Genomic DNA, 573753 nt, shown 5'->3' with positions numbered 1-573753 from the left:
GAGATGTCCTGATCTGTGCCTTCTGCTCACCCTGTTGCTTGTTCAATGTCATGTTTTTTTTTATGCTGTTGAGTAGCACAGCTGATGTATTCATACAGGCTCCCAGAGCCTAGAAAGGGGTCTCTGTGCTCTGGTGTGGGGAGGGAGAGAGAGGCCATTCTTGCCTCCCATCACTGCCCAGCTTGCAGTATGGAGGAGTGGGGTGGTGGGAGATGGGAGTGTAGAAACTCTGAGTAAGTTCTCCAGCCATTTCGCCTTCTCCTAGGACACCCCTGCACGTGTGTGCCCACTGGTTCGGAAATGTTTCTGTAGCAAGGTGAAAAGGAGCAAGACACAACCGGGAGGAGAACAAAGGTCTTTTGTGGACTGCTCTTGAGGAGTTGCTTTTCAGTATCCAGTGCTCCTTGCTTGGGGAGGGGATGCAGTGGATACAGTCAGGAGGGGGATGGTGGTTTCTCAAGTGGGTGCTGTTCCTGTCCCACTCCAGTTCTCCTCTTCTTCCCCCTCCCCCCCGCCCGCTTTTGCCCATGCAAAAGCAGTAATGCAGTTTGCTCCCTTGCTAGCTGGCTCCGCAGGAGGTAGCTGTCTAGCACTGAGCTTCTTTCACTGAACTTTTCTTTTAGTGGGAGAAGGAAAGAATGTCTAGAGTGTATAGAAGAAATGTCTTCCTGCCTGTCCCTCCACTTCATCCCCTTTGCTATGAGTTGGACCTGTAGAATGTGTCTTTGTCTACACTTCCTGTAGAATGTGTCTGTGTGTGCTATGGGGAGGGTCCTGGGCAGAGAGGCTCCCTTCAGCCTAGGTCAGTTCATTCAATCAGTAGGTTGGAGAATACCATGGCGAGAATATGTTCTGAGAGAGAGGGGCCTCTCATTTCCCCCCATACTTGGAAAAACACTGTTCTGTATAGCTCACTGCAGGTGCACGCCAAGAGAAATTTAAACTCCAGTGAGTGAGATTGAGGAGAACAGGATCTGTCACTAGCAGCATCGCTCTATCAGAGAGACTGGGAATAACCACCCTGCTCGTGGGTGTCCAGGAGCTCGTTGTCTGCATGGTCAAGGATTCAGGAATAATACAGTTTCCTCTGACTTATGATCCGTTTTCACGGCAAGTGTGGAGAGAGGTGGTAGAGATCCATGTAGACATAGCCAGCTACAAGAGAATCTGATCTGGGAAGTCTTGATCCCCCAATGTTCCTCCTTTCTGTTCCTTTTCTTCAGTGCAGGAGACCTGCTTCTCAATCCCAATACCGAGGTCCCCCTACCTGGGAATGGCTCTTCATTTCTGATAGCGGGTTCCCTCCCCCCACCCAGTAGTCCCCTCCTGAAGCTCTGTTAACATTTAACAAATTTCCCTCCACGTTTCTTTTGGCTGTGGATCAACGCAAACACCCTAGATCCAAAACCAATTTAGGGCTCTGAGCAACAGTAGCTTTTAAGTGTTGGCTTCATGCCAGCAGGCCAGACAGCCTCTTCACTGAGAAGAAATATAATTCCAGTGTTTATTAGATCAACAATGGCTTCAGGTCTGGGCTTGCTTTAATGCTAGCCTCTTAATAATTATAAGGCTAGTATAGGAACTTGGGACCCCCAGGAGTGTGTCAAGAGCCTAACTCTGGCCTTCCTTTGGGGTGGCAGGATGTAGATCCCATTTCATTTGGATCAGAGGGCATAAGGGGAGGGGACTGGTTGCACTTCAATCGCTGAAGCAGAGCAGGAGGCTTCATTTTGATTTCTCAGATGGACTGTGTAAATCCTGTCACATCTGTATGACAGTGATTTGTTTTCTAGAGAGTTTGTGTTTTAATCATCAGTTTAGGGGCACGGACCTACATGTGGGGGATGGATGGTCTTGTGGTTAAGGCATTGGACTGGAAATCAGGAGGATCTGGGATAGTTTCCTAGTTCTGGCACAGATTCCTTGTGCATCATTGAACAAGTTGCCTAGGACTTGAGTTTCAGAGGCTTTGAGCATCTCCAGTGCTGCTCGAAGTCAATGAGAGATGTGGGTGCTCAGCAATACTAAAAATCAGGTCCTAAATCTCTTTGTCTCCATTTCCTGTCTGTAAAGTGGTGATAATACTTCCCTAACTCCCAAAGGTGTTGAGGATAGATTCATTAACATACGTGATATTACAAAGACAGGGGCCATAGAAGTATCTAGGATATAGACCCCTGGTCAAATCTGGATCTGTAACTGGGCAGCCTTTTTTCTTCCGTGGTCTCTGTTGCTGTTCTTTCCCTTCAAGTTGATGTGAAATCCAATTTCCAGGCACAGATGTGAGGTGGCCTTTTAAGAGTACCATGGTGCTCCTCAGTTAGCATTGGAAGAATCTCTGAGGTGTGAATGAGAATGAATTGGAGAGTTTTCAGGTGCGTAGACACAGAGACCCTGATCTGGGACGAGGCTGGAGAGATTTGCTTTGTGCAACCGAAGTTGAAGAATTTAATAACCCCTTTCTAAAGATTGCAAAGGAGACTGAAGCCCAGGCGCAGTGGGAGTCTCAAGATGGTAGTTTGTGAGCTGCCTAGAAAGCAGGCAAGCACTTGTGGATGGGATGAATAGGGGCTGGTATCTCTTGCTAGGAGCAGGATGTAGGGCATGGACACCCTGCTGTAGCCCCACTGCTGAGGTTCTTGTTTTTTTCTGCTGGCAGTTCTGTTGGAAAGAGCTGGTCCTATCTGAGCCCATAAAACAAATTTGTGTTTGAATATTTTTTTTAACTGGTCATGGTTTCTTTTTACTTTTAAGTTAATTTCTTCCAGTTTTCTGGTAGGCAGTAGGGTTGCTGTGATGTCTTTGTGGCTGTGAGGTACTGTTTCTGCCAGGCCAAACCCAGCTCTGCCATAGCCAACTCAGTGTGGGCAGTTAATAATTGCCCCCTTGCTGCTCACCCTCTGAGGGTCACATCATACCAAGTGTTTGCTTTTATTTATTTTTTTAAAAGCTTTATAGAGCAGCTTCTCTCCCAAGATAGCTCCGTTTATCTTGTGGTTCTTGCTTTTGAAGTCCCTCTGTCTGTGGGATTGCAAAAATGAGTTTCTGCCTCCTTTTCACCACAAAACCACACTGTGTATCCTATCCCTTCCCTAGAGAACTCTTCTGCTAAGCTGAGCCATTGTGGTTTGTGTCCAGTCTCTAGTGTGGTAGGGAGCTGGGGAGCTACACAGCTCAGATGCTCCACCACCAACATGATGGCCTCTTCAGAGAACACCAAAATAACCCCCTTGAACCAACCCTCTAAGAGAACAGTCTCTGTCCTGTCCCAGGAGCCTAGCCTAGCCTCTCTGTATCATACCATAATGATGGGAAGAGTCTGACTACAACCCACAAAAGCCAAAATAGGCTGTTTTGGAGAGAGCCCCTGTCCCCTCCTCACCCGGTGGGGCTTGGGTATTGCAGTCCTACTGGTGTATCCCCCACTACTGAGGGGCCTGTAACACTGATCAGCTTTATTCCTGAAAAGGAGGTGTGACTCCTGTGATGTTGATTTTTTGGGGGGTATTTGTGAGGGCAGTAGAACTAGATTTAGGGCATGAATGGGGTACAACAAGCAATGAATGTTGCATATTCTGGCTGTGGGGAAAGGAGAGTCACATGTCCTGAAAGAGAAGACAGAGCCCTTTTAACAGCAAGCCCAATGCCTGGGAACACCCTCCCAAAAGAGATCAGAGAGAGACCTACCTTAACTACTGTCAGCTCACTGTAAGATCCATCTATTTCTTTTTCTTTTTTTCTTTCTCTGACTTAGCATTCACCAAGGAGCCAGTTTTCACAGATCCACGGGATCGGTGCTACACCCTCAGCTTTGGAACAGTCTCTTGGAGGAACCCCTTCAGTGTCCCAAACCCGCAAAGGGTCTCACTCTTCTTTCAGGGTAGGCCTTATCAGGGCCAACCCTAGCCATTTTGGTACCCTACGCAGCCCCTCCACGGAGGGCGTGTGTGTGTGTGTGTGTGACCCCAGGCCCCTATGGGGGAGCTGGCCTCAGGCCTCTGTGGGAGGGGGGGCAGGAGCAGGCTTGGGGGCCAGGGAGGAAACCGCCCCTCAGCATGAGCCGGCGGAGCGGGTTGGGGCCGGGTTGCTCCACTTCCTGCTGCCCGGTGATGGCAGCAGGGGGCCTGACGCTGCACTCACAGGGCGGCGGGAAGTGGAGTGACCTGGCCCCAACCTGCTCTGCTCTGCTCCCCTGGCTCCCAGCCTTGGGGCTTGGGAGGGGGCAGGTGGAACTGCCCCCCAGCACTCACTGGCGGTGTGGCTGGGAGCTGGCAGCGCAGTGCAGAGTGGGCTGGGGCCGGGTCACTCCACTTACCGCCGCCCTCAGGGGAAGGGGTGGAGTGGGAGTGTGGCTGGGGTGGAGCAGGGGTGGGGGCTTTGGGGAAGTGGGGGTGGGGCTAGGGCAGAGCAGGGGCGGGGGTCATGGGGAAGAGGCGGGGGTGGGGCTGGGGCAGCATGCAGCTGCGTAGGGCACCAGGAAATTTGGTGCACCATGCAGCTGTGTACTTTGCATATGGGTAGGGACGGCCCTGGGCCTTACTGAACACCGGGAGGCAGTTGGGCTGCATCAGGGTAAGCCACTTGGCCTCACTGCCTCCTCAGACTGAACCTCTGGAGCTTCAGCACTCCTGCCTCACACCTTAACTCTGTTTGGCAAGTCCAGCTAAGATGGACTCCTGGTAGAGACTTGTACGCTCTCCAGGGATTAATGCACCTCAGCAAGCATTTGCAGTGACACTCAAACAGCATTGTCAAAACGTGGGGTTATTAGTCAACTGAAACAAAGCACAGGAAGTCCTTTGGTTAGCCCAGAGAAATGAAGGTTAATGCACAGCCTAGCTATAGTGAACGCCCATATTCAAGCTCAGTCTCTCTCTCAGGGCTTGTCTACGTGTGGACAACTACGGCAGGACCACTGCAGCTGTGACACTGTAGCACTTCAGTGCAGGCACTACCTATGCCAAATGGAAGGGGTCTCTCATTAGCATAGGTAATCCACCTCCCCAAGAGGCAGTAGCTAGATTAATGGAAGAATTCTCCCGTCAATCTAGCACCGTCTATACCAGACATTAGGTCAATTTAACTGCGTCACTCGGTTGTGGATTTTTCACAGGTGAGTGTCTAGGTACCTTCAGCAGTCAACTCTTATTCCCCACCTCAGACCTTCCCAGTCCTTGGTTCTCAAACTGGGATCTTTGCTCAGCTTCCCTGCTGAGACATGGGGAAATCCATCTCCCTCTGGGTCATTAGCTGCTAAGTGTCAATGTCCTGGTAACTGGATTGTCCATTGTTGTCTTGACTTTTTCATAGATGTGGGGTTGGCCTCAGGCAGTCCTTTGTTAGTGACCCATTCAGGCTCAGCCATCTAGGCAACATTCATACCTATAGGTTTCAGAGTAGCAGCCGTGTTAGTCTGTATCCGCAAAAAGAAAAGGAGTACTTGTGGCACTTCAGAGACTAACACATTTATTCGCAAAAAGAAAAGGAGTACTTGTGGCACCTTAGAGACTAACCAATTTATTTGAGCATGAGCTTTCGTGAGCTCATGCTCAAATAAATTGGTTAGTCTCTAAGGTGCCACAAGTACTCCTTTTCTTTTTGCGAATAAATGTGTTAAACACGGCTGTTACTCTGAAACATTTATTTGAGCATAAGCTTTCATGAGCTACAGATCACTTCATCAGATGCATACGTCTCCCAGCCTGCCCTGAGAGCAAACAGCCCTTAATCTCCCACTGAGTAGCCATATGAAATTTAGGGAAAGCCAAGGCATACATAGGATTCATAAAAATATTGCATAAAATTCCCACTTGGTTACACCAGTGCATCAGGAAGCTTGATAGAAAAATAACACCCCCTGCCCATATAACTTACAGATACTTTTTAAATGCAAATAGAGAAGTGTGAGGGCCTGAATACCTTAAATACAAAATGCTCTCCTCTGTTGAGGAGACCCTCAGAAATGTACCAACAAGCACTGATGGACCGGATAATGGGATGACCAGAAGAGAGTGGAGATTTGGGCAGGGGGAGAGGAAGCTGAAAGTGAGAGAAGCCTGTGAGCCTGAAGAAAATGGAACCCAAATCCTTCAGAGAATGTGTAATAAGGAACTGTCGGCAAGTGGAATGAAGGACTGAGAGGGTTGAGAATCAGCTGTGTGCTAGAAATATTAGGGTGTTCACACACCAGCAAGGAAGTCCTTTGTTACCCAAAAGGTGAATGAGCTGGTGGGATGTGACACAGAAAAAGAGCCAATTCAACCTGATAAAAGTTAAGGTAAAGAACAACTAGTCTGGCAGCACCTACATTCTCATAATAGTAGGAGATAGGCTACAAAAATATCTTCTCCAAGAACCAAATTATGTTAACAGACTTAATCCTGGCAACCCCAGTCAGAGGAGATTCCTCCAAAGGCTCAAGAGAGCTAAGAGAAACTGCAACTTTGAGCCCTGCCAGACTGAGAGAGGTGTAGAACTATTCATTCTGGGATGACAGGAACGCCTCCCAACTGCTGAACAAGGTGACTTGTGAATTCCAGAGACTGGCAGCTTGGAAAAGACATGATAGAGATTTTGGGGAAAGATTGCATTTTGGAATGTTTGTCCTCTTCTATGCCGTTAATAAGGCAAGTAGGATAAACCAGGATGGTGATAATATTGCCATTACAGGAGGAAGTTCTAGAACTGTTCTGAAAGTTAATGCCTGAGTGATTGAAACAGAGAGAGGTTGAGGCAGAAGGGGGGAGGAATTCATGCATGTAATTCAAACTGCCAGTCTCCTATGCTACTGGCATGGGTGACATCCGATGAAGTGAGCTGTAGCACATGAAAGCTTATGCTCAAATAAATTGGTTAGTCTCTAAGGTGCTACAAGTACTCCTTTTCTTTTTGCGAATACAAACTAACATGGCTGTTACTCTGAAACACATCAAAGGGTTCTAAACCTCATGCGAAACAGTGGTAGGGCAGAGCTGTAAAGTTTCCTGACTTGTGAAATAACTCTGGTTCTGAAAAGATCCAAGAAATGACTCAGTAATGGATGGAGTTGGGGAGTGACTGCTGGATATCTGTTTGGTCACGAGAAAATAGCTGCTGGTGGGAGTGGGTTTAGTCCCTAGATGGATAATGGAAAAATCAGTGAAATCCAAAAGCCAGAACCCTTTTTGGCAGTGCTATAATAAGCAAATAATTCTCCAACTGTTTGGTCTATAGTCTGTTTGACCTCCAGGGTTCTGCAGAGCCCTTTGTGAATGAAATGTTGAGACCCAAGTAGTGGGGTTTTGAGGTCTGGAAGTAGAGAGTAGTTGGGTCTGTCATAGGACTTGCCATAATTGATTAGACTAGTGGCCCATCTCATTCAATATTGAGAGTGGCCAGTGTCAAATGCTACAGAGGAAGTTTCTTCTTAACCCTGGGCAGTTAGTGGTTGGCTTATGCCCTGACTCATGAGGGTTCTCAAACTCTTCATTATGTGAACCTCTACAGAGAGATTCTTTGAGATACCTCTGGTGTCCTCTCCTCCTATAGGTGATTTCATAACCCTCCCTCCGGCAACTATAGCAATTGTTTACAGGGGGAAATAAATATTGCAATCTTTAATGTATTTTTAGCTACTAATATAGTTTGGCAGCTGGGATCTAGAAGGAGACCACACCATGTGTCTAACCAGTGGTCCACCCAACACAATAGGAGTACCATCTCACTGAAGCTGGACAGCCTATGTCCTTCATGAAGTGGTATGCACAGTTGTAAGGTTGGAGGAGTTCCTCTGCCTATGAATTGGGGAAATGTCTCTCTGAAAGGTAGATAATTGGAAAGGTCCTGGGAGTGAAACCTTGGCATCAGGAGTCCTGTAACTGGGGAAGTTGGGAAGAGAAGCATATGTGATGGAGCAAAGTGCTGCCCTTGTTCTGTTGGGATGGAATAGGAGTTGTAAAGCAGGAAGGGGGCTCCCTGTTTGAATGGTCAACAAATTTCATTCCCTAAGGAGGGTGATTAATGAAATTCATTAGGACACTCCCCACTGCAGGGAGTGAAATACATCTGAAACACCTCCTAGCTCTGGTCTTCTGTCACAGCAGCATGTTGCTCCCTTACCCAGTCATCCAGCTTGGATTTAGCAGTTGTCCAATGTCTGATAAGGTCTCCTAATAGTGTAAGTTGGAAGAATGGTTAATTATTAATTTAACTTGACTGTCTTTTCATGAGTGGGAATGAGCAGTGGGTGACTTCACTGTTTGCTGTCCCATGCTGGTTGGGAGGCTTGGGGTAAACAACATCTGAGTGGAAGAGATAGATGGTCACTGTATCACGTTGCTGAGGTGACTGGCTAACTTGCAAGGTAGTTAGTACTGGGTTAGAGTTAGGAGACATTCAGTTGTGTTTGAATTTTTAGGGATTGAATCACTTACATTCTGTCTTGCAGGTGATGTCCTGACTATGAGTTCTCTGGCTGATGTTTCCAGAGGCTGGTGGTGACAGCTCTGGACCACATTGTACAGAAGTAATCTTTTCATGTTTACCTCTTTTCAATTGGTGGCTCATGACCACTCCACTGAGACACATTAAATGGTACTGTGTGAAAGTCATTTATCATTTTGGGTGGCCATGTAAGATCTGTCCCTGAGATGTTTAGTTGCAATGCTGTGTTTGTGTGGTAGGAAATAGTTACTGGTTGCATTTCACAGGAGCTTGTAACGAAGCAAGAAAAAGCCGCTCATGGCTTAAAGTAAAAGGCATTTCTCTGCAGTATCCTTCAAGAGTCGCTGAGTGCTTTGTATGAGCTATATGTTATAAAATGGTTTATGCTTAAGAGAAGGCAAAAGCTGCAGCAAACCTAATGTCAAGACAGCAGTATGTCTATTAGCAATAGGAAGTACATTCTACATGCAGGAAACATAATTCTCTTACTCTCTGGAACTCAAAGGTTCTATGTAGGACGAAGCAAGTAGCCAACTGAGTCTGGCCTCAGTGAATGAGTGTAAATACGTGGTGATAAAAGATTGAAGAAGCTGGACCTCAGCCAGTGAGTACCTTGGAGGTACGAAACTAAATATTAAACCTGATACAGAAATTAATGGGCCCCAGTGTAAGTTTTTGAGTGATGCATTCTACGGAGAAACTGTGAGGATGTAAACTGTCTTATTCAGGATCTAATGCTATCAGAAACTCTTGAGAAGAGAGTGATGATAGTTCAGCCTTGAAGACTAGGGTATTTCAGGCATGCCAAATTCTTCTCTGAAGGATAGAGGTTCTGGTTCTAGAAAAAAGATTTGCTCATTGATATTGGGGTGGAGGGATAGCTCAGTGGTGGCGGGGGTGGGGGAGGGATAGCTCAGTGGTTTGAGCATTGGTCTGCTAAACCCAGGGTTGTGAGTTCAATCCTTGAGGGGGCCATTTAGGGATCTGGGGCAAAAATTGGGGATTGGTCCTGCTTTGAGCAGGGGGTTAGACTAGATGACCTCCTGAGGTCCCTTCCAACCCTGATATTCTATGATTGTCATTGGATTTATAACTCTCCAAACTCATGATGCTTGAAGACTGGTTTGAGAGGCTGGTATTGTGTTGGACTGCTTGGATGGAGAGTATCCCTTGGCAAGCATTTGGAGCCAGCTAACAAGACCTGGGTTAAAAGAAAAAAAAGGACTTGTGGCACCTTAGAGACTAACAAATTTATCTGAGCATAAGCTTTTGTGAGCTACAGCTCACTTCATCGGATCATCTGATGAAGTGAGCTGTAGCTCACAAAAGCTTATGCTCAAATAAATGTGTTAGTCTCTAAGGTGCCACAACAAATTTATTTGAGCATAAGCTTTTGTGAGCTACAGCTCATTTCATCAGATGATCCGATGAAGTGAGCTGTAGCTCACGGAAGCTTATGCTCAAATAAATTTGTTAGTCTCTAAGGTGCCATAAGTCCTTTTTTTTTTCTTTTTGTGGATACAGACTAACATGGCTGCTACTCTAAGACCTGGGTTGTGAGTCATGTGACATTTAGTTGTATTTGGCACAGTTAGAGTGACAGTGGAGGCCTTTTTAACTGGACCGAAGTGAGATACCTTGTTAAAACCCATATAACAATGCAAATTTTCTATCATTCAGTGGCAACTAAATGTAGAGAAAAGATCCATGAATTGTGCACTCCTATGTCAAGAGAAGTAGGGAACTAAAGAACGAAGGAGTTTCTTTTGGTTCTTTTAGACTCGTCCAGACTCTTGGATTTAGCTCTTTCCAGGCAATGTGTGGAGATGGAACTGTCTGAACTTTTGAGTGACTGACTTTATTTTCCTCTAAATAAATGGGCCTTGCCACACCAGTTATTTGGAGCAGCAGGTTCAGCTGTTGCCTAGTTGATACGGAAAACTTCTTATATTGTTTTTATATAGTCCATCCCTCTTTCACACTCCACACTTCCCTTCGAGCCGTTGCAAGGCAAGATTGTTTTCTACAGTCTCTTCTCCAGGTGCTTTGTCCAGTTTAGTCTTAAGTAGCTCAAGTAATGGGACTTCCATCCTTTCCCTAGGGAGACAATACCACAACCTAATGCATCTCACAGTCAGGAATAGGGAATGTTGCTGTTCAGCCTAAATGTTCCCTTGCTTTATTGCACTTCCTTACTCATAATTTTATCCCTGTGATCACCCTGAATAATCCCTCTCCTTTATTGGTATTAACCTCTTCAGATATTTGTAGATGGTTATTGCTATGTCTTCCCTTAGTTGTCACTTAACCCAAGCTATATACTATGTTTTTTCTCTGAAACCCCTTCAGCACTCTGATTAATTTTGTTCTAAGAATTCCCTCCACTTTCTCTACATTTTTCTGGTGCTGAGGTATCTAGAATTGAATATTTTATTTCAGATCTATTTAGGGAGGGACCTCTCAGGTCCCTGATGCCAGGCCTCTGCATATGTAGCTCATATCTATTTTCTGGCTTCAGTATTGTACTGTAAACCCATGTCTAACTTGTCCATTGTCTCGCCTTAGTTTCTCTAAGCATTGCTGCTTTCCAGATTTTTACTTCCCTCAGAGTATTTGAGAGTCTGTTTCAAATTATTTTCTACCAGATGCATTAGCTGCATTTTTTTTCTAGGTTGAATCTTAATTTCCTGCCCATATTTCTAATCTTTTCAGGTCCCTTTTGTATTACTTTTCAGTCTTCAGTGGTGTTTGCAGCAAGTCCTATTTTGGTATCAACTGCAGACTTCTTTAACGTGCCATTTATTCTCCTCCAGATCACTAATGAAGATATTAAATAAGACTTGATCTAACACTGTTCCCGATGGCATCTACTAGCACTTCCACCCCCCCCACCCCCCCAGCTTGACATGTTGCCACTTCTCATTTCCCTTTGTTTGTGGTCCTTTAGCCAGAGTTTGATCATGTGGGTTCATAACCAAGACAAGTTGAATTAGTTTTGTGAATAGGAGGACTTTATAGTGATGATGATCTACCCTTCTATAGTACCTTTCATTCAGGGATACCAAAGTACTTTACAAGCATTAAGCCTTAAGGCAGGCGTCCTGCTGAAGTAGTATATTTTACAGATGAAAAGAAATAATTTGCCCAAGATATTGCGCTGAGTCAGTGGAAGAAGTGGGACTAGAATTTAGGAGTCTTGAGTTCCAGTGTTCTCTCTCACAGGGTGTGAGTATATAACGTAAAGGGAGAAGAAAGCAACTCTAAGTCATCCCCACCTCTTGAGCATTTAGTTCTTGAGGCTTATGTTCACATTTTCCAAATATTCCCCTATCTGCTCTTTACCAATAGCTCTTTCTATAAGCTCTTCATTATTCGCTAACTGCTGGCTCTGTCTTCCACTGAAGTTGGTGGCAATTCAGTGAGAGCAGGATTGGGCCCTAAGTGTCTAGACTTATTTATTTTTAAGATCTATTTTTAAAAAGCCTCCTGTCTCTTTTCCCCTTTAGTCATTAATTCTACTCCCTCCAGTTTTTCTTATATTTGTTTACTCTTAAAAGTACTCGTAAGAATCTGTCTCCACTTCCTCTGAATCCCTTTTGTTAGCATTAACTCCTATGTTCTTTTGCTGCTCTCAAATCTTAATTGACTGCAATCTTGTTGCACCTGTCTTCCTTATATTATAACCCAGACCTGCTGAACTTGGCCCTGGATGACAGTTGTACTAAGAGTAATAGGCTGAAGATAAAAGTCGAAAAAATTAGGCAATATTTTTGATTAAATAAATAAAACAGAGTTCTGATAGTAAAGTGTGAGAGCCAGGGAAGGTGTGGAAGCCTCACTGCTGGCAGTATATAAAATTACACTTGACAAGACACCAGAAAAGTTCAGTTGAAGGTCTAAAAGGCCTTTTTCATTTCTCTGTTACAAGATCCCACAATTGCTTGACAGCTTATTTGAAGCATGGCTAGAATTCATGTTTTCAGTAAGGCTCTGGGGCAAATTCTGTAGCATGCCCCTCTACCAGTGTTTGTAGCACCTATAGGTAACTGCAGGCCTATACCAGAATAGTTTTGTAGTCGTCCCCTGTTAAGAGCTGGGCTTGGTTTTGCATCATGCAATTTGTCTCTTGAGGTTAGGGCAGTTCTCTGATCTTTGAATTGCCCTGAGCATAGTTAGGCTGGAATGAAATTCCCTTCCTGGTCTGTAGGAAGTTGTTTCCCTGAATCAGTTTCTATAGCAAATGGCTATACTTTCTTTGCTTGCCTATCTTGAGGGAGACTGAACATTTTGGATTTTTCCTCTCTTCCCCAAATAGCAGTTTTCCACTGAAGGAGAGTACAGTTAATCCAGCTTTAGAAGAGAGATTTGTTGACCATTGTTTAAACAGAGAGCTCTACTGGCAGCCAGTGGAGAAGGAACATTAAACCAACACATTCTGATGTCAGAAGGGGCATTGCTCACTGATAAAGGCCACCAAGATGTTTTAGTAGTGGGAGAAGCTGAACTAACTTTGCCTGCATGTACCCTGGCCTCCAGAGATTTGATATCTGATTAAGAAGTTTGTATAACTTTCATTCTAATGTACCACTTGTAGGGACAGGCCAATAGTTTCAAAGGCTTCAAGCACCACTGCCTCAATTTTGTGTTCTGAGGGGAGTGTCAGAGACACTCCTGCTAAAAGGATAGCTTCTCTTGTAAGGCAGGTTTTGCAGTGTCTACTTTGGGGTTTCCCAATAAGGGGTTCAGATGCTTCAAATATTTTAGCATGTTATCTCACTGTCACAGCAGTGTGACTCCTCATAGTGAGCAAAGCACTGCAGCTGCTGTGCCTCAGTTTCCCGTACTGTGTTACCAGCCCTCTCTGGTGGCTCACCCTCCAGTCAGGTCATTACAAGCGTTCAACTCCCATCCAGAGTAACAGAGTCCAAAGTCAGTCCAAAACAAATAATGAAATAAAGGACTCTTGTTCTCAGCTGGGCCTAATAATTGAACAAGGTCTTTTGATCTCTAGCCTATCAGGATCAGTGGGGTGGGGGATCTCAGCCATCACAAGTGAGGCTGGGCCTGACTCTCCTTAATGGGTCAGCTAGCCTGTAACACCCTCTCCTCCCCTCTCCTCCCCCCATTCTCCAGAGACTTTATACATATTTAGTTTTTTTCCCCTCTCCCCATAATATTTTCTTTCAGCTTCTCTCCAATTTGTTTGTGTGTTTCTAGTGATGAGATGTGTCAGACAAAAGTCAGTATGCCATTAACATTTTGCTCTAGTGCACCAAGTGAAGGTAAATGTTTTGTCCATTGTGGAGGTTGTGTGTGACACTCTGTCTTGGACCTAAAGAATGATTGTTCTTCCTAGATCCATGTGGTTCAAAACTGAATAGTTTATACAGGCAATAAACCCAGGCAGATACTGTCTTCTCTGGATTTTCAGAGCATCATATCAGTACTCTCATCCCATCTCACCAAAAATCTCTCAGATTAGCAATACTATGAAAGGTATAGATGTATGTGTACCCAGAACATAGCGATTAGCTAATTATGGGTAAATGCATCACTCCTACCCAACAAGCAAAATTGTTGTCTGCCAGTTTCTGTAGAGTCATGTTAGGTTGAAATAGATAACTAAAAAGGTGTTGTTTTTGGGAGGGTGGGAGGGAAGCAGTACCCTGCTTACTCACTTGGTCATGTGTGTCTGGGAGTAAGGAATGTGGGTACTCCTGAGGACCCACCTAGGATCCATAGCAGCATCATTACATGTGCTACCCTCAGCCCATGTCCACATGAGGCAACTTCAACCTTATTCAGGGCTTACTAGAAAATGCTACCGTTCCAGAGTGAGCTTCCACATCTTGACAAAGAGTTGATCAGCCAACTAGCTATTAACTTCAGAGGCCAGCCTCCGCAGATGGGGAACTTTTTTAAGCAACAGTCTATGGAAGATGAACCAGCAACAGATTGGAAATGAGAGTAGCCACATAATCTCTGTTGTTCTGTTCATTCCCTCTGGGGCACCTGGCATTGGCCACTGTCGGAAGACAGGATACTGGGCTAGATGGACCTTTTTTCTGACCCAGTATGGCTGTTCTTATGTTCTTGCTGAAATTGGAATTAATATCCCTACCCTTGGAAGGAAAAGGGCCATGGGAAGTTAAATGAAGCAAGACTTTTAATCTCATCTGAAAAAGGGCACCTCTAATAAAACGGGGGGCTGCAAAATCCAGTCTGGGTGATTACATTCTGAGTCCCTAAATTCCCCTGCAATGGATGTATTTTTTGTGATGGATGTGGAGCTGCTATGTAATAATCCCAGACTACTGAAATGTAATAACTTTATGAACGCTGTATGTGACCTGGTCAGTAAGGGAAAGTTATTGTATGTTGGGTTATAAGACTTTCCTCTATGAATGTATTGATCTAGCTTAATAGGGAACTGGGATGGGGAGGAGGGAAACAACCAGGAAAGCAACACAGGAGCTAGAGAAAAGCAAACCTACCAACACACATTGAGGTGTAATTACAGGACAATGGCATGCTTCCAGGCTTCAGCCTGATGTTGCACAGCTGTTTTGCCAGGCTGCGAAACTAAAGATCAACAGGACACTAAACAAGTTAAAAAGCTCTCTCAGGAGAGGAAGAGGGGATCAGTTGTCAGGGACTGTTCAAGGGGACGGGTTGACACTGAGAAGCTCTGAAGAAGTTGGTCCTGCTAGACTAACATGAGAGGAATAGAATCATAAAACTGTAGGGCTGGCAGGGACATTGAAAAGTCAAGTCCAGCCCCCTGCTCTGAGGCAGGACCAAGTAAACCTAGACCATCCTTGACCGGCGTTTCTCCAACCTGTTTTGAAAAACCTCCAGTGATGGGGAATCCATGAGCTCTTGGAAGCCTAGTCCAGAGCTTAACTACCACTATAGTTAGATTTTCCTAATATCTAAACTAAATTTCCCTTTCTGCAGATTAAGCCAATTACTATTTGTCCTACCTTCGGTGGAATCATAGAATATCAGGGTTGGAAGGGACCTCAGGAGGTCATCTAGTCCAACCCCCTGCTCAAAGCAGGACCAATCCCCAATTAAATCATCCCAGCCAGGGTTTTGTCAAGCCTGACCTTAAAAACTTCTAAGGAAGGAGATTCTACCACCTCCCTAGGTAATGCATGGAGAACAGTTGATCACCGTCCTCTTTATAACAGCCCTTAACATATTGGAAGACTGGAGTCAGGTCCCCAGTCGGTCGTCTTTTCTCAAGGCTAAACGTGTCCAGTTTTTTGTAACCTTCCTTCATAGGTCAGGTTTTCTAAACCTTTTATCGTTGTTGCTCTCCTCTTGACTCTCTCTCCATTTTGTCCATATATTTGCTATATGTGCCCAGAATTGGACTCAATACTTCAGCTGAGGCCTCACCAGAGCTGAGTAGAGCCTAACAATTACATTCAGTGTCTTACATATGACACTCTTGCTAATTCACCCCAGAACATTAGTCTTTTTGTAGTGCATCACGTTGTTCACTGATATTCAATTTGTAATCCTCTATAACCTCCAGATCCTTTTCAACAGTACTACCACATGGCCAGCTATTCCCCACTTTAGAATCATACAGAGGTTATCTAGTCCAGTCCCCTGGACTCATAGCAGGACTAAGTATTTAGATCGATCCCTGACAGGTGTTTGCCTAACCTGCTCTTAAAAATCTCCAATATCTGAGATTCCACCACCTCCCTAGGCAGTTTATTCCAATGCTTGACCACTCTGACAGCTAGGAAGTTTTTCTTAACGTCCAACCTAGACTGCCCTTGCTGCAATTTAAGCCTATTGCTTCTTGTCCTATCCTCAGAGGTTAACAAAAACAATTTTTCTTCCTTTTTTTTTTTTTAACAGTCTTTTACATACTTGAAAAATTATCATGTCCTTTCTCAGTCTTCTCTTTTCCAGACTAAACAAAAAATTTGAAATTTTTTCAATTTCCCTCATAGGTCAGGTTTTCTAGACCTGTAATCATTTTTGTTGCTCTTCTCTGGACTTTCTCAGAATTGTCCACATCTTCCCTAAAATGTGGCACCCAGAACTGGACACAATACTCCAACTGAGGCCTAATCAGCGTGGAGTAGAGTTGAAGAATTACTTCTTGTGTCTTGCTTACAACACTAATAATCCCAGAATGATGTTTCCTTTTTTTGCAACAGTGTTACACTGTTGACTCATATTTATCTTGATTTGTAGTTGTGCATTTGATTTTTCTTTCTCAAATGAAGTAAAGATAGGCACTATGTTTGCCCAGTCTTTTGGGGCCTCACCCATCTGCCAGGAGTTTTCAAAGATGATTACTAATGGTTCCAAGGTTGCTTTAGCTTGTTGCTTAAGGACCCTAGGATGAATTTCATCAAGCTCTGCCATCCTGAATACATCTAACTTATCTCAATAGTCTTTAACCTGTTCTTTCCCAATTTTGGCCTGTGTTCCTTCTTCCTTGTCATTCGTATTAATTGTGTTGAGTATCCAGTTGCTATTAACCGTTTTAGTGCAGACTGAAGCAAAATAGGCATGAAACACCTCAGCTTTATTGATATAATCAGTTATTAGCTCTCCTTCCCTGCTACATTTTCCTTCATCTTTTTCTTGCTCCTAATGTATTTAAAGAATCTCTTGTCACTGCCTTATTATGAGTTACACCTAGCAAGGGTCATGTTGTGCCTTAGGCTTTTTGATTTTGTCCCTACATGCTTGTGCTATTGTTCTGTAGTCCTTAGCAATTCATCCATGTTTCCACTTTTTGTAGAATTCCTTTTTGATTTCAGGTCATTAAAGATCTCCTGATGGAGTGCTGATGGCCTCTGTTCTTCCCAGCATTTCCTTTGCATTGGGATACTTTGCAGTGGTACCTTTTAATATTGTCTCCTTGAGAAACTGCCAGTTCTCCTGAACTCCTTTTTCCCTTAAATTTTCTTCCTATGCCACCTTATCTACCAATTCTCTGAGTTTGTTTAGTCTGCTTTTTGGATGGTAAACTCTAGGTAGATAGGTCTGCATATAGGATGGTTGATTGTTTTTTATATCTGTTTTCTCTATATAATGCTTTCATTCTAAATAAATAAAATTTTGCTTGAAGAAGGTTGCTTGATTACTGGGCACCACTATCGTTGCTCTTGGAGGGAAGAGAACTTTAGGCACTGAAAATAAGTCTGTCCTGCTGAGGACTGCAGCCCAGGTCTAAGAATGGGAAAATTGTGTGACTCTACCCCTAGAGAGGTGACCGCTTGAGGCCCAAAACCCGAGGTGGTGCTCTTAAAGAGAGCAGGAGGGGTCAAAGGTGCAGTTAGCCCACCAACTGAGTCAATATTCTTACCATCTTCCTGTAGCTAGGGGGTTTCTATGTGCTGTTAAACAGTTTCCATTTTGCTTCAGAGACAGGTGAAGTGACTCTTATGTATAGAGAGTCAATAGTGTCTGGGTCTCCTTGACAATGAAAAGTTCTAGATAAATGTTTAGCAAAGTCAAGATTGGGGATGCCAGTGTGTGTTCCTGTTGTTGTAGAGGAGTCTGCAGTAGCCCAAGTGAGTGACATTCTAATGTGGTTATAAGGGGATGTTTCTGCCTTGTTGCTTATTTAGTTGCCCGGAGGGGAGACACCCTGACTTCCGGCCCATTTCCAGATTCCTCTAGCTGATTGGGATTGAAACGTGAGACGGGTCATGTTCCACACTGATGTGCACTTGGTTAGTTTCCTATCACATATGCCCTATTTTTAGAGAGAGCACTCATCAGCAAGGAATGACGCTTCATTGAATCTCCTCACACCCACTGCACTCTTTCTACTTTTCCTCAAGGTAATTTGGTACTCTAGGGATTAGGAGACTGTTCCTCCCAGTCTTCTTGGTGTCTCCTGTTACGGGGGGAGCAGCAATAAAGTTCCGGATATGCTGTATGTGAGAGGCTAGAGCAGAGTGTTGGACATGGAGGCTGAAATCCTGCCTCATTGAAATCAAGGACAAAACTCTCATTGACTTCGGAGGGGAAGGGGGGATTTTACCTTTTGTGTTTGTAGAAGAGAGATATTGTCCATCTATCTGTGGTTAGTTCTTTTACACAAATTAATTGTGATTAGTTATGTACAAAAATTTAAGCCTATTTCTCAGTCTTGGGGGCAGGTGGTTGTTGTATCTGTACAAGGGTGCAGTGTCCTCAGCTTGCAGTGTTGTCAGGGTAAAGTGGGGTTTATAAAAGGCACTTAGCAATAACCACAAGGCCAGTAAAACAAAAGATCGCAAGCCACAAAATATTAGGCCGCTGAAGATCATAAAAGGCACATGGCTCAACTATTTTTCAGTTTAGGCCAAGCAAAGCACATTTACTTGGACAATCTCTTGTCAGGGATGGTCTAGCTGTATGTTGTCCTGCCTCAGCACAGGGGGCTGGACTTGATGACTTCTCGAGGTCCCTCCCAGCCCTACATTTCTATGATTAATAGAAGAGTTTAACTTTAAAGATAATAATAAAATTGGGAATACAGCAGACTAAGTTGCAGCACACACAGTGAATTCTTAATGTTACTAGACAGTTATTCCCCTTCAGCTCTCTAAGCTCCATCACCATCTTGATATTTGGCAGCAAAACTAATGCCCCATAAAAATAAACCTCTGATTGGCCATTCATCTAAAAATAATTTGTAAAAGTTTCCCCCCAAGTTTGGGAGTTGCCTGTCTTGACGCTTTACTTGTTGTGGTTGGCAGATGCCACCTCAAATTGGCTGGCTCAAACTTGCTCTAGGCTTAGCCCTCTGTTCAATTTGTTTTTATTCTGTTTTTTTGTGGAGAAGGGGACAACACTGAAACTATAAAATCTCATCCACTTTCCTTTACCTCCCAGATTGTTGCTGTATGGGAGCAGGAAGCTGGAGGTGCTGCTGTGTCTTCCCTTAGAGCACAGTCAGAGTTCAGACTAGCTCAGATAAGTTGCCAGGTAATGTTGGGCAAAATGGTAGAATAATTGGTGCTCTGTGAAGTTGACCATAGAAAGGGGTTAGGTAAGGTCAACTTGAGAGCACAGAGACAAAATGCAATAGGTTTCTGCCTTTCTAAGTAGTGGTAGGCTGCCAGCAGAAGACGGTTTGCCCTGAATTTTCATAAGTTTCCAGTTTGAGTGTTTTTCTATCACAGTGTGGGTTGGTGAAGAGCTTTGAAGGGGGTGCTTGTTCTTGTAAACTTAATTTTGAATTGGCAAGCTGATTATTTACCCCAAATGATTATCTTCCAATAGTCAGGCAAGTTCCATGGATGACATCTTGCTTTCCTGTTTGAACACCGTCCCTGGCTTTCCCCACCTTCTGAATCATGCTCAAGTTTCTTAGCTTGGCCTCATTTTCAGGGCTCTGTAATACTCGGCTAATGCCTACATTTCTGTGTTCTTCCCCCACCCCTTTGCTCTGCTATCAATTCCCACCTCATCATTCCCTTGGTCTCCTTTTCCCACTCTCTCATCTTTGTCCCAGCGCTTTACTCTTGAAGCATTTTTTTCTTTCCTTTTTGCACCAAATGTTGACTATTTCTCTATTCTTTAAAATTCCTTCTCAGAACATGTTTCCATGAAGCCTTTTAAAAATGATGTGCAAAGGAAGCAGGGGAGGGAGGAAAAGCTTGTATGTCTTCTCTCCTCCCCACAACTCTCCTTATGGTCTATTAAAGAAGGTCTAGGAGTCTTTAATTTAAAACAGATACACTAAAAGTTCAGATCTTATCAACCCTCTTTTTTTCCTTTAAGGATTCTGTAGAGGACTAGTAGGTGTTTGACTTTAGATAGCATGGAACCCCCATTGCTGGTGTTGCTGATCAGCTCAGCGTAGGGCTGGCAACTTTTTAATCAAACAAAACTGAGCACATTTGCCCCACCCCCGCTCACTCCATCTCCCCTCCCTCTGTCACTCATGCTTCCCCACCCTCACTCACTTTCACTGGGCTGGGGCAGGGGGTTGGGGTGCAGGAGGGGGTGAGGGCTCCAGCTGGGGGTGCGGGCTTTGGAGTGAGGCCGGGGATGTGGGGTTGGGGTGCAGGAGGGCTGGGGCAGGGGGTGAGAGGTGCAGGCTCTGGGTGGCACCCACCTTAGGTGGCTCCCAGAAGCAACCGGTAGCTCCCTCTGGCTCCTAGGCACAGGGGTGGCCAGGTGGCTCCATGCGCTGCGCCTCTCTGCCAATGGGAGCTACGGAGCTGGCGCTTGGGGCGGGAGCAGTGCGTGGAGCCCCTGTGGCCACCACTGTGCCTAGGGACTGGACATGCCGGCCGCTTCCAGGAGTAGCGCGGAGCCAGGGCAGGCAGGGAGCCTGCCTAAGCCCTGCGGTGCCGCTGACTGGATTTTTAGAGGTCCACCTGGCAACCCTAGCTCCGCACTGTCTGGGTCTGATGGCCTCCTTTGTTTTCCTTCCTACTAAGTCATTCTGGAGTGCTCTGTATGTGTGAGGGGGGGCTGGGACGTCTGCTGCAAGTGTTCAGTATTGCCAGCTCATATGTTCAAAAATCATGCATCAGACCCTCAAAATTCATGAGATTAGTTTAAAAATTGAGATATTTAAAAATTAATAATCATGTTGGTTTTTGCCTCCCTTCTGATTTTTCACCTGGAAGAGAAGACCAGCCCCTTCCCCAATTTGTGCGCCATCATCTTAGGTTCAAAACTGAGCTTTAAATATACCCCCATACACAAATGCAATCCTCCCTGTTCACTGCTCAAAGGGGGCTCTGTTTATCCCCTCCTGTTGCTGAGGGGGTGGGGAACTGCCACTCTGTACCCCTCCCTAGCTTGGCTGCCCCACTTGATCTCTCTTGCCCCTCCTATACTTCCCTTCCTTTCCCCTCACAGCTTCCTACCATTCACATTCTCCTTTTCTGCCATGTTATGTTCCCTAAGCACAACCCTCTGTTGCTCGGGCTCCCCACATTCCCCTGACTCCATATAGTTTCCTGTCCCATTTCCAGTATTGCAAACCCAAATGTTCAATATCATGAGCTAGGCCCGTAGAGATCATGAGACTTTTATTTTAAAGTTTTATTTATATTTCTCTCCTGGTTTGTAAGCTCTTAGGATGCACTTGAGTCTCATGTCAACGCGTTTCTCCCCAATAGGTTAGAAACTGAGATGCTCATGTAATTGAGATGCCAGGAGGGCTTTAAGTAAAATATCAAATATTACAAGTGTAGGCAACACTCTGTTATGTAACAGATTCACCCTCCTTGCTGTCACTATAGTTTCATTCCTGCCTCCTCTGCATTCTCCTGGGAGATGGTGACCATCTTTCCTGGGGACAGTGTCACTTTCACAGGCAAAGATTAAAGGGACATGATGGCCAACTTGCTGAGGGCAGTCTGTGGTTTCATTTCCCATTATCATCAGTGAGACTGGTGGCCATTTTGGATAAGGATAAAACTTCATAAGATTGAAGGCAGAAATCAGAAAATCATGTGATTGTTTAGCACCCCGCACAATATCGCAAGACTTGGGATAAAATTGGAAGAGTTCTTAATTCACAAATCATAGAAATTAAAGATGCAAATGCCTATTAAGCCATCTTGTCCACCCATTCCTTCGGGTCTAGTCATGGAATATTCCCTATAGTCTGTTCTCTATGGCTTTTGTCTTCCCATCTCTGGTCCTAGGTTGCAGGGCTTCCACCTTATCTCTTGGAAGTTGATGCCAGAGCCTCACCCATCTCACTGTTACAGATCTTGTGGAAGATTCCACCCATGTTTACTTCTGTTCCGTTTTCTCTTAAATGGGTCCCGTGTTCTTCTCTTGTTTCCATGAGCACCACAATGAGGTGCGACAGCAAACGTCAGCAGATGAATTACAGTGCACTGTTTTAAATCCATAGAGGTCTGCTCTTAGATGAACTAGACTCAAGTAAATAACAAAGATGCACTGGTGACAAAGTGGCAATTACAATTAAATTTAAGGAAGCCCAAATATCTGCCTGCTATGCTGATCCCTAGGCCTCTTTCTGGCTGCTTGCTTTGTGGTGTTACCTCCAGATAGTGTCACTCCGGGAATCTATGCACATCATTGAGACCAAGGATAGAAGGTGTTTTTCTTTTTGCAATGGGTTGTATATGTGTTTGCACACGTGTGCATGTGTATTGTGTATGTGGAGAATAATTGTGACGTTGTTTGGAAGCTGGTGCGCTTACGTTAAAACAATGGGGTCCTTTCTCCCTCTCTCTGATCATCTGGTTATTTTCTTTCTCTCCCCGTGCAGGTGTAATAAGCAGCACTGACTGTTCCTGTGGACGCAATCACTTTACTTGTGCAGTCAGTGCCTTCGGCGAGTGCACATGCATCCCAGCTCAGTGGCAGTGTGATGGTGACAATGACTGTGGGGACCACAGTGATGAAGATGGCTGCAGTAAGGAAATAACTCCATTTGTGTGTATATGCGTGCGCGCATACTAGCAGGTATCTGCAGGCAGGAGGGGGTGTGTATGAGTGAGTGAGAGAGAGAGAGAAGGCTGAATATGAAGGCTTTAACTTTCCTCTACGGACCTGAGAACTCTGTGTCTGATTTACAATGAGTTCGTTATGGTTTGTTTCCCACCTGCTAACTGTCCTTTTTGACTGAGGCCTATTTCTGGAATAACAGAGAGCTATTGGTCAGGACTACGTGTATAGATAGCGCAGGATGGGACTAGTGGAGGCAGCTGTAGTCAGAGTGGAAGTCAAGGAGGAGGCTTGCTCTGAACTATACCCATGTTTAGTCCCCAGCATGCTTTTTTTTTTTTTTTTTTTTTTTTAACTTTGATTTAATTCTGTTTGAGCTGGTGAAAATAGTTTTGAACTAAAATGTAAAACTTGTGAACAGACAGACACGCCAAACGAGCCTACTTCTCTGCTCCACCGTCCCTTCAAATCAATTGCCCTTGGGCAGTGTGTCTCCTTCACCACCTGGCTCCTTTTTAGGAGCCCCAGTGGCCCTGACTATATGAGATGCTTTTCCATTTACCATCACAACAGTTGAGGTTTACTAAGGTGCTTGAGCTGATGGTCCCCAGATTTCAGAGCTCAGGAGCTAGTAGCTGGGGGGCTCCGGACTCCGAGGCTCCCATATTCCCTGGTCTCACAGAGCCAGAATCCATTAACCTGGGGCATTGGGCAAGGCCATTCTTGCTTTTGGGACTGGTTGGGGGTCATGTGGGAGGAACTGTGTTTGTGTGAGGGGACGGGAGTGTCCTCTTCCTCATGTGAAAGGGACAGCTGCCCAGTAAATAACTGAGCTATATAGGTGGAGAAAATAAACGTGCTGTGTGAGTATGTTCTGAACTAGTGTGCACTCCCTCCATCTTGCAGGCTGCAATGTTACCCACCCTGGGTGCTCCGTGAGGGGAGGGGAAAGCAGCCCTTCTAAGCTACACTCCTGTCATTCATTCACCTGTTGCTATGGGATCCTGTGAGCAAGATCATCTGACAGCTGATGTCAGTGTCCGTTTAGCTGAGTGCACAGATGGGAACCGATGAAAAGCTGGGTTCCCAGTGGGCCTAGCAGGAAGGAAAAGAATTAGAATGCAGAAATGCTCTCCCTAAGACCACAAGGAAATGTAGCTGCTTCCTTTACTCACCTCCTGGGATTTCAGATTCCAGTGGAGGATAAAGCTCAACTTGAAAGAATTACTTTTCTTCAAATGACCTAGTATCCAAAGGGAATCCAGGCCCCTCTGTCTCTAGTGGAGGTGGGGAAATCTTTCTCCACTGAATTGTGTGTCCCTACCCAACCTCTCCTTGATTCCTGCTGTTCTGACATCTGTGCAGGAGAAAATTTCATTCCCCTTGTGCAATGGAGTATTGGAGAATCCCACTGATGTTTCTCTGCCCCCTTTTGCTTCTCTGCGTAGATGTGGGAGAATCCTGCACTGCTGGTAGGGAAGTTCCCTTCCTCCCCAACCTTGGTTCCTGCATCTCTGGACAGAATATTTAGAAACATGGGAAACTCACCGGGGGAAAATAGACCCTCAGGAAAATAAAGGGAGCAGGTCTCTGATATAAAGGTGACCAGTGGGAAGAGAACCCGAGAACCCTGTGCAGGAAGCAGGGAAATAATCTGAGACAATATTTGGAGAGTCCAAGAACAAAGGAGGAAGTGGAGCAATGGGGATGGAATCTGTCCAGACCTGCAGGACTGGGCCAAGGGAGAAAAAGCACAAAACCTCTGAGAAGAACCTTCGTGCTGTGGGGGTGGGTGACTGGGAGCCAGGGAAAGTCTCGATCCCTGAAAAAGGTGGGAGGAGAGAAACAGGAACCCACCAGTTGTCTGTCTCAGGTTGAGAATAGGGGAGTTGAGGCAGGAATATCTGATAACCAAGCACCCTGGGCTGACTTTGAAAATTGGTCTTGGTGGCCTCCAGTGCGCTTACTGAGGCAGGATGGAGATAAAAGGGAGACAGGGTCTACTTGGGCTTCACACAAGGAGTGAGGCTTCACACAAACTGGGGAGGGGTGGAAAACTGATTTGTGATCAGATTGGCTGAACTCCCTATGATTGGGAGGGAGAAGAAATAAACATGGCAGTTGCAGACAACCATGTGAGCTAGAAATCCTGGGAATATCAAGCCATCAACATGAATCAATCTGAGTGACTGACCCTTTGCACTCAGGGACAGGAGATAACACAGCTGCAAAGTGTGTGTGTGGGGGGGGAGCTCTCTGGAAAACAGCAAGTCTGAGACAGGAGTGATTAGACCCCCTCCTGCCACACTATTGTGTGTAGTTCTGGTCTCCACAATTTAGAAGAAGAGAGACAAACTGCTAGAGCATACAAAGAAGGGTAACAAAACTGGTAAAATGGGAGAAGAGCTGGAAGGAGATACTTCTACCCTATATAAATGTAACTTGAGGGGAGGGGTTGGAAAACGATCTGCCTCTGTAAATACCTACAAATAAACAGGGTAGATAAAGGGAAAGAATTCTTCAGCTCACAGCTAGGGTAGGAAGGAGGGCAAAAGCAGAAGCTAGATGCTGGAGCTGAGGAGCTGGTGACTCTCACAAAGGACTTAAAAAGAACCCACCAATCCCAGGACTATGTGAGCATTCCCAGTTGCCAGGCTTAGTGAGGCACTCACAACACTTCTGCTCCATTGAGGCTGCTGAGTCATCTGAGTGGCTGTCTAGCATGCACCATGCTGTGTGATATTACCAGCCTGTTAGGGACAGGACAGCTTTGTGATGTGGGGTGCTGGTGACTGCTTTCTTTATTAATCTCCCATTCTGCCTGGCAATTATGGTGAAAGCTCCTTGTTGAAGCCAACAGTGCTGAATCCCTTTCCTAGCCTGGCTGTTAAAGTCTTCCCAGAGACTTCTGAAGGTGTTGGATCCTCACAAGCTCCTTGCAAAGCACCTTTAAGAGCACTCCCATCATGGCCTAACCCTTTCCGTCCTTCCACTTTCCCACTGTTCATCCAGCTTCTTCAAAATCCATATGTTGTCCCATTTAGAGTTGCTGCTACTGCCTCCTCCTGTTGGAACTTGTCTGCTTCCAGCTCCCCTCTCTCATTGTCTCCTATTCGGAACTTGCCCTGTTTCCTGTCTGCTCATTTTCACCATGTCTAAAACTCCTGAATTCCCAGGTAGCTTTTATAGGCATAAGTACCAGGCAGTGGAATAGGATTGCATGCTTCCCTTGCAGAAGTTAAAGGCCCAATTAAGACATCATTGAGATTCCTTGAAAACCATGGAGCTAGGAGTCAGACTGGAATGAGCCATGTGATGTGTTTTGGCCCATGAATCTAGTTCTGTGGAGCCACATGTGTGCTCCTATCTGAGACGGAGAAGAAGGTACAGGGACCAGCCTTCAGCAAGGTATGGTACTCTAGCTCCTCCTCTGGCCAATCAGTGAAGTAATGTTGATGAGCTCCTGAGAGTGCCATGCCCAACTCCCGAGAGGGAGGGGACTGTGGGGACTCTAGAACTCATAACCCCAAAGGCAAACAGTGACCCAGGCCCAAAGGTCTCCGCTCTTGAGGTGGGATCTCTGACCATAAAGCGAGGTGTATGCTGGAGTAATTGAGCTAGTTAATTGCAATTAAATAATTTTACATTAGTTCCATTTGTAACTTTGAAGTGATAAGGTGCTAATTGTTGTTAAAGATCATGTGGGGAGGGCTTGAAATGGAAGGTGAACAAGAGCGCAAGACATGCAGCAATGAAAGGAGATGCGCCAGCCCGAAGGGGATGCACAGAGGAGAACACGTCCTCCTTTAAGAGTGGGCCTTGTCTTAAGTTTTAAGCTCCGTCTAACTATGGTGGCTACCAACCACCTGTCAAATCTTCCCCCCGAGGCGGGAAATCTCACTCCCACCCCAAATCTAGGGCCTTGTCTACACTGGCAAGTTTCTGTGCAGTAAAGCAGCTTTCTGCGATGTAACGCCTGAGGTGTAACTGCCAAGCCATTTAGTGCACAGAAACGGCACAGTTGCAGCACTGTAAAAGCTCTATGCCTTTCGTCAGGGTGTTTTTTTTTTAGTGCTGGGGCTACAGTGTCGTGGTGCCAATGTAGACACCCTGGTTGATTACAGCACTGCAGTTGGCCACCTGGAGGTGTCCCACAATGCCTGTTCTCGCCTCTTTGGTCATTGGTTTGAACTCCTACTGCCCTGCCTCAGGTGACCAACCGTGAGCCCCACCCCTTAAATTCCTTGGTAATTTTGAAAGCCCCCTTCCTGTTTGCTTGGTGATGCGTGCAGTGGTCTCAGCACATCTTTCCAGGTGGCCATGCCTGCTCCACACACCAGGCGATCCCCCACTTGGAGCAATGCCGAGCTGCTGGACCTCATCAGCATTTGGGGAGAGGAGGCTGTCCAGTCCCAGCTGTGCTCCAGCCATAGGAATTATGATACCTATGGACAGATTTCACAATGCATGACTGAAAGAGGCCGTGACTTGGACACACTGAAGTGCAGGGTCAAAGTGAAGGAGCTGCAGAACGCCTACCACAAGGTCTGGGAGGCAAACCACCGCTCCAGTGCTGCGCCCACAAGCTGCTGATTCTACAAAGAGCTGGACATGATACGTGGGGGAGACCCCACCTCCACTGTAAAGGCCACTGTGGCTATTTTGGTGGCTTGCGTGCCAGTCGAGAGTGGATCGAGCAAGGAGGAGGAGATCTCGGATGAGGATGTGGAGGGGGAGGGGCACTCAGAGAATGACTCAGAGGTCAGAGATACATGCAGCCAGGAGCTCTTCCCTACTGCAGAGGAGGCTAGCCAGTCACAGCGGTCAGAGCTTGGTGAAGCGCAAACAGGAGAGGAGGCCCCTGGTAAGTGGCTTTGATTTTGGGAATCGCTGAAGCGAGTTATTGGGGACAAGGGGGTTGCAGGAAGCAGGCTTGTGTCTCTATGATGCTCATACCACCACATGCCTAGTCTGAGCATTGGAACAGGGTGTTGATTAACTCCCTCACTTCGCAGCAATCTGCCTCCGAGATTTCCAGGAAACTCTCATGGAGATACTGGGCAATCCACTGCTGCAGGTTCTGTAGCAGAGCTGCTTTGTTTCATGCCCCATTAAGGGTAACTTTCCTGCGCCACTCTGCCGTCACTGGGGGGGGTGGGAACCGTTGCTGCACACAGGCGAGCTGCATAAGGGCCAGGGCGGAAGCTGCAGTCATGGAGAAGACCCTCCCTTGATTCCGTGCTCACCCTCAGCAGCGAGATAATGAACACAGCCTGTGGAAAATGTGGGGACAGTAGTGATTATAAGGCTCCCCCTACACTGGTGGCTCTCCCCAAAAGCCACGTGCCCAATGTACAGCAGGGACTGGGAACACTGATTTACCCTCCCCCTGTGGCTACTTACCATTTTGGGGGTCTTGTGGCTCATGTGTGCTTGCCTGGGGTCAGCCAGTTAGTGACAGGTATGTGAATAGTGGCTGTGCTTTAAATCACTGAATCAGTGGTCTGTGTGTTGCATTTTGGCTTCACAGATATGACCTTGGGAGCCCAACCTCCCTCTTTGTTATCATCGGCTGAACGGCTGCACAGAATTAGAAAGCGACCATGAAGAACTAAAGAGGACGTTCTGCGTGATGTCATGATGCACTCTGCGGCCGAAAAACAAGAATTGAAGGAGTGGCGGGACAGCGAGAAGAGGGACCGAAAGGAGAATGCGGCGCGCCAGAACAAAGCCGCAGAGCGGCTCTTAGGCGTTATGGAGCGCCAAGTGGACGTGCTCCAGGCACTATTAGCACTGCAAACCGCGCCCGCCCTCCCCTGCAGCCGCTGTCGCAAAACTCTTTCCCGTGCGCCCCCCAGACACTGCCAACGCACTGTCAACCTCCTGGCTCCAGTCTGTACACACTGCATTCCATTCCTGCCCCGTCACAGTTGACTCCCAGTACCCGCTGCACTCAACACCCGTCCCTCTGCAGTTTAGCCCTGCTGAAGAACAGTATCCTCTGCACTGTACTCCAAAGGAGAAGGTTGCATATGATACCTGAACATACACAAATCTTTAACTGTCCCAGGACCCTACCTCCTCCTGGGACCCTCCCTTCCTCCATCCCCGACAGTGCTGATGTGTTTTTTTTGTGTGTGTCTCCTCCTCCTGTTGTTTTTTTTTTTTTTTATATAAGAATTATTTTGGTTTGAAAGCACTCTTTATTCCATTAATTGAAAGCAAACAGAGCCCTGCAAAGCAACAGGCAATTTTCTTAAATCTTCACAGTGCATCGTCTGCACCAATCACAATCACCTCCTAGCACTACAAGCACTGCACTCCCGAGCATAGCAACAAATATTAGTGGATTTCAGCTTTAAATTGCTGCCTCAAGGCATCCCTGATCCTTATGGCCCCACGCTGCGCCCCTCTAATATCCCTGGTCTCTGGCTGTTCAAATTCAGCCTCCAGGCGCTGAGCCTCAGCGGTCCAGCCCTGAGTGAAACTTTCACCCTTCCCTTCACAAATATTATGGAGTGCACAGCACGCGGCTATAAGCATAGGAATATTGTCATCGGCCAGGTCCAGCCTCCCATATAGGCAGTGCCAGCAGGCCTTTAAACAGCCAAAAGCGCACTCAACAGTTATTTTGCACTTGCTCAGCCTGTTGTTGAACTGCTCCTTACTGCTGTCAAGGTTCCCCGTGTATGGCTTCATAAGCCACTGCATTAAGTGGGAGGCAGGGTCTCCCAGGATCAGAATGGGCATTTTCCCATTCTCCCATTTTCCCGTAGTTTCCCCTACGGTGATCTTCTGGTCGGGGAAGAAAGTCCCTACTTGCAGCTTCCTGAACTGGCTAATGTTCCAAAAGATGCATGTGTCATGCACCTTTCCAGACTAGCCTGCGTTAATGTCTGTAAAACACCCACAGTGATCCACAAGCACCTGGAGAACCATAGAGAAATACCCCTTCAGATTAATGTACTCAGTGGCTAGATGGTCTGGTGCCAGAATTGGAATGTGCATTCCATCTATCACCCCTCCACAGTTAGGGAAGCCCATTTGTGCAAAGCCATCCACAATGTCTCACATGTTGCCCAGAGTCACAGTCTTTTGGAACAGGATGCAATTAATGGCCCTGCACACTTCTGTCAACACGAGTGCAATGGTTGACTTTCCCACTCCAAACTGGTTATTGACTCATCGGTAGCAGTCTGGAGTAGCTAGTTTCCACAGTGCAATCGCCATGCACTTCTCCAACGACAGGGCAGCTCTCTTTCTGGTGTCCTTGCACTGCAGGGCAGGGGCAAGCTCATCACATAGTCCCATGAACGTGGCTTTCCTCATCTAAAAGTTCTGCAGCCCAAACGTGCATGACAATGTGATCCCGCCACTGAGCAAAGAGGAAGGGTAACAACTGGGGAACAAAGGAAGAGTGACTGACCCAGAAACCATGCAAACTTGCTTCATAGCTGGAAATGGAAAAAAGGCTACTCCAACGCCTTTACTCACTGGAGCATTTCTTCACCTTAAATTGGAAATATAGGGGAGAAACTCCACACACACACACACACGCTTTCTCTCTCTCTTTGGGTAGGTCTACACTGGCAGTGTTACATCACTGATCAGAGAGCGCTGAAGGGAAACCGCTTCCCTAAGGACTTGCTCAGTTTTATTGCATCAGAGTAACTGGTGTATCTGACTTTGAACAGGGACTTCCCATGGCCCTGAGGATTATCAGTAATGGCCTGGGCAAGGAGAACTTACCCTCTGCCAGCATATGGGTTCTCTGCTTATCTCTCTATGGCAGGGATTGCTTCCCTCCCAAAGCTGAACCCCTGCTATTACAGGAGCCAATTAGTCCATGTCATATTTGCTTCCTGCTTTGGATCATGTTTAGAAGCCAAAGTGCTGTAGTAATCATAGTAATAAGCACCCTTGCAGCTGTCATGCCAGCTTCATAGAGTTTCTTTCGGGTGTCGGCTCTTTGGCTCCATGACAGCATCTGTTTTGGATCCACTTGCTGCTATGTGTGCCAGAGCAGCTCAGCTGCCTACACACCTTCTGCCAGCAGAGGCTGCCTGGGATTGTTGCTAACCAAAGCAGAGTGTAAGCAGAAGACTGGTCTTCATGTCTGCATTCACTTGCGAGTGCAGCCTGGCCCTTTCCCAGTCACTGGGAATATTTCTGTCTTTTTTGTACATGTGGGTCCCGCTTTGAGGCCAGGGTGGGAGGAGAACTGAGTAAATTCAGCCTCAGCCTTGACAAACTGGCTGCTCCCCAAAAGATTTCCCTTGTTTTATCCCAGCTGTCCTCTTTTCCATGGAGTCTTCCTGCTCTGATGAACATACTCCACCTGTGCATGTATTGGTCCCCTTCTGCCTTTGAACTGTCTGCTCTTTGGGACAGAGACTTGCTTGCTTGGTCCAGCATCTTGTTGTGTCACACTTTCTGGACTTAAGGAGAGTGGGGGACTGGTTATTCTTTTTGTCCTAGGTTATTGAAAATGGGATAAAAGTCCACTGCTCTGAACCCAGTAGGAAGTGTAGACAGCTTCTCTTGAGCCACGTGAGTGTGTAACTCATTTTGTTTGAGACATTTTCCTGGGCTCTGTCTCTTTTCACCTATGAGAACTGGGCTGTGTGTGAGATTACTAAACTAATCTGTCCCAGACCAAAACTGTGAGGTGATGCTAAGGGTAAAAATTCTTACAGGAGCCTTTTGCTGTAGTTAGTGTGAATAAAAAAAAACAAACAAACAGTCCACAAACCACATAACCATTGCTCAAAAGTCAGGAATTTAAGAGTTCAGGTTAAACTTAAAAGAATCCCCAATCTTTGAAAGTCTGAAAATTCAAAGTAAAGTCCACAACCTACATTAACTCTACTCCTGAAGTGACACCAGCCCCACATCTGCCCTACTTTGGGTATTTTGACTTTGCAGTAGGCTTAATTCATATCTCCGAAATGATCAGACAAACTACATCACAGAAGATATGGTGTTCCCTGGCATTGGCCCTTGCCACTTAAGGATTGCAAAGTATTTGGTGCTGGTCGCAGATGGTCCCTTTCTATTTCTTTCTCACTTTTGCACAGCTTGTGTGGGAGTCCAGATTTTCTGACAGTACATTTGAACATCGAATTCAATGATACCACTAGAGGGAGTATTTTCTATTTTGGTTTCTGGAGAAATAGCAAAATGCAGTGGCCCCTGCTGAGCATCCTGATTTCTGCTCAAGGCTGGATTAAGAGTCTCCGCCCTCTATCTTGGGCCTGCTGCACACTCTGCTGATTTCCTTTAGCTGGTAAGCGTCAGCAATTAACACAGGCGCAGTGTTCCTGGCCTCTGTGTGTGGAGCAGATCTGTGTGATGTGCTCTCAGCTGGCACCCCAAACTCTGGGGAGGCACCACTGGGAAAGAAGGGGTGGGGAAAGTCAACTCTAATGGCATTCTCCTCCTTAGCAAATGTGTGGAGCATGATTGCTTATCACAAACACCATCTTTAGACAGAGGGACAAATATAAGACCATTTGGAAACACCCACATTCTGGACACTAGCATCTTCTTGACTATATCATCGTTAGAGCCCGTGATTGTACTGAAATCCATATTAAACAAGTCATGAAAGGTATGGATGACTGCTGGACAGATCACTGTTTGGTCAGAACAATCATGAACACGTGGCTTACACCACAACACCATAAACAACCAAAAGGAACGTGGAAGAGATTTAACATCAGGGCACTTCAAAAATCACGCTAGCCATGAGACCCTTCATCAACGCCTCATTCAGAGGCTCTCTGACCTACCATATCCAAACACATTGGGAGGAGTTCAAGACCATTTATTCACAAAGCATGTGCTGAATTGATTGGATACTCCACTCACTGCCATCAGGATTGGTTTGATGAGAACAGCAAGGAAATTCTAGCACTGACTCAGCAGATGAGAAGCGCATTTTGCACTTGGCAATATAAATCCTCGAACCAGCAAAAACAAGAGAGTTATCAGCTTAAAGCTGTAGTTCAAAGGAGGCTGGGTGACATCAAGAATCAGTGGTGGCAAGCAAAGCCCATGAAGATCCAAAACTTCACTGATCAACATGATATGAGCAAGCTTTTTTTCAAGCAACGAAAGCCATCTATGGGGCCAAGCTCAAGCAACACAACCCCTCTGCAATCTCAGAACAGCTCCATCCTTCTTAAGGACAAGGTAGCTCTCAAGCAACATTGGAAGGAGCACTTTGAGACTCTATTAAACCATGGATCTAAAGTCTCAGCTGCCAGCATAGAGTCCATTCCCCAGCAACCAGTAATAGAACCTCTTGCTGACCCCCATCTTCTGAGGAAGTTTGGCGAGCCATCACTCAGACTAGAAACAACAAGGCACCAGGCCCAGATGGCATCCCCATGGAGGTCTTCAAAACTGGTGGAATAGCACTCGTGCACAAACTTCATCAACTTCTTGTTAGAATTTGGGTTAATGAGGAAATTCCATCTGACCTAAAGAATGCGAATACCCGTTTTTCAGAAAGGGGACAAGGCAATGTGTGGGAATTACCAAGGCATTGCCCTCCTCTTCATTGCAGGGAAGATCTTTGCTCACATCCTTTTGAACCATCTCCTCCCTCTTGCCGAAGATATCCTTCCGGAATCCCAATGTGGTTTCATACCATCTCAGGGCACCACTGACATGATTTTTGTTGCACGACAGATCCAAGAGAAGTGTAGAGAACAACACCAGCCATTGTTTATGGCATTTATTAACTTAACTAAGGCTGTTGATTCCATCAATCATGAAGCATTATGGAAGCTGCTATCTAGATTCGGTTGTCCATTTAAGTTCATTCGTGTTCTCGGGCTACTTCATGATGAGATGACTGCCACTGTCCTCTATAATGGGTTGTAGATGGACCTGTTTACCATCTGTACTGGTGTTAAGCAGGGCTGTGTTATTGCCTCAACCCTTTTTTCCATCTACCCTGCCGTGATCTTGATTCTTATTCATGACAACCTTTCTTCTGGAGTTAGGATTGAGTATCGAATGGATGGCCAGCTCTTCAACCTGTGGCGTCCTTATTCTAAAACTAAGGTCAGCAGGACTGTTATTACCAACCTTCAGTATGCTGAAGACTGTGCTATCCTTCCGCACACCAAGGCTGACTTGCAATCCACCCTAGATCTTTTCTCAGGCCTTTCATAGCCTGGGACTTTCCCTCATCTTTGGGAAGACTAAGGTGCTCCACCAGCCTGCCCCAGTGCAAGTTGCCTTCCTTATCCCACAAATTGCTATCGGTGGTGAACTCCTGGAAAACATTGAGCATTTCCCTTACTTTGGTAGCCACCTCTCCCAGACAGACAATCTTGATGTGGAGATCGAACATAGGATCCATTGTGCCAGCGCATCCTTCGGAACGTTGCTGCGTTGTGACTTTATTGACAGAGAGCTGCAGATGGAAACTAAGATCCTGGTCTGCAATGCAGTAGTCATCCCCACTATTCTTTTTTGGTGCGAGACATGGGTGACATACCGAAGCCGTCTTTAGTGGTGCCACCAGTTCTGCCTTAGGAAGCTTCTCCATATCAGATGGAAAGATCATCGCACCAATGCCAGAGTTCTCTCTGCAGCTAACATCACCAGTGTTGATGCTAAGATTATGAACCATCAGTTTTGTTGGGCTGGCCATTATGTGCAGATGGCTGATACTCTTCTTCAGAAGCAAGTCCTCTTTTCTCAGCTTAGTCATGGTAAGAGGACTTGCGGGGGAAAGAAATGCTACAAGGACATCCTGAAAGTATATCTTCAGAAGGGAGGCGTTGACCCCACGAACTGGGACAAGCTGGCCGGCGTTGCATCATACATCAAGCCTCAGCCCATTTTGAGAGAATTGCCTTGCTCGAGAGGCTGAGAAATGGCAGAGGAGGAAGGAAAGGGTACAGCATCCCAGCCAGCAGTTATGCTCTCTCCAAGCAACCACCTGTCAAATATGTGGAAAAACCTGTAGAGCACAGATTGGTCCATCTAATGTCTCAGCAATGACTCCCCCCCCCACCCCCCCCCGCAGATAGCCATCGTCAGCTGTTCCTCGATACGAGGAGGATATCAGCTGGAGAGCAGCATGTTGAGTTGTTTGTGAGGTTCAAACCCAGCCTGGAGATAGTGTTATGAAACGTTAATGTAGATTCTGTGAAGAATATAAAAAGCAACCTCTCTTGTTCTTAGTGTCAAGCGAACAGCCCATCTGGTAAGGACTGTGAGGCACTTGCTTTCCTGGGTGCCAGGTGATTTCTGATGCAGCACTCAGCAGGGCTGGAGCATTCCAAGGACTGTGGCACATGATTCAGCCTGTTCGTCTTTCATGACTTTCCCCCCCGGACCATAAAAACCAGGGGGAAGTAGTGGATACAACAGGCCTATGGTAGACCTAGCTCTGCTGAAATCTTGGATGACTTTTAGTGTGATTGTGCAGTAGGCATAAGTACAGGGAAGTGGTCAGGAGTTCAAAGGCCTTTTTGTGTTGGTCACTGGCAGTAGGCAGAATTAGCCTGTGGAACGCATCACCACAAGGTGCCAACTGAGGCTAAGAGCTCAGGAGGATTCAAAAAAGGATTAGGCATATATCGTTAATGAGAACATCCACAGTAACATTAGAAAGGATTACAAATACAGTACATAAAATTGATGCATAAAATTAGCTGATGAGAGGTAGAAGGGAGTGAGTTTAGGAATAAGTTTACCCTCTGGGGATGCTGTTGCATAATGGCACACATGGGGGTTTCCTACATTTTCCTCTGAAGCATCTGCTACTGGCCACTGTCAGAATAGGTCCACACTGGAAAATAAAAAAGGTGTTCTTAACTGGGGTAGGTAGCTAGCTTGAGTGTTGGCTAATTCAGGTTAAAATAGCAGTGGAGATATGGTAACTCAGTTTTTAGGCTTGAACTCAAGCTGCTAACTTGAGTGAAAAGTTGAGTTGCTATGTTTTTGCTGCTGTTGTAAATCCAAGTTAGTTTATGTGGGTTAGCTAACTTTTTTTTTTTTTCCCCCGCTCCCAGCCCAGGGCACTGGATTAGATGGACACTAGTGGTCTGGTCTGAGCTGGAAATTCCTATGTTCTGTGAAACTTCAGCCTTCATTCATCAGCCTTGGGTTTCTTTACAGGAGGCTCTTGTGGAAGAGGCGACTCTATCTGTGTCCTGGTGTTGTCTGGGCTGGCAGACACACTTGCTGTCTGCTGGGGTGGAAATGGGGCCCTTCTTTGCATGTAGCAGTTTCTGTGTGTCATTTTCTCTTTTTTCTAGCTCCTCAAGCTTATTTTTCATATTTAAGGAGAGTATGAAATTGGCTGAACTGCTCCCTGTAGGGGTGGAATTTCATTTTGCGCAGTTACCTCATGAAGAGAAGCAGGAGTTCAGTGGGATGTTGGTATCCGCTCTGAACCAGTGCTAAAGGCCTAAACCTCTGGGAGCCTGAAAAATTCTTCCCTGGAGAGTCAGTATGCAAATTCCCTTCCAGGCAGCTCCTGCGCAGCCCTTTGGTGATTAGTCATGCTGGGGCTGGGGAGAGCAGACAGTAATGTATGTGCTATGGGGGGGATGGTTTTATCCTTGAAACTGCTGCTGAGGCCAGGAAGGGTCTGGTCTGTGTGCAGTCTACAGAGGCTGCATTGAGGGGAGAGAGGCAGAGCTATGGGCTTGGCTTGTCTCTCAAGATCCAAGAAGCTGCACTTCCTGGTTGTTTTTTCTGGGAGTAAAGTTGGGGGAGGAGAGTGTAACCCCCTCTTCCCGCCACAGGGCAGGAGGGGAATTCCAGTCTCCATGTTCAGTCAGCACTGGGATTCTCTAGGAGGAGGTTGTTGGATGTGTGCACCCACCTTGAAGCATGGTCAAAGGAAACAAACCAGCAGCTAGAAAACGTGCTCCGCTGTTGAGTCTCTGGTTGGTGAATGTAGAGATGTGTATGTGTGTGCCTTCCTCTCCATCCAGGCCTCAGACAGATGGGAGGTTACGTCTACAGAGGGAGTGGCAACCTGTGGCAGCAAGACTCAGAGCCTGGGTCAGTAGACTCAGAATTGTGCTACAGCGCTAAAAATAGCAGTGTAGACACAAGGGCTTTGAAGCCTTGGAGGGTGGTGGACATCAGTGCCCGAGCTCCGGCCTGAGCCACAATGTTTATACAATGATTTTTAATGCCATAGCATGAGCCCTGTGAGCCCGAGTCTGTTGACCAGGCTCTGAGACTTGCTGCTCTGGGCTGTGGAGATGTATCTGAAAAGGCTAGGTGTGATCTGAACACAGGTCTTTGTAGAATCCTAGGCAGTAAAAATGGAAAAGGCCTTTTGGATCCTCGACTCTGTCTCTCTGGGGCCAGTGCAGGATTCTATAGGGGTTTGTTTTAAATGCTCTGTGTGGTGGGGCTTCTGCTCCTTCCCTGGGGAGAATATCCTACACCCTGAGATACCTTATTGTCAGGAAGTTTTCCTTCATATTTGGCCTGCTTGTTCCCTCTTAATTTCAACCCGTTGCACCTACTTATATCCCTATGCATCTCTCTAAATAGGAGTGAATGAAATATCCATTGTGAAAGTTCTTTTCAACAGATGTCTTGTTTTTGAGTCCCCTAAACTTCTGTAAAGTTGTATTGTACCTATAGCCTTTGTTTAGTTACAAAGTATCTCTAAGACCAGTCAGTGGCTGTGGTGGGATTAGAGTTCAGGTCCTCTTGGCTTCCAGCCCTGAGCCTAGTCTGCTATCCCATGTGGCTTTTGCTATGATGGGAGGGGGAACTGTTCTTTTCCGTTTCCTCCATGGAATGGCGTTGTCAGCTGGAGGGGCTAGCATTGCAACAGATGGTGTTTAAGGGTGAAACTGTGTTGTAGTGAGTTAGCTCATTAAGAGAGTAAAAGTGGGACGGGAACTGGGTGTCTCGAGAGGTAGTCAAAAAAGCACACTCAGCTCTTAAATACCCTAGTGCTAGCTGCCTTCCTTAGCTAGAGAAGGGTGACAAACAGGCTGGGATGCAGAGAGGCTGTGCACTGAGGATTGGGTGGGCTGCAGAGGTGCCCTGTGTTAGGAGATGAACCCTGTACCTGGATGCACCAAGCAGAGACAAGACCCAGCGAAAGGACCTGAAGTTGCCCTTAGGAAGGGGGAACCATGTGTCTGTGAGGCAGAGCAGGCCCTACGCCTCTTGCACCTTTGTGCTGTCAGCTTTGGAGCTGTCTGGGACAGGCGCTCGGTTCTTTGCCATTTTCCACCCAGAGTAGAGAGCCATGCGCGCTTCTGGGCTTAGGTCCCTAATATCCCTGCTGAGAAGGGAGACTATTGGGTCCTACAGAGAGGCCATTTAGGAGGGTTAGTGAAGCTGTAGGAGCTGGGGTGCAGGCACTTGCTCTGTGGGTTCTGAGAAGCTGCAGGAGGTGCTTTCCCATGCTGAGTTTAATCCTGTTACAATCCCAGGTGGGTCTGATTAAGTAAAAGAGCCCCTAGGGTTCTTCCTCCGTCTAATCTGCACTGGTGACACAGGATGTTGGCAGCAATTCTGAGCTGTTAGGGACCGGAGGGTCGAAGGGACTGGAAAACGGAAAGTGTGGCCATCCAATATGTTCTCTCTAGCCCACAGGGGATCTGCCCCTTCCCTTGTCTATTGTGTTGCTGCTGTATTCACCCCCCACCAAGAGTGGTTGGCAGGGGAGGGAGGAGTTATGAGCCTAGCAGAGCAGGACTGGCCTGGCTGGTGACAGCTGGGAGATGCTATCAGCAGGCTGGGCTGGGATGAAAGGGTTTCAGAGACCCAGCCTCTCCCTACTCTGCTCCTCTTTGTATCATTAAGGTAACATTGTTCTTTGGAGAACACACCTGTCAGGAGCAGAGCCCTGTGTAACCTCCTTCCCACAGCAGCTGGCAGCACTTGAAAGCATGAACCTCTCAGGGCTTGGAGTGTTCCTCTCATCTGTGAGGGAAGGGCAGAGCTGGGCTTATGCTCTTCCCTCAAATTCCAGCCTTTGTTCACAGGGCCCTTTGAAGCCAGAGTCCAGCAGCCCCACTTTGTTGCCACTCTATTGAATTCCTAAAGGTGTCTCCCATCCTCCTCCTCCTTCCTACAATGCCTGGATTCTGCCATATACTGTGCCTGGGGCAGGGGGTAGCATCTTCATCTGCTGCCTTAAACTCCTTCTTATGAGCCCTAGAAACAACACCTCATTGGGAGAGCCCCCCTCACACACACGGTATGGGAGGCTGGGCATGTGCCTCAGAAACCCAACAGCATCACTTCAGAGACTCTACCTGTGTAACCGACAAGGGAGGACAGGACACACTGGGGGAGCATGCAGGGAGAGAAAGAATTTAGATATATTTTTATGTTGCTAACTCTCTTTTGAATGTCCAGAAGGACGTGAAACTACAGGGAGAGGGCTGGGAGGGGGAGAACCGCCTTGTGTCGGCGATGGGAAAGGAAGAAGAAGCTGAAGGGGGCACTGTGGCTCGGCCCCCTGTATTGGGAAGGTCGGTGCTTCTGTGGTGATGCAGCACTGCTCAGCCACAGGTTCCCAGGGTCTTTTCTCACTGATAACCCGAAACTCATCTTCATTTTCGCTAGGGGGCTAGCCCCTTGCTAGCGGGGGAGAGGGAGAAAACGGTCATTATAGGAACGCTGCTGCAGGCACATAGTGAGTTGTCTCCTTTCTCCTGTGTCCAGTGCTGCCTACTTGCTCGTCCTTGGATTTCCACTGTGACAATGGGAAGTGCATCCGTCGCTCATGGGTCTGTGATGGAGACAATGACTGTGAAGATGATTCTGATGAACAGGACTGCCGTAAGTTAACCCTTCAAGGGGAAGATGACATGCTGCTGAAAGGATGGGTGCCACACTGACTTGCTAGGCCTCTGGGAAGCTGGCACCCAAACGGTTAACCAGTGTTAACTTTGTTGACACAGGAACATGGGAGTTTTTCCACTCAGACCAATGGCCCACATAATTCTATATGCTGCAGTACCTGATGCTTCAGAGGAGGGTGACCCTCCCCCAGTGCACCTGGCCAGACAATTGTGTAGCTCTTTATTCTGGGAGAGGGGATGCTTCCTGGTCCCAGCTGGAGAACAGTTTACGTCCTGCAGCCTGCTAGTTAATGTCCCATGAAGCACTTCCCCAAGCTTCCCAGTGAGCCGTGTTTGTGTGCTCCTTGTTCATGGAAATGCCTAACCCCTGCTAAATCCCACTAAACTGTTTGTCTGGCTGGTTTCCTGTGGCCTCAGGTTCCACTGTCTGACTCCACTGCTATGTGAGGCCATCCTCAGGGTCCTCTCCCTTCAAACAGCTTCACTGAGGAGTGTTGCAGGGATATTGGCCTGGTCAGAGGCCCGGTTACTCTGAGACATGGTAACCTGGCACCACATGAGAGAGCCCAGCCACTTTTACTGTACCACAATAGTTCTGGCAGCATCTAAGGCTGTTGTCATGCCAGTAAAGTTGTCAGAATGTGAATGGAAATGTACCTGATCTCTTGCAACTCCACCCTCTTCCTTCTGTGCTGGAGACAGGGGTTACTTAGGGATGTTTTTTTGTAAGTAAAGTGATTTAAATGCCCCTCCCTGCTCTATGGTTGCCTCATTGCACCCATCTCAGTGACTGTCAGCATGTGCTAGAGAATCCGCTTTTCCTACTGCACACATCAACGACCGCTCTCTGGAGCTGCACCGGACATTAGGGCTGGTGTCAGGCTGCTGTTAGATGCTGAGATGTGTGCTGTCAGGCTGGTGCTCGGAGCAACTCAACACTCCCTTCTCCCCAGGTACGCTGAGCAATGGGGGAGGAGTGTACAGGGTGATACATGTGTATGTGCTCCTGAGCCTGCTCCCAGAGCACCTGACTTGATGCTTTCCCTGATGACCCCCTTCCACCTCCCGGACAACTGCAGAGCTTAACTCACCCCCACCTAGTGCCATTTTGTCAGTCCTCAGAATGCTCCCCATGGGACTGTAGCTATTTAATGTGGACTATCCTGATCTCTGCCTCTTATATAGACTGGGGACGGGGGTGTGTGGAATTAGGGCTCTGTGGGTTCGAGAATTTATATGACAGTTTAGCTGTCCAGCTTTCCGGTATCTTTTCCATGTCTTTCTCAATCCATAGAGCTCATTAATCAGGGCAAGCGCACATGGACATTCCTCTGGACAGAGATTGGGATGCCCATAGATTTGGGGTGCAAGTGTTTGGTCATTTACGGCAATATTCTCTGGTTCCATCCCCTATCCCACCTTGAGAGATCAGTGCAGCAAGGCATGGGGTGGTGATTTTAATGGGAACTCTGAGACCAAATCTGGTGTCACTGAGAGAGACCCTTCCTCATAACTGTTACATGGCAGCAAATCTAGGGGAAACAGGAGACCTGGCAAACCAATATTATGTGTGGGACCCAATGGCAAGCTCCTGCTCCTGTATGGGGCTAACCCACAAGAGGGACATGTTGGTGAGAAGCATCTTTATCCCCTGCAGAGCGCAGTGCTGTGGAATAGGGCAGACTTCTGTGGACCTGAAGCCAAGAGCTTGCTTGAGATTGTCTGCTGTGGGCTTTGGCGCGTACTGTTGCTAACTTGTTTAGGTCTGATCCGTGCTGACCTTTTACCCTCTGCTGAAATGCTGAGTTGGGTGTTGGAGGAGTATGGGCTGTGGATAGGCCCTTTCCAGGGGGTAGGGAAGGGGAAGGAGAGGGATTTGGAACTGTGGGAAGGAGGAGGACAAAGTTGACTACATGCGTGAGCTCCCAGAAAGTGAGGTGAGCTGCCCAGTCTGCAGTACAGGAGATTCTTGTCCCAGTTGAAACTTTCTGTTGGATCCAGTTCCTCTCAATGAAGGAAGGGTCCCCCTGAAAAGATGCTGATACTGCAGCCCTTTCTCATTGTCCTGCAAGGAAATCTCTGGGAAGGGATCTGAAGAGATGACTTGGAATCCTGGGCTGGCTTTGGCTCCCTCTAACCTCCACCCCATGTTTTGCTGTGGTGATGGGGGACGAGTTTTCCCTTCATGGTGGCACCCTCTTGGAGGACATTGTTCCAAAGGTCCCCTTTGTGCTGGGGTGAAGACTTGGCTCTGTAAGGTAAATCAGCTTGTCTTCAGTTCCCTCTCGGCTGTGTCCTTGTAGCGCCACGGGAATGCGAGGAGGACGAGTTCTCGTGCCAGAACGGATATTGCATCCGCAGCCTGTGGCACTGTGACGGTGACAACGACTGTGGTGACAACAGCGATGAGCAGTGTGGTGAGTGGCATGACCATGCGAATGCCATGAACGGGGTGCCTGCGCGGTCGGCCTAGGACAGTTGCTTACAAAAGGGCTTGCGTACAGTCCCATCCACTGGGTGCTAATCTCCTAAAGCATGGTAAGGCCACACAGTTGGATGGCCTGAGATGAGCAGCTGGGGACATGCTTACCCGGATTACTGCTTGGGATCTGTCTGTGGGGCTTCTCTTCCAACCAGCAGCCCAGCCTAGTCTCATTTGTCCATGCTGGGACCTGTTGTTTCTTGACACAGAGCTCTGAATTCTTGAGGATTCCTTTCTAATCCAACACCCAATGCTAAACAGAATGAGCACTGCTGGTGTGCCCAGGCACCAAAGGGCATGGGTGTGTTTGGGTGCCCTGGGGGATTCAGTGGGTGGCACAGGCATATGTGGGTGCTCTGGGAGACCTGGGTACAGTGGGTGGCATGGATACGTTTGGGTACCCCTGGGGGACATGTGCTCTGATTGCATTGTTGTCTCTGGCTTGCAGACATGAGGAAATGTTCGGAGAAGGAATTCCGCTGCAGCGATGGCAGCTGCATAGCCGAGCACTGGTTCTGTGATGGCGATACAGACTGCAAGGATGGCTCGGATGAGGAGAGCTGCCGTGAGTATCCTCCTTCCCTCATAGCCTTGGGAGCTAGCTGCTTGTCCCTGCTACCAACCTGGGGCCTAATGTGCCTTCTGTAATTGATGTTGGAAATGAACTGGCCCTGGTTGTGCTAGCAGTTTTGCTGTGATCCATCGCTGGTGGTGGGGGCCATCATCAGCCCCATGGTGTAGACGAGTACTGTCTGAGTGGTAACCTGGGCTGGCTGCTTCTCCCTTCTGCTCCCAGGCTGGTGTGACCTTGAGCCAGAGCCAGGGATCCTGTGCATATCAGATGGGCCATATAATGAAGTGGGGAAGGAGAGGAAGGATTCGTCTCCCCGCCCCTCCCCCTTTGATTCCTGCAGAGAATTCTAAAGGAGCCCCTCGTGCCTGCACACCCTTTGGAGTCCCTCTGACCCACATCTCTTTACTGGGATAGTTTGTTGAAAATTTTGTCCAGTATTAGCTAAGCGGATAAAAGAGCTGGAAGCAGATCTCTGGAGTGTGGGGGAGCCAGCAGCAGCTGTCCCCATTCTACAGGCCTGTAGCAACAGGGCCAGGATCCTGTTACTCCCTCCACCCCCTTGCTCTTGAGTCTCTGAGCGGCAGTTAGTGTCTGTGGAAGTTGCAGAGCTCCCCTCCCCCACTCTGCTCTCAAGGGCATTTTGCAGAATTTGTTCTAGATAGGAGGAAACTTCAAAAGGCTCTGGGAGGGGGATCAGGGCCGCCAGCTCCTGAAGGGTGGGAGGGGTATGGAGGGGGGGAGGGTGGGGGGGGAGGGTGAATTGTCTTTTATCTCTCCAGATAATGAGAGCTGGCAGGGAGCCAGGGCTGCAAAGATTTCTGAGCTGGGAAAGGACTCTGGGAAGAATCCAGCCTCTCTCCTTCCTTCCAGCTCCCCCTGCCTGTCCCTTCCCTGCTGGCCATGGACAGGCCCTGGGGAAGGGAGAAGGAGACACTCCAACTTCCCGCTGCATGGCAGGATGGGGTAGAAATCGTGTCCCCTCCTCTCAGGCTTGGTTTTTGTTTCCCAAAGCTTGCCTAGTCCCTTTTTCTATTCTCTAACTGTTTTGCAGATAAGCATTATATTTGGATAGCAGGGTTGGTCTCCTACCCTCTCTCCTTTTATCCCCCTCTCCTGGGCTGCCAGCTGCCCTCTTTTCCCTGAACCCCACTGCCTGCCGGTTCAGCTCTCTGGAAGAGCACCTGGAGTCAGTCAGCTGGGCTCCTCTTCAGCATCTGGATATCAGACACTGGCATGAAATAAAGCTCTTACTGGATATCTGTTGCCTTTGCCCCATGCTCCCAGCTGGAGAGGCAGTTCTGTGTGAATTCCCAGCAGTGGCAGCTTTTGGTCCAGTCCCCATCCCAAAGCCTCTCCATGACTCCAGAGATCACCAAGTTATTAGTTGGGTTCTTTAGCCTCCATGTGCTTAAATGTTGCATTTCCTTCTCTGGACAGTGTCCCACGGCTCCCTGCCCAAGGTGAGGGAGGAATTCAGTCTCCATTGCACTGAACTCTCCAAGAATTCCTTGGTGAGGGCACGTTCCTGTGCAGCACCCAGCTGTCCCAGAGCAGGGCAGCGGGCAAACTCTTGACTCTGAATGTGCCAGATCCTGCACAGGGTCAGAGTCTGCTGGGAAGGATTTCAGTGATTTGGAGCAGTTTTTTTGGCAGCATGTCAGGGGAAGCAACACTTCAAAGGCCTGGTGTAAACCTGGGCACCTTGCTGCTCCACTGCTTACCTTCCCATCACATTTCTGAGTCCTTAAAGGAACAGTCCCATACTTCAGACCTGCAGTCTGACCTATCTCAAACCTCAATGCGGTGAGGTTCATCGCACCCCAAAGGCTGACTTTATTCTAAGAGGTATAGGGTTGGGAGAGGCTTGTTGCTTTGAGTCTACCCCTTACGCCACTCCCACCCCTTGAGGTATTATATAAGCCTTTATTATAGGGCAGTATGATCTAGTGCTCTGACCACAGAATGAGGGAGTTAGCGCTCCTGGGTTCTGTCCCTGGCGTTCCCTCTGTTGCTTCACCTCTCCATGCCTCAGTTCCCCATCTGTAACTCAGAGCTAAGGTTATGGTTCTTGTGAGGGTTAATTTCCGCAGGATGGATCCCCGTGTTGTGCTGAGTGGGTTGGTTCCATTGCATGCAGCTGTCAACAGCTTTCCAGTGAAGTGTCTGTGTCCCTGTCAGTGCTGTGGACACGCTGAGGGCTGGAGGGAGGGAGCGAGCCACTTGTGTATATGCACTGCACCTGCTGCATTGCGTGTCTGCCAGGCCCCTCTTGTTCCCACAAATATAAGCATAAACTGGCTTGGTCCCTGCCCTTAGCCTTTCTTTCCCCTTGGTTTCCTTGTTAGCATCAGATGTTCCAGCCACAGCCTGTAGCCTAGAGGAGTTCCAGTGTGCCTATGGGCGCTGCATCCTGGATATCTACCACTGTGATGGGGACGATGACTGCGGGGACTGGTCTGATGAGTCCGACTGCTGTGAGTCAGCAGCAAGGGAGAGTAATCCCCTGGGTCCCCCTGGCAGCTGGCACATTGATCCAAATGGGAGGATTTGGCTGGAGCTGGGGAAGGTGTCCCTCCCCAGTGCCCTGGCTGGAATTGGTTGGGGAGGGACACTGCCTAGAGGGAAAGTTCCTATTGGTGGAGCCCAAACTGCTTTTGTTGGCTTGGGTGGCAGGGTCATTGTCTAGCTAGGAGCTCTAGATACAGGGGCTGAAGCATTCAAGAATGGGTCAATTACATAAGAACGACCATAGTGGGTCAGACCAATGGTCCATCTAGCTAGGTATCCTGTCTTCAACAGATGCCAGTATCAGAGCTTCATGGGGAGTGTACAGAACAGAGCAGCTGGAGTGATCCACCCAAGTTCCCTTCTTTGCTTCTGGCAGTCAGAGATTTAGGGTTGCACTCAGCATGGGGTTCAAGTTCATGCCAGTTCGATGTGAGGATGGCCTGGGGGGAATTGGAATGCCTTGGTACTAATGTGCTGTGCCCTCTCTGCAGCATCTCACCAGCCATGCCGCTCCGGGGAATTCATGTGCAACAGTGGCTTGTGTATCAACGCAGGCTGGCGGTGTGATGGCGACTTCGATTGTGATGACCAGTCAGATGAGAAGAACTGCAGTGAGTGTCTGGGATGCCAGGCAGAGGCTTGATCTGTGGTGATGATCTGGAGTGAAAGGGAATTCGGATATGGGGCTGGTGGGCTACATTATAATTGCTCTGTATAGTAGTTTTTCCTCTGTCTCCCCAGCCACATCCATGTGCACAGCTGACCAGTTCCGCTGTAAATCTGGGCGCTGTGTCCGTCTGTCATGGCGTTGCGATGGAGAGGACGACTGTTCTGACAACAGTGATGAGGAGAGCTGTGAGAACACAGGTAGGTCTTGGCAGGGGGCAGCCGCACTGTTTTGTTACAGCTAATGGCTCTGAATTAGACATCATAGGTGGCTAAGCACTGATTCCTCCACCTCCCCCCTTTCCCCACCCTTCAGCAACAACTTCTGGTATGGAGACTGCACTTATTGCATTAGTCAATAACATCTCTGTAGATATTGACTGAAGTTCAAGTGTCCATGCTGATCGTTTTAGAGCTATCAGCTGTTGTAGGTACCTTTGTGCAGGAGACGCTAATCCTGAAAATGCAATTACACATGTAACCACAACTACAAGGAGTGTGATAACACCACTGGTCCTCACCCCAGTAATGAAAGGTATCTAAACAAAAAGTCAAAGGAATGATGACAGCCAAGAAACCAAACCAAACCTGCAGTACCCCTGAAATAAAATATCAGGGGCAGGATGAATGGATACATCCAACACTATAATAAAGCCAGCTCTCTGGAGAGTCTTCACTGAACAGCCAAGACCTACCATAAATATGGTGAAGGTCAGCTGGTAACAGTTAACTGATGGGATCCAATGCGCACACTCTGTAAAATGTCTAAGGATTTGTCTGGCCAGGAATGTTACCTAATGTTCAGTGACTTATAGTAAAGTTGACCTTTAAGAGTCCAAAGCTGGTGCTGAAATTTGGCTCAGTGGAGAATTAGTCTTACCAGCTATGAAAAAAAACATAGGACACAAGCACCTTCCAGACACGTAATTTCCAGTGAGACAAAGCTGATCAGTTGGTGTTGCTTTAGTCTGTCTAATCAGCTATTTGAAATCACAAATCCAGAAATAATATGGTATCTTTCTGTCAGTTACAATGAACAAGTTTCAGATGTTAAAATGGCTCATTTAAACTGTGGCTCTGCTCTGAAAAGTGACTCTGTAAATATATTGTTGGATTCCAGGTTTGTGTCTCTATCTGGATCTTTTATTGGTGTCCATCACCATAGTCTTTTGATTTTTCTTCTCACACATCACTTGTAATAAAGGTTCTGGAGGTCAAATTATTTCATTAGTACATCTGTAGAGCCCCATTGCCTTTCGTGGGTTTGCCCAGGTGTTACCATAACCAATTCCGCTGACGATTTACAAGAAGGAATCGGTTCCAGCTCCCTCCCTCTGAGCTAGGTTGGTTCTGCAAGACTAATAGGAGTAAACAGCAGTTACAACGTATTTTAGTAATTCGGATCATCAGATCTGACTCTGATGATAAAGATGATCCCATTTTATATAGTGACCTTTTACAGTACAAAATTAATTTCAAAAACAAATAAAAGGAGAAAGGAAGGTCCTGGATAAAACTGCACAGCGTCTGTCATCAGCAGAAACTGAAGAGTGTGGCTCACTTGTGAAATCCTCTTTCCACAGCTGATTTTTCAAGGCTTTGTATAAATCCTAGTCCAAATCCATCAAAGAGCTTTCCATCTAGAACAGGGTAAAACTCTGTTTTCGACAAATGTAAGATTGCATTGGGGTGACATCTCAGATGATGAAAGGAGGAGGAAGCGTACAGGCTAGCTCCTCAGACGCATGTTGAGAAGGGGCCCAGGACGCTTGTGGAATCTGGTATCAACAGGAATTAAACCATGATCTTGCACTCAATCTGAGAGAAATAAAATATCTGGACTTCTTCGTAGAGTAACAACACTTGGTACAGTCTGGAGGGGAATCTGAGGTCCTCTGAAGCAACACAAGGGAGGAGGCAGTAGTGGGGAGTGTAAAGTGAATTGAAGCTGCTTTCCCAGGATCCACAGAAACACAAAACAATAGGTTCAATCTAATCCCAAAAGAGAAGACTGTAATGAATGTGATGGAGATGCAGTAACCTAGCACAGCCAAGGGGTAAGGGTGCTCTTCTCTTCTCTTCTCTTTTCTCTTCTATTCTCTTCTCTTCTCTCTGCCCTGGGACTTGCCATTCTGTGCAGCAAACCTCTGCTGAGCTGTTCTTGTTTGAATCCTAGTTCTGGGTGTGTGACTTCCCTTCTGCCCCCACAGGGAGTCCCCAGTGTGCCCCTGACCAGTTCCTTTGTGGGAACGGGCGCTGTATTGGCCAGAGGAAGCTGTGCAACAGTGTGAACGACTGTGGAGATGGCAGCGATGAGAGTCCCCACCAAAACTGCCGTAAGTCTCCCCATTCCCAGTGCCTCATGGTTGAACTGGGGACGGTGGGAGTCACTGCCCGTGATGTTATTGAGAGCCATGTGCCTAGGGAAAGCGACCATAGTGATCTTAATAGGAGTTATGAGGAAGAGACCCCATCCATAGTCTCTGGGCTGATTGATGTGCAAGCTTGGGCAGGAGCAATAGGAAGATCAATCCTAGTGCTGTCAAACACCTGAATGTTTTTTCAGAGAGCGAATTCCAAAGGTTCCTGTTCTAACCGCAAATGCACAGATCTTGGGAGGAGTTGTTACCCTCTGTCTGAGCGGAGTGTTGCTGCCACCTGAGGAGATGCGGCCTTCTTCAGGACGTGTCTCCTCCCTTCTGGGTCAGCCTCCTCCACAAGGCTGCTGCTGTCTAACAGCTGAGCATAATAGCAGCTGCCTTGTCTCGTCTCTATCCTCTTTACATGTTACTGCCCCTACAGGTCCACGGACAGGTGAGGAGCACTGCAATCTCAGCAATGGGGGCTGTGCCCAGAAGTGCCAGATGGTGCGAGGGACGGTACAGTGCACCTGCCACACAGGTTACAGGCTGCTGGAGGATGCCCGATTGTGTCAAGGTGAGCCGGCAGGGTCACAGTCATTCTATTTCTCCTCACTGCGGCAATAAGGTACTTGCAGCTGGAGGTCTATGACAGGAGTGGAAGTTGGAACACGGACATAGAGATAGAGCAGCAGGGAGATGTGGACAGCTCCTGGTAGGGGTGGGAGCTTTGTGACCTAATTGTAACTTTGTTCCCTTGACCTTTTGTAGATGTGAATGAATGTGCTGAGGAGGGTTACTGCAGCCAGGGCTGCACCAACAGTGAAGGTGGCTTCCAATGCTGGTGTGAGCAAGGCTATGAGCTTCGCCCGGACAAGCGCAGCTGTAAAGCCCTGGGTAAGAAGGAACTATCAGCTCTGGCATGCACACGTGTGTGTGTGCACATGCTGGTAATTCAGTTCAGTAATACTTGGTTAACCTGGCTAGGTGGATAAGTCCTATTAATATGTAAGAGAGGTGGGGCTCTCAAGTCTGTGTCAGAGATTCACCCTCCAGGTTTACTGTCCAATGGTTGGTAGCTGTGTAGTGCCACAACTCTCCCTGCGCTAGGGTCAAGCCCAGCTCCTCTCCTTCTGGCTCCCTTGTGTCCCGGACCCTGCAGCAGAAAGAATTTCCCTGTCATGCTGGTTGCACAGTCGTGCCTCTGTGGGTTTGGACTGTGCTTTGTAACCAGAAATGGAAACAGACTCATGATCACCGATTCTGTATTGGCAAGGCTCTGCTTTATGTTTTGCATATTTCATTCTCTGAGTGTGGACACGATGTGCTTTTAAAGACACACATTGTTTTCACCTTAGCTTGGTTACTTAGCTCCCCTAATGTAGCATAGCTCAGCAAGTGCTGTTGTATACCTACTTACAAGACAAAACCAAAAAAAGAAAGAAAAAAGGCAGCCCCCTCTGCTAAGCTTGCTCTGACTGTCTAGGACTGACTGACTAACTGTTGTCTCACCTGACCTTTCAGACTGTAAGCTGTGTTGCAGAGAGGGAGGGCGGAGTACACCATATGCTTGTGATGTCAGCATACTGTGGGCAGGTGCTTGTGTCTGGTGGAATGGCTGCTGGGGCTGATGTGAGAAGCTCAGGCAGGGGATGGGGTTGATCAACTCTTGGTGCAAAGTGCTTCAAAGCTGCCCAACCCAGTGTCATTAGTGTGAACACTCACCTTGTCTCCTCTTCCCAGTGCTTTACACCCACCAGTTGGCTCTCTGGTACCAACGTAACGAAGTGATAACACTGGGCTCAGAGGCTGACCATGCCAGGTTCCCCTCATGCTCTCTTCTGTATGTCCCTCAGGGCCAGAGCCAGTGCTGCTCTTTGCCAATCGGATTGACATCCGGCAGGTGCTGCCTCACCGCTCGGAGTACACCTTGCTCCTGAACAACCTGGAGAATGCCATTGCCCTTGATTTCCACCACAGCAAGGAGCTGGTGTTCTGGTCTGATGTCACACTGGACCGCATCATGAGGGCCAACCTTAATGGCAGCAACGTAGAAGAGGTGGTGTCCACAGGGCTGGAGAGCCCAGGTGTGTGGCCAGGAATCAGAGCAAAGGCATGGGAAGCTGACCAGACCACACAATGTGGGAGTGGAGGAAGAGAGAGACAGCTGGGATGTATCCCCTGTGTATGGCTCTTGTTAGATGGGGATGGTGGAGGGTACTCTCCTCCTGGAGTTTATCTAGAGGCTGGGTCTCTAGTGGGATTGAGGGAGAAGAGGAATTGTTCCTAGCAGCATAATCTGCCCTCCTTGGTTTTGGTCTGTGATTAATTCTTCCCCTTGGCTAGGTGGACTTGCCATTGACTGGATCCATGACAAGCTGTATTGGACAGACTCTGGTACATCTCGGATTGAAGTGGCAAATCTGGATGGCACGCACAGAAAGGTGCTTCTGTGGGAGAACCTGGAGAAACCACGAGCAATCGCACTTCACCCCATGGAGGGGTGAGTAGGGGCATGGGGCTCCACTAACTCCTCTGTTGGACTCTATTGCGGGAACCCTCTAAATCAGTGCTTAATTTGTGCGAGGGCTTGCCAGGGCTGACCCCGACACCTCTAGGCTTGGAAGTTCATAGCCCCGGCATCTCTGGGCTTGCCATGTCAGTTATGAGAGTAAAAAAATTGCTTGATCCCTAGCACCTAATTGGTTGAGCCCCGGCACCTCTTTCGTTACAAATTAAGTACTGTTCCAAATACATGGGACTCAGCAGTGAGGGCCCTATCCTTGATCTAGACTTCTCCTTGTTTCGTGGCCCAGGGCTGCCTCAGTGTGCGCACAGTATTGCCTTTGATCACAGCGTTAGGGAGCCTTACGAAGCAGGAGGCTCCAGGCCAGGATGCACCCATGGAGTGTTTGCCCTTCCCTTGGGTGACTGCAAATTGAATCCAAAGAGTGGTGCATGGCAGGCTAGGGGGCTGCTCTTGGCTTCCCTGTGATCGAGATCAAGTATCCCATGGCTTGAGGTTACAGAGCCAGCTTATTCTCTCCTTGCTGTGAAGTGATGCCTGGTGCCATACTTAGGGCCTCAATTTCCTAGCCTTCAGGCCTCTCCTTCTCTCCTCTAGCACCATCTACTGGACAGATTGGGGCAACACACCTCGCATAGAATACTCCAGCATGGATGGCTCCAATCGACGTATCATTGCTGATACGCACCTCTTCTGGCCCAATGGGCTGACCATCGACTATGCTGGGCACAGGATGTACTGGGTGGACGCCAAGCACCATGTCATTGAGAGGGCTGACTTGGATGGGCGGAACAGGAAGGCTGTTATCAGCCAAGGTGAGACCGAGGCTTCAGCTGTGGGGAGAGCTATGCTGCACCAGGAAAGATACAGCAGCACAGAGTGAGCTTTGGAGCAACCTGTATGAGGGCTACTACATTTACTTTCCATTCCCTCAAATCCCTGAACACCACCATGGGGTGAGTCTGCCATACTTCTCCCATCCCTTGGGGACAGGCTCTGCCCCTCTCATCCCAGCCCTTGAAGAGAAGCACAGTTATTTTGGTGAATGCTGGATTTGGCTCTGCTGAGTCTGTTAGGGTCAGAGACCCCTGGGTGTGCAGAAGCGCCCCAGAGGGACAGGCTCAGGGGCTTTCCTCTGGTTTTCCTGGGGTCCGGATTAACCTGTATGTCTGTGCTGGACTCTTGCTGCAGGCCTCCCACACCCCTTTGCTATCACAGTGTTTGAGGATAGCCTGTACTGGACGGACTGGCACACCAAGAGCATCAATAGTGCCAACAAATTCACCGGCAAGAACCAGGAGATCATCCGCAACAAGCTCCACTTCCCCATGGACATTCACACACTGCACCCTCAGCGCCAGCCAGCAGGTAACTGCAAAGGGGGCAGGGAGACACATCTGCAGGGGGAAAGCCAACCAGCTGGGGACCTGTCACTGCCCAGCGTCTACGGCAGGGAGCATCCAGGCCTAGGGGCCTCAGGGATACTGTTCTATCCACTACTCACTGTCTCCCTTGTGAGACCCACGCATGACCCCAAGTTTACCTCTGCTACCAGAGTCCAGCACTAATTTCTCCATCCAGCAACTTTTGGTTTGATGTTATTTCAAGGCTCTCATCTCCAGTTATTGGATGGGTGTACCACAGCCTGCCCCCGCCCCCTTGCTGGCACAGGGGGACAGTTGCTTTCTGATAACGAATGTTTAGGGGAGTGATCCCCAAACTGTGGGGCGTGCCCCCCTAGGGGAGTGTGGTGGAAGGTTTGGGGGGGTGCAGTGGGGCCTGGGTCAGCCCCCATAGGGGGCAAGGAGGGAGTGCCTCCCAGCTCCACTCTGGACACGCCTCCCCCAGCCACCGGCTCCTGACTGCAGTTCCACTCCTGGCCATGGTGCCAGCTGCAGCCTGACGGCGGCCCCGACCGTGGCCCCGCTCCCGGCCACAGCTCTGCTCCCAGCCGTGGCCTCTGGCTCCCAGCCCCGAATATAGCCCTGTTCCTGGCCGCAACCTCAGCTGCAGCACTGGCGCTGCTCCCAAGCATGGCTCCCAGCCCCAACTGCAGTTCCTGGTAGGGGGATGTGGACCAGGTAAGGGGGGAACGCAACCAAAAAAGTTTGGGGACCACTAGTTTAAGGCTTGTCTAAACACAAGTTATTGTGAAATAGTTACACCACTTTAAGTTCACTCCCTACCCTATTCCAGAATAATTTCCCTATGTAGACAAGCCCTTTGTGCCCATGTCCCTGTGGGGCTGGTCTTTGTGAATGGGCAGGAGGTTCAAATAGCTACCCCAGAGTAGAACATTTCCCAGCTCTTGTGTGTGTGCCTGCGTGTTCTCTCTCTGCCCTCACCCCTGCTACATCTCTTGCTCTCTTTATTGGTTGCCTTATGCGTGGTTGTTTTTGTTTTTGGCTATTTGAGCAGGGAAAAACCGCTGTGGGGCCAACAATGGGGGCTGCACTCACCTGTGCTTGCCAAACAGCAAGGATTACACCTGTGCCTGCCCCACAGGCTTCCGCAAGACCAGCAGCCACACCTGTGCTCAGAGTAAGTGGGGTGGGATCAGAGCCTGCATGCCACAGTCCCAAATGCTCCCAGTCTCGGATGTGCTCACGCAGCCCCATGTCCCATGTGTAGAAGTGGGTCAGAAATCTGAGTAAGCAGCAGCTGTGTCACTTCCAGACACAGGGTGAGAGGGGTGCAGCAGGAAAAGCCTTTAGAAGAGAGTAGGGTAACATAAAAGGCCTGCTGTATGCTCACGTTCTCCTTTTGCACCCCCCACTCCAGCCCCACCTACTGAGCACCAGCTTGGCACAAGATGTGTGCTTGCTTTGCATGTCCACTCCAGCCTACTTACAGCTGAGGTAGTGCTGATGCCACAGTTGAATGGGTGTGTCACCTGGAAACTCCCACATAAACTACCCCCTTTGGCCTTTGTGAGGAATGAACAGCTTAATTCCAAGGACTGCAAGGGAGTTACTCCTGATTTACAGTGCGCTCAATTACAGGAGAATTAGCCCCCTTGTCTCCTGGAATCAGAGAAGATGGCAAAGCTACCTGCTGTAGGTCAGATCTGTGCCATCCTCTGAGGGCCATAGTGGGCTTGTTCTTTGCAGTGTGATCTCTCCCACCCCCAGGAAACAGCTGCCCATACTATGTTCTCCTTCCTCCCCCCACACTATTCCCAGCAGTGAGGGCCTGGTGTGTGAATCAGCATTGAGTGGTGTGTATGCAGTGGAGCTCCGATGTAACAGGAGAATTGTCTGTGTCTGTCACTATGTTGTTGAACTTAGAGAAATTAAAAGAAGACCTTTCGACCTTTGATCAGGTCTTGACAAGTTCCTGCTTTTTGCCCGAAGGATGGACATCCGTCGGATCAGCTTTGACACAGAAGACCTGTCAGATGATGTCATCCCCCTGGCTGATGTGCGCAGTGCTGTGGCTCTGGACTGGGACTCAAAGGATGACTATGTCTACTGGACAGATGTCAGCACTGACTCCATTAGCAGAGCAAAATGGGATGGCTCAGGCCAGGAGGTACAGTATTCTGTATATGTGGGGTTACTAGGCCAAGCAGCTTCTGGGGATCTCAGCCTTCTGTGTTGTGAATCTGGCTCGAGGTTTCTGTATGAACCATTGGGGCTGTATCAGCCTTCTGCGGGTCTGCTACCCTGGTCCTGTCCATGCCCACATTAGTTTTGGCTCCTGTTAATCGCTGGTGATCCGAGGTGAGCTCTTAAACCTTCGTGTGTGCTGTGTTTGCACCTCCTTGTCTGGGACTCCCTGCAGTTAGGGCAAGAGAAAACATTGATTTGTAAATACCGAGCTCCGGCTTTGATTTTTCACAGGCCGAGTTTCAATAAAACGCAAATGAACAAGGTTCTAAATCCCCTTTTCCCTGGCTCAGCAGGAACTGAGAGTGTGGCAGGGACTGTGCTTTCCCTTGAGTTACTTTCTTGGCATCCCCTTTGACTCATGCTCAGGCTGCCATTGACAGAGCTCAAGAGTTTGGCGGTTGGGGAATGAAATAAAGGTAGAAAATGGGGATGTCCAACAACCATTCTTTAAAAGTCATTTTTGAATTCTAAACTCCTCAACACTTTTTCTCATGTGGATTTTTGCTGCATGGATTTTGCTAGCCTGAGTTGTTTGTATTGCTGGCAGTGGACAGGAGGAGAGCCAGGCTCAAGGACTTTTCTCACTGGAGTTTCTTGTTTGGTGACCTTTGGAGTTTCTTGTTTGGTGACCTTTGTTTTGGTTCTTGCTCAGGTTGTGGTGGATACCAGCTTGGAAAGCCCAGCTGGACTGGCTATCGATTGGGTCACCAACAAGCTGTATTGGACTGACGCAGGTACTGGGGTCTTCTGCTCTCTACAGGCTGTAACCTTCTTCCCTGTTCATAAAAACTCAGTATTAGCTTGGCAGCCCGATCTGTTTCAGTTTTGTCTTTCTCCATTTGGCAAACATGGGTTCTCCTTTCCCATCTTTCTTATGAAGCAGGAACCAACTTGGCTTCCTGTGTTACTTCTAGTGGGACTACAACCCCATTGCTGATGTCTGCAGGAATGTGTATGTCTGAGGACAACAGCTGCTCGTTGCAGAAGGCTTTCACTTATGTTTTCCAGCCATGTACCTCAGGACAGAATGGTTAGAATCTGGAGGATATTTCTGCCAGAGAATTAGAGTTCTGAGGTATGTTAGGAAGGTATCTCCCTAGACATCCTCTGGGGCCTTGCCAGATGCCTGTGATGGTCTGGCAGAGCACTGCCTCCCATCTGCACAAGGTTTCAGCAGTTGCTGGGGTTGGGAAGTTGAACGTGAGAGTTCTCTGCTGAGTAAGTCTGTTCCACACTCACTCTAGTCCTCCCAGGTCAGGTGAGGGGATGGCAGGCAGGGAAACGGAATCACTGTATCAATGTTTGTTTCTTCTGTCTCCTGTGGTTCTAGAGGTCTTTGATCTTTCTCTCCTGATCTCTGTAGGAACAGACCGGATAGAGGTCTCCAACACAGATGGGACCATGAGGACTGTACTGATCTGGGAGAACCTAGACAGACCACGAGATATTGTGGTGGATCCTGTTGGAGGGTGAGAACTTCTTTCCTCTGAGGATTACATGGCAATAACTTCTGTGTCTCTGAACTGTTTGGATTTGATTCATTGTGCCATTGCCCTTATATCGGACACTTTTTGGAGCTTAAGAGAGACGCACGCCTAGAAAGGCCTCCATAACAGGTCTACCAAGGACTGAAAAGAAGGGCCTGACTTATGGATGCTGATGGCATCGACAAGACAACCAGCAGGCACTTCTAGAACAGTCAGCTCAGAGTGATAGCTCTTATTTTGGGCCTCCTCCCACTCACACAGTGTAAATCAGGAGTAACCCACTAGAGTCCATATAGTTACACTAGTGTAAAATAAGTTTGAGAAGAGAATGAGGGGTTTTATTTATTTATTTAGGGTGTTCTTCATTCCACATTGATGCTGAGCTCTTGTGAGGGCCCTGCTATCCGCTTGGCCATTAGGTTAATCTGAAGACAGAGAAGTGAATTACACTGGCATATCACCAGCTAAATTAGTGCAAACATTATAGGTCCCAAGTGAGCTGCAGAATCAGTGGGCCCAGGAATATTAAATCCAGTGAGAGTCTCCAACATTTCCCACAGAAAGAAAATCTCAAAATAGCAGGTTTGTAGGAAATGAATTGTTGTAATAAAAGCTTCTGCCTTTGAGCCACAGGACCTTGCAGAGCCAAGCATCAGACTAGGTTGGGTGGCTGGGCTCAAACCCAGCAGCTCTTGCTTCCCAAGTGCTGGAAGGCTGGAATAAATCTGCACTGTTCTCTTCTTTTGTGTTTACTGGGAGGCTGATGCAGAGCAGCTCTACTTCCATCTCATGATTGCAGGGATTTGAAAACCGTTAAGAAATATCTTCTTAAGGCAATAATAGGCCAACTTGCTTCTGCATCCTATTTCAGTCTTACCATCTCCCTCCTTCTTGCCAGGTTCTTGGCAGAGGAGGGACTATGGATTCTGGACCAGGACAATGTGTATAAAAATGTGGCAGGGCCCTAAGAAAGGAAGCACAGATCATGTTAGCCTGACACTGTTTCCCACTGGCTGCTGAAGGCACCAAGACACTTGACTTCTTTAGCTAATGGTGAGCAGCTGTGGGAGCAGGAGCAGGAGTGCAGGTGCTCACTTCCCTTTGGGCCCCGTGTTCAGGTTCATGTACTGGACTGACTGGGGAGTCAGCCCGAAGATTGAGCGTGCCGGTATGGATGCCTCCAGCCGCTTGGTGATCATCTCCTCCAATCTGACTTGGCCCAATGGGCTGGCCATTGACTACGAGTCTCAGCGCCTGTACTGGGCGGATGCTGGCATGAAGACCATTGAGTATGCTAACCTGGATGGCAGTGAGAGAAAGGTAAGAGAACCATGCCAGAGGGAAGGGGAGGCTGGGATACTGAATGCCTGTCCTACAGGGCAAAGTGCCGGCAGGAAAGAATGTCATGGGCCAAATGGAAGTAAAGTGCCCATATCAAGACATTGTCAGCTACTTGTACAGAGAGAAAAGAGCCCCCTTTTATGAGTGCAAAGTATGTGGGCAGCCACCTATCCCACACCAACCTTTCCCCACCTTGATGCTACCAGGCCATTTACATATCACCTTTGTTGTTCTCCAAGCCCCATCCAGTCTAGGGGATGACTGGAGGTGTGGGTGGAAGCACTACCATCTGATTTCCTGAGGACTTTTGTTTTGGGGGCTGACAGGTGCTGATTGGAAGCAATCTGCCCCATCCATTTGGACTTACTCTTTATGGTGAGCGGATCTACTGGACAGACTGGCAGGCCAAGAGCATCCAGAGTGCAGACAGAAGGACGGGGCAGGCTCGTGAAACGCTGCAGGATAACTTGGAGAACCTCATGGACATTCATGTTTTCCACCGGCACAGACCTACAGGTACAGAGTCAGCCTCACCCCCATGGGGAGCTCTGAACTCACCCAGGCTCTTGCTGCCCTGAATATCTGGAGTGCGTGTGTAATAAATCCCTATTGGCCTCTTAAAGAGAGTGTGCTCCCATACCCCCAGCCTGCATCTCTATAGCTGTTGCCCACTTTGATAGTGACCGTCCCTCCAGGAGCCCAAGGCTGAGCTCACGGGGGTGTGCCTGTGCCTCATGGTTTTCTCCTCTCCCCCTTCCAGTACGCACAGCATGTGGAGTTAATAATGGTGGCTGCAGCCACCTGTGCCTCCTGGCACCTCTCCCTAAAGGTTATAGCTGTACCTGCCCCACTGGTATCAACCTCCAACCTGATGGCAAGACCTGCTCCTCTGGTAAGTTTCCTCTGTAGGGTTCCCACTGTAGTTGGATCTCAGGCCCCACGTTCCACTCCTGGCCCCTTGGCACAAGTTACTGGAACCCACTCCTCATGGGACTTGGTTGTGACTCCACCATCCTCGGCCCCTTGAGAAGCCCATGTAGTGCTTGTGCCCTCAGGACTGGTGGTAAAAGTCGATGGGTTGGCTTGGGGTGCCCTGGGAGGGATGTGGGGAGATTAAATTATCCAAAAGGAAAACTTCACCAATGTGATGCCATATGGTACATCTGTATGTCAGACTCTCCCGTAGATCTGTCTTGAGTTTGAAGTGGGCTCAGTCCCTTCCTGGAAAGGTGTTGTACTCTACAGTACAGCTGAATAGATCCTACCCCTCCCCTCACAGCCACCTTCCCTTTCAGTACCATGAAGAATCTTGGCTTCAGGCCTTTGAAGCAATAACTCTGCATGGGTCCCATCTTGTTCACCTCAGTAGGAAAACTGGTTTCCACTCCCCCACAATTAACACTTCTGTGAAGGCTTTCCCCTTCCCACCCCACAGGTAACTAGAGAACTGTTCTGTGTTACTCAGTGGAGTGGGAGAGTCTTTCCATGTATGGTATTTCAGATCTAGGACCTTCCCTTCTCCCTAAAGGTTGAAGCTGTCTCTTGGGTGGCTCAAGGATATGATTCAGCAGACGGTGCCCAAGGGACAATTGGCTTGACCTTCTCCCTGCCCTTCACTGACACTGTTGGTCTATCCTCAACTTTCTGCAGGGATGACCAGCTTCCTGATCTTTGCCAGAAGGATGGACATCCGCATGGTGTCCTTGGATATCCCGTATTTTGCAGACGTCGTTGTCTCAGTCAATGTCACTATGAAAAACACCATTGCCATTGGGGTGGATCCTCAGGAAGGTCTGAACTGCCTTGTATATCTAACCACATTCACAACTGATTATTTCAGGGCTGCAGCTCTTAATTAACGGTGTCTCTCTGCGGGAAGGCACTGCCAGTGGTTCACTCGGTGTCCATAAACGTGGACAGATGTAGGCTCCTGTTTCTCCAATGCATGCTGCATAGATTCCCTTCCTTCGCCACTGTTGTGATTCTAAGACAGGCTCCAGTTGGCTGACATGCAGGGCTAAAACCCCAACTAGCTGGAAGAAGCGGCCTTGTTCATTGAGACAGGCTCACGTAGTCTGAATTTAAATAATTTGCTCTCCTATCTAAGTCTTGTTAATGTAAAGAGAGCTGAGTTGGTGGCTGTTGGTTACACTGAGGGCTTGTGTACACTTGAAATGCTGCAGCTGCGCTGCTGTAGCATTTCAAGTATAGACACTCACTACAGTGCTGGGAAGGGTTCTCCCATTGGCGTAGGTAACCCACCTCGCTGAGAGGCAGTAGTTCAATTAACAGAAGAATTCTGTCTATGTTGCTCAGGGCTGTGGATTTTTCACACCCCTGAGCAATGTAATTGGTTTGACTTAAATTCTGAGGATTGACTTGGCCTGTGTATCTGGCATTATCTGTCTGGGTTGAACCCCATTTTGTGTGGTGGGTGAGAATGTCTGAGTCTTGTCCTCTGGGACCATCCTGAAATCCAGACATGGGTCTGATTACACTATTGGTCAGTAACATCTTAAATAATAAACTGCATCATTCTGTACAGGGACCCTTTCAAGAGCAGCTGTGAGCTCCCCAGAGGCAGTGTTCCTCACCATTCACTATGGCACCTCCCTCTGGGAGAGGCTGGAACTGGAGGAGCTGTGGCTTTTCTATCCCTTTAACTGAATTACTGTGACTCTGTGTCCTATGGCGCTGGACACTGACAGACCACTGGACTGCATGACCCTGCTGCTCTTCAGAGTAATCCAGGTGCCGATAATCTCAAGGAGGCCTGGGGCTATATAAAGGAGTTTGCTGATTTTTGATTTTTCCAATTTCCCTACCAGGAAAGGTTTACTGGTCAGATAGCACGCTGCGGAAAATCAGCAGGGCTGCCCTGAATGGCTCACAGTATGAAGACATCATCACCACAGGTGAGGGATGCTTTGCCAGAGTGCACCATATCTTTATGTGGCAGCCTGGAGCGGAATTCCTTGGGTTTCCAGCTCTAGGGGAGTCAGGGGTGAAAGTCCTATAGGTACTGTAGGGGGAGCACTCCCAGACTTGAGTGGTGAGCAGGGGCAATCCCCAGGGTTATCTGATCGGTGTTGAAGGATGAGAAGTTACCTTGGTACAATTCTGCTTTCTCAGGTCTGCTGACCACAGATGGGCTGGCAGTGGATGCTATTGGCCGCAAGGTATATTGGACAGACACGGGAACCAATCGGATTGAAGTGGGCAACCTGGATGGATCAATGAGGAAGGTTTTGGTCTGGCAGAACTTGGACAGCCCAAGGGCAATTGCACTGTACCATGAGATGGGGTTAGTGCTGGCAGGGTACTGTCTTGAGGAAGAAGGCCTGGAGGCATTAACCTCTCTGCTATTTCTCTGATGTGTTCTTGGCTTTCCCCTTTTCCCTAGATACATGTACTGGACGGACTGGGGTGAGAATGCCAAGCTGGAACGCTCTGGCATGGATGGCTCAGGACGCCTGGTGCTGATCAGCAACAACCTGGGCTGGCCCAATGGGCTGGCAGTGGATAAGGCTGGATCGCAGCTGCTCTGGGCCGATGCGCACACAGAGGTTGGTGTCTTCTCTGTAATGATTCCTATGGGATTAACATTGCAGCCTTGGTATCCTAGAGGCCGTTTCTGAAGTCCCTGGGTAAGGTGTCAGAAAAGAAAGGAACTGTGTGGAAGCACTCTGAGACTTCGTGTGGGCCTGGGCTGTTGGGGATGGTGGACCAGAGCCATGTTGCTTACTTGGACTCCAGTCCCAGCTTCACACATGCTTGTCTTTGCTCAGGACATTATCTAAGGGAAAGGACTGAACAGGGTGTTCCTTCTTGCCCCCTCTCTAGCGCATTGAGGCTGCAGACCTAAATGGTGCAAACCGCCACACCCTGCTGTCACCAGTGCAGCATCCCTATGGTCTCACCCTACTGGACTCATACATCTACTGGACTGACTGGCAAACCCGCAGCATTCACCGGGCTGACAAGGATACCGGCGCCAACGTCATCCTGGTGAGGGCAAACCTGCCCGGCCTGATGGACATTCAAGCTGTTGACAGGACACGGCCCCTTGGTGAGTTTCCAGACTGCCTTGGAGCCAGGAGTATCATCAGGCCTTGGAGCCAGGAGTATCATCTCCATATGACTAGAGGGGCCTCTGGAAGCTGTCATTGAGAGGGCTCTTCTGGTATTTCATTGGGAGATCATGCAGGGCCGAAAAGAAATTCCTTCTCCAACCCCCGTCCCTACCCCAACCCCCTCCCACAGTAACTGACTGTTTCCATTATCCACCCAGGTGCACAGTCTTGGTGTCATTTTTGGCTCCTGCTTCCCCTTCTCTCCTTGCATTTAGGCTGTCACTCAGTCCAGACCATTCATAGACACAGCAAATACTCAAGCCTACTGCTGCTAAAACCCTTTTCCTCATTTGCTGCTTTCATCACATCCTCCTCCTCCTCCTCCAATGTCTCCTTGGCAGTGTAAAATTCCTTACCCTACCCTTCTGGGGTCTGCACAGCCATTCCCTGTCTCCTATTCATTTCCCATCCTCAGTGTTCCCTTGCTCTGCTGGCTTGGTTCACTGGAATGTGCCTCCTTACCTTCTCCTACAGGCAGCTCTTGGCCTCTTCTCACATGGCTGAAACATCCTCCCTAACACTGTGCACTATGCAACCTCACTCCTTCCTCAACACCTGCTGCTTTTGGTCAGCATCCCAGTCCCACTCCCTCCTGTTTGCTCCAGCCCTGACACCGCCCTTGTCCCATACCTGTTGCCTTCTCCCTTGCTTCTGCTGGACTTTCCTCCCTCACACTAAATATATATAGATTTAATAATAAAAAAAAGCCTGACTATTCCCATGATAAAACTAAATATGCATACCCACTAAGAAGCCATTTGCTTAATGTGGGCCTATGTAGCACCACTGCTACATGTGTCTAACTCAGAATGGAAACTTCTGGGCCAGACTGGCTAGGGGTGGCTTATTATGCCACTCCTGCACTCTTTCCAGCTGGGGTGGTGTTGCTGCTATTGCAAATAGCAGAGCTAAACTGGAATCACATGATCCTCAGACGGCCAGTGGAAACCAGCTGTTTGCTGTTTCTTCCATTGGGAAGTTCTAATATCAAGGAGTACAGGCCAGGGGGCTGCCCCTACTGGCCCCCCACATCCACTGATCCTGCAGAGCACAGTTGAATCTTTGGGTAAGTGTCCCTTCGTGGTGACCTACAATCTAGTCCTAGCAAGGATGCCGTTGGAATGAAATCAGCGGCCAGTGAATTATGTGTTTGTGCCCTGTAAACAGATGGAAGGCTTAGATCTCTGGAAACATGGAGTCAGGCTGACTTTTCCTCTTCCTTTTTACCAAAGGCTTTAACAAGTGCAGCATAAGGAATGGTGGCTGCTCCCACCTCTGCCTGCCCCACCCTGCTGGCTTCTCTTGTGCCTGCCCCACCGGCATCCAGCTGAAGAGTGATGAGCAGACCTGTGATCCCTCTCCGGAGACCTATCTGCTCTTCTCCAGCCGTGGCTCCATCCGACGCATCTCACTGGACACAAATGATCACACTGATGTGCATGTCCCTGTCCCAGAGCTGAACAATGTCATCTCTCTGGACTATGACAGTGTGGACGGCAAGATTTACTACACAGATGTCTTCCTTGATGTCATCAGGTAGGTGCCCAGGGGTAAGTGGCTGCTGGGCGCCCAGCCTCTTAGGCTGAGTTTGTCTTTGCACTGTTGGCTGCTCTTATAGATTAGTGTTTTACAGTAGGCGGAGGTGGTTCCTGCCTGAAGGGCTGGGAATGTAGTGATACTCACCGACAGCATACACAGCATCCGATGAAGTGAGCTGTAACTCACGAAAGCTTATGCTCAGATAAATTTGTTAGTCTCTAAGGTGCCACAAGTACTCCTTTTCTTCTTACAGCAGTTTGTGTTACTGAACTAATTGTTGGAGACACATGTAGCCTTCATGGGAACTGGGGGGGAAGAGCTGGTGGTCCCACTGATAGAGAAGAATGGCACAGGGAGACTTGAAGGATCATGAGGAGCTCTCTTATGCCTTATCCTGTTTGGCACTGATTTCCCCAGGCGGGCAGACCTGAATGGCAGCAGCATGGAGACCGTCATTGGTCATGGGCTGAAGACGACGGATGGCTTGGCAGTGGACTGGGTTGCCAGGAACCTGTACTGGACTGACACAGGTCGCAACACCATTGAAGTGGCCAGACTGGATGGCAGCTGCAGAAAAGTGCTTATTAATAACAGCCTGGATGAACCCCGAGCAATTGCTGCCTTTCCCAAGAAGGGGTAGGTTTAGGGCCAAGTGGAGGGGAAGATGTGGGAGGTCAGGATGTACAAGGCCAGTTCAATGGGAGGGAGATCTGGGAGGAAGGAAGGATGTGTGGTCTGAGTCTGGCAAGTTCCTGGAGACTGGGCTGCCTTTGTTTGGAGTGGGATGATGTTAGCGGCTGGGGAAGAGTTAGGTCCAGCTTGGAGTGATGCGGGCCAAGATTGGGAAAATGGGGTGTGATAAGTGAACAAAACTGGAACTTTTAGTGAAAAATGTACACTCAGCTGTTTTAGTCCACAAGTAAAGTTTTTAGTGGACTTAATAATGCAAAGTCTCATACCTGTCCTTCTGCCTCTTCCCCATCCTCTGGGAGCTTACCTGTCTCTTGCATCTGCCTTGTCTCTGTTCAGGTACCTCTTCTGGACAGACTGGGGTCACATCGCTAAAATTGAGCGGGCAAACTTGGATGGCTCTGAGCGCAAAATTCTAATCAACACTGACCTGGGCTGGCCCAATGGACTGACATTAGACTATGATACTAGAAGGTCAGTTCAAGAGTGGGAGTGATGCTGTCATACCCAGGAGAACTGAGTAAGATATGTAGTGCACCTGAGCCTTTTTAGCTCAATCCTCTGAAGAGTTTTGCCTGATCTGAGGCATCTTGGGCTAGTGAGTGACTCAGAAGTGTGACGTGTGAGTATGGGTAGAAGACTAACAGTGGGGTTTGGTCTCATCTCTTTTCCCTGTCTCTATAGGATTTACTGGGTGGATGCACATCTTGACCGTATAGAGAGTGCTGATCTCAATGGGAAGTTACGCCAGGTCCTGGTCAGCCAGGTTTCACACCCCTTTGCCCTGACACAGGTAAAAAGGAGCCTGCTGGTATTGGTGAATGCAGTGACTGCTGTACAGCCAGGCTCCACAGGGGATAGTACAGACTGCTTGGGTATATATGGGGTAGTGGGGGATCTGGTGTGTTCCTCTTTGGGTTGAGATTTACCTAAGGCTGTTTCTAGAAAAAGAGTTTGGCTGAGGGGATGCGGGAAGCTCCTGATTGACATTGAGAAGAGGGAAGTTAGGCTGGGAAGGGGATTTGTCTGGAGTCCTAAGCCCTATGAATACTCTTGTTGCAGTTCCTGTATATATGTGACCAAATGCTCTAATGCCTTTGATTTTTTCCCTCTGAGCAGCAGGACAGGTGGATCTACTGGACTGACTGGCAAACCAAATCTATCCAGCGAGTGGACAAATACTCAGGCCGAAACAAGGAGACTGTCCTGGCTAATGTTGAGGGGCTAATGGATATCATTGTGGTCTCCCCACAGAGGCAGACAGGTATATGGGGTGATCCTAATTGCTGCATCTGCTAGTTGTTGCCAAGCAGGTTGCAGGTACTCTGGCATGTTTAATGAGTGCAGTCTCTCACCAGAGAGCCCTTGCCCTCCACTCACCCCCCTTTGTGTGGCCTACAAACTGTGACTCTTCCCTCAGTCTTGGTTGGGCACGTTCTCTGCATCTCTAAGATTTCAGCTGTGGAAGCCTATGTTATAACTTCCTTATAACTGCCTGTCTTTCCTCATTCAGGAAGGGCAGGCAGGGAAAAAAGGGAGGAGTTGCATTGTACATCCAGAATATATATTCTTGTTCTGAGGTCCAAAAGGAGGTGAGAGGAAGGCCCGTTGAAAGTCTCTGGGTGAAGATAAGGAGGGGAAAAACCAGGGGCAATGTCATGGTAGGAGACTACTACAGCCTACCAAATCAGGAGGAGGATGAAGCATGTCCAGAACAAATAACAGAAATACCAAAACACAAGATCTGATAGTAATGGGAGACTTGAACTACCCTGACGTCTCTTGAAAAAGTAACACAAAATGGCCAGTAATTTCATGGAACGTGTTGGGGACAACTTCTTGTTTCAGAAGGTGGAGGAAGTAACTGGGGGACGGTCAGTTTAGACTTGTCTTACTAATGGAGAATTGTGTTGCAAATCTGAAGGTGGACAGCAACTGAGGGGAAAGTGATCATAAAATGGTAGATTTCATGAGCCTAAGGAAAGGATGTAGTGAGAGCAGCTGAATAAGGAAGATGGACTTAAAAAAAAAAAATTCTTTAACCAACTCAGAGAACTGGTAGGTAAGGTTCAATGGGAAGAAACTCTAAGGGTATGTCTTCACTACCCGCCGGATCGGCGGGCAGCAATCGATCCAGCAGGTATCGATCTATTTTGTCTAGTCTAGACACGATAAATCGACCCCCAAGCGCTCTCCCGTCGACTCCTGTACTCCACAGGCAGAGTCGACGGGGGAGCGGTAGCAGTCGACTCACCTTGGTGAAGACACCATGGTAAGTCTATCTAAGTATGTCGACTTCAGCTATGTTACTCACGTAGCTGAAGTTGCGTAACTTAGCTCGATTCCCCCCTTCAGTGTAGACCAGGGCTAAGAGAAAAAGGAGTTCTGGAGAGCTGGTTGTTTCTCAAAGAGTTTGCTGTTGCTCCTTTGATATTGTCAATCTTGATGTGAAGGAAAGATAGGAAGAATAGTAAAAGGCCAATATGACTCCATCAGGAGTTCTTTAATTACCTGAAAAAAAAAAAAAAAAGAAACCTACAAAAAGTGGAAATGTGGACAAATTGCTAAGGATGATTACAAAACAATAACACAAGCATGTAGGGACTAAGCCAGACAGGCTAAGGAACAAAAAGAGTTATACCTAACAAGTGACAAAAGGCAATAGGAAGAGGTTCTATAAACACATTAGGAGCAATGGAAAGATGAAGAAAAGTGTAGACCTCTACTTAGCAGGGAAGGAGAGCAAATAAACAATTTGAAGAAGACTGAGGGGTTTCATCCCTATTTTGCTTCAGTCTTCACTAAAAGAATTAATTATGACCAGATGCTTCACATAATTAATATTAACAACAAGGGGAAGGAAGGCAAGCCAAAATAGAGAAAGATCAGGTTAAAGAACATCTAGATAAATTAGATATATTCAAGTTGGCTGGACCGGATGAAATTTATTCTAGTGTCTGTAAGGAACTCGTAGAAGCAATTTGGAAACCATAAGCAATTATCTTTTGAGAACTCATGGAGCGGAGGGTGAATTCCCAGAGGACAGGAGAAGGCAAATATAGTATCTATCTTTAAAAAGGTGAACGAAGGACTCAGAGAATCAAAGCCAGTCAGCTTAACTTTGATACCTGGAAAATATACTGGAACAAATTATTAAACAATCAGTTTAGACTCAGACTTTAATGCCAGAAGGGACTATCATGATCATGTCGTCTGACCTCATGCACATCCCAGTCCACAGGACCTCACTCACCTGCCCTATGCCCAGTTATTGACTGGGTTATTGAAGTCCTCAAATCTTGATTTAAAGACTTCAAGTTACAGAGAATCGACCGTTTACTCTAGGTCAAACCAGCAAGTGGCCCATGCCCCATGTTGCAGAGGAAGGCCACAGGGTCGTTGCCAATCTGACCTGGGCATTCCTTCACAACCTCAAATATGGTGATCAGTTAGATCCTGAGCATGTGGGCAAGAGCCTCCAGACAGAGACCTGGGAAAGAATTCTCTGTAGTAACCACCAAGCGTCTATTCCGAAGATTTATCTGTTTGGATGCAATGGTTGGGCTCCTCTCTGCTGATTTCCAGAATATTTTAGCCCCTTTTTGACACAGTTATTGTAATCTGTTGGTGCCTGGCTCTCTCCATCATTCTCTCAGTACTGTGGGGTAGAGGGGTTGGTTCATGTGGCACAGAAGTTCCTTGGCCTTCTGAGCAGTGTATCTTGATTGAGAGGGAAGTGAGGCTCCTGCTCTTGTGTACTGAACTCCATCAAGGCCTCACCTGATCACTTGCTCCAGGTTTAATGCCTTGGTTGTCTCCTTCAGGTACGAATGCCTGTGGAGTGAATAATGGAGGCTGCACCCATCTCTGCTTTGCCAGGGTTTCTGACTTTGTTTGTGCATGTCCAGATGAACCAGATGGACGACCCTGCTCCACCGGTGAGTTCAGAGAGGTTCTCTGGGGTAATAGCATCCATATGTGAACCACAGCCAGCACTCCCACCCTGGCCTTTAGCATCTCCTGTTGAGAAGCAGGGTATCTGGGAGGTCTCCAAACCTACAAAAGTCCCTACAATGTAAGTCAAGCAGCTGTGAGCTGCAAATACCTTTCCTACATTGCTTCCTGCTGGAGCAGATGGGCATTGGGTATCTGAGCTCTGTACACAAATTCTTGGTCTCACTATTTAGGAAGTGATCTGTGGTCTAGCAGACTTCTTCATCTGTCTCACAAAACCAGGCTCATATTTCTTTTTCTGTCTATATTGTTTAGTTCCTGGAATGGTCCCCCCTGTTCCTGAAACAACCAGTATGAGCGAGAGGAGCCAGACCTCACCTGGCAGATCAGGCTCTGCAACGACCAAACCCCACACATCCCTGGAAGCAACAGAAGGAAAGTGAGTGACTTTGCAGCTTGCAATCTGGACTTGAGAGTTAAATGCAGGATGTGCATGTCCCTTTCAGCTTCCACCACCTTATCACACCTCCCCAAGGTAGAGTGAGACCATACAAACTCTAGACACCCTGTAAATAGCCACAGAAGACCCTGTCTACGAAGGCAGAGGCCCGCACTAGAGCCCTGCAAATCTGTGGATAACTGAGGACCATTTTTGTAGATTGGATGGTAAATACAAATTTTGTATTCGTGCAGGGCTCTAAATATAGGATCTCAAAGGTGGGGAAGCAGCTGTCTGCAGCTCATAGCCTGTGAGGCTGCTTCCTTCCAGATCCTATATTCCCTCCCCCTGCTCCATACAGAGAAAGGGGCGGTGATAGATCAAGACAGGCAGCAAAATCCCCCAGCTCCTATTGATGCAGTTTAAGCAGCCAAGAAATTTAGGAAACTCCCGACTTCAGTATTGCTATATCAGGTCAGTTGGAGAGGGAGGCAGCTGCTTCTGCAAAGTAAGTTAGGAAGCCATATGAGCTACAGACAGCTGCCTCTTGATCTATCTCCTCTCCTTTCCTCTGTATTTGGCGGGAGGGGGGAGAAAGGGGAGAGGAATACAGGATCTAGAAGGCAAGGAAGCAGCCTCATAGGCTAGGAGCTACAGACAGCTGCTTCCCCACTTTTGAGATCCTGTATACAGTACACTTGCACACAGACACTGCTCCTAAGAGGCACTGAGAGATAGCTGGCTGCTGGTGTGGTTTGCGGATAAAAGACAGAGGGCAGATTGCGGGTCAGATACAAGTTGATTCTTTTGGATGCGGATCCACATTTTTATCTGCGCAGGGCTCTAGCCAGCACTCTTTGGAGCTGGCATGGGCTGCATAGGCCTTGCTGCCCACTTTCAAATGTGCCTGCAAGTGTGATTGGTTGTTCAAGGTGCAGGAATCCTCTTGGCCCTGCCTATGGTACCCTGTGCTTCACATGTATGACTGCTGAACTCTTAACATGGAGAATGATTTCCCATGGGATGGGGGGGTGGGAGCTCCATTGCTTTGATCATTTTAAACTATACTGGGCAGAGCCCTGGAAGCAGCCCTGCCTTGGCCCTGAAGAGATAGCTAGGATGGGACCAAACAGCATGTCTGCAGGTCTTACTTTTATGATTAAATGCATAGAAAGTATTTTCTGCCATTGTCCCTTGGCCCACTTCTCTCCCTGCCCAGCAGGGAGAGCTCTTCCATCGCATATTGGGGTATTAACTGCAAGCAAAGACATACCTCTTTCTCTTTGCTGGGAATAAAAATCCCTGCAGAAAATTTTTTCTCTGCAGGGCTGGCTTTTCTTCTGTTCCTTTCCTAAGAGATTAGCACTATGTAGCCTCAATGTAGAGGGAAGGGGAAGAGTGACTGCTCAGCGCTAATGCCCTTTCTTGAATATGTCCCGTGAACAAGCTGTCCAAAGATCCCAGCTTCACTTGCAGTGCGACAGAAGAGTGTGGAGACTCTAAGACCTACATAGTTAGGTCCAGAGAAACCTCTTTCATCTGGGTAGAAGGGTATACTTGAGCAGGCAAAGGAATCTCTTATCATAATGCCCCTTCTCAAACCCCCAGCTTACCCTCCATTCCCAGCTGCAGCCTGCCCTATCCTGCATGGCTCCATCCATACCCAGATGATGACTGGCCGCTCTGTGCAGCGAGATGATAACTCTGTGTCTTTGTGCCCTTCAGCTGCTCTGACAAAGATATTGGCCAAGGCCTGTGCACCCGGAAGAACGAGGCAGTACTGGCAACCACAGGTGAGTTCTTCTTCCTTACTCTCTGCTAGCTGAACCTTTCTTCCAGATTATGCCAGGGCCTTTCGCTCTAAGGTGTTCAGGACTCAAATGTGACTTTCTTCAATCTCATTCTGAGCAGGACAAGGAGTATCCCAAGGATGAAAATCAGTCATGCTCTCTTTCAGCCCCAAACAGGCTCTTCCCTAGGTGGCCAGAGGAGAGGATTTTAGTCTGAAGGACAGCAGAGTTCCCCAACCCCCACATTCATCACTCAGGCGGAACAAGTTTAGCTCCCAAAGGGTGCTTTCCCCCTCTAGTCTGGTTGGTGAGGAAGACTAACCCAGCCAGGGAGTAAGCTGTGAGCAGAAGGGGGTTAACTTGCCCCTATCTTTGAAAAATAATATCACCCCTACTTCAGAGGTCTTCTCCAGATTCCCTGAAGAGGAGAGAATGGGCTCAAGCTGTGCCAAGATCCACCCTAGAGTTGGGCTGCTAAACCCCAATACATAGGTGTGTACATGTATGCACACACAGCTACACTAGTTTTGAACATATTCCAGTGGCACAGAAAGGGCCTCCTCTCACCCTTGCTATTCTTTTTCAGGAGAAGGGCTGCATGTCACCTACATTATTGGAGGCCTCCTGAGTGTCTTGGTCATTCTGCTGCTTATTGCTGCTCTAATTATATACAGGTATCTGACCCCCACTTCCCATCCTGTCCCCTTCTTCCTTGTTGTTGGTGAATTGAGTCTTTTGGTTGAAGGAGACTTTCAACAAAGGTCCTTCATCGCTGGGGCTACAGGCATCTCATTATCTGGAAACAGTAATAATAACGATTTCATTTTATTTACGAAGACCCCTGGCCCACGTAGACCTTGGGGAGCAGACTGAGGTCTGTTGGGGAGCCCTAAAGTTCTCCTCCTCCTTATAAAGAGCATATGGGAAGAGCCACCCCCTGCACTTGCACCCAGCCCTCCTGCTCCCTGCTCTGCAAAACCCTGTTTAGCTTGATGTTATAGAGAGTCTGGAAAATCATATGCAGGAGCGTGATGGAATTTGTATCACCATGGCATTGGATCTCGTCTAGTACAGAAGTTCTCAAATTTCATTGTATCGCGACCCCCTTCTGACAACAAAAATTACTACATGATCCCAGGACAGGGGACTGAAGCCTGAGCCCACCCAAGCATTGCTGCCCCGGGTTTGGGGGCCAAAGCCCAAGCCTGAGCCGTACCACCAAGGGCTAGGGGGCAAAGTTGAAGCCCAGGCAAAGGGCCTGTAACCTGAGCCCCGCTGCCCATGGCTGCAGCGCTCGGGTTTCAGCTTCAGCCTGGGGCAGTGGGGCTCGGGCTTTGGCACCAGGTTCCAGCAAGTCTAACACCAGCCATGGTGACCTCATTAAAATGGGGTCATGACCCACTTTGGGGTCCCGACCCACAGTTTGAGAAACGCTGGTCTAGTAAATCTGTGCGTTCCAAACGCTTTCAGCCAGCTGCTCTCACAAGCTCTTCCAGAGCGTGACCCTCTCCTAAGGGGCACTTGTTTTGTTCTACTGATCTCTGTCTCTGTAAAGTCCATGACCTGATTCTGCTCTTATGGGTTTTACACTAATATGACTCCATTGCCTAATAGTGAAGTCACCTCTGACTTGTACTGGTGTAAGTGAGAGACAACCCGACTGCCTGGCCCTAGTGCATGGTGGCTGTACAGGCAGCTGAAGGGCACACCTGTACCTGATGAAACAGGCTCTCCTCTGGCTTGAGGGAACAAATAGATCATTGGAGCTTTCTGGTCACTAGGTTGGGGCCTTGTCTGTAGAAACAGACCTTTTGGCAGTGGGACCGTAATTCTCTACTGACAGAATCATAGAAATGTAGGGCTGGAAGGGACCTCAAGGTCATGTAGTCCAGTCCTCTGCACTGAGTCAGGACCAAGTAAACCTAGACAGTCTGTGACAGATGGTTTTTAAGAACAGGTTAGACAAACTCCAATTATGGGGATTCCACAACCTCCTTTGAAAACTTATTCCAGCGCTTAAATATTCGTATAGTTAGAAAGTTTTTCTCACATCTAGCCAAAGTCTCCCTTGCTGCAGATTAAGCCTGTTATTTCTTCACCTACCCTCAGTGGTCATCAGTCACAGTCCTCTTTGTAACGGCCCCTAACATATTTAAAGACTGTTATCAGGTGCCCCTCTCAGTCTTGAGCAAAGAAGACTAAACATACCCAGTTTTTTTAAACCTTTCCTCATTGGTCAGGTTTTGTAAATCATTTATCATTTTTGCTGCTGTCCTCTGGACACACTATAATCTATTCACATGTTTCTTAAAGTGTGGCTCTCAGAACTGGACACAGAACTCCAGATGAGGCCTACCAGTGCCAAGTAGAGCAGAATAATTATCCCATGTCTTACATATGAAACTCCTGTTAATATACTCCAGAAAAATTAGTGTTTTTCACAGCATATCACATTATTGGCTCATATTAAATTAGTGATCCACTATAGCCCGCCCCCTCCCCGCTTTTCAGCAGTACTATCCCCATTTTGTAGTTGTGCACTTAATTTTTCCTTCCTAAATGTAGTACTTTATACTGGTCTTTACTGAATTTCATCTTGTTGATTTCAGTCCAATTTGTCAGTCACTTTGAATTTTAATCTTGTCCTGCAAAGTGCTTGCAACCCCTTCCAGCTTGGTGTCATCCTCAAATTTTATAAGTATACTCTCCACTCCATTATGAGAGTCACTAATTAAAATATTGAATAGTACCAGACCCAGGACAATACCACCTATTTGGGACCCCATTAGATATGTCCCAATAGTCCGACAGTGAATCATTGATAACTACGATTTGAGTACGGTCTTTCAACAAGTTGTATGCTTTATAATAATTTTTATCACATTTCCTTATTTTGCTGATGGGACTATAATGTAGGACTGTGTCAAAAGCCTTACGAAAATCAAGATATATCATGAGTATTGCTTCCCCTCTATTCACTAGACAAGTAACCCTGTCAAAAAGGAAGTTAGTTTGGTTTGGCATGATTTGTTCTTGGCAAATCCATTTTAACTATTCCTTATAACCCTGTTCTCTCCTAATCCAAGTTAGGCTGACTGGTCTATAATTCTCCAGGTGCTCTGTGTTTCTCCTTTTAAAATATAGTTGCTATGTTTCCCCTTCGCCAGTCATCAGGGACCTCACCTGTTCTCCATCAGTTCTCAATGATAATTGGTAAAAGTTCCGAGATTGCTTCAGCTAGTTCCTTAAGGACACTAGGATGAATTTCATCAGGTCTAGCCAATTTGAATACATCTCACTTGTTTAAATATTCTCTAATCTGTTCTCTCTCTATTTTGGCTTGCGTTCCTTCCCCCTTGTTGTTAAATTAATTCTATTAACCTTTTTAGTGAAGACTGAAGCAAAGTAAGCAATACCTCAGCTTTCTAGAGTTCTCTGTTAGTTCTCCTTCACCACTAAGTAGAGGACCTACACTTTCATTTGTCTTTCTCTTGCTCTTAGTGTATTGATAGCTCTTCTTATTGCCTTTTATGTCCCTTGCTAGGTGTAACTCATTTTGTGTCTTAGACTTTCTGACTTTGTCTCTGCATGTTTATGCTATTCTTTTGTACTCCTCCTTGGCAGTTTGTCCATGTTTCCACTTTTTGTAGGTTTCCTTTTTGATTTTCAGGTCATTAAAGGCTCCTAATGGAGATATACTGTCCTCTTACTGGTCTTTCTATCTTTCCTTACCGTCGAGATAGTTTGCTGTTGCTGAGAATTTCTTCCCATGAGGCCTTCTCTACCAGTTCTGAGTTAGTTAAAGTCTGATTTTTTGAAGTCCATCTTCCTTATTCTGCTGTTTTCACTTCTTCCTTTCCTTATAATCGTGAAGTCCATCATTTCATGATCACTTTCACCCAAGTTGCCATACACCTTTAGATTAGCAACCAATTCCTTCCTGTTAAGTTAGCTAGTTTATACTTGATTCTATATCCTTAGTTACTGCCTCCACCTTCTGAAACAAGAAGTTGTCCCCTAACACATTCCAAGAACTTACTGGACATTTTGTGTTACCTTGCCAACAGATATCTGGGTAGTTAGTCTCCCATTACTACCAGGTCATGTGTTTTGGATATTTCTGTTGTTTGTTCTTCCACCTCCTCTTCCTGATTTCTCCTCCTACAGACACAAGAAGTCTAAGTTCACAGACCCTGGCTTGGGGAACCTGACTTACAGTAACCCGTCATACCGGACAGCTACCCAGGAGGTGAAGATCGAAACTATTCCCAAGCCGACCTTGTACAACCAGCTGTGCTATAAGAAGGAGGTAAGAGCTGCTCTTAGAGGCCTCCGGGACCAACTTCTAACTGTCCTAACATTACAAATCTATGTAAATAGTGAAAGTGAATTGTGCTTGGTTCTTGGCAGGTACCTGAACCCTGAGAACATCCCCATCCCCAGAGCTCTCCAAAATCTGTCCCAGGAAGATCCCTGGGATGGGTGAGGGCAGCTGCAGTAAGCTACCAAGCAAGACTCACAGGGCTTAACTAGCACATCTCTCAGTTCCTCATTGTTTCCCACTTGCGCAGACCTGCCTTAGGCTCCAACTTACCCCCTATTCCTGTAGTCTCCTGTGTCCCTCTTACAGTGTTGCTGGCCACCAGGCTGTTGGGTTTAAAGGGAAAATTCTACCTTTGGACCCATGTTCCTTGGCTGAGTCCTGTCCTTCCCCACTGACCCTAACACTGCCCTGGGCAGTCACGGATAGAACCAGGAAGAGTCTGGCTTGAAGGGACACAGCTCTTGTCTATGCACCATGTGGAGGGGCAGGGTGGAGAGAAGAACTGAAAATCCTGATGACTAGGACATTGGTATGGGCCCCATATAGAGCTGTATCTATTTTTATCGTGTAGCACTTAGTTTCTCCTCTTTGTTTCCTCAGCAACTTTCTCATCCCCCTGATAGCTTCTCATCTTTCTTCTTCTGATTTCTGCTCACATCCTCACGTCAGGTATCACTGCTCTGTTTGTATATGTGTGAGTGACCCCCATCTCCTTCACTCCTGCAGCACTGAAAGGCTCTAACACTGTCATGTACAAATTGCTGCTCGGCTGGCTTTCCCATGTGTCTGTGTTTGTGCCTTTGAACTAGCTCAACTAAACTCCCTGGGCTGGGGATGCACAGGGCATTTTCTCGCACTGGTCTTTTGGTTGTGCGGCTAAGGGTTTGCAGTTTATGCTACTTAAAGAAAATAACTTATCTGGGGGAGTTTATGATTCTTGTAGACCCTGGAGATGGATAAGGCCTGTTATACCATTGACTTCCTTTCCCAGGGGCCAGGATAGGATTGTTCCATATAGGACAATTTTTAGTGGTTTTGTTTGAAATGCCCCAAGAAATAGATCCCTCAATCTTTCCTCTGTATTTCACAGCCTCCAATACTCCATTGTCAGAATGGTTTCCCTGAGATTCACTCTAAACCTTTCCCATTTTTTTCTTGGTCTCATTACTTAGATATACCCACATGTGTCACACACATAATTCTTCTCTCCTCTGGGGGGGGCGGGTTTACAAACACCTATGAGATGTCTACCCCCATGCCTCTTCAGTCATCACTGAGCCAAGCTAGACAGAATTCACTCTTAATCTCTGCTCATAACTTTGTCCCTCTAGCCCTCTGATAATGTCTGTTGTTCTCTATACTTCCTCTGTTATTTTCACTGCAGTGAGGTGCTCAAACCCAACACAGTAGACCAGGTGGGCTGTCTCAAGATGTGTATAAAGGGCAACTTGCTCCTCCCTGCTCTGGGATATAAAGCCACTGCATATGCAGCTCCCAAACTGATTAACCTTTTTAGCAGCCTTGTCCCATTGCAAACTCCTACCTGATTTCCTGCCTACTTCTGCCCTTTAGTCTCTCTTGGCTGTTCCTGCTTCCCAGGTTTCTCCTTCCTATTCAGGCTCTGGTATTATTCCTGCCCCCAAATGGCATTGACTCCATTTGTCCAAGTGAAGCAGAAGAGCCATCTTCCCTCACCTTTTTCCATGGATTGAAGGAGCCTGGAGATTTGGAATGGGTATTCCTTTGGGGAGGGCTTGGGTGTGCTGGGCTGAGCATTGTGAGGGGGAAGACTAGAATGGTCTCTGCTGCCCTGATGGCAGCAGCCAGTTACTCTTTTCATTGAGGGCCATCCCTTTGCTTGCTTCTTTGCCTGTCTCATTCCAGCCGCTGCTTTGTTCTTTGGCTAGAAGTGACTGATGCTCTGTGGGTATTTTTATTCTGTTGTCTCCCCGCTAGGCTGGTCATGATCATTGCTACACCAAGGAAAAGATCAAGATTGTGGAAGGAATATGCCTCTTGTCCGGTGACGAGTCTGAGTGGGATGACCTCAAGCAGATACGGAGCTCCCGGGGAGGGATACTCCGGGACCACGTCTGCATGAAGACTGACACTGTCTCTATCCAGGCCAGCTCTGGCTCACTGGATGACACCGAAACTGAGCAGCTGCTGCAGGAGGAGCAGTCTGAGTGCAGCAGTGTCAACACGGCAGCAGCCACCCCGGAACGGCGCGGCTCACTCCCAGACACAGGTTGGAAACACCAATGCAAGCCCTCCACGGAGAGTGAGGTCTAAAGCATGCACTACCTTGGAGATGCCCAGCTCCTCCTCAGCCCCTGCTCTATATGAATGAGACAGGACTCATTTTGTCATGCAGGGAGAAGCCCAGAGACAAGCCTTCCTGTTGCAAGGAGCCCAGAGACTGACTGCCTTTCAGCAAGGAGCTGGGGCCAGACTGTTCCCTCATGGCAGGGGGGAATGGACCCCAGAGACCCTTTTGGCTCATTCTCACTGTTTTGTGGTTTATTTATATGTTCCCTTTTCCTGGAAGCTGCCATGGTAACTTCTGCAGTGACTCCTCTGGGCTGAGTCTAATTCAGATTCTGTCCCCTCTGGCAATCTGCGAGTTCTGCACTGTCAAGCTCACAATTCATGCCTCTGGGAGAGCAGAGCTCCTCCACTGCCAGCTTCTCATCAGGCTCAGCACCTCTTGCCCGATTCATTCAGAGGCCAGCTCTGCTCTCTCTACTTTGGGGAATTGGTGGAGGGCTGAAAGAGGGGACAGTGTAGCAGCAGGTCACTTCTAAGGGGATAAAGAGAGCAACCACAGCTGCTATGTTTCTTGTGATTGATGTCATTAGAATGTCACTGCCACTTTCCCCACCTTCTGGCACATCTCTACAGGAGTGGTGAAGCTTGGTGCTGGAGCACTGTGTCTGTTGCTGGCAATGGACACTGCTCCTATTCACCTTGTTGCTATCACCCACTTCAAAAAGCAACTGAATGCAGATAGGACTCTCCTAACTGCTTTCAGTGTACAGTGGAGTTAGAGCTGCCATATCGGGGGACAGAATATATTTTTACTGCTCTTAGCTTCACAGGCCTACTGCGAGGAAACTCAGCTCAGAGGGAGAGAGTCTGGAGTGTATTCCTTCTTTTACATCATCAACAAAGCTGTTTATAAAGTTCCCATCAGAAGGCCAGCCAGTTACACTTGTGCAAACCTATGGAAGACCATGGGCCTGACTAGATGTCACTGAGGATCTGTTGTGGCTGGTAGAACCTTTTTTTTACTAGTGGCGTGTGAAGTGGGATGATTGGGGAAACCATTCTATTAGTAAACTGAGCCCATTTGACATGGAATCGGAGAAATAACCATGGCGCTCTAGGGGCCATTTTTGAATAGTCACTTATCAACTAGAAGTTGTGCTTTAAGCTCCATTTTTTTTACTGGCAAATAATTCTTCTTGCAGAGGTCTCTATTCTTCCCCTTAGCTGTATGGGGACCCAGTTCTATTCTGGCTCTGCAGCCTATGAGGCCTTTCACTTATACCTGGCTCCTATACACAGTGCATGGTGGGTTTCTTGCTGGGCCCTGGTAGCTTTGGGGTGTGCTTGGGCCTGGGTGCTGACTGGTGTCCATGCATGACATTGGCAATAGGCATCCATGTGGAATAGGGCTCATGGGAACCCAAAGACAAACCACATTTGAACTAGTCTCTGCAAATCCTCATTTTTTAGGAGGGAAGGGGAGAGCAGGGAAGGCAGGGGGTGGAAAACCCACACACCTAATTATCTGAGCTTCAAGAGAGACATCCCTGGCAGCCTTTGAAGCTTTAGCTCCTTCTGGGCCCAAAGCTCTTCTTTTAATATTCTCTTGACTTGCCACATCTAAAGGAAAAAAACCTCTTCCCCTTCCAAAAGAGGGTTTAGTCCCCACATTTCCTTCATAGGAATTTTATCTAAGGTAAAGAATAAAATCCCAAGCTAGGTGTTTGGAAACAGAACTGTCCCAAGGAGTGATCCCCTGAGATAATCCCAGCCTTGCCTCCTGCTGTGAAAAGGCCATGTGCATTCCCATCCAGGGTGTAGGGAGGACCTAGCTGGTGCTAGGGGTGCTTCATGGAGTGGTGATTTGGATTCAGTGGGGAGAAAAAGCAGCAGGAGCCAGAGCTTTGCCATTTCACTAACATGGACTTGGGCTAGCCAGGCTGCAACACACAGGGGCAAGAGCAAGGGCTCAAATGTAGGAGGAAGACCCCAGTTGGGAGGGAGCCTGTGTGTAGGGTAGTGGAAGCAGGGTGGGGAACTAGCCTGTGTGGGAAAAGGCTCTAACATCCTGGGAGAACAGCCCTACCTCTCTTCTCTCCTGATGAGTTATGTGAATGCATCACTCTGCACTACACATTAAACATCCAGGTGTGTGGGGAAGAGGGACTGGAAACACCCACCCATTCCCCTCAGTGGGGACGCAGTGGACCTATGGAAATAATAGCTGCGTGAGTTGAGAATGCAGAACAGAAGGAAAAGCTCAATCAGTCTTTCCAACAGCTACTGGTGTTCAAACTCTCTCTGAAACTATGCACATTCCTACTCCTAGGTAGGAAACCTGTACATTCCAGCCCCAAGACCATTCACAGCTACCCTCCAAACTTCCCCAGTCCCTTCCCCTCCAACCCCAACAGAGATCATATGTCTGCTACGCTGGGGAGATGAAGCAGTGAAATCTCCTACAGCCCTAGTTCAACTACTGGTGTGAGCGGACATAAGATCCCCCAATGTGAGCAAACAGCCCTTGTGAGATGCTGCCTCGGGGGTGCATTGCATTTCCCTGTTCTGGGGAGGAAAAGGCCTTACTTGCATGAGGGCTATACAGAATGTAGAAAGGGCAGAACTGGGGGATGATCTCTTGAGCACTGATTTGCTATGTAAAAAGCAAACTTCTCTCTCCTGTTTGTCCTGAGCTAATGGCAGTGATTCCCCTGCATTCTTGTGTAATGATTTTAACGTTACTCACTGGAGAGATTGGACTTTCTGGAGTTATTTAACCACTATGTTCAGTATTTTAGGAGTTGATAATTTAATATAAATTTAGCTTTTCTTAATCACTCTGCTTGGCTTTGAGTTGTGAATCATGCATGTTATACTGGCTCCCTTTGGAGAATGAGGAGCTCCAGGCCTTGTTTGCATAGAACCTCATCTCTGCTCACTGAGCACCGCAGCTGGAGGGATTGAGAAGATGAAAATGGAAGCAGTGTTCTGTGGATAATCCAGCTGACTGTGACACACACATTCTTCAGCAGTGAAGCCTGATCTAAGGCCCACTGCCAAGAAAGAGACAACTGTGGCTCAAATGCAGTGAGCTCACATTCTTCCTTCACTCTGTTTGACATGGCAACAGGGGCTAGTAGCCTAGTCTTTCTGAAGAACATTGTGACCAAATTGTTGTAAGCCATATATGGATAGTGTTGCCTTTTCTATGACTGCTGTAGGAATCCTCTCTTCAGTGGTGCCTTTGCTTAATGCAGTGTGATGCTTTAAAGTCATTCTTGGTGGTAGGGGGTGTGTAGTGGCAGAGTTGTAAACAGAATCCAAGTCTCCAGACATGTCTCCCTGCTCTAACCACGAGACAGGATTGACTCACCCACAGTTCACTGAGAGAAGTGGGATTTGGACCTTTTGATTTTAGTAATATTTTAAAACTGAAAGAGGAGGACAATCAAGCTTCTCTATGCAGAGATCCATCTCTGTATCACCCCCAATATGGTATTCAGGCAACACGAGCAGAGAAAGCTGGTCTTCCACAGCAGACCACACCAAGATAATTCAGTGTGGGCATAGCACCCGGTTGCTCCTGAGCACTCACCTTTTTATTTTTTAAATGCCGCAGTGATACTTGTGTTTGGGTATATGTGCTCCAATTTCTGAAACAAGTTATCTCTACTGCCAAGACAGAGAGCCAGGCCCAATTCAAACTCACTTCCTAATCTGGCAGGGTTTGGGAACTATGCACAGAATGTACAAACTCCTGGGAAGGGTGGGAAGACAAAACCTCCTGTCACAGGTGGAGGAGTTACTGCAGCATAAGGAAGCCTGAAAGGAGATCCACTCCTCTGACAAAAGGAGGGTAGACTGAAGGGCAGTAGAGCTAAAGGGGAGTCAACTATTCTGAAGGTACCTGACAGATGATCCTGAAAGGGGGAATACAGAAGCCACCAACTGCATAACAAAATCAATGGAGTGATGAACGGCCTGAGCTGGGACGGCCATGAAACTCCAAAACACATGCAGGGGACAGTGAGGGAGCCTGGCCCAGGAGGATTGATTTTCTCTTAAGCATAGGGTGGGAAGTAAGATTCATTCTTGGGAAGAAGGCTGAATAATTGCAACACACTGAATTCCCTTTTGTTATAACGTCAGTGAGTAACAAGTCACTTTCTATTCTGATTCAGCATATGTATGCTTTTTCCTCTGCAAAACATTCATAGAGAGTTTCAGCCCCTAGTATCTTGGACTCTGCCCTCAGAGGTTTTATTTTTTCTGTAAGTTCCCATAAGGTGGGCTGTTCAAGAGTTTGGATTTGTCCTGGGGAGACTCCAGAGGTGTATGTGTGTATCACACCTCACACATGTACTCAATTAGATCAATAGGACAAATTGCAGTCTGTTTCCTCATTTTACATTTCTATTTTCTTAGAACAAAACAAATAGGGAAGTTAAATGCAAAAATTGTAAATTAATTTAATCTTAGGGTTATGGCTTTGAACAGTAGGAAGTCATAGAAGATTAGAGTTGGAAGAGACCTCAGGAACATATCTAGTCCAATCCCCCGCTCAAAGCAGGACCAACCCCAACTAAATCGTAAAAACATAAGAATGACCATACTGGGTCAGACCAAAGGTCCACCCAGCCCAGTATCCTGTCTACCGACAGTGGCCAAGCCAGGAGCCCCAGAGGGAGTGAACCTAACAGGTAATGATCAAGTGATCTCTCCTGCCATCTATCTCCACCCTCTGACAAAGAGGCTAGGGACACCATTCCTTACCCATCCTGGTTAATAGCCATTAATGGACTTAACCTCCATTAATTTATCCAGTTCTCTTCTAAACCCTCTTATAGTCCTAGCCTTCACAACCTCCTCAGGCAAGGAGTTCCACAGGTTGACTGTGCGCTGAGTGAAGAACAACTTCCTTTTATTTGTTTCAAACCTGCTGCCCATCAATTTCATTTGGTGGCCCTAGTTCTTGTATTATGGGAACAAGCAGATAACTTTTCCTTATTTACTTTCTCCACACCACTCATGATTTTATCTACGTCTATCATATTCCCCCTTAGTCTCCTCTTTTCCAAGCTGAAAAGTCCTAGCCTCTTTAATCTCTCCTCCTATGGGACCTGTTCCAAACCCCTAATCATTTTAGTTACCCTTTTCTGAACCTTTTCCAATGCCAGTATATCTTTTTTGAGATGAGGGGACCACATCTGTATGCAGTATTCAAGATGTGGGCATACCATGGATTTATATAAGGCAATAAGATATTCTCTGTCTTATTCTCTATCCCTTTTTAAATGATTCCTAACATTCCGTTTGCTTTTTTGACTACTGCTGCACACTGCATGGACATCTTCAGAGAACTATCCACGATGACTCCAAGATCTTTCTCCTAATTAGTTGTAGCTAAACTAGCCCCCATCATATTGTATATATAGTTGGGGTTATTTTTTCCAATGTGTATTACTTTACATTTATTCACACTGGAAAAAATAAAATAAATCATCCCAGCCAAGGTTTTGTCAAGCTGGGCCTTAAAAACTAAGGATGGAGGTTCCACCACCACCTCCCTAGGTAACGCATTCTGGTGCTTCACCACCCTCCTAGTGAAATAGTTTTTCCTAATATCTAACCTACCTCTCTCTCTCCCCCACTGCAACATGAGACCATTGCTCCTTGTTCTGTCATCTGCCACCACTGAGAACAGCCTAGCTCCATCCTCTTTGGAACCCCCTTCAAGTAGTTGAAGGCTGCTATTAAATCCCCCCTCACTGTTCTCTTCTGTAGATTAAAATAAGACCAGTTCCCTCAGTCACGTGCCCCAGCCCCCTAATCATTTTCATTGCCCTGTGCTGGACTCTCTCCAATTTGTCCACATCCTTTCTGTAGTGGGGGGCCCAAAACTGGACACAATACTCCAGATGTGGCCTCATCGGTACCAAATAGAGGGGAATTATCACTTCCCTGGATCTGCTGGCAATGCTCCTACTAATGCAGCCCAATATGCCGTTTGCCTTCTTGGCAACAAGGGCACACTGCTGACTCATATCCAGCTTCTTGTCCACTGTAATCCCCAGGTCCTTTTCTGCAGAACTGCTGCTTACCCAGTTGGTCCACAGCCTGTAGCAGTGTATGGGATTCTTCCATCCTAAGTGCAGGACTCTGCACTTGTCCTTGTTGAACGTTATCAGATTTCTTTTGCCCCAGTCCTCCAATTTATCTAGGTCACTCTGGACCCTATCCTTACCTTCCACCATATCTACATCTCCTCCCATCTTAGCGTCATCCATGAAGTTGATGAGGGTGCAATCCATCCTATCATCCAGATGATAGGCACCAATGACTTCTGGTGCCAGTGGGTCCTCGACCCCCCTTCTACCCCTAGCCCATTCCAACCCCTTCTCCAAAGTCCCTGCCCCAACTCCGTTCCCTCCTTGCCCCTATTGGACTCCTTCCCCCAATCCCCGGCCCCTCCCCTGAGCGCCCCATGTTCCCACTCCTCCCCCCTCCCTCCGAGAGCTTGCTACAGCTGTTTGGCGGTGGCAAGCGCTGGGAGGAGGCGGAGGTGAGGTGAGGCGAGGCGGGAGGCTGGGGAGGAAGCTTGGCTGCCAGTGGGTACAGAGCACCCACTAATTTTTCCCCGTGGGTGCTCCAGCCCTAGAGCACCTACGGAGTCGGCGCCTACGATCCAGCTCATTAATGAAGATGTTGAACAAAATTGACCCCTGGGGCACTCCACTTGATACCGGCTGCCAATATTGAGATAGATATTGAGCCGTTGATCACTACCCATTGGGCCCAATGATCTAGCCAGTTTTTTATCCACCTTCTAGTCCATTCATCCAATCCATACCTTTTTAACTTGCTGGCAAGAATACTGTGGGAGACTGTATCAAAAGCTTTGCTAAAGTCAAGATATATCATGTCCACTGCTTTTCCCCATAGCCACAGTGCCAGTTATCTCATCATAGAAGGCAATCAGGTTGGTCACAGTACAGAAGGCTCATCACAATACTAACTTGTCACATTGCATAGTAGTACGTATATCTTAAGGCCTCATTTAACAGACCTAACTACTACTCAAGTATATGCTGCTCTAATATCCTCGGATAGGTACAGTAGAACCTAGACTGACTAAAAAGAGTTTCAGTCCAAGGATGGCTGCCAGCATGAAATGTGGCCACATAAACATGTGGGGCAGTTTAGTTCCTATGGGAACATTAACTGGTGCATTTCTTGACTTAGGAACATCTAAACTCCTACCATAACCATTTCCATTAACCTAGATGTTTGCATTTAATACTGGAATGCAATTGAAAAGCCACTTCTCCTTTACAACAATATTAGGCTCCCCCATGAGACAAGAGATTGGGCCTTAGATGCCTGAACACCGCACTGTGGAGTACAGTATAAACACCTAGATCTGTTGACTTCTCTGTCTAGGAATTTATACTGTGGTTGACACAGTGATAGCTGAGCACCTCTCCTGAAAAGTAAATGCAAAAAGAAAAATCCTTTTCAACTCTGCCAACAGCAACAAGGTTAAAATTCTGTATATTTTTATATATACAAAATGTAAGGATGCTGATGTTTGAGAGGGTTGTTTTGAGAAAACTAAGTTAAAGTCCACCCTCCTTTTGTCAGAGGAATGGATCTCCTTTCAGGCTTCCTTATGCTGCAGTAACTCCTTCACCTCTGACAAGAGGTTCTATCTTCCCACCCTTCCCAGGAGTTAGGTGCATTCTGTGCATAATTCCCAAAGCCTGCCAGGTTAGGAAATGAGTTTGAATTGGGCCTGGCTCTCTGTTTCGGCAGTAAAAAGAACTTGTTTCAGAAATTGGAGCCAGAGGCAAGTGCTACTGTAACATTAAAAAATAAAAAGGTGAGGACTCAGACACACCCAGCTGCCATGCCGGCACTGAATTACCTGGTTGTGGTCTGCTTTGGAAGACAAGCCTTCTCTACAGTTAGTTCCACCTGCAGCAAGGTTAGTGGTCATTCTTATTTACTCAAGCAGTAAATTCCAGTCTTGATCCATCTTCTGTGAAAGTTCTGTCTCCTGCAGACATAAGTCTTCCTCATTTGTTGACTGGTTCATTTTATAGATTTGTTTGGTTTTTGACTGTTTTCCTCATAAGTAATAGCAAAGTATGTGCATCATCACTGAACATATCACTCTGCTATCCAAGGTCAGAAATTTAAATCCCTGGCCCTTCACTACGATACTCCCTGCCATTTGCATCCCACATCTACCTTCCATGGATTCTTTTCAGTACCAGTCTCCAGGAACTGGTATGTTTAAAGGAGAGAGGAATTAGTTACTTTTTGTATTTTCCTTGCTTATGCTTCAGATGTTGTTTTCCTTATAGGCTTTGTATCTTTATTGTCTAAGCAATAATGTATTGTATGGTAGACAGACAGACCATGAGGGTTAATGAGTGGCTGGAGAAACTAAAAGCCCCAGGTGAAACTATAATTACTTTTTCATCACTTTAGATAGGAATTGCTCTACTAGTTCAGACCAAAAAGAAAAGGAGTACTTGTGGCACCTTAGAGACTAACCAATTTATTTGAGCATGAGCTTTCGTGAGCTACAGCTCACTTCATCAGATGCATGCCGTGGAAACTGCAGCAGACTTTATATACACAGAGAATATGAAAAAATACCTCCTCCCACCCCACTGTCCTGCTGGTAATAGCTTATCTAAAGTGATCATCAGGTGGGCCATTTCCAGCACAAATCCAGGTTTTCTCACCCTCCACCCCACCCCCACCCCCCACAAATTCACTCTCTTGCTGGTGATAGCCCCTCCAAAGTGACAACTCTTTACACAATGTGCATGACAATCAAGTCGGGCCATTTCCTGCACAAATCCAGGTTCTCTCACCCCCTCACTCCCCTCCCAAAAACCACACACACAAACTCACTCTCCTGCTGGTAATAGCTCATCCAAAGTGACCACTCTCCCTACAATGTGCATAATTAAGGTGGGCCATTTCGACCAGTGGTCCAACAAGTCCAGTATCTTGTCTCAGTCAGAGGAAAACTTATGAAAACATGAAGTGGACAATTACAAAATTATTTTTAGTGGAAGCTTTTTCTTCACCAACCAGTTAATTAGCACCTCAGGCCCCTCCTGAAGCAGGCAGTCCATGTGTCCCCTGTGGAGGTTTATCATCTCTAATGTAACTATGGGTGTTCAGTGGTCATCGAACTAGCAAAGATTTCTTCAAGCCTGCCAAACTCCTGACGGGTTTTCGCGGCAGTGAGTTCCGCAGGCCAATCACGTGTCCGATATAAAGTATCATTTCAAATTAGTGTCACGTGTTGCCTTCCCGGCGCAGCGCGCAGCGCCTCCTCCCCCCTCCGTCAAGCCAGCGGCGAGAGGCGCAGCCCGGCTCCTTGTTCCCCACCCTGGCGCCTTCCTCACGTTGCCCGACTCACTCGGCTGGCGCGGGCTCCCTAGCAGGCCGCAGCCGGCAGTCCGGTACCCGCGGGTAGTCAGGCGGGCGGGCGGGGCTTTGCCCGGCACTGGCCAGAGAACGGGCCGTGGGGGCTTCTCATGCCGGATGCAGCGCCGCAGCCACCGCGGCCTGGAGCTGCCCCTTTAAAGAACAGAGACGGTACGTAGCTCTACCGGATTCAAACTACCCAATGAGTTGCCAGGTTGAGGGCATAGGCGGGGCCGGCAGCGACCAATGGGTGCTGAGGACACTGCGAGGTGCGGGGGGCGTTAGTGATTTCAAACCTCGCTGAGGAGCGGCCTGGAGTTCGCCGCACCGGCTCAGGTGAGCGTCACCAGTGTCCTCTCCCCGCCCCCGCCCCGGACTTACATGTCTAGCCGGGGGCTTCCCCGCCCGTGTCACGAGGCTCCCGCTCGCGGGTGACATTTCCCTTCTCCCGCCCAACAGGGTCCCGGGGGGGTGGGGGGGGGGAGAAGTGAGCGGACAGTTTAACGTCCTGCTGTGGGGCGGGGCCGGCGCGGGGTCTCTAGGCCCATCCACCCAGTGAGGTGGGGGCCTGGGAAGAACAAACCCGGTCCCCTTGGGACTCTCCCGCGAGCCAGAGCTCGGGCCTTGCCAGTAGCCGCCGCTGCGGCGATGGGGTGCGGAGCTGCCGTAGGCCGAGAACGTGCTGAGCTCCTAACCGAGCGACCCGGCCGGCAGCGACCTCTTCCCGGAGCGGCCGTGGGGCGAGTCTGCAGGGGCGCCCGTGGGGAACGTAGCGCGCCCGCATTAGGTGTCTGCCAACGCTAGGTGGGGCCAAGCGTGTGGCCTGCAGGGACCAGCGGTTCCAGCTCTGATGGCGCCGTGCTCCCTTGTACTCGCACCTCCGTGTTAGCGCAGCTGCGGGCTGGAATATGCCCTGTTTGAAAGTTGTGTTGGATGCAACGCTTGGACTTTCCGTGAGTTGTCAAGGCGGGACTCGGTTGGCCCTTTGGGCACTCCGAGCTGAGGTGTAGTGTATCGGGCTCTTGTTACCTGGCAGCATTAAAGGTACTTTTTGGGTCACTGTGCAGGTTATCAGAGACCCTCGGCATGCTGAGCTTTATTAGCACCTGACAGACTTCCTAACAACTAGTTCGGAAAATGATCACTTGAGTTTTTGCTATGGAATTTAGATCAGGCCAGACTTTCTAGGTGGAAACCAGTTTGTTTGATACATGACAATTCCTGCATCTAGAAGTGATTTGAAAAAAAACTAATGTCTTGTGAACTGAGCTCTCTCTTGAGGCATAACTCTTGGCACTCAGTTGGTTCTTTGCAGCTCTTGATACTTGGACTTAAGATATGTCTTGAATTCTGGTGATCTAGCTTCGGAATGAGTTTCCGACTGATTTTTTTGGTGGTGTGGGTCACAAGATAGCCCCTGAAAAGAATATTCTCATGTCTGTCAAATCTTTTGGTATTCTTGCTAAGTAGAAAGATGTCTTGTGACCCTTATCACAGCATCAGCAGACAGGCTAGGCTGTCTGTTACCTTTTGCAAGTTTTACTTTGGCTGAATCCGGCCGTCAGTGACAATCAGAAAATGCAGCACAGCTTTAGTACTATGCAGCAGAAGAGGATAGAGAATGTAAATTAGATTGTGCATAACAAGCTAAGACTGGATGCTACCCCTGCAAGCAAATCATTCTGCCATCTATTTCTCATAGAGTATATTTACAGTGCTAGATTGGAGCATATTTTAATCCATGTGTAGGCTGCCTTGTTATGCTGCATTCTCTCCTTTCTCGATTCTAATTTTTATTTTGTATACAGATGTGCACATAGGGTTTGAAATGGGCTGTAACTGAAGATGGTGCTCTGTTTATCTTAGAATGTGTCTTGTTTCCACAATTGCATACTCTATTCTTCAGCATTGCAAATGTTGAGCAAAACATTTTTGTTGTTAGTTATCTAATTTTCAGAAAAAAATGGAACTTTGAATTTTGGATTGTCTTCTATAGGGGAGCTTCTTCATGATAGAAAGAGAGGTCACATGGTATCACCTCTACTAACTTAATGAGGAGACTTGTCTTTGCAGGCCATGGAAATTTACCTGCCAGTGTGTCCTTTTAAATATGCATTTTGCAGTGTAGTGAATATAAGCTCTAACACTGGAGCAGCTGATCTTATAAATTCAAAAGGTGATCTAATTCTCCTATTTCTTTCCCTCCCCCTACATCCTTTCTCTTTCCACATTTGGCCTTGTTTGAGGTTTTTATCCTTTCAGCACAGGTAGTTCTCCTCTTTAAAATTTGCAAATGTTCTTTTAAAAACAAACGGAGTTGCAATGAAATTAAAACACTTGCATTGCATTCAAAGAAAGTTACATGGAGGAAAATGCCAGCAAAAGTAGCAGTCCATTGCGCTAATGTGGCTCTAAACAGAGGACCTTAAACTTGCAATTAGTCGTTTATTTGTGAGAATTATCAGCAAGATGGGAAGTTTAGAACAGTAGATGGGAGTTCCAACATAAACATGGTGTGTGTGTGAGAGATGCATGTGTGCACAAACAATTCAGGTTAAATTTGAAGAGCTGGATTTCTGACTTAGGGAAAACCAGAGAAGGTAGTCAAACTACCTTCTCTCTTCCCTGTAGAGATTCAAGAATCCCATCTTTCTTTTTTGTTGGAACAACAAGTATGCACTCCATAGAGCAACATTTTAAACTTTTTTTCATATGTACATCTCCTATTTCAAATGTTACTTATTTCCATGTTAACTTTTGCAGTCTACGTGCTGTAGCTTCATGGTCTAGGCATGTGATGTGTTTGGGAAGACCGGCTAGTTCTGTGCCTAGTGGTGGAAGAGGGAAAGCTGGCCACTTGGATGGAAGAATAGCATTCAATCCTTTGAGGTGATGAGTAGTTTAGGGTTTGGTCTTATAATGAAGAGTGGAGAATAAATAATTGCAAAAAGAAAAGGAGTACTTGTGGCACCTTAGAGACTAACAAATTTATTTGAGCATAAGCTTTTGTGAGCTACAGCTCACTTCCTTGAAAGCTTATGCTCAAATAAATTTGTTAGTTTCTAAGGTGCCACAAGTACTCATTTACTTTTGCGGATACAGACTAACATGGCTGCTACTCTGAAACCAATAAATAATTGGTTACTGTGATAACCATCTCGCAGGAGTTTTAGATTCATTGATGTATGATTAAAGAGCCATAAAGAAGTGCACCATCATATATGATTATGGAACTCAAAGTTATAGTCACAGTCTAAAATAAAGCTGTATATTACGGATAGATACGGTTGCAGCGTGCTTCTGATTTCCCCCCTCCTTTGGGGCATCATTAACAGTGGAGATTCAGGGTAGTTTTTTTTAAACTCTGAATTTCCTGTGTTCCTAACTTTATAGAATATTAGCTGTTAATTTTCTTAACTTTGAAACAACTGATGTAATATGATTCTGGTTTATGGATTTTTTTTACAGGGTTGGGAGGGAAATGAGTTCCTACTAGAAGTGCTGCTGCATCCTTTAGGATTGAATGGCTGTCCTCCCTCCATAACAGAATGAAACTGATTAGGTTTGCATAATCTTTGCAAGCATTGTACAGTGTAGGAGGAACAGCACTTCTCAGGATATTTTCTCACAAGGGGAGATGGCAGTGGGTCCGGATGTGTGCTGCAGGAAAATCTAGTATGTTTGTGTCTAAATTTAACCTTGTTTGGACCATATATGAAAAGGCAATGTTACTGTGGTTGTCCGTCCAACTTAAGAAGTCTCTTGAAGTGAGTTGTTGCAAAGATTCTTGCCTTTTGAGTTAGGATTGTGAGCTTTGAAGCAAGGTATCATTGAAACAATTACTTTTGCAGCTCGTTTACAGTGAATGATAAACGTTTGACAGAAGAAAATGATGTGTGCTGTTGATGCCTCATGAGAGAGCTGTAACAGTGGAAAGGTATCTTCAGAGATTAGTTCCCTGAGCAGTTTTGATACTCCAAAGGAGACTTATTTCTTCAGGCTAGCAGAGCAGAAGGCTAAAAGGCCAGATCATGACTTGTTTCAGTACTTTTTCTCAGGAGGAAACTCTTCACCCCAGCTTCTACTGTACCAGGCTTTGTCATAAATGGCACTTAGTTATTCTAGAACAGGGGTACATTCTCAACTAGAGGTATATTTACCCCTGGGGGTATGCAGAGGTCTTCTGGGGGTACAACAAATCATCTAGATATTTGCTTAGTTTTACAACAGGCTACATAAAAAGGACTACTGAAGTCAGTACAGACTAAAATTTCATACAATTACTTGTTTATACTGTTCTATATACTGTACATTGAAATGTAAGTACAATATTTATATTCTAATTGATTTATTTTATAATTATATGATAAATGAGAAAGTAAGCATTTTTTTCAGTAATAGTGTGCTCTGACTCTTGTCTCATTTTGCAAGCAAGTAATATTTAAGTGAGGTGAAACTTGGGGGTATGCAAGACAAATTATACTACTGAAAGGGATACAGTAGTTTAGAAGGGTTGAGAGCCACTGTTTTAGAACATGCATCTCAAAATGTCAAGCAACAAATTAGACGTGTTACTGATTGATCTGCCCTACAGGATAGCTGTAATTGCATGTCTTGTTCTAGAGCAGTAGCTGAAATTATGATCTTCTCACAGGTTAGCATCTTTAATGTCCAACAGCTCCAGACCATCACTGCTACCCCTGTTCCTTCTCTATAGCCAAAGGTGAGCTCTAAATAAGGAAAGAAAACTGACTGGGAACCTGATAAGTCTTCAAGTATGTAAAAGTTGATTATAAGAGGAGGATAACAAATTATCTTCTTATCCACTGAGGACAGGGCAAGAAATTCTTAAAATCCTCCAAACACCTGTCAGGGATGTTCTAGGTCAGTGGTGCCCAATCTTATTACATAGGAGGACCATATAAACCTAAACACAACCTTGTGTTTGCCAAACAGATTCTACATACTTCCTTGAGTATATGAAGTGAGGTAAACATGATGACCAAATGCTAATGAATTGGTCATTAGTATATTGTGTTGAAGCATGTCGCGGGCCTTACGAAATACTCTGGTGGACGATGTACAGGCCGTAGATTGGGCACCCCGGTCTAGACAATATTTAGTCGTGCCTCAGGGCAGGGAACTGGACTAGATGACTGAGCAAGGTCCCTTCTAGTCCTACATTTCTTTGATTAAACTCCTCCAGTTAGTACTTGCTACAAAATCATTTTTGAGAGAGATTCTGCCTGCCATGCCTGTTAGCATTGTATGCAAGTGCTAAAAAGCTTAAATATTACAATAACTATTAGTTATTGGGCTAGGGTCCTGCAGATAAAATGCTGTGATTTGGTGTCAGAATTGAGAAGTAATGGACTAGGACCTAGGAGACCTGGCTTCTATTCGCAGCCTTGCCACTGGTCTGTTGTGACCTTGGGCAGGTCACTTCACCTCCCATTTCCATATCTGTAAAATGAGGATGATACTGCCCTCTTTTTGTGAAGTGCTTTGAGATCTACTGAGGAAAAGTACTATATAGGAACTAGGTGGCATTGTTACCCATGAAAATTATGCATCCCAAGGGCCAACCTGGTGGCTCACTGACTGCATGTTGGTGCTTATCTACTTCAGTGACTGGCTTAGAAATGCCTAAAGTGTTGCGGGGTGTCTGGCCTGCCCCGCCCCAAGCTGCTGCCAAAGGAGACAAGTGGCTTGGAGCAGCACATCCTCTCCCGCAGGAGCCAAGCCTTTGCTCTTCAACTTTGGAGCAGAGGAATCCAGGCCCTCCAAGGGGGACACCTCAGCAGGTGCCTCAGGAAGGAAATGAGTCTTGAAGGACCGAAGGAGACCTGGTGCCCCTGGGGACAGGATTGGGAACAGAAACTGGACCCCATGGGGCTGCGGGCGATTCCGCTAACCCCTGAAGACACTGGGAGAAGGGGGCATAGAATTGGCCCCGTAGGGTCCTAACTACTCTGAGCGCCTTTGTCTGACACATGGAAGGGGGAGCCTCCCTCTTAGGGGCGACGGGAGGCGGGGGCTGGTGGCGTCGGCTGCAGCGTTCTGCGCTCCGCCCTTGGAGGAGGAGGTGCCTGTTTCCTGGCCGGGGATGAAGCGCCCCGCCCGCTGTTGCAGCTGAGCCGGGCCGCGGCCGCCCGGGTAAGTGTCTGGCTTGGTCTGCGGTGGACAAGGGAAGCTGGGGGGATAATTGCCTGTCCTGGAGCGATGGCGGGGCTGTCGGGGCCTAGCGTTCGGGAGGTGGGAGGGGGCGGAGGAGACTGCGAGGATAAACAATGCCGGGCGGGCGGCCTGCTCCGCTCTATCTGGCCTCGGAGCCGAGCTTTAGGAGCTGCACGGACCCGTAGCTTTGGGCCCAGAGTCTATCCATCCGTGGAACTTTCTGTTTTGGCTGCAGGGGGACTGCTTGTAAAATGTCTCCGAGCTGCCGCATCTGGAGGAGGTGGGGCCCTGCTGGAGAGTTTGGGAGGGAAGGCATTTGTGGCCCCGGGTGTGTTTAGGCAGGGGGAATCTGGCAGGAAAATGAGTTAGTTGTTGGCTGGGGGACGGTTAGGCCTGAGGATCCGGCAGAGTTTGAGGGGTAGCTTGCTGGAAGGCCTGGGTGAGAGGGGGGTTAAGCAAGAAGTCTAGCTGGGTGACAGTTCTAGCTGTTGGGGAAGGGTGGCTGTGTGTGAACTAGACTAGGGTTGGAGGGTGTTTCTGGCGTGGGAGGCAGCTGGTGATCATTTAGGGGTGATCCTATATGTTTGATGTGCTGGTGAAGGAGAATTCAGTTCCTCTCAGCCTAACATTTTTTAAGGTTTTCATGGCCCATAGATTTGTAAGCCCTCGGGTGGAGGAGGGGACGCAAAGCAGTCTGTAAGTTGTGACCCACCAGCATTTGGAGCTCTCATATCTAGCATTAGAATTTAGCCTACTTGTTCCAAAGTTGACCATATTTTGTCCGTCCATCCTTCCTTCCCTCCCTCTTCCTCTCCCTCCCCCCTGGTTTTATTCTTACAGCACAAGCCACTCTTGCTTTCTAAGCCATGATGAAAAGTCAGTTTGCTTTGGCTCACCTAAGTAACTTGCTGTATTCTTTCCAGAGTGCATCTAAATTGCATTCAAAGAGTACATTTAGGAAAAGTTACATTTTCTGGAATTTCTTTCAACTTTCATTCCTCAGTACATAGCAGTAATGTGATTAAATTTGCATTGCTCTGTTTTTTTTGGTGAGATCTCAGCAAAACCGATATAGAACAAAGTTATTGACTAATACAGGGGAGACTTACTAAGAACACGTTATTGCTGAACGTCTTAGGGCTTGTCTGCACTGGCACTTTACAGCACTGCAACTTTCTTGCTCAGGGGTGTGAAGAAAACCCCTCCGAGCGCTGCAAGTTTCAGCACTGTAAAGTGCTGGTGTAGACGGTGCACCAGTGCTGGGAGCTATTCCCCTCGTGGAGGTGAGATTTTTATAGCACTGAGAGACCTCTGGTGCTGTGACTACACAACCACGTTAAAGTGCTGCTGTGACAGCGTTTTAACATTGCTAGTGAAGACGTGCCCTTAGTGTATAGCTATCTTGTCGTCTTAGCTCAGAGAAACAACCTTATTCAACTGTCTTTGCCATCGTGTTTGGAGTTAATTTCTCCCTATCTGCTTTTCCTGTTTGCTTTCTTCCATTGAGGACTTGTGCTGTGGGTTTCCATAATCTTTGGGCACAGTTTCTTCAAGGTAGTTGTCATCCTGCAGATCACTTAATGAGATTCTCTTTACGCTCCCAAAACAGTACCCAGCCCTCTTCCATTGCTGAGGAATATCCAATCATTGACTTAAAGCCTGCTAGTGTTTCTCTTTAATCATCTTGAGAAATTTTTACTAAGTGACATGGTTAAAGTTCCCCTTATTTCTCATTGCTTCTCTTGCAGGTGTCAAGAGGTCAGGACTGGTAATGGACTCCAGTTTCTCACTTAGTAGTGTAGAACATGCTACACAAGCCCAAAGAGTTCTAACTAGGTATTATTTATTACTCTGGTCTGATTCAACAGACTATAGTACTTGGATTAGGGAAATCTTACAGACTCTAATTTTTCTGTTGCACCTTTGAGAGTTGTAAAATAAAAGCTGGGTATCTGCTGCTCTGATCTCTTGGGTTTTCTGAAGAACTTTTCTATCAAGCTATTTTAGTATGGTCAGATCTTTGCTTAGGTGAAACTCAAGGCTCAGATGCCATGGTGATGAAACTCACAAATATTGTAAATGTGATAAAAATTTTAATCTAGTTCAAGTAAAACTTGGCATTTTCAGAGGTAGAAATTAAACATGACTTAAAACTGCTACAAAACAAGTACATGTGGACAGATAATCCTGCCCTTCCAGAAGGGATGACCGCACACTGCATTGACAAAAGGGAACAACCTGAACTGGCAGGTCTAATCTCAGCTGGTTCATTCAACTAGTATTGTAGCTTTCTTTATAGTGGGCAAAACAGTGCCCCAACTGCAGGAGAAACTTTAGTGGGTTTAATTTTTTTTTTTTTAATACTTCAAAACGAGCCTCCTTGGAAATTGACTTGATTTGACCAATTTCTCAGAATTTAACATTTTTAAATGATCTTCTAGAAAAGTTTGCTTTAACTTGTAAGAGTAAAACCGCGTTGAAACAGTAGGTATCTACTTTTTTGGAACAGTAACTTTTTTATACTGAATTGGTGGGAAGCCATATAAGTACTGAGATAGCAACAGCAGAGGTCAGTTCCAGTAATGTGTCCATTCTGGCTTAGGACAAACTAGTCTTGTTGTTAGTATTTGCACTTGTTATGAAGAGGTCATCTGGAAGCTGAAACGGTACTACATTTGCTAAATAAGTTCTATGTTTCTAAACATTTCAAAACCAAATGTCTTCACTATTTGCATCTTCAATATTTTAAGAGCCAGATTTAGGTAACAGAACTAAGGCTTTGGCTACTCTGCAGACTTCTGCTAGCATAGTTATGTCGCTTGGGGTGTGATCCCTGACCAACATAACTGCACTGGCAAAAGTCCCTGATGTAGATGCAGCCAAACCAATCAAGTGCAGTTTTGCCATTGTAGTTGCATCCACGCTAGGAGCACTTTGGTAGTATAATATACTGGCACTCCTACTGTAGACATGGCCTAAGTTTCTAGTTAAATTTGGCAACCAACTGTTGCTCTTCAGTGTTACTCCAAACTTTTACTTGACAGCGTCTTCCTCATTATCTCACAACAAACTTTGGGCAGTTTGTCCCTAGCTTTATAATGTTCTCTCAGAACTTCCCACTTAACACTTTCTTATCTCTTGGAAGCCTTGTGCTAGTCATAGGGTCTGGTCTGTGCCCCAGCTTGTAAACAGTCTCATGGGAGACGCCCATGTAGTGTGCTGGGCCCCATGGACCCAAGAGAGTTCCACATGGGCAGGCCCGTGGTCTCCAGGACTCTGAGACTAGGCCTTTGGCACTAGCTATCCCTGTCTCTCTCCATGGCTCTCTGCAGTAAATCCAGCCAAGCCAGTCCTGCACCAGGTTTGTACTGTACCCCTTCAGGGCATGACACACTCATTGAGTATTTACAGTGAAACAGGCAGCCTTTTCAAAACAAGGTAACATATATTAGTCATGTGGCGCACACAAGCTGAAAGTCTTTAACTTCTGCCTCTCTGTGCTAATCTAAGCCATAGTCCACCCAGGTCAAACCAGTACCATGATGAGCCAGCCAAGCTGTGATAGTCTATCTCTTGCTCTCCCCCTCCCCCTTATCTGTCTCCCCAGGGTGTTCTGCTGTTTGATGTTAATGGTTCAGTCATTGGACATCTTTGTCTTGCTGGTTGCTCTGATTCAAGGTCCGTTTCAGCCAGTTGTTTTATGACCCTGTTCATTCCATCCAGACAACCAGGTGACACCCTACCGCATGCCTTCTATGCTGTCTGACCAGGAGACTTAAATGTTTTTTACAATGCAAAGTGCAGAGGGAAACTGAGGCACACATAGGTTTCATAAATATTACAGACCGTTTCCCCTTTGTTACACATTTCTTCCCCTCTCTTGCCTATAAGGTCTGTAGACATATCCCTTTCCCTGGCATCCTTTATATGTCAACTGCTCCATATTATAGGAGCTTGTCCAGCCAAGAGTTGCTAGGGAGGGTTTGTCTTTCATCTCTGCAGATGAATCTGGGGATTTGCAGTTATAAATGTCGTCTTGATCAAGCCAAAACCAAACTAGTCTTGCAAAACTTTCTTCAGTTGATTAGTAGGCTTTCATTTTTTGGATAGTGCTGAATTGTAACAATTGACTGTGAAAGAACTAGAATCTGTTCTTTATTTGAACTTCTTTCATCTTATTTACTAGTGAAACTAGTAGGAAAAGTTCCAGAGATAAAATACTTCAGTCTTGCAAATCTATTAGTAATAAAGCAGTCTTAGTATAGCCTGCATTGTCACCTATGGAGCCTAATTGCTATTTAGATGTTAGAAAGTATGAGGTGGCATTCACACGCCTCTTGTGAGAAGCCTTCAGGTAATAAAAGCAGAACCTTGGCTGCAAATGAAGCCGTGGGAGTATCCTACAAGACCTGAAAAATTGGAGAGGCATGTAGAACCCATTAAAGGGTCATAAGGGTTTTTCACTTTCATTTTAAGCTATTTTCACAGAGGAAAAATTCAGACTATATAAGATGTTAAGAAGGAATATGTGGGGCAATAATTAAGCCTAAAGAGAAGTGATCTTTAAGACTGCAATTCTCTAGCTGAATTCTCTAGCTGTGGACCGTTGAGTGTTTGTTGCTGATCCTCAGAGAGCTGGTTGCTTACAGGATGCTGGTTGGTTTTCATTACTTCTGTATGTGATTTGGCATCTGGAAGACAGGTTAAACTAAACTACTTTCCTATTACTTTAGTTGCCACAGATGTTATGTGATTGTGAGTGGGAGGGAAGATAGTCCACACAGGCATGATGTTGAAGAATGGGTAGGAAGGTTTCTGGGGGACTGACTTTCTGCCACATTGTGAAAAAGCTTGAGGACCCCTATTTTAGAGCTGGCATTACTTCTGGTCATGAGATGATCCCTAAAATACAAAAAGCTATGGAGTTAAACTTTGGTGGAAGGTGTAGCACTGAATTAATAACAGGCTCAAAGATAAAATATCTGGATGAAGAGAGAGGTCCACTTTGCCTAGTGTTACATTAACACTTCACTAGACAGCTATTTAACTTTCACTGTTGCTGTGTTGATCCTAATGTGAGAAGCAACTCTGATGGGGCTAGTGTGGTCACTTCTGTCCTATTCCAAACCTTTACTTTGCACTTAGCACTGGAAGATTTTGGAGAGAAGCAAAACACTTCCTTTTACTCCGGGACCAGTGTGTTCATGTTGCTGATCTCTCTTCTTGGACACAGATGGGGGTTTGCCTTGAACAGCCCCAGTGTTAAACTTTTTGTTGCAGTGCTTTTAGGACATTGCTTTCAGGTACCTTCATTTTAATACATGTCCCTGTCTCTTCTAGGCTTTCTCGAGATCTTGTGTCTGCTATTCCTTGTAGACTTCCTCAGGAACATGAAATAAACAAGTGACAGTTTCACTACTGCCCCCAGGATTCTGACTAGGAACCATAAATCTATCCAATGTCTTATAAACTTCACACTCCTGCTGCTTGGCAAAGCTGAGTAGCAGACACTGGAGCTGTCTGCAGATTGGAGAAGACAATGCTGCATCTGTTTACATTTGGTTACCTTCACAATTATAGGTGCTAGAAACAATCCCTCACACACTTGGGAAGCTTCCCACTTGTTACTGGTAAATGTATTTTTCAAACCCTTACTTTAGTGTACACAAGCATTGTGGGAAAGGTGCGTCTTTGGGAGTGATTTGAAGGAGACCGGTGCTTTGAATGTTAATTGGGAAGCTGTTAAAAACAGTGTTTGATGTGTGTCACTCTTTTAGGAGTAGGTGAAAGATAACAAGTAGTTTAGAGAGATTTTGGTGGAAGAGGGGGATCAGTATAAGCTGTAGGAAGAGAAGAGGTCAGATATGTAGATGCAAATTCAGTTACAGAATGCTGGTGATCTGGATTGAAACAGTGGCTCTGACACCAGAAGGTGCATTAGTGAAACTGACCTTATTGTACTACCTCTGTGGAGTGTTGGAGTGTGTGGGTGTTTGGTTTTTGTTTTTTTATGGTGCTTCTCCTGTGGAGTGTGTGGTATTTTTTTTTTTTATGGTACCTCCTTTAACACAAACCTCAAGGGTTGAATTCTACCTTTGATTCAGAGTACCTTTTTGTGTTGAAGTTTATGCCTTGTCCTACCTTATGTACCAAGGGAAGAATTTGGCCAGTAGGCTGAAATTAAGCTCTGGTATATGGGTGAAATGCCCATTTAAATTGTGAGAGTTATATCCACTTACAAAAGGCTCAATTTGGCCCATAATCTAAATTAAATTGGTGAATGGAAATAGTAAACCAAGCCACTGTTGGCCTTCCCACCCTCCTATGCATAGAATCTTAGAATGATCTGGGGATGGCCTCTGTTGTTGTTGTTGTTACTTTAATGTTGTTTTAACTAAATAGGACAAGTCCCCATTTTTGTTGGCACTTGAGTTTAATTTCTGTCTCTGCTGCTGCAAAAACAAACTTGCCCTATTTTCAGTACCACTTAAGTAACTCTGCTGTTGCTGAAAAGAGAGAAAACAACTACATCAGTGTTTGAAAATGGGAATGACAAATTACATAGTTACACTTTAGAATAAGTTTGCTACTTTGATTGTACTTTCTGCAAATAAACCTAATGTTTGACTCTTTCACTGTGGAGGCTGTGTGCAGATTAGCTGGTTGTTCTCACCATGGGTGTATAAATCTTGAGCATAATCCATAGAAGCTGAGAGTATTTGAGTAGATCTTCCTGATTTTAATTAAAAAAATTCTGCCTGAGTTGATAAAGTAACTCTAGAAGATGGCCCACCTCGTATTATCTGTTGTTTTTCCTGTTCTGCACATCCTAGTTGCTATTCCGGATTTTTTGCAACCGATTCAAGTTGATCCTTTTCCAGATTCACTTCATCAGTTTGTATTCAGAGCCCTGGGAACTCTTCCCTTCCTGCTGCTGAATTTTCATTCTACTAATTTCTTCTCCCTTGTAGCACTATTCTTGGTTTATTTGCTGAGCAGTCAGGTTAGTCACATAATACATCCAAGATGGGGATTGGGTCTGGATTGTCTAATGTGACCCATTCCTATTAGATTTAAGAAACTTCTAGAATATTTAAATGGGTGTGAATTTGTAGCCCTAACTACAGTCAAAAAATTGACCTGCTGCTGACAACTGTTAGCTCTGTGTCCCTCTGAACCAGCGATAAAACTAATTTGACTGCTAGCATAAATGGGTCTGTCCCTCTTTCAGCAGTGTTCAAATGAATCATGCTTTTTTTTCAAGGTCCTAGAAATGACTGTCCTCCTTATACTAGCAAGTCAACTATTTTCAGGGTACTTGTTGCTGATAAGTATTGTCAGCAATAAGTCAGCTTTCTAGTGTAGATGGGCACCTAGTCCTTTTTTGGTGTTTTTAAAAACTTCCTACAGAACTCAGTACACTTAGTCTGACTTCTGCATGTCTTATTTCTCATTTGAAACTTTCTCAGACTGAGGCTTCAGTCCCCTGGAATGTAACAGATTACAGCATCAATGTTCTTTAACCTGTAACTGTTCAGTTGTCTGTCTTCTAAGGCTAGAAGTCTACCATGGTCTTAGTGTGGGTACCTAAATGTAATGGCTAGCTTAATTCTCTCTCCTCCACCCTACCCCCCTTGTTCCCCCTCCAGCTACAAGGATTAGAATGTTCTTATGGAATACTGGATTTTCACTTTTATTTCTGTTGGAATAATAAATTATAACTAGATGTAGCACCTTCTGAAACTACCTGGCTTGTTGGAGTTAACTATATTTTTCTCTCCCCAGGAATTACTGTAACTATAGAGAGAACCTGAGGCACAATGGGAGACGATAGCGAGTGGATTAAACTGTCCATTGACCAGAAATGTGAACACAAGGTAGGAGAACTTGTCCTTGCTCCATATACTTAGTGTGGGTGGTTCAATACGGCTCCTGTACCTATTAATTACACCAAAGTGGGTCGAGTCTGGACAATCCCATGTTAAAGCATGCAACCTTATTTGAAACTGCCTCAGTTCTGTTAACAAAAGAGGGAACTGAAATCTGAGTAGGATTTGTAGAGCAGAATTTACTTGATAGCCTCTTCTTAAGAGATCAGTTGAAGTGTAGTGTCCAACGTGTTAATGTTCCACACATGAAATGGATGTCCATGTCAGCTCCTCTGCAGTTGAACTGCTGCCAGGACCCTTGAGGATTGATGGGAAGAATTGATATCAACCTGTAGTGACCATTCTTTATCAAGAAGAAAAATGGATATATTATCTCCATGTCCACCTTCAAGTACAGTAGAATCTCAGTTACGAACACCAGCATTCCTAATTGACCCATCAACCATACACCTCATTTGGAACTGGAAGTACACAATCAGGGAGCAGCAGAAATGGGGGGGGGCAATACAGTACAATACTATGTTAAAGGTAAACTACTAACAAAAAAGGGAAAGCAGCATGTTTCTTTACATAGTAAAGTTTCAAAGCTGTATTAATTCAATCTTCAGTTGTAAACTTTTGAAAGAACCATAATATTTTGTTCAGAGTTACGAACAATCTCCATTCCTGAGGTGTTTGAAACTCTGAGGTTATGCTGTAATGATTGAAGATAAATCTTGAGGTTGCCAACACAGCAAGGATGTCTTGATAAGTAGGAAAAATAAAACTTTCAGAATTTAAATTTTTTGGTTTACCGAATACTTTAGTCTAAGAGTTTGAGATTAGGTATCCATGTAACTTTGTGCATATGTGCATTCTGTGGATTTTATTCCCACTTCAGTCTCTGGACAAGTCTTACATGGAGGAATTGAGTCTTGTTCCAATTGGCTGGAAAGTATAACTGAGCTGGGAGGTCCTTAAGGCCAAATTGAATTGTACTCAACCTGTGAATTTAAGGAGCTTTTGCATCCTTACACTCCATCTTACTGAACAAACTGGAAGAAGGGTAACCAAACACTTATGGGCAAATACTAAAGGTGATCAACTATTTAAAAAAAAAAAAAATTTCCTGAAGATGCATCTTCCATGCTTTCTTAACTCTGAAAACCTTTCCTACCTTCAAGAAAAGCTGCATTGGAATATAAAATACTTTCCAAACTCTCAGTCCAGGTAAAATAGGCATAGAATCATAAATTGAAGTTGGAGAAGACCTATTAGAATCACCTCATCTCTAATTCAGGATTGGTCCCTGCAGATATGACTGTTTGTTTTTTATGTGGTACTCTTTAGAAGTTGGTTTCTCATGAATTAATGAAGTGGGAGGCATCTGTGCTTAGCCTGACATATATCAGTATAAGAATCTTGGAGATTTCCACAGCCACAAGACCTATACAAATCTATAGATCAGCAGTTCTCAAAGTTTAGCAACCCCAGGACCCCCATTTTTATTTAAATATTTTTGGGGACCCCCCCAAGCCTCCCCTGCTCAGCCCTTGCCCTGCCCTCCACTCGCCATATCCCCTCCCATCCCTCCATGGCTTGCTGTCTCCCATCCTCACTCACTTTCACAGGCTGGAACAAGGGGTTGGGTGTGGGCTCTGGGAGGGGGTTTGGGTGTGTGGGGGCGTGCAGGCTCTGGGAGGGAGTTTGTGTGCAGGCTCTGGGCTGGGGCAAAGGGTTGGAGTGCGGGAGTGGGTGATTGGTGCAGGCTCCTGCTGCCACGGAGGGATGGGAGGGGATATAGCGAGTGGGGAGCAGGGTAAGGGCTGAGCAGGGGAGGCTTGGGGGGGTCCCCAAAAATTTTTAAATAAAAATGGGGGTCCTGGGGTTGCTAAACTTTGAGAACTTCTGGTGGCTCCTTAAGTGACCGGCACATCTCCGTGGCAGTGGCTCCTAGGTGCAGGGGCCGGGGGGTCTCAGTGTGCTGCCCCTGCACGCAGGCACCACCCCCAGAGCTCCCATTGGCCGCAGTTCCTGGCCAATGGGATCTGTGGAGTGGGAGCTTAGTCTGGGGGGAGTGCACAGAAGGACCCCTCCCCCCCCCCCCCCCCCCCCCCCCGCACAAGGACCAGGGATGTGCCAGGCAGTTCCTGGAGCAGTGTGGAGCCAGGGCAAGTAGGAAGCCTACCTTAATCCCACTGTTTTGACAGACTTTTAGTGTACAGGAGTTGAGGGGGAGGAGTTGATCAGAGGGGTCCGTGAACCCCAGTTTGAGAAATGCTGCTTTAGATGTTGTATCATCTGACTTCTTATGCTCAGCCAAAAAGGTTGTCCTGTTTTTCCCTCAATGGGAAGTTTCAAACTGCAGCTCAGACATTCTGTCTTGATGTGTCATCAAGTTACATGCATTTTATGTTGAGATCATCCTTTGAAAGAGTGCTTCAGGATTATATAGCTGCCCAGTTCATACAGATGGAGAAGTTTTAAATACTGTTCTAAAATGTTCTTGTTTAGCTTGCATATTCTAAATAATCTTGGCTGTATTCATTTAGGGTAGCAGTGTTCGTTTTTTTTAAAAAGTCATACGTGACCTAATATGTATTCTTCCGGACACACAGGCTCGGGCAGAATAAATAGTGTCTGTAACTGAATAAATGTATTAATCATAACTCTTGCCATGATCAAAATTAAACCAATTATACAATGAGAGTGCATTACATAATATTAGAATACACTTAGGACGTGAGCCTGTACAGAATTCCTATTGAGGGAAATAAGACTTCTGCACACACAGGTTGCAGGATTGAACCCTTTTTCAAACCCTCAGTGCAGTAACAAGCAATAATACCAGTGTGGGTAAAACTAACTATTACATGAACCTTATGTTTCTTTAATGGAGAATAGGCAGACTAGCTGCAGCTGATGAATCTACACAAATTTAATTCACAACTGATCTTCTATGTGCTTGCTATTCTTATCCAGTGCTTCCTTTGATCAGAGACAACCATTCAAGCTATGTACTGAGAAGGACAGATCTATACAAGAAGTTATAATGAAAGTTAAATGGCAAGCTATTTAACTAAACACAATGCCTAACTCGTGACTTCTTTTCCTAGTTGTGGAAAGCCAGAGTGAATGGCTACGAAGAAGCTCTGAAGCTTTTTCAGAAAATAGAAGATGAGAAAAGCCCTGAATGGTCCAAGTATCTGGGACTAATAAAGAAATTTGTGACAGACTCCAATGCAGTGGCTCAGTTGAAAGGATTAGAAGCAGCACTTGCCTATGTTGAAAATGCTCATGTAGCAGGAAAGTAAGTCCTTTCTCCTTCCTAATGATATGTTTTTGTGATAGTTAACGTGACCTTTCTAGGAAGAGCTAATTTGCCATGTGCAGCTGCCACTTTCAGCGTTCCTGCCATGTTGTCCATTTATTCCCTGATCTGAAGAAACTGTTTACTGGACGGCCAGTTGCTAATGTCTCTGCTGTGCTGTGACTGTAACTTCTTGTATTCGTAAGCTCTGTGACAAAACAGTATGATTAGTATTCTAAATCCTAAAAATTCTCTCCTGAACCAGGAAAGACAAGTAAAATGCAATGATGAGTAAGCAGTCTTATAACTTGAGAAGGGTAGAAGTGGAATAAAAAGTTGAAAGTGCGCACAGCAGCAGCATTCCACAGTAATGGTTTGCTTTGTCTCGGAGCAGATAAGCATGCCTGCTGTCTGAAATGGAGCTGTGAACGGGGGTATCCGCATGCCTGCAACTGATTCAAAACAATGACCAGAGTGGTGACTTGACTTCAGGGGATAATGGGACATTTCCGGAGGCCAGTCACAGCGCAGTAATGCAACACCTCGTCCACCCAGGCGTTTCAGTCAGGGCGCAGCAAGTTTTATGCTTCTTGTGGAGGTGGATTACCAGGAGCACTCCAGCTGCAGAGTCCAGGCTCTGTACGTGCCTTGCCAGTGTGAACACCTCAGGAGTTAGAGCACCCAGGGCTGATTTTAATGTGCTCTAACTTGCAAGTGTAGCCAAGCCCTAATACATAATCTTCACAACTCAGAGATAGATGACACCTAAACTAGGTCTATTTTACAGCCTGCTGCCATGATAGGTTTTCCCTTCTAGTGAGAGAATAGTATGGTAGATCTCAAATCAATGAAGGCTACACTCAGAAAGACCTCAAGACTTTTGGAATATGCTGCTCTGATAGTTTCACTTTTGTTTCTACTGCCTGTCCCTCCCTTCTCACATTTTATCTCCAGACTTTGTCTCCTTATCCAGAGCTGTTCCGCCCCCAACAATATTCTATTCATTTAGCTTTTTGAAACTTTGCACTTTTAGAGAGAGGTACGGAACTGACTCTGTGTACACAAATTTGCAGAGAAACAATGGGATTGAGGTCTGTTGTTCCTCACCTCTATATATTAATTTATTTACAAATATTATTGCTGTTAACAAGCATGTGATCTCTGGAGACACCCGTTCTCAGTCTGAGAACTGCAAAACTAACATCTCTGATGGTATCTTCTAGACTGAGCACTGAGCAGGTAGAAAGATTAACCTAAATATCTCTATAGAAGCCCCTGGAACCCCATAAGATTGGGTCCCTAATCCATGAACTATTGGAACTCATTTACAAAACATTACATGAATATATAGTCTCATACTATAGAATTTAGAATCCCTATTCCATGATGATATCTTTGTGCTATAATGTATCTTAATTAAAACTCTTCAGATTTTTTCCTCAAAAAGCATTTTATAAAAAAAATCCGATTTTCCGTTAAAAATCTGATTTTTTTTTTAAAGAAATTTATTTTAAATAACTGATTTTTATCCACCCTGTCCTAGCGGCTACTAAGTTCTTATCCTGATTATTTTCTTTCCATAGAAGAAAAGTAGGCATTCATATTTAATTTATCTATCTGTTTGTTGGTTACACAATTACTTTAATCTGAGTGTATTTCACTCCTTGTGATAAGGAACTTATAGGGAATAATAGTGTGGCACATTTTAAGTTTTTGGTTTTTTTTTTTAATATGTAGTGAATTTTGTTAGTAGTCTAATCATTTCTAAACTTATGCTGTATGTTGCAGATAAAGTAAAACGGGGAGGGGAAGTCTTGCAATTAAATGAGTCAACTTTCAGAATTTAGCTGGAAAATTCTGTATGTTCTAGAAATGTGTAGAAATTAAACAAATGGTCTTTAGTTTTGAATTACAGATAAACAGCAACCCATTTCACCATGTTCGTTGGATGTAGCATTAGAAATCAATTAACCTTGACTCAGAACGTTAAGAAAACACAGCACACCAAGCAATTGTAGGTGATCTTCTCTTGCATACTGGAGAAATTAAAATTGTCATGCTTTTGGGAATTGCTCCATTAGGCCACAGACAGCCAGAACTACTTCTATAGTGAACAGTGATGTTCTAATATTATAGCTGTTTTTAATTAAAAAGCACAGAAGTCTTTAGAATAGACTGTCCTTCCCAACCAAAGTACAGTATTGCCAGCAGCAATGGTATCCTAGATCTTACTGTACCTTTCTCTGCTTCCATAGGCTAACGGTATATCTACATAGCAAAGAAAAACCCAGGGCTGGCCAATGCCAACCAACTCGGGCTCACGGGCCTTTGGCTGCGGGGCTGTTTCATTGCTGTGAAGACTTCCAGGCTTGGACTGGAGCCCGGGCTCTAGGACCCTCCCACCCTGAAGAGTCGTAGAGCCTAAGCTCTAGTCCGAGCCTGGAAGTCTTCACAGCAATGAAACCGCACCGCAGCCTGAGCCTTGGACCAGCTGCAGGTTTTTCTTTGCTATGTAGATGTACCCTCAGCATACAGACTTCAAGTGTTGCCCACTTTCCATTCAGCTCAATGAAGAGAGTATCCATGTTGGAAATTTTTACTCTGTAATTCAAATGATAAAATTAAAGATGCAAACTGTTAGCACCTTAGATGGGAGTTATATGAAAAGTCCTGTCAATAGTTTTCAAAACTATGGCATATGCTATAATTAACTGCTAAATTCCAGCACTGGGAATATCCATCCTGATGGTGCATACCAGCATACTTTCCCTTTATTCTCTTCCAAATCCCTCCTTCAATTAATCTTTTCTTTCTCATCCCTCAAATCCACAGTTCTGTGCAAACCTTCTATATTATCAAAAGATTTAAAAAGAAGCTAAAGGCCAGAACATGTAATTGCATAACTGCTGTATATGAACCTCCCTCTTTTCCTGGTATCTTCTTGTACTATACTTAGATTGCAAGTTTCTTGAGCATGGATTTGCATCTTTATTTTCTATGTGAAGCAGTGTATACCTATGAGGGGACAGGGTGGGTATGTGTATATATAATATATATTTCTCTCGCACACAACTTTTGGTTGGTGCCCTGGAACTGTTAAAACTAGTCTCCTCGGGTGTCCTGCTGTTCTGCATGTATTCAAAAATTAGTGTGCTTATATGTATTAGTGGTCCCCAGTGTAGTGGGTTCCACTGTGCTAGCACTGTACAGTCCCTGCCACAAAAAGCTTTACAATCTTAGACAAGATACAACAGGCACATGAAACAAGCATAGAGGTCGGGAACACTCTTTATCTAGTAAAGTGCATGTGTAGTACCCAGCTGAGTTCAGTAACATAGTGGAGTAAGTCTTTAGGGAATGTTATTGCCATGGTTAACCTAAATAGGATCTAGTTTCCAGAAGGTTAGTTATCTCAGTGTTACTATGTGTGCATATACCTCATGGGTGGTAGAACTAATTACATTCGCTGTTCTGTCTGCTGAAAACTAAATATGTCCTCTGTTTTCAGGACAACAGGAGAAGTGATTTCTGGAGTTGTAAATAAAGTGTTCAATCAACCTAAAGCCAGAGCAAAGGAGTTGGGTATAGACATATGTTTAATGTATATAGAAATTGAGAAAGGGGAGCCTGTACAAGAAGAGCTGTTAAAGGGCCTGGACAACAAGAACCCTAAGATCATAGTAGCATGTATAGAGACATTGAGGAAAGCACTGAGGTAAGTTCTCTTGTTTAAATTCCACATGCTGTTAAGTAACGGAAAATTTATGTAAGGCTGTAAGTGGCTCTGGAATTTGGTATTGCTGAATCTTCGAAATTGTAATGACTTCAGTGAACTGAACCTTTTTTAATGGCAGCATTTTCCCTGACCGGGACAGTGTGGGAATTAGTCAGATATGAGTGTTTTCTCCCTAATTACTGTTCTTGTATCTTGATCAGTTTCAGTCTTGGCAATCTGTTTGCCAGACTTTGTTTAATGAAAACATTTTCTTCAATGGTAGGAGCAGGGTTATTTCCCAGCAGAACTATTGATTCCAGGCTTGGGAACAAAGTTGTTGAATTAACGGGAACAATTGCAAATAAATATCTTTGAGTTTAAAATAAAAATGGTTTTCTGTGTCCTCCCCATAAATGCTGCCCCTACTGATTGCTAATGCTCAAAGTAATATAATCTATTAGTCCTTTCCGTGTCCCGGCCGGATGAGGTTTCCCGTCTGTGGTGTTGATGAAACAAGTCTTCACTTGGGATATTCACAGCTTTCACTAAAGAATGTTTCAGAGTAACAGCCGTGTTAGTCTGTATTCGCAAAAAGCAAAGGAGTACTTGTGCACCTTAGAGACTAACCAATTTATTTGAGCATGAGCTTTCGTGAGCTCTACAGGATGCATCCGATGAAGTGAGCTGTAGCTCACAAAAGCTCATGCTCAAATAAATTGGTTAGTCTCTAAAGGTGCACAAGTACTCCTTTTCTTTTTACTAAAGAATGTGATATTGTTCAGGCCATTCCTAAAGCAAATTTTAAATATCTTCAATTGCACGCACACCAAGCCAAAGAAAAGATGCGTCTTATATTGTGCAATAATTTATTTTAAAGCTAGTATTGGTGGGCAAGGGAATTTGTGTGTCTGAAATTGTCTATAACATACTACTGAAACTTCTCAGGAACCCAATCAATGTAAGTAAAAAGTTGCATTTAATTTTAGACTTACAGCACGTCTTGGGTACAAATGTCACATGAAGTGTCTTACATGTGTCAAATCTGCAAAAAAGGAGTTTTGTTTATAGCAGTTTCTGAATAGTTTTCTATATTTTTGCACTTTCAGATTTTTAATTTAGGAGTTCTGTGTCGTATCCGTTACTTAGCTGTCTCCCTTGATCTGTAGACTAACTTCTAAAAATATTCCCTTGTAAGTGTCTAATTGCACCAGTATGTGGAGTTTGTCAAATCCCTGTAGTATTTGTCTTTGCTAAATGTAGGCTTCTTATCATTGTTTTCCTCTTCTCTCCTCCCCCAAGACACACTCCCCCTCCCCCCTTTTTTTCTCAGTCTAAATATCTCTAAATTTTGCAATATCTGATGATTGTGTTTGATGCATGATCCTGTCAGTATTTGGCATGTGAAATAGAAACTTTAAGCATAGAAATATCTAGAACAGATACAGATGGTCAGTATTGGGTCTTTCTGAAGAGAGCAACCCCCTAATAATCAGCTAGTTCCTGAAGCATGGGGCTAGATAGTCTTCTGTTGTCATTCCATCTACTGTTACTGCAGATATTGTTGTCCTATGTCTAAAGCCTATTTTTAATTCTAAGATATATGCCTCTGAATCCTGTAGTAGTGTCCCAGACTTAAGAGTAATTATCAATTATAAGTTGATTTATTTAATCATACCATATTGTGCTATAAAAACAGTGTAGTTGGGAATCCTGATGAGCCTTCTCTACCACTTATCACTTCTCAACTCTAGCTCCTTCTATGGTTACATTTGATTCTTTAAACTAGTCCATAAAATTATTTTATATCCTTCAGATATGAGATGGTAAAACCAAATTAATTATTCAAGGGGGAACTCACCATTGACCCGTGAGACTAGAATGTTTTTTGCATTTTTGCTGTATTAATACAAGAACAGATCTCTGCCTTTGTGGCCCATCCTGTGTATCAAGCAGGCATCTTTGAACTGTGTGCATCGATTTGTCAAGTGGTAATCAATTAGAACCCATTTGTTTTAATTATAAAATGTTCCTTCAGTGTGCATTACCTCACACTTCTCAGGTTTTAATCTATTGTTGCCCTACTAACTAGCTAAATTCTTCCATAGTTACTCTCAATCATCCGTAGTCTCTTGACATAACCATGTCGTAGGCTAATGTATGGACCAACATTGGCCCTAGTATGCTTCCCTGGGAAACTCTGGTATATATTAACCTTTCCTTCCACAGGATTGGTGACTCATTTGTATTCTATATCTTAATTCATGACTGGGATGTTCCTCCTGCAGCTAATCTGTTTCTTATAAAGCTTCTTGTAAACATCTGATAGCATAAGAGTACAATAGCACCTGAACAGTTCTTAGTAGCTGAGTACTGAAAGGGTACTGATGTGCTCCCATTCAACAGTGATTGAAAGATGAGACTTTGTGCAACAGGCACAAGGGCAACTTGCAGAATCTGGTACCAAAGGCTGGATTATGAGGTTGGGGGAAGTATGTGTCAAAGCGCACACTTTCTGTGAGATGACCGATGGCTCACTAATCTGGTCTAACAAATAGCAAAATGATTAACGCTTTTCTGCAGTGTGCCTCCAAGGGATAGTCAAAGGAGAGTCTAGTGTGATCAGAAAAATAGGTCTCACAAGCTCCAGTCTAAGGAGATTTCTTTTTCTCTGGCAAGGGGAGAGACTTAAGCAGCAGGTTGGATTACGTGCTTTGAAGTGGTTTGAAAAGCCTGGTTTTATTATTCCAAACTATGTGAAGGAGGGAAGGAATTGTGGTAGAGCAACTGTTCTTTAACACAACAAATGAGTAGCTTCAGATTGGTAGGTGATGGCAATGCATGTTAATATGTAGAACCATTGCTGATAGTGTATATTATGATGCAACCTTTTGTACAGGACACAGCCTATGAAAGGCATCAGTTTACACAAGCAGCTCTATCTAGGACCCCAGCTGTGTCAAGATAATAGCTAATTAATGTTTATGATCTGTGGCTGAATTTCTATTGGATTTTGTCCTCTGCCATTGACACCTGTATGTATTCTTTTTAACTTTCAGTGAATTTGGTTCAAAAATAATCTCACTAAAGCCAATTATCAAAGTGTTGCCAAAACTCTTTGAGTCTCGAGAGAAGGCTGTTCGAGATGAAGCCAAACTCCTTGCTGTAGAGATTTACCGCTGGATAAGGGATGCTCTGAGACCACCATTACAGAACATAAACTCGGTTCAGGTAGGCTACAGGAAGTGTCTATCTGAGCAAAGTTTTATGAACGAAGGTTCATAAATATTCCAGTGTTCAAACTAATTCTTATAACCCCCTGCTATATACCAGTATGGGATATTTTTAGCTGAGCATGTATTTTCTTGAGCCTTTCTGTCTTACTGAAAACTGTTGCTGTCTGGTGAAAACACTCTAACTTTCTCTCTAAAACAAAATTCTTTTTTTCACTTTTGTGACTTCAAAATGGTAACTAAGCAACATTCCAGTTAAAGATGCATAGCAAATCTGTTCTCTACTTCTGCAGTGGGTGAGACGTGGGAAAAATACCATATCCAATTGTAACTAGAGGGGGAGTTTAGGTGGGCAGAATGGAATTACCTTGTTAGATTCTCCCCACCTCTTTTGGGCAACTACACTTACCATCTGCTCCCTTTAATAACTAGGTGTCAGGGTCACCATTCTCTCCTGGCAAAGAAGAGAGAACTTGCAATGTATATAACAAAAATAAATACATCTCGTAATGTCAAGGATTTGATAGGCATTGTCTATGCACAGGAAGGTCTTAATGTAATCGCATGGTGTTATGGAAACTAAATATTCAATCTTCAATGCTTTTCAAATGCCCATACATCCATCCACCGTTTAATTGAGTATTGTGGTCACATGGGAAGTTGTTGCTTTTAAACAGTAATGTAGTAACATCTGTGGTATACAGAGATATTAAAGATATTCCTTTCCCTAAAAAACTGAATTACCAGTACTGCTTTCTACAACTAGGTATTCAAAGTTGGCCTGACCCAACCCTGCTTATCTAGTGGCTTTATTAATCTCTCTGCATCTGATGGCATGGGTGTAGCATAAAGACTCATTTACTCAACAAGCCATTTTTCCTCTTTATTTAGATCATAACCTCTTCACAAAAGCCAAAAATAACCTTTTCCCACTGTTCTAACCGGTTTCTGTTTTAGTAAACATTCCCCTCACCCCTCGTAATATTTCTATGCGCTATAAAGATAACTAGTCACAATTCTAAACAGTGAGTTTACCATACCTCTGGAAGGAGGGAGGTTAGCTTTGTTGCCTCTGGCCATCTCCACAATAGGACAAATGTTGTAGGATTATAATATCATTGCAAGTGAACTGAAAGAATAGCCCACCCAGATCATAAGATTAAAACCTAAAGAAGAAAATTCCTGACAACTTGCGGGGGGATACCATTGCTTTTAATAAGGTGGAAGCTTGCCTGGAGTAATCCTGTATCAGTGGGTGGGGGAATGTTATGTTTCATGCTTAAAGCCCCAAGAATTACTCTTGTGATTTTTACAGCTAAAAGAATTGGAAGAAGAATGGGTCAATCTACCGCCAGCAGCTCCCAAACAGACCAGATTCCTGCGTTCCCAGCAAGAGCTGAAAGCCAAGTTTGAGCAGCAGCAAGCAGCTGGAGGGGATGCAGATGGAGGTAACCTATGTGATCTTGGTACTTTATTTGAAAACACATCATTATTAAAAGACCCAGTAAGAAATAGAACAGACCAAAAAGGTGCATTCAATTTAAAGGGATGTAAAGCAAGTGGGGCACACTATCCTATGAACAAGACACAGCTGGGGGGGAAAATAGTATCAAATAACCTAGTATCAAAACCATTACCATTCATAGTCCACTTCCCCTCTTGTCTTTGATGAAGGGAGCATGGGAATGTGTAAAATGAAATTTGACTGACATGACAAGCCTCTATGCTAAGCTTGCATACCTCCACTAATCTTTCCAATCTTGGCCTGCAGGAGGAGATGATGGGGATGAGGTTGTCCCACAGGTGGATGCTTATGAGCTACTGGAAGCTGTGGAGATTCTTTCCAAACTTCCCAAAGACTTCTATGACAAAATAGTAAGTTTAAACCACTAACTCTGCAATATTGAGAGGTGAGGGCTGATCGACTTTAAGACTGACCTACATCCTGCAAATAGGCAGTACTGCTACATGAATAATAGGGAGCTGGTTTGCAAGATATAGGCTGTCTAATCTGCATAAATAGCTGTAAAATCAAAAAGCAAGATGGAAACTGAAATGTGAGAGTGCATTCCAATGGCTAGCTGTAACCACCAAGCTTAGCGTATACGAGGATACTAAGCGTACTTGAATTTCTTGGGACAAACTTAGGCTCTAGAGTCTACAGTCTGTCTAGAGTGAGCCTTCCTAGAGCTGTTAGGTGTCTAGTGTACACAAATGTAGAGTGCTTTGCTTTGCAGGAAGCCAAAAAGTGGCAAGAGAGGAAAGAAGCTCTGGAAGCTGTTGAGATGCTGGTGAAGAATCCCAGACTGGAAGCAGGGGACTATGCAGACTTGGTGAAAGTTCTTAAGAAGGTAAAAATCGCTGTACCAGTCATATGTATTTTGCATTGTTATATTGCAGTAGTTAACTGCTTAATGCCAGAAGATTAGATTTTAATGTCTGAAAGGCCACCACTGGTCATAAGACCAAATACTGGCACTATGTCTGTGTCCAAATTACTCTCAACATTATAACTTTGATGAACACACCCACCCAATAGGGTGGTGCTTAAATTATTTTGGCTTGTTTCTGTCTTGTTGAACATTGGGAACTGTAGTCTGTTGGATTCTCATACTATTTGAGAAGACCTTTCCTCCAATAATACATTTGGGTATGTGTCTCTTCCTGCAGGTACTTAAGAGCAGTTTAGAAAAAATGGGATGGAGAAAAATACTGAAAATATAATTATATAAATCAGTGGTATGCTCTCACCTTGAATACTGTGTTCAGTTCTGGTCACCCTTTCTCAAAAAATATAGGAGAATTAGAGCGATTTGGAGTTGTACAAGGAATGATTAGTCATGGAAAACATACCAATGAAGAATGGAAGATATTTTGGAACGTTTGTTTGCATTTGAGGCAAATAAAAGGGAATAGGATAAAGAGATTCAAAATAGCTTGGTGTAGAGAAGATAGATTGGATGCTGCTGTTGTAATACGAACAAGAGGTGCTCAGTGAAATTGAAAGATATCAAACCTTTTTACGCGGCACACAGGCTGTAGAACACATTGCTATTTAACATCAGAGGCTAAAAGCTTAACTGGATTTGGAAAAGGATTGGATGGTTATACAAATAACAAGAATATTCAGAGTTCTTATAGTAAAGATTTAAAATAAAAATATGGAAGGGCTATAAACCGCATTCTTGAGAGAAAAAGGAGAACCTCTGATGGGGATTAGGAAGATACACTGCAGGTAGGTTATTGCACAACTTCCTACTGCAGGCTTCTTGCACCTTCCTTTGAAGCAGGTGGTGCAGCCTACTGTTGGAGATAGGAATTGCCACACTGGATCAGACCAGTGGTCTAGAACCTATGTTCCTAGCCTTTTCCACAAGTCTCCAGGGATTGGTCATATTCCTTCCACCTTCAGACCAAATGGTCTGCTTATGAAGGTGCAAAAATAGTGTTAATTTAATGCTTTCGCTTGATTGTATTACATTCTAACTTTCAAATCTGATTTTTGGGCGAGCAGCATGCAAAATCCTTTCCCTACTCAACTCTCCCTTGGGGGACTGCAGTTTTCTAGGGCTTTGGCTGCCTGTTTGGGATTTCACAAGTCCAAATAGAGAAGAATGCTACCTCCACAACCTGCAGCTCTTCTAAAAACTGCCATTTTTAGACACACAAATAGCACTACATTGTAAACGTGTAATATGTACATGCATTTAGATGTATGCTTTCAACATACCTGTTTAGCTTGCCATCCGAACACCTAGTCTTAAATTAATTCTAGTCTGTATTGATTAAAGTATAGTTCTGCAAAATGGGGAAGACTTCTCATCCAGCTCTTGACTTATTCTTCCATCAGAAATCCATATGGCTTCCTGACTGAGATTTTCAAGTTTGCCAGTAACAGTGTGCCTGACTAAATAAATCCCTTTAAAGGCTGTTCTGAAATGTACTCATTTGAGATCAATCACTACTAACACCCTGCCCCTCCACCCCCCCAGTACATACTCACAATCTGATGCACACTCAATTGGAGAGAGTAGAATCTGGTTTCTGATTGCCTTTGAGTTTGGGTCTGTCATGCACTGTGTAAAATGTACACACACCTGTGAGTGTGTATGCCCACTTCATTGAGTTTTGGGCCTGTGGTAGAAGCCACCAAATGACCCTTTTGAGTCCAGACACAAGGCATAACTTGCACTAACATCTTAAAACTTTCTGAGCAGAAGATGGCAATCTCAAACTGTGGTACATAGCCATTTAATACTCAGGGAATTCTGCACCAAAAAATTAATTTCTGTGCACAATATTATAAAATTCTGCGTATTTTCTTTGTCAAAATAATACAATATAATCCCACCAGTTTCAATTATTTTGGTAATTTTATTTCAAAATACCTGTCAGCAAGTATGTCTGTAACAGTACAAGAGAACAAAAAAGTTTCTCCCAGGAGAAGTGTTAAACCCCTATAACAACCCAGTTCTTCAAGTGCTGTCCCTGTGGGTGCTCCACTCCAGGTGATGGTGCGTCCCACTGCTGTTGGTTGGAGATCTTTGGTAGCAGTGCCTTGTCATGACACTCGCGCTCAACTGCTGTCTCGTTAGTCTGCCTGAGCGCCCGCGTCCCGCACCCCCCTCAGTTCCTTCTCAACTGTCCTCAGCTGAAGACGGGACTCAGGGCAGTGCTGAACCTCTTCCCTGGTCACTGAAGGAAACAAGTACAAAGACACAGAAATAGTTAGAAACATCCCAGTTATTTCCCTTCCTTTAGAATAGTTACCTAGTTTAAAAAACAAACCAAAAAAACCCACTTCTTTTTCCTCAAGTTTGTCTCCTGTTGAGACACTCTCCCCTGACATTCCTAGTGCAATAATGCCAGGGTCTTCAGGATTTAAGAAATGTGCCTCCTGTCAAGAGTCTATACCACGGTCTGACAGACATTCATGCTGTGTGAAGTGCCGTGACGAGACAAGTCCCTGCCAAGTGTGTCCACTGTACCAGCCTGAAAACCAGGGTTTGTCTTGACAGGGACCTGCGGCTGAGAATGCTCATGATGGAGAAATCCCTACAGCCACCTATGGAGATGGGCAACAGCAAACCCTCTCCCTCACGGTCCCTGGTCAGGTCCGAACGGATTGGGAACATGGATTCACCCTCTCGGGTGAAGAGGCAGGAAGACCAACAGTCTACCCTTTTGAAAGTCTCTGCATGGAAAGGGTCTCCTTCGAGATCCTTACCCTCAGTGCTGACAGCACCGAAGGCAGGCACCTCCTGCTGTCCCAGCACCTCAGCCACGGCTCCCACGGCGCGCAGAGGCAGGGACCCGACTTCCCGTAGTGGGAAGGTTCCCTCGGCACCAAAAATAGACCCGATGCTGACAGTGCATTCTGCCCCGGTGCCAACAAGAACGTCCGCACCGAGCCTGCCTACCACTCCAGCAGCAGGAGCGGACCTCCCGCAGGGTGCCTACAAACGGCCCGCGGCACTGGCGAAAGCAAAACAGAAGTCAGTACAAGCTTCTGAGCTCAGTGGGATATCACGTTCAGCAGGATCACAGCCCAGGGAGCAGTAGCAATTCTTAAATCAGGATGACATCTCAGTGGCTCCTGAGGCTGATTCTCCGCTCCTTGACACACACTGCTTACTCTTTGACCAGCCACTCTCCCCACCTGACTTGGCTACTTTCACTGACAGCGAGCCCGATATGCAGCAGCAGGTTGAGTTTTCCCCACCTGCCTCTCATCCTCCACTGGAACGATTTACACCTCAGGTCACAGCTCACAAGCACCAGCCTCAGTTTCCTTACTTTGCCCTCCCCCCATGGGCAAGAATCTAACTTCTCTTATCCCATGCCTTGGCCTCAGTGGTACCCTTGGCCGGCTTCTGCTGCCACTCACCCTCATGATTCTTCCACCAGACCACAAGCTTTTTCTGTGCCCCTATCTCCAACTCCATCTACTTCTAGAGCACCTGAACCCTCCCCCCCTCCCCCCCCAAAGAGGTGGGCTATGAACCATACCCTGATTCACCAACTCCTAACTCTCCATCAGCTCCAGACGGAGCCCTCATGTCTCTGCCTCCACAGAACCTGGATGACTTTAAGCAATTCTAGGAACTTTTCAAGAGGGTGGCACTCAGCCAGGACATCCCTTTAGAGGAGAAATGAAGCACTCCTAGAACCAGCTGACACCCTTTGGCAGACCCCATCCTCTATCCCACCAACTTGCAAAAAGGCTGAACGTAAATATTATGTTCCTGCTAAGGATGTAGACTTCTTCGTATTTTCCCATCCACAACTGAATTCTCTTGTGGTGGATGCAGTGGCACACAGGACAAAAGAGCTGCACTACCGGGCCACCCCACAAGACAAGGACTTCAAATGCCTTGACCTCTTGGGCTGCAAGGTCTATATCTCCTCTGCTTTGCAATTCTGAATTGCAAACATTCCATCCTACTTGCAAGCTATGATTTTGACAATTACAATAAACTCTTTGATTTTACCGCCCATATCCCAGAGGACAGGAGAGCAGACTTTAAGTCAGTCCTTGTCAAGGGCCAATTGGTCTACAGGGTAGCCCTACAAGCATCTCTGGATATGGCGGACACAGCAGCCCGCACTACTGCAACTGCAGTGTTATGCGCAGATCTTCCTGGCTGTCTGCATCCGGTGTCCCCAAAAACCTGCAGAACACAGTGGAGGACCTCCCCTTTGATAAAGATAAGCTCCCCCCCCAAAAAAAAACAATGAAGTCCTTCATACTATGAAAGACTCCAGAGCAACCCTGGGCATCTACCCGTCCCTTCCCAGGAGACAAGGATATGAACCTGATTAGAGGCCACGCGCTCAACAATATCACCGGCCACAGCCCAGACCATGCTATATAGCCAGGAATCGCGCTAGACCTCCTAAGTGCAGACAAAATCAGGTGCAACTAGCTACCTCCCACCCATCGGGAAACAAACAACAATTTTGAAGTGTTTGAGGGTCAGTGCGATCACCCCTTGACTCCACCGCCTGTTTGGCCACCGCCTCCAGGTTTTCCACCATGCCTGGCAGCAGATCACACAAGACTGTTGGGTCTTGGAAATAGTTCAGTCTGGTTACTCCATCCCTCTTCAGGGACCCCTCACACGAGCACCTACTTCACATAGAAGTGGCTCATCTTCTGCAGCTAGATGCAGTAGAACCTGTGCTGATACAACATTTGGGGAAGTGTTCTTCTCCCACTACTTTCTGAACCAAAAGAAGAGTGGGGGATGGAGGCCTATACTAGACCTACGCCGACTAAACAAATTTGCACGTGTACAGAAATTCAAGATGGTAACATTGGGCACAATAATACCCGCGCTGGAACAAGGGAACTTGTTCACAGCCCTCGACCTACATGACGCCTACCTTTACATGTCCATTCATCCAGCACACAGACACTTCCTGCGATTCACACTCGGACATGACCATTTTCAATACAGGGTACTCCCTTTCAGACTCTCCACAGCACTGGGAGTATTCTCCAAGATCCTAGCCGTAGTCGTTGCCCACCTCTGCAGACATGGAATCATACTTTTCCCCTACCTAGACAATTGCCTCATCAAAGGCACCTCGTACGACGAGACATTACGAGCTACCCATTTCGCCGTCTCGCTCTTCCACAGCTTAGGTCTGCAAATAAACTTCAAAAAATTCACCCTGACATCCACACAGCGGGTCAAGTTCATTGGATCTCACCTGGACTCAATTCAAGCCAGAGCCTCGCTCCCACACAACAGATTCCTCGCTATTACACATCTCATACGCACACTCTCCGTTCGTCCCAGGATACAGGCAAGAATTTGCCTATAGCTCCTTGGTCACATGGCAGCCATCACTTTTGTGGTCAAGTATGCCAGGCTGCACATGAGATGTCTTCAGGGTTGGCTTAACTCCCACTACAAACCCAGCAGACACAGCTTCTGTATGATGTTAACTCCTCCAGCGAACGTACTAGCTTCCCTACAATGGTGGGCAAGACCAGAGAACCTCTACATGGGAGTTCCCTTCCATCAACCCTCTCCGGCATGCATGCTCACCACGGACGCTTCCCTGATTGCTTGGGGAGCGCACCTGGGGGGACATGCAGCACAGGGCCGCTAGTCCCTGTCAGACCACATCTGCATGTAAATCTCCTAGAGCTCAGAACAGTCAGACACGCCTGCCTTCACTTTCTCCCCCTCATAAAGAACAAATCTATCCCGGTCCTAACGGACAATATACCATGTATGTTTTACATCAACAGACCGGGGGAGCATGATCGCACTCCCTATACATGGAGGCCATCCAGTTATGGAATTGGTGCATACAACACCACGTAGAAATTACCACTTCATACCTACCCGGATGTCGCAACACTGCTGTCGACACACTCAGCAGACACTTCTCCAAAGAACATGCATGGGAAATACTTCCCACGATACTACGACAGCTCTTCACCCCATCGATAGACCTCTGCCACAACCCAGAATCGCAAATGCCACCTGTTTTGCTCCACAGTGGGACTTGGGACTGCATCCCTAGGAGAGACGTTCCTCATTCCGTGGAACAACTCCCTCATGTACGCCTTTCCACCAGTCCCTCTGATACACAGGGTTCTACGCAAAATCAGAGACTACAAGGCCCGGGTCATACTTATTTCCCTGGCTTGGCCAAGACAGACATGGTATCCTTATCTGCTATGCATGTCCATCCGTCCTCCACGGACTCTCCCCAACAGACCAGATCTGCTTTCTAAGGACAACGGCCAGCTTCTTCGTCCACAGCCCCAGAAACTCCAGCTGACTGTGTGGTTCCTTCATGGTTCCAAATGCACGAACTAGCCTGTTCTGAGCAAGTCCTCCTGCATAGTAGAAGAGACTCCACTCATAAGACTTTACCTGCAAAAGTGGAAACGCTTCTCTGTGTGGTGCTCCCATAAACGCTTGATGCCACACACAGTGACCCTCCCTAACATCCTAGACTACTTTTTGAAACTAAAACAGGATGGGCTCTCGCTTTTTCCATCAAAGTACACCTCGTGGCCCTCACCACGTTCCATGATTTGCTGGATGGATATTCACTCTTTGCCCACCCCACAATAAAATGCTTTCTCACGGGCCTGCAAAATCTCTATCCTGAGATTCATCTATCGGCAGCCGCCTGGAATCTCAACCTAGCTCTTCGCAGTCTTATGAAACCTCCCTTCAAGCCCTTAGCTCCCTGATCCCTTCTCCACATGTTTATGAAAGTAGCTTTCTTGGTTGCCAAAACATCAGCAAGGAGAGTAGGGGAAATAAGTCCCTTGATGGCCTACCCTCCCTACACAACCTTCTCTAAAGATAGTTACTTTGCGACCCCACCCTAAATTTCTCCCTAAGGTGGTGTCTACCTTCCACCTTAATCAACCAATATACTTACCTGCATTCTATCCCAACCCATTCTGTAAATCCCCTCGGCTATTTGTCTCCGCTACCAAGAGATGGAAGGGTGCGGCTATCTCTAAGCAACGACTTTCCAAGTGGATCTCTGACTGCATCAGATTCTGTTACTGGACTCAGAATGTCCAACCACCCAAGGGTGTCAGTACTCATTCTACTCGGCGATGTCAACATCTGTTGCCTTCCTCCATAATATACCTGTTACTGATATCTGCAAGGTAGCCATGTGGATGTCTGACCACACATTTGCCAGACATTATGCTATCACACAGGATACCATGGCAGACACCATAGTAAGTCACGCAGTACAGTCATCGCTGCTGCAACTCCAAGTCCCACCAGCCATAGTGGGTACTGCTTCATATTCACCTGGAGTGGAGCACCTACAGGGACAGCACTTGAAGAAGAGGAAGAGGTTACTCACCTTGCAGTAACTGAGGTTCTTTGAGATGTGTGTCCCTGTGGGTGCTCCTCTCCCTGCCCTCCTCCCCATTACTTTGGAATACTATTCTCACATTTCCGCGGTAGAGAAGGAACTGAGGGGGGGACTCAAGCAGACTCTAATGAGACCGCGAGAAAGCGGTTGAGTGCATGCGTCCCGATCAGGCACTGCTACCGAAGATCTCCAATCAACAGCACAGGGACACACATCTCGAAGAACCTCATTTACTGCAAGATGAGTAACCTTCTCTTCCTGTTTCTCTGTTACGCTTTTGTTGGGCGCCTCAATCTTGGTGTGCCTCACATGCCAGCTGGGCACATCTTGGGGGAGAACTCTGCCTCTCCCGTCTCAGATAGCTGCATTGAGAAACAGCCTGATGTTGGCTCCAGGGCTTGTATGGTGTTTCCTGCACACCACCTCCTTCCTTCAAGATGTACTGGGAAGTGCAGCTGCCTGGAACCCTCCAGCTCTCTCCTTTCCCTCCTCTTCCCCCCCCCCCCCCCCCAAATCCCCCGCTTAGTGTCTTGTATTTACAAGCTGGAGAGCTGGGCTCTGCTGGGTCCAGCGCTCTGCCGCACCAATTCCATGGGAGAAAATGAAATTCTGTACGGCTTGTTAATTCTGCATACATTCGGCATTGCACAGTGGGGCAGAACTCCCCCAGGAACTTCATTGACTGGTCAGGACTATATTGCAGTTCACTGATTTGAACGATAAATGTTGCTTCAGTGTACCAGGACAGTGATGTAATATCCTTCTGGGATTGAATGAAATTATCTGGCCCAGTTTGAGTTGGTACCCCAAGTAACTGCTTCACTCTTAACTTTGGATAAATTCACTGTTGCTGCTTGTATAACTGCTTTGGCCATCCTTTCAATGCCCGTAGCCCTCTGCCTAGACTACTTCTGATTCTCTGAAATCCGGCCTGTTTACCTGTAATGTTGTCCATCCTTTGCAGGTTGTTGGAAAGGACACAAATGTCATGTTGGTTGCTTTGGCTGCCAAATGCCTTGCTGGATTGGCTACCGGACTCAGGAAGAAATTTGGACAATATGCAGGACAAGTAAGTAGTAAATACTTCACTCTGCATTTCCTCCTTGATACATGGTGACAGTAATAAAACTGCTCTAAAAATAACTACTCCTTTTAATGACTGCCAGGGCTTGGCATTTCTCTCTTTTAAACAAAGTAAACTTGATATGCACATGTTCCTTTTACAGTTTGATTCTTGCTGGACTAAGGGGTGAAAGTTTCCAAGTATGTATGTATCTTTGGTCCTGGTATTAAGTTACAAGGTCCTTGTTTGTTTCCTGTTCTTCACTGCTAAGCATGAGCAGGGTCCAGTGTCATTGCAGGAACAATTCTTAAAATTCCATGGTGGTAATTAATTTATTCTACTGCTCTCAAATACACTTTATTCCTATTCCCTCATTACCAGAGAAACACCCACAGAAACACAGATCTGTAGCTCATAGAAGAAAATATTCACTGACCTAAAATGCTAAATGTTGGGGAAGAAAGGGAGCTTGCAGTAGACTTCAGTGGCTTATCTACCTGATTTCCCAGGCCTCAATTGATATGCTGCTCTGTAGGCCAGAGGTTCTCAGGACAAATTATTTGGTGGCCTCAGAGTGTGGCCACCAACTCTTGCTGGTGGCTGTGCTCACTTTTTTTACTAAAATACTCAAGTAGCGTTCGGAAAAACAAATATGCATATATACATGTCCAAATCATTGTAATTTATTTATTGATAGCTAGGAAATCTACTGTGAAAAGTGATATTGACAAACCTACAAGTATCACTTTTCACAGTAGACTTACTCAGCCCTAGGAAGTCTGGGGACAAAGTAAGCCTTGGATAGGGGAAGATGTCAGGGGCACTGGCCAGGGAGGGTTGCCGAGCCTGAAGCCCTGGGGCTGGAGCCCAAAGCCTCGCAACCAGATCCTGCTTTCCCACCACCACTGGGCTGAAGCCCAAATCCTGAGCCCCACCTCCCCTGGAAAGATGGGGAACTCACGGTCTGCACAACCCTTGGTGTTGGTTGCTTGGGCTTCCAGCAAGGCTGTGCATCCAGGAGCACTATGGAGGGGGTAGGGCTGCTGCTCTCCCCCCAGTTACACCACAGGAGGCTGTGGCCACAAGAAAAGCCCATGGTGGCTGCATTTGAGAAACGCTGCTCTAGGCAGTCCAGCTTGCCAGCCTAAGCTTCTGGCTCCCCTTCTCTCTGGCTGCAAGTTAAACTCCAACTTTGGCTATCTAACCCTCTGTTACTGGATTCCATGGTGCAATGCAGGAAGTATGGACTATAATTCAATTAACTCTCTTGTGGAGAACAAATGGGAGCTGCAGGTAGGGCCTAGTATAGTAGAGAGAACTGAGGTGCCTGGCTGCAGCAGAATGACCCATTCAGTTTTTAAAATGCTGAGTTCTTTACATTGGGGGAAAATGCGAAATCTTCTCTGCTGCAGAATCATTTGTGTCCAGAGGGCCTTGATGAATGGGACATTGTCCGTCTGAGCTTGTTTCAGGCGCAGACAAGCAAGCATTATTGCCTCTGTTTACGCTTGGTTTGTATTTTAAAGGTTAGCCCTTACAGCTGCAGAGATAGTATCATAATTTAAAAGAGGTGAGATTCTGCAGCTAAACTCTGATGCAAAGAATACATTCTATAGTTGTGGGATATGTGAGGTGGTGGAGTTGCTCTGAGTACTGCTCTGTTCAGTATTGTAATGGGTATCTCTGACTTGCACAAACTTAGTACACAGCCATTTGCTAGGGAACTTGGTTTGGCCAGTTTTTCTAAGAAATTGGATCTTTCCTGTGAATTGTTGGCCAATATTTTAGCATAGCATCTATTAATCCTCCAAAGTCCCCCAAAGAATGTACACGGTATGAACTCTTCCAGAGTCAAATGCATTGACATTCTCTTGAAGCTTCGTTTAATCAGCTTGATTGTAAAGAAGTCAGTCTACATAAAAACCTGTTCTTGATCCTAGCTGGATGCATTTGAACCCAGGATTTAGCAATATGATAAACTTATCTCAAGCTAATTTATAGCCCAGCACAAATTGACTTTTCAGTTAAGCAACTCTGACTTCAGTTTGTAACAATCTCATTGCAAATACTATTGTACATTGAGCTCAGCAGGTTCCAGGAAGGTGGGTGAAAAGGAGATTTCACAAGTGAATTTCTTCTTGCTGTCTGACCAACTTCTCTGTTACTTCACCTTTAAATTTTGGGACTTTCTCATTTATGAATTGGATGGCCATACTACAATTAGCCCTTTTCCTGAGGTACCAAGAGTCCAGTAGGACTATGGAACTCCCTCTCTTTATTTCTGCTCTGTCAGTTGTTACACAGCACTCATCATTGGAGTATGAGCATTTTCTAGTAGTGCATTAAAAGTGACATGACAGACTTCTGTTACACATGGGTCATTCTCTCCCTAAGGGGAGAAGTGTGCACAGTGAAGTATCTTGTTTTGGTAGGTTTTAGATGTGTGCATTCATGCAAAATGTGTACACTTGCTTAAAGTACTGCAAAGTGTTCATGAAGGTATATCAAAGAAATACCATCAGGCCCAGGGTACCCCTTCCAGAGTTTCTAGTCTGTGACATCAGGGCATCATCCTGCACGGTCAGACTGATTAGACCTGCCCCTTATGCTACAGAGGTGACCCTATCCAGCCCACCCCCTCATACTACAGAGGGGACAACGGAACCTGCTCCAGACCCACCCATAGCCCAGGTCACATCTGACTGTGCTGAACCACTGGACACCAATGCTACCCAGGAGCAATATGAGCTCACGGTGTGCCATGAGGACCCTGTATCCCCACTGGCTTCCTCCTCATCCTCGCTTGATGAGGTGGTGGCAGGAGCATCACCTTCAGGTCCTCTGCCCATTGACCACAGAGCGCATCAGGACTTGCTCTGCCACATTGCCCGTAACATGGGCCTACAGGTGGAGGAAGTCCATTGAGTTAAAGGACCTGATGGTGGACATTCTCGCCCCAAAAGGCCCTTCCAGAGTGGCATTGCCGGTCATTAAAAATATTTACAACAATTGTAATACCCTGTGGCAGACTCCTGCCTCCATTCCACCCACTGCCAGGGGTGTGGAGAGAAAATACTTTTTCTTCCAAGGGATATGAATTATTATTCTCCCACCCACGTCTTTGCTCCCTGGTGGTCTCGGCAGTAAATGAGGAGTGCCAGGGGCAGCAGGTGCCAGCTCCCAAGGCTAAAGAGGGCAAACAAATGGACCTCTTTGGCAGGAAAGTTTATGCCGCAGGGGGCATACAGCTGAGGATCGCTAACAAACAAGCTATCCTCAGTGGGTATAATTTTTAACTCGTGGGACTCCCTCCAAATTCAAGGAGTTGCTCCTCACTGAGTCGAAATCTGAGTTCCCGGCTCTGGTTGAGGAGGGGAAGGCAGTGGCCAGGACATCCGTACAGGCCTTCCTTGACTTGGCTGACTGCGGCACATACTATCTCTTCTGGGGTGGTCATGAGGAGAACCGCATGGCTCCAAGCTTCTGGGTTTCCCCCGGAAGTTCAGCAGACCCTGCTGGACCTTCCCTTTTAGGCCTCAGGGCTTTTTTTTTGTGGATCAGACAGAGTCAAGGCTTCACAGCCTAAAGGACTCAAGGGCAACTATGAAATCTCTGAGGATGCACACTCCTGTTACCCAGAGAAAATCCAATGGTGGGGGTTTCCCCAGGTAGACCTATACCACCAGGAGCAACAGGAAGTGTCCAATGTTTTGCTCCTTCAAAAAGCACAGTCCAGGATCTATCTCTGATGCATTCATGATACCCTGGGGGAACCATCTACTGTATGCCTTCCCTCTGATACCACTCGTCTACAGGGTTCTCCTTAAGATCCGCAGAGACAAGGCGGAGGTAATTCTGCTGCTTCCTGTGTGGTCACACCAACATTGGTATACCACGCTTCTGGAGCTGTTAGTGGACACCCCAATCGCACTGCCGCTCCTCCCAAATCTGATTACACAGGACCATGGCCGCCTGCTTCATCCAGACCTCCAGTCCCTCCTTCTCATGGCTTGAAAGCTTCATGGTTAAACCCAGTGGAGCTCCTATGCATGGAATTGGTGAGGGAGGTGCTCCTTGGTAGCAGGAAACCTTCCACCAGGGCCACTTACCTGGCCAAATGGAAAAGGTTCTCATGCTGATACGATCAGTCACGTACCCCCACTTGAAGTATCTATGCCATTCATCCTGGACTATCTACTGCATCTGAAGCAGCATGGCCTGGCTGGATCATCCATCAAAGTACACCTCGTTGCCATCACAGTGTTCCACCCGGGAGAGAGATTTGATCTTTGTGGGATTCTACAAGTGAGTGGTCTGGTGGTGGAGATGCAGTTTCCCATCACCACTCTTCAAATGTGTCCCTCCAGGAAGGGTTTAAGGCATTTTAGTGCGTTACCTGGGACTCCTGCCGCTTCTTTCAGGTGAGGCGGAAATAATTTTATAGTCAACAATATTAAATGCTGCTGAGGTCCAGAAAATGGATGTCTGACCTCTAGCTAGTGACAGTAAATTATCCGTCAGTGCAACTGAAGTGGTTTCAGTTCCGTGTCTCGTCTTGTCCTGAATCCATACTCTGCTGGGTCTAGAATATTGGCTTCAATTAGTTGAGTTTGAACTTAGCCTTAGATGAGAGAGCCTAAGAGCTTGCTCAGTAATGGGGGGGCATGATGCTAGCTAGTAGTTGGCTAAAATCGACACATGGGCAAGTTTCTTCAGTGCTGGCCAGACTATTGCTCGTTTGAAGGAGGGGAAGATTCCTTCCCTGAATGACATGTTGGCTATTTCAGCCAGGAGTGAGATCAATTGCTTATGACTTTTTCACAAGTCAGGAAGGGCATGGGTCAAGACTCTTTAGGTTGTCCAGCACTTCTTGCCGAGTTAATGTTTTGAACTCCAGGAATGCAAGCAGGTCTGTAGATTGGTAGGTATAAGTGGGGCAGATCCAGATATTTTGGGAAGCCTTCCTGAATGTGCATAATCTTTTCAGCCAAATAGGATGACCATTCTTCACAGCACTTAGCATCAGAACTGAGCATCATTGGCACTTAAGAATGAAGCAGTTTATTGCCTTTTCTTTGGGTGGTATTTAGTAGCTTTAGTGGAGGCTGATAGGAACGTTCTGTTGGCCTGTAATACAGCTGCCTGATAGGCTTGGAGGAATTCCTTGTTTTATCCTGTTTGTATCAATCAGTGTTCACTGCTGGTGCTTGAGTTTCCACCCCTTCTATTCATTTGATGCAGAGTTTCAGAAAACCAAGTGGGTCAGTATGGGTGATAGGAGGAAGGGGCCTTTAGGATACCAGTGTGTTGATGTTCTAAGCTCATATACAGTGTTTTACCAGATCTTCAATTCCTTGTCTTGAGTGCAGCTATCCTTTCATATACCTTGAAATTTGTTGGAATCAATGAGTCTTTGTGGTCGAATGTGATCATAACTCTTGTTACCTGGAAGCTGAAAGATCCCTGACTGTTATCTTAATGATGTGGTGGTCTGTTCAAGACAGTGGCTGGGTTGTGATGATCTTGATGCTGATGAGGTTCAGGGTCTGTGGGTTGGCCTGCAGATAACCTGTGAGATCGCTAGGAAGGTGAGGGAGGAGATGAGTTTGAGCTTTTACATATGTAGTCTGTCAATAGGCATGTTGAAATCTCCCAATTTTTTGTTTTGCTTTGTGCTGGCTGCTTCCAGCTCATGCTGAGGTAATAGTCTTATGCAGTGTATAGGTGTTAAATGTCTGGACTAGTTTCTTATGTCTGCTCTGCTGATTCTTTGTACAGTTCCTCCACTCTGATAATTCTATGGCCCATTCCACCGATCGGTCCAAAAGGGGAGGAACAAGTTTTATGGGTAGAAAAATGCCATAGGGAAAACAGATCTGTTGGATACCTTTTTAGCAACTGTAACTTGTTTGAATTGAGGGAGTATGTGGTGCTGGAGCAGTATGTTCCTAGAGTAGTTGTAGGTATGCTGTAATCATGGTGGTATAACAGTCGAAATAATGACCATATGAGCCCAGCAAAAATGGGAGGTATTAATGGCATCAGGCATCTATTTCCTTGACATAAACTTTCTGGTATCATGATGTCCCTAATGCTCTTCTCTTCCCCTAAGCAGGTATGGAGTGGAGATAAGAGGGGTGATTAGTACTTATTTGTAGGCTGAAATACAACTGTAAAGTGGCTTTCTGATGAACAGGTGGCAGCAAAGGCTGGAAGAGCAGGACTAGGGCTCAGAGCTCTTGGGCAGCCTTCTTCCTGGTGGTGGCCCTTTTGCTGGAGGGAGGAGTTAAGGGAAGTGTCTCAGCCTCCCTGACGTTTAGAAACCGGAGATTTTTCTAAAATTGTTATAAATGAGTGAAGGCCAGTACCCTGCTGTTTCTGGTGGTGATAATGGTGGCATTTAGGGCCAGCAGGAGCTGGTTCCTTGCCACTGCTATGCCCCTGTGGCAGTGGAGGGAGGCGAGCTGAAGAATCCTTAACTACATGCATACACTCCTGAACCATGAGGGCACGAAGTGTCACATTGGGGAGCATTTTTGTTTTTTCTGCAATTAGGTAATTGAAGTATTGTGTGTCCTTTTTAAAAACAGGTTGTCCCAACTATCCTGGAAAAGTTTAAAGAGAAGAAGCCTCAGGTCGTGCAGGCTCTGCAGGAAGCCATAGATGCAATCTTCCTTACGGTAAGGACAAGTGTTATAAACTCTGTCAGTACTGTGCTACTGAGACTCAATCATGCTGGTTGTTTCAGAGGACTTTTCTCCTATCCCTCTGCTGAAGCTAACCACCTCACATGTCCAACCTTTTAGACTACATTGCAGAACATAAGTGAGGATATTTTGGCTGTGATGGACAACAAAAACCCAACAATCAAGCAACAGACATCCCTATTCATTGCAAGAAGCTTTCGCCACTGTACACCTTCTACCCTGCCAAGGAGCCTGCTAAAACCCTTCTGTGCTGCTCTTCTTAAGGTAAAACAGGATGGATTGATACTTCTCTAGGAAGCAGTGTGTTGTGATGGACGCACTGGATTGGGTGAGGTGAGAAGCCTGTCTGAGAGGATGTAACATGTAGTGAAGTTTTGTGTATTCTGGTGCAGCAAGTAGAATAACTGGGAGGTGACATAGAATAACTTGAAGAATAACTTGTTGGGTGACAAGTAGCCTGCAGCAATGGAGGCTAGTTTCTTTTATTCCAGTGGAATAACATTCTTTGGTCCTGTTTTGTTTCCTGAATGGAAAAGGACTCTTCCCTAGAGAACAGGTGGAGTTTTAGGACAAAACTGACTTAGGAGACACTCCCAGTGACTAGGCCTACTTATGACATTATATAAGTTTGTTTTGTTTTTTTTTTTCCGCTGAACTAAACTTCTACCACTCTGTCATAAAATGAAATCGGAGGGGGCAGCAGCTTTAAGATAACTACTTGCCAGTGGACTAGATTAATATCTCCTCCCTTCATACAATCTACTCTTCACCACAAGTACTTACAGTAAAAATAGGGCATTGCTATTATAATTTATAACAGTACTTAGTACTCACCTTGTTCTTTACAAATGAATCCTCTCAACAGCATATCAATGACTCTGCCCCTGAAGTTAGAGATGCTGCATTTGAAGCACTAGGCACAGCTCTGAAGGTGGCTGGAGAGAAAGCTGTGAACCCTTTCCTAGCAGATGTGGACAAACTCAAACTTGATCGGGTGAGCTTATGGATTTGGACAGAATGCTGTATATGTAGTGGCTAGTGAAGTGCTTTCATACCTCTGCAGTGTCCTAGTATGTTGTGGGTAACAAACTTCTTAAAACCCATGTAGGGAATAATCCATCTCTAACGTGTATTCTCTCAGGCTTAATGTGGACTAGTATTTAAAGGTGTGGTGGTCACTTCTTCCCTCCCTCACCTGCCAGCTGTAACTTGGTCAGTTTAGGATCGTTAAAAGCACTGACTTTTAAAACTTCTTAGTTAGCGTACATTAGCTAACATCGCTCCTTAAATCCTGATCTAGGTCTGAGGCCTCTATTAGTGGTTTGGAGGTTGTGGTGTCTGTAATAGAAGTCTATCTTATCTCCTTTCTGCCAGGTGGGGTTTAGGACTCTACCATCTGGTTTGTGACCCTAGTTAAACTTCAAATCCTGCATAATACTATGTATGGACTTGTCCCTTCACCTATGTACAGATGCTGACAGTCTTGTTAAATAAGCTTTAAACTATATAGTCAGTCATTAATACCTGCTCTAAAGACTGACTTTGTTTTTAACCTCCTTATACAGTCTTCCTCTCTAGATACACATCTTCTACTTGCATTAATGGGAGTTGTATGCACACATTAAGAGACTGTACTGCATGGACTAAAATTTCAAATTGATGCCATTGTCCTGTTAGCATTGCTAAGTGCTGCTTAAATAGCATTAGCTTTTTGGCAGTAAAACAAGTTATATGATTTTCATGTCGCTCCTGGAGCTGTAGTGGCTCAGGGCTGGCTCTGGATTGGTGGCTTTGGCTGGTTAGATGCTGCAGCTGTACTTAAATGGTTTTGGTCTCTTAACATTGTTCCTTAGATTAAAGAGTGTGCTGAAAAGGTGGAGCTGGCTTATGGTAAGAACACAGGTGGAGCAGCTGACAAAAAGGAATGCAGACCTGCTGCTGGAAAGACCCCTGTTCTTTCAGGGGCTGCTGGGGACAAGGATACAAAAGACACTTCAGCAAAATCAGGACCTTTGAAAAAGGCTCCTGCTGCCAAGGTAAGTGGAATATAGCCAGACTGCATCACACATGATGGCCTGAGATAGTTACTGCTTGAAAACCCAAAGTTGGCCTGTTAAATTTCATCCAGTTGCAGCCCTCTGCAAACCTAATCTACAAGTTAATCAGAACAAATCTTTTCTTTTCCTGTTCTACCTCTTGTTCAGGAGTAGGTGGTATGCAGTAACAGGCTTTAAAAGAATGCATCCTGTACTCTTTTAGAAAGCAATCTGGTGTGGAATTGAGAATTCCACCATTTTTATCCTCTAAATGATTTCTTGCTTGTGTTTTAATGCCAAGTCCTGATGTTGTCATACTGCAGACAACCCAATGAATACTTTCAAAGGGTTCTGTAAGCAATAATGCAACTTGGCATGGCAGTGTAATACTAACACATAGGTGAAGAGAGGACACATTCAATGACAACGTGTTGCTCTTGCAATAAACATATTCTGGAATGTTGTATCTTCCTGATTATCAAATGTTGTGTAAACCACCAGTCTGGATTTAAAAAAAAAAAAAAGCCATGTGATCATTAAATGTTAAAAAGCTTTAAGCAACATATTGTTGTCTTAGCACCCTTCCGTTCCCTTTGCTTCCTCAAACAGTTGTTGAGGAATGCAGAAGTGAATATTTAAATTGGTCAAAGGTCTCAAAACACCTGTTAAGTACTGTAGTGAAAAACTTAAGTTTATTTTTCCAGACTGCCAGCCACACTATATATGCCTAACTGCAACCTCAAAGGAAATTGATTTGATTAACTTACTGTTCTCTGACCCTTTTCAAATGAACATTAATCCTTCTATTTTCATTGCCTTTAACTTCTCACTACTATTTGACCCAACTTCTGAAGTTTACTGTCCTGGAAATATGACATCTGATTGAGCTAGCCTGTTCATTGTTACCACCCAGCCTGTTGCACACTACTATGGTTAAAAGTAACAACTTGTTTGTCCAATTACATTGTTACGGAAGACTTTTAAGTCTCCTTAATGCAGGATTAATCAGTAGGCAGACTTCGGGCCAAATGCAGACTGCCAGACGCTTTTGAACCGACCACAAAATCTTTTTGTTTACTTAGTACTATCATGGTTACTGCAGTGTGAAAAATGTTTCTCCAGAGTCTGGGCCTTGACTATACCTTGACCAAGAAATTGGACCTTGACCAAAAAAATAGACTACCCCTGCCTTAATGTATCTTTTGGAAGTAGAGCATGGAATGTTGGAAAGCAAGACTCTTTGATTTTAAGTATTGATTTTGAACTCTGGTGAATTAACAGCTTGATCCTTGCTAACTCTTGTTTCCTCTGTAGTCCGGGGGCCCTCCCAAGAAAAGCAAGCCAGCTGCAGCTGCTGGTGCGGGAGGTGCTGGAACTAAAGGCAAGAAAGGATCTGAGACCAAAGAGATACTTGAACCTGAACTCTCGGTAGGTACTATACTATATTCTGAAATGAAAAGTGCAATACAGTATCATGTAAGCAGTGCTAGTTGGGTTATTCTCTTGATTTTTGTAGAATTAATGGCCCTGAAGTTGGGATTTGAAACACCTGAAGCAGGGGAAACCAATGGGTTTAAACTGTACATAACTGTTAATCTTTAATTGTGAAGCCTCTAATAAACACAATCAGGTTATCTTCTGTACAATCCATTATTCAAATATTAGTGAGGACTTCTATGAATTTGACTGTGGCCTAAGTGTGAGTCCTTTTGCCTCTCAGCTGAACTGTGCTGTTGGGAGGAGAGGGGAGGCTGAGATGTAATTTCTGTGGAAGTACTGGGTGTGTAACTAAATTGTATTCTCTGGAGTTAAAAGCCTCAGAAACCCTAGAGCTTGACTCCGAAACCTAGACTGAAATACACTAGATAGTCCAGTGATTTGCTCAAGCCTACCTATTAAAAAGCTAGTCTGCTCCTGGGCTATTCAGATTAAATTGCAAAACTCTCAAACTCATTCTGAAGTGTTTCAGACTGAGACATGTAGTTTGTAGCAGTAGTTACGTTCTGATGAAGGACAAGGAAAAAGCTAGAAACCCACAAGGAAGCTGTCTGTGTGCTGAGTGGCAATAAAAAGAAAGTCATTGTGTTTGGACTCTTGTGTAGCCTTCATACTTCAGATTTGTATGGAAAGTCCTAAAAATGAGAATTATCCTAGTCATTTGATGCTATTGGTGTAAAAATTGAACATGTCTGACAAGCAGTCAAATATGCAGCCCTTGAGGGAGATCAGGTACAAGGGAAGAACCTAGTGGGAGTGAGTGAATGAATGAGATAAGCTCCCTCCTTGTGGATAATGCACTAAAATAACCTTGCTAAGTGCTACTCATCCTCTCTCCTAGAATGGACCTGTAAAATGGCTTCTCTACTCCCCCCCCACCCACCCACCCATTATCAGTCCTCCTGGTGATTGACTTTGTGCCTACCTGACAAATACTCATAATATTTGCAAAGCTGCACTAAAATTTGCTTAACCCTAAAATTAAGAGAAGACAGCACAAGATTACACTTTGCTCTTCTCCCAGTATGTCTAACTTTTTCTGGTAACTATGCTTAGATTGATCTCCTCTATCACAATGCACTAGTATCCTTTCTCATAACTTAAATGCCTCCTGAGTACCACTTCCACAAGACCTATATCCACATCAGTCATCTCAACTAATGAAAAAATTGTTTCTCCTCTCGATCTCCAGTGTGGATCTCCTACATTGTAAGTTCCTTGGGGCATGGTTATCTCTCTGCCCTCCTGCACTTTAATAATCAGACTACTGACTGGTATACAAGAGAGCATGTGGTACGGTGTTAACCTTGTTGTATTCTGTCTTCAGATAGAGGTGTGTGAAGAGAGAGCTTCAGCTGTCCTCCCAGCCTCTTGCATACAGCAGTTAGATAGTGGTAACTGGAAGGAGAGACTTGCCTGCATGGAGGAGTTTCAGAAGGTAAGTATTGTGCAACGGACAGTAAGAGGATGACTTTTTTAGAAGGAAGCATAAAAAAACTGGAATTAATGACTTTCTGCTGCCAGTTAGTCTCAATCTGTTACTCTGACTACTGCAAGTGTCTGCCACAATCTACCAAAATCCCTGCTGGCTCCACACTAGGCAGCAATTAAAATACAAAATGCTGGCTGTCAAACTTCTAGTTTTGAATGCCAGCTGATTGCATCCTATTACATCAGCCTTTACAGCTGGGAATATGAGGGATCTCCATTGTCTCCTCTGGAAGGACACAAACTAAGCATTATGAGTTACAGACACTGCTCTATTTAGTGTGGAGCTGGCTTTCTTCCCTAAAAGCATCCCTACCATGTGATGCTTTTGGACTAAGTCTTACTTTAAAAGGCAGCTACTGCACATCTGCAAATATTTCATATCCTATTGCAACTGCTATTGAGCTTCAATATTTGGCATAAAAACAGGCTTAAGTGTAGTGGCATAGCCCTTTTACTGCAAAGGCTGGCACTTCATAGTCCAGTGGGGTCTGGAGCAGCATCTAGCCTCTGCCTAATCGTTAAGCATTCAAGTTTTCACTGGGATGCAACTTCCCCTCTTGGAATGAATTAAAGAGCAGCTTTAAAAGCTACAAAGTAGACTCTTAAGTCCAAGATATCTAGACTCCATTCTTATGAGGAGTTGTCTGGTGCAATCTCTGTTTTAAGTTGAAATGGTACTGGGTATGTGATGCAGCTGTCAATAGTTATTGGATTTTTTTTTTTTGGAGTGTGCTGTGTTGTTTGTCCAAGACAATATTGCCATTTACATGTCTGCTCATGTGTTTGGAGTTTTGTATGGGCGCACATTAAATAAAACCAAGGAAATAAATACAAATGCATTAAAAAGGCCTCTTGTCTAAAGGACATAACAGCTCATGTTTCCCCATTGGTGTAAAATGAAATCCAGACTAATCCTCTTAACTTGCAGAGAAGCCTAAATTGCAAATCTCACTGCCAATAGTTTTCTTGGATTTTGTTTTGCATATTTTGGACCTAATGGTTAATTTGATTTTGACCCTTTAGGCTGTAGAACTGATGGAGAGAAGTGAAATGCCTTGCCAAGCTCTGGTGAGGATGCTGGCCAAGAAACCTGGGTGGAAGGAAACCAACTTTCAGGTAAACCTCTATCTTTTGCTATATATAATTGATTGCAGTCTCTTGCTACAGCAATAGTTTGTTACTCCATTGTATACCCTCTTACCTGCTAAAAGAAATACGGATCTTAGACTATAAAAACGCAACTGCTGGTGGTCAGTTACTTCATTGCTTAGTGAATAAATACACTCTGATTTGAACGTGTCAGTTTCTGCTTTAGGATTTTTAGTGGGGCACTTCATTCCAAGTAACTTGTTTTTCTTCATGCCTTTGTAATAGGGGAGCAATCTAAAGGCATTCATATTTAGAGACCACCTTTAAAGAAACACTGTGGGCTTCATTTAGGCCTGAACTTGGGCTTTTGTAGAAAATATTTTTGATACCCAATATAAATAGAATTTATTTTCAGTTGATTTCAGTTAAAATGTTCTGGGGATTTTAACATAGCTATAGCATAATGCTCCTATATCAGATAAAACAGTGTTTGAAGGCCCAAGAGTTTTTGGTGTAAATAGTGATAGAAGGACTTCAGTTTTGATAGTAGTTCTAGAAGTCCTTTTGTCCGTCCATTCTTGGGTAAAATATGAACAGCTGTATTTCTGCAGCTTTGTCAGCAAAAGAAGAAAATTGAGTTCTTCCAGTGCTTGCTCATGCCCATTTCATATTAGGTGTGTGTGCTCGCCACATGCACTGTGCCAGAAGTTTTTCCCTCAGCACTAGGAGACAGGCTCTGATGCCCTCTGGAGTGGCACCCACATGGCGCAGTATAAGGGGTGCTGCTGGCTCCCTGACCCTCAGTTCCTTCTTTCTGCAAGTGATGGTGCTAGAATGTCTGCTGCTTCGGCTAGCATTGATTCCTTCTTTGTTCTTGTGAACTTTGAAATCCTGCAAAATAGTTATACATAGTAGTTCTCTTAGTTAGTCAATAGTTTTCTTAGTCCCGAACGGAACCCAGTTGGGGCATGCCCCAGTCCCTAGGCTTTAAGCCCTGTGATTGCTGACAGGCATAGGCCGTTTGCAGTGATCTACACACCAGCTGCCTAAGGTGCTTAAGCGAGGGGCACATAAATGACAAGTGCTGTATCTGCAAGTCCTTCAAACCTAGGACAAAGAAGGAGTGCGGTATCTGTCTGAGTGCTCCTAATGGAGTCAACGCTCACTCCAACACCAGAGCAGCAGTCCAACTCTGCACCGAGCACCGTGGCCTCCATGCACAGTACTCCTCCAGCGCTGTCCACGAGCAGTACCGGTCGGTCTCCCTCCGCGGCTCCGGTCAAGAAGCTAAAAAAGACTGAGAGGAGAAGATCTCCTACCTCTTACAATGGAAAGGAGAGGGCAGGGGCAAGCCAAGACCCATGTCAGGCAGATCAACATCCCCCTTGGGAAGTCGGGCCCCAGCTCAAGTCAAGTGGTGCAGCCCATCCCATGCCTTGCGTGTGACTCTGGATAGCAGTGCAGGCCCCGGCCAGCTTCAAGTGCCATAGACACCCAAAGCCCTTCAATCAACTCAAGAGAACCTGAATCTCCCGGTGCCGCTGTCACCATCTCCTGTGGTACCCTGGTCTCGGGGAAAACCTGTGTTGGGACCTATGCATGTGTCCCTGCCTCAGCAGTACCGTTCCCCATTGAGAGGGATGTCCCGCCAGTGTTCGCCCACCCGCAGCTGTCCTGCCTCAGGACGGGAGAGGCAGGCCTCAGCGGAGCCTTCTTCGGTCCCCGCACTGGGGGCACTGATTGAGGGACTAGAGGTGTACCTTGCCAGTAGATTGGTGCAGACCCTCTAAGGCGTGCACCACCCAGCAAGAGCTCCAGGACCAGCCCCGACCCTGGGCCAATCCCGGGACCAATCAGGTACAAGAGATCACCAGGTCATCATCACCTGTCTCCAAAAGGAAGGTCGCCCTACTCAGGACGATCCTCCCGGCAACTGGCTCATAGTAGCCCCCGATCCCATTTGACTTCCCAGTACCAGTCGAGTAGTGTGAGGCGTAGATCGCGGGGTAGCCAATGCAGATCCTCCAAAGATCAACAGTCTTGCTTGTACAGGTCAGCTTCAGGATACTGCGACCGGCAAGTTGGACAAGAGCCACTACTCAGCCCAATTCTGGTTGCCCAGGACCAACCGCTCCATTGGTGGCTCCAGCTTGGAATGCGGTTCCCTGACTGCGGGACAAGACCCAGTACTGATGGTGCCGTCTACATTATCAGCACCAAAACCTGTCCTATGGCCCCAAGTGCAGCGGCTGGCGCCGTGGTACCTGTGGAACCCTTGGGGGCTCACCCAGCTGTCCCAGGCTGTTCACTCAGTGTTGGGAGCCTCGGAGAGGCCAGTGGCCTCTGTATCCCATCCCCCCTCTTGTGCTGGAGACTGCGATGGTAAGACCTTGCAGGTTCAGGAGGACCTAGGGGAGCAGCTGCTGGACCACCAATGGACATGGAGGTTCCCGCAGCACCGGCATCAGCCTCATCTGGCGACGACGAGGACATCATGGGACCCCCTCGCCCAGTTCCTCAGGATGATGCCAAGGCATATCAGGAACTTCTGAAGAGGGTCGCTTCTAACCTGGGGCTTCAGGCGGAGGATTTGAAAGAGCACTTGGACTCTGTTTGCCATTCTCTGTTCCTACCAGGGTGGCTCTATCCCTTCATGAAGGGGTTTCTAAGATCACTAATACCCTGTGGCAGACCCCTTTTTCCCTGACTCCTATCTTTAGAAGGGCTGAACGCAAGTACTTGGTGCCAGCCAAAGGGCATAAGAACTTATACTCCCACCCAGCCCCCAATTCCCTTGTGGTCAAGGCAGTTAGTCACAAGGAGAGGCAGGGACAACCCAGGGCCACCCCCAGAAATAAAGACTCAAGGAGGCTGGGTCTTTTCAGATGAAAGGTTTATTCGTCTTCCAGCCTTCAGCTGAAAGTGGCCAACTGCCATGGCCAAGTTCAAAGCGTCGCTCCAAGGCTTCCAAGAAAGAGTTCTGAGCAATCCTCAATGAGGGCACAACCGTGGCCAGGGCAGCCCTCCAGGCGGCGTTGGACGCTACTGCCCACACTATGGTTTCCGCTATCTCGATGTGGCGAGCCTTTTGGCTGCTCCTCTCTGGGTTGCCCAGCAGTCAATGCAGGACTTGCCCTTCAATGGCCAGGCCCTATTTGTGGAACAGACAGACAGCAAATTGCGTGGCCTCAAGGACTCCCACACCACCCTAAAAACCCTGGGTCTCTATGCCCCTGCCCCAGTGCGTAAGTGGTTCAAACCACAGCAGGGCCAGGGGAGTCAGCCTTGGCAGGACCAGCCCCATAAATGAGCCAAGGGCTGAGTTCTGCCCGAGCCACCCGCCTCCACCTTCTGCCCAGTTGGGCTCAACCTGTAAAGCAGGGGGCCAAACGGTCATTTTGAGGGTGCGCCCGAGGGCGACCTACCAGATTATTCATGGGATCCATCCTTTTCCCTGGGTTCTCCATCTGCCTTTTTCTCTTCCTCCCTACCTGGACAGCTATAACCTCTGACCAATGGGCCCTCAGCCTAGGGGAACTGGGTTATACCCTCCAGTTCCTTTCTATACCCCCTTCCCACCTGCCTTCCCTGTCTCTCTTCAGGGACCCCTCTCACGAGAGTCTCCTCACGCAGGAGGTAAAGGGGTTACTACAGCTGGGTGCGGTGGAAGAAGTTCCTCGCGAGTACAGGAGCCAAGGGGGTTCTGTTCCTGGTACTTTTTAATCCCAAAGGCCAAAGGCAGTCTATGGCCCATCCTGAACCTGCAAGACCTCAACAAGTAGCTAAAGAAAAAGTGCCGCCTGGTTTTTCTGGCTTCTGTTATCCCCTCTCTGGATCTGGGAGACTGGTATGCCGCCCTTGACTTGGACTCATACTTCCACATAGCAATCTTTCACAGACGCTTCCTCCGTTTTACAGTGGGGCCCCACCACTACCAGTTTGCAGTCCTCCCGTTTGGCCTAGTGACAGCACCGAGAGTGTTTGCAAGTGCATGTCAGTGGTAGCGGCTTATTACCGGCGCTGGGGTATTCAGATCTACCTATACCTTGATGACTGGCTCTTCAAGGGCAGCTCCAGGTCTCCAGTCCAAAAGGATTGTGCGGTGCTTCAGGCCACGTGCTGCTCTCTGGGCCTGCTGTGAAATGACACAAAGTTGACATTGGTGCTGGTGCAGAGGATAGAATTCATCGGAGCAGTCCTCAATTTAGACCTGCCGAACCTCATTATGGAAGTCTCCATGTTCCCTCTGACTATATCCAGGATCTGTTTGCGCCTCCTGGGTCACATGGTAGCATGCATTTTCGTAGTCCGCCATGCCAGGCTCCAGATGCATCCCCTGCAACAATGGCTATTCCCAGTCCAGAGGACTCCCTGGAAAAGATGGATACCATACTGCAGGACAGTCCTGGAGTATGGTATCCATCCCCCGCGCCACTCCATCAAGTTGGTGTCGGATGCCTTGGACCTCGGCTGAGGTGTGCATCACATAAACGTCAAAGAGCTCTGAGCAGTCCAGCTGGTGTGCGGAGTCGTCTTGCCCCACCTGTCGGGCAAGGTAGTAGGAGTCCTGACTGACAACACAGTTTCTGTGTTCTACATCAACAGGCAAGGGGGAGCGCGCTCACCGACTTTGTCAAGAGGCACTCCATCTATGGGACTTCTGCATCAGCCACGAAATGCACCTGGAAGCTTGTCAAGAATACACTGGTGGACCAGATCAGCAGGGATTTCTCTCATCATAAGTGGCTGCTCCATCCAGGGGTAGACTGCATGATCTTCCAAAGGTGGGGAACTCCCCAAATGGACTGTTCGCTATTAGACAAAATATGAAATGTCCCCGGTTTTGCTCTTGGCAAGTGCTCCCTCTCTGATACCTTCCTCTCATGGTCAGGGAGACTGATGTACACTCCCTCCAATTCTACTCATTGGCAGGGTCCTGGCAAAGATCAAGAGACAAAGCACAGGTTGTCATGATCACCCTGGCATGACCTTGCCAACATTGGTTTGGCACGCTCATGAGCTTCTCAGCAGCCACTCCCTGTCCCCTGCCCAAATGCCTGGACCTGTTGTCACAGGACCACGGCTGGCTCCTACACCCCAACCTCGAGTCCTTCTACCTCTTGGCATGGATGCTGCATGGCTGAACCCGGAGGAACAGACCTGTTCGAAAGAAATCCAACAGGTCCTCCTGGGGAGTAGGAAGCCCTCAACCGACTGACTTACCTGGCCAAGTGGACGAGATTTTCCTGCTGGGTGTCCGAGCGTGGCATCTCTCCCTCGTGTTCTTCCATATAGGCTGTCCTGGACTACCTGCTCCATTTGAGGAACCAGGGCCTGGTGCATACTTCCATTAGAGTGCATCTAGTGGCCATCTCCGCTTTTCATCCACCGATCCAAGGACAGACGGTGTTTTCCCATGACATGACGGTCAGATTCTTGAGAGGGCTCATGAGACTCTTCCTGCAGGTACGGACTCCTGTCCTGCAGTGGGATCTTAACTTGGTCCTCTCTAGGCTCACCGGCCCACCCCTTGAACTGTGGGTTCCTGCTCCCTTTCCCACCAGTCATGGAAGGTTGCGTGTCTCGTGGCGGTGATGTCGGCAAGACAGGTCTCTGAAATTTAAGCCTTTACCTCAGAACCACCGTACAGGGTCTTCTACAAAGATAAGATTCAGTTACAGCCCCACACAGCCTTCCTGCCAAAGGTGGTCTCCACCTTCCATATCAGCCAGGACATCTTCCTTCTAGTATTTTGTCCCAAACCGTACAAGACTGGTGAGGAGAGGCATCTTTATGCGCTGGACATCTGGAGGGCCTTGGCTTTTTCTTAGAATGTACCAAGCCTTTCTGAAAATCGATTCAACTCCATCACTACAGCGGATAGGACAAAGGGTCGCCCAGTGTCCTTGCAGAGGATTTCCAATTGGATTACCTTGTGCATAAGGACCTGTTACAACCTGGCGGGGGTTTCGCTGTTGCTGGTTGTCAGACCCCACTTGATGAGAGCGCAGGTATCTTCAGCCTTCCTGGCATACATCCCTATCCAGGAGATCTGTAGAGCTGCAACGTGGTCCTCTGTTCACACGTTTACCGCTCACTATGCCATCACTCAGCAGGCCAGAGACGACACTGGGTTTGGCAGAGTGGTGTTGCAATCTACACGACCATGAACTCCTACCCACCTCAAGGGGTACTGCTTTGGAGTCACCTAATATGGAATGGATATGAGCAAGTACTTGAAGAAAAGACAGTTACCTTTTCCATAACTGGTGTTCTTCGATGTGTTGCACACGTCCATTCCACAACCCGCCCTCCTTTCACGCTGTCGGAGTTTCCAGCAGGAAGGAACGGGGGGGTGTCACTGGCAACGCCCCTTATACCGTGGCCGGTCCCCTATGGATATTGCTGGGGGAAAAACTTATGGCACCGGTGCATGTGGCAAGCACATATACTTAATATGCAATGGACACACGCAACACCTCTCGAAGAACACCAGTTACGGAAAAGGTAACTGTCTTTTTTTTTGCCTGCATAACAATGAGATGATCCATGTAACTTGAAAATATGGGTCGAAGGATGTATGTGGATTTTAAATAGTTATGTTCCATGAAAAGAATCCTGTACAACACTCTGGAAGATGATCACACTTTTGTTTGAGCTGTATTTTCTCACCTCTAAGATCCGCTTTGGAGTTTGAATATCCGTTTTAATGATGGAGCACCTTTTTTCACAACAGTGGCATGGCTAAATTTTTTTAAAGCCTTTAACAGTGAAACCCCAGGACTTGCAGTAAATTATGCTTTCTAATAAGTTTGAATAAGACGTGGCAGTCCAGTAGGTAGAGCACGAGACAGGAAGTCAGCAGACATGATGCTGCTATTGACTTGCGATATGACTGCTGGTAAGTTAGCCTCCCTGTACGTTTCTGCCTCCATCCTTCTTTGTAAAGCACTTTTAAATATATTGATGAAAATTGTTAAAAACTTGTTCCAGAAAGTGAATCTGACAGTCTTCCTGTCCAAGCTAAGTGATTTACAAAATCTTAATATGGTGGGTTGTAAGATTTTAAAACACTTGCAGTGTTACTGTAAGATGTTGCTCTAGTTACTAGTGTCCTACTAGTTACAAATAACCATAATGTCTGTAAACCTTCTCTTTATTCTATTTGTACTGGGGTCTTCTGAGATGGTTTGACAGTACTTCAGGCTAATTTGAGCTGCATTGTAGTCCAGGCGAGAACATATAGCAGCACACAAGTCTATTTACTTTCCTACTGTTATGGCTATGCTGTTTGTCCCTCTCAGGTAATGCAAATGAAGCTTCATATAGTTGCCCTGATTGCTCAGAAGGGGAACTTTTCCAAAACATCAGCCCAAGTTGTGCTGGATGGTCTCGTGGACAAGATTGGTGATGTGAAATGTGGGAGTAATGCAAAAGAAGCAATGACAGCAATAGCAGAAGCGTGTCTGTTGCCATGGACTGCTGAACAGGTCAGTGAGGAATGAATGGAGATTGCCTCTGGCTGCCTAGTGTAGCTCCTAACTGTCTCCTCTTCAGATATATACCTCATTGCAACCACCCTCTACTTACAGTAGATTATTAATCTGTTGTGCATATATCCCTATTTATCATGGTTTAACAGCACTGCAAAGTCTTAGCAGATGCCAACACTCTTCTGTTATGAGGGTGTTATCTCTGATCCATCAGTGACCATAAAGATTTGAATTTTCCTTTCTATTCCAGGTTATGTCCATGGCCTTCTCGCAAAAGAATCCTAAAAACCAGTCGGAAACCCTGAACTGGCTCTCAAATGCAATTAAAGAGTTTGGCTTTTCTGGGTAAGTCTTAGAATAAGGTATTGAATAGAAAAATTGGGATGCAAGTTTTCATTGTAGGAAAAACTGAGATTCTGCTTCTCCACAGAAGTCAGTGTGGAATCTGTGCTGTTCTTTGAAAGACTGCTGAGACAAGTGCACCTAAGCATTTGTTCGCAGAACTCTCAGATATTAGCATTTAACTACGAGCTTCAAAAAGCATTTACTCATGTAAATGAGTGCATCTGGCACTGACAACCTGCCAAGAAGAATACTGGCCCATTCTCCTCTTAGAACCCCAAAGGGTGTACTAGGCATTTCACAGCAAGAAAGCTGGCAACCTAAATTTAGATGTAAGGTGAGTGAGTACAAGATTAACAGCAATACAATATCCGTTATTCAGTCATATGGATGTCTTCGTAGGTCAGGTTAAGTGTTTAATATATCCTTATAGTAAAAAATAAGGAAGTCATGAGTGAATACTGATTAGTTTCTTTGAGTAGTGTTCCTAAGGATGCTCCACTGTAGGTGTGTCTGCATCCCCGTACTGCTGATTAGAGAACTTCAGTAGCAGTGTCTGTTGGGCCCACATATGAACTCTTTCCTCAGACTGCAAGACTTGTACTTCCATGTAGCCATCCATCAAACGCACAGGAAGTGCCTGTGTTTCCTAGTGGATCATATCACTATCAGTAAAAGGTACTGGCACTTCTACAGAAGGTTTTAATGAAATGCCTAAAAGTGGTAGCAACTGATCGGAGGAGATAAGACATTCATATCTACCCCCGCTTGGATGACTGATTGCTCTAAGGTGAAACACTGGATCAGTAAGAAGGTCCTAGTACCAGATTGTCAGTGCTCAACTGGCTTGGTTGTTGGAACCCACAAACATCCCCTTTCATGACAGACACTAACCACAGATGTGTCAGGAACAGGTTGTGGAGCTCATCTGAACCATCTACAGATGACATGGGGCTACATACAAATGTCCTAGAGCTCCAAGCCATCAGATTGGACTGTATAGGACAGGTATAGCACTTCAAAATTTGGACAGGTACAGCACCATACAGATTTGCAGTATTTACCTGATAGCTTCCAGGTGGGGGAAGCTCCTAGCTTCTTTGTGTAGTGCATGGCTATCAACTTCTGGAATTGGTGACTTTAGAATAAGGTAACACTGATAGTCCTTCAACTCCTGGGAGTGTGCAAAAACTTAGCAGACTTCCTGAGCAGGCAGACAGAATGTTCCTTGCACAGATCTGTCATGGAAGTGATACTCTATATCAGTAGGGATCCTCCATGAGAAACTTGTTTAGCACCAAGAAAAATGCAAACTGTTGATTTCTGTTCTAAAGGAGGCCTGAGTCCAGAGTCTCTACCCAATGTCTTCTGCAGTAGAATAGAGGCTTACTTTATGCCTTTCCACCAATTCCCTGACTCCCAGGGTGACTTCCAAAATCGAGACCAAAACCATGATCACTCTGGTGGCTCCAGGCTTTCTGAGAGAGTTCTGATTTACAGATGTCCAATCGGCTCTCAGACTCTTTATGCCATCACTGCCAGATCAGGTCCAAAGTTCTTCATCCAGACCCAAAGTCACTGTATTCGATGATGTGGTGGTGAAGTGGCTAAGCATCATAGACAGGGATTTCCCCCTGCAGATCCAGGAAATCCTGATACAAGACAGGAAAACTTTTGCCAGAACATATTATTCAGAAAAGAGGTTCTTGATATGGGCAGCCCATAAAGGCCTGAACCCAGTGCAGGTCTCAGTACCACAGAACCTTGATTATATTGTACCTCAGACAGGCCAGTCTTTAGCTCAGCTCTATTAAAGTCCGCTTTGCCATTTCAGCTTGTTGCCTGCTTTACATTCATGTTTGGTCTTCTTTCACCCCACAGTACTGGCTCTTCTTAAAGGGCTGCTACTCACTTACCCACCAGTCAGAGAACCCACTCCTGCATGGGACTTCTGTATACTCCTATTCAGGGTGGATTTGATTTAAATCAAATTGATTTAAATCACTACTCAGGAAGACTCAATTTAATCATGGATTTCTACATAAAAGTGAATTCTTGTTGATTGTTATAACCTTAATACATAGTCTTCGCAACTCAGAGATAGATGAGACCCAAACTGGGTCTCTTTTATGGCTTGCTGCCGTTATAGGTTTTCCCTTCTAGTGAGAGAATGGTATGGTAGATCTCAAATCAATGAAGGCTGCACTCAGAAAGACCTCCAGGCTTTTGGAATATGCTGCTCAAACAGTTTCACTTTTGTTTCTACTGCGTGTTCCTCCCTTTTCACATTTATCTCCAGACTTTGTCTCCTTGTCCAGATCTATTGCGCCCCCAACAATCTTCTATTCATTGAACTTTTTGAGCTAAGACCTCACCTGAACTTCATCCCCAGGAAGGCCTCAGAATATCATCTAAACTAATCCATTAATTTACCTGTCTCTTTCCAAAGATCACATTCAATACCGAGTGGGCTGGGGAATTGCACACATTAGATGTATCCAGGACACTGGTTTTATTCTAATATAAAGCGGACCATTGCCCTGTCTATTTCTGAATAGAGCTGGGCATTCTAAAGGTCAGACTGGATCACATAATGTATCTGTTACCAATTCATGAGTGAACCTGTCTCACAAAACATAAAGGCTTGCTGCACCAGGGTTGAAGTAATGTCTTCTGCCTGCTTCAGATGTGCTCACATCAGATCTGCAAGGTGATGACGTGGAGTAAACCACTGACCTATGTCAAACATATCTTGGACATAGCTGCCAGAGGAGATGCCAAGTTCAGGAGAGTAATACTACAATCACTGCTGGACTAATGTAGCTGAAACTCCTCATTCACATCATCTAATGAGGATAGTGCTTGCCAGTCACCTACAGGGATCCACACTGACACACTAAGTATTAACCGTTCTTCCTTACTTGAGCGTATGTCCCTATAGGCACACCATCATAGAATGTGCGTGCACCCGTGCTGTCTTGATCAGAGACTGCAAAGTAGTGCTTGAGGTCCCGGGCCTTCACAGAACATTTCATGCTCTGAACAAGGGGATATAGGGAGGTGCGAGCCTGCCAACAAGTTCCTTCTCAACCTCCTGCAGCTCAAAATGGAGTCTATTATTGTTAGCTCTTTTAGCTTCCTGCCTTTCTTTCACCTCATGAAAACCTTTATTCATTATTTTTCTTTCTTATTTATTTACTTTTTTTAAAAAAATTGTGTGGTCCTGAAGGGTTTTTTCCCCCCTCCTACTTCTAGATCTTTGTGCTGGAGCACATTCTTATGCCTAAGACCCCAGGGTTTAAACCCTGCCAGACCTGCAAGGTCTTTCCCTTGCAGTGACAGAGATTCAAGTTGCCTGCAGTGTTTAGGGGACTTCCATATGCCGTCAAAGCACAAGGTCTGTGTGGGATTTTAGAGCAAGCCCAAAAAGATAGGCAGGCTAAACTAAAACTCCTAATGCAACACGCCTTCGCTCTGGAGGGTCCACTTCCCCCTGCCTGTACATCAGCCTCAACATTGCAGGCTGATCAACGGGCATGAAGACCTCTTAGAGGAAGAAGCATGCCTCCCCATCCAGAGAAATGAAGAGGTAGGTCACCCCATGAAGACCTCCTCTTGGGATACCTCACATCCCTTAAAGGGTAATTTAGAGGCTTGACTGAGTCCGGTGCTGACACATTGGTACTGTCAGAAGTCTCGTCTACAGACAACTTACCACAATGGCACCACCTGATCCTCTATGGCACCATGATACACATCACTCGGTACTGACTACTTACATAAGCTTTGAAGTAAGACAGGACCTTGCGTCCACCTCAGTACATCAGCAGCCTCCATCTCAGACTTCACCTTTGTTACTGATTCAAGACTCCACTATAGGCTGTCACAACTCTTCAGCTCCTTCCAGGTTTCTGTTACCTGAAGATTTCACTTCAGATGAGCCTGAATCTCCAGTGCTATGGAGATCTGTTAGTCCCCTTACTGATACCACCCAGGCACTTGCAGGCTGAATCCTCATATCCCCACCCCACCCCACCCCCAACCCCCGGAGTCAGTGCTTTTTTGTCACCTCTGCCACGGGTATCAATCAGCCCAGTTCACTGGATTCCGTTTTGGCAATTTTTCTCTCTTTGGAGATTGGATGTTCCACTACATACCTTCCTGGGAAATCCTTACCTCAGACAGGTTAATACTGTAAGCCAGAGAGAGTTACCCTATCCACTTTCACTCTACCCCTCCATGTCCCTCTTCAAGGACCTTCTCATGGAAACCTCTTAGGGCAAGAGGTCCTATCCCTCTTCTCTACTGTCCCCAGAAGGCTGGTTCCAACAGAGTTCATTAGGAAAGGATTCTAGTCAACCTGCTTCCTAGTTCCCAAGAAAGATGGAGGGTGAGGCCTAATTCGCAGCCTTAGGAACTTGAACAACTACGTTCTAGCTCAGTACTTCAGAATGTTGACACCAGCTACTATTCTCCCATCCTTGGATCCAAGAGACTGGTTTGTTGCCCTTTACATACAGGATGTTTACTTTCTAGTAGTTATCCACCCATCACACAAGCGCTTCCTGTGCTTTGTAATAGAAACAGACCACAATCAATATGAGTTCTTCCCTTCAGACTCTCCATAACTCAGTGTGTTTACAAAGGACTTTTCGGTAGTAACAGCTCACCTCAGTCGATGGGCGAATCTCTGTATTCTCATATTTGGAGGACTAGTTGATCAGGAGTCGATCACACTGAGAGGTCTAGTCAGCTATGACCAAGGCGTTAACCTTGTTCCAATCACTAGGACATCTCATCAATCTCACAAAATCTATACCAGCTCCAATACAAAGGATAAACTTTGTAAGCCATTTTGGACTCCATGACAGCAAGAGCCTATTTATACAGGGAAAGATTCTTCCACCACCTACAGCCTAATCTGAGCACTGCAGTTCAGCCCACAATCTGCTGTGAGAGCTTGCCTCTTCAGCTCTTTGGGTCATACATCTGTCTCTATGTTCATGACTCCTTATGCAGAATTACACCTCATATGTTTTCAGACGTGGTTAAGAATCGAATATAACCCAAACCAGACACAACCTCTTCAAATGGGTCACAGTGCCTCAAATGGTGTTGGATTCCCTTATGTGGTGGTAGAACCCACAGAGGGGCTGTGTGGGGAACCCCATTCTTATGTCCCACACTGTCAATCCTCAGCCACTTCTCCATTAGGATGGGGAGCCCAGTTGCAGGAAAATACAGCTCAGGACAAATGGTCTCTATAACAGGGGTGGGCAAATCTTTTGGCCCAAGGGCCACATCTAGGAATAGAAATTGTATGGCAGGCCATGAATGCTCAGAAAATTGGGGTTGGGGTACAGGAGGGGATGAGGGCTCTGGTTGGGGGTGCAAGTTCTGGGATGGGGCCAGAAATGAGGAATTCAGGATGCGGGAGGGGGCAGCGGGCTCTGGGGTGGGGCTGGAGATGAGGAGTCTGGGATGTAGGAAGCTGCTCTGGGTTGGGACTGAGGGGTTTGGAGGGCTGGAGTGGGATCAGGGCTGGGGCAGGGGGTTGGGATGGAGGCTCTGACTGGTGGTGTGGGCTCTGGGGTGGGCCTGGGGATGAAGGATTTGGGGTGCAGGCAGGTGCTCTGGGCTGGGATTGAGGGGTTTGGAGGGTGGGAGGGGGATCAGGGTTGGGCCATGGGGAAAGGCTCAAGGGTGCAGGCTCTGTGCAGCGCTTACCTCAAGCAGCTCCTAGAAGCAGCAGCATGTCCCTTCTCCGGCTCCTGCGCAGAGGCACAGCCAGGTGGTTCTGCACGCTGCCCCACCCGCAGGTGCCGCCTCTGCAGCTCTGGTATGCCGGAGCGGGGCCATGCCATTGTTTCCAGGAGCCGCGTGGAGCTGCCCCCGACCCTGCTCCCCAGCTGGAGCGGTGGAAGGGGCATGTGTGGCTGCTTTGGGGAGTCACGGGGAGCAGCCCCCGACCCTTCTCTCCAGCTGGAGCACTGGAGCGGGGCAAGCCCCAGAGCCCATTCCCCAGCGGGAGCTCGAGGGCTGGCTCAAAACGGCTGGCAGGCCAGATGTGGCCCCCAAGCCATAGTTTGCCCATCCCTGCTCTGCAAGAATTGCTGTTTCACGTCAACGTTCTGGAGCTCAGAGCAGTTTGATAAGCTTTCCAGTACTTCCTCCATCATATACAAGGTCACTTGGTCAGAGTAATGCTAAACAGGACAGTGGTGATGTATATCAACCACCAAGACAAAACAAGATCCCAATCTTTATGTGCAGAGTTGCTAAGACTCTGGAACTGGTGTATTTGCTAATATACCTATTCACTGGGAATATGTCTACCAGGTCTTCAGAATACAACTGCAAATTCCCTGAGCAGATGCTTTTGGCAAGACCATGATTCGGAGCTCAAACTCTTTTTCAGTATCTGCCAGACCTGGGGTCTGCCACAGGTAGATCTCTTCGCCACCCTGAACAACTCCAAATGTCACCTGTTTTTGCTCCAAGGGAGGTTACACCTTCAGGCCCTGCTTTATGCTTATCCACAGATACCATTATTCCTCAAGACTCTCTTCTCAAGTTATGCATGGAAAGAGAGTGCTATTTGCATAGCAGCAGTCTGGCCAAGACAGGTGTAGTACTCAAACTTCATCCACCTCTTGGAGGTGGCACCCCTGTGATTACCACTGAGGAACTATAGACACATGACTTGGGGTCCCTCATCCACCCCAACCGTTCCTTTCTGAACCTCAGGACATGGCTCCTGAATGGCTCTCATCCATGGAATTGACCTATTCAGATGCAGTTAAGTTGGTTCTTTTGTCCAGTAGAAAGCCCGGTACCCAAAAGACTTCCAGAAGTGGAAATGCTTTCATTCTGGTGCTCTCTTCCATCTTCCCAAGCCTCAGAAGTTCCACTTCCCAAGGTACTGAACTACCTATTAGAATTAAAAGTGAGAGGCATCTCAGTGAAGGTACAGTTGGCTGCTATCACAGCTTTCCACCCGCCTATCCAGGGGTTCTTGGTTTTTGCCCACCCTGTCACAGCCAGATTCCTCAAAGGTCTATACAATTTATATCCTCCTGTCTGGCACCGAGCCCCAAAGTGGGACCTCAGCCTGGTTCTTAATGCTCTAAGTAGAGCCCCCTTTAAACCAATGGCTACCTGCTCTCTCTCCTCCATCTCTCCTTTAAAACTTAATTCCTGGTCACCATTACTTTAGCAACAACAGTGGGAGAGCTGGGGGCACTCATGGCTGAACCACCATACATCTTTTATAGGGACACTGTTGTACTGTACCCTCATTCCCGTTTTCTTCCTAAGGTCTCATCAGCATATCCCATTAACCAAGAGATTTGCCTTCCTGTATTCAATCCAAAATCTCATTCCTCTAGAGAGGAATCAAGCCTTCATTCACTGAATGTTAGACCTTGTCTTCTATTTAGACAGAATTAAATCCTTTAGGACCTCTCCAGGATTATTTTTATCATTTTGCAGAAAGAATGAAGGGCCACCTTATTTTAAAGCAGAGGTTATTTAAGTGGGTTTTGGGTTGTATTTTTACCTGTTATGAAAGAACTGAGGTACAGCCTCTCCACAGACTGACAGCACATCCCATTAGAGCTCAGTCCATGTCTGTGGCTCTACTAAAAGACGTTCCTATAGCAGAAATCTTCAGGACTGTGACTTTGGTCTTCTAGTCATACCTTTGCCAAGCATTATACCATCTGACCTGCTTCCAGAGATGGCACTATTTTTGGTGTTGCAGTTGTCCACACAGTTCTTGACCTACCTCCCCAGCACTCACCTTCTCTTTTCAATTACTGCTTGAGAGTCTCCTATGGTGGAGCACCCATGGGGGCATATACTCAAAGGGGAAGTTACTTACTGAAACTAGAGTTTTTAATGTTTTTGTTCCTATGGGTGCTCCACCTCCCACCCTCCTTCCCGTCTTCTGTGAAGTTTCTGGCTTCATGGCCATGAAGGAACTGAGTGGCGACAAGCTTGCTCCTGCCTATATCCCCTCATTTGGAATACGAGGTGCTGTTCTGCACAGGCCTGTGAGCATTATTTACAGTCTCTAAGAGTGCACAAACATATGCACATCCTACAGTGGAGCAGCAGTACGGACAAAAACATGTTGAACTCACATTACTGTAAGGTAAGTAACCTCTCCTTTAACTACACTGCCTGTAGTTCTTCCATATGTTGTCAGTGTGGATCCCATGTCCCCACTTTTCAGAGTTCTTCACTACCAAGAGCTTCAAATTCTGAAGGAACTTAAGGGGGGGTCACAACCACTCTTTATGCCCTCACACAGGATCACATGGAGGTCCATGGTACATTGCTATTCAAAAAAATTTAGTCTTGTGTATGGGGAATGTGTGCACCTACAGTGGGATCCATACTAAAAACATCTAGAATAATTGTTGTTGCAATATATGTAACCATTTTTTCTTCATGGACTAGCTTTTCAGGCAATAAGAGGGCTGCCTTCATATTTATAGTAAACTGGTCTTGGGCAGTATTTCACTGAAAAAGATTATATAACTTTGGAAATAGCTTTCTGTTATCTCACTACTTTTAGGTTTATCTACAAATATAAATGTCTGATGGTTTGGGGAGTTTTGTTGGTAGTTAATTTAAACTTGTTAGATTATAACTTCCATAACTAACTGTAGCTGCCTTGTCTCTTACTGATGCCTCCTGCGTGTTGACCTGTGGGCTATCTTGATTTCATGATATTCATATTCTCTCTCAGGTTGAATGTTAAGGCTTTCATCAGCAACGTAAAGACAGCTCTTGCTGCCACTAACCCAGTGAGTAAATGTAAATTAATTTTGGAACTTCAACACTGTCTAGTTTGAAGTCTAAAGTGCTTTCTGTTCTGTTTTGGCAGGCTGTAAGGACTGCTGCTATTACCTTGTTGGGCGTCATGTATCTCTATGTTGGACCCCCTTTGCGAATGTTCTTTGAGGATGAGAAGCCAGCTCTTCTCTCCCAGATAGATGTAGAATTTGAAAAGGTAAGACCTCTTCACGCCTTAGTTCTCTTAGTAAACAGCTGGAAGTGCTAACTTCAATATAGTGCCATTTGCATGGGGTTTAGAACTCTAAGTAGGCTGGTTCTTCACTGGTATTTCTGGATGACTGATTTAGTAGTGTGCAAGACCACTCTTTGGAGTGATGTAGCCACACAAGTGGGGGTCTTGGATGTTTTGTCTTTGAATAAGGAGTAGTTCTTCTTTGAGCGATGGCATAGACGCCGACTTCCCCTATACCCAATGGGTGCTCGATGTGCGTCCCGTCCCTGGCCCCACCTCTTCCCGCCCCTGCACTGCCTTCCCCCGATCTTCCTTCCCCCAAGTCCCCACCCCTGCTCTGTCGCCTCCTCCCCTGAGCACACCGCGTCCCCGTTCCTCCCCATCCCTCCCGGAAAGTCTTAAGTGCTGCCAAACAGTTGGGTGGGGGAGGAGCAGGGACATGGTGTGGGGGGGAGGGTAGAGGATGTGAGGAGGGAGGAGCGTGGCTGCTGGTGGTTTTGGAGCACCCACTAATTTTTCCCTATGAAAAATAGGGCCTATGAGTGATGGTCCCTACGTGTAACCTGCATGTGCGATACATGTGTGCACCATGTGGCTAAGTCCATAATTTTCCTGCAGGCAGTGTCTGGCCGTAGCTGTCCTCGGGCTCCCACCCAAGGGCAGAAAGGGTGGTGCAGGCCAACTCCTCTCCAGTTCTTTCTTGTCGCGTCGTGGTCTGAGTTGGAATCTTTGGTGTCCTCATCTCCTTTTTTAGTGTCACTCCTATAAGAATTGGTTTTAGTAGTTATTACAGCAGAGTATAGCATAGATAGTTAGATGGAATTTTTTCCCAGCCCTGGGGATTTTCCTCTGAGAAGTCTGGGATTAATGCAAGGATCCCAGGATTCAAAAGCTGTTACTTACCTTTGCTGCTTTTTTGTGACCGAGGAGCATTAATGCTAGCTCTACTGGATGAGGCTCGCATTTCTGCCAAGTGCAGCATCTGCTGCTCTTTTTACTCTTGTGGGGTGGGTACTGAGTCTCAGAAAATACCTTATGGAGAAGGCAATGAAGTCCCAATCAGATCTAGGCTGGGGGACTACCCCTTTACATCAACCTGAACAAGTGGGCAGCACCCCTCTGAGCATGAGCTCAGGAGTGGAGGCTAAGTCTGTTAAGCTTAAGAGAAGGATTCACAAGAGTATGAAGCACTCTCATGGACATAAGGATAAGTCTGTCTCCTTGTCATAAAAAGAAGGGATCCCTCCATGACCTCCCTCAGTCATGAGAGCTAACACACACGAGCTCTGAGTTCTTAAACCAGACTAAATCTTCTTGGAAAGAGGAAGGCATGCAAATGTATGGATCCAACAGTTCTGACACTGGCTCTGGTGGTGGAGACATGGGGTTAGCTCCTTGTGCTTTTATCCACTTTGGCAACTGAGATGGTATCGGTAAATAAACAGCCCCAGAGAGATCAGACAGCCACGGTGACCAGCTCCACCAATGGACTCGCCCTTGTACTCTGGAACAGTTAGGGACATATGTCTCCCCCGATGATGTCTTTGCTCTCCTCTGTCAGCATTCACTGCTCCTATCAGATCTGTCATTCCAGGATGTTACTCTGGAGGAGGAGTCTATCACAAGGAGATAGTCGTTCCACCTGCCAGCTTTGAATTGCAGCCATCAGTTCCACCAGGGATCCGGCCTTCTATTCTGATGAGTCAGAGGCTCCACAGGTGTCTGCAGCACTGAGGAGAGGTGGCCTCTAACAGAAGCCCTAGGAGGTCAGGGTTCCAACCTCCAACCAGACATGATTGGCCATGGGACAGGTGGTAACCCATGCCATCCTCCTCCAGTGAATCCATCTTACTGGCAATATTAGGAGCCCTACGCTGGATACCCAGGATCAGTGCAGGAGTCCTATTTGCCATTATCTGTCTGTATGCAACCAACTCTGTCTGAGTATTTGGAGGAGGAAGGTGAGCTGGATCTTACCATGACTAGATTGCTCCCAGAACAGTAACTGGATCAGGTGGTCACTCCATATTCAGTCTCTACCGGATGACTAAACTATACCAAGAGTTTATGCACAAGGTAGTGGCAGAGCTACAAATTCACCTGGAAGAAGTTCAAGAATCTCAGCACAGCTTGCTAGACATTCTGCAGCTCTCCAGTCCCAATAAAGTGGCCCTCCCCATCAATGAGGGACATCATGGACCCAACAAAGGCAGTTTTGTACACCCCTGCTGCTTGTTCTCCCACCCCTAGAAGGGCCAAGTAGTGCGACTTTGTCCCATCCAAGGTGGGAGTTCTTGGTGGCTAGGCAGCTACAGAGCAATCCAAGCAACAGCACCCAAAGGCTGCTTCCTCTGATAAGGGTACACAAGACTTGACCTTCTGGAAAGAAAGGTCTTCTCTTTCACCTCCCTCCAGTTCAGCGTATCTAATCATCAGGCCCTCTTGGCCAAATATTATATCAATTATGCTAGATCTCTAGAGTTTAAGGACAAGTTCCATGAGGAGGATAGAGCCGGCTTTCAGACCTTACTGAATGAGGGCAAATTGGTGGCCAAAACTTCACACTAAGTCACAGGGGACATGGCAGATACCTCCATAGAGGGGTATGGTTATGGCAGTTGTCATGAGGAGACACTTGTTGCAATCCTCAAGTTTCCCTAAAAAGGTGCAAGTATGATCCAAGATCTGCCCTAATGCACAGGAAAACAGATGAGTGTCTCCATCCCCTCAAAGACTTAAGAACAACACTTTGCTTGCTGGGCATCTATACCTCTGCTCCCAAGAGGAAACAACATAGACCAGGATATGTGGCAAGACCACCTCCTCAGCCCTTTTATTATCAACATCCTCAGGAGCCACCACATAAGAAACAGAGGTATATAGACCCAGGACCCAGCCTCTGCAACATCCACCATTACTTCGTATTGTAACCCCCAGGCGAAGAGGTTCTTCTGATGGGACTGTCGAGACCCGCCTCCCTTTATTGATGCCTTACCCAATTTATCAAAAACTGGAGGGCCCTAACTACAGACGAATCAGTATTAGAGGTTATCCAGGGTGGCTATCTGATAATTTGACGACAACTTCCCGGCTCCTCTTCAGGGACCACTCACAAAGTAGTTTTAAGACAGGAGGTGAACTCCCTGTCCCTCAGAGGAGCCATAGAAAATGTTACACCTCAATACCATGGGAAGGGGGTCTAATCTCTTTACTACTTGATCCCCAGGTAAAATGGAAGATGGAGGCCAATTCTTGATCTGTCATTTAATCAAGTTTATTCAAAAACTAAAATTTTGTATGGTATCGTTGGCATCAATAATTCCCTTATTGGAGGAGAGCACACGGTTTGCGGCTCTTAACGTGAGATGCGTATTTTCTTCTAGATATCCGTCCAGTCCATAAGTAGTTCCTCAGGTTCCTATTTGGCCAAAACCATTTCTCATCCAGAGTCTTCCCTTTTTGATCTGGCCCCAGCACCCAGGGTGTTTACAAAAGTTTTTTTTCAGTAGTAGCTGCTTGGATGAGAAGAGAAGGATTTACAGTCTTCCCATACTTTGACAACTGGCTTTTCACAGGGAACTACTACGACATGGTCAACAGAGCAATCCATATTCTGCTCAGCCTTTTACCTTCCCTAGGTGTCTGTGTCAATCGTGAAAAATCCATGTTGATCTCCACAATGTGCATAGACTTCGTATGGGGACGTTAAACTCTACTACAGGAAGAGCATTATCTACCCCTCGAAAGGTTTCAAGCCATGAGTGTTGCCTCTGACAATGACCTGGTCTATGACAAGTTCTGACTAAAGTCCTGTATTTCTGTCCTTGGCAACATGGCTTCATGCACACAACATTATTTGCCAAGCTATATCTATGATGCCTACAAGCCTGACTTCTTGGTTTACGTCGCAGCATAAATGAAAAGGTCACAATTCTGCCCAAGGTATTAAGCTGTCTTGTGTGGTGGACAAAACTGGAGAAGGTTTGGGTAGGTAGCCCTTTCCACACACCAAACCCCCAAAGCAAACCATTGTTACCAACGCCTGCCTATTGGATTGGGGTGTGCGATCATATGGCACAGGGTAATCTGGAATGTCCAGAAGTGCCAGAATGCACATCAACTTACTAGAACTCAGGGTGGTTTCTTGGGCCTGCAGTGCCTTCCTCCCACTCATCCAATCCAAATATGTTTGGATCATGTCCGACAATAACAGTATTTTATATAAAGAAGTAAAGGAAAACAAGTTCCTCTCTGTGCATAGAGGCAGTCATCCTCTGGATTTGGTGCATCAAATGTCACAACCCTATCGGCAGCATACTTACAAGGGGCACAAAATTCTCTTGTGGATTGCTTGAGCAGACACTGTTCCATGAATCACAAATGGGAGATTCAAGATTTGGTTCTCAGTGACATCTTTGGGGAGTGCCATCTTGGGACCATTTTGCCTCATAGGTGAACAAGAAGCATCCTTAGTACTGCTCTAGGGCAGCCCTGGGCAAATATTTATTGGAAGATGCCCTCCTGCTTGTTGTGGAAGGGTTGCCTGAGGTATCCATTCTCTCTCGTTCCTTTAATACCACAGTTTGTAATGGAAGATCTGTTGAATCACACCCAACTGGCCATGATGGTTCTGATTCACTGATCTGTTGAAGCTGTCCGTGCAACCACCATGAATATCTCCATGTTGCCGGACCTAACGCAGCACAGCGGCAAGGTCGCATGTCCCAATCCGAGACCTCTGCAGCTCAGAGCCTGGCATTTGGATGCAAGTCAGAGATTAGAACACATTCCTAGAAGGTGCAGTCCATCCTTAACCGAAGTAGGAAAAGATTCTACGAGAAGCTGTTCAGCTAAATGGAAGCGTTCCTCTGCTTGAGCTCATCAACGTAGTTTGTCTCCAGACTCCACCAGAGGCACTGTTACATTAGAGTGGCTACTTATGGAGATAAGTTTTCAGATCTTGCATTCATGTCCGTGCGGATGCATTTAGCAGCAATCCATGCTTTCCATCCTCCAGGGATAACCCTATGATCTTCACACATTCTATCACTAGTTTTTGTTTTTGTTGGGTTTTTTTAAGGGGATTTTCAGATCCTCCTCCAGTGGTGAAATTCACACCTCAGTGAGACCTCATTTTTGTTCTATCGTCTCTCACTAAGACTCACTTTGAACTGCTGGGCACATGCTCTGCGAACCATCTGTACTTGAAGGTGGCCTTTTTGAATGGCTATAATGTCAGCCACAAGAGTCAGTGAACTGGGAGCACTTGTGGCAGGTCCACCATATACTACCTTCTATAAAGAAAAGGTTTCTCTACTCCCCAACTCCAGATTCATACCCACTGTAGTCTGGGTTTCATGTGGGTCAGATTATCCACTTATCTCTCTTCTCCCCTCCCTCCCCCCCCCAAAAAAAAACTACATGTCTGGGAAGAGGAGAGAAGACTGTATCCTGTGGCTTTGTCCTTTTATCTTCAAAGGTTAGGTGTCTTTTTAATGTCCTTTGTTCTATTTGTTTGTATAGCAGGTCCAAGAGGTCAACCTACAGTAACTCCTCACTTAAAGTCCTCCCGGTTAACCTTTTGTGATGTTGCTGATCAATTAGGGAATATGCTCATTTAAAGTTGTGCAGTGCTCCACTCTTACGTTGTTTGGCTGTCTGCTTTCTCCACAGCTGGCAGCCTCCGTACCCGCCCCTCCCTATAGCACCTCCCGCCCGCTGGCAGACCCCATGGATCAGCACCTTCCCTCTCCTCCCCCTGCCCATGGCAATCAGCTGGTTTGCGGCATTTTAGAGGGAGGAGCAAGGACTTGGCGTGTAGGCTCCCCCTCCCTCTCTTGCCTCCTGAATGTGGCAAGCCAGCTGATTGCCCCGGGGGGGGGGGAGGGAGGGAAGGAGAGCGAGGACTCAGCGGCACATCTCCCCTGCCTCCTGCCCATGGCAATCAGCTGGTTTGCAGCCTTCAAGGGAGGGGGGAGGAGCAAGTGTGCAAAGTAAAGGGGGGGGAGAAGAGGCAGGTCAAGGATGGGGGTTTGGGGGAAGGGGGGGAGTGGGCAGGCTGAGGGTTGAGCCCTCCTGCCCGTCCCTCGTGCTTGCAGAGTAGGGGAAGCTGCCGCTGCTGCGCAAAGGCCTTCTCGTAGCCTACAATACCTTCAGCCTCCTTGCCTGCCTCATCTCCAGTGCCAGTGTAGGGTGCCCCTGCCTTACCTCCTCTGTTTAAAACTTGTGTTAAATTGCTTGTTTAAAATGTATATACTGCCTTTTGTCTGGCGCAAAAAAAAAAAAATTCCCTGGAACCTAATCCCCCCACCCCCGCCCACACAAACATTAATTCTTATGGGGAAATTGGATTCACTTAACATAGTTTCACTTAAAGTTGCATTTTTCAGGAACATAACTACAACGTTAAGTGAGGAGTTACTGTACATTGGTGCAGAGACTTTTGAAAGGGATCTCTGGTTATATTACCTTTTATTACCATCTAGCTGGCATCTTCTCCCTCCTGCTCCCAGAAAGGGTAAAGGCTCATGCCATCAGGGGGCAACCTACTTCAGCTGTATCTCTGAGAGATATACCCATACTAGAGATATTTAGGGCAGCTACTTGAAGCTCTCTGCATACCTTCACCAGATGTTACGCTCTTGTACAATTGTGAACTGTGGATACAGCAGGACTAAAGTCAGTTACCACTTCAGTATTCCCACATCCACCCCCTGTTTGACTACTGCTTGTTAATCTCCCACCTGTGGAATACACATAGAGATTATCACGCAAAGAAATGGAGGGTACTCACCTGTAACTGGATGTTCTTTGAAATGTGTGGTCCCTATCTATGTTCCACTACCTGCCCTCTGTCCCCCCTCTGCTGTGGATTCGTTACATTGCGGTAAGAATGGAAAACTAGAGAGGCATCAGCCTGCACTGCCCTTCATGCCCTTGGTTTGGAGCCTGAGGAGAGCTGCGGCACACGTGCAGGGCAATGGACACTGCTTGCAAGAAATTCCAGACTCAGGCATACAGTGCACATGCGTATTCCATGTGTGGAATACAGATAGGGACCCCATACCTTGAAGAACCTCCAGTTACAGGTAAGTAACATCCATTTCTGGTTTTATGATGAACTTCAGAAGCTACTGCTTTTTGGAGCAATGCTGTGTTGAAAAGGCATTGTTCTGGGCCACATGACAATTGAGAGATGGAGGTGTGTGAACAGCCCCACATGTAAGATTCTTAAACATCTAACTTCTTCCATATGCATTCATCTGACTTTTATGTGTGCCATGTTTGCAGATGCAAGGGCAGACTGCACCTGCTCCAACTCGAGGCACTTCCAGACACAGTGGTGGCAGTGGGGATGACGGTGAGGAAAGAGATGAGCAAGAGGATATAGGGAATGATGTTGTGGATCTTCTGCCAAGAACAGACATCAGGTGGGTTTAGATTCAACAAACTAAGGATTGACACTCTGCTGCTGCATATGAGCAACTTTGTATCCTAAGTCCTTTTCTCTGTTTTGGTGCACTATGGCCTTTGAAGGGCATTCACAGAGGAGTGTCTGGTTCATATGTTGTGCTCCTATAATACAAAATGATACTGGATGTCAGGGATTGTGGGTTTTTGTTGTTGTTGTTTTTACAGTGATAAGATCACAGCTGAATTGGTGTCTAAGATTGGGGACAAAAACTGGAAGATCCGAAAGGAGGGTCTGGATGAAGTGACAAGCATCATTAATGATGCCAAATTCATACAGCCAAATATAGGAGAACTTCCAGCTGCCTTGAAGTGTCGTCTCAATGACTCCAATAAAATCTTGGTATGCTACTAGAAATCCTAATGTCTGAAGCAAATTCCTGATGTAGTCACTTTAGATTATTAATCAGCCTGTTTCAGTTCCTTCAGTGTGGGGGCTTGAAAAGTAAATTAGTGTTTCATCCATGAAAGAAAGTCTTTTTTTACTAAAGTCTGTATACTAGAGCATTAAAATAGACATCTAGTCAGTTAATGAAGTGGGTGGTTCCAGGGCCTCTGTCTGCCACTTCCCAATTTCTTAGATTTTTTTTCTTCCCACTGGTGTGTAAAAGACCCCATGAACTGGAAGGATGATGCAGCTGTCTGTATAAATAAACGAATATTTTATTTTCAATAATTCATAATAATAAATGTAACACCAGGAGATTAAAAGTCACTTCTTCCTGAAAACGGTTTTTAAATTGGTGTCCCTTTAAATCTACATGAGACACAGCAATAACTTCACCTGTGCATGGCCTAAACTATCTCTTGCTATCAAAGTAAATGCAGGAATAGGCATGTTCTCACAGCCCTTCAAGAGATAAAGTCTAGATATGCCGTAATAGCAACATGATGTTGCTACTCAGTTCGTTTGTAGTGGGGGCCTTGAGCACAGAGCACCTAATAATTAGTTCATTAAAACACTTTCCTTTCTCATCCAGGTTCAACAAACACTGAGCATCCTCCAGCAGTTAGCCATGGCAATGGGCCCAAACATCAGGCAACATGTGAAAAACCTGGGCATTCCGATCATCACAGTTCTGGGGGACAGTAAGGTAGGCTATCATGTCTTGTATTTTCTTTTTGGAATGAAGGGTCATCCTCTGTATACTTCCAGATACACTGGGAGCAATCTTCAGTGTTTGACTTAAATTAGCCTAGATGTTTAGAGGCAGGTGAGTGTTCAGACTAGTTTCAGAAGCTTTCTGAATGCTACTCAGAGCTCTGTCTTCCAAATGACTGCAGATTTACTATCTGCAGATATGAATACGGTCTGTGCTGTGGTTAAGCTGGTGGCTTTCAATGTCCAGGATGTACAATACAGCCCATTTATGCACAGTGTCCAGCTCTTCATCTTAAACTGATTTTTTATAAACTTTGCTTCTCAATGTAGAAGATACAGTCCAGGTTAGCAGTACTAGGGCAGCAAGTTGGTTTGCTGTGCGGGGATCAGTGCCAGGCCTAGCTCTATGGGTAGAGTGAGCACTTACGCTACTTCAGTGACTACCCACAGGTGATGCATAGCTTTCTGTCCAGCCTTTAGCTGTAAAGAATCCTGCTAACATGGGCCCTCTCAGAATGTCTATCTGAACATAAGATATCTTGGCAGTCCTAAACATGATTCTATTGGAGGACTATCACAAAAGAGATTTGATTTTTTTTTTTGTTGGGTTGGAGTTTGTTTAAATTCTATTTTGCTTAGTGTGATAGGTGCATTGAATAGATTGAAGTAAATAAGATCTATGTAGTCAGAACTTAATAGAGATGTTACATTGTCTATAAAACTCTATTCATGTAGCCTGGCATCCTAGAACAGGGGTGTAAATTAGCTGCTTCAGAGCAGGCTGTTGCCTTTCCCTTTTTAGGTGTCACTTGGAAGCATTGGGTCATGCTGTGAGTGTGTAGGAGTAAGAGAGAGCATTCTTCTTGACCTCAGCTGATGATCATTTCATGCCCTGAAGTAGAAGTACCTGGGTTTTGGCAGTTCATAGAAATGTAGGGCTGGAAGGGACCTCCGGAGGTCCTCTAGTCCAGCCTCCTGTGCTGAGGTGGGACCAAGTAAACTTAGACTATTCCTGACAGGTATTTGTATAACCTGTTCTTAAAAACCTCCAATTATTGTGATTTCACTGTCTTCCTTGGAAGCCTAGTCCAGTGCTTAACTATCTTCATAGTTAGGAAAATCTTTCTAAGTAGTCCTTGCTGCAAATTAAGTCCATTACCACTTTCTACCTTCAGTGGACATGGAGAACAATCGATCATTGTCCTCTTTATAACAACCCTTAACATATTTGAAGACAAGTAATTGGGTACCCTCTGAGTCCTCTTTTTCTCAAAACTAAATATACCTAGTGTTTTAACTTTCCTTTATAGGTCAGGTTTTCTAAATTGTTGTTGCTGTCCTCTCTTCAGCTTGTCCATATCTATCTTAAAGTCTGCCACCCAGAACTGGACACAGTGCTCCAGCTGAGGCCTCACCAGTGCTGAGTAGAACAGGACAGTTACCTCCCATGTCACTCGTTTTTAGTACACCCCAGAATACTAGCCTTTTTTTCATAACTGCATCACATTGTTGGCTCATATTCAATTTGTGATCCACAATAAACTGGGTTACTGAAAAGGAGCTGGAGGTATCTCCTGATCCTGCCTGGATTCATAAACATGCTAAACCTGTTTTAACCTTCATTTAAGTAAGTAACCTCAATCTCTAGCCCTCTTGGCGAGTTTTGGATTTGAGATTATCCTTTCATTAGGGAGGGGCAGCAGACAAAATTCTTTCAAAGATGCTCCCATTCCTTTTCTGTGTCAGGCTTTTACCTAAACTTGTCTGACTAGTGTATTATGCCTACTTTTCAGAGACTTCTCCATCTCTGGTAGAATGAGTTGCATTTTGTGATGCTGGGACTTGGGTTTCCCAGCAGTGAACAAAAATGTGAGTCCTTGGTGCGGGATGATTTAATTTGTAATGGAAAGGGTGATCCCAGAACCTCCCCAGTTTTTGTTGTCTTGTTACAGAACAATGTACGTGCTGCTGCCCTGGCTACTGTGAATGCCTGGACAGAACAGACTGGCATGAAAGAATGGTTGGAAGGAGAGGACCTGTCTGAGGAGCTCAAAAAAGAAAACCCTTTCTTAAGACAAGAGGTAAAGATTGGTACTGTGTACATGAGTTTGTTCCTTATACCTTTTGAATTGCAGCTTAGCCATAGTTTGAGCACAACTATAGAAATAAAGGGGTGAGGCTAGTGCAGACTGCAGTAACTGAGCACTGTATCCTGAGGGTAAGAAATGTGTAATGCAGTTTGTGTACTGACTTGTAACAGTAAAAAATAAAATTGTTCAAGAATGGTATTCAGTTGCTCTCACTTGTGGTGCTGAAATTCAAACTTCAGTGTTGCTCATATGAAACCAAACTAAATAAATGGTGCTGCTTCCCTCAAATGAGCCTTCCTTTATGCACAGGTGCTTAAGAGCAGAGCTGAGGTTTTGGGATGTTGCTTGAGCCAGGGATGCCCAAAGTGCAACTTACTGACCAAGAGTAATGCACAACTCTGAAATGCTGCCCTCATCTTTAACTTGGAGTAGTAGCCATAATGGAGCCTGGCCACTTGAATCAAATTACTTGTATACTGGGATCTGTAGTCTCAGAGGGCTGCACTTTATTGTTGAAGGTCAGGATGGTTGCAAATGGTGAATATCTGAGTTGAGTTTGGTCCCCTCAACTAATTCACACAACTAATTCTGCTCCTATTGAGACTGCTGGTGACTCCTTACCACAATGCATATTTCAGACATCAGTTATCATATTCTGAAGGGCAAAGCTAACCTGTGCTATCTCCTTCCAGCTTTTGGGCTGGTTGGCTGACAAGCTGCCTACCCTCCGTTCTGTTCCTTCTGACTTGCTTTTGTGTGTGCCTCACCTGTACTCCTGCCTGGAGGATCGAAATGGAGACGTGCGTAAAAAAGCACAGGATGCCCTGCCATTCTTTATGATGCATCTCGGTTTTGAGAAGATGGCCAAAGCTACTGGCAAGCTGAAGGTATTGTTGTTAGACTCTTACCTGAGGAAGAAGGCAGCGTATGAATGAGCATGGGTGAAAGTGAGTGTAATGTCTATGGCAAATGTCTAACTCTTACTAGAAAGTGAACTTGTGAATGTTGTTCTTGAGCCATGTAAACTCTCAGGAATCACTGCCGACTTCAGGTGTGAAATACTTGACCTTCAATGGGTGTGGTTGAAAGTGGTTACATGTTTTAACCACATTATAACTTCTAATTCTCAAAGCACTGTCCCTTTGGCTAAACTATCTTCCATTTAGCCTCTTGCACACTGCACTTTTAAACTGCAGCCATTTATCCCATGTTCATAGACTATGGCATATCTCTCTGTATGTGCATCTTTCTCTTCAGCCAACTTCCAAAGATCAGGTACTGGCCATGCTCGAAAAAGCCAAAGCCATCATGCCAGCCAAACCAGCTGTTCCTGCTAAGGCATCTTCCAAAGTGGTAGGAGGAGCAGCTCCAGCCAAATTCCAGTCTGCATCAGGTAATCTATCTTGTAATGCTGGGAAATGTATGGGAAAGAATTTCCTCAGAAAAGACTAATTTGAAGGGAAACACTAAATTTTAATGTTCAGTCATGCTAGCATGAAAAGCTGGTGTGTGTCTAAGACACAGACCCTTTGGGGAAGGCCTTGTTTACAGAAGCAGGGTATAGGGAATAAGAACCACTCTGTAATGTCTCCTGTCAAGATAGTACAGTAGGCTGAATGTCTGTGGAAGACCAGTTTCATTTGGGTGTGGAAGGGTTTCATTGGAATAGAGAGGCAAGCCAGTTAATCACAGGGTCTTGGTGTGGTACTGGTAAATCACAGGGAAGTCAAGTCATTAAGATATACTACTGTGGAATTAGTCACTCCATAGTCTGAAAAGCTTTTAAGGATACCTATAGAAACCCCACTCTGTGGGCTGGAGCTGCAGGTTCCCAGGGTTTTGGTGTGTCTAGCTTAATATGCAAATATTCTCATATGTGGAGAATCTCTCTGGTCTGTAGAACGTGACTGTTGGATTAATCAAACCCACAGGAATACAGAGGCAAAGTTCTTTGTGCTTGAAAAGTTGCCGTATGTCAGCCTCGAAAAGGTGCCACCACCCTTCTCTGCTGCCTCTGACGTAGCACTCTGAGCAGCTTTGCTCTGAGTTTTTTGGGGAGGCTGCAGATTGTTGGGTCGTCTTGATGTGTCATCGGTTTGTGTGTTCCATCTCCCCCCAGCCTTTGCTGCTCCTCCTCCTTGGAACTTCCAAACTAAGGTAGAGGAGAAGTTACGTGCAGTCAGTTTTGAGAACTGCTGTGAACCAGCAATGGTAACCTCTGACGGTGCACTGGCTTCATCCTGCCGTCTTGTCCCATTCTTCTAGCACCAACTTGGGCAGTCACGCCGTCTGAGTGATTGGGTTTATGCCTGCCCCTCTCTAGAGCAGTGGTTTTCAAACTTTTTCTTCTGGCGACCCAGCTGAAGAAAATTGTTGATGCCCATGACCCAACAGAGCTGGGAATGAGGGGTTTGGGGGGGCTCAGGGCAGGGGTTTGGGGTGCGAGGTTGGGACATGGGCTTACCTTGGGCGGATCCCAGTCAGCGATGCAGCAGGGGTGCTAAGAGGTGCTAAGACAGGCTTCCTGCCTATCCTGGCACCATGGACCGTACTGCACCCTGGAAGCAGCCACCAACAGGTCCAGCTCCTAGGTGGAGGCATGCAAGTGGCTCTGCATGGCCCCCAGCTCCCATTGGCCAGTTCTCGGCCAGTGGGAGTGCGGAGCCAGTGCTTGGGGTGGGGGCAGTGTGTGGAGCCCCGTGACCACGCCCCCCGCCTAAGACCCGGACCAGTTGCCCACTTCCGGGGTGCAGCACAGTGTCAGACTAGCCTGCCTTAGCTGGGTAGCACTGCCGATGGAACTTTTAATGGCCCGGTTGGTGGTGCTGACCAGAGCTGCAACAACCCCATGCCTTACATTCCGCGACCCAGTACTGGGTCTTGACCTGCAGTTTGAAAACCACTGCTCTAGAGTGCCTGCATGGCAAAGCTGTTGAGGGACCTGAACCTACTTTTCAGCTGCCCCTATGTAAACAGTAAGGAACAATCCCAGTTAAGCTTGCTATCTAAGACCAGAAACATACTAAGATCAAGGAAAGAGGAAGATTAAAATGTGCAAATTTTTATATACATTTAGATACGAGGGTTAGTTTCTTGGTGTTGACATAGTCTGTAAGTACCTGACTGTTAACACAGTGTAAGAGCTGAGCAAGCTTCCTTTGTGCTTCTGAAATCCCTGCCTCTCCTTGTGATTAAGAGTTTTGTTGTCATTATGAGCAGCTCCCTTTCTCTGCAGTCAGACTGAAGAACAGTGGTGAACTGAATGTGCTGTTCGTGAATGGACTCATTTTCACAAAATATGTTTGAAATAATCTCTTGTTTCCAAGCACCCGCTGAAGATTCGGGGTCCAGCACCATGGAGCCTAAGCCTGACCCCAAAAAGGCGAAAGCAGGAGGAGCTGCCTCTAAAGCTAAGGTACAGTGACGCCACCATGCAAGACTAATGAGCTGGGTTCCGGTTGGGGAGTATAGTAACTTGTTAATGCAACCCTTGACGCTTTTACGGAGGTGGTCTGTGCAAGCCTATGGGAGTATCCAGACTCTTAAGTGAAAGATGCCCTTCATACCTGTTGTGCTGCTATCATTGTTTTTGCTCAGTCGTACTTAATAGGCTTGCCACTGTCTAAAATTCAGATCACTGGGTCTTTAACTTCCCTTAACTGTAAACCTCTTTTGCTTTTTAATCTAATATGGTCTGTATTTAAAATGTATCTTGATAAACTCAATCTTGTATTCAGCTCTAATATTATAAAATCTAGTTTTGAACAGTAATTCTGAATCCACATGCCAGAGAAATTCCTGACTTTAGTCCACTGCATCCAAGGGTGTATCTCTCAGCACAGTGCACAAAGAAGATGCTTAAGGATGCAATGGTAGCTACAGCTGGCTGTACGTGAACTGTAGAGTTTGTTGTACTCCCATTAGTGTCTGTTTTTTATATTCTGTTACTTAGCTATTGAAGTTACAGGTAAGTGGGGCAAAAATGTCACAAGTGCTGCTCCACGTGTTGGGTGCCACTGCAACTATAGCAGTCCACCCTGCCACAGATTTGGAACAGGAAAAACATCAGAGGTTAAGGTGTCTTTGTAAACCAGCCTGCAGCCACTGTATTCCTTCATCTAAACTCTTTCAATAAACTAGAATTAACGCTGTTGAGTGCACAGCAGGTTTGGGGGCTCCAGGGTCTAAAGGGAGTGATTTAGAGGTACATATTGAGTTGTCTAACCACCAAGCCTTTTCTGTGGCCTATTGCAGCAGTCTGATGGTAACAACAGTATGTCCAAGGACAATACCAGCCTGTCCAAAGCTAATACAAGCCTTACCAAAGGCAATACCAGTCTGACAAAGAACAAATCCATCAAACAGGTACCAACTTAGGGTTAGACACCCCTAGGTGACTGGTGCACTGGCCAAGTCTGAAGAGTCCTATCTCCAAAAATCTGAAGAGTCCTATCTATTGCACACTTTGCCGTGGGTTTTGCTTCCACACCACCAGAGCATGTACCTGAGGATTCTAACCACTGTTGTCAGCTTCTACCTGGTTCTCATACACTTGGTCAGCATGAGCTCAGGGGTTGGTGTCTGGCATCACTTAGAATGAAGGGTTGTATATAGGTTTTGCAGTGCTTTCTGCTCAGTACCACTTTTGCTTTTTCAGGGTGCACAAGGGAAGAAGATACCAAGTAAGCCAAACCTGAAGGAAGATGATGACAAATCAGGTCCTATTTTTATCATAGTCCCAAATGGGAAAGAGCAGAGAATGAAAGATGAGAAAGGATTGAAGGTGAGAGAGAACTTAAGAGCGTACTCAATTTCAGAGCTTTAGGTACTAAAGGAAGTACATTCTATTACCTGTGAGCTTAGTGTTGCACCTTGTGTCGCATGGGAATCCAGTCTTCATTTGATGTCTTGATACTTCAAAGCAAAGGTCCATCTCTTATAGGCTGTTTACAAGGTCTTCGGTCCCCATAGCATGTGTAAGAAAGCAAAAATTTTCTAAGAAGTGGCAGACGCCTCATTGCTTTAGGACACTCTTGAAACTAGATTGGACCAAACAATAGAAAAAGTATAATACGTAACAAGCCTGGCCAAGCTTCTTCCATCTCTAAGTACTAGGATTCTGAGAGAATCCATAGGTTTTTTATTCTAACAAGCACCTGTTGCCAAACTTGGCTCTCATAACAAATCTGAATTTGCAGGCTCCTCTTACTTTGAAACCTACACTTTTTTGGTCATCTGATAATGTTTGGACCCCCAGGTAGTTAAATGTGCACATATCTGTAGACACGGTTTAAAGATGAGGTGTTTGTCTTAGATATGACCTGTGTTAACACTAGCATACTAGCAAATATACTGAAGTATTGCTGCTTGCATTCTTAAGGATGCAGACCTCTAAACCTGTGCATTTTTTGGTGGCAGGAGGGAGTTTGCTATTCTCTGAGCTCCTTCTGTTGTGCACTGTGGCTCTTGGGTATCAGCTCAGTAACAAGTAGTATGTTGCTGTCCTTGAGTTATGAGAGTTCTGTTTTTGTTTCTTGTTTTGAAGGTGCTGAAATGGAACTTTACTACTCCCCGTGATGAATATATCGAGCAGCTAAAGACTCAGATGTCCAGCTGTGTTGCCAGATGGGTACAAGATGAGATGTTTCATACAGACTTTCAGCACCACAACAAGGCACTGGCTGTGATGGTAGAGGTGAGTTAGGAACCTTATGGCAAACAACAATGGAATGTGGGATGTCCAAATACTGCAGCAGTGAAATATCAAGTTAGGAGTTCTTCCTAAGTGGGCAGTAGGTTAGGAGGCTTCACAATACTAGCTTGGGCACACAGTTCTTAAGTTATAGGCCTAAGTGAGCACTTTCAGAGGAACAATACAATTAGTATTAATCTCTTTTGCTGAGGGAGGGGAATGCTTTGTTTACTCAAGTTTGGATACTGCTCTGAATTTTATTAGTGAAATTTAGTAGTAGGTGCCAGCTGCTACCATGCAATGTGGGACAGTGTGTAATAGTTGAGGGGTCTCACTAAGGCTTAAAACCCAAGAATCTGTTTTATGAATCTACAACAGGAAGCCACCACCTATAATAAATGCATTTTACGGGAACAGACATGGCTTTTGATTTATACTTTGCCCTTCATCACTTTTGTTTCCGTGGACCATACCATTTATATATTTGATCCTGCACAACCTGATGCTTTTCCTCCCCTTCATCTCAAGCACTTGGAGAGCGAAAAAGATGGAGTCATCAGCTGTCTGGATCTGATCTTGAAGTGGCTCACCCTACGGTTCTTTGATACCAACACAAGTGTTCTGATGAAGGCCCTTGAATACCTTAAATTGCTTTTCACCTTGCTGAGCCAGGAGGAGTATCACCTTACTGAGAATGAGGCATCCTCTTTCATCCCATATCTTATCCTGAAGGTACCACATACTGAGGGAAATTAGTATAATGACATGCTCCTGGACACTATCAGGACACCAGCTAATGCTGTTCTGTTCTGTTCCGTACTTTTTTGCTGCAGTTGCCTTTGAATAGTGTGGGTGGGTGGTGTAGTTGGATTTTTTGAATGGAAGCCTGGCATCATGCAGACTGGCAAAGTACACTGATGGTGTAGAGTATTTAAAAGTATCTGTCCTGCTTTCTTTTCTCCCTCTGATCATCATCTCCTCCACCCCCCAGGTTGGGGAATCGAAAGATGTTATCCGCAAGGATGTGCGTGCCATTCTGAATAGGATGTGCTTAATCTATCCAGCCAGCAAGATGTTCACTTTCATCATGGAGGGGACAAAGTCCAAAAATTCCAAACAGCGGGCAGGTAGGAAATAGTACTATTGGCTGGAGAACTTTGATGTACCATTGTACACACCCCAAAGTCATTTCAGAATGCACTGTGGATCAGGATATGCTGGCCATAGCATTTTCTGAAAACTGAGTTTTGCCTATCATTATGCATTTGGGGAAAATGTCACCCAAGTTGGTGATAAGGAGAAGATTGTAAAGAAGAAATATCAAGCCTCCTTGTCATCTCTCACATGCACACATGCTCTCTGCCTGAGCCACAAACATTATGTCTCAAGCAGCTTCCCAGTCGTCTGGGAAGGGCCTGCTCTGGAATAAGAGTGATTAGGCAGAAAGTGTTAGAAGTCAGTTTTGTCTAACCCAACATCTCACATGCACAAATGGTTAACCATTCAGCTCTCATTGATTTACCCACCTCCCATCCGCCAGTTGCACTATTCCTGTCCTGATGTATAGAAGGCTCAGTTGTTTTCCATACTACTGCAGAACTGCCTCAGTTCAACCCCTCCCCCACCACAGAACCATGCATTGGATTTGAAGCTTCACTTAAAGATTTTTAGCTCTATGGTACTGAAGAGAAGTTTCAGAATATAATTAATGCAAGGTTGTGTTTCAGAGTCTGTCAATAGCCTGAAACAGCTGTGTGAACTGTTCGTATTTATCTGTGGGGATTAACTAATTATATTCTAGTTAAATGTTGGCATGAATTATTTCACTGCCGCTTGTTTTAGCAGAAACACTAAGCTAATGTGCTTATGGATGGCAATATTTGGGTTGGGGACTGTGGGGCAACTAGCTACTGTCAAGGGTTGCTGGATGGCAAATTTAAAAATTCAAGCCTCCTTCAAAACTAAGTCACCTCTAACCCTGCCCACCAGGTGAAGGGAATTTCCTGTTTATCACCAAATTGAGCACTAGAATGCCACAGACACCAGAGGCATTAGCACAGAATATAGATTCAGATAACTGCAGAGTATGTTGGAGTGGGGCACTTGTCTGTTTAACAATCTTGGTTGAGTTTCAGTTAAAAAAAAAAAAGAAAAATCTGTTTCTGATCCCGTAGAGTGCCTGGAAGAGCTGGGGTGTCTTGTTGAGTCCTACGGCATGAATGTGTGCCAGCCAACTCCTGGCAAAGCATTAAAGGAGATGGCAATTCACATTGGCGACAGAGACAACACTGTCCGCAATGCTGCACTCAACACCATCGTGACTGTCTACAATGTGCATGGGGACCAGGTGTTCAAGCTGATTGGAAATGTGAGTGATTGAAAATGGGAGGAGGTAGCCTGAACCAGGTTTTAATCTCGTGTAAGGGAATCATTCACACTGAAGTGATCAATCGTGGCACGTCCTGCTGCTGATAGTGGGATAGATGCCAAGAGCTCTGTTTATGGTGTCAGAGTTAATCTACCATGACACATCCTTTAGAAGTTAATTGGTTAATTCCAGATTATGGGACCTCTAATCGCCAGTAACCATAGGTGACAAACTAGAATACTGAAGGAATAAGTAAATGCTGACTTGTGATCCCGTCATAGGGGACTGTATTGTTTGTAAATAGTGACTTGTTTTAGAATGATGTTGTGACGCCTCTAGTGATTTCGGAGGAAACTTGGATGAAGTTCTAAACCAGCGGTGGGCAAACTACGGCCTTTAGGCCAGATCCGGCCAGTGGGATTGCCAGCCACGGGGTGCAGTGGGACTAAGGCAGGCTCCCTGCCTGCTCTGGCCCTGCACCACTCGTGGAAGCAGCTGGCACCAAGTCCCCCTGCTGCCCCTGTGGGAGGGGGAGGGCAGAGGACTCTGTGCGCTGCCCTACTGCAGGCACCGCCTCCCGCAGCTCCCATTGGCCGGGAACGGGAACCACAGTATTTATATCACCTCCCAGCTGGTATTTATAGAGTTGTTAAAACATGGAGTTTATAGTGTACACGTTTGTGTCTGCACTGCTTAGTTGTGAAATACAGCATTCCTCAGAGTGTGCACAAGTGTTTGGAGGTCCGACATGAAGAATGTTATGAGGTGGGAACCAAGGCTCTTGTTACCTTGTCCCTTTTCCCCCCCTTCAAGGAAATAATAGAAGTTATTGGAATGAATTTATTTTGCTTCAGTCGCTTATTCCTGGTAGTTTTGCTCCCTATGTGAAGCAGTCATAAGAATGGCCCATCTAGCCCAGTATCCTGTCTTCTGATAGTGGCCAGTGCCAGGTGCCCCAGAGGGAATGAACAGAACAGGTAATCAAGTGCTCCTTCCCCTGTTGCTCATTCCCAGCTTCTGGCAAACAGAGGCTAGGGATACCATTCATGCCCATCCTGGCTAATAGGTCCATCAATGGCTATCTTCTATGAATTTATCTAGTTCTTTTTTGAACCATGTTATGGTCTTGGCCTTCGCAACATCCTCTGGCAAGGAGTTCCACAGGTTGACTGCGTTGTGTGAAGAAATTCTTCCTTTTATTTGTTTTAAACCTGCTGCCTATTAATTTCATTTGGTGACCCCTAGTTCTTGTGTTATGAGAAGTAGTAAACACTTCCTTATCTACTTTCTCTACATCAGTCATGATTTTATAGAGTTGTCTGTCTCTCACAGCTTTCTGAGAAAGACATGAGCATGCTGGAGGAGAGAATAAAACGGGCTGCTAAGAGACCCGCTGCTGCTCCAGCAAGGCAGGCAGAAGAGAAACCTCAGCGTGCTCAGAGCACAAATGCTAATGCTAGCATGCTGAGGAAGGGACCAGCTGAGGACATGTCTTCCAAACTCAAGTATGTAATGGAAAAAGTTATGATCTTCTATGGCTTCTGCAGTGTACGTGCTAAGAACATGTTCTGCAGTGTTACCTTTAGTTCTTGTAGTCATTGTCTTTGCATGTTCTGAAAACTGTCTGTCTGGGCAAATATTGTAAAACAAAATGTTTGAATCTCTCTTCATTGTTTTGTCTTGTCTTGTCTATCTGCCTCTTGAATCCTTTCTAAATGGTCTTGTGCCTTCTTTCACTGCTTCTCCATGGACAGAATTATGTATCGCACTTATAGGATGTAAGTACTGTCCACTAACTCCTTGGTAGCAGGGCTCTTGTATCTTTCTAACTCCTGCCTTAATCATTCCCTCTGAGAGTGACTGACTTTTATGCTGACCAGTTCTAGGTATTTGTAAATAACGTAGACTAAAATTACAAGAATAGAGGGCCTCTACCAAGAGCAACTACAACCCAAACTGCTAGCAGACATGGCAATTCCATGCTGGGCAGCTGCTGGAAATATTAGGAGAATTCATTCCTGTGTGTTGCATTAAACTTGGTATTGATTGGAATCCATTCTTAATTTGATAGGGCCAGTGTACAGAGGCCAGCCGGATGAGCATTTAGAATCTGAGCTTGGAGATACCCATACCACAAACAAAGCTTAGTAACTATACCTTGCACCACATGTCAATGTATTTTAGATCATTCTGATATTTGGAGAAAAGACCCCTGGTGAAACTTCTGTAACAGAATGTTCCACTTAAAGGGAATCTAATCTCTAACATGCAAGTGTCTCAGGACCCTATGGGAGTCCTGGATCCTGACTGGCTTGTCAGGTTACTAATTCAGTTAGTGTCCCTTCTCTTAGCCATGAGAGAGAAGACCTGAGCTTCAATAAGATGTCCCATCAATGTCATCTTTGGTGGTGCTGGATCTCAGTCATAGGCAGAGCAGTGCATGCCTGTCACAACTTCAGTGTGGCTTATAGTGGGCTGTAGGGGTAACCCAGCAGCTTCTCAGGTGAACTATGAAAGCAAGTAATTGGCAGCTACTCTCCTGGCTTGCATAAGTCTTTACTGCTAATAGCTGGGGGAACTGTAAAGGGTTCAATTAGAGGACTGAATAAAATCAGATCTACAAAATCACAATCTCGATATGAGAGCTTAGGACTACCACTGGATGTTAGTGTTACCATGCCATCTTAGTGTGTATAGACATGAACACCTTTCTTCTGGTTTCCATAGCCAAGCCCGCAACATGAGTGGCCATTCTGAGACAACACATACAGTTCCACGGGAATTCCAGCTGGATCTAGATGAAATTGAGAATGACAATGGCACAGTTCGATGCGAGATGCCAGCACTTGTACAACACAAACTAGATGACATCTTTGAGCCAGTCCTGATCCCGGAACCCAAGTGAGTTTAGATGTATTCCTGCTTAGGTGAAAGCCAATTGAAACTGTCTAAAACCATCGTGAGCAGGTGCATATAGACACTAGCATGTGTAAGTAAAGCTTTGTCCAAGAAGTTAAGACCTGCATTAGTGTGAAAAGTCAAGACAATCAAGGTAGTGGTCTGTTGATGGTTAGGCTATGGGATATGAGTGGGAAGAGGTGTGTTGGTAGGCTGTAATAAAAAATTCATTATTATCTGGGGGGGAGAGATGCTGAAGGGGGGCTGTCCATGAGCTTACCACACAAGAAAAGGAAGCCTGGTCTCATGGGTAACACGTGGTCTGAGTGAGATTAGGTTGTACTTAGTTCTGTCCCAGGTGGTTTATGTGATTGACACATCACTGAACATCTCTTTTTCCCTCTGTAAATGAGAATGAAACTCTCCTCACAGGGATGTCTGTGAGGATGAATCCCGCTTTCTGTCTTTGAAATCTGACTGGAAGGCACCAGTGAAGTTCAGGTTGGAACTATTTTTTCATGGAGAGTCATAAGACCTTTCCCTTCCCAACTGTCTAGGATCCGTGCTGTGTCCCCACACTTTGATGACATGCACAGTAATACAGCTTCCACCATCAACTTTGTCATCTCCCAGGTAGCCAGTGGTGACATAAATACTAGTATCCAGGCTCTGGCACAGGTAAGTGGAACTTTTAGTTGGCAGCTACACTGCATTGAGCTAAGGCCAGTGGTCTGCGAGAGTGATGAGTTGCACACTGGTGGTGTTGCCATGTCAGGTGATGTGGGCACCACTCAGAATGTTGCTGATGACACAGCCAAGTGCACAGGGGCCATCTGACTCGCTAATTCCATAGCAGTTTTCCATCAGACAGAATGTAGGACATATTCTGTAGGTGGGGACTTGTACTAGATCATCATCCCTATAGACTCCAGCTCTGAGCTGGTGACAGCTGTCAGTGATGATGAGATGGTGGTGTCTTAAGACTGTTCCTATTTCAACTTTGCTTTTACCCTGACATAAGTTCAGGTTACTAGATGTCTCACCTCCATGTTGTGCCAGGGAGGGTTGGTTTTTGATGAAACTGACTTGCAAATCCCAAGTGTAGGAGTTGCATGCCCTGACTCATAACCCTTGAACCATTCTGTTAGGGAGCACAATGCCCAGAAAACTACACAAGACCGATAATTACAGAATCCATAATATAAGCTCTTGAACACTCAAAATTTTGTACGAGTTCCTTGAGTACAGGATACAAGTCATAGCTAATCAAGGAATCACTAATGCCACTGAATGTACTGGATTAGTTGTAGAAGTGCAAAGTCACTAATTGTTGAAGTTTTAGAAAGCAGACGACTTGACTAATGGAATAGTAAGTATGGGGGAAGCAAAGTTAAACGTTCTTCCTGTGCTGTTTGCAGAGGATCAACTTTAATGTGTCTTGGGTGTTTTGCTCTTAGATTGATGAGGTCCTCAGACAGGAGGACAAAGCAGAAGCCATGTCTGGCCACATTGACCAGTTCCTAATAGCTACATTCATGCAGCTCCGACTGATCTACAACACGCACATGGCAGATGAGAAACTGGACAAGGATGAGATAGTCAAGCTCTACAGCTGCATCATTGGGAACATGATCTCGGTAAGACAGAGAGGAAAGGGAACAAGCCTTGTACAAATGGATGGGTGGAGATGAGAATATGTCCTCTACAGGTCTTGTCTTCTAGTATATTTTGTTTAAGAAGGCTTCTTTCTAGCTATTCTCTAAAATGGCTCTTTTGGAGCTAGTCTAGAAACAGCCCTGTGCAGGAAATCAAATTTGATGCAAAGTACATGAGGTATAGGGGGAGTGAGTGCTTCATGTCTGTCTCCAAACAATGCTCAGATTGGCTGCAAGCATCCTGGGACAGTAGGGGTTAGGGAATCTTATTCCAAAAAGGAATATAGTGAGAGACACCCTCTGGATGAGTTGGTGTGAGATATAGATTGAGCTTTGTGTCTAGGGCTGTACAGAACATATGTAACCTCATTATTTTATGAAGCTTGCTGATAAATCGTAGCCCATTTCAAACATTATTTATACATGAGATGTCGATTGAATGGGGAACTTTCATTCTGTCATGAATACCGTGTCTTAAATTGCTGAAAGTTTCTAGACTTTGTTTCTGTTGGAGGATAACTTTTTTTTTAACTTTCTAACATGGCACAGCTATCTGAAATGAGGCAGTGGCAAGGGGGAAGTACTTTCCCTGTTGTAAGGGCTTGTGACCACCCTGAACAACTCTAGTGCTGAAATTGAGCAGGGATGAGGCCTTGCCTAACGGAAGTACCATTGACTGTTGAAAATGGCTTGTAGTATCCCTAGTCAGGGGATTGGGAAATGTATTTTTGTTTCAGCATTTTTAAGGCCAGAAATGACCATTATGATTTAGTCTGACTTCCTGCATAACACAGAATGTAGAATTTGCGCATCAAGCCCAGTAACTTGTGGCTGAACTAGAGCATGAGGTATGGTACAGTCTGTATGTTAAACAGCCTTCCAAACATCCTAAATGAAAGACGGCGGAGTTGTATAGGTCTGCCTGACTTCAGTGTATGGTGGAGGAGGAAGAGACTGTGCTACCGTAATTCAGTTCCCTTGTGCATATGCATTATGATCACTAGTTTTTTTGTTTGTTTGTTTTTTCCCCCATCCAAACCCATTAACTTGAGGCAGATAGCTGGTATGGAAAACTTCAGCCAAAACAGGTAAAATTTGGCAAAGGTGCAACTGAAAACGAGGTCTTATAGCAGGAAGTATTGGAAAACCTTAAGTGTTGGTACCAGGCCCACCTACGACTTTTTTTTTCTAGATTCTCTGGCATGCATGGTAATGCTTCATGTGTATCTAAGGTTGAAGGAAAAATAGCATATTGCAGTATCTGAAAAATAATGTAATAACAGTCTCTTAATGCATACACATAAGGAAACACAATTAAAATGCAGTTCTGTCTTAGCTGGTGCTGTCTGTCAGTTTCTTGCATCACCACCAACAATCAAGGTCTGCAAGTCAAATTAGCTCCTCAGGGTCCAGTGCAACCTCTCCCTCCCCCCCTCCCCCCCCATGGGTTTGCACAGGTAATAGGGTTGCTTTATTTTAACCATTCTTGACCCAAATGAAGCAGTAGAAGCTTGCTTCTCCCTCTGAGCTGGGTTGGCTCAGGAGGACCAAGAGTAGGAAATGTAGTCAATCTCCATTTTATTCATTGAAATCAGTAGCTCTGACCAATACAAACATGGGGAGTAGATCTTTGTGGGGTAAGAAACCATTTTTTACATATTCTGTTTTCAAAATAAAACCAACTAACATTTACATGTACAGCCTTAACTTCAGTATTTCCTGCCTCTGAATGCTTAACTCTATAACCTTATTGTTCTTCCCATACGTTTTAATAGAATATATAAACACTTTATGAAAGAGGCGCATATTTAAAGAGGGAGTTGCAAGTAGAATCGCAGATGAGTCCCAAAACTAAATGATGCATGCTGAAGAAATTTCTAATCCTGGCTTTTATCGACAGCTATTCCAGATGGAGAGCCTGGCCCGGGAGGCCTCCACAGGAGTGCTGAAAGACTTAATGCATGGCCTCATTACATTAATGCTGGATTCACGGGTTGAAGACCTCGAGGAAGGGCAGCAGGTCATCCGATCAGTCAACCTTTTGGTGGTGAAGGTTCTGGAGAAGTCTGACCAGACGAACATCTTGAGGTAAGTTACTCTTTGTTAGAATCAGAGAAGACCGAAGTTCTCTCCCTCTACAACAGTCTCGTACCACAGATGAAATACCACTTCACTGTTCGTGTATGTGATTTCAGAGAATATGGCTCTCTAGTCTGCCCTTACCGTTCGTTAGTCACTGTCGCATTGAGTCTTTTTGCAAGACAATGGCCTGTTAACTAAAGTGGTGAGCAAAGCTGGCTGTAGAATAGTTCAGCTGGCTACTGAAAAAAACAAGCATATCAGGACAGTAACTTTAAGGAAATGTCTACATAGTTGCTGGGAGTGTGCTTCGCAGTGCAGGTAGCCATGCTAAAAATAGCAAGTGTGGCTACAGCCGCTCAGACTAGCCACCTGAATACAAACCTGCCTGACTCCCTTGGGTACATACTTGGGTGGCTAGCTTGAGTTGCCACCTGTACTGCTACAGCCATGCTGCTGTTTGTGCATGCTAGCTCAAGCAGAGCCTGAGAGGGTCTCTACTCTTGCTGGGAAGCATGCTCTCAGCTGCTGTGTAGATATATCTAAAGGGGCACAGTTATAACTAAATCACTATCCAATCTATATCATTGGGGTAAAGCAGGGGAGGGCAAACTTTTTGGCCCAAGGGCAATGTCGGAGTTGCGAAACTGTATGAGGGCCGGGTAGGGAAGGCTGTGCCCCCTCTCACTTCCTGCCCTGTTCCCCCCCCACCCCCATCCAACCTGTCCCCTGACTGCCCTGACCCCTATTCACACCCCTGTCCCCTGACAGGCCCCCAGGGACTCCCACACCTATCCAACTGCTCCCTGTCCCCGGCTGCCCCCCGGGACTCCCTGGCCCTTATCAAACCCTCCTACTCCCCGCCCCCTTACCATGCTGCTCAGAGCACCAGGACTGGAAGCCGCACCACTGTGCAGTCTAGAGCACCGGGGCAGGCTGGCGGCTCTCGCAGCCGTGCTGCCTGTCAGGAGCTCGCAGCTCCGCCACCCAGAGCACTGGTGGCATGGCAAGCTGAGTCTGCGGGGGAGGGGGCAGAAGCTCAAGGGTCCAGTGGGCCAGATGTGGCCCACGGGCTGTAGTTTGCCCACCTCTGGGGTAAAGCTTTACGATGAACCATTCTACAACCTAAACTTGTAGTCTGTGTCATTGGATTGTCAGTTGACCAGTATTGACATGGTATGTTCTGCAGAGATTCAGCTCTCCATTTTTATGGAGGTGATAGTAAGATATTGGAGCCAGGCAGGAGGTGCAGAGGATTGTGTGAAAGTTGAACTAGTTGTGGTCTGTAGCCACTAGTGTGGTGTTCAATAGGGCTGTGCTTTTCCATTTCCTTTATAGCATTTGTCCATCTAATGCTACTTGTTCTCTCCAGTGCCCTGCTTGTTCTGCTCCAAGACAGTCTGCTAGCAACAGCCAGCTCTCCCAAGTTCTCAGAGCTTGTCATGAAGGTGAGCCTATAATGGGGATTGTGTACTCACTTGGTCCTTCTTTGAAGTGTCTGTTCCTAATCCACAGTGTTGGTTTCAAGAGAAACAAGGTGCTTTAAGACCAAGTTGGTGAACATAACTTTAAATGCTACTCTAGCACCTAGTCTAGACATAATATGTTAAGATATAACTTGTCTCATCTACACTAAGGTTCTAGTTAAAACGTTGATGTGTTAAACGCCCCTTATCCTAGGTTAGACATACCCTTAATGAGATTAGAAGCATCCAGCAGGGCCAGAGCATTGTGTGAAGCTCATGGTAGTATACATACACTAATAACTCAGTCAATCTCCTGCTAACGGTAATGGAATCAACAGCAGCACTTATTCTTCTGGGCATCTAGCTCCAGATACTAAGACCCTGGATACAGCAAAACTTGCAGCAGGAACTCCCCTCTGACTTGAGCAGTTGGTTTCATAAACTTTTCTTTCTCTCCAGTGTCTGTGGAGAATGGTGCGGCTTCTTCCTGAAACCATCAATAGCATCAACCTGGATCGAATCCTGCTAGACATCCACATTTTCATGAAGGTGTTTCCCAAGGAGAAGCTGAAGCAGTGTAAAAGTGAATTCCCCATAAGGACACTTAAGACTCTGCTTCACACCCTGTGCAAGCTGAAAGGGCCCAAGGTTAGAGCAGAGACCAGCTATGTGCTTTAATTTAAGTTGCTCAAGCTGTCTTTAAAGTTCTTTTATTATGTCTTTCTCAGATCTTGGACCATTTAACAATGATAGAAAACAAGAATGAATCTGAGCTGGAGGCTCACCTGTGTCGAGTAATGAAGCACTCCATGGACCAAACTGGAAGCAAGACTGATAAAGAGACAGAAAAGGGGGCTTCTCGTATAGTAAGTAACGTGAAGTTAACGGTGGAGGGAGAAGTGGCAAATGGACTGTTCCAAGACACAAGTGCCTAACTAGCTCCAGACAGATGTGAAGTTAGGCTGCCCACTGGAACATGTGATCAGTGTCTGAAATTGGTCCCTCTAATGCTGTGCCTCTGAGATGCATTAAGACTCAATAAGTACCCCTCTTGCTTGCTGAACATGAGCTCTGATAATGGCTGGTCCACTAAACTTCAACTGTGGCCAGAACAGCCTTTAAATGCAGGTCTCCCAAGATGACACTTCTAGTCCAATGTGTCATCCGTTGTACCTGACGTCTGTATAAACCCCCGTATTGTAAAAGACGGTTCTTTTGACTCAGCTAGCCTGTGCTGTTGTCTGTCTGTCCCTGAAGCTCCACAGGCAGCTGGTAGGTCCTTGGCACTTGAATGTATTGTAAATTGTTTAGCTGAGTACCTCTAATTTTTTGGGGATGCCCCTTTAAATCTTGTTGAGGAGTCTCCATGTCTTTCTTAGGATGAAAAGTCTTCAAAGGCCAAAGTAAATGATTTTTTAGCAGAGATATTTAAGAAGATTGGCTCCAAGGAGAACACTAAAGAGGTGAGTGCTTTCTTATCATAGGAAGAACGGGAAGGTTACACCACCTCATGTGCCTACTGCAGTTTAGGTAACACATGAAAACTTTCCTCCTTCCCCAGGGTCTGGCAGAGCTGTATGAATATAAAAAGAAGTATTCTGATGCAGACATTGAGCCCTTCTTGAAAAACTCCTCTCAGTTCTTCCAGAGCTATGTGGAACGAGGCCTCCGGCTTATTGAGATGGAAAGGGAGGGCAAAGGACGCATTCCTTCATCTACAGGTACAGAACTTCTTGGCAACACAAGTGAATTGGCCTGGGGATGTGGCATGCTGAATTTAGTTATAATGGGGCAACTGTAGCTGCTCCCCTTAAGTGCCACTATGTTTGAGACCCTTATGGGCTGCCAAAATGACCTCCTTATTCTCTGAGCACTTGTTAGTGGCACATTCATGAAGTCACTATGGCACCTCTTGCAAAGACCACTCATGCTTTGCCACTCACAGGGAATGTGCTGTGGTTACCTTACCGAACTAGGTGGGAAGAGATATAGAGGTAAAGATTTGAAAGGACTTCAGGGCACATCATTCTGGTCATGGTTAGAGAAGTGCCCCTCTAAAAGAAAATTAAAGAACTTTTACTCTGTCTAATGGGGTGCAGTGCATTGGAGTCCTATGTTGAAGGCCTGGCAAGCAAGCAATTCTTGTTGCAGTAACTTACTCTGAAGTTCTCCTTATCCTAAGCTAGGCTTCCTTGGTGAAGCATACTATCAGGACATCAGAGTGGCAGCTGCAAAATTCTCTCTCTCCTTATTTTAGGACCTCTAAAATAGTGTCATAGAATCTTTGCATGAAACTGTCAGATTGAAGCAAGGCATAAACTTCGTAGATTTCACATCAACACAGCAGACATAAGATATAGCTTTTCTTCTAATGTCCCCAGTCTTGGCTAGGAATAGTCTGGCAACCCTTAATAGGAGCAGTCTATATCAGGTAAGCTGTTAAGTCACCCTGTAAATGTCCCAGGAAGCCAGGGGATAGTCACAGTTCTCCATTCAGATCTGTCAACACAGAGGCCTGCTTAACAGGCTATCTTGTTTACTAGATCCTTGTTCCCATAAATTCTGAATTTCAGATGTCTCAACTTGCTCAGTGAAGTGTTTCAGTAGAACAGAACTCGGAAATTTGTCCGTAAGCACACTCCAGTAATTAAGAAAATGCAATATAATAAAACTACAGATCCCATTAGGAAATCATGAAACATAGCAGTAGAATAGCTATTTATAGTAAAGGACACATACTATGCTTGTCCTTCTGCTCCTAGAAGATCCAACACTGTGCCCATTGAAGTCTTTCCCCTTAACTCCCCCTTCCCCCAAAGTAATTTGGCAGTAGGAGTGACTGAGTCTCTCAGAACCTCCTAAATGCTGCTGGTAATGCAGAACTAACTTCTGTCCCCACTTTGAAAAATCTGCACAGTCAAAAGATGAAGTGCTAGCTAGCACCTCAGCAATGTAGCCTTCCAAACTGCATTAATCATATTGCTTTGCTTCATTTAAAGACTAAAAGAAATATATCAGGACTCAGTTATTTCCTGTGGGTGGAGAGTGTCTGTCTGTCTGTCTGTCTCTCCCTCAACTTTAAAGATCCAAGACAACTTTCTGCCTCAGTCTCTCTTCTTAGTTTCTCCATTCCATGAAGAGAGAGAGCTCTTTTCATTAATTTGATAAAGCCTGTCTGATATGTGGAGACTAGAGGGAAAGGGGATCTTTGGAGGCTCTTTCACCACTCTCAATTACATGAAGAGGAATTGGGAGAAGCAGTGCCCTTAAGTTTCCTGCACAAGAACCCTGGGTGGGTTTAGGTCAATAGAGGAATACCTCAGTCCTCTGTGTTCCTCTAACTCAGCTTGCTGCACTGAAGAGCAAAGGATAAACTTAAAAGCCTTTCCCTCATGTAATGTCAATTTACCATTTGGTTTTAATGGCTACTCATGACCCACAATAGCCTCTTCAGTTGTTCCAATTAATGGCCAGAACATGTTGGCTTTTGGGGCTGCTTTGCTGCTCGCTTATGGTGGCTTGACTTCTTTCAAGAAATGGGCTAATCATTGTCAACCCTCTCAAACCCATTGCCCTACCTGTAAATATAATTGATTAATGGGATTTCCAAGAGCACAGTGTGGGTCAATGTAGTCTCAAGATCTAGATTGTTCTGTTGGATACTACATGAGGCTAAGAGGCTTAAACGTGTTCTTTTTCCCTTTCCTAGGAATTTCTCCTCAGACGGAGGTAACGTGTCTCCCCACTTCCACCAACACAGTGTCTTCATCCATAGGAAACACAAATGGGGAGGAGGTGGGGCCTTCAGTCTACCTGGAAAGGCTAAAAATCCTCAGGCAGCGTTGTGGCCTTGACAATGCAAAGGTATTGTACTTCTAAAGACCCCCTATAAATTCCACAAGGGAAGTGGCCCACTTAGGCTGAGGCCACTCATTTGGAGATCTGCTGTACAGTGCCCAGACTCTGATCCCAGTGAGTTCTTCTGCATGTCATCTTTCCTGGTGTAAATGGCTTTAAAGCTGTTACCTGGCTGAGTAAACTCTTAGTGCTTCAACTTCCTTTTCTCTGCTGCACTGATGTAGACACCACTAGCTGCTAGACTCCAGAGTTGTATCTTCTCTTGCCAGGTAGTTAACTGATAGTTTCTGGGAAAGGCTAAATGACTTACCTTTAGTTACTGGCCTCTAAAGGGTAATACCTATATTAAGCTATACTCCTGGGTCACATGACTGTGTTTTCTAAACTTCTGTACCCTCCCACTCTACAACAACTAAAAGCATGAATGGAGGGCTGTGTGGCCGGGGCACATGGGATTTTGAGACCGCAATAATGCTGAATGTGCTCAGTATGTTACATTGGAACCTGTGGAATGGATCAAACCTTCAATACATCCAGTGCTTTCTGTTTGGGAATCTTAGTTACTCATTGAAAGATGGTTACTGCCAGCCACTTTAGACATACTGGTGACTCCAGGAATAGCTGCAAGGCTTAGGTGGTATAGATATAGGTAGAACACTACCCTGACCTTTTAAAATAGGACATGCACATCAGTTTACTGCTGAGTGCAAAATGGCATGTGGTGCTGATGTAAACTCAACTCTGTCACTGACTTTTGAAGCTGCAGATTCCCAGAAGAGCAGTGACTTGACTCTGAAGCATCTGATGGCAGAAGAATCCTGTCAGGCAATTCCAAGTTTTTTCTTTCTACTCAGTTACTTCAGAATTCCTCACTCTGTCCTCATGATGCCATACCTGGGAGCAGCCTCTGTCTACACTGAGAGTTTAAAAACAGTGGGAGTCCAGCAGGTTCGCAGTGGGCCTTCCCAATGAAATGGGAACTGATTGTTGTTTTCTCTAAAGAGAATGAGAGCTGGTGTGTGAGGATGGGCTTTGCTTTAGATCCTAAGTAGTACTCAATAGTGCAGACCTTTGGCTCCTTTAGTTAATTGAGATGAGAAGCAGAGAGCGATAACCAAATGTGACGAGTGTGAGTAAGCAAAGATTTAGGCTCTAAGGTAGGTAAGCCCAAGCAATGTGGAAAACTTGTCACACATACAGGTAATTCAGAAAACTTGTGCTTAATGCAAGTGATCATGAGAAGCATACAATTCACTCTGGTCACCACTAACCGAAAATAGTGACCACCTGGTTCCAAGTAGCTAATGCACTGTGGCAATAACTTACATACCTGTCCTGGAAATGGAGGAGTTGGAATGTATACACTGTACTAATGTTGGACTGCTCCTTTTCTTCCTTTGTTCAGCATGTTCCCCATGAGCATGAGGAGCCATCCATTATGGTGTGGATTTCTTGCACAGCTTTTGCCTTCCACTGTCTTAAATAACCTCTCCTTTTCCCCACCCTATAGCAGGAAGACAGACCACCATTGACTTCACTGCTCTCCAAACCAGCCACCCCTACAGTTGCATCCTCCACGGATATGCTGCACAGTAAGCTCTCTCAGCTCCGTGAGTCACGGGAGCACTACCAGCATTTGGACCTGGACTCCAATCAGACTCACTCCTCTGGCATTGGAACCACCACCTCTTCCTCCTCTTCCACAGCAGCCAATATTGATGACTTGAAAAAAAGACTGGAGAGAATAAAAAGCAGTCGCAAATGAAGCTGTTTGAGACAGAGCGTGCGCACGAGCATGGCCGCTGCTTAGCTGTCTTCAGCTTTAGTTTACTAAACTAGAAGTCTTCATAGTTAAAGGGGCCTCATTTAGGCCTAGTGTATACAAACTGGTTTATGTATAATACAGTGGATTTTGGGGGATGATCTGAGTCATTGTGGCACAAGTATTTGTACATACTCTGCTTCTCAGTGAGCATCTCTTGACAATAGAAGATTGTCTGTGTATTAGGTGTAGTGTACAGACCTGTAAACAGCTGTCCTCCTGCTCAGACTAGCTTCTCATAACTTGGTTTTTTATTTGTAAAATTGTCTTAAGATCTTTTCCTAGCTCTTAACTCTTAGAAGCTCTTTAGTGGTTTCACTTTTAATTTTGTGAATTCTTCTCCATGTAATCCTTGAACTGTTGATTTCTGTATGGACGCATGGCATGGAGTAACTAATTTAAGTGTCTTTTGTAAATAAAGTTTGCATTAATTATACCAGTCCCTGTAGGAGCAGCAGTGACTGTCCATGGAAACAGTAGCCACTGTGTATTCTTGGATGCTAGTGAATGGGTATTGCTGAGCTGAATAGAGCAATGGACTGCCCTGAGCTGCTGCTGTTACTATTCATGGAAGGGAACCCTGGACTTTTCAGCCTTTTATTTCTACCAGCAGTATTGTTGCTGTTAATATGGCTGCCTTTCAACTTCTTCCTAAGAACATTGAGGAAGCAGAAAGGAATTGACTTAGACTAACAAATGTCTAGCAACTTCAATTTACAGGCCCCTGTGAAGTCAGTACCAAGAGCAAGCCTAGTCCCCATTGTGAAGAAGTGCAGTGATACATTTGCCCCCTTCAAGAGAGGTTACTGAGGGATAGAAATGGTCTTACAGAATAGGTAAGCGGCATCCCAAGTTCAAAATACTCTTAGCTAGGAGTCAAAGTTCATGTGATTTTTTCCTCAGGTAGCTGTGCAAATCCAAGTGGATCCCAGCCTACAGAACCACCATTGCAATTATGAGAATCTGCTTAGGGTGATGACACGGTAAAATCAAAATGTCTGCACGTCCTGTGGTAATACTAGTTTTTGAAGATGGTTGCTATTGGTTGTGATTAGTAGGGGGACATTTCCTCTGGCTACTACTTTCCAAAAAAAATCCTTGGGCGTAAAATTGAGACCCATGTTGCATTGCCTGCTTACTATTTAATGTAATAGTTGTCTTCAGCAAACTTGTTATGGAATATGACTTGCATACATGTTTTGGAGCTGTATCCTGTGATACTCATGGCACGGAGGGTTTCTGTAGTATATTCCTGCTTCTAGGTTCATCACTGCTCCCTGAAAAGCTGCTGCTTCATGATCTATTCTCTAAGCCAGCAGTTCCTACCCCAGGGCTGGCACTGAACTAATCTTGGCTGAATTTTAAGGCATCTCTGAAGAATATAGTTTAAATCATTACCTTCTGTGCTGCAGCTTCTGCAATTCTCTCCTACAGAAATGATAGGGCTGGAGTTCTAGTGAGGCAGTAATCTGCTACATGGTGCCTGTAGTGAGTCTGTGTAGTATGGAAGGAATCCCCATCTTATGTAAGTGGCCAGCTGGTGTCAGTCATTTCCCACCCCTATTCTATTCCTGCCAGGCTTTTTGTCCAGTTCTTCTGAAAACAATTCTAGGCATAGGGTGGCCTCATACCCTTTTCAGTGGAATAGAGCTATGACAGAGTCCTCAGACAACCTGCAGCTGGGGCTATGTGTTGACAAGGGTCTAGCTGGATAGTTTGTGTTTGCTGGCATGGGAGCCACTGCTGTTATCACTCAATCAGTGCTCTGTTGCAATGATAAATTGCCAGTTACTTTCTGGGTTATGGTTTGCCTTTTGCACAAAGTTTCTGGAAGTAGCTGACTGAGTTCTGCTGTTACATTACTATATGTTGTAAAATGCTGCATCCTTTGTTTGTAATTGCTAATTGGTGCAGTAGTGAGTGAAGTAAAAGGAATGCCTGTAAACTTGTACAACACTAACTTAACATTTCAAGTTACTTTGGAAGTTCAGAAGCAATTAAGTATCAGTGGTAGAAACCAGTATTACCTAAGGTTTTTGCCCAACGTTGCTTCTGCAGTATAGCTTATTCTTGTCTAATGGTGTATGGTTGGCCCAGGAATTACTTGATAAGTAAAATTTAGACTGTTTAATTAAAAAACACACTTATCAGCCTATTGCAAATATTTCCATCCTATTAGTTAAATTTTGTTTTGAAAACAAGTGTGTAACAAGTCAGCCTTTAAAGTGACTATACCAGACATGAAACTAGTCTATTTTTTCCTCATTTTCCTACTGTTAGACTAAGTACATTAGAATTGACAACTGTTTTCATAGTCAGGACAATTACTCTAGACTCTTGTATCAGAGGCCATTAAATATATAAAACAAGCACCTGATACCCCTCTAAGTTTTTTGTGGAACTTGACCATTTTACAGTGTTCCCTTATTCCATATGGTGCTGCTCTCAGCCATCTATACTGCTCTAGGAATGACTTTTAGATTACCTAGTGGGGGAGCAGGAGACTAGCATACTAATGTGATAGTTGTCAGCACTATCATTGTTCTGATGGGTTTAATTACATCCCAGCAGTTCAGAAAAACTAACCTTTTTCTTAACCTACCACCTAATCCCTTTTCAAATATGCAGTCTTTCCCTTGCAGCACAACCAACTGTTTACATTGTCAACTCAGGATGGTCAGTCAGTGAAGAGAACAGGCCATTTTGGAGTAGTGGGGTGCAAAATTTCTAAAGCAGATAGTTTCTCTAGCCAAGAGCCCCAGCCACCTAACTAGCAAAACGTTTATTCAAAGATGAACACTTGTGAGTATTTGTTTAGGGGGCTTCCCCTGTCTTCCACTCATAAAATACCCTTTCCTTGCAGGGACAGGGTTGTAGGTGGACAGCTGCCCCTTGCCTTCCTCTTGCTGAGGGGGAGGTGTTTTTGTAGCATTTTAACTGCTCTCTTCCCCCCCCCCCCCCCCCCCGGTAGCAGTTTAGTGTTTCCTTTTCTATAGGCTCAGTTTAGGTGCTGATGCTCTACAAGTGACAAGGAGCACATAATCAAGTTTCTTGGTTTGTACCTTGAGGCATTATCCCAGTTTGAGAGGTGATGTGACTTGCTTATCTCCAGGGCTAGGGCCAAATCTTGATGTGTTTTGAACAAGTCAGCTTACCATGTACTACTTAATGCTCTGGTGCTAGGGGCACAAATTACATAGATAAGAGTTAGCTGGAACCAAGTCCTGATCTTACCACTGCCAATATACAAAGCAAGCACAATCCTTGCTATAACCATTTTATTGGCAATGTTGCCAGAGAATGCTTCTAGCCATTTTACTTCAGGTTCCTTAGTGTTCATATTGCTACAAATTAAAGCAGCTGTAAGAGTTGAGATGTGACAGATGCTTTCTTTATTGCCCATATTTGTTGATGGTTTTTAGCATCCATTTCTTCAAGCGGAATACATGTGTATAAAATCCGTATTTATCATCACGATCACAGCCTTCTCCCCATGAGACAATCCCCACCTGATACCAGCGGTTATCTGTTGGGCTCTGACAGAGAGGAAAATAAATTAGTGCTCTACACACAGTGCTACTAGGGGTAAGATTTTTGTGCCCTAGACATCTTAGGCCTCCAGCTGCCCTAGGTAGAGGTTCAACAGTGATAGCTGTAGCCTAGTTCTATGGGAGCACTAACAATCACCTGTTGATATGCTCAGGCAAGCTTACACCAGGTGTGTATCCAGCTGTCACTCCCTTAAACTCTTTATGCATTGAGACTACTGGTAAAGCTAGATCAATATAGAATGTGGCCTGATTATTTCAGGATTTCTCTCTCCAGTTGTTCAAAACCAGAAATGGATCTGCTGTTTAACTGTAGCTGCAGCCATTTGAGAGAAGTACCTCCCCACTGTCACTTCAGCCCTCTTAACATTATAAGGCTTGTGCTGTGACCTCCCAAAGTCTCCCCTGAGCAAAGGCACTGCTCTGGTGCTTATTGCACATACCTTCATGACAAAAGGGCCCCCACTGTCCCCCTCACAAGCATCCCCTCTCTTGGCATCTTCAGGACTGTACCCTACAGGAGAAAAGGCAAAGGGTATCTGATAAGAGGAAAAGGGCTGTTCTCTTCTTCATTTGTATCTTTAATGTTACACTGATGCTAAGTCTGGGAAAGGTACTAACCGTAGGGCCCTTCCAAACACCCCCTCACTGAACTGTGTGTGTTGTCATAAAGCGACAGGTTTACTTGATTTAATGTCTTTATAATGAAAAGCTCAAATAAAGGTGCTTCCTTATAGCCACCCCCACCTTCTGTTTCCCTCCATTATCTTTCTCATGCTGCCTTAATTCCATCTCCTCTCCCCTGGGTTAGTACACTGTCCCAGACTTCCATCTACTGTGATTCCCCTTCTTCACAGCTTTGGTCTGGGATATTGTAGGTCCCTCCTTCAAGCAGAATCCAGTCAGTCTTCTCACATACATTTAACCCCCTCCCCTATTTAGTACAGGATCCAGTTGCCCTTATTTAAGATCATCCCTAGCATTGCTGTACTTTTAGGGGGAATAAAGATGCTTTTGCTTTTCTCACCTGATTTCTTCCTATAGCAGGGTGGGCAAAATATGGCCTTCCAGCCCTCAAGCTCCCATTGGGGAATGGGGTCTAGGGTAACCAGGAACCATGGCCAATGGGAGCTGTAGGGGCGCTACCTGCAGACAGGGTAGGCTGCCTGGCCACACTTCTGCGTCGGAGCCGGGACATGCTGCTGGTGTTATTTAACGCTAAGGTTTTCAGCAATGCAAATTGAATGAAGCACCACGTAAAACAGTACTGTAGCGTAAGCTGGCTCTGACAGTCACTCCCTCACATTCAGTATCCTAGGTGTTGACCAATACTACAGCCAAGCCCTCAAAATCCCCTAATGCTGAACTCTGCTAATTCTGTATGTTTACAGGAGCGAGGGGAGAATTCCAAGCCCCATTCTATCTCATTTCTCACAACCAGCTGATGCCCAAGAGCCTTATTCATGGCCCTAAATTCTTCACCCCCTACATAGGCTGGGAATTCCAGAGGTTCATTCATGCCTTGGGCATACTATTTCTTCAGGACAGATCGAAGTTTACTGGGCAGTAATTAAGCTAAGTGAGCCCTTGCATTATGGCACATGGTACCAAGAGCAACTTTGCCCCTGACCCATCCATCACTGTCCCCATGTGTAGCAGTTAGCTCTGCACACCCAGCAGCACTTACCTGCACAGAACATGTTGTCAGTGAGTCTGATATTAGTGGATGCCTTGCAGGTAGCCTGGTTGACTATGGGGAGGTTCACCTGTTGCAGAACTGAAGGCAGGGCGACTGTGCCAGAGCCCCAGGTCTCATACAGATTACCCCATCCAGATACCCGCCCTTTGAATCCTGTCAGCATCAGACTGGGGGAAGAAGCAAGGTTAAAACACATGGAAATAGTACATGCCACCCCTATAGCCTAGCACTGCCCAGACTCTGGAGGGGCACCTCACCAACTGGCTCCCCTATTGCAAACCAGCACAAAAGATGCATCCTGCTTTTTGCCAGGGCTTTCCTGATCCTTCATGTAGACCCAAAGGAGACATTTTCAGCCCTTCTCTCTGGGGTTGCTTTCACCCTCCAGCCTCCTCACCTCTGCACCAGCTCCCTGGTGGGCAGGCAGACAGGGTGGATGCGGTCGCTGAAGGCTATGGGTTTCTTCAGGAGTATCAGTGCAATGTCTCGGTCCAGGTTCTCTCTCCAGTTGTACTTGGGATGGATGATGATTTTATCCAGCATGGAGATTTTTTCTATGTGCCGCTCGTACCTGAAATGATTCCAACAGAGGGAGAGAAGTGACTGTGCAGCAGCAGCTGTGAGCTCTGGGGGCTGCTGGCCCTCTGGCTGGCTTACAGCACCATCCCTCTCACAAGGAAGAATGGCCATGGGAGGGGTGCAAACTGCCCTCCCTTTCACTTTAGACTCTGGGATCAGTAGAGCCTCAGTGAGTAGCATCTCCATGGGAACCCACATGACAGTCTGGTTCACCATGGGGGTTCCCATAAGGCCAGATGACATCCTTTCTAGACCCCAGCTTTATTCTCCCATTGCATTCGTGGGAGACTCCCATCTGCTTCCCTTCCCTCCCCCATTCAAGTTCTTACTTTGTTCTCTCGTGCTTCCCAATCCGCACCAAGATGTCATCTGTGGTGAAGTTCTTGTCCCAGGGTGGGTAAAAGAGGCAGTGGGCAGCAGTAAGGATCCAGCGGTCGCTGATGAGGCTGGCACCACACACCAACTCCTGTGGACTCTTCCGGAAAAGCATCACCTGCCTGGGATGGGAAGAGAGGGTGAGAGAGTTACCCAGGGCACTGGCTCAGCTGGCTGCGTGTTCTTACATGCCTTGCAGGGACAGCAGTTCGGCGTGACCAGGGAAAGCTGCCTTCACTGCCCCAGGAGACCATGACAGCACTCCTCTGGCATGAGTCAGGTCTAGTCCTTAGGACCCTGGGAGCTGGAACTGAGGATGAGTATTCTCCTTGCAGTCCTATCTGAAGGGTACTTTTCCCCTGCCACTTTCCCCATCTAAATTAGCCTTCCAATCCCTGCCATGGCCACCAACAGAGACATATGCCTGCAGAACTGGAACAAGTAGGATAAGGGTGTAACACAAAGCCTGCAGAGTGCTTCCCTTTCCATGGCAACCATGCACTTGGCTCCAAAAGGAGAGAGGGAGTCTCTGTCCAGCTGTAGTAAGTACTGTCAAGTCAGCCCCCAGAAGGGGCTATGAGTAGAGATGGTGCTGGGTGAATACTCCATGCCAGCCGACGAGACTTCTGATTTCCCCTGGTCTAAAAGGAAAGACTAAAGAAACTGCAGCAACAGTACTTACCAGGGGGCACTTCCAACTTCTGCATTTTCCCCCTTTACAATCCGGCCCCCAATGTAGGAGTCCAACAGCTCCTGCTCACTCTTATCAGAAATCTTTTTCTTCTCAAACAGGGGACGGATGCCACAATCTGAAAAACCAGGCAGCCTGTCTCTGTTACTCTACCTGATTTGCAATGCAGGGGACCTGCTCTACAGACAATATGCTTGACTGGGAGTAATTGGTAGCTGCATGCTCAGCCATTGTTCTTGCCTCATTTTTAGAGTTACCACCTGGCTGGTATTTGACTGGCCTGGCTGTTTTTTTTATGAATTTGCCAGGTACCAGAAAAATAAATGTAATCTGCCTGGTTTCTTCCATATGGGTCTAAAGATTTAGATTATCACCACAATACACTGGGATATCTAATGTTAAAAGTTTGTGTGTCCAGCTAACAATGCTGCAGTGTTCCCACTTCCACAGTTTAAGCAATAACAGATCAAAACTGTTGAAAATATAACCACTGCCTGCCCCCCAACATGCAAGCACACTGCACGTGTGAGAGAGAGGGTTTGAGTCATGCAGGAGTGAGGAGACGTGCAAGGTATATTAAATAATGGAAGATCAGGGCGATGGTGTGAGTGATCCTACTACTCCCCCCTTCCCCACCCCCAAATAATAATAAGAAGAAGAAAGCTCACATCAGAAACTGCACATTCAATGATAACCGGCTAAACGAAACAGACTAAAGGCTGACTGGCAAAATGTGCTGATAAAACAAACTCCCATTTGTTATCGATGATGTTCTCTCTCTACATACTATAAGCGGCTGTTGAAGGCGGGGGTTGCGGAATTGCTTTGTGGCTGGGATTGTGGCAGGCTTGCTTTGAGGTGGGGAGGGGGGGGAGTGCTGGGTTTTTTGCATTTCAAAAGGTGGTAACCCTACTCATTCTTTATTGTGCTCTTTGCTGGGAGAGGCTGGGACTGGAAGATCTCCCAAAGCCAGCAGTCTTGCACCTTCTCCTACAGCACTTCTTGCTCTGAACCAGGGCTGAAGTAGCAGGGATCTCCCTATGGCACCTCCTGCTGGGGAAAGCTGGGACTGTAAGGGCTGGAAGCTCCTTCACAACTGGAGGCTAGCTTTGGATGAGCTTTTTAGACAGAACCTAAAGTAGTTTTAACATCCACTTCTGCTTTCAGCAGTAGGCATTTAACAGGCTGGTTTTTCTGAGAAGCAATGCATTGTAGGAAGGAGCCGCAGCTTCTGCAGCACTTTTGGTGCTATATTTGAGCCTCCTGGGTCCTTTGCTCACCTGTTTCACCTGAACCAAAAGTCTTAACATCAAAGAAGGTTTGGTGCTGTTGGGTAATGGTCCGCCCTGCTATTACGTCATCCATCTCATCCAGGGGCCTCGCTGAGAGAGACAGACAGAGATGTTGAGAGGCAAAGCTCCAGCGTTTTACATAGGACTTCAGAAGTGGCACCATCCCTTCCCACACGTAGTGGAGTTGGTGGAAGTATTGCTTTTTTAAGGAAGACTATTGGTTCAATTCTCCTTCCCAACCTCTGGCCAGCAGGTGAACTAATAAGCAGCATCCAGTTAGCTGGAATATGGGGGCAGATTTTGAGGTGGTGCGGGGGGTTGGGGTTGTCAGTCAATAAAGAGCCTCTCAAGCCTCAGGCATAGTCTTACATGTGTACACATACACCATGTGACCCACACTTGCACAACTTCATGTAAAAACATGAATTCCATACACGTTGCCTACCATGAGGCTGAGGCCCACCATTCCTCACCACAGTACTGTATCCTCCTGGCTACTGTGAATTTCTCCCACCCTGCAGGCCCAAGATCCCCATACCCATTGACGCGCCTCACCACAGTAGTGCAGGTCACAGTACTCAAAGGTTGTATTTGGATGATCCACATAACACCAGACACCTTCATCATCCCCATCAGGATTCCGGCAATAATTCTCCACCAGCTTCACTTCTGGGAGAAAAGTAGTTCCATGGGACAGCTCCTTTGCCTTGTCTGAGGCCCATGGCAAACACTTGGCCCCAGAGACGGTGACAGAAAGAGTCCCACTAAAATGTAGCCCTTTGTCCGTTTCACATGGCTGCTGTGTTTTGTCCAGTGGAGGGTCCCGGGGAATAAATGGAACTGTGGTCTTGTCCTGACCTGAAAGATAAGGAGCAAGACAGCCGTTATCAGACTCATGGCCCTGCAGTGGGAAGTGCTGGTGTCTGGCTACAGCCCAGATTCCAGCAGGCCCCAGAACACTTCACTATGTCCCATCACTCCACTGGACACGCCACCATGTCTGGGAGTCCCCATCCTGAATCCCATGGGGTACCCCACAGAGCCCAGGAGCCCCCTCCTCACCAGTGAGGCACCTGGAAGTGCTGCTTCACTCAGAGTAAAATGAAGCAGACCTTCATCCCACTTTTCCCAGGTATCAATGGAACTTCAGTGTGTTTGCCTTTTCAGGGGAAGGCTCTCTATATTGATGGCCCAGGCTCCCTCGCTCTCACACACACACACGCAACTCTCTGCAGTCCTACACTCATGCAGCAGCCTGGCAGTCTCAAGGAGGCCACAGGGGCATCTTTGTTAACAAGCTTATGGAGGGTTACCCAAGAAACCACCTACAGTTCTGAGCTAGAACTACCACTGCCCTCCACTCCTTTGAGCACATGGGGAGATAGCCCTTCACAGCGTCCAAACCACAGGCCTCCCCAAAACATTTCTGCCTCAGTCAATGAGACAAAATATTCTTCACAGCCCCAACGTCTATTAGTTCTATAACCTTCCTCTCACAGGTCTCGCCTGACGACAAGCCGTGGGGAGCAGGGCTCCAATTTCCTGGGCAAGCAGGCAGACACCAGGAGAGATACTGTGCAGCTGTACCTTGGCCTCACCCTCCTTTCATTCTCCTTGTGTTGGCAGCTGCTGTGACAACAGCAGGCACATCTGTGATAGTGTAGCTACCTAAGCGAGCAGCAGCAGGGTCAATCTTAGCTTCCAAGAAGCTGCCCCTCGGCGTAGCCAATTCTTACCCTGCATGAGCAACCAGGGCACCATCCATGAAGGGAAAATGATGCCTCTCTAATGTGCTAGTCTCTCAGCATGTAAGCAAAATGATGGCTAAGGGAGAGTCAGCTGGTAAAATCCTCTGCCATGGGTCAGAAACTGGCCAAGGTGCAGAGACCAGCACAGGGACATGTGGCTAAGTCTCCCCTGGCAAAAGGGAGTCAGTGGCACTTACTGACTTCACTATATTTGGGTTATTTAAAAAATAATGTATTCACATGCTCTTATTCCTACTTTCAGCCTTGAAAGCTCCCCTATTAGGAGGGCTGCCATCGCCTACTGTCAGCAGGGCTAGCGCCTGGCACAATGGCTGCCATTTCCTGAGAGACTCCTGCATGTGGACGTGAGGCTGCTCCAAGCGAGATGGCTACCACATCCCATTATGTTCCATGAGACTGAGGCCAGGCTGCTCTCAAGGAAGATGGCTGCCACTCTAGAGGGAGCTAGAGAGGACACGGGGGAGTGGGGCTGAGCTAATGAGGTGTAGGGGAGACTAAGTGGCTGTCTAGGGGGTGCAGCAGCCTGTGGGAAAGCAGGGTGCAGAGCACAAGGGGGAGGGGGCAGCTGCCAAGCCTGCCAAGTGAGGGAGGGACAGGGAGGGGGAAGGACACAGCGCTGTCAAGGCTGGAGAATGCTTCATGCATCACCTGCCTTTGGCCAGGGCTGGAGTCCTTCTGCCAACCCCTCTCATGTTTCAGCTCTGCCTGAGGTAAAACTCTCTCTGATTGGCTGCCTGCCCCACCTCCTGGGGAAGCCCAGCCAGCCAGGGCTGCAGCAGGAAGCGGGACCCGCCCCCAGGACCCGCCCCCAGTCTCACAGGAGGGGAGGAGGGAGCAGTTCTGGATAGCTCTGCTCCCCTCCTGTGAGCAGTGGGAACAGCAGGGATTCCTCTGCTCCTTCCCCCTCCACTCTCCCTCCCTACAACACCTGGCCATGGAAGAGGGGGGGCCGAGGAAACCCTGGAGTTGCAGGAACAGATGTGAGGCTGGCAGATGTGAGGCTGAGAGCTCCTGCAGCGGGATGCCAAAAATCACCTTAATCAATTTGGGACTATTGGTACCACCGATTGTCACCCCCCACACTGGAGGGGGCAGAAATTTTTTAAAAATAACCCAAAGCTATGTTTTGTTTTGGTCTCTGTCTAACATGATTTTGTAACCTTTGGGGCTGGCAATATTGAGAATGGCAGTTCCCCACCCCCTCAGTGATGAGAGGATAAGCGGAGGTCAAGCAGTGAGACCTGTATTTTTGTGTGTGTGTGTGTAAGGCTGAAATTTGAAACCTGAGAGGATCACACACAAATTGGGGAGGGATGATTTTGCCATAAAGGTTACTTAAACAAACAAACAAACAGAAAGTAGGCAAAAAAATGCAATTTATTCATTCCTGATTTACGAATGCCTGAGGCTGGCAGCAGTGATGCAGCTGCTGAAGGCTCTAGAGAGCACAACATTATTGACTGTAGCAAAGAACAGTAAAGACTGAGCACTTCAAAGGGACCTAAGCAAGCTAGGTGAATGGGCAGCACAATGGGGAGCCCTCTCCAGCTCAGTGTACCTTCGCCTTCCAAGCCATAGCTTCTCCACCCGTTCCCACAGGACTCCTCCCTCCCACACCCGCTCTCCACAGACCCTCCCCTTTCTTGAGGTCCTTAGTATCAGCATTAGAGTAAATTCTTCCCTCCCAGGGAGCAGGGTATCTCAGGGCCCAGTGTCGAGGCTCACCACACACTGGAACAGCACACTCCTCCCGTCGCACTGCTGGGTCTCGAGTGTAGCACCAGGGGCCATTTGGGTTGTCGTCTGGGTTCCTGCAGTAATTCTTGGTGAGATTGGCATTTGGATGGGTGGTGGTGTTAAACCTATGAGAAAGGAGTGATGAGGTAGCTAGCAGCCTAGCGAACCCTTCCAGTCAGGGTTGTGGTCTTCCCCACAACCTGGCTCCTCCAACCAGAGCTGGGATTTAGTGTGTGCGGAAGAGGGTTATGGACTTACTCAGGTCTGTGAGGGAATTTGCTTGTCCAGAACTGACATTCAATCCCTGACTTGGTGACAGAAACTGTCCCCCGATAGTTCTGCCCGCTGCCTGCGACACAGTTTCCTGCCAAAGTCCCAACAGAGGGCAAGTCAGACCCAGAAGGAAATCAGAGGCACTATTTTCACTGAGTCCATAGGTACCAGCCTACAAATCCCCGACTTCGGTTCTCACATACATGGAGAGACCCACCTTAAACAAATTTTACCACCAGATCATCTGGATGGATTTCACTTCTGTATCTCAGTGCCTTGATCTGCAGCTGGAGGTAGCTGGGAATAGCGGTGAGGAACTGGCTCCTCATTGGAGCTGACGGCAGCTGGGCATCTATCCTATGCTATTCCAAGGGGGACTCCAGGGTTTTTAGGATGTTAATGAAAAGTGTTTGTGGGGGATCAGTATGGCAGGGAAGTCTAAGGGGCTCTGCCTCCCCCTCTAAGGGCTGTTGCTCCCCAATATTGCCCATCTGATGACCTCCCTGCTTCTTTAGAATTTCCTCCCAAATTGTGCTGGGAGCAGGTTTCCAGGAACTCACCATCTCCAGTAGCTCATGAGGTCTCCAAGCCTCTCTTACCTGTCAGACACTCATCCAAAACTGTCCTGAGGTTCCTCTGGGATTCACACACTAACAAACAAGAGCAAGAAACCTGTCAGGTCAAAGGGACTGCAATGAGCACTGCATCTCAAGTCAGCATAACATATGAGGGGATAGAGCCCTGGGGAGTGGGCCCTGCTAATGGAGCAAGGGAGCCAGCTCTCTGGGGTACAGCTGTACAGCCTGTGGGACATCAAAGCATTTGCAGGACTTGAACCAACTTACCGCTGTATTTCCTCCAGAATTCATTCTGCAAAACAAATGCAAACACTTAGGAGCCGAGTAATGGAGCCTCAGCCCTGCCTTAACTTCTGCAATTCAAACCAAAGCTAGACACTGTCTCAGTAAGAGAATGTCCCTTCTTGGCAAACAGGGAGCAAACTCTGGCCCTGCTGAGATCAAAGATACTGGAGCACAACAGAGAGAAAGTGACACTGAGTCACATGCTTTCCTGTCAAATTCTGGGGCTACCTCTCCTATCACAGCCCTGCCCCAAATGGAGGCTGTTTGAAAGGAGCCCATTTCACTTCTGGCTGACCTATCTCAGCAGCACGACAGTTTCCAGCTGTCAAACCCTCTTCAAGCAGAATGCTGCCTTGAGAACTACCCCACTTGGGGAGTAGTAGGGGACTGGAGACAAAGCAATTCGGGGGGGTGGGGACAGGGGACGGGACACTGGCAGTAATGGCCTTTCCTGTGGTCAGCTGCCTTCCCTCTTCATTCTGAGCTTGGGGTCCCTAAGTTTACATCAGCCAGCCACAAACGCCTCTCTCCTTCCATCCCTGCAAGGTCAGGCACCAGTGGCAAGCATTATCTCTATGATTTATATTACAGTAGTATCCCAAATGTGCTGGGTGCTGTCTAGACATATAGTAAGGGACAATCCCTGGTGCAAAGACCTCCTAAACTGGAAAGACAAATAATTGACAAGATTGCTACCAATCAGCCCCTCACTCCTTTGCTTATGATGTATCCGTGGGGGCAAGGGATACATCATAAGCAAAGGAGTGAGGGGCTGATTGGTAGCAATCTTGTACAGAACTTATCTGCAGGGTACGTTAGTCCTCACTAGAAGGGTATACATTCCAGTGCACACTAGCATGTTGCAACTAACTGGCTTGTGTGGACCCTGCTTGTGTGTACTAAGAGTGTGCATAGGGTTGCCAGATGTCCAGTTTTCAACCCAAACACCTGGTCGAAAAGGGATCCTGGTGGCTCCGGTCAGCACAGCTGACTGGGCCGTTAAAAGTCCGGTCGGCGGCACAGCATGGCTAAGGCGGGCTCCCTGCCTGCCCTGGCTCCATGCAGCTCCTGGAAGCGGCTGGCATTTCTCTCCAGCTCCGAGGTGGAGGTGCAGCCACATGGGCTCTGTGCGCTGCCCCCGCCCTAAGTGCCTGCTCCGTAGCTCCCATTGGCTGGGAACCATGACGAATGGGAGCTGTAGGGGCAGCACCTGCGGCCTGGGGCAGCACCTGCAGAGCCCCCATAGCCATGCCTCCATCTAGGAGCCGGACATGCTGGTCACTTCTGGGAGCCACCTGAGATAAGCGCTGCCTGGAGGCTGCATCCCTCACTCCTTACTGCACACCAACCCCTTGCCTGCATCCAATTCCCTCCCAGAGCCTGCACCCCCTCCTGCCCTCCAAACCCCTTAGCCTCAGCCCCGAACCTCCTCCTGCATCCCAAACTCCTCATCTCTGGCCCCACACCAGAGCCCGCACCCCCAGCAGGAACCCTCACCCCCCCCCCCCACAGCTCAACCCCCAGCCTGGAGCACACACAAACCCTGAACCCCTCATTTCTGGCCCATCCCCCTGTCCCAGCCCACACCCCCAGCCAGAGCCCTCACCCTATCTCGCACACCAAAACCCTGCCCAGCCCAGTGAAAATGAGCAAGCGAGTGAGGGTGGGGGACAGCGAGTGACGGAGGGTAGGGAGGATGGAGTGAGCGGGGGTGGGGCCTCAGGAAGGGGTGGGACAGGGGGCAGGGCAAGGATGTTCGGTTTTCTGCAATCAGAAAGTTGGTAACCCTAAATGCACATTAATATAGTCCTGTTTCAAAGGTGCACTAGAGAACTTTAGTGCACACCATCATGGGCCAGCTAATGTGTTACACGCTAGTTTGCACTAGAATTTACACCCTTCAGGTGTAGACTAATGCACCTTGTAGGCAAGCCTGCAGTTTCACTTATTTTAAATATATATATAAACCATTCTTAGCTATGGCATAACTAGACATTTTCAGGCCTGTTTTGTTCCACTGAATGCCCTTGCTAGTCACAATTTAAAAGCAAATGAAAGACAATTGACCAACCTTAGTTTAACTGGCCTAAAAATTGAAAGTAGGCCCAGATCCCCACGACATGCACGTGCTCAGCAGGTGCTGAGACACAAGCATGTGCCATGTTTGCAGGATGGGGGCTATAGCTGTTTGGAAGTCTTGCTTTTGTATTAACCCTTACTTGCTTAGTTAGTTAGATTTTTAAAATCTTTGCCTTTTTGTATTTGAGGTCCCCATCCTGCAATCAGACCTAATAACTCCAACCCCTGGGGCTCTGCACAGATTGTACTTTAACCTAGGCCTAATTCCTGTGCGCTCTTACCTGTTTTAAATTAATTTTTCATTTTTAGAATATTTGGCTCTTCCCTGTATCAACTAAGATTTAGTTTCCTTGTACAGACCTTTCCCAGCTGTCTTGCACCTCGTCCCCAGCACACACTGATTTACACGCTTTGTGATGTTTATTTTTTCCCAAATAGAACAAAATATACCTAATTTCCCCTCAAACCTCTTACCTCCACCTCCACCAAGCTGCATCCCCCCAGTAATCAGGATGGGGCTTGTCAGGCACCTGCCTAGAGTTTTCTCTTTCCCTCTGTCAGACAGGACAGCTCCCAGGACTGCAAGGGTGCTGCCACCAGAACCTCTCTGACCTTTCAGGAGGGAAAGGTAGTTCCTGCCCCACTTAGGAAATATGCTGTAGAGCCAAAGTCATTCCTTGAAGGGGGTCTGGGATCTCCTTAGGGAACAAACTGCACCTCACCTTGACAGCCCCTTGATGAACCCTTTAGAAGCTATGATTCTCGACTATCTGGTCTCTCCTCACACTACACACGAGGGAACATTTCCTGGGAGTGGCTGTACATACCGTGCGAACAGTGGACTCGAGGGCTTCAAAGGCCTCCTCATAGCTACATATCTCCTCTAGACACTCCCGTTCCAGGTTGCCTTTGAGCATCTCTTCCAGGAATCCCTTGTTGGCACGTCGCGGGCGCTTGAGCAGGGAAAGGGCTTCCTGCTGCCCAAGGAAAACTACCAAACCAGAACACCGACCAGTCACTCGACACAGAGCTTGGAGAGAACCATTTCCTTTGCAGGCTCTGCATGTCTGCTCATGGGTCTGAATCAGTAAACACACACAGCCAGCGAGCCTCTCCTACTGCCTGACCTCTAGTGGAAAACAGGGGATGAAAGAGGCCCAGCAGGCCCTATCCAGTTCACCCTGAGTCCACGTGCAGGATTAACCTCCCTGCAATCTATGAGCTACGGTTGTGACCAGTCCTAGATGCCCCAATAGCTGCGGCCTCCACCCCTTCCCTGTACATTTCCTTCGGCTGGGCCAAACCCTGTCTGCTTGGAGCATCAGCTCTCACTGTCTTTGTACTGCCACATACTGGCAGCTGTTTCTCTCACTTTAGTGTGGGTCTTTTTGCAACCCCAGCTCAGTGGGATATGCTGGAAATCACTTCCATCTGCCTGTTCAGAGACCCTGACTTCCAACCTAGCTTCAGCCTTCTCCCATTCCTCTACATAGCAGTGGGACAGAAGAGACAGTCAGAAGGTCCTGTCTGACGGGACCCTGGCCCCACATCATGGAGAGACAGGAACGAGGGAGCAGAAGCCCTAGGGGGAACAAAGGAGGAGCACCAGGCACAGGGACACAGTATACTGCATATGCCTGGGAGTGAAATAGGGCCTAGCCTGTACTACATGTATTGCTCTGACAGCCAGAGGGGCAAAGTGGAGAACAACAGCCCCCCTCCCCCGCCATAAATAAAGCAGGTCACCAAGAGAAAGTCTGTGGCCCAGGAAATGCCACATGTGGCCAGCACAAGGTGCAGGACTGATTAAGATACCCCTTCCCTCCCCCAGGTTCATTCATGCTCCAAGACAGGGGGCTTTGAAATATACAGTCAGAATAACCCAACACAATCCACTGAACTGTAGTAGCCAGCCACTCTCCCCACCCCATCCAGCTCTTTCCCCAGAACCTGGGGATTGCTACTTCTCCCTACACAGCAATAGGGAAGCCCTGTGCACTCTCGCCCCACTTCTTAGCAAGTTAACTCTTGCTGTCTAGCTGGAACAAAGCCCTGGCCACTCCAGGGACTGTCAGCTCTTCATACAGGCTTCCCCTTCCAGCTGCAGCTTGGGAATGAACAGTCCCATTTGTTTTCCTCAGCCTCCCATCACCCCTGCCCTAGCCTTCCCACCATACCCAATGAGCCCTTACCCCTGTCATGGCTCAGCACGAGGTGCTGGAGGCAGAAAAGGAGCAGGCTGCCCAGCACTCTGACTCTGCTGTGCCTCATGGTATATGCCTCAGCTGGAGGGGAAATGAAGAGGGAGCAGGACAAGAGAAGTGCTAGCCCCGCCTGGGTTAATGTTGAACCAACATGAAGAAATAGGACCCAGGAGGTCACCGTGTGTGGTGTGTCAGGGACAGTGGGGCTGAGGCTCCTGCTGTCCCTCCTCCGCTTGGCTTCTCTCCCTCCCCTTCACGCATTTGCACTTTCAACCATTTTACTGGTCTGAGCAGCACAATAAAACAACAACAATTATACTACCTAGCTCTGATATAGGACTGTCATAACCACCATCACACTGGGCAGGTCAAACACTTCAAAGAGGAGTGACTGCAGCCTCACAACTGCCAGGAGATCACAGATGGGGAAATGGAAGCCGGTGGAAAGAGAAGGATGCTCCCGGGCACCCAGTGAGCCAGCAGCAGAGCCAGGAGAGCCCAGCCCACCTTGGTGAGGTCACTGCTAGCTCAACATAGCTGAAACAATTTCTCCCAAGTCATCTTTGCTCCCTCCTTGCCCCATTGCTGTTGGCCCCACCACCTCCCTGTCACATGGGCTATGTCTACACTGAGCTACATGTGTGATTCCCAGCTCTCTTACCCATACTCACGCTAGCTGATGAGAGCTAGTGCGAGTATAAATAGCAGGGTAGCTATGGTAGCACGGGTAGCGGTTGCCTGGCTCAGACATGCTGAGAACTTCCCCACAGGGTTCAGATAGTTTGTATTCAGCACGGCTGAGCCTCGTGTATGTGATCTGGGAATCACCTACCTACCCCATAGTGTAGACATAACCCTAGACTCATTTTTGACTCCTCCCCTCACATCCAGGCTGGCTCCCTGTTCTTTCCTTTCTGCCCGTCACGCATTTGTCAATGCCCTGGTCATCTGTGATTGCTGCAGCCTCCTCTTTCCTGGCCTCCCCAATACTCACCCCCACTTCCACTCCATCGAAAATGCAACTGCAAGGATTCTCTCCTTTATTCACCAGTCCCAAATGCATCCCTCCCCTCTGAGGGTCCTTCCATTAGCTCCCCTTTGCCCATCACATCCAGTTTAAACTTCTCATTTTTGCCTTCAATGCCCTACACAGCTCCAGCATGGTCTTCACTCTGACTCATTTCTTAGGGTCTCCTCTTAGCCCCTTGCTTCACCAAGGATGCCAACACCACCACTCCCTTCATTTCCTGGGCCCACGCTCACTCTCCTCCATGTGGCCCCTTACACACGAAGCAATCTCCCAGTCTGTGTGCGCCAGCCCCCCAGCTCTCCTTCCCCAAACCCCTCCCAAAGACTCACTGTGGTCACAAAGAGCAAGGTCAGGATGAAGACGACCTACCCCATGCTTGCCCTCTCCTCTGAGCTTGATGGGCACTGCATCTTGATCTCCTCAGAGCAGGGATTGATCCCTCTAGAAATGTAACACATAATGCTTTAAGGAAGTGAACTTTCTCTCAGCCCTGCCCCATGGCTTAGCCACAAGCCTCCCATTCAGGATTCAACCATTTTTTCTTCTCTCTGAGCACCATAGCCAGTGGTCTGCCAGAGAACCAGCTGCTGCTACAGCCCATTGGAGTTCTTTCCAGTTAAGTTTAATAAAGCAATTCCTGATACAACCCCCTTCGGGGGGTAGGGGGTAGTGCTGGAGGCCCCTTTTATCCCACACGAGTGGGAGAGTGGGCATGTACTAAAGGGAGCCCAAAAAAGAGAGGAGATGAAAAGATTCTGCCAAGCAAGAAACTAGTCAGGTGGACAGATAAGCCCTGGAGATGCAGGGGAGGAATCTGCTGAGAACAGGAAGGCAGGATTAACCTGAGAGCTTTGAAGTCAAAATGAATAATGAACCCCCAAAAGATCTAGTGCTTCATACAGCGTGTTAAAGAATAGCAATGTGGCCATTACCATTGTGAGCTTCCTCAGAGCAGGGCCTGTAAAAGTAACATGGGAAAGGTTCAGAGCACAGAAAACGGGGCTGCCAGAGCCTGGGGGACAGTGGCTCAATACGAAGCTCTTTGTTATATCCCTCTGCACTCATGGAGTATTTTTCCGGTCTGTGCATTAGATACATCTTCTAACTAGTGTTTATCTCCATGGGGGGAGTGTAAATATTAGTATTAGGGCAGCCAGAGAAATGACTCTTCAGCCAGGGGTACAAAGAGCAGTTATGTAGGCTCCCTCCCCTACCTGAGAACAGGGGTTCTGGGGAGAAGTGAGTCACATGCTGAGGCATTTGGAGAAATCCCCAAGGACTCCCTTAGGAAAGAGCTGAGATGCCCTGGGTCTCAGGGAGGTTGTATGATGGATCAGAGATCAAGCTGGAAACAACCTGTGTTACCTAGAGAGCATGAGCAAATCATCCCAAGAGAGAGAGCAAAAGACATGCAGAGGGGCTGGGGAAGGGAGGAGGGTGAAGGCGAAGGAGCACATGCACCATTGGGACAGCTGGGGAAATAAGGCCATGTGCTGCAGCCAGAGCCTCTCTGCACAGGGGGAGGTGTCAAGAACATTAGCACACAGTACTTTCCAAGTTCCAGGTGGGGACAGGAGGGTCTTGCCCAGCTGATTAACTGCTTGCAGGGAGGGAGAGGGGGCAGAGGCTACTGGTAGGGCTTGGGCTCTGTCCTGGTGCTCTTTCCCCATCACTACAAGTCCGTTGAATTTTTGGGCCTGAGCTCCAGGACTGCAGTGACCTGAGGGCCCCTTTCACGGAGGCAGGATGGCCTCGCCTGACTGGGTGGGAAAGCAGAGCCCCCAGGCTATCACCTCACACCAAAGCATTGGAGGAAGGCTAAGGTGTCTCTATATTACAGCTAGGACATTCACAGTTGTCTTGCTTATTCTCTCCTGTCTTCCCAGAAGAAAGGAGGCAGCTTGGGGTCAATGCAGGGAGTAAGAGACTGAACAGCAGGGAAAAGGAGATTGCAATTTGCAGGCACCCCTGCAACTGTGCCTCACTCCCTAGGAACCGTGGCAGAGGACAGATGCCTGGATTGCACATGGTGATCTCTGTGTTTTTAAGGTCACTTTGCAACTGTGTCAATATTTGACAAATGCAGAGAGCTGGGCCAGTCACCTGAAATTAGAGGAGCAGGAACATACTAAATGTACTAATCATTCTAGCTTCAAAAACAACCTCCACCCACACAGCTTAGCAGCAGCACTGCGCCCAGCTGCACCCTATTTACATTAAAATTACCGAATAAAGGTGCACCCAGCAGTGACAAGATGCCAGCAAAGCATTTGAGATAGGCTCTCCTATCATCTTATTCAACATTAATTCAAACTGGCTTGGATCTGGGACCATCGCCTGGCCTAAAAACTGGCTAAAAGGCCCTAAACTGAGGGGAATGATCCGTAACAACAGAATAAGGTATGGGAAAGGGGGAGCCATAAGAAGCAGAAGCAACAGTCTGGTCCTCCTACTGCTTTAATAAGATTCCAGAATGGGGAATAAAAACACTAATGACACTCCCAGGTGATAAGAAAAATAGGGAGGAGCTGGATTCCTATGACAGACGAATAATCCTAAGGGCCTTTAAATGGGTGGGCCCACCTGCTGGCCAAGCGTGGCTCCGTGGCACTTGGTCTCAGATTTCCTTTACTGTCCACAGGCACTTGTGTCCAATAACAAACCCTCTTGCTGGGGTCTGGTTTAACATAAACCAAAGGCACAGTAAGGACTCTTCCACCTGTCTCCCACTGGCCACAGACCCCTATCTATAAGGTCCACCTAGCACCAACCTCTTTGCTAGGTACAGTTATCCATCTTTACCAGGCTCTACTCAGTCTCTGCCCTGGAAGTCAAGGGGCTGTGCTGGTCCCCTCGTTAGCCTGCATTTGCTGGATTCTCAGGCTGCTTCTCCAGGAACTCCCCCAGCAGTTTACTTCCTGAGTCTTCTCGGAAGCTCTGTCTCAGCTCTCCCAGCAACTTCCCCAGTTGCCTTCCCTTAAGTGGTAACAAATCACAGGTGTACTGGACCCTGCTTTCCCCAGGAGACTCAATCTGGGGAAAAATCAATCAAACAGGTCCTCAGAGAGGAGGAAATCGGGCAGCAAGGATGGCTGAGGCTTTAGAGGCAGCCAATGAGACAGGCATTTGCAATGAGATAAGTCAAACAAGCCAGTGGAGGTTTTGGCCCTATACACAGAGACATTGAGTCCTACAGCAGGGAAGGGATGGTCCCTGCTCTAAAACACTGGTTAAGCTGGCACCTAGAATTGGATGTTTCCCTACCAGGAGGTGACTGACAAACCTGAGTGTGTTCAGAGAAAAATCAAAAATGAGGAGGATACTGGAAGGACTGACTTTGTAAGAACAATTATCCAAGTGATACATATACCTATTCTAAGGCCTGGCCTACACTACAAAGTTGGGTTGTGGAGAGCTGCCTTGCATTGACCTAGTTGTGCATGTGTCTATGTTTAAATTTGTCTCCTACTGAGGTAAGTGCCCAGTTACAGCAACGCAGTAACCGCCTCCCTTAGTGGCCTTGGACGGTGTCCTGAGGTCAACGCAGCACAAGTTTAGACACTATGTCAACTCTAACAGTCCTCCCAAAATGCCTGACACTGACCACTCTGCTCATAATTGTGAACTCCACTGCCCAGGGTCATGCAGACAGGAGGGCCTCCTCCCCTTTAAAGCCCTGCAAATTTTTGAAACGCCTTTTCCTGATTGTCCAGCTTGGCAAACACACCTAGCAGCTCCCGCTGTCGTGTGCAACTGCACAAGTCACCATGCCGGCTTCATGCTTCAGTCATGCTCCACCCTGGAGTACATGAGACATTGGGTCTCCTGAGTCTGTGGGAAGAGGCTGCACAAGCACAGCTACGGACCAGCCGTAGAAACGTCAACATCTATGAGCAGATTGCATGGGGGATGCAGGAGAAAGGGCATGACAAAGGGATCAGCAACAGCGTCACATGAAAGTGAACGGATTGCATCAGGCATATCAGAAGGCCAGGGAGGCCAACCGTTAGTTTGGTGCCAAGCCACAGACCCGCCACTTTTACAAAGAGCTGCATGGCATATCTGGCAGAGACCCCACTCGCACCCCTACTTTTCACCATGGATACCTCCAAGAAGCCCAAGCCCCAGACTCCTGGCATAAACAGCAAGAACGAGGAGGAGGATGGGGGACAGGAAACTGGGGGGGGGGGGGAATCCAGCTACACTGTGAGCCAGGACCTGTGTGAGACTCCAGCGCAGTCCAGTCAGTCGAGCATGGGCAAGCCTGACGCAGGGAAAGGAATCTCAGGTAAGCGTGTAAACGTATTTCCCATTACAATGATGTACTGATAGCACCCCCAACTTAACAGGACACAACTATCGACTTTTCATTAATTTACTCATACTAGAAGAGGTAGCGGGACAATGAAGAGAGAGAGCATTGTTATGGGATTTTCACTTCCCTGTAGATGTAGGCAGGGGGAGCCATGCTGAGCAGTTTGTTTATGTACACCGTGATGGGCTTTGAATCCTCCTGAGATTTTGATGAAACTGTCATGGAGGTACTCTGCAAAGTTCTCCTGGAGCTTTCTAGGAATGGTGGCCTCATTTCTTCCTCTGCAGTAGGACACTTTTGCACACCAGTCAGTGATAATTTGGCAGGCACCGTGCAGTACACAGACTAGCAGCATAGGGGCCCAGATGGCTTTGGGACACCACCACCAGCAGTTGTGCTCTCTGTGCCTTTGTTACCCTCAGGAGTGAGATCTCAGCTACAATCACCACTGCCTCCAGAAAATGGTGCCAGTACTCAGTGCCATTGCCCTACACTCAGGGTATGTCTACACTACCCACTGGATCTGTGGGCAGCGATCGATCCAACGGGGGTTGATTTATCGTGTCTAGTCTAGACGTGATAAATCGACCTCCGCACGCTCTCCCGTCGACTCCTGTACTCTACCGCCATGAGAGGCGCAGATGGAGTCGACGGGGGAGTTGACTCACCGCAGTGAAGACACCACATTAAGTCGATCTAAGTACGTCGACTTCAGCTACGTTATTCACGTAGCTGAACTGGTGTAACTTGGATCGATCCCCTCCCCCACCCCAGTGTAGACCAGGGCTAAGTTTCATGCAACTGAGCAGTTCCTTCCTCATTTCCCTCACCCCTGCAGCTCACACTCACTGTGGCTGGTGCTGAGTGATGCCATGCACAGGCACTCCCAAGCAGAAGTGTCAATGAGCACGTCTTGTTTAAAGGTTATGGGGAGCAAGGGAACGGAGTTCTGAATCTTAAGTTTTTCCTTCTTTTGTGACTAAACTGACAATGGTACCTCTGTGTGTTTTATCTGCAGCTGCTGCGGCCTTTAAGGGGTCCCTCTCCACACTTGCAGAAAACCTGAGCCAAATGAGAAAGAAGAGGACTCGGTATAACATGTTAAATGAGATCCTGCAACGCAGTGCTGCATCGCACCATCAGCACTGGGCCTGGAGGGTGATCACTGCAGGCAGCCTGGAGAAGGAAACAGCAGACAGGAGAAAGGCCCAGGAGTCCCAGCAGGAAAAGGAGAGGGAGATGCACCAGGACTTAATAGAGCTTCTCTGGCAGCAAACAGATGCTGCTGATTGTTGCGGACTTACAGGTTCAACAACCATGGGATCTTCTCCCTTTCCAGTCCCTGGAGAACTCCAATACAGCACCTCCCTTCACACACCTCCCAGCATTCCACATGGTAGTAGGGGGAACATTCCTACCCCTGCCATTCAACCCCATGGGCATTAAGAATCAGTGGTTTCCCCAGGAATTGAAATTAGGGAGGGGTGTTCAAATTTACAGGGGGGTGTCAGAGCCAATGAGGGGTGAGACTGTGAGGGTGAAGGTGGGCTGTAGTAAAACCTCGCTGCTAGTGCAGGCTGGGCCGTCTCTTCCACAGCAGCACTGTCCCCACAGCAGGACTAAGCACTTAGACCTGATTATCAGTGATTTCAGCTGTAGTGGCCACTTAACAAAACAAAGACTATCTATGGAGCCTAATCAGCTGTCTTTAAACAGTGGAGAGGGGCAGGTTAAATGGTACTTGTGACTCAGACAGACCATCAAGCAAAATACCTGTCCCCACCCTCTCTCGATGCCCTCAATCAACACAGGCTAAGTACAGTTCTACTGCCCTTTACTCATACAATAAGAGCAACAACATTTAATTCCTCCCTCTCCCCCTGCATTCAAGTGATTTGGCTGAACCCCAGCCAAAAATCTATCACTTGGGCAACACAGCTCTGTTTGCTGGATACCTAGGTAGATTAGGTGTGAATGTAAATAAAATCTGGTCCTGAAGCCTTTCCCCCAAGCCCCCAGCTCATCATTAGCTGTTAGGGAGAGCTCATTTCGACTTTGCTTGCAAATCATAATTTGAAATGATTAGGTTGGCCAACATCACCGAAATGAATGCACTGACATTGTCATAAAAAACAACAGCTGTACAAGTAAGCTCTATGTTCATACTTTTAAAATCTATTATACTTTTTCAGATACACGTATTTTATCATACACTTTATATGCTTTTAAAGTGTGTATTAATGGACATGAATGTTCTCTCTCCTTAAGTTCTGTTCTATTAATTTAGTAAATTTTTGATGTATTTGCTTTTAAAGTTACACAGATTTTTCTGTGCACTGGTTTTGTTAGAGTAAAATTATTTGGAAAATAATTAATCTTTATTCGTTCACAACATATGCTGTAGAGTGCCTTGCAGTTATGAAAACACACATTTACTTGTCACCATACTACAGCATAACACAGCTCATCAGATCACTGACAAAGTGTAACAATCATAAACAAACACCAAGCACTGCAAAATTAATAGGTGCACTGACAGTGTTCTACTCAGAGGTGTATATCAAGCACCACACAATTCCTAATGACCCCAAAACATCAAGGGCAGGTACAGCACAGTACACCACAGTACACACACTGTGGCTCACTGTTAAAGTGCTCTTTCCAAGCCTCCCTGAGCCACATAGCCCTGTGCGGAGCTCTTTTAACAGCCCTTGTGTCTGGCTGCTCAAACTCCGCTGACAGCTGCTCCACTCCTGCCCTACAGCCCCGTGGCAATTTCCCCCCCTTTTGACAGGTTTCAGAGGGGTAGCAGTGTTAGTCTGTATCAGCAAAAACAATGAGGAGTCCTTGTGGCACCTTAGAGACTAACATTTGTTTGGGCATAAGCTTATGTGGCCTAAAACCCACTTCATCAGATGCATGGAGTGGAAAATACAGTAGAGAGGTAATAAATAGGTACAAATACACAGCATATGAAAAGATGGGAGTTGCCTTACCAAGTGGGGGGGTCAGTGCTAACGAGCCAATTCAATTAAGGTGGAAGTGGGCTATTCTCAACAGTTCACAAGAAGGGAGGAAAAATCACTTTTGTAGTGCTAATGAGTTCAATGTAATCAAGGTGTCCCATTTCAAACAGTTGACAAGAAGGTGTATCAGCAGGGGGAAAAAATAGTTTTTGTAGTTTTCCACTCCATGCATCTGATGAAGTGGGTTTTAGCCCACGAAAGCTTATGCCCAAATAAATTTGTTAGTCTCTGAGGTGCCACAAGGACTCCTCGTTGTGTCCCCCCCCCCTTGGCTTCACAGATCTTATGCAAGACACAGCAGGCTGCTATAACTATTAGGATTTTTTTCACTGAGATACAATTTTTATAAGTAAACAATGCCAGCATCCCTTCCATCTTCCAAAAGCACATTCAACCATCATTCTGTACCTGCTTGGGCGCTAGTTCCTTGGTGCTGTTGAGGTGGCTAGTGTATGGCTTCAAGAAGCAAGGGAGCAGGGGAGGCTGGGTCTTCCCCAAACCTAATAGCACTTCAACATTGCCAATGGTAATTCGCCAGTTATAGCTTTCTGAAAAGTCCTGTGTTCTTAAACATGCACCTTCCTTGAGCAGCCAACATTGATGTTGGTGAAGCATCCCCCGTGAGCCACCAATGCTTGCATAACCATAGAAAAGTAGCCCTCTCTGCTGATCTACTCTGTGGCAAAGTGGCCAGGTGCAAAAATAGGGATATGAATGCCATCTATTCCTCCACTGCAGTTCGGGAACCCCATTGCTGCAAATCCATCCTCTAGGTCTTGCACATTGCTGAGAGTCACAGTCCTGGATAACAGGAGATGATTAATGGCCCTGCACACTTGCATGACAAAGGCCCCCGCAGTGGATTTTCCAACTCCAAAATGATTTCCCACTGACTGGTAGCAATCTGGCATTGTAAGTTTCCTCAGTGTGATTGCCACTTACTTTTCCACTGTCAGTGAAGTTCTATTTTTTTGTTGCCCTGCGCTGGAGGGCTTGGGTGAGCTTGGTGCACAGATCCAGGAATGTGGCCTTGTACATCCAAAAGTTCTGCAGCCACTGCTCATCATACCAAGCTTGCATTATGATTAGATCCCACCCGTCAGCGCTCATTTCTCAAACCTAGAAGCAGAGCTCCACGATATGCAGCTGCTCTGAGACCACCACCAGAAACCTTGAATGAGTTCTCATTGTCCCACAGCAATCTGTCCTGCAAGAAGCTGTCATGTTCCCCACTGATGCAGTTCTTCTTATGGCTCCTCAAATACCAGAGGATAGTGCGTCCTGTGCTTGCAATGTTTATGACAATAGTGCAGAGCTGTGCAGGCTCCATGCTTCGGTCAGAGATAGTGGACTGAGAGGACTGCATGGGTATGTGGGCTTTTTAACAAAAGTGTGAAAATTATGGGGCACAGATGACATTATCGGATGGAGACAGTTGCACACCGTGAACCTGATCTTTTGCACCCAGTCACCCCTGCACAACCTGTTTCTACCCCACCATGCCTTGCCAAAACTTCTCGAAACACTGTGCTGGATGGTGGCAGATTGCACACTGGGATACCTACTCATGGTGCATTGCACCGTGCATTGCCCCAAGCACTCCTGGCGACTACGCACAGCACAGGTGCAAGGAGCCACATATGCACGAGCAATATACTATCTGTGGCAGCTTTATGGCGACGTAATTTGAGATAACCAAAGTGTTGTAGTGTAGATGTGGTCTAAGTAACATTCATCAACGGGCATGAAAGGGAGCATGCTCCAGTCAGAGAGGGAGATGACGCCAATGGGGTAGAACAAAGGAATGGGATGGATTCAAAGAGAGAAACATTGTCCAAATACACGAAAAATTATCCTGAGAGTAAAGCGTATGAAGCTGTGGAATCCTCTCTCCAGGAAACGGCTAGGAGCCCCATCACTGGGGACAGTTAGAATGAGACAAGACTATTCTGTCCCTGCCCTGGCTCCAGGAATGAGGCTGGAAGAAACCTATTACAACTTTTTCATATCTAAGACTCTATACCCCCTAGCGCTGAGTGCAGCCAGTGCAGGAGGATGGACAGCAAAGATCATCACTGATGGGAATAAACACAGAGATCCAGTGACGACCAATATGCCTTTACTGAAAAAGGCTCTGCCCTGCCGTGAGCACCTAACAGCAACTAATGAAGACTGGCTTCCAGAAGCTCTTTGCCCTCAGTTCACCTCACAGCAAAGGGATGCGGGAACAATTCAGTAACAGCCAAGTCCAAGGCTGAACTCTTGCCTTCTGCGAGGGCACAAGCGTGGCCTCTTCCTGGATTTGAGGCTGGGACTGCACAATCCCTTTTCTAGCTAAGTAAGACCCCCTTGTTCACAGGTGCCAGGAGTTTCAAAACTAGATTCATCAGCATGGCTTTGGCTCAGCTGAAATGAAGCCACATCACCCTGGGGAAGAGCCCATTTATAGCTGTCTTTCACTGGTAGAAATCTTGGTGTAAAGCCATGGGAGACCCCAAGACCTTGGTTCTCCCATGAGCGACTGGGAGGGAGACCCAAAGCCTTTACGTAGCAAAGGGAAAAGGAGCCGCTCCAAGATCAGAACCCTTTAATGAAGAGAGGAACTGCACAGCGCATTCAAACTACCCTTACTGGGGCAGAAGAGGTTCAGTCCATGGAAACTGAAGACAGTGTTCGGTGTCCCATTTGCAATGCAGTGCTGACCCATTCACTACTGTAGGTGCCGAAGGAAGTGCTGAAGCAGAGCCTGCAGGGAAGAGGTCAAGAGGGAAATCCCAGGGAGCAGCTACTGTCATGCCCTTGAATTATTATATAAGGCTAAACACAGGCAGAACACAGACCATATGGAGGAGAAGCATCTTGCCCGGGCCTCTAGTGGAGAATGGGATGGAGCTTTGCTTGATTTAATTGTAAAGAGTAATCTTTAAATCAAAAGAATTTTGTAAACCCCTTGCTAACTGGCTCAGCATCTCTTCAGCTGTGCCTCATCCTACGATCACCCTAAGCGGACGAAAGGGGAAAAAATAATTGAAATAAAGCAGTGAAACTGTGGAATGAAACCAAAACAAAGAGAGGAAGGGGGCTTACAATTGATTCAATAGCTGCTTGTTTGCGCTCACCCTTGCCTTCACCACAGGTCACTACAGAGTAATGGTGCTCATCTAACCCTTAAGCAGTCTGGGGACAGGACAGCAGCGGCACTGTCTTTTGCATTAGTTATGAGTGGGATTTCCTCTGCAACGAGGTTTTCACCCCATTAGCCAGAGTGTTCCTTTCACGAGGCCCAGCACACACTCCCTATAGATTTCCAACAGAGGGGCAGCTGCCAGAGACCTGGCTTAGTGATATTTAGGGCTTGTCTACACTTAAAACACTGCAGTGGCGCAGCTGTAGCTCTTCAGTGAAGACTCTAACTATGCCAATGGGAGGGGTTCTCCCATTAATGTACGTAATCCACCTCCCTGAGAGATGGTGGCTAGGTCAACAGGAGAATTCTCCCGTCAACCTAGCGCTGACTATGCTGGATTTTTCACACCTCTGAGCGACGTAGTTACACCAACCTAATTTCCTAGTGTAAACCAGGTCTTATGTCATGCCCTCCTGACCTCGCCACAAACAGGTGCGAAGCACTGCTGGCCACTCATCCTGCTTGGTAGGGCCTGGTCTCCCAGCAACATAGACACAACACACACAAAAGTTAGAAAATAGATTTTATATTCTGTATAGATGTGGAGAAGTCAAACAGGTCAGGCACGGGTTGGGAAGAGGCTGGGTGTCAGGTCCCCGTCTCTACCTCCACCACCTCTGCTACAGCACCAAAACCGACGCCCTCCTGGATGATGACCACGTCACTGGGGGAGCCTTCGTCCTGCATGATGATACATTTGTGCTCGTGTTCAGAGATAGTGATCTCAATGATGTCATTGTTCATTTCCAGGTGCCCAGCAGGGGACGCGCTGCCCAGCATCCTGCGCGCCCCGGGCTCAGGGGGGCTGCCTGGGGGCTGGTAAGTAGCAATGTAATGCCCGTTAGCAGTTATCATAAGCTCTGCTTCTTTTATTGGTGCTGGCATCTCCACTGACTGCACCATGAGCACCGTAGGCTCCTCAGTACCCCCATCCTGAGGGACCTTCCTCTTGACCCTCTTCCTTGCAGCCTTTGGCACATCCATGCCCAGCAAGACCGCAGCCTCCACCAGCTTAATGGAGTCTCTTGCCCCCTTGTGGGTGACCTTGTGGCGCTTGAGGCTCTGCAGGAGGGTGTAGCCCATGCCACAGACATCACACTTGTAAGGCATGTCCTCCAGGTGGGATTTCTGGTGCCGGCGCAGCTTGGTGGCCAGCGTGTAGGCTTTGCCACACTGCTCGCACTTGAAAGGGCGCTCGCCGGTATGGAGGCGCTCATGGGCCCGCAGCGTGTGGGGGTCCTTCAGCGCCTTGCCACATACTGTGCACAGGTGGGCCTCCCCAGTGTGGGAGATGAGGTGCCGCCGCAGCTCCGGCAGCTGGGGAAAGGCGTCCCCACAGAAACGACACTTGTAGGGCTTCTCGCCGGTGTGGAGCCGCAGGTGGCCGCGCAGGTTGCCCTGCTGCCGGAAGTCCTTGCCACAGTAGGGGCAGATGTAGGGTTTCTCCCCGGTGTGCAGGCGCATGTGGTTGCGGAGGGAGCCAGGGTTGGCCAGGTAACGTTCACAGATGGCACACTTGCAAACCTTGGGGTTGGCTAGGTTGAGCTCCTTCATGAGGTGGATCTTCCTGTGGATGCGGAGGGAGGGCCGGCGGGCGAATGTTTTGCCGCACTCCTCGCAGGCAAAGGGCCGCTCGCCGGTGTGCAGCACCTCGTGCTCCCTCAGGTCCCGCTTGGTGCCATAGGCCTTGTCGCACTGCTTGCACTGGAAGGGACGCACACCCCGATGGAAGAGCACATGGGCCTTGAAGCTCTCCTCAGAGCTGTAGCTCTTGCCACATTCAGTGCACAGGAAAGGCTTGTAGCCAGTGTGGGTGAACCTGTGTTTCTTGAGGTGGCAGAGCTGGAGGAAGGCCTTGCCGCATTCCCCACAGCGATACCTGCGCTCGCCAGCTTCATCGCCGTGTGGCAGGGACTTTTGCTGAGATACACCCAGGCTCCCAGAAGACTCCTCCTCCAGTGCAATACTGACCTCCACCTCTGGGTACTTGTCCGGCTCATCAGGATCATCAGATAGGCCCTTCTTCCTTTGCTCCAGGGGCTCCAGTTTGGAATGGTTTTTGGAAACTTGCCCCACTTTCTTGCGCGTCTCTGCACCACCTCCCTCGGAAGTGCTTGGCCTCTTGGCCTCCTGCCCAGACACCCTAGCATTGTGCGCCTGCAGGCACTGGCCCGTCAGTGCATGCACCTTGCGCGGCTTCCCAGCTAAGCGAGCGCTGAGTCGAACCCCGTTTGGGGGAGACAATGGCAGATGGAGCTTCCCACAACATGCCTCTTTTAGCTCCCCATCTGCTCTCTTGGCTTTGGGTTGGGGGTCCATCTCCTTGACTGAGTCCTCTTTGCATCTGCTGTTAGCCTTAGCTGCTGAGGTGCTCTCATGGTGCTGGTTCTCTTTCCTCTGCACCTTGGCTTCCCCAAACTCATGTCTAGGGGTCATGCTTTCCTCCTCCTTCCTGCTGTTGTCTTGCAGCCTGTGGGAACGTTTGGCTGGCTGCCTCCTGCCTTCGGCTCTAGTTTCATTCTCCATCACCTTGGAGTTATCAGGATCCCCTGCACAGACACACAACAGGGGGAAAATCAACACTGGCTATTGGAGGACAACAGGCTTGTGTTGTCCGGAACAGAGAAAATGGAGAAACTCAGAGACAGACACTCCACCCTACCAAGGGACATCAAGCATCTGGCTCCTTGATGCCTCTCTCCAAACAGGGGAGGAATTTCAACCTCAACACATCCAGGCAGGACTTTGGGGAGCTGTGCCATGGCTGGTAAGGCTAGGAACTGCAACATTCTCCATTCTGCATTGCTACTTCCTGAAGTGACGTAGGGTCAGGGTATCAGTCACAGGGCCCGGGGGACTGCAGGGCCAGACTGTTGGCCACTGAGCCCCAGCTGCTAGTATGTCTTCTGGACGCCTCAAAAATGGATAGTTCTATACAAACACCAACCCAGGGGGATATTCAGAGTAGGAGGAGGAGAATACAGCTGTGATTAGAGCCATGAGGAGTTACTTCTGTGTGGTATGTAGTTACAGCCACTTCAGAGACAGCAGCCCACCTGGGTATTTGACCAGCAACAAAATAGGCAACTCCCCATTACACCTCCATAATGCTCACTATGGAGATAGTCTAAATATCCCACAACCAAGGCAGAGTCTTCCTCTTTCCAAGCACACTACACAGTATCCTCCTCCCCATACCATACTACACCCTCCTCTTCTGAAAGAGCGGGGAAGGCAAGGCAGCATTACTTCCCCATTCCCAAGGGAAGGGAACTCAATCCCTACAACAATGGTGTGGGAGGAATCTCTTATTGAATTTATAGGCCCCTCCAAATTCACTCCCCCAGGGGTTCGCAATCCCTAGAGCCTGCCTTATTCTGGAACTGCACCAATGCTCCAAACTCTGAAGACACGCTGGTTAACGGGTCCCCAGAATCACGTAGTGATCTCTGCTTAACAGCGCTGTAGTCATGGCCTTTTCATAAGAGGAAAACAAGGTTTGCATGTCCTAAGAAAGGAACGTACCTGCAAAGGGTTCTGATGCATTCCCACATGGGGAGGCTCCTTCCCTTTGCACCACAGCCTCTGCCTCTGGAGTTGCTGTCTCTGTCACAGCTGCCACTGCCAGCTGCCCCTTTGGCTTCTTCTCATCAAAAACAGCTATCCCCTCCGATGCACTCTCCAGCATTCTCCTCTCCACTTGGGCAGGACCAGCTTGGGCCTCTGTAGGCCAGTACAGCAACTCGGTTCCTGCAGCGATAAGACGCCGCACTCGGATGTGGAGCCTTCCACTGATCCACACCAAAGCCACGTTTGCCTCATCATCCCCCCGGCCTCGCTTCACCAATCTGCAAGACACCAAGCTCAATGTCAGCACCCACCGGGGCACATGGAGATCTTATTGCCTTCAGTGGGAGCTCCAAGCTCTGAAGGATCAAACTTCAGCCAACTGAGAAGAGTCCTCCTAGGAAATAAGCCCTTTAACTGGCTAAAAGAGGCCCCCAATGTCTTGATAAGAACACGTTCTGAATTCTTGGGCTGCATGTAGCTACAAACTAGCTCCAGAATAAAGCTCTCTCTGACTCCTTAAAACACCCTTCACTATCCCAGGTCTCTCTGTCACTTTAAACTTTCCAGATAGGTCACTTGGAGGCCCTCCTACAGAAACAAACTTTCTCCACAAAGAGAGCCAAGAATCTGTCATTCCCCTTACATACAAAAGGAAAGAGTGAGATCATATTTACACAGCATTTTTCATCCCAAAGAAACCCTTATGCAGCCAGGGAGTATTTCACCCACCCCTGAAATGCAGCCAACTGTGGGGTAGAACATGGAAGATGGCACCTTCCAGTAACGCAACATTCCACTAGGGCACAGAACCAATAACTGAAAAATACCCCATGATGAGTGATCGACACCATATTCTGAAGCACCTGGGCTATTTCTTGGAAGTCTGCCATCCATGTATTGGCCAAGCCTGACACTGCCTAGTGAGACCACCCCATAGTGTTACAGTGGCTATAGATTCTCTCTTTACACTTACAGTATGTCCCAAAGGAAACCCCCATGTTGTTTCATATACAGCTACTCACTTCCTCCAGCTGGGGCTCCTCTCACAAATGGATTCATCACTGCAGCAGCCAGACTGAATTGCCTGAAAAACAAAATGAATTCAGAACAGACGTACAAGTTCGGTGTCTGCCCCTTAATTGGGAGCTGGCTGATGCACCTGGCACTTCCTGTAATCAGTCTCCATCCTGATCATCACTACAAAAGTTTTTTTTTTCTCCTGCTAATAGCCTATCTTAATTGATTGGTCTTGTTAAGAGTTGGTTTAGCAACCCCCATTTTTTCCATGTTCTCTGTAAATCTATCTATCTATCTTCCTACTGTATTTTCTACTGCATGCATCTGATGAAGTGGGCTTTAGCCCATGAAAGCTTATGCTCAAATAAATTTGCTAGTCTCTAAGGTACCACAAGTACCCCTCATTCTTCCTGCTGATACAGACTAACACTGCTACCACTCTGAAACCTATAGTGACTCAGGCACTCAGATCCCATAGTGATGGGCAATCAGGACCCGAATAAAAGTGAGACCTGATACCTAGTGTTGGGTGCTTGCAGACTTCCCCTGCCACACTGGAAATGCCGAGGCAAGTGCCGCACATGGGAGCCAGGCACTGGGCAGTAGAGAACAAAGAGCTTCAGCAGACGGTACAGAGCTGGACACCTGGGTTCTCGAGCATGGCAGCGCCAGGCTTTGCACCTGGCTGGGACCTTAGTCTCTCCCCTTCCCCTTCTTTCATGATAAGCCTCTGTGGTGGACAGGGAGTCCTGCCGCCCCCACTCAGCTGGGTGCTACTGGCTTGCCCGCGAGCTGGAGCTGCTCCGGGGCTTGCTTGTCAGGCCCCCCCGGCCCAACCGTACCTCCGAGGGCGCTCTCTCTGCCGCACAGCCCAGCTCCTCCTCCGCCCGCGGCCCGAGGAGCGCTCCCGGCGGCAGGGCTCTCCCCACGCACCAGACGCCCATGCCCGGTTCCTGGGCGAGGGAGGGCCCCAGGGCCAGTCCCGGAGGGAGGCTCCGCAGGGCTCCGCAGGACGCGCCCGGCTGCGCGGGCAGGTCTCGGATCCGCCCCGGGTGGCCGCGGACGGGGCGCTGCTCACGGCCTGCGGGGCGACAGGGGAGCGACGGCGTTACACGGGGGGCGCAGGCCCCGGGGCACGCTCCCGCCGGGCGCCCGCTCGCAGCCCCCACTTTCCCGGCCAGCTGGCTCCGCTCCATGCCGGCCCGGGGCGGAGGCTCCGGCTCCGCGACCCCCGGCCGGATCCTGCCGCCGCACGGCAGAGGCGCGCGCCGACCCGGTTCCGGTCGGGAGCGGCCGGAGCCGAGAACAGGGTCCCCGCTGCCGGCTGCCCCGTTGGGGGTGGAACCATCCGCGGAGCCAGCGGCCGCGTCCGGACGACTTTCGCTCGGACCCAGAAGGCGCCAGGGACCGGAAGTGGAGAATGGGGGCGGGCCGCTGTTTCCATGGAGAGGGGAATCCCTCTTCCGGTTCGGAGGCGGATGTTTGTGAGCGGGTTTGACAGGCGGGACCCTCTGGGAGCGGGCGACGGGTGAGGGCGGCGAAAGCGGCGGTCGCGGTGTCGGGTGGGGGTCGGTATTTCGGGGCGACGCCGGCCTGCGGGGCTCGGGTCCAGGCGGCGAGCGCGGCCTGGCGGTCGGAGCGGGCCACTGGCCGCCCGGACTCTCGGGTTCTCCCCGTGGCTTGGGCCGGGGCCGCGCTGCCAGCGGTCAGTGGCGCGGTGTCGGGGCGGGGGATGAGAGGATCGCGGTTCTCGCTCCCCGCGCGGGGAGACGGGGGGTCAGGGGGCTGACGCCTGCCAAGCAGCCGGCGAGGGGGAGCGGCGCGGAGATGCCGAGGGGTTGATGATGATGATGATGGCGGGGCTGTCGATAGGTAGATTGGGGGTAGGAGGGTGGGGGATGCCTGTGTCTTGGAAGGGGCTTGACTGAGGAGCCCGGGTTGCTCGGGGAGAACTGGGCCGTGTGTGGGGCTTGGCAGGCCGGGAGTCCAGCTACGGAGCTGTCTGCTAGTTTTCTTTTTAAAAATAAGAAAATTCCCAGACAAAAAAGTTGTTCACGCTGCAAATAGAGATCCCCCTAGTTTGCATTTCTAGTCTTAGCATGTCTTGTTTTATATATATTAAACAACGTTTAGAAGTTCGGCAGGTTTGGCAGTAAGCGGTCAGCTCCAAGCAGAAACCACTCTTTGTACCCTTTGGATGGGGTGTACTCAAAATATGCACTGGGCACCGCTTTTTTAGAGGGACGAGACCAGAAAATTATTTTTCTATCGTTCCTTTGGCTAGTCAGACATTGTGCGTTTCTCTGGCTTCCTTTCCCTTTCAAAGTTTAAGTGTCAAGGCGTCCTTTCTAGAACACCACTCCCACTTGAGGAAAGCTGTAAATAGGGTTGGGAAGAGCAGGGTTAGAGCAGGGTTTGTATTGGAAGAGGGTGGAGAGTGCATACAGAATGGGAGCAGAACTAGTTCAGATAAGGCAATCCACACTTACAACGCTCAGGGCCCCAAGGCTGGCTAATGCCCAGGTTTACAGTGCTAAAGGGAATACAAGGCCTTTGAATGGATCATTTATGAACTCTTGGATTCAGGAGAGTTTCCTGAGGCTTGGGCAGTGATAGACCAAAACCCACTATGTAACAGCTAGGATGCAAGCAGGTGAGTGTAGACCAGTGAGCCTAGAGGGCAGAAGAAGTTCTAGAACCCCAGTCTGATGGCGGGGGAGTCAGACAGGCTGGGTAGGGGAGTTCAGGTTTAGTGCTGGAGCTCTGTAAGTAGAAGACTGTTTCTCTGTAGGAAGAAGCAAAGATCAGGAACTATAATATGCTTCAGTTTTCCCCAAAGTATTTGTCAAAGATCCACATTCACAATTAACATTTGGGACATTAGATAGACTAGGGCATTGGGGAGACAACAGGAGATTAAGGGACCCTGCGAGGGAAATGTCTTTTCTTGGACAGGTCCCCCATAGGTCACTTTATACTGTTGTTCATATCATATATGGGATTTGAAAACTGGGGATCAAATGCAACCCTGGATCAGGCTGCTCTGTTGAAATCGGTGAAGATACACTGCCTTCTGTCATGATGAATTTGGAACATAGGCGTTGTCATATTGAAGCAGAGCCAAGGTCCATTTAGTCCAATATTCTGTCTCCAGCAGTGGCCAGGACTAAATGCTTCAGATGCAAATGTAAGAACTCTGCCGTAGGCAGATGTGGTACAATATCCACCTTCTCTCCCCCCCCCGCCCAATTAGGTCTCATCCTGAACTCTAATGGTTAGATTTTTCTTAAGCTGTGAAGCATGAGGTTTAATATCCTTCCCAAATTTTTGTTAGCATTAACAGTTAAAATTCCTGATATTCTTGTTTTTCATATAAATGTCCAGTCCCTTTTTGAATCTTGCTGTCTGAATCTTTAGTTTGGCTCAAGGTATCCAGGTTTGCAGAGGAGGCTGAGCTACAAGGGGGTATGCCAGAAGGAACTGGGTTTGTGGCTGGCAAGAAAGATATGTTGCCGTTTCGAGACTGTCACATGACTCCAGTTCCTTAGAAATTCAGCAAAACGCCTTGTGTGGTGGGTGGGGCCAGAGGAGAACAGATAAGCAACCTGTGCAGCTTGTGGTGGGACTCCGAGGGAGAAACCTGAGCTCCGCTTTTCTACTTTCTTCCTGGATCTCTGCTAGGTTACAGGTTGTCTGCCACACTCCCCTGATCGTGATCGCTAGTTGGGTAGGTTTGCAGTGGCTACGGTGCCTGGCTTTTGGCAAAGCATTTGAGGTTGGAAATGGAATTCCATTAGATTCAGCTTTTACTGAAGCACTGGAGAACCAAGGTGTAGCAACAAGAAGCAGTGTATCCATATCGAGTTAGCGGGGTCATTAATGACCTGGAAGAAGGAAGTTTGGCTCTTGATGTCTCTCTCTCAGGGTGATACCTCTGCAGGTGCAGCCAGCTGAGACATTTGAGCTAACAGCTCCCAAACTTCGGGGGTGGGGTGGGGTTGGGCAGGATATTGTCACTGGAGGTTGGGCATTGTGGATTCTGGAACTCATGCTTGCAGTGCCTGAGTTGGTTGGTTTCAAGGCATATCTGTTTTTCCAGGCTCTTTCTGAGAGACTGGGTTAGTGCAGTGGTGAGTTATAAGTCCTGGTGTGCTCAATGGGCTTTGAGGGTGGTGTTGATGCTGAACTGGGTAAAAAAAAAATCTGTGTATATTTGTATAAAAATTGGTAACATCTGAGGCCAAAGTAATGGGTTAGGGACCTTCTCTAACTTGTAAGGCAAAATAATTATGTGTGCAGCAGACGCTAAACTGGCGGAAGCTGCGAGCAAGGACAGAGAAATAACTCAAAGGGCCCTAGAATTTTTATCCATGTTGGGTCTGGCAGTTGCTGATTAATATGAGAAGTGATTGAGGAAGGGGAATTGCTTCTTTGCTTGATGATATATTTCTTCTTTAATGTATTTAAATATATGTCAAAGGCAGTTGGCGATGCGGATGAGCGTTCTTTGGTGTAGAGTATTACGTCTAAATAAATAATGCAGATGGGAGGAAAATGACCAAACCCCAGACTCAGTTGGAGGAGGAAGCCTGGGGAGCAAAAATAGCTGAGAACCTGGTGCGGGAGGCAGCAAATGAGACAAGTTCATGATGTAATAGTGCTGCAAAAAAGTCTGTGTCAGTTAGAGGCTACGTGTGCAGAGACTTCATATGAACAGAGAGGATTTATTCCTTGGGGAGACCCCATGGGGATCCTGCATTAAGTTCTGGGCTCCTCAGTCCCAGAGCCCTCCCATTCCAAAGCAAGGAGAGGGGTGGGGCGCACTGCTTTGGGAAGACATCCCTTGGGGTACTGCACTCATTTCTGGGTACCTAAGTATTGGAAGGGATCCTGAAAAGCTTCTTAGAAATTCTCAGGGGCAAGAGGGACTAACTCACAAAGAGGTGATGCAAGCTCAATCTGCTACTCCTTGCATACGCATGGCACGGGTTTCTCTGTCATGTGGAGCCTGAACCCACTCTCAGGATTTGGGGAGCTGCCTGCATGTGTAAGGGGCTGGGAAGTTCAACCTCTGGAGCGAAGGCTGGGGAGGAAACATCTTCTTGGGTGGAAACATCAGGTGTCACACAGGGCACTGAGGCACTCTTTTACTGCAGAACTATAAGGAACCTGGAGACTAGTGCACTCTATGCCACGTGGTGCCAGCATTGGAGACCCTACCAGTGAGAGGAGCCTGCTAATGTGGAATCCACTTGATGCTGGCTTTTAAACCAATAACTTGGGCCTCTGGCTCAGTACTGCAAGCTGTTCCTGAAGCCAGGCTGTGGCACTTCCTGTGGTGAGGACTAAGGGAACCCAACTCCATGCTGCCCCTGGGCCAGCACCACCTCTGCCTGGTAGAATTTGGACTTAGTCCCTAAGCACTTCAGGACACTGCTTTGCAAGCTGCTGCTGGTGAGCAGCAATGACAGTCAGATGTAGAGGACTCCTATCAAAGGCTTCCCACTGATCGAGGGGGTGGCAGCAGTTAAGACTGAACCTGAATTCCCTCCATTCCTATTGAAGTTGCTGTGTGTTAAGACAGCACCTTGCAGGAATCTAGGGTCTGAGATGGGACCAGCTAAGGACAGTTTGCATGCAACCTCCAGGGTTATCAGACTTCACATCTGAGTGTCTGCTGGATTATTGGGGAAATTATACTGGTGCTGGGGATTCTATAATCAGACTAAATCACTGCAAATACTGGCTACAGTTGCCATAGAAACTGAATCTGTTGTTGCTAGGTGTGGGGAGCTGGTTGTCACTTGGCTACAGCTGCTGCATAATTCCAACATTAGCTCATGGTCCAGAGGAGCGTAGTGTCCTGCTCCATGACCCTACTGAGATCCAAGAGAAGTTCAGGCAGCTCTTCTAGCTCTCAGGAGGGGGGCAGGGAACAGTTTTGCTTGGCTCTCTAGCTGACTGCAGATCTGTCAGGCCCTGCATAGTTTCTGATTTGCCTCGAAGATCCTCTGCCCATATATGTCTGTCTCACTGTGGTTATGGGAATCTGACTTGACTTGAAATAACTCCCAGACATCCGGGAGCCAAGGACGAGTTAAAGATTGTGTCTGAGTTGCTGGGGAAGAGATAAGGAAGGGTCAGAGCCCCCAGCACCTCCTACCAAAGGGAGGGGACAAACTCTCAAAGTTCTAACTAATGCTCTGGCAAAATCCCCACCCCAAACCTGGCAATTGGTGTAGCCCCAAGCATATGAGCAAGACTCTCTAGAGTTTGGAATGTCACCCTGATCACACTAACTGTTCATAGGCTCCTTGCATTCTTGGATCTCACAAGCAGCTATAGGAACTCAGAATTCGAAACACCAAGCTACTCCACCTTCCTGCACTCCAGGAAAAAGCCACTTTGGGTCTAGAACCATAGCTTCCTTAGTTAGTTAGTTAGTTCCTTTGTTAGTTTTCAGGCAAGACCATGTGTTCTGCTGCTGTTTAGTTCCCAGTCACTGCAGTCCTCTTCTGGGCATTCACACGCAAACAAGACTCTGTCCCATCCCAGAGCCCTTCCTTCTACAGCCTGCACATGCCTGCGTTCCCCTCTGAACTACTCCCAGGATGCGTGCATCCCTGTGAATGACAGATGCCTCACTGGCTGCAGCACTACAAAGCCACCTCAGCCCCCACCCGTGGCCTTAACAGTGGTGTCATCATTGGCCTTATTTCGTTATAGCTCCCTTTGGGATGCAGCCTGCTGGCTGCAAAGTTCCCATCTTCATGGTCCTGCTAATATTAGTTCCTGAGAGCAGGGTCTATACCTCGGTCCCATCCATCAGCCTCCTGCATATCACCAGGGCATCAGCATTAAACTCAATCAGCTGTTTCTTAGAGGGCTCCCTTAAGAAATGGGAACCTCCTGAAGATCTGCTGCTTTAGTTCAGTTTTGGGGTCGCACCCACATTTTACCACAGGTGAGATTGAGGAAAAACTCTCAGCAGCAGCGAATGAATCTCATGCCCTGGAATCTCTAAACTCCCTAGCCTCCTCAGTGTCGTGGCACAGCTTATGCAGTGCTGCCTGCATCGGGTTATTGTGCTATGGAAATAACATGGGGTGTATCCTAGCCTCTTGCCCTATGTGTTGGGATGGGAGAGAAGGATTTTGCTATTGTGATGCTAAACTGAGAATGCTTGTGGGGGGGCAAAGGGGGTTGGCGTTCTCCCTGCATTTTAGTCCAGTCAGTGAAATTTTGCTAGAGATGCGTCAAGCTGTCCCCAACAGGATTTTGTTTCTAATGCACTGAAGCACCCATGTGTGCCAGTGCAGATAACTGTTAAGAGCCCCCTGACCCTCCCTGATAGCTGGGGGATATGAAATCTGGGAAAGCTTCCAGAGCAGAGCCCTGCTGTGCAAGCAGCTGGGCCCAATGCCAGCTCCACTGGGGCAGGAAGGGGCGTGTTGTGTGGAAATAATGGCTGGTACAGTCAGTGTGTCAGGCAGGGACTGGGATAGCCTGTTATCTTCCCTTGTATCTCAGTGTCTCTCCCAAATTGAGTTCTCTGGGAGGGAGAACCATCAGGCCACAGCTGGGCTCAGGGCAGAGACTCACTGGAAGGGTTAGCTAGGGCTCTTTCCCCCTCCCAACAGGAGGTAGAAGGGAAGGGTCTGCTGTTCAGGGTGCCCATTGCTGCAAGTAGAAGGGGTATCTGGGTGGGCTTTGGGGGAGAGAAAGTTTCTGGGTAGGGTAAAGTGTGAGCAGTCTTTGGGGAAGTCAGGAAAAGGGGTAAGAAGTCAGTGGATGGGCTGAGTGTGGAGGGGAGGGGAAGGAAAGGGAGAGCCTCTGGATAGGCTGTGAGAGTGGAGTTGTGTGATCTGTATGTGTCTGACTTAAGAATCTCTGTAGTTTTCCTTCTAGGCTCTTCGGGCAAGCAGCTGAGTTTGGGGGCCATAGCCATGGACCCACTCTCGGAGTTGCAGGATGACCTGACCCTGGAGGACACCAACCAGTCCCTGAGCCAGCTCAAACTGGCTTCCTTCGATGATAAGAACTGGCCAGCAGATGAAGTGCCTGTTTTTCCCAAGTCAGGTGGGCATCTCTGCTGGGGCCAGCAGACATTTGGGTGCAGGGCTGACTTTGAGGCCAAGAGGTATTCCAGGACACCTTGTGCCTTGGCCTGTTGCAGGGAACTGTGACCCTCTCACACTCTAACTCAGTCCCATCTGGGATGTGAGGGTTGGGAAATGGAGATGTGTGAATTGTTTTGTGCCCGAAGCCCACAGTGTAGTACCTGGCTGGGCTCTTGCAGGCTCTGATACCCAGAGAGACCAGGTGATTTGGCAAAGCATGCAGGGTAGGCAGCAGGGTATGTGCAGAAGCACCTGTGCTGTGAGCAGCCCTGACAATACCCTTGGCTCCTTTCCTCTCATACATGTTGGGTGAATTTCCATGCTCAGGAGAGTCCTGAGCAGAAACTGACTGACTAGACACTGTTCTGAGTTGTGGGGTTTGGGACACGCACAGTTGCCTTCCAGGGACAAGGCTGAGACTTGACAAAACTTGCTTGTCCTGTGACAAAATCAAGATTTCAAAACAGGTGTTCAGGAAGGCCAGGCTAGTACATTAACTTCTCCCCGTGTCACTGAGCCTCCGGTTCTCATCCCTGTGTTTCCAGGCCCCTCCCAGAGCTGCTCCAGGTCCGTTTCTGCTTTCATGCTAATTGCTGGTTTCCTGTTTTTTTTGTGTGCAGAGGACACCAACTGCTCCCCTGAGCCCATCACTCACCTGCGCTGGGATGATCCATACTACGATATTGCTAGGCACCAGATCGTGGAAGTAGCAGGTAATGACCCACTCTCCCCACTCCTTCCAGTGTTGCCTCTTCAGTGGGATCAGATGTGGGCTTGTTAATTGGAGTGGAAAGGGGCCCGCCCTGTGCCAACCACCAGTGGCAGACAACAGGGACAGCTGACATTTTCGGGGATGGGAGCCCCAAACCTTTGGGATGTCTGTGGCAGTTCTTATTTTCCATTGTTCTCGGTTTGACTCAGATTAATTCCCAGATCTCACTGTCTCTGAAGTGATTAGAGTGAGGACTGGTCACTTCTGCTTAGGTGCATTCATTGGAGCCCCACCATGTCCCAAGGCATGCTGCAGCACCTTCTAGCTGATTATACCAGAATTGCCACCTCCCCCTGGTTCTTCAGGGCGGTAGCTAATATCTAAGTTGTCTGAGAAATTGGCACATTAACTGGTGGGGGACCATGCAGTTTGCATAGTCAAAGCTTGTGGCCTTTACTGTAGCTGGACTGTGGGGACAGCCTTTGCTGGATGTGTCTGCTACAGGGAGCAGATGGGAAAGGGTTAACATTGTTGCTACTTCAGTGACAATTAGGCTGCAGCACTAACATTCCTGATTCCCTCCCTGTTTCACAAACATCCTTTAAAATATATTAACTCTTGGAGCACTGCAAACACCCTATGCCAGTTACAGCTGAGACCTGTGACTGGAATTTTTAGAAGGTGCTGGGAGTGGGGATACAGGTCAGGATTTTGCTCTGGAACTATTTCCAGCTTGCCCAGCTCTCTTGCTGCCAGAAACCCTCCCCAGTCCCCCACAACTTGATTCTCCCACTTCTTCAGCTTGCATTATCCATGCACCCCTCCACTAGCCCTGCACCCTGGTTTGTGTTCCACGAGTGAAGAGAAATCTTGGGCGGAGGGGAGGAGGAAAGAATCCCAGGCTTATCAGATCTCATGGTGAAATGAAAGTTGCACTGGTATAATCCCCTTCTCTGGGTGGTTTGGGACATTTGGCTGGAATATGGCTCCTTTCTCCACTTCAGTGATGCCACTCCAGCTTTTTGGACATTATCACTATTGTTGTGTGTCCCTAAAACTATGGCTTTTTCCAGGCTACTTTGTGTCTAGAGAGCCTTGGGCGCTCAAGATTAGTGCAATAATTCAGTCCCTGGCCAAAGGGTCTCTAAGGGTATGTCTACACTGTGATAAAAGATCCACAGCACAGCCGCAGCTGGCCTGGGTCAGTTGATGTGGGCTCAGGCTGCGGGGCTATAAAATTTCAGAATAGGTGTTCAGGCTCAGGCTGGAGCCTGTTCTCTGAGACCTTGCTAGGGAGGAGGATCCCAGAGCCCAGGCTACACCCTGAGCCCAACATCTACACTACAGTTCTATAGCCCTGTAGCCTGACCTCCACAAGCCCAAGTCAGCTGACATGGGCCAGCCACGTGTATTTTATTGTAGTGTAGACATACCCATACATTCTTGTCCACAGTGTACTGGTTTGCCAGATTCCTGATCCTGCTTCCAGGGTTAAAATTCCCAGCATTATAGTTGTCCCAGATCACCACCCTGTTCTCCATAATGCTGTGGTTGGGTTGGAGGAGTGCAGGTTTGTGCCATTTAATGCTTCAGTGACAGAAACTCAGATATTTGCTCAGGCAGGTGTTTCTAAACACCAGGAATTTAAGAGTTAAATGACACTCTCATTCACCTCAGACAAAGCCCACAGTGCTTAACGGAGTGGTTAGATCAGAACCAACAAGAACCACGGAGTGATGGGCCCAAACCTAGGATGTCCTCTGCCATGTGTTGTGTGCTGATATAATCTCCAGTGTTTCTGTAGAGCTTTTATCCCAAGGGATCCCAAGCTTTTATCCCAAAATGCATGAATAGGCATCACTGAAATCCAGCCAGCTCAGAGGCGGGGCACAACAACTCTACATAACTGTGTAGGGTACAAAGTGAAAAATTCCATATCTTACTGAAATGGTAGGTGGGATTTCAGGAGGTTCTCATCTGGCAGGATGGCTGACTGGAATGTGCGCTGGGATTGTGGAAGAAATCTCCTCCCCCACTATTGGGGTAATTTTTATCCATCGTAATTTCTAACTGCCCGTCCCTGTGATCTTTGTGTGGTTGGAAAGCCTTCCTCTGAAGCCTGTGCCAGTGACTGCTGTTGGAGTTGGGTTGCTGATGGCCTGCTACATTTGTCTAGTTCCTGTGTTCTGTGATCATCTCAAGTCCAACTTGGAGGGCATTGACTTGCCTTATTCCAGGCTGGTGATTTCCTCCCCCTGCAAATAGTTCTCTGCTTGCCACTCTCTCACCCAGCAACCGTGTGCCCTGGGCATGCTCAGTGCCTGCCACTCAGCTTTGAATGCCATCAGCTGATATCTTGGAACTATGTTGAGTAGATTCAGAGCTGATCGCTGAAGACCCAGGAAACGCAGTGTGACTCCCTGTGTTTCTAGGTTCCAGGAGGGAGACCACAGCAGTTGCAGAACCAGTCTATGAATGGAAGGCGGGCAGGCTAGTGCTCCGTTCAAGGGGAGATGGCTACAGATATCACTACACCCACCAGCAGAGATGGCACGAATTAGCTTGCTGTTGGCAATTTCAGTGGAGAGGCCCAGGACTGAATGTAGCATGGAAACGGGATTCCCTGTTGACCCCTAAAAGGGGGACAGGTCTCTTTAGGGCTGGGCTGAAGCACGTTGGCAGCTGCTGGTGGGGGAAAGATCACCCTGCTCCTGCCCAGGCTGAACTTGTTCTGAGAATGGAGGCCCTAAGCCAGGGGCGGGCCCGAGGGCCACATCTGGGTATGGAAATTGTATGGTGGGCCACAAATGCTCACGAAATTGGGAGTTGGAGTGCGGGAGGGGGTGAGGGCTCTGGCTGGGGGTGCGGGCCCTGGGGTGGGGCCAGAAATGAGGAGTTCAGAGTACGGGAGGGGGCTCAGGGCTGGGGCAGGGGGTTGGGATGTGGGAGGGGTTGAGAGCTCCAGCTGGAGGTGCAGGCTCTGTAGTGGAGCCTGGGATGAGGGTTTTGGGGTGCAGGAGGGAGCTGTGGGCTGGGCATGGAGCAGAGGGGTTCAGCGTATGGGAGGGGGCTGTGGGCTGAGGCAAGGGGTTGGGGTGTGGGAGGGGGTATGGGCTCTGTGCTGGGGGGCGGTTTTCCAGGGTGGGGACAGAAATGAGGGGTTCAGGGTGTGGGAGGGGGCTCTGGGCTGGGTCAGGAGGTTGGGATGCGGGGGATGGGGTTCTGGGCTGGGGCTGAGGGGTTTGGAGTGTGGGAGGGTGCTCCAGGCTCAGGGCGGGGGTATGAGGGCTCCAGCCGGGTGTGCGGGGGAGGGGGTGGGGCTGAGGATGAGGGGTTTGGGGTGCAGGAGGGCGCTCCAGGCTGGGACCGAGGGGTTTGGAGGGCAGGAGGGGGATCAGGGTTGGGGTAGGGGGTTGGGGCGTGGGAGGAGGTCAGGGGTTCGGGCTCCAGGTGGCACTTACCTCAAGCAGCTCCCGGAAGCAGTAGCATGTCTCCCCTCTGGCTTCTAGGTGGAGGCGCAGCACTGGCCAGGTGGCTCTGTGCACTGCCCCATCCGCAGGCGCTGCCCCTGCAGCTCCCGTTGGGCACAGTTCCTGGCCAATAGGAGCTGTAGAGCTGGCGCTTGGGGTGGGGACAGCATGTGGAGCCCCCTGGCTGCTCCTACTTGTAGGAGCCGGAGGGGGGACATGCTGCTGCTTCCAGGAGCCGTGCGGAGCCACAGCATGTGCGGAGCAGGGCAAGCCTCCCATGCCGCTCCCTAGCGGGAGCTCGAGGATCAGATTAAAAGGTCTGATGGGCCGGTTGCGGCCTGTGGGCCATAGTTTGCCTACCCCTGCTCTAGATCACCAGAGATGTCAGTCTGGGATGCTTCACCAGCAACCAGTTTTTCAGAACTGATGACACCCTTCCCAGCAGTGGGGAGTTGGCAGTGCAGCTCCCATTAGCAAGTTAATGGAGATGTAGTCCAGAGGCTCCCTGACGTGTTCAGCTCCTGGCAGCAGGCACTGTTGCTCAGAGGGGCTGCCTGAGTCACACTCTGGGCTCCGTGACAAGGCTGTTTATTTAGCCTCTTAGTCAATTATTAATAAAGTAACTGAAACAATATTCAACATGTCAAACCACAGCCCAGACCTTGGAATCACAGGGTCACATTCCCAGGACATGTTTAATCCAGGAGGGTCTAAACTGGTGCTGTGGGAGCAGGGCCCCCATTAATGGTGGAGAGCACATGGTGTCAGTGCTGGAAAGAAGCACTAAGGGAATTTCTTACAGACTAGGAAGAAACTGATTAGAAAATAGTCTTTGGCCTCCAAAACCTGGAGAACTAATGCTGAGCTGCCTTTGGCTCACTAGACAAGCTGCTGATCTGCACTTAAACCTTCTCCATGCAGTGACAGCTCACTATGGCCAGCCCCTGCCTCATTTCTCTTGTAATCATTACCAAAGGGTTGCAGAGATAGAGGTTTTGCCCATCCTGCTGCTTCAATAGATTCCTTCTGTGGCTTTGCTTAGCCATCCATGCCCTGTCCTGCACATCAGGGCAGAGGGCATGTGGCTAATTCTGTCCATCTTTTCCTGAAGAGCATTCTGGGGCACTATTCTGAGACATTTCAAGGAAATAGAAGCAGGAGGCTGGTTCTCATCCTCAGGCTGAGCTTGTTGCATCCAGGGCTGTCATGTGAGATTAGCACAGAGGTTCCTTGTTGATGGAAGGATGCATAATGTTTGTACAACACAGTTTAATATTATAAAAACAATTAATGCTACTCAAAAATTGGGACAATCATTATCTTGCTGGTACTAATTTGTGATCCAGGTTGTCCTGTGGAGTCCCAAGCTGTCTGGGCCCTAAGGGGAAGGATTTGAACTCTAAGAAGTGTGGAGTAGAACTGGTTGGAAAATAGTCTTTTGATGGTTGTTCTCCACTGCTCCCCCTGGAAATTTTGGCTTTTCGGTGAAATATCAAAAACCAAAATATTTTGATCCACAGTGATTCCAAGTTTCCCCATGAGAGTTGTACTTGAGGGACAGTATGCTCCCATTCTCCTCTGTGGGTCATGCTCTCTGGAAGGAATATGTCTTCTCCTTTGATGCACCGTTTCACCCTCCTTGATAAAGCAAGGATATGTGTTTGAGGAGTCCCTGGCTGTAGTGCATCATGGGAGATGTAGTTCTGCTAGAGAGCCTAGCTCAGAGAGAGGAATAGAGGTGTAAGGCATCTGACTACAAATCCCATGAGGCATTGTGGCACCCTTTTGAATCAGAATATTTTAGATTTTGGCTAAATTATTTTGTTTTCTGGATGTTTAATTTTTTTTGATGAAACATTGACATTTTCCATGGAAAACAAACATATATTTTGTGAAAAAAACTGTTTCTTCAAATTTTGTTTGTCAGATTTGTTGACAGAATTTTTGACCAGGCCAAGGGTAGAGATCTCTGGTGCATCCTGTGTGCATTTCTTGTTTGTGGGTTCCTCTTCTTCTTGGCAGTGGAATTACTGCTCTGTAGCAGTTAAACTCCTTTTGCAGAAACTCGTGCAAAGGCTGCTCAGCACCTCAGCAACAACTTCTGCAATGTGAGATTTGTGAGAAACCACAACATGCAACATCTGGAGAAAAGCCTGCTAGCCCATGCTCTGAGGGCCTTGTTGGAACCACTCCAGACTCAGGCTCACCCCGGGCCTCCTCTCCAGAGATCTGTATTTTGTTAGTAACGTCTAAAAGTTTTAGTAGTCATTTCTGACACCTTGGGATCAAAGCCAAACTGCGGTACAGTATAATCCTGACCCCAAATCACAGATGAGATTAGCAAACGTGGCTAATGGTTAGGGGCCATTAAAATTGGTGAGAGTAGGATCCAGAGAATGCAAATCCCACTGGAATTTGGGGAAAGCAAAGAATCTTAGAGCTGCTATAAGGCAGTGAATTTCCACTGATCCTCCTGCCCAGTGGGACTGCATTCCAGAGCCGAGGTAATGGTGAAGGAGACAAGGGAGCTGCCTTTACCCCTTTAGTGCCTGTCTCTCAAACCTGCAGCTGTGAGATGCATTATAATCTCTGCTTTCCCCCAAATAATTGGCTTCCCCTCACCTGGCACAGGGAAATTAGAAACCAGTATGTGATCTCCTGTGAATAATCTGTAGCCCCTGTCCAATAGGCCCCTTCCCAATCCCTGAAATTTGACGCTTGTTTCTGTTTGTTATGCATGAGAAGCAGTAGATTTCAAGCACTTATTGGTAGCTTTTTGGGCTGCCCTGGCAGAACAGGCCTTGTGTTGATGTGTAGCACAGCCTGCTGTAGCAGTGGAGAGCTGCCATCTCTGCAAAGGGAGAGGAATTCCAGTCCTCCTGCAGGCATGGCAAAAGGCAGAGTATTGGGTGTTGCTATATCTTACTGTGTTGTACTTTGATGACAGATCCAGGGGCGACATTGACTCTATCTGACTTTTGAACACATCTCTGAGTTCTTGCAGCTGCCATTTCAAGGGGTTACTAGAGTAAAGGCAGTGACTGTCTGCAGAGCTTGCACTGGAGCTGTGTGTTGCAATGGGTTGTGCTGGTGAAGAGCTGTGCTCAGCAGGGCCCCTGCGCTGCCTTCCCTCAGAGATAACACTGGTCCTTTCCCCTTTAGTGCAATGTGTTTTCATTGCTCTTATTTGGACAGGAATCCCTTCCCGTCTGCACTCAGTTGTATTTATCTGCTGGCTTTGGTGACATTCCTTTGGGACATTGACATGGTGCAAATAATTGATATTTGTGATGTGCCGAGGAAGGCCTGTTTCCTGCCCCAAAATTTGACGTGTGACTGTGGCATGTGAGGTTGAGAGGATGGGGTGGCTTCTAAGGGTAGCTGTGCTCTGGCCAACCCCCTAATGCAGGCTTAGTATCCGTGTTGGAACCTGCCCTCTGAACAAGAGAAATGGAAATGGGTGGGAGTGGCATGGGATCTTTCAGAGATACAGATCCCCACCTAGGGGTATGTCTACACTACGAAATTAGGTCGAATTTATAGAAGTCGGTTTTTTAGAAATCGGTTTTATATATTCGAGTGTGTGTGTCCCCACAAAAAATGCTCTAAGTGCATTAAGTGAATTAACTCGGCGGAGTGCTTCCACAGTACCGAGGCAAGCGTCGACTTCCGGAGTGTTGCACTGTGGGTAACTATCCCACAGTTCCCGCAGTCTGTGCTGCCCATTGGAATTCTGGGTTGAGATCCCAATGCCTGATGGGGCTAAAACATTGTCGCGGGTGGTTCTGGGTACATATTGTCAGGCCCCCCGTTCCCTCCCTCCCTCCGTGAAAGCAAGGGCAGACAATCATTTCGTGTCTTTTTTCCTGAGTTACCTGTGCAGACGCCATACCACGGCAAGCATGGAGCCCGCTCAGGTAACCGTCACCGTATGTCTCCTGGGTGCTGGCAGACGCGGTACTGCATTGCTACACAGTAGCAGCAACCCATTGCCTCGTGGCAGCAGATGGTGCAATAGGACTGGTAGCTGTCATCGTCCTGTCCGAGGTGTTCCTGGCTGCGTTGGCCGGGAGCGCCTGGACAGACATGGGCGCAGGTACTAAATTTGGAGTGACTTGATCAAGTCATTCTCTTTAGTCCTACAGTCAGTCCTATTGAACCATCTTATGGTGATCAGGCAGACGATATGGATCGGTAGCAGTCGTATTGTACCGTCTTCTGCCAGGCAGGCAAGAGATGAGGATGGCTAGCAGTCGTATTGTACCATCTTCTGCTGAGCAGCCCTGAGATGTGGATGGCATGCAGTCCTTCTCCACCGTCTGCTGCCAGCCAAAGATGTAAAAGATAGATGGAGTGTATCAAAACAAGAAATAGACCAGATTTGTTTTGTACTCATTTGCTTCTCCTCCCCCCTCCCCGTCTAGGGGACTCATTCCTGTAGGTCACACTGCAGTCACTTACAGGGAAGGTGCAGCGAGGTAAATCTAGCCATGTATCAATCAGAGGCCAGACTAACTTCCTTGTTCCAATAAGAACAATAAGTTAGGTGCACCATTTCTTATTGGAACCCTCCGTGAAGTCCTGCCTGAAATACTCCTTGATGTAAAGCCACCCCCTTTGTTGATTTTAGCTCCCTGAAGCCAACCATGTAAGCCGTGTCGTCAGTCGCCCCTCCCTCCGTCAGAGCAACGGCAGACAATCGTTCCGCGCCTTTTTTCTGAGCGGACGCCATACCAAAGGCAAGCATGGAGGCCGCTCAGCTCACTTTGGCAATTAGGAGCACATTAAACACCATACGCATTATCCAGCAGTATATGTAGCACCAGAACCTGGCAGAGCGATACCGGGCGAGTAGGCGATGTCAGCGACGTCAGCGCAGGGACAAGAGTGATGAGGACATGGACACAGACTTCTCTGAAAGCATGGGCCCTGGCAATATGGGCATCATGGTGCTAATGGGGCAGGTTCATGCCGTGGAATGCTGATTCTGGGCCTGGGAAACAAGCACAGACTGGTGGGACCGCACAGTGTTGCAGGTTTGGGACGATTCCCAGTGGCTGTGAAACTTTTGCCTGCATAAGGGCGCTTTCATGGAACTTTGTGACTTGCTTTTCCCTGCCCTGAGGCGCAAGAATACCAAGATGAGAGCATCCCTCAAAGTTGAGACGTGAGTGGCAATAGCCCTGTGGAAGCTTGCAACAGCAGACAGCTACCGGTCAGTCGGGAATCAATTTGGAGTGGGCAAATCTACTGTGGGGGCTGCTGTGATGCAAGTAGCCAACGCAATCAAAGATCTGCTGATATCAAGGGTAGTGACCCTGGGAAATGTGCAGGTCATAGTGGATGGCTTTGCTGCAATGGGATTCCCTAACTGTGGTGGGGCCATAGACGGAACCCATATCCCTATCTTGGCACCGGAGCACCAAGCCGCCGAGTACATAAACCGCAAGGGGTACTTTTCAATAGTGCTGCAAGCTCTGGTGGATCACAAGGGACATTTCACCAACATCAGCGTGGAATGGCCAGGAAAGGTATGTGACGCTCTCATCTTCAGGAACTCTGGTCTGTTTCAAAAGCTGCAGGAAGGGACTTTCTTCCCAGACCAGAAAATAACTGTTGGGGATGTTGAAATGCCTATAGTTATCCTTGGGGACCCAGCCTACCCCTTAATGCCATGGCTCATGAAGCCATACACAGGCAGTCTGGACAGTAGTCAGGAGCTGTTCAACTACAGGCTGAGCAAGTGCAGAATGGTGGTAGAATGGGCATTTGGACGTTTAAAGGCGCGCTGGCGCAGTTTACTGACTCGCTTAGACCTCAGCGAAACCAATATTCCCACTGTTATTACTGCTTGCTGTGTGCTCCACAATATCTGTGAGAGTAAGGGGGAGACGTTTATGGCAGGGTGGGAGGTTGAGGCAAATCGCCTGGCTGCTGGTTACGCGCAGCCAGACACCAGGGCGGTTAGAAGAGTACAGGAGGGCGCGGTACGCATCAGAGAAGCTTTGAAAACCAGTTTCATGACTGGCCAGGCTACGGTGTGAAAGTTCTGTTGGTTTCTCCTTGATGAAACCCCCCGCCCCTTGGTTCACTCTACTTCCCTTTAAGCTAACCACCCTCCGCTCCTCCCTTCGATCACCGCTTGCAGAGGCAATAAAGTCATTGTTGCTTCACATTCATGCATTCTTTATTCATTCATCACACAAATAGGGGGATGACTACCAAGGTAGCCCAGGAGGGGTGGTGGAGGAGGGAAGGAAAATGCCACACAGCACTTTAAGCACAGCACTTCAAAAGTTTACAACTTTAAAATTTATTGAATGCCAGCCTTCTTTTTTTGGGGCAATCCTCTGTGGTGGAGTGGCTGGTTGGCCGGTGGCCCCCCCATCGCGTTCTTGGGCGTCTGGGTGTGGAGGCTATGGAACTTGGGGAGGAGGGCGGTTGGTTACAGAGGGGCTGCAGTGGCAGTCTGTGCTCCAGCTGCCTTTGCTGCAGCTCAACCATACACTGGAGCATACTGGTTTGGTCCTGCAGCAGCCTCAGCATTGAATCCTGCCTCCTCTCATCACGCTGCCGCCACATTTGAGCTTCAGCCCTCTCTTCAGCCCACCACTTACTCTCTTCAGCCTGCCACCTCTCCTCCGGGTCATTTTGTGCTTTCCTGCACTCTGACATTATTTGCTTCCATGCATTCGTCTGTGCTCTGTCAGTGTGGGAGGACAGCATGAGCTCAGAGAACATTTCATCACGAGTGTGTTTTTTTTCTTTCTAATCTTCACTAGCGTCTGGGAAGGAGAAGATCCTGTGATCATTGAAACACATGCAGCTGGTGGAGGGAAAAAAAAGGGACAGCGGTATTTAAAAAGACACATTTTATAAAACAGTGGCTACAGTCTTTCAGGGTAAACCTTGCTGTTAACATTACATACATAGCACATGTGCTTTCGTTACAAGGTCGCATTTTGCCTCCCCACACCACGTGGCTACCCCCTCAACCCTCCCTCCTCCCCGTGGCTAACACCGGGGAACATTTCTGTTCAGCTGCAGGCAAACAGCCGAACAGGAACGGGCTCCTCTGAGTGTCCCCTGAAGAAAAGCACCCTATTTCAACCAGGTGACCATGAATGATATCTCACTCTCCTGAGGATAACACAGAGAGATAAAGAACAGATGTTGTTTGAACGCCAGCAAACGTACACTGCAATGCTTTGTTGTACAATGATTCCCGAGTACGTGTTACTGGCCTGGAGTGGTAAAGTGTCCTACCATGAAGGACGCAATAAGGCTGCCCTCCCCAGAAACCTTTTGCAAAGGCTTTGGGAGTACATCCAGGAGAGCCACGAGTGCCAGGGCAAATTAATCCTTTCACATGCTTGCTTTTAAACCATGTATAGTATTTTAAAAGGTACACTCACCGGCGGTCCCTTCTCCACCTGCCGGGTCCAGGAGGCAGGCTTGGGTGGGTTCGGGGGGTACTGGCTCCAGGTCCAGGGTGAGAAACAGTTCCTGGCTGTCGGGAAAACCCGTTTCTCCACTTGCTTGCTGTGAGCTATCTACAACCTCGTCGTCATCATCATCTTCTTTGTCCCCAAAACCTGCTTCCGTGTTGCCTACATCTCCATTGAAGGAGTCAAACAACACGGCTGGGGTAGTGGTGGCTGAGCCCCCTAAAATGGCATGCAGCTCATCATAGAAGCGGCATGTTTAGGGCTCTGACCCGGAGCGGCCGTTCGCCCCTCTGGTTTTCTGGTAGGCTTGCCTCAGCGCCTTAAGTTTCACGTGGCACTGCTTCGGATCCCTGTTATGGCCTCTGTCCTTCATGCCCTGGGAGATTTTGACAAAGGTTTTGGCATTTCGAAAACTGGAACGTAGTTCTGATAGCACGGATTCCTCTCCCCAGACAGCGATCAGATCCCGTACCTCCCGTTCGGTCCAAGCTGGAGCTCTTTTGCGATTCTGGGACTCCATCATGGTCACCTCTGCTGATGAGCTCTGCATGGTCACCTCTGCTGATGAGCTCCGCACTCACCTGCAGCTTGCCACATTGGCCAAACAGGAAATGAGATTCAAAAGTTCGCAGTTCTTTTCCTGTCTAGCTGGCCAGTGCATCTGAGTTGAGAGTGCTGTCCAGAGCGGTCACAATGTAGCACTCTGGGATAGCTCCCGGAGGCCAATACCATCGAATTGTGTCCACAGTATCCCAAATTTGACCCAGCAACGCAGATTTAAGCGCTAATCCACTTGTCAGGGGTGGAGTACAGAAATCGATTTTAAGAGCCCTTTAAGTCGCAATAAAGGGCTTCATCGTGTGGATGGGTGCAGGTTTACATTGATTTAACGCTGCTAAATTCGACCTAAAGTCCTAGTGTAGACCTGGGCTATGAGCTGCTCTTTTTCACTTATTGGTAGGCAATAATATTAAGGGTTCACAAAATATCATGGAAGCATCTGGAGTATAATAGTCCCCATCTGCTGCTTTATAAGTGAGATCTGGCTTATTGCAAAGTGGGCTCACTCTCTACTAATTATATTGATCCATATTGTAAGGCACATCCTCCATCTATCTCTAAACCCCTCTCAGTCAGAGGTTTCTGACACTTTGAACAAGAGTCACTTCACCCTAATGTGTAGGGGAGTGCTGTTATCCCAGTTTTACAGATGGGAAAACTGAAGTACATAGCAGGGAAGTGAGTCAACCAAGGTTACACACTGAGTTAGTGAAACACCCAGGGAAAGGTGCAGGAGGATTCCCAGTCCTCTCCTTGAACCACTAGATGACCTTGGTTTTGATAGGAACATAGGGGAAGAGAGAGACCCCTAGGGGGTGTGTGTGTGTGATTGTGATTGCCAGTACAGACGGCTTGTTGTAACTTTGTTTCTGTTCCTCCAGACCAGGGTGCACTTGATGGGGCCCAGACAGGTAGGTAGAGTGACTGGTTCTCATGTCATTGGCATTCGATACTCTGGATCATGGTATTCCTTTAACATGATTGTGGCCTGTAGCTGGGTTATCTCAGGGGAGCCCAAACTTTGCCCAGCCTAGGACTGTGTTGGCAACTTGCCAGAAGTGTGAAGGCTGCATGTAATGTGCACTAAACCAAGTAAATTGCAGCCACCCTCCTCCTCTTAAATGTGGAGGTGCAACCAGCTGGGACTGTCCTCTCTGTGCACCGCACCTCCATGTTAGACATGGCAGAACTCTCTGAGCTGAGTTTAGCCTGCAGACTTCATGCTGGGCACCCTTGGGTTCTCAGGTGTTGGCATGAGTTCTGTTCCTCCTCTTGGGTGGTGATGCTTTCTTTGGGCCAGGTTAGCTTGAATCTAGCTTCATCTTATTGTGGTGTATGCTTCAGGCATCCGTGCTGAGACTGCTTCCCTCCCTCTCATCCACTGTTGTAATCAGGAAATAGACTTGCTGTGCAGCTGGCACTCTGATTGGCCGTTCTTCCATGAGCTCCTTCAGGGGCAATTTTTTCTGCTGCCAGCTGCTAGTGGGACATCATATTACGGTGGTGTGTTCTCCATGCTAGCCTGAAGCTGTGCTACGTGGCCCAATGTGCTTGCTGAGGAAGATGATCACGTTTGTTAACATTCTCTGGAGTCCATCCCCAAATGTCAGGAGCTTGGCTGTTATAATGCCATTGGATTTGTCAATGCAAATGAGCTCTCTTCTGGTGCTAGGAGTTCTTTCCATTATCTTTGAACTTTCTGCTGGCTGAGCCCTTTGCTCAGGCCCTGGAATTGCTGATAAATGCCACTGTTTTTCACAGAGACAAGATGGGTGAGGTAATATCTTTTATTGGACCTCCTTCTGTTGGCGAAAGAGACAAGCTTTTAAGCTTACACAGAGTTCTTCTTCTGGTTTGTTTTTTTACAGCTGCCTTAGTGCAATTCTTTCTGTGTGGGTGTTCCCCCACTGCCTTATCTCTTCCTGTTCCCCAGTCTGCCATGCCCTCAGCATATTCCTCCCATTTTACATTTTTTACCTTCTCCCTCTGCAATAGTTTAATAGTTTAAGTACAAATAAAGCATTAAATAGGTATGATATATTTGTCCTTCATCCTGGAGTCAGCTGGTTCCTAATGTAACCTTGAAAAACTGCATCTTGCCAACTTAAACTCCATCTCCCTAGCTTCCGCAGATACCCTCTCTTGGTTCTCCCCAAAACCCATTAAGGATGAAGGCTCTGGTCTCTTCATATGGCTTTTGTCATAAATATAAAGGGAAGGGTAAACCCCTTTGAAATCCCTCCTGGCCAGGGGAAAGCTCCTCTCACCTGTAAAGGGTTAAGAAGCTAAACGTAACCTCGCTGGCACCTGACCAAAATGACCAATGAGGAGACAAGATACTTTCAAAAGCTGGGAGGAGGGAGAGAAACAAAGGGTCTGTGTGTCTGTCTACATTCTGTCTTGGCCAGGGATAGACCAGGAATGGAGTCTTAGAACTTTTAGTAAGTAATCTAGCTAGGTACGTGTTAGATTATGATTTCTTTAAATGGCTGAGAAAAGAACTGTGCTGAATAGAATAACTATTTCTGTCTGTGTATCTTTTTTGTAACTTAAGGTTTTGCCTAGAGGGGTTCTCTATGTTTTGAATCTAATTACCCTGTAAGGTATCTACCATCCTGATTTTACAGGGTGGATTTCTTTATTTCTATTTACTTCTATTTTTATTAAAAGTCTTCTTGTAAGAAAACGGAATGCTTTTTCATTGTTGTCAGATCCAAGGGTTTGGGTCTGTGGTCACCTATGCAAATTGGTGAGGCTTTTTATCCAACATTTCCCAGGAAAGGGGGTGTGCAAGTGTTGGGAGGATTGTTCATTGTTCTTAAGATCCAAGGGTCTGGGTCTATAGTCACCTAGGCAAATTGGTGAGGCTTTTTACCAAACCTTGTCCAGGAAGTGGGGTGCAAGGTTTTGGGAAGTATTTTGGGGGGAAAGACGCGTCCAAACAGCTCTTCCCCAGTAACCAGTATTAGTTTGGTGGTGGTAGCGGCCAATCCAAGGACAAAGGGTGGAATATTTTGTACCTTGGGGAAGTTTTGACCTAAGGTGGTAAAGATAAGCTTAGGAGGTTTTTCATGCAGGTCCCCACATCTGTTCAGAGTTCAGAATCGGGGAGGAACCTTGACATGGTGGCATAGTGGTGGGATTAACCTGAAATCATTTTGAGGTCCAGTTGAGATTTTTTGAACTAGAAATACAGATTTTAAAAAAGGAAATGTTTTTCCTTTGGAAAGGAAGTCCAGAAAGCAGCTGAAACTGAAAGCAGCTTGTTTTTCTCTGCTTTGTGGCCAAGCAGAGACAAAAGGGGATTATCTTTGTGAATTGCAGGTTTTCTTTGCCTGGAGGCAGGGTACTTAACTCCTGCAGGGAAATTCAGTCTTCCAACCCAGAGTTTTTTTCTCCCTAAAAGTAAATAGGGAGGGGGGTGTCCTACCCATTTGCCTGGAGACAAAAGTGGCAGGGGGTTTTTTTTAGGATTTTGATTTTTTTTGTTTTACAAGGAGCACAGGTTTGAAAAGGAATTTTTTTTTTCTGTTGGGCTGCTGGTAAGCAGGTTTCCAAGTAGTTGGAGGTTTTTTGCTTTGATTTGGGCCCAGAGCAGAGACAAGGGAATTGTCTTTTTCTGTAGGCTGACAGTCACTATCAGAGAATAGGTATTCTATTCCAGCACAGCAAAATTTTACAGCCAAGTTTTGTTTATTTCTAAACCTTGGGTGTAAAGTTAGTTAAAACAGAGAGGTTAGAATGACAAAATCCACGGCTCGACACAAGCTGGAATTAGCCAGATTTCAGGCTGCGGAAAGACGAAGGGAACATGAAAGACAGATAGAACTCATGCGGCTGAAGAAGGAACAAGCAAGAGTGGCAGAACAACACCAAGCGGCTGCTCACAGGAGAGCTATGGAAGAAGGGACAAGGAACTGGAGGAGAAGGAAAAAGAGAGGAAGTATGTGGAGGAGATGGAGAAGATAAAGGCTCAGCAGAATATCCCAACAAACCCTAGTAATCCTTCTCCAAGTACCACTTCCCATCCCAGAAAGTTCCCCACCTACAAGGCAGGCGATGATACTGAGGCCTTCCTAGAAAACTTCGAAAGGGCCTGCCTTGGGTACAACATCTCTACTGACCAATACATGGTAGAGCTGAGGCCGCAGCTCAGTGGGCCCTTAGCTGAGGTGGCAGCTGAAATGCCTAAAGAACACATGAACAAGTATGAACTGTTTAAATCCAAGGCGAGAGTCAGAATGGGGATAACACCCGAGCAGTCTCGTCGGAGGTTCAGAGCCCTAAGGTGGAGACCAGACATGTCATTTACCCGACATGCCTACCACACTGTGAAACATTGGGATGCCTGGATATCAGGAGCAAGTGGTGAGTCTCCAGTAAATTTGCCCTTCCTAATGCAAATGGAACAATTCTTAGAGGGTGTTCCTGAGGAAATAGAAAAATACATCCTAGATGGGAAGCCCAAAACCGTAATCGAGGCAGGAGAGATTGGAGCCAGATGGGTGGAGGTGGCAGAGAAGAAGAAAACTTGTCACAGTTGGAGTGGAGACCAGAAGGGACAACCCCAGACCACACCCTATTACCGGGGGCTGCCCAAAGCCCCACCTACCTCCCAAAGAACCCTCCAGACCCCTTATCGTCCCACTACCCCATTCTCCAGCAACCCACCTCGCCCCAGTGACCCGTCAGCTGGACGACGTTTTAAATGTAACGAGCTGGGGCATGTAAAGGCCAACTGCCCCAAGAACCCCAACAGATTACAGTTCATTGCACCGGAATCACACCAGAGGTCCGCAGGCCCAGATACCTCCCAGATACCCTTGGAGCGGAGGGAAACTGTGAGAGTGGGTGGGAAGAAGGTCACTGCGTGGAGGGACACCGGAGCACAAGTGTCAGCTATCCATGCTTCCTTAGTGGACCCCAATTTAATCAACCCAGAGATCCAAGTGACGATTCAACCCTTCAAGTCCAACTCTTTCAATTTGCCTACAGCCAAGTTGCCTGTCCAGTACAAGGGCTGGTCAGGAACATGGACTTTTGCAGTCTATGATGATTATCCCATCCCCATGCTGTTGGGGGAAGACTTGGTCAATCATGTGAAGCAGGCCAAGAGGGTGGGAACGGAAACTTCTACCAGGACCCGGTCAGAGGTGATAGACCCGGACCCCAGGCCAATGTCTGCAACAGCAGTAGTGGATCCAGTCCCAGAGACCCAGACGGAACCAGTCCCAGAACTGGAACCAGCCAAACAACCAACACCAGACCCAGTGTCAGCACTGAATCCAGTACTTGCAACCTCAACACCAGAGGGCCCCACCAAACCTGAACTGGCAGCAGCCGATAACCCTACTCAAGAGGCTCAGCCGGAGCCTGAATCCCAACATAGTGCACCAGCGGAGAGCGGTTCACAGTCAACAGAAACAGCTCCATCCCCTATATCGCTTCCAGAGGGACCAAGCCTAGGTCCACAATCCCATGAGGAACTGATGTCTCCAACATCAAGGGAACAGTTCCAGACCAAACAGGAAGCAGATGAAAGCCTCCAGAGAGCTTGGACGGCGGCACGGAGCAACCCACCGCCTCTCAGCTCTTCTAATCGATCCAGGTTTGTTGTAGAAAGAGGACTTTTATACAAGGAAACTCTTTCTGGGGGACACCAGGAAGACTGGCATCCTCAGAGACCGTTGGTAGTTCCAACTAAATACCGGGCCAAGCTCTTGAGCTTTGCCCATGATCACCCTAGTGGCCATGCTGGGGTGAACAGGACCAAAGACCGTTTGCGGGGGTCATTCCACTGGGAGGGAATGGGCAAGGATATTTCTACCTATGTCCAGTCTTGTGAGGTGTGCCAAAGAGTGGGAAAACCCCAAGACCAGGTCAAAGCCCCTCTCCAGCCACTCCCCATCATTGAAGTTCCATTTCAGCGAGTAGCTGTGGATATTCTGGGTCCTTTTCCGAAAAAGACACCCAGAGGAAAGCAGTACATACTGACTTTCATGGATTTTGCCACCCGATGGTCGGAAGCAGTAGCTCTAAGCAACACCAGGGCTAAAAGTGTGTGCCAGGCACTAGCAGACATTTTTGCCAGGGTAGGTTGGCCCTCCGACATCCTCACAGATGCAGGGACTAATTTCCTGGCAGGAACTATGAAAAACCTTTGGGAAGCTCATGGGGTAAATCATTTGGTTGCCACTCCTTACCACCATCAAACAAATGGCATGGTGGAGAAGTTTAATGGAACTTTGGGGGCCATGATACGTAAATGCGTAAATGAGCACTCCAATGATTGGGACCTAGTGTTGCAGCAGTTGCTCTTTGCCTACAGAGCTGTACCACACCCCAGTTTAGGGTTTTCCCCATTTGAACTTGTATATGGCCGTGAGGTTAAGGGGCCATTGCAGTTGGTGAAGCAGCAATGGGAGGGATTTACACCTTCTCCAGGAACTAACATTCTGGACTTTGTAACCAACCTACAAAACACCCTCCGAACCTCTTTAGCCCTTGCTAAAGAAAACTTACAGGATGCTCAAAAAGAGCAAAAAGCCTGGTATGATAAACATGCCACAGAGCGTTCCTTCAAAGTAGGGGACCAGGTCATGGTCTTAAAGGTGCTCCAAGCCCATAAAATGGAAGCATCGTGGGAAGGGCCATTCACGGTCCAGGAGCGCCTGGGAGCTGTTAATTATCTCATAGCATTCCCCACCTCCAACCGAAAGCCTAAGGTGTACCATATTAATTCTCTAAAGCCCTTTTATTCCAGAGAATTAAAGGTTTGTCAGTTTACAGCCCAGGGAGGAGACGACGCTGAGTGGCCTGAAGGTGTCTACTACGATGGGAAATGTGGTAGTGGTGTGGAAGAGGTGAACCTCTCCATGACCCTTGGGCGTATGCAGCGACAGCAGATCAAGGAGCTGTGCACTAGCTACGCGCCGATGTTCTCAGCCACCCCAGGACTGACTGAACGGGCATACCACTCCGTTGACACAGGTAATGCTCACCCAATTAAAGTCCAACCTTACCGGGTGTCTCCTCAAGCTAAAACTGCTATAGAACGGGAGATCCAGGATATGTTACAGATGGGTGTAATCCGCCCCTCTGAAAGTGCATGGGCATCTCCAGTGGTTCTAGTTCCCAAACCAGATGGGGAAATACGTTTTTGCGTGGACTACCGTAAGCTAAATGCTGTAACTCGCCCAGACAACTATCCAATGCCACGCACAGATGAACTATTAGAGAAACTGAGACGGGCCCAGTTCATCTCTACCTTGGACTTAACCAAGGGGTACTGGCAGGTACCGCTAGATGAATCTGCCAAGAAAAGGTCAGCCTTCACCACACATCTCGGGCTGTATGAATTTAATGTACTCCCTTTCGGGCTGCGAAATGCACCCGCCACCTTCCAAAGACTTGTAGATGGTCTCCTAGCGGGATTAGGAGAATATGCAGTTGCCTACCTTGATGATGTGGCCATATTTTTGGATTCCTGGGCAGACCACCTGGAACATCTACAAAAAGTCCTTCAGCGCATAAGGGAGGCAGGACTGACTGTTAAGGCTAAGAAGTGTCAAATAGGCCTAAACAGAGTGACTTACCTTGGACACCAGGTGGGTCAAGGAACTATCAGCCCCCTACAGGCCAAAGTGGATGCTATCCAAAAGTGGCCTGTCCCAAAGTCAAAGAAACAGGTTCAATCCTTCTTAGGCTTGGCCGGTTATTACAGACAATTTGTACCGCACTACAGCCAAATCGCCGCCCCACTGACAGACCTAACCAAAAAGAAACAGCCAAATGCTGTTCAGTGGACCGAAAAGTGTCAGAAGGCCTTTAACAAGCTTAAAGCGACACTCATGTCTGACCCTGTACTAAGGGCCCCAGACTTTGACAAACCGTTCCTAGTAGCCACAGATGCGTCCAAGTGTGGTGTGGGAGCAGTTTTAATGCAGAAAGGACCTGATCAAGAATTCCACCCTGTAGTGTTTCTCGGCAAAAAACTGTCTGAGAGGGAAAGCAACTGGTCAGTCACTGAAAAAGAATGTTACGCCATTGTCTACGCTCTGGAAAAGCTACGCCCATATGTTTGGGGACGGCGTTTCCACCTGCAAACCGACCATGCTGCACTGAAGTGGCTTCACACCATCAAAGAAACTAACAAAAAACTTCTTCGGTGGAGTTTAGCTCTCCAAGATTTTGATTTTGACATCCAACACATCTCAGGAGCTTCTAACAAAGTGGCTGATGCACTCTCCCATGAAAGTTTCCCAGAATCAACTGGTTAAAATCGTCCTTGAGATGTAGAAAATATTGTTAGTCTTTATGTACTTGGTAGTATATTTAGAGATGCATGTGTCTTATTAACTCTGTTTTTCCTAGAGCTCCAGGAAGAAATCCCAGCCAGTGTTTCACCCTAGCTGAGATTTGGGGAGCGTGTCATAAATATAAAGGGAAGGGTAAACCCCTTTGAAATCCCTCCTGGCCAGGGGAAAGCTCCTCTCACCTGTAAAGGGTTAAGAAGCTAAACGTAACCTCGCTGGCACCTGACCAAAATGACCAATGAGGAGACAAGATACTTTCAAAAGCTGGGAGGAGGGAGAGAAACAAAGGGTCTGTGTGTCTGTCTACATTCTGTCTTGGCCAGGGATAGACCAGGAATGGAGTCTTAGAACTTTTAGTAAGTAATCTAGCTAGGTACGTGTTAGATTATGATTTCTTTAAATGGCTGAGAAAAGAACTGTGCTGAATAGAATAACTATTTCTGTCTGTGTATCTTTTTTGTAACTTAAGGTTTTGCCTAGAGGGGTTCTCTATATTTTGAATCTAATTACCCTGTAAGGTATCTACCATCCTGATTTTTACAGGGTGGATTTCTTTATTTCTATTTACTTCTATTTTTATTAAAAGTCTTCTTGTAAGAAAACGGAATGCTTTTTCATTGTTGTCAGATCCAAGGGTTTGGGTCTGTGGTCACCTATGCAAATTGGTGAGGCTTTTTATCCAACATTTCCCAGGAAAGGGGGTGTGCAAGTGTTGGGAGGATTGTTCATTGTTCTTAAGATCCAAGGGTCTGGGTCTATAGTCACCTAGGCAAATTGGTGAGGCTTTTTACCAAACCTTGTCCAGGAAGTGGGGTGCAAGGTTTTGGGAAGTATTTTGGGGGGAAAGACGCGTCCAAACAGCTCTTCCCCAGTAACCAGTATTAGTTTGGTGGTGGTAGCGGCCAATCCAAGGACAAAGGGTGGAATATTTTGTACCTTGGGGAAGTTTTGACCTAAGGTGGTAAAGATAAGCTTAGGAGGTTTTTCATGCAGGTCCCCACATCTGTACCCTAGAGTTCAGAGTCGGGGAGGAACCTTGACAGCTTTATAATTCTGGTAGTGGTCAGGTACCTTGGTGATGGGTGTGGAAGAAATACCTAGATAAAGAGAGACTGGGTGCTAGGACACCTAGTAACTATGCCTGCAAATTGTAGGATTTGCTTCCTGTCTGCATGAAATGCTCAGTCTGCTTCTGCATTGAAGTGAAACTAAAATATGTCAGAGATATCTGACCCTTCCCAGCTGTGTCACCAACTTGCCTGGAGCCTGAAATTGCATGAAATAGAATAGTTTGTTTCTGGCTTCTGCTCCAATAAAGGTACCAGCATGCAGTGCTCCAGGTTGATCAGGCAGTCTTGCATTCTGAACCTGTAGTGTCTGTGAACCTCAAGTGTGGCTGAGGGCCAGATCTTTGAGTTTTGCTACTTCGTATACTCATCCCTGAATGTTGTAGCTTTGGAATATTTTGTAACATTGGCTCTTTGGTGGCAGACCCTATCTAACTGCATTCGGATGATATCTAAATACTAGGATATTTCCCACTTGAGATTTGCATAGAAATTGGATACCCATCTGATTGTACATACAGAGATTAAGAATAGTCAGGGTACCTGGACTGGTTCTAGTTAACTGTCCTAATCATGCAACAGACTCAAATCAGGGCATAGATCTCAAGTAGCCTGGGCAGTGTTTCCCCAGGTGAAACACACCAGGAAATGTTTAGGGAGTTTTGCAGACAGTTAAGCAAATAGTTCCCTTAATGGGTTTATGGTTCCATTTAATGCAGAGTGGTCTTATCAGGACTATATTATAGTTCTGATACACCTTGTGCTTCTGACACAGCCAGCACATCTCAGGCTGTGATCTCACACATTTGAGTGGCAGCACTCTAAGAAAAAGCAAGGGATTGTGTTGACTATTTAGAAGGTATCATAATTCTTGTTGCCCCAATGCCCCAGTGTGGTATTTGGAAGTGTATTGTGCTGCTGGAGGTGCTCCCCTCTGCATGAGGGAGAAAACTGAGGTGCTGACCACTTGGTCCTTAAAAACACCATGTACTTTTCAGGGTGTTTACCTTGGGTCCTGGTCAGATTCCAGTTTGAGTAGTTATGTTGGATCTCCCTAAATTCACACTAGTTTCAGTCCTCAAGGGTGTTGAAAAATTAGAGAGGGCTCAGAGAAGAGCCACGAGAATGATTAAAGGATTAGAAAACCTGCCTTACAGTGGTAGACTCAAGAAGCTCAATCTACTTCGCTTCAAAATGGAAACGTTAAGGGGTGATTTGATTAGTCTGTAAGTACCTACCTGGGGAGCAAATATTTAATAGTGGGCTTTTCAGTCTAGCAGAGAAGGTAGAACATGATACAAGAGCTGGAAGTTGAAGCTAGACAAATTCAGGCTGGAAATAATGTATAAAATCTTAACAGTGAGGGTAATTAACCACTGGAACAATTTACCAAGGGTCGTGGGGCTTCTTCATCACTGGCAATTTTGAAAGCAAGATTAGATGTCTTTCTAAAAGCTCTGCTCTGGAAATTATTTTGGGGCAATTCTATGGCTTGAGTTATATAGGCGGTCACAATGGTCCCTTCTGGCCTTGGAAGCTATGAAATGAATATAATACTATTCTTTGCATACCATTGTGCATTGTTGCTATGTTCCACTCCAAAGGTAGCTACACTTCGGTGTTGGATGAAGTGATTCCTTGTGTGTCTGGACATCTACGTGTGATGTTTGTTGTGTGCTTTGGACTCTGGGTGCTGTATAATCACTTATTGCTGGTTGTTTGCTAATTGAGTTATTGCTGAACATACCCCATTTGGGAGAGGAGGGGAACAAACGAACAGTGGAGTCATTAGTTCAAGGTCTGTGGTTGTGCTTAGTGGGAGCAATAGCTGTTTGCACTGCAAAGAAGTGGCTAAAATTTAGAGACTTAGAAATAAGATTAACTTTGCATTTTCAAAACCAAACAGTACAAGGAGTGGAACATCTGTCCGAGATCAAACATGATCTGCTCTCTCCAAGGCAGAGCGGTCAGCTGGAGGCAGTTTCCTCAGCTAGCCAAAAGCTTGTAGAATTGGCTGCAGTTTCTCATTTATAAATTGGAACCATTGGTGATTCAAACCCCCCTGAATGCTTGGGAGCTGGCTTTGCCTTGTCTGGAAAGACCAGTCTGATCTGAGATGGCAGATGGAAATGGGATATGAAGCAGTTCGTTTCAGGTGATTTATAAGTTAGCGGACTGAGCTCAGTACAGGGAGCTAAGGAGAAGCCCTGGCACTGGTGGTATGTTGGTCTCAGTATAGTTCTCCAGCTACCTTCCCTAAATGCCCTTAAACAATGTACTATCCTGATTTGGAAGGCAAATCTGGCCATGTTTCTGGAGCTCTCTGAGGGATTAGATGCCCCTTTCTGTTTACTTTCTTCTGGCAAGTATCCAAGAGAATTTGCCTTCCTCTCTAAGACTGGTCCAGGATCCATAGATTCTAAGGCCGGAAGGGACCATTGTGATCATCTCGTGTGACCTCCTGTATAACACAGGCCGCAGAACTGACAACACCAGGCATTCTCAGCAGGACTCTGTACCAATCGCGGTTACAGGCACTGCCTTCTGGGCCCTAAGTGTTGTCTTTCATGTTGCTCCAGTGGCAGGTGTCTTGGTATTGGAGTTTGATTTGCCCTTAAGGGCTATGTGCTTCAGCTGGTCCATGTCTAGTGATTTGCCAGGCTCAGAAATCAGTTTCTCAAGGACCTCAGCACAGAACTCTGCTGTGGATATTGCATCAGTGCAGAGCATTCACAACAAAGGCATGAACTTGGCCATGCTTGGGCTCTACTCCTGGCTTCTGTTGCACAAACTAGCCTTGCTTGAAAGACAGTTAAATATGGACCATGTGGCTATTAATCTGGAGGGGTGGCCAGGAGAGAGTGCTGTTCCCAACATATAGCGCCTTTTCACACTGCGTACTGAGACCTGGAGTGTCTCTGTATTCTTATCTGAGCCCCCATCATCACAATGCGTGAGAGCATCACAAACATAAACAGATTTATACTCCCAACACCCTGTGAAGTCAGGAAGTATCCCCGTTGTACAGATGAGGAACTGAGGCAGAGAGGCTGAATGACCTGTCCACATGGGGAAGCTGTAATAGTGCCTTATCCACAAGCCCATGACTTTGCAGGCTACTCTTCCATTTTCAATATAAGGGCAGCTGCAATGTACCCATTTATGCTCAGTGGGTGTATGGCAAGCTGTCAAGAAGCTTCTTGGTTAGACGGAGTTTGGGCGCCCATGGGATAATCTGTTTGATGTTGGTCTTGTGGCCTGGCTGTGGCTGTGTACAGTTGTTCCCAATGGTCTCCGCATCACCCTCTCCAGGTCTTGTGTATCTGCTGGGTACCATGTCCTCTCTCAGTGCCTTTTACCCCAGCATGCCACTGTTGTGTTCATGTGATGGTTGATCACTCCCTCATGGCCTGTACCTTGAGCTGTCCCCTATTGCTTCAGTTGTCTCCCTAACTTTTGTACAGGGACCAGTTTGTTTATATTGGTGAACTCCATATTCTCTTGTATTGTCTGGTGAGTTACAATAAAATATCAGTGGAAAGGGAAAATGAGAGTGACAGACTGGAGAGGAAATCTGTTCTCACAGCCTGGACTGCGTGGATGGGGTTGAGGACTGTTGGCCCCTGAGAGGTAATGCTTTCTTGGGTGTTGTGGCCATGCTCACACACATGCGGACCTGCGGCTGCTCTTGGCATCAACAAGCACTTGCCTTAGCGCAGGCAGGCTTTATTTCTGCAAACTTTGGAATTGGCCCTTGTTTATTAGACATGATAACCTGCTCTCTTTTGACTAAAGATCTCAGTTGCTGGGCATTGATTGTAATAAAGGGGCAGTTGGGGTCCAAGATCCCAGTGCAGGGATGTGAAGAGAAGTGGCTGCATGCCCTGTGGGAGGTGAGTTTAAATGTGGAACCGGAGAAGTGATTGTGGTGGTGAATGATACCGGGCAACTCTGCAGTTTGAAATGGGGAAAAGTTTCTGCTTCTTCTCCATGCGACAGCCTTTGTGGCATTGTTGGTGCAACTTAGAACAGTCTGTACTCCCCCTTCTCTCACTGGGCAGGACACGCTGCATTGGCTCACCAGGAAACTGAGGCTCTCGGGACAAGTTTTGCTCTTCATTGTCCTCTAGGGAAGCTGTTCCCACCCCTTCTTGGTATTTGAAAATAAGCCACCCTGATGGAAATAGATGGGGGCTCCTTCATGCAGGTGATATATCTGTTCATGCTGCACTGAAGCTCTGTGTACCCACGTGCTTAGTGAATCAGTACAAAGGAGAAAAGCTCAGAATCAGATAGGGTGCAATTCCCTCTATCCGCTCACTGAACTCTCCCCTCATCTCCCTACTAGGGCTTCATTCATGGGGCCACATTCTCTGTTGGCAGAAGTCCACTGAAATCATAAGAGTTATGTCAGGTGAGAATCTGGCCCAAGATCTGTGAAACCACAGGAGAGGATCAGGGACCATGTCCCTAGGGTGGAGTTCTTCGGGTGTGATGAGAGCTGTTCTTTGCTGGGCTTTGAGTTGGGTAGGGTTGTCCCCATGCTAAGTTTGATAGAATCACACTGGATTTGCCAGGTGATCTCTCCAGAACAGTTTTAGGGTATGTCTACTCAGCAACTAGACACCCATGGCTGGCCCATGTCAGCCGACTCGGGCTGAGACTGTTTCATTGCAGTGTAGACATCTGGGCTTGGGCTGGAGCTCGGGCTGGGACTGGATGAGAGGGTTATGGGCCAGCCATGGGCTTTTCTTGGTTGTGTAGACATACCCTTAGGCTGCATCAGATGATGAAGCCAGTAAACAAGATTGTTCTGCAAAACACTTCGGAGGCTCATGGTACCAATTCCTACTTCTCTAGGATAGGCTCTGGGGAGGAGCGGGAGTAGTGGAGCCTGCCCCTCATCACCTGGCTCTGCTCTGCTCCATCCTGCCCAGAGTCAGCCTGTCCTTTGTGCAGCTTTACCCTCTCCCTTAGGGTGTGGTCTGATTTCACTGTGCATGTAGGAGCAAACTTCAGCCGAAGCAAGAGCAAATATGCCAGGAGAGAAGCACATACCCTGGGCCCGCGCTCTGAAGCTTCTGCGTCTGCGAGGGGAAGGTCTTCCCTCTACTAGGGGTACTTACATCTCTGTAGCAATGCACACAGCCACAGTGCTGCAGGTGCCCAACTCTGAGCAATCTCTGTTTCAGTGTTGCTACCTGAGGCCACTGTGTGGGGAACAGTTCCTGCATGCCTCAGGACATCTGAGTCCCACATCCTGCCCTTTCCTGCTGGCTATGTGGCATATACTCCACACTGGCTCCAGACATCTTTCACATTACTTGCCCTTAGGGCCCTGCGTGCTCTCAGATCACTGCCTTCCCCCACCTATGGACGAGGTGGGCTCTGCTGAGGCAGAGGTCAGGCAAGCTGTATTGGTTACTGTGAAATCCCAGGCTTCTGCCCTGTGGTGGAGGGACAGGGACTCCTGCTGCATTGCACATATGCTGGTGGGAGCCCAGTGTTGTCCCTGAATCTCCCTGTGATCTCTGGCATTTCATTCCCAGGTGATGACAACTATGGACGGAAAGTCATTTTGTTCAGTGCCTGCCGGATGCCACCCTGCCATCAACTTGACCATGTGAAACTGCTGCAGTGAGTACTGCCTTGGAGGCCCACTGCTCCCATGACAGCCTGGATCTGAGACAGTCCCCGAGTCCTAGGGGGCAGATCTACAGGCAGCAGCTGCTCTGGCTGGATATGTGCCCTCTGTTATAATCTCCAACTAGGTGTGGGCTGCACCCCACATCCAGCCAACCCCCGGCCAGGAATTGCCCTCCTGTATGCTCCTCTCCTTCCTCTCCCAGGGCACAAGTGCCTCCGTTTCTGCAGTGTGGCAAAATTTTCCTTATGCCAACTGTGGCCAATAGGGAGCAAGCTTATACACATGCCAGTGCATACTGCGAGCTCAGAAGTTCCTGTGTCTTCCCAGGTATCTTAAGTTCACACTGGACCAGTATGTGGAGAGTGACTACACATTGGTGTATCTGCACCATGGCCTCACCAGTGAGAACAAGCCGTCCCTGAGCTGGCTGCGGGATGCCTACCGGGAATTTGACCGCAAGTGAGTAGGTGTGGCCAATGGGACAGGACTCCTGAGTTCTCTTCTACAGTCTGACTCCCTGTGTGGTCCTCTTTGGAGCTAAAGCATGTCCTAGGCAAGTCCTTTCCCCATTTGTAACATGGGGATCATGATCCCGCCCACATCTCTACCTGCTGGGAGGTGGTGGGGGTGAACTGATGTTTGTCAAATGCTATGAAGATAGAAAGTTCTATAGACAGAGTGAGGGGTACAAACCGCTCTTGTGGAAAGTTCTCCGGGTCAGCAGGGGGCTAGCAAAGGCAAGAGTCAACGCAAGTGTCCAGGCCATTTGGCAGCTCCTCCCCTTATGGGGCAATGCCTCATGAGTGGAGTCGTGGGGTGGCAAAGAGCAGGCGTTGAGGTTGCTGGGTGGTTGAGGGCTAGGAAATGAGGGGAGAGTGGTGTTATAGAAGGCTGGGGAATTGGGTTAACACACGGGGCCCCAGGGAGGGGCACAGTGCACTGAGAGTGTGGAGGGTGGGACTTAGAGCCCCAGGGAGCCATTTGGGCTGCTGCTCAGCCCAGCTCCCCAGCCCAGGCAGAGCTCTCCCTCACTCGGCTTCCTTTGGCAGGTACAAGAAGAACATCAAAGCGCTGTACATCGTGCACCCAACGATGTTCATCAAGACTCTGCTGATTCTCTTCAAGCCTCTGATCAGGTAGGGGGCAGCGGAGGCTGGCTCAAGCTCCCTGGGTGCAGGGGGATGTGCAGCATTCCTCAGCAGGCCAGGAGGGGAGCACAGGCTCCTAGCTCCTCCTGTGCTGGCACTGGTGACTCCTCCTGCATTAACCTCTCGGGGGATATGCCTCCCATTATTTCTGAAAGATCCAGGCAAAACAAGAGCCCCTCTGCTGGGGCCTGGGGAGCTCAGCCCCTGCAAAGGCCACATGTCCCAGGCGTTAGCACCAGGACAGAAGGGGAGGAGGAGAATGAAACCCAGAGGGGCACTGAGTTCAGCGTGTCACCAGTGAAACCGCCAGCCTCCTGGGCCAAAAATGAAAAGAGGAGCGGACTCTGGCCTGCTGCAGAGCCCAGGGAGGGGCAGTGCTGTGCTGTGCAGAGCCCATCTTTGCCAGGCTTTGAGCCAGGCTGTGGAGGAGCCTTAGCAGTGCCTCACGGAATATGGGGGTTGAGAGAGAGCTGCGTGGTGTGGTGCCCCTACTGCTGAACCTCTGCTGCCTCCAGCACTGCCAAGGCCCCTCAGTTCTGCCCCGCAGGCCCCATGATCTTCCAGCTCTTGCTCCCCCAGACAGCTCTGCTAACAGCCCCTCATTCCTGCTGCTCTTGCCCTGGGCTTCCCCCAGTTCTGCTGATGTTAGTCCCTCCGGATCCCTCATGGGGCTGCTTGTCCTCTGTTTTGCAGTTTCAAGTTTGGACGGAAGATTTTTTATGCAAACTTCCTGAGCGAGCTGGAGGAGCATGTGAAGCTGGAGCAGCTGGGGATCCCAAGCCAGGTGCTAAAGTGAGAGCATGCGGCCTGCCTGCCTGCTTACCCATGGCTCCGGGAGAGGAGGGAAGATGCAGGGTGGGGAAACAGTGGCAAGGGGGAAGGAAGCAATGGGGAGGGGCCTTGTTTTGCTCCGAAGTGATGGTTCATCCGAGGTAGCAGTGCCAGGGTGCCTCAGAGAGGGGGCTCTTCCTAGCTCCCCTTCCTGCCTGTCTTCAGCGTCAATGCCTGGCTCAGGCTCACTTGGCCCCTTTGCTGCCTCTGTCTCTTCTGCCTCTTGGTCTCCTCTCAGGCAAGTGACTTTACCCCCAGGCATCTTTCTGCTGTCCCTCCCTGTCTGCTGCTGCCTGTACATCCACTTTGCTCAAAAGCTCAGTGGAGCCTTCTCACTTCAGCTTTCCTCTGTGGTCTCCCAAAGGTGCTTCAACTGCACCTCCAGCCTGTTCAGATCCCTGTGGCTCTACCTCTCTCCCATGCACACGCACACCCCATCAACCCTTGTCTTCCAGCAAACTTGCCCTGACTTCCTAGGTGCACGGTCCTTTGCCCCGTCTTTTCCCTATTCATCCCAGCAAGCTCCTCTCTTTGTACAGACCCCCGCCTCCCCCCTTGCTCCCTCTTCTCCGCTGGAGACTGAGCCCTTTGGTCTTGCTGCCCCAGCACTCCTGAGCTGCCTGTCCTTGGGGTCAGCAAGTACTAGGCTAGAGCTGTCTTTGGGGCAGTTCCCAGTGGATCAGCAAGAGGGGCTGGGTTGGTTGCATCCACAAAGCAGTAGGGTGGGTGCCGGGTGTGAGGTGGTAGGCACTGGTTGGTGGTCCCTGTGTGAGATGGGCTGGTTCCCTACCAATCTGTCTCTCTCACTACAGATATGACGAGTACCTGAAATCACTGCAGAAACCCTCTCAAGTGCCCCAGAAGCTGACCCCACCGCGCCCACCCCTGCCAAACCAGCAGTTTGGGGTCTCTCTGCAGCAGTGAGTATCTTAGAGTTGCGTAGCTTTGGCTGCTGGGCCAGCTAATGCCAGAGCCCTGTGTATAATGCAATATAGTGCAGTTGCAGAAATGGCCTTGAAATTGCTGCAGAATCTGAGTTGTCATTTAGAAAAACTCAATTCTCTAGCCCAGATCCTGAGCTACCCTCTGCCCACCTCAAATTGTGGCTTGCCTGATTGCTGGGCTGGTTCTTGGTGTAAACTAGAGGCGCTGCAGGGCTTCTCTAACATGCTAACAGCCCACAAGGGGTTGTTTCAGTAACTGAGGATTCACTGGAGTGCCAGGACACCCCAGCTACATGCCTGTGTGCGTGGGGCTAGGAGTGGGAAGGGCTGGAGTACAAGCCATGATGGCACTTTTCTGCCATATGAGGATTCCTTGAGTGGGAGGATTCCTCAAGGGGCCGGCTAAAATGGCATTAGGCCTGTGTTGTTTTGCTGGAGCAGGGCAGAGGACCTGACCCTCAACTTTTTCCATAGCTTCAATGCTGTTTTAATAGAGGGTTTCTCAGGGACACATCCCCTCCCATTCACCCTTGCCTCTGCTTCCCCACACTTTCCTGGTCACATCACATCCCTGAGGCAGCTTCAGAATTGCTGACATGGGAAAGTGACGTCAGCAAAGTATTATTTAATGTATTTTTAGCTTTTAATGCAATTTGGCCAGTGGAAATGAGGAGAAACCAGCTCCATGTGCTCAGGCAGTTGTCCCTGAGGCAGTTTGGGAAGTGATTTTCTAGCCCTTCTGGCTGCAGTGAAAGCCTTCCAAACGTGAGCTCAGTGTAACCAGCACAGTGACTGCTGGCTGAGCTTGCAGGCGTCCTGAACCGATCTCTCAGAGAGAGGTGACTTGGCCCATTCTTTGCAATGGGGGTTTGACTCCGAAGCCAAATGATGGTGATGTACATGTCCACATTAGATATTACATTACTGATCATCTGAACTGAACCATCTGGCATTTGTCATTGCGGGATGTAATGGCAGATGTTGGAGAGTAATACACAGCAGCTAGCTGCTGTCTAGGTGGATTCCTGTCCTTCGCTCCCCTACATTTAAACTCCCCTCTGCTCTTGCCTAAAGCGAAGAAAGAAAAAGGAGTTGCATCCCACAGAGCCACCTCAGTTGTTTCCTGGCCCCTTCCCAGCAACCAAAGCCTCCAGCTTGGGCCCCTGACGCTGGCTGTAATGCAGTCGCTGCTCCTCAACACAGACCAGCAGTAGGAGGCAGCGTAACATATGTGTATTGTAGTATCAAAAACATGTGGGATGCTGCCCTGGTTGGACTGGGATGGGGAGAGGGAGGGGGAGCAGGCTGAGGGGCAAAGAGTGGGACAGGACTAGGTGGGGAGAGGGATCCCGCAGAGGTCCCTGCTACGTACATATGTCAGATGTGATGAGCTGCATGCGGGCAAGAGGTAACTGGCAACCTCTAACCTTCTGTTCTTCCCACAGCCTAAGGGAAAAGAGCTCTGATCAGGCCCCCATCCCACTGGTGGTCAGGGAAACCATTGCCTATCTGCGGGAGCATGGTGAGTGCGTAAATGAAACCCTCAACCCAATTCAATACCATGCCGGTGCCTTCTCCCCTTCCTAATGCCAATCAGATCTTTATGAAACAGAAGGAAAATGACCACAGAACAATATGGAGCCCAAATATGATTGATGGAGCCAAGAAGAGAGATCCTGCCATGCCCTCCTTCCTGCACAGTGTCTGGGTCTGACATTCCCCTCTGGTGTTATCTGGACTGGTGATCTGCTAGGTCACTCCAGTCCTTGACTCTGGGAGCCAGCCTTACCCTGCTCTGCTGTGAGAACCCCCACTCCTGGGCTGTTCGTGCACAGCCTCCGGCATGTAAGCTGCTCCTTGGATTGTATAACCGAATGACGCTAGCCAATATCTCCGGTCCCAGACACAACCCTAGGAACCTCTGTCTTGCAGTTTCTAGTTATGCCCGCTGGACACTACAAGCTTATATGAGTTCGTCAATTTAACCAAGAAATTGATACGTACCAGGCTTGTTATCCCAAGGGGAGCCTCTGACACACTTCAAACCAAAGGCACTGCTTCAGGTAGAATAAACAAACAGATTTATTAACTATAAAGATAGATTTTAAGTTATTATTAGTCAAAGCATAACAAGTCGGATTTGGTCAAATGAAATAAAAGCAAAACGCATTTTAAGCTGATCTTAACACTTTCAGTGCCCTTACAAATTTAGATGCTTCTCACCACAGGCTGGCTGGTTGCTCTTCAGCCAGGCTTTCCCCTTTGATCAGCACTTCAGTCCCTCGGTGCGGTGTCTGTAGATTAGGGGTGGGCAAACTTTTTGGCCTGAGAGCCTCATTGGGTTTCTGAAATTGTATGGAGGGCCGGTTAGGGCAGGCTGTGCCTCCCCAAACAGCCAGGCATGGCACGGCACGGCCCCCGCCCCCATCTGACCCTCCCTGCTTCTCACCCCCTGACAGCCCCCCGGTGACTCTGGACCCCCTGCCCCATCCAACCATCCCTTCTCCCTGACTGGCCCCGGACCCACCACCCCTAACTACCCCCGCCACCCCATCCAACCCCCCCCACCTTTCTGACTGCCCCCCCCAGGAGCCCTGCCCCATCCAACCACCCCTTCTCCCTTACCGGCCCCAGACCCACCGCCCCATCCAACATCCCCTCTCCTTCCTGACTGCCCCCCTGGGACACCCTGCCCCATCCACCCCACCCTGCTCCCTGTCCCCTGACTGTCCCCGGAACCCCTGCCCCTGACTGTCCCCCCCGGGACCCCTGCTCCCATTCAATCCCCATGTTCCCCGCCCTCCAACAGCCCCAACCCCTATCCGCACCCCTGGCCCCTGATCACCACCCGAACTCCCCTGCCCTTTATCCAACCCCCGCTCCCTGCCCCCTTACCGGTGGCTGGCGGTGTGGCTGCACCAGGTCAGGCAGCCGCGCCGCGCAGCACAGAGCACCAGGTCAGGCCGGGCTCTGCAGCTGCGCTGCCCTAGGAGCTCACTGCTCTGCCGCCCAGAGCATGTGCCAGCAGTGCAGTGAGCTGAGGCTGTGTGGGGAGAGGGAATAGCTGGGGAGGGGAGGAGAGGAGAGGGGGCTAGCCTCCCGGGCCGGGCAGGACGGTCCCGTGGGCCGGATGTGACCCGCAGGCCGTAGTTTGCTCACCTCTGCTGTAGATGTAGGTGGAAGAGAGAGAGAGCATGGCAAATATGTCTCCCTTTTATCATGCCCTTTCTTTCCTCTTGGCATTACCCGCCCAGCCTCCCCCTCAATTTCGGAGTTAGGTGAACATTATCTCATCACGGTTCCAAACTGACCAAAGGAAGGGGGGGACTCCCTTGAGAGTCTAACAGATTATTTTGTTGCTGCCTAGGCCAGCGTCCTTTGTTCCTGTGAGGCTGGGCTGGGTTTGTCCCATACCTGCCCTGACGTGGTGTGAACTGCCTCTCTGTTCTTGGAGAGTTTTTGCCTGGGCTTGCTTTAAGCCATGAGGTTACATTTTCAGCCCCATAATTATATACATGAAATTATACCCTTACTGTAACAATTACTATAACATCACTGGAACAACCATGCTCAGTGCATCATGAGCCTTCTGAAGACACCTGACACGACAAACTTTGCATCGGATACCATGCAATCATTTTACAAGGATGAACATGGGGGTGGTGAGTGTTCCACCGAGGTACAGAGCACAGTGGGCATGGGCAGTGCTCTCTCCACAGTTGTGTGCAGAGGTTTCCTGTGCACATGGGAGAAGCTGGTGCTTTGACAGCCTTGCTGTGTGCTGTGGCTCGCCGGGAAGGGTCAGAGAGCTCCGGTGTGACAGGCCTGGTCTGAGCTCTCCCTTTCCTTCTGCTCGCTCGCTCTCCCCAGCTCTGACCAAAGAGGGGATTTTCCGGAGATCAGCTTCCACACAGATTGTCAAAGAGGTCCAACAAAAATACAACATGGGTAAGTGTCCCTCCTCAGGAGAACCTTGCGCCGTGACCCCTCCACCTCACCCAACACCCACCTCCAAGTTAGAGTTCTCTGGTCCTCACCAGTCCTGACCCTCAGACTCTGCTCCTCTGCACTGTTCCTGTTCTGGGGCTCTGCTCTCATCATGCTTCTTGCTCTGCACCCAGTGCTGGGGAATATGAGCTCCATCTAGAACTACACAGGAGTGTGTGGATGAGTACCTCTTTAGCTCTAGGCTGGGATCAACTCATTCCACTGTGATCTGAAAGCCTATTTGAATGCTGCTCTCCATCCTGCTGGCCAAGGGGGACTGAACTTTGCCTGTAATCTGCCAGAGGATTTGTGTTTGAGCAGTACAAAATGCGCACCCCCCATTCCTGTTTCAGGAGAGGCTCGTCTCCCTCTCTCCACCTGCTCCCTGAGGAGCCCCTTCTGTTTCCCAGGGCTGGGCATGCTACCTTCCCATTGCTGCCCTGGAGAATGAGACCAAGACCAGAATAGACTCCTGTTTGGGGGGATGAGCCTTGGGGACATTGGACTGGAATTGGCAGAGCTGTTGCTTCTGTCTTGTGGGCAAGTAAGTTGCCTCCATCTCAAGTGAGTCTGGCCTCATGCTTGTCCCCAGGGAGCTTTTGCTCCAGAGCTGGACTTTGACCCTGTGCTCTGCTCTATTGATCTGGAGGGAGTTCTGCCCCTTGCCCCTCTCCGTTAGGCAGTGTGCTCATGCTCTGATAGATGGGCTTCTGAGCCTGTGTCTCCTCTCTGTCCTCAGGGATACCGATGGATTTCCAGCAATATGAGGACATTCACCTTGCTGCTGTGATCCTCAAGACATTCCTGCGGGAGCTGCCAGAGCCCCTGCTGACCTTTAGCCTCTACAACCACGTTGTCAACTTCCAGAGTGAGTTGGGGGCAAGAGGGTACAACCAATCGAAGTCTAAACTCCCTGAGGGCAGGGATCTCCTCCAGGCTACCTCAGACATACAGCTATGCTCTCTGATCCTAGCTTGTGGCTCTGGTGCCTTTCCAAGGAATCCAGGCGGTATGGATGGGCCCCCATTGCCAAGGGAGTATGCATGGGATGGGGAGGAGAGGGAGTCCTGCCTGGGGTACCCATGCATTGTGAGCTGGGCTCCTATCAGAGGAGTCTCCCAGTGTGAGTCAGGGTCACCCTGTTGCCTGGTGGGAGCTGGAGGTTCTCCCCCTTCACTGGCTGGTGCGAGCTAGGGTCTTGCTCACCTACTCACGTGCCGCATGTTTCCCTTTCAGATGTGGAGGAGTCGAATCGTGTGGATGTTGTTCGCAAAACCCTCCAGACCCTGCCCGAGGAAAACTACCAAGTGCTCTGTTTCCTGATGGCCTTCCTGGCAGAGGTTTGCTGCTCCACTTGGTGCTAAGGCGGTCTCCTCTTAGTTCACTGCACCTGGGCCAAGCTCCATTACTGCCCATTCACCTCCCTCCCCAACACACGCTGCCCAGCTGAGAGAGAGCGCGGCTTCGGCTAGGAAACCAAGCTTCTTTATCCCTCCGTCCCCCTTCCCCAAGGGTTGGAACCGACTCTAACGTGTCAGGCTCAGGTAGTTCCTCCCATTGGGGCTGGGGGTCGGGGGCAAAGGGCAGGACAGCAGCTGAGACGGGGTGAAACTCCTGTTGGTGCACGTTGTAACAAGGCTGGTTCTGGTGGGACCCAACGGAGAGTGCCAGTTCAGGACAAATTGCTTCAAGCAGGGCAGTTACAGCCCAAGGCTGGGGTTTCTATGCACATCAAGGCAAACCAAACCAGCCAAACAGAGCAGACTTTGGTCTCACCCCACTGGCTAACCACAAGTCACACAAGCAATTCCCTTAGACACTCCAGTTTCCCAGTATCACCACCAGTGCCACTCATTATGGGGATGAATGGTTATGAAAACCAATACCCCAGTAAAAGAAAAAGGGTTCTCTCGATCCCAAAGGACCAAGCCCCAGACCCAGGTCAATATACAAATCAGATCTTACCCACAAATCATGCTGTTGCCAATCCTTTAGAATCTAAAATCTAAAGGTTTATTCATAAAAGGAAAAAGATATAGATGAGAGCTAGAACTGGTTAAATGGAATCAATTACATAGAATAATGGCAAAGTTCTTGGTTCAGGCTTGCAGCAGCGATGGAATAAACTGCGGGTTCAAATCAAATCTCTGGAGTACATCCACAGCTGGGATGGGTCTTTCAGTCCTTTGTTCAGAGCTTCAGTGTAGCCAAGTCCCTCCAGAGGTATGACGCAGGATTGAAGACCAGATGGAGGAGTTGCAGCAGCTTTTTATAGTCTCTTGCCATGTGGTCTTTCTTTGTTCCAAAGACAAGCTGTCCATCACATGGCCTGGAAAAACCTCAGAGTTCTGTCCATAGGCAGGTCCCTGCATAACTTGCTCTGTCCCAAGGTATGTCTGCCGTCTCTCAGTGGGTCAGTTGTATGGCTGATGGCCCTTAATGGGCCATCAAGCAGGCTAGGCAGAGCTGACACCAACTTGTCTGAGGCGTCACCCGAAAGCATAGCATAAGTTTGAAATACAGACCATATAGAGCCAATATTCATAACGTCAACTATAAAAATGATACACATCTACAGATAGCATAATCATAACCAGCAAACCATAACCTTGTCTTAAACACCTCATTTGACCCCCCGATTTGGTGCCACTACAGGACCTTGGTTGCAACAATGATCTATATGGTCCCAGTTCAAGTCAATAACGTCACACAGGTAAAGACCAGAAACAGGTGTGCAGTGAGAACGGGATAGAAAATGAGCTCCAGATCCTGCCCTACTGGACTTGCAGGGAGCTTCCCACTGCTGTGGAAGCTGCTCAACTGAGCCAAGTCTATCCCCAGCAAAAGGGGCAGAAACAACCAGCTCCTAGTGCTTTGGGCATGTTGGATGACAGCACCTGCTGGGTCAAGGTGTCTGTGTGGCCTGCCAGCTGGTGCAGAATATGTCAGGGTGTCACTTGCCATCCCAAAAGCCCTGCAGGTTTTGCGCCCTGTATATCACCCTAGCCATCCCTCCCTGACAGTTCCTGGGGGTCAGGGCGGGACCCTGGACTCTATTCCCTGCTTTCCCCACCCCTTCCAGGCCTATCAGTCCCCTCCAGCTTTTCCAGAGTTGGGGAAGGTTGGGGTAATTTAGGGTCACATCCACGTTGCTCTTCAGTTTGCAGCTAAATTAGAGGGTGGTTAGAGCAGAGGCCTGGGCTCATGGCTGCTGGAATCTCTCCTGCTCTGCCTTTGTCATCGTCTGTATTGCAGCGCCCCCTAGAGAGCCAGGCTCAGGGCCCAGCGAGAGAGGTCCCTGCCTTGGAGACAAGACCGAGTGAGAAAGGAAGGACTGTCATCCCTATTCACTGGTGGGGAATGGACACGCAGAGAGACCAAGTGACTTGCCTGGAGTCTCACAGGCAGTCTGTGACAGAGTTGGGAATTGAACCCAGGTCCCCTGAGGCCCAGTCAAGTGTCTTCAGCGCAAGCCTGCCTCTCCTTCCCGGGTGCATTGTATTGCTTCATGTGCCTCAGTTTCCCCCTCTAGGTTAGGCGCCTGAGACCCCACCGAGGGGTTGTGAGGCACCAGGGAGGGCAGAGTGCTGATACTGTTGTTGCTGCCCTGAGTCATTAGGGGTCCTCTCTCCCTCCCACACAGGTCTCCTCTCACAGTGACGTAAACAAGATGACGAACACCAACCTGGCCGTGGTTTTCGGCCCAAACCTGCTGTGGGATAAGGATGTAGCCATCACCCTCAAGGCCATCAAGCCCATCAACACCTTTACCAAGTTCCTGCTGGACTACCAGGGGGTGCTGTTCCAAGACATGGAGGCCTGAGCCGGGGCCAGCCCACATTAGCACACTGTGCCCACCTTCCCCCTCCCTCTTCCTACCTTGTCGTGGAGCCGTGGCCAGGAGCCTCCAGCACAGAGGGTCCATTGGAGCTGCAGGCGCTGAGCTGAATGAGGGCTGTGGAGATGATGTGAGAGTGAGTGAGCAGGCAACCATTTGCCAGAGGTCGGGGAGGGGAGCTGGTTTCCCCATTCCTGGGAGTGGAGTCTTGTCCCCATGGCCATTCTGTGCAGCTCATCCCTGGCCATGCTGCCCTACTGGGGGCTGTTTCTTCCTTCCTTCCCCTCACGGGCTTCTTTCTGCCCTCCTCTCCTCCCCGCAGCAACCCCTCTTCTGTGCAATGCCCCAAGATCCCAGCTCATTCCTCCTGCCTGCATCACCTGGGCAGGACTGGGCTCGAGTTGTTTGGCAGGGGGCTCCCTGTGCCAGCCCTTCCTCTCAGGAGCTGAGTGCAGATTCCTGGCTCCCGCCCTCACCCAGAGCAGGTCAGGTAAGCCTTGTGCTTCAGGTGTTAGTGAGGACAGCACCAGCTGCTCCTGGGCTAACACCGACCCTCCCCTTGGCTCGCAGCAGGCGTGTGAAGGAGAAACTGACTCTCGGGGGGCTGGGCCATTGGGCCCTGCCAGAGACTCTGTGACTGAGGGGAGTTGGCTTAGCCCCACCCCCTGCCGGCACTACTACTCCGAGGAGCCAGTAATGCCTCTCCAAGGGGCGCTAGCATCCTCTGTGGGTGCTGTTCACCTTCACTAACAGGGCTGTGATGGGCATGGGGTGTGTGGCGGGTGGTAGCCCAGGACTACTCTGCGTTGGCTCTAATGGTCCCCTTGGCTTTGTCCTCAGCTCTTGGTGGGAGGGTTTTACTCCAGACCCGGCCTCAGTGGGCATGCGCTGCATGGGGATGCGGGGTCCCCTTTGTAATGCTCTGTGATCAGTGAGCTTGTTGGTATCATGCAGGGAGCAAGTGCCCTGGTGGCACTTGACTTCCCACTGCCAAACCCCGCAATTGACACTGCCCTTCCTCATGGCTGTAGCACAGGGACACTCCTGGGTCCCCTGTTTATCTGCTGGCCAGCCCCTGAGCCCAGCTGCTTTTTGACGTCGGGGTGAGTGGAATTTTATCGAGCAAAAATGTAAGTGAGAATATGGCCTGAAGGGCAGGGCCTGTGCACTGAGGCCAAACTTTAGCCAGAGTGTGAGAGGCCTGGGTCGCAGGAACCTGCCCAGGTGCTGAGCTCTCACATGCCAAAGCATACAGCATGCCCCTAGCTCAGCTCCTCACTACTCCATATATCTGTTCCACCCCTTCAGGGGAGCTACTTTGATACACCCCTTATATGCTAGGTAAGGAGGGAGGGAGATGGCTCTCTACAGGCCAGGCTCAGGAACAGAGCAGCTCCTGTGAGAGAGGAGCTTTCACACTGGAGCGAGACTCTCAGTTTCTAGCCTCACTCCCCAAGACCCATAATTCTTGTGCCCTGCTCCGCCTGGCCAGTCCTGCTCCCAGCTGCACCACAGCAGTGGGGAAACATTGGGACCAAGCAGAGCTCATTTTATAAAGTGGCAGTTGATCTGCTTTTAATAGGATTTTAACCTGCCCTCGAAACTGACCAAAGGCTGATACCCTGGTTTAAAAACAGACAAACTTCTGATGAGCACCAACAACAGGAATGGGGTCTCCTCTGCCAAGCCTAGGAGCAGGGACCCAGGATTGGCAAGAATTCTGTCCTGCAATGGAGCCCAGGCCCAGCTCGGCAACTCTAGCTATTGCCGATTGATTGGCTGCTCTTGGGGTGACCCACAAAAGGGTGAGATGGGCAAGTGGAGGAGCAGAGAATTCTGAGGGCTGGAGAACAGATTGTGCAGGGCTTGGGGCCACCCTGGGTACTGAGTGAATCTCTCTCTGGGAGGCTGAAGAGCCCGTGGAGGGGAGGGACCAGGCCTGGATCTGGACGTGCTGCTGTGTGAGTTGAATTTCTGCCTGTTGGGCTGGGCCACAAATGCCCTTTGCTGTGAATAAGTCCATAGTGATGGTTTGGGTGGGTGACAGAGGGCTTCTAGTTCACCTTGACTTCTGGTAGATCCAGCATGGAGAGTAGCTCTGCCATGGAGGTTTCTTGGGAAAGCTGGAGGGACTCAGTGCTCCTACTGAAGTGGGGGGGAGGAGGGCAGTGTAGGAAGAGCCCTACACTTGCCCCATGAGTTTTGTTAGGCCATGCTCCGTGGGACACTCTGGAAAGGGGTGTTGTCTGCGTGACCCCATATCACATCTTCTGTCTCCCCCTCTCAAGGGAGTATCCCCACCTGCATGTATTTCAGAGCCAAGCTAGGCTGGGCTTGCTGACGTTATCTGGGCCACAGCTAAATGGTTGTTGGCTTAGATCTGCCCAGAGGAAAGGAAAAACCTGCTGGTGTCCTAGGGAACAACCAGAATCTTAAGCCCAGTAGCCTAGAACAGAAATTCCCCATGGGCTGGGGCACAAGGACCTGGCTGCAGGCTCATCCGCTGCTCTCTGCAGTGACTTCCAGCTGGGAACACTGAATCCTGACCTGCTCGGTGTTGAGAAAAGCTGGGCTGGGCTGCAGCAGGGGCAGGCTGAGGCTGCACTTGGGGCAGGTATTTCCTTAGCTTCCCAGAGACACTTTAAAAAAATATTCTATATAGTTAAAACTCCTGAGTTTATGGCTTTCCTATTGAGCGTAACGGGACCTGCTGCAAATCCCTGTGCTAGGGGATGACCCTGCTCCTGGGGCAGAGCCCTGCATGGGGAAGGGAGCAGACTTGGAGCAAGGTCAGGCTCTTGGTACTGCAGATGGTGGGAATGGGCTCGCAAGGTCTTGGGAGCACTCCAGTGTAAATATTCCCATTCCTTTACCCAACCCCTGCCTGCTTCCCCCGAGCTGCCAAGCGGCTTGGAACAGGCACATCAGCGCTGGCTACTTTGCTACTGCAATTTATTCTTCGGGATGCCTTTTATGAAAATACTACTCTTGTGGCTTGTATGTGAAGCTGTGGCCTGGGCCTGACTGCAGTCCTTGGCTCCCCATGCCGGGTGGCAGGTGGGCAACCGAGTCCGCGTCTCTGCCAACTAACTCAGGACTGAATTGCCTTCCTAGTCTGGGTGCCTCCTTGGGTGTACAGCCTGAGGCAGAGCTGGGAGGGAGGCAACATGCAGGTAGCTGGAGTGGCTAGAGGACCAAGCTTGGCCCAAGAGACTAGGTTCTAGTCCCTGGTGCCTGTAAGAGGTGGTTGGTAGCAGGTTAGGGGCCCATGGTTACTCTGTATTTGTCTCCCATAGTGTGTCCTCCTCCTAAGTACAGCTGCCCAAGGGCCCCTTCCCCAGCGTGGCTTCCATACTAAATATTGGCCACAGCGGCCCTGTGAGGGTGATGTGTTTTGTCTCCTCTCTGTGCCCTGCTCTGCGGCACCCAACTTCCCTCCCACCCTCATTCCAGTGGTGTCTGAGCAGCCTGTGAACACACACTCCACAACCGGCCCCAGCTGTCAGCTCTCTGCCTCTCTCTTCTGCAACCAGAGCCTTTGGGTGATGCAGCTGAAGGCAAGGTCGATTTGATGCCTTATGGTGACCTCTCTGCTGACTCAGCAGAGACCTCTGAGGGCCAAACTAGCCCCTGGTTGCTCTTTCAAGCAGTGGGGCTCTAGTGCAATTTACAGCTTTGCTTTTTGTTGCTGGTGTTCCCTGCCTTCTCGCCAGTTGATGTTCAGTAGGCACAGGGCTGGGGTTGTTACTGAGACATTAATTCACGTCCATGTTTATTTCCTTCTACACTGCACCAATCCTGTATTTCACAGTTTGCACTTTTTTGTATTTCAATAAAAACCAAAACTCAGCCTCAGAGCATGGTGTATTTCTCCAAAATGCAGCCTCTGGGGCTGATCTACAAGAGAAAGCAGAATGGCTGGTTATTCACCCAGCTACAACTGTGAGCAGAGAGCAGAGCTGTGCATGGTCCATCCTCCTTGTGCCTCTCCAGGGTGTGTACACACACGTAGGGACAGCACTGCTTCCCCCACTCAATGGGCAAGAGCCATGTGCTAGATCCACAAAGGGGACTCAGGCACTGCACCACCTAACGTTAGGCACCCTACTGCCCCCTGGAATCCAGAAGTCCAGGTTAGGTGCCAGATTCCCTATGTTGTGCAGTGGGAGAGTTCAGTGCCTAAGAACAGGATTCACAAAGGCCAGAGAGCTGGGTGGAGAACTGCCTAAGCTAACCAGGAGGAATTATCATCAAGGAGAGAGGTGGGGCCTCAAAAGGTAGTTCTGTGCCTTCCTCCACTTGGGACTCAGAGCTGGGCCCCCTTTCCTGGTGCTAGAGCTGATCTGGTCCATGCGATCTTGCAAAAAAAAAAGGGGGGGGCCCTGCTGCAGCCCCCCCTTTATTCCAGTAGCCCAGTGCTAAGAGCACTGCCGCCCCCCAGGCTTCCTGAACCTGAGCAGGAAGGGAAGGGGAGCAGCTTTATAATCCAGCTGCAGTGACTCAGACGTTGGATTCTTTTCCCTTCTCACCTCAGCAGGTGAGGAGCTCAGAACAGCATCTGCCCAAACCGCATGGGCTGGTGCCCGTGGAAGGGGGTGATTAAACAAGGGCTAGTGAAGGGATCTAGAAATGCCCCTCATTTGCCATGTACAGATTCACCCCCTGTGCAGCACACCTTCCTGTTTGAGTCGCCAGCAGAGTTGTTTACAGGGAGAGAAAGGTGCGTTTTCTGCCCCTGGCATGCCTATGGAGCAATCTCTACAGCCTGTAGAACACCACGCTCGAAGCTATTCGACTTGGCACACCATGAATGCAATTGCCAGCACTGCTCTGATTGCAGGATCTGTGGGGCTGCTGGTGACAGAGGAAGCAGGCTAAACCCAGCTGGATTTTCTGCTCCCAGCTGAAGCTTGAAGTTCTGCCAGTCAAGCTTTTGTTTATGGAGAAGTCACAGCTAGAGAAGCAAGATAACATTTTGGTGCCCAGAGCCAGCCTGGGAATTAATTATTCAAGTGTAAGCATGTCACTAAAAGGGATTTACAAGCGTTAGGGGCCCTCTTCCAAGCAGCCCTTTGTCTGGGTCTAGCTCTAGATTTCTGTTCACCTGTTCTACCCTGAGTTGTGCAACATGGGATGAAGCTGGCACCAGGACAATGTTTGTTCACGCTGGCCCAACAACCAGTGCAGTCTGTACAAGACAGGATGCTGTGTCATTGCACAAACAAGGAAAAGCCGCTCCTGTTCCCTCTGTTACATCAAAGATTCCCACCACCGCACCTCCCCCCCTTTAGATTAATTCTCACTCTCTTTACTAATGCTTCTCTGAGGCAGCAGTGCTGCCTGCTCATTGCCTGCTCTGCCCCTTTGCTCTCCCAGCCCTGTCCCATAACTAGAGCCCTGCGTGGATACACAAGTGTGTGTCTGCATCCGATCCAGAAAAATTATCTGCAGGGCTCTGCTCTGGGGGCTAGGCTGAGGCTCCGAGGCATCCCACTCTCCCCCCACCCACGAGGAGCCTGGGGGGAAGGGACGTGGTCAGGGGCTGCTCTCAGACCCCCCCCCCACTGAAGGCAGGTGGAGGATCTGTGCGGCTCTCCGGCTCAGCTCCATACTGGCCTGGCTGAGGGGGAAAGGAGCTGTGGAGCTGCCTGGAGGCTGCTTGGGCCCCCCACCCAGGGCAGGTGGAAGGTCCACTGCGGCTCCCCACCCGGCTCTTACCGGGGCTGCGGTTCCAAGCCGCCCCCCTCCCTGGCTGGAGCTGAGTCGGGGAGAGCTGCACTGGTAGCTGTGGCGGACCTTCCACCTGCCCTGGGCATGGTGCCTAAGTAGCCCCCGACCCAGTGTCCCTGCCTCCCAGGGCAGGTGGAGGATCCGCGCCAGTTCCGCTCAGCTGCCCCCCAAGCTCTTACCCTCAGAGCCCGGCGCGGATACAAAATTTGTATCTGCAGCCATGCTGCTATCCGCAGAAATACCCACGGATTTGCAGGGCTCTATCCATAACTTTCCTCATTGCATCCCATTCCACCTTACAAAATAGCACTTTGTAGGCATTAACCCTGCTCCTTCCTGGAGCTGTACTGACTTCTGCAGTTAAAATCTGGCTGTTGGAAGGGAAAGCCATAAGGGTGGGAACGTCCCAGCATCAGAACCTGCAGCGTAATTCACAGAAGAGTCGGATCAGCCTGACCAACCAGGTAAGAGTTGCTTACATAAAAGATTTATTGGAAATTCTTTGAATACATGAAGTGCCTTGGAGACTATTTCCAAAACAATACAATTTAGTACCCTGCACCCAAAGCATTTGTAGGTCATCTGCTATGTACAAGCTGCCTTGACATAGTACAGGACTGAGCAGATGGCTATTAAAATATGACAAAATTCATCATTAAATTCTACAGCAGGCCACAGCATCAGTAGCTAGGTCCCTCTTGCAGAACTGCTGTGGGCCAATCATTTCTAAAGCATTGATTAGACAGAGCTGAGTGACTAGATTTTGGAATGGAGAAGGTGTCAAAACTCTGAGGATTGCCCAGGAATAAGCACATATCTCATCCCAAGAGAAACCCTTTATTGCTGTGGCTATCCAGCTATACCCTATCAACCCAGGTGGGCAGGTTGCCACTGGGTGGCATTAAACAAACATGGCTGCTACACAGAAGTTGTGCCTTGTGAGATGCAGGAGCTGCGACCTTGTTAAAGTCACATGAAAATGACTGAGCACAGACACTAGGCCCTGGAGGCTTTCTGGACAGAAACAGGAATGATGGCTTTCCTTCTGTGGATACCACAGCAGTTCAGTGTGAAGATGAGGAGGAACGACAGAGGCAATGCTGCCTAGGGAAGGATCACCACCAGAAAGGTCTATTCTATTTCTTCCTAGCAGGCACAATGCAGGCCAGTAGCTTACTAACCTCTATGAAGAACTTGACAGGAGAGCTCACCCAGGCATAGCCTGCAAGTTAAAAGTCAGGGTGCCAGAGTACGTCCACATGCAACTTACTACAAGTCTGCGGAGAATGACCAGCTGATCCAGGGGGTGGGGGTCAGGAGATCTGGGTTCTATTGCTGACACTGCCATTTACTCACTGTGTTGCCTTGGACAAATCACCTGACCTCCGGTCTAGTTCCCACAGCTGTACTGTGAGGATGCAGCTTACTTACCTCCCTCATAGGCAGGTTGTAAGGAGTATTTGTCAAGTGCTTTGAAGCCCTCTAAGTCAGTGTTATTAACTGACAGGGATAGTGGGATTTTCACCTCCAGCATTTCCAATTCCACTTCACTGGGAGGCCTTTTAGCACTGGTGCAGACAGGTGAAGAGATTGGATTGCTCCTCGCAAAACAAGGATCGATTATTTATATATGGGAGTTAGTTGGACTGGGTGGGTGGCCTGGGAGGGGGGAAATTTGCTGCTTCGAGTAGTTATAATACCCCTACCTGGTGCTTTAGGGCATAGACTGAAACACGGCCACTGATCATGCACAGCAAACACCTGTCAACGCAAGGGCTGGGAAAGCAAAAGAACACGTTAGCATATTGGAAATCAATTCAGGTCCTGAGCTCAATTCTTTGCTCTTGCAGCAGCACAGGGTGGAGGGCTGCAGAGGCCACCTGGTAACCCAAGGCCTTGTGTCATTCTCTAGCAACCCTCCTTTTCAACCTAAGGAATTGTGCCGAGCTCTGGAGAAAGCCACATCCAGCCTTTTTTGACCACAAACTGGTCAACAACTCCACCAGTAGTAAGGAAACTAGCAAGGATCCTCAGAGTACAGAGAACTCCCACCACTCTATAGAAATATCATCTGTGGGTAGCAAGGGGGACTTGCAGGAGTCTCCTCTTCAGTTACTCAGCCCAGTTACAGGTGGCTAAAGGGCAGAGAGAGTTACACAAGCCCTACTCTGTCCAAGTTCCTGCTTAGTGCCATTACACAGCTTCTCCCCTCCTCATGTGAGACAAAGGACACACAACAACCAGATCAAACACAGAGCACTGCCAGCCAATCACACTACTTCATGGCTAGCGCATTACAAAAATAAACTTCTAGCTAATCATAAGCCAGCTGATTAAAAAGAGTACCATCAACTTTTCAAAGGTGTGCTTCTGTGAACCAGCTACTTCCCGAATGGCTGAGGAACAGAACAAGTCTATTTCCCAAGCCTATCAGAATGTAGCTCTTCAGGAAGTCCCTGCACTCTGCTGCACCAACATGTGCATGTTATTATATCAATGCTCCGACTGGGTGTCATGGAAAAAAGTCCCCAGAACAGAACACTGTATTAGAGTAAATAAATGTCTCTGAAAATAAATATCTTGGATTTTCCCTACCAAAGGCAGACTATTGTCATGGGACAGGGCTCCATGGCACAACTGCTGTCTGCAGTGACAGGACCGAATGACCTGCACTAGTACACGAAAACATAACTTTTTTTTAATATAGGTTTCTTTAAAAGCAATAAATATTTCCTGTTTCTTATATATTAACCAAAAAGCAGCAAGGTTTGCGGGGAAAAAGGACTAAGACCCCTAGTTACATAACCCTGGAGAAATAGAAATAGAATTCCTATTCGTATTTACAACTGCTTTTCAAGAGCAGCGACCACAACTTTAACATACTCCCAAGGTGCCACTTGCAGATGCACCAGTACGATCACATTCTGGGACCTCAGCATGGTGGTTTTCCTACACTCAAGGAAATGTGGAAAGCCCTTCCGCATAGCTTCTGTAGTTTCACATCTCTGATTCAGGAAGACAGGCCCAGCACAAGGCCCCAGAGAGAAAGTCTGTGCAGAGACCCAGTTCCTTGGAAGCAGAAAGTGAAGACCTCTATAGGCGTGGCACAGTATAGCGCGTGAGGTGGAAGTCTGCCTCATCCCCTTGCGCTCTGCAGTCCATGCGCTCACTGAAGACAGGATGAAATGCCTCATTTCTAAGAGCTGATGTCCTGCACTCAAGCCAGCTGAGTATGCCACTGCCCAGATCCTGTGTTCGGAGCCAAGGCTGTCTATACTCCAGTGCAATTGCAGACCCAAGGAAAAGATGGTCTGTGCCCCAGAAGCTAAATCTCGGGGAACTGCGATGCAAGAGGCTTTGCAGAGAGCATTTCTGGCAACTTTCTGTAAAGCCCCTCCATACACAGAACAAAGACTGATGGGGAACTGGGTTACTAACAACAAAGCTTGATTTCTTTTGTCCCTATTGTAGTGTTATAGATAAGTACTCAAATGCCAGTAGGAAAAGGGGTCCAAAACTATCCCAGGGCCTGGCTGAGGGGAGACTGACAGTTGAATCTGTACCTAGTATTGAGGGAGGTGATCTGACAAAGCCCACAAGATGCAGGGGGGAAAAATGGGACACAAAAGAGGAGTGGCAGAAAGGACATTGTAGGCTTCCTCCTCCAGGTGCTCCAGAAGACGGACACTGCGCGGACACTGCTGCTGCAATAAGAAGACCGCTTTACTGCAAAGTCTCTACAAAGGCATCAAACTCTTTGACGTTTTTCTCATGGACTGCCAGCTTCTCCGGTAACGAGTCCTGTGAAGGCAAAGAAAAACTCAGATCAAGACTCACTCGCAGAAGGTGCAGTCAGCCGAAAGGAAGCTATAAAACAATGGAAACGTATATAGTAAACTCTGGATATCAGATAGCAGGATATCAGACAGGATCCAGCACGTGAGCCTGGGAAGGGCAGTTTGCCCAGTTTTTTGTTTTTCTACAGAAGCAGCAGGTGCACCATAACCTGGACCTGCAGCACAAAGTCACTCAGCTGTTAGCATTAGGCACTATGGTTTTCCCAGGCAAAACCATGTTACAGAAGTGGCGGGCCTGATACTGCACTCATCCAAGCAACATTCTCACTGCCTTCATTGGGCGCTTTCTCCTAATGCAATCCAGTGTGCCACTAAACCAGATGTGGCAGAGGCAGCATTCGGTTCTTAGATTTGGGTTCACCTAGAGATTTGAACTATGGCACATTTGCCCCTCCAGGTAACAGACAGCAGCACTCAGCTGGGAGCTGAAACAGATGTTTCAAAGCTGCCACAGACAGTCATTTAATGGGAGGGCGAAGTAAAGGACTCGCTCACAAATGCGGCATGTGCAGTAAAAAAAAAACTGCACATTTCAGGTTACTCAATTTTAGGCTCCAGGCTAATAGCTTTCACACACCAGATAGGGTGGGACAGGGCTGGAATTAAGGCAGTAGGTTTTCTCCCGAGAACCTTAGAGAATGGGTTATGCTCTTCTCTTCTAGAACAATTTGATAAGGACTGGGAGAACTGACCTCCCAAATCACTCCTTTGTGGTGACTAGTCTTAGTTCATAGGGCCTTGAGCTTAGCAGATGCAGGAGTGAGGGGGGGAAGTACAAGACTATGACAGTAGGGAATAGTCTTGGACAGTGGAAGAGTCCTGCAGCTGCAATGGCTTCTGGGAAGAGGATACCCGATGCAGCACACAAATACTGTCCCACACACATGTAGCACAAACCAACAACTCATCTAATATTCTCCATGACAGCTGTACACATGCACTGAGAAGGAATCAGACTGAAAAGGTCTCACATCTGGTTCCTTCCAAAGGTTTCAGGTTCCGAGATGTACAAGCATGTTCAGCAGACTGACAAGGAACCCCTCTTGTAGGTGCCTCTGCTCTCATATGGGATGTTGGCTTGTTCAGGGAGCTAGGAGGAGGAGAGCACTGTGAGAATGTATGTCCCACACACACCAAAGTCCCATTTTTCCATACCAGATCCTCTGCCATGGACTGAGCCCCAATGTCAATGGAGAGGCTGCTGAGCTGAGGGGGGTTCTGAAATTCGCGGTAGAACGTCCCCAAATCCATTGGAAGAATGTCATCTTTTGAGAATGCTGGTTTCTAGAATAAAGATACAAACGTTAATCCCCATTTAGAGAGTTTGGCCAGATTTCCCCCTTCGCTCTAGTCACAGACAGAAGGCACCATCAGCTACCAGCAAACAACTCAACATTACAGCAATAAATCTAAGTCAAATAATTGAACAGCAGCATCACCTATATCCCCTGCCATGACCAGAATTAGTGTTTCCCTGATGACTTTATGAGTACCTAAAGCAGAGTATTTCCCTACAATCTGCACTCTGCTTTAGGTATATGGGACACAGGGAAAACACAAAAACCTGAACCCAGGCCATGGTGGAGAAAGGGAAGAGGAAATTATTTCCCAAGTTGTGGGTTTACGAATATCTATGTCTTTACCATTTTTAAGGATGCCCAGAGACCCTGTCCTTGATATGGGAGCACAATGAGCCCGTTTGGAGCAATTCATTTATTTTCATTCAGCATCACACCAACACCTGCAGCCCACCCCAGATACAGGTGCTCTGCAAAAGTGCTAGCTTGGGCTGATAAAGGACTGCATGGACTTACAAAGTCAACCATGACAAAGTCGTCGTGTGTGTTCCCGGTGCTGCTACCACTAGAGCCCTCTGAGTGCAAGCTGCCCTGTAGAGGAGACTCAGCGTCTGGGGAGTCAGGAGGATTCACCTGCCCAAGAAACCAGAGTCGATCAGTTTCAGATCCTGTCACTGAGCCCATCTGTGTGTTGTGACAGCATGGGAAGAAGCATAGTGACAGTTACAAGGGCGTGCAGACTGTAAGCACAGAATAGCAGGGGCTCTGAACCTGTAGCTGTTTCCATCTCTGGAAAGCCCAGACTCTGGCATAGAGGATGTTATTAGAAACCAGGCTGACGCGAGTAGCTAGTTCTTTGGTCAGAAGTGCATGCAAAGCTAAGGCCAAGAAGGATACATCTGTATGGCATGATCCAAACTTGACACGCACAGATGGCTCTTGGGGGGGTTCTTACCATGGGGTCATTATACTCCAGCTCAACATTCTTGGGCGCAAACATGGCGAAAGGAATGTCCAAGCTGGCCATGGTCACCTGGAGAGATTCAATGGGTAGAACCTTAGCACTTCAGTCAGATTCTCTGCATATCCAGCATGCACCATCCCATTGCAAGGCTGTATGTCAGGATCTGAAACTTTGCCCCACCAAAGTCACACTGGCAACTTGACTGGAACCCAAGGGCTACACTTAGAGGGCATGACATTGGAGAGATTGCAGTCAACTTCCCCTTTAATACACAGGTGTAGACCACAGAGCCTACAGCGCCCAGCATACAGTAAAGCACCACATACAGAGACCTGCAGTCCTTGCTAAAGTCTGGTCTCCCGTTTCCTCTGGCTGCCTTGGTGATGCAACGCCTGGCCCCCTCTGTCCAGCAATGGCATGAAGAAAAGTGCATCATGAGTTCACCTCAGAACGATCACTGCAAGTTACCTGATTAATGGGTTTGTTGACAAAGGCCCCCACTTTCCGGACAAAGATGGTCTCCAAGAGATCGTGTGGGGAGCCACTCTTCCCTTCGCTGCTGTTTGATACGGTTTCTGTGTCCTCACTGCGGGAGAAGGGTTGATGGCTCATTGCACATAAACAATTTAGACAAAACCACATTCTTTTGTCAAGATTCCCTTGTTTTTCTACGCCCTCTCCTAGTGTAGGGAGGAAGGGGAGGGAGACGCATCTCTGTTCTTGCCAGATACTGTTTTCCCCTTCAGCCATCAGTATGCAATAGAGCAGTGGTCTCCAACCTTTTTATGCCCAAGATCACTTTCTGAATTTAAGGGCAACCCAGGATCTACCCCACCCCTTCCCCGAGGCCCCGCCTCTTCCCCAAAGCCCCACCCCACTCACTTCATCCCCCCTCTTTCCATCACTCGCTCTCCCCCGCCCTCACTTTCACTGGGCTGGGGGTGCGGGCTCTAGGCTGGGGCTGAGCCTGGTGGAGGGGGTTGGGGTGCAGAAGGGGGTGAGGGGTGCAAGCTGTGGGAGGGAGTTTGGGTGCAGGAAGGGGCTCTGGGCTGGGGCAGAGTGTTAGGGGTACAGAAGGGGGTACAGGTTGTTGGCTCCAGGAGGGGTCTCAGGGCTGGGGTGCGGCCTCCTGCCAGGCAGCACTTACCTCTGGTGGCTCCTGGTCGGTGGCACGGCGAGGCTAAGGCAGGCTCCCTGCCTACCCTGGCCCCACGCCGCTCCTGGAAGGGGCCAACGCGCCCCTGGGAGGGGGCGAGCAGCACATGACTCCACACAGCTCCCTGTTCCCAGCCAGTGGGAGCTACTGGGGCGGTGCTTGCAGGCAGAAGCAGCGCATGGAGGGAGACCCTTGTCCCCCTGGCTCCTGAGGCTGTGGAGCGCACTGGCCGCTTCCGGGAGCGGTGTGAGGCCTGGGCAGCCCTGCTGTGCCACCGGAGATCATGATCGACTGGGAGATCCTCTAGGATCGACTGCAATGGAGACTGCCAGGCTGTGGAGCAGCTTTCTGCTTGGCTCTATGAGGGAACCACCCCCATCAGTAGGGCAGAAAACCTCAGCCAGTCCTGAGGAAAGGCTGTTCAGAAGAGGTGCATGGGATGAGGGGGTTAATTTGAGAAATGGCAAGGAAGCTTGAGCAGCTGTTGCCAATCACCATCACTCTTTCAGGAACACAGAATTCTTGGATATCTTCCCTGTCAGGAGACAGGGTCGGGAATCTGAACACCATGCTCCTTCCCAGGCCCCGTGAAGCCTGAGTAGTCCAATATCACAGCAGCCAGTGCTAATCTGGTTAATTTTCAGTGGGTGGCTACTAATTATAGTCTCAAAACCTGGTTTTCAGAAGTATTCAGCAGCTCTAAAAATCTGGTCCTTGGTTTTCCGGCGGGCGTTAGCCATTTGCTAACGACTGGTTAGTCAAGGAGCACAGGCCAGTGCACTAGTGCTATTATAACAAACAGGGTTTTTGTATTGAGTAGAAAACCAAGTTGGTTAAGATGTTTTCTATGGCAACTGTCCCCTGGCCATGAGAGAAGATGGAACCACAGGGGACAAAGGGATCTGGAGACACAAACAGGAAGCTCTAACTGGCTGAGAGGGAGGTTAGGATTTCATGCAATTTGGAGTTTAAAGTTGCATTGTTTCCTGTTAGACAAGGATTCTTGCCCCCAAGGTTTCTTGATATAACTGTTAAATAGGTGTTTTCTATTACTGATGCTTTATGACAATTCAGATGAAGCCTTTTTGGGAGGTTAAAATTTACTATTGAAGCCGCCTCAACTTGCTGTTCATGGATCAGACAAATGATCCAGAAGTTATGCTTTGGTACTGAAATGACACAAGGTGCTCAGAGACTATGAGGGCCATAAAGTATAAGCAGATAGACTAGATCTTTGTTTGACGTGTTTTTCAGCTTCTCTGTGCTCAGACTGAAAGCTCTGGCTTTAAGGCAGAGCAGCCAATCTAGTGTTATTGATAAATTTAAAAGAACTGCCCTGCAAATGCTTAAAAGAAAAGTCAGTTTTAAATTTGATTCAACTTTATAGTCACAGATGAACTCGTAAGAGGTGCTGCACCTCTTACTAAGACCTACCTACTGGAAGGAGTAGCTGCTGAGTAGAGGGCTCCATCCAATGGGGTGCACATTACCATCCTCTCATGGTCAGCCTGAGTGCCATGTGCTGGCTGGCTAGGAACTGGGGGCACCCCACCCTCCTTCCCTGGAACAATCAACTAAGGTGGAAAGGAATGATCAAGTTAGCGATCTCAAGACTGATATAGCAACACACTATAGCACTAGAGTTGATTCTCTCATGCTGGGAATAAGTTCTTTTTGGCTCTCCATGGATATGCTCTGACTACACTCCTGCTAGAACACAGCAGTGATTTTCTGACAGGGAGCAAGAGAGAGGGGAAGTCATGTGGGAGGGGACTTTCCCAATGAAAGAATTCATATATCACTTCCTTCCTAATTCTCTGACGCAGATTCAGTGCCATTTCTCCAGACCTATCCCTGGCCTTACCCTGTTCTCAGTGCAATGTCTCCATTCTACCCAAGGGAAAACACCTTGATTAAAGTCCCACTTCAGGTGATTCCAAGAGCATCATAAAGCTACTTCCTGCCTTATTTGCTAGCACCATGTTTTTTTTAAATTACTCTAGATCCTTTGCACTCTTGACCTAGCTGCATACAGAGGCATGCAATGGTTTTAAAGGATGTCTTATCTGTGTGACGCTTAGTGGCTGTGGTGCACGCCATATTCATTCTCCCAACCACCAAGAGTACCTGATGAGGATGTGCAGCATTCAAACCACCAGCAAAGATTACTGGATACCCCATGTCAGCTGATCCAACTCCCAGGGCAGCAGGCTGATAGGAAAGACGAGAGCTGGAAAGCTAAGAAACAAGAGAAAAAATACAAAGAGGGCAAAGAGAGAGGAAAAGCCCCCACAGTCTGAATAGTTATCAGAATCACTGGAGAAAGAACAGGAGATGTCACAGAGGCACAGTACAAGCATGGCTCTGGGCTAGCAGAGTGCCTCAAAGATTTATATGGGAGCCAACGCCAAAGGTTTGATTTAATTTATATATTTTAAAACAAATCAGCCTTGTAACAGAAAGAGGATGAGGGTTTGGCCTTAAAACAAGACTAGTTTGAGTGGGAGAGATAATGTAGGGGAAAGCCTGCATGACAGCTCTTGGAGAAAGGACCAGCACAACCACTTCAAAACTCAGAGCCCATATAAACCCTGGCATTTTAAAGCCACTTCCTCATCAAGGATTCAAGCTCTCAGCATACTTACTGCAAACAAAAGGGGATGTAGCAGGAATGAAGGACACCCCCCACCTAATCAAAGTAAACAAACCCTGGCCACAGGACATACAGGCCCTCAATCTTGCTAGCTAAAAAGAAAACCAGCAAGCTAAGCCCCACAAGATTTCCTCCCAGTATCCCAAACCCAACGAGAAGGATGAGCATCAGGAGATGCTTCCCATCTTCAGCCACCTCTTTCTCTATCTCTTGATCCTAACTAGAAACACAGTTAGTGGGGATCCATAGGAATCCCATTTCTTCTTTTGACCTCAGAAGCAGCACTCTGCTAGGAGCCATGTATCACATGACATCCTCAATTGAGACAAGGTGGGTGAGGTAATATCTTTTATTGGACCAATTCCTGTTGGTAAAAGAGACAAGCTTTCAAGCTTAAACAGAGCTCTTCAAGTCTGGGAAAGGTTCTCAGGGTCACAGCTCAATACAAGATGGAACAGATTGTTTAGCATAAGTAACACATATTCCAAGGGAACATTTCAGGAGATGTGGCTTGTTAACATCCATGTAGTCACAGGACAAAAAGGGGAGGGCAGTAGGTTACAGATTGTTATAATAAGCCATAAATCCAGTGGGTTTTTTTACAACCATGATTTTTAGAGTCTATCAAAGTTATGAATTTAATAAGCTCCCAGGCTCGTCTTTTGAAGGTTTCCTTTGAGGACGAGGATGAGAGATCAGATATAGAGCGATCACTTTGTGAAAAGTGTGCACCCACCCATGATATGGTATTTTTGTCTTGTATCCTTTTCCTATACGAGTTCGAGTTCATTTGAGAGCATAGTGATTGCCTGGTTTCACCTATATAGTTATTATTGGGGCATTTAATGCACTGAATGAGATACATCACATATTGTGATAGGCATGTGCAGGACTCTGGATTTTGAAAGATGTGTTGTAGAGGGTATTGATCATTGTAGCAGTGGAGAAATGTCGGCCAGTTTTGCATCTGTTATGGCAGGGGCTAGTGCTGCTTTGAGTTCGTGGATCCTAATTTCTGGGTTGCTTCGGATAATGAGCTTGGTGAGGTTGGGAGGTTGTTTGAAGACCAGAAGAGGGGGTTGGGGAAAGATTTTTTTTCAGGAGGTGGTCCCCATCAAGTACGGGTTGTAATTGTTTAATGATACCCTATATTGGTTCTAGTGTGGGGTGGTAGGTGACAACTAGAGGTGTGTGGTTGGAGGATTTTTGTTTTTTTCCTGTATTGAAGCAGGTTCTCTTAGGGTATTTGGGTGGCCCATTCCATGATGTGATCTATTTCTCTAGTGGAGTGTCCTTGTTTGGTGAAGGTGTGTATCCTGGACTTTCTCCTCAAAGCATATTCTATGGTATCTGAGGGCCTGGCTGTAGGTAACAGATTTCTTGGTGTGTTTGGGGTGGTTACTGGATCTGTGAAGGTAAGTAGGGTGATCCAGGAGTCTCTTGTATATAGTTGTCTGTTGAATGCCATTACTGAAGCTAATCGCGGTGTCCAGAAAGTTGATGCTGGTGCGGGAGTGTTCTAGAGACAGTTTGATAGATGGGTGGTGGTTGTAGAAGTTGTGGTGGAAATCTATGATGGGTGGGTCCGACATATGCCTATCACATCTGGTGCACTAAATGCCCTAACAACAACAACAACTGTGGGGGTGAAACCAGACAGACAATCACTATGCTCTTAACTGAATTCACCCAGAAAAATTATAGAAGACAAAAACACCATTTCACTCATGGGTGAACACTTTTCACAAGACCTGACCCCTAGGACGTGAAGGGTTCTTCCACTGGTGTAGGTGTTCCACCTCCATCGACCTAGAACTGTCTACACTGGGGGAAAAGTCAGCTTAATTACATCACTGAGGAGTGTGGATTTTTCACACCCCAGGAGATGTAGCTAATGCTGATATAAGTTCCCAGTGTAGACCAGCTCTCAGTACCTTTCCCAGAGCTGAAGAAGAGCCACAAGAGGTAACCTGAAAGCTTGTCTCTCTCACCAACAGAAGTTGGTTCAATAAAAGATATTACCTCACCCACCCAGGGACCAACATGGCTACAACACTGCAATCCCCAAGTGAGTCAGTACTCTGAGTGCTGACATTTTTGAGGTGGTGTCCTGACAATTTAAGGGCTGCCCACAGATATCAGGCTGGGCTCCTTCTAGAGTCTGGGTTAAGCTGGAGGGAGTGGTCTCTTCTCACAAACCAGTCTCAAGAACTGGCCCAGTCTCAAGAACTCTTATTTTGCTAGGAGTATCATCTGATGCTACTCTGACTTTCATAAGGCTTTCTGCTCTCCAGAGAGTCCCCAATCCCCCCGGGGAACTCTAGGGGCCATTCCCCATTGAACTGGCCCAACATTCTCTTTATTTAAAAAGTCCCCCAACTCATGCAGACATCCCTTCCCATCACTACACTGTGATTTACTGTGAGTTAAGACAGCCAGTCCCTCTTCACCAGACACTGTCAACTTGAAATTTAATTCACTTTTAAAAGCAGAGTTAAAAGTAACTTCAGCCCTGCACCTGCTGCTGAGACTGCCAGCAATGTTTGTGATTTTATAATAGAATGTTCCTATTCCATAAAAATGATTCTCTCCCCTGTTGCTGTGTGAAAGATCCATACCTACAGGAGAAACCTACCTGACTAGTCAGGGGGAGACATAGAAACTGACTACACAAAGTGTGTGAGAAGCACAAAATAAACGAACAAAAGTAGAAAATAGACATCTTTCTAGTCCTCTTAGGTGTTACTTATAACAACCAGAGATCAAACATTTTCAGACAGAGTGGTGAGATTTTTTCAAGTTAACAGTGTCTCAACTTTAACACTCTTAGAACAAGCACCACGTTACAGGAGGTGCAGGTTCCAGAGCCAGAGGCTACTCATGAGAGAACACTTCAAGCACTATCCACTGATGCCTGTTGTGTCATATGGGTAACAGATGATGGTCTCTAAGTTCCTGCAATCGGAACACGTGAGTAACAAGCAAACATCCTGACTGGGAAAGAGAACTAGGCCAAGATCCTCAAAGAAATTTAGGTACCTAACTCTGATTTCAGTGGGAGTTAGGACCTAAATACCATTTAGGATCTGAGCCCTAGACAACCACAGGTGAAATCCTGTCTCCATTGAAGTTAGTGGCCAATCTCCCATAGACTTCAGAGCAGTCAGGATTTTACCCCAGATGTTTACATTGAAATGCTTCAAAACAGACTGTCATGATGGGGCATTCAATTCATTTTTGCCCTCCAAGACCCTCTAAGACCTTTGCCACCCCTCCCCTTTTCTTTACTCCCTGCCTACTCCAAGAAAAGTTGCATAAAGCTCCTCTATAGCCAGTCAACATGAAGCCTTGTGTGTGCTAGGTGGTCTCTGGGATCACAGGAGGTATGCTGGGCCTCCCTCCCTGCAGAGGTGAGGAATGCTGCTTCTTTCCCAAGCCCCTGCCAGCCGACAAAGCACTGTGCACTTTGATAAATTAAATTTCTTCTACCCACTGCAGTCAAGACCCCTTGATACCTTGACAAGACACTCTCCCCCCTTGACCTCTCAAATGGCATGCATTGGTTGCTTCCTATAGGGCTGCTGCTCAGTGCTATGCTGCAAGTGTTTTTTAGTTTAAAGAGCACTAGAGCACCATTTTGAACAAATAAAAAACCCTGCTATATAAAGAATCACAGACATTGTGAACACATCTAACCAGAATAAAAAGCCCATCCCATTTTGGGCTGACCAACTTCTTCAGCATAAGGAAGCAGCAAACAGATTTATTTCCCAGTGTACACTCTGGGTAGTCAAACTTGTACCTTCCTGCATTTTTAAAGTACTATCAGGCCATAGATACTGTATTCTACTGTGAACTCACTTGATGTGAAAAGGCCAGTCCCATCATAGGGACCTTCAAGGTGTCCATCACCACAGGAGGAGGGGTCTGAAAATGTGCCTTAGTGACAGTAAAAACACACTGTGCACATACACAGACACACAGAGGAAAACAAGGAAGGAAGAAAGAGAAAAGGACTTGAGAGAAGAACTGAAAAGAGTTGGATGAACTGAACACTAATGAGGAGCATCTATGGCCAGAGCAATCAGACAGCTTTATGCATGGTAAAATTCTCAGTATGGCCAGAAATTCATTTAATTTGTAAAGGAGTCAGTCTTGCAGTGAACCACTCCCCATCACAACTCCAGAGAGAATTAGACATAAAGCAACTGCCAAAAGCTCCATTGCACAGCTTACTAGGACTGCTAGCCAGTTCACCAAGACTAGGCTGAGGGGCTCTTAGGAACAGTTGAGACTGATTTTGATTTGAACACATACAAGTTGTCTATATTTTGATGGTCTCCCTTCAGATGTAGCTAGTCTTCCAAAATTGTAAATTCTGAGGGGCAGGGAACATGTCTGTGTGTGTCCCTGTGCAGCACCCAGCCCAATGGGGCCCTGATCCAGGCTGAGGCCTCTGGGCACTACCATGATCCAAATCATTTTTATACCAGAACACAGCAAGTGGAGCAGGGCCTTAAGTGGAAATTGGCAATCTGTGGCATTAAAAATTGTCTAGCAGAGGGTGCCTGATGTGAGAGGGGTGGGCCATCCATGGGAATCCCACCGCACCAGGTCTGTCTCCCAGCTTCCTGGAAGCACAGTTCCATTGGAATCACATTAGCAGGTACAATCCCTGAACACTTTGGTGTTCTCCACGGAAAATACAATGCAGGGTAGTCTGCATCTTTTCTAGTAAACTCTACAGGGCTAAAGGGAGGAGGATGTATTCCGCCAATCTTGTGTTTACCCCCTCCCAATACATGGATGCCTAGATAGGCCTATTGAGGTCCAGCAGCAGAGTGGCTGAGCCTCCCTTCCACTCAGTAGGAATGTGGGATGCAGCTTGGGGGGGGAGGCCACAGTCTGTATGTACAGAATCCAGTGCACAGACAGGTCTCAGTACCTGATCTGGACTTTTAGATGTTTATAAATATATAAAGAGGGTTTGCCTTTTTTCAATGTATGTTGTCCCCTTATAGTGCCTTTTTAAATGTTGCCTTTGGCCAGAAAGATTGACAATTGCTTTACATCTGATCATATTATGTATGTAAATTATAAACCATGGAGCACTGGTACCAGAGGCTGCTGTTAGTCACCAATCCTCAAAGCACTGATGGTTTCATAGAGAGCTTTTCTTCCGATATTAGGAAGCTTCATGCCCTCCAGAAAGACGACCGGTGGCAATTTATTTAGCACCATTGTTACTATTATGTAACTAACTCTGGCTATGAGTAACTGACATAGGGACCAGTACAAATGTTCTCATGAACATTAATATGTATTAACACCATTTATTGAAAAGGCAGAGAGCATGGGGCTCAGCCTCAAACAAGTCTCTTGTGCTGGACATCTAACAACCAACAGCTTTACTCGCTCAGACTTACCATGAGCACTCCCTCTCTGATTCAACATTGCTGGGTGAACTGGTCATCAAAATATCAGTGAGGCACAAGAGAGGCCTCTTGAGATGGATTTATTACTACATTTATCAAAATTAAATATATTTACTAGTAGTTTGTCAGATTGATCACCTTGAGGCAATAAGTGACCCCAAAGCAAACTCATTCAAATGAGAAAAACGTTCTCAAACTGCATTTCACTCTTGACCATAGTAACACAGACACATCAGAAATGGACTAGAGATCTTAAAGTTCACCAGAGATACTTAATTTTGTGGACAACTGGACTGAATGTTCTTGAACTTCTAAAGCTACAGGAAAACAGATAATCTGACCAAGCTTTAGTCAGAGAGCTATAGAAATTACAGACAGGAAAAAAAGAATGAATCTGGTTGAAAAGGGGGCAGAAGACTGCTAGAAATTTTGAAGTTGTTTTCATTTTGTAGGGTTCAAAATGGACCCATTTTCTGTTTTTTGCATTGTTTCCAGAGATATTTTAAATGAAAAATGTTATGCAAATGTTTCCATTTATTGCAAACTGCGTTTGCAGTAAGAAAATGCAGATTTAAATAAACAAAAATGGATAAATTTTTAAAGTCTCTAAACATTTTTTGCAAAATTTTTTATAGACATTTTTTCATGAACAGTTAAAAAATGATGAAAAAGACCCTGTAATGAGTGGAAAATTTCAACGAGCTCTAGAAAAATTCCCATATAATTTACACCAAGGATCAATGCAGAACTGTTCCCCATCAGGTACTTGCTAGTGTTTGTCCAGTCTAGTTTTAGATGCTCCAAGTGATAGGGCTTTCACCCTTTCCTAGAATAATTCCACAGCCTAGGAGACTGCAAAGTAAGGTAAGTCTTCTCCTGATATTCCTGAGAGTCTCCCTCCCAATTCGAGGCTATTACACCTTGTTATATTGCCTGGCCTTATCTGAATTCATTTGTCTCTTTGTAGTGTTTATCCCCTGGACATATCTGTAGACTGCCGTGTTCCTCTTCAGTCATTGCTTAGCCCAGCTACACAATTTAGTTTTTGAATCTTTCCTCATAAATCAGTCCCTTCTGTCCCATGAAGTCTTGTTGGAATTAGCATCCACCTGGGTTTTACAAAGAGGGGAGCAAGGTCTGGGCAATACATATGTGTAAGTAAACAAATTTTAATTACAGAGACTGAACACACAGCATACTGCTGTTAGACTGTACACCTGCTACTTCAGAGGACATATGCTGAGCTGCACTAAAGGGAATTAGTTGTTCAACTTGCCTTTGGGACTGAGGAGCTCATTTTCTCCTACCTGGGATGGAGGGGAGGTGGAGAAAGAGGTAGTGCACACTTCCTGGGAGTCTTCCACTGATGGGTATGCTGCCCCATTGTCCTCACCAGTCGTTCTAGAGCAGCAAGAAGAGAGAAATTTCATGATAGGAATATTCCATAAGCCAAAAAGAAATAATGAAAAGTATTCATAGATTCCAAGGCCAGAAGGGACCATTGTGATCATCCAGTCTATTGAGTGAGACTCAGATGCTGCAGGAGGACAGAGTATTTGGGTGGAGCTGAAAGAAGAATTTACGAAGGGGCTCGGATTCTTTCGTTGGCAGGGCTGAAGAGAACACTGCCAGGAGTTTAAGTCCTTTGGGCTTTGAACTTTCCAGAGGTTCTCCCTGAAGAAGGAAAAGGTGCTTCCTCTTCCATCTGGTTTCTTTTTCCAAGAGAAAAGGTTTCGATGTACTGACCAACAGACCCAGCTTTGTTGCTGGTAGAATCCCTGGGACCAAATACCAAATATTGTGCCATTGCTCTTGATTAGATCATCACCACAGGAATTTTAGAGAAGGCAAACTTCATGCACTTATTTCCTCCATTCTTACTTACATATGTACCCTGCTGCTGATGAAAAATCTCAACCCTGTGGGCTTTCCCACAGTGATACCCACCTATGTGAATTCCCACAGATGCATGCTTCCATGACCCCAGGTTCTGTACCAAGTGTCTTGCATGATAACTGGTACACTTTCCCTTCTGTACAATATGCAATCAGATAACTCCATCACTGACACAAAGGAGATTGCACCCTGACTGCTAAATGATCTAGAATGTTACAGCACGGAGTTAGGACCATTGAGAATCCTCTGAGGCTAGCTGCACTCAAACCTCTAAACCTGAGGGGGAAATGCTGCCTTTCCTTACATGCTCCATTTCTAATAAGAGTGACACTGATCCTGCAGTCCTCCTCTACGCCCAGTCAGCAGGTACTAGAGAAGGCTCTGTACTTGGGCATAAGAAAGCCTTCATTTATAGCCCATGACCACACTCTGTTTCCTCACCTGTAATTGCACGGGTGCATGGGTGAGGAGCTGGGGTAGGGACGGTCCACAAAGTGATCAATGATAATCCCCATGATAGGTGGGGTCCTCTCAAACTGCCTGTAACACAACAAGCATATGGTGTTATTCATAAGACTGGCTTCCCCTCTCTACTGCGTCCCCACTCATTCCCAAAGAGTCCCTTGTATCTGTTAATGGGGACCAGAGCATCACCACAATTCAATCCTGCAACTCCAAGCATGAACCAGTGACATGGTGTTCTGGAGTCTGGCTCAGGGCTACCCAAATACTCCCCCTCTGCAAGACCTGAGGATCCAAGAGGATGTTTAATGTGGGACTACCTAAATTGGAATGAGGAAATGTGAGGTTTAATGTTGTTTTCTTGGAAGATGCTTTTTGGGCTGACCACATTTCCTTACCTGGTTGAAATGAAGGCCAGGTTGATTCTGTAGGCACAAGACAGAGTGATGGTGCCCAATGGGGTACCCACTGTTCCAACACGGACTGTCTGGAAACCTAAAAGGGGTAGAAGAGTGGTTATCAGTTTCACTAGCTTCTTATGATGGTCATAAAGGTTGATTATTTCTATTCCATACACCCGGTCTGGATTAGATCTTCCTAAACTTGGTTTCATTAATCCCTCCATTTTGAGCTCTGAACAAAAACACGAAGGAAAAACAGCAGCAATATGTTGTCTTGTGGTATCTGTCTTACTGTCACCCTCACCTGCTTCACTGCCTGCAATTCCAGTCCTGGCCCCACACATAGCTTTGCTAATGCCCCTCTTTCGTGAATGGCATCACCTACTGCTGTTCCAGTCCTAAGCCACACAGATGCACCTCAGTTCTACTATTTCAGTCCTGGACTGCTAGAGTAGAAGTGACCATCATCGTGAACATTCTCAAAGTTCTAAGGATAGGCCTCCCTGGACAAGGGTTATGCCTTGAGTCAGTAGAGGGCTTCTCATGCTAGGGGTAAGGTTACCAAGGGTAGGGATCTATGGGCTATGGTTAAGCCTGTGGTCTTTAGGGATCCCTGGCCAGGGTTGCTAAGGGCCCAGCTTCCCAGGCTGGAGTTAGGGTTTCTAAGGGTTGGCCTCTCCAGACTAGGTTTAGATCTGGGTTCAGTGGAGCTCCCTGGGCTGGGATTAGGATTACTCAGGGTAGGCATGTCGGGGCTAGTGTTACGCCTGAGGTCAGTAAGGCACTCCAGGCTGGTGTTACTAAGGTAGTGGTCCCTGGGCTAGGGTGACCAGGTGTCCGGTTTTTGACCAGAGCACCAAGCAGAAAAGGGACCCTGGCGGCTCTGGTCAACACCACTGTTAAAAGTCCGGTCGGCAGTGCTACGGAGCTAAGGCAGGTTAGTCCCTATCTGTTCTGGCTGGCACCATGGCCAGCAGGTTTGGCTCCTTCGGGGGGGGCCACAGGGCTCCGCATGCTGCCCCCTGCCCTGGCTCTGCACTCTGCAGGTGAGAGCAGCGCGTGGAGCCTCCTAGCACCCCCACCTAGGAGCCGGACCTGCTGGTTGTTTGCTGCTTCCAGGGCGTGCACAGCATGGTGCCAGCATAGGCGCGGGAAGTAGGGGTGTGGGTGCTGCTTCCCGCGCCTATGCCCTGCTCCTGGCCCTCCGTCCCCACAACCCCTCACCTCAGCACCTCCACTACTAAAAATGTTCGAGCGCCACTGGGTGCCAGGACAGGCACGCAGCCTGCCTTAGCCCCCCCTGCTGCGCCACTGACCGGGAGCCACCGGAGGTAACCCTGCGCCCCAACCACCTGCCTTGAGCCTCTCCCCAAACCCAGAACCCCCTCCCGCACCCTGAATCCCTCATGTCTGGCCCCACCCCGGAGCCCTCACCCCCTCCCCCTCCCACACCCTCAACCCCCTGCCCCAGCCCAGTGAAAGTGAGCGAGGGTGGGGGAGAGCGAGCCACCAAGGGAGGGGGAATGTAGTGAGCGGGGGGCATGGCCCTGGGGAAGGGACAGGGCCTCAGGCAAGGGGCAGGGCTTGGGTGTTCAGTTTTGTGTGACTAGAAAGTTGGCAACCCTACCCTGGGCTATCACTAGGCTTGGGGCTTGTAGGGCTCCTCTGACCAGGGTTAGGATTACTAAGGGTAGGGCTCCATGGGCTAGAATTAGGCCCGTGGCCAGCAGGGATCCTCAAGGTAGGGATAGGGTTACTAAGGGTATGACTCTTCAGGCTAGAGTTATGCCTGCGGTCAGCAGGGCTTCCTAAATTAGAGTTAGGATTGCCGAAGGTAGGGGTCTCCAGGCTAGGGTTAGGATTACTAAGAGTAGGCATCTCTGGACTACAGTCACGCTTGGATTTAATGGGCCTTCTTGAGCTAGGGTTAGGGTTACTAAGGGTAGGCTTCCCCAGGCTAGGGCGACACCTGGGGTCAGTAGGGCTCTCTGGCCTAGGGTTAGATTACCAAAGATAGGGTTCCCAGGCTATCAATAGGCTTGGAACCAGTAGGACTACACTGACCAGGGTTAGGTTTATTAAGGGTAGACCTCTCTGGCGTACATTTAGGCCTGGGAACACTAGGGTTCTCCATGCTATGGTTAGAGTTACTAAGGATAAGTATCTATGGGCTAGGGTTATGCCTGGCATCAGTGGAGTCCCCAGGCTAGGGTTTGGGTTACTAAGGGTAGGGATTCCTGGGCTAGGAGGAGTCCTGTGGCCAGTAAGAATCCTCAAGCCAGGGTTCAGGTTACAAAGGGTAGGCCTGAAGCATAGGGTTATGCCTAGTCAGTAGGTCTCTCCAGACTAGGGCTAGGGTTCCTAAGGGTAGGCCTCTCTGGGCTAGGTTTACAGCCTAGGATTAGCATTACTCACAGTAGGGATTCTCAAGCTAAGGTTAGTGTTAATAAGGCATAGCTGTCATTTTGTAACATCCATTACAGATAAAGCAGAACAGAAATTACTTGTGAACTGCAGGCCTGGTCTCCTTATAACACTAGGATACTATTACAAAACCTGACAATTTGGGAGAGAGACATCAGCTAGTTTATGTCCATTGCACAACCATACCTTCTCCCAAGCCGCTCAGCTGCACTTCCCCAAAGTATATCCTACGAGGGAAAGAAGAGAGATAGTACATCAGACACAATCTATCCAGAGGCATAAAACTAAATACATTTATACTCCTTATTAAAACCATAAGGAGTGGAAGGATCAGAGCCATCTTTCCTCTTTAGAAGGTACATTCCACGTGGCAAATCGTGCTCGGACTGGCTAGAAAGCCTGCTCCCAAAGAGTCTGCCAGCCAAATGGCTAATTCCATCCCATCAGATGAACACATACAGTATTGTTTGAGGAAGGAGAAGGAAAAGGAAAAGACAGCAAAAGCATCTGTTGTAAGCTGGGATAGGATCTGATCAGAAAGGAAAGAACAGATACTTAGACATATCAGAACCCACTTCCTATTAAAAACATGATTTCTTTTTTAAAAAACCCTACCAACTGGCTCAGTGACCAGTCTACAGATCCATGGAAGACTGAGACTCAGAACTGACTTGGGATTCCAGGCCTGGGGAGCTGCCTATTCCGAGTCCTAGTATTGGTGCTTATCTTACTACATACAGGACACTAACTTGATGTGATGGGGTGTTCACACCACACAAACCCTAAGGTAGCCCTAAAGGGACCAATTAATCTTACTGGCTGCACCTGGGGGAGAGTCAGGCTTGATTGATAAGCACTAACTGAAGATAAAGCCCAGGTGTCCAGGAGCAGGCTGGGCTTGTAAAAAGTCAGGAAATTGAGAGCAGAAGGGGACTAGGTGGGCTGGCCAGCCTGCCTGGACGTTGGAACTGGGCTGAATGCTGGTATCTGGCAGAAGACTCTGAGCCGCAGGAGTAGTCTGGTGGTGGAGGGCTGTCGCTGGTGCTGGTCCTTGGCTGCAAGTTGAAACTGACAATGGAAGCAGGGGGAGAAAAAGAGAAAATCTCCTTGGACTATGAAGGAGAAGCAGCGGGGGACAAAGAGTGGTCTCAGAACAGGGGGAAACGAAGTCTTGATATGTCAGGATTTGAAGAAGGAATGCACAGAAATGAAAAACAAATGCAGGATAAAAGTCAACATTTCATAATTGTCAAATAAGTGAGAAGATGTGAAGGTAAGAAATGTTCACCACTTTTCTTTATCCATTCCATTTTCAGGGGGTTGTGACATACAAAGAGCTAAAAGAATGCAGGGCGGAGATCTATTGATAGACTGTACACATCAGGAGCAAGTTGAAAAACTTCTTGAATCTGTAAGCTTAGGGAAAATGAAAGTTACTTGTCAATTGCCTAAATTCCTGACATAAGCAAAAGGGGTTATGTAGGAAATACGGTTAGGATTCTCTGAGGATATCACAAAGAGTACAGGCAAAGATAAACTATTGTTTGTTAAACAGCTACTTAGGAGAGAGGCAGAAAACTGGCCATCTACAGAGGGATCAAGAGGCATAACACTTAAAAGAGGGGTATCAATATTTCTGGGTTAAACCATATATTCCCTCCCCCGTCTTCTGCCATGAGGTGCTGTAATTGCCACATACAAATGGCTGTCAAAGGTTTGACTAAGGGAACAATGAGGTACAGTAAATGTGAAGGAAGTCACACAAATGACAACTGTGTAGAAAGAACAGAACCTAAATGCAACAATTGTGAGGGAAAGCACAGTTCAGAATATAAAGGATGTTCAGCAGCAGAACAAGTTAGAGAAATACAAAATATTTAAATAATTTAAAAAGTGTCATCTGCGGAGGCTACGAAAAGATACCCAAATGCAGAAAATAGAAAAAGAAAAATACTCAAGTGAGAGAAAAGATATACAGGTGCAGCAGAACACATCTCTAGTCAGGAAAGAGAACGAGCCCTGGTCTACACTAGTAGTTGAGGTCGAGTTTAGCAGCGTTAAATCGATTTAACCCTGCACCCGTCCACACGATGAATCCCTTTTTTTCCTACTTAAAGGGCTCTTAAAATCGATTTCTCTACTCCATCCCCAACAAGGGGATTAGTGCTGAAATCGGCCTTGCCGGGTCGAATTTGGGGTAGCGTGGATGCAATTCGACGGTATTGGCCTCCGGGAGCTATCCCAGAGTGCTCCATTGTGACCACTCTGGACAGCACTCTCAACTCAGATGCACTGGCCAGCTAGACAGGAAAAAGCCCGCAAACTTTTGAATCTCATTTCCTGTTTGACCAGCATGGCAAGCTGCAGGTGAGTGCAGAGCTCATCCGCAGAGGTGACCATGATGGAATCCCAGAATCGCAAAAGAGCTCCAGCATGGACCGAACGAGAGGTACGGGATCTGATCGCTGCATGGGGAGATGAACCCGTGCTATCAGAACTCCGTTCCAGTTTTCGAAATGCCAAAACATTTGTCAAAAATATCCCAGGGCATGAAGGACAGAGGCCATAATAGGGACCCAAAGCAGTGCCGCATGAAACTTAAGGAGATGAGGCAAGCCTACCAGAAAACCAGAGAGGCAAACGGCCGCTCCGGGTCAGAGCCTAAAGCATGCCACTTCTATGATGAGCTGCATGTCATTTTAGGGGGTTCAGCCACCATTACCCCAACCGTGTGCTTTGACTCCTTCAGTGGAGAGGGAGGCAACATGGAAGCAGGTTTTGGGGACGAGGAAGAGGATGATGATGATGAGGTTGTAGGTAGCTCACAAAGCAAGCAGAGAAACCGGTTTTCCCGACAGCCAGGAACTGTTTCTCACCCTGGACCTGGAGCCAGTACTCCCCCGAACCCACCCAAGGCTGCTTCCTGGACCCGCCAGGTGGAGAAGGGACCTCTGGTGAGTGTACCTTTTTAAATAGTATACATGGTTTAAAAGCAAGCGTGTTTAATGATTATTTGCCCTTGCATTCGCGGCCAGTACAGGTACTGGAAAAGTCTGTTAATGTATCTGGGGATGGAGCGGAAATCCTCCAGGGACATCTCCATAAAGCTCTCCTGGATGTACTCCCAAAGCCTTTGCAAAAGGTTTCTGGGGAGGGCAGCCTTATTCCTTCCACCATGGTAGGACACTTTACCACGCCAGTCCAGTAGCACATGGTCGGGAATCATTGCAGAACAAAGCATTGCAGCGTATGTTTGCTGGCGTTCAAACAACATCCGTTCTTTATCTCTGTTATCCTCAGCAGAGTGATATCATTCATGGTCACCTGGTTGAAATAGGGTGCTTTTCTTAAGGGGACATTCAGAGGTGCCCGTTCCTGCTGGGCTGTTTGCCTGTGGCTGAACAAAATGTTCCCCGCAGTTAGCCACGCGGTGGGGGGAGGCAAAATGCGACCTTGGAACGAAAGCACATGTGCTATGTTAACAGCAAGGTTTACTGTGAAAGAGTGTACCCATTGCTCTATAAAATGTGTCTTTTTAACTATCACTGTCCCTTTTTTTTCTCTCCACCAGCTGCATGCATGTGTTTCAAGGATCACAGGATCTTCTCCTTCCCGGAGGCTAGCGAAGATTAGAAGGCGAAAAAAACACACTCGTGATGAAATGTTCTCTGACCTCATGCTGTCCTCCCACACTGACAGAGCACAGACGAATGCACGGAGGCAGACAATGTCAGAGTGCAGGAAAGCACAAAATGAACGCGAGGAGAGGTGGCGGGCTGAAGAGAGTAGTGGCGGGCTAAAGAGGAGAGGTGGCGGCAGCATGATGAGAGGAGACAGGATTCAATGCTGAGACTGCTGGAGGATCAAACTAATATGCTCCAGCATATGGTTGAGCTGCAGAAAAGGCAGCAGGAGCACAGACCACCGCTACAGCCCCTGTGTAACCAACCGCCCTCCTCCCCAAGTTCCATACCTCCTCACCCAGACTCCCAAGAATGCGGTGGGGGGGGCCTTCGGCCACCCAGCTACTCCACTCCAGAGGATTGCCCAAGCAACAGAAAGCTGGCATTCAATAAGTTTTAAAGTGCTGTGTGGCCTTGTCCTTCCCTCCTCCACCACCCCACCCAGTGCTTCCCTCCTCCACCACCCCTCCTGGGCTACCTTGTCAGTTATCCCCCTATTTGTGTGACGAATTAATACAGAATGCATGAATGTGAAGCTTACAGGGAAGTAGAGTGAACTAAGGTGGGGAGGGGTTTATCAAGGAGAAACAAACAGAACTTTCACATTGTAGCCTGGCCAGTCATGAAACTGGTTTTCAAAGCTTCTCTGACGCTCACCACACCCTCCTGTGCTCTTCTAACCGCCCTGGTGTCTGGCTGCGTGTAACCAGCAGCCAGGCGATTTGCCTCAACCTCCCACCCCGCCATAAACATCTCCCCCTTACTCTCACAGAGATTGTGGAGCGCACAGTAAGCAGTAATAACAGTGGGAATATTGGTTTTGCTGAGGTCTAACCGAGTCAGTAAACTGCGCCAGTGCGCTTTTAAACGTCCAAATGCACATTCTACCACCATTCCACACTTGCTCAGCCTGTAGCTGAACAGCTCCTGACTACTGTCCAGGCTGCCTGTGTGTGGCTTCATGAGCCATGGCATTAAGGGGTAGGCTGGGTCCCCAAGGATAACTATAGGCATTTCAACATCCCCAACGGTTATTTTCTGGTCTGGGAAGAAAGTCCCTTCCTGCAGCTTTTGAAACAGACCAGAGTTCCTGAGGATGCAAGCGTCATGTACCTTTCCCAGCCATCCCACGTTGATGTTGGTGAAACGTCCCTTGTGATCCACCTGTGCTTGTAGCACTATTGAAAAGTACCCCTTGTGGTTTATGTACTCGCCAGCTTGGTGCTCCGGTGCCAAGATAAGGCTATGGGTTCTGTCTATGGCCCCACCACAGTGAGGGAATCCCATTGCAGCAAAGCCATCCACTGTGACCTGCACATTTCCCAGGGTCACTACCCTTGATATCAGCAGATCTTTGATTGCGTTGGCTACTTGCATCACAGCAGCCCCCACAGTAGATTTGCCCACTCCAAATTGATTCCCAACTGACTGGTAGATGTCTGGCATTGCAAGCTCCCACAGGGCTATTGCCACTCGCTTCTCAACTGTGAGGGCTGCTCTCATCTTGGTATTCATGCACTTCAGGGCAGGGGAAAGCAAGTCACAAAGTTCCATGTAAGTGCCCTTACGCATGCAAAAGTTTCGCAGCCACTGGGAATCGTCCCAAACCTGCAACACTGTGCGGTCCCACCAGTCTGTGCTTGTTTCCCGGGCCCAGAATCAGCATTCCACGGCATGAACCTGCCCCATTAGCACCATGATGCCCACATTGCCAGGGCCCATGCTTTCAGAGAAGTCTGTGTCCGTGTCCTCATCACTCTTGTCCCTGCGCTGACGTCGCCTACTCGCCTGGTTTCGCTTTGGCAGGTTCTGGTGCTGCATATACTGCTGGATAATGCTGGACAATGTTTTTGCCCCATTAGGCATTGGCATCTCAACCCAGAATTCCAATGGGCTGTGGAGACTCTGGGAACTGTGGGATGGCTAATCACAAGTGCAACACTCTGGAAGTCGACGCTAGCCTCAGTACTGTGGAAGCACTCTGCTGAGTTAATGCACTTAGAGCATTTTGTGTGGGGACACACACAATCGACTATGTAAAAACGGTTTCTAAAAAACCGACTTCTATAAATTCGACCTAATTTCGTAGTGTAGACATACCCTGAGAGAGTTATGGGAGATTGTGTATTGCTTGTAGGTAAAGGGAAGTTTATAACATTAATTACAGAAGTAATTAACTGCATCTTGCTGATGGGTGGGGGGGGGGGAGCTGAAAAGATTAAAGTCATAGCAAAAGCAGTAGAAAAATATCTAAAGATAAACAACCTCTTGATTGACTGCATTCATGTGATTTTTAAATTAAGGCAATAATACAACCTAAACAACCTGGTTTTAATGATCCTTAGTTGGAATGCACATGGACAAGAATTTAAGAAAGCCATCTTTGAAATGGGAAAAAAGCCTGATGTAACATGTGTGCAAGAAATATGGGTAATAAGTAAGCTTATGTTCAAATTTACCAGGATATGATATACCCTGGAGAGATTAAGAGGCTATAAAAGAGGGACTTAGTTACATTAAAACGGATATGCAGAAACTAAGGTTTGAATATAATGCTACTGAGATTCCCATGCAGAACAGAAACCATTAAATACAGATTTATAGTGTTTATACAGTAGAACCTCAAAAATATGAGCACCAGAGTTACAGACTGACTGGTCAACCGGACACCATGTGAAACCGGAAGTAACCAATCATGTAACAGCAGAGAATTTAAAAACAAAAACACAAAAAAAGCCAAGTACTGTACTGTGCCTGTATTGCATCTTAAAGATAAGCACATCTGGGCTACTGGTCCCCACCCTACCCACGGGAGACAGCAGAGCAGGAGCATTGCTGGGGTCTGCGCAGCTCTCTCTCAAACCCCCAATGGGACAAGGTGCAAACTCATGCCAGGGCTGACTAGGTTGCTCAGCTGCTGCTGAGTCCTGGCTTTGTGTGTCAGCTACTGGATCTGGAGCCTAAACGGCACTTTGTTCAGAGTTACAAACATTTCAGTTACGAACAAACTCCATTCCCAAGGTATCCATAACTCTAAGTTTCTACTGTAATCCAAATAAACTATTTTAGAATTAGAAAAAACAGTCAAACAAACAGTCATAATTTGCAGAGACTTTGATAGTCATACTGAGCTATGCGGAGATAAGAAAATTGATCTAAATGGTAAATGCTTAGAACAATTTGATATGCATAACCTGGTAATATTGAATATAGGAACACCTACTAAATTTAATTTAATGGATGGATCTTTTTCAGTTTTGGATTTGGGAACCACAGCAAATAATACATAGTAAATGCAACTGGGAAATTCATAAAGATGACAGAATAGGAAGTGATCACTTCCCTATGCTGATTGAGTACCAAAGCCAAAGAAATGTAGAAAAACACAGAGCTCCAAGCTGAAATTTTCAAAAAGCTAACTGGGGCCTTTTTAAGATATAAATGTGATGAATATTTATGTAGTAACTGTGCAAGTGACAACTTGGGAGAATTCTATAACATAATAAAAGGAATTACAGCAGCAACTAATCTGGCCATCTACAAAACATGAAATTGCCTACAACTCAGAAATCCCATTCCCTGGTATAATGAAGATTGCAAATTAGCAATCAAGGAAAGAAATAAGGCAGACAAGCAAGCAAAACACACAATGAACAGTAAAGACTTAATGAATTATAAAAGATGTAAGGTAGTAGCGCAAAGGATTATCAAAAAGACAAAAAATTGGAAAAATTTCTATAGGAAATCATACAAAGATTCTCAGCTTTCAGAAATATATAAGCAAATTGAGTGCATGGAATTCAAAGTAAAAGTAAACCTATACCTGATCTTATTGGAAACAATGATATTGAGGTCTCCAACTTAGGAAAGGCAGCCATTTTAGCAAAAGACTTCCAAAAGGTCAGTAGTGATATGAATTAAAGCAATGAGTTTTGTGAGAAGAAAAAGATGTACTGAGAAAAACGGTGACCAATTAAATGGCTGGAGAGAATATACTAATGGTGTGCTAAACAAACATTTTAAAATGCAGGAGCTTATTGCAGCCATTAGAAAAAGGAAAACTACAGCTCCAGGTAAAGATAATATATATAATGAAATGCTCCAGTACTGGTCAGAAGGGAGTTTAAAGATTCTATTGTGGTTATAGAATGATATATGGGAAAAAGGACTGGGGCCAATAGCATAGAAACAAACATTGGTAATACCAGTTAAGAAACCAGGCAAGGATCATACAAAACCTGATCCTTATGGGCCCACTGCCCTCATACCATGAGTGGGAAAAATCAAGGAAAAAAAATGATAAATTTAAGGCTTGTGGAATACTTGAAGAAAATATTTATAAACTAAGTATTATAACTGAGATACAAAGTGGTTTCAGCAAAGGAAGATGTACAACTGATCATATAGTGAGACTAGAACTGGAGGTACAAAAAAGCATAAGGACTAAGAACTCTATGGACATCGAAAGAACTGAGGACTTCTTGGACATCGAAAAAGCATATGATATGCTATGAAGGGAAGGCCTCCTATATAAAAATAACCAAAATTGGAATTAACAAAAGAGGACATGTTGGTGGACAAAGCACTTTTTAAGGGACAGAACTACAAAAGTCAAAGTGGGAACAGCTTTAACCAAAACCTACAAGCTTACAAATGCAACTCCACAAGGAGTATTGTTAGCCCTTCTTTTTTTCCATTATGATAAGTGACCTCCTGGAAAGTGTGCAGATGGGAATAAGTATTTCCCTTTTCACAGACGACTGTGCTATATGAACTAAGCATAAAAGACTTGAAATAGCTGTGGAAAAGAAAAATGAGGCACTCCAGAGAATTTCCAAGTGCAGAAATTATTGGAGATTTAAATTCTCACGTGCAAAAACTAAGGAAATGTTTTTAATTGGGAAGAAAATTAAGGAAGACTGGGACTTATTTCTTTATGGTGAAAAAATTCAGAACAAAAGTTTTGTTCCTAGGAATAGTGCTTGATAAAATGTTAACTTGGAAAGGTCACATAGATAACACCACACGAAAATGTACAAGTAGGATGAACTTACTTAAAGGCGTAGCTGGAAACAAATGGGGTGCAGATAAGAAGGTATTGATAATGTATAGTGAAGCATTGATAAGACCAGTTTTAGACAATGGATGCCAAGCTTTTGGTTCAGCCTCAAAAACAACTCTTAGACACCTAGAACTGCTCCAGGCCCAAGCTCTGCGACTGGCATGTGGTGCAGTGTTTACCTCAGTAATGTGTGCTGCAACTAGCCACTGAAGAGGGACCTATCAATCCAAGGATGAAACTATTAGATCTAACCTTTTGCACAAAGGTAAAAGGGAATCATGAAAATAGAAGTATGAGGATTGCCGGGAGCCAAGTAGACAAAATTATATGGATTGCCACACATTTCCTCATACTAATCAGAGTAAAAATGGGAAAAGGAGATATGTAAAAAAGAAATATTGAGAGAACTAGAATTTTTTAATCATGGGAAATCAAATTACAGCTGCAGTTATTCCCCATTTGTGGATTTGGAATTGTATGTAAAAAACCAAACCAAGAGAAGAAAAAAATTCACACATTAGGACTAATCAAATTTCTGAATTTATTTAGAAAAAATGAGGCCAGCTTTGCCAAATCTATGCAGACAGATCAAAAGATGACAGCATGGGTAGAGTGGAAACAGCCTTCTGTGCTCCTAGTCTTGGAATCCACAAATCTAAAATGTCATCAAATTATGGGACCATTCTGAAAGCTAAACTAATGGGCATAATGTTGGTACTGAGCTGGGTAGGAGATGCGTGACCAGCTACAGCTGCAATTTTATCTGACTCCTTGTCAGGCATTATGACAATCAGAACAGGGACTTTGGAAAGTAGAAATGACAAGTGAAATAACGTTTCTAACTATGGAAACAATGCAAGCAGGTGTCTGTGTAACAATAGCATGGATTCTTATGCACATCAGAATACCTGGAAATCAGATGGCTGACAAAAGGATATGAAATGGCTGACAAAAATACCATGTGGAGGTGGATATTAAGATACCCTTAAGTAGAGGAGAATTTAAAAGTGTGATCATGAATAAGCTTGCAAAGGAATGGCAAAAACTATGGGTCAAGGAAACAAAGGGACAAAGGTTTTATGACATACTCAAAAAATTGGAGATAATACTATATGCCACAATTATCATAATGTGAAGTAGTCATTTTTAGAGAGTGTTAGCAGGTCACTGTGCGTTAAATAATAAGTTAACCTGATTAAAAAGACAAAGATGGGCTGAATAATATGCACAAAACCAAAGAAACATGTTCTATGGCATTCTGGGCAATAGTCTACAGAAAGTAAGTTTCTTCATAAAAAAATGTAGCTGGCTTGGAATCAAAAAAATTTCCCTGAACGGAAATGGAATGATTGGGTGGGGAGGGAGGGATAAAAAAAATGGCTAAAATGAATGGAGAAAGTGGCGGTCATAGCCTTGTGGGATGACACTGCTGTGCCTCAAAAAAACCAAAAAACAAACAAAAAAAACCTATGACAAAGAAGGGGGTTGCAGGGAGAGAGTCTTTCAGTTGTTCTCTGGGCACAGAGAAGTGGGTAGGAGGAAACCTATGAGGAAGAAAAAGCCCTGGGATCCCATCCTGTCCCTGGTGGAAGGGATTTACCCACAGGAGTTGTAGGCAAAAAAGCCTGTGGAAGGCAGAGTAGGAAGAAGCCCAGGGAAAGAGCAGTGAGGGTTGAGACTGCTTAGACCTTGGCTGCTGATTATAGGGTCCTTGGGCTGAAACCTAGAGTAGCAGGCAGGCTCAAGTTCCCCTACCAGCCACTGGGAAGTGGCACAGGACTGGTGAAGGTGGCATCTGGACAGTTGGTCTAGCGAGATACTGATACACCAGAAGGGAAAAAACTATATAGTGATCTGGCCAGATGGCTGAGTCATGAAGAGAGAGCACCCTGAGTGCTGGAGAGTGAAAAGGACCACAGGGCGAGCAAGTGGCAGAAGGGGGCAATAGACCAGACTAGAGTTTATCCCCAGACCCAGCCACAAGGAGGCAACCTCAATGGTGAGTGAATCCCGTTGAACTCTGTTACCTGCACATTAAAGAAACAAGCAATGTGGGCAAGAACAGAGAAAAGATGAGAATTTTGTTAAACCTCACAACTTCTGTGCCAATCATGGTAACAAACCTGTGACTTTGCAGTAGCTTCAACTCACCACCCCAATGCTCTATACAACCACTTCCTGAGGTCAAAAAGAACGGGATTAGGCCAGCAACCATCCTACCTCAAGTTGTGAGCCCATCAAATCTCACAAGCTAAGTAGGGCTAAGCCTGATTAGTATTTGGGTAGGAGACCCACAGGAAAATCCTAGGAGTGGCGGGAAGTGGCAGTGAGGATTTAAGAAATGACCTTCTTCCAGAACTAGCTTTTTAAATTGTGTTCTGCATGAATGTACTTGAGTGTCCAATTTGTGCATGCATTTATTGTGATTCTATATAGGTCTTTGGTAATTGTTTGCCAGAATGACCAGTTACGCAATTAACTGTTCAAGTGCATGTACAATTAGTGTGTGCATAAGTCACATATACATTTACACACATTTTTAAATCTGTTCTCCAGCATCCCAGGGTGGGTTGGCGAGCTGCAGCTGGAGGCGCTGTGCTACAAATCAGGTAGAACACTGAAGTCCTGATCATTAGGGATCTATCTATCTTCTGGCAATTTTTGCATAAGTTTCAGATATTGGCTTTGGTTTTTCTAGCCAAATTCCAATTGAGTAGCTGGATTGTGTGTGCCTAAAAGTCTCCTACTGTTTCAGTTCAGACACAGAATATCAGTCTACATTACCTGTACAGTATTACGTATTCATGGCCCTGTTTCCTGGAAAGTCTGTAGGCTGGAGTCACCCTGGTTATAGCAAGCAAGGACTTCAGCAGCAGAGACAGCCTATTGTACACAGTGTACGAAACTTTGATTTCTTTGTCACACCTAGAGAGCACATAGAAGCAGTTAGACCAATGTTTCCAGCCAAGCAATGCAAATTTACACCAAAAGGGAGTTGGGCCAGTAATCTAATACTTGCTTAAGAGTGAAAGACAGACCTGAAATAAAGCATCAGGATGGTAATCTGTATCTGGGCTAGCAGGCCAAGACTCCTATTCCAGTCCAGGACAAACAGTAAATAGTGATTCTGTAGAACTCACTGCTGCAGAAGGTATAGGGCCTTGTACTAGAGAGGGGTAACTTTAGCATAATTAACATTTGTAGTTCCTGGGTAATTGAATTTCATGCTTGACAGCACACACTGATTGCCACAAGGGACCAAGAAAGAATTAATTTCTAATCCTCTTCTCTGACGAACAGTAAGCAGCAGGAGAGGGGCATTGTGCATGGGGGAGGGGCTTGTCTCTGAAACATCACGAGTGGTATGTCTGACTTGAAAGACCAATGATCTAATATGGCAAATCTTACATTCCCTTGTTACTTCTCAGTTTTGGAGAGGGTGGGAGAAACAAAGAATACAAAAAGCAAGAGCTATGAAAAAGCAGATGACAGTGTTTCCCTTTAACTTAACTGATGGAAAGTACAAAAGCAGGACTTAATGCCAACTTTGCCTCCAAATTCCTTTACACACACATCTTGAGAATCAGTGTCGGGTACATAATACTGGGATCCTGAAGGGCTTATTACAACTCTCGCTGCACTTGAGAAGAGAATATTTTGTCTTTTTTCTCCTTCTCCATGGTCTCTCCATTCCCACTAGGCTGCTGCTCATTGTGATGTACATGTCAGGGTGCATGCCAGACAGCACAGGACATTGAAGCAGAGCATGACAGCTCCAATTGCTGGTTAAAGGCCCCTCATATGAACCTCTCTGGAACACCTTCTGATCTGCCCTTGGCAACATCTTGGAATGCTGTTAAGCTCTTCCCCATAGCTTTTCCAGTTTCAGGTGAGGTCCCCTGTGTGCTCAATCATTCAGTCAGCCAGGAAAAACTTGCTCATTTGATTAAAAAAAAAACAAAAAAAACAAAAATTGAGGAACACACACTTACTTTTCATTCATTTCTAGACACCAGATTTCCAGCTCCATGGAATCTCCCTGCATCAGAGAAAGGATCAGGAACATAGCTCATTTAAAACAAACAAGCTCTTTCACATTTCATTAAGAATCAGTTACAGCAATGTAGCTCTAAGGCAGTGGTTCTCAGCCTGTGGCCCAATCAGCACAGAGCTGCGGCCCATGTAACATCCTCAGGGCCATACAAGTAGTATTGGATGTGGCCCACAATGGTAAATAGGTTTAGAACCATTGTTCTAAGGGAATGTATTTTTCCTGACTCTTGATTCTTTGTAAACAGATGGTCATTATTTCCTCATTATATTCATGTGCTAACAAGGACAGGACCCAAAGATATCTTACTGTGGGACAAGGGAGCCCCATAAAAAGTAGGATGGAGGCTGTACTCAGGACATGCTTACATCAGAATGGCTTAGCTCCCAAGGTGAGCTAATAAGCTGATTTTGCAGCTCTCCCACTAAGCGTTTGGCCTCACCAATTTGCAGTGAGATTTCCCTTTAGTTGTAAAATATGTTCATTTTCAGTGGCATACTAGCACACTGCAGGTCTAGAGAGATTTTTACATGGCCTTGGGCAAGAGAATAAGAGCTTAGGCAGGTAATTTAAGGGGCAAGTCAGCAAATGGTGATGTATCTTGACTGGGTTCTTACCTCAGAGGTTTTGAGAGAGATCTCTACACACATTGACCGTCCAACAGCAGGTAGCTGTCCTGCCAGGGCTTTCTTTGCTTCATGAGTTACCTCTGGTATATCTTTGATTGCCAAGTTGAACTGCAAAATGAAAGAACTTACTTTATTTTTCAGATTCCTTTGGAAAACCTGTCCAGTGCACACTGCAGACAGACTCAAGTTAGAGCAATCTGCTACAAAACAGATTAAAGAGGTGCCCACTCTAACAGTTACAGAACAGACTATTGAGGGTGAATACATATTTAAGCCTGACAGAAGCCTTCTGTGAATTTTAAGAGTCTGGTCTGATAAAATTTAACAGCGTAAGCATAAGTAGAACTGTGCATGTGTAAGAAATTGCAGAGTAATCATGTCTGTGAGAAAACAAAAAGATAAACTAAAAAGCTAGAAAAGACTCATTTGAACTAACACTAAACCTGTACTGACAGGGGAGGAGAGTTAACGTGGAAATGAAAGACTATGATGTATGTATAAGAAAAGATAACAAAAAGTTATACATAAGTTTGTGTAATACAGCAAGGTTGAAGTTGTATTCTCCAGTGCTGGAGGTGACTGATGAAATTGTCCTGATGAGCTTCCCACTTGTAAGTAACTGACCACCATGTGCTGAGTGTTTTGCCTTAATAAAGATTTGTTATACCCCTCTGCTGAGAAAGTGAATCTCATTCCAACGTTCTGGTGAGCTACGCAGTTTGTAAATTGGGCTAACAGCCAATATCCCAGGGACTGCGACCTAAGGCTATTGAGGGGTTTAAGGCATTTTTAAGGGACAGCGGAGTCGCTGGAGAGATATGTAGACAAGACATGGTGGGGGTCCCCTTAAGGAGATGGACACCCTTACAAGACAGAATCTGCTTGAAGTGGGGGCTAATGTGCTTGAAAGCAACTTTTTCAGCAACAAAAAGGTTGCTGAGAAAAGGGTAAAAGACACAGTTCAGGGTGAGATAGCGACCACTAGAGCTTTTGAGAAACAAAATGGAGCACTGAAACTGGAATTCAGAAAATAAAAACTCAAGTTAAAGAAATGCAGAAGGGTGAGACACAAGAACTGATAGACAAGGTCACTGAGCTACGAACTTTGACTGAGAACGCTCAAGAATGTGAGTCTCTTAAGGAGCAGAATGATGTTCTGCAACCACAGCTAGAAGCAGTGCAATTGGAGAATACAGAACTGACAGGGGCTTTTAATCAGACAGTGAAACTTTTGGAAGAAGGAAGCATTAATGAGCACAGTGTTGTATTGTCTAAGGAGGCTCCACCTCCTCATAATCCACTTTTTCCTTCCTTGAGCAATCTGGACTCTAAAGCTGCTCTTATGGTGCCTGTTCCAGTGGAGCCTATAATCATGTCCACAGTCCAAAACAATCAGGGTGGTACCTGTTTAGAGGTGAAGGTTAAAAACCTTTTACCAGAGGAGATAGCCATACTGCAAGAAATAGCCCCTTGCTCCAGAAGCACGGAGGAAGTGTTGAAGTGGCTTCTGAAAACTAGAGAGCAGGTTGAATTTTGTGATCTGACTAGAGGGATAGGAGAGGATTTTACAAAAGGGAGTTGGCTCTGGGGTTTGGCTACGTATTCCACAGGGCTAGAGAGGCTGGATATAGTGGCAGTTGTTGTGTGCAGAGCTTATCCGAGTTTTATTCTGGTCTGATGCAGCAATCACCACCGTTGTTGCTGTTAAGCAGAAACCTAAGGAGCCCCCTGCCAAACACGAAGAGCGACTTTTTTTTTGCTTGTTCTCTGGTCATGAATAATCCATTTTGTGATGATTCAGACTACCCACAACTTGTTATCGATGGGCCACTTCCAGAGGTTAGAGAGGCAGTTAAAATGGTATTTGAGAGGGGCTGAACTAATGTTCAGGTTGAAAAAGCAAAATATTTTTACCCCCCAGGACATGGTGAAAAGCACAAAGACCCTGTGGATGAGGCTGAAGCATACAGGATTGAAAGTGGCCAGGAATGCAATTCCAAGGGTAGTACAGAAACCCCTGGGTACGGTAGAGTGTGTGGCAGAGAGAAAGGAGGTGGTTGTGAGCACCCATGGATCCCCTTTTATGAGGAAGAGAGGTGCAATGAGGAACTGGAGGAGGTGGTGTGGAGGCTCCAAGAGGTGTCCTAGGGAACAGGGAGCAGTCTGCTGGCTGGAACTGCTTCATCCGTCCCTCAGTAGGGATACTGAGCCTCCTCCCACTCATGCAGGATTCTTACCCACTTCACCTTGGATGAGTGGGAATGCCACAACGTATTATCAGTTATAGGAGACATCCATAAACATGCTTTGCTTGATAGTGGAGAATCCGTCTTGTGACAGGGTTGGGCCAGATGGCTACAGGAAAGTGATAGAAGGCAGATATATTAGCCCCAGGTTAAGTAGGTCCTTTTTCCCTGGGTAAGGTAACAGGGAAGGTTTTTTTTTTTTTTTTTTGAAACAGAAAGGAAATTTATTTGTAACAGTTACAAAGAATACAAAGGGATAAAAAAAAAACTTAGCAACAAAACAACGCAATCAAAAGGTATAACACAACAGCTTTCAGGAGGGAGAGGTGTTCAGGTTAGCCCAGGCCCAGAGCGGGGGGGCTTCCTCGACACTCGTGGTCTTCCACCCTCCTGAGTTACCTGGTGGCCTAGAGCGGGGGGGCTTCCTCGACACTCGTGGTCTTCCACCCTCTCGAGTTACCTAGTGCCGCGCCCAGGGTCACCGACCCTCCCTCTCCTGAGAGTGCCCGACAAGATGGGCACGGCTGCGGGGTGGGTGGTTGGGAGGGAGGGGGGTACACCCATGTATTATAGGACCCCTCCTAGAAAACAGTAATGATGGTATTCACAGCAACTAACGGCTGTGACTGGCGGCTCTCGCTCTTTCCCTCAATCAGAGGGTCAGACGGAGGGAACCGGACGGGGTCACCGAGCAGAGAACCCCGGACAGCGCCCACCGCTCCTCGAAGGTGTCAAGGGAGTCGGTGGACGCTGCCCAGAGGAACTCCGCCCGGATACGTGAATGTACTGAGAGTCGGAAAACGGCCTCACAATCGCAGGACGCTTCATGAGCCAACCTCCGCTCTCTGGTCTTATAAATGGCTGTTTTAGCCAAGGCTAGGAGGAGGCTAACCAGGAGATCCCGCGACTTGGTGGGGCCACGGATGGGGAGTGTATAAATAAAGAGGTGGGGAGAAAAATGAAGCCAAAAGCGCAAAAGAATATTTGTGAGGAGCCGAAAAAGAGGCTGCAATCTGGCACACTCTAAATAGACGTGCGCCAGGGTTTCCCTCACGTTGCAAAAAGGGCAAGTCTCCGGAAGGGAGGTAAAACGTGTCAAAAACACGCCCGTGCTCACAGCCCCGTGAAGGAGCCGCCAACTGATGTCCCCGACGGGCCTCGGGACCAAGGTGGAGTACAGGCTGGCCCACCGAGGTTGCTCACCCTCCAAAGGTGGTAAGAGATCTCGCCACTTTGTATCGGGGCGGGACACCAGGGTGCGGGCATGAAGGGTATGGAGCGTGAGTGTATATAGATATTTCCGTGATGCAACTTGAAAACCGACCGGTTGCAGTTCATGCAGCCGGCTCGCAGTGAAAGGATGAGGGGTGTGTTGGGATCGACAGAGTAGGGGCCCGATGGAAAGGTCCGGCGGGCCTGGGGTAAGGGATGGGCGGGGCGCGCCCTCGCACAAGGCTCGGCTAACATAAGCCCGAGCGGCGGGGGTCAGAGCGGCCTCCACCTCCCGAAGCACGCGCCGGGGGGTGCGAAGGCTGGAGAGCCCCATGCGTCGAGCGAGCGTCAGGGGATCCAGCCAGTCCCCCCGGTCGTAGTCCAGGAGGTCCCCGACCCTCGTAACTCCCGCCAGGACCAACCTCTGGCGCACCGTGCGGGACTCCGCCGCCTGCACACAAAGTTGGGGGTTGTGTAGCAGGGGCTCCGTGAGGAGATCTGCCCCCACGATGGCCGCCACGGGCCTGGTCGTTGAAAACAGTTTCCAGGCCCGGAGGAGGTCCTGGTAGAAATCCGGCAGCCCGGAGAGGTCTCGCGGAAAACCTCTCGGACAAAGATAAAAGAGCTGTCGGTCATAGCGGAGCCCATGGAAGCGGCGTAAAAAGGCATGCGCCAATATGCTCCACGGCGAACTACCTGCACTATAAAGGAGCCTCTGCAGGGCCTGGAGGCGGAAAACGCGGACCTGAGTGTACAGACACTTCAGGCCCTGCCCTCCTTCCTTCAGGGGCAAGTGGAGAACCCCGACAGGGGCCCAGTGCAATCCTGACCAAAAGAACTCCAGAATCAATCTCCGGAGGTGGGACAGGAAACCCGGGGCCGGGGCTAGGGTGTTGAGCCGGTACCAGAGCGTGGACAGGACTAGTTGGTTAAGCACCAGTGCTCTCCCCCGAAGGGAGAGACATCGGAGTAGCCTCGTCCATTTCCTGATCCGCTCAATCACGCCGCCTTCCAAATTTTGCCAGTTCTCCGGCGGAGAAGGGTGCGTGGCAGAAAGGTAAACGCCGAGATAGAGCAGAGGGCCGGCACTCCACCGGATGGTCTGAAGCGCGGGCGGGAGGGGGCTTACCTGCCGCCAGCCCCCCACCGCCAAGCCAGAGCTCTTGACCCAGTTGACTCGGGCGGAGGAGGCTGCCGAAAAGATGGCTTGGCATGCCTCCACTCACGCCAAGTCGCCCGGGTCCTGGACCACGAGGAGGACGTCATCGGCGTACGCCGACAGGACCAGCCGCAGCTCTGGCTCCCGCAGCACCAACCCCATCAACCTCCTGCGGAGGAGACAGAGGAAAGGCTCGATCGCCAGAGCGTACAGCTGGCCTGAGAGGGGACACCCCTGCCGCACCCCTCGCCCGAAGCTGACCGGTTCGGTCAGGGTCCAGTTGAGCCTAACCAGACACTCCGCGGAGGCGTACAGCACCCGGAGAAAACTCACAAACTGAGGTCCGAATCCAAACGCTCGCAGGGTGCTCAGGAGGTACCCATGATCTACCCTATCGAACGCCTTCTCCTGATCGAGAGACAGGAGGGCGAACGACAGACCGTCTCTCCGCCCGAGTTCCAAAAGGTCTCGGACTAAAAAGAGGTTGTCAAAAATGCTGCGACCCGGGACAGTATAGGTCTGGTCTGGGTGAATCACGTCCGCCATCACGGACCCTAGCCGCAGCGAGATTGCTTTCGCTACGATTTTATAATCCGTGCTAAGGAGTGAGAGGGGACGCCAGTTTCGTAAGTCGCGGAGGTCCCCCTTCTTCGGCAGCAAGGCGAGCACCGCTCGTCTGCACGAGAGAGGGAGGACCCCGCCCTGCAAGGACTCAGCCCAGACAGTGACTAGGTCTGGGCCAAGGATGTCCCAGAACGCGCGGTAAAACTCCACGGTCAGCCCGTCCATGCCCGGAGATTTATTGGTGGGCATGCGACGGAGGGCTTCCGAGAACTCGGCCAGGGTGAGAGGCAGCTCTAGCCGGTCTCGGTCGCCCACGCTGACCGTGGGGAGTTCCTCCCAGAGCACCCCGCAAGCGCCAGGATCGGTCGGATCCGGGGAGAAAAGGTTTGCGTAGAAGTCACGGGCCCTCCCACACATCTCCTCCGGATCCGTGAGGGGGGTGCCGTCTTCCGCTAGAAGGCAGGTGACGTGTTTTTTGGCCCCCCTCGTTTTCTCCAGGGCGTAGAAGAAGCGGGAGCCGCGATCCATCTCCTGAAGGAGGCGGATGCGGGACCGGACAAAGGCACCTCGGGCCCGGTGGTCCTCGAGGGCTCGAAGTTCCTCCCGCTTCTCCCGGCACGCTCCGCAGAGGGACGGGTCCCCGGGGCTGGCGGCCAGGCGCCTCTCCAGCTCTAAGACCTCCCGTTCCAGCTGCTCTATCGCCGCATTTCTCCGTCGGCTGGTGCCCCGAGTGTAGTTGCGGCAGAAGAGCTTGGCGCGCACCTTCCCTAAATCCCACCATCGCCGCACCGAGGGAAAGGCACGCCACTGCTCCCGCCAGGCCAGCCAAAACTCCCGGAAGGACATCACAAAGCTCTCGTCCTCCAACAGGCTGTTATTAAAGTGCCAGTAAGCCGGCCCCGGTCCCTCTGCACGGAGGGAGACCGTGACGGCAACCAAATGATGGTCGGAAAAAGGGGCCGGCCGAATGGTGGAGGAGTGGGCCTGTGAAAGATGGAGACGGGATAGATAAATACGGTCTAACCGAGAGCGGTGCGACCGACGGGCCTCCACCCGAACGAAGGTAAACGTGGAAGTATCATCTGGGTGATGGTCACGCCAGACGTCCACTAGGGAGTGATAGTCGACTATGTCTCGAAGAATGGTCGCGGCGGCCGGGCTCGGCTCGGCCCCCGAGCGGTCCCGTTCCTCGAGGGTGGTGTTAAAGTCCCCTCCCAGGATCAGGCACTCGTGTGAATCCAGGGTGTCGAGAAATTCGGACACCTGCTGGTAAAATTGCGGCCGCTGTGAGCTCACTTGCGGGGCATAGATATTAACAAAATTGACCACGAGCCCCTCCAAACGAACTCGGAGGTGCAACAAGTGGCCCGGCACGGCCTCAGTGACTCCGAGCACCTCGGGTCGCAGGGTGGGGGAGAACAGGGTCGCCACTCCAGCTTGCCAAGCCGTGCAGTGGCTAAAGTATACCCCGTCCCCCCATTCCAGCCGCCACCTATCCTCGGCGGTTGGGTCCGTGTGGGTCTCCTGCAGGAAAACCACAGAGTACCTCCCCTCCCGAAGGTAGGAGAGCACCTGGGACCTGCGGAGAGCCATCCTACAGCCCCTGGTGTTCAGGGTTACAATGATGAGAGGTGTCATGCGGAGGGCTGGGGGGGTGGGGAGTTCTCAGGGGTGGGGGTACTCATGGCCCCCGGCGGGTCGCGTAGCAACCCGTGTCCCATCCCGTGAGTAAGTAACTCTTTCCGGAAGCTGCGGGCCCGCTCGTAGGCCGCGGCACCGCCCTTCCCTTGCCCTCTACCCTCCCTCATAAGGGCTCTCGTGGCCCGAAGGAGTCGATCAAAGTCCCCCCATTGCTGGAGAGCCAGCTGTGCCCTATCGCGGGCACCACGGCATTGTTTCAAGAACTCCCGTAATGCATGCTGCAGCTCATGGGGGGGTAGGGTTACAACTCCCAGAGCAGTCCCTGGTGGGGCTTTTGATGCAGCTTCGTGGTCCGCTAAGGCGGGTAGGCAGGGTGCGGACCGCCGACGGGGTGTCTGACAGGCTGGGGTTATTAACTCCATCTCGTGCCTTGGGGCGGACGGGGATGGCAGGGGGAAAGGTGCAACTCCTGGGGAGTCGCAACTAGAAAACATAAAGACTGCTCCCTGGGGGGAATCTGCAAAAGGCGGAAAAGAAATAACCCCAGGGGCGGCGGTAGCCTTGCAGGAGGAGGGAAACTGAACCGGAATAGGGGTGGGGGCAGGGGCAGAGGTAAGGCCCTGGGCTTCAGGAGGCGCACAGCGAAAAGAAGGCGCCTCCCGAGCAGGGTCGGGGGTGAAGGGGCAAGGGAGGGGGCTCCGAGGAATGCTAGGTACTGGCTCCGGGGTGGTCGTGGCAGCCATGGCCCCAGGCGGTAAACCACTTTCCGTGGGGTGCTCACCCGGAAAGGCAGTCAGGGGGAAAGGGCATGGGGAGAGGGGGCCTGGGGTGAGATTGCCCAAATCGAGGCCGGCCGGCAATAAATCATCCCCTCCCTGGGTGACCGGGGTCAAATCCAGGGCTTCAATCTCTGCGTACACAGAGGAGAGGCCAACTCCCACCACCCCAGGGGCCTCTCCGCTAGGGCCCGCCTCGGCGGTCACGTCGGGGTTCGTTGGGAGTTCAGGTGGTATCTGGTTAGAAGGGGCTTCCCCCGGGGCTTCGGAGGGGAGGGTCCCCCGCGTAGGGGGGATTCCACCCTCCAATGCTGGTCTATCTTCACCTCCCGACACCAGCGAATGGATCTCACTCGTGGCCGAGGCGGGAGGCTCAGGGTCGGTACCTCCCTTCCTGGTCTTCCGGGGGGCTTCCGCGTCAGATGAATGCAGCGGAGCTCGAGCCCTCCGCTTGCCTCGCTTCCCCTGGACTACAGTCCAGCCCTCCATGGCGTCGTCCGGGGGTTGAGTAGCAGGGGACGGAGCGGGGCGCGGAGGCAGAGGTTCAGGGGTTTGGGGGGGTAGCGGTAAGGCAGCATTAGGGGCGGGGGGTTCTCCTTGGGGCGAGCCCTCTCCTGCACCCGGTAAAAGCTTTGCCACACCCCCCTCCATAGGCTCTGCCGAGGTGGTTACGGCAAGAGTGGGACTCCCGTGGTCGCCCGGGCGTTGTTGGAGGGGTGCCTCTTGGGCCCGGACGGGGGCAGCGGTGGATCGGGTGGGAGGGGGGGTGGTGTCGGGTGCCGGGTGGCCAGGGGTGTCGGCAACAACAGGGCCGATATCCCGCCGGGTCTCGGGGGTCTCAGGTGCCCCTCTCCCCCGGGCCAAAGGGCAGTCCCTGCGGACATGCCCTGCCGAGCGGCAGAGGTAGCACCGGGCCTCTCCGGTGGAATAAAAGACCCTATAGCGGGCTCCCTGGTAGGAAACTAGGAAGGACCCCTCGAGCGCCTCTCCGTCACGCACCCCCGCCGGCAGTAAAATCTGCACTTGCCGGCGGAACGATAGGACGTGACGGAGGGCGGGGTCCTTGCAGCCTAACGGGAGAGGGCTAATAACAGAAACAAGCTTCCCCAGGGCAGAAAGAGCAGGTAACAGGGCAACATTAGGTAAAAAGGGAGGAACGGAGGTGAGGACGAAGCGAACGCCCAGATCTTCTAGCGGTTCTAGGGGGAGAAACACCCCCCCCACCACTAGGCCCTTCTCCACCGCCTCCTGGGCGGCAGTCTCCGAGGCCAGAAAGAGAACGACCTTCCCATACATCTTGGAGGCCGCCACAATGGCCATGGGTCCTACCACTTTCGCCAACGCCTGCACGTATGCCTCCACGTGGGGCGAGGCGGGTACTAGGAGGCAACGGACACCGTGCTTCCTGGTCAGGGCGGGAAGAGGGCCCCGACCACTAGTAATGGCAGCGGAGGCAGTGGGAGGGCGAGATGAGGAGGCGGCAGGTGAGGGGGGGCCTGTCGCCACCCGGGCATACGTCCTGGGGGCCGGGGGAGGGATGGTCGCAGAGCTGGTGGAGGGAACAGCTGGGAGGGGTGCCGCGATCGATGACGAGGCCACTGTGGTGGGGGCGGCCTCTGCCACGGAGGGTCCAGCGGCATTAGCAGGGCCCTTCCCTTTTGGCCCGCTTCGATTTTTCCGTCTAACTGGGGGGGGGTTCCTAGAATCTAATGGGGCAGGAACCAGAGCAGCAGTAGTAATCGCCCCGGTGCCTCCCACTGCCGATGCCCCAGCGGGGGCGGTGGCAGGGGTTCTAACAATGGAGGCGGTGGGGAAATCTTGAGGGGTGGGCAGGAGGGTAGATGGGGAAGGGGCAACCAATTTCGGTGGAGGGGCCTTGCGTCCCTCCTTCTCTGCCATTGTGAGCAGGGAGAGACAGGGAGACACTGGGAGGGGGGGGGGGCAAAAATCGGGGTCCGGTAATAGGGGTAGGCTATGGGGTAAACAATCCGGGGGGGGGGGGGGAGGACAACCCACCACAAGTGTCCAAAGAGTCTCGCTTGGTTGGTTATTATGCCTGGGCCAAAAGGCGAAGTCCAAAGCAAACAGCTGGATCCGAAGGCAGATGGCAGATTGCCAGCAGGGACGAAGCAGCGGGGGCCGTGATAGTTGTAATAGTGGTGGGGGGGTTGGGGGCACCGATGGATCTGGGGGTAGCTCCCTGCTACACCCCTGTGCCGCCGCAGGCGCAGCTGAAATGCAGTCAACTCCCCCCCCCCCGAGGGTAGAAATTCAAAAGAAATCCCTCAGTCTTACGGCCTCTCTCCACGATGATTCATAGCTGCCCGGGAGTTCTCCGGCCTCTGGCGTCTGCTACAGCTGTTGGCTCTGTCCCAAGGCTCTCGGAAAAAGTCCAGGCAAAAAGCAAAACAGCTGGGTCTGGGGGGGTCCACTCCCCTCTCCGGACAGCAGGTTGGCAGTCCTCCCCCCCTCCTCCGGGGGTTTCAAGTAAGCAAGGAGCAAAGTCCAAAAGCAGGCATCGGGGGGGGGGGGTGCTGGCGACCGGCCAGCACACTGACGCAGCTCAAAAGAACGAAAAAAAACGAAACCAAAAAAACAAAGCGTCCGGCCCAAACGCGAGGGGGGAAACTAAGCAAAAGGAAAAGTGTGAAAAATCCGGGCCGGGGGGCTTTAGGAAAGAAAGGAAAGCAAATAGCTCAGGAGCGAGTGAAGAACGATTCCGGCTCCTTAACAGGGAAGGGTCCAGAACAATCAGGAACTTTCTGGAAACAATTAAGGCAGACAGGCTGATTAGAACACCTGCAGCCAATCAAGAAGCTGCTAGAATCCATTAGGGCAGGCTAATCAGGGCACCTGGGTTTTAAAAAGGAACTCACTTCAGTTTGTGGTGTGCGTGCGAGGAGCTGGGAGCAAGAGGAACAAGAAGCTGAGAGTGAGAAGGCATACTACTGGAAGACTGAGAAGTACAAGCATTATCAGACATCAGGAGGAAGGTCCTGTGGTGAGACTAAAGAAGGTGTTGCGAGGAGGCCATGGGGAAGTAGCCAGTGAGTTGGAGCTGTCACGCAGCTGTTACAGGAGCCACTGTAGACAGCTGCAATCCACAGGGCCCTGGGCTAGAACCCGGAGTAGAGGGCGGGCCCAGGTTCCCTCCATCCCTCCAACTCAATACCGGAGGAGTTGAACTGGACTGTGGGTTCCACCAGAGGGGAAGGTCTCTGACCTGTTCCCTGAACCACTAGGTGGATCAGCAGAGACTGAGGGGATTGTTGTTCTTCCTTTCTGGCCAGTGATGAGGCTAACTGAGTGAACGGCAGATTTGAGCCACAAAAGTGGCCCAACTGAGGGCTGCCGTGAACCTCCGAGGCGAGAAAATCTGCCAATAAGCACAGGACCCACCAAGGCAGGAGGAGGAACTTTGTCTCAGTCTCTTTAACATCTAGAATTCAGGTGGGGCATGGAATGCAATAGTGTATTACCATGACTGGGGCAACAGGACAAGAAACCACTTTCTGTCTTACTAAACCCACAGATGTCAGCGTAGCTCACACTTTTGTGGCCCATGATTCTCAGGAAACTGCAGGCACAGCTACAAAATGTGCTAAACTAAAAAAGGAGTACAAAAGGCAGAGAGAAACCTAAAGCTGCAGAATACATTGGCTGAAAACATTTCACTCTGGGCAAAAAGGTAAAAAGTTTACAATCCCAGAATTTAGCCTTGGGAAATGTCCTATTTCACAATGAAAAACTGAAGTGGAGTGATTTAAGGAAAAGCAAGTTGGCTGAGACTCAGAAAAGAATAAAGAAATCAAACCAACAGTAAAACAGAATGTTGCTAAAATACAGCAGTTAACAGAGGCCAGGCCAAAAAAAGTCTCACCTGTGAAAAATGTATTAAAAACTGAAATATAAAAATAAAATGTGAGCTGCTTCATTTAGGGGGAAGCCCAGTGAAAAATGAAGTTATTTTTATGGCCAAACTTCTGGCAAGGAGTACGAAGTGGGAGACCAGGTACTTCTGCAATATGTCTTGGATAAAAAGCCATTTCCAAAAGCCAGCTGGGAGGATCGCTACTATGTAACAGCCAAGGCTAGGTTGGTCACCATGGGAGGCATAATCTGCATTGCATTGGGGTCCACTGAATTTGTGATACAGCAGAACAAGATGGTGACAGTGCACGAGGGGGAGAATGCCACCCTAGCCTTATGGTTCCTGGGTAATCATGCAGGAAAGCCAATGTTCTGATACAGACTGCAGAACAGCCAAGGTGGAGGATCCTGCAGCACAAACAACTCTCAGGAGCACGGATTCGGACGTGACCCAGGTAGGGACAGTGTGTTTAAATGGGATGGTAACAGCTAATCTAAAAAATTCATGGCATGCAGTTAACACATACAGGAAATATTAGAGTTAATTTAGCAGCTCATTGAGCTACCGCCCAGGAGCCTAACATGCCAGACCTTCTCCCCAAATGGGATTAAGAATGACCAAAGTACCACTACCACTCCTGAACATACTGGAGTACCAATGCCTCCTATTCTAAAATTGAAGCAAGATGATGATCCATCCACAGAAGCAGAAACCGACAATGGATTAGTAATAAATTGTGACCATCAGACTACGTATAGTAATGTCTAGTACCAAATGATACCTGCAGTATTGAATTTAACCAATTTTACTTTACCACAGGAGCTCTGTCATGCAAAATATGCGCACTTCTATATGTGACTGATAGCAAAAGCAAGGCAAAATTTCAAACAGTCAATGGATGGGGTGGAACTGGAGGAAATTTGATGGCCTGAGATGTGAAAGAGTCAGGGGGAGAGAGAGATATAGAAACAGTAATAGGAGTTGGGGCACTGGGAATATCAGCATGGAATCATACGGATATCACAGTATTGTGGGAAGAAAATCAGAAAGTGAGAGTTGAATTACAAAACCTTTTAAAGTGAAAAGAACAGAATGAGGCTATGGGGAGGATTTAAAGGATGTTTAGGATGCTAGAACAACAGGATAGGCGTTTAGGGAAGTGGAAGCAGCAATCAATGAAATGGAAAAATTACGAACTATCTTAATGTATCAAAGGTTCATGGTATAGCAGCTTCCTAATACTGGAGCTACAGGGAGGACTAAAGGAAATTCAATGGGGGTGGGAGATGCTAGTTCATAAAAATACGATGCTGGAACAATGGCCAAAGTAAAAAGTATATTGGTGCACAGTTAGATGCTACTCAAGGATCTATTATGCTGAGAAAAGATGCAAGCTTGATGAAACGTGGCTCTTTCCTATGGTACTAGCAGTAGCAGCGGCCACAGGATTAAGCGAGGTATTGAGAGTGTCTAGCGTCTAGTCCATAGGTACGTTGGAACCAACCATGGCAGGTTACATCTTAAAGGAATGTCACATCCTCGGATATTGATAAGGATGTGTGTAGGAGACTGGAAATTCGCAGATACCTCATGTTGTTCCAAGAGGCCTGGCACTTGGTTATGTCATTGTGATGTACTGCATTGCTGGCATGTGGGTTCACCTTGGATGAAGAAACCTGAAATTGTACAGTACAGCTGAGGCAATGGGACAAGATCAAGCCAAGGTTGCAAAGGCTGGAGAAGGTAGCCACATGGGTCGGACACTTCCAATGTGGGACACAAACATGTTATGACTGCCAATGTTTTGCTTAGTTCCAAAAAAAGCTGCCCACATAGGGGAAAAGATAATTTTTGCAGTTCCCCAGCATGAGATCCACAATATACCAGCTGATGCCCCTCTGACTGATGCTACCCTAGACTATGGTACAGCTAGACAGAGTCAGATCATCACTGCATTTAAATGTGCAGGCCTTAATGAGGAGACACCCAGAACATTTGTTGACCTTCAGACAGGACAGTCAAAATATTCAGAGCGATACAGATACACTGGGTTATGCTCCATGGTGGGAATTAGCATATAATAGCAGGGAACATCCATGGATATGCATGACATCAATGGAGTTTGTAATTGTTCAAGCCATACTAGCAGTGAAGTTAATTGCATTGATTTAGACGGTTAGGAGCTTGGTTAGACAGCTGGGAAAGAGAAGAGAGGTATATGAAATACAAGCTCCAATGAAGCCTTAGGAAGGATTCTGTGGCTTCATGGTGGGGTATGTTGGCGGCAAAGAAACTGATCACCACTTGCTGAGTGTTTCGCCTTCATAAGGATTTGTAAGACCTACCTGCTGAGTAAGTAAATCACAGTCCAACACAGGCAAATCCCAGATTGGCTTAAATTTTTCATATTTACTAATAAACATTGTTTTGGCTCTTATTAGATTCTTGTACATCGGGTACTAAGGCAAAACACACCCCTCTGTCCTCACTTAGTTCTTGTATGCACCCATGGAGAATCCAGAAGCCCCCCATTACCCTTATAAACCTCACCTCTTATGAGGGCCTCAGACCTCTGAATGAAGAGGTAAAGACCCTCCTTCAGAACTTAGATATGAGTCTTGGTCATCTGGCAGAAGTGACTGGTGAGAGTCACAAACCTCTCCTGAGCCTGGGAAGAGGTCAGGGTACTACTGTACATGCTGAGATGTAAAATCAACACATTGTACAGTATTGTTTTTATATACTACTTGAAAGTGTTCCCCATATTATCAGCATGATAAAGTAGATGAGAGAGAGATATGAGATTGTTATAAGTAACATGACTTTACCCAGTCAGAGCCTGTTGGGGAGGATGATGATCGAGTACAGATTTTCTCTCCAAGTCGGGCCTGGACAATCACTTGTACAGTCTGAAAGAGAAAGCCAAAAATGCTCACTGATTTCTAGAGCACTCTAGGACCCTCAGCCTACATTGCAGGCCAATCCAGGGCAGCTGGACACCAGTTAAATGATCTCACTTTTGGGAAAGGATTAGGCAGAGTTTAGAACTCAGGATCAGTGGGGTTTGCTAATCTCCTTCCACTATAGTCACCTAAGGTGTTACTTGTAATAGCAGCAGGTAAACATGTTTTGGACAGAAGCGTGCTTTTAAGTTGACCATGTCCCTGTAACAATAATAAGGAATCACTGAAGCCATTTCATAATCAGTGGTCACAGCATTTGAACCAATTCTACCAAAAACTATGGAACTTCATCCTGGAGCTGGAGATACATAAAGAGGTAACCTGGGTCTATCAGTTGATGCATTTATAGCTCATCCATCACTGCAGTACCTACCTACCTAATCAGGACAGGGAACTACTTAGAATTAGGGGGTTCACTTTTTAGTTATCTGTGAACGTGTAACAAAAAGTATTTAGCTATTATAATTTTAAGTACTATATAAGAACCTAGATGGACAGAAAGAAGATCAGGACTCGGCAGGAAATACTACTTAAGTGAACGGAGACTTAAACTTGTCCAGGCTGCTTGATGAAGTCACACCTAGTCAATTTCACAGGGGCAAGTGGCACAGAGCTAACAAGGGTATTCGGGACCCACAATTAGGCTTTACAGCAGGGCAATTTTCTGAAAAACAGCCCTTTTCTGGAAAATAAATGTGTAAAACAGGAATCTTCTATCTACATTTACCTTCAGTTCTTCTCAGTTTGGTTATTAACAGATATACAAGCCTATAATTCTATCCATGGGGAGTTTTGGTTTAACTTCAATATAAATGAAGGTGAATTCAGAGGAGAGGATTCCTACCAGTGTCCCAGTACCAAGACACGGAAATTACCTTCAGAGCAAAAAATTTGATGAACTTGTCCAGGTCCTTCCTGTCCTGGGAGTTGAGATCGGTGTCCATTGCACATGAAAATCTGAAACGCATAACAAACATGGAAATAAAACTTTCACACACCCTTCTACTTTGGTCTTGGGATTTGGAGCAGCTGCTTCAAAACTTTGGGCCACATGATGGGGTACATAAACCCCACACTGGAGAGGAAGGGGTTATGGAGCTGCTGGGGGCCCAGGTGGCCCCACCCCACTGCTTTTGCAAAGTTTGCCCAAGCAGGAGGAGGAGCTTAAAAAGTGAAGTAGAGTAGCTCACTGTCAAGCAGATAGTAGAAGTGAGCTGATCCGCATTCTGTGGTCTTGGGAAGCAGCACCACAGGTGCTCTTGCTGCCTGAAACCTAGCTATGGTGGCCTGACCAAGCCTGCAAAGAGGGGATGGGAGATTCTGAAGGTCTGAAATTTTATCTTTACTCTGTGGGAAGAGAGGGGAGGTATGAAGTGACCCAGGGAGGCAGTTGTATTGCACCTCAGGGTGCAGCACTTAGCTGCCCACCCTTGGGCCTTGGATTGGAAGCTGGTGCTGGGGGTGGGCTCCCCTACAAAGCCCTAGAGAGGGACAACTGCAGAAGTCTATCCTTTGATGGAGAACCTAGCTGGGAGAAGATCCTGAAGATAGTCCAGACTCTTCTATGAGACCCTGACTCAAGGAGGAAGGTCTGAATCCCTCACTTGATTCTGAAAGCCTCCCTGTTACTAGGCTCTTTATGACAGGTTTCAGAGTAACAGCCGTGTTAGTCTGTATTCGCAAAAAGAAAAGGAGTACTTGTGGCACCTTAGAGACTAACCAATTTATTTGAGCATGAGCTTTCGTGAGCTACAGCTCACTTCATCGGAGGCTCACTTTCTTCAATAATTTGATTTTTCAGTCAAATTATTGAAGAAAGTATTCCTGGTCCTATATAGAAGGTGATCAATTGTGATAGTCTAGATTTCAGATCATAGGCCACTGAAGCTGTTGAAATTCATAGCACTGAGATAACAAACCAGGCCTGTTGGTACTAGGATCCTGGAGCTGCAACTGTCTCCGCTCCATTATTAGCAGGTACTGAAGTCATACATAATAGGTAATAGTAGCTCTGCCTCTGGAGAAAATGGAGTCTGGCTACTAGCCCCTTGCATAGGCTGACCCTGATCATGGCTTCCATCGCTTTATTAGTAATGTTCTCTAGATTGCAGGTTTAGCTACAACTAACTGTAGGATATATTTTACCAAGTAGAGGTGAGAACCCCACAAATCCCAAGTTTCCTTGTGTGATGGGCTGTACAAATGCCACACCAGAGCGGAAGAGGTTTAAAAACTGCTTTGGGCTTAGAACTCTGAAAAAGTGCAAAGTATGACTGCTGTAAAATATCTTTGCATTTCTGAAGCTCCTCTTATCCAGAAAGAGCTTATCATACAAATAATATTTATGGACCACCTTGGTAATCACTGAAATGCAGCCACTGCTGGGGTGGGAGGCATGGGCAGTTTCAGAGCACACAGCAACACTGCACAAAAATGTAGCACCAGAAGAATATTATCTGATTGAAACTACCTGGGGGGAAAGAATGTCAGAACACAAATTACAGTTTGATTAGGGCACAGAGGATAACCATCCTGCTCACACAGGAAGTGCTGTATGATCTTAATGACCCAAAGTGGCCAGAACCTTCATCTTACATCTCAACTGAATAATGATAGTAAGCATGTATTTTCGTTAGTGCTCTGCAAACGCCAATTGAAAAGAGGCCACTTCAGCAGTACAGTACTATACTGCCCCATGTTGGGGTAGCAGATCAGCACTGACTTAATAGAAGCCTACCTTGCAATTTAAGGTGTAGTTGTAGTGTGGGTAGGCATACCTGTCAAGCTTAAAACTAGCTAGAACAGGCAATATTAGCATTGAAGACATTGTGGCATGGACCCCAGTGTGGGCTAGCAACTTGAGTATGTATCCAGGGTCCCCAGCGGTCTTGTACTCGGGCACTAGCCCACACTGAAGCCCATGCCACATCTTCAGTTACTTGTGTGAACTAGATTAAAGCTAGCATGGGTATGTCTACCGCAGTACAGCTACAGACCTTAATTTGCAGTGTAGAGGGAAGAGAACTGTCTACTGAATGATCAGAGAGGAAAAGGAAGGTCAGATTTGTATTCATATTGCCCCTCGAGACTGGCACTGTTCTTATAATACTCAATGAGCTAATATGAAAACAATTGGTGTAAATCAGTTCGCATTAACTTGAGAGAAGTGACCTATCTTGTCAGAAGTCACTAACTCCACTACTAGAAGAACTAGACTCCATTCCCCGACCCAGTCAGGCTGGGCTTGGAACCCAGTCCCTGTAGTGCAAGAGAGGATGTGAAAGGAAACCTGGCATCTGAGCCAAATCCTTTCTGGCCCCTGGATGTGAGATTGATACAGGAATCAATGATTACCAAAGCCCTGTCCTCATTTGCACAACTCTCTTGTTCTGGTAGGAACTGGGAGTGCTTCAGAAACACCACAAAAAGGCCCTGGGGGAGGGAACAGGAATGCTCAGCATAACTCAAGAGTGACCTCTCTGGCCAATTAAAGAGCAGTGTAAATTGGCTTTGTGTAGGAAGTCTTTGCTCAGTAAGAAGGATGGTGACACTCAGATTATTAAGATGAGAAGCACGTTATAAATAACCAAGAGAAAGTAGACAGATTGGTCTTGAAGGCAGAGTGAAATGAGGGGCTCTTGTAAAATACTTTTGAGTTGGGAAGTACCCCTGTTTGATAGCTCTCATAATAAAGAACCCCTGCTGGGGAGGGAGGGAACCTTCTGACACTAGAACGGGTATATCACTGCAGTGTACGCTATTGCTACAACAGCGGTGTGACCCTGGCCTCAGAACATGTTATGATTTTTAACATGCAAAATGTTCTAAAGAACACAAGAGAGAGAAAGGAAGTGGCAATTTTTAATACTTTATAGCTCAGCCAAATCTGAATAGACTCTCATGGGATAAAGGTACTTGTGTAGCCAAATATCAAAGATCTACTGGAAACAATGAGCTTCTAGAAAAAGGTCCCAATAATCCTTTGTAATAGAAAGTGCTGAGTAACCTAACACAGGAATCACTACCAGCCCCTCTATATTACATGGGTGTTTGAAAATTGAATGTTAATCTATTTATTCTGTTGTTTTCTTAACCTGAGACTCAGTCTCAAATAGGTTTCAGAGTAACAGCCGTGTTAGTCTGTATTCACAAAAAGAAAAGGAGTACTTGTGGCACCTTAGAGACTAACCAATTTATTTGAGCATGAGCTTTCGTGAGCTACAGCTCACTTCATCGGATGCATACCGTGGAAACTGCAGCAGACTTTATATATACACAGAGAATATGAAACAATACCTCCTCCCACCCCACTGTCCTGCTGGTAATAGCTTATCTAAAGTGATCATCAGGTTGGGCCATTTCCAGCACAAATCCAGGTTTTCTCACCCTCCACCCCCCCACACAAATTCACTCTCCTGCTGGTGATAGCCCATCCAAAGTGACAACTCTTTACACAATGTGCATGATAATCAAGTATCATCTTCTGAGGACGGTTAAGAGCAAAGTAGAGGCCAATTCCTTTGCCCAGTTTGGGTTGAGGTGTAGTGTCATTGTTACCTGTGAAAGGACAGAACTGACAGTTATATATGGAACCTGCTAAGCCCACCTGCCAACAAGAGTAACACTGTGTGATCATCCCAAAAATCTAGCCATTACAGTATATAGAGTCAGGCCATGCCTACGCTGAGAAAGAACCTAAACAGATATGATTATTCTGCTTGTGTAGACACTCTTATTCCAGTAGAGGAGAGTCTTTTTGGTTTAGCTTAGGAAGTGTTTTAAGCTAAACTGGGGGGGGGGGGGAAAAACCCCACCCTTATACTGGAATAAATGTCCACACAGGATTTATGCCAGTATAACTAGAACTATGTAGCTGGTAAAACTTTCTGTAAACAAAGCCGTAAGTCCCAGCAACACAGCATCTATACGGTATGCAAGCATGGTATCCATGAATGTGTGATCATATTTGGTCACTCAAATTCTTTTCAGTTCTCTATTAACTGAAAGAGGAAAGCAGGTCTCTGAATTTTTCTTAGCAGTGAATCAGCAGCTCCACTGACCTACAGGGCCAGGGATTCATGGCTCAGAGCTGGTTGAATTGGAGCCTCTTAAAATATTCAGATTTTCAGATATAAAGTCCAACTGTTCTCTAAACTTTGCTGCAAACTCTTCACTTTATTTTTCCAATGTCAAACGTCTTTAAAACAAACTCATTTGTGCAACTGGCACTTAGATTATGCCCCAGAGCAAATACCTTGAATTACTAGGTTTAAATAGAGAGATATTTCAGCATTAATTAAACTGCCCCCCACCCCACCGGCACTGATATAGTTAGCTAAATTTACTTAGCTCCCATCCAATTTCACATTTTCTGAAATGGTCTGTTGTAGATTTCACACATTTTCATTCTATTCCACACAACAATAATTTATGTCTATCTAGCTCCCCACATCTAATCTAATTCAGCTCCCTTGACTTCTTACTTTTTAGTTCATCCTGCCTGAGGGATTATTTTAAGGGGCTCTAGTAATAAAACTGCCATATGCCTTCACAACACCATGTAAATAAAGCACTTCCTTGTTTTTACTATTTTGCAGTTATTAGTTTCAAAAAGGATACTATCAAATTTACGATAGCCTCTTGCTCCAGCAGATGCCCCTTTTCATCTACCTTAATAATAAGCAGTAAACCTCACAGAAAGAATCCTAATTAAGACTCCAAGTTATTCACAATGTGTGCGTGTCACTCACAAAACACTTGAAAAGCCATTCCTCCTTTACTTACTTGCCAAGTACCGAGTGCAGGATCCTGTTCTCTTGGCAACAGTTGATGTCACCAGCACCAAAAGTGGAGCAAGGAGCACAGGACAATGCTCCATGTTAGGGGACTAACTTCAGGGGAAACACTGATGCCAGAACTTGGGTCCTGGCAAGTCTAAAGCATGTCATTTGATGATTATCATGTCTCCACATGTGTATGGTAACACCTGACCATTAGCTCATGCCTGCTGAGGCTTTGTTATACAAAGATGAGTAACTCTGTTCCATTTCTAAAATGAGTTTCCCTGCTGGTAAAAAGAGCCAGAGAGAAAGCTCTAGAGACAGAAGTCATCTGTCTAGTCACAGAATTTACCTGGCTTCCTCACACTGGCTACCATCAAAGTGCCTAACCGGACCTGAATGGAACCCCTCTAAAAGTGGAAAGGAAGGTTGGCTCCACCATGCCCTTTCAGTTTTGACCCCTTTATTTCAAATGCCCACAAGGCCTCACAGTTAAGTGCCTATTATGATAGCACAATAGCTAACCATATTGCAAAACCTAGGAGTGAGACCACCAATTAATTTCACTCAGGCTACTGAACAGCCAACAGATAGTAGTACCTTTTGGTCACTACTAATCTGAGCCACACTTTAACCTGAGACCTACAAGTGAAAGGTTCCAATTCAATTACAAATCCTAAAAGCCAGGTAGTCCCCTGCCAATCAAGTAACTTAGGCCAGGACTACACTATAGACTTATATCAGTGTAACTACCTTGCTCAGGGGTGTGACAAATAGACACCCCCTGAGCAATGTAGTTGTAACGACCTAACCCCTAGTGTAGACAGCGAAATGTCGGGGGCAGAACTTCTCCTGTCAATGTAGTTAATCCACCTCCGTGAGAAGCTCTGCCGTCGGCGTAGGAGTGTCTTCACTTAAGCGCTGGATCAGTTCAGCTGCACCAATGCAGCATGTTAAGCGTAGACCTGCCCTTAATGTCTTTTAACCCAACATGTGCAGCAATTATATAACTAGTGTTTATATCAGATGCTTTTATCTGTGAATAGCTTGTCTGCCCCTCCTTGCAATATCTATGTTCATGCAGTTGTGGTAATTCAAGTCTTTTTCTCCTTGCCTCCAAACAATGGATGCCAAAAGCAGGTGTTCAAAGGACAAGCTCCACGCCCTGCTTCTCTAGCTAAAGCTGTGCCCTTTCTTATGAGGGCACTAACGAGATGGGTAGAGTTAAAACAATATTAGGACCTACCCACTAAACATTTTTTCATATATATGTCAGTGTTGCCTAAACTCTGTTCGACCAAGGGCTATGTTGGCAACTTGACAAGAGCCTGATTGCTGCACCCAATGTTTGTAATGGAACAGATTGCAGCAGCCTTCCCACAGACACTATACAGTAAGTCCCAGCATACTATACTAGATTTTGATTTGAGCAGCCTGGTTGAATGCTGATACCTGTAGTCTGCGTGTAAGGTGGCTGCATGTTAATGTAGAAGGGGTGACCACAGGCAGCACTGTTGAACTGCATGGGTCACATTTTGCAGAATAAAGCCTCATTTACGGTTGAGGCTCACGTAAAGAAAGTAGACAGAAAAGGAGTTTTAAAGCCTGGTGTATAATGAGAATTACTACAGCTAAATGGGTAAGAAATAAAAGATAAGTAGGCCTCTTTACAAACTCTTGCACTCTTAGCCAGCACTGCCCTACAACTGGAACTCAGTTCGGCTCTCCAGCATTTACACTTGCAATACCACTATTCAAGTTTGTTATACTATGTGACTAGCTGACATCTTAAAGGGATACAGAAGAGGCAAGAAGGGTTATCACTGCAGAAAGGGAGCCCTGAACAGCTCTCATCCCACATAAAAGCCCTGAACTCTTAGTTATATAAACCTGGCCCAAAAACTGGGTCTCCCAGACCTCTGAGCATATGTCTACACTGAATTAAACTTCCTTAGCTCGCCCATATCACCTGACTCAGGATCACACTGCTAAGGGGCTCTTTGATTGCAGTGTCAACATTCAGGCTCTGGCAAGTTAATCATTCTAGTAAACAAAAAGCATCTGACAGTTTCTCCACCAGATAAATCTGTTCAGCTGCCACTGAGTTAACAAACTTTCCAAAAACGTCACTTCTGGAGTGACCAAGCATAAATTTCACCCCAAACAACACACATTTTAAGAATATTAATAAGCAACTGAAAAGAGATTTAAGAACGGAAGTGCTATCCCATACTGCAACTATAGTGGTGCTGTCTGAAGGCTAGACTATTGATTTAAATCAGTTGGGCTTTATGCTAAAGTCTTTATGCTCTGAAGTCTTTTCATCACTTTAAATTGTAAGTACATAAAGATTCATCTGTGAAATTATTTTAAACACATGAAGATTCACTTGTAACACTAATAATAAAGAATAATAAAAATAAAGAAAATTCTGAATCAAAATCTTCATGAGCTGAAGGAGACCTTGTTCTCCCTCCATCCCCATCCAAGAGTTAGTCTGAGGTCCCACACCATGATCCCTCCCATCAGCTGCAGTACATGGAATGCCAAGCTCAGGACAGACACTCCAGTCAGAAATGCCACACAGACTGGGTGCAGTGGGAGTGTGGGCCACAGGGTCTACCATTTGTACTTTCCTCCATTTGCACCGTACCTGCAGGGAGGAGGCAGAGGTGATTGCTCTGGGTCTCATGCCGGGGGACCGAGGCTGGCTGACCCTAGTCTCTCTGCATGACCAAACCCATCTAGACCTCAGGGATCCTCACTAGTCTTCTTGTTGGGCCAGGGGCCTAGGTGGTGTCTCGGTTTCCGGATCTCCTCAGTTCTTAGCCAGTGGAATCTTCTGGGGTGTCTTCTCTTCCCGGCCAGAGCTGGTAGGGTTTGGTCCCAGTCTCGATGCCCAGCCCAAGGTCTCTCTTCAGGGTCCAGCTCTAGGCTCAGGGCTCCAGAAGTCTCCTCGCAGCCGGGCCCGTGAAGTCTCCGTCCCGGTCTCACTGCAGAGCGCCTGTGCCCAGGGCCCCCTCACCGCCAGTGAGCAGAGCCAGCCTCGGTCCCCGGCCCGGGGAGGGGCTCAGTCTGGGGGCTCTTGGTCCCAGCTCCCGGCCTCAGCCTTTTAGCCCGGGGAGCGCTGGTGCCTGTGGGCCGATACCCGCCCAGCGAGGGGTCCCCGGCTCTCGGGCCCAGCCGTGCCCAGGGAAAGTCGGGATTCTGCTGCGGGGCGCTACACGCCCAAGGGTCGGGGGGATCTCAGTGCCCTGGGACCCCACTGTCCGGGCCGGGGGTCCCCGGTGTCCGCGCCCCGGGCTGGGGGGTGTCCTGCTCTCCTAGGACCCCGGGCTCCCCCTCGCCGCCGCCGCCGCTGTTTGTTTTCATCCGCTCCGGCCGGGGGAGGGGCGCAGCCTGCGCATCCGCCGCGGCACTTTCCGCACGAAGCCGGGACGGCCCCTCCCCGCTCCCGGCTGGGCCAGGGCGCTGCGGCCGGTGCTGGCAGGTGAGGGGGGCGCGGCCTGGGAGGCTCTGGCCCTGGAGTGAGGGGAGCCCGGTTTCGTGGGGAATCTGCTGCTGGGAACGGGCAGCCCCCGCGCTGTGCGGGGCGGCGGGACTCGCGGGAGAAGATCCGGGCACTGGCTCCGCGCGCCGGACAGAGTAAATCCCGGGCCGGGCCGGGCCAGGGGAGGGTGGCGGAGCTTGGGGAGGTTCGCCCCCTATTCTTAGCCCAGCTGAGGAGGGTCCCTCCCCCGCTAATAGTCCCCCGCCCCCCCATCCGACTCCCATCTCCCCCCTCCCCATTTGCCCCCTCATTTCCCGGCCTCCCCATCTCCCCCGCCCCCCATCTAGCTCTCCCCTCCCCGCCCCCCCATCCTCATCCCCTGCCCTCCCCATCTCTCCCGCCCCCCTCCGGCTCTCCCCTCCCCATCTACCCCCTCATCCCCCTCCGGCTCTCCCTTCCCCATCGGCCCCCTCCCTGCTCTCCCCATCTCCCCCGCCCCCCTCCTGCTCTCCCCTCCCTGCCCCCCCATCCTCATCCCCTGCCCCCCATCTCCCCTGCCCCCCCTCTGACTCCGCCCTCCCCTCCATCCCCCCTGGCTCTCCCCTCCCCATCTCCCCCCTCATCCCCTCCCCTCCCCATCTCCCCCGCCCCCCCTCCTGTTCTCCCCTCCCCATCTACCCCCTCATCCCTCGGCCCCCTCCCTGCCCTCCTCATCTCACCCCTCATCCCATCGTCCTTTCCCTGCCCTCCTCATCCCCGGCCCTCTCCCTGTCCTCCCCACCTCCCCCAGCCCTCTGTCCAGCCCTCCCCATCTACCCCCCCCCACCCTCTTCATCTACTCTGCCCCTCCTCATCTTCCCCCTTATCTCTGGCCCTCTCTCTGCCCTCCTCATCTACCTCACCCTTCCCTCCCCATCTACCCCCTCATTCCCTGGCCCTCTGTATTTTATCCATCCACCAATCTCCTGGTAACATGAGGGGCCTCTGGAGGCAGCTGCTAGAGGGATTAACTACACCACAACAGCATCCATATCAGGGGACCTGGTTCTAACACATTAGTTCCCTAACTGTTAAAACCACAGTTTTGTCTTCTAACATAAATGGACCCTATCCATGGCACTGAACTGTGTCATGCTTTTGGACAGAGTTAAACTGTAGCATATTTTTGAGACATGGTTAAAATAAATTAGGTTCCAGCTACACTAAAAGACAGAGTCATGTTTTACACTAACATGGATATTATTATAGTTGAGCCCTGAGTGGAATCTGCTCACTTCCTCCTCCCACCCAAAGGAAGGCGCCTTAGCTGTTTCACGGTTAATTTGTGTATTCATGTCCATATTGAGAACATATCAGGTAAAGTAAAAATGAATTCATGTTTCAGGACATTAAAGTAATCACTAACTGACTAAAGCCCGGAAGAAACTTCCTTAGTGGGCATGGTAGTGTTTAGTTCTCCCATTATGGGAGTCTTAACAGAGTTCTCTGAAACCATCTGAAACTGGCCAGATAGGATAGCAGACTACATGGACTATTAGTCTGAGTGGGTCTGGCAATATTCATGTTCCAAGATGGGGCAAAGGACAGGAGATAGTTTTCTCCTTTCCCCTCTCCATCAGAAGTGGAGGATGGACTCTTCCTGTTGCTTCTGCTGCTTCTGCATGCAGTAAGTCCACAGGAATGTGTGTGTGGTGCACTGGGTTTCTCATCAGGGTCTGCCTCAGCACTTCCAGAGGACCTTTAACTTTCATGTTGGTCTCTGGCTAGTGGGTATGTTTTAAAGCCCTGGGTATATATGATAGAATATCAACTACATTTGCCATTGGTCTCTTTGGAAATCCTTGTGCTATCCAACAGTGAAGTTCATCTTGCTGCCCATGTGTCATATACATAAATCTATTTGAATTTAGCTAGTGTTTAATGTTTCCACTGTAGCTTCTGATGTGATCTGGCATAATCAAAGGGAACTCTCACACACACCCCCATAGGATCACACTCTGAGACTTGTGACTTTGAATATGAAGGGCAGGCTCTATTTCTCCCAAATTTCTGGTGATAGCAGCTCTTGGATTTTGTTGTTCTAATAGTCCACATAAACTGCATGCCTGATACAACCAGTTTAGGTTATGCACAAGTGAACCAGCTCAGAAAGAAGCAACAAACTCATCCAACTTGCTTAACTAGTTCAGTGACAGAGCAGAAATAAGGTAGTTGCATGTGGATTATGTAGTTTCAGATTGCTAGCCTGAATATGGCCTAACCTGGTAGTGACTGAAAATTGTACTATGTATATGATATTAGTTTGTTGTGATTTTAAAAACTTTCCACTAAGAATTTTACAGAAACTACTGCCACTTCTAGCCCCATTTTTGGCATTTGCAGCAGAAGACCGGAGGAGATTGAAGTCCCTTCTCATTCCTGCAGATAGTCCCTTCTGTTAAGGGTTGAGACACTGATGGGTCTGTAGGGAAGCTCACACTGCTGTTGCGCACATGCTGTGAGCTGACTGTTCCAATTTCCTGGGCATCTTTCATCTGCCACTAAAATTGATCCCAACATTAAAAAACAAAACAAAAAACAATTTTTATTTTTTAAAAACAGAGAGATTATCTTTACAAATTTCTCTGAGGTGTGTGTTTCTTACTCTGCTGTTATGTAACCTGGGCAGAATGAAGCTGGCAATAGGGCTGAAAGGCTGAACTTCTTAAACTGAGTTCTGAGTCTCCGTTCAATTCACTTCAATGCAGGTGACAGCACTGGGAAAAGATCTGCAACAAGAACTGCTCCAAGAACTCACCCAGGCTTTCGCTATGGCTGTTCCTATAGCGATTCTTGATTGTGACCTCTTGCTCTATGGCCGAGGACACCGAATGCTAGATCGCTTCAAGCTGGAGGATGTCACCGATGAGTACCTGGTGTCCATGTATGGCTTCCCCCGACAATTTATTTACTATCTAGTGGATCTGCTGGGAGCCAGCCTCTCTCGCCCTACACAGCGGTCCAGAGCCATCAGTCCAGAGACACAGATTCTTGCTGCATTAGGTTTTTACACTTCTGGCTCCTTCCAGACTCGCATGGGGGATGCCATTGGCATCAGCCAGGCCTCCATGAGCCGCTGTGTTGCCAATGTCACTGAAGCACTGGTGGAGAGAGCCTCACAATTCATTCATTTTCCAGAGGATGAAGCCTCTGTGCAGAGTCTGAAGGATGACTTCTATGGGCTGGCAGGGATGCCTGGAGTGCTAGGGGTGATTGACTGCACCCATGTGACAATCAAAGCACCCAATGCCGAGGACCTATCCTATGTGAATCGAAAGGGTCTTCATTCTTTAAACTGCCTAATGGTGTGTGATGCTAGAGGAGCACTGCTGAGTGCAGAGACGCACTGGCCAGGCAGCCTGCAAGACGGCACTGTGCTGCAGCAGGCAGCTCTTAATAGCCAATTTGAAGCTGGATTGCACAAAGATGGCTGGCTACTTGGTAAGTTAATTCCAGTTATTGTCTCCTCTAAGAGTCTGTTGCACTTTGGCTGCTTTTTGAGTGACTCAAAGGCAGCAAAACAGACTGCTGGTGTGAAAATGCCTGACATATTTGCTTTTTTAATACAAACAACCAAATAGGTTTCATACAAGTCATTCTTGGTCCCACTGGCAAATAAGACATTAATTATTTCTAACATCTTACAAAATCTATATAAATGCACATCTGCCAAAATGTAAATACCAGATAAAAGTGATTTAGGACCATGTTCCATGGAAAATGTATGTGAGAAAGGGTTTCAAATGTGGTTCTACTCAGAGAGTAACTTTGTAAAAATGCCCCCTGTGGGGTTCCATTGTTATCACCTCTCTGACTCCAAGCCAGCTGACAGTTTACAAGTGAAAATGCTTTTTCTAACTGCAGTCATGCAAACTCATCCTGGGATCTGAGAGTCAAGGTAGGCTCTTCTTGGCTCACATAGGACTGGAAGAGCAGTGATTTCCTGCTCTGCGTTTCATACAGTATGATTAGTGAGGTTGTATACATCCACTCTTCTGCTTTGTCCTTTTCCTCATTACCCTGTTTATTTCTAGATTGAATCGCACAAACCTTGTATTCTACACTTGGGTCTGGTCCAAATGTCTGAATTTCATTGCCTATGTGTATTAATTGGACTCTCCTAAAACTCCCTCCCACATTTTTACAGAATTTAGTCTTGTGAAATGGAATATCTTGATTTTTCTCCTTGTTGGTCTCATTTGCAAATCTAATTAAATACTTGTCACTCTTACCTGGATTCTCCCATACTCTGTGTTGATAGTCAATGAAGTCAGTCTGTACCTATGATGCAAGGAAACTGGCTACAAACAGGTGCCTAAATTTAGTCTCCCCAGGTTGAGGATAAAGAGCAGAAATCTTTGCTGTTGCTACTGGTTTGTGAGCTCTCTCATTTTTTCCTTTGATAGGTGACAGCTCCTTTTTTCTCCGCACATGGCTGATGACCCCTCTGCATATCCCTGAGACCACCGCAGAGTACCGTTATAACATGGCACATTCTGCCACTCACAGTGTCATTGAGCAGACATTCAGGACCATTCGATCCCGGTTCCGTTGCCTGGATGGATCCAAAGGCACCCTGCAGTATTCTCCAGAGAAGTCTAGCCACATCATTCTGGCCTGCTGTGTGCTCCATAACATCTCTCTTGAACATGGGCTAGATGTGTGGTCTTCCCCAGCAACAGGACAGATGGAGCAACCAGAGGAAGAATACGAGCAAATGGAATCGCTGGACTCTGAAGCCTGTCGAATCCGCCGCGAGCTTTTGCTTTCTCATTTTAGCTAATAAAGCGAGGGATGGAGACCTTTACAGATGTACCTGAGGAAAATATGGGAGCAAATACACTCTCACTTTCTTTAAGTTAATAAAGAGAAAAATTAAGATAGGCATGGGAGCTAGGGAAGAAAGGGAATCACTTGTAACAAATTCACTCTGTCTTAGGGGATATTTTACATCTGCCAGACTCTTGATTCCTTTGTAAATGTTGTTTTGAGCCCTGAATTCTCCATACCTAATGTGTGCAGACCCCACCTTGTCTAGAGGATAGTTAGGCAGGGACAATAATGTGGGATCGTTTCCTAATAAAATCACCTCCAATCTTCTGACATGTTTGAAAAGTCTGTAAATATTACAAAAAATGACACAAGAATTGCAAATCTGTCACTTTGTGAGTATTACAGTGGCCTGTAGCATCCATCATAAATCAGTTTCAAACATTTCTTTCAAACCCTTTTAAGGTAAATTTCCAGTTGGGCACCTACCCAGCCTCTGCTTGCGCATATGCAAAAGTACATATGCACTTACATGTGTCTGCAATTTACAGATGCAAACACTTGCTAAATATCCTTGCTAAATGCCTGTGCACATCTTTTCATTATTCTGACACCAGCGCACACACAAGTGCTAAAATTTGTATTAACAAAACCCATTGGTCCCAGATTTTTTAAGGGCACATGAAGGTGTTTGCAGGTGCCCAAGTGGGCAAAAGGGAGAAGTTCGGCCATAACTGGCTGCATCAGCTACTTGGTGTGTCTGTCTTGTTCCCACTGGACAGACACTAGCATTATCACAGTTGCCTATGGCAAGGCCCCTTTGTTAGTTGTCCTAGCAGAAACTGATGGGGCCACATAAATTGCACATCCTTTCACCGCAAGAGGTGGTCTGTGTAAATCAGGATTGAGGCATGGGATGGGAAGATTACTCTTCATTATCCATTGAGTATATGTCTTGTAGATAAACAGAGGACTTCAATTTATAGGACTTTCATGGGCACATGATATTTTTTTAAAAGCTGATAAAGTTTCAAGTGTCCCAGCAGGGTTCTTTCTTTCCATCTGATTAATGTAAGTGTAAATTCTTTTCCAAGAGTTTTGTTGAACACCAGTGTGACCACAGTCTTGGGAAGCTTATTTCTGGGAGAGGTTCTATCTTTTAGCAAGGTCACAACTTCAGTTTCATTTATGGACTGTTCTAATGGAATTTGGTGACTCCTGCAAAGATTTTGATACTTGTAATGGTAGCACAGCCATTTGTCATGTCAGATCTCAGAATTCTTAGTTTGTAGGGGAAGTGAGACTAGAGTGTGACCTGCAGCTTTGAAGATGGGAAAGTAGAGGAAACTGACTGCTTGATGCTGGTTGTGGCCTGGAATTAGACATTGCCAGAATATGCCTGCCACTTTCCATTGACTGTCAATATTTAGTATCATGTGCATGATAAATAGTAAAAAGAAAAGGAGTACTTGTGGCACCTTAGAGACTAACCAATTTATTTGAGCATGAGCTTTCGTGAGCTACAGCTCACTTCATCGGAGTACTTGTGGCACCTTAGAGACTAACCAATTTATTTGAGCATGAGCTTTCGTGAGCTACAGCTCACTTCATCGGATGCATCCGATGAAGTGAGCTGTAGCTCACGAAAGCTCATGCTCAAATAAATTGGTTAGTCTCTAAGGTGCCACAAGTACTCCTTTTCTTTTTTCGAATACAGACTAACACGGCTGTTACTCTGAAACCCATGATAAATAGTGTGCTTTAGCAGGGATAAAACAAGACTCACCAGAGCCCTTCATTAGAACTGTTAAAACTTTACAATTATCTAATGTATATAATTATCTGGCCCACATATTTTGTATTTTCCTTTGTTTCTTTTCTCATAAAGTCTGGCTTCAGATCTCCGGTTGCTCAGTTTGTGTAGAGAACTCTCCTTTTTCTACTATGCAGATGCCTGAACTTTCCTAACAAGAGAACCAAAGTAACTGTTTTCTTGTAATTGTTTGTAAAATATTCTTAGCTTAAAAATAATTGTAATACAGTAACAATAGGAGGAAGGTGCTGTTATGATTATGGATGTCTGTCTCCCATCACAATAGTATCTTATCAATTTTGCTAATATATGCCAATATAATCCAAATAAGGTAAGAACTGATTAGGAATGGGAGAGGCTACGGCCAGATGAGTCTCAGACATGTTCACGTGTGACAAATTGTTATTTAATAAGGAGATGAGGGTCCTCAAACGTATTCTCTAACTCTTATGACATGCCTGTGATACAGGTATTTACAGCAGCCCCTGCTGAGACCATAGTGAAATTGTGGGGGATGCATTTTTTGGAATGTATTCTGAACTGGGTTTTGTTGCCTGCAGCTACAATCCACTTTGATGGATCCGAGTTTGAGGCTATGGAAGTCAATGCCAATGCCCATTGTGGCTAGGGAAAATGGAAAGTTTTCATATTTACCCATTAGACCACTGCTTTCTATTGGGAGACATGTTCTGGTGAGCTGCCCTCTAGTTCCAAGATGCTGGATCTCTCTACCTTAACATATTACTAACTGGCTTTTTGAGTTTTCTCTTAAAAATATTTCTTTAAAGAATCTCTGATTGCATCCCCTCTCCTCCACTCTACTGGTGATGCTAGCCTTGATGCCTGCTTCATCTTCTACTCTTATTCTAGTCTTTGAGTCTTTTCCAAACTGATCCATATACTTGGAAAGTCTTCCTCAGCCTAGTTTGACAAGCTACTTTCCTTCCTGTGTTCATGTCCCTCTTCAGACACAATTCCTCCACAGATGAGTTAAGATTAAAAAAAAATCCCTCTTATTGCCTCCTCTACTCTGGGCTCCCCAATGCATGTTGACTTCTCTGTTTTTGTCCTATAGAACGACACCTCTTCAGAGCTGACATTTTTGTTTTATAGAGCACAAAATACATTGTCAGTGCTTAATAAATAATATATAATTAATAATAAAGTTCTTTTGCTTCTCTTCTTAGTTAAATTAATTCCTATTTTTAATTAACTCTTCTATTATACTGTCTTTATCTGCACTTTAATCTGTTTCTTTCTAAAAAAGAAAAGGAGTACTTGCCGCACCTTAGAGACCTGTTTCTTTCTGTTATCCTATTTCTTTCATCACTTTTTTTCCTTTCCATATCAATCTTTACGCCACCAGGGTAAAACAGGGAAGTCTGGAAAATGTGCCTGATAGTGAGAGATTTAAGAAGTTCTATTTATTTAGTTTATCCAAGAGAAGGTATGAGCAGATTTCTGATAATAATTCTGTAATCTAACGGACAAAGGCCTAATGAGATCAAATGAGATCCAATGGTTGCAGCTAAATCAAGTCAGACTGAAAATGAGGTACATATTTTGGTTGAAAGTAATTAACCATTAGAACAGCTTACCTATGGATGTGGTAGATTCTCCTTCACCTAAAGTCTTTAAATCTAGACAAGGTATCTTTCTAAAAGATATGCTATAGGTCAAACAAAAGTCATGGGCTTGATGCTGGAATTGCTGGGTGAGGTTGTCACTGTCTCCTCAAAATAGATGATCATAATGGTTTGTCCTGGCCTTAACATCTATGAATGTAAGGTAGATCAGTTGCCAGTAGATCCATGGAGCTCTAGGTTCCTGATGGAACTAATCTTGGCGTTATGCTCCTCGCAGTGCTGAGAGAAAAAGTTACCATCCCATTTCTATGGTAACACCACCTCAAAGAGAGCTTTATTCAGCCACAGGAATGTTCTGGGAGACTCATGTGTCCTTGGACAGTTTGTCTTACCCTGATTCTCAAGATGCTTCTGAAGTTGCAATGATCTAGTTTGTGAGATTCTACCTGGATGGTATAACACCCACTACAGTATCACCCACTCTCGAGATTGTAGCTGCAGGTTAGAGCACCCAGACACAGAAGCCAAAAACCAGATTATCTGGGTAAAAGTCAGCCGGGTGGCTGCAGGTGGGGGAGAAGGCAGCAGAAAACAAAACTCGTAAGAAACCAAATTCCTGTTTATAGATCAATATCCTTAGTGATAAAGAGTGAAAGTGAGAAATTCCAAGAACAGGATCCTGTCCTGGAAGGTAATTAAGAAAGAAAATTTCCAAGAGATACAAGCAATAACACTTTTTATAGACAGTATGGCTGGATAAGTTGCCGCAAGCAGCAGCAGGAGCCACAAAAATGATTGGAGGTTATAGAGAGAGATGATGGCTATGATCTGTGTCTTTGGTGGTGGTGATGTTTACTGAGAAATTTCATGGATCTGAATTGCTGTGTGATGGAGAATTATTAAGATTTTTGCTTGAACAGAATCACTGGGAATGGGGAAGTTTGGTAAAAACTGAATAGTCAGAAGGGGTGAAAGAAAAATTGAATCTCTGGGATGTGGTAATAAAGTGATTGACTGGATGTGAATTACTGGGTGATTTAGAGGGGAGACAGATAATAGGAGGTTGGATAGGTCTTATTAATCTGTGTTATTGCTTTAATGATTATACTTTATGCAGACCATTCAGCAAAAATGTGTTGTAAATAAGCACATGTATGTAGTATGCAATGGGCACACAAGACAATGATCCACCACACTGCCAGAAATAATAACAAAACAAATAGTGTGATTTATTACAGTATTTTGTAGGAAATCTAGACAAGGATCAGGTTGCCATTGTACAAGGCATTATACAGATACAGACATAAAGGAGACAGTCACTGTCCCAGGGAGTTTACAATCCAGGGTCCCATTCTGCAATGGCCTGTGCACATGTGTAACTTTATGTGAGTGGTCCCACTGATGTATGGGAGACATGCATAGTTATGCACATGCTTAAAAGGATTAGACAATGACTTTACAAATTTTGACAGGAAATGGTCCCTGTACATAATGGAATATGGGGAAAAGTGTGGAGATATCTGAGAAAGTCCCATTCAGTGAGGCAAATACTTGACTGTATCTGCAAGCTGAGAAGAGGGAGAGTGTGGTGGGCTTGTCCCTCCCGAGCCTCACGGAATGTCATCAGCACTTTGAATTGCACCCAGAAGCAACTGGGAGGCCAGTACCTGGCTCCTTGCCACCCCACTCCCTTGCATGGGCTCCAGGGCGTGTGGCCGAGCTGGGCGTGTTGGGTACAGGACCCTGGGGACTGGCAATGATTCCTGCAGGGCTCAAGGCAAGCACAGCCTCTGGCACAACCTGGCGTCTATGCCCTGACCCAGGCTTAAGTTTGCAGCACACTCCAAAGGCTACCACTACCCGCCATCTACGCCTCGCCCTCTGCCCATCCTTATATCTGAGCTCGATTTCTCTATCCTGTCCCAAGCCGGTGCTCCTTTGGGTTTTCCTGTTTATAAATCAGGAGAATCGCTCGTCGCTCGGCTAGTAGAGCCTGGCACGGCTCTAGATTCGGCTGCTAGGGCCTGGTTCAGCTCTTAGCTCGGCTGCTAGGGCCTGGCTCGGTTACTTGGCGCTCATCTACCCGCCCTGGCCGAGGTCCTCGGAGCGGCGGTGGCCGTACGAGCTGAAGGAGATCGAGCAGCTCGGGCTACTTCCCCGAGGCCAGGCCCCGCCGCGCCCGGGCCCCCCCGCCCCGCCGCGACGCGACCTCACCCCACCCCACCCTCTCGGGCTACGCGGCGAGCCAGGCCCCGGCCCCTCCTGCAGCAGGTAGGCTCCAGGCCTAGGCGCTCGGCCCGGCCTGGCTGAGCACGGCCCGTGCCTCTCCCGAGTCCGGCCCCGCCGCCCGCGGCTGGCGCTGGACAGGGGGGCGTCAGCGGGGGTGTCGGGGCTGGGAGGCACCGGGGGGGTTCCGGGCCTCCCGGTGCTGGGTGAAGCGGGGCAGGGGGTGGCACGGTGGAGGGGGCCCCCGAGCTGGGATCCGGGGAGGTGATAACTTGGTCTCTGGGGGCCCCGCGGCGCGGAGTCTCCCGAGGACAGGTGCAGCAGTGGGCTTCCAGCTGCCCCGGAGAACAGGCGCCTGGCGCCCTCCGCTTGCCCGCCCTGGGCACAGGCCCGGAAAATGCCGTCGTCCGGCAGCCCCAGGCAAAGAAAATCCGAGTCACCGTGAGTGAAACTGAATGGCTTCCCGCTTGTCAGACGCTGCCGATCTGCATGTCCACTGCCACGTTAAACCGGAGACTGGTCACTGGCCCTGCCTCCGGGCCCCTGGAGACGCCGCTAAATAGCAGCATCAGAAATGGAGGAGTTGCCTGTCTTGCTTGTTTGCTCCATTTTCTGTCTCCAGCTCCACTGGGTCATCACACTCCTCCTTACGCTGTAGGGCAGGAGGAATGGGGTTAATTCTGTTTTCACTTTTCTGGCTGTGGTATAACTGTTATTCTAAGGCACTTGGATGGAAACAGAAGCAGGAGGACAGTTTTTATCTTCAGGTTGAATATACCAATAGGTTCCTCCACTTAGGACTTTCATGGAATAGCACAGTGACAATTGTTTTTTTGTTGCTTTGTTTTGACACATGCTGTTCATGTAACAGGACTAAATATTTAAAAACAATAAATAAAACTTACTGGGCTACCAAAATTAGGACGATCAAGTTTAATTAAACATAAATTGCTGATTGTCCTTGAACAACTTGCCTTACAAAATGATTCCTGTATTGATCAGTGGTGTTGTGAAACGTGAGCGTAGGATAGGTTATTTTTTCATGGTAGTTTTGGGATAGAATAAGTTCCTTTTCTCTCCTTGTAATGACGCTTACTGTACATCTGTCCTGAGGAATGAGAGTAATTTGTTCTGAACAGGGTACTCATTACAGATTAGGACAAGGTGCTTTACTTCCACATCACCAGTGTAATGCGTAATGAGTATGCAATGAGGTCCTCGGAGCGGCCGTAGTAGCTGAAGGAGATGGCGCGGGAGTGGCCGTAGTAGCTGAAGGAGATGGAGCAGCTCAGGCTACTTCCCCGAGGCCAGGCCCCGCCAGGCCCCACCATGCCCGGGCCCCCCAGCCCTGCCACGACCTCGCCCCACCCTCTCGGGCTACGTGGTGAGCCAGGCCCTGGCCCCTACTGCAGCAGGTAGGCTCCAGGCCTAGGCACTCGGCCTGGCCTGGCTGAGCATGGCCCGTGCCTCTTCCAAGTCTGGCCCCGCCGCCCCCAACTGGCACTGAACAGGGGGGCGGCAGTGGGGATGTCGGGGCTGGGAGGCACTGGGGGGGTTCTGGGCCTCCAGGTGCTGAGGTGAAGCCCCTGGAGGCCCAGACCCCCCCGGTGCCTCCCAGCCTTACACATTCATTACTCATTACACATTACAGTGGTGATGTGGAAGTAAAGTACCTTGTCCTTCAGCAGCCATGTGCTTTTTTTTTTTTTTTTTTTTGAAGCAACTATGAGAGAGGATTGGGTATTTCAGTTCTTCATTGGCGTTGAGTTCCTACTCTTAGAGGTAGGTTCTAAATTTGCACAGCTGTCCATGCTGGCAGAGTCTCAATTGTTCATTCAATAAGGGAAGGAGTTGGGGTCATTGTGGAAAATAGTTAAAATCATTGGTGGTTTAAATTCATGTCTTCCCACATAATTTTGAAATTTCTTTGTAGTACCATCCTGCAAAGGGAGGCTCTGGTACAAACACGTCCAGCAGCAGAATGAATTAAAGTATCTAGTGAAATCAGGCACAGGCTTGCCCTATGGAGAAGGAAGAACAAATATCCGAAAGGGGTAGGGAGGTTACCCACAGAGAAAAGGAGGTGCAAGTAAATTACTTAATTTTAGGGTGTAGATTTTAAAATGATATTGTCACCTTAAAAATTTTGTCTCTGAAGACTTTTTGTCTAATCTTGTTATGATTTATAGGTAAGAACTGAGATAGTAGAGGAAAAAACAACTTTTTTCAGTTTTTGTTCGTTTGACAGCACTGTTTCCCCATACAGTCAGTTTCCCTTGTTGGAGTGTGTCTCAGTAAGATAGGGGCTAGAGAAACAACCGTTGTGTGTATAGACTTTTTTTTAAATCTGCAAAAACTGTCCAATGGACTTGGGCAGATATAGGGCCTGAAACTGCTTTTAACTTAAACAAACAAAAATCCTTCCAATTGATGAGCCTCCTGGTAACTAAGTTTTTCATGTCTCCTTACTTTTTTTATTTTGTTCCTTCCATACCTACTCTGTAAGAAACTTTGAATCAAAAACTCATCCCAAGGAGTTTGACGTCCTTAGTAAGGGACTGTAGATATCTTACATGCTGAGATGCAACTATATAGAAACTGAGGCTACCAATGTCTTCATTTCATCTCTGTTCCATCTGAAATTTGGAGAAGGCCGTTTACATTTAGCTTGTAAGTATACTCCGCTTAGGAAGGAACCATCAGTTGCGCACATACAAAATGGTAAATGACTGCCAAGGAAGGAGTACTGCAGAAAGGGATCTGGGGGTCATAGTGGATCACAAGCTAAACATGAGTCAACAGTGTAACGCTGTTGCCAAAGGAAAAAAACTAACATAATTCTGGGATGTATTAGCAAAAGTGTTGTAAGAAAGACATGAGAAGTAATTCTTCTGCTCTACTCTGCACTGATTAGGCCTCAGCTGGAGTATTGTGTCCAGTTCTGGGAACCACATTTCAGGAAAGATGTGGACAAATTGGAGGAAGTCCAGAAAAGAGCAAAAAAATGATGAAAGGTCTAGAAAACATGATCTATGAGGGAAGATTGAAAAAACTGGATTTGTTTAATCTGGAGAAGACAGAGGGAACATGATGAGTTTTCAAGTACGTAAAAGGTTGTTACATGGAGGAGGGAGAAAAATTATTCTCTGGGCTTAAATTGCAGCAAGGGCAGTTTAGGTTGGAAAAACTTCCTAACTGTCAGGATAGTTAAGCACTGGAACAAATTGCCCAGGGAGGTTGTGGAATTTCCATCATTGGAGATTTTTAAGAGCAGGTTAGACAAACTGCTGTTGGGGATGGTCTAGATAATACTTAGTCCTGCCATGAGTGCAGGGGACTGGAGTAGATGACCTCTCAAGGTTCTTCCAGTCCTATGATTCTATGATTTCCTGTTTCCTTGTGGCAGAACATTGTTGTTTTTTTATAAATGGTTTAATACATGCCTCTGATACTGTGGTACATGGTCCCCATGTTAACTTTTGGTCTTTTCAACTTGACAGTGTCCCTTAAATTACTGAATACATTCTCTCAACCTTAACTGCACCTTAAAGATTTTGTCTGGGAATGTGTATTTAGTTCTTGAGTTGTTCTCCTAAATCATTCCTTCAGAGTCCTTATCAATTTTGTAGCTCTTCTCTGAATTTCTCCTAATTTGTTTTGGCAGTGCCCACAATGTGTTAGGCACTTTTCAAACACAAGAAAATGTACCGATTTCCTGCCTTGAAACACTTACAAGCTAAAAGGCAAACAAAGAGCATGGGTGTAACATAGTCTAAGGGTATATCTACACTTCACGCTGGGGGGGGGGGGATGATTCCCAGCTCAAGGAGACTTACTCACACTAGCTCTCATTGAGCCAGCATCCTAAAAACAGAGTGTAGCCATGGCTAGAAGCAGGAGGGGCTAGATGCCTTGAGTACATACTTAGCATCTCTGAGGAGCATGGATTTGGGGCAGCTAGCTTCTTGTGGTGCTGTAGCTACATTCCATTTTTAACTTACGCTAGCCCTCATCGAGAGAGCATTTATGTCTCCTCAAGTTTGGAATCACACCCCCAGCTCAAAGTGTACACATACCCTAAGTGTTAACTATCTGTATATCCTCCTATATCTTTGTGGCAATCAATATATGTAGAATATCCTTGAGTTTCCCCACACAGCCATAACTGGCCTATTTCTTACAGATGTGAAGGCAGAAGTGGGTCTTTAGGAGGGATAGGAATATGGAGAGGGTAGTGGCCTTGCGGTTATGGTTAGGGAACATGTTCTCTGCTGCCCCTCCCAATGGAAGAAGGCTCACAATGTTTGTGTGAGAACCATACGTATTTCTTTGTATTCATCATTGTTTACAACTCCTCCCAATTTGGCATCTTCTGCAAATTTCATTATGCTGTTTATCCCCTCTCTTCCAATTTGCAGATGTTAAAATGGGACGCAACAGTGGCCCCATGTGAGCATACAATATGATCCCCTACCACCAGTCCAGTACATTGCTGTTTAATATTTATATTTAATTTAGTTTTTCAGCTAGTTCTCAATACATTTGACAAGGTCATAGCTCAGCACTTTTGAATGAATTTTGATTGAGACATCATGGGACCCTGAGACTTTTTGCTAAAATTCAAATATAACATCGACTGTGTTCACTTATGACCAATCTGTCAGAATAAACAATAATGTGTTCTATCAACATCCTGCTTGCTGATAGTTGTTCTGTAATCCACCATCACTGTAAATCAATGACTTAAAAAAGTTAGCCCCTTTTGTTTTAAGAAGGTAGGCAAAAAGCAAAGGACGCAATAGGTACCAGTTTTTTTGGTACTTGGCACTTTTTCATTGCCACCTAGAAATAAGTGTTAAGGGATTGGTATGCTGCTTGAATAATACTTTTTCATCCTAGGGTGCATATTATCCAGACATCTTGATTTGTAAATTCAAACTCACCTATTCCTCATCCATAGCTATTTTACAACCTTTTTTTATACTTTTACTTTTTCTCTTTGAAGGCAGACTTTAAAAAGGAGTTCAGCATTGCATTGCCCTCTTCACTTAATAATGGACCTACTTTCTCTCCATTACTGCTTTTCCCCCTTGATTTATAGGAGTCCTTATTTCCATTAACTCCTTGGGTAGCATTAATTGTTTTCTGCTGTCTTCTCTGAAAGCCATAATTGACCTGAGTGTTTGCATTCCCACTTTTTCTTTTCCCATACAGGTTTCTTAGCTTCAGATGTTTGAGCACTGCCTTATGCATCTGACTCAACTAACAATTGCTTTGCATTTTTTGTAGAGATGTTGTAGAGCAGCGGCTCCCAAACTTGATTGGTTTGACTATCACCATCTTAAAAAAAGAAGTTGTGAAGTGAATTGGTGGAACATCAAAGTCATGTACCACCAATGATGTATGTGTACAGTGTAGGAATCCCTGTTGTTAGACAATTGTGCCTCTTAGTGTTTCCCAACTGCCTTCGCAAGTGTGCATTTGAATACTTTCTTGTATTGCTTCCTTTATTCATTAGAATTTTTTTCTCAAAACCTTTTTCCTGATACTTCTTATACTTTTAATGCTGTGGTTAGTGAACTTATTGAATTCAGGGCACTCCTGATCACTTGTACTATGTATGTCCTATTACTCTTGTATTTTCACTGGGGTTACATTATTGGAAGTCTGTGTGTTGACATCATGGAGAGGGGACATTGCAGAGTAACAAAACAATCTGGTAGGAAGAATCTACTTCATATTTACTACATATTCATTAACCTGGTTTACGAGGGAAAGTGATTGAATTAAATATTAATGAGTTCAAAATAACGGGGTTGTGGAGGAATAGTATAGGGTGGCCCACAAGGAAGTAACGTAATGAAATTGTGTAAAGGAGAAACACTTCCTAATGGTGAGATCTGTTAAACTGTGGAATTGTCTTTTGCTGGAAGCCCCATTGCTTGGGACATTTAAAACAGGAGTGGATATAGGCTTAGGGAATAGACAAAAACATCCTGCCTTGGCACCGAAGAAAGTGGAGTATAAATGTGACCTAATAAGTCTTTGTTGGCTCTAAGTTTTATGATCCGTTCTTTGAAGCTTCCAAGAGGTGTTGGATGCTGGGATTGGGTGTAGAGGGAAGCTGTCTGAACCCATGTGCTAGCAGAGCTCATCTTTTAACTTCCATGAACAACCTTCATATGAGGTTTTGAGTGCTCATGCAATAGTACAACTCTTAGAGGCCTCTTAATAGTATTGCTCTTAAGAGGCCTTCTTGGCCATGTTGGCAGAGGTGATAACCCTTGTACCACCACCTTGGTCTTACAAAAGTTGTTAGACACAGCATGTAACATTTATCCTGCATCTCGTGGAATTTATAACTCCCACAAGGCTTCTGTCTCCAAAACTACTTCTCTGATTCCCTTGAACCTTTCCAGCAAAATTTTCTTTTGGATTGAGGCTGAGCATGTTAAATTCTAGGCCAGTCAGAGGCTTATTGGCATAAATTAGAAGGGAATCAAGAATAAACATTGAAATTGACTTTCCTTGTTAACCACAGAGTCACTTAAAAATCACATACATTTTCCTGCCCCTCCTTTTTCCTGCTATGTTGGTAACAGTCCGTCCAGGTAGAATTTGATGTGCATCCCTGTCCAAAGCCCAAACTTTTCATTCCTGTCTCTTGTTTAGATGGTCTTCATTCAGAAGTGCTCCAGTTTCAGCATTTGGCCAGGTCATACCTACTCTGAATCACCATCTTATCTGCCTGCTTGCTTCTATGAATTAGGGAATCTCAAGGAGCTCTCTGGGTTTAGGCGAGGTGTTTGCTTCCAGTTGGTTTTTCCCAGTATTGATTTTTGTGGTAACATACCCTCGGGCTCAACCTGAATCTGTAAAAGATCTAATTCTGCCCATTCAGTTAGCAGCAAATCTGTTTACAGGATTGGACTCCAATTCTGTAAATGCTTACATACATGCTGCTTTGAGTAGTTCCAGTGAAATCTGTGGGCCACATCTGGTTGTGGCCACTGTCAGATGGGTTACTGGACTAGATGGACCTTGGGTCTGATCCAGCATGGCATGGACTATATTCCTGTATGTGTTTGCCTTATCTGGGCCTTAGATTGTAGGATTCGTTACCTCTCCATGTCAAAAGAGCTAATTTTTTTTTAAGGGTTAATTTACACTTTACCTCACTCTGTTCCCCATTCCTCTCCATACCACACCTTTGAGAGGGAGGCATAGTCTGAGAATGTTGAACTGGGAACTAGGAACTCTAGTGTTCTGATATCAGCTGTGCTATTGACTCAGATTGTGGCTTTGAAGAAGTCACTTCCCCTTTTTGTGTATTTCTTCATTTGTCGATTGTGAAGAGGTTGTGAAGTTTGTTTGGAGATGACAATTGCTATACATGTACTAAGTACTGAGATAATAGATAGTAGATAATACAGCTAGAAAAGGCCAGTCAGGTTGTCCAATCTGACCACCTAAATTTTGAAAGGAATACCCTCTTACACTTTCCCCTCAAATATCTCTTCTAACCTGTTTGCCAGTCTTTGCAGCGTTCGTACAGTAACTCCTCACTTAACGTTGTAGTTATGTTCCTGAAAAATGCGACTTTAAGCGAATCCAATTTCCCCATAAGAATGAATGTAAATAGTGGGGGCTAGGTTCCAGGGAAATTTTTTTCACCCTATAAGTTTTAAACAAACAATTTAATACTATACACAGCAATGATGATTGTGAAGCTTGGTTGAGGTGGTGAAGTAAGAGGGTGGGTTATTTCCCAGGGAATGCCTTACTGCTAAATGATGAACTAGCACTCGGCTGAGCCCTCAAGGGTTAACACACTGTTAATGTAGCCTCACACTCTACAAGGCGGCAGGAATGCAGGGAAGGGAGACGGACACACACACCATGTGTGTGGGAGAGAGAGAGATGTGCATTGCCCCTTTAAGTATGCTGACCCCATTCTAAGTACATTGCCTTTAAAAAAAAAAAAAATCAGGAAGTTGAGACAGCAGCTGCGGCCAGCAAACTCTCTGTCCTGAGCCCTGTCCTGTCCCCGCCCTGCTTTATATGAAGAAGGGGTAAGGGGGGGCAGGAGTAGGGGAGAGGGGAACACCCTGACATTAGCCTTCCTCTTCCCCTCTCCCCTGCACAGCAAGCAGGAGGCTCCCAGGAGCAGCTCCAAGACAGAGGGTAGGAGCAGCTTATGGCAGTGGCGGGAGGGACAGCTGAACTGCCCGCAATTGACAGCCTGCTGGGTGGCTGCCACACAGGGAATTTGGGGGGGCAGGGAGCTGATGGGGGGCTGCCGGTCCACCCTGGTTCCAAGTCCCTACCAGCTAGCTGCAACGGGCTGCTCTTCCTGCAAGCAGTGGACAAAGCAGGCGGCTGCCAAACAACCTTATAAGGGAGCATTGCGCAACTTTAAACGAGCATGTTCCCTAATTGATCAGCAACCTAACAGGATGACTTTAAGTGAGGAGTTACTGTACCTCCTCAGATTTCCTTGGCACTTCCTCTTCCATGTGATCTTGTCAATAACTAACCTAAATCTTTTGCCAGCTTAATTTTTCTCCTCCCCTTTTATCAATTGAAGAGTTCTCTTCCTTAACTTATTTTATCATGAGAGGTTTCAGAGGAGCAGCCGTGTTAGTCTGTATTCGCAGAAAGCAAAGGAGGACTTGTGGCACCTTAGAGACGAACCAATTTATTTGAGCATGAGCTTTCGTGAGCTACAGGTGCCACAAGTACTCCTTTTCTTTTTATCATGAGAAGTATTTTTGGCTATTTCCCTGAGTCGTCTGTCTTCAGTGCCACATTTTAATCCCTGTTGTCTCTTGCAGTTTTGGTATCAGTTGCTCTTTTTGTGTTATCTAGTTTTCTATATTTCATGCAAAAACTACTAATTCATCATTATGACTGGGAATTTAAACACAGAAGTCAGAAAATTCCAGTTAAGGCTCTCATGGCAACTAACTCCTTGTTGTACTTGCACAATATTTTGTATTGATGAGGGTGCTGCTTAATGTCTGTGCAAAGTGGTTGTGTGTGTTGCTGCAGCAACGGTAACTTTTGAATTTCCTGACTTGTGTTTATATTTTCAAACATAATTAGACTAACACAGTTTTGGCACTGGATTTCCCTCTTGTACAAATGAAACAATTCAAAGTAAAAGTTCCCATTGAAAGAAAGTTATTTTTTTGATGAGAGATTGAAATATGCCAGGTTGAAGATACACATTCCTTTTGAGCAGTGCACTTTGATGCATTTAAAATCCATGTAGAAGATCACAGCATGCAATTCTTATTATTCCATTATGTCTAAACCAGATATTTTCAAACAGACGAAAGGCTTTCTGTTTCACAGAGAGCTTAGTCCATGGCAAGTGTGAAGATCTTTAAATTTAAACTTTTTAAAATTTAAGGATGTAAAAAGTCTGAATGAATGGATTATTCTTTTTCAATATCTCAGTACGGCAGAATAAAAACTACCAAACATGCCAAGTCTTTCTGGGGTAAGTAACTTCAACCCACAGGGTAATAGTTTGAGACAGTTAAAGCCTAAAAACAGAGCCTTGGAATGAAAGTTCTGCCTCATCCCTAACCCTGGGCCCAGTTATGTAATCTTCACACAAGTTGACTTTCCATTAACTTCAGTGAGCGCTTTCTGTGTACAAAGACTAGAGGATCAAGTCTCTGTAAAGTTGCTGAAATCCCTCTTGCACCGTGGCGATCATATTCTATCTATCCTTTTCTATCTCCTCTCTCCATCCTAATAACACTATCCTATGGCGTAGTACGAGAGTTGACCGTCTTCGGGGTCTCTGAGCTCTACGGCAATGGTAGAAATGGTCGTAGGGAACTACTACTTCCAGTGTAATCTATGGTGCAGATTTTTTCATGAGCAAAGTCATGACACAGTGAGGGTTAAAAGTAGCATAGGATGCATTCATGGAATCCTACAAGGTCACCAACAAGAGACCATTACATTAATGTTTAACATAACAAATGGTAGAACATTTTCAAATTTGGATAGGGATTTTTTTTCTTTTCCCACTATAGTGCACTATGATACTTATGTAGTTTAATCAGGTATTAGTCTATCTCAAGTGGTATAATCAAGTACACGGGAACAGTGTAGGCTTGTGGTTCGAGCGGGAGACTGAGTATCGGGATTCTGCAGTTCTAGTTCTGACTCTGCCACTGTTCTGGTGTCATGCTTAATAATTAATTCCATCTCCTTATACCTCCCATTTTATAACACCTATGTCACAGGAGAGGAAGGTGTTGGTCTTAACTCTGTGTAAAATGCTGTAAAATCCTTAGTTAAGATTTGCATCATAACATACTTTGTCTTCCCTGCATATTCATTAAACTTCCTTGCAGCCGTCTTCAAGTGCCAAGTTACAACCCCAGAAAGAAGTCTCTCTCTAAAGTTTGAATAAAAGCAGGAAGAACAAGAACTATGTGATTATCATGATATGATTCATGGATGACCTGCAAGAAATTAAGTTGAAAAGCAGAGGATTAGAGTCCCTAAACAGAAGACTAGATGTGAAGCTCATGGATTGCAGCCTTGGAAGTTCATATGGTCCTATGTCACTGCAGTGAAGGATGCTGAGAGGCCCTTTTCTTCTGCTGTAACCTCTGTAAAAGTTAGACTAGTAGAACTGTTTTGGAGAAAGGCCATGTTATCATTCTAAACTGTCTTTATATAGTTCAGATTCCAGTACTTCATGCTGCAAGGAGTGATCATACCTAGGGGCCTTCCAAATTCACAGTCCATTTTGATCAATTTCACAGCCAGAGGGTTTTAAAATTGGTCAATTTCATGTTTTCAGCTGTTTACATCTGAAATTTCATGGTGGTGTAATCATGGGGGTCCTGACCCAAAAGGAGGTCGGGGGGGTGGGTCACAGAACTGTTGTAGGGGGGTTGCAGGATTGCCACCCTCACTTCTGCACTGCCTTCGGGGCTGGGCTCTGAAAGCAGCAGCCGTGGAGCTTCCTGCAGTCGAGGAAGGTACCTGGAGGTGGGTCTGATCTCCCCCTGAGAGCGGCTGTCCAGGCCTGCGCCCTGCCCAGCCCAGACTAGCAGCTAGGAGCCCCCAGCTGGGGTGCCCCCAGCCCTGCCTCTCCCACTGCCCTCCAATAGCTAGATTCCACGTGGGAGGTCTGATTTCACGGCCTGTCACATGTTTGTCAGGGCTGTGAATTTGGTAGGGCCCTAATCATACTTCTTTGTGTAAAATGATTCTTTGATTTGTTCACTTTCCAGCACCATGGATATCGAGCCAGTGCAGGAAGGGAAAATGAACCTTGCTTGTCTGGAAAGTAGAGGTTCAGAAAGTGTTGGAATTACACACCACCTCCTGGGCATTGATTCAGTTCACTTTGATTAATGAAATCCAGAGGGAGAGTTAGGGTCCCTTTGTGAATGAGGTAATACTTAGCTCTTATAGTGCTTTTCATATCTTACATCTGAGAGCAGTATTGTCCCCATTTTGCAAATGCAAAAACTGAGGTCCTGAGGGAAATGACTTTCCCAGTGTTACCTAGTGGGCCAGTGGCAGAGCCTGAAATGGAAACCAGGTCTTCTGAGTCCCAGTCCATTGTTCTATCTGTTAAGTAAGTTAAGTTTATGTTAAGTAAATCTGCCCCTGAAACTAATGACAATGCCAACAACTGCCCCTACTCCCAGTCTCTTTCTTGAATAAGGTAATCTAACACTGTGGAATGCTACTGCTGGCAGCATCTCTTCACCTATGAGATCCTAGACTCCTTTCAGTCTGGCTTCAGTTTGGTAGATGGCATAGAAAAGATGCTGGTTGTGTTTAATGGGTGATCTCTTGGGGTTATTGTTCCTTTGTGCTGGACCTAGCAGGAATAGACAGAGTTGTGTTAAGCCGGTTTTGCTTTTTTTTTCTTGCATAGGTTCCAGAGGGTTGTGATGGGCATCTGCTCCTCCTCCCAGAGAGCCTTTACCACTGGGTCCCAGAGAGCTCAGTCTTATCCTCTCTCCAGTTGTAATGTTTTGGGGGACTGTGTGGACTACAGTGCTGCCAGTAAGATGACACCAAGCTCTGTTGTAAGTGTGTACAGTGCTCTCTTCTCGGCTACTAAAAGAAATAGGGATCTTGATGAAAATCTGTCTCAAGATCAATCCCAGCTAAAATGGAGGGGAAGTTGATTGATTGGTAGGGGAAGCACTTTGAGAAACTAGCAGCATCTGCTGTAGCATCCTCAGTAGAAGGCACCTGTCTTCTGGTTGTCAAGGTGGGGCATACTTGTGGAGGCCAAAAATGCTTTTTGTGCCTGACTGGCCAGGAGGTGGTATCCTCAGTGATCCATTGTTCTTGGAGAATCCACCTCTGTATCCCACCGTTTGGGATGGTTAGGGCTGTGCTGTGAGCCTGGGACAGTTAACAAGTGTTAGTGTCTGATTTGTAGATTTTTCTTTATTGGTGTTCTTGCAGGGCAGCAGCACATCACTCAACTCTTCCTGGAGTGTTCTCCAACTTCATTTGGGGTCATGAATGAACTCCCCTCACGCTGTGGGAGGGCCACGGGGAACACAACTTAATTGTTAAAGCAAACACACAGAATCCTAAAAATCCTGTATTCTGTGACCAGACTCGTATTCAGCAGCCAACAGTGCAGTGTTCGCCTTCTGAGGCAGTGACGTTTTCCCATCAAGGTTTGTTTACAAGTTCTCTTCATGGCTTCCTTTTGCCCTACAGAGTGCATAGGCAGAGACAGCTTTTATATTTCACTTGATGTTGCCTTTGTCAGTCACTTAGGACTTCTTTGGGCAGCAGGGAGGCTGAAAGACTTGAATGTTTTTTTTTTAAGGGGGTTGTGTGCAGAAGATGCACACCATTTGCTGCTTTCAAAAGCCTTTTTACTGGTAGAGGTGGTCCTACCCCCTTTCAGATGCACTCATCAGAGAAGGCTTTCAGTGGTTGATTTGGCACATGACCAACCAATCCTATGAAGTGCTAGAAAGATGAGATTCTTATTTTAAGAGCCTATAAGTCCATAAGAGATTCCTTCCCAGTGTCTCTAGTGGATAATTCACTTGTGCTGACACCAGTGTCTGAAATCCTCTCCTGTATCAAAACCAGCTGTGGTCCCTGAGGCGAGTGTTATGTAAACTTGTCAAGAAACATCAGCAATCAGGGTAATGGGAAAGGAAAGATGGGGAGACCCACAGTCTCGCAACATGCCAGTGTTCTCCAATTACTCAATGTCAGTTACAGAACATCTGCTGAATGTTCCAAAATTATGTATTCTTGACTGTCCTTCCTGCTATGAGCAGATTTCTGTTTGGACTGCCTCTCGGACAGATGGGTTCCTGTCAGATCAGTTCAGTGTGCTTCCTGCTGGCCATTTGTCATGATGATCTTCACCCTACATTCTCCTGGTGTACTGTAATGATTTGTCTCCTGTTCTGCATTCATTCTGGGATTACTAGAGGCCTCCTTTATGGATCTGAACAATTACAGCTGGACTCGTGTAGCTCATTCAGAAACTGGGAATTTGCAAGACTCTTTTGAGGATAGCTGGCATGGAGCAGCATTCAGGGAGAATTGGGTCTGGGCTGGGTAATTCTCTTTCCACACTTGTAAACAGCCTAATATGCAATCTGTAGTATCCTGAGATGCCCTGTAGGAAAAATGGTTAAAGAAAACAAAGCCACCAGTTGTAGAAAATCATTTGGCTTTCCACTTGTAGAATTTCCCTGGTACAGTGGGCAGTTTTCCAGATCTTTAATGACTCTATACTAATAATTAATCTTGCAGTTGTCAGGCAAAACTTGTGGGTATTTTCCCCTAGAGCATGAGAGTTAAGAAAACACTGCTTCTCATTCTGATTTTTAACTTTCAGGTTTGGTATTTGATGTTGGGTCTAACAAATCTAATGCGACTGAGACAGTGGGCTGAAAAGGCCTGATCCAGTGATCTGCACCTTCTGTTTATGCTGAGGCCAGAATGTAGATCATTCCAAGCCTGTGGAGCTTCTGCTAGTCCTGTTTTAGGGTCACATAGCTGTTAATTATCAATTGCATTCTGTATCATACCTGGCAATGATATTTAACCACAAACTATGTGCCATATGCTGCTTTTCTTCCTCAGACAAAACCCTTTTGAAGCTGATGGGGAATTTTGACAAGGATAGAAGAATTTGGCTCAATGTAAGAAAATTAGGAAGAGACACTGTTATTAAGAAGGTGGAAAGGTTTCTTGCTTTTTAAAGTGAAGCCAGTAAATAGAGCTGATGCCCACACCTAAACTGGATACATCAAAATAGAACCTACACACAGGGAAACAAATGCAATCTGAAATGCTTGCAGAGCACATCTCCCCACTAAAGCCACTCTCACCACAACATTCAGGGTGTCATTAAGCTAGGAAAACGATGTACCTCTATCCTTAGTGAGCTCTCACTGGGTTAGTCCCAGAAGGGATTCAGGAGAGCCCCTATAATCCAACCTTCACTCAAGACTTCTTTATAGGCTCTTGGAGGTGGGGAGGGGGTGTTTGTATGTATCCAGATCTTCTCTAACATGTGCAATGTGTCAGCCCTACAGTAAGTTATAGAAAGCTGGCCAGCTCAGCAGCTTACCACGTAGGTGCTGACTACATCCCTTCAAACAATGGGGAGCAAGAGATCCTATTAGGGGTGTGAATAAAACAGGTAGTAAACTCCACAGGGATCATGATCCAAAGTATTTTGTTCCATATAAACTAGAACCTCAGTTCAAAAAGCTATGAAATTGGGACCAGAACACAATAGGTGGAGCAATGCTGCTCTCTTGGAGTACCTCTTCCAACACAGATTGACCTGGTGTGAGCAGATCTGAATGTTTTACATATTGTAGAGATCAGTTCATACTGAGTTTCAGTTGGGGATGGTTCAGGGAATGCCTTTTTTGCATTCAATAAAACCCTTTTCCCTGTGGTCAGCCTTCAGGTTCTCAGATTTAAGGCTTTTTTCCTAGAGCAGCAGGATATGAGACCAGATAATTGAGATAAAATTAATTTTTTCATCTCCCCCTGAGCAGTTGGCATCAAGCTGTCTAATAATGACTTTGGATCATGCGTACACACTGTAAAGATTTAGGCAGAATGTCTTAAGATAACAATGTGAAAATGCACCTAAGAGGACTTGGCATTTCCACATAGCAAATACCCATGGTTCAGTAAGCACAGTTGGAAACATTAATGTAGTGAGCAAGCTTGTTGTAAAGTAACAAACATCGTTATGTGGTGGTGTTGTAGCCATGTCACTTCCAGGATATTAGAGACGCAAGGTGGGTAAGGTAATATCTTTGGAGGTTACACAGAGTTCTTCTTCAGGTTAGGTCTTGAAAAAGAGCTCTGTATAAGCTCCAAATCTTCTTCTCTCTCACCAACAGAAGCTGGTCCACCCACCTTGTCTCTCAGAATTCTTAATGTTTTGTAACCGCTTGTCTTCCTGGTCTCTTTTATCTGATGACCTGGAATTCCAAAGAATAGAAGCTAAGGTTTTGAAAACAGCACGGCATGGCTTAGCAGGTCCTGAAGCTCTGGATGCTACCCCACTTTTGACAATTTGTCTTCTCCCCTTTCCCTCTTGGGGCTTCTTCACCAGCACAGTTGGCTTCAGAGGGTCTTCCTGAGAAGTGTCTTTTTTAAGTTCTGTTTTGCTTTACAGTGAAGTTTTTCCTTAGCAGGAGGTTCTATTCTTGTCTGTTTTCAGCTGACTTCAGAATAGATTCTAGAGTGACGGGTTGTCTACGCTGGGAATTTCTGCACTGAGATTTTAGCTCTTCTCTTTACTACTCTTTCCTTGCTCTTAAATGCCACTGAAAGTTCCAAGTTAATAACAGCTTAGCTTGAATTTAGTTCCCTTTTATTCTTAGCTAGAAGAGAGAAGCACTTCTTTTAGAAGGCTGCCTTTAGCAATTCACTGCATTAACTTCTCTTTTATATTTTTACAAAGGAAAATGCTCTCCTTTAGATTCAGAGTTGTCAGGCTTGAAATCTTCAGGCAAGCTCCTCCTTTTAAGTGGCTGCTGTCTTGAATTAGTGGTGTAGAAGCTTTTTTCCATAAGGTCGGGTTTCTAGTGAGAATTCCCAGCTTCATACTTTGGCCATCCATCTCTTATCTGTGTGACTGCCACTTCTTTTCTGCTCTTTTTGTAGTAGTCTTTATTTTCTCCTTCATTGAGTATTGACAATATTTTCAGTGCTGTAAAAGTCAGAGGGCACGAGGGCCTTACCCTTCTGTAATTTGCTTTCGAAGTAGAGATGACACAACAGTACTGTACCTGCAGTGATATAAAGGTAGCAGTATCATGTGAAGTGTTTCTTATTTGGACACGGTCTAGGGAGTCACTCATATGTGGAAGATTTTGGGACAACCAACGCAGATCTGTGGGAACCAAACAGCTCAAACTGTTTAAATGGGTTACTAGGCAGTCACGATATCTGATGATTTCAAGAACCCCCCCCGAAGCAACTTTTAGTTACAATGCTTAGCCCTTAGGTAACACTTAACATTTTAATACGTTTCACCAGCAGTAACCCTGGAAATTTCCTATTACCTAGGCCTAGTCTGCACTACAAAGTTAGGCTGGCGTAAGTCTCCTTGCACTGAGTTATTTGAGCAGGTGTCCATTTTCACAGTAAGCGTCCTGTTACAGTGCCTCAGTAAAACCACCTCCCTGAATGGCGTGGAGCAGTGGCCAACCTGCTGAGGTCCAGGCAGTGCAAGTGTAGACACGGCACAAGCTGTGTCAACCTGAAAAGTCCTCCAGCGGCTGTCTCACGATGCCCCAGTCCCCGCGACAGTGACTGCTTTGGTCACAGAGGGGTCACACAGTCTGGAAACCCCACACATTCCCTTGAAAGCCCCCTGCATGTCTTATGAAATGTCTTTCATAACTGCCTACCTTGGTGAGCACACCTAGCAGCACTCCTTTGTATGCAGCTGCCCAAGTGACTGTGGTGGCTCCATGCTCTAGAGCAGTGCTCTTCACTATTCTTGAAGTGGGGGCCACTTGGCAAAAAACCTTCAGTGTGAGAACCACATCGACTACTAAATTAACACATTGCTCGCTACTCCTTAATGATGTAATGTTACAGAGCCATTCGTGTAACGAAACAAAGTCTACTCGTGCAATAAAACGAGGATACTCCTTTTATAAAATAATAACCAGGAAAATATATGGAATTAAAAAGGCACCTGTGCAAGTAAACTTTTTAAGAGCAGAATAATGCAAAACTTACTTTAAAAACTGGATGAGCGAAAGTGTGCCTGTTCCTCCTTGACTTTGTTCATGCAGTATTTGTAATCTATCATCACAATCCTAGTAAGGCAGTCCAAACGTTCGTTGGTCAGTTTGTTCCTCTGTTTTCCTTTCTCCCCTCTGGCTGGGGGTGAGGCCTCTAGGGTGAAGCTGGGGATGAGGGGTTTGGGTGTGGGAGGGACCCAGGGTTGGGGTGAGGGCTGCAGGGTGGGGCTGGGGATGAGGGGTTCAGGATGCAGGAGGGGAGCTCAGGGCTGGGGCGGGGGGGTGAGGGCTCTGGCTGGGGGTGCGGGCTCGGGGGGGGGCAAGAATGAGGAGTTTGGGGTGCTGGCAGGCTCCCCTTCCCTCCCCTCCCCCGTGTCCTCTCCCTGGGAAGAGCTCATGGGGAAGAGGCCCTTCTCTCCCCTCTGGCAGCAAGGAGCTCCAGGGCCAGGGGAGAGGCCTACAGCAGCCCTGCAAGCCCCAACTTGCTCCCCTCCCCAGTTCCTGCCCGCCCCCTATCTCTCTCCTCTCCAGGTCCTTTTTAGAGCTGCTGCACGGCTATTTATTGCGTGTTGCATGGCTGCGCGGCTTAGAGTGAACTTAGCGAGCTGCACTTAGGGTCAGTGGGAGCCGCCACTGGCTCATGGACCTTGCAGTGAAGAACACTGCTCAGTCTAGAGGCTCTTCTGCCTGGACTAGACAGGAGGTATTCGGTCTCCTGGGCCTGTGAGGAGAAGACTGTGCAGACACGGTTATGGACCAGCCGTAGAAACACGGACGTCTCTCAACAGGTTACACAGGGGATGCAGGCAAAGGGCTATGACAGGGATCAGCAGCAGTGCTGCAGGAAAGTGAAGGAACTGTGGCAGGCATATCACAAAGCCAGGGAGGCCAAAAATCGATCTAGTGCTGAGCCGCTGACCTGCCGGGCTACATGCCATACTTGGCAGGGATCTCACCAGCACCATGCAGACTACCATGGATACCTTGGAGGACCCCAAAGCAGAGATCCCTGCTGTAAACAGCAGTGGGAAGAGACACAGCAGGTGGGCTTCATCCATGTCATGACCTGTTTGGGACTCTGCCACAGTCTAGCCAGGCGAGCACTGATGAGCCTGATGAAGGGGAAGGGAACTTGGGTAAGTGCGTGCATTTTTTTTTCCTTACAATGTTTAAATTTAAAGATGGTGCCTGGCCCCTCCCCTAGTTAACAAGACACAGGTTTAGACTTTTCACTGTTTTACTCATACAAGAAGAGGTAGAGGAACAGCAAACAGAGGTAGAGTTGGTATCTGCTTTTCATTGCCCCTGCTGGGTTAGGTGTGTGGGAGCACACAAAGCACTTTGTTTATGCACATAGGGATGTCCCTCTTATCCTACCGAGAGATCTCAATGAACATTTCCTGGAGATACTTTGCAATCTGCTCCCAAAGGTTTCTAGGGATGGCAGCTTTATTTCTTCCTCCATGGTAGGACATTTTCCCATGCCACTTCCCAATGACTTTGGCTGGCACCACTGCTGAGTAAAGAGGCTAGCGGCAAACAGGCCTGGGCAGCTGTGGGACACCAGTAGCAGCTATGTTCTCTGTGTCTTTGTAACCCTCAGGAGAGATCTGCTAAAAACCACCACTGCCTGTTGAAAATAATGCTAATATTCAGTGCTGTTCCCCTATACTCATATCCAGGGAATAGGGACCAAAATTTTATTGCTCTTCATGTTACAGAAAATCCTATCTCCCCATCCCCACCTTTGTCAGGCAATACTCACCCTGGCTGGGTCTGGAGAGCGGTGCTGTGCCAAGGCGCTCCAAAGCTAAAGTGTCAATAAATATTTCTTATTAAGTGTTTCTGGAAATAGGGGAAGGGAGTTTTTAAATGGATCTTTGGCTTTCCACTGTGACTGTAAATCCAATAGTACATGTCTGTTTATATCAGCAGCTTCTGGCCTGGTGGTTTTGAGGGGTGCCCCCCTCCACACCTGCATAAAGCCTGATCCTGATGAGGCGGAGAAGGAAGAGGACAAGGGAGGACATATTCTGAGAGATCCGGCAAGCCAGTGCTGCATTGAACCATGAACCAAGGGCTTGGAGGATGGCCAACAGCATGGCGAAAGAAAGAGGACAGGAGAAAGTTCCAGCACACAAGGAGAGGGAAGTGCACAAGGACATAAGAAGTCTTTTCCGGCAGCAAACCCAAATGGTGCAGAGCTTGATCCACCTACAGGTCCAAAAATCCCAGACTCCCTGCCATTTGCTGTCTTTGGAGAACTCCATGATTGCTGTTCCCTACACCCCCACGTACCACATGTGAACACAGGCCACATCCTCCTCCTACCACTCTACAACAAGGAAAATCATAGCTTCACATACACTGACTTGTGAGAACCATGGCTGTTATATATGCAGCCCCCAATGGATTACATCTATGCACTGAAATGGACAGAAACGTTTGCTGCCATTGCAATTTTAAAGTTCCACACTGATCATTTGTTTTAAAAAGTGCATTACATTGCCTGTGTATTTTTGCACATTGTGTTTTTCTTCGCTGTTTTTTTCACTCAGTTATATTTTTGGAGAATAAAATTATCATCATTAGTTCCCAACACATTGCAGAATGCATAGTGGTACTCAAAGCGCAAGGTGCTTGTAAGTGTACAGCACCACATAATTCATAGGTGCAGGAAAACACTATCATATTTTTAAATGTACAGCAAACACTACACCATTCTTAGGAGCACCCAAAGTTCTCAGCTCAGAGCCTACTCCAGCACAAGATGCTACTGTCAGCTGCATTGCTCCACATTGGGCTTTTGTAAAGCCCTTGTGTCTGGCTGCGCAAAGTCAGCAGACAGCCACTCCACCAGCCCCTTCTATCCTGGTGGCAGCTTTCCCCCCTTTGCCTTACAGATACTATGCAGGACAAAGCAGGCACCTATAACCTTTGGGATATTTTGCTCACTGAGATCCATTCTAGTGAGTAAACACCTTTAGTGTCCCTTCAGTCTGCCAGAAGTACAGTCAACAGTCCTTCTGCGCCTGCTGAACCAGTAGGTGAATCTTTCCTTGGTGCTATTTCAGTGGTCAGTGTATGGTTTCACAGGCTAGTGGAACATGGGCTAGGGTGGGTCCCCCAGAATCACTACTGGCATTTCAACATCACCAGTGGTGGTCTGTCAGTTGGGAAAGAATGCCTGCTTCCAGCTTTCTGAACAGTCCTGTGCTCTTAAAGATGTGAGCGTCAGGCACCTTCTTTGACCAGCCCATGCTGAGATTGGTGAAGCATCCCCTGAGATCCACCAGTGCTTGCATAACCATGGAAAACTAGCCTTTTCTACTCATGTACTCTGTGGCAAAGTGGGCTGGCACCAAATGGGGATATGTGTGTCGTCTATCATCCCAACGCCATTCAGGAACCACATTGCTGCAAATCCATCCACTAGATCCTGCACTTTACCAAGAATGATAGGCCTGCATAGTAGGAGATGATTGGCCCTAAACATTTGCATAATCCAAAATGATTTCTCACTGATCAGCAAGCAGTAATCTGGTGTTCCAGAGTGCGATTGCCACTCACTTCTCCACTGTCAATGCAGCTCTTATTCTGGTGACCCTTCCCTGAAGGGATGGGGCAAGCTTGGTGCACAGATCCAGGAATATGGCCTTTCATATCAGAAAGTTCTGGGGCCACTGCTTGTCCCAAACCTGCAGTATGATGCAATCTCACCACTGGGTGCTCATCTCTTGGGCTCAGAACTGGCACTCCACTTTCTGCATCTGCTCTGTGAATGCCACCGACAACCTGGAGTTGTTTGTTTGCTGTCTTCAGCAAACTGAAATCATGTCCCGTGTTGTTATGCTCCTTCCTGCATGTCTGAAAATATAGCATAATCATGCACCCTGTGTTTGCAGTGTTCATGAGACTAGTGCAGAGCTCTGCTGGTTCCATGCTTCTGCCAGAGATGGCAGACACTGAAAAGGGTCACAGGGGTTTGTGGGATTTTTTTTAATAAAGTGTGAAAATGTTGGGATATGGATGACATTATGGTATGGAGAAAGTTGTATGGTAGGAACTTAACTCCCAACATACTGCAAATTTCCCAAAAGACATTGTGCTGGACAGTGGCCCATGGGACACTAGGATATCTACCGATGGCACATCGCACTTTGCATTGACACAAGCACTCCTGCTGAGTACGTGTAGCGCTGATGCAAGCAGCCAAGTATGTATATGCTCCAGCAATATACAAACTTGAGTGGCTGTACTCTGACAACTTGTATCAACCGAAGTTTATAGTGTAGACATGGCCTTATGTAAATTACCTTGTTCTTACAAATAGCCGTTGGGGAATGGGAGGGGGAGACTGCAGAGAGGCTAAGTGACATACCCAGTGTCACAGATGGTGTTCCTGTTAGAGATGTTTTAGAACGTTGAACTGAAAATCATGTGATGATGAGGTGTGTGCTTATCTGGCTCCTCAAATGGCTTTTGGCACATATTGGTGGGGAAGGCTGTTTGGATTTGTGAGAAGTGCATTCATGTGATAGATTGAACTCAACCTAACTATTGAAAAGAAAAGGAGGACTTGTGGCACCTTAGAGACTAACCAATTTATTTGAGCATAAGCTTTCGTGAGCTACAGCTCGTTGCATCCGATGAAGTGAGCTATAGCTCACGAAAGCTTATGCTCAAATAAATTGGTTAGTCTCTAAGGTGCCACAAGTATTCCTTTTCTTTTTGCGGATACAGACTAACACGGCTGCTACTCTGAAACCTAACTATTGTGATTAAACCAGGCAGTTCTCTCTGAACTACTGTTTTGGGCTCTCTCTAGAGCTGGAATAGAAGAACACAGTCAGTTTGCACTTGGGTCACCTAGAGAATACATTTTTGTAACCGGAATGGGTAGAAACTAATGTTTATTACAGAAGAGATTTGCAAAGCCTTCTTTAAATAGCTTGTGTCCTTTGCTTCTTTTTGATGCACAAAAAAGGCCCCAAAGGCTTTTTAAAGGTTTGGGGTTTTTTTCTGCTTCATTTTAAACAAAAATATATTGGGAACATCAATCCTTATCGTCCCTGTTTTTGTTGGAGTACCTGCAGGAGTACAAAAAGGAAGTTTGCGAGTTCTAATAAGTAACTAAAGTCACGAATATTTAACAGAGACTTCTTGTATTCAAAATGTTAACAGGTCAGAGTTGAATCTGTATGAGCAAAAAACAAGAGTTTTAAACAGTCTGACAAAAAATCCCTTTTCCTCTTAACAGCTGAACTTCCACTCTCTTGCTGCATACAGTGTTGTCATTTATACTCATTTTCTAGCCATCAACTCATCCAGCATAGTCAGGACCTGAATATTTATTTGTTTAATTATTTTTGTATTTAATTTTTATTTTAAGACAGAACAAGCATTTTTTTGAGAACCTCTTTCAGGCCTTCATTCTATATCCCATTTGCAGGGAAGCAAAAATGGGAGTAAGTCCAATTTTCTTCCTTTGCAAGTCACCTTGTGGAAAAGATGAAAGTTTAGATTCTGGGGTATAACTCCAAGGAATGGGTTATTAAAATCTCTGGATGCAGAATCATGAAATACCCAGGGTCTTGACAATGGAAGAAAGGAAATGGGGTAGTGGTTGAGGGTAGTGGAACTGGTGGATGAGGTCTTGAAGCCTTCCTCTTTCCACCCAAGCCAAAGCTGCCTTTGATATAGTTCTCCTCTTTCTAGAGTTCCATGAGTCAACCTCTTCAGATGTGGATGGCCTGTCTGTAGCTTCTTGGCTGTTGTGATCTGGAACCCGCTGGTGTCTCATCCCGGTCCCTAGTGTAACAGTGGCTACTGAGAGCCATGAAGGTTGTACCAGAGAAGAATGCTGTGCGGATCCTGTGGGGCAGAGAACGTGGCACCCAAGCCTTGGGCGCTCAGCGGCTTTTGCAGGAGCTGGTGGAGGATAAAACCCGATGGATGAAATGGGAGGGCAAGGTAAGGTCATGGGGCAGAAGGACACACCTGGTGGGTGGGTTTGTCCCAGTAGGTTTGGAGGTGGGGATTTGAGATTAATATTTGTGTTTTTGTGGTATGTTCCACTTTGTGTCAGATATGGCCCCTGGATGTGCTGTATCTGACCCATCCAAGTTCCTGGGTGGCATGTAGGGGAGTGAATTCTTTATTCCTTTGGGGTCCCCTGTGTTGTCTGTGTTTGGATAAGAGTTGAGACTGTGATCATATGGCACTCATGTTTCCTGCTCCATTGGCTTTTTCAGAAAGTTGAGCTACCAGACAGCCCACGTTCCACGTTCTTGCTGGCGTTCAGCCCAGATAGGTAACTGACTTCTATTTTGTTACTTGTTTAAACATCTTGTTATGCCAGCAAAGGTTGTGTAGGCTCGTGCCTCTTGAGAGACCAGGAGCTGGCAGCAGATGTGACACTGCAGGTTTCTGTGCTGCAGAGATGAAGAACATAAGTCATCTATCCAGCTGTGCAGCCGAAGATACACAGTTAGCACTTAATTTCTGAGTGCGCCTCAGAGTTGCACAGTGTTCAGGGAAGAGGCTCTACCAAGCTGTCCTGGGAGTTAGGTGGAGGGCCTGGGGAGCAAACTGTGTCACGAAAAACTATTTATATGAAGTACCAGTGCCCTGAGCCAAATCTCAGAGTGCCTGCCTGAAGGAATTGATAGTCTAAAAGCCGGACAGAATGATTCAGGATTAATGTCTTGGAAGTAGGGACGATGGGGGGAGGTGAGGGCACGGTAGTGAGAGGGATAAATTGGAAAACGAGGGAAGAAAGCTCAGTGTCATTTGACCTGGACCAGCTGGTGAGAGGGAGGAAGGATTTGGTTGTGTGCCATGTCTCTGAGCTTTAGCCCTTATATATTTGTAGGGTTCTCTCAGTGACAGAATTGAGGGGGCTAGATTTCTAAAATGTGGATGTACCTGAGTCTGGGCTGCATCTGCATATTCTTAATACAAATAATAAATAATAATAATACTCTGATGGAGCTGGTTGAGTTAACGAATCATGTTGTTTGTCTCTCTTCTCCACCCTCCCCAGCATTAATTCTATCCTTTCCTTTTCCCAGGACCCTTATGGCTTCCACCCACGTGAATCACAATATCTACATCACAGAGGTGAAAACGGGCAAGTGTGTCCATTCTTTGGTTGGACATCGGCGCACACCGTGGTGTGTGACCTTTCACCCTACTATCCCGGGACTCATTGCTTCAGGGTGCCTAGATGGGGAGGTTAGAATCTGGGATTTACATGTAAGTCTCTCCTGAAACACATAAGTGGTTAGTATTTGTAGTGCAGCAGTTTTGTCTGCGCTTGAGGCACCCAATCTTTGCCCAGCTGAGAACTGCTCTGGCGCAGCTTTCTGAGAACTGTACCAAATGTGTTACAACGGAACAGATTGCAGTCACCCTCCTGTCTCATATGGAGATGAAACTCCTGGAGACCATAAAGTTCCAACAAACTTTTTAGTTGATTTAAACACCCACGCCACATGGCATGCTGGCAATTGTCTCCTCTCCAGGCCACACATCTGTATTGATGAGTGGTGTGGGCCATATTTCAGAGCTCCATAGGGCTCTGATTGGGGCTCACCCCCTCTTAGTTCGTTTAAAAAAAATTTGCTTTTCTGTTGCTGGTCTCATGGGGAATAACGTGCACTCTGCCCTAGGAAAAGTGCTATGCTGTTTTTGTTTTCTCCACTGGTGACTTGCCCAGTGGTTGATGCACAGACAAATGATCTGTTCTGTCTAGCAGAGTGCTCTGGAGTGTGGTGTTCTACAGGTGACCTGAGGCACAACTACCTACTGTGTGTCTGTGGTCACTGTTGCCAGGCGTTCTGTGTGCTGGCTGTAGAGTCAGACGACAGTGTAAAGTGAGAGTCGATGATGACTTTTGTTGCAGCAGAAGTACAGCAGTTCCATGCTATGTGTGGAGTTTTGGGGCTGGTTTGGGTCTGTGGCATTGACAGAGAAAACTTGTTGCCTAAAATTGTTGTGTGTTAATTAGCTGATGATTTCCCCCTTTCCCACTCCAGGGTGGAAGCGAGAGCTGGTTCACAGACAGCAACAATGCCATTGCATCCCTGGCTTTTCATCCTACAGCTCAGCTCCTGCTGATTGCAACAGCCAATGAGATCCATTTCTGGGACTGGAGTCGTCGAGAACCCTTTGCAGTGGTGAAGACAGCCAGTGAGATGGAGCGAGTCCGGTGAGTGCTCATTCCCAGGAGAGTAGAACAGTTGTACTTCCAGCATGAGAAATGGCATAGTGTGGGGGAATATGTAGCCATTTCTCTGGGGCAGAGGACACTCAGAAGGTAACTGCCCCTCCACCCTGACCTTGGTTTCAGCTACTTGGAGCATTGTTCTCAGTGCTCCTGCTCAGTTGGTGGATCAGTGGCTGTGAACAATAAAACTAAAGGAACAAGATTAGATCGGAAATACGAACAAATATTAGTTAGGCGGCTGTTTGCTATGGGATCCTTCCCAGCTTTGCCATAGGGTTGGCATTTGTAAGACTGATCTTCAGATTTCACCAGCAACACAGGGTTAAGTATGATTGCTCCTCAGATGGGAGAGACGGATACTATGGGAAGAGAGCTTCCTACCCTTGGAGTCCGTACTGAACCAATACTCCAGCATGATGCTAAATGGTGCTATGCTGCTGGAGGTTCATTCTTTTGAATGACTAAAAAACATGGTCCTGACAAAAATCCGTGGTCATTAAAGATCCCCAGGCACTTCCACAAGAGATGTTAACACCTCTTTCCTGGCCAAATTCTAGGGTGCTTATTTATGTTGCCATAAATTTCCCTAGCAGTTTCAGCTGGATATGGGAACTGCCTCTCCTAAACTGTTGCGTAGGATTGCTGCATGCTGTTTGAACAGCTGCAGTCTTCACCTTGGAGAGAGCTGTATTTAAGGGGTGGGTGAATACTTCTTAATACATGACATTTTTGAAGGACTTTGGAATACTTCAGAATGAGAGGTGCTGCTATAGAAATGTAAAACTTCCTACTCGAATAAACCTGTGTGTGTGAAATCTGTTACCCCTGGAACATCTGGTTTTCTCTGTCAGTGTGAAATGCCAACTGACAACTAAGCCTCTGACTCTGTTCTTGTTTCAGGCTGGTACGGTTCGATCCCTTGGGACACTACTTGCTCACAGCGATTGTCAACCCTTCTAACCACCAGGTGAGAATAATATCAATCAAGGAGCTCTGTGCTAACCAGAGCTTGTTGCTCGGCAGCCTGATGCTTTGCTTAAAATTGGATGCCTTCCTGAGTTCAAAGTTCTGTGTCTCATCTAAATTGGTCGTGTGCACACTGTTGTGTTATGCTCAGAACATGCACATGAGACTTTACTTTTAGTCTCCCAGCCCCTGGTTGTTATAGACAGTGACTTCCATTCTGATCCGGCCGCAGGATGCGGGGCACCAGAGCCATCCCTGCTACGTTTGCAAAGGCCTTCTTGGCACTTTTCATGACATCAGACTGAAGAATTTTGCTGCAACTTCACTGCCCTTGATTAGGCTGTAGAACTGTTAGCCTGAGCCCCACAGGGGTTGAATCTGCCAGGTGTTGGCTGACGTATTGTGGAACTGCAAGGTATGGGGTTTGTCAGGGTCCATACAAGGCTTCCTTATGGATTAGGGGCTAGATAGCTTCATGCAACCCAAGGATAGTGTCTCTGCTTTCCTTTTGGAAGAAGTTTGTGTCCTTATTTGTCTGTGGGCTGTAGCTGGCTTCCCTTTGTTTAGTTACGTTTATAAAATCATAGACATGTAGACCTGGAAGGGACTTCAAGAGGTCATTAAGTTCAGCCCCCTACACTGTGGCAGGACCAAGTAAACTTAGACCATCCCTGACAAGTGTTTGTCCAAACTGTTCTTAAAAACCTCCAATGATGGGATTCCACAATCTCCCTTGGAAGCTTATTCCAGAATGTAACTACCTTTCTAGTTAAGTTTTCCCCAATATCGAACCTAAATCTCCATTGCTGCAGATTAAGCTCATTACTACTTGTCCAATCTTCAGTGGACATGGTTGAAAGTTGATCACCATCCTTGTTATAACAGCCCTTAACATATTTTGAAGACTGGAATCAGGCCTCCCCTCAGTCTTCTTTCCTCAAGACTAAATGTGCCTAATTTTTAACCTTTCCTCATAGGTTAAGATTCTAAACCTTTTATCATTTTTGTTGCTGTCCTTTGGGTTCCCTCCAGTTGGTCCACACTTTTCTAAAGTGTGGCACCCAGAAGTGAACACAATACTGCAGCTGAGGCCTAACCAGTGCCAACTGGAGTGGGACAATTACCTGCCACTTCTTACATACAACATTCCTGTTAATACACCCCAGAACTATATAGCTCTTTCTCCCCCCCCAAAAATGCATCACATTGTTGACTCTCGTTCAATTTGTGGTCCACTATAATCCCCAAATCTTTTTCAGCACTACTATCAGCTACCCAGTTATTCCCCATTTTGTAGATGTGCATTTTTTTCCCTCTCTAAATGCACTATTTGCACTTGTCTTTATTGAATTTCATCTTCTTGATTTCAGACCAATTCTCCAATTTGTAAAGGTCATTTTGAATGTTAGTTCTCTCCTCGCAATCAACCCCAACTTGGTGTCCTCTCCAAATTTTATAAGCATACTCTCCATTCTGTTATCCATGTCATTGATGAAAATATTGAATAGTACCGGCCTTGGAACTAGCCACTGGGGGGCCCCACTAGATGTGCCCTCCCAGTGTGACAGCAAACTATTGATGACTACTCTTTGAGTACAGTCTTTCAATCAGTTGTGCACCCACGTCATAATAATTTAATCTATACCATGTTCCCTAGTTTTCTGATAAGAATGTCATGTGGGACTGTGCCAAAAGCATTATTAAAATCAAGATATATCTCATCTACTGCTTCTCCCTGTCCACTATGGAAAGAAACCATGTCAAAGAAGGAAATTTTGGTTTGGCATGATTTGTTTCTTGAGAAATCCATGCTGGCTCTTCCTTATAATAACACCATTAACTTTTTTAGTGCAGACTGAAGCAGAGTAAGTATTAAACACCTCTGCCTTCTTGATGTTATCAGTTATTAGCTTTTCTCCACTAAATACTGGACCTAGGCTTTCCTTCATCTTTCTCTTGGGCCTAATTTATTTAAAGAGCTTCATATGCTTTTTATGTCCCTTGCTAGCTGTAACTCATTTTGTGCCTTAGCCTTTCTAATTTTTGTCCTTCTATGCTTGTTGTATTGTCTTTTCTCCTTCTTAGCAATTCAGCCATGTTTCTATTTTTTGTAAGTTTCCTTTTTGGTTTTCAGGTTATTAAAGAGCTGCTGATAGCACCATGTTGGCCTGTTTCTGTTCTTCCTAATTTTTTCACGTCAGGATAGTTTGCAGTTGTGCCTTTAATATTGTCTCCTTGAGAAACTGCCAACTCTCCTTACGTTGCCTTCCCAGCTCCAAGATTTTTAAATTCTGGGTTTTTTTTTAAGTTCATTGTCCTTATTCTTCTGCTGTCACTTCTTCTTTTCTTTAGAATCATGAAATCTTTGATCCCAAGTTGCCTTCCACCTTCAGATTCACAACCAGTTACTCCCTGCTACTCAGAATCTAGTCTAAATTGACTGTTCTGGTTATTTCCTCCACTTTCTGAAACAAGAAGTTGTCCCTGGTACATTCCAAGAAGTTACTGGAAATATCCATATTAGTTTTCAAACAGCTCACTGTGAGGTTAAAGTCCCCCATTCCTACCAGGTCTTGTATTTTGGATATTTGTGGTGTTCTAGAAATACCTTATCCACCTCCTCCTCTTGATTTGGTGGTCTACAGTAGACCCTTACCATGATGTTACCCTTTATTTCTCTTCCCTCCCTCCCCCCCCCCACTCCCCACCTTTTACCTTCACTCAGACTTTCAACTGATCTGCCTCTCACCTCCTTCTGGACCTCAGAACAAGTGTATATATTCATGATGTATACTGCAACACTTCCTCCTTTTTCCCCTGCCTGTTCTTCTTGAACAGGCTATACCCCCTGTTCAATATTCTAGTCATGAAATTTACCCCATTAAGTGTCCCCAGTGTACCCAATTAAATCCTAATTTATCTTATTTACTAATACTTCCAGTTCTTCCTGTTTATTCCCCACACTGCTTGCATTTGTGTATAGACATCTAAGATGTTGAGTAGATTTCCCCCCACTGATTTCCCTCTTGTTGCTTTTATGATCCTATTGTAATTTTCCATGTCTCCCCCCCCCCCCCCCAAACATCTAGTCCTTTTTTATGCCTATCTACAGGCTTTTATCACCTGCCCCCTTTAACACTACTGTGGGGTTCTGCTGTGAGGTGACTGAGCTCTGGTGATTTCCCTTGCAGAGTGACGAGGAGGTGGAGATCCCTGTGGATAGCACAGATATGCCACATTATCGCCAGCGCTCTATTCTCCAGTCTCAGCCTGTGAGGCGTACGCCCCTCCTCCACAACTTCCTGCACATGCTGTCCTCACGCTCCTCTAGCATCCAGGTGGGAGAGCAAAACACTGGGCAAGATTCTGCCACGCCATCCCCACCACCTCCGCCACCCCCACCACCTCCACCACTGCCTCCAGCCAGCGAGAACACCAGAGCATCAGCCTACACCAGGCTCCGTGAGCGTGTCAATTACCCCACAACAGAGTGCTGTCAGCACCTGGGGATGTTGTGCCTTTGCAGTCGATGCTCTAGTGCAAGACTTCCTTCTTCTCTCTTCCCGCACCAGGAAAATGCCCCCTCCACTTCCTCTGGGGCCACTGGCACTTCCTTTTCCTCTGTGCAGACGGAGCCATACCAACCCCCAGAGCAGGTGTCCACAACGCAGCAGGAGCAGGGTCTGCTTAACAGGCCTTCTGCTTTCAGCACTGTTCAGAGCAGCACTGCTGGTAACACCCTACGCAACCTTAGCCTGGGCCCCACTCGCAGATCCCTCAGTGGACCCTTGTCAGGCCATCCCTCCAGGTACCAGTCTGCGAGAGAGATGGCATCTGGCTTAGGAGGGTCCGACTGGACTAGAACAGTGCTGAACATGGGCTCTCGCTCGGAGTTGGAAGCCATGCCTCCACCTAGAACCAGTGCCTCTTCAGTGAGTTTGCTGTCAGTGCTCAGACAGCAGGAGGGAGGTTCCCAGTCCTCGGTGTATACATCTGCTACAGAAGGGAGGGGCTTCCTGGCACCAGGGGCTGAAGCAGACAGCAGTGGTAGTGCTGGCCCAAGCAATCCAGCCAGCATCCGCAATGAGCTCCAGTGTGACTTGAGACGGTTCTTCTTGGAGTACGACAGACTTCAAGAGCTAGATCAAGGGATTGGTGGGGAGCCCAACCAGTCGCAACAGGCTCAAGAAATGCTCAACAACAACATTGAGCCTGATAGGCCAGGTCCCTCCCACCAGCAGACTCCACATAGCAGTGAAAACAATTCCAATTTGTCTCGGGGCCACCTGAACCGCTGTCGCGCCTGTCACAATCTGCTGACCTTTAACAATGACACACTACGCTGGGAAAGAAGCACACCCAGCTATCCATCAGGGCAGGTCCAAAGCACATTTGATGGCGTGCCACCAAGCAGCAGCCAGGCGCAGCCTGCAGAGAGAACCGAGGGCAGAGCTCCTACCTCTAGCAGGCTGCAGCTGGGAAGCTCTTCCAACCCGCAGGAGGAAAGGACTGTGGGAGTGGTCTTTAACCAGGAGACAGGGCACTGGGAGAGAGTTTACAGCCAGTCAGCTTCGAGCAGACCTGGGAATGTATCACAGGAGGCCTTAAGCCAGGAAATGCCTGAGGAAAGTTCTGAGGAGGATTCGCTTAGGAGGTAAGATGCATTTTTTCCATTGCCTTCCTCTTCAGTCTGCTATTAAACCCTTCCCATCTAGTCTGAGCTGCCTGGTGCTTCCAGAGTAGACCTTTTCATGATTTGGTCATTTCTTTGGCCATCTGTCATCTCAAAGATGAACTATCCCCCTTCCCCACAATCTTCAGTAGGCATTACTGCTGTATCAGAGGTAACTTCTGAAGGTGTGTCTGTGGGGAGGGATTAGGGAAGAGATCCTTCCCATTAAAGGGAAGGGTGGACTGTCCAGAGGGTGGAGCAGGGAGAGAGGATGTTGAATAGTAATTCTATTGGGCAAACTGTGCTCTCGGGAGTGGTCTGACTGAGACACTGCTTGGAATGTCTGGGCATGGAATGTACTGCAATGTCCACTTTACAGCATGCAACCGATCTACTATGGTGACTGCAGCATGGGCCATGCCCACCCTGGGGATTGGCACATAGCAATCATGAACAACAGCAGTGATAGTTTACTTCCTCGGAATAGTGTGACCTATGAAGAGTGGGCCCAGAGACTGCAACCACAGGGGCGGGAAGGTGAAGGCTTTATCTTGGAGCTACATTAGGGTGGGCCTTGCAGCAGCATATCTTATCTTAATGGGGGAGGATTGCACTTCCAGGCTCGTTTTGAATACATGACCTTTATTAAACCGATGCAGTTCATATTCGTACCATGAGAAACACTGCTTCTTGTGGCATTGAGCAAGTAGGTAACTGAAAACCATTTTCAGAGCCTGCACCTTTACAGAGAGCCCATTATGCTGAATCTGGCATTCAGAGTTCAGCCTGAGAGTATATCTGTGCTCTGCACAGGAGGGTCATATTAATCACCCCCAAATGTAGTATTTGCTGTACTAGAAAGTGAGTGTCTTACAGACTTCAGATGTGGCAAGTGGAGCAGAGCAGCTCAGCTGAATCTGCACTTCAGACACTGTCTGTGCTGGCTCCGATTGTTGGTCCAGCCACTCTGATATATTACACAGGAGTTGCCATGTTGGGTCAGACCGATGGTCCATCTAGTTTGGCATCCTGTCTGTCAATGGCTTGTACCAGCCACTTCAGAGGAAGCTTGTCTAATCCTTTCTCCAACAATGGCTATTGCCTGATGCTTTTAGAGAAAGGTGAAATCTCCTACTTTGATGCATGTAATCAGCTGAGCAGTATTGTTCATCGGGATGTTTGATGGAAGGAAATCCTCTTCTTTTCCTTCTCTCCGCAGGTAATCAGCTTATTCTCAGAAGCAGGAGCTGTGATTATCTCAATTGTTTATTTGTATAGCAGGTGGTAGTGGTGATGAAATTAGTCTGCTCTTTCTAATCTCTGCCCCAGTTTTTGACTGTCTATATGAGTGACTCCCACAAGTTGACTGCATGATGATGGTTACTTCCTTTCTTGGTCTAAATTTACTGGTCCTTGATTTTAAGTAAATGCCCTCTGGTCTCATAGGACAGAAGGGAAAAAAGACCGGATTGACTAGTTTTTGTTGCAACATTATAACTTTGAAACCGACACTCAAGTGTGTTTTACTCATCTCCTTTCTTGGCCAAATAATTCCCCTCTCATAATATCTCCACTGTACAGCTAACTATCTTAACAGGTTTCAGAGTAGCAGCCGTGTTGGTCTGTATTTGCAAATAGAAAAGGAGTACTTGTGGCACCTTAGAGACTAACAGATGTATTTGAGTATAAGCTTTTGTGAGCTACATCCAATGAAGTGAGCTGTAGCTCACGAAAGCTTATGCTCAAATACATCTGTTAGTCTCTAAGGTGCCACAAGTACTCCTTTTCTTCTAACTATCTTAATATCTGTTCTCTGGGCCAATTCAGTGGTGTGTCAGTAGAAGTAATGAGGTGAAATTTAAAAAAAAAAAAGGCTCTCAGAACACTCTGGCAATGAGATGTAATAAGCTGTTCTATAGTCCTTCCAAGGGGAGGGATTTTGAGCCTCCTAATGTGTTACTTAAAACTGCACTGGAGCACACACCATAGAGAGCAATCCTGCTCTGGTTCCCGGGGGGGATTAGTTGTGACCTCTTAAATCTTTTTCATCTCTGATTCCTGTGCTTCAATTTGGGCTGTTTGAGCTGTCACAGATGGTTGTTACTGCTGCACTGTGGCTGTAGCAGCTGTGCACAGTCAGTCACCCAGTCAGTCATTCACCTGTGCAAACAGATGCTTCTTGCCAAGGTAAATGAATTTGGAGTAAGCAGTCTAATGCTTGGACTTGCTTTGGAATTCATTCCATGGGATTCCTATGGCAAGGAGCCCTGGCTCAGCTCCTGTTAGAAGACACTGCTAAGACGCCAAACTAGGTACCGTGCTTTCTTGTATGTCCCTGTCTCCTGCATCTGCCATGAGACTCTTTCTCCTTCAGGGCTGTTCTTGTGGGTTCATTCACACTTAACAGGAAGTGAATGTGAACCATAAAACAGTGGGGCCAGAGTGCTGGATTGGCTGAACAGTGGGTATAAATCAGCATTAAATGCTTTATGTAGTTAGGCTGGAACAAGCCCATTTGGCTGTTAAATCAAGGAAGTTTCATAAAATCTTGTTACCAAAAAAAAGGGTAACCCCAGAGTGGGGTGGGCATCCTACAAATACCCCACTCCTCTTCCCCCTCCCCCCCATTCACCATCCCCAAATTTACAAATATATTCCTATTCAGAACAGTGGCAAGCCAGCTAATGCTCACCCACTAATTTGCCCTTTCCAGTCATAGGATGGACCCCCACCCAACCTCCCTGCATCCAGGTCTGGTGAGCACCAGAGCCCAAGAACAGGGAGCACTAATGCAGGTTCTTCATAACTGAATTCTAGGCCCCCTTTCATTAGTTGGTTCAATTCCAAAGGGGTGCAGGACACCTCAAAGACCATAACAGATTCCTGCACAGAGGCTCGCGTAATCTAAACTATGTAATATAGTGAGCAGTGGGGGTGGGAATTGAAATGGAGCTGGGAGGATGAGGACTGCAACGGCAAGAGAACAGCTATACATAGCAATCACCTTGTTCTCACAAAATAAATGTACTTGGGTTTGTGGCTAGAGACCACAAAGTATCAAGGTGCAGATTAGGGCTAGAAGAAATCCCTGTGCTAGCTAGTTAGTTGGTTTCTCATAATTTTGTTCACTTTCCTGTTTTCCCCAGCAGCTGTCACTGTTGGGCAGTCGAGTTCTACATGCAGTTTGTCAGGAAACCTAGGATAAAGCAGGACCAGAAGGTGGAGTGTGTTTCATTCACCATCTGTGGGTGGGATCGATTTCCTTGGCCTAGCTTGTCTGGCACAGAAGTAACTCGCTAGGGAAGTCGTTGCTGCAGAGGGTCAAAGAAGTTAATGAGTAATTAATGAAGATTGGCCCTTTCTGGGTTCTGTTGCTGCCCTTGGGCCAGGTCGGGAGTGAAACATTCTGCTTTTTCTGATGGTGCTGGGCTAATTAATTTGGGCTAATAATGAGGACATTAATAAGCATCTAATGAGGTTTTCCCTGACTGACAGCTCTGGCATCATTTGTTAACAGGGACATGTTGCTGAGAACTCCATTTAGCACAGTGTATTGGCTCTCTCACTTGGCTTGGTATGACAACAGGACAGGATGGGACAGGACAAGCAGCCTGACCGTTGCATGCAGCTTTCACTTTCCAAGTGCGTTGATGGGGGCCTTCTGTCAGGGCTCAGATCTGCACTTTTAGCTGCTGTGTGATAAGCTCAATGGTATGATAAGAATTTGGGAGGGAAAAAAAATTCTGGAGGGGGGATTAGAGAGAGAGTGTCATTGACTGCCCTAAACGGTAGTGGGTGAAATCTGGGCTTCAGTTTCTCAAGTATTCTCCGGGTCAGTGCATTTGATAGATACTATATTTGTCAAGTATACTTCCACCAGGTATTTTCTCTACCTGTCTTGGATATCAAGGTGGTGGGAGTCTTTGAAGTATCTGAGTGCTGACATGTGAACTTCGTTACTGTATCAAGTGATAAAGGAGGTTGTTAGCAAAAGCTGAATGAAGGGGAAAATAATTGAGCCACAGTTGAGTTTGTTCTCTTTTAACTTCCTGATAACCCTCAAGATTGGCCTCTTTGTTCTAGAATTTTAGTGATTGAAAAGTCAGATTAAATTCTGTTCAAGCCATCCCTATCAGACAGACCAATGGAGGATTGTTACTTAAAAACTGCAATAGTGGATGAGGGAGATGGTCCATCTAGCCCAATAGCCTGTCCCTGAGAGTTGGCAGTACCAAATTTTTCAGAGAACGGTGCATGAAATCCTTGGAGTGGACTGTTATGGAAGTTTCTTCCTAACCCTCATCAGTAGGGCCCTACCAAATTCAAGGCCATGAAAAATGTGTCATGGACTGTGAAATCTGGTCTTTTGTGTGCTTTTACAGATTTTACAGGGGAGACCCGCGTTTCTCAAATTGGGGGTCCTGACCCAAAAGGGAATTGCAGCGAGGGTCACAAGGTTATTTTAGGGGAGTTGTGATATTGCCACCCTTACTTCTGCACTGCTTTCAGAGCTGGGCAGCCGGAGAGTGGTGGCTGTTAGCCGGGCACCCAGCTGTGAAGGCAGCGCCCCGCCAGCAACAGTGCAGAAGTAAGGGTGGCAATGCCATACCATACCATCCTTACTTCTGTGCTGCCACCTTTAGACCTGGGCAGCCAGAGAGTGGCAGCTGCTGGCTGAGGGCCCAGCTCTGCAGCAAGCAGCACAGAAGTAAGAGTGGCCATACCATCCTTACTTCTGTGGTGTTGCTGGCGGTGGCTCTGCCTTTGGAGCTGGGCTCCCGGCCAGCAGCCACCACGCTCCAGCTGCCCAGCTCTGAAGGCAGTACAGAGGTCATGGTAGCTGCAGTACTGCAACCCCCCCCCCACACTAACATTGCAAACCCCCCCCCCCCCACACACACACACACAACTCCTTTGAGTCAGGACCCCTAAAATGACAACACCCTGAAATTTCAGATTTAAATAGCTGAAATCATGAAATTTACAATTTGAAAAATCCTATTACCATGAAATTGACCAAAATGGACTGTGAATTTGGTAGGGCCCTCCTCATCAGTTAGTGGTTGTCTTTTATTCCCTGAATTAGAAGGGTTTATATTCCCCCTTATTTCTTTGTTTGATGTAATTGATGATCTAGCTGTTTATATAATTGTCTAATCCTTCTTTGAATCTGATAAACCTTTGGCTGTACTGAAATGTCCCTTTTGGTCTCATCTTCAGAGTTTTGTATACAATAGTTTTGTTTTAAAGATTTTCATGTGAATTTGATGCTGGTGTAAGGTGCTGGCTTGATGACCTCCAAGGCCAAAGTCTGCTTGCCCTGCTGCTTCTGTTCTAGGAAAAGCTTCTGCCATGTGCTGTCCCCTGCCATTTTGCCTCAAACCTGACCTAGTGAGACCAATCCTAAGAAGAGTAGAAAAACAAACCAAAAAAACCCTCAGTCTCCATGGCGCCTTTGGCTACTCCTCACATGATCAACCATCATGAGTCTGATTGTGGTTTACCTATCTTGGCTGGATTTGGACTAGCAGTCTATAGATGAAACAGGCGCTTTATCCCATGACCGGTGACCTGAGCCAGCCAGTCCAGTTTGAATTGACTCCTGTGTTGGTGCTTCATCCCTTCCATGGGCATGTCTACACTGCAAACTTAAGTCGACCTATGTTAGGTCAACTTCTAGCCACTGCAGTAATTACTGTGGTGGTTCACGTCCATACTACCCTCCTTCTGTCAATGATGCTTATCCTCACCAGCACTTCCACTGACTTAAGAGGGGCCGTGTAGGGGGCTGAGAGCCAGGGCTCCCAACTCCATGCACAGCACCCTGCTGAGAGCCCGACTGCTACCTCGGGCTCTCGGCTACCCCTGCCTCCTCCAGGAGTCCAGTGGGGAGCCTTGGTGCAGGCAGGGAGCTTGGGGGCAACCCAGCTTGGAGTGGGGAGCCCGGGGAAAGCCCAACTTGGCTCACAGTGGGGAGCCCCTCACCTGCCCCAGGATGACAGCCCAAGCTGTGAGCCAGGCTGGAGCTATGAAATTGACAAGAATGACAGCCAACCACGGATGTAAGTAACCCACAGTGTCTACAAGGACACTGCATCACCCTACCTACTACGACATAAGCTCTACCCCTCTGGTGGAGGTGGAGTTGTTATATCAGTGTAGTAAAGCACTTACTTCAGTGGGAGCAAGGCTAGAATGTGGACACTGATAGAATTAGATTGACATAAGCTGCCTTACATCAGCCTAATTTGGTAGTGAAGACCAGGCCCAAGAGGAAACTTTTTTTTTTTCATTGTCTAGATCCTACCATTAAGAAACTTGGTCTGTTATTCAGCCCAAGTTTTTTTCCCCACTCCTCTTAGTCATGCCCCCTCAGACCTTGGCATAATTAATTCCTTTCCCTGTGTTAGAAGAGGGAGCATAAGTTTTCCCTCACTCAGCTGTTTGTTTTGGCAAGTAGGGAGTTTGGAAGGGGAATAGATTGGAGATTACAGAAAGAGAAAATAAGAGATGTCATGAGGAAAAATGAGTTGTCAAATCTAGCTTAAACCCCCAGCAGTCTCACTGACCCAGATAAAGGTTCAGCCACACATTGGGATGGTTTGTGACTTGGGGGATCTATTCACACTCCTTCCAGCTTTTCCTGAAGCTTGAATCTGGGTTTGTGTTAGAGAAGCCAGCAATATGTGACATCTCAGACTCTTGTGTAAAATAAGCTGCCTGCTTAGACTGCAGGGTTGATCAGATTAAGGTGGGAGGGAGAGACTTGCTTTTATCTGTGGACGTTGCGTGTATGAAGATAACTGCAACTGTAGGCAGACTCTGGAGAGGGGCGGTCTAGACAGGCTGGTTAAAATAAATTAAAAGTTGGATTTTTGAAAATGCATCTTTTCAAAAATAAACCTATTTGAAATTGTCACTCCATGTTAAGGCCTACATTTACATTTTTATTGACATCATTTAAATTAAATTTAAAAATATTCAAGCAGCACATATTTGAAGTTTTAAAGAAAGTCAAACCATTAAACTAGTGGAAGTCACTGGTTAAAAACCTGGAAACAGTTTGTTGAAGTGCTAAATCAGCATTTGGCACAGTAGCTGCTTCTGCAGGTGCAGAGTATTTTCTTCAACTAGTTCAGTTCAATGACTAGCTCATTCAGAGTTGAGAAACCAATTAAATTGCCAGCTGAAGAAGCAGGAAAGCTTGTTTTCCTCTTCCAGTCTTAATAAACACAAGGTAGGAGAGGATAAGATCTACTAGTTCTAAATTTTGAAGAACATAATGACTAAAACCAATCAGTTTCACTAACTACAGATAATACAGTAGAACCCCATTTATCTGATCTAATTGGGAAACATTGCATAATCAAAAATCCGGATAATTAGGAGAATGGGCAAAGAGCTTCAGCCCTAGGTGGCGGGGCTTCAGCGGTCAGCTTGGTTCAGTTAATATGGAGAGCCAGGTAATGGAGGTTCGGATAAATGGGGTTCTACTGTACTTCCTTTGTTTAAACAGTTAGTGTTAAATGCAAAATATATTTTGATAAATACTTTTCTTTTATATCAGCACATTTAAGGTAATTTTGTTTAACTAATAACTTAAGAATGCTGCTCTTGTGCATTCTTGATGGAATTCAAATTTCCAATTACAGCTTGACACTGACCACAAATAAAAGACCATAATCATCTAGTAAATTAGAAATACGTCATTCACCCTTTTCTAACATAAAACATGTAAAATTTAAGAATATGGATAAGCTGTATAATTACTTAAGTGTGTATAGATATAGCATAGTCTGCGGGTTAACAAAAAGAAATACCAAATTATACCAACCAATGAGAATGAATTTTCTTTAGGAAACTAAAGTACATATGCAAAACAAGATTAAGATTGATTATTTAAATCAAGGTTTCCTGCTTGCTGATTTATGTCATGATTAAAATTGGTGGTTTAAAACACTGACTTAAACCAATCCACCTGGGTTTTGGATAAGATTTTGTCCTCTCCATTCGGCCAGTGCTTTAGGCACCAAGTGGCTGTGGTCCGGATTGTGACACCAGTGCTGCTTGAGCTCGGATGCGAAAGTAAATACGAGCATGAAGTTCAGTGCATTAACTGCCTGCACTCCCCACAAGTGTTTTGCCAATGTGTGTCTTTCCCTTTCTATGGGACAGCTGTGAATGCTTTTCATGTTCCTGATGGGAGATGAAGCCAAACCCTCTTAAGCTTTGTCTGCTGCTTCTGGGGTGCTGTGCAGAGCTCAGGAGCAGTATTGGGGGATGAGAAGATGTGGGAACGAGTTAGAGAGAGTCATGTGCTGGCTTGAGAGTACTGACTCTTCTGCCCATGTCTCCCAGTTCCCATGTTTTCTGTGCTCCCCTCAGGAACATGCAGATTCCTGTCTGCAAATGTCTTTTATGCCTTGAGATCTGCAAAGAAACATCTCATCCATCTAGTTTCCCTTTAGATTTCCTAGACTTTATTTGGTTTCCATATTGCCTTCCTGCCACAAGGGGGTAATGTTGCTGCTGCTCACTGCTTTCCTGCAGCTCATTACAGTATCCAAATGTCTCTTTGAATGCCTGTAGAAAAGAAGAAAATGTGGTTTGAGACTCCTTTTCCCTGAGTCCTAAATTACAGCTTCTGTTCTCAGTTATATGGGTTTGCAAGTGTTTCCCATTACAGTAGAGAAAAAAAATCTATGGGGAAAATGTGTGTCATGGATAGGGAGTGGGAAGGAATGTGTGGTGTTGGCTTGTATGTGAAGGCTCTGTTGGGAGATCAATAGGGTGACCAGATTTTATAGGGACAGTCTCGATACTCAGGGCTTTGTCTTAAAAAGGCGCCTGTTACCCCCCTCGCCCCCATCCCGATTTTACGCTTGCTATCTGGTCACCCTAGGCTACAAGGAAGAAGCAAGTGCTTTGCTTCTTTAATGAAAGTGGGCTCATAGAATAAAGTGAGTTAGAACTACAAAAAAAACCCCATCCAATGCCATTTAATTTGTCGTGCCCGCCACACCCCTGGCCCTGAGGGCAGGGCAAGCGTGTCCCTATAGTCTGTATTCTCTAGGGCTTTGCTCACTTTAAATAGCTTTCACTCCTTCCCTAGGAGACTGCTCTATAATCCATGTTAAGTGATTTTTTCCTCTTGTCTGAGGAATGCCTGGCAGCTTGTGATAGAGGCTGGCTAGTCACCTTTTAAACGGAGTTGTAAATATTCTCCTTGCCAAGTCTGTCTTGAACAATTACGTAGATCTGTAGGCATGCCTCTCATGTCTCTAGCCTCGGGGTACATTTATGTTAAAAATAAGCAAGCAATTCTTCCACCTCACTTCTCAAGCCCAAACTGCAGATAAGGCAATGATTGTCTCAGGCTAGGAGCAGTCTGGTGTTTAAGCCAAATTGATAGAGAGGGAGCAATCCTGCTTTTACCCAACCAAGGGTAACTATTATACATAAAATGGAGCAGAATACAGTCACTCTTTTACACCTTGATATGGAGGCAAAGCCAGTAGAGTCTGAGTCCCATCATGTAATGCTTGATGCCAATGACCAGACCACTCCGATCAAGCTGTGGCTTGTAGTTGACACCTCTATATATCTATGGACGCAAGTATCAACTGATGTCAGGGCACCATTGTGCTAAATGCCGTGTGCTGTACGAACACCTAGTGAGAGCCTATAAACTGAATAGGCAAGAAAGACAAAGAGTGGAAGAAAGGAAGTAATAATATCGTATCCCCATTTTATAGGTGGGGAACTGAGGCACAGATACTAAATCAGTGGTTTTCAAACTTTTGTACTGGTGACCCCTTTCACATAGCAAGCCTCTGAGTGAGACCCCCCCCCAATAAATTAAAAACACTTTTTAATATATTTAACACCATTATAAATGCTGGAGGCAAAGTGGGGTTTGGGGTGGAGGTTGGCAGCTCACGACTCCCCAGGTAATAACCTCACGACCCCCTGAGCAGTCCCAACCCCGTTTTAGAATCCCTGTACTGAAAGATGTGCCCAAGATCAAACAGGAAAATGGATCCAGATCTTCGAGTTCCATTCCAGTGCCTTACCCACAAGATCAAGCTTTCTCACATTTTGGATTTGCTGTTTTAGGAATGATTAGACAAACCATAAGCACTACAGTCTGCTATTCTGTCTCCAGCTGAACCCACTACAGAATGCTTCAAAAAAGGCAAAACTTACCAGTTGTGCAAAGCTGTAATATGGGGAGAGGTGGCCCTTTGCCTTGTGACCGGAGAGGGAGGGGTAAAGCAGTGTGCACTGCTGGCTGCTGTATGTGGAGCTGTCAAACAAAAGATAAACACACACAGGAGTACAAGGAAACCATAGGAGTATAGTCAACATGACGGGCAGTGGTGAGTGGTCTCAGCACACTAGAGGCCTAACAGTTGTCCAGTTTTTTTGTGTAAGTATCACACAAAGGAGAGTTTTAAGGAGGGATCTGAAGAAGGCTGAGGTAACTTTGTGGATGTTTAGGGGGAGTTTCTCTCAAATGTGAGGGGCAGCATAGTAGAAACCAGGAAGGTGCTTGTTGGAAAAATTGAGCAGGGGTGGGTAATGGAGGGTGGCACCTGGGTTGATTGGAGACAGGACTTGACATTTCAATAGTGAATGAGTTAGGGTGGGGATGGGCTGTGAAGGGCTTCCTTGACAGTGAAGACAGTTTGATGTGAGAAAGGAGGAGGAACCTGTGGTGAGATTCAAAGGGAGGGATGACATGCTTAAAGTGATAAGCTAAGAAAACTATCTTTGAAGCAGCATTGTGAGTGGATATAAGTGGGGGCAAGATTGCATCTGTCAAGGGCAAAGAGAAGGATGTTGCAATAATAGAGATAGTGAGAGCCTGGATCAGTTTTAGCTGTGTGGATGGATAGGGATGGCCATAACTTATAAATGTTATGCAGAAAGAATCACTAAGATTTAGATGTAGCATGCATATGAGGACCTAGCCAGAGGTCTAAATCAAAGATGATGCCCAGGTTACAGGCAGGGTGGTGGTTGTGTTGACAGTAATTGAGAACAGTGACAAGGCAGAGAGGTTGGGGGTGAAGATCAAGAGCTCTGTTTTAGCTATGCTAAGCTTGAGTTAGATGTGGGACAAAGAGATATGAAAGAGACAGGGCAAGATTTTAGCTTGGACAGGTCGGCAGTAGAGAGTTAGATCTGTGAGTTCTCGGCATAGATGAATTTGTTTGTGGATGAGATTACTCGGAGTAAGGCATAGAGGGAGAAGAGAAGGGGACCAAGGAGAGATCCCCATGGAACCCCCACAGAAAGTTGGAGGGGGGGTGAGGTGGATTCACTTTCCCTTCCTCTCACAGTCTTCCTGTCCTCCCCTTGATGTAGGATCATTTTTAATTTCCCACTTTTTTTGCCCTCTTCAGCTTTTGTCTTTCAGCTAAGGCTATGTCTACACTACACAGCCGTGCTGCTACAGCTGTGTTGCTAAAAGTTGTGCTGTGTAGCCGCTCTTTGTCAGCAGGACAGAGCTCTCCCGCCGACAAAGCACTGTCCATACCGATGCTTTTCGTCGGTAAAACTTTTGTCATTTGGGGGTGTTTTTTTCTTCATGCCCCCTGACAACAAAAGTTTTACCAACGAAAGTGCAGTGTAGACAAAGCCTTAGCCTCTCTCCTCCCTTCAGTTCTATTTTTAATTTCCTCTGTAGCCCTCCTCTTCCCTGAGCTGCTGCAATTCTCTGGCCAAGTTTTAGCTAGCTGTTTTACTCTTTTTTCGGTTAACCCCCCTCCGCTGCCTTTCTCTGTGTTTTCTTTTCCTTGGAAGATGATTATAGAAATAATAAATAACAGTAGTTCACCCTCTTCTTTATAGTAAGCAGCCTCCTGAAATGGGCAGTCCCTGGATGCCTGTATGGTGAACGCTGGACTCTTGCACTCCCAATTGTTGCCACAGCCAGTTGCATAGATGTTGTACTGAAAGGGGCCTAGAGTTCTGAGCCCCAAATGTTAGTTATAAATTTGTGTTTTCATCAGGTTTGGTGGTGAAGTTCCACCTTGGCCTTGGTTTAACTTACACTTCTGAAGCCAGTATTGTTGTAGATTTGAGAAAAGTAGGACCAGAATTGGGTTCATAGTGGCACTTTCATTGTAACCTTAACTATGGAGAAGTTAATCACTCTAGAATGCTGATGTTTAAATGGTCATTAGACTTCAGTCAACTACTACTTTATAGGAATGGACCATCCATACCACTCTGAGCTGCGTTGGATCACGTTTGGAAGCTTTTGTTTGCATAAGTACTAGAAACTTAACTTACTAAGGATGCTCATACATAAGCATGTTCGCAGAGAGCCATAGTAAACAATACAAAAATAAAACAGATCCCTGCATCGAAGAGCTTACATTCTAAATAGATGAGAGAGGAAGAGAGAACACAATATTTGGAAACCCTATCCTAATCTGCAGTCACACTGTTCATTACCCTTTCCAACTTTGTGCCCATTTCACTCTTGTAGTATGCTCTCATTTAGTTACACCTTTGTTTTAACTCTGTTCTATTAACTGTTTCCAACCTGCAGCCCTCCTCCATCTCCAGATTTCCTCATGCTTACAAGTAACCTATTTCTCAAGCCCCTGGAACTGTTGAATTCCTGCATTGCCCCAGTTTGGAGCAATCAAGAGTCCCTGCTCATGAGATGTCAAGTGCCAAACTTAGCTATTCTGAGACTACCAAAGAAATGCCAGCATGTTCCATAGGCCAGTCCACCCCCACCTAGGCCAGTCCACCCCCACTGTGGTGGTGCATCATTGCTGATGGGGAAAGATCAGGTCTGCCCCTCTCCCAATTGTTTCAGTTTTGACTCACCATTCTAAGTGAAACTGTTCTTACGCAAGCTTCCTTGCACCCACTGTAGCTTCCTATTTTAGGAATAAACTGCTGCTGCTCTTTACTCTGATTCTTTATTATGGAGGGTTGGTGGGAAAAACTGATTCTCCCTCCCTCTAACAATGACTAATAGGGGTTACTCTCGGTTCCTGCTGCAGAGTTGCTCTTGTGTATCTAAAAGCTGGGCTTGTTCCCATCTATGCTCTTGTTTCCAGATTTGTGAGAAAGGGCCCACTCGCACAGGCTCTTCCCCCTTCTCCTCTTTCTTCTGGTAGGGCAGGCTTCCTCAATAGATCTCCATGCTAACAATCTTCCTCCATCAGCTCTTGCAGTGAGTGGAAGAATAAGCTCAGGCTGTCAAAACTTCCCCTTTGATAGAATGAGAAACCTGGACTTTCCAACCTCTTGTGATTAGCACGAATCTTCTCCCCTACCTGAGGCCAAATTAATACATTATAAACTGATCCAAATTGCCCCAATTATCCTTCTTGGATGGAGAGCAGATTTGGCTGTGCTTCGTATGTGCATTGAATTTGAAAAGGTCTGACCGGCCCTCTTTGGAGTTAACTCTCTGATCTGTGCCAAATTCTGTTCATGTAATATAGATCAGCCCCACTACCTTACTATCTTAAATCTCCAACATTCCTTTCCCTTTCAAAGGACAAGAGTTGCACAGGATTGATGAGCAAGTGAAACCTTCCCCAAATGATGTACTTAGACATGTGTGAATTTGGGGAAAGTGGCCTGTAACCTACCCCCTAGCTCTAGTCTCCACCTGGGCCTTTTTGCTTCTCCCCTCGTATTTGCCGACTGTTGGCAATACAAGCCACTTAGAGTGGAAGCCTCTGTCCAAGCCCCTTGACTAAGATTAAGAGGGGATGTAGGTTCTGGAAGCTGTGGGAAACCCATCAGCACCTCCTCTGAGTTTATGGGTCCTCTTCTCCTTGAGGAGTCTGCATGAGATTGCCCATACAACAATAATCTTAAACAGATTTATTAAAATTGGAAGGTCAGCTGAATCAAACACATGACTTGCTTAACATATCCAGATTTACGTTTTTCATAAACTAAACTAGATAGTCCATTCTCAGATTAATTATAAAGGGGGAAAAGGAAAGGCAAATATCTTGCATCTCTTGGAAAGCAATACCCTGACTCCTCTAGACTGGCTTCCTGACTGGAGAAGTTACAGCTGAGCACTGATTCCCCAGGGCCTTGAGCCCAGGCCGGCTCTGAGCATGAGCGAATGGAGAGAGACCTCAATAAATATGAATTTAACCAAAATAGCTATGACTCTGGCTTTCTCCAGTTGAACCATTCTGGTCTGTTGAGTAACTAACATGCATTTTAAAGATTCTCCCCCCACCCCTCCCCCCCTCAACATACATATTTAACAGATTGCTCGAAATAGCTGCCTTTGCGCTGGTGTAATTGTTCCCACTGTTTTTCTTGAGAAAGCACCTGCTGGAACTGAAGTCCAGGGAGCAAGCAGGGTTTATTATCTGCCAAGAAAGTGACAAATTTTTTTTGTTTTGAATTCTATCAAATTGAAATTCCCTCCCAGGGAAAAGCTGGGGTAAGTGGCCTAGATGCTGTCAGAAGGTCCATAGACCTGTTTTTTATTTATAAAATGTCTCGTGGGGCTGAGTTCAGACAAGGCTGGGGCTCTGGGCACACGTTGACGTGATCCCTGAGCAGCTCTCCCACAGCTCTGGGCCCCTTAGGAACAACAGCGGGGCTCCCCTCCCACTCAGGAAAGGCAGTTCTTCCTCCATCCCCTCCAGAGAGGTAGGAAGCCTCCAGTGCTTGCCCCCCAATCTGAGGTATATATGCTCGGGCTGGCGGACTGAGCCTGCGAAACTTTTCTACTGCAAAACAGAGTCCTCTGTGAGTGCTGGTGGTGGTGACCTCTCAGAGGAGTGGGTCTCGAAGCGAACACACCAGTTAGATGTATGGAGCTATTCACCGCTCTGAGGGCTGCTCTTTCCAGCAGAGTTTGCGTGCTCGAGTAGACATCACTGTCTTGGTTACATTCTGGCACATTTTCAAGCTAGTCCTCATGGTTTGAAGAAAAGAAAGTTTTATTTTAAAAAGTGTAAAACTGAATTTCTGATACAACCAGGTCACTCCAGGCACAGGCGTATCGTGCCTGTGCCTTTAATCTGGCCTTGGTGCTTTTCCAGTCTCTTGAGTGCAGAACTACAAACATGGAGTAAATAGCAACCGTAATAATCAGTCTTTGTTAGTTACTTAGGTTTTCCTCTCTTCCCTCCCCCCAGTCTCAAAAGAACTCCAGCACCTGAAATGCAAAGTGGACGGTCTCTCACTTGGGTAGTCTCCAACTTTGCAAAGTCCTTGCCAAACTAAATAGTATGTTCTCAGCTCTGTTCTCAGTCCTTAGCATGTTCATCACAGAGGCATGCTTCCCATCACTTGCAAACCAGTCCATTAATCGCTCTCTGGGTGCTGTAAGATGAGGGATGTCTGCATAATGCTCACTCATCTCCTGTTCTGATTTATGGCCTTTGTCTGCAAGCGACCTAGCAGATTGAGTGCAACCTTGGGTCACTTGAGGAATTAATCACTCTTCCTGGTGCCCACAACACTCACCAAGGGAATACGAGGAGCTCCACCAGAGATGCTGCTTGGCTTTTGTGGCATCAGACAGTTAAACAGAGGTTAATGTTTGAGCCAGAGAGTAGAACTGCTGTTGGGATACAATCAACACCTCAGAGTAGCAGCCATGTTAGTCTGTATCCACAAAAAGAAAAGGAGTACTTTTGGCACCTTAGAGACTAACAAATTTATTTGAGCATGAGCTTGCGTGAGCTACAGCTCACTTCATTGGATGCATGCAGTGGAAAATAAAGCTTATGCTCAAATAAATTTGTTAGTCTCTAAGGTGCCACAAGTACTCCTTTTCTTTTTGCAAATCAACACCTCAGTTCACTTAACAAAATCTGGTGAATTTTGGAGCATTAGCCCTATTTCGCTCAGAGACAGGGGAAGGGATTTTTGTGTCCTCCTTTCCCCCAACTTTTTTCTACAGAGAATTCAAATCCAAGGATCTCTGTCCCTGCAGACTTAAATAAATATGTATGTGTTTGATATAGTCCATACCTCATTCTTCTTGTCAGTGTGCTCTTTCCCCTTCTGACAGGTTTCAGAGTAACGCCGTGTTAGTCTGTATTCGCAAAAAGAAAAGGAGTACTTGTGGCACCTTAGAGACTAACCAATTTATTTGAGCATGAGCTTTCGTGAGCTACAGCTCACTTCATCGGATGCATACCGTGGAAACTGCAGCAGACTTTATATATACACAGAGAATATGAAACAATACCTCCTCCCACCCCACTGTCCTGCTGGTAATAGCTTATCTAAAGTGATCATCAGGTTGGGCCATTTCCAGCACAAATCCAGGTTTTCTCACCCTCCACCCCCCCCCACAAATTCACTCTCCTGCTGGTGATAGCCCATCCAAAGTGACAACTCTTTACACAATGTGCATGATAATCAAGTTGGGCCATTTCCTGCACAAATCCAGGTTTTCTCACATCCCCCCCACCCCCATACACACACAAACTCACTCTCCTGCTGGTAATAACTCATCCAAACTGACCACTCTCCAAGTTTAAATCCAAGTTAAACCAGAACATCTGGGGGGGGGGGTGGGGAGGAAAAAACAAGAGGAAATAGGCTACCTTGCATAATGACTTAGCCACTCCCAGTCTCTATTTAAGCCTAAATTAATAGTATCCAATTTGCAAATGAATTCCAATTCAGCAGTTTCTCGCTGGAGTCTGGATTTGAAGTTTTTTTGTTTTAAGATAGCGACCTTCATGTCTGTGATTGCGTGACCAGAGAGATTGAAGTGTTCTCCGACTGGTTTATGAATGTTATAATTCTTGACATCTGATTTGTGTCCATTTATTCTTTTACGTAGAGACTGTCCAGTTTGACCAATGTACATGGCAGAGGGGCATTGCTGGCACATGATGGTATATATCACATTGGTGGATGTGCAGGTGAACGAGCCTCTGATAGTGTGGCTGATGTTATTAGGCCCTGTGATGGTGTCCCCTGGATAGATATGTGGGCACAATTCGCAACGGGCTTTGTTGCAAGGATAAGGTCCTGGGTTAGTGGTTCTGTTGTGTGGTATGTGGTTGTTGGTGAGTATTTGCTTCAGGTTGCGGGGCTGTCTGTAGGCAAGGACTGGCCTGTCTCCCAAGATTTGTGAGAGTGTTGGGTCATCCTTTAGGATAGGTTGTAGATCCTTAATAATGCGTTGGAGGGGTTTTAGTTGGGGGCTGAAGGTGACGGCTAGTGGCATTCTGTTATTTTCTTTGTTAGGCCTTTCCTGTAGTAGGTAACTTCTGGGAACTCTTCTGGCTCTATCAATCTGTTTCTTTACTTCTGCAGGTGGGTATTGTAGTTGTAAGAAAGCTTGACTGAGATCTTGTAGGTGTTTGTCTCTGTCTGAGGGGTTGGAGCAAATGCGGTTGTATCGCAGAGCTTGGCTGTAGACGATGGATCGTGTGGTGTGGTCAGGGTGAAAACTGGAGGCATGCAGGTAGGAATAGCGGTCAGTAGGTTTCCGGTATAGGGTGGTGTTTATGTGACCATTGTTTATTAGCACTGCAGTGTCTAATAGAGACTGGAAGTGGCTAAGTCATTATGCAAGGTAGCCTATTTCCTCTTCTTTTTTCCTGCCCCCCCCCCCGATGTTCTGGTTTAACTTGGATTTAAACTTGGAGAGTGGTCAGTTTGGATGAGCTATTACCAGCAGGAGAGTGAGTTTGTGTGTGTATGGGGGTGGGGGGGATGTGAGAGAACCTGGATTTGTGCAGGAAATGGCCCAACTTGATTATTATGCACATTGTGTAAAGAGTTGTCACTTTGGATGGGCTATCACCAGCAGGAGAGTGAATTTGTGTGGGGGGGTGGAGGGTGAGAAAATCTGGATTTGTGCTGGAAATGGCCCAACCTGATGATCACTTTAGATAAGCTATTACCAGCAGGACAGTGGGCTGGGAGGAGGTATTGTTTCATATTCTCTGTGTATATATAAAGTCTGCTGCAGTTTCCACGGTATGCATCCGATGAAGTGAGCTGTAGCTCACGAAAGCTCATGCTCAAATAAATTGGTTAGTCTCTAAGGTGCCACAACTACTCCTTTTCTTTCCCCTTCTGTGTCTGAGACTTTCCACCATCCTGGCAGAAGGTTTAGTGTTCTTTCATCTCCTCTTGAGTAGAAAGTTTTTAAAGTTTAATTCCTATAGGTCTCTTATTTGGCAGCGCCATTCTCCATATGACTACATTTTTGTACTGTTGCAAATGCATTCTTCAGTCTCTTCTTTCCCCGTAACCAATCTATTTCTCTGCCTGAGGGCTGGATTCTGCTAGTATGTTTGGAATGCCCCAGGGTAATTCAGAAGGTGTTCCTCCCTCCTCAACTCCCCTCCTCCCCCAACCCTAAATGCTACCATAACATGCCACTCCAATGCTATTGAGTGTGGGGTCCTCCCCGGAATGATGGTCTGGAGAGACTGGGGCCTGAATTTGGAAAACTTGCTTGATTGTGTACTGGACTCACTATACTTCTGCTTCCACCTACCCCGTTTAAAGAAAGAAACCTTTACTGCAGAAAGGTGCACTGTGTACACAGTCTGACAGATGGACTACAGAATGGCCAGATAGGGTTGGGGAAAAGCAACCACCAATTCTTGTTAGTCACTGAAGACCAGAAAAAGTCAAAGGGCTAAGGTGCTACAGGGAAAATGTAACTCTGAGAACTGCTGCCACACACACACAGTCCTATCAAAGCTCCCTCTGCTGGACACTCTCCAGGCTACCTGTGTTGGGACATGTGTGCTTTAAACCTCTCTTGAGCTGAGTAGACTACACCACTCCTCCTGTGGCCCCTCTGGGACATTTTATGAGCACAGGCATACTGTGTGTCCCACCTTCACAGAAATGAGACCATATGGTTCAGCTGCCCATGGCCTCCTATGACCAGTGCTGATTTCAGAGTAGTTTAAGCGCACCCTCTTCCAGAACTTTGCCGTGTGGGTGTTCTGTGTTCACAGTTTAACTCTTCAGGGGTATGTGAGAGTGAAGCAAGCAGATACAGACTTTGCCCAGGATTCTAAACACCATTATCTTTTATTTAGCATGACAAATACACAGATCTAGACAAAATAAAAAACACACCTGTATGTATTTCCCTGCCTCAGTTTCCTCATGACTCTGGAGCATTCTCTGGGCTTAGGACTAAGTCCTCTGCGGTGTCTAGGATCTCCCTTCATGTGGCTTCTGTTAAGAATCATAGTGTCTCTCTTGAGGTCAGCTAACTTCTGACTTCCTTGGTTTGTCCCATATTTAAACAAGATGCCCCTGCTATAAACCCATACCAATGTCTTCCTCTCTCCTGCCCAGAGCTTTCTGTGTCTGAGCAATCCAGTCTCTGTTGTTTTTACAGGCTAGCATCAACACCTTAGTTTCTTTGCTCTGTTGCAGAGGATTTTCCTCTTCCCCCTTCCCAATTTGGAGAGAACTGGCTCTCCTTGCTTCAGCCAACCCATTGTCCCAAGGTGTTTCCGCTTGAATAGAGGACCATTAAGATTAATGACCAACCATTGTCTCTGGTCTAACAGGTATGTGACACAGCCCCTGTCACTCCATGGTTGACTCACTATACATTGAGGCATTCCATGATGCAGTACTTTCATATCAACCAAATTCATAAGTTGTACATAGGTTCCATAAATCATCATGACTGCTAAGGCACGTTTCCATCACTAGATGGCTAAGATTACATATTCACCTACTGGTGGTGATTTAGGACTAGTAAAATCAAGCGTGCTGTTCTGCGCTGGATGTCTCTTCCTACTCTTCTGACCCTGTTTGCTTATGCCTGAGCAGTGCTGTTAAGTGATAATCCAGTTCAGATGCCAGTCACAAACTTGGGTTATCTTAAACCATGCAAAAACTGAAATAAACTAGAACAGTGTTTCTCAGCCTGTGGGTCATGACCCAAAATTAGGTTGCCAGGATGTGTCAAAGGGTTGTGTGGGAGGCCCTGGTGGTGGTGATGGGGTTGGGTCCTGCCCCTAGGGGGAGGGGAGGGGTTGAAAGTCACCAAGGAGGGCTGCCCCCCACTTGCTCTATGGTAGCAGCTCTGATACTGTGTATTTGACTGGACTCGGCTCATCTCCCCGCTCCAGGTGTTGAAACCTGGTACATGGGATTGCAGCACTGCCGAGGTTTGGCTCAGCCACTCCTCTGTCATGAAGATGGGGGACCAGCTGGGCCAAATTTGAATGAGAGATGTTACAACCAGACATGTCAGATTACAGTGCCACTCAAATTGGCCAAACCTGACGGGCAGAGATAGAATCAGAGAATTATAGAACTTGAGGGGACTTTGAGAGGTCACCTAGTCCAGTCCACTGCACTCATGGTAGGACTGCATACTATCTAGACCATTCCTGACAGACGTTTGTCTAACCTGCTCTTTAAAATATCCAGTGATGGAGATTCCACAACCTCCCTAGGCAATTTATTCCAGTGCTTAACCATCCTGACAGGAAGTTTTTTTTCTTAACATCCAACTTAAACCTCCCTGTCTGAAACTTAAGGGATCCTTGAGGTCACAATGACCCCAGCAGGGAGATGAGCCCAGCCAGCCCCATGGGTCAGGAGCTGTCACTGTGGTACGCACTGTGTACTTTTTTTAGTACTTAAGGAGTATATTGTTTATCATGGGTAAGAAATATTGAGTAAGCCAGATGGTTTTTGTACTAAAACTATTTACTGGGTTGCGACGGGCCATCAAGGTTTACAAATGGGTCCTGAGCCCAAAAAGGTTGAGAACTATAGGACTTAACATTTCAGACTCTGGAGCTTTTTAGCTTTCAGATTCCCGAGTACTGAAGCAGGACTGACAAGGGTTCCACTAACAATAATCTCCTAAATTAGGTCCTTTTCAAGGAACCTGTAGAGTTGTTTACTAGCTCTTCTTTCTTTGAGCTTGAATAGGTTGTGTCTGATCCAAGAGAGTTATGAAATTTCACTTCTTCCCAAGAGCTGTGAAATCGGGCTAGCTACAAAGGGTGGTGGTTGAAGATCCCTGTTTGCTTGTGTGGCTGTAGACAAGTAGACTGAAATCTGCTCTGTGAAGAGAAGAGACTAAAATGTGAAGGTTTTTGGAAAAACAAATGCTGCCTGCCCTTGAGGAGATCATATGGTCTGGATAAGATTTCGGTCTGACATAGCCATTCATCCCATAATGCTGGTCTCCAGGTCCATAGGAATTAATTATGCAACCCCCTTTAAATATCTGGGCGCAGCATTTGAGGATGAGTAGGAGGTGATGTGGGCAGCTCTCGATGCCTCACTTGTTGTGGGGATTCAACTCTTCTTTGTTACCTTTCTGGGTTAAACCTCCCCTTTTATAGTGGGAAGCAGCTTTGAGCAGGGGGTTGAACTAGATGACCTCCTGAGGTCCCTTCCAGCCCTGATATTCTATGATTGAATACCGTTTAGTTCTCCATAGGATTTGTATATAGAGCAGTGTGTATGGTACTCTGCATCCACAGGGGTCAGAATCCAAGAGCTCTGACAGATAGTTGTGAGCTGAGAGGAATGGGAGGATATGATCCACGGTCCTGCTTCAATTCCACCTTCACATAGGTTTCTTGAGCCCTACTGTCCTTGTGGGAAGATGCAAGACTGAATGCCGAAAAGAATAGTAAAGAAGTTGGCAGAGTGGTCCTCTCTTTGAAGTTGAAGCATCTTGACTATGAATTCCACCCTCATTCGATTTTGGAGGTTGACTGAGGGTGTGATTGTGCCGGGCTAGGGAGACTGTAGCCATCCTTATAAGAGAGTGCTTCAGCATAATTTCTGTTTTTGCCAGGCAGCACTTAGCAGCTTCTGGAGGGTGGGAATGGAGGCTGCCAGAGCAGTAGCATGCTTTGGGGTGCACACTTGTCACATGCACAGAGTGCTTGAGTTGCCTTTTAAAGAGCTCCCCTTTTGATCAGTGCCTCCCTTTTTGAGAGGGGAGGGAAGCCATTAGCTTTGTATAGTTGGATAGCTTAGTTATTTATTGATGTGCATGCTGTGCTGCTGGGTTTGAGACTTCACTGCGCTAAAAAGTTTTAGGAATCTTGTATCCTTGGAAACTGATCCCAAGAAGCTAAACTTGCTGCATTTGAATACCTCCTGAGATCCTTTATGGATTAATCAGTCATTCTGTCCCAAGTGGCCTGGGTGATTAAGTCTTGCTGCCAGCGGGGAGAGTATGAGGATAGTAGGGAGAAATTAATCTGCTAACTCCTGCTGTAACATGAGGGGATTGTGCTGGGTTTTTTAAAGCTACGGCTTCTGGCACTCAGCTGCTCCATGCTAAAGAAACTCGCTAGTGCTCTGGTGGCTGATGAAAATCAAAACTGCTCAGAGGGTTGGAGACATAAAAACATTCTTGGGATGCTTAGCTGCCCTGCAGTTCCCATTTTTCTTTTCCTCCCCACTTCCTTTGCTACTGTCTGTAGCTGCCCATTCCTCTTTTGATCAGTGTGCTCCCAGGTGAGAGCAGCTTGGTGGAAAAGCTTATTCCTGCCTTGTCCCTCTCTCCCTTTTTTATTCTGTTTAAATTGTGTTGTCCGATAACTTGGGCTTCCAGTTCCCTTTTTCCTCTTCCTGACGACTGCTTCTGTTTGCAGTCCCTGAGTAATATTGTGCGGGGTAAAATGATAGTTCCAAAACCTTTTCCTGGGGTTCTGATGTCTGGCAGGCAGGCAGTCCGTTGAGATCACAACAGAGAGTGCTGCCGAACAGAAGGCAATTTATATCTCCTTGTGGTGTTTTTTAAAAAAAAAAAAGCCTATTTTAGCAAGTTGGGCTTGAAGCGTCTCCTAGTGTGCGCAGAGTTAATCTTCATCACTGAGGCATTGATTGACAATCTGGAGGATGTTAATGTGTGATTCTCCCCGTGAGCGGGGGAGGAGAGTGGAAATTGCAGTTTCTTTGCTAATTGTACTTTAGATGTCATTTGTGACAATTTCATGTTGTCTAGACAGAGATTGTGGAGCAATTGCTTCAACAGAGCCTAGTGTTAGCCTGCTATGGATCTGGGCAGCACTAGGGGGGAAGGGAGCTCAGTGCTCCAGAAGGGACACTTGAATCAAGCGTTGCCAAGTGAAGGGTTTCAAGAGGAGGTGCAACCTGAATTTTTGTGTGAAAATGTCAGACTGTTTAAAGAAAAGGAGTACTTGTGGCACCTTAGAGACTAACCAATTTATTTGAGCATGAGCTTTCGTGAGCTACAGCTCACTTCATCGGATGCATACCGTGGAAACTGCAGCAGACATTATACTGTGTGTATATAATGTCTGCTGCAGTTTCCACAGTATGCATCCGATGAAGTGAGCTGTAGCTCACGAAAGCTCATGCTCAAATAAATTGGTTAGTCTCTAAGGTGCCACAAGTACTCCTGTTCTTTTTGCGAATACAGACTAACACGGCTGTTACTCTGAAAACTGTTTTGTTTAGTGGCTAGTACTTGTTGCAGCTGCTGTTCCTTCAGGGATCATCTTTTTCTACCTATAACAGAATTACTAGTAATGCTGTTAGCACTGACAGTACTTTGGACTGCTTTAGCCCCTCTGTTAATAATGAAAATAAACCCAGTCTTTGTCTCCTAGACTAGGTCTTCCAAGGGGCAGCTGTTTCTGACCAAGGGATCATTAATTTCTGCTTTCAGGTTCCCAGTGTTGGGCATATTCTAAAGGGGGTGGTGGTGAGTGATCCATTAGTCCATTATGTGGATTTAAGGTCTGGAGTTTAAATACTAAGGACTACGAAAGTGTATCATTTTAAAAGCAGGCACCACAGTCTCCTTGGGGATTGTAGGTAACAATATTAGTGTCGCAGACCATGGAGGCATTATTGATGATGATGATAACAGTGCCTTAATTATTGGACCCATTTATCTGGCTATGAAAATAAAAGCTAAACTGCAAGTTGGTCCTCAGGGCTTTAGCTTGGAACAAGTTATTTTAACTAATAAAACAAATCGCTTTGACATTAGTGGTTTTAGGTGCAGGGCATCTCTGCCATCCTTATTTACATTGATGTCAAGAGCACACTTTTATCACTCTTGATAATCTGACAGGACAAAGTGACAAGGTAACCAAAAACCAGTGCTGAAGCTTAAAATCAACCACTGCTCATGGCAACTGAACTTTTATACATGGCATTCGGATGTGGCCTTAGAGTGCATGTAGGGAAGGCAGGTGGGTCTGAGACATGGCGATAACCAGGGTGGTTTTGCTATCCCTAAATTCAGAACGCTTTACCCTTTGGAGGAACATGCTGGTACTTGATGACTGTTCTTTGAATTAATCCATGCAGATAATCTTCGAGACTACTGCAGATTCTCTGAGAATGCTCAGTGGAGTGCATGTGACATTCCTTACCTGAGGGGAGGAGAGAGCCAGGGGCTGAGGTTGTTGTGGGTTTTTTTGTTTTGTTTTTTTTTGGGGGGGGGGGAGGGATGCTACAGTGCTCAGGGGTGACACCATGCAGCAGTGGCAGGAATTGTGGCTTCTTTGGGAACTGAGTTATGTGCTCTTCAGGAGAAATAACAGAACTTGAATCTCTGGAAAAGTAACCCAGTGCCTAGGTAACTCAGCATTCATTTAAAAAAAAACAAAAATAAAAACCCGAGGAGTCCTTGTGGCACCTTAGAGACTAACTGATTTATTTGGGCTTTAGCTTTCGTGGGCTAGAACCCACTGTATCAGATGTATGAAGTAAAAGATACAGGAGCAGGTATAAATACAAGAAAGGATGTGGGTTGCTTTACCAAGTGTTAGGTCAGTCTAACGAGATAAATCAATTAACAGCAGGATACCAAGGGAGGAGAAATAACTTTTGAAGTGGTAAGAGAGTGCCCATTACAGACAGTTGACAAGAAGGTGTGAGTAACAGTAGGGGGAAATTTAGTCTTGGGGAAATTAAGTTTAGGCTTTGTAATGACCCAACCACTCCCAGTCTTTATTCAGGCCTAATCTGATGGTATCTCGTTTGCAAATTAATTCCAGTTCTGCAGCTTCACTTTGGAGTCTGTTTTTGAAGGGGGTTTTTTGTTGAGGTCCGTTATTGAGTGACCAGAGAGATTGAAGTGTACTTCTACTGGTTTTTGAATGTTCTGATTCCTGATGTCCAATTTGTGTCCACCTGGTGAAGTGAAGAAACAGATTGACAGAGCCAGAAGGGTACCGAGAAGTCACCTACTACAAGACAGGCCCAACAAAGAGAGTAACAGAGCACCACTAGCCGTCACCTACAGCCCCCAACTAAAACCTCCCCAGTGCATTATCAAGAATCTATGACCTATCCTGAAGGGTGACCCCTCACTCTCACAGATGCTGGGAGACAGGCCAGCCCTCGCTTACACACAGACCCCCAACCTGAAGCAAATACTCACCAGCAACTACACACCACACAACAAAAACACCAACCCAGGGACCAAACTCTGCTACAAACCCTGGTGCCAATTCTGTCCACATATCTATTCAAGGGACACCATCGTAGGACCTAACCACATCAGCCACACCATCCGGGGCTCGTTCACCTGCACATCTACCAATGTGATATATGCCATCATGTGCCAGCAATGCCCCTCTGCCATGTACATTGGCCAAGCTGGACAGTCTCTACGCAAAAGAATAAGTGGACACAAATCTGGCATCAGGAATCCTAACATTCAAAAACCAGTAGCAGAACACTTCTCTCTCTCTGGTCACTCAATAACGGACCCCAAAGTGGCAATTCTTCAACAAAAAAAAACGTCAAAAATAGACTCTAAGGTGAAGCTGCAGAGCTGGAATTAATTTGCAAACGAGATACCATCAGATTAGGCCTGAATAAAGACTGGGAGTGGTTGGGTCATTACAAAACCTAAACTTAATTTCCCCAAAACTAATTTCTTCCTACTGTTACTCACACCTTCTTGTCAACTGTCTGTAATGGGCACTCTCTTACCACTTCAAAAGTTATTTCTCCTCCCTTGGTATCCTGCTGTTAATTGATTTATCTCGTCAGACTGACCTCACACTTGGTAAAGCAACGCACATCTTTTCATATATTTATACCTGCTCCTGTATTTTCCACTCCATGCATCTGATGAAATGGGTTCTAGCCCACGAAAGCTTATGCCCAAATAAATTTGTTAGTCTCTAAAGTGCCACAAGGACGCCTCGTTTTTTGGGTTTTTTTTTTGTTTTTGCTGATACAGACTAACACGGCACCACTGAAATCTGTCAGCATTCATTGTCAGTCTGTGAAACCTCGGATTCTCTTGAATTCCTCTGATAATTTAAAGCAGAGATGTCAATTTTAAAACCATAATAGAGGTTTGGTTTGAGAACACAATTATCTTGAAGAGCCTAAGTGTTTAGCTTAATCACTGTCAAGCCTAGGCAGACAGCAAGGCAACAGAAAATCTGCCCCGCTGTGCAAATTCAGTGAAGTTTACACTGCAGCATTTTTCTCTTTTCTGTGGTTGACAGAACATAGAGCAACTGGTACTCTCTAATACTAGCTAGTCCAGGATGGTTAATGGACAGTTTCCAGCCAATAAGCTATTCCCTGGTCTGACACATCCATGCCATGACCAGACAGTGCTGCATTTGGGAGGGTCATTGTCTCAGCTTTTCCATCATGGTTGATTGGAGGCTGCTGGTTTTGGGGAGCTCCGTGTAAGCAAGGTGTTTTGGTGGTGGTGGTGTGGGTTTTTTTGTTTAAGAACAACGAAAAACCCATAAACACATAACTAGTGTAGGCTTTCTGGTGTCCTGTGGCCTGACTTCCGAGCAAGGGAATCAGTGAGGGGCAGTAAACAAACACTGTTTGTCCATGTCAAGAGCATCTTCCAGGCCTGTATGAGCCCCTTAGAATAGGGTGGCAGAAATTCCTGACAGACTGCTAAAGCAGCATCTGTGATTACAGGCCTGGCTACTTTGGACTGCTTGCCATCTGCAGCTCTCTTGAGACATCCATGCAGGAGTGAGTCCTTTTGGGAGTTCTTCCATCCATATAATGGGACTCTTGTATGCTTTGAATCTTTATATGGCAAAAATTTATGCCAGCTATCACTGGCCCTGTTTGTCTGTACAGTCCCATGCATGTCTATAGCAATGAATCAGTCATACAAATAATCTCTGGTGATATAAGGAAGCAGGAGACATGTAGCTGGTCACTTACAGACATTAACATTTTTGCTTTTATTTCTAGGAGGCTGCTGGAGTCTTCCCTCATTTCGTTATCACGCTATGACGGAGCAGGGTCCCGGGAGCACCCAATCTACCCAGATCCAGCCAGGTGAGGACTAAGTACAATCCAGATTCAGTCCAGTTTCACTGCCAGAAGCACTACTGCTGTGGCAGCAACGTATACTGAGCCCCTTGGGAATAGTACTGGTATCTGATCCATCTCACCCTTTATGGCACATAACTGTGGAGATAACCATAGTGTTGGGTTTTGAGAGTCCCATGCCCTTTGTTGACGTTTTGACGAGCTACCTTTCATTTAAATCAAAAGGCCTTGTGCAATAACAGTGAGACAAAAGAGAGGTAATGAGGTACAAAAAGCCTGTTATTGTGTGAGGGTCTTGGTCAAGGTTGGATTTAATCCCATTTGGGAAAGGGAACCTCTTCCTTCTCTCTGTCTATATCTGTGTCAGATGAATCAAGTGGAGGGAAAGACTCCATACAACCGAACGCAGATCTGAGGTTCTTAAGGAACCTGGAGGATGACCTTATGATTCAGAAAGCTGATAATTCAAACCAGAAGAGAAGCCACCCTGGATCTGCTGCTTGACTAATGGGAAGGGACCAAGTAAGGATGTGAAAATAATAGGGTAGGTTAGAGCCAATGATAGCAACCTATTTTGATGCAACATAGTAAGGCGAGGGGATGTAGAGAGTGCAGAGGAGGATCATCCTGGATTTTAGGAAAGCAAATATTTGAGAAATTAAACTAAGAAATTTAAGTAAAGGTGATGGAAGTATTGTGATGCATGAATGTAGGAGAAGGCTAGAGAATCCCTAGATGCCATAGAATACAATGGCTCTAAAAAACAAAAATACAGACAAGGAGACTGGTGTGACTTTGAGGGCATGGCTCAAAGATCTGAGTATGAAGAAACCTAACAAAATATGGAAATAAAAGACAATATGTGGTCAAGTCTTGGGGGTAAATAATAAAGGAAGGATGAGTTAATGCTGCTGAAGGGGGTAAGAGCTTTAAGAAGGGAACTTACAAACACATATTGGGGGAAAATACTACAGAGGAGGCAGGCTCATCAATAAATGAGTGATGAAATCAATGATAAATCTGATAAATCTGTATCTCCACAAGAAGGGCGGGGGAGAGAAAAGGCCTATTCTGAGAGCCTTGTAAATGTAACTGTTGATGAAAGCAGGTGAGAGAATACTTGGAAAAATTTAACCTATCCACATGTGTGAGTCTGAATGGCACGACTTAGGGTGTTAAATGTGTTGGCTAACAAAAAGCAAACCACTGAAAATTATTTCTGAAAGTCCCGAAACACTGACATTAGAGAGAGAAACATGTGCAGTGCTGTTTAGCCCATGAAGACGTTGATAGGTGAAGGTATTTTGGAGAACTAAAAAAAAATCAAATGTGGCAAAATTGTCAAAACCAGAAAGGAGTAATTTCTGCCCATACTGCTTAGCATATCAAGAAAGCAACAGATGGGGTAGTGTGACCCACAGAGAGAAGCTGTCAAAAGTGGGTAATGGAACCATGAGCAATAAGCGGCATTGGAGGTTTATAAAGACTAAATTGTGACAAATGTGATCAGTTTTGGAAGGAATTAGCAAAGCTAATGACTGAGAATTCGGCAGCTATATCATCATCTGGTATAGCTACTCATGAAACCTTTGACACTGTCATGTGAACTGAAGTTGGGTTAAAGGAACCCTATGCAAAGGGAAACAGTCAGTGGGAATGTACTGAGGTTAAGTGTCCAGTGAGTTGCTGCAGGAGCTGAGTTTAATGTCCATATTTTCATGATCTGGAAGAGAGATTAAATCTGCATGTTGTTACTGCAGATGAGGCTAACTTGAGAGGTTTGGCATTCCCCAGTAAAGAGAGTAACATAAGCGAAATTGAAAAAAGGCAGTGTCCACACAAGGAGTTATACTGGTATAATACCTGTCTAATTACAGCAATAAATCTCCCTGTGTAGACAAGGTTAGTAAAATGGGTAAGGACTTAAAATACACATCTTATCCCAGAAAAATATAAGAGCATTTATCCATCTCTGGGAAGCTAATTTGAAATCCCAGCATTCAATGGGAGGGAGATGCTGTGGAAAGACTCAAGGATAAAAGAGGCAGTAAATGATTATAAGCCTATAATTCAACATGGTGTCAAAAATATGACTGAGTCCACTGCCACAAAACCTTCATGAACTATGAGCTTTCATTCTGGAGTGTGGGCTGAGGGCTAGTGTTTCTCTGAGGCTCTGAATGTTGCCATCACTCTTGGGTGATTGAAAACCAGAAAGATGCTGACAAATGTATCAAATGTGTGTTAGAGGGCTGATGAAAGTGGCTAAAGGGGGGCTGGAGGGATTTATTTATAAGGAAAGATTAAAATTAAATGTTAGGAATACATGGGGCAACAGAAAACTTAATCTAAATATGTGGGAATTTCCTAACAGTGAGCGCTATTAGGTGCAATGTGGAAGACACACCATTGACTGGAACACCTAAATCCAGAGTGGCTTTCTGGGAGATGAGTCTTAGGCTATGTTTACACTACGCACCTTTTAGCGACACAATTGTGCCGCTACAGCCAGGCCGCTAAAAGGTGCGCAGTGTAGCTGCTGTTTGTTGGCAGGAGAGAGCGCTCTCGCCAACAAAAAAACTTCCACCCCCAACGAGCAGCAGCAGCTTTGTCAGCAGGAGCGTGCTCCTGCCGACAAAGCTCTGTTCACACAGGTGCTTGTTGGCGGTAAAACTTTTGTTGTTCGGGGGACGGAGGGGGTGTTTTTCGCACCTTTGAACGACAAAAGTTTTACCGACGAAAGTCCAGAGTAGGCAAAGCCTAATGGATCTTTTCCGTGTTGAATTTCTGTAACATGTGACAGCTGTTCCAGGTATCTGATACACTGGGGAACAAAATCAAGTGCAGTTTTCATCTTGGAAACAATTTTTAAAACAAGTTCTTGCTCTCACCACGTGGAACTTTGAGGGCTGTAAGTAGTGGTGGAAGTTTTAAGTGTGAGAATTGGGATTATAAGGATCTACTGGAGGAAAAGGCCAGTGTTGAGATTAACCTGTGTTAATAGCAGATCCTTCTCCCCTGCAAAGGATTAGGTGCATGGATCTATCAACTGGAGCTGAAAGTTTGAGTGGGGTTAAGGGTATGATCATTGCATAGCTTCCCTCAGGTTTATTGGTTATGCTCGTCCAAAGGGCATCCTTTGAGACAATGGGATCTTTCCAATTTCCCCTAGACGTTCCTAGAAATGTAGGGGAAGTTGTTATTTCCATGGATTGCAGTTGAGTATGCTGCAGAATCTTCTGATGTTACAACAAGAGGTCTGAGCCTACCAGATGCATCCTACAAAACACAGTGGAAAAGTTACTCGAAGCAGAGATGGAATTAAAGAACTTTAATAAAAATAAATAAATAAATACACAAGCTGTGTCTTGTCTCTAGGGGAGGTTTAAAAACTTCAGCCACACTTTAAAGAATTTCAGTTCAAGGTGATTCTGTTTGATCTAGATTTTTAGGTTGCACCCACCACTTGTTGTATGAGGAGTGGTGCTTGGTTTGAATGAATAGTGTAGGATATGGAATGAGGCAAGGAAAATGTGGATCACTTTGAAGCTATGTTTCAAAATTCCCAGGAATCTTATGATGAAGTTGAAAGGGCCTGTCCTCTGTTTAGATGGTCTCATTGATTGGACTTCAAGGTCAGCTTGGCTGTTAAGTCCTTTCCCTGGACTTCCAGATTTACTAAGACAATAGGAAAGGAAAGGAAAGCAGCAAGGGAATTGCTGCCCTAGGACAGGTGCTCTTTGATGGCAGCTATGCTAGTACAGCTTGAAATAAGGATGTTCATATTAATATCCCAGCTAGACCGTTTTACTTGGACTCTGTCTCTCCAAGCAGCTACATGTCAGACTGTATGTAGTAGAAAACACTCCAAGAAAATTTAAGTTGCTGGAGCAGTTACTATGGGTAGGACCGGTCACTCTCGTTAAAGTGTGTATGGTAACACCCATTGTTTCGTGTTCTGTGTGTATATAAATCTCCCCACTGTATTTTCCACTGAATGCATCCGATGAATTGAGCTGTAGCTCACGAAAGCTTATGCTCAAATAAATTTGTTAGTCTCTAAGGTGCCACAAGTACTCCCTTTTTCTTTTTACTTTCCTGTTGTAGACTGGTATTCCCATGCTGCCATCAGGCTGACTTTGAGAACAACCATGAAGTGCTGGAAGCCATACCACAGAACCTTGATAACAGACAGAGGAGGTTTTGGGACCTGCTCTGCTGATCTAATGGTACTTGCAGGCTTGACAACAGAGTAGAAACTGTAAATCAGTTACTTAATTAAAATATACATTGACGGCTGAGTCTTGTGTACTAATGAAAGCAAGTCCATCAGCTTTAAACAGCTCTGCTGTCAGCAACAGGGAGGGGGAAGTTACTCTGCTTCTGGACAGCTTGGGGCTGGGGACATGAAAGTGCAAGTGTAATTCTCCCTTGGTCAGAAGGAGTGCCTAGTGTTACTTTAGCGATCCTTCAGGTATTTTCAGGAACATAGACCAGAGTTCCTTCAGCAGGTGGAGAGTTTTCCCAGAAAACAAGGGGAGGGAGGGATGCTTGAGGCTTGGAGAATCCTCATTCTGAAAAGAAGTGGTCTTCCCTAGGATCTTGATTGCCCATTTATCTACATGGCCAGACTGGTTAGACTTCTGTGGGTTGTAACCAAGGACTTTGTATTGCCTAGTAAATCCCTCCCTGCATGCTCACTTCTCTCTTTAGGGAGCGGTATCTTTGAACTTTTGCTTTAGTGCCAACTAAAGCAAGTGTTTAATGCCATTCAGTTCCTTCTCCTCTAGATTCCTCATCGGTCAGCACCATTGCTCCATGCTGTAGTCTTTGTGAGACTGTGCTGCTTGAGGCTGAATTCTGCACTGCCAAAATTGGCCTCAGGGTTCACAGTCAGCAGCTTGAACAATTGTTGTCACACATCCAGCAGTGCAGTCTCTCAGTCTGTGCCATCTGCGTTGGTAATTGGATTCCATTCACTGCAAGCATCTGTGTGATCCATATGCACCTCATGTACTGAGTTAATTTGGATCCTGTGGTGTCAAAAGTAGTCTACTGTCTTGTGAACTGCTACACAGTTTGTGTGTTGCTAGGGGGCTCTGACAGAATACATCTCTTTATTCACATCCTATATGCTATTGTAATAATCTTTGTACAAGTAGGCCTTGTAGGATAACATTTGAAAACTCAAAATTTGTTGGTCAATGTTGTCCTGGTAAAATGTGTGGCAACACTGTATGTGAAGTTATAAGATTCCCCTCTATGGTGTTAACCATGTTCCAAACCAGACAGCCCTGCCCAAACAGAAGTTGGCAAACAGGTCTGTCCTAAACAAAGGAATGTGTGCTCTGCTTAGTTTGATTTAAGCAATAAGCACTGCCTTCAAGCAGGAAGGGAAGACAAAGGAAGTTCAAACAGGTGAAACAACCAGCAGGGACTATCCTTCCACATAGACTCTCTTTGGCTCCTGGTTCTTGGATGAAAATGTTTTTCAAGAGGGGGACTGAAACTATAAAAAGGAGGGACAAATACCCCAAGGGACCCTCTCTTACTTTCTGCCCATCACATTCACTGCATTTGAAGAGACAAAGGAAGCAGGTGTTAGACTCTGTGGGAGAGATTCTGATTTGAGAATTTGGTCACTAATCTGCTGGAGCATGAGCTGAGAAACTTTGCTTGACTCGAATACAGTTTGTTAGGCATTAGTAAACATTTTATCTTTATTTTTCTTGTAACCATTTCTGACTTTTACGCCTCGTTACTTATACTCACTTAAAATCTCTCTTTGTAGTTAATCAATTTATTTTGCTGTTTTATCTAATCCAGTATGTTCAAGTTGAAGTATCTCGGTAACAAGTTGTGTACATATTATTTCCTTTAAAGAAATAACAAACTTAATAGGAATAACTAATTTAATATATCTGTACTGTCCAGGAGAAGGCTGGGCAGTACAGGTCATAGATTTCTGAGGGAAAATCTGGAACTGGGAGTGTGTTGGGGTCACCAAGTCATAATTTTTAGGGCTGTTAAGAGCCAAGATGTGGCTGTCTGGCTCCAGCACATGCAGAGACATAGCTGGGAGTGACTTACATGTGGTGACTGTTTGAGAGCAACAAGGCATTGTAAAGGGCACCCCAGATTACAGGGCAGGGGTGACACAGCTACTCATTAGTCTGGATTTTACTCTGGTATGTCTAAGGTGCTTGTCTGTTTATTTGTCACTGGCCTGTTAGAGACATGGGTGGGGAATACAGAAATGAACTAATGTTTAGAGCTTGCTGTTGTACTGGCTTTAGCAAAGGACTGGCTGAATCTAGTAATCAGGGTGTCTTAAGAGACCTATATAGAGAAGATAGGACAAATAAGAGCAGTTGTTGCCTCACCAGCCTATTGCTTCTCATTTTTTTCTGCACTGAGGACTTATAGGACAAAGACAAATGGGGAAGCCCACCAGTAACGTTTTGTGAGGTTTTGTTAAAAAAAAGTTGTTCATCTTGGATATATTTTAAGATTAAAACCCAGTAGTTTTCCGGTTTAGCCATGTTGTTTACTGTTGGCTGAGACTCTTGGTGTCAAAGGGTTTGGGATCACAGCAGGAGTGGTGCATGATGGATCAGTTTCTTCAGTTCTCCACTAATGTGTCTCTTTGAATTGAAATTTCCTTGGGATTAGTCAGTGCCAGGCAGTGAGGCAGATTACCTGGGGTGTGTAAGGGTGAGGCGTCTTCTTGGAAAGATGCACTTTTGCTGCAGTGGGGAAGCCTCTGACAAAGGGCTATAGCAATTTATCTCTCAAAATCATCTCAAATGTGGTTCTGCTCTGAATTGTGGCTTTGTGGGCTGGGGACATATGGGAAGCACCATAACTGATCTGTTCCCTATGTTTGCTGCTGGTGATAGCAGAAAGAACTGAATAGGTCTCAGAATTACTAAGAGGTCTCAAAATGTAATTGTAAACAGGGAATCATCATCAAGTAGATGTAGTTGTGGGACACCTCCTCCTAGAGGGATCAGGGCTCTATGGTGTTTAACGATTTGGGAAAAAACATAAAAACATCACTGATAAAGTTCACAAATGATCCAAAAATTGGGCAAATGGTAAATAAGGAAGAGGACAGGTCACTGATACTGAGCAATCTGGATCCCTTGGATGGCTGGGAGCAAGCAAACTATGCGTTTTAATATGGCTAAATATAAATGTCTACATCTAGGAACAAAGAAAATAGGCCATACTTACGAGATAGGGACCCTGTCCTGGGATGCAGTGACTGAAAAAGATTTGTTAGTCTCTAAGGTGCCACAAGTACTCCTTTTCTTTTTGCGAATACAGACTAACACGGCTGTTACTCTGAAACCTGAAAAAGATTTGTGAGTTGTTGTGGATAATCAGCTGAACATGCAATGTTGTGACTAAAAGGGCTAATGCAATCCTTGGCTACATAAACAGGGGTATCTCAAGTAGGAGTAGTGAGGTTATTTTACCGCTTCATTTGGTACTGGAATACCATTGCTGGAATACTGTGTCTGGTTTGGTGTCCACAATCTAAGAAGGATGTTGATAAATTGAAGAGGGTTCAGAGAAGAGCCACAAGAATGATTAAAGGTTTAGAAAACCAGCCATATAGTGACAGACTATAGGAGTTAAGTATGTTTAGCTTAACAAAGAGAATGTTAGGGGATGATTTGAGTACAGTCTCTAAGTACCTACATGGGGAACAAATATTTGATGATAGGCTCTTCAATCTAGCAGAGAAGGGTATAACTCGATCCCATGATTGGAAGTTGAAGCTAGACAGACTGGAAATAAGGTGTGACTTTATTTAGCAATGAAGGTAATCAGCCAGTGGAACAGGTTGTGGTAGACTCTGCATCACTGGCAATTTTAAAATCAAGATTGGATGTTTTTCTGAAAATGTTCTGGAAGCTTTTGAGGGGAAGTTCTCTGACTTGTGTTATACAGGATGTCAGGCTAGATGATCACAATGGTCTCTTTTGGCCTTGGAACCTACGAATAATTCTCACTAAATTGTATTCCTGTCAGAACCAGTTCTGGGAGAGTGAGCTGGAGTTTCTTGTGGTCTCTGTATCAATAACAGAATTGTTAATTCAGTTCCAATTACCAGAGCACATTTTGCCATTTGTTGCACCTGTGCTCTCCCCATACAGAACATAATAGGATTGAGCAGTGTAATTTAAGGCAGAGTTTGACTTGCAGAATCTTATTACTGGTGGGGATGCCTATTCCAGAAAGCACCTAGCTTGACTCTTATTTTGTGGTGAATGTGTAGTGCTGGCCGTTAGACAACCCCGTTTTGTACTTGTAAACTGAGTACAGTTGATCTGGAACCAGAAACAATGAGCCCCAGAAGGATATTTTTCAATCTTTTTCAGAGTGGAAGTGCACTTTAGTCTGCACTGTAACATTAGAGCCATTGTCTCAATATCCCGTCTCCTGTTCCTAGTGCATTTGCACTAGAAATGAGGTTTTTACCTCCCCATCCATAGGCGCAGGAACTATGGGTGTGGGGGGGTGCTGCAGCACCCCGGGCTGCCGGCCCCAAGCACCTGGGCTCCCGGCTGCCAGTCTTAACTCTGGGGTGTGTGTTGGGGGGTGTTTGGACAGTGGCAAAGGGGTTGGCTTTCAGCACCCCCACTATTAAAAATGTTCCAGTACCATTAAAATAAATACATTCCAATGAGTGCATGAGGATTTTTCCTTCCATGATTCAGTGGGATGAGAGAGGCTGGAAGTGCAAAGTGAACTTTAAGGGCATAGGAGACACTTCTGAATTGCACTAGTTAAAATCTGAGCACAGTTCATTCAGGGCAGTCAGTGCAGACCAGGCAAAGAGTGAGACTCTAATCCCAAATAGTCAAGAGTTCAGTTCTAATCCTAAACAGGCATTTTTATAAACAGATAACTATCTCCCTAGCATACTAAGTATTTGAGGTGTTAAAGGTTTGTACCCCTAGTAAATCTTTGTACTAGAAAAATCACATGTACACATATATGCATGCGTACAGGAAACGCAAGAAGAGAAGGGAGAACATATCTTTTTTCACCAAGGAATTAGGGGATATTGACACATAATTGTTGATGCAGACCAAGGCCAAACTGCAGATGAGCAGGAATTAAGGTAAGCCTTCCTATCTGAGTGCAAGGCAGCTGGCCCTGCTTCTGTTGTGGTGTTTTTTAAACTATTTATTTAGGAAGTATTAACAGCATACAAATCCTTGCCATATAACTATCAGAAACAAAACAATAATCATTACAACAGTGAGCTTTTGTTTAAAGAGACATACAGGAATATAGTCATCAGATCTCTTTAGTTAACGGCATTATCACATTACAAAATGAGCATCATTACAACACACAAGGCTTCTTAACATGAAGGCATCCATCTGAGTTGGTAAATGCAGTGGTTAGCTGATGAGATTGCCCTCACTGAGTGAAACCTCAGCCCTTCTGTTTGCAAAGTGAGACAGAGCTGTTGAGCTTTGACGCCATTTGGCACACGTGTGAATATCCTGCTTTTTGGTGAGTGGCACTGTTCATCTACTGTGGTCTCTGAAGTGACCTTTCTGCTTACCCCAGTGACTTATGTAATTAGCCCCCTCTTCTGGATCAAGTGCTGCAGAAAGAAATCTGGATTATGACTGTTCGATTAGATATTGAATGACATATATTGGCCACTAAAAGTTGTGTGTTGTTGGCCTCCTGAGATTGTCTAATCAAGCATATGTAAAGAGAAAAGCAGGCTGGTATCAAGTAGGGAGTGTTGGAGAGTACAGATCACTAGAGCTAGTCTGTCATGTGGAAGGGTGACTCAAGACCCTAGTTGTCTCACTGGTCTTCCCAGTGAAAAGAGAATTTCATTGCTAGGCTCAGCTAAAGGAGATTTCTTCTGGCCAGCTATTAATATCATATTGACTACTAGGACATAGTCATTTCCCTGTCCACCTGCAACAGGTGCTGGTTATGTGCAGAAGCATTTATGTATGCTCAGGATTTATGGTATGGCAGTGGGGGGACTGCTAGGCACAGGTGAATAGACATTGGTTTCTCATTATTTCTTTCATACTCTTCGATATCCCAAAGTGCTTTACAGTAATAAGAATGTATATTCCAGGAGTGTAGCAACTGCTATCAGTCTCCATCTACAGACTGTTCACAGCCTAGGTTGATAAAATCTGTTTGATTATTGACCAGGTCATTAGAATTTAGTCCCTTGGGACTAAATTCTAAAGGGCCTTCAACAAAGTATTTGTTTGTAGCTCTTCATGAAAAATTAAGTTCCTCCTGTACCTTGTATTGTGGAGACTAGCAGCAGGCACAGACCTCTGCTTAACGTCTCATCTGAAGGTTGCTGCTGCCTTTCCCCTCAGAACTGATTAACAGGTCCTTATTGTGAATGGCCTTGGTTCTTGGTGGTGGTTCAGAGCCCTCTGCTGAAATTAGTTGGCTGAGGTGATGATAAATCAGGGGTTCTCAAACTGGGGGTCGGGACCCCTCAGGGGGGTCATGAGGGTATTACATTGGGGGTCGTGAGCTATCATTCTCTACCCCAAATCCTGTGTTGCCTCCAGAATTTATAATGGTGTTAAATATATTAAAAGTGTTATTAATTTATAAGAGGGGGTCGCACTCAGAGGCTTCCTGTGTGAAAGGGGTCACGAGCACAAAAGTTTGAGAACTATTGTGATAAATGAAAGAGCATGTTCCAAGGAATCTGAAGAAACAGTGTCAACCATCAGTGGTGCTGTCTGCAGATACTGTTGTCTGTCTCCCCAGCAGGAGAATGAGGTGGAAGGCTTATCTTTAAAGGGGAAGTTTCCTTGCGCTCTTCTCCATTGCTCTTTTCCTATTTTTTGTTTGTGTCTGTACTATCTATTTCCCAGCCAGTGTGTATGGGGTGCAATGTTCTTTTGCCATGATCACCTGGAAGCTCAGATTTCAACAGGAAAAGTAGGATTGCTCTCTCATTCTCTGCTCCTTTGGGCCCTCAAGTTACAGGTCATAACGTGTTTCTTTCTGTCTCTTCCTTTTTCAGGTTGTCTCCTGCAGCATATTATGCCCAGAGAATGATCCAGTATCTTTCCCGGAGGGACAGCATTCGCCAGCGCTCCATGCGTTACCAACAGAATCGTCTTCGCTCTTCCTCGTCATCTGCTTCCGCCTCAGAGAACCAAGGCCCGTCTGTAGAGGGAAATGATCTGGAGTTTGAAGACTTTGAGTAAGTTTGTGCACCCTGCCTCTTCCCACTACATCACACTGTCTACCCAATGGCTGCTCTATAAGTTTCTATTGCTCAGCAAGCAAACTTGTCTCAGGCTTGTTTAGGCCATTTGATCAGAAATTAGAGCAGCATCTGTCACTAATCAGTCCCCTACACTTTTATAACAATAAATGAGACACAAATTGAGCTGCCTACTTCGCTTCATGATGCCTCCAGCTGACTTGCTGCTGGAGTGCTGGTTAAGCAGAATCCTGTCCTGCCCTTCATATTAAGGGCAGAATCCAAGGAGGGACATGCACTCAAAGCTGTAGCAGAGTAGGAGCAAGTAATATCTTTCAGGGGACAGTGGTGCTTCATTGAGCTGAGTAGAGGGAGAGCACAGTCAGCATGTGCTTCCATTTTCCATTTACTATAGCTATGGAGACACCTTTGGGGGGGTTGGTGTCTATGGTGTCAGATAGCTCCCTTCTCACAGGGGTTATAAGGTTGAACCATGACTTCAGTACAGATGATAACTGGACCAGTGTGTGGCAGAAAGAGAGATTCCTCCAGTCAGAGCTGAGGACAGCAAACCTCTAGGATAACTGGTTCTCTCACCACACTCTCTGCTGAGTAGTTTTCCTCTTAGACGAGGCCATCCTCCATTCTTAATCCTCTATGCTGGGTTTCATGCAAGCCTCTGCTTGGAACTGTGCTGATGGGCCGTTCTGTGTTCTCACTTTGTGGCCCTGACAAACTGACTTGTAGCAAGTTCTTTCCACTATATGGAAGGGTGAGGTTCTTCACACAGCCATCTGACTAACTGTAGTGGGTTGCTCAAAGAGCTTGGGCACCACTTACTGTCAGAGGCACTGAGATAAGAAAGGTCCATCTTGCATTCCCTGCTCTGCTGATTGTGACCTTTCCATTCATTCACTATTTGTTCCATTTCGAAGTAGAATTTTCCCAGCTGTTGCAAGTATCCACTTTTATTTTGATCCTTATCACACTTATGTTCTCCACCCACAGGATCCCCACACAAAACAATCTGCTATGAGGTATTGGGACTGTGGGAGCTGTGAGCACCCCAATATCCTGGGCTTCTAGACTGTCCTCAACAGTGTCTCCTTCTGGCATCTGAAGGATTGACCTCTCCCACTGCCAGAGTTCTTACCCTCATTTCCTACAGCGCCATCTGCTGGGGTAGCAGCATACCCCATGTCTTTTGATTCAAGGTGAAGCCCCTTTTATGAAGGACAGTATTGATCCTAACACCTCCCAAAGTAGCAGCAGATAAATCCCTTTCCTGGTGAGGATTAAGGGGGTGGCAGAATTTTTCTGAAATGTTATTCTGTGGAGCTGTCATTTCATGCTCCAGCAATTAAATACTCGAAAGCGCAGGGGGAGTGCATGCATCTTCCCTTTTCATTGTGGCCTTGTTTGTGTAAGATGTAAATGAGGGGAGATATGCAGAAGTGTCAGCTGCCTAATAGCTTTCCCTAAGCAACTCTGCAGCAAAAGGAGCATCAGTGTGACAGCCTCATGGGCCCATTTTGTGAGGGGAGAGCCCAGCAAACACAGCTCTTAGTATTTCCATTCTTGCCTCCTATTCATCTTCTGGGAAAGGTGGTTCTGCTGGTGAAAATGGATGGTATGTTCTCCATTCACACAGCAAATCCGATACCTGTAGAGAAATGTGTTCCCCTGCAGATAATATTCACACAGTGCCAGAGCCCATTCAAGGAAGCAATTTACTCAGGCACACTGAGGTCGCCTTTCATTTCATGCTGAGGGAAAAGGAGTCTTTCTTCCTCTGTGCTAACTGAGCTTTTGGGAATGAAATTGCCATGTTGAATTCTGCCCTTCTGCATCTTAAGGGCCTTCTCTGTCTCTCTTTCCTCTGCTTCATTGTCTCTCTGGCTGATAACAGGGACCTAGCGTGGGGGCCTTTGCACTGGAACTTGTCTTGTGACTCATCTTTCAGTTTTGTCTGCTGACCTCTCGCAGTGAAGCCTTTTTTGTTTTCCTTCCACTTTCCAACTGTCCCTTCTGTGCTTTCCCTTTTCTGTTTCATCTTTCCCTTTTCTGCTCTTATTGAGTTGGTTTAGCTTCCACTGCTACCCGCACTCTCTAGAGCACCCCACCTTTATCCTTCCGTGGGCTCAAGGCATAACCTGGTTAATTTAGGCACCCCCACCCTTTCCCAGTTCCTAGGGCTCCTCGCGTATTCTTCTGAGGGTTTGCGGGGCCTTTTACCGGTGAAAGTGCCTTACACAGTAATATTCTTAACCTCTATTTATTAACAGTTACCAAAGCAGAATACACATGCTAAGCATACAGTGCTCACCGCTGCCAATAAGGCAGACATACTTTTCCTGGTGGCCAGTTAGGATCAGGTTGTCCGGAGCTCCTCCAGTTTCTGCCTGATATGGTTGGCAGGGTGTTGAGTCTGGCAGCTCTGACCCTGGGCTGTGTCCTGGAGTTAGATTCCAAGGAACTTCCTTTTGGACCCCAGTTTATATAGTGAAACTTGAGCCCTGCTTAGCTATACCTTACCCAATCATTTTAAACTAAAGTACTATAAACCAATTCTTTGACCAGTCCTAACATATTGTGAAACAATTCTTTAACCAATCATACTCCACCACCTTAATTGATTTAAATCTTGTGAAATTAGTTATGTAACAGACAAACAAAGAACCAGACAGAAATCATATAGATAAACAATAGAGAAGCAGGAACCATGAAGGCAAAACAATAAAGACGTATAAATTTTACAATCACAACTGTTAATAAGTGATTCCTTGCCAGACAGCATGCTGTCAAACAGTTTTCTTAAGATGTTTAGAGATCTGTCTCCTTATCTGGTGATGGTGGGTACTGTTAGGACAGGAGCTCCTTCTTAACAGCCCAATAGTTCATTGTTTTAATGTAATTTAGATGGAATGCAAGGATGTGATTTTTTTTTCCTCTGCTTTGTAGCTCATGGCTGCTGCTGTCCTAATGTGGCTGCAGAAAAAAGGCCTCAGACCTTACACCACATCTCTCCAGCCTTCTGTGATGGATGAGAAAGATGGGGATAGGTCAGTACTTTGATCTTCCCTCATCACCATGCTTTTCAGCTTTCAGTGGCTTGCTTTTGCTTCTGGAATCCTAGAGAGCATTCCCTGAAGTGCCAGCAAACTACCTTGGTTTCTTGTCTTTCTATTCTGGATGAATCTGATTGTAAATTTCTCTCCCCCTCTTCAGTCTTTGTTTAGGGATCCTGGTGAAGGAGGCATATGTGATGGTTAGTACCCAAGTACTCTACTGGATCTGGGCCTCTGAGCAGGCAGCGATAGTTGTCATTCCCTCACCCTTTCCATATTTGCACAGGGCTCTGGAGGCCCAGGCCTTGTTCAGCCCCTTCACTCTTTCGCAGGGTTTTAAGGGTGTATTATTGTGTGCTTTCAGATTTGCTGGCCCACAAGAAACTTGTTCCCCAGCAGTGCCAATTTTACACTCTTGTGGCCCTGTAGCATTGCCACCAGTACCCACCTTCTCCTCCCTGCCCAAACCCCGCTCTCTCCTGTGCAACCCTGTCGGGATTTTCTCCTAAGACCAATTCTGTTCACTTCCCACTCATATATGTTTAACCTCTCAGCCTCAGCATACTTTTCCATACTAAGCTCTACTGACAACTGTAAGCTCAGGGCTTGTCTGCACAGGAAAGTTATGCCAGTATAAACTAAGATGTGAATTTAAACTGTTATAATTATAGTGGTATATCTCCCCATGCCGACACACTCTGATTCAGGAATAGGAGTGTCCATGTGGGGCCTTATTGGTATAACTATCTAACTACACTGATACAATTATAGCAGGATAACTGGTAAAAGTTTTCCCTGTAGACAAGCCCTCATCCATCTTGGGCTCCTTAATGTCCCAGCCTTGTTTGCAGTCCTCCAGCATACTTGGAATGAGGAGCATGATTTGGTACATTTAATGAAGGGAAGATGTCCTTGTTGTTGATTTCAGTAAATCCAGCAGGCTTAAAATCCCTTAAATTGACTTGCACGAGAGAGCAGGTTTCTCTTGGAGATTTCCTTTCGCTTGGAGCACTTCTGACACGGGAGTCATCCTTGCAGTGGGCAGTGCTGTTGGGGTTCCTTGGACACCAGCAGGTTAAAATTTTTGCATGCAGTACAGATTGATTGCCATATTCATATGCAGAAATATTTCCGTGTCCTGAATTTCTGCCATCTATCTCCCTGTCTCTGTCTGCAGCAAGCATGGGAGAGAATGCAGATTTACTGTGTTTGTCAGAAAGGCAAATATTTAGGACGATATGTTGCTTTGTCTGAAAACCTTCACGGAAGTGCTTCAGCACGGTTTCATAAAGGGTTTCAAGCCAAGGCTAAAGGTGTGATTGTGGCTGACTCCCTCTGTCTGCCTTCAAAAATGGGCTGCCTGTTAGAATATAGATTGGGAAGAGTTCAGCAATTACATTGTTTAATGTTTGTACCTTCTCCCCTTCTATATGTGTGCTGTCTGTCCCATTCTCTACTCTGACTATGGTACCATTCGTCCCATAGGAGAGGTCACTGTTGTACCAGCACTGCTCACTGTTAGCTCTGTTTCTTCGCTCCTAAATCCTGTAAATTGGACTGTGAAGCCGAACAATTCCCATCAGTACTGGGAAAGATCCTTTCTGATCTGTGACTGTGACACAAATGAGCAGTCCTTGGCAGTATCTCCTATGGACAAGGAGAGGGACTGGGCTCTTTGAACTGAGGTCCCATCATGGTATTTAGGTTTTTCAGCAATGCAAGTGCACTAGAAATGACTAGACAGAGATCTGTGATTGGAGTGTGTGCACTGCAGGAGCCAGTCTTTGGCAGCCCCAGTCGGTAAGATCATGGGTTCATGACAGCCACCTATTGACTTGCAGAGTGGATGAGCCTTCTTCAGAATGTTCACATGCTTCAGAGCACCAAGGATTACTTGGTTCTCTTCTATAATGAGGCCAGCTGTGGAATATTTGGTTCCCAGACCTACGAGTCTCTTAGCAAGTTACCTTGCAGCAGGTTTAAAGTAAATGCTCTCCGCATGGTAGGATAAGCCATGGCCTTTCCATTCAACAAAGGCCTCCAGTCTCCTACCTGCCTTCTCTCCACCATTCTTGACAGCCTCACTGACCTCTCACACTGGGATCTAAAGGAGTCATCTCAGAGTTCCTCCAATAGCTGTCATCTTTTCATAAAGAAACAGGAGGCTTTAGGATCCGAGAGCTGCACCCTCTGATCTTGATTTTATAAAGCAGAGCACTGGTTTACGTTCAGTGCCGCTCTCTTCTATCCTACCTGGAGATGTTCCATAATTATCAGATTTCCAGTGCCTTTGAGAACTTGAATTTACATGCACTGGCAGAAGTATGGGGTAGTTACTTCGGTGAGCAGCACAGAAGACTATTACTGTCTTTTCTTGTCATGGTGACTTCTCCATTCCAGGCCAGCTTATAAGTAAAGCTTGTGAGGTTGGCTTGGTCTGCTTATTTACACATACACAAAGGGGAAAGATATATGGCTGGCTAAACATTCAGCCAGGAAGATCAGGAGATCCCCTCTTTCTGAAGAGGATACATAAGGTGACCAGTTCTGAGATGTAGGCCAGAAGGGACTGTGATCGTAAGACCTTTAATGCAAGAACAAGAAGTGTCATCCTGGATGGTTGAATTTATATGATCACCATATAAATAAAATGGAAAAAAGAAACTAGCAGATGCATACATGAGACTTCTGGGTGACATGTGCCTGGCCCAGAAATGCTGATGAGCAGAAACTTCTAGGACCTTGATGTACAAATACTCCAGTCATAGCTATTACATAAGATCTTAAGAACAGCCATACTAGGTCAGACCAATTGTCCATCTAACCCCATATCCTTTGATTTGACAGTGGCAAATGCCAGGTGCTTCAGAGGGAATGAACAGGTAAACATCAAATGATCCATCCCCTGTTGTCCACTCCCATCTTCTGGAAAACAGTGGCTAGGGACACCCAGCGCAGGGGGTTGCATCTCTGACTATCTTGGCTAATAGCCACTTGGGTCCTAGCCATCTTAACTTATCTAATTCTTTTTTTAACCCCATTATAGTTTTGGCCTTCACAACATCCCCTGACAACAAGTTCCACAAGTTGACTGTGCATTGTGTTAAGAAGTACTTCCTTTTGTTTGTTTTAAACCTGCTGCCTGTTAATTTCATTGGGTTATCCCTGGTTTTTGTGTTATGGGAAAGGATAAATAACACTTCCTTATTTACTTTCTCCGTATCATTCATGATTTTATAGACCTCTCTCATATCCTCTCTTAGTCATTTCTTTTCCGAGCTTTCCCAGTCTTTTTAATCTCTCCTCATATGGAAGCTGTTCTATAACCCTAATCATTTTTGTTGCCCTTCTCGGTACCTTTTCCAATTCTCATATCTCTTTTTTGAGATGTGGTGACCAGAACTGATGCAATATTCAAGGTGTGGGCGTACCAGGGATTTATATAGTGGCATTATGATATTTTCTGTCTTATTGTCTATTCCTTTCCTAATGGTTCCTAACTACTTGTCTCTCTGCAGGAGATGTAGATGTGAAAATTGCAAATTGTCTGTGATCACTTTTACTGGCATAACTACAATGAATACTCTTCTGAGTGATGGTTTCTTGTCACTGGAGTCCAGATAGAGCTGTTAAAAGCAGGAGCTTAAATTTTTTCTGTACCTGACTTTATTATTCCATTTTCTTCCCAGATCCTCTTTCTCTCTCTTGCTCTGCATTTAAGGAGGAAGCATAGTGGGGTAATGATTTAAGCTTACTCCTATCCCACATTGCTTTGCTTCCCATGGTTTGATGAAGAGGTGCATTCTCAGAAGCAGTTTAAGTAGAAAGGGATCACCTAGGACTTGGTGGTGGTTTTTGTTTTCGTTCTGTCTTTCTACTAAAAATCTTTGGATTGGGACACTAAGCACTCGGATATCACTACCAAACATGCAACAATTTATATTAATTATATTCATCTCCTTTAAAACAGTGCAGGTAAAGAACCCTGCAAGATCTGGAGGAATAGGAAAGGTACTGAATCTACACTTTCCTTACTAGTGCTTGGGAAGTGTCTTAATTTGGCCTGTGACCTACTCATCATAGCCTGCAGCTCTGTCTTCCCTGATTCTTTACATTTATTTTTACACTCTTGCACCCCTCTTCTTAGTCTTAATGCACAGCGACAATGTCTGGATGTAGTGATAGTTCAAGACTTCTTCCTTGCAGTGGGGCTGCTATTAGCAGAATATTGTTAGCTTCTGCAGAATAGCATCCTGTTACCATGAATGCTGGCTCCCACAAGGGTGCTGCTTGGTTAAGTTTTTGCATACCAGTGCCAACTTAGACTTCAGTAGCTTGAGCTTCCTGGCAACACTGCTCTCACAGCGTTGGTGGCTCCAGCTTCCTGAGCAATTCTGATGACTCTCAACAAGATGGGGCACTCTTAAAACAATGTTCTTTCCTAAAAGTAGCTCCAGGAAGTAACCACCTGTCTGTATTCTGCGATTGCTGCCTGTAACTCCCTCACACAACAGCATTATGTTCATTGCCTTCCATTTGCCTGGAGTTTGTACCAGTGAAATTGATGAGCAGAAGGGACCAAACATGGTTGACAGGGAATGGGGGAGCAATTTGGGAGGAAGGGAGAGTCATTGCTTGCATCTGATTGGCCATACAGGGCTTTGGTGTTAAATGCTCTTTGATCTTCCACAAGGTCATGATCCCAAACAAATAGTATCTGCACTTTCAACTCTTTTTTTTTTTTTCCCCCCTCATCACCTGTTGGGTGAGAATCCTGGAGTCTGTTAATGGCTCAATATGTAGAGAAGTGGCTTTGTTAATTTTTGACCCCTAAGTCCAGTATGGATATTGAAAGTCCACAGTGAGCAGCCAGTGTATGTTGCAGGGCTGTAAACTGCTTGCAGAGTAGCACAAATTACTGTGAGTGTTCTCGCTGTTAGGGGTAGACCTGGTGTGAGGTCTCCCAGTCACACTTACTGATGGGAAGTAGTCAAATGGACAGTACATGTTGGGAACTTTACCTTGGCTAATGCAGTTGTCGTATCTCTGGAAGGAGGCTGGTTCCTGGGTGCTGTGCTCTGTTTGTACAGGCAGAGCCCTAGTGATGTTCCAGACAGAACCTGCATGGTTGTGGTAGTTTTATATTATTTTGCTATTTACAGCCAGTTTCAGTCTATCCCATGAAGCTTCAAAGCACTAATGACTAATGCAGCCACTGATTTGGTTAGTCTCATTTCAAAAGGTGGTGGTGGGTCCCTAATCATGTGTCAGTGTGACAGGTGGGATTGGAATAGACACAACTGGTTGCCTGTTCAGAACGTATATAGTAAGCCTGTGAGTCTGTTTCACTGTGCTTTTAAATCTGTCTTTTTCTGAAGTGATTAATCCTCAGCATTTAGCAGGGAGCTGCTGCTGTGTTTCTCTTTTGACCAGGTGATGAATCCTCTAGTATGTGGTACTTGTCAGAGATACTTGACCTTCTGAAGTGCGTTTTTTTATCTTGTAAAACTCATTTTTTTTCTCCCTGAATGGCCCTCTGAGAGGTAATCAAGACTGTGTTCTTTTTGGCGGTCAGGAGAGCTGTTAATAAATGCAGCCATCTACAATCCTGCTGTCTTAAGGAAGCTTTAGCTGATAAATTGATGAGGATTTCTCTGGTGTTTCCCTTGGAACAGCTTCTAGTGAAAGATTATCATATTTAGCATTCAGAAGAAAAAGGTGAAATACTGGGAAGGTACCATGTCTTTACTAATTTTACCTGGCTATCATCTCAGTTGTTACATGCACTAGAGATGAAAAAGACCTATTCTGTTAGTTTCCATCTCTTCAGCCAGGACAGGATTGTTCCCTGCAGTCTGTCTCTAGTGCTTTATCTGCTACCTTTGGGAGTTTATTCCACAGTCCTAATACATCTCTCCCTGCCAGTAAAGAGATTTTTGGTGTAGCCTAAATTTTTACTTTACTTAATTTTACCCCATTCTTTCTAATTACATCCCTGTGTTTCACCTTAAATATTTCTTCCTTCATGATTATTGCATCCTTCAAATACTTGTAAATGTTTGATCCCTGTTTACTCATTTCTTACAAAGTTATGCTTGTATAATTGTGATTCTTTTCTTCTAAATCCCTTAAGCCCTTTACCTACTGTGGGTGTTAGTAGTTAGTTCTGTCCTTGTAATGTCTAGGTGCTGTGCACATGCGCACACATGCGTGCACCCTTCCTGCCCAAAGAGATCTGGTAATGAGATATCCAGAATTAAGTGCAGTATTTTGGGGAGGGTGTCCCTATGCCCAAAACTGTGTCAAGAGCAATTGTCGCCTTTCTGCTTTGGGGCATGAACATAAGAACGGCCTTCCTGGGTCGGACCAAAGGTCCATCTAGCCCAGTATCCTGTATTCTGTCAGTGACCAATGCCAGGTGCCCCGGAGGGAATGAACAGAACAGGTAATCACTAAGTGATCCACCCCCTGTCGCCCATTCCCAGTTTCTGGCTAGGGACGCCATCCCTGCCCATCCTGGCTAATAGCCATTGATGGACCTATCCTCCATGAATTTACCTAGTTTTTTTTTTAATCCTGTTATAGTCTTGGCCTTCACAACATTCTCTGGCAAGGAGTTCCACAGGTTGACTGTGCATTGTGTGAAGAAATACCTCCTTTTGTTTGTTTTAAACCTGCTGCCTATTAATTTCATTTGATGAGGCCTTTGAAATTGAGGGTCTGGGCGCAGAGTACAGTAATCTCAGGTGGAGTCTCCCAAAGAGGGACTTCCCATCATTGCTCCAACAGGAGACTTTTTGCTGTCATGTTGTATTGCATACTTTTGTCTAATTTGCTGCCTGTGTTCATACCTAGTGATGTCTCTGCATTCTGCTTCTTTGTTATCTCCCTTTTATTGAATGTTTGGGATTATTTTTTCCCAGATGTGTAGTTGGTTTCCATTTTTCCACGTTTTGTTTTTATTTACTGCTCATATTTCTCTTTTATAAGGGGCTTTGATCCTTGTAAGTGCAAGTCAGTGAAAGTTGAGGGCGCTTCCAGAAAGAGCTGAGAACCCTGCAGTATCAGGCCTTAGATCCCTTTGTTTCTCTGTCCTCAATGATGTTTGCATCTTTTCCCTATTCAGGGCAAAATTAGCCGTTAATTTGTCTTCAGTGGCACCCCATGCAACGCACATCCTTTACTTACCAGCATGGGTATGTAGGGTGACTGACAACACATCCTTAGTATCATCCACACATTTCATTTAACATGCTATTTCCTTCCTCCTTCATATCTGTTATGGATTACAGGGTGTGCTATGCCTTGCACCCCTCTGTAGTCTCTTGTGCAGGGGCGGCCAACCGGTGGCTCCGGAGCCACATGCGGCTCTTCAGAATTTAAGATGTGTCTCCTTGTATGGGCACCGACTCCAGGGCTGGAGCTACAGGCGCCAACTTTCCAATGTGCTGGCGGGTGCTCACTGCTCGACCCCTGGCTCTGCCACAGGCCCTGCCCCCACTCCACCCCTTTGGCCCCCTCCCCTGAGCCTGCCATGCCTTCGCTCCTCCCCCCTTGACCCCAGAGCCTCCTGCACGCCACGAAACAGCTGATCGGAAGGGATGGGGAGGTGCTTATCAGTGGGTGGGAGGAGCTGGGAGCAGGGGCAGGAGCTGATGGGGGGGCTGCTGATATATTACTGTGGCTCTTTGGCAATGTACAATGGTAAATTCTGGCTCCTTCTCAGGCTCAGGTTGGCCACCCCTGTTCTTGTGAGTACACGCTTCCTAGTGATAGGCCTTGAACTTTCACTCACTTCAGGGGAGGTCCTGACTCTTTCACTGGATCTCCAGGCTTCAATACCTGTGTTTCTTCCTATAGCTCCTTTAGCAGGGCCAGTTTGGCTTGGCTGCCTGCAGGAATCTTCTCTCTTAGGAGATGTGACTGGGGCCCCGGGGGACCACACTGAGGTTACCCAATTAGGGCAAACTGCAAAAAATGGGGCAGGCAATCCCCAAAGCTGGTGGCTATTCCAATACTTAGATTTACCAAGCCACTACAAAACAGCTTCCACAATACCTTAGTGGTTGCACAGAAGCCAAAATACAGTTCCATTATAGCAAACCAGTCTTGTGCTTCCACCCAGACACCCAAGTCAAATATGAAAGTTCTACCAATCCCAAAGGATTGGACACATCACCTCCCAAATTAATGACTATTTCAGATCTTACCCAAATACATGCTTACAGCCAATTCTTATTAACTAAACTAAAATTTATTAAAATGAAAAGAGAGAGTGAGTATTGGTTAAAAGATTAGAATACATACAGACATGAGTACAGTTCTGAGATTAATTTCCTAGTAGAGATGGTGATCTATGGAGTTACAAAGAGTTCTTAGAATTAGTCCATAGGTTCAGTCCAGTGTTCGTATCCAGGGTGATCCAGGTGGGACTGGAGATCTCAGTCTTATGACTTAAGCTTCCCCTACATAAAGCCACAAGCAGATCTGAGATGAAAAGGATCAGGACCTAAGGGTTTTATATAGTTCAAGGCCTTCTCTTGGCAGCTCAGCGTTCTTAGGCGAACAATAGGCAATCATCGAGACTCTGAAGTAGACCTATTTCCTAAGCATCACTGGTAATTAGGTTTCAGAGTAGCAGCCGTGTTAGTCTGTATTCGCAAAAAGAAAAGGAGGACTTGTGGCACCTTAGAGACTAACCAATTTATAGACTAACCTTATGCTCTAATAAATTGGTTAGTCTCTAAGGTGCCACAAGTCCTCCTTTTCTTTTTACTGGTAATTAGCTATACCGATTAACATAAGGCAGTTGCCTGTTTTCCACCATTCACAGGTGATTTGCTATACATTTCAGAGAGAGATCAATACAGTGATATTAATATATTTACAGGTTTCAGAGTAGTAGCCGTGTTAGTCTGTATTCACAAAAAGAAAAGGAGGACTTGTGGCACCTTAGAGACTAACAAATTTATTTGAGCATAAGCTTTCGTGAGCTACTTTAAATGTTAAGATCTCCTTTTGGTCTCTGAATTAACAAGCTACAGCATAGACAGAAGCTGTTTGATTACATTGTTAACCTCTGACAGTATATATGTAAACACACAAAAACACAAACATTATCTACTAATATGTCCCTAAAGATTGACTTTGGATTATTTATCCTGCAGGATGCTTAACCCTTTCTGGCCATGTGTCATAGGAGCTTTGTACCCGAAAATGTATGTGGGGTCACTGTTTTGAAAAGGCTGAACTAAGTTCTACTTATTAGTCAAAAGGAACACAGTAGTGGAGAAATGGGTAAAAATAACAAAGCAGGGTTACACATGTGAATCTTACTGAAACTTTATTCTTTCCTGGCAAGTTTTGGGTAAGTTGCACACAGCCTAGACACTTCTCCTGGACTGGGACAGTCAGCCCATGAAGCATACTCCATGTCTCACTGTCAGAGAGTCACCTCCAGATGCAGCTGCTCACTCATACTCTTTCCTCTCTAGGCAGGAGTCTTTTAACAGTTTAGTGTCCCTTTGATCCTAGGCTTAGACCTTGGAAAAATAAACCTGCTGTGGGTATTTCCCAGTCAATAGCTCTGCCAAGGTTCTGTTCAGGAACTGTTATATTCTTTCTGGAGGTATCCTGACTTTTCTCTATCACTGGTTTGATTCCTCCTCCAAAAGCCTTTGATTGATTTAGCTCCATGCAGTCATACAGAATAATATCAAGCATGTAAACTGAGGTACATATAACTAGAAATATGAAATTAGAAATAATACATAAATTTCCCAGGAGCTCCACAATGTAACCAAAGATGATAAAATCAAACCCAGTGCCTACTTTGCCAATTATTTATCACTTTTTTAAATCAATCTTTAACTACTTTCCTACCCATGTGATTGAAATTTAAATATGATTCCATTATAAACAACTTTGCTCTAACCCTTTAAATTAGGTTTTGTAAAACACTGTATAAAATGCTCTAAATAAGGTTTTTAGTTATACCTCTACCACATTGCCTTGATCTGCTAACTTAGTAATTCTCTAAAAAGCAATTAGGTTTGTCTGGCATGATTTGATATTTATAAGCCTGTTCTGCTTACTGCTTATACCTCCTAATAAACTTACATGGGATTTTCAGAAGTGTTCAATGTTGACCTAACTCTAGTCCCATTGCAGTCAATGGGAGCAGTTAGACCAACATAGAGTGCTTTTGTCAATACCATCCTAAACCTTTAGAGATTTTCTTCTATTTGATTGTTTTATTAAACTGGGAAATTAAATGTGCAGGATAGTAATTACCAGGATCACTCTTCTTCCCTTTCCTGAAGATCTCCATTACATTTTGCTTTTCTCCAGTGTCTTGCTAAACTTCTCAGTTCTAAGCCATTTTTTAAAAGCATTAAGTTTGGTAAGTTAACTAACTTCCTTCTTTACATGCATGAATTTGTAGTTCTTGTTTTTTCAAATCTGCTTTTATCTGTTTATATCAGAGCTTGTCTACACTTACCGGGGGATCAATGCATCAGTGATCGATTTAGCGGGTCTAGTGAAGACCCGCTAAATTGACTGCAGATTGCTCTCCTGTGGACTCTTGTACTCCATCTGAACGAGCAGCGCAAGGGGAGTTGACAGGAGAGCGTCTCCCATCAACATAGCATAGTGCAGACCCTGCAGTAAGTAGATCAAAGTACGTCGACTTCAGCTACGTTTTTCATTGTTTGTTGGCATGGTCATGTTTATAGCCCAGATCCTGACACTGGGAAAGACAGCACCTTTTTCTTTCCTTTTTCCCCCCTCTTTGGCAGGGGAGATATTGGGTTGATTTCAGGGGAGTAGCTGCTTTTTGTATAGAAGGGATCCACTTATTCAAGTTGTGCGTTTTGCTCTGCAACTGAACACTGTAAATCTTCCTGATGCTCAGCCATGGTAGCTGGTGAGTCTAATAAGTAGCTGACACACAGACGGAAAATTCAAAGCTGAGATAGAACTCAAGTTACTGGTATGGAATATAAAGTCCCACTAGTACTTTGGAGAACTTTGTTGGAAACTTGTTTCATTCCTTGCAGCACTACTTCATTTTGGCATACAGTCGTGTTAACATCTGCTCTCTGTAAGCAGAATATATATTGTACAGAAATAACACAGAAAGCACCATCCATCTTTACCAATCTGTAGGCTTTATCTCCTTTTTAGAAGGTGCAGGAATAATCTTCAGCTGGCATTAGGGTAACACCAGCTGCTCCAGCTTTTCAGCAGTAGATGAAGGCTCTCAGGTAACACAGATTTCAGACATTCAGTATGTGATGATGAGCATGGGATTAGGTAAAGATTCTGTAAATTAGTAGATCTAACTAGAAGGTGTCTGCTTGTAATATTCCTCCTCTTTCCTCTCCCCCTAGGCTGTCCATCTCATCATTTAATCATCTTGTTCTTTTTCTTCAGGGACTACAATAAATGGCAATCTTCAGCATTCTTTGGGAATATGGCCTGCTTTTCTTCTTTCTTATCCCAAATCCTGTTACCTGGAGGCCAGGCACACTTGGGGCAGGTGGTTTGAAACTGTAGGATTTGCTTTACCTGCCAATTCACTAGAATTCTTGTTTGTTTACTTTCAGGCCACATTACAAGGCCTGTCTCTTCTCTCAAGCTATTTCTGTGCGGGGGAGGAGAGAGGAATGAATTGGTTGATGTGGCACGGTAAGAGAGCTCTGAGGTATCTGGTTGGATTTTGAAGGTAGGGTTTAAGACATTGAATTATTTTTATGATATTTACATGGGAACTGGCAGCATTCAGCAGGTGCATTTTAAAAATCAAAATGAATAATTACTAGTCACTGTGATGCTTTAGGTCTCTGAACCTGGTTGGAGAGGTGGCTATGGGCATTTGCATTCTTTTTTTTTCCTCTTTATTTCTGTCAGCCTGAATTAATTTCTCATTCCTTTAAAACTTGCTAGAGAAATATTTTTAGATGCAGAGTTTTGCAGGGTGCAGCCTGCTGATTTCTCACTGCGATTCTCCCCTGCAAAAAGCAGCTTCTAACTCCAGTGGTTGTCTCTGTGTTGCTGGTCTAAGGGGTTCTCTCCGGGCTAGTTTTGCCTCTCTTCGCTGATTGCCAAACACCCAGCGTGGTTTGAGGCTTGTTAAGAGTTTGAAAAAGCAGATTTGTCTTGGCTTTTTACTAGCTTTAACTGTATGCAGTGGTCTTTGTGCATATTGCTCCCTGTTCTTCAACAGCTTCTTCCTCTCTCCCTCCCCACGCAGTGAGACGAGACTGGGGAGTGGTGCAGGTGGTGGGGGCGGGGGGAATAGATGTTTTTTTTCTCTTTGGCAAGAGAATGAAGTGGAGTGCTGACATACATCATCTTTGATGGAAAAACTCCACGGCATTCTTTCTGCTATTGATCTGCTTCTTAATGGCCAGGAGGCCTCTTAGTCAATGGGAGACAAGTACAGCAACTTGTTTTCCTTTGCAGACTTCAGGAGCCCTGCTGGTCCCATGTAAATTATGCGCCGAGATCCAGCTATGTGGCCAAGCACTACGACTGCAGGCTGTTCAGGCAGATGGGGAGAGAAATGGATGGATTTCCTTTTCTGGGCTTTTGTTTTAGATTTGATGTTGATGAAGTAAAGTTTAAGATGCTAATGAGCTGTGGAGTGCAACCTCTGCTCTTCTGTTCCTGGTTCTTCAGATAAGTGGGAAACAACCACGTAATGGACCCTTCTCAGCCCACATTTCCTTGCTTACTGTTAAAAAGAAATTACACGCACAGCTTGCTGGAGTGGGTTAGGAATTTGCTGCTACCAGGGTTGTTGCATCAGAAAGAGACTTAATATTCCAAAGACTCTAGGAATGAGGATGTGTAGCTCTCGAAGCTTCTTGCCTTCAAAGTGCTCTGCAAACATTAGCTTCTCTTCTTAACTCACTGGGAGGTAGCCAAGTATTATCCCCATTTACAGATAAGGATCTGTGACCCAGGGCAGAGAACAGACTTACCCAAGGTCATGCAACAAGTCATTCTCAGAAATGGGAATAGAACCACCTCAGTAGTTCATTTCAGAGCAGATTTTGGAGTCGGAGATAGAGTCCAGGTCCTTTTGTGACTCTTCACTATCCTCCTTGCCATATTACTCCAATATATTAAGCTGTGTGGCTTACTAGAGTGGTGAGGAAAAGGGGGATCGTTTGTCCATTCTTCAAGGAACACCTGAAGTCCTCCTTTTGTGCTCCGGATCGAAATGAGTTGTTTTGAGGGGGTTGAATTCCTAGCTGGGACTGTTTTGTTTCTTTTATCTGTCTCGTCTGGGAAAACTCACTGTGGGATATGGAATCATTTAAAGCTGACCGTGACAAAACAGTGAAGAATAGACTGCAGGGAACAGTCCTGTACTAGCACCTCTGGAGATGAACTATGGAACACAAGAGGCTTGGTATGTGAGAATCACTTTGAGATTGTTGGTGAAAGTTGCTTTGGGAATACAGAATGTTGGAGGCTGATGGTACCTCTGGAGCTCTCTGGCATTACACAAGGTGGTAAATTAAGGTTGCAGGTGTTTCTTTCCTGGGGCCTTGTCTTATTATGTGGATATTTTAATGTGCAATATTTTTTGTTTTACTGAAGGGACAATGGAGACAGATCAAGGCACCGAGCTCCCCGGAACGCCCGTATGTCTGCACCATCGCTTGGGCGCTTCGTTCCCAGGTGAGACCTGTAAACCCATCTGGAAATTGGGATAGAAGCTTGGCAGTGCCACTTACAACAGAGCTCTCTGCTGCCATGTCAGAGGCTCAGATTCAGTTGCTTGCACGGATGTGATGTGAATTAGGTTATTAGTGTCTGGGACTCTTGTGGATGCCTGGCCCTCCTCTTAGAAAAGAGAGGGTGAAATTAGTGTGATTAGCTTTCATAGCCACATTCCCCAAAGCCCTGTCCTGAGCTTCCTTAACTGGAAATTGACAGCTGTAGTGTTGAGCCAAAATGGAAGGGAGGAGAAAATCTGATGGGGATTCTCAGGGAAGCATACTGGGTCAAAGATGAAAGAGGAGGGAAGAGAGAAGATGGGGATTAGATTGCTGGTATAGCTCAGCAGGTCTTCAATTCCATCTTGGCTGGATGGAGCATGTGGTGGTGCGGGGGAGGGTTTGTGCTCCTGAGCCATGACCTGCCATTTTTCTGCTGGATGGAGCACTCAGATAACTGGGCTCCTCTCTTTGACCTCCCTTTCCCCCTGTTAGGGTCCCAGAGCCCAGTACTGCTTGCCAAAATTAGATGGGATTCCTGCACTAGAGTCTAAGTTTCCCGGCAACACATTCGAGGTTTTTCTCAGTGTGTGGGGTGTTTCTCACAGCGTGCTCTCTCTTTCTTTAGGCGTTTCTTGCTGCCAGAGTACTTACCTTATGCTGGGATTTTCCATGAACGCGGACAGCCAGGGTTGGCCACCCACTCTTCTGTTAACCGGGTCTTGGCAGGTAAAGAAATACCCCTTCTGGAATATAGAGACCTGTGCTAGGTGGAATTCTCTCCAGAGTCTGCACATAGTGGGTCGGCCTGGAAAAAGAACCTATGAGAAATGTGTGTCCATCCTGGTATTGGTATGTAAAGCTCCTGAACTAGCAGAGGATGTGGAACTAGATACTATAGTGATGGGGTTCATACACGTGCCTAGAAGTTGCAGATTCCGTACTTTGAGTGCATATTAGGCTCTGTGCTGAGATTTCCCTAAGGAAGGGGGAATTTAATAATTCTCCTGATGTTTAATTCCCTCCCCAATCTGATTTTTTTTTTTTTTTTAAAGCAATCTGACAGCCTAATGATCAGCTTGCTGCAGGTCCTTCTAATTGAATTATAGGGTGCCTTGTTCATGTTCCGGCTGGCAAGCCACTCACAAGGGAGCGCGGGATTCAATTAAGATCCTAATAAGTGCGTGTTAAAACCTCGGCTGCCACAGCATACAGGAGCCTTAAAGGGCAGGCGGGGGTGGAATGGAAGAGGAGTGGGGCTTTGGCAGCCAGTGAATGAAACAGTTTTATATGATAGATGGTATAATTCTTGAGTGCTTCTTGGTGGCGCTTGAGCTGCTCTGTGATCAATACCAGCAGTGGAGAGACTTTTTTGGATAAGGGGAAGGTCTATCTATGTACCTGCCAGATGGAGATCCATTGGCTGCTGCTACTATTGGCAATGGGGCACATGTGGGAAAGGCATAAAACCCCCCTGGAAGGAGCGTGGTCTCCCATCTAGTCTTTCTCTCTCACTGTGGTGTGTTCAGGCAGAGGTTACCTGTGTGGGGAGAGCCTGTGTATTGTCAAAGTCAGATTCAAGGCTCACAGAATTTGTCAGATCACTCTGTTTATTAGCAAAGCGCTTTGCCAATGCACCCAGATATGTGAGCCCCCTGCAAAAGCTCAAGCTAACTTATTTATACAGATAAGCCAAAGCCAATTTAACATAAGAGACAAAAGGAAGAGAAACTGACAAATATACATATATATCTTATTTGCAGACTAACGTTTACCAATCTCCTAGCTCAATAGAAGCTCTAAGTTAATTAGTTTGAGGACCCATAGTCTCACACTCCTTAATGTTTCTCTTCCTGACAACTATATTTCAACAAACCCTTCAAGCAGCATTTCTTTAATGAATTATAGTTTAAATATAATTCATTCTACTTCCAAAGTATTTTGCGTGGCTATATAGTATAGTGTGCCAGCGTAGCCTTTTAAAACCTCATTGTCATCTGTAAAATCCAGAAATGTCTCCAGATCTTTGTATCTCACTTGCCTCCTAGTCATCCTGTCGCAACAATTGCAAGAGTAGCCAAAGCACAGGCTGTGGAGCACCTCCATCCCACTACCTGATGAGCAGGGAAGCCAGCTTGTAGCATTTAGCTGATGCACATACTTTCCTCATGACTGTTGCTTGTGTGGAATTTGGCTGTCTGCTTCTGGAAACAGCTCACTAGCAGATAATTACTTGCTGCCAGGCAACACTGCAGAACTCTTCTGTAGTCGGGCTTTGTTGGAGACATCTGCCTTCAGCCCTCCCTGCACAGCACCTCTTTCCCAGCAGCTGAGGAGCATTCTATCTTTTCCTGGCATTTAGCTTTAAGATACTCAGTCAGTGGGCTCCTGGCTTCCAATGATTCCTTTTAGTATTCTACTTCCTCTTCCTTCATGATGTTCTGATGGAGAGTAACCCAGTCCAAGAGCCCAAGCCCCTCTCAGTGCAGAAAACGTAACCCCCACAATTCAGATGTAAAAACTGCAGCACCCTATCACAGAGACTTCATTAAGCTAAGCAAGCAAGGTGTTTACAGCTCCTCCACTAAATCTCCCAATGACCAAGGTCCATCCCAGTCTACTCCATGGCAAGATGGATCTAAATTCTATGGCAAGGCCCCTTGGTTTCTGCAGTGTTCCAGTGCATCAGACTGGAAATTGTGCTGCAAATCCAAGTAACTTCCACAGTGGAGTTTTTATTGAATGATTTTTATTGAAATGCTACATCCCATCCATGCAGTGGCCCCTTGTGGTGGTTGTTTGTTTGGTGTTTGTTTTAATATTGAATTCAGTTTATTTTACTCCCTCCTCATTTTCAGTTTTTGACATGCCACAGATTTAAGTGTTAACAAGTAACTGCATTATAGAAATTGGTGGAGGTCGAAACTTAACTGTAGGCACAGGGGGCTTTTGGAACTGGAGGGAGCCTGGAGTTGTGGAATAAGCATATTCACTCATTTTTGCTAAAATGATTAGCAGTGAAATAGCTGAGTGTTAACACAACAGAGTATTAGCTCTGAAATTTAATATTTGAGATAAAAGACCAGTTCACACTGCTCAGAGTTATTGTTTCAGGATGCCTGCTGACTTGGGAAGGCCACACTGCATTGGTTTATATTTGGATCAAGTATGGAAGGCTTGGAGCATACTTTTTTTTGTGAAAACTCTGAAACTTATATTCTGAAACACTGTCCCGGAATGGGGTAGATTCTGTGCAAATTTCTTGACCAGTTAATACCCAAGACCCTGCCTATTTGTTGTTGTAGCATCTAGGAGGCCTAGTCAAGGGCCAGAACCCCATTGTGCTAGGTACTGTACAAACAAAGAACAAAAGAATGTCTCTGCCCCAAAAGGTATGTCTACACTAGAATAAAAGACCCTTCCCCGTCATGGGTCCCAGAGGTTGGATTCCAGCCTGAGCACAAATGTCTACACCGCAATTTTACAACCCTGTAGCTTGAGCCCTGTGAGCCTAAGTCAGCTGACCCTGGCCAGCTGCAAGAATTGAATTGCTCTGTAGACTTGCCCAAAGAGTTTTTACAATTTAAGAGGCAAGACAAGAGGCCACAGATGGCTATGGACAGATAGACCAGAAAATCAAGGAAACAATGAGACAGTATTGGTCAGCATGATAGGCAGTGGTCTCGATGCACCAGATGCCTAACTGTTAAGTTTTTTGTAGGTGTTCTGGCAGAGAAGAATTTTAAGGCGGATAATGAGGTAGCTCTGTGGATGTTTATGGGGAGCTTCTTCCACATGTGAGGGCAGCATGAGAGAAAGCACAAATGTGCTTGTTTGAAAAATGTAAGAAAAGAAAAGGGGGGGTTGGAGAGGGCTTCAGAGGCAGGAGTCTACATTTCAGTAGCGAGTGAGAGATAACTGAGGTGGGGATTGACCAGTGATTCTCAAACTTTTGTACTGGTGATCCCTTTCAAATAGCAAACCTCTGAGTGTAACCCCCCCCCCCGCCTTATAAATTAAAAACACTTTTTTATATATTTAACACCATTATAAATGCTGGAGACAAAGCGGGGCTTGGGGTGGAGGCTGACAGCTTGCAACCCCCCATGTAATAACCTTGCGACCCCCAAGGGGTCCTGACTCCCAGTTTGAGAACCCCTGGGATTGATTATGAAGGGCCTTGAAAGTGAAGACAAGCAGCTTACGTTTGATGTGATAGAAAAGGAGGATCCAGTGGAGGGATTCAGAAAGAGGGATGACATGTTCAAAGTGATGAGGTAAGAGAATGATCGTTGCAGCAGCATTCTGAATGGATATGAGTAGGGTAAGACTGCATTTGGCCAAAGAAAAATTTTTGCAGTAATTGAGATGTGAGATGATTCTTGTACAGGAGTATTAGCTTTGTGGATAGACAGAAAAGACTGTATCTCAGAGGTTTCATGCAGAAAGAATCGACAAAATTTAGAGACAGCCTGGGTGTGAGAACCTACAGTGAGGTCCAAATTGAAGGTAACACCCATGTTACAGGCCTGAGTTAACAGGCAGGATGGAGGTGGTGTCCACCGTGATTAAGAAAGGAGGTGGTAGGATGGGCTTGGAGAGGAAGAACAATTTTAGCCGCGTTTCACTTGAGCTGATGATTAGACATCCACAAAATGTCAGATTTTAGTTTGGACAGAAGGAAACTAGTCTGCAGTAGAGAGGTAGAGCTGTGACTCATCAGCATAGAAATGGTAGTTTAATTTGTTTGTGGATAAGATAAATCAGAGATAAGGTGTAGCAGGAGAAAGGAAAGAGTCTGTCATTGGTCCCCCATGGAGCCCTTGAAGAGGGGATGAGGAGGAACCTATGGAGGACGTGTTGAAAGATTAATTACAGAGGTAGGAGGAGAACCAGGAGAGGGAAGAGTCATGGAAGACAAGGGAGGACAGGATTCCAAGAAGAACACAGTTAAAGGCAGCGGACTGTCAATTAGGGTGAGGATGGAGTACGGGTTCTTAGCTTTGGCTAGAAAGAGGTCGTTAGACTTTGATGGGAGTGGTTTCAGTGGAGCGCAATGGGAGGAAGCCAGATAGGAGAGAGTCTAGGATGGAGTTGGAGGAGATGAGCTCCTGTCTGCAAATTGAATGATTTTATAGATGAAAGGGAAGTGGGAGATGAATTTATTAATCTCTAAATCCTTCAGATGTTTACACCCCATGTATGGAAATCTTATGGCTCTTCCAGGAATGCCCATCTCCCACAGACTTGCGTCCGATCCTCTAGGCAGGAAAGGCCTGTGTAGTTCTTTTGCTTTCTCCATTGCCAACCACTTCAGAAGGGAAATGCCTTCTGAATGAGACATGCCAATTGGTCACTGAACACCTTTGAAATATCAGTGCTGAACCAGCTTGGCTTTGCAGCAATCCGGAAAAAGATTCTCATAGATTATAAGGCCAGAAGGGACCATCGTGATCTAGGGCTTGTCTACGCTGTGATGTTGTCGACAAAACTTTTGTCTTTCACGGATACTTAAAAAAGGCCCCCCCGTGAAAGACAAAAGTTTTGCTGACACAAGTGGCAGTGTGAATGCGGCTTTGTCACTCCTCCCGACAAAGCTAACGCTGCTCTCGGGCTGTAAGTATTTTGTCCGCAAAAGTGCGGACAAAATACCGGCAGAGAGCATTCGCACACGCTGACCTTTAGCAACAAGGCTGTGTTGACACAGTCTTGTCGCTAAAAGCTGTGTAGTGTAGACAAGCCCTTAGCCTGACCTTCTGCATTACATAGGCCACGGGGCTTCTCTATATTCATTCCTCTTTGAACTAGAACGTATCTCTTAGAAAAATACCGTGTCATGATTTAAACATTTCAGTGATGGGGAATCCACCGTAACACATGGTAAATTACCTTCACTGTTAAAAAATTGCCCCTTATTTCTAGTCTGAATTGTCTAGCTTCAGCATCCAGACATAGGATCTTGTTACATCTGTATCGGAGGACTGTGGAACTTGTTACATCTGACACTGAGGAACTCTCTATTATCACATGTCTGTTCCCCATGTAGATACCTACAGACTGTGCTTTAAGTCACGCTTTAACAAAGAGAAGGTTAAGCTGAAGAGTGAGCTCTTGAAGCCTTTTTCTGTAAGGCATGTTTACCAATCATTCTCATGGCTCTTCTCTCTGAACCCTCTCCAAGTTATCAGCATTCTTTTTGAATTGTGGACACACCAAACGGTAATACAACCTATGTATTCTTGCTCGATATAGACCCCTGTTTATGCAGTCAAGGATAGCATTATCCTTTTTGGCCACAGCTTTGAACTAGGAGTTCATGTTCAGCTGATTATCCACCACTTTTTCAGAGTCGTGGCTTCCCAGGATAGAGTCCCCATTCTGGAAGTACGGCTTGCATTCTTTGTTCCTAGATATGACTTTACATTTGACCACATTAAAACGCACATTAGTTTGATCCCAGTTTATCTGGTGATAAAGATTGCTCTGTATCAATGACCTGTCCTCTTCGTTATTTCCCATTCCCCTAATTTTTTGTCATCTGCAGACTTTCAGTGGTGATCTTTTCTTTTTTCCATATCACTGATAAAAATGTTAGAGTAGGACCAAGAATCAATCCCTGCAGGCCCCACTAGAAAAACACCAATTTGATGATGATTCCCAGTTAACAACTTACGTTTTGAGAGCTATCGGCCAGTATATAATCAATTTAATGTGTGCCATGTTGTTTTGTATTATTCTCCTTTCTTAAAATGTTGTACATTACCGAGTCAAATGCCTTCCAGAAACCTAACGGCACGTCTACAGAGTGGGATAATGTACACTATGCGGGGGGGAGGGAGCGTGATTTCCAAAGTACGCTATTGTGTTGTGCATTAATTGGCCCATGTAGACCAGCACTGGTCCTGCTGGTGCGGACTAAATGTTTCCTAGTGCACGCTAACGTAGTGCTGTTTCAAGCAGCAGTTTGTTATAGTGCATTAGAGACCTTTTAATGGGTACTAGCAGGGTCTGTGTGGACCAATTAATAAGCAGCACATTCATGCACTTCCAAATCGTACCCCCCCGTACAGCACATTACCACACCCTCTAAGCTTGCCCTAAGAATATTATTACATAAACACTGTTACCTTTTATAAACTTGTAATCTCACTAAAAAAGATGTCATTAGTTTGACACAATCTGTCTCTAGAAATACTTATTTGATGACATTAATTATATCCTCTTTTAATTCTTTATTAATGGAGTCCTGTATCAACTGCTCCATTATTTTGCTCAGCATGGATATCAGATTGATTACTTGGGTTGTCCTGTTTATCCTTTTTAAATATTTGCACAACATTAGTGTTCTTCCAGGTCAGCTCTTTTAAAACTCTTAGCAGGATGGTGAGGGGTCTCACTGGCCCTCTGGATTCTAGTTCTTCCCTATCCAACCAATATGCATAGGAGAATCAGCATAAACTCTGAGCTCATGGTGGGAACTGTGCCTCTGAGGAAAAGCCTGTAAAGTGAATCCTGTGGCACATGGGAACAGTCCAGCTAGGGAAGTATCTTGAAATGAGAAAAATTGGCTTCTATTTCCATAGCCTCTCCTCAACCCATTTGTAGTGTGGTATGTGGCACAAGGATGTTGGTCTTCTCACAATACTATTTCCAATCCTCTGGGCAATCATCCCTCTGCCCTAGCCAGCAGGCATTCATTCTAAAATGCTCATGTTCCTCAGGTGAGGACCTGCTTTATGGAATGAGAAAAAACGTCTCTGTCAAAGAGAGCAGCCAGGGAACTAGTGCAATGACCTCATGGTCTGTCTTGCCCCAGTCGAGGATGTTTAGCACACCTTCCTGGAGTTCGCAGTGTTAGTCTTATACTGCCTACTTGCTTTCCCATCCCCCCACCCCGGTCTGAACACTTCTGACCAGCAGCTTTCTTTGCAGAGCCTTCCTCACTGAGAGTCAGACCTTGAACAGTACACTGTCAAGTAAGGTGGGGGAGAAACTGAATTCCTTGCATCTGGTGGGAAGCAATTGTAGATTCAGATATCCATTTAAAAATCCATAAATACCTAGAAAATCTAACCCCTGTCACCAAACACTTAAAGCCCCATGTCTGCCTGTGTGAACTCCTCTTACCAGCTCTACGGCAATTACCTGAGCATTCTGTTCTTTGAGCTTGGCAGAGCGATATTGACAGAGGAACAGAACAGAAAAACACTTCAGTTTCAGTTCCATGAAAACTCCTGGAGAAAAGAAATCAATGTTTGCCAAATAGCACAGGATCACGTGTGTTTTCTCAGCTTCCCACACTCTTAAAATCCTGAAAGGTTACACCAGCTTATTGATAGTCCTATTACTCAACAAAGGACCTACAGATGGAGTCCACTGGCTGAAAGCACAGAACCCACATAAACCTTGTCTTTTATCTTAATGAGCATCTGCCCTGTCGTGTGCAGCTCAATGAATTTAACAATTTCCTTTGGATGAAAACAAACAGCTTATGTTAGAGTTTGAGAGACCCTGCTGGCAGGGTTAGTCTGTATCCTTGGACTCTGAATCCTGGTTTTAGTGGAGAGCTTGGTTTCCACATGTGGCTTCCTGTTGAGTTGAGAGATTCAAACATTTTAAATATTTGAGTGAATTTAGTGCTGGTGAAGCATGCTAGATTTACAACCCAGTCACTGAACAGCTCTGTTTATCCCAAGAGCAAGCAGTGGTAGTACAAGCTTTTCTCATTCTCCAGCCAGCCAGGGGAAAAACCCCACAGCTCTCATCCCTGAGCTCCCAATCACCAGCCCTGCAGCAGTTTCTCCCCAGACCTGTCAGCTGCGGCAGGGGTACCCCGGAGTTCCAAGCCACTGGCCCTGGTGCTCCAAGCTGCTGCTGGTGTCTGGGCCCCCCCCGGCACTCTAAGCCACCAGCCCCAGAGCTCTGAGCCACCAGGAGCATCTGGGGCACCCAGAGCTCCAAGCCCAGAGGGCCAAGCTGCTGCAGGCGGGGGGGGAGCCCAGAGCTCCAAGCCATTGGCCACGGGCGGCAAGGCACCCTGGAGCTCTCAGCAGCCGTGGGCGGCCCTGGCGCTGTCAGATGCGGTCATGGCAGGTGCTGGACAAACACCCCACCCGCTCCCCGCAACATGGCTTAGGGTCTCATCTCCTCCCTATCTCAGGCTTCAGTCCTCCACCTGTCACCGCGTGCGCACACACACACGCCCATTATTTTTAGTAAAAGTGACAGACAGGTCACAGCTTCCATGAATTTTTGTTTATTGCCCATGACCTGTCAGACTTTTACTAAAAATAACCATGACAAAATCTTAACCGTAGTAATGACTTTTGATCACTTTCAGCCTGTGCTTGATTGGAATCAGTGACCAAGGTAAAAGTCTCAATATCTATTCAGTTACCATACCCCAGACACTGTACCGTGTCCCATTTAACAACCTGGATCACAGAGGCAATTCTGGATCATTTGCCCAAGGCCATAAAGTGAGTCAGGAGGTTACCATTGTATTGGACCCTTCAAGCTTCCACTCCTTTGCCTGTAACTATTTAATGTTTTTATCTGTAAATCTTAAAGTACTCTACAAAGGTGGGTAAGTGTTGTCATCTCCATGATACTGGTACGGAAACTGAGGCTTGGAGAGGGGAAAGGACTTGCCCAAGGTCTCTCCGCATGTCAGCGATAGAACTAGAACACAGGTCTCCTGTATCCAAATTATATATACTGGATCGTACCTGTTAGACATGCTGCCTTCTTATTTCTAACTCTGGTATAACTCAGTAGATCTCAAAGTGCTTCACAGTTTACCCATTACTTGTTCACTTACCTTATGCTGTACTCAGGCATATTGGGCAGATGAGTGTGCCTAAGTGGCACATTTCAGCCCAGTGCCTCTTCAATTAGCTGTTTATAAGCCCCTGATAAATGGACAATTAGTGGTAGTGCTCTGGCTGGTGCTGCTTTGATAATTGACCCAATTACTTTTCACTTCTGCTGTAGTGATGAAAGTGAGCATAAGAAGGTGGCTTGGTTGCCCTGGAAACAGTATTCTAGGAAGCTACTCCAGCTTCACTAACATGAGGACTTTGCTGCGTCCTAGTTTCAGGCCCCCTGGATTCTTTTACTGTTGTTACCAGCATCTCCCAGTGATTTGAAGGCTATGTCCTGTGACTCCTTCAAACTGCCTGTGTAACACACAATTGCTCAGAATAGGGTTGGGATTGAAGCTCTGAACATCGCGAAGGCTCTCTTCAGGTGTAGTCTCCCAGAAGCATCTTGACCACCTGACCTTACAATAGGCAGGTAGCAGGGACTGATTGGGTCCCGTTTTATTATGAATGGCTTTGGGGAGTCTGTTCTTCTAGACTCTCAGGGGGGATACTTCTACTTCCCAATTCTTCTACAGGAGCCTTGTCTTGCTACTGGCAGAGAGATGCCCACTTCCTCTGACGTGGTCTCATCCCACACCTGCTGACCCCATGATACAACTGAGACCTTCCTCTCAGAAGCGTCAGCCCAGCCCTGCAACTTGGGTTCACATTTGAACTGTGAAAAGGGGAGAAGCATCTCTATCAAAGAGAACTCTGGGCTGTCTGAAGCTAATCTTAATTGAATGTTCTCTAGCCCTGGACTGACAGATGTTTAGGAGAGTATGATCTGCCCTCCCTGGAAGGATATGCAAATGGATAGAGAAGTGGATTCCCCCATTTGCCCTCATCTCTCAGGCAGTGATGTGACCTTAAGCAGACACATGTTTGGGAAGGTTTCCTATGTAGGTTTCCTAACTCTTTTCTCCACTTATGCGAGACTTCTGAGTGTCATTTTTGGGTGGCTTCAGCTGCCTCTTCCCAATTTTAGCTGCCAGTTTGTTTTTGCCCTTCGGACTGTGGAAGCCACCATAAGGTTGGGTAGTGTCATAGCCAGAGCCTCCTTTTCAACCCTGAGCAGATCTGCAGGGTAATCCACCCGTAAGGGGAGTGTGGCTTGTTTGTGCAGTGTGTTTAATGCAGCTGCAGGGTTTAATGCAGGGTCTCAGGGTACTTCTTTGTGCAGAAGGGTGTGAACTCTTTAGAAACACTGCATACCTTGCAACGCCTTGAGCCTTTCAGTCAGTCCTTCTCCCAGATCAAAACAGTCTCCTCCTCTCCATGCGATCTTTATTATGGAAACCCCTCAGGCATTCTGCTGGGACTCTTGTGGAACCCCTGTGAGGGATCTGATTGCAGAGCATTCTCACATCTCTGTGGGGCTGCCACAATTAACATGGTTCCAGGCTGCTCTGTTATAGAACATGCTGGATGGCTGAACACACCAGGAAGTGTCTGAGGATTTTGTTAGTATCTGACAGTGCAGCAGCAGTGAGATGGGATATGGCACTTGTTGGGTGGATCTGCCTGAGCTTTGTTACCACTCACAAGAGCATTCCAAGCCAGTCTCCTTAACTATGGCTGTATTTTAATAGTTATGGAAATGTCCACAGCACTCCAGCATAGTTATGCTACCACTTGGGAGGAGCTGCTGTTAAGTGTGTGCATACATTGCCCTTCCTTGTTCCCCCACTGAAGAGGGCTCTGGAAAAGGAGTGTTGCTCCCAAGCAAAGAGTCCTGAGGAGCTAACTCAGAGGTGGGCAAACTATGGTCCACGGGCCACATCCGGCCCGCGGGCCCCTCCTGGCCTGGGAGGCTAGCGCTCCCCCTGACTCAGTGTGTCCCCCCTCCCCACCTCAACTCACTGCGCCATCGGCGCAATGCTCTGGGCGACAGAGCAGTGAGCTCCTGGGGCACTGCAGCTGCAGAGCCCGGCCTGACCTGGTGCTCTGTGCTGCGTGGCACAGCTGCCTGTCCTGGTGCAGCCGCGCCGCCAGCCACCGGTGCCCCACGCAGCGCTGTAAGGGGGAAGGGAGCGGGGGGGTTGGATAGACGGCAGGGGAGTTTGGGGTGGTGGTTAGGGGCCAGGGATGTGGATGGGGTCGAGGCAGTCAGAGGGCGGGGAACAGGGGGGTTGAATGGGGGCAGGGGTCCTGGTGGGGCAGTCAGGAAGGAGAGGAGGAGTTGGATGGGACAGCGGGGGGGGGCAGTCAGAGGCGGGGGCTCCAGGGTCAGTCAGGAGACAGGGAGGGGTGGCTGGAGCAGGGGTCCCAGGGGGCAGTCAGGAAGGAGAGGAGGGGTTGGATGGGGTGGCAGGGGGCAGTCAGGGGTGGGGGTTCTGGGGGCAGTCAGGGACAGGGAGAAGGTGGTTGTATGGGGCAGGGGTTGTGGGGGGGTGGAGTCAGAAAGGAGAGGGGTTGGATGGGGTGGCGAGGGGCAGTTAGCGGTGAGGGGTCAGGGAGAAGGGGTGGTTGGATGGGGTGGGGTCCCGGGGGGGGTAGTCAGGAGTGAGAGGAGGGGTTGGATGGGGCAGTCGGGGGAGGCAGGGGGTGTGGATGGGGCAGAAGTCCCGGGGGGGGGCATCAGGGGGTGAGAAGCAGAGGGGGTTGGATAGGAGGCGGGGGCCGTGCCATGCCTGGCTGTTTGGGGGGGCATAACCTCCCCTAACCGGCCTTCCATACAATTTCGGAAATCCGATGCGGCCATCAGGCCAAAAAGTTTGCCCACCCCTGGACTAACTACACTCTTGCCATCCTGGTGGGAAGAAGGCTGGGGTGATGATTACATTCCCAGAAAGAGATGTGAGGGCATAATTGCACTTTGTTGCTCTTCTAAGCTCAGGCCTCTAACCTCCATGCCCATTTGTGAGAGCACAGCTGAGATAGCAACAGAGCATTACTCAGTTTAAAGTCCTGAGCAAGGTCAAGTCAGCAGCAAGCCGAAGGGATTTTGCACTGTCAGAGGGAGCTGCTTTAATGGATTATTCACTGGGCCAAAGACAACACGTGTTTCAGGTTGAGCCAGTTAGAGGCATTTTTTGTTTAGAATCTTGGTGACTTGGAGCCAAGCTCTTTCATGGAAGGCAGAGGCTGGGGATTGGGTGGAAATCCACTGCTGTGGCCTAGGCCACCATCTGGAGACAATGATATGGCTTGTGGAGTTCACTATTTGCCATCTCAGCCCATTGATAGCAATGGGAGAGGTCTCTCCCGAAGTCCTATTTCCTCACCCCTGCTGGTCCTAGTGTTGGAACATGAGGCTGAATGCGTTTTAGTACAATCAAATGCAAAGTCATACATCTAGGAACAAGGAGTGTAGGTCACACAGGATGTAGGAGACTGTATTCTGGAAAGCAGTGACTTTGAAAAGGGCTTACAGGTCATTGTGGATAGTCTACTGAACATGAGCTCCATCGTGATGAAATGGCTAAGTTTGAATATGATCCTTTAAAATATTAATGGGAATACTGAGGATTAAGGAGGCGGCATTACCTTTGTATATGGCATTAGTGAGACTGTTCCTGGAATAATATGTCTTGTTTTGGTGTCAACACTTTCAGAAGAATGTTAAAAAATTGGAAAGATCATAAAAGAGTTATAAGAATGATTCAAGTTCTGGATGATTCAAAATTATTCAAGATAGTTGAGTCAAAAGCTGACTGCAAAGAGTTAGAGCGATCTCACAAAACTGGATGACTTGTCAAAAAAATGGCAGATGAAATTCACCACTGAGAAGTGCAAAGTAATGCATATTGGGGAAAAAATCATCTTAACTACACACTTACAATGATGGGGTGTGAATTAGCTGTTTCCACTCAAGAAATATCTTGGAGTCTCTCCGGGTAGTTATCTGAGAACTTCAGCTCAATGTGCAGCAGTGGTCAAAAAAGCTAACAGAATGTTAACAACTATTAAGAAACGGATAGAAAACCACAGAAAATATAATTTCACTCTAGAAATCCATGGTGTGCCACACATTGAATACTGTGTCCAGTCCCTCACTTCAAAAAAAGATGATATGGAGCTGGAAAATGTTCAGAGAAAGGCAACGAAGATGATTAAAGGTGTGGAATGGCTTCCATATGAGGAGAGACTGAAAAGATTAGGGCTGTTCATCTTACAAAGGAGATGACTATGGAAGGGATAGGATTGAGGTCTATAAAATCATGAATGATTTGGGAAAAGTGAATAAAGAACTCTTTACCCTTTCACGCAGTACAAAAAACTGGGCTCACCCAGTGAAATTTAATAGGCAGCAGGTTTAATACAAACAAGAGAAGGTACTTTTTCACACAATGCACAATTAACCTATGTAACTCATTCCCGTGGGATGTCCAAAAGTGTACTTAGGTTCAAAAAAGGACTAGATAAGTTCATGGAGTATAGATCCATCGGTGACTATTAGCCAAGATGATCAGGAATGTAACCCCATGCTTGGGGCAACCCTAAACCTCTGACTGCTGAAAGTTGGGAGGGGAAGATGGGGTGGATCACTCCAATTACCCTGTTCTGTACACTCCCCCTGAACCTCTGGCACTGGCCACTGCTGGAGACAGGATACTGGGCTAGACAGACCATTTGGTCTGATCCAGTATGGCAGTGCTTATGTTCTTAAAACCTGGTTAAGTCACACACTTAGTCTTTTCTTTAATTAGCTTAATACAATGAGCTTCTTAAGAAGTGACTTGATCAGTATGTAAGTACCAACTGTGACAGGTTCCCCCCAGAGTGCCACCTGGAACTGGGATACCACTGAGCCCTCTGATCCACCAGCCTGGGCTCCATCTCACACTGTGCTGCTGTGACAAGTTGCAAAGCCCTCCAAACTTGCACTTTCACCAGCATTCACACAGGTAGGGGGACACCCAGCTGCAGTCACGTGCAGGCTCTCTAACCACCAGCCTCCAAACCTAGGACTCCAGAGCAATACTGTCCTGTCCTGGTCAAAGCTGGCCAGTGTATGGGTTTAACTCTGTCTGTGTCTCCCTGACTGTGAAGAGGACCGTGCACACTTGTGGTAACCAAGCTGAGATTTTCCCTAGACACCTTAGCCAAACACACACTGGTTTGGATTAAAACATAAAATAAGTTTATTAACTACAAAAGGATAGATTTTAAGTGATAGCAAACAGATCAAAGCAGATTACCCAATAAATAAACAAAACCATGAACTGAACTTAACATTCTAGATAGGTAGGATATGAATTAGCAAATTCTCATCCTGAGTGATAAACAGGCTGATGGATTCTTAAGGCACAAGCTACCTTGGCTATGCAGCTTGGGTTTCCCAGGTTTTCATACACAGGCTAGAAATCCCTCTAGCCTGGGACAATCACTTCCCCACTGTTCAATCTTTATTCCTCAGGTGTTTCCAGGTGTGGTAGTGTAGGGAGAGTGAGGTTCCCCCCGAATGTCATTTTCCCCCTTTTATATCTTCTTCCCACTTGTTGGAAAGCTCTCTTGCTGTGACCTGGGTCAAACAGTTCCCATTGTGTAGTGCTATCTCTGAGATGTTTCCATTGTACACAGTTCCTGGGGTAATCCTTGTGCTTGTATCAGAGGGTTAGCCATGTTAGTCTGTATCCACAAAAACAACGAGGAGTCTGGTGGCACCTTAAAGACTTACAGATTTATTTGGGCATAAGCTTTCGTGGATAAAAAACGCCACTTCAGATGCATGGAGTAAAGTTACAGAGACCGGCATAAATATACTGGCACATGAAGAGAAGGGAGTTACCTTACAGGTGGAGAACCAGTGTTGACATGGCCAGTTCAGTCAGAGTGGTTGTGGTCCACTCCCAATAATTGATGAGGAGGTATCAATATCAAGAGAGGGAAGATTGTTTTTCTAGTGAGCCAGCCACTCCAAGTCCTTTGTGCTTATGTGCATTTCCTCAATAAGCCATTAACATTGTTTGGCCTTTTTACTGTTGTACCTGAGAGGCTGCTTGTGGGTGTGTTCAACCTCACAGCATGTTTCTGTAATACATACATAGCCAAACTTACGATGATAGCACATGCAATCCAATGAGATAATAATGTTGAGCAGATCAAGACTTTTAGAATGATACCTCACAAAGCATACTTTATACAAAACATATCCTAATTACATGACCGTGGTGAATATTGGGGTGCCAGGGTGTCACACCAACATGGGGAGAAAATTTCTGATAGAGCGGTCTTTAGTCTAACACGCAAAAATCATAAGATCCAGTGCCTTGAAGCTGGACAAATTCAACCTTAAAATAAGGTGCATGTTTTTGAGTGGTGGTGCTGATCCTTTGTATTATGGAAGACCAGAGGGTCCTCTGTTATCGATCAGGGCCTCATTGTGCTAGGTACTGTACACCCATGTTATGGTAGCTTACCATTGGAACAGCTTAGCTAGGGACATAGTTGAGTCTTTATCACTTGCAGTCTTTAAATCAAGATTTGATGTCTTTCTAAAAGATTTGCTATAGCACCACCACAAGTTATGAGGTTGATGCAGAAGAGATTCTTTGGCCTGTTCTGCAGGATGTCCAACTAGGTGATCATAGTGGTCCCGTCTGACCTTAAAAATCCATGAATGTACATCTACACGTACAGCGGTTCAGTCAACACGTGCGCTGCAGTGGCACAGGTGTAGTAAAGATGCTCTGTGCCAACGGGAGAGAGCTCTCCCGTTGACATTTAAAAAAAAAAAAAAAAAAAAGGTTACGCTACTCACAGGGATATGTCAGCGGGAGAAGCTCTCCTACCGACATAGCGCTGTGCACATGAGCGCTTTTGCCAGCTTAATTTTTGTGTCTCAGGGAGTGGAATATTCAGACCCCTGAGCGACATAAGTGGCAGTGTAGACATAGCCTTAGACAAGGGTTATATAGTAAGCACTCGTCTGTAGTAGAAAAGGTGAGTCCCCAAGTCTGAAATGAAACTGCAGGTTCTCTGTAGGATACGAAGATTAAAGGAGAAGTCTGGGTCTTGAGCAAAAGAACTGGGTGTCTTACACAGAGGCATACTGGAAAGAGCATTGCAAGCAATGGGTGGCTAAGCTATTCTGCCATGGTACTCAAGCGGAAGGCAGTTAAAGGGAGAAGGATACCATAATGAAACATTTGGGGAACATTGTCACAGAGTGAAGCAAACTTGCAAGGTGAGCTTAACACAGGAGAGGCCCAAGTGGCTTTCTACATCATGTCGCAACCTGCAGGCGGGCTTGATTCCCCAGCGAATGGTGATCAGGGAGCTGTGTACGCACAAATATGGAGTTTCACAGAAGCACACCCTGACTTGGTGCTGGCCTGAGATTCAGAATGGCAAGAGGTGAGCCTTGGAGAGATGAAAAAGTTCACAAGCTTATTGCTTGCTCTTTCTCCGTGCATTGTTAAAGTGATGTATTCTTGGATATCAGTATGCTAGAAGGGGTAAGGTTTTGCGGCAGTGCTCATCTCTCTGTGGGCGGTGAGGGCCCCTTGGGGCTGTCTCTCTTTCCGTGGGTGGTAAAGCTCACTTAGTCAGCCATAAATGTACTTTCTCATAACTTGCTGGGCCTTTTAAAAATAGGACATCACCCACAGTCTTCAGATTTCATAGGAGGAGGGACAGAGTGGAACCCCCTGGAAGGTAGTGTGCAAAGAGGCTGTGAATTCTGACAGTGGGCTTTAGGGCTTGTGGCAATGTGCTATAGGTGTGCCGCCAGGAGAGAATAGTAAAAATTTATATTCAAAGATTAATTTAGGAATCTCTGAACCAGATTTACCTAAAGACTGAGGGTCCAGCCTGGGCCAGCCTCAGACAGAGATTTCCCATCTAGCCTGGGCCATCAGAATGCAGGACACCACCAAATCTCTACTGCTACACAGTGGCCACATTGGGTGCTATAATCACTGTTCAGAGTGTTGATTATAGACTCCCTTTCTTGTGTAAATTTGGCTGTATAGAACACCACATCTTTCTGACTACAGTCCTGGAGTTTGTTTTAAATGTTAGAGGGAATTAGGTGAGCAAAAAGGCATGTAATGGATGCAGATGTCATTAGGCATCAGCTCTTGCATTTCAAAGCCACCAAGACAATAACTGAGCATCAAGGTTCTGAGTTTCAGGATGATGGATGTAAGCTAAGGGGTGCTGTAAATATTGATTGCTACTTGCCTGCATCTTTCCCCTTCAACTAACCCTAGAAACTGTTTGTTATTGTACCCTAATCTGGAAGGGAACCATTCTTACCCCTAGATTATAAAACCAGAGGGCACCATTGTGATCGTCTGGTCTGCAGAATAACACAGGCCAGAGGAGTTCCCTGAATTATTTCCTGTTTGAATTAGAGGATATCTTTTATAGAAGAACATCCTATTTTGATTTTAAAATGTCCAGTGATGGAGAATCCACGACAATCCTTGGTAAATTGTTGCAATGGTTAATTAACCTCACTGTTAAAAAATCGCCCCTTATTTTTCCAGTCTGAATTTATCTAGCTTCAACTTTCAACCACAGGATCTTGTTATAGTCTTGTAGATTAAAGAGCCCATTATCAAAGATGTGTTTACCTAGGTAGGTATTTATAGACTGATTAAATCACCATTTAACCTTCTCTTTGTTAAGATAAATAGATTAAGGTCATGGAGTGTCAAGGTGGGAGAGGTAATTTATCGTATTGGACTGTTGAGAGAGACAAGGTGCGGTGATCTGTGGGTTTCTTGTATATAGTTGTCTGCAGGGTTCCGTTGCTGAAGCTGATCGTGGTGTCGAGGGAGTTGATGCTAGTTTGTGGGAGTTCGGGCGTTTAATGGATGAGAAGTGGTTGTTGAAGTTGTGGTGGAAATCTATGAGGGAGTTTTAGGTTATCTGTCAAGAGGATGAAAATATGCACCATGGAACCAATGATATACCTGAGATATTTTCATCTTTTGGACAGATGACTTAAACTCCCTCATAGATTTCTAACACACATCCATTAAACTCCCTGGGAGCTTAAATTCATAACTTTGCTAGATATTAAAAATCATAGTCTGAATAGAAACACTAGATTTATGGCTTATTACAACAATCTGTAACCCACTTAACACCCCCACACACACCAGCTTTTTGTTTTCTTTTCTACCTTATGACTTGAGAGGTATTTAATAGGCCACTTCACTTCGATGTTCCCTTGAAATACATATTAACTGCTTATGCTAAACCAGTGGTTCTCAACCAGGGGTATAGGTATGTAGAAGTCTTCCAAGGGCGCACAAATTCATCTAGATACTTGCTTAGTTTTACAACAGGCTACATAAAAAGCACTAGCAAAGTCAGTACAAACTACAATGTCATATGATGACTTGTTTATACTGCTCTATAGACTATACACTGAATTGTAAGTACAATATTTATATGCCAATTGATTATTTTATAATTACATGGTAAAAAAAGAAAGTTAAGCAATTTTTCAGTAGTGTGCTATGACACTTTTGTATTTTTAAGTCTGATTTTGTAAGCAAGCAGTTTTTAAGTGAGGTGAAACTTGGGGTACTCAAGACAAATCAGACTCCTGAAAGGAGCACAGTAGTCTGGAAAGGTTGAGAGCCACTGTGCTAAACAATGTGTTCCACCTTGTATTTATCTCTGACACTTAATATATTTCCCATACTTGTAGAAGAGCTCTGTGTAAGCTCGAAAGCTTGTCTCTCTCACCAACAGAAGTTGGTCTAATAAAAGGTATTCCCTCACCCACCTTCTGTCTTTAACATCCTGAGACTAACACAGCTACAATGCTGCAGACAAGTCCTGGAGTGTGTCACTAGTAAGATCATCCTTTATGTTCAGAGGCTGGAGTTGTTTGGAAAAAGGTCTTGGCAAGGGCAGAGCCAGGGGAGTAAATCAGGCTACGGGCCTCCTTCCAAAACACAAACAAAAGCAAAGGGAAGCTTCTGTATTAAAACTGTTGCAAGTAGCACGAAGAGAGTGAACTTAATGTTCCATCTAAATGAGGATCCAGAACATCATCTGTATAGGTCATAGAGGCCCTAGTGAGGTTCTGGATTCCTTTGTGCTGGACACTGTGTGAACACCTCATTCTTTCAAGGAGTTTACAATCTTAGGGCTAGGAGGAAAGCCTAGAATAGCTGTTGCTGAATAGCTATTATATACTTGGGATATGGCTACACTAGAGAGTTTACAGTGGCACAGCTGTGCCGCTGTAAGCTCTCTAATGTAGCTGCTCTAAGCCAGCGGGGGAGAGCTTTCCCATCAGCTTAACTACTCTTGCCCCCATGAGCAGAAGCTATGTCAGCGGGAGAAGTTCTCCCACCGCCATAGCAGCTGTCCACACCGGTGCTAATGTGGGTGTAACTTGCGTTGCTCTGGGGGTGATTTATTCACCCCCTGAGCGACATAAGTTATGCCGACATAAGCTGTCGTGTAGACATAGCCTAATTCCCCATGGGGACATACTTACTTGTAACTAAACTGCCTTTGTGCAGTTTAGATTTGTCCACTTCCAAAGCAGATTAACTTAAATCATACGAAAGGCGTGCTTAGCAAGGAATAAGAGTGTCCACACAGAGAGTTAATGCAGAATTGCTGTCATGCTTTAAATTCACACCCTAACTATTTTGCACTAACTTCCCTTTGAATTCCCTGTGTAGATGAGCCCTAAGATGAGGTAGGTGGGGGAAAGGGATTCAAATACATTTTGTTTACATCTAAAATTACGTATAGTGATATCATTTCAGCTGCACCAGACTTCCTCTCAACCCCTTTTTTCTTAAAGACATTATGGCAGGTATTTGCGTTAAGGAGAGATTTGAGGGAGTAGGTTCAAGTGTGGCATTCTGTGCACTGAGGACAATATGGAAGAAGTTGAGAAGATGATTGTGGGTAAAGCAGACAAATGGGTAGTCAAGGCCATCATCACTGGAGGAGGATGGGGGCAATGTGTTCCAAAATGAGAGCGGATGGGTAGAGGGACAAAGCTGCCACTGATTCAGCTATTGCTATTATATTGTCGTCAGTACTATAATATGATGGCAGTGACAGTACTTCAGATTGATCTTTGTCTTAGCTGATGAAAGAGAGAAGAGGAGAGAGCTTTCATCTGTAGCTGAAGTTGGACAGTGGGTCCTCAGCATTCCAGTATGCAGACCCATTTAATTTATTTATTTATTTATTTTGCTAAAGCAAAACCAGTGAAACCACCCATGCAGTTAATTAAAATCCCAAGACAGTAGGTCTCTCCACATGTGTATTTACAATGACCCAGAGCAGTGCAAGGTGAGAGCAGGATGTTAGAGTGCAAACTTTGGTAGTTAAATGGCTAATTGGAACTGGAAGTATCAGTGCTGCATAGTGTGCTCAGTGTGCATATGTTTTCTAAAATGATAGCTAACTGGCTATGTGGAGCTAACAGCTACTGCAGTCCCAGCCTTTTTCCAGCAGGGAGTACTGTAGAGAAGAATTCAGGCACTAATAGCCATAGCAAAAGGACAGCTCAGAACTGTAGCAGAAGAATCCTCTGTAAAGGAGGCTGTGTTGATATTTCCAGTTCTAGTTATGATGAAAATGGTGCTGCTTCATAGCTTAGCTAATGACCATTCTCTTTCCAACCATCAGATGAGTCCTATTTCAGTCCTCCCCGCCCTGCTTGTGCATGCACACACTGATTTCTAGTCTTTGGGTGCATTAATTCTCTCTCTAAACACAGGAATTATGGTAACAGTACACCCCCTCCAGCTGGCTGCCTGAGCAGAGCATACACCGAGATGCCTGTCTCACATTTCTCACATGTAGTGAGATATGGACCAGCTCTGCTGCCCCCTCAAACTCCGAGGCATAGTAGGGGAATCGTCCTAAAAGGATGAGAGTTCACACACAACTCCAGGAATATGAGGCCACTTGAGCCAGTGCTTGTCATCCATTGGTCCACACTGTCACTGGTACTTGTGACATGGTACTCTAGACTTTACTGTTGTCAGCATGGGATCGTGGTGCGCTGCTGTACATTTACTTGTGAGGCTCTTATATACCATGGAGTTCAGCCAGCTCCAAACCTCACTCATATACTTTAATGCAGTGCTTCTCAAGCTATCTGATGTGGGGGACCGGCAATTTTTTTTTTCCAATGTGCGCGCAGACCGGCAGCCGATGGCTCGTGGATTGGCACCGGTCCGTGGACCACCACTTTGAGTAGCACTGCTTTAATGGATTCAGCTGTAAGTCAACAAACTGTGATGTCCTATTTCTCCTGTCTGAATTTTTGTCCACTCCTGATTGAAGATTTGGCTGAGTGCAGCTGCTGGGTAGCAGCAGATGGTGCTGTGTAACAGCTTTCTGGGTCACTTTACTTGATGTCCTTTGAAATATTATGAACTAATTCTGTTAGATTAAGGTCAAATCTGCCCTAAAAAGAAATTGAACCTGTTTGAAGTATCTGTCCCTCTCTCAGCCCAGGGCCTGCAGGCTGACTAGCTGAGCTGCTCTTCTGCATCCTAAACTCAGGTTTGACTTCTTTTGTGTGTCAGTTGTGGGTTTTTGACTTTTAACCTAATTTGAAATAAAGAAAAAAGCGTCCGTGTCTCTTGTTCTCATTGATGTTGCTTTTGTACTTTTAGTGTATTGGACCGGGCTGGGCTGGGCTGTGTTTTGCTATGGCACCTGTTGCATGCAGATAACTTCAATGTTATCTGCTCAGTGTAACTCCTTCCTGGATTCCTGCATCCTCCTGTGAACTTGGACACCAAACATTTAACCCCCTATGTGCCACCCTGTTCTTCACCTGACTGTCAGTCTTGGGACCTACAGCTCTAGCCTTCTATTGTCTCTTAACCACATCAGTCTCCCGAAGTCCTGTGCTGCTCACTCTGATATCCAGATCACAATAATTAGGGTTCATGTTTCAGCAGCCTTTCTGGAGTTTGCTCTCCACTGAGATATGGAAGACTCCTTTGTGCACTAAAACTCCCTCCCTCTACTGCAGTCTCAAAGTGCCTACTCTCTGGTCATTGCAGAGAGCACTAGTGTCTTGTTCCAAACTGTCGTCCACCTCCCTCCACCCTCTTTCTGACCCTCACCAAATAGAGTGAGGATTTGGCTACACTCTTCCTTTTGAAGATCTTAATCTGTCCTGCTACCTTGAGCCCAGCTATTTTATTTAACCTGGCTCCCTTTCACCTTCCTCTTCTCATCCAGTCTGAACAAACCTCTTTTCACTGGATGCCCTTCCAGCCTGTTATCTCTGTCTTTCCTATCATTGTCCCTAGTTTTACCCACTGGCCATTAATTGCATTATCCAGAGCTTTTTCCCTAGTATACTCCATTGTGCTCTTCTCACAATATCCATATCCCTTCATCCCACTCAGGAAACCGCTCACTTGACCTTGCTCACTCCCTAACTGCTGCACTGGCTTCTTTCCCTTTCTTTATAGAGCTTTGGGAAGGATTCAGAAATTGCTCCCTCTGGTGTGCTGTCCTTCCAGCTTTGTGTTTCCTAGACAAGCTTAGTGACTGCTTTCCTTGCAGATACAGCAACTGCGTGTGAGCCATTGCACTGGATAGGTGCTCTTAATGAGCACAGTACTCTCTTAAAATGTATTCTATAAAAACGATCTGTCAGCTCTTCATTTCCCCCAGGACACTGTTAGTTTACAGTATGAGGTGCATTTACATTGTTCGGACTGGAATTCTTATTACTGAAGTTGCATTTCCCCTGAGGACACATGACTTATCCTTAACCTTCCCTTACATGTGTGTAAATTTAGTGTCAGCTAACATCTCCTGAGCAAAGCTGTCCTGTTCAGGGTATTATAACTGTGAAACATAATCGACCATCGTGTGTGTTTAGCCCAGTACTCTGTGTTGTGATGGCAGCTCTGCTATTATTTCTAGGCTGAAACAGCATTTTTATTATAGACCTGGTTTCTCAAGGGATTATGTTATAAATTAGTCTTGAATGTGTTTTCTGGTATGAAAGTAAGTTTGTCTGACTCTCTTTCTCATCTGCCTGGAAAGAGAGTGGTACGGTTTTGCTACAAAACAATGAACATAGGTCTAAAACTAGTCTAGAAAAGCCTTGTAGTATTGATCCTTACATTCTTTTCTCCATTGGCCTCCTGGGTAGGGGGATGGACTAGGTGGGGCCTATCAGGTGCTATGGCTAGGCTGACACTTCCTGTCTCTGCAAGGTAGCACCAGCTTCAGGAAGTGAGGGACCTTCTGATCTGGGGACTGAGAGCCACCATTTGGTAAGGTTTCAGGACTCGGGAGAGGCTGCTCTGAGTGTGGGAGAAAACTCTGGTGTCCACGCAGTGGTATGTGGCTCCTGTCCGGGAGCATGTGAGCTGCTTTCACGCGCTAGTGTCACCAGGGACAGCTGCTGGTGAGTCTGACAGCACAGCCACGCCCGAGGAGCTGCCCAGGCTGGGCGTTGGCTCCTGTGAGCAGCATCCTGGCATGCTGCTGCTTTCGCTGCTGTAGTTCCTGGCCTGGTCACTGGCCAGAGTCTTGCTGGTCTCGGTCATTGTCCCTAGAGCTTTGCAGCTCTGCAGATACCCGCTTTATATCCAAGCCAGTTTAGTAAAGAACATAGTACTTCGTGCCCCCAACCACAAGTAACACTGGAGGAAGAGGGTTTGGAAGCTGTTCCCAGGAACAGCTGGTATCCTAAGAACAGCAGCAGCATCTTCAGGATTCTTTCCTTGCTGAGGAAGGTAAGGGTTTCTGAGGTGTTTCTAGTTGATCCAATAAAAGATATTATTTCACTCAGCTTGTGTGTCTGTGGTTTTTCTAAGTCATACAGGTGCACCTTAGAAAAGCTAAATCTCAAATCTTTGATTTTGCACAAGGCATTCCTACTCCAGGACCTTGGTCAACCAATGTCTCAGTCATGCCAACAGGAATTCTCACAACCTGGTGATCCTTGACTACAAGAACAGACCTTCTGGACTGCATGAACTAATCTGTTGGACTACATACAAGGCGAAAAGGAAACCACTCCAGGAAGAGTGACGTTCCTTCTTCAATGTAGCTTTATGCAGCTGACTAAGGAATAAATGTGGGGAAGTTTGTGCTCTGACTCCTCATCAGTGACAGCAAAACAGGACAGGGAAGCTCTCTGGAGGCCTGGGATTGGTTAGAATCAGAGGAGGGTGTGCAGGCACTGTGCAGGGTTACACTAACTGGTGAAAGGCTTTGTCCTGCCTTTGCAAGGCTCGCCATCTGAAGCAATTAAGATTAGCAGGCACATTTCATGCTCTGAAAAGTCAAAAAGGGAAAGAAAAGGGAGTTTTACAAAAGAAAATGCCTGCCAGGCACACATTTCACTCTAGTTTTGTGCAAAGGATAAACACAGATGTGGAGGTTAAAAAGCAGATTTCTAGCAGTATTTAATGAAGGGTTTGGAAATGATGCAAGAGACCGGGCAGTAGGATAAAGTGGAGGCACTGCAAAGGACAGAACTGGCACTGGGAGGAGCCCAGTTGACACACAGCACAGATTAGCTATTGAGAGCCCACTAGTTCAAGTTCACAGGGATTTCACAAAACAGGGAGAGAGCTGTGGCAGGAAGGTTTGGCATTTTGATTTTAAAAGTCTCTTCCTGTTTCTGGAAAGCTGCAAAGAGGGTTTGTAAGCTTCCCCTTGTGTTTGGGTTCAAATGAAGTTAAGCAAAAAAAATCTTTCTCTTAGCATTCTTGAAAGTTCAGTCCACTGTGCCGCCTCATCCTGCACTGAAGGGCCAGGCCACATGTCACCTTGCTATAATCATTCTGAAGAACATTTCCCTTCTGCAGCATCTGATGTCTGGGAGAGAGTGGTCTCTGATATAGCGTGCATTGTTCATTTCAGTGGATCTGTACTGCCTTCCAGACTTAGAAATGAACGCGTATTTCCACAGATCTGTACTTCTCCTCACACTGACAGAGGAAAGCTACAAGTCAGATACATCTCCCACATTTGAGCCAGGAGATATGAGAGCCCTGTCTCCCGTGATCAGACAGGCACTGATGGCTCTTACATCTGAACCCCTTACTGCCAGGTAGTGGATTTCTTGTCACACACAATCATAGAATTTAGAAAGAGACAAAGCCTGTCAGGTCCCATCTAGACATTCTCGTACAATAGAAGCTGAACGATGCATATAGAATCCACAGAAAACAAAAACAGCCTAAAAAAGGCAGTGAGTCTTCATGAAAGGCAGAAACAATTTAAAACAATTGATGAAACAAGATGCAGGTAAAACCATTTTTAACATAAAACAGTCACCAAAGCGATTCCGAAATCTACAATTTCCTCATGAAATGGAACATGCCGTACCACTTAAATTATATGGCAGCATGAAACAAATTCCCAGCACAAATCACTGCCTCACAGAAATGTGAGAGAAATGGTCTCACAGGGTACATCTACACTGCCATTTAACATGTAATTGCAGTGTGGGTAGGTATACCCACGCTAGCTTTAATCTAAGCTATCCCAGGGAACAAAATGAAGATGCGGTACCACCAGCTAGCTGCCTGACTGCAAACCTGCCAGGGACCTAGGTTTGTGTGTGGGTTGGTAGTCCACACCGGGGTACACTTCTTTACTGCTGCTGTTAACACACCAGCTAGTTTAAAGCTAGCATAGGTTTGCCTACCTGGGCTACTGTTACACCCTAAATTGCAGTGAAGGTGTACCCCAGGAAAAGAGCCCAGGTAGCAGCATCTATAGAAATGGAACGGCCGTCCCAGGAAGCATCCACGAGTCAGGAAGACTCCAGCCCTACATTCTGTTTTCCAACAAGTTCCCTAAATCCCAAACCCCAAATGTAGCTTGGCAATGACTTAGTCATAGGTAACTAATGACCCCATTAGTGCTATGTACAAGTGGAGGCAATGCCTCCTTCTTGCTGGGGAACTTGTTCCTCCTTTCTCCTGAGAGAAAAGTGTCCCAAATGACTGTTGCTGATAGATTTCAAGCTGCAAACAAGGAGCTCCTAATAGCCATTTCCAGCAACTTTTAAACACGCACCAGCCACATCCTCCTCAACCCCACTAACCCAGCAGAAATTGAGGAACAAGAACAGCACAGTCAATCCCCAAAGCCCCCCTTCCTGGGCAGGCAAAGTACATGATGCTTCCCTTCACTCACTGATATTTGTTACCCCACAATAAATGTGTCTAAACCATTCAAGCTAATTGTCTTCTAAGATGGTGGATACACACAAGCTAAATAATTACACATCAATAATTAATACAATTTAATCGTTAATCATGACTGCCACCATCATGCTCTCTTTTGTCCCCTAACAACTCATTGCTGGTAAATAGTCATTTCTTTATCTCAATTTATTACATGGTGAAGCCTGATTAAAAGATGCCCCAGTATGCCCACATTTCTGATGGGATAGCACGGAAGAGATGCGGTCTCACTGGGGACAAATACAACTGAAAGCACAAGTATTTTTCTGTTCTCTCATGCCATGTTCTCTAGGGCAATGGCTGGCAGGTACCTAGGGAGCAGTAAGAAGCAGCTTTTGAATCAGGTTTCTTGCATAGTGCTGAGAATCTCAGATGGATGGAAAGAGGCGGGTGGTGGGGGTGTAGCAAGTTCTTGGGAGATCAGAGACTACAGCTGTGTGTTCTGTCTGTAACACGGGTTCAGAAACTTTGGGTCTGGAACCAGAGGAAACAGAAGAGTTTGTTCCTCCCTGTTAATTCTGTTTACGATGAGAATGGCTGGCCATGATTTCTATAGGATAGCACTTGGAGAGGGCGCGGGGGGTTGTACACAGAACGTGCTGGGGCATGGTATTTCCCACCCTGCAATGTAAGACTTGTGGTGTCCTGATCTGAGGGATTCTGCATTAAATGCCAGTGTCCCATGAGGCAGTTGTGGTTTGTTTTAGAAATTGCAGTGCCCTTTCCTAATTGAGTCTCTGTCTCCCACTCTGCAGGCCTATCTGAGCAGTGGCATTTCAGTGAGGATGTGCTCAGAGATTCTGGGCATCTGGATTTTCTCTCCTAGGGAGAACAGTTACCAGCTTGAATGTCTCTCTTTTTCATAGAGGTGAAGCACAAACAGTTCTGACAAGAGGGGAAGCATTTGAAAGGGATCTTAACCTCTTCAAGTGTCCCTCAGGGAAACCCATCCTACCATCAAAGCGAGACGTGTCACAGGCATTTCTTTATCAAATTATCTGACCTGATGTTAAAAATAAGCCCTTCCCCTGTCTTCAAAGTAAGATGTCAAGGAGCCATCAAGGCAACATCAGAGATGGAGGTGTTGGGCTGGACAGCTGTTCCCTGTCACCTGTGTTTCTTGCAAACCAATTGATCTTTTAAATCATCTGAGCTTGTAGCAGCTAGATTCCCCTTTTCTGTGTGACGTTTGCAATGTCTGTCACATAAAGATTGAACCATTGAACCATTTCCTGGAAGAATTGATCTGCTTCTATCCAGACTTAAGACTTGTAAACAGGGCACTTAACTCTGAAGTCCTATCAAGATGGTAGAATGTTCAGAGTCTGTAGTTGGGGTTTACTCTTCTCTCCACTGACTGCTGAATCAAACCCCAGTTTTGAAAAGAGATTTTGTAATAGGAATGAGTATTGTTTAGGGAATTGCAACTCTCCTTACCAGGTATGGGGAAGAAAACAGGTCTCTTAAAAGATCCACCCTTCAGAGCCCACTCAACTCTGCCTGTGTTTCTTCATTAACATTGCACAAAGCCTAAAGTCTTTCTCTGCTTAGCATATATGGAACTAGATTTTCCACTTCCTACGTTTATGAATGGGCATGGGAATTGTTACTGAAATGGTAAGAACTCTGGCAGGAGATGCTTTGTGCCTGCTGCTGTACACTTGCTGGTATGCTGGAAAACATTACCCTAGTTGGCTGTATGTCAAGAATGGCAGCTGTCTGCACTTGTATCTTTCTGCGTTGGGCTAATGTTGTATGTAGCCAACTGTGCTAGCTCAGAACCATGCCCTGTTGGTAGCCTGGAACAGAGGAGGCTCACTGGGATTTTGGTTAGCTCCTGGGGTGCATCTGACCATTTACTGTGGCCAGCGGTGATCCCAGAAACAAGGCTGTCCTGTAAAACACCTGGCTTCCTGCACAAGCCAGATTATGATCTCAGTGTACTCACCTCACCTGGCTTCTGTGGCCACTGTTAATATCGAAACTGAACTTAATTAAACTGCGTCAGAGTTGTCTGTGTGAGAAATATGCCTCTCCCTGGGAACTTCCAGATCATTGTGTGCAGCAGATTGGGCCGATCCATTTTCAGTGAAAGCTTCTTTGTCTGGACTTGTTAGAGAGACTCCACTGTCCTGCTCAGCTTTGGTGGATCTGTGCAGTGTTGCAGACCACCTGGCTGTTGGTCTGTGCTGTGTCTAGAACTAACACAAGGCTAGTGAGGTGTAGAACCCAGTGTAAGTAGTGTGCTGAGCCCCAGTTGTAAACGCAGAAACTGATGGGCAGCTCCAAAGGAGAGTTTCATTGTCCACAAGCAATACACAGACTTAAGGGCCAAATTTTCACAGGTGTTTAGGCACCTAAAGATGCAAATAAATGCCTATTGGAATTGACAAAGTGTCTAAGCACTTTTTTCAATGGGAGTCAGGCACCTAACCTACTTAGGGATTTTGTAAATCCCACTAGATATCTGTCTGCACATAAGTACCTTTGTAAATGTGGCCCTAAGTTTCTAGCATCTTATAGGCCAGCTGTGGTTCTGAATAAGGGATTTACTTTTTTATGCCAAGTTCTGGAAGAACTTGAACTATTGCTTCTGTTAGATGTACAGCAAGGGAGAAAGCTTCTGAAGCACGTAGCTGCTCCCCATCTCTGACACTTAAGCAGCAATACCTGTATAAAGATGGTGAGAATATTACCAACTCATCCAGTGAGTCTCTGGAAACAGAGCAAGTACCCTGCTCTTCAATGAAGGAACATTAGAGTGCTCTAAAGACAAGCTCTGTGCTGTTTCTTCCTGGGCCCCCCTCTGTGCTTAGATATTGGGCTTGCATGGCTTGATTCACAAATGAACAGTTGATTCTTCCACGTGTCTGAGATGAATCGGACCCTCTGAGTGGATAAGGCTGACAGGTGGTTAATTGTCACATGGAGGTGGCATGTAAGGAAAATTTTTAACCATATCTTTGTTAAAAGGCTGATGTTTCTTTTATAACTCTCTCTCGACATGTGCTGAGTGGGGGCGGGTAGAGACTGGGGGGGAGGGGTGCTGAAAGCCTTTATCTTCATTTCTGCCATCACCTAGTGTTTATTACCCAGTGATAGACAGACGCAGGAAAGCTGCCAATCAAACCCACGTTCACTGCATTTCAATTGCCCTTCATTTCAGATTTCAGTATTGTGAAATCTACATCTTTGTAGAAAAAGGTCGTTTTGCTCATGGTGATGACAAGCCCAAGACTCTTGGGTACCTGCTCCAGTCACTTGTGATTCCACCAAACAAAGGAAGCTCCAGAAATCAGAACAATCTGTCAAGTGACTGGTGAGAACCATTTCCTGGAAGAATTGATCTGCTTCTATCCAGACTTAAGACTTGTAAACAGGGAATTGTCATCAAGTGGGTGTGTTTCTTGTGGGGTCCCCTAGGGGTCAGTTCTTGGGCCTATGCTATTTAACATTTTTATCAGTGACCTAGAAGAAGACATAAAATCATCACTGATAGTTTTCAGGTAACACAAAAATTGGGGAAGTACAAGTCACTGATACAGAGTGATCTGGATTGCTTAGTAACCTGGGAGCAAACAAACTATGTGTTTTTAATACAACTAAATGGAAATATATACATCTAGGAACAAAGAATGTAGGCCATGCTTACAGGATGGAGAACTCTATCCTGGGATGCAGTGACTCTGAAAAAGATTTTTGGGCTTATGGTGGATAATCAGCTAAACATGAGCCCCCAGTGAGATGCTATAGTTGGAAGGACTAATGTAATCCTTGACTGCATAAATGGGAGTTATAAGTAGGAGTTCACCTTGAATGGTCCCTTGAAATATGTGTTAACAACTTATGCTAAACAGTTCCACCTTGTATTTAGCAGTGACACTATGAGTTAGTTTCCCGGACCTGAAGAGGAGCTCTGTGTAAGATCAATAGCTTGTCTCTCTCACCAACAGAAGATGGGCCAATAAGATATTGCCTCCCCCACCTTGTCTCTCTAAGAGAAAAGAGGTTATTGTACCTCTGCGTTTGGCACTGGTGTGATCACTGCAGGAATGCTGTGTCAAGTTCTGGTGTCCACAGTTCAAGAAGGATGTTGTTTAATTTGAGAAGATTCATAGAAGAGCCATGAGAATGATTAAAGGATTAGAAAACCTGCCTTATAGGATAGACTCCAGGAGCTCAATCTATTTGTCTTAACAAAGAGGAGGATAAGGTGACTTAATTACTATATAAGTACCTACATGGGGAACAAATATTTGAAAATGAGTTTTTTAATCTAGCAGAGAAAATTATAACATGAGCCAATGGCTGGACATTGAAGCTGGACAAATTCAGACCGGAAATAAGGTGTAACTTTTTAACAGTGAGGGTAATTAACCACTGGAACAATTTACCCAGGTTTGTGGTGGATTCTCCCTCACTGGCAATTTTTAAATCAAGACTAGCTGTTTTCTTAAAGCTATGCTTTTGGAATTATTTTGGGGAAATTCTCTGGCCTGTGTTATGTGGGATGTTAAACTAGATGATCACAATAGCCCCTTCTGTCCTTCGAATCTATGAAAGAAGCTGAAATGTTCTTAGGGTATGTCTACACAGGGAAAAAAGACCCGCATCATGGCCGCAGCTGGCTCAGGTCAGCTGACTTGGGCTGTGGGGCTAAAAATTACTGTGTAGATGGTTGGGCTGAAGCCTGAGCCCCTCCACCCTGGCAGGGTCCCAGAACTTGGGCTCCAGACTGAGCCCAAGCCCAGACATTTACACAGCAGTCTTTTCAGCTTGGAGCCCACGCTCTGCAAGCCTGAGTCAACTGACCTTTCCAGCCCCAGATTTTTTTAATCCCTGTGTGGATGTTCCTTCAGTATCTCCAGGCTGCGCCAGAGCTTAAGAGACAGCAGCACCTTCCTGGGTCAGTACCTGGTTTGGCAAAGCCAGCAGTGAGAGCAAGTCCCAGATGCTTTTCATTGTTCAGAAACTGCTGAGTAATGGGAGAGGGGTTTTTAGCTTTCTTCCTAAATTGTTCACCTTTCTGACTCCTCGTCCATTGGAGAGACCAACTGAAATAGTTGGGGCAGTGCTGTGTGGGCCCTGGATAATGAGGGGCACACATGAAAGTATATTCTCCCCCTACTTCTCCCTTTTTACTGAGAGTCCAAGATTTGCTTTCTCTTAATTGTCTTTATTGTAGGATGGTGCATGTAAGTGTGAAATTTCTGGCTGGATTTGAGAGACAAAACTGAATGACATTGATTACATGTAACTAGATGTAATTTAATAATTACACTTCTCAATTACATAATTACTGTAAATGTAGATAATTGCTTAATGAAAGCATGTAAATTTGCAGAATAGACATTATGTGGGGTGAACCGCTTTGGATCTGAAGTGGCCAGAACCCTTTTGCCCATGGACATCCATACACAGCAGACCCTTTCTAGGTTTGGTGCCTTTGCCCACTCCTCTCTGCTATGGATGAGATTTTCTAGTTTAGGCTATCTGTGGCGGTAACACCCATCTATTGTGTTAGCTTCTGCCAGACTCTGTGTGTGTTTGTGTAGAAGGCTGCCATGTGGGTGAAGGGGCACAGGGCTGCTTTTACCCTTTCTTGGAACAACAGAGAAGGATCTGCTTTTTACCCCTTGAAAGAGAGTCTGGCACCCCCAGGAAAAAAAGAGCAAAGGGGTAATGGACACCATTATCCTTTTGGAAAGGGCTCTGGGCAGAACCAGAAGGTCTCGAAAATTTCAGGAAACATTTGCCAGTGGCTTGCTGTCGCTCAGTGTTTGTAGCAATGGATACAACTGTGTCACAAAGCCAACAAACAGATACGTTGCCATTTTTACTGAGGGGGAAATAGCGTCTGTACAGTATGCCAGGCCTAGCAAAGTGTACAAGGTTAAGAACACTGGAAAGGTTTGTTATCCCAGGGGTTGAGAGTGCAGCTGATAGCCAGGGCTTTGTGGACAGAAGTGTGCTCCCACTTTCATACACTCACTCACTCACATGGACACACTCATCAGCGTTCATGTCGTGCTCCCCATCACTGCCCAGGCCAGTGAAGCTAATAATCAAACCAGTGAACCGATTTCGGTGGTGAATCCTGATCATCTCGAGGTATGTTGCGCATACACTAAAAAGATGACTTACTCATACAAAGTGGTGCATGGATTTGGGAAGGGAGACTGCTGTTTGTGGCATTACTAGGGGGCTTGTTAGGTTTCTCTTTGGGAGCCAAAGGGCATGTAAAGATCCTCCTCACAAGCCAGGAAAGGCTTATGTCTTACTGCAGCTAGGCTGCTACAAGAGTAGGTGTCCTGCGTGGTATGTCTGCTTCCTTTACTATCTGCAGTATTTCTGTAGAAGAGAAACCATTTTGTGACCAAGTCTTATATGGCAATTACTGTAACCTAATCATGATAGTTTCTGTTACTTCTCCCACCCTGCTGGTTCCATCACTGTGCCTTTTGTACAGAGACTTCAGTTTCCTTTTCTTCTCTCCTTGCACAGTGGCCGCACCAGAGGAAGCTGCAGTTACATGCTCAAGGCAGGCTTGAAAACAGCAGACCTAGGAGTATGGAGTTTAAACTTGCCGATCTGTCTCCCGTTCCCTTCCCCAGATATGGACTTGCTGATGTGTATTAACTCTCAGGTGCAGGATAGTTTTAGTAGCATACTGAACATCATTTACCATCAGGGTTCTCAGAGGAGCCCTGTGCATTTGGGGGGGATATAGAGGGAAAGCACTAGGCATTTATACAGTGATAGAAAAGGTTCTCAATTCTGCTTTCCAAGCAGTCTGAGTGTGTGTCTGAAAGAGGCAGATAGAGAGGCCAAGGGGAGCACAGTGGAGGGCTGTTAGTCGCTGGAGGCCTGTCGTAGCTGAGTACACAATATATAGCTCTGACTGACTGCTCTGAAATCTCATCCTGGACATATTTTCAGAGTTTTCACTGGAACCACAAACCATGGCTTAGGACAGTTTATCTGTATAAAGGGGACCAGCAGCCCCTTTTTCAGTGTCTTCCTCTTTGTTCGTCAGGATTGTTCTTGAGTTTGCTCTTTGCCCTTGTTCTCACCTCTCTTATTTGTAGACAGAGCATAAGCATTGCTCAGTGTGTTTTCAGACCTTCTTTATTTTGCTGCCCTGAGCTTTCTGCTAGGATTTGATAAGGGAGGAGCGAAGGGAGAATGAAAGAATCTAGGAAGCTTAGCCTGATCACCTTGCATGCCATTGTGCCAACTGGTGCCTAGCAAACTCCCACCCATCTGCCAGGGCAGTTGGTATGTCTGGCACAAATCAAAATCTGAATTGTCCAAGAAATTTCATCTCGTCTAATATGGCTGCTGCAGCATCCTGTGCAGACTTTCTGGGAGAACTTGGCTACTAACAGTCTAATGTTTTCATCATTAGTGCCAAGAATGCTCCAGCTAAACAAATTCCCTTAAAGTCTGGGGTCTGCATTCTCCCTCATTCTATTTGGCTTGTCTTCCTTTCCATGACCAAATTCTTTTAACTTGGGCTTTTGTCTGTGTGTGCGCCTGTGTCTCCACAGCACTAGGCCTGCTTGCATTTGAAGGTAGTGGCATTGTCTATGCAGGAATATGAAATATGTGATTATTCCCAACCCTTCAAATACATAGTTGCTGTGTGGGTACTGACTCTCTTCTCCTCCACCTCCCCAGAAGTTGAGTGCAATCCCACTGAGCTACTCCATTGTGATGTGCCAGGGTGATTCCTTTGTTTCAAACCAGTGTGCTTAGAAGTTTATTTTCTGGCCACATCTCTTCTAGGTATGAGTTTCCAGGGCATTCTCTTAACTGAATGCTCTGGGGCATTGTCTGAGCTTTCTGATAGGGCTTGCTGGAGTTGGGAATGGCACCTAGCTCCAGCAAGGGGGAATATAAGTTTCTGGCTGCCTCTGTGGCAGTAGGTATGGCCAGCCAGAACAGAGCTACAGAGAGAAGAGAACTATGCCGACAGCTATGTTGAGCCTCTTTCCCCCGTGCCAGCCAGAGATCAGAGTGAATTAAGAAATAGGAGGTGGTTTTCTAAGTTTTCTAAGTTTCTCTTAGTGCTGAGGCATATCCAATAAAACGTGACTTTACCAAAGAACCACCTCTGTGAGGCTACAACACTGTATACACGGGTGTCATTTTAAAGGGCCAGGAGGGACACACATGTGACTCAACTGCATAAGTCAGTCCGTAATAGACATGGCAGGATTACATTTTTGTTGGTAAATGTCGATGAACGTCCATGTCACCATATACCCACACAATGAAAAAATATTTCCATCGATGATGATCTAAGTTTACAGATAGACAAAGTAAGAAAAATGCTGCTTGAGAACTTCAGTTTGATTTAAGGATATGTACTCTGTATATTTAGACATGTGATGTTAATCCCCTCTTCTCCCAATTTCACTCAACTGTGAACTTTTAAATGAATAAAAATCTAACGAAAACCCTTATGAATAAACATTGATATCCTGCATGAAAATTATATTAAAAAAATTGAATTCTGCCCAGCCTAGTCATCAAGTTCACCTGCATTTTAGCATAATGAGCACTGTGCTATTTATATAGCACCATAACTTTATATCAGGCTTGAGAGAGAGATTCTCTGCCCAGAAAAGCTTACACCTACCTGAGACAAACATGGCACATAAAATTAATAGGAAAGGCAAAGGGAAGGCAAGCTCATGGACTAAGACAAGGGGATCATATGTGTTTGCTATTCTGTGACTGCTTGGAACATACCATCTTTCTGTCCTGTCCTCTCTCTGATCTCTCCTTTGTGGGAGTGACGAGACTCTTCCCTCCTCCCACCCCCCCACCCCGCCCCAGGATCAGCTCAAATATTGGCTCCTTGATTTCTCATAAATATATGTCCTGTTAATAGGGATAGATATTATAGTCAAACAGTCCCTTCAGGGATGGGAAGTAAGAGTGGGAATGGGGAATACAAAGGCGGATATTCATATAGGACAAATTAATTCTGATGAGAGCCATTTTAAAGGCCATAGTTTTTTGTTTCTTAGCATACATTTGCCTGCTTTCCAAATTGCATAGAAATTTGGGAGCTAATGACATGCACCTTGTGATGGTGTCAATAAATTAAGATAAATCTGAAATGAATAGATGAGAGTAGGTAGGAATAAATGAAACCTCCTTTGTGTTTGGGTAAATATTTGGTGGTAACCATCTTCCGTCCCCAGAATGTGATGCAAGGATGGTTGTGGCTTTTTCTCCATTTGCTCTGCTCAGAGGTTTGTGAGTTGTTACCATTTCTGTAAATGTTGCTTCGTTACTTTTGTTTAGGAAACCAGAGGCCTTTGTGCATTGGGCACTGAAAATGTTTGTTGATTCATCTCCTATATTGTGATTTTCAGATAATCTGTTAAGGAAAGCAAAGATGTCCAGTTGCTAATTGTTTTCTCCTTCCCTCCAGGGGCTGTGATTGGAGATGGACAGTCAGCTGTAGCCAGCAACATTGCCAATACCACCTACCGGCTCCAGTGGTGGGACTTCACCAAGTTTGACCTGCCTGAAATCAGCAATGGTAAGCTGGGAAGGGAACTAATGCCTCCTTGCAGGTCCCCCCTACCCACTGAGCCCCATTAGCACCAGAATTCCTAGGAATTCCCAAAGGTCCAGTCCAAGCACACTGGATTTCCTGATGTGATTGTCACTTCAACTGGAGCCATTAAATAATTAGCAAGTTTGTTGGAATCATGTAGGGTGCTCTTACCGCTCTGTTTTGCCCACGTACACCTTGTTGACTTCATCTAGGGTTCTTTGGGTGGATCAGTTTCTGTGGGTATCTCCTCAAATCAGTGAACATTCTCGTAAGTGCAGGAGAGCTGCATGGAGTGGAAGGGCTGACTGGGTGGTATTCTGGCAGCACCCAGCTGCATTAGAGTTTGGAGTAAGCACTTGGTCTCTTGCATACCATACTAACACGTGGTTGGAATTGTAACTATAGCTTCCAATGACCCTTGGGATTTATGGTGTTTGGGATCTCAAAGGGAGCCACATCCAGCTTTCTTGCTGGAGGTGAAGGATGAAAACCTTATCACTGGACTTCTCTCTCTCTCTCCTCCCCACCTCCTTACCCATGAAACAACTGAGTTGTAGATCAGTGTTTCTCAACCTTTTTGATACCAGGGACCAGTTGCTGCCTTCCTAAACTGTATCAGGGAGATCTTAGGGGCCGACACCAGTCCACGGACTGGTCATTGAGAAACGCTGTTGTAGTGTATTTCTGTGCAGCAGAGTGCAGCCTTCAGTGACTTGATGGTGCTTGGGAGGGGCATGGATTCTTTTTTAAGGAGCCGCCTTCTTTCACAGTTAAGTATGTGGAGCCTATCCCAGGAATAAAGGCAGCTACTGTATATGTAGGGATAAGAGTGCTGGTGGTCCCATGCGTAGAGGGAGAGTTGCACTGCTTCCTTTTCTCTGTCTCTGTTGCCCCTCCCCTGGAAATCCATAGGGTGGTGTTTCAAGGGTTACACCCTTGCTGGAAATGAGGCCCATTTCTAAAAGTTGGTTCTTAATGTTGCATGGAAAAAGGTAATTAAATGCAATCTTGTTTGTCTGAGGGGCATTGTATCTTTTGGAGAGTAGCAGGTAGCATCTTCTCAGACGTTGTGAGCACTGTACCAGATGTCAGTGATTCGATTAATTTGTAGTACTAATTAGGTTTTTTCACCTGAGAAGCAGACCTGTGCCCAAGGGCAGGTCTCTGCCATGTTGACCACAAGAAGTGTTCCCTCCCTAGTCAGAGACCCTGGCACAAGGATAAAGCTGCGATCAGAGAGGAGGAAACATTGCTGCTGGTTTAAAATCCTCTGGGCTTCTCCACTTGCTTTTAATGCATTTGAAAAGTGTTTCAGCTGCTAATAACTCTTCTAGGCTCATCCGGTTGCCCTGGAGCAGGCTGCTGTTAAATTTTTGTGTAGGGTGTTGGTTTATAATTTATGGAGTCCCAGAGAAAGGCAGAACCATCTGCTCCTCGAGGCATCAATATTTCAAACTCCTCCCTCTCCCCTGCTAGGATACTTCCATTCAGAGATCATTTATAACTAGCAGATTATTGGACTCAAATATTTCTGTCTTCTGTTGCCATCATGCCCATCCTCTGTCTGTCTGCAGCCTCGGTCCCTGCTTCAAGCCTGTGCTGTGCCCATCTGGTTCCCCACTCTGGCTAGCCAGAACCTGGCTCCAGGCCTCCTTACCTTCATTTATTTGAATTTTACAATGTTTAGGTATTTAGTTCTCCCTTTCCTTCCCACTCACTCGCTGCACGTATCTCTGGCACTTTGTACATCTTACAACAATGGTTTGCAACCTGTGGTTCATGGACCCCTGCTCTTGTTGGTTCATTGGCCAGAATTACTCCAGAGCTGCACTTGAAACCTGAGACCTTATACTGGGGCACAGAGGAAAGAGAACAGCACTGGGAGCCAGTAACTCCTGAGGTTATGATTGTCTGTTACTGAACCCTGATGTATGGGGCCCTACCAAATTCACAGTCCATTTTGTTCAATTTAACGGTCCTAAGATTTTAAAAATCATAAATTTTATGACTTCATCCATTTAAATCTGAAATTTCACAGTGTTGTAATTGTAGGGATCCTGACCCAAAAAGAAGTTGCAGGGGGCGGGGGTCGCAAGGTTATTGTACGGGGTGGGAGGTTGCGGTACTGCTACCCTTACTTCTGTGCTGCTGCTGGCAACGGCACTGCCTTCACAGCTGGGCAGCTGGAGAGCAGCAGCTGCTGGCCGGGAGCCCAGCTCTGAAGGCAGAGCTGCTGCCAGAACAGCACAGAAGTACAGATGGCATGGTATGGTATTGCCACTTTTACTTCTGTGTTGCTGCCTGCAGAGCTGAACCCTCAGTCAGCAGCCACCACTCTCTGGCCATCTAGCTCTGCAGGCAGCAGCGCAGAAGTAAGGGTGGCATGGTATGGTGTTGCGTTTCTTACTTCTGGGCTGCTGCTGGCATGGCGCTGCTTTCAGAGCTGGGTGCCCGGCCCACAGTTGCTGCTCTCCAGCCGCCCCGCTATGAAAGCAGAGCAGAAGGGTGTCAATACCGTGACCCTTGCCCCTAAAATAACCTTGTGACCCCACTGCAACTCCCTGTTGGGTCAGGATCCCCAATTTGAGAAACGCTGGTCTTCCCTGTGCAAAAAAAGTAAAGTCATGTTAATGGGGACTACAGGGACAGAAATCAAAATGGAAGAAGAGAAACTGCAGAAGGTGGACTATATTACGTATCTGGAAGTACCATCAGCCAAGATGGTACTAGTTCCAAGGAAATGAGAATCTGAAAGGAAAACGCTGCATTTGGAAGACTCAGAAACATCTGGCAACTCAAAAACATCTTCCTCAAGACAAAACTGAACGTGTACAAAGCAAATGTTATCGCCATCACAACATATAGCAGTGAGACATGGCAACTTACCAAGAAAGATAAGCAAAAGCTGGATGCATTTCATTAGAAATGTCTGAGAAGAATATTGGGAATAAGATATGGAGATAGGAAGATGAATAAAGAAGTCAGAAAAATTACTGGAAAAGGCACCCTCACAAATAACTAACCAAATACCGCCCTTGAATGAAAGCCAGGAAACGCAAGAAGAGGAAGACCGCGAATAACATGGAAACGAACAATTCTGAAGGACATCAAGCACCTCAGCATGAAATGGGAAGATTTGAAGAGAAGGGCACTTGACAGGCAAGGATGGCAAACATGAGTAGGCCAATCTGCAGCAAAGTGTGGGATGGTCTAAGGTCTCCCCTGTGAAATCTGTATAGTATAGGGTAAAAGTGCACAAAAGACCAGATTTCATGGTGGGGAGACCAGATTTCACGGCCCATGATGCGTTTTTCATGGCCTTGAATTGGTAGGGCCCTATTGATGTGACCTTGAACAGTTCCTTTCCCCTCGCTTTCACTTCTTTGCCAAGGTGTTGATTGATCACACAAGTTACATCAATTTACCCAAAATTAACTTGCAAACAGTATCTCTGTGGGACATACTTTTATATCTCTTGAAGCCCACTATATTGCGTTAACTTGTACCTATAAATTTCCTGACAGACTCTAAAGCAATATGAGGAGGGATTAAATCGAAGTAAGCATGTCCACGCAGGGTTTTGGTGTTTTTATCTTTGCCTTTGTCTATATGCAAGCCTCCACCATGTTCATTAGAAATGTGTTTTTCAACTGGTTTTAGTGAAACTGATCAAAGTTTGTGTGAAAATACTTGTATTTCGGTTTGAGTTGCTTGGTTCAGTTTAAGTTAATTTTTGGGGTTTTTTTTGCAGGATTAAGCTAAATCAAAAAGACTATTTTAAACCCATAGAAGAGCGTCTACATATAGACTTACACTGGTGTCCCTAAGACTATGTCTACATTAGAGAGCTGACAGCAGCACAGCTGTACTGATGCAACTGTGCTGCTGTAAGATCTCCTGTGTAGCCACTCTGTGCCAACAGGAGAGAGCTCTCCCATCGACATAATTAAACCACCCCCAGTGAGCAGTGGTAGCTACATCAGTGGGAGAAGCCCTCCCCCTCCCCCCCCCGACATAGGTCTCTCCGCACGGGTGCTTATGTTGGTGTAACTTACGTCGCTCAACGGTGTGTTTTTATACCCAAGTGACATGAGTTTTGTGACAGAAGTAATAGTGTAGACATCACCTAAATCAGTTTAATTGAACTGGTGCGCCTTGAAGTAGACAGGCCTACCTCCTCTTCTGCTGTGTTTCTGTATTTTTAGTGCATCCACCACTATAAACTCTAGGCGTTAAGTGCAAAAATAAGAATGGCACCACACCTTGTTTCAGCTGCTGTTGTATTAGGAGTATCGGTGAGAAACCTCTCCAGGCTGTTTCCCCCTTACTAATGGTGTCAGACCTGCCTGTCATGGAATGGCCTGTAACCTAATTACATTGAACTGTGATCTTGTTAGTACTTGAATGGGACACCTTCAAGGAATATCCAGATGGTGCAGAGGTAATATAAGGCATTCTGTAGGAGTGTTCTTTCCTTTGTGTCAGTACTGAACCCAGTGCCCTGTCGTGGTGCTGGGGGTATTGTGCTATCGGAGATGCCATCTTTCACATGAGAGATGACTCTGGAAGAGGATGTCATTAACAAAATGCGGTTAGATAAAACGTTCTTCGTTCAACTGTTTCCCAATGCATAGACAGCTATCCTAACACTTAAGGCATGGAATTCATGGGACGATGCCATGAATCAAGCCAGGCTTCAGAATTCATCTCAACAGCAGGTCTTACTAAATGCTGAGGGTGGGTGTGGGAGATAATGTGAGACACACACTCACACTCACACTCTCTCTCTCTCTCTTTCTCTCTCGAGAAGCCTCGGACAGTACAGAGATTGGCACCAAATAGACAGCTAGAGTAAAGACTGTAAAATCCCATCTCATTCCCTACTGATTTGTCTTTTTTTCCATTTTGCTAATAAGCTTTTATTTCTTCTCTCCCTCCTCCCACCTTCTGTTTTTAATGACTCCAAAATGAACACTACTCTTTGTTTTCCTTGTGGCAGAGCCATGATTGTTAAGGTTAAGATTTAGTCACAGTTATTTTTAGCAAAAGTCACAGACAGGTCGTGGGCAATAAACAAAAATTCATGGAAGCCCTCAACTTGTCCATGACTTACTATAAATAACCAGGGGGAAGAGGGGCTGACTGCTTGGGGGAACTGACAGCCCAAGCCCCAGTCATAGCCTCTGGGGTAGGGAAGGTCAGCTTCAGCTGTGTCTGCTAGGGGGGAGGGTAGTGGGATGACCGCGCTGGGGGTTGGGGGGGACAGCTCTGGCAGTGATGGTGGGCACAGCTCTGGCCCCAGCTGTGCCCACAGGGCAGGTGGGGGTTGTGAATAGCTCTGGCCCTGGACAGCTCTGGCCGTGGAGGGGGGAAGGGAGACAGCCCTGGCAGCTGCAGGGGGAGACCACTCTAGCCTCTGCTGCTGGCAGCTCCAGCTGCTGTGGTGGGGGCTGAAGCTGAAGAAGTCATGGAGGTCCGTTAATGTCACACAATCTGTGACCTCCGTGACTAAAGCATATCCTTAATGATAGTCACCATGTCAGCAGTGGACTGGGAGGTTGGTGGCAGAAGCAGAGCCAACACTGCCCATTTATTGCGTTTTCTTCTAGTGAGTGTTCTTATTTTTTCTCAGCAACGAAGTATTGATGTACAGTAAATTGATTAGAAAATTTTGAATACTCCTCTCTAGATTACATATATTAAAGTAGGTGAAACTTTGAGCATAAGTCTGTTGCCCATCACCCTTTTAAATATAGTCTTTCTTCTTATGCTGCTGAGTGCTACCTTGGGCAAACTGGTCTTGTTCACCTCACTCAGTCACAAGCCAGAAATCCATTCTCCTATGTAACATTGGCCGTGTCTCAAGATGGGAGACAATCAGTACCCACTGATTTGTAAGCCCTCTCCCACCCACACCAGTGTGTGGCATAAGAAATTGTAATAAATAAAGTCTACGAGAAACGATATACAGCCCATGAGGAAGATGAACACTGAGGGCGGCTGGGAATGGGCACAGTATTCTGGCTACTGCTATTTCCTGAGATACCCAGAGCAAACAGAACGCTTCTCTTGCTGGCATTCCAAACTTTCCTTGGTTCTGAGCATAATCGTACTGTAGGTGTAATGCACTCCAAGTTGGCACAACAGCTTAATTTGTTGTCTGATGTCTCTTTTGATCTGTTCTGTCAGCACAGTCACTTCATTAACAATGTGAAAGAAAACAGGAGATGAAAGGGCAGCCTTGTCACAATGATTTTTACTGAAATAGCAAACTTTTCTCTCAAATCATCTGTACTGGCTGTTCCTATAGAGCAGGTCCCAAAGAGTAACTACCTAGAATCTTGTAAGGTGTATAGAGAGCTCCACCCACCATGACTTGGAAAGTTTTGAATTCCCTGTTCTTTGAGAGTAACTACTTTTACCAAAAACCTGCTGATGGTTGCTGAGATCCCCACTTCTTGAGTTAAGACTTTTTCCCTCCTGTGAACCTGGCATCTCTCAACCCTTAATGGCAGTGCTACATCTCCCATGACCATACGTAAACTGGGCAAAAGAAGCATCTTCACAAAGTCAGTGTGAATAAGATCTGAAAGGACTGAAATGCAGGATGCTCTCCCTGTACAGTGCAGCTGTGATGTTCTCATATTCTAGGCTCACATCAAGCTGGGTAGATGGCTCACTTCTGGCAGGGAAGCTAACAATCTGTCTTGCTAAGAGGGCTTCACTATATGCAGCAAATTTAAAAAGGAACAGTGCTCTGCAGATGCCTCTTCAGATACTCCATGTAACGTGTGCTGCTGCTTTGTATCTGCTCTCTTGCCCTGCTCTCCTCTTATGGACTGATACAACTACCAGGCTCACACTTTAATTTCTGATATCACCTCAAATTAGCACTGTCTCAGGCTAGTTTGTAAATTGCCATTTCTTTTCCTCCTGCAGACTTCTGAATTATGCAAAGCATTCCAGATGGAACGATCTCTCGCCTTTCTGTTCTGTACTGTATCCACTCGTGCATCTTTAGGCAGTAAGCTCCCTGAAATTGGTGTTTTGTCCTCTTTTGGTCAACTGTATATATTTTGTAGTGCCCTGTACATTTTATGGAGCTTTTTTACAGACGCAGACCTCTATAGTTAGTTGCGGTTGTTTACCAGTTTCTATTGGAACCCCTTGTTTTCAGTACCATCATATTCTGACACTTTCACTTTTATGGGCTGAAACTCATAGATTCCAAGGGCAAAAGTGACATTTGTGATCATCTATTCTAGGCTGACCTCCTATATAGCACAGGTCGTAGAACTTTCCCAAAATAATTCCTAGAGCAGAGCTTTTTAAAAAAAAAAAAAAAAAAAATCCAATATTGATTTTAAAATTCAGTGTTGGAGAATCCACCATCCCCTTGGTAAACTGTTCCAATGGTTAATTACTCTCACTGTAAAAAATTGACACCATATTTCCATTCTGAATTTATCTAGCTTCAGCTTCCAGCCATTGGATTGTGTTCTACCTTCCTCTGCTAGACTGAAGAGCCAAATATTTGTCGCTAGGTTTATACTTATAGCCTGTGATTGTCACCCCTTAACCTTCTCTTTTGTTAAGCTAAACTCACCATACTTGGTGTCATCCAAGGTTGAGCAAAATGGTTCAGCCATTTTAAGTAGAAGAATATTTTTTTTGTGGGGAGTGGAATTAATTTGTCTATTATTAATGCTTGTAACTATTTTTAATCAGTTTTTTAGATGAAATAGCAGGAGCTGAAATTTGAAATTGGGCAAGGACCAGCCTTCAGGAAAAATACCTTGGGAACAGAGAAAATTGGGCTTGATTTGAGTTTGGGCCTTTCAAAATGACATACCATGCATGCCCAGCAGATTCCTTTTTACTACACTCATTGGTTGTCCAGCTGAGGAAGCATTTGGTGCACCTATGTGTAGTTGTAGCCAAATATATTGAGTCCTCCTGCAGACCATGTAAGGTCTGAAGGGGTTGTGTGAAGGCCCCTGTGCGCTTTGTAAGTTGAGGCAGCACTCCATGGGTGCCTTCGGCTAAGGTGTGTGGAACAGCATGTTCCATTGCTTTTTATCAAAACAGTGCTACAACATGGAGTTTAAACAGACTAATATTGCAAATGCTTTGTAATCCACTGAGTTTCAAAGTCCTGGAAAGTGAAGGTGGTTCTTGATTTTCTTTGTAAAAAGAGCCCATGCAATTCCGGCCCAGACCTTCTTGAGAATATTGCACAGTTAAGCCGTCAGAAATCCCGAAGTGCTAATGTTTAAGCTGCATGGGCAAACTTCTCTCTGCTCCTTGAGTAAGCATTACAATAGTCTGTTATTACTTTAGTGCCTAGAGCCATCAACCAAAATATACAAGACAGACAAATGGTTATGGTGGGAGGCTATACAAACACAGTGGAGGGGAAGTGAGTAGCACAAATTTACACAGCAAGTTTACCTGACTCCCAGTCCAGTGTCTTGTCCACTAGACCATGCTGCCTCATTGGTCTCAGACTGTTTCTCAAATATAGTCGCATACAATGCATTTTTTTCTGTTTTATTTTTTGCTTTGGAGTAGTGGAATGATGGGTTGGCGCTGAGGTGTTTGGGCTGGCCAGAAAAGAATGTTCTTCCAGCGAAAATTGCTAGCCATATCTAGGGTGGATTTGGCATGCTCACACCAAAAGTGGGCTTTCTTACCTGGAGTGAGGAGTGTTTACCCTTTATTTCCTGTTTACTGGAGCAAATAAAGGGAATATAGCTTTAGGCTGGCAACTCTGTTGAACTCTGAGCTCTTTTAAGATGTCTGTGTTTGGCTCCTGGTTTGCCATATGTATTCTAATTACCCTAAAATAACGATTCTTAGATTTTCAGCATACACTACAGATTAACAGGCAGATTTTCATTGACATCTCTCTTCAGAATCCATTGTCTGGGTCCCCTACTCCTCTCCCATTCATGAACACAAAAATCACTGTGGCAACTACAGCAGTTACTAATATGGGGAAAATATCAGGGAAAGTAGCTAAAGATAATAAATATTTTAATGCCTTTTTAGCAGCTGGAAACAAGGACCCTGTGAACAGCCACCTCTCTGTGGACCTCAAGTGTTCAAAGGTCCACAGTTCTAAACTCCTGTTCTAAACTATGCCATCTTTAGCAAAGTGTGGTATCAGAATGAAGAAGGTGATTTGATAGCATGTAATCGTCCTTGGTTCTCTGCTTAAGGCTGAAGATTCTAAGAGGTGAATGGATCTCGTTTCCCCAGCCTCAGATGCCTCAAAATGTCTGGTCTCCATTTTGTAATAGATTGTATTCCAGTAGGGCTGTAAATACTGTGGTACCTTTTTAAGGAGACCAAAAATCTGTAGCCCTTTTGCATGGAAGATCCCTATCTCTGGCGCTAGGCTTGAGCCTCAGTTCTTCCCAACTGCAACTTTACTTCTTTAACCCCTGTTCCTTTCTTTCCTTTTCTTTTGCAGCCTCTGTGAATGTGCTTGTTCAGAACTGCAAGATTTACAATGATGCTAGCTGCGATATCTCTGCAGATGGGCAGCTCCTGGCAGCCTTCATTCCCAGCAGTCAGCGGGGCTTTCCTGATGAAGGCATACTGGCTGTGTATTCTCTGGCACCTCACAACCTGGGCGAGATGCTATACACGAAAAGATTTGGTAAGAATGCATAAGGGGGATGGGATGGGAGAGGTCCAGGACTGTTACTTCAGGAGCGTACTCTTGGCATTGAAATGCCCTGATCTGAAGATCACAATGAAGTAGCACATCACTGCTGTAAGGAAGATTATATCAATGTTCTGACCGGGCAATGATGTGGCACCGCTGTGGTGAAGCTCCTGTTGCAGAAGTCCTGGCTGATGATGAGAGTACTGCTGTGAAGATGTACTGGAATCCTAGTTGCTAATGGGAGGGCACTGCTGTGAGGAATCTCCTTGCAGAGTTCTAACTGGCATTGGTAGGCCTCTCCTAGTTCAGTGGTCACTGCAGCATGAGCTCATTATATAGTGGATTATAAGGCAGATGAGGGAGTAGATAATTAATGAGGACATTGCAGAGCCACTGGCCATTCCTCACAGGAAATGTCACCTGTTATGTTCTATCCCCAGGCCCCAATGCAATTTCTGTGAGCCTGTCTCCAATGGGCAGGTATGTGATGGTGGGACTGGCTTCCCGGCGCATTCTCCTGCACCCTTCCACAGAACACATGGTGGCTCAGGTCTTCAGGCTGCAGCAGCCACATGGTGGAGAAACATCCATGAGGGTGAGTATTCCTCTGCTGCTACAGCACTTTGTTTGTGTTGGTGTCTAGTTTAGCTGGCTGTGTGGCTCAGTGCTGTGGTTGCTGGCTTATAAGGCTAAGGGTCAAAAGTTTCCGTCCCAATGAGTGATTAAAAATCTACTAGGGACTTGCATACCACAGTGATGGAGCATGGTATCAGGATCTAAATGGAATGGAGTTGTGAAAATTTACTATGGCTTGAAGCCTGACATCAACCATGCAGCAGTTTTTGTGTCTGTAGCATGCCCCATACTTGGAGCATCCCAAATATGAACATTACTACTGCCGGGTCAGTGTGTGTGGCAGCCATTCTGTGCTTATAAATATCTTGCACCCAGCCTGGGGTGTTAGAGTTGGTTTCACTAAGGAGTTGAAGAAGTCTCTCTGCTGGGCTATTGGGATTATTTGTCAACTCTGTTTGAAAAGTGCCTAACTTCTACCTGGAGAGCAGCCACCAGTGATTGGGGAAGGATGAGAGTTCAGTTTAGTATCTTGTCTGAAGGCTAGGCATGATGCTTACCACATCCGTGCAATGCTTATACCAAATGAATGCACTCTTGTTGCACTCTAAGTGGATGTTTCCTATCTAGCTTAACACAATTGCTTGAGCTGGTGGGGATGAGCCGTTGTCTTAAGGGTGGGAGAAGGTTTGTTTGTGCTTCTGCTCTGTGGAAGAACCTGGCTGTCAACCCAATAAGTCTGATATTTGTAGAGTCCATTTATCTCCTCCCAAAGCAATGGGCAAACTTAACAAAATGTGCACAGTGATCCCATCAACCACCATTGAAATTTAACCACTTCCACTGTAAAACATGGCAGCTGTTCAATACGGCGCTACACAACATTTAAGTGAGGCAGTGAGGTTGAAAACCATGCCTAGTTGAAACTGCAGAAGGAATGCTAAGAAGGCAGAATGATGTAATAATCAGAATTTAAATCTGGACGGGATACTGGAGTTAATTCCTATACACTTGAGGACAGTGTCATGGCATTTTCCATTACCACAGGAGAGCCACACTGCATCTTTACATCTCTGAAATATGCCTACGGTTAATGCATGTCTTTTTTTAATCAGTAATTACCCAGTAGGTGTCCCAAGTAGTGAGCTGTGGCTGTGAAGCAGTGGGATTAGTGTGTATGCCTGACTGGCTAAGGTTTTAAACCTTTTCATTTTGAATGGTGGTAGCTTTACACAGTGGAATAGCTTCCATAACGGCTGTTCCATGACGGATGCTACAAAGCCACAAATAGCGTTTTCCTGTGATTGTTATCTCTGATTTTGGCAGTGCTTTCCTGGAGTGAGAGAGTTACTCTGAGACATCCCTCTGTAAGAATGCAGGGGAGACACTCCACCTCTCTGTTGGGATAAATTGCTTGGCTCTGCTTCATAACTCTGTGGTCAGTCTCCAAACTGCAGAGAGAGGGACATACCAGCACAGATCATCTAATGGTCAGCTGGGGTAGAGGCCTGAATATGGATGTGATAAGCAGCAGTGTCTAGTGTGATGACTGCACTTTTCACTGGTACTAGAATGTTTTCCATCTCCAGCTGTTTGAGGATACCTCTGACTTACCCAAGTTTCACTGCCATAGATGGGTGTGTCACTTCCCAGGGTCCTCTTGTACCACATCATAAAAGATAAAGGTGGAACAGTCTGTTTAGTTCACATCTCATCCATTCCTATAAGGAGCCAGGCCAGGATTGTTCCTTAAGGCCCATTCTCTAGATAAGCTGTTAAATCCCAATAAATGGGGCTTTCCTCCCTTTCTGTGGGGACTGTTCCTCAGCCAACTAATTCTGACTATTAAGAAATATTGCCTAATAGTCAATCTATATTTTCCTTTTCAATTCCATTCCTCCTATTTGTGTCCCCTTGAACTAGTTTTAAACATGTCTTCTCCCTCCTTGGTGTGTTACACCCTTCAAGTATTTGTAGACACTTATTTTCTCCTGCTCCGAGTCATTGTTTAGCAAAGCAATAAATTGTTGTTCCCTTAATCTTTCCTTGTAACTTAGTCCTCCAGCCTCATACTTACTTTTCTTGCTCTTCCGAATTCTCTCTACATGTCAATGTCTTTCTAGTATTTGAGTGTATGTAATGTGCTAGGTGTAGTCTCACAAGAACCGTATAAAGGGAATATTTCCTTGTTTCTCTGGGATGTTAGGCTTAGTAGATGCAAGCCAAAATTGACAAAGTTCTGTTTGTTTTTTCTTTTTGTCAGTCTTCTACATTGCAAAGTCCTATCCTATTTGCTGTTCACTCTCAGCATTACTGCTCCCCAGTTCTCTTCCTCCATCTGAATATCTCTGTTTTGGATTATTTTCCCCAGATGGATTAGCCGTATTATCCAGGTTGAATTTCATGTTATTTCCTGCCTGTATTTTGGACCTCTAGGGCCTTTTTTGTGTTTGTTTGTTTTTTCTGCACTGGTATTTGCTGCTCCTTTCAGTTTAACAGAATCTGCTAATTTCACTAATAATCTGTTTTTTCCATTTCCTAGATCATTAATGAAGATGTTAAATGTAGCAGGATCTAACCCCATTCTCTGTGCCCCGACTAAATGCCTCTTCTCTGACCTTGCCTGTTAATCATAATCCTTAGTCTTTCAGTCAGTTTTCAGTCAATATGACAGTGTCCATGTCCAGATCAATTGGAATTAATTTTACCAGCAAGATTTCATGTGGCAGTATGTCAAATGCTGTACTACAGTTGAGCTGTGCTGCATTTATTGCCTCTGCCATGCACTTTCTTTGTAATCGGTCCAAGATCTAAAAAATAAATGGAAGGCACAATAAAACTGCCGTTTGTTTTTTAAATGTTTATCTCATCATCTAGTTTTACGAATTGTTAACTTGTAAAAATGAGTCATCTTTGGGATTTGCAATAAGGCTGTTATATTGCTCTGTATCTGCTTCTGAGAGCATGTGAAATAAAACCATGGCCTCAATTAAGATGTTTTATAATAGTCTTAGCACACTCAGTGCTGACTAGTGGCTGCTGTATTCATATTCAGTTGAGTAAAAGATTGTTTGCAGCTTGGCAAGTGTGTAATAGAAAAAGTATTTTTTAAATAAGCACCCATTAAAGCTTCTATTCTTTGCTTTGTAATTTAAAACAAGTACATTACAGATAAAGAATCAGTAATCATCCATATTGCCAGTGTGCTGACACAGTTTGTGACAAAGGAAATACTGCTTAACATTTACTTGTATTCTGTTTAAAAATCACAGCCATGCTCTATAAACCAATGCTCTGGGTGCTTGTTAAAATAATGTAAAATTAGAACAACTCCTGAGACCAAAGTCCAAGAGAAACAGCACTCCAAATTCTGTTGAATCCCTCAGAAAGCTCTCCCATCACACTTTGCAGATGCTCTCCACCCGGACTCAGGAAAAGCCTGGGAGAACAAATAAGCCTTGCAACATGACCTGAAGGTCGTCAGATTCCAGCTTTGGCAAGCTAACAGGGAATAGAATTCTATAGTTAAAACAGAAGCTCCAAGCCTTCATCCCTCTCACAATTAAGCTAGGGGTGTTGATTCTGTTTCCTCAGAAGATCTCAACAGCAACAGTATCAAATGGGAGGAGAGGAGACTAAAGTTATCAGGATCCAACTCATTAGGGATTCATAAACAAAAGCCAACATCTTCAATTGCACCTAAAAGCCAACTGTCATCCAGCATAGTTTGTGGAACCCAGGAGTAATGTACTCCATATAAAAGTGCCACATTCCTGAATTGCTTTAACATGCAGCCTGTGCAGATTACATTGCAGTGTCCATGCTTCTGTTTACAGTGAGCCTGGGTTTAATATTTGGGAGAGATTGAGTGGAGTTGTGCCGGTTAGGGTTGAGGTGAATTGACAGAGGTGCATTGGTAAAGAGCGCGGGCACAGAAATTGAATAGCCGAGGTGTGAAGTTAAGTATAATGTGTGTCAGCGCCGTGTGGGAACACAGGACTGGGTGTTTAAGATCTATCGGGTTCTTTCCATCACCTACTCTGGAAGTTTTACCTGCTTGACAATTGGGATGGAAGTCGTCACTCACGCACATTTCTTTTTCAAATCCTGCTCGCTGTGTTCGCTTTTTTGCAGAACATGTAGTGTGCTGGGCTCAAACTGAGTTTTACACTAGCAAAGCTATTTTGTTTGGGGTTTTTTCTTTTCAACTAAAATGGTTCTTCAATTTTGCAAGAATAAGATTTAAAAAAAATTCTTACAATTGTTTCATTGAGATGTTCTAGCCAAATTATAAGCCCCTGAAAAATTGTAGTTTGTACATGCCTAGAGACTCGTTAGCTTGGCAGCTAAATCTCAAAGCTTTCATGTGATTGGACTGGACAGTGCATGATCCACTCTGGCGCTGTAATGGCTGAGAAGGACTTTCCCAGCAATTTCTCCTTGCGATTGCCAGGAGCTGCTGTGGCACCAAGCATAGGACCTGAGAGCAGGGAAACACTCCTGTGGTCCTGCTGCTGATGCCAAGGCAACCTGGAGTAGGAGGAGGAAGCAGATTTATTTGAATTCAGAGGAGTGGGGAATGTTGGTGGGTGGGTGGTTAGGATCCTGGAGGTGATGAGACCAGAAGGCCAGAAAGGTCTGTAATCACTAGAGGGCATTCTGTAGAATCTGGAATTGAACCCATTACTCCTGAGTCTCTGTATTCCTTTACTGTCTGGCACTTTGCAGTGGGTTTCACTGCTATTTATCTCCATCCCTCTAGTGCAGTGGCGGACAACCTGCGGCCCATCAAAGTAATCCACTGACAGGCCATGAGACAGTTGGTTTACATTGACCACCCACAGGCACAGCCACCCCCAGTGACCGTGGTTCGCCATTCCCGGCCAATGGGAGCTGCGGGAAGAGGCACGGGCTGCAGCGACTTGCTGGCCGCTGCTTCCCACAGCTCCCATTGGCCAGGAATGGCCAGTCGTGGCCGCTGGGAGCTGTGGATGGTGGTGCCTGCGGACGGTCAATGTGAACAAACTGTCTCGCATCCCGCCAGCAGATTACCCTGACAGGCAGTAAATTGTCCACCACTGCTCTAGTGGCAGGTCCACATAGAAGATAACAGCCTTCAGCTCCTCTCAGTTACTCCATTAGCTCAAATGGTAAAAGACTGCACAGTGGATCTGAAGATATCAACCCTGCTCAAGCCTCCTGTCAGGGGTCAGTATGGTTTTACAGAATGACGTTTTTGTTTTTCAGTTTTTAAGGTGTTAAAAAACTTAAATTATATGTTTAAAAACTACATTAAAAGAACATTAAGGTTGCAAAGTCAAACAATCTAAAGTTAGGAAACACCTGAATTAATGTTGCCTGTGTAACTTTATCTCTGCCCCATTGTGCCTATGCATTAAGATACAGTCTTTAAATTACACAATCACATAACCAAAACCTCTAGACTAGACATGGTTATGGGCTGAGACATTTGTAGTGGGGTGTGGCACTGTGGGAAATTTGCACTGCTGGTGCCCATTCTGTATTGTTTTGTGGATAACCAAAGGGCTTCATTGTCTATGGATGTTGGGCTGGTACACTGTAAGAGTTAAGAGATGCATTCTCTGATGGGAAGATTATGTGCTGTAAATATTTTGCTCTGTCCACTGGGGCCCACACCTGTAGAGCCAGGAAAGTCTAGAACTCAGAATAGGTGTTTCAATGGTCTGGAAACTCCTGCAAGCTCTGTTTCTAGTGCACCAATATGGTATTAGGCACCAAATACAATAATTAAATGTCTCATCCAAGTACGAATATCAGTTTTATAATGCCCATTGTGTGCTGAAGTGAGAAATAGGGTATCTAAGATAGTCATCTACTAACCTGGTAAGAAGAAAAGGAGTACTTGTGGCACCTTAAAGACTAACCAATTTATTTGAGCATAAGCTTTCGTGAGCTACAGCTCACTTCATCGGATGCATACTGTGGAAAGTGTAGAAGATCTTATTATATACACAAAAAAGCATGAAAAAATACCTCCTCCCACCCCACTCTCCTGCTAGTAATAGCTTATCTAAAGTGATCACTCTCCTTACAATGTGTATGATAATCAAGGTGGGCCATTTCCAGCACAAATCCAGGGTTTAACAAGAACGTCGGGGGGGGCGAATAGGCTACCTTGCATAATGACTAAGCCACTCCCAGTCTCTATTCAAGCCTAAGTTAATTGTATCCAATTTGCAAATGAATTCCAATTCAGCAATTTCTCGCTGGAGTCTGGATTTGAAGTTTTTTTGTTGTAAAATAGCGACTTTCATGTCTGTAATCGCGTGACCAGAGAGATTGAAGTGTTCTCCGACTGGTTTATGAATGTTATAATTCTTGACATCTGATTTGTGTCCATTTACTCTTTTACGTAGAGACTGTCCAGTTTGACCAATGTACATGGCAGAGGGGCATTGCTGGCACATGATGGCATATATCACATTGGTGGATGTGCAGGTGAACGAGCCTCTGATAGTGTGGCTGATGTTATTAGGCCCTGTGATGGTGTCCCCTGAATAGATATGTGGACACAGTTGGCAACGGGCTTTGTTGTAAGGATAGGTTCCTGGGTTAGTGGTTCTGTTGTGTGGTATGTGGTTGCTGGTGAGTATTTGCTTCAGGTTGGGGGGCTGTCTGTAGGCAAGGACTGGCCTGTCTCCCAAGATTTGTGAGAGTGTTGGGTCATCCTTCAGGATAGGTTGTAGATCCTTAATAATGCGTTGGAGGGGTTTTAGTTGGGGGCTGAAGGTGACGGCTAGTGGCGTTCTGTTATTTTCTTTGTTAGGCCTGTCCTGTAGTAGGTGACTTCTCGGAACTCTTCTGGCTCTATCAATCTGTTTCTTTACTTCCGCAGGTGGGTATTGTAGTTGTAAGAATGCTTGATAGAGATCTTGTAGGTGTTTGTCTCTGTGTGAGGGGTTGGAGCAAATGCAGTTGTATCGCAGAGCTTGGCTGTAGATGATGGATCATGTGGTGTGGTCAGGGTGAAAGCTGGAGGCATGTAGGTAGGAATAGCGGTCAGTAGGTTTCCGGTATAGGGTGGTATTTATGTGACCATGGCTTATTAACACCATAGTGTCCGGGAAGTGGATCTCTTGTGTGGACTGGACCAGGCTGAGGTTGATGGTGGGATGGAAATTGTTGAAATCATGGTGGAATTCCTCAAGGGCTTCTTTTCCATGGGTCCAGATGATGAAGATGTCATCAATATAGCGCAAGTAGAGTAGGGGCGTTAGGGGACGAGAGCTGAGGAAGCGCTTTTCTAAATCAGCCATAAAAATGTTGTCATACTGTGGAGCCATGCGGGTACCCATAGCAGTGCCGCTGATTTGAAGGTATACATTGTCCCCAAATGTAAAATAGTTATGGGTAAGGACAAAGTCACAAAGTTCAGCCACCAGGTTAGCCGTGATATTATCGGGGATAGTGTTCTTGACGGCTTGTAGTCCATCTTTATGTGGAATGTTGGTGTAGAGGGCTTCTACATCCATAGTGGCCAGGATGGTGTTATCAGGAAGATCACCGATGGATTGTAGTTTCCTGAGGAATTCAGTGGTGTCTCAAAGGTAGCTGGGAGTGCTGGTAGCGTAGGGCCTGAGGAGGGAGTCTACATAGCCAGACAATCCTGCTGTCAAGGTGCCAATGCCTGAGATTACCAGCAGGAGAGTGAGTTTGTGTGTGTGTGGGGGGGGGGTGAGAGAACCTGGATTTGTGCTGGAAATGGCCCACCTTGATTATCATACACATTGTAAGGAGAGTGATCACTTTAGATAAGCTATTACCAGCAGGAGAGTGGGGAGGGAGGAAGTATTTTTTCATGCTTTTTGTGTGTATATAATAAGATCTTCTACACTTTCCACAGTATGCATCCGATGAAGTGAGCTGTAGCTCACGAAAGCTTCTGCTCAAATAAATTGGTTAGTCTCTAAGGTGCCACAAGTACTCCTTTTCTTTTTGCGAATACAGACTAACATGGCTGTTACTCTGTAACCTGGTAAGGACCTTGAAGATGAGGGCCAGCACCTTAAATTGGATTGATATTGAGCAAGGAACCAGCACGCACCACCAGAGTGATATGATCCAGTCTGCATGTTCTGCTGAGGGCATGATGAGCTCTTGCACTCTATAGTAGACACAATCTGCAGTTGGTTCTGTCAGCCTCACCTAGGGAGCATTGTGGTATCCCAGCCTTGAAGTAATAAAGGCAAGCATCACTGTGGCCTTGTCTGGGGAGTTGGGCGCAGTAATCTTGTCAATCAGAGAAGGAGACATATATTTCTGGAACCTGCTCGCCCAAGCATAACACTGAACGGAGTGTGACTTCAAGATTTGCACCAGTCTGACTGTTGATTGAGGGGTCGGTCATGATTTCTTAAAGATTTTTCAAAGTGTTTTCTCTTATCTTACTTAGGTTAACTTTAAGACAACCGTTTCCTCTAGTTGCTTATTCATTTCAGACATTTAGGCAGCTGGCTGAGAGCATCTTCTGATCCAGATGAGGATACATATAGCTTGTTTCGTCAGCATATTATTGACACTTGATCTCATTTATTGTTCCACTGAGTGCCCAACAGTCTGAGAGCAGGATGGAGTGGCAGCTGTATGTGAATCCTTTGCTTTTGTCATTATAACTTTACAATACTGTAAATTTTGCTTTCATTCTCTCAGCATGACATTTAACAGGCAACTCAAAGGTACTGTTTTTGGTTCACTGGCTGAATTAAAGCTAAAAATTAGCAGAGGATCATCAGTTCTTTGCCATAAAAATGGCCATAATTTTTTGAAATTATTGCAGCATTGGCAGATGTCAGAGTAATTTGCTAGAGATCAGCAGTAGCTTAGGGCACAGTCTTGTTTGTACAGCATTCATATCTGCACTGACATACATTTATCTGTCTTCTCTTATGCTGACTGCCCATTTTTTCAACATGCCTGCTGCTTCTGTCCTTTTATCTGCTTCTCCCCTAAAGGACAGGGCGTGTTTGCTTAGTTTCTGTTTGCTGCTTCTTCTGTTCTTGGATTCAGATCTAGTACTGGACAGTACCCTCTGGTTTTTGAGGCATTGGGTTTCTTTGCTCTTTTTATGGCCTTTGGGAGAAACTAGCAGGAGATGAAGGAAAGTAATGAGGCTCTTTGCTGAAAGAGCATTATGTTGCTGAGTGAGAGGTGGCATTTTTGTCTGAGATGATTAACGCCTTCCTAAGATTCAGTCCTTGTTAATTTTCTTCAACCCATCTGCTAGTTGATTATTAAAAGAAGCTTCCTAGACAATTATGTCATGATAGGCTTCTGAGATGGGTTACGAGGCTACAAGACCAAGAACTCCCCTGAAGAAAGGAAGAGTTGGGTGTGCTCTAATGAGACCTGCATTGGTCTAAGGGATGACAATATGCTACATGATCAAGAGCATCGAGTAAGAAAGTGGCAGCATTTTATCTTTGTGTAGAGTTTCTCCTTCCCCCATAGCCTCATGTCCTGCTCATCCATTTCAGGAGATAGGCCAGGTATCCTCATTCATAGTCTGTCAACACTAGAGGTATGTCTACACTATGGAATTAGGTCAGATTTATAAAAGTCAATTTTTTAGGAAGCGATTTTATACAGTCGATTGTGTGTGTCCCCACTAAGCGCATTAAGTCAGTGGAGTGCATCCACAGTACTGTGGCTAGCGTTGACTTTCGGAGCGTTGCACTGTGGGTAGCTATCCCACAGTTCCCTCAGTCTCTGCCGCCCTTTGGAATTCTGGGTTAAGCTCCCAGTGCCTGATGGGGCAAAAACATTGTCGCGGGTGGTTTTGTGTACATGTCGTCAGTCGCCCCTCCCTTTGCGAAAGCAACTGTAGACAATCATTTCGTGCCTTTTTTCTGTGCGGATGCCATACTACTTTCAGCAGACGGTGCAGTAGGACTGCTAACCGTCATCATCGAACCACCGCTTCCGCTGCAACTCTGCTCTCCTGAATCCACCTCGCAGGTCCTCTATATGACCGTTGTCATCCACCACTTCCGACTTCCATTGCAATTCTGCTCTCCTCCTCTTGTCTCGCCATACCACGGAAAGCATGCAGCCCGCTCAGCTCACAGACACCACCGCTGTTGTGTCCTGGTGCTACTGGCAGCAGACGGTGCAGTAGGTCTGCAAAACTGGTCATCCAGCCACCGCTTCCGCTGCAACTCTGCTCTCGTCTCGATAGCAAATTTCTCTATGTTGGCTGTCATGGGCTCCCGCTTCCACTGCAACTGTTCTCTCATGAATCCACCTCGCAGGTCCTCTCGTTGTTCTCTATAAATATCTATTCTTGTGGCATCCATCGTCAGCCATCGCTACCGCTGCAACTCTGCTCTCCTGCAGACACCATACCATGGAAAGCATGGAGCTCGCTCAGATCACCATGGCAGTTATGATCATTGTAAACACCTCGTACATTATCCTGCAATATGTTCAGAACCTGCAAAGGCAGGCGAGGAGGCGATGGCAGTGCGGTGACAAGAGTGATGAGGACATGGACACAGACTTCTCTCAAAGTACGGGCCCTGGCAATTTGGACATCCTGGTGGCAACAGGGCAGGGCCCGGGAAACAAGCACAGACTGGTGGGACTGCATAGTGTTGCAGGTCTGGGATGATTCCCAGTGGCTGCAAAACTTTTGCATGCGTAAGGGCACTTTCATGGAACTTTGTGACTTGCTTTCCCCTGCCCTGAAGCACAAGAATACCAAGATGAGAGCAGCCCTCACAGTTCACAAAGGAGTCGCAATAACCCTCTGGAAGTTTGCAACGCCAGACAGCTACCGTCAGTCGGGAATCAATTTTGGAGTGGGCAGATCTACTGTGGGGGCTGCTGTGATCTAAGTAGCCAATGCAATCACTGAGCTGCTGCTATCAAGGGTAGTGACTCTGGGAAATGTGCAAATCCATAGTGGATGACTTTGCTGCAATGGGATTCCCTAACTGTGATGGGGCGATAGACGGAACGCATATCCCTATCTTGGCACTGGACCACCTTGGCAGCCAGTACATAAACCAAAAGGGGTACTTTTCAATGGTGCTGCAAGCAGTGGTGGATCACAAGGGACGTTTCACCAACATCAATGTGGGATGGCCGGGAAAGGTACATGACGCTCGCCTCTTCAGGAACTCTGGTCTATCTGAACAGCTGCAGCAAGGGACTTACTTTCCAGACCAGAAAATAACTGTTGGGGAGGTTGAAATGCCTATAGTTATCCTTGGGGACCCAGCATATCCCTTAATGCCATGGCTCATGAAGCCGTACACAGGCACCCTGGACAGTAGTCAGGAGCTGTTCAACTATAGGCTGAGCAAGTGCAGAATGGTGGTAGAATGTGCATTTGGGTGTTTAAAAGTGCGCTGGCGCAGTTTACTGACTCTGTTAGACGTCAGTGAAACCAATATTCCCACTGTTATTACTGCTTGCTCTGTGCTCCACAATCTCTCTGTGGAGTGGTTGGGTGCCCGGAGACCCTTCTCTCTCCCCCGCCCCGTGTTCTTGTGCGTCTGGGTGAGGAGGCTATGGAACTTGGGGAGGAGGGCGGGCAGTTACACGGGCTGCAGTGGCAGTCTGTGCTCCTGTTGCCTTTCCTGCAGCTCAACCATACGGTAGAGCATATCAGTTTGATCCTCCAGTAGCCTCAGCATTGCATCCTGCTTCCGCCATCACGCTGCCGCCACCTCTCCTCTCGCAGATGTTGCTTGACTGCCAGCAAACACTGGGACGATACGCTGCCATGCTTTGTTATGCAATGATTCCAGACTACGTGCTACTGGCCTGGCATGGTAAAGTGTCCTACCAGGGAGGACTGAATAAGGCTGCCCTCCCCAGAAACCTTTTGCAAAAACTTTGGGAGTACCTCCAGGAGAGCTTCATTGAGATGTCCCTGGAGGATTTCCGATCCATCTCCAGACAGGTTAACAGACTTTTCCAGTAGCTGTACTGGCCGTGAATGCATCCCAAGTCTTCAGGGCAAATTAATCATTAAACACGCTTGCTTTTAAACCATGTATTATATTTACAAAGGTACACTCACCAGAGGTGCCTTCTCCGCCTTCAAGGTCCGGGAGCCCGCCTTGGGAGTTTTTGGAGGGTATTGGATCCAGGGTGATAAACAGTTCCTGGGTGTCAGGGAGAACGGTTTCATCCTCCACCTAATCATCTTCCTTGTCCCCTAAATCCTCATCCCTGTCGCGTGAGACTCCCCCCTTGCAGGAATCCACGTACGGGGATGGGGCAGTGGTAGGGGCACCCCCTAGAATTGCATGCAGTTCATCATAGAAGTGCATGTCTGGGGCTCGGACATGCCTCTTGTCTACCTGGCTAGTCCATCTGAGTTGAGAGCGCTGTTCAGAGCAGTCACAATGGAGCACTCTGGGATAGCTCCAGGAGGGCCAATACCATCGAATTGCATCCACACTACCCCAAATTCAACCTGGTGATGTCCATTTCAGCTCTAATTCCCTCGTCGGGGAGGAGTACAGAAATAGATTTTAAGAGCCCTTTAAGTCGACAAAAATGGCTTCGTTGTGTGTACGGGTACAGGGTTAAATCGATCTAACGCTGCTAAATTTGACCTAAACTAGTAGTGTAGAACAGAGTTAAGAGTCAGGGAGTTAGGTCCCAGTTGAATCAGTGTATCCTGAAAGGCGAAAGTAGGATCTTCTTCAGCTCTGTTGGAGTTGTAGACTAAATGGAATACGAAGGCAACATACAGATTTGTTGTATCTCTAGAGTGAAAAATAAACTTAGAAAACGTGATCCTGTCACATCTGGGGAAAATGAACACAGTTCGAAGAAACTGCTGTCTTGTTGCACATAGCAAAATTTAAGGTGAGACGCACCAATTCCAAGAAAGCCAAAAAGATGAGCAAGAACCGATTGATTTATCTCATTATGACTAGTGGGAAGAAACATCTATTGAGCTGAGAGTGATGAATTGCAGGGAAGGGCACAGACTAACCTATCTGAGCAGGGGTGAATCCATGAAAGAAGGCGCAAGATGTGTCCTGAAAGATTCAGGGCCATAACTCACCTCCTATTTGTGCTTTAATTTAGGGAAATTCTTACCAAACTGGAAACTCCTAGAAAGATTTGCCAAAAATCCTTGCTTGCAAAAGGCGCATTGATCACAATGTTTATATATAAAATGTGTTATCGAACCATTAATAACTCAACCTAAACCCAGTCATTGTGTTCACATGCACTCGAGGCCCTGTGTGCTCCATGGCAAGCTAAACCTAAACTCTGCTACAAGACTGTTGGAAGGTTCTGGCACAGCCCCACAGCATACTGAAATTCACCAACAACTTCATTGTCACTTTTAAAAATAGGAGGTTGTGGTCTGAATAAATGTGGAAATGAATGACAGTCCGCACAGGAGGACTATCGTTACTCTGATAAGTTGTTGGCTTTACAGTATACATAAATTTTCAGCTGTCGGTATGCCATGGATTTTTGTATTAAGTGCCTAACTGTATCCATAGAAGATGGTGCTGAAGCTGTAGATCCTGACAACTAGTGAGGGACGCGTGGGGCTTGCAGCATCTGAGGAAGAGTGGGAAGCAGTTTGGGATGTAGGATAAGCACATATGGGGAGTTATTCTGCAAAAATAATAGTTAATGTTGACCGTGAAATGGTCACCTTTAGATTTCCAAGTTAACACCCAGCTGAGGTGAACGGGGCAAACAAAAATTGCATCAGTTATACAGAGTTCATACTTTCACTATAATCTTTGCAATAAAAGAGCAAAGATATTTTTTTTAAACGCAAGCTGAGATTCCAGAGCAGCAAGGAGGGAATTCTACAGCTGGGGAATTGCAAAATACAGAGCCCAGATCAGATTACTTTTCCTTAATTCTGCCTCAAGTTATCCCCTCCCTCATTGCCAGGTATTGACAAGCTCTCTGTTTCTGAAAAGCACTCTGCACACATGTTAACATTGTGTAAATAACTAAAAGGACTCTGATCTGTTAGCCAGGGCAAGATGTATGTGGATTTGGCCTTGGAATGAGCTCCAATTGGATAGGGCCATGTCTGTATTTGATTCTGCTCCTAAGGCCAGGTCTATGCTACAAACTTTTGTGCACATAGCTTAATCGGGTGTGATGAGGTATGATCTCTGACCAACATAGCTGTTCCAGCAAAAGCCTCTAGTGTAGGCACAGTTATGCCAGTAAAACTGTGCTTTTGTCAGTACAGGTTATTTCACTTGGGGGAACCTATACTGACAAAAGTGCAGTTTTGCCAGTATAAGCTGTGGCCACACGAGGAGATACTAAAGGCCTGCATGCAGAGTGTCAGTCACCAGAATGAAGAGGCATAGAAAAGTCCAGGGAGAAAGGAGATGCGATGATTGGAGGACCTCCAGAGTGATCCCAAGGGCCTTCACACTTGCACAGTTTGTTAACCCATAAGCTTGAAAAAGAGCACAGTTCCTCTTCAGGACTCCTACAGGTGAAGCTTAATGGCTCTCTGCCACCTTAGGGTGGAGTGCTTTCAGTCTTGAACTTAAAGGACAGCTGTCTCTCAGCATCGGGTCCCCATTGACTTCCCTCATTATAATGCTGTTTGTTCAGTAGATTGCCTTAGAAATATGCCTCCTTAAACACAGGTTGATACTCTCAAGGCACTTGCCATTCTTAGGCTCTGATCCATTTCCGTGGCTTTCTATACTCCAGCCCTTTGCTGGTCTCTGAGACTGCTCCACTCCCAGCTCCCTCTCCAGTGCACTTCATGCACCTCTGTTTTTCATGCTTTCTTTCTGCAAGCATTCTGCCTCGGATGAGAGCCTGCGTTCTATTTAAAGCTACTACTGATAATGTGTAACTGTAACCAAGTGCCTCCTGTACCATTCCAGCCACTTCTCCCCCCGCCCCCAACCCACAAGGTTGGAGCATTACAGATGACAAGATTTTTCCCCATGTAAACAAGTTAGCGGCTGTGCATTTTTATTCATGCAGTCCCTCTTATCGAGACTGATTTAGCAGCCCCATTGGCTGCTGGGACTAAGTACAGATAATGGCCAGAGATTTATCAGCATCTCACAAAGGAGAAGCACCTCATTGAGAGCAGAAATACCTCTCTATTAAATTTAAAAAGGAAGAAAAGCAAGAGCTCCTGCTGAGTTTCACTGGCTGCCTGTGTCTTCAGCACAGCCCATAGCTGCTTTCTCCTCTTCTCCAGCTTCAAAACATGCTCTTCTTCCCTCGGTGCCCAGTGTAGGAGAGGGAATGTTTCCCACACCCCTCCAAGGAAACAGGAATCTCCCTCTGCTTTCTATCCCTTCCTTTAGAGCTGGGAAGCCGTTGGTCAGATGCTTTTGTCATTGACGTGGCACCTGAGATGTGGTGCTGCTGGGACTGGGGCAGTGTCTGCTGGCAATTGTAGCATAAGCTTGAGGGCAGCCTGCTGCCTTCTTGGTGTGAGCAATATCCCAGGCATGGGAGTTCCCTTTCCAACTCTTCTCATTGGCAGCCCCCTTAAATGCAGGGGGAAGGTGGAATTTAAACAACATCGTTAGGTAGCAGCCGTTACCTTAGGATGGGGCATGTGGAGGAGCAGCACGAGATGGATAAGTAACACTTTTTTCAGAGGTAGGCTGTTTGAAGAAAAATAAAAAGTCCCCATCCCCTGGAGTGAGAACAAATTAGCATCATAATTCTGTGTGCACACTGTGCCCTAAGCGCTCTCAAGCCCACCCATGTATAGCAGCTTGATAGCTTAGAAGGAATCCTCAGGAAAGATTCCTTGAGGCTGCTGATCATCATGAAGCCTTTCCTGGCTTCCTGCCATAAATGAATATTTCACTTAATACCCAAACATTGGATGGGACAGGTGTCACAGTGCTGATGCTCAAGCACTGCTGAGATGGAGGGCGAGCAGCAGCAGAGTTTGGAGCCTTCATGTTCTCCAGCGTAACGTATGCAGAACATTTCTGGGTATTGGACCTCTGTTCATCCATTTCCCCCCTGCTTTTATACCCCTTCCTCCTCAAAGCTTTATGTTCTGGACAAATCACTCTACAGAGATGCTCCTTGATTAGCACTGAAGGGGGCTGTAGGGTGATGGGGGTGTGCCTGTTTTTTGTGAATGATCATTATAGACACGCAGCTTCTATGTTCAAGGAGAACGAAATAGATACCCTTCCCCAACCTTCACCCAAGATGTAAGTGACTGCTTGAAAGATAATCTTTGTGAGACATCTGAAAATGTGAAAGCACAGTAACAAATGACTCAGCTGAGTCTCTTCCTACCCTTCAGATGCAGGTATGTAAAATGGAAACGGTTGTGTGTATTATCCTCTCTTTAGCAGAAGCTGCTTTCCTTTGATACCACTTATTTATGATGGTGTAAGAACCTAGCTAGACACTACTGGGATGTGTCTAGAGAAAATCACTTTCCCTTTCGACATTCCTGGATTTGGTGACACCCCATCTTCCTCTGGTCCCCTGGGTTCAGAGTCTTGCACACATCCCTGAGATTCAGTGACCTGCTCGCAGTAAAAGGTTTTCTGGAAGCACATCTCTTGCTTGATGAAAAGGCATTTTCTGACTGACTGTAGCATGCCCCTTTTCCTGGGTCATAATGTGCCATCTGAAGAGGGAAATTATGTTACCTTTGCATCACCTGTTGGATTCAAGGCCTCAGAGACATGCTCTTAAGGATTTGCTCGGCAGCTTTCCAGACTCCCATTCTCTGAAATTTCCCAGCACTGGAATCAAAATTCTTCAGGATCTCGTACCCAGACACTGGTTTGATAAGAGAAACATGGAGTGGATAGTGGGTAACTTACTGGGATAATGAGGTGTCTGGAATATCCCTGGTTATGGAATGTTGAGTCAGTAACCCAGGTATACTAGGGTGGGTTTGAATGTGGTAATAAATGACAAATTCTGCTGGCCAGTAGGTGGTAGAACTTGAAAATGTGCCATGCTTGCTGGAAATGTCATTGGAATTGCATAGGTGAAACTGGTGCCTGAGTTAAATGAAGTTCTCAACCCCCCCAAGTCTGGAATATGTGGAGAAAGTACAGCTGGTCCCATAACTCTTTGGCTGAAGTGGAGAAGAATGAACATTAAGTGGCTTCTTGATCTTACGAATGCTGTACCTACAAGTATAGAGCTGGAAAAGCACCTTTCCCAGCAGGCTGGTGTCGGGCCCTCCTTCGTGAATTTTCCAGATGGCATGCTTGTGTGGTTGAAGTATTTCATGAACTTTTCATAAGATGCTTAGTGTTGCAGTGAGACAGAAAGAAACAGGATCTGGTCCTTGTTTAGGAGAGAAGGGTGTGTCTAGTAGTTTTCTGAGTGCCCTCTGGGCCAGGGCACCTGCACATGTGAAAGGGCCCTGGTATTCTCTGTGTGTGGGTGGAAGGTTTTATGAATGGATGCGGGTGCAGCAGCTCATCTGTATGACTGCATCAGACTGATCAGCTCGGTCCTGGTTACTGCTGCCAGGGGTGATTGTACCAGTGCAGGTGTTCTCTCTCTCCTTGTATCTGTGACTCACCACGCACATGGATGTCAGCACCTCTTAAAACTGCATGGCATTGTCCCATTAGCGAGGGATGTGGGAAGCAGCAGGGGAGGGGAACTCTTTGGGGCCACTGGCTGTACAGAAGTGAATGGAGAAGTGGGTTGAATGAAGCAGATGTCGCTAGGGAGAATTTCCAACCGTTCTTACCTTTTTGAGATTCTGCCTTTAGCTATGAGTTTGGCAACAAATTTAATGCTCTTTGCTGTTGTAAGCCACTTTCTCCTCCTTGACCCATCAAAATCCACACTCCCCATTTCGAAGAGTGCACCATAGTCTCCATGGCAACAGGTGCTACTAGTGTGCATGTGATTTTTGCTAGCTAGTCAAGCAGGAGCAGAAAACGGGATGGCCGTACTGGAAGAGTGGGGGGTTGTGAAAAGTACTTAACAAAACATCAGGGACCTGTTCCTTCCACTCTGACACTGAGCTTCTGTGAACACCACTGACTACCAAGGGCAGAGATAGTGACTGGCCTCTATCTTGCAGAGAAATCCTAAAGGACTCATTTGCTATTCTAAATGTGGCCCTTTCTGAGGAGAGGCTGAAAGTTGCCTGTAGCTAGAAATAATGTCACATAATTCTGCTGTTCTATTTATTTGTCTGACAGTTGCCAGGATAAGGCCCCCAGCACTTAGGCATTCTATAAACACGTACTAAAATAGTCCCTGCCTCAGAGCTTACAGTCTAAATAGACAGGGGTGGGAGAGGAAATGGAGCCACAGAGAAGTAAAGTGACTTGCCCAGCATCTCACAGCAGGTCAGTGGTAGCTCTGGAGTAGAACCCACGTCTCTTGGGTCCCAGTCTAGGGACTTAATCAACAGATCATGCTACCCCTGGATCCTGAGCTGCTGCTATTCCAGGCCTAGGTCCCCACAGCTGTGACAATGCACCACAGTGCTAACCTGCAGCACCCCCATACTGTTGTAGGCAGTATTCCCCATCTCCTGTGGCCCACCACCAAGCGGGCTATTGGGCCTCTTCTGAACAAAGATTGTCCAGTTTGGCCAAACTTATGTTGAAGTTTGGATGAGCTAAAATTGACTAGTGATTCTAATGGGAACACGCATTTCACTTGTGACTCAGAGCAGATTAAACCTCAGACCTCTTGAGAGGAAAGTCTAGACAATTGGCATGTCACTTACGATTGCTCCAGGTCAGCATTTTAACTTGTTTCCTGCGTAACCCTCCTTAACCTCCTTAATGAATTGTCTTTTTTAAAGTACCTCTTGGTCCTCCCTCTGAAGCCCCGGTGCTCAGAGCCCACTATTGGAATCTGCCCTGGATGGTCCAATGATCTGAAGCAGCTTTCCCCACGTAACCCAATGGCCAAACCAGCACATTGCTGCTCTTTTCCATTTCTCCCACCATGGTTTTATAGTCTCAACCTCTCCTAGGTGTACCAAATTTCCTGACTATGGGGAGTGTGGCTGGCATATAAAATCCCGGCCCATAGGAGATTGAGAGTGCAGATGGAGAGTTCGCAGACTTCTGCGGAGCTGTTATGACTTAAAGTTGAGGGAGATCAACACAAGTCTGAGCCCTGCAGTATTGGGCTCAAGTGAGATTGGAAGGCAGAGGCAGCTGGTGCTTGGTATGGAGCAAGCCGTAGCTTAGGGTCTTGCTAAGGGAACAAAATTGATTTGGTGAAGGGGACTGTGGTGGGAGGCAAACTGAATTCAGAGGGTATATGTCACTTCTGTGCTTGTGCGTCTCCTCGATAAACTCTGGACTCAACATTTTCTTCAACGCTCTGCAGCCTGGAAGTTAACCAGTTGCTAAAGGCAATTCAGGAAACAATTGACATGGATTAGATCCCATATTATCTGTAGGGCTCTGGTTTGTTTAATAGCTAAGCCATGCAGGTAGCTGTTTGGGCCATTGCTGTTGGAAGCCAGCACATTTCCTGGCTGGCTCAGTTCCCCTAGTTGTGTGATGGTGAGAGCATGAAGATGGGAAGTGGGGTTAATAAAGGGCCAGAAAATTCCCAGTTGTGCTGTTGTCCAGCTTGATGTGAATATACCACCAGCCAGCTTTCTTATTAATTAGTGCCAGTGAAGGGACTGTGCAGCTGTGTAGCCCACTATCCAAGTGAAGATCTGATGATGGAGCAGCTGTCATGCTCCCCACAGCTATCTGCTGAGTGCTCTATTAAACATTTGTGGATGTATGTACATGTTTCTGTCAGATGCTTACTCTCGCTGACCGGTTAGTTGTTTCTTGGAACAGCCTGTAAATAAGTGACTAACCGCCCTGCCCAGCTGTGCTGCTACAGGGGATTCAAGTGTGTGAGCTGCCTTGGCAACGCTGATTTTTATTGCCCTTTCAAATAATCCTTTTCTGTGGCTTTTTTCAGAGAGTTTTCAACGTCCTATACCCGATGCCTGCTGACCAGAGGAGACACGTCAGCATAAACTCTGCTCGCTGGCTACCTGAGCCAGGCCTGGGATTGGCATATGGCACTAACAAGGGGGACCTGGTGATTTGCCGACCAGAGTAAGTGGCATGGCTTAACCTGAGGGAAACCTTAACCGTTCTGCTTTTTATGGGGAATCAGGCCGGGGTGGCTTCTCCTCACACAGGGCTGTGTTAGGGGGCAAGGAGTCGGACTCTTTTTTTAGCAGTTGTAGCGTTTACTTCAGTCTTTGAAAATTAAAGTAACAGTGTTTCTGCCCTGACGATGAAACCTGTGAGGCAGAGTGGGGACGGGATATCTCACATATCTTATTTCTGCCTACTATAGTCTTCACAATCCTTCCAGATGCTCTAATGCGCATATATGCCCAGACATCTTTGAATCTCCCTGGAATATTCAATGTGAGATTATATTAACCAGAACATTTTTTATGGGCTGTTAGAACAATTCAGTGAATTGTTGTGGCTCTAGCATGAAAGACCACTGGTCTGATCCAGTCTGGCAGTTCTATTTATTATTTATACAGCACCACAAGTGTGCATGTCACTTTATAGATTTGCAAGTAGACACAATCTAATTTAGAAATTATGCAACATAGGAAGAGATAATGACAGGCAAGGGAGTTCCTGGTAGTGGAGTGCTTACACACTTCTCTTGTAGTATGAGAGGTTCATCGGGGGACTTAAGGACCAAACAGTATGGCTGAGATCCCTTTCTCCACTGGCTCTTCATAGCTCCTTTTGAAATGCAGGACACTTCTTATATATTTCTGCATCAGTGATTTCCTGTTGCCGAGCTGCCTTTGGTTTGGGGTTATGGGGTTATGTTTCACTTGCTGAGATTCCTGGGGAGTGAAGTTGCTCCCTTTCTGTAGAAGATCAACCCCCCTCTCCCCACCCAGTGTAGATCAGGGCAAAGGTGCCACAAGGACTCCTTGTTGTTTTTATTCTGGAGTAGACCATCTACATGGGGGAATTATTCCAGAATAGCCATGCTAGTCAATATCCCCTGTGTAGACAAGACCATAGAAAAATGTCTATGGTTGCTGAGAGAACAGTGCGGACAGTGTAACCAGTACAGCAAAGTCTGAGTTTGCAACAGTCTAGGACAATAGCTCTGAGAGATGTGAACTGCACCATTCATTTCACTGGGTGCTGACTCACATGCCCAGTGGTAATACTTTAAATGTCAAACATTCTGAACTATTTTACTGCTATCAAAACAAGTAAGAAAGCAGTGGGAAGATGATGTTGTGAAGATCTGCACAATAGACTATAAGTGGAACCACAAGTGAGTGGACTTGGGGGAAGAGTCGCCATGTTTAGCTCCCCGTCAATAAAGACCCAATCCCAAGGAGTTTAGCAGAGCATCTGAGCCCCACTTAAGGGGACCAAAACCTAGTGGGGATTTCAAGCCTCAGTGAAGGGAAGCCAGACTGAGGAACCAACTGGTTTATTTGAGTATATTTGAGGTGTGGGGGAGAGACAAAGTCCAAGGAGCCCTGTCGTGCCCTGAGAGCATGTCTAGTTTTAGTGGCATTTTGTAGATGGGATTTAATTTTGTGGGCACAGCTTGGAAAGATCTAAAAATTAATACTGGCCACTCCAAGCTTGTATTAAACTCCCAAGGTTACAGCTTTTTCTCGTGCACCGCTCAAGTGCAAAACCCCTTTGAGGGCCCAAGAAGGCACACTTGGGAATTCCTTCCTGTGGGGTACCCTCAAGCCCTTCCCCTCTCACCCCCGCTCCGGTGAAGAGCTGAGAGAGAAAACAAAGGAAATCAGCTGTTGCCACCAGCTAATTAAACAACATGTGCACAAACCTTTTAGGACACAAAAATCCAATCCTGTTCTTTAAAAAGGTAAATTTTATTAAAACAAAAAGAAAGAAAATACATCTGGAAATTCAGGCTATCGCTAGATTTAAAAAGAGCAAATACAAGGATTAAGCATCAAGAATAGTTTCTTGAGGTCCAGCTTAAAGGTTACAAGCAAAACAAAAGCACCTGGGGTTAGCACAGAGGAGTCTACAAGCGATAAAGTAATAAAAGAGAGAAGTCTAATTGCGTCTTCCTAGCCATTCCCTAATGTACTTACATATCTGGGGTTTCAAATGAGTAGTTTCTAGGTATGATCTGATGATTTTTCATACCTGGCCCAAAGCTTTTTATAGCATCATTGCTCTGTTCCCTCTCTCCGGAAAACAACAAACAGACAAAAGTAAAAGGGGAGTCTTGTTTTAATTTCAAAAAGTTCTAGCCTTCCCATTGACTCTTTTGGCCAGGTGCCCACTCCCTTCCTTTTAGCTATGCATCGCAGTGACTTCTAACTCTTTACAGGTAAAGCAAGTAGAGAACAGCTACTAAGAGGGATTTTACAGCTAACTGGCTGGCTGGGTGTCCATAAAAGCGAGCTCCCCCGCTTCATTTATCACAGCACCATAGGTCCTCTCTGTACTGAACAGATGAAAGGAGACTGACTGTTGATTTGGGGCATAGACCTACTATCTAAGATAGTATATGCGCACAGCCTTTCATCCCTGTCTTTCATCGTGAATGGGGAGACAATGGGAAGGGAATCCAGCTCTTGGAGGTAGTCATTTGCAAAGGAAGCAGGTGGTACGAGCAATTTATTTCTAATTTGTTGGTGCAGGTGGGTGTGTTTGCTCTGTTTTGTTCATAAATTATCAGGTACCACAGCGGAACTAGAATGCTTCATAGGGTTATGATTGGCGGAAAGTGAGTTTTGAGGGAGAACACTTAAGGCACAGGTAGAGGCAGATGTTTCTGTCAAGGGGGTAGCATGAAAAAGGCATTCCCAGAGGAACAGGCAGAGTATGGTGCGTGAGGGAGGAGTGGATGGGAATAAGAGTGGAGATATAGGCCGTGCTATTAGCCCAGGGGTGGGCAAACTATGGCCCTCAGGCCACATCCGGCCCTCCAGACGTTTCAAGCTGCAGCTCCAGCTGGGAAGCGGGGTCGGGGGCTTGCCGTGCTCTGTGCAGCTCCTGGAAGCAGTGGCATGTCCCACCTTTGGCTCCTATGCATAGGGGCAGCCGTGGAGCTCCGCATGCAGCTCCCGCAGTTCCCATTGGCCGGGAAGGGGCAGCGCGCAGAGCTGCCTGGCTACACCTCTGCATAGGAGCCAGAGCGGGGACATGCTGCTGCTTCTGGGAGCCACTTTAAATAAGCTCCTCCCAGAGCCTGCACCTCTGACCCCTTCCCACGCCCCAATCCTCTGCCCCCGACCTGATCACCCTCCCGCCCTCTGAACCCCTCATCCCCAGCCCCACCCCAGAACCTGCACCCCCAGCCGGAGCCCTCACCCCTTCCCGGACCCCAACCCCAAATTTCTTAGAGCATTCCTGGCCTGCCATACAATTTCCATACCTAGATGTGGCCCTTGGGCCAAAAAGTTTGCCCACCACTGTATTAGCCCATGTAGAGTGCAGTGTCCTCAGAGAAAACTCCTGGTGACTGCCCTCCAGTGTAGATAAGAACAGGAATCACCGTTTAAACAAGTGAGGCTGTCTCATTGCAATGTAGAGACCAGACCCATCAGCAATGTTACTGTGCAGCAGGAGGAACTTTCCCTAGGGGAAGCGCTGGCATTTCTGTAGTTGTCCCAAGCTCCTGTTGACACTCACCATATCAGCTCCTCATAATCTTTCCACCCCATCCTGTTCAATCAAGATCTTTCCCATTCATCAGAAATGACCTGCAGTCCCATCTTATGAAATATTCATGACGTTCCAGAGCCTGTGTGTGAGAACACTAGCTGGCAGGCACAGACAGCTGTTCTGCCCAGTGCCCACTCTGGCTTCTCCTGGAGAAGGCTGTGCAGCAGGGTGAACTAAGCATCATTCTCTGTGTTCTTCCATTCTCAATCTCCCTTCTCCAGGAACAGGTTCAGGTGGGATTTACTGCTCAGATCTTTTGGAAATACTGATTCCAAAACTTCAACATGCTTTGAACATGGCTACGGGTAATTCCAAAACTAAGAGCTGCAAAGGCCTTTTGCAGGGCCAGCTATGCAGTGCAGGCAGAGATGAGGAATAATTCCTTCTGCAGATAGAGAGCCTCTGGTAACAAATTAAAATACCACCTGAAGATGTCTTGGTTCTGAGACCGAGACTATCCAATGGAATCCCCGTATAGGGAAGTAGGTAGAGTGTTCCAGATTAATTCAGTGTTGTGCTGTGCACTTACTGCAATTCTTTGTTGTGAAACTGTTCGGTGAAAATTGACTCCATTATACAAGGCTTCCATGCTTTATCACTGAGACTGTCTGCCTGTGCCAGTCCAGTTTCTTCTTGAGAACTGCATATCATCTAATCTAGCCATGGGGGCAGCATGCCTCATCCGGTTATTAGTGCTGGTAGAGAGATGGCAATCTATCCCACTGTCTACATCTGTCATGTCGCTGTGCTGGCTGATCCCATTTATCAGCCTGTTCAGTTATTAGCAGAGATGGCTCCCAGCAACATAAGCCCTAATGCATAGTTTGCCTTTTAAGAGCAACCTCAGTGGGTGCAGGATGAATGAAGAGGGGAAAAAGGAACCTCCATGTTCTCCTTCCTGTGTAATTGAACTATATTAGATGGTATCTCTCCCAGGCACTCAGGGTATATCTTCATTGCAGACTTAACTCAAGCGATTGCGTTAACACGACATCATTGACATAACAGTTTTCAAATATGTGAAAGATTGTTACAAGGAGGAGAAAGGAAAAAAATTTTTTCTTAACCTCTGAGGATAGGACAAGAAGCAATGGGCTTAAATTGCATCAAGGGAGGTTTAGTTTGGACATTAGAAAAAACTTCCTAATAGTCAAGGTGGTTAAGCACTGGAATAAATTGCCTAGGGAAGATGTGGACTCTCCATCATTGGAGATTTTTAAGAGCAGGTTAGACAAACACCTGTCAGGGATGGTCTAGATGATTAGTCCTGCAATGAATGCAGGGGACTGGACTAGTTGACCTCTCGAGGTCCCTTCCAGGTCTTTGATTTTATGATTGGCACCTGGTTCTGAGCACCCAGCTCTGAGCAGCCACCCTGCAAAGTCATGCCCAAGTTACTGTGTCATCAGTGATGCTGTACTCCCCAGGTGTGTTGCGAGGACTACTGTGGGCATATTTTAAGGTTCTTTATGCTGCAGTAAGATGAGATGCTCTGATTCTTTCCCAGTGAATTGTGGGAGAATTTCTGTCCTTCTGGACACGCGGGGGAATTGTGGGAAAGTATTGGAGGACTATCAGTAGTTAAGTGATTTAGCCTGTGTCCACGCTGTAATGTAGGCAGGTTACCAGCCTGAGTGAAAAGCTATATCCTCAGCTGTGTCAGCTACCCCAAATTGAAAGCACCACCAAATTTAGATGAGAGGGTTTTGTGTGTGGATGGGAGGGGAGCTAGGGGCACTGCTCAAGTTAACTCTGCCTCAGGGGCTGGCCCCTCTAGGTTAGGACTTCCTGTGATCCCAGACATTTTGCAAGTGGAAATTGGACTAAATTGTTTTTAAATTGACAATGGAAGCGCATGTTTTCTGAGAGCTCCATACTGTGCTCTGAAACCTAGTCATTGTGGACACAGCAGCATCTCAAGGTATGTCTATGCTGCAATTAAAAACCCACAGCTGGCCCATGTCAGCTGACTCAGGCTCAGGTGAAGGGACTGTTTAATTGCAGTGTAGATGTTCAGGGTCAGGCTGGAGCCTGAGTTCTGAGACCCTCCCCCCAGCAGAGTCCCAGAGCTGTGGCTCCAGTCCAAGCCCAAATGTCTGCACCGCAATTCAACAGCCCCTTAGCTGAAGCCCCATGAGCCCAAGTCAGCTGACACGGGCAAGCCACTGGTTTTTAATTCCAGTGTAGCTATACCTTCAGTGGCAAAATAGGGATTGGGTTTGAACCAGTGTCTCCCTTCCGACATCATGCTTCCAGAGAACGGATCTGGTGTCAGTTGAAAGATGTCATTTAGAAGGATGAAGCTCTGTCCTCACAGCACTGCTTAGCTCATCTGTCACTACCACATGCTGGTTTTGAGGATCCGTTTATTTAACATTTTATCCCTGTTTGTCATATGTGAATGGGTTCCTTCCTTCCTTCTGTCCCCCAGGACATGCTAAAGTACTGACTAACGTGACACTAGTAGTTTGCTGCTAGAGAGCTCGGATCGTATGTCTGGATTTCATTGAGGAAGTATATGGACATCTGAGCAGTCTAGTCTGTATAAGGTAAATCAGCCTACCTAAGCAGGCCTAGTTTTATAAAGTTCAGCCTCTTGTTTGACAAACTTTTAGGTTTTCTTTAGGTCAAGTACAGTTGATATTAATAAAGCTTAAGACAGCCTTTTGCTTAGGAATAGCCTTTCACCCCATTAGATTATACAGACCTCTTATTTCCCCAGTTTTTACCAGTAAAAATCCCTCTATAGTTTTAAAAGTGCTAAAAGGATGAAGTATGGTTGGAAGTATAAGTAATGTAAAAAGTCCTAAGGCTAATAGGTTTAAAAAAAAACTCTGCTAAATGTGTATCCCATGCCTAAAACTCAAAAGGAAAACAAACCATCTGTATCCTGTAACTCAGGGGTTCTCAACCTTTTTCTTTGAGGACCCCAAAACATGCTGTCATAAATATAAAGGGAAGGGTAAACCCCTTTGAAATCCCTCCTGGCCAGGGGAAAGCTCCTCTCACCTGTAAAGGGTTAAGAAGCTAAAGGTAACCTCGCTGGCACCTGACCAAAATGACCAATGAGGAGACAAGATACTTTCAAAAGCTGGGAGGAGGGAGAGAAACAAAGGGTCTGGGTCTGTCCGTAGTCGTCTTGGCCAGGGACAGAACAGGAATGGAGTCTTAGAACTTTTAGTAAGTAATCTAGCTAGGTATGTGTTAGATTATGATTTCTTTAAATGGCTGAGAAAAGAATTGTGCTGAATAGAATAACTATTTCTGTCTGTGTATCTTTTTTGTAACTTAAGGTTTTGCCTAGAGGGGTTCTCTATGTTTTTGAATCTAATTACCCTGTAAGATATCTACCATCCTGATTTTACAGGGGGGATTTCTTTATTTCTATTTACTTCTATTTTTTATTAAAAGTCTTCTTGTAAAACACTGAATGCTTTTTCATTGTTCTCAGATCCAAGGGTTTGGGTCTGTGGTCACCTATGCAAATTGGTGAGGCTTTTTATCCAACATTTCCCAGGAAAGGGGGGGTGCAAGTGTTGGGAGGATTGTTCATTGTTCTTAAGATCCAAGGGTCTGGGTCTGTAGTCACCTAGGCAAATTGGTGAGGCTTTTTACCAAACCTTGTCCAGGAAGTGGGGTGCAAGGTTTTGGGAAGTATTTTGGGGGGAAGGACGCGTCCAAACAGCTCTTCCCCAGTAACCAGTATTAGTTTGGTGGTGGTAGCGGCCAGTCCAAGGTGTAATATTTTGTACCTTGGGGAAGTTTTGACCTAAGCTGGTAAAGATAAGCTTAGGAGGTTTTTCATGCAGGTCCCCACATCTGTACCCTAGAGTTCAGAGTGGGGGAGGAACCTTGACACATGCTATAAAAACTCCACAGCCCACCTGTGTCACAACAACACATATAAAAGCTAGGGCCAGCATTAGAAAGTAGCAAGCAGGGCAATTGCCCGAGGCCCCATGCCACAGGGGCCCCCGCAAAGCTACATTTCTTAGGCTTCTGCTTCAGCCCCCAGTGGTGTGGCTCAGAGCCCCAGGCTTCAGCCTCATGCAGTGGGGCTTTGGCTTTCTGCGCTCGGCCCAAGCGAGTCTAATGCTGGCCCTGCTTGGCAGACCCCTTGAAATCTATGCGTGGCCCCCCCAGGAGGCCTCAGACCCCTAGTTGAGAACCACTGCTGTAACTGGTACCCCATAGGAGAGGGCCCAGAATCACATCTGTGCAGTCATCTCCAGAACATCAATTGCAGTTGGTGACAGAAATGTCAGTAAGTCAGTACTTTTCAAACTACCAAAATGGTTCATCTGGCCAACCTCTCAACCCAGATTGAGCCATGTATCAGGGTGCACGATTTGTAATCCCCTTATTTGCTCGAAGCCCTCAGGGGAGGTGCCACTAATTGAAGCTAATGAAATCACAACCATAAAAATCCAGGTAAGCAGGGAGGCAAATGTAATCCTCTGGGCCACTGCCCATACCAAAAAGGTCTGCTGCCTGTCCTTCCCCAAGGAAAGAGGAGACCAAGACAACTGCAGGCTGCTGTGTCAGCCGAGTGCCTGAGAAAACCCACCTGCCAGTGTAAGGTACCAAGACCAAAAACAACCACACCTGGTCTCCTAAAGTGCAGTTCCTTGACTCTGAAGTTCCCAAAACCAACAAGCCAGAGAGCCAGTCTCTTTCTCTGAATAACCATCTTCTTGTTTCTCTTTTTGCAATTTACTTGTGAAAAAGCAAGTGCTTATTCTACCTCTAAAATAAATACTACCTAAAATCACTCAGGACACCCCGGGCCATATAAAACGTGGCTGCGTAACACAATCTGCCTCAAGAGGAAAGTTGTTACGGTTGTTAATCATTTGGTATTATAAAAAAAATTAGTTAACTGCAAAAGTCATTCAGTAAGTACGCACTTTGAAGGAGTCAGTGTATTGCTGCATAGGCTAACAACCAAACTACATCCATGCCTCCCCAACTGTCCAGGCTTAAGTATGTACAAAAATTAATTGTGTTATGTTAACTCCATAATTTAGGCCCTAATTGTGTTCATCCACAATATTTAATAATTTAGTCAATTGTTAATATTATTTCATGTTATCAATTTAATTTATTAAATCAAATTCCAATTTTAATTGTGCTATTCAAACATTAGTTTAATAAAATTATTTTCAGTAAAAGATTAAGTTTAAGTAAGCTTTTTATTCATTTATAATAGACCCCATAAATCATAAACTTAATTCTTCTTCCAAAACTGCAGAGGAATCAAAAAATCCTAACCCAGGTTTAAGGTCAAAGATCGAAAAAGTAATATAAAAATATTTCATAGCTATTGTCTCTGTCCTTATATTAAAACCTTTATATCTCTCATCTGTTTGCTATCTGGTGTATCAACTCATTGGGCCTTTGCGGTAACCTTTTTGCAGTTCTTCAGCCAGTTTTCAGTTCAGGGGGCAGTGTTTGTATCCAAGCTGGTAGAAATATATGTTGAGTAAGATTTGTGTGAGACACCATATCTGATAAGTCATTAAAATCCAAGTATATCACATTTACCTTTCCTTTCATTCACTAATTTTGTAATTCAGTCAAGAAAAGCATTGGTTTGTTTATCTGGCAAGAAATTCTCTCTAACCCCCCAAAATACTGCTTATTGCTCATTCTTCTGTTCCTTTCTGGATATTCAATTAATTATTATTCTGTCTGTTTTATATAGGAGCAGGAGGGGAGGGGGTTAGGCTGAGGAGAGACAGTAATTGCCAAATTAAATTGGCCTTCTCTATTTAAAGATCTATGCTACGTTTGTTTTCTGTGGTCTTCCGGTACCTCTCCAGTTTTATGTAACTTGTCAAAAATAGTCATCAGTTGCACAGAAGTTCATTTGGTAATTTTCTTAACTATCCTGGAGTGCACATTGTACAACCACCCTATTCTATTCTATGTAGGTTCTTAGACCATACTCATCACTGTAGTATCTGAGTGTCTTCCAATACTGCATTAAAGCGACATAACTAACATCTGTATCATCCTGTCCCCAGGGAGAGAGGTACATGCAGTGGAATCTCTTGTTTGGGTAGGATTCTGTTTTGTTTAATAGACATGTTGCTATGTATTTATGTTAAAGAGGGCAAGTTCAAAGAAGTGAATAAGAATGGATGTCTGCCCTCTGACCATGAGCAGATATTCCATCAGTGCCTCTAAACAGTTTCAGATCCATATTCTGGCCTCAATCCAGATTGTTCTGGGTTTAGAATATTAGTTTGTTAGATGAGTTTGTAGCTGGGCTTTGGCTAGTTTCTCTGAGCTTGCTCAGAAATGTGGGGTTTGACACTGATCAGTAGTTGGCTAGAACTGATGTATCCAGGGTGGGTTTCTTTAGTGTTGGACTGTTTATGTATTTGAAGGAGGAAAGAAAGATTCCTTCTAACTGAAAGAGCCAGTGCCTCAGAGGAGTGATGTCCGTTGCACGTGACACTTTTGCAAGCCAGGAAGGGCATAGGTGGGATTCACAGGGCTTGGGACAAGACTTCTTTAGGGTGTTCAGAACTTGTTGGTGAATGAACGCATTGAACTCTGGGAATGGAGGCATACTGGCAGTCAGTGGGTATAGGCAGAAAGGGTCCATGTTTTTGAGAGAGCTTCCCAAAGGTTTGTGATCTGTTCAGCGACGTAGGATGAGAGTTCTTCCCTGCACTTGGTGCTCTGTTCTAGGCACTCAGGATTGAAAAGGTGGTTTATCTTGCTGGATAGCTCCTGGGGGTGGGATTTGGCAGCTTCAGTGAGGACTGATGAAAAATGCTCTCTAGGCCTGTAGTACAGCCTCAGCATAGGCTTGGAGGAATTGTTTCATCCTGTCTGTATCAGCCTTTGTTTACTGCCATCAGCGCTTGGGTTTCCACCCCTCCCTCTTCATCCTGTGCAGAGTTTAGAAAACGAAGATCATCTGTGGAAGTGATGGGAAGGAAGAATACTTTGGGGGCCAACCTGTCAATGGCGGAGGCTAGTGAAAATGATTCACCAGGACTTCAGTTCATCGTTGTTTGGTTGGGGCACTGTTGTCCTTTAGCAGATGTTTGGAATGTGTTGGAGTCCATGAGTCTGCATGATTGAATTGGAATCCTGGGTTTGTCTTGTTGCCTGAGAGCTGGAAGAACTCTGGCCATGGCCTTAATGAGATGATGGTCTGTCCCAGACAAAGGCTTGGGTTGCAATGTCCTTGAACTAGACAGGCCAAAGATCAGGTCCAAGGTGTGTCCAGCTGTATGGGTTGGACCAGAGATGACCTGTGAAAGTCCGACAGAGGCAAATGAGAAAATGAGGTTTTTGAGCTTTGTATCTGTGGCCTTGTTGGTGGGTGTTGAAATCTCCCAGAATGACAACCTCTCTCAAACAGGCTCCATTTTTTCCAAATGTTCTCTTACCCGCCTTTTGTCAAGAACACTTTTTAAAAATTTTCTTGCTCCTAATTGGCTTAAACTTCCCTTGATTTTCTTTTTTGAATGGAGATTTCAAAGAGCAGTTCAGGATCTCAGCCACTTGACTCATCATTTGTTTCATCCTTTTCTTCATTGGTGAATGGACCACCTTTGTTTTTAGTACTTCTTGCTCCCTGATAATTTTAGAAAACCCCTTATTTTCCCCATTTGACAGCACTAACTATTCTGCTTTCTTGCAGCATTCACCTTTTCCCTGCAAGCCTTAACTGACTGTCCTTGTTTGGTTGCTTCCTCCACCATTTGCAGTACAGTTTTTTTTATCTTCTGAACTTCGATGCAGTCCGGTATGGAGCCATCTTCCCTGTTCCTTACCTGCTATTTTTTTGACAGGGGGATTGTAGTGGTTTGTCAAAGTATTGTAGTGAGTTGAGGTAGATCCCACAATAGCCAAGGTTGAGTTCCTGCTTCTCTTTTACATTTTCTCTCTTTCAGTTGTTCATAACTTTCAGATATTCTTATGGATTGAAATGTTCCGTGTTTGATCTCAATCCAAATATTAACTTTTATGAAAAGTAATTGGTGGAGCATTTTATTTTCTGTTATTGGAACTGGGGAAAAAAATGCTACTCCTCCCCCCACTCTCCGTATATTCCAGTTAGATGTTTTTTTACTTAGCTAATTTCAAAGCTGCTGAGACTAGAAATATATCAAACTTGGCTTGGTTGTGGATTTCTCTGAGACTTCAGTCAAGCCAAGATTTTGATTCTGTAACTGGTGAATGTTTAAGATTGTCAGCTTCATGCATGCTCATTAGAATGCTCTATCTGAAAGCTTTGTTATGCTTTCTAGCCTTAAATGTTCAGAACTTTAGAAGCAACTCCAATTGAAGCCATATTCCTCGGTCTGTCTTGATTGATTCTCCATAAGATCTACAAAGCAAGCCTACTTCAAACTGATTATACATTAACTGCTGCTAAACCATTGTAAGTGTTTAAAGTAGATTAAACAGCTTATTTGGCTCTAAGGCCTTATTGCAGTTTAAGATGTTTAATTCCTTAAGGGTTTAAGCAGTTTGAACTGCCCTAAAGATTTTAATCATTTTAAGTAGTTTAAGCCACTATAAAACCTGACAGGACATAAACATAAGGGATCAAAGCAGCTTGAGCAGTGATAGTCTTAAGTCCATGATCCAGTTGAAGCTGCACTAAGTTCTTGGAGTGGTTTAAGCATTTTATTCTTCTTATGAAGCCTTGTTGAAGGACCTCAAAAAAAAAATAGGTCTTGTTCAAGGAACTTACAAACTCCACAATGCAGATAGCTCCAATGGAGAGAACTTGTCAGTGGAGCTTATAAACTCCCTACCTTGAATAGCTTCACTTTTGTGTAGGGGAGGTTTGGGGGTTGGTCTGCAGGAATTAAATGAAAAAAGTTCTTCAGCATTAGTGTATTGTTAAGGATGAGGAATCAGAAAATTCAGGAAATTCCCAAAGTAAAGACTGCTTCTGCTGTGTTTCCTCAGCCCCATTCCATGTAGGTGATATGTTCTGTTCTGTGCTTTTCTGGTGCATGTAAACAAAGAGTAATAGATTCATGGTATTAAACTGACCATAAACATTCATGATGTGCAAGAGCCCTGTCATTATTGGAATAACTTTAACTTTAGAATTTCCTGTCTTGATTTCCTCAACTCTCACTGTTGCATTTAATTAAGGCTTCGGGGTGTCACTCAAACTGGGGTGTAGTTTTTCTGTGACTGGCAGTCTAGTGACAGCATGTCTGAGGCAGGAATCCAAATTCAGGACACAGAAGGGTCCCTTGTCATCTCTGGGGGGGCCTGGAATACTTCCTTCTGTCTGATGCTCAGAATAGCATGGATGAGCTATGGATGCTAAACTCCCCGCTTTGGCTGTCACTAAACCAGTGATGAATCTCCATTTTCAGGAATTGCTGGGAACCCGAGAGGAGTTTGGTTCTTAATTTAGATTCTTCATCCCAGGAAGTGCAGAGATGAATTCTGCTTGCGGTCCATTTACTCTCTCAGTATATCTTTCATGCCAGTCATAAGACAGTACACCTATCATATGTTGCCTATGGGAGATTAAGGCTGCAAAAAGATGTTGGGGCCTGTAAACCTCCTGAGTCTTAGTCACAGTAACCTGGTAAACCAGCTGGAACCATTCCACTTGTATGTCTTCCCTGAGTGTTGGTGTCTTGTGTGTGATTTCCAAGTCTGTCTCTTTAATGAGATCTCTCCTATAGCCTGGCTGGCAGATGCAACATCCTAGCTAAAGAAGAGTGATCATGTTGCCCTGGGAAAGAGACTGACATGAGGTGTGTCTTTGTTGACAAAGCTGGCTTCTTTCTCCATGGCTGCAAGCCAGTGGGTAAGAGCCAGTTTGGATGCCTAGTGGTGGGCAGAAGGGGCTCATGTAATACCATGCCTACTATAAGACAGGAAAATGTCACCAGCCATCCATGTCTCCAGATTTATAATGCTGACCTTAGTCAAGTAGTTTTGAACAGAGTCCACTCCAATCCACTTATTTTCTTAGCTTGTATGTTTGTGCAGTCAGTTACTACTGGGTCAATAGTGTTATGAGTTGGCCTCTTCCCTAAAGCAGGCATGGGGCTACTGGCTGCACTGGGGTCTGCGTTCTTGCTACCCAACCACTTAGTGATCAGACTGGAGTTTCTGCACTTCAGGGAGAGCAGCAGGATGGTTGGTTTTCTACACCATGCCAAGCTGCACCAACTTGAGTTTTTTGGGGTGTGGGGTTTGGAGGAAAAGGAGCTGCTGGCAATGTAGGAGCTTGCACAGTAACCAAGTGCTCCTGCTACCCTGTCAGCCGAAAGGTGGCCTTCCCCTAGCAATCTTAATTGGGGTGAGCAAGTAAACTTCAGAGCTAGCACGGTCACTTAAATACTAATGGATTTTAAATCTCAAACTAAAAACTCTCTCTCCACATGAGTTACCTTGTTAGAAATCCTCTTATGTTGCCTCCAGAATTCATACCCACGTTAGCCATGTGGGCTCCACCACAGGGACTTGTACCAAAAATATATCCATATTAGGGCTGTCAAGCCATCAAAAAAAATTTTTTAAGTGATTAATCGCACTGTTAAGCAATAATAGAATACCATTTATTTAAATATTTTTGGATGTTTTCTACATTTTCAAATATATTGATTCAATTACAACACAGAATACAAAGTGTACAGTGCTCTCTTTATATTTATTTTTGACTACGAATATTTGCACTGTAAAAAGAAAGAGAGAGTATTTTTCCGTTCACCTAATACAAGTACTGTAGTGCAATTTCTTTATCATGAAAGTTGAACTTATAAAAGTAGAATTATGTAGAAAAAATGCATTCAAAAATAAAACAGCATCACATTTTAGAGCAGAGGTGGGCAAACTACGGGCCACATCGGGGCCGTGGGACCTCCTGCCCAGCCCCTGAGCTCCCGGCTGGGGAGGCTAGCCCCCGGCCCCTCCCCTGCTGTTTCTCCTTCCCCGCAGCCTTAGCGCGCCGCCGGCGTAATGCTCTGGGCATCTGGGCAGCCCAGTTGCAGAGCCGCAGCCTGACCCGCTGCTCTGAGTGGCATGGTAAGGGGGCAGGGAGCAAGGGGGGTTGGATAGAGGACAGGGGAGTTTGGGGGTGTGGTCAGGGAGCAGGGGTGTGGATAGTGGTCGGGGTGGTCAGAGGGCGGGGAACAGGGGGTGTGGTCAGGGGGCGGGGGTCTCGGAGGGGCAGACAGAAATGAGGGGAGGGGTTGGATGGGGCAGCAAGGGGCAGTCAGGGGTGGGAGGGCCTGGGGTGGTCAGGGGACAGGGAGTAGGGGGCATTGGATGGGGCAGGAGTCCTGGGGGAGCCGTTGGGGGGCGAGAAGCGGGGGGGTCGGATAGGAGGTGGGGGCCAGGCCAGACACAACCTTCCCTTACTGGCCCTCCATACAATTTTGGAAACCTGATGTGGCCCTCAGGCCAAAAATTTGCCCACCTCTGTTTTAGAGCCTGCAAGTTCAGTCAGTCCTACTTCTTGTTCAGCCAATCGTGCAAACAAGTGTATTTACATTTGCAGGAGATAATGCTGCCTGCTTCTTGTTTACAATGTCATCTGAAAATGAGAACAGGTGTTCTCATCGCACTGTTGTAGCTGGCATAGCAAGATATTTATGTGAGAGATGCGCTAAAGATTCATATGTCCCTTCATGCTTCAACCACCATTCCAGTGGACATGCCATTATCTGAGTCAGATGCCACCAGCAGACGGTTGATTTTCCTTTTTGGTGGTTCATGTTCTGTAGTTTCCACATAAGAGTGCTGCTCTTTTAAGACTTCTGAAAACATGCTCCACACCTTATCCTTCTAGGATTTTGGAAGGCACTTCAGATTCTTAAACCTTGGGTCAAGTGCTGTAGCTAGCTATCTTTAGAAATCTCACATTGGTACCTTCTTTGCGTTTTTTCAAATCCGCAGTGAAAGTGTTCTTAAAATGAATAATGTGCTGGGTCATATTTTGAGATTGCTATAACATGAAATATATGGCAGAATGTGGGTAAAACAGAGCAGGGGTCATACAATTCTCCCCTGACAAATTCAGTCACAAATTTAATTAACACATTATTTTTTTAACAAGCGTCATCAGCATGGAAGCATGTCCTCTGGAATGGTGGTCAAAGCATGAAGGGGCATACAAATGTTTAGCATATCTGGCATGTAAAGACCTTGCAGTGCCAGCTACAAAAGTGCCATGCAAATGCCTGTTCTCACTTTCTGGTGACATTGTAAATAAGAAGAGGGCAGCATTATCTACTGTAAATGTAAACAAACTTGTTTGTCTTTGCGATTGGCTGAAGAAGAAGTAGGACTGAGTGGACTTGTAGGCTCTGAAGTTTTTCATTGTTTTATTTTTGAGTGCAGTTATGTAACAAAAAAAATCTACATTTGTAAATTGCATTTTGGTGACAAAGAGATTGCACTACAGTATTTGTATGAGGGGAATTGAAAATTAGTATTTCTTTTGTTTATCATTTGTACAGTGCAAACATTTATAATAAAAATAATATACACTTTGATTTCAATTACAACACAGAATGCAATATATATGAAAATGTAGAAAAACATCCAAAATATTTAATAAATTTAATTTGGTATTGTATTGTTTAACAGTGAGATTAAAACTGCGATTAATCACGATTAATTTTTTTAATCCCGCAGTTAATTTTTTTGAGTTAATCGCTTGAGTTAACTGCGATTAATCAACAGCTCTAATCCATATCAGTGATTCCTACGTCTGAACTGGTATATCTTCCCCTGATTGGAGGCAATTACTGCCCAGCACATCCACCCCAGGAATCCCAGTTCCTGATTCCCTCCAGGTCTGCATCACAGCCAATTTCCCATAAGAAGGGCTATACTGGGTCAGACCCATGGTTCATCTAACCCAGTATGGTGTTTTCCGGCAGTGGCCAATGACACATGCTTCCAAAGGAATGAACGGAACAGGATGACCATCAAGTGATCCTTCCCCTGTCATCCAGTTCCAGCATCTGGCAGTCAAAAGCTTCAGGACACCCAGGGCATGGCTGATAGCCATTGATGGACCGATCATCATGAATTTATCTAGTTTTTTTTAACCCAGTTTTACTTTCAACTATTGCAGCATCCCCTGTCAATGAGTTCCACAGGTTGATTGTGCATTATGTGAAGCAGTACCTTCTTTTCTTTGTTTTAAATCTGTTGCCTGTTAATTTCACTGGGTGACCCCTGGTTCTTGTGTTATCTGAAGAGGTAAAAAACACTCTCATATTCACTTTCTCTACACCAGCCATGATATTATAATCCTCTATCCTATCTGCCTTTAGTCATCCCTTTTCCCAGATGAAAAGTCCCAGGCTTTTTAATCTCTCCTCATAAAGGAAACTGTTTCAGCCACTTCATCATTTTTTTTTTTTTTTTGCTGCCTTTCTATGCTCATTTCCATTTCTTAATATATCTTTTTTGAAATGGGGCAACCGGAACTGCACAGAGTATTCAAGGTGTGGGTGTACCAGGGATATTTCTTGATTTATTATATGTCCCTTTCCTAGTGATTCCTAACATTCTGTTAGCTTCATGGATCAGCGTTCATGTCACTGTCCCTGTCAGTGCCCAGCTTGGGCTGGGGAAGCTAATGATCCAACCAGTGGACCAAATTCGTTGATGGATCCTGGTCATGTGCCACCTGAGGTACATTGTGCATATGCTAAGAAGAAGAAGAAGGCGGCGGCTGCTGCACATTGAGCAGAAGTTTTCAGAGAAATATCCATGACTTCAAGATCTCTCTTGAGTGATAACAGCTAATTTAGATCCCATCATTTTGGGTATAGTTGGGATTATTTTTTCCAGTGTGCATTATTTTGCATTTATCAACATGGAATTTCATCTGCCATTTTGTTGCCCAGTCACCCAGTTTTGTGAGATCCCACTGTAGCTCTTCACAGTCTGCTATGAACTTGATTAATTTTGTATCATCTGCAAACTTTGCCGCCTCACTTTTTATACCCTTTCCCAAGTCCCAGTACAGATCCCTGGGGGACAGCACTATTTACCTCTCTCCATTCCTACCTATTGTTTCTTGTCTTTTAACTGGTCCATGAGAGGACCTTACTTCTTATCCCATGACTGCTTACTTTGCTTAAGACCCTTTGGTGAAGCATCTTAAATTTCTCGTTCTCTGCACATGATCCATCTCTTGCACAGGGAATTAAATTGTATTGAAATCAGGACTATAAATGCTAGTGTTTGCCTATCTGGGCAGCTGCTGAGAGTTCCAAACCTCTCAAGTACATAAGGCTGTACTGTCCAGCTATTCATGGGAACAAGCACTATGATTACTACACTGAAAATAGGTCCCTTACTCATTCTCTCCGTAGGCAGGAGATAAAAGCTGATTGTGTGGAGTACAGCTGGGATCTGGGGGGAACTTTATGTGAGGTACCAGCAAGGCAGGTTCTGGTGTTTCAGCCTTTCCAAACAAGAACAACAAAATCCTGATTGATTGGTGCAGTTTCACTTGGTTGTTCATTCCCTCACCCAAGCTGGAAGGCAGCAGAGTTGCTGGCATTTTCACAGGAAGAGGGGAGAAGGTATTTTTTGTCATGGAAAATGCAAACTGTTTAATATATTACCCTAAAATTTACAGAATGAACCACAATGATGATGAAATTGAATTGATGATGGATTTATGAAACTGGCTTAAAAATTGATATTCTTATAGCAAGAGAGGAGCTTTTGCAGTGTGAAAGCCAGATGTTTCACCCAGCCCTGTTCTATATGGGTTGAGTCTGCCACTGGTTCACCTCATGTTGGGTCTTTTCAGATCTCTCAAGCCAAGTAGCTTCAGGCTAGGTTGGTATTTAGATGAGGAGACCTCCTAAAGGCTGCAGGAAGTGGTAATGATGGCCCTGAATCAACTGAACTCAGTGTCCCAGCTCTGTTCCACGGAGTACTGTATTATGGTTGTTCTGCGTTTTTAGTAAGGTGTGAGGTTATCCCTGACCATTGCTTGTATTTCACTTTAACTTCAAGGTGTTTGGGATGGTTTGAAATGAAAGACATATAAGCATTACCTTGATAAGCATTATTTCTAGGTCCCATAAGCTGAGCTGTTAGAAACATGATCCCCCTGGCCAGGCATGCTCAGCCCATTGCAAGATGAAGGCCTCTTCATAACGGCTCCTGCCATCAAGCTGATTGGCTTTACTGCACCTGGCAAGGCTTTAGCATTGTTGGCGTCGTCCCGCTTCCCTACTGAGTTCCATCTATGGGTACATGCCTGCTGGAGGTTTTCATCCCTGATGGCCTCACTATGGGATTGATGTTGGATTTGCCCTGGGGCAGCTCTCTTGTTAAATTCCTTTTAAGCCAATGAGCTGAATCTCTTTAGTTTAATGAAGAGATGCTTATGGGGAGGCTTGATCATAGTCTGTAAATACCTGCAGGGGGAACAAGTATCATAGAATCATAGAATGTCAGGGTTGGAAGGGACCTCAGGAGGTCATCTAATCCAACCCCCTGCAGGACCAATCCCCAACTAAATCATCCCAGCCAGGGCTTTGTCAAGCCTGACCTTAAAAATATCTAAGGAAGGAGATTCCACCACCTCCCTAGGTAACACATTCCAGTGTTTCTCCACCCTCCAAGTGAAAAAGTTTTTCCTAATATCCAGCCTAAACCTCCCCCACTGCAACTTGAGACCATTACTCCTTGTTCTGTCATCAGCTACCACTGAGAACAGTCTAGATCCATACTCTTTGGAACCCCCTTTCAGGTAGTTGAAAGCAGCTATCAAATCCCCCCTCATTCTTCTCTTCCACAGACTAAACAATCCCAGTTTCCTCAGCCTCTCCTCATAAGTCATGTGTTCCAGTCCCCTAATCATTTTTGTTGCCCTCCGCTGGACTCTTTCCAATTTTTCCACATCCTTCTTGTAGTGTGGGGCTGAAAACTGGACACAGTACTCCAGATGAGGCCTCACCAACGTTGAATAGAGGGGAACAATCACGTCCCTCAATCTGCTGGCAATGCCCCTACGTATACGTCCCAAAATGCCACTGGTCTTCTTGGCAACAAGGGCACACTGCTGACTCATATCCAGCTTCTCGTCCACTGTAACCCCTAGGTCCTTTTCTACAGAACTGCTGCCTAGCCACTCAGTCCCTAGTCTGTAGCAGTGCATGGGATTCTTCCGTCCTAAGTGCACGACTCTGCACTTGTCCTTGTTGAACCTCATCAGCTTTCTTTTGGCCCAATCCTCTAATTTGTCTAGGGCCCTCTGTATCCTATCCCTACCCTCAGGCGTATCTACCTCTCCTCTCAGTTTAGTGTCATCTGCAAACTTGCTGAGGGTGCAATCCACACCATCCTCCAGATCATTTATGAAGAAATTGAACAAAACCGGCCCCAGGACTGACCCTTGGGGCACTCCACTTGATACCGGCTGCCATCTAGACATGGAGCCATTGATCACTATCTGTTGAGCCTGACAATCTAGCCAACTTTCTATCCACCTTATAGTCCATTCATCCAGCCCATACCACTTTAACTTGCTGGCAAGAATACTGTGGGAGACCATGTCAAAAGCTTTGCTAAAGTCAAGGAACAACCCGTCCACCACTTTCCCCTCATCCACAGAGCCAGTGATCTCGTCATAGAAGGCAATTAGATTAGTCAGGCATGACTTGCCCTTGGTAATCCATGCTGACTGTTCCTGATCACTTTCCTCTCCTCTAAGTGCTTCAAAATGGATTCCTTGAGGACCTGCTCCATGATTTTTCCAGGGACTGAGGTGAGGCTGACTGGCCTGTAGTTCCCAGGATCCTCCTCCTTCCCTTTTTTAAAGATGGGCACTATATTAGCCTTTTTCCAGTCGTCCGGGACTTCCCCTGATCGCCACGAGTTTTCAAAGATAATGGCCAATGGCTCTGTAATCACATCCGCCAACTCCTTTAGCACTCTCGGATGCAGCACATCCAGCCCCATGGACGTGTGCTCATCCAGCTTTTCTAAATAGTCCCGAACCACTTCTTTCTCGACAGAGGGCTGGTCACCTCCTCCCCATGCTGTGCTGCCCAGTGCAGAAGTCTGGGAGCCGACCTTGTTCATAAAGACAGAGGCAAAAAAAGCATTGAGTACATTAGCTTTTTCCACATCCTCTGTCACTAGGTTGCCTCCCTCATTCAGTAAGGGGCCCACACTTTCCTTGACTTTCTTCTTGTTGTTAACATACCTGAAGAAAGCCTTCTTGTTACTCTTAACATCTCTTGCTAGCTGCAACTCCAGGTGTGATTTGGCCTTCCTGATTTCACTCCTGCATGCCCGAGCAAAAATTTTATACTCTTCCCTGGTCATTTATCCAATCTTCCACTTCTTGTAAGCTTCTTTTTTGTGTTCAAGATCAGCAAGGATTTCGCTCTTAAGCCGAGCAGGTCCCCTGCCATATTTACTATTCTTTCTACACATCGGGATGGTTTGTCCCTGTAACCTCAATAAGGATTCTTTAAAATACAGCCAGCTCTCCTGGACTCCTTTCCCCCTCATGTTATTCTCCCAGAGGATCCTGCCCATCAGTTCCCTGAGGGAGTCAAAGTCTGCTTTTCTGAAGTCCAGGGTCCGTATTCTGCTGCTCTCCTTTCTTCCCTGTGTCAGGATCCTGAACTCGACCATCTCATGGTCACCGCCTCCCAGGTTCCCATCCACTTTAGATTCCCCTACTAATTCTTCCCGGTTTGTGAGCAGCAGGTCAAGAAGAGCTCTGCCCCTAGTTGGTTCCTCCAGCACTTGCACCACGAAATTGTCCCCTACACTTTCCAAAAACTTCCTGGATTATCTGTGCACCACTGTATTGCTCTCCCAGCAGATATCAGGGTGATTGAACTCTCCCATGAGAACCAGGGCCTGTGATCTAGTAACTTTTGTGAGTTGCCGGAAGAAAGCCTCGTCCACCTCATCCCCCTGGTCCGGTGGTCTATAGCAGACTCCCACCACGACATCACCCTTGTTGCTCACACTTCTAAACTTAAACCAGAGACACTCAGGTTTTTCTGCAGTTTCATACTTGAGCTCTGAGCAGTCATACTGCTCCCTTACATACAGTGCAACTCCCCCACCTTTTCTGCCCTGCCTGTCCTTCCTGAACAGTTTATATCCATCCATGACAGTAATCCAGTCATGTGAGTTATCCCACCAAGTCTCTGTTATTCCAATCACATCATAATTCCTTGACTGTGCCAGGACTTCCCGTTCTCCCTGCTTGTTTCCCAGGCTTCTTGCATTTGTGTATAGGCACTTGAGATAACTCAATGATCGTCCCTCTTTCTCAGTATGATAATGTACTCTTCAGTCTAGCAGATAAATGTATAACATCATCCAATGGCTGGAAGTCGAAGCTAGATAAATTCATACTGGAAATAAGGTGCACATTTTTAACAGTGAGGACAATTAACCACTGGAACAATTTACTGAGGGTCATGGTGGATTCTCCATCACTGGACATTTTTAAATCCAGATTGGATATTTTTCTAAAAGCTTCTAAAAGCTCTGCTCTAGATACTATGTTGGGGAAGTTCCATGGCCTTTGCTATACAGCTCAGACTAGATTATCACAATGGTCCCTTCTGGCCTAGGAAACTACAAATGGGGACTGTTCAGTTTTCCCCTTATGGATGGCAAAAGCAATTAAGCATTTCTGTGAGACAGGAGCACCAGTTTTTTCTCTGCCACAGGGCTCCCATGCAGTGTAGGTAGTGCTCCCAGACTGAGGGGCAAGACTGCTTAGGTTGTTTCTGCCTGTTTTTTGAAGGACCCACTCGCAGTCCTTGTTCAGCTGTACAACACAACATGGGGCTCTGTGCCCCTCAGACTCTCCAATCACATCAGTAGTTTGAGCTGGATAAACTGCTCACTGAGCAGATATCCTGTTGGGGCAGCCTGTCTGTTACTAGCTCTGCATTCAGCAAAGCTAATGGGGATTTCCAGGGAGGGTTCGAGGAGCTTGTTTGACAGCCATAAAAAGGAAGAAAAATAAGAACCTAGCAGCAGCATGGAGAATTGCAATTTCTCACTCTGAGGCCCTGGGCAGTGAATGCCCTCCTTACTGCAGCTGCATCCAAGAGACATCCGGTGCTGTGCCAAGGAAAGATGCCACCTCAAGCCTCAGAAGATGTTGTTTCCAGCATTTCTGTGTCTAGAGCTTGCTAGGACAAAAGTTAAGTGTTCCCCCTTCCAGTACTAGTTCTGCATCTCTCAACTGAATAGTCAGACTTTGATGACGTCCACTGGAACTGGGAAGCCCATTGTGAAAGACTGACTGAATGTTTCAAGTTAACAATATTCTGTAATGCAAGATGTAAAAATGAAGTTTTAGGCCTTATCTACGCAAGAAAGTTGCACTGTTTTTTTTAAAACTGATTTAGTTAAACCAGTGCAAACCCCTGTGTAGACAATCTGATGTTGGTTCAAGACTGGCTTATTCTGGTTTATCTTAAACCATTTCTTAAATTGTCATAAGCAAAAACAAAATAAACTTGGTTTAAACCAAACAAAATGCCCACACAGGGGGTTGCGCTAGTTTGACTAAACTGGTTTAAAAATCACACCGTATTTAACCAGAGGAAGTTTCTCATGTAGACAAAGACTTAATAATAGGAGCCCTCAGTATAGCAGCATCTCTGTGGTTACATCTTTGGGTATGGCTACACTGCATAGTTAACCTGGTTTTTAGCTCCCCACACTCTCCTCTCATTCCCCTACCCATGCACACAGAAAAACCTCTGATGCAGGCCCAAAGATGCTTTCATTCCAGGCTATCTTACTCGCTTGGGATGGGAGTTAAAACCCAGGCTTTGCTTCAACTCAGGTTTGAACTCACCTGCTTTGTGGCTAAATCACTCAAGTGCTGACAGTCGTCTAGTACCCTTCCTGTATTCCCCTCAAAGGACAAACCTAATTCTCCCATAATTTTATGGGAAAGAATTCTAGAGCATCTCCTCAAAAAATCATGAGATATACCCCTAGACATGTATGAGCTAGTGCAGAACTAGTGAGGACACAAAAACGCTGGTAGGGCTTTACTGTGGGGATGCTCACACCCGGGCTAGGCTAATCTGGGTGCCAATTGCCTGGGTTAACTGTGCAGTGAGACATAGCCTAAGATGGTACGGGCAAGACAGGCAGCCCTTTTGTGTGAGAATGATAGTGCCCACATTTATGCCATTTTCCTGTACCTGAACCAGGATATCTGAGATTCCCAGAAAGATCCCAGTGTGCTTTTCCCTGTCTGAGATCTGGAGACACCTTGGGCTCGAAACTGAGTCCACAAAGGCTGGAGGATTATTTTGTTGTTTTTTCAATAATCTACTACCACACTTTCAATAGCACGTTAGAGGAAGAGCAGTCAGTCGCTGCCCTGATGAGTGTGTACAGGCAAAGAGAGAGGGTAGGGAAGGGCATGGCAAGGGATGGAATAAAGATTGTGTCAGATGACTCCAGCACCCTGACACTTTAAAAAACTTGGGGTGAGGAGGGGTAGCTAACCTGGGGAGGGCAAAAGGAGGACAGTTGGGATGCTTGGCACATGGGCTTAGAGTGGGTGGAGGGCACTCGCCAGTCTCCTGGCCTCCCGTTGAGTGCTCTGAATGAAAACTTGGCAACCGGGTCAGAGCAGGTCCTGAGTGAAGAGGGAAAAAAGGCATTCCACTTCCACAGTTAATGAAATCAGACATACTCTGCTTTGTGCTGTCTGTCAGAATTCCCAGAGGCAGTGGTGGAGGTATGCAGCTGATGCTTCCAACAGGCTCCTCTCCCACGGGAATGAAAGCCAAAGGCCGCAGCCCTCTGGCAGTTAATGAGTGGTTAATAGGAGCATGGCAGAGGGAGCTTAGTTGATAAATGCTACTATTTAAGACCTGCATGTGAAGTAATGTATTAAATGGCTTTTGATTTCCCTGTCCAGGGAAAGAGGCAAGCTGACAGCGTAGAGTTAGAATGGACCTTCCCATCCAACAAATGGGGAGCAGGAAGAGAGAGCAGCAGCAAGAGCTCCGCCTAAAGGGGTGGCAGTGGGGGTGAGAGTTGTAATCCTGTTTTCTCCAAAATGTGCAGGGCACGCAACCTGGCTATATTGTTGCTCTGATAGCAGCAAGCTGGATTAGGCTCCCAGGAAGGGAGCATGCAGAGGGCAGGGAGCCACATTCCCTGTGCAGCATGGAAACTGAACAGCTGATGTGGGGTGGGGAGTGGAGCATTTCACCATCCCAGAACCTGCACTAGGGGCAACACTGAAATCTTAGATCTCCAGTTGTTTGGGGATGATTACGGCAGTTGGCATGCATCCCTAATGAAGAGTAGGAGCAGCATGGACGGCTGTGGGGACTGTGTGCTCTTGGGGGCAGAGTGAGCTTCAGAGGACAGGATGGGAGTTTGGGCTCAGCGCAGCTCTGGCCAGTAGTCTCAAATGCCAAAGCAGCTAGGCACTTTCAGGAGGATTTCACTGCTAGATCTGAATGGCTTTCATTCTTAGGGAATGCCGCTGCCCTGTAGGCTTAGTTGTCAAGTTTTGCTGTCTCAGTGCATCAGGCAGAGCACTGGGGAGGATTGGTGAGTTTCTAGTCATGGGTTGCCATCTGTCAATAAATTCTGAAGAGTTTGGAAATAGTTGTCTCGTTGGCAGCTGCTTTCACATGGTTATAATGCTATAGGACTAGCTCAGTGAAAAATGTGATGACAGATCACGTTCTGCAGACTCTGTGCATGGTTGCGTTGACCTGTTTTCTTCTCTTTGGCTTTTGCATTTACTCTGAACTGGAGCCACTCATGTTTTGCTGGTCCTGGTCCTCCAACATGCACAGCTCTGCCAATACTTCTCAATATTCCCCTGCAGCCATCCTGCTGATACACCTCACTCCTGACCCACAGCCCCCCTCACTAATCCAGTACTGGGCCACTGATATCACAATCGCTCTGTCACTGCATTTGAGAACTAATTGGTTATACACCATTTATCCTGGGTCTCTCCCTGACTAGACTTTCCCATGGCCTGGACAAACATCTACTCTGGACTAGATTGAGACTGTTTCTGATGTGATCTGTATTAGATGTGGATCCAGGTCTGCAGATGTAATCCTGTTTCTTTCCCCTCTCTCAGACCCCTAGTGTTAACCAGCTGGATTCTCCTGCTGTGCAGCGATCATCTCCTGTGTGCCTTACGGTATCCTGGCACCTCCTGGCCCTTTGCTTCATGTGTCACTATATCTTTGTATTTACATTGCCTGTCGCTTTAAGAAGCCCTTCTGCCCTTCCTCGGCTCACCACGCTCCACACACACTCCCATGCAACTTGCTGACCGAGCTTGGATCTCAGAGCTCTGGGGAGCAGTGCATTTTCCGGCTCTGTGCTTCTCTTCATGGGATGTGGGAGGCTCAGCTGCTCCCTGCTTCTACAGCACGTATTCTAGGGTGACTGGAACACGTGTGCATTCGTATCTTTTGAGACATTTTTCTCACTTTGTACTCTGTGTCTGCAGGACAGGAGCAGCACCTGAGGCCTCTTCCCTAAGTCTGCTAACTGGACTAACAGTTGCAGCATTTTGTGACTTTCTTGACTTATCGGGCTTCCAGCAACTAAGCAGTGTGATTGCTGAAATCCCTGGAAGGCACCAATGCTGTACACTGCATGCCAAGACTCCAGAAAAAGGACCCACTTGCTGTGCTCCAGACCATGAGTGACTAATGGAGCAGTGTGGATGATACACATGTGCATCTCTCCCTGCATCCTCTTGTGCCCCTTAACAGAAGTTAGATATGACAAAGTCCTATTAGGTCCTGTCTAGTCTGTATCAAACCTATTCTATGGGTAGGGCCAAGTTACATTTGTGGTCTAATAACCTGAGCTACATCCATCCTTATTCCACAGAAGACCTGCCAGTGCCAATGAGACGTTTGCACCGAGATTTATGAGCAGAAGGAAAGACCCTTGTATAGTAACTAGATGTTTAGTATTGAGTAATTGTTAGCATTGCCCAGTGCGGTAAAATGCTGCCAGACGCCTTTTAGACAAGTGCTTTTTCTGCCGTTTGTGTATTTGGCCACTTGGCTGTATAGTTACCTGACATACAAACGCAATTGGTAAATGCACGTGCAGCTGCGTGCCTGCCTCACTTGGAAATCTGGCCTGTGGCGTGGTCTTTCAGAGCTAACACGCCACTGAAATAAAGGGGGCAGTTCACTGCTCTCTGGCTCAGGATACATGGATGCTGCAGCTGAAGGTGTACTTTCCAGCTCAGACAGATGTACATGCGCTAGCTTAGGTTGAGCTAGTGCACTAAAAGTAGCAGTGTAGGCTTGGCAGCACAGGCGGAGGGCTAGCCCTCTGAATATTTATGTAGGGTCTCTGATAGGACTGTGTACAGACAGCTAGCCCATGCCTAGACTACTATTTTTAGTGCACTTGCTCAATCAAAATTAGTGCGTGAACATCCACCTGAGCTGGAAATGACACCTTCAGCTCAGAGTGCAGAGATACTAGAAGACAGTACTCCATGACTGGGAAACTGTGCAGCAATAAGCCCTAGAAATGTTCAATTAAATTGGGCAGGATCTGAGCCTGTCCTGGGGGCCCACTGAACACCACCTCTGCATCAGGAGTAGACACCCTTATTGCAAACGGTTATGCCTGCTCAGCCAAGCTGGGTGGGCAGATTAGACAAGTGCTGAGTATTGTCTTGCAGTGTAGCCAGTAGGGGGCTTACATGGAACAATCTCCCCTTCTAATGTTTTTCCCCCCTTGGCATTTCAGGGCCTTAAACTCTGGAGTTGAGTACTACTGGGACCAGCTGAATGAAACTGTCTTTACTGTGCATTCCAGCAACAGGAGCACCGAGCGGCCTGGGTGAGTCTTGTGGGAGGGTTAGAGGCAGCTAATCAGAGTGCTCCCTGTCTTGGTGCTTCCTTTTGGGGTTACTACAGCTGACAGTGCTGCATGCCCATACTTTTCCTCCTGTCTCCCATCCTACTGGCATCATTAGGTACACAACTTCTCTCTTGGCACTGCCCAGCCAACGCCAGCTGGCACACCATTAGCAGTAATATTTGGTGCCCAGAGGGGCAGACCCCGATACTGAAGTACATCTATCGCCTATGGCCCCTCCTGCCATCAGCACCCTTAAGCAAACCACTGGGGAGCCATGTGTGGCTCACAGTATGAAAAGTGCTGTGTAAAGTAAATGGCACTGGACAAGATACCCGGAGAATAATGGGTCAGCTACAGGCAAAGACAAATCCATTAAACAGCTCCAGTGACCAGGAATCAAAGGATAATGCTAATGACTTTAATCCCTGAATTCCTGGTCACAGGACAGTTGTTTCTTTGTAACAAATTCTAAAAGCAGAGCTAGGTTTCCCCCAAAATCCCAAAGGGTATTTCATAGGCAGCCAGGATCAATGGGGAATCCCAGTCCCCTCTGTCCAGTGATGTCCTAAACGTGGGAATGGGGCCACCTCTAGCTTCCTGCCCCAGTGAGGGGCACTCCCTCCCCAGGCTATCCGTCTGATACCTGAACTCCAGAATCCCAAGGAAATTGGAGCTCAGAGTGTGGTTCTGTCCAGGCTCCCACTGTCCCTCCCCCACGCAGTCCTAAATTCCCAGTCAGACTGCAGGGTGGGAGACGAGAGATGCTGTCCCTTTTCTGTAGTGTGTCGTCCTCTCCAGCTAGGTGGAGCTCTTTCCCCTCCTTAGTCATCAAGATCTCTCTCCTTGTGTCTTAGTCCTGCAGGAGTGTGATGTGCTGGAGAGCAGCAGCATGGTGGGAAAATCCAGGCTTCCCCTTTCTCTCGCCATCTGGTGTGGACACCAGAGGCAGGAGGACAGCTTTGAGAAACCTCTGATTCCTGTTGGAGGGCTGGGGAGCTGGGTGGGTTCAGAACATCAGAAGATTACAGAGCATTAAACAGAAGAATAGGAGCCATGTGATGAGGTGATCTCTTGCAGCCCCTTCAGCACTTGCAGGACAGGCAGTCAGAGGCCAGTTCAGTGAAGAGTCCCTTTTCACTGCAAGCACTCCCACCTGGGGAGCTCCAACATATCAACTACTTGTTTCTGAAAATAAAATAAGCCTCATGTCCAGTCCTCTTGGAATTTGCACTGGGGAGAGGAGAATTGGCTGGCCCAGACAGCACAGGCTGAAGCATGTGCCAGAGGGGAGCTAGTGTGTGATGCTGACAAACCAAGAGGATAAGGCCAGGGAAGTGATGCAGATCATACACTCAGGAGCAGAAACCCTGCTTTGCCAAATTGCTCTGGAACCCAGACCCATCTCCTGAGCCAGAGAAGGGTTCCATAAATGTATGTTCCTGAGCTGCTTATTGTAATTCCTGCTCAATCTAGTAGCTCCGAAGGACTAAAGTTTGTTTTATAGACTTGGTGGCACTGCTGGTATGTTCATGCCTCTCAAATAGCCATGCAGCCTATGGGGAGGTAACACTGGGTAAAGGACCCTATGACAAGGCCCCAGTGTGATTTAAACGTCAAGCAGAAAGTCCTGTGAGCAGCAAACCAAGGAGGGAAATGGCATTCATAGCGTGATATAAGTGTCATTCCTTACTGCCTGCAAAGCAGTTAGATTAGACTACGAGATGCCTGGTTGGGATGGAGAGAAGAGAGTGAGCTGGATGCTGTTGTGTTCCTAAGGTCATGGGAGGCTGAGCTGTCAGACCCCCCCATTGCTCCTGATTTATTTGTCTGTCTGTCTCTCTTCAGAACAAGCAGAGCCACATGGAGGACAGACAGAGACATGGGCCTAATGAATGCCATAGGTCTGCAGCCCAGGAACCCCACCACCTCGGTGACATCACAGGGTACCCAGACCCTGGCTCCTCTGCTACAGAATGCAGAGACTCAGACAGAGAGGGAGGTACAGGAGCCAGGTGCTGCTACCTCAGGAACCGGAGAAGGTAGGAGCTTGGGTAGTATCCTCTCTTTGACAGAGCTACCTTGTGTTTGCCAGCTGAGTGGCAGGGAGCTCATACACACAGGATTCTGGTGACCCATGAACCCCTTGTGATGTCGATATTCCAACATCTGTCTGCAAAGAGGCATCTCCAGCCTCTGAGTTATCCTCTGCAGTGAGGCCTTTCTGAGGTGGAACCCCAGGGTCCAGGCCTTGATGGTTACAAGGTTCTTGTTTCCACTGGGGGTTACTCTACCTAGTTGGGCATAGCATTTTCCCTCCTGGCCCTCACTTGTCAGCTCTGTGCAATAGTAGTGGCCTCTGCTTCAAAGTTCAGAAAGAAGCTTTCTCTAGAACATTGTTCCTAATAAATAAGCTCCTCATGGTGCTGCTTCTGCAGGCATCTCCCTGCTCCCTTGCCGGAATGGGAGACTGGGCAGTGCTAAGATTTTTCACTCTTCCCTCCCCTGCCAGTCTAGCTAGGCTCCCTCTTACCCCAGTCTTCAAAAGCTGATTATACTTTCTGATGTTGTCCTGTTGCTAGGGCCAGATACTGCAAACCCTCTTCTGCCATTGTATAATCACAACTCCAAGAGTGGGCTTGTGTATCTGCCTTGGTTTGGGTTGCACAGAGGCTGTGGTTGCATTAACTCCTCTGTGAGAGCCCCGATGAACTGCTCAAGAACATCTCTGCCACGTCCCAGATAAAGAAGGGATGTGTTGGAGTGTGCAACAAAGCCAGGGATGGAAGCTTCCAAGGTGCAGTTCCCCAATGATGAAGAACATGTCTCAGAGCTCTTCCAAGTACCTCTAGTGTCAGGGCCACCTTACCTGTTCCCAGCTTGTAGCTTGGGAACTTAGACTTGAGTCTAGCTCCTATAAGGAAAGTGGCAGTGTAATTCAGAGGAGATGATTCTGAGTGCATTTAGGTTCATGATGAAGTCTGGGCTATGGGAACAGGCTCTGTGAACTATAACTCTGCTTGTTCTGAAGCTGAGCTAACTGCCTGTTCTGTGGCCTGTGCCCCTCCACTGTTCCTGCTACTGTAGCCAGCAGTCAGGGTGTGAGATACAGATTTGCACTACTCTGGTCCTGACATTTCAGTTCAGAATCAATTAAGTGGGAAATGCCCTCCTGATCTGAGAGTAGCTTCCAGGCGACCTGTCTCAGTGGGATCAGAATTAACCTCTTGGGAGGCTTAGTGCAGTTGAGGGCATGTGAACCATGCTGGAAGCTACACGGGCTGGGCAAATGCCAAACTCATGGGGAGGATAATTCTGTTCCCTTCTCTGTACCTGGCATGGGACCTGAGAAAAAAAGCGAGAGGAGAGAAAACTATTGATACATAGAAAAGTGAAGGTTGGTGGGTGGTGCAGGCCGTGGGACCCTGAGCACCTCAACACAGCGACTGGAGATATGTGGCTGGTTTAGCTGTCCCCTATCCTCGTTTCTCCATGAGATCAGTGCATTTCTCCAACCCTCCTCTCCCTTGCTACTGTTCCAGCTGAGGGCTTGATTTTGTTTCCATTCTTAAAAAAGCTTTTCAGTCTTCAGACACAGGGACCGGTTTGTGACAGCCCCTAACCGGTCTGGGAAGAGATTCTCTTCACTAAAGCCTTGGGCACTAGAGACTGGACATACTGGAGAAGTCAGACATGCTAAGCTGGCTCAGTGGGGAGCACTGGAAAAAAGTGGTGAGTGCAAGAGAGAGCTCACCATAGAAATATCTCTCTCTGTGCATGGGAGAGGAGGCAATTGAAGAGGATGGTTCTGGGAGTCGCATCCTCTCACCAGCAGTTCAGGTTGTCTATTTGCAGGTCCCTGTCAGGTGGGCAGGTTGATTATAAGAGTCCAGTTAGAAATTCGCACATGCTTTCATGTACACGAGCACCCGGGGCAGGGACAGTTCATCAGTAAACCTGAAATAATGGCTGTGCTGAGAACCTGAGCATGTGAAATGAGAGCCTGAGCCTCTCCTCTTGTTCATGTGGAAGCCCCACCTTGCAATGCCAGCTCTCAGGGTGCCACAAATCTGGCACTTTGAGAAGAGAGGAGAGCGTGACAAATGCCCCCTGCTGTCCCCTTTGCCTCTTGCGGGCTGGCAGCATGGCCTCATGGGCTTTATTGCTGGCTCTGCCACTGGCTCACTGTGGGCAAATCACTTCACCTGCAAAATGAACTAACTCCCCTACCTGCCAAGGGGGTTCTGAGGGAATAAATTCATTGTTTATAGCCAGGAAGGAGGCACTAGAGATGGGCAGAATATTATTATTCTGCAGTGGATCTTATTGATTCATTGCTTCTTCCCATCAGCAGATGCTTACCAAGGCCCAAGAGCAGCTCAGAACATAGGAGCTCCTTAACTATAAGCCAATCAGAGCAAATGGCCCCAAAAAGCTGAAATTCAGTGGCAGAGTACTATTGCAAGGAGGCCTATTCCTTTCCTGAGCACTGATGGCCCAGCCTCCTCTGAAGTAAGAAGGATGGTTTGGATAAACTGGCACCCTTGGCTCCTCTGTGACTGGCACCCCAATCAGTTAGCATTGTTCTGGGGTGTGATCCAGACCAGTGTCACTGCCTGCCCTTTAACCCTGAGTGCCTCTCAGTGTCTGCTGCTATAGCGGTCTTGACTGGGGGCTTCCAGCCAGCATACACGCATGCTCGGAACATCTGTGTGTTAAGTAGCCCTGGGTCAGTGCTCTGATTCCAGCAGCCTCTGTTACACCTCTGACACACTCTGGCATCCACCAGCCTTCGTTACACATAGCAAGATGACCCCAACATCCCGGTCCCAGATTTTCCCCAAATCCTGTGCTCCGCATATCCAGCCCTCTCCTGAGAGGTTTTAAAAGATTGGTTTGTTTCTTTGAAGATACAATACCCAGAAGCTTGCCACGTTAACTGAAGTTAACATTGACTTTAAGTCAAACACAGCACTGGGTTGGTTTAAATTTAAAAGTAAAACAAGTTTATTAACAAAGGTGATAGGATTTGGAAATGGTTACAAGCAAACAAAAGTGAAAAATGCTTTCTAGAGACTAAGACTTGAACAAAGGCTGTAGCTTGTTTTGTTAAGGTAAGATTCTTTCACACTGCCTTCCCGCATGATGGCTGACCAACTCCTCTGGTCAGCGTCTCCCACAAAGTCCGAAGTGTTGAGTCCCTCTGTCGTCTTAGGTGAAGGATCACTTGGGGTTCTTTGCCCCGCTCTTTATGGTGCAGTAAACCTTTGAAATGGATTCTTCTGAAGATTACCCTCTCCCTCTTCTCCCCCCACCCCCCCAAAGTAAAGTTCATTCAAGCTGTAAGGAAGGTGATCAGCATGAAAATTCCTTGTTTCTTTCCCTGCTGGTGTTTGCTAAAAATGCAGATTGATCTGTTCCTGCAATTTCCTCCCCCTGCCATGATGCTGAGTAGTTATCTCCTCCCCTTGTTGGCTTGATGATCCTGTTTACCTTCTGTATAAATTGCAGTGTTATTGTCTCTTAATGTACCTTGGAAGTACCTTCAAGGTGGCAGTACCTTTGTTTAGGGTGAGGTAATATTAGCCCTGCCTGGCACACACTGTTTGTAATTTTGAATTTGTCCTCTGTACATATGCGCAATAATACTAATGATCGGTATGATACTTTGTGTTGATATCTTACATGATACCTTTTGGATAGAGGTTATGACATTAGTGAGTTGGAGTAGATTCACCTTATCAGGCCAGCTGAAACTCACTACCAGATACCAGTGAGCCCCTTTCCCTCTGGCACTGGGGTGATGTTAGGTTCACAAGGTTTGGATAGATTGAGTCCTTTGGCTCCTCTGAGACTGGCACCCCAGCCAATTAGCCTGCACAATTACAGCATCACTGGCCTGCTCCTTCCAAGAACAAGTTAGCACTTTGCTCTAACATAGCCTGAGCCACGTGGTAACCTTTGGAGTGTGCTCAGTGATTGTGTGAAATCAGCTGTTTTTTTGGTAACATTCCGTCCTTGATTTTACTTGTACTGTCCATGATTTCAAACAGTCTGTTTGTCCCCAGTAACATTGCTAGGTTGTCTGTAGCCTCCTTTGGCAGCAGATTCCGAAGGAGGTAATGCTGTGTTTTCTCTGAGCGGAAGCATCTTACGCTTTAGGGCTGCATCTGTGCTGAAGACCCTGTGTTTGCTGTAGCTCCATTTGTGCTGGAAATATTGGAAGCACTGGTGTAGAGTGGCCGCCAGTTTTATCCCACTGTATCATCTAACCCTGCCCAGAACAGGGTCAGGCTGTCATCAGCCAGTCCACCTTAATGCTCCCGCTGTGTCTGGCACTAACGGAGCTGCACATTGCACTGGGCTGTTCAGATGTCTTAATGCCTTTTTGATGGCTTTCTTGTTTTCTGCATCTGCCAAAATCTTCAACCATTCTGAGTTTCTGATGCGATTTTAAAAGGGAAACAGCGTTGTCCAATGGTAAGATCACAGGGCTAGAAACCAGGAGCTCCTAAACATGAATCCCAGTGCTACCACTACCTCAGTATGTGACCTTGAGTATGTTATTTAATCTGTCTGTAAAATGGGGATAAACTTCACTGGAGTACCTCAAGAGTGGGTTGTGAGAATTAATTTGTGGTTTTGTGTTGAGCTCTGAAGATGTAAAACACTATATAAGGGCTTAGTATTACTATGGGAAGAACTCAGCACGATGGATGAAACAGATGTGAGTCTGGGCAGCACCAAGGAAAATGTTTAGTGACCAGCTTCATAATGAGAGAGAAAAAAAGCAAGTGTACATTGCAGCTCCTTTGGAAACAAACGAGTGGCTTTCTGGACCACCTGCTGTCCCCTCTCCTGGTGTGGGGAATTCCATGTCATGGTGCTCTCCCAGATATATACTTTCTGTGGAAAGAAATATGCAATGTAGCATCAGAAATCTAATTAAGTTTTCTCTCTATGTAAATACAGTCTCCTTCTCTCCCTGCTAAGCTCTGCAGACGCTTTGCCTTTCTGATGGTCTTTGTGCTTGCTTCAGAAGAATGAATGTACAGGGAGTGAATTTATTAGAAGCAAATCCCTCTAGTGCACATGTTGCCTTTTCCGTTAGTTAATCACTGCCTTGTGAACTGTGTCCCCTGTGAAGCATGCATGAGCCAGAGAGACACAAGTTTGGGTGAAAGGCTGTGAGAAAGGCACTAAGAAATATTTGAAAGATGCTTTGACTCCTGAAAAATGTGTCTGTTTCCTGCTTCCTTTTAAGTTAACAGATGTAAGAGTAATTCCGATTGGGCTCTAACACGGAGTCTTTGTTAAACATTGGTATTTACTTTGCTCAGTTTCCCTGCAAATGGAGAGATGCAGTGGGGAGGGTCTTGATTGCCTAATGGCCAAATTAAATCTCTAAAATTAGAAACAAGGAGGACCTCCCAACACACCAACCTTTAGGAAACGTGATTGCTAATCCAGACCATGTCAGAAATGACATGAGTTTGATGCGTTCCATCTTAGTCCCTAATTGACATTTGTACACATCACTGAATCAACACAATTTGGCCAAACTGGCAGTGTTTATCAGGAGAAGCCCAGGACTGGAATATTAAAGGAGAGGTGCTACGGGTTGAGCTTGAGAAGCGTTGGCAGAGCTGAGTGAGTGGAGCTTGTGCAACTAGCCTGCCTGCCCTTAACAACATATATATATCTGTCCCTCTCTTTTCTGATCACTACATTAACGTTAAACAAAACAAACCCCTGATGGGACTCTGGAGAGTGGTGTTTATCATCCCAACTCCCAGCATCTGCCTGTGTTTGGGGGGTTGTAATACAGACACTTTAATATCCATTGAGCAGATAAGTGCAGTATGAGCGCATAGTATCCTAAAAATGAGAAGATTTGTTATCAGTAGGTCACCTTGTCCCTCTTGGGAGACCAGGGCAGGATGACTGTGCTCATGCATGTGCAGCTTCTGGTCTCTCTGATTTGATTGTAATCCGCCCAGCCTGTTTTACAGCCTAGTACAAATAGCTATATGACCTGGGCCCTTAGAGGTGTTGTTTCTAAAAATAAAGCCTGGAAGTTGCACTGGGCTAGTATATGCTGAGCCTCACAAGCTGCAAATAGCCAAGTGATGTTGCATATGCCTGAAACATTCCAGCAGGACCCTGGATCCTGGAGTAAGTGAAGCATCCTGTAAAGACCTCAGCAGTGCTTGCAGAGAGCACACACATCTAAGGCCATGTCTAGGACTGGGGCTATGTCACTGTAGTACCATAGTCAGATGTGGTGTTGTGAATTCAGTTACTGTTTGTAAGAGATCCTCTGATGAAAAGGGCTAGCTAGAGAGGGTAGATTGTTTGAGTGGCATATACATCAGATCCTTTGTGGTTCCCTGTCCATTTCCCTTCCCTCCAAGAGGTCAAACCGTGGATGAGAAATGGTGATGGTATGCTCAGATCTTCCCACCAAATAAATTCCACCCTTGTGTCTCATTTTGGCTATTCACTGCTGAGTAGTTTGTGCTAATGATCAAAAGAACTGTGCCTGCTCCGTGAGCTTAGTTACCCTTCAGTGGAGCTTGAATGTGGCCATGGGCCCTGATAGAGTCAATTAATAGATTCTAAGACAAGACAGGACCATTGTGATCATCTGGTCTGACCTCCTGTATAGCACTGGCCACAGAACTTCCCAAAATATTTCCTAGAGTAGAGCTTTTCGAAAACCTTCCAATATTGATTTAAATCCTTGGGCTTGTGGAAAAATAAGTGGCAGTATCCTATATGGTACCAAAATGAGACATCTCTCACAATAGATTGTGCAGAACTGTGACCTTCCTGTTCCTTTCTTACGTGAGATGTCGACATTGGAATTATTCTTGATCATCTGAGTTAAAGGGGCTCTGAGCTATTGTTCCATGTTCTCAGCAGACTCATTTAATAGACATCTGTCCATCATTTACGTTTGGCTCCCATTGTTGAGGCTCACAACCATAACAGCTAAAGACTGACTTTCTTTTAAAAAGGAGAGTTGAGATTTTGGAGAACAAAATAACACCTGAAGGGAGGTGCCAGTATGCCAGGCTGCCACAAATCAGCCCAATCCAAGCCCTGCTGCCCATTGGGTCCCTGCTAATCATGTGTTATGTTGCCATCTCTGCACCCAGGAATATAAACGTCGCACCTTTTGTATGTCCTGTGGAAAGTGCTAGCTATATAATTCCTGCCTGCTGTCTCTTGGCTCTACTGGAGTCATTATACATTCCCAATTTGTAGTCTTGCTACTCCAAACAAAATTCTCCTCTTCCTAGAGCAGCCTGGCAGAGGACATCTGAGTTGGTTTCCAACCACTGGGGAGGATGATTCTGCCATACTCACTAATATGGTATTGGGGCCAGCTGCACAGACTGGAATCTGATTGAGGGAGGCAACCTAGTGACAGAGGATGTGGAAAAAGCTAATGTACTCAATGCTTTTTTTGCCTCTGTCTTCACGAACAAGGTCAGCTCCCAGACTGCTGCGCTGGGCATCACAACATGGGGAATAGATGGCCAGCCCTCTGTGGAGAAAGAGGTGGTTAGGGACTATTTAGAAAAGCTGGACGTGCACAAGTCCATGGAGCCAGACGAGTTGCATCCGAGAGTGCTAAAGGAATTGGCGGCTGTGATTGCAGAGCCATTGGCCATTATCTTTGAAAACTCGTGGCGAACGGGGGAAGTCCCGGATGACTGGAAAAAGGCTAATGTAGTGCCAATCTTTAAAAAAGGGAAGAAGGAGGATCCTGGGAACTACAGGCCAGTCAGCCTCACCTCAGTCCCCGGAAAAATCATGAAGCAGGTCCTCAAAGAATCAATCCTGAAGCACTTACATGAGAGGAAAGTGATCAGGAACAGTCAGCATGGATTCACCAAGGGAAGGTCATGCCTGACTAATCTAATCGCCTTCTATGATGAGATTACTGGTTCTGTGGATGAAGGGAAAGCAGTGGATGTATTGTTTCTTGACTTTAGCAAAGCTTTTGACACGGTCTCCCACAGTATTCTTGTCAGCAAGTTAAAGTAGTATGGGCTGGATGAATGCACTATAAGGTGGGTAGAAAGTTGGCTAGATTGTCGGGCTCAACGGGTAGTGATCAATGGCTCCATGTCTAGTTGGCAGCCGGTGTCAAGTGGAGTGCCCCAGGGGTCGGTCCTGGGGCCGGTTTTGTTCAATATCTTCATAAATGATCTGGAGGATGGTGTGGATTGCACTCTCAGCAAATTTGCGGATGATACTAAACTGGGAGGAGTGGTAGATACGCTAGAGGGCAGGGATAGGATACAGAGGGACCTAGACAAATTGGAGGATTGGACCAAAAGAAATCTGATGAGGTTCAATAAGGATAAGTGCAGGGTCCTTCACTTAGGACGGAAGAACCCAATGCACAGCTACAGACTAGGGACCGAATGGCTAGGCAGCAGTTCTGCGGAAAAGGACCTAGGGGTGACAGTGGACGAGAAGCTGGATATGAGTCAGCAGTGTGCCCTTGTTGCCAAGAAGGCCAATGGCATTTTGGGATGTATAAGTAGGGGCATAGTGAGCAGATCAAGGGACGTGATCGTCCCCCTCTATTTGACATTGGTGAGGCCTCATCTGGAGTACTGTGTCCAGTTTTGGGCCCCACACTACAAGAAAGATGTGGATAAATTGGAGGGAGTCCAGCGAAGGGCAACAAAAATGATTAGGGGACTGGAACACATCACTTATGAGGAGAGGCTGAGGGAACTGGGATTGTTTAGTCTGCAGAAGAGAAGAATGAGGGGGGATTTGATAGCTGCTTTCAACTACCTGAGAGGTGGTTCCAGAGAGGATGGTTCTAGACTATTCTGAGTGGTAGAAGAGGACAGGACAAGGAGTAATGGTCTCAAGTTGCAGTGGGGGAGGTTTAGGTTGGATATTAGGAAAAACTTTTTCTCTAGGAGGGTGGTAAAACACTGGAATGCGTTATCTAGGGAGGTGGTAGAATCTCCTTCCTTAGAAGTTTTTAAGGTCAGGCTTGACAAAGCCCTGGCTGGGATGATTTAATTGGGGATTGGTCCTACTTTGAGCAGGGGGTTGGACTAGATGACCTCCTGAGGTCCCTTCCAACTCTGATATTCTATGAATCCCCTACTCTTTGGGATAAGTATCTATAAGCTCTGCCTATGGCTTTGCATTTGTTTTGGAATAGGAATAGGAATCTTTTGGACGCTTGGGAAGTTCCTTACAACTTAGATGCTATGGGCAGCTCTGTTTAATGTTTGCATTCCTTGAAGGAGTCCCAGCCTGCTGGGTTTGGGCTATTTGCTGGGCTCAGTGATCCTGTTCTGTGCCTGACTGAGTGGAGTTGGTTTATCCCTATCCCAGGTGAATGGCAAAGCAGTTCAGGTGTTTCAAGGTCAGTTTCGCTGCAAGATGAATTCTGACATTGGAGCAACCCAGGTGGAAGATGAGCAGCTGTTCCTTCTTTGTGTGATACGTCCACATTCACATTCCACTCAGTACCCTCACTTGCGGAGCTGGCTGCCTGCTAATCTGAATTCTCTGCCTCTGGTGTGATGTGGGGTCTTTGCTGCTTTTCTGGCCCACAAAGAATTGCCATTGTCTCCTGGACTAGACCATTTTGCTGCAATGTGAACATTAGCTAAAGCCATCTGCTATGCCAGTTGTCCCGGTATTCTGAGGAGAGCTGTTAGTAAAGAGCACCGTGTTCCACAAGGAAGGGCTTGGGATCATGCAGACATTTTTCTCAGGAGATGCTTAGCACTGTGGAAAATTCACCAGCACTCAAGAAAGGGGTGCCATGGGGACAATGTTCCCAAGACCTAGTGCAGCAGAGACCGTTTCAGAAAGACTCACCTTTGGGGAGTCACAGGGTCATGTCCCATCGAGAAACAAAAGGGAGTATGTTACTTGTGCGTGTCATACTAGTATCCGTGAGAAATCTGCATTCTGCTGAGCTGGCTGACTCAGCCCTCCTAAGAAAGGCAATGTAGGGGTCAGCTGCAGGACCCAGACCTCCAGACCGCCCTCTGAGCAGTGTGCGTGAGGGCCCTTGCAGGGTCCAGGAGGTCTCAATGCATTTGTTGAGCTTTAAAGGTGAGGAGAGAGCAAACAGCCTCTTAATGGAAAAGTGGATTGACCTGTCACTTAGCTCATTCCTCTTATACTAGCTCTCTGCTCACACTGAGCACCAGCCAAAACCCCAGTGGAGCCTGAAAGAGATGTAAGACGTAGTGAGACACCCAATCGCCAGCCCCGCTTTCCCTCCCTGCTGTCCTGATCTTATCCAACTGATGAGACAGACTGTGTGAGACACTCTCTGCTGCCTCTTAGCTGAGGCAATTGCTATACATTTGAGAGGAGGGAGAAAGAAAAGTAACAAGCTGGACCAAGGAAAGCGCAAGATGCGCTGCTCAGCTGTATGTGGTAAGAGACTGGAGTGACCAAGCCAGTGGGCGCAGCAATGATATTGCAGGCCAGTCCCCACTGGCCTTTTTTTAGAAGCTCTAGCACTCATTTCTCTGCACTTTCGGGTTTCTTAATAGGATCGCTCCTGATGTGATAAATTGCTGAGCAGCAGGGCCTGCTGTTGAGGAATCAGCCCTTGTTCTCTGAGCAGGCAACTGCCTCAAACCCCGGAATTCCACTCCAGCCGTAGCTTAGTGAAGCACATGATCTGAATTAAAGGGCGGGGGGGGGGGAGTTAAAGGTGGTATGGCAGGATCTGCCTGAAGGCTGCTTGCAGGGAGTGCTCATATTCAGCACTTGCTATTAACGTCTGAGCGTGTCAGAGGCAGGAGTACCAGCTGACATAGGTGCCGACTCCATGGGTGCTCCAGCTCCGGAGCACCCATGGGGGAAAAAAAGTGCTCAGCGCTCATTGGTGGGCGCCACTGATCAGCTGCGCCCCCTTCCTCCCCGGCATCTCCTGCCCACCAGAAGAAGATCAGCAGAAAAGGGAGGAGTGGAGCCAGGAAGAAGCGAAGTGTGGTGGGGTGGGGGCCTTGGGGAAAGGGGTGGGGTGGGGGCAGGGCCTGGGGCGAAGCACGGGTCGAGCACCCCCAGGGCAATCAGAAAGTTGGTGCCTGTGCCAGCTGACAATCCTGGCTGACTTGTAGCCCCAGGGTATGCATGGGGGGGGCAGAATACCAGGTATTTACAGCCTCTAATGTTAGGAACTGGTTTGCATGCCCCTAACCAATACTCTGGATTTCTAATGCTTTATATTTCCAGCATTGCCAGATACTTAGTAACAAAGGACTGTTATTCACATGTGGTCTGAATTGTGATCAGTATGCTCCTGATATTCTTACCAAAGCCATTCAGTCTCTGTCTAGCAGTGGATGAGATGCTGACCGAAGCTATATCTCTAAAAGGTGGGAGTGTTGCCCAGAGACGGGGGGAAATGTCTGGAGGAACTTGCTTGCTCAATGAATGTCCTCCCTTTACCGTTTGCCCCAGGCAGCTAGGTAGATGCTGTGAGAATGGCCACCAAGAGCTGAACATAGAATTTCATGTCTTGGTGGTGGTTAGAAGAAACTTTCTTCACTTGGGATTTAATCTCTCTTGAAGATACCCTCTGTACTGTGGTGACCTGCACCCATGCAATCTCGGCTCGATTAGTGCAATGCACTTTACATGTGGCTGCCCTTGAAAAGCAGTTGTAGACAGCAGCGTGACTGCTGTGAGGGTTAGACTTGTGAGCTGCACTCTGGTCCCAAGAGTATGCACTGTGATCAGTCATTAGGTGGAATATCCTCCCAGCCTGCAGCAGCTGAGGGTCCGTGTCTGCTGCCCTGTATAGGGTCCTGTCAGGATGAAAGGAAGTACCTTCTCTCCTGAGGGCCTGCATCTTTGCCTTACATACACTAGTGCTCCATGTACCCTCTTAGGAGGCATTGTTGTGTTTTCATTGCCTCTTTAGTGATGGAGGGGCTGGTTTATTGGGGGCTCCTTATAATAATTGTTCTGGGATCTTGGTCACTGGGCCAGACTGGTGCTAAAAGTCTCATTTTCAGTTGGGCTGATGTTTAGCTTCCAGGAGCCTTTGGCCACAACACCTCAGAAGTAAAAACATATAATTCAACCAAAATAAACTCTGCCCCAGAATGTTCTGCCCTTTTCAAGCACCTCTGCTTCCCATGGTCCTGGAGAGCATTCCCTACACTAGTGGTTTTCAATCTGTGGTTCGCGGACCCCCTATGGGGGTCCCCAGACTATGTCTAAGGGGTCCGCGAAAGGTTGTCATGGCCTTAGAACAATGGTTTTCAACCTGTGGTCAGTGGACCCCTGGGGATCTGCAGACTGTCTAAGATCAAAGGGGTCTGTACCTCTATTCAAAATCTTTTAGGGGTCTGCAAATGAAAAAAGTTTGAAAACCATTGCCCTAGGCAGATGCCCTAGGCCCATCCAGACCAATCCATGGGATTCAGAACTTCACCATCCATGCCCCCAAAATCCACACCCATGCTGCAGCAGTAAGATATGGGTCCCCCACAACCTGCCCTGGGGCTCTCCTGGTTTTCACTTGCCTCCAGAAAGGAAGAATTCAGAGCTGCTAACCACCTGATTCAGCTTTGCCCACAACCTTGTATTTCATTTCTGTGGCTAGCGTGCTCCTGTATGGTTCCTGTCCGTGTGTGTGTCTGTCTCACTTCTCCAGTCATTCCCCAGTGCAATGCAGGAAGAGAGGTTAATGCCTAGCTGAAATAACCAGCATCTCTGCCCTGTGAGGCTGGAATTCCATTGTAAGGTTCTTTCTGATGACATTCTGCCCAGCAAGCTCAAGCCTCAGCATTGTTCTCACCTCCATCTCTCCCACATTGATGCAGTCTCTAATTCCTGCCCTTCTTCCTTCGCAGCATCTTCAAAATTACTTCCTCATCTCTGTCCCCATGGCTAGAACCCTTGTTGGGTCCCTGATTCTTGTGGTTGCCTCCTCTCTGGCCTCCCAGATGTTCCCTGGAATGCTGCCACAAAGATTATCTTCCCTGCTGCTGCTCTTACCACATCTGGCCCTGCTAGTCCAAACACTAGTTCCCATCGGTCATATATCATACGCAGGCTCCTCCTTCTCTTCATAGCGCTGCACAGCCTGTCTGCCTCTCTGCGCTTGATTCCTCCTCACCCAGACTTCCCTTATTGTCATCCTCTCACTCTATCAGCTCTGCGCCTTACTCTGTGCAGCCACCTATCTGCATCCTCCACCCTCTCCTCTACAAACCAGACCTTCCTCCTCAGAGTAATGTCAGTAAATTACAGCATCCATCCCTCCAAAGTGAAACTGCCAAACCAAGCCAGGCGCTCAGCCTGCCCATCCAGTCCTGCTTGTTGCTGCATCCCATCCCCCACTGCTTTAGTCTGTGTATTGCCTAGTAGTGTAAGCTCTATGGGGCAGGGATCTGGTAATTGTTTCTGTCTATGAAGTGCCCAGCTCTTCATGTTGGTGCCATGAATAGTAAAATCTGGCAGGCTGTATTAGCGTAACAGGGTTTAAAAAAAGAAACGTTACCACTCTGATCAAAATAGTTACAATGGTACAAAAATTGTGTGTGGACCAGGATGAATCTCTCTCTGCTCCCTCATTGTAGCAATGTTATCCAAGCCACTGCCAGGAGCAGGGCCAATTTTGCCCTCTAGTTCAGTGTTTTGTTGGTTTTTAAATACCCGTGGCCCCCCCCACACAAACACACACTCCCTATTGTCTTGCTCATATTTGTATTCTTTCCCCTGGTGCCAGAGAAGCTGGCTCCTTTCTCCTCTGTTCTAATCAGTCCAGAGCTGGGAGTGAGATTTATCTCTTTAATAAGAATCAGGAAGGCTACTGCATCCCTCTGCGGAATGATTCTAACCCATTCCAGTGAATCAGAAGCTTTCCCTGCACAGTGTGGATGAGGTTTACTGCTAATGGAGTGAGAGGATCAGGGGCCAGACCTGTCTGCACTGGTGACTACTTTTTCTTCTTGCTAGGCTTTATTTCTTGTAGGATTTTTTTCTCCATAGAGCATATGCTTAGACTGTTGAGTCTTTTCTGCTGTGGTGATCTGCAGGCACAGATCTTGCTTTGTGATTGCTCTGTGCACATAGCAATGGATCGTTATCCATTCCAACCCTGGCCTCTCCCTCTGATTGGAGGGGGCTGGGGGACCCGATCTGGAAGATTCTTGGTGGGGTAAGGGAGGAAGGGCACTAGAGGTGAGTTCTTAGCCCCTCTCGCCACTTGGCAAAGCATTTGGTTTATTGCAGTGCATGCTGAGCTGTGCTCTTCCCCTCGGGGTCCTGGGGACTCGCTGACCTTTCTCAGAGCTGGGAAGAAACTCCCTGTCTCTGTGACCTTTTCACTCGACACCTGCATGGCTTGATAAGAGCTTCCCCTCAGACTCTGCTGTGTGTCTCAGGGATGCTGTTTCTCTTTGCTAGAGCCTGCGGGAGCCCAGGGTGGGTGTGAACATGTGGTAGAGAAGGGCCTCCAGGACTCTTTGCCAGCCGGCTCTGGGATGGGTCTTGTTGCCTCTCTTTCATTGGGAAACACTCCTGTGCTGCAGCTCGTGCAGAATGCAGCCGCGCGAGGGGGAGGCTGTGCTGTGCTTAGCAGCTTGTTGCCCACCAGACGTGCTGCACAGTCTGTCTTTTGGTCTCCATGGCCTTAGAGGGGGCAGGGTCTGCCCGGGGGCCGGTCTGCTGGCCTGGGACCTATTGCAGCCTGTGAGCTCACGGCTGGTGCACTGACCCTCAGGAAACAGGACCTGCCACTATGGGATATTTTCTAGATTAGGTGGAGCACAATAGGGGAGTTTGACTCACAGTGCTCTGGGGGTGAGGGGGGGTGACTGCTCCCCTCCCTGGTGTAGCGGGGAAGAGGAGTAGCATGTGCAGGGTGTGGGTTATTGAGGATGTAGATACCATGGACACACTTACCCGTGGCTTTTTGAGGAGCTTTACCTCAAGTGTCCCACCCTTAGGGGCCTTTAGACAAGGCAGCGTTACCCATCCCTAATGCTGGCTGGCAGGGATTGTTCAGTCCTCTGTCCTATGGGCTGGCGGCTTTGGGGGCCTGTGGCTTGGGCAGATGTTCTTCTCTGCAGGATGGTGTGGTCTCAGAGTTGAATTTCTCTTGTTTGGCACTTGAATAAAAGTTAAAACTCCAGGGTCTGTCTGGCGCAAACCCTGCACATCTGCAGAGGAGCTAGTGTGCCTTGTCGCTGACCTGTCCTAGTCCACGTGCACCATGCTGCATCTGACCATTCTGCTTCCTCCGTTCTAGTTGGCCAGCATGGTTTTCTTTGTCCCATAGTTCTTGTGTTTTGTGCACTCAAGCCACTACTTATGTTCTCTCCTCCAGGTGAAGGTCCAGAATATGGAGCCAGTGGGGACGATGCCCTCAGCAGGATCCAAAGGCTGATGGCTGAGGGTGGCATGACTGCTGTGGTCCAGCGGGAGCAGAGCACCACTATGGCATCCATGGGCGGCTTTGGCAACAACATTATTGTGAGTCACCGGATTCACCGCAGCTCTCAGACTGGTGTGGAATCCGTGGGAGCTGATGGTGCCTTGATGCAGCAGTCCACCTCGCGTGAGCTGGCAGCCGAGCTGGAGGGACGGATCCTTTCAGAGTCTATGCAGCTGGCAGAGCATGGCCAGAGCCCGCAGACAGCTCCTGGCAGGCGTGAAGGACAAGGAGCCGAGGGACTGGATCTGCCAGAGCAGTCCCAGTCCTCTATGGACACTGAGGGACCAATTGAATACAGTGACCTAACCAATAATAACCATCTTCCCGACAATACCAACTACTATAGTAACGACAGCACCAGTGGGGAGTCGCGGAACAGGTAGAGATGAATTGTGTCTTGGTGCTACCCTTGTACTGCTAAGCAGAGACCTGTACCTCACAGCTGATCAGGAGCTGGAAGAGTGGGGGTATTGTGGCTCTGATAGGATGATGGTAATTGAGGGGGCACCTGTACCTATGCGGAGGGGGCAGAAATGGAAGGGAGGCTATCAAATCTATAGGGACCCCAGGAGGAAGAAGCTTTATTTGGTCTTTGCTTCCGGCACCCATGTTGCTGCAGTTTCTATGAGAACATTAACGATCCCTAACAAGGCTCATCTGAGCCTTGTGTAAATTTCCCAGCTGACTGGGAATCCCTGGGCTTAGCCCTAACCCTGCAGTGCTCTAAATGTTACTGTTTGTCAAATGAGCGTTTCCCCCTGCTTGCCACCAGCCCCAAGGATTGAGCAGAAGAACAAATATCAGGGAAGGGCCCTGCAGTGTCCTCCAGAGACAAGCAACCCTATTGGGCATATCCTGGATTTGATGCCCCAGCTCTGTTGGTAGAGTGGAGGAGTCTTCCAGGCCACAGTCCCACTCCATGGCATGGCCCTAGTGCCCCTTGGGAAGGGAGGGGGAGGGTAGAGCATTTTGGAGACTAGAGAGAACATTATTCCTATCCAGTCTGCAGTCTTCCCGGGGCAGAGCTGGAGTAAAAAGAGCCAGGCTTAAGCTTCACTATCCTTTATATACCCAGGAGCCTCTCAGAAGTGAGGACCTTTTCTTTGAGTGTCAGTTTAGCACCGAGCTGCTATCGATGGGGAGAGAGAATAGGGGCAAATGCAGGGTGTGGGAGTGAGGTGGGCGTGGCTCCCCCTGGTAAGGATGCAGTTAGCACAAGGATACTCCAATATCTTCACACCGCCAGCTGTGCCAATATTAACATGAATGAGCCATCTTGGCAAAGCCTGCCAGTATCATGGCACCATTGGCTGGCTGCATTTCCCTTGAGGCGAGGAGGGGGTGATTTTCCAGCTCCAGGTCAGGGCATGAGGTATGGGTCTGTGACGTAAGGTGTTGCATGTGAAATCTTGACCTTGTACATGTAGTTTCTAGTGGAGAAATCAAGGCTCTGATATTTTGTTTTTAGTCTAAAATGTGATTTTCCTTTTCGTTTGTAACTCTCCATCCCAGCAAGCTTGTGGCGGGAGGGTAGGGGGAGAGTCTGAGTGCTAACGAGGGAAACACCAAAGATCAACGTCATTAAAATATGACAAACCCCTCTCTGGCCTGCTGTCTTCTCTTGTGTGCTGGGAGAGTGTGTTTGCATGCTTGGCCCTGCCATAGCCCCCTCAGCCAGGGAGCTCCAGGTGCTTCATAAACATTAACCTCTCATTCCCTCACCCCCCACAAGGGGCAGGGGGTAGAATCACCTCTGTGTTAGAGAGACGCGGGATCACACAACGTCGAGTCGCTGGCAGAGCTGGGAATAGAGCTCAGGAGTCCTGCTTCCAAATGCCTTGCTCTAACTATTGCACAGCTGGGTACATTCCTCTCTGGTTTTCCCCTCGCTCTCCCCTTCATCTCCTAAGGCAAGGGGAAAGTAGTTGATTCCCACTATATTCCGCTAAAAGAATAGGGACACAGCTGTCTACTCCAAGAGAGCCAGGAAATGTCCTTCCTGTCCAGTCCCCTACCCCAAAAGAGCCAAAAGACATCTGACTGACTGCTTCCTGGAGAGGGGAGGAGAGGTGGCCAGGGGCCTGTTTCAGAGATGGGACTGTGCTCTTAAGCCCATGGGGGCTAGGCGTGATAACCACCCTGGTGGGATGTGCACTTCCCCCACTGTGTCTGAGTTATTGTCACCCAGCACCTGCCTGGCCCATCCCAGTGAATAAGGCCATCATTAAGCCGCACTCAAGCTCTCAGTCAGAAGAGTCTGTTAAAGAACATTAAGCAAATCTTCCCTTAAATCACAGCCTGGGAATGAACCTTAAATCAAATCTGCCACTGCGAGGCCTCTTCGCAGGGTGTTAATGAGGCTCTAAAACGTGCCCTGTGTCAGTAGCGTCTCTGAGATGACAGGGCCTGATAATGGGATTCCCTTCTGTGGAGATGATGGCTTCACACTCCCTGCCCCTGCGTCTGTGCAGGCTCCATGGGCATGTATTGATACCCTGAGCCAGAGGGGCTATATTCCTGTAATGCCAGAGTCTGCACTAGATATTCCCAGTTCTTGAGGGTCCGATTACTGCTCCCCTTGGAAATAAAAAGGAGCAGAGCCTGCAGAAAGGTTCCAATGCACCAGACTGGCCTCTCCCCACCCTTCTCCATGTCTGCCTCCCAGAAGAGCCTCTGGGCATATTCTTGCTAGATGAAAGCCTTGCAGAGTGTTTACATCCTTCCCTACAGCCCATGGCCAGACAGACTTGGGGGAGAGCCTCATCGGGCCAGGGAAATGGTCACTTGGGATACCCTTTTTTCAGTGGTGCCTGGTTCGTGAGGGCCCAATTTGTTCATATACCCTACAGCAGTTGAGCCAGGCCCTTGTGCTGCAGCTGTGAACGGACATGAAGCATCTTAGCCAGCTATTCTGGGTGTGCTTCCTCAACCCTCACATTAAGGTCCTGCTCCTGCTGAAGTTGATGGGGAGAACTCCAGTGGGAACAGGAGCAAACACTAATGTCTCAGATCACTCTCTCTCCTGTATGGAAGTAGATCTTCATTCGGAGAAGGCTGAAGTGAAGCTACCTAGAAGTGCCAAGGCCTGAGGTGCCCAGCAGCTATAGGAGGTCAGGCTCATCAAGAAGGCTCTTCTCCCATTCTCTCTCAAGTCTGCTTGGCAAATACAGCTCTGTGCAGAGGCTGAGATCACAGTTGCAGTGGATTTATTTACAAATGCTTGGAGAGAAGGTGGTGGGGAAGACGGACAAACCAATTCTCCAGGCCGCAGCCTACTGAGTCCTCGGTTACTCTCTTTCAGAAGCTTTGCTGGGAACAGAAGTCAGGCTGCTGTTGGGAAACTGGGTTCTAGGGTTGAAAGCCTGGCAGGTGCTCGTTGGTGCAAGAAGTTGGGGGGCTTGATCCTGCAGAGTCATCAGCAGTTTACTGTAGCTGCTGCCGGCAGAGAATCTGCACAACTCAACAGCCCACCCCTTAGAATAGGCCCAGAGCCCCTGATGGAGCAGAGTGAGGGGAGGATGATCTGGGTTGCCAGGGGGAGCTCAGCACTCAGGAGGGAAACGATGAGTAGAATCACCCCTGCTCAGGTTGTCTCCCTCCAGCTCCCTGGTCCTTGGCACAGACGGCCACCCCTGCCCCAGTCCCTGCAGATGTACTGTTTCGCCCACACCCCCAATCCCTTAGGACGGGTGCTAGCTCTCTCCAGGATGTCAGTCAGGGAAGAGAGGGCTAACAGCTTTCTCCTCACATTAAGCTTTGAACAGAGGCTGTGTCAGCAAGTCCTGTGCTCTCAAGGCTGGGGACTCCAGCGAATCTCAGGGCAGCTATGGCTGCTGTTCCCACTCCATCCCTTATGCTTGCACTGATCTAGGGCAGTGAGGATCTTAGCCTATGGGGAAAGAGTGAGAGCCTCCTTTCCTTGAGTGAGTTACAAGTGAGCTCCAGAAAGCCTTGGAAATGTATGCTGCCGGGGACAATCCTACACGGAGGGTGATATGGATATGAAGATGGATTAGATGAGACCTATTAGGGTTTTTCCATCTCTTAATACCATCATGGCAGAGCTATTTTTCTGGCGAGGGCCTGCAGCCAGTGCTAGGGCTGGCTCCCTTCACTGCTGCACCAGCCTTGCTTCTCTGGCAGTTTTAAGAAGGGCACCTCTCGCAAAGACCCTGCTCTGAAAGGAGAAAACACCCCAGTCTGGAGCAAACACCCTTCCAGGAGTGAGGGCGAGGCAGCCCCTCAGACCCGCTACCCCAGCATGTCAGCAAGAGCTACCATAGGAAGAAGCTGTGTCGTGGCCACACGCCCTTCCCTGGCCCCATTCAGAAGGGGAAATGGGAGCATTTGTTTCTTGGGAACAAGAAAGAAGCTGAGAATCCAAGGCTTTTCTTGGCTCTCTAACCCATCAGACACCTTTAAATGAGCTAACAGAAGTGTGGAGAAACCTGGTGGATAGAATTTATGTAACTTTCAAAAGGCTTTTGATAAAGTCCCTCACAAGAGGCTGTTAAGGAAACGGTCACCTCTGGGGTGAGAGGTAAAGTTCTCTTGTAGATTAAAACTTTCTGAGATAGGAAGCAGTGTTAGGACTAAATGGCCAATTCTCAGCAGGGAAAGAGGTTAATAGTGGGTTGGCCCAAGGATCAGCACAAGGCCCCATGTTCTATAAATGCCTTAATGAGTTGGAAAAGGAGGGGGAAGAGCAAGGGGGCAAAATTTGCTGAAGATGCAACATTATTTAGGTCAGTCAAGAGGAGGGAAGGAACCAGCAAAGTTAGGTCATTGGGAGAACAATGGCAGGTGCAATTCATTGGGGAGGAGTGCTAGGTGCTGGCTGTTGGAAGGTCAGCTTGAAATTAATCAGACACACTGCTAGGACTCAACCAGTGCTAACCTATGAGGCTGCTACAGCAATGGGTGTGTTCGAGAGAGGGAGGAATAAGCTCAAGGCACCATTGGGGACCAGTCCCTACTGACAATTAGCAGCTCAGGCCAGGATTCCCAGCTGGTTTTTGCTGGAGCCCCTGGGCTGGATGAGCAGATGAGTGACCTGACAGCTGCCTTGTCTCTTCTTTTTTTCCATTTTCTGTTCTTTTCCTACGGGTCTTTATGTATTTTTTCCTTCACTGACCCCAAGGCTACAAGCTGCTGGGGTGGGGGTGTCTGGTGCCGCGCCCCCCCCGCCCCCCCAGTGCTCAGCTGAGTGCAATGCGGGGGTTTACCTATTCCTCTGAAGTGTCCACTGTCAGTGGCCATCAGCACCAGGATAAGAGGGTAGCTAAGCCCACATTGTAGGTCCTGTGCATTTGCTTGTCTTCTCCATGGTGGGGCTGGTCCCCACCTGCAGCTAGTATTGCCTGGCCTCTCTCTGCAGGGCTCTGTTCCACTCCGGCTGCTCGGGGGGAGACAGAAAGGAGTGAATGGGAGATTCGGGTGGTGGGATTCCATAGTGCTGAACCCCAGGGAAGTGCTGGCAAATGAATGAGCTGAGCTTTGAGGGCAAGTGCATCAGATTCACACCCACAGGTGGCTTGTGACTTGCCTGCTTTAGCTGCTGCCCTCATCCACAGGTGTCATTTTAGCCTGGCAAGGAAGGAGCTGCCAAGCTGCTACTCTGGCCTCCTGCCAGAAGCATCCAGGGGACTGTGTGGAGGGAGCTGCTGCTGTTCCCCTGTCCCTGAGCCAGGGTGAAGGCCCAGAACTAGCTTCTCTGCCCTTGGCTCGAGCTGACAGAAGAGGCAGCTTGCCTGGGATCGGCCGCCCTCCCTGCGTAGCCGCACTCTGTCAGCGGAGCTGTTCTTCCACAGGAAAGGCAAATTGATTAAAATGTGCCGTGTGGCGAGCTGTCGTGGCTCTAATTGGGATCTCAGTGCACAGCATGGAAATGTCGTTATGCCGTGTGCAGGGGGGACTCGGCCCATGCAGGGAGATGGCCTTTGATATCCAGCCAGCACCCCAGGAGAAAAACCAGCCAATTAATGTCTAGTGCCCCTTCCTCTCTTTCCCCCGAAGTGGGCTGGGCCTCTCTCCTCCCCCTCCTGCTGTCATTGCCTGGCGTTCCTGCTGGGGGAACAGGTGGGAGGCTCATTAAAACATGCTTAGCACTTCCCAGCAAAGACATGGATTTGTTTCCCCACAGCGTCCCCAGCAGAGGCGCGTCTCATCTGTTCCTGGTTAGCTCCTTTGCTAGTGTTTGTTTTTCTTTCAAGCAATTTGTTACTAGTGTACAGCAGGCAGGAGCTAGCAGTGCCCAATCTGTACCCACTGAGAACCCAGCCGCATGGGCCCCCTCCCAGCAGTACCCAGTTACCGCCAGCTGGGCCTCTGGCCTTGCGGGTATCCACCAAGTTGTCCTCAGTTGGTGGATGTGGGGACAGCTGCAGATTTCATACTGAAGCCACGTGGTGCCACCTGTGAACAGCCCTTGCTTTCTCCACTTTATGAAACAAAACAGACCCCTTCCAAGGCATACAATCCAACAGGGGCCTATCCCGGTACCCCTCCATTGGTATCTCTGTAGCCCTCCCGGCCTCAATCTTTACATTGTCCCAGCCCTGGTATGGGAACCTACCTACAGTGCTTCCTCCCTGGAGACACTGTCTTCATCTGCTCTGGGCCTTTCTGGTTCCAGCTCTGCAGCTGGGTCACTAAACCATCTGATCTCCTCCTGGGAGTGTTTCACAATTCAATATGCTGCCCCTTCTCTGGACCTTCTCAACTCCATTCCTCAGAGCTTAAGCCACTTCCCTAGTGGCTGGGGTGTGGACGGGACCCAGTCCCGCCCACTACTCCAGCTCCCGGCCCAGGAGGATCCGTTGAATAGCAGCCATGGGCCACTGCGTCCCCTTTAATTAGTCACTACGCTGCTACAGTTCCATGGGCCGCTTCCCCGTGGCCCCAGCAGCTTCACAAATGCTTGACCCATACCATAGGGCTGAAGTCTTTTACTCAGCCCCAGGAGCCAGCCAGGAGCTCCCTCTTACTTCCCGCAGTCCCGGTCCCGGCCAGCAACTGATCTGTCTGTGGTCCTGCCGCTCTTTCAGCCAGCCAGGAACACAGTCCTCACTCCTGCATCTCCAAACAGCGACCGATCGGGCCTTGGTGACTGCAGCTCTTTCTATATGGCCCTACCGAGCCCCGATCGCCTGCTCCCTGCAGCCGCTTTCCAATTGACTGCTTCTCACATAGCCACTCTGAGCAGCTTGAAGGATTCACCTCCACTGCTCCCCTCTGGAATGGGTGTGGTAGGACCACAAGACCTCCAGCAGGGGACCTCTGGGCCTACTACACCCTGTCACAGACCCTCACTCCAACCCTCCCTGTGTTTGTATCGTGGGGTCTGACCCATTCTGCCCACTGCAAAAGTTCCCAGGGAAACTCTGCCAGCAGCTCTGTGCCACCCAATAAAGTACTCAGCACAAGTGCTCACAACCAGGCATGGTGCCCAGCCCATGGTGTCCATCGGGGGTGCCACTCCTTGCCGGAGGCTGAGGGGAGAAACTCTTTATGCAGGGAGGGAAGGCTGACAATGGGGACGGGCCCTTACAGTGCCCCCACAGGGAGCAGCTCCATTCTTCCCTCCCCTGCAATGCTGATTTCTCCTTACAACTATTTGAGTGGTAGAAATGGACCAGCCTGAGGCAATCCCATGGTGAAGAGCTGACATCAGAGGGGCTCTGCCTGCTGTGACTGTCCCTGTGCCATTCTGCTGAGGCGGCAACTCCAGTCAAGCTCCTCCTGTCAGATGGGCTAACCCAGACTCCCTGCCAATGGAGGACTAACAATTAGATGAGAGAGGAGGATGAGCTCAAATAGGTGGTAGAAACTGCAGGGGTTGAATAAATTCTGAGAGTCAGCGAGTTTAAAGCCAGAAGGGACCATTATACCATCCAGTCTGACCTCCTGTGCATCGCAGGCTGTTACGTTTCGCCCACCTACCCCTGTATGGAGCCCAATAACTTGTGATTGGCTGCTTTCTGGAAGCTATGCTTTAGCCAGTCTTGATTAGATGACATCAAGAGATGGAGAATTCAGCACTTCCCCAAGCCACTGGTTCTTATAATGCCTTTCTCCCCTAGGTGAAAGAGCCCATTAGTACTGGGTATTTTCTCCCCATGAAGGTACTTATACACTGTAATCTAGTCACCTCACCCTCGTCTTTTTGCTAAACTAAAGACAACAAGTTCCTCAAATCTCCCTGTATGGCTTCTTCAGCCTCAATCAATTTGGTGGCTCTTTTCTGCACCCTCTCCACCTTTTCAACAACTTTTTACAAATGTGGACACAGTATTCCAGTAACGGTCTCACCAATGCTGTATCCAGAGGGAAAACCATCCCTACTCTTACTTGCTCCTCTCCTGTTTCTACAGCCAAGAAGTGCGTTGGCATGTTCCAGCATTGCACTAGGAGCTCAGATGGAGTTGCTTGTCCATTCTGACCCCTAAATCCTTTTCAGAGTCACCACTTTCCAGGACACAGTCCTGTAAATATCAGTTGGTCAGAAAGTGAGTGGCCAACTCCCACCTCCAGCTCAGCCTCCCCCCACTCCACTGGCACCAGGCCCTCTGTGTCTGAACTAGAATACAGACTCCCTGAGGCAGGATCAGTCTCCTGGGATGTTCGTAAAGCTCCCAGCACGCAGTCAGTGCCTGATAAATAATACAATTTTATTGGCTCCCATTGATGGGGGTTGTATATAAATCTGGGGGCAGAGGTGAAAATACTTTTACCCTCAAGAATTCTGTGTTTTGCAATTGTTGGCTTGCAGCAGAGAAAGCACAAGGAGTCATGGGCTCTCCTGGAGTTTAGTGCTTGACTTCTGATAAGATTGTAGCTATTAAAATAGTTTTCTCAATTCCCAGTTCAATTGTACTGTAATACCCTGATAGGATCATGGATTGGCTCTGATCAAATTGGCTCTAATCTCTCCTTCAGAGCAGAGCACAGGGCCCTATTGCAGGGAAATTTTAATTGGCAGATTATTTATTTTTGTGGCTAACTTCAGACCCAGTTGGGGGCTAAGCGAGTTCCTGTTATCGGCACAGTGGTCTCAGAGTGCTGACCTGCTAATTCAGAGCAGTCTATCAGGCTCCAAAGCACTTTGACATGTGGCTTCCAAAACCCAACTTTCTGCTCTTCCATTCACCCTAGCAAGATTTCCTATCTCTGCTAATATAATTCCCTGGGCAGGGACTGTACCAGTTAATAAGAGCCTTGCAGAGAAGATGCTTGGTACTTTGCAACAGGCACCTTAGTGAAGGATGAGCAGTCACCATTACACATGGATTTTCTAAGTTCCTTCCAGGTTGGGGCCCAGCTGAAAAGGTGGTGTACTTTACTGACTGCTAGCAGGAAAATACTGGCTGTGTTGGAACCCTCAAGCTGACTGCGTCGCTAACCTGTGTAACTGCATGGCCTTGTTAGACACCCTCAGCCCCTTCCCTCCTGTTTGCTACACTCACCCGTTGCATCTGTTTAAAAAATTGCATTGGAAGCTCTTCAGAGCAAGAAACGCTCTTACCCCGCACACACCCCTTTCTCCACAGCAGGAGAGATGCAGCTCTTGTGCAGTGGTATCTGGTAGCTAGAGAGTGCAGGTGATTAGAGAGGGAACTGGAGTGTTTTTCTGTCAGGAAATCCTCATGATTTTGCTCATGAACTTGATCTTGTTGCAACGGTTAAGGCCTCCATGCAGTCACCTCCGCCTCTGCATCTAATGGTTCAATCACAGACATAATTAGATGAGACTCCAATGGCCTAATGAAGACTGACTGGCAGCTCTGAGGGAGGTGACATTAAAGTGTTTAAATGCTATAGCAGTACAAAGGGCTGCACTTATCTGTCTGCCCACTGCAAAAGTTCCACGGAAACTCTGCTAGCAGCCCCCTGCTAATCATCTGCATCAAAGCAAATGCTAATTAAAACAATTACTCACGGAGGAAACAAGGCTGGTTGGGTTCTTTTTGTTTTTCTCTGAGTGGCCAAACTCAGCCACTAAGTAGGAGCGTTCAGGCGCTGGGAAGTGGCGTAATCACAATGACCAGTAGAACTACAGGGACAGTTCCATGTTTTGTAATGTGAAACTGGGGCTCGGGCTCCAGGAACCTGCCCTGTGCAGAGTGGTCTTGACATGCAAACCTCAGACTAGGATTTGCAATGGCGGCAGCAGCAACAATAACCTTCCTCCACTGGTTCACTCTCACTCAGAGTTGCTGTCCCCTCTGGTCATGCTGCAATGTGCCTCTGACAGCAGCCTGAGCTGAGGAGACCACCATGCTCAATATGAGATGAGAATTCAGGGTTGTCCATTTAGCCCATTGTATCTCCTAAGCTGCTTGCCCAAGGGGCACCAACATGGCAACCCACGGTGTTCTTCTGCAGAGAGATCTCAGTCTGTGCTCATTCAGTCCTGGGCTTTTCTTCGTTTTATTGCTCTTGCTTTCCCCCAGTGCTACCCCCCTGTATGTCCATTGTGATTGTGTCCTCCAAGTTCATTCAGCTTTTGGGCCACACTTCTGCACTCTCCAGCCATAGACTAGGGGTTGCACCCTATCCTGGAGTGTGACCTGGGCTCAATCTCCAGGTCCAGCCCAGGCTACGCTTCTCTTCTGGGCTCAACCAGAGTTGTGTTTGGTGGAGCACAGAGTCCACCCTTTCTTGGACTGGAAATAGGGATATCCAGTGTGTACTTCATTTCAAGGTCACATAAGCCTTCTCCTGAAGGCGCCACTGGACACTGTCAATGTTTGTAATGAATTCCAGCTCAGGAATCAAAGGGCAAATGCCTTAGTCCTTTGTAAACCCCTTCCCCCTCCCCCGAAGCTGTTCCCTCTTGAACTAATATTCCAGCAGTCTTTCGGGAGTTTGGAGCTACTGGTTCTAAATGCGCACTCTGCCCAAAGTGAAAGGCTACGAACTCTGGTTTAATGACCCAAGGAGAGCCCTGACGATGGATTTGTTACCAAAAGAGCTGGGGAAAGACCAACATGATATCGTTTTGTGATGAGATCATAAGTTTGGTGAACAATGGTAACTGTGTTGGCATAACATATTTAGATTTACTGCATGACATTGTTTAAGAATAAATAGCACTACGCAGCATTAGACTGGTTTACTACAGCTAGATGCAAGGTCAGACATTTAAGAGCTATGAATGTAGGTCACGTTAGCAGGGTGGGAACTGTATTTTAGACTCAGAAAAGGACTTAGGAATCATGGTGAATACCAAGTGTGATGATGTGACTAAAAGCTGCTAATGTGACCCTAGCATGCATAAACAGGAGAATATCTAGTAGAAGTAGGGATGTTTTGCCACTGTTTGTGGCATTAGTGAGGCCATGACTGAATATTGTGTCCAGTTCTGGTGTCCACACTTTAACAACGATGCTGACAAACTGGGTAAGGGTTCAGAAAAGAGCCACAAGAATGATTTAAGATCTGAAAAACCTGCCTTACAGAGTGTGACTAGTGACTTGATCATGGTCCACATGGGCAGAAGTGTTCTTATGGCAGAGCACTTGTTAATTTTAGACTTGTATCATGAGAAACAGTGGTTGGAAGCTGAAGCTAGACAAATCTAATCTAGAAACAAAGGGAAATGTTTTAATAGTGAGGTTCATTAACCATTGGAACAATGTATGCTACAGATATGGTGGATTCTCCATCACTTAAGTCTGTAAATCATGACTGATTCTCTGTCTAAACGATATGCAATAACTCAAAACAGAAGTTATGAGCTTGGTAGAGGAGTTGCTGGTGAGATTCTATGGCTTGTTATGCAAGACATCAGACAAGATGATTACAGTGGTGCTTTCTGGCCCTAAAAATCTGCATCACGGTCAACCCCTGCCATCTGTTTCCCTGGGCCTCTTCCCCGCAGCTCTAGCACCTTTTCCACCCTTGTATCAAGGCCTCAGTCTGGCAGCGGTCAGCTGGGCGCTCACTCATCTGCCCAGCACTGCTCTGGCCATGGTGTTGTGTCTTCTTCCCTCCTTCAGGGCAGTCAGTCCTCCTATTCCTCAAACTCCAGAGAGTGACTGACAGTGTTCTGTTCAGCAGCTCTTCTTATATGGCCCAGCCTGGCCCTGATTGGCTGTCTCTCTAAACCTTTTCCTAATTGGCTGTCTCCTGCGCAGCCTCCCTGAGGCTGCTTTAACCCCTCTGCTGCCAGTGTGGGGCAGACGCCCCACTGCACTTTATTTCTCTTGCACCTTGTTGTTGGTTTTTCTCTCAGGCACATGATTTATCTTATGCTGATCAATTTGAATTGGCTTTTCTTCCTGGGAGCCCTGTGTCCCATGCAGCACAGAGAACCGATGGAAGGGGACCATTCTGAGGCAACATTTATACTCAGCACGGGAGGAGTGTGATGGCCAGTAGGTCTCTGGTGCTCTAACGAATGGACAACACTGCCTTCCCTGGGCAGCTCATGTAGTGGATGTATGCATAGTGAAAGCATAGATTGTGTCTCCCTGCTTGACACGCTGGGCAGTATTCTGCCATACTGCCCTTGTGCTCTCCTATTTATGTCTAATCCTGGTAACAAGGTCACAGCACGTACCGTTGATTGATGAAGGACATGCAGGCGGTTCTGTTTAGCGCCTCTGTCTGTCCCCTGTGCCATGAGGGAGAGAGTGGTGTTTGGAGCGGTTGGGGCTAAGAGGTGGGTCAGTGGCACAGCTGGTGGGGGAAGCTGAACTCTTAGTTTGCATAAACTGGGGCAGGTCCGCACAAGGGCTGAGAGCTGTTTTCCCTGTCCTCCACCTTCAGCCCGTCCTGCTGGTCCTTAGCAAATGGTTTTTGCAGCCTCTGTATTTTTCCTCCCTGGAGGCATTGCAGACTCGTGTCTGAGGTATAATAAACTAGAGAATAGATTAGCTCTCCCCCAGGGAAAGCCCTTCTAACAAATTCCTCTTAATGCAGCTGATAGCGTATTATCCAGTCACTGCCTACACAGCCATCCCCTCCCCTTCTGGTTTTTTGCTTTGGTTTTTGTTCTGGCTTGACAATGCCTGAGTGGAACTCGAATCTATTTAGATTCCAATTGTTTCACGCAGCTCCTGTGCTTTCTTTTCAGCTCACTAAATGCCTCCTGCAATGCTGCCTCTGCCAGCCCAGTGCGGGGGTGCAGGCTGCAGGTGCCTGAGCTGTTGGCATACTGGCGTGCTAGGAGGGAATTAAGGCTTGAACTAGTAAGGCTTGAACTGGGCTGGCTCACCTCGTGAGCCCCTTCCCCTAACTCCACATTCATTCATCTCTCTGGCATCTGAATTAGAAAAAAATCCACCCCCCTGAGCTCCCCTCTTGGGGCTGCTCCTGGTGTCGAGGGGAGCAGACGGTGGGTGGGGTGAGGCTTGGGCTCTGTGCAGCAGCACTGCAGGAATGCCACCCTTTGCTCAGAGGTGCGTGTTCCACAGCACTGTCTGCAGATTCATGGCATCTGCTGGCTTACCAGGGGGAGAGCAGAGCAGCTTCCCTCCCCTGATTTTGTCTTTCCGGGGGTGGAGGGGAGAAGCGGGTGCCCCTTGTGTGGGCAGGAAGAAGAGTTCATCAGTGCCAGGTTTGGGCAGTGAGTCAGCCCCACACCAAGTACCTCCTAGCAGGGGAAGCAGCTTTCTGTGCTGCTCGAGCCTGGAATAGGCCTGTGTTAGGGCTGGCTTGTGGTCCAATAGGCAGTCTGCAGAGGAGAGCTGCTCCTGAAGGGATGATGGGGACCCTAACAGAGCCTCTCCCCGGTTACAGTTCTGGTACACTCTAGCCTGGCCTGAGCCTGGGGCAAGGGTCTTGGGGCTGTGCTCTGTGCTAGGAGAGTTTGGAAACGGGCACACGTGCTCTATCCATCTCCAGCACTTCATTTCCACAAGCCCCTTCTCCTGCACTTCCAGCCTCGTGCTCCCTGTTCCTTGCCTCTGGGCTGCGTGAGAACTGAAGCCAGAGCTCCCAAGGGCCAGCAGAGAGCACTAAGTCCTGGGCCACAGTGCTGCCTGAATGCAGCTACTTGGGGAGCCCAAAGGAAACACAGGGGGAAGACCCCTTACACACAATTCTCATTTTGTCTTGAAAGGCAAAGGTTCCTTCCGCTCTAACATGCCTTCCCCCCCACCCTCCCGCACCCTCCATGGTTAACCTCCCCGTTTCAGCTCAAGGTGTCCCCTGGGAAGGACAGCACCTGGGCAGTCGTGGTCATCAAGAGGATGTGGGGAGAGGAACTTTCAATCTGAAAGCAGGGAGGGCAGAGTACATGGGGGTATGCACCCCTGCCGAAGACCCCTCTTTTCTCACAATAAGTGGGGGAGAGAGGCAGCTGGCCACATCCTGCCACTGGTAGCCCCTTTATGGCTGCTGACATGAGTCCCTGTCGCCAGATCGCTCAGTCCAAATGTTTAGTTTAGGATGGCAAACGAGCTGAAGCTGCTGAGACTCTTCTTCCTTTAAGCAGCCCCTGCTCCAGCTCAATGAAGGCTGTTTAAGTCCATCCAGATGGCATAATGGGCCTCATAAAAGTATAATTTGTGTCACAGTCCAGAGCTGTTTGAAGAATCCCAGCTCAATAAGGATAGTACATTTCAGCTGTACCTGTCACACATCCATCTCTATTCATCAAGAAGATGAATAACAGAGGGACCCCCTGACGTGCGATGCTGAGGCAGGCAGGGGGCTCCTGCAGGGAGGCCTATTCCCGCACTGCAGGCTGTCACTGTTCAGACCCCATGGTGGTGGTGCCATGGTGACTTATTTCCCAAGCCTTTGGGGGAACAGCTGCTGCTGCTGGAGATGGGTTTGCACAAAGTCATATCATTTAGGAAACAGCTGGAGCACAGAAACCTCCCAAGCCCTTGCAGACACACAGCCCCAATGCAGACAGCCATTTCACCTGCATTCCCTCCACGCCTCACAGTTCTGCTTCTCCAACTGGGTTACAATGTCATCCTGCCCTGGTGCAGGCTGCTCTCCACTTGGAGATGCCCAGATTGCAACAGCGGTGACCCCTAGCAACAGCCAGTACTCCTGCATGCATCTTTCCCTAAGGCACCTGCTGCTGGCAGAGTCAGGGCCTGGGGTAGCAGGGTGCAACCTCACAGCCGGTGCTCCCATGACATTCCCTATATTGCCTCCTGCTAGCCTGGCAAAGCTGATGACACGCTCAGATCCTAATCTTCCAGGAAGTGCCCCAGAGACCGTTTGACAATGTGAGTTCTTCTGGGTTCAGTCATCAGTGAGGGAAGCTGCTTCCTAAACCACCACAGTTACTGTGGCTCTTGCTCCACAGAATGGGGATTGCTGTGTTGCATCACACAACGTGATGCTGTGTTGCTTCTCTGTCAGGGGAGTGGAGGCAATGAGCCCCTGCAGCTGCTGCTGGGGAAGGAGCTCTGGGCTCAGGAAATCCCGGCATGCCCAAGCCTGGTGCAGCAGAATGGGCTTTCGGCGTTACATAGATCAAAACAATGGCTTTGCCAAACTCTGTTGTGGTGCCAAGTGCAGACCTGAGAGCATCCTGCAGTGGGTCAGAGGCTGCGCTGCCCTTGCCTCTGCCATGGCCTGAAAGAAATACCATGTTGACTTGGCACCGAGGACCCACTTTTCTGGCATATATGTGCATTGTTCTCTCCTAATGAAGGCTGGACCCCCAGCAGTGACCTGTGCTGACGTGTTTCCACGTGTGCTGAGCTGAGTGAGACAGCAAGGCCTGGTCTCATGCAGTCCTGAGCCCATCTGGTGTACATCTGAACACGTTGGGGGTGGGGGGGGAAGGCATGTTAGACCCAACAGCTAAGTGCAGGAAGTGCCGGCGTGCGGTTTGAGGCTTGCACTGAGGGGAGATCAGATGCTGACAGACTGACATGTAGGCAGCTGCGTGTGGTCCTGCCATGTTGGGGAGGAAGGCTGGCCTGAACATTAAGGCACTGGGCTTGGAATCAGGAGCCCTGGGCTCAATAGCCAGCTTGGCCACAGACTCCAGCTGTGACTTGGGCAAATCACTTCGGTCAAGATTTTCAAAAGTGGCCCCTGATTTGGGGTGCCGAATGGAAGCCAGCCAGAGGCTAACCATAGGGTGGTCAGCACTTCTGAAAATGGGGGCTCAAGTCGGGTACCAAACTCTTGAGGCCCCTGACAGCTGGAGCCTCTGTTGAAAAAGTTGGCCTCAATGTCCCTGTCTGTGAAATGGGGATTGTGGTACTTCCTGTCCCCCAGGGTGTTGCGAGGATGGATTCAGGAGTGATAGTGAGGGGCTCAGACACGCTACTGCTGGGGTCCAGAGAAATGCTTATAAACCATGCTGCTCCTTGTAAGAATACTCAGTGGGATGCACCCCCCACTCCCAGACCTGTGGCTGTTTTAGTGCAGAGGGCAGGTGTCTTACTCCCAACGTTTGCCACCACATCTTCCCATCGCTTGGAAAAGAGCTGCTCTGAGTAACAGCCCAAGTCTCTGTGAGAGTGTGTCCCCCCTCCCCTCCCCCCCCCCCCAACGTGTTGGGTGGCTCCCCTGAGCTCACTGGGATGTTTTGGTGCAGTTCTCTTTCAGCCTCTATCAGCCTGTGGCACCCGCCGAGGAAATGTTCTGGGTCAGCTCTCAGGCCTAATTCCTAGCAAAGCAAGGCACTGCTGTGTGTGTGAGCCTCTCGCATACCAGTGCCTGCATCCACCGGATAGTGACAAAGCTGTTTTCACCAGGGTGAGCAGGGAGGGCAAGAACAAAAGGCTGGTGTTGCTGGTGCGCAGACTGGGAAGGGAAGAGCAGGAGACGCACTCCATGAGGGCTCTGACCAACCCACTCTGGATCAGATCACTCTCCTCTAGCCAGATGGAGGGACATGAGGCAGCGTGTGTCCTGGGTCACAGTGTGGAGTTTGCAGCTTTCAACACCCCTCGGGGGTGGGGGGAAGCATGTTTTGGAGAAGAGAAAGCAAGAAACCTCAGTAATCCTTCTCAGCCAGCAGCACTTGTGCCTCAGGATAACAAATCAGGGGCCGGGCTGCCACAGGCTTCGGTTTCACCCCTCTCTTCTCCCTTCTGGACCTGTCACGCACACATTTCTTGTCCTTGAGCCTCTGCCCTGCTTGAGCCGAGCCTATGCGAACCCTACAAGCTGGGACATGACCTTGTCTGGTCCTTGAAGTGTTTGGATGGGGGTGAAGCTGACAATTTTATATTTTTCATCCAATCCCCTGTAAATCCCCCACCCCCTTTTGAGTCCCTCGACCTGATCAGAAAGCACACCCGGAGCCAGGGAGCACATGGTGAGCAGAGCTGGGTAAATAACTGACTTTTTAGTTCCCTGGAAGTTCTGAAGAATTGGAAAAGAGCTGGGTCCAACCCGAATCTGGAAGATTTTTTTTTGGTGAATCAGAAACATTTGTTTTGGGTCAAAGAAGATTTGTAGTTTGATCTGAACTGTGTTGTTTCTGGGCATTTTAAAAGGGCTAGATTCACAAACACAGTGGGGGTGGGAGGAGAGGGCTGATGCTCACCTGATCACTGTTAGCACCGTGGTTACAGCACACACACTGAAAGGGAGAGACCTGGGTTCGAGTCCCTGTTCCAGAGTAAGGAGTCAACCGTGTGTCCCCCACATGCCAGAGTGCTAACCACTGGGCTAAAAGTTATACGGTGATCATCTCCCCGCCTGCAGCTGGTTTGTAAATCTAGCCTGTTTTTTTTTTTTTTCTGGCCAAAACTATTTGGCCAATTTGTGTCAAACCCGCAAATAGTCTCAGATCGACCAAAACCGCATTTTCTGGCTCATTTACTCTTTGTCCAAAAACTGTCACCCAGCTCTGAGGCTGTGAGAAAGGTCAGTGGAAAGGTCAGCTGGCTTTAGGTTCCCCCTTAGAAAGGGCTTGAGATAGAAAGTTACAGCCAAATGGCAATAGCTGATATGATCCCACTGGGTCATCTGGCTCAGTGCTGGCATTTTGGAGCCCTCATTTCAGGTTTGGGGGCGGCTACTCTGCGCTTCTCTCTCCCAGCCTTGTCAAGGGAGCTCCGCTGGGCCCCAGTGCATCGCTGCTGCTGCCCATATCCTACCCCATTTGGGGGGGTGCACTAACCAGCCCAGTCTCTGTGGTAGGTCAGTGGCATCACATAGCAGGAAGCAGTGGGCATGGTCTGGGGCAGCTAAGCTCTTAGTCTGGTTAATGTGGACCAGCTGCCTACGGATGGGTCCCACACTCCTGCTGCTGTCATTGTGTCTGAGCTCAGCTAGCCCTTGGCAGAGTGGATACCCAAGGGGTACCATGTGCTGTGAGGCTGTTTTTTTTTTTTCTGCAGCTCTTCCATTCTTTCTTTGCTGAGCACAGTTGGGTTGCGGCAGTGAGTGTGTTCTCACCTTGGCTTTTTCTGGACACACACACATCACAAAACTAGCTGCCAGGCATTTGAGTTTAAAGCTCACAGGTTCAAATCTCAGCCTCCCAGCCTGGCATTAGACCCCAAAACAGAGGCTGCTCAAGACAGTCTACTGCTCTAGGCAAAACTTCAGAGAGCTCTTAACCCCCAACAAAGGTTTTCAGCTGGGGCGAGGGGGTACTTTTGGTGGGGGAGGTGGGGAGCCTTATGAAGGTTCAGTGGTTGTAGTAGAAATGGGGGAACCAAGCTTCAGGTCGCAGTGCCACTCACTCAAGTTTAGCCCAGCTGCCCTGGGAAGAATCTGCTACCTTAGACAGCTGCCTAGTTTTCCCATAGCTAGAGCAGTCCCTGGAGACCATTCAGCACAAAGGAAGTGTTGATTCCAACAGCCCCTGTGTAACACCTGAGGCCAGCCCTGCCCAGACAGCTTTGGTGAGCGTGAGGTCCTGCTAGGAGCAGGCTTTCCTGTCTCCCAGCTACTGAGCAGGGGAGAGGCAGGTAGAAGGAGAAAATGGAGATAAAGGGTGAGGAGGCTTCGTTGTTTCCTACTCCTGCCATTTCCCTTGTCCTCTACAGGGCCTCCATTCGCTACCCAGGGACCATAATGCCAAAGTGCCCCAGAAAGCTCCCAGAGCCAGATTTGCTGCCAGCCCTGCCAGCTCTGTGCGCTGGGGTTTAGAAGCCACTGCTGTCAGGGGAGCTGCTAACGCGCAGAGTTGGCTGTCAGACAAATAGCATCTTTAGTGGCTGAGCTCTGCTCCCTGCAAGGCTGCATGAGAGGAAGCCCTAATGAAGAGTTTCCTGCTTAAATTACACGGGCATTAGTCTGCTGCTGCGTGGGTGAAATCTCCACACACAACGGTGCCTGGCTCTGTGCCTTGAACCTCTGCAGCAGGCCCTGCGCTGCCGGCAGGGTGTCCTGTTGGGCCAGGTCCAGAGTCACCTGCCATTACGGCCTCCTGAGGCTGCAAAGTGTGGAGCAGTCACTTCACCGTACCAGTGTCACCTTGTGAGGCAGCCCCCGGCGCGGGGCAAGCACCTTGGGGAAGGCAGCCCTTTGGCTGTGTTCGTACAAGGCCAGGTGTGTTGTCAGCGTTCTGTATATAGTGATGATAATCTCGTCTCTATGCCAACGGCAGGGTGTGGGGAGGGGAGGTATTGGAGCCACCAAGATTTTCCCTGAAATCTCTCTTCCCAGCACCCCCGGAGATGCTGATGAATCAGAACTTAGAGGGTGGAGTCATTAAAGGGACCAGAGCAATAGCCCTGCCTTGGATTTAGTGTTGTTTAACATTTACATTGCCGCAGCCCTAAGGCCTCAGCCAGGCCAGCCCCATATATTGAGTGACAGCCTCTGCCCCAGAGAGCCTGGACAGGAGCTAAAGGCCGCCCCTTTGCTCTGCTAGAGGTGCTGAATCTACGTTGGGAAGTGCTTAGTGGTCGGGGGAGCTGAGCACCATGCAGGATTGGGCCCTTCCTCTCTGTGGGATGAGCCCTTCCCTATTGGGGCTCCCCTATACTGGGTACTGTGTAAACCTGCCTCGGGGGTTCCGTGCTTCGCTCTCCTTTTGTTCTGGTTTTTGAGGGTTGGGCTGTCTCCAGCCCCTCCATCCCCCCAGCTGTCTGTGGGGTATGATGCATTCAGATACAATGGTCTGTCTCATACAGCTGTGAGGATAGGGTTACCATACGTCCGTATTTTCCTGGACATGACCGGCTTTTTGGTTTTTAAATCGCCGTCCAAGAGGAATTTTTAAACATCTAAAAACGTCCAGGATTTTGCCATTATTATTTTTCCCCAAAGAAGAGTTGATCATTCAGGAAAGAGAGTGAATGTTGATCGCTAGAGAGAGTGCCTGCTTTTTCCCACTAGTTCCCAGTGCTTGCACTGCAAAACAGCTGTTTTGCATGGCTGGGAGGGAGGATGCGGCACGCTCAGGGGAGGAGGCGGGGCCGGAGCGGGAATTTGGGGAAGGGGTACAATGAGGCACGGAGGGGACGGAGACTTTGGGGAAGGGGTTGGAATGGGGGCAGGGAAGGGCGGAGTTGGGGCGGAACCGGGGGACGCAAGCAAATACCCCCCCCCTTGGAGTGTCCTCTTTTTTGAATGTTCAAATATGGTAACCCTATGTGAGGAGGAGGAAGGTTTGCAAATGTTTGTTGTTTATTCCACGCTCATTAAGGAGTTGAGCCCAGCTGCTAAGGGACCATCTGGCCCATCCAGAAGGACAGACTCTGAAACCGAGCCACTAGTTACTCCACCCTCAGTCATCCTGCTGCTGTGTGTGAGACTGGACTGGGGCTGCTGCTGCTTCCCAGGACTCCGGGACAATTTCCCATGGCCAGGCAGGTTCTTAGGCTTGGTGCTTCATGCTCTGCTGCCCTGATCTCAGACTCTAAAGCCATTCTGCCCATCTAGGGGGCTGGCTGGCGTTTGCCATGGGCTGCGTGCCTTCTGAACGTTTTGCATACAAATCCCTCCCTTCCAGTTGGTAACAAACCATCCTTGGGGGACCCACTCACCTCTTTAGTGCTATTTTTCTGGCATGCTGATTTGTTCGGGGCTGCAGTTCCCAGCCAGGCCCTGTAGGCCTCTGTGTTGTACGGGGCAGGAAACAGAGCCCCAGGCACAGTGCTGAGCTGGGGAGGGAAGAGGAAACATGCCCCGCCCCCGCCATGGCTCCTGCCGGGGATCTGGGCTGTGGCTCACTGACAGGTATCACTGCAGAAAGTTACTGAGAGGGTGTGGGAAGCCGCTCTGACTCCATCACACTCAGGTGGCTCCCTAAACACCCATGGCAAAACAGGGGGCTTGTAACAGAAGCCCTGCCCGTCATCGTCATGACTCTGGAACAGATTCAGCCCAGGAGCTGCAGGCCCCTGAGCTGTCAGACAGGCACCATGGTAGTAATGTTCCCACCCAGGTGATCGGTTTGGTACCTCTAGGTAGCCCGACTCACCTGGCTGTGATTCTGAGTGGGGCTGCTAAAACTGAAGGCCTTGATCTCATAAACATCGATACAGGAGAGTAACTTTTGGCGTGTGGGGGTTCCCATAGAGTTCATGGGACTATTGATGTGTGTAAAATTACTCTTGGGCATAAATATTTGCAGGATAGTCATCTAAACTTAGGGTCTCAAACTAGTTTCGGGTGCCCTTTCCCTTGGCCAAAGCATCCCCTTAACTGATCCCTGGGGTTAACATCGCTGCTACTTCAAGTGCCCTGTTTTGAATGAGGCAATTATGTGTGTTTGATTTGCCATTCGTCATACTGGCTGCTTCTCTCCTTTCTCTTACTAATTGCAGAGCAGAATTCCTTTGCCGTTTCAACCAGGGCCCTCATCACTCACTCCCATGGTCTGAGCCTTTCTCTAGCTGGTCCTGGTGGTTCTCATTCATTCCCCTCCAGTCCTGTCACTTCTGTTCTCTGCTCATTGTCTCCAGGGTCTTGGGCTAGATCCCAGCACTGCTCCTAATCTCTGAAAGGCTGGAAGTTAAGTCCCATCAGAGGCTCTTTTTATTTAGTAAAGCCATCACAAGGTTATTTTTCTGATGTGTTTGTCCCCCTCTCCCTCTCTGCTCTGGCCAAGCCAGCCCACTGGGGAGCAGACACTAGGGTGGGGATACCCAGTCGGTGGCTGCTGCTAGCTGTGTGAATGCAGCTATGGTTCTAACAGGGACTCTGGGGGGGGGGGGGGGCTGGTGTCTTTCAATAGCTGAACAGTCCCTGGTGGGCGGGGAAGAGCTCCCGGTGCCGCACTATCTCAGTGGGTGTGACAAGGCCCCTAAGTCAGAGCTCCTGGTTCTCATTCTCTTCTCTCTTTCCATTGCTGTTTGTCCTCCTCCTCTCTTCTGTCAGTTTTTCTCCTCCCCGTCATTCTCTCCGTTCTCCTGAATTCCTTTCTTTTCCCCATGTTCTCTCCCATTGTATTTAAGCCCCTTGGTCTGACCTGCTGCAGTGGAGTCATGTTCCCAGCCCCCAAAAAGGCTCCTGGACAGGGGTGCACTGTCTCAGATGCAGCCCAGACAAGACTGAGGTGAGCTGTTGGATGGGGGAAGTGATGGGGAGATTTGACCAAGGGCATACTGTCTCCCTGCCTGCCATGCCTGGGTGTCGGAGTGGATCCCCAGCTACCTCTGGATGCCCAGGTAGCAGCAATGGCCAAGCATACACCTTTGTCATCTGTTCTTATTTTGTGGATGTGAGGCCTCTGCTACAGTTTCCCAGGCCTCAAATTGGGATCCGCACAATGTGTACATCAGCTGGTGCAGAACGGGGCTGGGGCGAACCCCATAGGACATGCATTACCTTGGGCTCTGGCAGCTGCACTGGCAGACAGATCATTCCCAGGCGCAACTGAAAGCTTTTGACTCCAGTCTAGAAAGCCCTGACTGGTTTGGTCCCTGGTTACCTCAGAGCTGCACCTGATGTGATCCTGCAGCAATTGAGATCCCCAAGGCATGGGAGCTGACAGTCCCCGAGTTTAACCATGAGGGGAACGTGGGCATGGAACCCGCACTTGCCCCTTGGTCTAGCAGAACCCAAGCCTGGTGACCTGCTGCAGGGTCTGTCTGGGCTAGGATGAGGGATGGCGGGGGCTCGGGCCATTGGTGTTTCTGACACCGGAGAGGCTGCAGGGGACAGAGGAGCTCACCCTGTGCTGTTGGTTTATCCATAAGGTTTGTTGTTGCATTTTGAGTCCATGAGCCCAGGGTGGAATGGGAGAATCTAACGAACTCCATAGGAATAAATAAAATCAATAGTGCGGAAGTTGGGGGGAATCGGACTCAAGCTCCTCCCACGTTGTTAGGAGCTGATGGCCGTGCCAGAGGGCACAGTAGAAGTGAGGGTTGCTGGTGGGAAAGCAATTGCAATCACAGAGAGGCAGAAGCCGTTCCCTCCCTCCCCTCCTGAATCCTGGGAGAGGGAGCACAGGCATTACCCTGGATGGAGGGGGGAACCCACTGGCTGGGGCAGGAGTGGGGCTTTGCATTCCTCGCTTCTGTTGGCAGAGAGGGGACTGAGTATCAGAGAGCAGGGAGGGCTTGCAATTTAGCCTTGATGGGTGTGAGTTGCCTGTCTCTGGTGATGCAAGCCCTGTTTGTGGGGAGTGGAACGCTGCCAGAAGGCCTTGCTGGACTCCTTGCCTCCATCCCTCTTGTGGTAAAGCTGAGGAGCAGACTCCCTGAGCTGTGCCCCTCACTAACCTCCAGTGAGTACCACTGACATTGTTGCAAACTGATCCAAGAGGCACTGTTCCCCCTCCCACTGTGACATGGGTGGCAGCCACCAGGCGCTGCTGTGGACTAGTACTTGTAAGGGCAAAGGGTTCTTCATGCAAAGTCACCACTGAAAGGCTGGGGAACAAAACAGTCTGTGCTTTGCATTCTGCCAAGCAAGTGTTTATAAACAGAACAAGCAGGACAGGGCTACACACCAGATTCCATGTCTCGGCCTGGTGTGGATCCCCCTGTGTAGAGCGAAGAGCAGAGCTGCCCAGCTGCAGCTGTTGCAATTAGGAGTCTGTGTGTGGGGATGGGGGATAGAGACTTGTAGCTTGAAAGAATCAGCCATACGGATCTGCGCTCTCAGGATGACATGAGAAAACAGCAAGTGTTGGGGATGGCTGGCTGGGTGAGGCTGGCCTCCCCACCCTCCCCTCACTACACTTTCTGCTCTGAGCCTTATTTAAATAAATGATGCAATTACTGGGAATTAAGGGGAGGTGGGGGATTGGTGCCAACACAAAGGCTTCCAATTATCCGCTTCACTGGATCCTCAGGATTTGTCTTCACTCATTTTAAAAACAATTCTCTTCTTCCTCGTGCGATCTTGTGTGGGATCTCGGCGCCTACGACTGCTTTCTGCACTGTTCCCCATAGCACCTCCTGCTGGAAGAGGCTGGGTAGCTGGGAGCCCAAGCCAGTGCTGCACCATTCCACAAAGACTCCTTCAGAGAGACACCAGTGTTCAAATAGCTGTGAACTCTCCACCGTCACCCCTCTGGCCCTGCCTCTACAGTACACCTTGCTGAGAGAGTCCAGGACTGGAGGATCTGGAAGTGCCTTTCAGCCACTGCCCCTGCCCTTCCCTGCAGCACCTCCTATTGGGAGAAAGAAGAACTGCGGTAGCTGGGAGCTCGCCCCTCGTCCACTCCTGCTTTCTCATTCCCTACAGAGCCGCCTGCTGAAGGGGCCAGAACAAGAGCTGATATTAAATCTCTCCTGGCCAGGGACACTAAACTTCTGACAACCAGATGAAAGGAAGAGGGGTTCTTGGACCTTTGGGGAGCCCTGGAGGGGAATATTGCCTCCCTATGCCTATTAAAATAGCTGAATTGCCCTAATCTGGCCCTGCCCTATAGAATTTCTGGGGTCCCTGGGGTGACTTTGGCTGATTTTTAGTATTTAACCATCCTGCCGGGATTAGTCTTGTTTTCAGCTTGGTACCTGTATTGGCATTTATCAGTAATGTAGCAAACAGTCACTGGGCAAAGCAAATGGGATGCCTCTCCTCTGGCTCTATGATGGGCCTCTTCTCTGCACAGGCTGCTGTTTGCTTTATCTATGTAATGTGCTTATAGGCCTCCATTACAGCACCTCCCAACCTGTAGGGTATTTCTCCTCAGAGGGAAGTGCTGTTATCCCCATTTTACAGAGGGGAAACCCAGGAACAACATTCATAAGTGACTAGCCCATGGTCAACCAGGATGTCTGTGGAGATGCTATGGTAAATGCAAATTTGGGTGCAGTCTCAAGGACTACATTTATACTCATGGTCTGGTGATTAAACTATGCCTAACAGTTACTAACAGGGAGAGCTATGTTAAACTGCACCCCCCGGGCTCCTCCCCTCCAAAAAACAACTATTGAAATACGGAGGACTCCCAACACCTAGGCTAGTGCCCTAAGCACTGGGCCATATGATCCTGTCTCTGCCTCATAAGCTTTCTAATGGCTGGATGAGGGAGACGTGCTGATGAAACCCAGCCCAGTGTACTAAAATTATGCCATGTGGGCTCCTGGCAAACACAGGGCAAGGCATTAACTGCTTTAGTACAGCTGAGAACTCTCCGCCACAAGGTATGGGGCTGGCGCGTGATTGAGGGGAGAGAGGAAAAGAATGACTGTCTCTGCCCCAGTCCGCTCTGCAATGGGGTGCTGCTGCCATTGCTAAGGGCTTTCTTGTCCTACTCTTCATTGCTCAGCTGGAGCTTGTGGGCGCTCTACAGTAAATACTTTTGATGTGTGTCTTTATTTCTAAGCCCCCTTTGCGTTTCTTACCCAGCAGAGGAAGGGATTGTTTCGAAGAGCACAAAGGGGTTATGTGTGACACAGTGGTGCTGTGGAGAACACCCGCTGACAAAGAACACCCTTTCCTGGGAGCACCTTCCTCAATGACTTCCTGGGGCCCACTAACACTCCCCAATACTGGTTTGCTTTCTTGCAGTGCCTCGCAGAACATGCATCGCAGAATCCATCCGTGAGCTCCCAGAGCCCAAGCAGCAGGGCAGGGGTGGCCAGGCTTTAGGGTCTCAGCCTCAGGTCTGAAACCCATAGACCCAAATCTCCCCTTTGGTACTGTATGTTGGCTGTTGCTCTGCACCCCAGAGATGGCTGCATTTCAGCAAAGTGCCTTAGGATCCTTTATAGTGAAAGGGCCTGTAGCATAACCCACATTCACATACTTCCCTGTTTCATGCCCATTGATCTGTTCCTCCAGCAAGGGAAGTTCTGCAGCTCTGACACCCTCACCAGCTCAGAACTGGAGGCTGAGAGGGGGACAGTGCTTCTGCTTCTCCTCAGCTCCCAGGCCTGCCCCTCGCTTTCCTCGCTATGCCCCCAAGGATACGCTACGGAGATTATCATAATGCTCCCCGACAAGGCAGGCTCAGGAATTATGCTGATAAAGCTAACGAGACAGCTGATAAAAAACCCAGCCAGTAATTGAATAGAGGGTTATTAGCCTGGCTGGCAGAGAACAGAGCCCGCTCATTCTGCTGCCTGAGTCTCCACACTCCCTGGCTCCTCCTTGAGAAATGGGCTCTTGCTTCTCGCAGTAGCTCCTCAGTAATGCTTATTCTCAGCTCTGCCTTTGCACAGCAGTGGTCCTTGCATGCAGCTTGCTGGGCTGGGGGCATGGGGAGGGCCAGTTGCGGTACAGGATGCTCTGAGCATAGCAGTAGAAGGTCAGGATTAAGCACTGAGCAAGTAAGCGAATAGCAAATGGCACCTGTGATACGTCAGGGGTCCAGGTTACACTGGCTGTAGAGCTGGTCTGAGTCTCTTGCAGCATATGTGGGTGCTCAGGAAACTGCCCCCCATCCATGAAGCTCAGACCCATGCACAGGCTGGGGTCTAACCAGCTGAGCATGGCTCCTAGCTCCTCCTCACTGCAGCTGCTGTCACCCCTTTGTGCGCTGCCCCCTACCTCCTGTACTCCAGCACCCCACCTCAGTGGGGCTCCTGAGGTGTGTGTAGAGGCAAGAGCCAGGGTGGAATGGAGAAGTGGATGGTCCTAGGGAGAGAGAGAAGGAGGGAGAGCCAGTGGTGCTTGGAAGAGCGTGAGAAGGGGAAATGGAACTCTTGGGAAGGGGGAGAGGAAAAGGAAACTGCAGCAGAGTAAGGGGAGAATTGAAAAGGGAGAGAAAAGGGCCAGAGACAGGTTGGGAGAGAAAAGGCAGGAGTCAGGAAGAGGAGAGAAAGATGTGAATAGGAATGAAAGTGAGAGACAGATAAGCAGAAAGACAGAGGGGAGGGGAGGAGAAAAATACCAGAACTAGAGGGAGGGTGGGAAGGAAAAGGAGAGATGGAAATGGAAGCGAAGAGGAAATAAACAAATCCAGGAAGCTTTTGGTTTAGTGAAGTCTTTGTACCAATCCGAAACTCTTGCCTGAAACTGAGAAAGGAAAGTTTAGGCCAGGTAGCTACTAAAACCTCCCAAACAATCAGCTGTGTGAGACGGTGGAGCCTTGGTCTGAGGGGAGACCCACCACTGGGGTCTTGTAAAAGTTGACTGGTCACAGCCCTGATGAATAGACAGGAACAAACCTGCCCTGACTGGGAGGAGGATGTGTTGACTGCGGCCAGCTGGGTCTTTTCTGCCTCTTCTTTCTGATTCTCTGGTTCTCAGACACCCACATGCCAGCTGAAGGATCTTCGGCCGTGTACTACCACCCTTCATCTAGCTGGCTACAACATCCTGGGCTATCCAACCAGTGCTATAATAGTGGCTGAAATACAATAGCCATGAGCACAGTGTCAGTATAATGAACCCAAGTATCAGGTAAGCGTAGGAAGGCTGCACAGGGGAGCGGAGAGCAGGGGAGAAGATTCCTCATTATGGCACCTGCATGCTCAGGATCTCCATTCTCTTCAAACTCCCTTTCGTTCAAGTAGATGCCGCTTTAGAGGAGAAGGAGCAGATCACAGGAACACGATGTATCTTTGCTGTGTTAATCCTGTTGCAGATGAGCCTGACGAGCTGGGTGAAAAGCCCCTTCACCAACTAACGGCTTTGCCTGGATCTAGCACTTCCAGCATGCCCATCTGCAAAGGAGAGGGGAGAAGCCCCTTCTCTTCATGCACTTTGTTAGCAAACTGGAGAGACGCAAAGCTGGAGTGACTGGAAGTTTGGAAGCATGTTGTCCTCCTGGGGGGAGGGCAGACTAGAGTGGGTACAAGAGCCCAGAGAACAGTATCTGGGGTTCACTGGCTCAGGGGGTTAAGCATTACTTGGGTGATAGCCTAATCTTGTTTTCCACTGCAGCCTCCTCAACCTGTGCAACAGATCCAGGACAAGTGCGTGCATTTGATCCAGCCTCTCTCCAGCAGGCCAACGCTACAGGCTGCAGGGGCCTTCACAGGAAGCCAGAGACATAGAGTTCAGCCCATGTTTGCTCTTCTCTTCTCTTGCACACGCCACCAAATACAATGATGAGTGTGAACAAGCTGAGCATCGTGGGCCTGAAGCCAGCCCTGTTCTCCTCTTCCTCTATCCCAGTCACCCTGTCCTCAGTTACAGACATTGCATGTATTTGTATAGAAAAAAACAATTCTAATGGAGCTTAGGGGAGGAGCAAAGGAGTACCTTCAGGGGCCACCGGATGTGGTCTTCATCCCTTTCCTAAAATCTGGATTCCAACACCCGGCCTCTGAGACCAGCAGTAGGATCAGACACTTTAATCTAACCCACTTGCACAAAAGGTTGGGTTAATGCTTCATGGGCTTTAACCAGAAGCATTCCTCCTGGTTTGATTCCCTTTGAACAGGTCTGTGGGCAGCATTAATATCAATGAGGTGTCTTACTTAGGTGAGTATGTGCTTGGGTTGCGATCCTGTCCAAATGCCGGGCCTGAGGAGAGCTGCCTGGGATGAGGCGCGCGCCATTCATTGTCCCCAGGCAGCAATGGCGATTAGCTCAAGCAGAGAGCCTTTCCTCCATTTGTTAACGTTTAACAGTGCGTGCAGTAAGGCAAATATTTATTAGGCTCCATGCTTATTGCAAGCCAGGCTTCACCGAACTTCCTAGTGAATTAAATATGAACAAGAGAGGTGAGAAAGCGACATGGCTGCTGTTCATTTATTAATGCTTCCTAATTACAGGTGATGCTTCTACATTCTCTGTCCAGGGTGCTGCAAGCAAATGCAACAGCTCATGGCGTGACTTGGAAATTCACCTCCTGTGCAGAGCACTAGTGCAATGCCTCGGCACAACTTAGGTCCCATTTATGCCTTCGAAACAGAGCTTGAGTGGGACTCAGGTAGTGCATAGGGCTTGTGCTACCCTCCTGCCTGGGGTGCATTTCCCCCACAGGACCCAGCAGCTTGCACCATGGTTCTCTGGGTCAATGGGGCCTAGTGGCTGGTTCATGCATAGTGCTGGTACTGAAGGCTTGTGTGAGGGGTTCTCTAGATCCCCCTTCCCTACCTGAATGATAAGCCTCTGAGCTGGGCCCTGATGCATGCCTGACTCATGTAATTGCTTTTTCTCTAAACAACCACCTGCCCCCAAAGGAGCTTGGGCCTCTTGAAATTAAGATTTGGGCTTGAAGCAGCACAAATGGGACAGTGTGTGTGCTACTGACTGTGAGCTAGCAGGTCTTGACTGGTGCAGCTGAGCTCTCGATCTGAGGGACAATTGCCTGTGAAGTTTGGGTCCCTGCTTCGGGTCATTCTAAGCTTATTTTTGTCTCCACACCCACAGATCCGCACTGGTGGCTTTTACTATCAAACAACATTTTGAGAAGACGCTCAGCTGGTGCACGTCGCTGTCACTCCATTGACTTCTGACTTCAATGGAACTAGGCCGATTTAGACCAGCTGAGGATCTGGCCCTTCAGTTTATTCCTGTCATTGAGATGCATGTTACTTCTGGCCAGACAATAACTATTGTGCAGCTGTATAGGATCTGTGTGCCCTTTCCCTAGCACAAGGGGGATTTTCCTCTACTTCCTCTTTCTTTCCAGAGTTTCCCAAGACATGGGACATGGTTTGGTTTACAATCACTAAAGAGAGGAGGTTACATTCCAAGTATATTCCCAAGGTTCGGTTTGTAGTTAGAAACTTGTGTAACCACTTGTTCTTCATTGTCATCAGACATGGAACATTATGGAAATGTGCAGTTTTTTCCCAAGGTGAATTCTGTTCTTCATTCACTCCCCTACAGTGCCCTGGTTCCCAAGCACTGCACAGCTGATTACTTGATTAGATTTCTGAGTAACTCTCCCATAAGGACCTGCTTTTGCCTCTATTGACATTACTGTATACATTGTAATTATGCTCACACTGCCTCAAATCAGCAGAGTCCAGACTCTTTGGCTGATGCTGAAAGTGGGAGCTGTGCCAAGACTGTTGTTGCATGATTGTGGTTGCAAATGAGAATTTGTTGTCACTGTAGCCTAAGCAATATTTTTTGTCTCCCCAGCGCAGCTCACATAGGTTCTAGAACAGTGATTCTCTGGTTTTTGTGACTTACTGTATCTGGTGGACTGGTACAGTTGACGGAGAAAGTTGGGAATCACTGTTAGAACTGGTGTTTCTTCCAATGTGGGTGGGCTTTAATTTCTCTAACTGAGGCTGTAATTGACCCAATGTTTCCTAGTTTACTAGGAAGTTCTGATTCTCCTTGGCTGTAGCATGGGAAGCTGTACATTAGTGGAATACCAATAAAGCAGCCCCAGCATACATTTTGAGGTGTTGGGGTTTGTTGAACAATAAGTATAAAAGGAGTGATTCAGAGACACTTAACCCCTCCATTAACCAGAAAAAATAAGAGTTGCAAGAATGAAGAAGGCGGCAAAACAATTATATAGAAATATTCCAACTTGTGCTTATATGGTAAATGTGACAAAATTGAGTGCAACCTTAAAATAGCAGCAGCAGTCTTTTAAAATCCCCAAAGCAGATGAGCATTGACTTGAAGAGAGTGGAATATGGATGGGGGGTGGAATATTGTATTTAATTCTAACAGGAGGGAGCAATCCTCTTTGTAGCTCACTTAGAGCTTCATTAGCCATGAATTCATGGCCACCAGTCTACTTGGACAAGGAGGAAATGCTTGCAGGATCCTGGGGCTCGGTGTGAAATGCCACTTCTTTGGCCCTTTGTGAGGCACTGGTCAGAGAATGAACTGCCTGGCTGCTAATAGATCAGGGAAGAGCACCATTCTGAACTGGAATCAGACTGTCTCTCGAAAAGCTTCTAAATCAGATCAAGAAAGATTCAGCTATTTTCCTGTTTCTGGCTGTATCCAGAAATGGTAACTCATCTAAACAATATTGGAGAAGGGCACTTTAAATGTAGCATAGCCTGACAGTTCATCTGCTGTTTTGCTTAGAGAGCTGTTGTCTACAAAATTCCCCAGTCCGTGCTCTAAAAGTGTTTCAGCGTTCCTTTGTCTGACTGATAAGTAGCTGCTAGTTGTCTAACATTGACAAACGCTAACATTACAAGCCAGGCCTAATTTCCAAACGTGGGCGCCTAGCACTAAGCACCTAAGTCTCTGTGCAGGCACCTAAATCAGCTGAGAGCTTGAAATGGGATAATTACGCCTCTGACTTTAGACCCCAAGCTCGCCAACTGGGCCCCTAGAGTGCACAACTCTGGGGCTCCCTGTACAACCTTTTACAACCGCGAGGGTCTTCTGCCCTGCATTCACGTAGCCCGAGGATAAACAGCAACCAAGCACAGGTCCCCTGTTATGGCTGCTCCGTGGCTTCTGTGAATTGTATCAGTGGCTGCATTTCCACAGCTCTCTCAACAACCCCCTTCACAGCCAACTGGCCTCTCTGGCGGCCTCCCCAGCAGAGAAATCAAGGACTCAGGGGGCCACGGAGACTGAACTCTCTCCCCTCCCCAGCCCAGGGTCCCTCGGGCCAGGCTGGGAAGGGCCCGGAGGGCGGGGTGTTGGGTTTGCACCTGCGCCGTGGCTCCACCCAGGGGTCGGTTCCCCGGAGCGGTCTGGCTGGCAGCTCTCCGTAGCTGAACCCTCGCCCGCCCTCCCCGGTCGGTTGTCTTGTCCTTCCGGGCAACCGGCGTGTGGCTGTGCCCGGAGCACCACCCTCGGGTGCTGGGACAGCGCTGCGGGGCCGGGCCGAGTCTTTTAACCCTTCCCTCTCCTCTAGCCGTGCAGCCTCTCTGCTCCCACCGCCCTCCCTAGGGGGGTTCGCTCGGGAGCCGGACCCTCCTCGCCCGGACCCTGGCACGACTCCCGGCTTTACACCCAAATAAGTGGGTCCCCCCTCGGGCCAGGATCCATTTCCTACGCGCTAATGAGGAGGCGAGCGGGGGATGTGAGCGAGGTCAGGTGCCCGGGGGGAGGCCGGGGGCTTTGCGCTCACGCCTGGCCGCGCCCCCGGCTCAGGGAGGCAGCAGCCCGAGTCCCGCTCGGGAGTGTAAACGCAGCCCCGCCCCCGGCTAATCCCTCCGTCCATGTTCCCGCAGCTCCGCTCCCGCTCGGGGTTTCCCGGGAGAGGCGGCTGCTGCCCCAGGAGGCGACTTGCCAGTTCCCTCCGCCAGCCCACCCGGAGCCGTGAGCGGGGCTGCGGCCCGGCTCCCACACTGGCCTCGGGCCCCCGGCCGCCGGTGCCAAGGGAATGGGTCTGCGGGGGGCAGCACCCCAGAGTCCCGGGAGAGGAGCCGGCGGCTGGCGCTCGCAGGGCAGCGTGCCCGGGCCTCCCCGGGACCCCCGCGGGCTCGGCGTGCGCCCCTCTGGTTACCGCTGCGTGCGGATCACAGCCCCCCCCCCCCGTATTGCTCCGGGCCAGGCTGGGCGCGTGGAAGATGCCCGGCCCCAGCTGGGCGATGCGCCCCCCGGGCCGCAGGGCAGAGCGCAGCTCCAGGGGCCGGGCTTCGGTTGTCTCCTTCCCTTTTCCTGGCAGCAGCGCCGGTGGCTGGGGGCCGCTCTCCCTTCGGGGGGCGCCGGGGCGGGCTGGAGTCTCTGGCTCTCCCCCCACTCCTCTTTCGCGGCGGGATTAGCATTTCGCGCCGGGCTGACTCCGGGGGGTTATCACCAGCCATTTGCAATGGAAATACCCGCCTCGAGTCGCCAGCCACGCTCGCTTTACCCCCGGCTGGGCCTGCATATTAAAGCTCGGCCGCTTGCTCCAGCCGGGGGTGCCCTGAGAAGGGCCGCGTGTGGGCCTGGACCTCTCGCTTCCCCAGTCACCTCCTTCCCAACCCCTGGGCTGCACTCCTGCCCCCCACGCCTCCTCTCAGCCAGCCGCCTGCGCCGGACACTTCCGAGCGGAACCAGGCTCTTCCCACATTGGCGCTGCCCCCCAGCCCAGCGCACTGGGGGGAGTCCGAGCCAAGGAGATTTCACTGGGGAGCTCGGTGAGGGGCAAAGAGCCTGGGGCTGGGAGGGGACTACGGTGGGGGGCATACAAAGGAGGTGAGAAGGATGCTCCCCAGACAGGAGGGGGAGGCAAGGCTGTCGTGGCACCACGAATTACACGCTAATTTATTAACAGATTTATTTGGGAATAAGATTCCCCTGGGTAAAAAACCCACTTCTTCAGATGCATGGAGAAGAAGTGGGGGGTTTTACCCAGGAAAGCTTATGCCCAAATAAATCTGTTAGCCTTTAAGGTGCCATCAGCCTCCTCCTTTGTTTTTGTGGTTACAGACGAACAGGGCTGCCCCTCTGAGCGATGGAAGATGTTTCTTCAGGTTGACAGGGCTGGTATTAGGAGGCAGCCATGCCCCCTACGTGAAGTTACCATGCCGAGGGAAACAGGCCCAGGACCCTTGTCACCAGAATCTGTTTGTGACTCACCAGCAGCTAAGGGCTGGTATATGGTTATGACCCTTGTTTATGTGTATTACGGTAGCATCTCGAGACCCGAGCCATGATCAGGAGCCCATTGTGCTGTGTGGGTTACAGACCCAGAGTGAGAGACAGTCCCTGGCAATCAGACAGACAGGGTGTGAGAAAGGAAGGCATCTCTTCATTTCACACATGAGGTACTAAGGCACAGACAGGCTTAAGGTCACACAAGGAAGGTGTGCTAGCTCTGGGAACTGAACCCAGGCTGACTGGCTTTCTAAAAGCTACCTGCTAATACAATCACTGGGATTTATGCAGGAAGTACTGGGTGAAATTCAATGGCCTGTGTTATGCTGGAGGTCCAACTAAATGATCATAATGGTCATCTGCCTTTTAGCCCACTTAACCTCAGGATCTTCAGGAGCCTATACACCACTGGGTTAAGTGATCAAAGAGCAAAGTGGATTTGAAGATTTCCAGGAGTATAAAATGATTTGGAATAGAGGAGATTTAGAGCAAGAGGATCTTGGTGGATTCTTGCCAACAGATAATGGAGAAGAAGAAATTACTGGTCAGACAGAGTTATAGTGAAGCTTATGGGAAAGGCTATAAAAAGGAAGCCAACTGAAAATAGCTGATAGAAATGTGATGATGAAGAGAGAGAACAGAGACACACAGTTACATGAAACACAGCCAGCTCCATGACTACTTTCTACTCTTTCTTCCTTATGACATTAAATGTTCTTTCTTTAACTGCCATCTAGATGAACATGGGTCTGTAAATCAACCAGGACAGCCAGTGGCTGGGCATATTACAGGTCTTTGTTTTCAAGGGAGAATATCCTCCTTTCAGAGAGGTATTAAGTCTGAAGTGAAAACAGTCATTGATGAACTGTTAGCTATATACTAATACACGTTAGTACAGGAAGAAAATTGGCAAGTTCAGAACAAGGCCCCAGAGGCTGAGTAGCAAGCAGAGTCTGGGAGTTGTAAAGATAATTATTGGTATTTGTTATATTGTTTATTTAGCACTGAACTACAAAGTAATAAGGTGCCAAGAACCCTGCCTCAAGAAGATTACACTTTAAGGCCCTACGCAATTGACTACAAAACTGGACTAAATAAAACTTCTTATATGCTGCCATTCCAATTTAAAACACAAAAATGGTCCCACCCAGTAGATCTACAAACTCAGAAGTGTGGTCTTGATAGATGTAAGAGGAGTCTATTCTGTCATCAAAAATTACTACAGAAAAGATGTGGGTAAGTCACTGGCCCACATTTAACACTGGTGGGTCTACAAACTCCATCATTTAATGGGCGTGTGTAGCCATTAAATTTCCACAGAGTTTTCTTGGATTTAGGATCATTTCTACTTAAGTCAGTGGAAGATTCCATCCCAGGATGTGGCAAAATATGAAACATCTTAGCATCTTGGGGACATCTGCAAGTGATGGGGCTGAGTGGGCAACAATCCAGATTTCCAGGAGCTTGGGAGAGAGAGAGATGTAGTTAATCACCACTTCTTGTTGGCCAGTTCATCCATCCAAATGGCTTATGAGAGAAAGAAATGTCATTTTGTGTTCTGAGTGAAGAAGAATGTGACCAATGTAACCTACTAACAGGTCGTGAAACAGCAACAAATACATTAACATTCCAAAGTAAGTGAAGCAACAGCCATTTCTCCTCAGATTACACATGGGAAGATGTTTACTTTTGCAAATCTGAGCTCTTTGGACTAATGAGGTTGAATAAAACTAGGTTGGGAGTTAAAAGTTTAAAAGTACAGGCTTTTCCTTCTAATCTGATTAAACTTTTTGATCGTGATGATTGATCAGCCCTGGAAGAAGACTCCTTGCTGTTCATTACAGTCTGATGTCTATCTATGGGGAGCCCAGGCTTTAAACAGGAGCCCGGTCAAATAACACAACTACTGGGTAATATAATTGTCTTTGAAGCAGAACATGTTGAGCTAGTTCCTCAGCCTGCTGCCTTCCTCCTAAACTTCTTAAAGTTTTCTTTGGAGTTTTTGTTGATGTGGGGGAGGAAATTGATTGACCGAAGACTTTGGTGAAATATAAAGGGCTGGTGGACTGTCAGGTCAGTGTAACTGTTAGTCAGTGGATTTTGTCTCTTGTCATGCAAACCTATAGCAGCCCCAGTTTGAAAGGACAGTAGCCCAGCCCTATACTACAACCAGGTCTGGCCTATGCAGAAATTTAGTTATTCCAGGTAAAAAGGGCATGCTGTCTGCCACTCGGTTGGTTTCCCCAGTGACTTGCCTTGACTGGATCTCTTGTCCCCATCTCATCCCACATACAACCCATCCTCAGAGACAGAATGTCTTCTCTTAGGTAGGTTTCAGAGAAGCAGCCGTGTTAGTTTGTATTAGCAAAAAGAAAAGGAATACTTGTGGCACCTTAGAGACTAAATCTCAAATAAGTTTGTTAGTCTCTAAGGTGCCACAAGTACTCCTTTTCTTTTCTCTTAGGTAGCTCGTGATAGATCTTCTTTCCTCCCAGAAGTGTTTATCTCTTGTGATTTGCTCACGTTAATCTAACCATGTATTCATTGCTGAGCCTGAGGCCTGGTCTACACTACAAAGTTAGGTTAACATAATCTGCTTTGAGTCAAACTAACTGTGCATGTGTCTACACTTTAAATTTCTCTCCCCCCCGATGTAAGCGCCTTGTTATGCCAAAGTAGTAACACCACATCTCCAAGCAGCACGGAGCCAGGGTTAGTGTAATGAGGTTGACACAGCACATGTATAGACACTGCATTACCTCTGTCAACCCTAACAGTCCTCCAGCAGCTGTCTCACAATACCTGACACTGATTGCTCTGGTCACAGTTGTGAACTCCAGTTCTCAGGGGTTATGTAGACTGCAAGGCCTTCCACCCCTCCTTTAAAGCCCTGTGAATTTTTGAAATGCCCTTTCCTGATTGTCCAGGTTGGCAAGCACACTTAGCAGCTTCCATTGTTGTGCCACTGCCCAAGTGCCCATGCTGGCTACACATTCCAGCTGCACTCTGGCTTGGAGTAGAGAGGAGATATTGGATCTCCTGGGCTTGTGTGGAGAAGAGCCTGTGCAAGCAAAGCTATGGAGCAGCTGTAGAAATGTTGACATCTATGACCAGATTGCATGGGGGATGCAGGTATCAGCAGCAGTGCCATGTGGAAGTGAAGGCATATCAGAAGGCAAGGGAGGCCAACACTCAACTGGTGCTGATCCACAGACCTGCTGCTTTTACAAAGTGCTGCATGCCATACTTGGCAGAGACCCCACCACCACCCTGAAAACCATTGTTGATACCTCCAAGGAGCCTGAGCCACAGGCCACTGGCTTGATCAGTGAGGAAGAGGTGAAGGTGGAGGAGAAAGAGGAGGAGGATGGGAGACATGCAACCAGGAGGTCCAGCTGTGCTGCAAGCCAGGACCTTTGTGAGATTTCACTGCAGACCAGTCAGTCCTGGCAGTCGAGCATGGATGAGCCAGATGCAGGAAAAGCATCCTCCAGAAAGTGTACACATTTATTTCCCATTACAATGATGGCATCCCCAATTTCAACACGACTGAGAGATTGACTTTTCTTTAATTTACTTATACTAGAAGAGATATGTTACAACATAAAGAGAGGTAGAGCTGTTCTCTGCTTCTCATTCCCCTGTAGAGTTAGGCAAGGGGGGCCATGCGGAGCAGTTTGTTTATGTACACAGGGATGTCCCTTGAATCATCCTGGGAGATCTTGATGAAACTGTCATGGAAGTACTCTGCAATGCTCTCCTGGAGGTTTCTAGGGATGGCCGCCTTATTTCTTCCTTTACAGTAGGACACTTTCACACACCAGTCAGTGATAACTACAGCAGGCACCATGCAGTACACAGACTAACAACATAGGGAGGCTTTGGGACACCACCAGCATCTGTGCCTTTGTTACCCCCAGGAGTGAGATCTCAGCTACAATCACCACTGCCTCCAGAAAATGGTGCCAGTACTCAGTGCCATTGCCCTACACTCATAGTTTCATGCAACCGAGCAATTCTCTCCTCATTTCCCTCACCCAGGCAGCCCACACTCACCAGGGCTGGTGCTGTGAGTGGTGCCGTGCACAAGCTCTCCCAAGCAGAAGTGTCAAAGAGCACATCCTGTTTAAAAGTTATAGGGAGCAAGCAAAGGGAGTTCTGAATCTTAAGTTTTGCTTTCCATTGTGAGTAGACTGGCAATGGTACCACTGTGTGTTCTGTCTGCAGCTGCTGCCACTGCAGCCTTGAGGAGGTCCTCCTGCACACCGGTGGAAAGCCTGGGTCAGACAAGGAGGAGAAAGAAGAGGACTCGGGATAACATATTCAATGAGATCTTGCAAGCCAGTGCTGACTTAGACCATGAGCATAGCGCCTGGCAGGTGAATGTTGCAGACAGCCTGGAGAAGGAAAGAGTGGAGAGGAGAAAGCCCTAGAGTCCCCACAGGAAAAGGAGAGGGAGATGCACCAGGACATAATCGGGCTTCTCTGGAAGCAAACACAGATGCTGCTAACTCTTGGGGACCTACAGGTTCAATAATCTTGGGCTCGCCTTCCGATGCAGTCCATGAGGGAATCCATTGCAGCACCTCCCTACCCCTGCTTCAATATTCCATGTGGCATCAGGGGCTGCTGACCTCCCCCTACCAGTCCACCCCAGGGACATTAAAGACAACTACAGCTTCACATACACGGATCTGTGAAAGCCATGGTTAGTGTAGGTGTAGCTTAAATGGATATGAATGTTCTTTCCCCTTCAAAAGTTTATATTAATTGATTAAGTTTATAATGTATTTGCTTTAAAATTGCCAGGATTTTGTCTTTTCATCAGTTTTGTTACTGAATAAAATTATATTCTCTGGAACATAATTAATCTTTATTAGTTCACAACATATGCTGCAGAGTGCCTAGCAGTTTTGAAAGCAACCCATTACTTGTTACAGTACAAGGTAACATAGCTCATAGGAGCAGTAACAAACAGTGAAATCACCATAAATGTACAGCAAGCAGTGCAAAATTAACAGTTGCATCGATAGTGCTATAGTCATAGACCTACACCAAATGCCACACAATTCCAAACAGACCCCAAAACATCGGGGACAGGCAGAGTACAGTGCACCACAGCGCATTACTGTGGCTCATAGTTAAAGTGCTCTTTGCAAGCCCCCCCCTAAACTGTATAGCTCCACCTTGAGCTCTTCTAAAAGCCCTTGTGTCTGGCTGTTCAAACTGAGCAGACAGCCTCTCCACTTCTGCCCTCCATCCCAGCAGAAACTTTCCCCCATTTGCTTCACAGATATTGTGCAGGACACATCAGGCATCTATAATCATTGGGATATTTTGCTCTTTTAGATCCAATCTTGAGAGTCAACAATGCCAGCATCCCTTCGATCTACCAAAAGCACATTCAAATATCATTCTGCACCTGCTGAGTGGGTAGTTGAATCTTTTCTTGGTGTTGTAAA

General features: G+C 46.8%; 8 protein-coding genes across 26 annotated transcripts in view; 5 read left to right on the top strand and 3 right to left on the bottom strand.

The window, feature by feature from the left end:
* LRP4 (LDL receptor related protein 4) overlaps positions 1-79186 on the top strand; it is a 104906-nt gene extending 25720 nt beyond the window's left edge. Inside the window, exons 2-38 of one of the 3 annotated variants that reach the window (XM_084630488.1) lie at positions 22658-22804; positions 39517-39633; positions 41960-42073; positions 42587-42703; positions 45058-45186; positions 45712-45831; positions 45962-46087; positions 48097-48222; positions 48689-48823; positions 49018-49143; positions 50103-50333; positions 50593-50749; positions 51371-51588; positions 51965-52141; positions 53192-53314; positions 54096-54304; positions 55037-55118; positions 55748-55853; positions 56990-57191; positions 57539-57728; positions 57973-58104; positions 58863-59003; positions 60041-60127; positions 60345-60516; positions 60616-60778; positions 61056-61281; positions 62578-62881; positions 63302-63520; positions 63914-64048; positions 64259-64367; positions 64694-64838; positions 67399-67512; positions 67844-67967; positions 69693-69760; positions 70344-70431; positions 73925-74066; positions 76038-79186. In XM_084630488.1, the coding sequence (XP_084486614.1) occupies positions 22658-22804; positions 39517-39633; positions 41960-42073; positions 42587-42703; positions 45058-45186; positions 45712-45831; positions 45962-46087; positions 48097-48222; positions 48689-48823; positions 49018-49143; positions 50103-50333; positions 50593-50749; positions 51371-51588; positions 51965-52141; positions 53192-53314; positions 54096-54304; positions 55037-55118; positions 55748-55853; positions 56990-57191; positions 57539-57728; positions 57973-58104; positions 58863-59003; positions 60041-60127; positions 60345-60516; positions 60616-60778; positions 61056-61281; positions 62578-62881; positions 63302-63520; positions 63914-64048; positions 64259-64367; positions 64694-64838; positions 67399-67512; positions 67844-67967; positions 69693-69760; positions 70344-70431; positions 73925-74066; positions 76038-76373 (5657 nt within the window). In that variant the 3' untranslated portion in view covers positions 76374-79186. Of the gene's footprint in view, positions 1-22657; positions 22805-39516; positions 39634-41959; positions 42074-42586; positions 42704-45057; positions 45187-45711; positions 45832-45961; positions 46088-48096; positions 48223-48688; positions 48824-49017; positions 49144-50102; positions 50334-50592; positions 50750-51370; positions 51589-51964; positions 52142-53188; positions 53315-54095; positions 54305-55036; positions 55119-55747; positions 55854-56989; positions 57192-57538; positions 57729-57972; positions 58105-58862; positions 59004-60040; positions 60128-60344; positions 60517-60615; positions 60779-61055; positions 61282-62577; positions 62882-63301; positions 63521-63913; positions 64049-64258; positions 64368-64693; positions 64839-67398; positions 67513-67843; positions 67968-69692; positions 69761-70343; positions 70432-73924; positions 74067-76037 lie in introns of all 3 variants that reach the window. The other 2 variants (XM_084630487.1, XM_084630489.1) reach the window with 2 other exon arrangements.
* A 6860-nt stretch (positions 79187-86046) lies between these two features.
* On the top strand, positions 86047-185379 carry CKAP5 (cytoskeleton associated protein 5). Of its 3 annotated transcripts, none has more exons than XM_084629875.1 (44): positions 86047-86135; positions 99762-99853; positions 102961-103154; positions 106663-106869; positions 109926-110097; positions 111415-111547; positions 111871-111974; positions 112337-112450; positions 120937-121041; positions 127626-127715; positions 127842-128006; positions 128608-128736; positions 129596-129778; positions 131093-131206; positions 132603-132713; positions 133790-133882; positions 141160-141345; positions 141599-141693; positions 150446-150503; positions 150584-150709; positions 158018-158157; positions 158366-158540; positions 159178-159291; positions 161252-161380; positions 162082-162276; positions 162647-162782; positions 164716-164804; positions 166047-166172; positions 166935-167084; positions 167610-167813; positions 168073-168208; positions 169256-169449; positions 170782-170954; positions 172177-172350; positions 172905-173025; positions 173805-173984; positions 175903-176090; positions 177454-177529; positions 178007-178195; positions 178276-178413; positions 178927-179010; positions 179109-179268; positions 181257-181411; positions 182916-185379. In XM_084629875.1, the coding sequence occupies exons 2-44, from the start codon at positions 99797-99799 to the stop codon at positions 183168-183170; spliced, it is 6117 nt and encodes a 2038-aa protein (XP_084486001.1). In that variant the 5' UTR covers positions 86047-86135; positions 99762-99796; the 3' UTR covers positions 183171-185379. The 3 variants fall into 3 exon arrangements, with proteins under 3 accessions (XP_084486001.1, XP_084486003.1, XP_084486002.1); XM_084629877.1 differs by lacking the exon at positions 86047-86135 and adding an exon at positions 86732-86752; XM_084629876.1 differs by lacking the exon at positions 86047-86135 and adding an exon at positions 91819-91955.
* Positions 185380-186596: 1217 nt separating this feature from the next.
* On the bottom strand, positions 186597-200453 carry F2 (coagulation factor II, thrombin). The gene is made up of 14 exons (XM_084629878.1): positions 200325-200453; positions 198960-199123; positions 196036-196060; positions 195790-195840; positions 195176-195281; positions 194906-195042; positions 191967-192269; positions 191400-191501; positions 190111-190237; positions 189383-189550; positions 188872-189045; positions 188463-188641; positions 187219-187289; positions 186597-186763 (listed from the first exon to the last, which is right to left on the bottom strand). The coding sequence occupies exons 1-14, from the start codon at positions 200401-200403 to the stop codon at positions 186620-186622; spliced, it is 1830 nt and encodes a 609-aa protein (XP_084486004.1). The 5' UTR covers positions 200404-200453; the 3' UTR covers positions 186597-186619.
* An 11947-nt stretch (positions 200454-212400) lies between these two features.
* Positions 212401-223320, bottom strand: ZNF408 (zinc finger protein 408; the record flags this gene model as incomplete). Its single annotated transcript, XM_084629803.1, has 5 exons — positions 212401-214443; positions 215420-215742; positions 216487-216548; positions 217324-218177; positions 223293-223320. The coding sequence occupies 5 exons, from the start codon at positions 223318-223320 to the stop codon at positions 212483-212485; spliced, it is 3228 nt and encodes a 1075-aa protein (XP_084485929.1). The 3' UTR covers positions 212401-212482.
* On the top strand, positions 217889-266419 carry ARHGAP1 (Rho GTPase activating protein 1). 4 transcript variants are annotated; one of them, XM_084629879.1, is made up of 13 exons: positions 217889-218009; positions 224378-224560; positions 225222-225314; positions 251724-251811; positions 252149-252280; positions 252871-252957; positions 253663-253761; positions 254613-254720; positions 256190-256266; positions 258615-258692; positions 259471-259599; positions 259968-260071; positions 262375-266419. In XM_084629879.1, the coding sequence occupies exons 2-13, from the start codon at positions 224428-224430 to the stop codon at positions 262552-262554; spliced, it is 1308 nt and encodes a 435-aa protein (XP_084486005.1). In that variant the 5' UTR covers positions 217889-218009; positions 224378-224427; the 3' UTR covers positions 262555-266419. The 4 variants fall into 4 exon arrangements, with proteins under 4 accessions (XP_084486005.1, XP_084486007.1, XP_084486008.1 ...); XM_084629881.1 differs by having other exon boundaries at positions 217942-218009; positions 224390-224560; XM_084629882.1 differs by lacking the exon at positions 217889-218009 and adding an exon at positions 218082-218186.
* A 2345-nt stretch (positions 266420-268764) lies between these two features.
* ATG13 (autophagy related 13) lies at positions 268765-325856 on the bottom strand. Of its 7 annotated transcripts, XM_084631438.1 has the most exons (18): positions 325136-325856; positions 317578-317659; positions 316568-316648; positions 302259-302378; positions 301583-301629; positions 300375-300515; positions 289032-289072; positions 286419-286515; positions 286000-286098; positions 284970-285063; positions 282089-282187; positions 277702-277812; positions 277009-277148; positions 274887-275004; positions 274410-274487; positions 273971-274087; positions 273312-273440; positions 268765-272100 (listed from the first exon to the last, which is right to left on the bottom strand). In XM_084631438.1, the coding sequence occupies exons 2-18, from the start codon at positions 317644-317646 to the stop codon at positions 272023-272025; spliced, it is 1659 nt and encodes a 552-aa protein (XP_084487564.1). In that variant the 5' UTR covers positions 317647-317659; positions 325136-325856; the 3' UTR covers positions 268765-272022. The 7 variants fall into 7 exon arrangements, with proteins under 7 accessions (XP_084487564.1, XP_084487558.1, XP_084487559.1 ...); XM_084631432.1 differs by lacking the exon at positions 282089-282187 and having other exon boundaries at positions 325136-325854; XM_084631433.1 differs by lacking the exons at positions 282089-282187; positions 286000-286098 and having other exon boundaries at positions 325136-325854.
* Positions 325857-325889: 33 nt separating this feature from the next.
* Positions 325890-331114, top strand: HARBI1 (harbinger transposase derived 1). 3 transcript variants are annotated; one of them, XM_084631444.1, is made up of 4 exons: positions 326035-326127; positions 327221-327328; positions 328720-329452; positions 330418-331114. In XM_084631444.1, exons 2-4 carry the CDS (start codon positions 327305-327307, stop codon positions 330792-330794), a joined length of 1134 nt encoding a protein of 377 aa, XP_084487570.1. In that variant the 5' UTR covers positions 326035-326127; positions 327221-327304; the 3' UTR covers positions 330795-331114. The 3 variants fall into 3 exon arrangements, with proteins under 3 accessions (XP_084487572.1, XP_084487571.1, XP_084487570.1); XM_084631446.1 differs by lacking the exons at positions 326035-326127; positions 327221-327328 and adding an exon at positions 325890-325972; XM_084631445.1 differs by lacking the exon at positions 327221-327328 and having other exon boundaries at positions 325987-326127.
* A 5162-nt stretch (positions 331115-336276) lies between these two features.
* On the top strand, positions 336277-536245 carry AMBRA1 (autophagy and beclin 1 regulator 1). 4 transcript variants are annotated; one of them, XM_084631221.1, is made up of 20 exons: positions 347683-347837; positions 348330-348483; positions 348872-349092; positions 359392-359646; positions 359928-359986; positions 360747-360930; positions 361713-361885; positions 362804-362870; positions 366061-367523; positions 394716-394802; positions 405847-406029; positions 422715-422795; positions 423462-423562; positions 459274-459384; positions 468878-469066; positions 469516-469670; positions 489572-489711; positions 517069-517161; positions 519028-519221; positions 534536-536245. In XM_084631221.1, the coding sequence occupies exons 4-20, from the start codon at positions 359512-359514 to the stop codon at positions 535024-535026; spliced, it is 3906 nt and encodes a 1301-aa protein (XP_084487347.1). In that variant the 5' UTR covers positions 347683-347837; positions 348330-348483; positions 348872-349092; positions 359392-359511; the 3' UTR covers positions 535027-536245. The 4 variants fall into 4 exon arrangements, with proteins under 4 accessions (XP_084487346.1, XP_084487347.1, XP_084487345.1 ...); XM_084631219.1 differs by having other exon boundaries at positions 422712-422795; XM_084631220.1 differs by lacking the exons at positions 347683-347837; positions 348330-348483; positions 348872-349092 and adding an exon at positions 336277-336451 and having other exon boundaries at positions 422712-422795.
* The last annotated feature ends 37508 nt before the right edge of the window (positions 536246-573753 follow it).

The sequence above is a fragment of the Lepidochelys olivacea genome, assembly GCF_965140295.1.
Source record: "Lepidochelys olivacea isolate rLepOli2 genome assembly, chromosome: 6".
Lineage (NCBI taxonomy): Eukaryota > Metazoa > Chordata > Testudines > Cheloniidae > Lepidochelys > Lepidochelys olivacea.
The sequence above is the reverse complement of the archived record's forward strand: the minus strand, read 5'-3'. Positions and strand labels throughout refer to the sequence as shown.

What these genes read in the sequence shown, in the direction of transcription:
- ARHGAP1 (XM_084629879.1), top strand. Translation starts at nt 224,428, where the DNA reads ATGGACCCACTCTCGGAGTTGCAGGATGACCTGACCCTGGAGGACACC. An exon ending in ATCCCAAGCCAGGTGCTAAA is followed by an intron (nt 253,762 to 254,612) that starts GTGAGAGCATGC and finishes CTCTCACTACAG; the next exon opens with ATATGACGAGTACCTGAAAT. An exon ending in TGCCTATCTGCGGGAGCATG is followed by an intron (nt 256,267 to 258,614) that starts GTGAGTGCGTAA and finishes CGCTCTCCCCAG; the next exon opens with CTCTGACCAAAGAGGGGATT.
- CKAP5 (XM_084629875.1), top strand. Translation starts at nt 99,797, where the DNA reads ATGGGAGACGATAGCGAGTGGATTAAACTGTCCATTGACCAGAAATGT. An exon ending in TGGAGGGGATGCAGATGGAG is followed by an intron (nt 111,548 to 111,870) that starts GTAACCTATGTG and finishes CTTGGCCTGCAG; the next exon opens with GAGGAGATGATGGGGATGAG. An exon ending in GTGGCCTTGACAATGCAAAG is followed by an intron (nt 181,412 to 182,915) that starts GTATTGTACTTC and finishes CCCACCCTATAG; the next exon opens with CAGGAAGACAGACCACCATT.
- AMBRA1 (XM_084631220.1), top strand. Translation starts at nt 359,512, where the DNA reads ATGAAGGTTGTACCAGAGAAGAATGCTGTGCGGATCCTGTGGGGCAGA. An exon ending in TTAGAATCTGGGATTTACAT is followed by an intron (nt 360,931 to 361,712) that starts GTAAGTCTCTCC and finishes TTCCCACTCCAG; the next exon opens with GGTGGAAGCGAGAGCTGGTT. An exon ending in TGTTAACCGGGTCTTGGCAG is followed by an intron (nt 423,563 to 459,273) that starts GTAAAGAAATAC and finishes CCTTCCCTCCAG; the next exon opens with GGGCTGTGATTGGAGATGGA.
- ATG13 (XM_084631438.1), bottom strand. Translation starts at nt 317,646, where the DNA reads ATGGACACCGATCTCAACTCCCAGGACAGGAAGGACCTGGACAAGTTC. An exon ending in TCAAATTTTTTGCTCTGAAG is followed by an intron (nt 316,649 to 317,577) that starts GTAATTTCCGTG and finishes TTTCTCTTTCAG; the next exon opens with ACTGTACAAGTGATTGTCCA. An exon ending in CCACCTCCCCTCCATCCCAG is followed by an intron (nt 282,188 to 284,969) that starts GTAGGAGAAAAT and finishes GTATGTGCACAG; the next exon opens with TGTGTTTTTACTGTCACTAA.
- HARBI1 (XM_084631444.1), top strand. Translation starts at nt 327,305, where the DNA reads ATGTCCATATTGAGAACATATCAG. An exon ending in CCATATTGAGAACATATCAG is followed by an intron (nt 327,329 to 328,719) that starts GTAAAGTAAAAA and finishes ACTTCAATGCAG; the next exon opens with GTGACAGCACTGGGAAAAGA. An exon ending in CAAAGATGGCTGGCTACTTG is followed by an intron (nt 329,453 to 330,417) that starts GTAAGTTAATTC and finishes TTCCTTTGATAG; the next exon opens with GTGACAGCTCCTTTTTTCTC.
- F2 (XM_084629878.1), bottom strand. Translation starts at nt 200,403, where the DNA reads ATGAGGCACAGCAGAGTCAGAGTGCTGGGCAGCCTGCTCCTTTTCTGC. An exon ending in TTTGGATGAGTGTCTGACAG is followed by an intron (nt 195,282 to 195,789) that starts GTAAGAGAGGCT and finishes GGACTTTGGCAG; the next exon opens with GAAACTGTGTCGCAGGCAGC. An exon ending in GAAGTTGGAAGTGCCCCCTG is followed by an intron (nt 189,551 to 190,110) that starts GTAAGTACTGTT and finishes TTCCCATCCCAG; the next exon opens with GCAGGTGATGCTTTTCCGGA.